At 40.3% G+C, this 501,122-nt stretch overlaps 6 protein-coding genes, 1 long non-coding RNA gene and 1 other non-coding gene across 11 annotated transcripts; 3 read left to right on the forward strand and 5 right to left on the reverse strand.

Moving 5' to 3' along the window:
- Positions 1-4,521: 4,521 nt before the first annotated feature.
- LOC122742471 (acyl-coenzyme A thioesterase 6-like) lies at positions 4,522-14,011 on the reverse strand. The gene is made up of 3 exons (XM_043986742.1): positions 13,514-14,011; positions 10,896-11,098; positions 4,522-6,052 (listed from the first exon to the last, which is right to left on the reverse strand). The coding sequence occupies exons 1-3, from the start codon at positions 13,968-13,970 to the stop codon at positions 5,447-5,449; spliced, it is 1,266 nt and encodes a 421-aa protein (XP_043842677.1). The 5' UTR covers positions 13,971-14,011; the 3' UTR covers positions 4,522-5,446.
- A 220-nt stretch (positions 14,012-14,231) lies between these two features.
- LOC122742472 lies at positions 14,232-31,431 on the forward strand. Its single transcript, XR_006354920.1, has 3 exons — positions 14,232-14,484; positions 16,678-16,774; positions 31,118-31,431. It is a non-coding gene; the product is annotated as an uncharacterized LOC122742472 (long non-coding RNA).
- LOC122742470 (acyl-coenzyme A thioesterase 1-like) lies at positions 20,251-44,612 on the reverse strand. Of its 2 annotated transcripts, XM_043986740.1 has the most exons (3): positions 43,818-44,612; positions 25,391-25,593; positions 20,251-20,975 (listed from the first exon to the last, which is right to left on the reverse strand). In XM_043986740.1, the coding sequence occupies exons 1-3, from the start codon at positions 44,461-44,463 to the stop codon at positions 20,370-20,372; spliced, it is 1,455 nt and encodes a 484-aa protein (XP_043842675.1). In that variant the 5' UTR covers positions 44,464-44,612; the 3' UTR covers positions 20,251-20,369. The 2 variants fall into 2 exon arrangements, with proteins under 2 accessions (XP_043842675.1, XP_043842676.1); XM_043986741.1 differs by lacking the exons at positions 25,391-25,593; positions 43,818-44,612 and adding an exon at positions 25,261-25,371.
- An 11,344-nt stretch (positions 44,613-55,956) lies between these two features.
- On the forward strand, positions 55,957-156,709 carry HEATR4 (HEAT repeat containing 4). Its single transcript, XM_043989525.1, has 16 exons — positions 55,957-56,858; positions 72,281-72,471; positions 73,316-73,456; positions 82,165-82,368; positions 90,273-90,416; positions 97,962-98,144; positions 99,777-99,937; positions 105,764-105,871; positions 108,043-108,161; positions 109,429-109,609; positions 114,040-114,109; positions 136,113-136,302; positions 138,476-138,554; positions 144,208-144,367; positions 146,540-146,601; positions 156,548-156,709. Exons 1-16 carry the CDS (start codon positions 55,957-55,959, stop codon positions 156,707-156,709), a joined length of 3,057 nt encoding a protein of 1,018 aa, XP_043845460.1.
- On the reverse strand, positions 144,860-149,379 carry RIOX1 (ribosomal oxygenase 1). The gene has a single exon (XM_043989526.1). It carries the CDS (start codon positions 149,342-149,344, stop codon positions 146,708-146,710), a length of 2,637 nt encoding a protein of 878 aa, XP_043845461.1. The 5' UTR covers positions 149,345-149,379; the 3' UTR covers positions 144,860-146,707.
- A 44,670-nt stretch (positions 156,710-201,379) lies between the features above and the next one.
- Positions 201,380-380,897, forward strand: NUMB (NUMB endocytic adaptor protein). Of its 2 annotated transcripts, XM_043982760.1 has the most exons (11): positions 201,380-201,461; positions 237,405-237,574; positions 288,893-289,033; positions 342,697-342,771; positions 351,404-351,436; positions 364,680-364,754; positions 369,284-369,424; positions 372,698-372,902; positions 374,312-374,608; positions 376,067-376,213; positions 378,629-380,897. In XM_043982760.1, the coding sequence occupies exons 3-11, from the start codon at positions 288,908-288,910 to the stop codon at positions 379,339-379,341; spliced, it is 1,812 nt and encodes a 603-aa protein (XP_043838695.1). In that variant the 5' UTR covers positions 201,380-201,461; positions 237,405-237,574; positions 288,893-288,907; the 3' UTR covers positions 379,342-380,897. The 2 variants fall into 2 exon arrangements, with proteins under 2 accessions (XP_043838695.1, XP_043838696.1); XM_043982761.1 differs by lacking the exon at positions 351,404-351,436.
- LOC122745126 lies at positions 298,718-298,846 on the reverse strand. The gene has a single exon (XR_006355413.1). It is a non-coding gene; the product is annotated as a U6atac minor spliceosomal RNA (small nuclear RNA).
- Positions 380,898-381,399: 502 nt separating the features above from the next.
- Positions 381,400-471,267, reverse strand: PAPLN (papilin, proteoglycan like sulfated glycoprotein). Of its 2 annotated transcripts, XM_043982757.1 has the most exons (27): positions 470,586-471,097; positions 454,883-454,951; positions 441,587-441,702; positions 437,344-437,404; positions 436,052-436,154; positions 435,354-435,484; positions 431,744-431,867; positions 429,137-429,217; positions 428,702-428,874; positions 427,304-427,427; positions 426,929-427,055; positions 421,945-422,152; positions 419,164-419,343; positions 416,938-417,094; positions 412,748-412,837; positions 412,213-412,483; positions 410,775-410,880; positions 410,195-410,324; positions 407,895-408,507; positions 403,074-403,208; positions 401,647-401,774; positions 401,166-401,289; positions 392,360-392,497; positions 391,194-391,321; positions 390,809-390,917; positions 386,121-386,296; positions 381,400-382,767 (listed from the first exon to the last, which is right to left on the reverse strand). In XM_043982757.1, the coding sequence occupies exons 2-27, from the start codon at positions 454,946-454,948 to the stop codon at positions 382,592-382,594; spliced, it is 3,975 nt and encodes a 1,324-aa protein (XP_043838692.1). In that variant the 5' UTR covers positions 454,949-454,951; positions 470,586-471,097; the 3' UTR covers positions 381,400-382,591. The 2 variants fall into 2 exon arrangements, with proteins under 2 accessions (XP_043838692.1, XP_043838694.1); XM_043982759.1 differs by lacking the exons at positions 401,166-401,289; positions 401,647-401,774; positions 403,074-403,208 and having other exon boundaries at positions 470,586-471,267.
- Between the last annotated feature and the right edge of the window lie 29,855 nt (positions 471,268-501,122).

Raw genomic sequence — 501,122 nt, forward strand, 5'->3', positions numbered from 1 at the left:
ACTGGGGCCAGTAAAAAAGTGAATTTCCCAACAGGGGAAAGAACTGAAATAGCTCTGAAGTCCAGGGATCTACCATCAAAGGGGAAAAGGAAAAAAATTAGTAATAGGGAAATATAAAAAGACTAAAATCACCAAAGATCTCAGGAGGAAGAAAACTCAGTTAAGAATCAAGAGAACAAGCAGATAAGTCAACAGGGAAGATAGCAAACCATAAGGAAGGTAGTTCTAAATAAATATTGCAAAGCAAAGGAAATTTAACCAACAACCCAGATGAAACCAAGAACCCTGTGGATTCCAAAGAAAGCATGGAACCCCCAGGATGTTTCTAAATAGTTCAAGAGAAAAATCAGAATCTTAAAACAAACCAAAAGAGACCAAATGGCAGAATCCACAGCCTGCACAGAATAAAATAATTAGTAGAATAGAAAAACTCAAATCTGCTCTCCCAAGAAGTGAAAGAGAAGTTAACTTATTGAAAAGACAAATATATAGGGGCAGCTAGGTGGCACAGTGGATAAAGCACCGGCCCTGGAGTCAGGAGGACCTGAGTTCAAATCTGGTCTAAGACACTTGACAGTAATGATAAAAGAATATTAGGATCTCTATATAAGCAAAACACACTATTTCTGAAGAAAGGGTGTATAGATAATACATAGTGGAGGGGGAAGATAGGTCGTACAGATAAAGTACCTGCCCTGGATTCAGGTGGACCTGAGTTCAAATCTAGCCTCAGACACTTGATGCTTGCTAGCTGTGACCCTGGGCAAGTCACTTAATCCTCATTGCCCTGCAAAACAAAACAAAACAAAAAAACAACAACAAAAAACATAGTGGAGCTAGAATTTGAACCCAGGTCCAAGTTCAAATTTGAATTTCAAAGTCAGCACTGCATAAATGGTAGAGCTTTTCTCATTGCTATTGTTTATTTCTAAATGGACCTAGAGATAAGACTCTCACTGGACTTCAAAATACAAGGCAGTGAAAACAGAAAGGCAAAATGATGTGGGAGTGAGACCTTAAAACAATCTCTTAATATTTCTAGACTTTTGTTTCTTTAACATTAAAATGAAAGTTCAACTCGACAAATTTATTTCCTTTTTAATAACTATTTATTATGCATCTATTATGTATAAAGTGATATATTAATGCAAAGACAAAAATGAAACCATCAAGCATCCTATATCCTACAGGGATACAACACAGAATCATAGATTTTAGTGCTGAAAGAGACCATATAACCCATCTAACCAGACCAGTACTGGTATGTTGGTAGTCTTACATGCAACTTGCAAATTTAAAAAAGCATTTGACTCTAGCCCACATATGAGTCAGCTGTAACCCTGTTCACATGAGATACATTTTCCTTTTCTGAGGCCTTGTCAAATTACAGTGGTAATCTGCTGATAAGTGAATCCAGTGTTTCAACAGTCTAGCACAACTTCTTATTCCTTTGCCTTATGTTAGAATCCAAGGTGCTAATCTTTCTGATCAGGAATTACTTATCTGGTAAGAATAAGAAGATTAAGTTATTTGTTGGCTGAGCTGCCAACTCCTGCCAGCTCCTGCCTTCTCTTTCATTTCTGACCATGTGAACTACTTGAAAATACTTCTTTTTCCGACTCCAAGTACTATCCAGTCTCTCAGATAGCTTAGCCCAGAGCTGTATTTAAGTACATTTGAAGGTGATAGTATCATATTTAAAGACTAGCTTTGTTTTCCTGTGCCTGTTTTGCTGATATGAATATCAAGAAGACATTGGATAGTTGTTTTTCATATATATATATATACATATACACATACATGTTTATTAAATATTTCCCAATTACATATATACATTTTAACATTAATTTTTTTTTTAAGTGAGGCGATTGGGGTTAAGTGACTTGCCCAGGGTCACACAGCTAGTAAGTGTTAAGTGTCTGAGGCCAGATTTGAGCTCAAGTCCTCCTGACTCCAGGGCTGGTATTCTATCCACTGCGCCACCTAGCTGCCCAACATTAATTTTTTAAAAATTTGAGTTCCAAATTTTCTCCCTCCCTCTTCTTGATCCTCCCGTATTCATTGAAAAGGCAAACAGTATATTGATTATACATGTGAAGTCAAGCAAAATATATTTCCTTCCATATTAGCCATGTTACAAGAAAACACACATAAACACATCCAAGAAAAATTTAAAAATATGATTCAATCTGCACTCATTTCATTAGTTCTCTCTGTGGATATGGATAGCATTTTTCATCATGAGTCCTTTGGAATTGTCTTGGATCATTGCTTTGATTAGAGTAGTTAAGTCTTTCACACTCAATTATCCTTACAGTATCTCTTTTCATGCCTCCCTCCTCAAATTACCTGGTATTTAATTGGTATATGTGTATATAACATGTTATACTGCTCCAGGGCAAGGACCATTTAATTTTGGTTTTTATACCCCCAGTGCCTAGCACAGTGTCTAGTACATAATACCAGGCCTTTACTTAATAGCATGCTATTTAAAGGCCCACACAACCATTCCATAGACATAAACCAAACATAATATTGAAAGTTCCCATGTGGATGAGACACAAGCAAACCTTTACTCCAAACATGGAATGAAAATCTAATGTATAACTGCTAGATTAAATGGAATTTCTTTAAAATAAAAATATTCTGCCCTTAAATACCAAAAGAAAAATAATTAACACTTCCAAATATACGGGAGAATATTAAGACTCGTTTTTAGAGAATTATTACTCAGTAATTATGTGAGGGGAGAAGTTGACAGAAGCTTGGGAGAAAACAGATCCTTGTGCTTTTAACTTCAGGAGAGTTCCAGGGATCTCTATATATGGTCCATGTCCAAAAATATATCTCTCCTTCTGCATTTGAATACATCATCCACCTCTTGGTCTTGAAGTAGGTAGCTTGCTTCATCATCAGCACACTCAAGTTATGTTTGGTCCTTACATCTTTTGTTGTTGTTGATGTTGTTGTTCTGTTTTTGATGAGGCAATTGGGGTTAAGTGACTTGCTCAGGGTCACACAGCTAGTAAGTGTTAAGTGTCTGAGGCTGGATTTGAACTCAGGTCCTCTTGACTCCAGGACCGGTGCTCTATCCACTGCGCCACCTAGCTGCCCCTGGTCCTTACATCTTTTGAAATTATTTTTCTTTGGAGCATCATTGTATATAAATTGTTTTCTTGACTCTACTCACTTTGCTCTCTAGCATTTTAAACAAGTCTTCTCTGGTTTTGCTGAGGGCATCCTTTTTGTCATTTCTTACAGAGTGGTAATATCATGTTTTATTGATATACCATAATTAGTTCAGCCATCATAGTAGATAACCCCTTTAGTTTCCAGTTCTTTGCTATAACAAAAAGAGTTGCTTTAAATATTTTAAAAGTTTTGCCAATCTGTGGATAAAGCACTGGGCCTGGATTCAGGAGGACTTGAATTCAAATCCGATCCCTGACACTTGATATTTACTAGCTGTGTGATCCTGGGCAAGTCACTTAACCCTCATTGCCCCACTAAAAAAAAAAAAGCCACAGCAATATACTAAGTAAAAATAAAGATATGTTTTATTCTGGAAGTACAGTTATAGTTGAGTGGGATGGAAAGTACACCCACTGACCCCTGTAATAGAGACTCGAGGAGAAAGGAGGCCGAAGCATTGATTTTATTTCTTTCGAAAGAAAGGTGCACCACACTCACTGGGACAACCAGGAAGTGTGACACACCGGGATTAGAAATCAAGCAGTTTTTATACTTTTTACAGACATCTAATTTGAGCAAAATGCGGTAATTGGGTTCAGCAATAAATTATTCTCCTGGAATGTTCAGCGATTACTTATTTTGCAACATTTTCAGTTTCCGCAACAACTTTATCATGTCTACGTAATGTCTCGGTGCAGACTCTTTGAAACAATTTTTAAGTTGATATGCCTATATTTAGAAAGGGGGATAGTAGCTTCTCATTATTGCCTCTCTCTAGAGAAAAAATAGATAGAGAGAAATAGGGGGCTCTAAAGGGCTTTAAGACTTTGAGATCAGATCACTAGGCCGAAGGGGGGGCACTTTCCATCTCAGTGGAGGGTCATATCCATATGTCCCTCTCATAGTGATGCATAACTGGAGCTCTTTGGTCTTAATATTGAGTGGGATGGGAAGTACATCCACTGACCCCTGTAATAGAGACTCGAGGAGAAAGGAGGCCGAAGCATTGATTTTATTTCTTTCGAAAGAAAGGTGCACCACACTCACTGGGACAACCAGGAGGTGTGACACACCGGGATTAGAAATCAAGCAGTTTTTATACTTTTTACAGACATCTAATTTGAGCAAAATGCGGTAATTGGGTTCAGCAATAAATCATTCTCCTGGAATGTTCAGCGATTACTTATTTTGCAACATTTTCAGTTTCCGCAACAACTTTATCATGTCTACGTAATGTCTCGGTGCAGACTCTTTGAAACAATTTTTAAGTTGATATGCCTATATTTAGAAAGGGGGATAGTAGCTTCCCATTATTGCCTCTCTCTAGAGAAAAAATAGATAGAGAGAAATAGGGGGCTCTAAAGGGCTTTAAGACTTTGAGATCAGATCACTAGGCCGAAGGGGGGGCACTTTCCATCTCAGTGGAGGGTCATATCCATATGTCCCTCTCAATATGTTGATGAAGAAAAGACTTCAGTCAAACATTCTTGGGTCCAGGGAGGAACCCCTTGGAGATGAGCTTACTTTCTTGTTATTAAATACTGTAGTACCTTGACATCCTTAAAGAGCAAGACAAATGACGCTTTCTTGTCATATAAAAAGCATGGTCATGAAATTATGGCTATGGTGGGAACAATATCCTACCCCCTACCCCTGTGCAAGTTAGGCTAGTTTTTCCTTAAATGGTATTGAAGCTATATTCCAGACTTGACTGGATCAGGGGACTAAAGGCTTAGGCTCTTAACATTACTTCCTGGTTGCCAGAATACAAATCAGCCATGAGTAGTTCCACAATGCGTGGCTGGTGGAAAAGAAGGGCAATTCAGATAAGGGTGATTCATTTAGCTGAGTCAACTAAAGGTGTCCTCAGTGACCATCCTTGTTGAATATCCTTCTCCTGCTATTCCTAAATAAAGCTCCTTCCGTTAACTGTTGATTGACTCACAAGTGTCTCATTTTGTTCCAATTTTTGTTGTTGTTCAGTTGTTTCAGTCATGTCTGATTCTTCATGACCCCATTTGGAGTCTTCTTGGCAAAGATACTAGAGTTGTTTTCCATTTCCTTCTACAGCTCATTTTACAGATGAAGAAACTGAGGCAAACAGGGTTAAGGAACTTGTCCAGGGCCACACAGCTAATAAGTGTCTGAGGCCAGATTTGAACTCAGGTCTTTTTGTTCCAGTATCAAACATAAATTACCAGGGGATTGCCTTGAATCACATCCAGCCCAGAACAATAGGTCCTAGACCAACAAGCTACATTTTGTTATGGAAGGTAGAATCTTCACTCTTGAGATATTTTTGGAAGAATATTTGAATTTGCTCCCAACTGTCCACCTGTGCCATGAAGTGAGCCTTTGACTCACCTCCACAAAAGACCCCTTGGCCCACCACTGCATGCACCGTCATTAAACATGGAGGAAAATAAGGGGGTTCGATGCAATGGCCAGTCTTTGGATAACAGATGATCTGAGGTTTTTCCTTACCATGAGACTGTAACCATTCAGAGGCTATATATGCATAGGATTCACTCTTCCAGTTATGATCATCTTGACCAACAATGAACAAGAAAGGACCCTGGGCCTTCTCTATTGGGATGAGGCTTTGGCTGTTGTGCTTCTCTAATGGGTTACTCCAAATATCCATGTAATCTATAAGGCCTGACTCTGTGACCTTGTATCTCTTTGGGTCATTTTTAACATCAAGAAGAGTCATTTCCCTATAGTGCAATGGGGTAATTGTGTTGGCCACACAAGCATTTATAAGCACTGTGGCTGTGACACCTTTCAGGAAGGAGGCCATGGAAAGACACAAGTCACCCCCTTTGGAGAATCCAAGTAGCCCAATGCCAGGACCTTTCACCTGATAGAAGATAGGAGAGAAATAAAGCCATTATTGTAGTCAAAAATAGAAGAAATAACAAGGTGATTTCTTGAAGTAAAAAGTCCTAGGTCTGAATCCTATGTCTGACATTTACTAGTTGTTTGATCCTAGACAAATTACTTAGCCTGAAACTCAGTTTCCTCATCTGTAATATGAATATTTAAAAAATGTTTGCATTACAGGGGCAGCTAGGTGGCGCAGTGGATAGAGCACCAGCCCTGGAGTCAGGAGAACCTGAGTTCAAATCCAACCTCAGACACTTAACACTTACTAGCTGTGTGACCCTAGGCAAGTCACTTAACCCCAAATTGCCTCACCAAAAAAAAAAAAAAAGTTTGCATTACTTACTTATTCACAGTGTTTTTTAACCAATGTAGTTATATTCCACCCTCTGCTATTGAATCTTTTATTCTCTTGGATTATTGTGATAATTTGCCTTGCTAACTTCAACCATAGAATAGTTCTGCCTTCCGTCTTCATGAATACTCATGTGCTACTGAAAGGAACTAAAGGAAGTCACAGACTTCTGGATATAGCAAAGTATGATCTTCTACAAGAAGATAGATGGATGGATGGATGGATGGATGGATGGATGGATGGATGGATGGATGGATGGGTGGATGGATGGATGGATAGATGGATAGATGGATAGATGGATACAGATAGGAAGAACATGGCCCTTGACCTTCAGTAGAATATAAGCTAATAGATGGAATAAGGTGAAAAGATAAGAGTTTCATACTTTAAAAAAATCTGTAATTTCACTTTTGTGGCTATTCCTTCCATCAACATATAATACAGGGGGCAGCTAGGTGGCGCAGTGGATAGAGCACCGGCCCTGGAATCAGGAGTACCTGAGTTCAGATCCGGCCTCAGACACTTAACACTTACTAGCTGTGTGACCCTGGGCAAGTCACTTAACCCCAATTGCCTCACTAAAAAAACAAAACAAAACAAAAAAACCAAAAAAACATATAATACATTAAGGGACTGTTTCATGAGTTGCTGTAGCCAAAAAAAGTAATTATCTTTTTCTTGTGAGCCTCTCCAAATTGATCAAACTAGGATTCTGACCTAGCTTTCTCATTATGGTATTGTGTTGGGTGAAGGATGAAATGACTGAGGAAACAAAGGTTTGAGCTTTTGAGTATATTGATTTATTAAGCAATGCATGCTAATTGCCTAACAAATTGGGACCAAGCCCCTCAGCTTATAGCCCTGAACCCTGAATACAAGGGGAGACAGACTTTTATGCATTAAAACAATTAATCAAATAAGACCAATTAATTAAAAGAAAACTATTAGGGGCAGCTAGGTGGCGCAGTGGATAGAGCACCAGCCCTGGAGTCAGGAGTACCTGAGTTCAAATCTGGCCTCAGACACTTAACACACACTTACTAGCTATGTGACCCTGGGCAAGTCACTTAACCCCAATTGCCTCACTAAAAAAAAAAAAAAAGAAAAGAAAAGAAAAGAAATGAAAAGAAAACTATTAACCAGGATACAAAATTAGGTAATCTGGTTTCTAATTGGAGGAAAGATTAAAGACTTTCCAAGTTGGGAAGGGAAGAAAGAACAGGTACAATTCCCTGAAATCAGAAAAAGAGGTGACCTGCTCCCCCCCCCAAGTGTCTCTATTTAATTAAAGAAAAATGGAAACAATAACCGATTGACCAGAACAGGGTCATTTTTCAGATAAGACATATGGGTTGCTTGAGATATATAATTGTGAGAAAACTCTTTACATCAATCTTCAGTTCTGATTGGGTTTCTGGTCAACATAACTTGGATCCTTAGTTAAGGATCTCTAAGCATAGTAGAGGTAGTCAATCCAGTTTCCCATCCATGCAGGGATAGGTTCAAACAAGGCAATAAAGTTTTCCCACAATTCCCATAATCGAATAGAGTTTTTTCACAAGACAGTAATTGGACTAGACACATAACTGATTAGAAAGGGAACTGAGCTAACTCCAGAATTAAGTCACAAGATGGAGTTGGTATGGTTTACTCCATTCCCACTACTACTTGTTCTGATTTCCTCGGTGTGAGAAAATGGGTAGTTATCTCCTCTCAATGACCATACTCCTCCTGACCTGTTTGTAGGACAAAGGTCTCAGATCCCCTTCTCCCCCTCAGGCTAACAAAATCACAGGGTTCAAGGAGCCCTCATCTCAATAAGGTCCGCTCTGGAGTGGTGTCCATATAAGGAAGTATAAGGTCCACTCCTGAGTTATGCCCATACAAGGAAGAGGGGTGGGAATACTGTGTTCCAATTAGCTAGTTTTTGCGAGTAGATTGTAACCCTTGAGTAATCGGACCAGTGATGAAAAAGGGGAGGGTCCATTCTTGTTAGGGACTAGGTTATAAAACAGGACCTTCGAGCCCCCTTTCTTTGCACCCACTAGCTGCACACTAGGGTGCCTCCTTCTCACAAGAAGGAAATAAAAGAGCCTTTGTCACATCGCTGCTGAGTTCCTGAGAATTATTGAGAAGAGGATGGTTTTTCCCTCACACTCAGTATGGAGATTTGGGGACCTCAAATATTCTGTCAAAAGAGTACTATCTCCTGGGGCCAGCTAGGTGGCCCAGTGGATAAAGCACCAGCCTTGGGTTCAGGAAGACCTGAGTTCGAATCTGGCCTCAGACACTTGACACTTACTAGCTGTGTGACCCTGGGCAAGTCACTTAATCCCCATTGCCCTGAAAAAAAAAAAAAAAAGAGTACTATCTCCTGCAGGTCTCAATCTCAACTCACCTGGAAAAGTTTCCAGGAGGGACTCAGCAATAGCTTGCTCTCAGAGGGCCAGGTTAAATAAGAAATGTACAAACTATGCTACGTTTCAGAGTATCTTCCGGAGCATTCTCCCTGCCAAAAAGTGAGAATTATCAGCTGATAATTTCTTGGCTTGTCTTAATGTTAATTTCATTCTTCAAAAGTAGAAGAAATGACATGGAGAAATGCTATTCTGGAGCTGATTCTCACCAACAGGAGAAAATTAGTTGCTAAAACAAAAGTGATGGGAACCCTGTGGGGCCATCACATCTTAGAAGAAATCATGACACAGTCTAACATGCACCCTAGATTGTGGGAAAGAAGATTTCAAAGAGTTCAGAGAAAGGATAGGGAGTGTGCCATGCCCTAAAATTCTACAGAACCCAGGATGGGGTTATGGAGTGATCAAGGATGAAATTTGGAACATGTGTAATGATAGACTGGGAAGCATGAGCAGCACGCTCAGCTAATACAATCTCCAGGTAGAAGAAGATGGAGGACCTGCTTCTAGAAAGGCACGATGATGTGTATAAGAGAAGGGCCTTGTTTCCCTCCCCAATTCGAAGCATGCAGAGGCATCTGTAACTGGCTGTGTCCTGCTAACTGCATGACTAAGAAGAACCTTTCTGATTGGCTGTGGAGTTGGAATTGGGTGCATTCAAAAGGCACTAAACAGGGGGCAGCTAGGTGTTACAGTGGATAAAACACCAGCCCTGGATTCAGGAGGGCCTGAGTTCAAATCTGGCCTCAGACACTTGATGCTTACCAGCTGTGTGACACTGAGCAAGTCACTTAACCCTCATTGTCCCGCAAAAAAAAAAGGCACTAAACAGTGAAAAGGAGTCCTTTGCTCTTCTTTTTCCTTGCCTAGTTTGGATTTAAGCAGAGGTGAAGCAATAATGGAAATAGCTACGATTCAGTGAGCTGCAAAAGGTCGGAATGGTTTTTTTTGTTTGTTTGTTTTGTTTGTTTGTTTTAAAGGACTGGGTTTTACAGTCACCTAGCCCACCTGTAAGAGTGAGGTCAAAGGAATGACCTGAGGGGCACAAAGGGAGCCGAAAGGAGGACACATTCAGTATCTCTGCTGCATTTGGAAGTGGTGAGAGGAGCAATATATAGAAACTGATTTAAATTTGATTAGTCTTGGGGAACAAGGTAGCATAGGGGAGAACGTGCCCCTTAAGTACTGGGGGGAAACATTTGTACTTCCATTCTTGCTATGGCTTTGAAGTAAATATCTGCTCACAAAAGCTAATTGATGTTATTTGGTTAAAAGCACCTAAGGGACAAATCACTGGCAGCTAATAGTGGGGGAAACTACCCTAAAGGGAGGCTTGAGCCAATAGCATTAAAGGAAGGCACCTCCAGACCCTCAGGGGTGCTCCTAAGGACCCTGAGGAAATATAGCTGTAATCACTCTAAAAGAATAAATACACATACATATACAATGATAAGTTTCTTTCATATAGAACCTACAGAAACAATATACAGTCCTGAGGAAAAAGAAGGCATTTTTGAAAGATTGATGTGGCTCATCATTGACCAAACTGGATTTTTTGAAAAAGAAGCGTCCAGAAGGTGAAAGCAAGGGTGGTAATAAAGGGTAAATATAGAAATGTGCCATAGTTGCGTAAGAATGGCATCATTCCAAAGTTTATAAATAGCCGAGAAAGGCTTCAGTTTGAGGACTAGGTTTGGTTTTTTTTTTTTTTGTTTCTGTTCTTGTTTGTTTTTAATTCTCTTGGAGTAAAGAGGATGATCAAAAAAAGGGAAAGGTATTTACTACTACAATCAAGAGTTCCAAAGGGAGATGGTTAAATGATGTCCCAAGGGACTGGAGAGATTGATGTGAATAATTACTTCAGAAACTTTCACTGTCTTACCATAAAATAGTTCTCCCAATGGAACTTCTGGATAATAAATTAAAAATTATAATAATAGTTTTAAATAAATAAATAATGGTAAATCTTTCTGTTCCCCTATATCCTACCTTCCTCCCTCCTCAAATCCCATTTGGCCCAGCCTCAGAGTATCCATTCATATCCATACCTCTGGATGCTGCAACATGTAGTTCAGGGCCTCTTCAAAATATTCCAGATGTAAATCATTCAACCATTGGGGGAGATCTTCAAATCTGAAATAAGCTAGAGCAAGCAGAGCAAAGCCATGTCCAGCTAGCAAGCTGGCTCTATATTCACAGAGACCACCTCCACTTCCATATAGGTCAATGATCCCCGGAAAAGGCCCTGCTCCTAGAAGAGGTAACAAATTGGAAGGATTCTTTAGTCCCAAGAGACAAACTTAAATTACAACACTAGGACCTGAAAGTAAAGACAACAGATTTAGACCATGTCTTTGATTTCTTTTTATTTTATTTTATTTTTTAGTGAGGTAATTGGGGTTAAGTGACTTGCCCACACAGGGGCACCTAGGTGTCGAAGTGGATAGAGCACCGGCCCTGGAGTCAGGAGGACCTGAGTTCAAATCTGGCCTCAGACACTTGACACTTACTAGCTGTGTGACCCTGGGCAAGTCACTTAACCCTCATTGCCCTGCCCTCCCCCCCCCCAAAAAAAAATTAACTCAAGTGTTTCTGGGAATTTATAAGTGTGAGCAATGTCTCTTCTGGCACAGACCAAAAAACTGTTCTCTTTTTTAACAAATGGTTTCATAAGTTGTCCAGGACCCCCCAAAAATACTCTGGTGGTCAACCTTCTGGTGATGAATTTCTCTTAATTTAGTGAGGCTGGGCATTCATTATTGGGGTCCATACTTAAAACTTGACAAACTTAGTTAGAGCTTCCAGGTCTTACAGCATAACAGCAAAGCCCTTGAGAACTTGGGGTCACACATTTGTATGTATTCTGTGCTGTCTGTGTGCAAATTAGAGTGTAAGCTCCTTCAGGGCAAGGGTGGGCATTTTGGTATCCCCAGCACCTAGTAAAGTGCCTCACACAAAGCTTGTTGATTGGTGAGGTAGAAATGTTGAAAAATTACTTAGGTGCTTGCTTGTACTTAGGTGCTTGCTGGATATAGTCATCTTTTATCAGCCATGACTGTAGCAATGATATGTTAAATTAGATATAGTGAAAAGTCAAAATAATAATGACAGCTAACATTTATATTAAACTTTGAAGTTTGCAAAGCACTTCACAAATAATATTTCATTTGATCCTCACAACAATCCTTGGAAATAGGCACTATTTTACATATGGGGAAACTGAGGAAAACAGATTAAGTGACTTGCCCACGGTCATACAGCTAGGAGGTCTCAAAATCAGGATTTGCACTCAGATCTTCCAGACTCAACACTCTAGCTGCATTAGTATTGCAACAGATTAAGAGAAGTATAAAACACAATGGGCCAAGAAAAAAAATATTTCAGCTGTTGTCCTCTGTTAGAACTAAATTGTGGGGGCAACTAGGTAGCACAGTGGATAAAGCACTGGCCCTGGATTCAGGAGGACGTGAGTTCAAATTTTACCTCAGATACTTGACACTAGCTGTGTGACTCTGGGTAAGTCACTTAACCCTCATTGCCCTGCACCCCCCCCCCCAAAAGAACTAAATTGTGGAGTGTTTCAAATGACAGGATGATGAAACTGGACTTTATTCTATAAACAATGGGTAAACCATTGAAGGTGTCTAGACCCAGGAACAGACATGGAAAAAAGATAGATTCCTGGCAATGGTGTACAGAAAGGACTATAAAGGTCCAGAGGGGGAAACTGAGATTTCCTTTGGTTTTCAAAAAATGAAAAATCACAGAAAAAAATTTGGAGAAAAAGTTTCCCTTCCATACCGTGCCCTTCAGTTCTCCTCCCTATTTCACATGCATTCACAAATCTACTTATGAACACTAAGGTGATCATTTTATGTGCAGACTAAATTTTAGATAGATAATTCATTTGTGTCCCTAAACAGACAGTGTCTTCTTAGGTCTCCCTAAAGGGACTAAACAGTTTCATATTTCATAATTTTCATTAAAAACAAACCTAGCCTTCCCCATCCATGAGTTTTAATTTTCCCCAAATCTTAAACCTCTCCTCAGTAGGAACAATACCAGAAACCAATTTACATCTGTTTTGAGCGGATTATATGTGTATAATCTAATCCCTGACAGGTATCCAAATTAGGAACTCTCTGGGCTCCAATCTCCTTGCCAGTTTGGTCCTTAAGGAAGCAAGTAGAGCACGGCTGACTCAAATGGTCATGAAAACATGGATTTAAAATTGGAAAGGTCCTCAAAGCCATTGAGTCCAACTCCCCTTATTTTACACATAAGGAACCTGAGGCCAAAGACGGCAAATGACTTGTCCAAAGTCACACAGGTTGTCAGTGGCATTGACAGGATTTGAACGGAGATACTGTCCCTTTAGAGCAAAAGCTCTCTCCCATTGTCCCCAGGCATCTAAAAAACGTAACTGCTTCTTCAGGCACCTAAAGAGAAATTAATAGAATCTGGTTAAGGTTCCTAAGGGAGGTGTAAAAGCATTAGGATGGAGCTACAAAATGGGATTTAGAAAATCCTGCTGGGGGGAATCAGGGAGCTTGGGGAATACTTTGGAAGAATTTGTAACATCTACTGCCCCTACATTCCAACCCAGTAAAAAGAAAATGGGTAAGGCTGGTATTGCAAAGACAAGCATGAGATTCCAGCAACGCACCCGGAGGCAGGAAGAGGGTGGCCCGCATGCTGCCCTCTCGCACCGGAATCCTCTTCACCCCCGGCCCCAGGAAGCTTCGCTCGTGGACTACTTGGGCCAGAAGCTTCGTGGGCTTGGGGTCGTGCCCCTCGTACACCTCCAGGTCCACGCGGAAAGGGGTCTGCACATCCCGCTTCACCAGTCTTTCAAGGGGTTTCTCGGACTGCAGGGTCCGGAATAACCCCATAGGCTCCACGCCGCTGTAGCTGCCCCCCAGAGAGGGCGCCCGCGCCAGGTCCAGCTGCCCGCCCGCGTCCGCCTGGTAGCGGGCAGACGACTGGAAGAGCACCCCTTTCTCATCGCAGAGGGAGGCGCGCAGGGTGACCGGCTGGGCCGGGGCCAGACCGTGCACCGCGATCTCCACCGGCTCATCCCACAGGCAGCGGGACCCGGGAGTCAAGTTCAAGATCACGGCCATTGAAACTGACCTTAGGGACCCAGGAGTACACAAAGAGGAAATGAAAGGGATAGTCCTCTCATTCCCATTGACTCCCCCGTGGGCGGAATCTCTTGAGCGGTCCAATAAGCTTCTGTAAAGGCGACAAAGCTCCCGCGGAGAGGTGGAGCGGGATTGGCCACCTGTAGAGTTCAAAGTCCTTCCCTCTTCGTTGTTGTTCAGTGGTTTTCAGGGAAAATACTTATAATGCAAAGGGGTTGGGAAAGGCTTCTTGGAAATGATGGGATTTTAGTTGGGACTTAAAAGAAACCAGAGATAGCAGGGGAAGTTGAAGAGGGAGAGCATGCCAAGCATTAGAGACAGCCAGGAGCTCCTCGAATAGCAAGGAGTCACTGGATCAGTCTGTGTGTTGAGAAGTAAGGTGTTAAGAAGACAGAAAAGAGACGAGGAGGCAAGTTCATAAAGGGCTTTGAATGCCAACAGAGCATTTTGTATTTGATCACGAAGGCAATAAGAGCCTCCGGAGTTGATTGAGGTAAGAGGGTGACATGATCTGATCTGCGCTTCAGGAAAATCACTTTGGTGACTGAATGGAGGATGGGCTGGAGTAGGGAGGACGACTCATTGCAGACAGGCCCATTAGCAGGTTACTGCAATAGTCCAGGCATGAGGTGAAGAGGGCCTGCACAACAGGGAAAGCAGTGGCAGAGGAGAGAAAGGACTGTATTTGAGATATATTTCCAAAATGAAATGGGGGCAGCTAGGTGGCGCAGTGGATAAAGCCCCGGCCCTGGATTCAAGAGGACCTGAGTTCAAATCGGACCTCAGACACTTGACACTAGCTGTCACTGGGCAAGTCACTTAACCCTCATTACCCCTCAAAACAAAACAAAACAAAAGAACGCAACAACCAAAAAAAAAAAGTGAAATCCACGGGCCTTGGCAACAGCTTGGCTATGTGAGGAGGGCGGAGGGGGAGGGGGAGAAGGTTGCAAATTTAAGAGACTAGGGGAAAAAAAAGAGAGAGACTAAAGGGATAGTGTTGCCCTCTATAGTAATAGGGAAGGAAGGAGCAGGGGAAAGTTTAGGGGGAAAGATAGAGTTCTGTTTGGGGTGTATCAAGTTTAAGATGTCTACTGGACAATTCAGTTTTAAACGTCTGAAAGGCAGTTGGAAATTAGAGAGACATTGGGGCAAGATAAGTAGATTTGAAAGGCATCAGCATAGAGACGGTCATTAAATCCATGGGAGCTGATGAGATCACCAAGTTGAAGCAGTATAGAGGGAGAAGAAGAGAGGTTGCAGGGCAGAAGCTGGGATCTGGGTAAGGATCTGGCAAAGGAAGTGGAGTAGGAGCAATCTGATAAGTAGGAGAACCAGGAGAGAGTTGTGTGCCAAGAGAAGAGCGTGATCAGTAGTGTCAGAGGCTTCAGAGAGGCCAAGGAGAATGAGGACTGAGAAAAGGTCACTGGATTTAGCAACTAGGCAGTCATTAGGAACTTTGAAGAGAGCAGTTTCTGTGAAAGGATAAGGCCAGAAGCTAAGGAGAGGAGAGAAAGGGGAGGCAGGTGGGGGCAGCTAGGTGTGCAGTGGATAAAGCACCGGCCCTGGATTCAGGAGGACCTGAGTTCAAATCCAACCTCAGACATGATACTTACTAGCTGTGTGACCCTGGGCAAGTCACTTAACCCTCATTACCCTGCCAAAAAAAAAGCGGAGGAAGGCACCTGTTGTAGACTGACTTTTTAAGGAGTTTAGTCACAAAGAGCAGAATAGCTAGAGGACAATAGCCAGAGGGGATGGAAGGATCAAGTGAGGGCTTTTTCAGAATAGGCAGGAGGGAATGAGCTAATAGATAGGGAGAGACTTAACATTAGGATAGAGAGAAAAAAAAAACACTGAAGGATAGACTGAGGATGACTCATTGCCTCTGGGAACAAATAATGGGTTTTTTTGGGGGGGAAGCTAGGTGGCTCAGTGGATAAAGCACCCTCATTGCCTTGCCCCCCCCCCAAATAATAATCTGTTTGGCATTTGGTCAGAGGACACAGCATGGAATGGGATTCCTCGAGCAAGTTAGTCTTAAATCCACCTCATCACTTGAGGGGTGAAGGAGGAAAGAGTGGCAGAAGAAGATGAGGAAGAGGGGAGAAGAGGGACCTCACAGTGAAATAGTCTTGGGTTTGTTTGTTTTGTTTGTTTTTGCTGGGCAATGAAGGTTAAGTGATTTGCCCAGGGTCACACAGCTAGTAAGTGTCATGTCTGATGTTGGATTTGAACTCAGGTCCTCCTGAATCCAGGGCCAGTGCTTTACCCACTGTGCCACCTAGCTGTCCCCAACTTAGTACTTTTAAAAAGGGGCAGCTAGGTGGCGAAGTGGGTAGAGTACTCCCAGTGAAGTTGGAAGGACCTGAGTATTCAAATCTCAGCTCAGACACTAGCTGTGTGACCCTGGGCAAGTCACTTAACCCCAGTTGCCTTAAACATTAGGGGCCATCTCCAGTTGCCCTGATGTATATTCTTGCTACTGGACCCAGATGGCTCTGGGAAAGAGAGTGAGGTGGGTGACCTTGCACATGCCTCCCTCACTTAAATCCAATTCAGGGCAAGTTATGACATGACCCTGATGTCATGGTCCTCTTCTGGAATGAAGGACAAACAACAACTTTTTTAAAAAGGCATAAGGCAAAGTAAAGAAATTTTTTGTTGTTTTGTTCATTTGCATTAGCTTCAAGGGCAGCTAGGTGGCGCAGTGGATACAGTATGGGTCCTGGAGTCCTTCCTGCACTCAAATCTGCCTTCAGATACTAGCTGTGTGACCCTGGGTGAGTCACTCTAATCCCGTTTGTCTTTGTTTCCTCATCTGTAAAATGAGCTGGAGCAGGAATGGCAAACTACTCCAGTATCTTTGCCAAGAAAACCCCAAATGGGGTCATGAAGAGTGGGACACGATTGAACAAATTTGCATATTTTCATTTTAAAGTCCGATTTTCCCTATCAGCGCAAAAATAGTAGGCACTTAATAAATGCTTGTTGATTTGACTTCCTATCTCTTTCTGGCTGGAAGTGGACAGATTCGCTCCTTAGGCAACCTGGTTTCTCCCCCTCTTCTTTGAAATCCTGGTATAGGACTTAGTGCCTACAGGAAATAGACATAACCTTTTGCAGCTCAGATCAACCAGCTTCTTCACTCCCTGGTAACTATCTTCAGTGGCATACAGTATCACACCTGACTTATTTTTATGTCAACAGTTCTGATTATTTGGTTACACTTTTCTTGGAGGTTCCTCCTTAAATTGTTTGTATTTGTTGCAATTAAGTTAAAAATGATCTAAACAAAAATTTAAAGACCTGAAATATTTAATCAGCTCTCATAAACATATGTGTGTGTGTGTGTGTGTGTATAAAAGATCAGGATCCTTTCTTCCCCAAAATACAGGTGTATGTGTGTGTATATATATAAATAAAAATCAGTATCTTTTCTTCCCCAAAATACAAGTGTATGTGTGTGTATATGTGTGTGTGTATGTGTGTATACACACACACACACATATATAAATCAGGATCCTTTCTTCTCCAAAATACAAGTGTAAGTGTGTGCGTGTGTGTGTGCGTGTGTGTGTGTGTGTGTGTGTGTGTGTGTGTGTGTGTGTATAAATCAGGATCCTTTCTTCCCCAAAATACAAATGTATGCATCCTTTCTTCAGGCAGCTCATTTCACTAATTGTTTGTCCATTAATTTAGCTTTTAAAATGCATGATGTAAAAAAAAAATGCAGAATGTCGATGGTTTTCATCTTTGTTTGTAAAGACTGCTAATAATGCCTTGCTTCTCTTTGTCCTCAGAACCGGGCACAGTACTTCATAAATGCTTTATCTATCTTTACCTTAACTTTATTTCACCAAATTTCATTTATTCCTTGTCCTTTCTCCTGTGGCTTCAAGAGATTTTCCTACCCTGGCTATAAAGTGAAAATACTGTATCTAAAATAAGATGCTCAGGGACTTTATAGAAAATAAAGTGAGTTATAACAGTATTTTGCAAATGCTTTCATCTCACTCTCTAACTCAGGGCTCTCTTGATTCCTTACTGTTTTTTCCAAACATACCCACGTGATTGCTCCTTCCAGAGGCTTGCGGCTTGAAGTGCTATAGCTCAGATCTTCTTTATTGAAGCCTCTTTTTTTTTGGCGAGGCAACGGGGATAAAGTGACTTGCCCAAGGTCACACAACTAGTAAGTGTCAAGTGTCTGAGTCAGGTCTTCTAATAAACATCATAGAAGATCTTTAAAAGGCCAAATGGGATGGAAATTGAGAAAACTGATTAATCTGTAGATCAACTCCTGTCCTTACCATCACTAACTAATGCTGCATTTTCTTTCTCTGATTTTTAGAAATTATTTTCCAAAACTTCTGGAGGGTAATGGAACTTAGTTAAGAAAGCAAAAGCAAAACTGAAGCTGTTTCTTAAAAAAGCCAATATGATGTCAGCAGATTGAGAGGAAGAAAGGGAGCTCAGATATACATTGTCATTTATACTACTGCCCACTGTTATCATTGGGATGTTTAAGGTCTCTAGATAGCAGGAAGGGGCTGGTCTTGTCTGAAAGAAATTCTGAGAGTCAGAGTTCCAAGCACAACCAATTTATTAGTTAGGCTACCAGTAACCAATGAATTGGGTCAATGGCCTCCCTCAAAGACCAAAAGACCTTCAGTGAGACCTGACAGGATCTTTAATAATAATTAGCAAAATGATAGAGCAAAATCTTGAGCACCACAGCTATGTCTTCTTCTTATTGGCTATGGATGATGTAGTCAGAATTGGGATTTCATCATTTGGACCTCCCTTTCTGAAAACCCTTTTGCCACAGCCAAGACTTGATTGAGTCATAAGATAAAGGTTCTCAAGAAATGGGAGTTGCTATAATACATTAAGGGCAGCTAGGTGGCACAGTAGATAGACTGCTTGGCCAGGAGTCAGGAAGACTACTCTTTGTGTGTGAGTTCAAATCTGGTCTCAGGCATTTACTCCCTGGGTAACCCCCTGGTCAAATTACTTAATCTTGTTGACCTCATTTCCTCATCTGTAAAATGAACTGGAGAAGGAAATAGCAAACCATCCCAGTACCTTTGCCAAGAAAATCCCAAATAGGGTCACAAGTGAACAACAGTGCAATAGTTTAAATTGAGATTTTATCTTTTAGATTAAGCAGGTTTCTTCAGAAAGTGGGTAACAAGTGGGGTTACAAAGGTAAAAGGCAAGTTTCTCTGGGATGTGGGTGGTGGGTAAAGTTTACAAGGGGAAGAAACCACAAAAGGGAATATTAAATCTAGTTTAAGTCTTAGCAAAAGAGAATTAAAATCCATTTTTAATCTTACAGTTCATTAGAGATCTTGGGATGTAGAGACAGGCTGTTATGTATTGGGTTCTTTTGTATGGGAGGCCATGTAAATGGGAGAGTGGGGTGGAGGCAAGGGCCAGATACTAAGACACTAAGGTGTCTTAGAAGATGATGGGGCATTCCTCTCCCACATTGAAATTCCATCTTCTTTGACTCACAAGTAAGGCAGGGCTGAGAAAACATCCATTTGCCCCCTGTCACATACATGTGAACACTTACAGTAGACCAACCTTGATGCATGCTGGTTTGGTACTTCAGGTTTCAGATTGAAACAGAATGAGATGCTCAGAGAATAATTGACAATCTATAGCAGGAAAAAGATAATAGAGCAGAGAAAGGTCATTTGGTGAGTATGTATCCTTAATTCAGATGAGCACAGCTTCCCTTCTTCTATGGTGGTCCATTTGGCTAGGCTAAGGAAGCAGCTGAACCTCCTCATGCCCTGCCTTTTTTTGTACTTTTTTGTATATCGTGGTCATCTAACACCAAATATACTTGGTTATCCTAGCTCCTGGGATCAGATGCCACACATGGACCACTTCCATAAACAGACAATAATAAGGCTTTGTTTCATGTCAAGTTTGGTGCCAGATCATATACCTAGTATCTTATTTGTTTATTTTCAAGATGATAATTTTCTTAAGGCACAGAGAGAATATTTTTAGGAAATTTATAGGCAACTTGTATGGGTCTGGGAGTTTCCTGCCAATTCTATGGGTTGTGGAGTTTATATCCCATGTAAGTTAACTATTCTCTCACCATTCTTTATGTTTCACAAAATTATTCTCTTATTCCCTAAGGAAGACTAATCTAGTAAATTGATTACTTAAAAAAAACAACCTTTGAGAACTTTAAAAATTATTATTACTTTTTATTATTATTTATTACTTTTGACTTTATCTTATTAGTGAGAAAAAATCTTATTCCATTTACTCAGAATAATTATTTTAAAAAGAATCTCTCTAGTTGGTATCATCTCAACTCCTTAGCCTATAACATTTTAAATTCTAAATGGTGAGTTACAATTTAGAGGGATTCGTTAACTTATCATTTCCTAAATGTTTGTGGAAGAAGGTTTGGAGTTGTTTCCAAGCATCAATTTGGGCCAGGGAGTGGGCCCTAACTTCTCCTCCCCATGTCACAAGTTTGCCTATGAAAGTGTGAAAGGAAATCAGGCACACAGGGAAATATGGGGGCTCAATATAGTGTCCTGTTGCGGGGTAACAGATAATCTCAGGTTTTTTCTTCCCATGGGCTTGTAACAATTTGGCAGCTGCATTGGCATAGAATTCACTTTTCCAGTTGTGGTCATCCAGACCAACAAGAAACAAGAAGCAACTTTCAGCTTTCTCAATTGGAATTAAGCTTTTTTGTCCAGGTTCCTCCAAAGGGCTGACGAGTATATCAATGATGTCTGCAACCCCATTTTCAGCTATCTTCATACGTTTTTGGTCAATAGGCAATGGGGGAATGGTTATACCCTTATAGTGTAGCGAAGCCGCTACATTTGCCACAGAGCCATTGATGATGACAGTGGCTGTGATGTCCTTCAGGTGGGAGGCCATGGAGATGCACAGATCACCCCCTTTAGAAAATCCAAGCAGTCCAACTCCTGGACCCTTTACCTGAGAAAGTCAGAGAGGGAATTAGAATAACATTATGACTAACTAACCTAACAATAGCTTTTACTTTTGCCCTAAGAGATATTTTTAGACCTTATTGAGTTTTGCACTAACCCATGCTCATATCAACATGACATGTAAAGCTCACGTTAGAAAGATTATGATAGGGGCAGGCCCTGGATTCAGAGGACCTGAGTTCAAATCCAGCCTCAGACACTTGACACTTACTAGCTGCGTGACTCTGGGCAAGTCACTTAACCCCAATTGCCTCACCAAAAAAAAAAAAAAAAGATTATGATATCCATTTTTCAGATGGGAAACCAAGGACCAAATACTTGCTCACAATTACAGAGTGACTTAAAATTCAAGAAAGTTAGGGGGGCAGCTAGGTGGCACAGTGGATAAAGTACTGGCCCTGGATTCAGGAGGACCTGAGTTCAAATTCGACTTCAGACACTTGACACTTAACTAGCTGTGTGACCCTGGGCAAGTCACTTAACCCTCATTGACCTGCAAAAAAAAGAAAAAAAGAAAGAAAGAAAGTTAGGTGGTACAACAGATAGAGAGCACTGGACCTCCAAGAGTCAGGAAGACCTGAAGTTCAAATCCTACCTCAGACACTTACCAGCCATGTGACCCTGAACAAGTCACTTAACTTCTGTTTGCCTCAGTTTTCTCCATTGTCAATTAGGGATAATGAGTACCTACCTCCAAGGGTTGTTGTGAGGATCAAATCAGATATTTACAAAGCACTCAGCATGGTGCCTGGCACATAGTAGGTGTTAATAAGTTAATAAATTCTTCCCTTTTTCCTTCCTTCCCTCTTTCTTTCTTCCCTCTTTCCTTCATTCCTTCTAACATTCCTTCATTCTCTCTAACAGTCAATCATACTCCTCCTGACCTGTTTGTAGGACAAAGGTTTCAGATCCTCTCCTCCCCCCTCTGGCTAACAAAATCACATGGTTCAAGGAGCCCTGATCTCAATAAGGTCTGCTCTGGAGTTGTGTCCATATAAGGAAGAATAAGGTCCACTCCCGAGTTATACTCATATAAGGAAGAGGGGTGGAAATACTGCATTCCGATTAGCTAGATTTTGCGTGTAACCCTCGAGTAATTGGACAAATGATGAAAAAGGGGAGGGTCCATTTGTGTTAGGGACTAGGGTATAAAACAGGGCCTGTGAGCCCCCTTTCTTTGCACCCACTAGCTGCACACTAGGGTGCCTCCTTCTCACAAGAAGGAAATAAAAGAGCCTTTGTCACATTGCTGCTGAGTTCCTGAGAATTATTGAGAAGAGGATTTTTTCCCCCTCACAGTTGGAGGTCCCACCAAGATTTAAGGAGCTGCAGGGGACCCTCTGTGTTCCAGCACTCTTCGACAGGAGGGGGGCCCTCCTGATTCCTGAGCCTGAGGAACTCAGCAGAGATGTCGCAAACACAGGGTGGAGCATGCCCACCAAGGGAGTAAGAATTCATCAGAACAGGGGAGGAAAGGGCTGTGGAGTACTCCTAGTACCCTGGGAAAAAAGACACCAGGTGTGCCAGGTGGTTTGGGTCTGTGGGCAGGTATGCCAAGCAGTGTGCCAGGTGGTTAGAGTCCCTAGGCACTGGGCATGCCAAGCAGTGTGCCAGGCTATGCCAAGCAATGTGCCAGGTGGGGGTGGTTCCCAAGAATTCAAAGGGTTCATTAAAGACTGTGTTGGAGGAACTAAGTAAGATGGGGAATGCTACCTCTAATGATACAGAAAAAGAAGTACATCTCCCAAAATTCCCAAAGACAGCCCTTTGGGAGACAAATTAGAGAGCTGGGATAAACTTGAGAGGTATAGAGGAAAATGCAAAAAGAGAATGATAAAATATTGTTGCCTAATATGGGCTGAGGTTCCCCTGGAGGGAGGTTCAGTCCTTTGGCCTAAATTTAGGTCTAATGAAAATTGGGTATGTCAAGCCTTAAGTGTGTATGTGAATAGTAAAGACCCCCAAATTCAAGAAGAAGAATATGCTAAATTATGGCTGTCTGACACTAGCCTGTTTCCCCTAGGGAATAAAGAAACTAAGGACATGGAGAATAGCTCAAAGTGGGATCCATTAGAGTACTTGCCCCCTCCCCCTGATGGTCCCCCATCCCCAGTCGTGAGAGCATCTGGAATACAAGAGGGAGAAGGGACCTTGAGTTCTATGGCAATGGAAAATCAGGAAAGGTGCCATGCGCCTGGCTTGGGGGTAGTCCCAGCTGATCAGAAATTCCCAAACGTAGCTCCAAGACGGGATAATAATAATGAGAATCACTGGAATCATATGCAGGACTTAAGGGAATTGATAATACAGGGAATAAAAGAGTCAGTCCCTAAGGGTCAGAAACTCAATAAAGCCTTTGAAATACAGCAAGGGAGGGATGAGTCCCCTTCTGTGTTTTTGGAGACTGAGAGATCAGATAAGACAATATAGAAGTATGGATCCTGAAAGTCAGCTAGCACAAGGAATGCTTAAATTAAACTTTGTAACCAAGTCCTGGCCAGATATTAATAAGAAATTACAAAAAGTTGAGGGGTGGAGTGAGAAGCCATTGGAGGAATTATTGAGGGTTGCACAAAAGGTGTGCTACCTTTTCTCCCATGCTGGGAGAGAGCAGCAGCTCAGGTGGACTGTACTCCTGCAAGGTTATACTGAGTCCCCAAACTTGTTTGGTCAGATTTTAGATGTAGACAGGGGAACAGCTTTAGGGGTTCTGGTACAAGTCTGGGGAGGACAAAAAAGACCAGTAGCCTTCCTGTCAAAATTATTAGATCCAGTAGCAAGAGGGTGGCCTAAATGCATCCAGGCAGTAGCTGTAACCACCCTATTAGTAAAAGAGAGCAGGAAACTGACTCTTGGAGGAGCCCTAGTGGTGGGCACTCCTCGTCAAGTTAGAACAATCCTCAACCAGAGAGCAGGGAGATGGCTTACAGATTCTAGAATTTTGAAATATGAGGAAATTTTATTAGCAAAGGATGACTTGGTACTCACTGTGGAAAACTGTCTGAACCCCGCATCTTTTCTATGGCATGGTGTTAGTGATAACAATGATCCATCGGAGCATGATTGTCTGAACCTTATAGATCATCAAATGAAAGTTCTGGGGGACTTACAAGAATCTCCACCTACTCAAGGGAAACACTTGTTCATAGATGGGTCCTCCAGGGTGGAGGAGGGAAGGAGACATAATAGTTATGCTATAATTGATGGGAACCATGCTATGGTCATAGAGAGTGGAAGGCTGCCAAATGACTGGTCAGCACAAACTTGTAAACTATATTCTTTGAACCAAGCATTAAAATGCTTGGCCAATGACTTAGGAAGTATATATACTGATTCAAAGTATGTCTTTGGAATAGTACATGTGTTTGGAAAACTCAGGGAGGTGGGGGCTCAATGCACAGATAGAGGGTGATGGGTACTTTTTGATGGGAGGGAAATGGTTAACAGAGCCATCGGGGCATTCTGCATCAGGGGAACCATTTGGGAACGCAGACCATGTGTGATATCATATTAAGAAGGTATGATCAGAGCAGCTAGGTGGCGCAGTGGATAAAGCACTGGTCTTGGATTCAGGAGTACCTGAGTTCAAATCCGACCTCAGACACTTGACACCAGCTTTGTGACCCTGGGCAAGTCACTTAACCCCCATTGCCCTGCAAAAAACCCCCAAAAGACAAAAAAAAAAAACAAAAAAGAAGCTATGGATCCATTGGGATCTATACTATTGCAAAGCAGATTAGTGAGGGCTGTATAATTTGCCAAAAAATAAATAAGAAAGTAAAAAGTCAACAAATTCCTGGGGGTCGGGACTGGGACTGAGACTGTGTTAAGATAATGGAATTTGGTAGAAGTTCAGGGGTCCGACTTGATTGACTTAGTAGTGTTTGAATTGGGTGTGAATGAGGAACTACTGAGTACCCACTTAAGGGTGATTAGATTTTAGCTACTAGCCAACACTGAGGTCAGTGTGCTCTCAGAGGCTATGGACTGCCACATCAAGTGTTCTTAGAGGCTGTGGACTATGTCATCAACAGGAGACTACTCTCAGCCAATCAACTTGAAGAACCTCTCATTTCTGGGAGGAGGGCAGGAAGTAGGAAGCAGATACTGGTGAACAGAATCTGCCTCTTTTGGTTCTAGAGGTCGGCACTTATCAGAAGTGATTTGAATTTGTCTCAGTTTTTTCTTTCCAAATAGGAGAGGTATTGGCCAAACAGTGTTAAAATACCCTTTGGAAGTAAGGAAAAATTTCATTGCAAAATATTACCTACCAATAAACACATAAGAGATGGTTTCATTCCTGGTTCAATTTCTGAAAATGAAGGGTCAGTCAGAGAAAGCCTCTACCTCCAGACTCAAAGAAACTAATAGAAGAGAGAAGTCATTAAATGAGAAGACAACCTGGGGGTGGTTTTTCAGGTACTGGACAGCCTCTTCAAAGTATTCCAGATGAAATTCCTTCATGTCTTTGGGGAGGTCCTCAAAGTCATAGTATGCCAGGGCCAGCACAGCAAAGCCATGTCCAGCCAACAGGCTGGCTCTGTATTCAAACAGGCCACCTCCAATTCCCAAGATGTCGATGACCCCAGGGAAGGGCCCTGATCCTGCAGGAAAATCAAAATCATAAAACATTCCCTTTAAAAGCTTCCCTCTCGGGGGCAGCTAGGTGGTGCAGTGGATAGAGCACTGGCCCTGGATTCAGGAGGACCTGAGTTCAAATCCAACCTCAGATACTTGACACTTACTAGCTGTGTGACCCTGGGCAAGTCACTTAACCCCAATTGCCTCACAAAAAAACCAAAAGCTTCCCTCTGAATTCTAAGGATGGTCAAGTTGTTTGTTCTTAAATGACATATTCTGAGACACTCTAAGACTCCTTGTTCACTACTGCATGTGCACTGGAGAGAATATACCTGGGTAACATTTGTACATTGTGATTTAAAAAACAACTCAATTAACTGGAAAATAACAGCTCATAATAATAATAACTAACGTTTAGATAGTGCTTACTATGTGCCGGGCAATATTCCAAGCACTTTACAATTATTTTCACATTTTAACAATCCTGTGAGCTAGGTGCTATTACTATCATCTTCATTTTACAGTTGAGGAAATTGAGGTAACAGAGGTTAAGTGACTTGCCTTAGGTCATATAACTAGTGTCTTGTTTTGACTGGAATTTTTTTTTTTTTTTGGTGAGGCAATTGGGGTTAAGTGACTCACCCAGGGTCACACAGCTAGTAATTGTTAAGTGTCTGAGGCTGGATCTGAACTCAGGTCCTCCTGAATCCAGGGCCTGTGCTTTATCTACTGCACCACCTAGCTGCCCCTTGACTAGAATTTAACAAAAGGATAAACTGAAGTAGAAACATTTATTTGTAGACGCATGCTACTTGTCAACAAATGGGTCAGTGGATTGCCTCCATTAATACTAAAGACCGCAAGCAAAAGAATAACTTTACTCATATAGGTTTTGGAGACTTATTCAACCTTCATTCTCGAAGAGGACTAATGATATCAGGAGGATGATAGCCTGACTTGCTTGTGAATTGGATTTAAGTGAGGCAGAGCTGTGCAAAGTTGTCAGCCTCACTCTCTCCTCCTCAGTCACTGAAGTCCAGTATCAAGACAAAAGTCAAGATGACCGGCGATGGCTCAAGATGAAGGGGCAAAGATTGAAGTTAGAAGGAAGGGCATTCCTCTGAAGTTAAAGCACCCCACCTGTAAGGCTGCATGTCCCAGGGGCACAGTCCTATTTGCCCAACCTCAGTTGCAGCTCTACCAGCCAGGGGTTTGGGGCAACATGAACAAAGGACAGAAGAAGGTAGATGATATGAAATTAAGGGAATCATGACTGGTTACAGAGCTGAGACATAGGGAACAACATGATTGGTTGGAGGCTTGGTTGGGGGGGTGGAAGCTACAGCTCCCCTTTTTCTCTCATGAGTCCAAGAGTACCCTTTGTTTGCTTTTGTTTGAGTGTAGGTGTGAGATAGTGGCTGTAACTATTGGAATGGCACCACCTGCTGGAAAGCTACTGTAGGAAAGCTCCGCCGTGAGAAGGCATCTGAAGGCAAGCCATGTGGTCTGTTCCTTGGCATCAGGAAGTGACATTTACTTGTGGGTACTGTCTATCAAAGCTACCAGTCAATCAACTTGAGGAGCCTCCCATTTCTGGGAGAAGGAGACAAAGTAGGAAGCAGATGTTGGTGGAGAGGTTCTTCTTTTTGTTCCTGACCTCGACATGGCGGGTAGGATGATGGGGTCTCTTAGAAAGAGTTAGATTTTTACCTTTTTCTCTTATCCTAATGCTCTTTAATAAATACTTAAACACTTAAATACTCTTGCTAAAGCTTATAATTTATTGGTGACCACTCATTAGATTTTAGATAGTATAGCTAGAATTTTAGCCCCTTACAGATGGCTGACCGTGAAGAGGAAGAGGAAGTTGGAACACAAATTTTTTAAAAATTGATGTTAAGGGGCAGCTAGGTGGTGCAGTGGATAGAGCACTGGCCCTGGATTCAGGAGGACCTGAGTTCAAATCCAGCCTCAGACACTTAACACTTACTAGCTGTGTGACCCTGGGCAAGTCACTTAACCTCAATTGCCCAGCAAAAAAAAAAAAAAGTTAAAAAAGTTAAAAAAAATAAAAATTGATGTTAAAATTTGTTTTTACATATATTTTGGAAAATAAAATTCTATTCAATAAAAAAAAAAAGGCAAAACTGGTATGAGCCAAACTACCAATTGATCAAAGAATAGAATCATCATGGAGCCCTATCAGAGGCTGATGGGGAAGGTGAGAAAGGGCAAATTTGTGTTCCAACTTCCTCTTCTTCTTCCTTGATCTTCTGATCTTCCAGTTTGGTAAGAAATTTTTTTTCCTATTTCCACATGTGCCTGTCTCTTTAAATTGTGTTTCTCTTTACGGCTAAGCACTTAGGTTAAGTACCTGATTTAACTCTTAAGTACTCTTAGCCTCCTATTCTCAAGTCTTGCTCCTTTTTATAAAATGGACCAGGGTCTGTGGGACCAAAAAAGCCTTCTAAATTTTACCCTTCCAAGCTTGTTCTCCTGGCTTTTCAACCAGGTCAAGATTGACCTCGTGTTTAAGTTCTATTCTTATGGGTTTGAACGTTCTATTCCTATTTTAATTTTTATTCTTAGTTTCCTTTGTGTTATAGTGAGAAAAATTTTTAATTACAAAAAGGGGATTGATGATACTACAGAAATACACTAAGAAATTTGCAAATTACAGAAAGGGGGTGGAAGATAGTATATTTTTTTAAACTTTATTTAAAAATTTTATTTATGGAATAAACAAGCATTTCTATAACATGGTATAAAAAAAGAGATGGTTGCCTATGAAACTAAATCTACTATATACAACTTGCTATTCCTTTCAAATCAACAAAATTATCATTAATTTTTTCTCCCCCCTGCACTAGAGATGTCTACCATTAAACACAAATATGTTGTGTGTGTGTGTATATATATACGTATGTATATACACACACACACACACACACATATACACACACCCAAAGTAACCAAAAGACATAAGACATCTCTCATGTGTGTGTGTGTTTGTGCATTTATAATAGTAAAAATAACTTATTTGCCCTTTCTCACCTTCCCCTCCAGCCTCTGATAGGACTCTACGATGATTCTATTCTTTGATCAATTGGTAGTTTGGCTCATACCAGTTTTGCCTCTTTTTTTCTTGAATAGAATTTTATTTTCCACAATATATGTAAAAACAAATTTTAACATCAATTTTTAAAAAATTTGTGTTCCAACTTCTCTTCCTTCTCCATTCCCACCCCCACCCACTAGAACTCAATTATTTCAAAGTAAGTTATACATGAGTAGTCATGGAAAACATTCCCACATTAGCTAGGTTGTGAGAGAAAATCGCAGCATGGGACTCTCATAAGCTACCAATTTAGCCAAGCATGACAAAAGCAAGGTTTATCAAACTGTGTTTTATGTAGCATAAAAAATATTCTAGCTTACTGGAAAACAAATGGTTAGAGAATGGATCTTTTGATTACTTAACACTGAACAATTTACAAATAATCCTGCACTTTGAGTCTCCCAAAGATTTAATTTATTGGGACCTGTGGAATAAAGCCAGTAAGTTTATACAGGAATTTACATAGGAGAAGGCAGCTTTTTCAAATTCTCATGCTAAGAGTTTCTCTTATTTTGCATGCCTGGAAGCAATGCCCCAACCACATCTAGAAGCATCAGGGGAGGGGAAACCAGGCCTGAGTTTGAAACCAAGCCTGATTCAAATTACCCTAGTTCCTCCCTTCCTCTCAGGACCCCACCTCCTCCGCCTCCTCTGGCAACACCTCCTACTCCTCCCATGGCCAAGCTCCTTGATCCTCCTGCCAGGGAAGTCAAGAGATCTTTCTCAGGTCCTGATCTTGCACATGCACACCCTTCTCTACCTGCATTTCCAGCAAACAGCATACCCCAGCTAAACTGTGATTCTGACTTGACCTGCTGTGGTTCTCCCAAACCAACCCTAGAAAACCCTTTAAATCCCAGATATGCTCGTTTTGTTCATAATTTTGTTAACCTACTTTTGTCTTTAATTAGTAACCTTATAAAGCATTTATATTATGAAAGGACCAACAGAGAAAATAGAGGGGTTAAAGAAGACAAACTTAAGCTGAATAAAAATGACAATCATCATCATATTTCAAGAAGACATATTTTGCAAAAATGTAGAAGTAAACAGCAAGGTATTAATATGAGTATTGGGGATTTTAGATATTGGAGTCAAAAGTGTTCTAAATTCTCTCAGAAAAATAATGTCAGTTCAGAGCTTAAATAGAATTTCTATGCTATTACATCTACATTTTGAAATTAACAGTATGAGTTTATTTTCATAGAGATTTTCATGCTTTTAAGATTGTGTTTTATACTTAGTTTAAAAAAAGGGGAGAATATTTGTAAAAGCTTTTTATAGTCATGTGATCAAGTTTATATTTTGTAATACTTTTATTAATATTAAGTTCATATTCATTTAGATTTCCCTAGTTTGAATTTCATTGTCTTTCATTCTTCTATGTGTATTTTGTTATATTCATTTATCTCTATTTTTGAAACAATGCAAGATGGTTTTGATTTCATAATATAATGTTAATTCTGGGAGTATTGTGCTCCCATATTCTGAGTTGTTTGTTTTTGTTATTTTTTTCTCTCAACTGATTAGATTATTTGATCAAACTTTATAAAGCATTTTCCTGGCAAATTGGTTGCCATGGCAAGTGTAAATTGATTCTAGAAGTATTATTTTTGATAAACATATTCAAAAAAAGAGGCAAAAGGGGGCAGCTAGGTGGTGCAGTGGATAAAGCACTGGCCCTGAATTCCGGAGTACCTGAGTTCAAATCCGGCCTCAGACACTTGACACTTACTAGCTGTGTGACCCTGGGCAAGTCACTTAACCCCCATTGCCCCGCAAAAAAAAAAAAAAAAAGAGGGGAACATTTGTAAAAGTTTTATTTTTTCAAAAAAAGTTTTCTTTAAGATTGTGTTGTGGGGCATCTAGGTGGTGCAGTGGATAGAGCACCGGCCCTGGAGTCAGGAGTACCTGAGTTCAAATCCGGCCTCAGACACTTAACACTTACTAGCTGTGTGACCCTGGGCAAGTCACTTAACCCCCATTGCCTCACTAAAAAAAAAACAAAAACAAAACAAAACAAAAAAACACAACACAATCTTTTTTTTTTTTTTAAAGTGAGGCAGTGGGGGTTAAGTGACTTGCCCAGGGTCACACAGCTAGTAAGTGTTAAGTGTCTGAGGCCAGATTTGAACTCAGGTACTCCTGACTCCAGGGCCAGTGCTCTATCCACTGTGCCACCTAGCTGCCCCCGTGTTGTGTTTTAACTTGTGTTTAAATATGTTCTGATTTTTCACAAAAGCAATTTGTATACTTAATAAAAAAAGGTATTATTTGAAATTATTGCATAATTGTATATTATATTTTGAGTCCAAGTACATTCACATTTTTTGTGATCATTATTATCCTCAATTTTTAAATCCATATGAGACTTGGATTAGGGGAACTTATCATTTAAGATATTAATTGCCTTCATTCTGAATTATCAGATGCTAGTTGGCCAGGATGCCATCTGATCACAAGAGGAATACATGCAAGAGCAGACATTGAACATGAAGTCAAGGTATGGCCGAGGGAATGGCTTTTGACAAATGTTGAGGTTGGTTTCTCTTGGTTGAATTTTTTCCCACAATATTGTACAGAAGGCTGGAAGTTTTCATCCTACTCATCTCATTCTACACCTAGCTTCTATGCCCTTTCCTATTTGCCTAATGCTATGGACGTCTCAATCCCATGCATCTGTGTGACTCAGTTTCCTCCAATATGTTCAGTGGCATGGACGTATATTCCATCCACCTATTTTTAAGCCTGGCATACTGCATGGGCAGTATATACTGCTCAAGTGTGGGAATGCTCATAGCCCATCATTTCTCTGTTCTTTTATGGTAACCCCCATAATTATCTCAGGTGTCATGATAAATACAGTATTGAATTTGGCCTTGACATCTGTTACCAATTATATTAGATTTTTAATTTCTCATAATGGCATGAGGATAATTAGGCAGATGATACAAAAAGTGATAAAACAAAGATAAAAATTATTTTTAAAATTAATATCGCAATTGTCTTCTCAATTTACCCTCCACAAGGGGGGACTGTAGTAATATTAAGTTTTAGAGAATGTTTCAATTTTTGTTTTATTATATGTTTCATGTATAACAACTAAGATTCTGAATTCCCTTAGACATGTTTTTGAGAACTCTCATTGTTTGATTTGATTATTGACAAAGCTATTTTAAAGTTGTGTTAAGTTCAATTTTGTAGGAAAGTTTCCTGTCTGATTACCAGCATCCACATGTCAACCCCTGAAAAGACTTCCATTTCACGACTACCCCCAGAGGACATCCCAAGAATCATCTGAGAAAAGACTTTCAAAGACTTTAAATGAACAGTTTTGTTTTGTTGATTTTTATTCCCATCTGTTGTTATGTACACCATTTGTAATATGTATTCTCTGCAGAGGCCCTCCCTCTACAGGCCAGTATCAAAGCGCTGGTTCATGAGGGACCGCCCCTCTGGACAAAATTTCCCCTTTCTCCCTTTCCTATATTGTTATTAACATATTGTTTGTTAGCATAGGGTATTCTGTTATTTTTGACTGTTTCATCAAGGAAACACTACAGTGTTCCTTGAAGAAACAAAGGAGGGACTGTAATGATTAGAATGATGCCACCTGCTGGAGAGCTACCGTAGGAAAGCTCCACCATGAGGAGAAGGCATCTGAGGGCAAGCCATGTGGTCAGTTCCTCGGCATCAGGAAGTGAGATTTGCTTGTGGGTACTGTCTATCAAAGCTACCAGCCAATCAACTTGAGGAACCTCCCATTTCTGGGAGGAGGAGACAAAGTAGGAAGCAGATGCTGGTGGAGGGGTTCTTCCTCTTTTTGTTCCTGACTTCACCATGGTGGGTAGGATGATGGGGTCTCTTAGAAAGAGTTAGATTTTTACCTTTTTCTCTTATCCTAATAAATACTTTAATAAATACTTAAACACTTAAATATTCTTGCAAAAGCTTATAATTTATTGGTGACCACTCATTAGATTTTAGATAGTATAGCTAGAATTTTAGCCCCTTACATGGTCCTGACTTTTGGACAGAACATCAGACATCCTGGAAGAATAGCTTGGTGGAGTAAAGATATCAGGCCCAAACTCCCTTGCTTTCTCACACACATTCCTCAATGTTGGCAGAATTCCCTGAGCAGGAAAGATAGGTTTTTTAATTTAACCCATTATGATCCAACTGAACTCTGAACCAAGTTAAGACAAAGAACCATAACTTAAGCAGTTACAGGACAAAAGCAGATCCAGGGCAAAATCAATTACTTGTAAATAGGATCAATAAGACAATGCTACAGGATCAATTCTTCTTCTTTTAATTATTTTAATTTTAATTTTTTTAAAAAGCTGAGACAATTTATTTTTTGTCCTTTTTTTTCTCTTTCTTTTTTTTTTCAGGGCAATGAGGATTAAGTGACTTGCCTAGGGTCACACAGCTAGTGAGTATCAAGTGTCTGGGGCCAGATTTGAACTCAGGTCCTCTTGAATCCACAGCCAGTGCTTTATCCACTGTGCCACCTAGCCGCCCCCTAATTTACTTTTTGTCCTGTGCAGTTTTCATTTTTGATTTCTTGAAATATAGCTCTGAAAAGATAGGTTTTTACTTGACAATGCCTTTAAACCCAGATCACTCTGGCTTTCACCAAATGGCCAATAATAACCCCAACCCAAAACTCTGTGGCTTCATTGTTTAGGTTTTGATGGCTTTGAAAAAATAGCAATTGTGCTCTGTTTAGACCAGAAACTGTGAGAGTCTTCCCCTCCTAGACTGATATCTTTGTAATGGTAAATTGGAATATCTTTTGTCTCAACTCCTACCTAGCCCTTAGTCATTAAACAGCTCTGGCCTCAGACAAACTGAAACCTGGGAAAGACTTTAATTTAGAAAGGCCAAGGTCACCCACTGCATCCTGGACCTTGCCAGTCATTTTGACCTTTGTCTGCCACTAGACTTCAATGACGCTGGAGGAGAGAATGAGGCAGATGACTTTGCACAGCTCTGCCTCACTGAGACCCAATTCAAAAGCAAGTCAAGGGGGCAGCTAGGTGGTGCAGTGGATAAAGCACTGGCCCTGGATTCAGGAGGACCTGAGTTCAAATATAACCTCAGACACTTGACACTTACTAGCTGTGTGACCCTGGGCAAGCCACTTAACCCTCATTGCCCTGCAAAAAAAAAAAGAAAAAAAGAAAAAAGAAAGTCAAGACATCACCCTCCTGATGTTGTTGATTCCCTTTGGGAATGAAATCTTCTCTCAGAAGATTGGTAACATGCATCAACAACAAGAACTGGAACAATTTTAATCTTCTTAGTCTGAGGTCACATTTGAACTCAAGTCTTCCTTACTCCACATCCAGTGCTCTATTCATCCCAACCCCCTAGCTGCCACCATCATGATTGCCCTTTCAGATGTCTGGATCTCCATGGCTATACTGCCCAAGTGTGGGAAATCCTTTTCTCTCATCTCCTCAGCTGAGACAAGGTTGGAATCTGCAAGAGGGGCTTTTTCTATGGAATTAAGGGAAAAACAAAACAAAGAAAATATAAAAGCATTGACCAAAATTGGTTTACAGAGTGAACATTCCTTAACTGATCTCCAGCCACACATGAATTGGCTTGGCTAATATGCAACTTACTAGGTACGTGTTCCCAGAGCCTATGGGAAAGGCACTCTCTACTGAGAGCTAAAAAAAATGTTGACCTTGGAGTTAGAAGAACTATTTTAAACCCAGGCTCTACCTTTTATAAGTGATGCTAAACAGAGCCTTAGAGGTCATTTATTCCAACCCCTTGTTTGACAGGTGAGGAAATTAAGTTACATAGAGAATAAGTCCCATATTCAGTCTTCCAGATGATTCATAGATCTAGATTTCCAACCCTAGTCTTTCTTTTTCTTTTCTTTCTTTCTTTCTTTCTTTCTTTCTTTCTTTCTTTCTTTCTTTCTTTCTTTCTTTCTTTCTTTCTTTCTTTCTTTCTTTCTTTCTTTCTTTCTTTCTTTCTTTCTTTCTTTCTTTCTTTCTTTTGCAGGGCAATGAGGGTTAAGTGACTTGCCCAGGGTTACACAACTAGTAAGTGTCAAGTGTCTGAGGTCGGATTTGAACTCGTCCTCCTGAATCCACAGCTGGTGCTTTATCCACTGCGCCACCTAGCTGCTCCCCAACCCTAGTCTTTCCCTTCAGTTCCCACCTCACCAACAGCCTTTTGGATATCTTGTTGGATGTTCTATAGGTATCTCGAACACAGTGTCTCCAAACAGAACTCATGATCTTTCATTATAATTAAAGACAGCAATTCATCCTGCCATTACCCAATTTATGAGTATGTCCTTTGTTTCCAGTTCCTCCCTACAACAAAAGAGAGTGACTATAAATATTTTTATTATGATTTCTACTTTTTCATTTTTGATATTGTCAATTTGGTTTTTCTGTTTTCTCTTTTCAAAAAAATCAAACTGGTTATTAGTTTCTGTTTTATTGGTTGGGGTTTTTTTTAGTACAGTTTCTAGTTTGATTTCTCAATTAAATATTTTTTCTCTTCATTTTGTTAATTCTTTGATTTTCAAGCTTTGTATTTTGTTATTTAGTTGGGTTTTTTAATTTGTTAGTTTTCTAGGGCTTTTTGTTTTTAGTTGCATGTCCAACTTATTCTTCTATCCTTTTTTTTAAACGAAAGTACTTGGATATACTCATTTCCCCTTTATGACTGTTTTTGGTCTTCCCAAATATTTAGGAATGTTTGATGACATTTTTTATTGTTTATATGATTTGCTGTTTGAGCCTTAAATTTTAGATTTAAATTATCTAATCTACAATTAATTTTTAATCCTTCCTTTAAAATTTTTTTAAAAATCTGAACTTAACCTCCAAAAAGAGCAGTTATACCTATAGATATACAGATACACATATATAAATGCGTGTATATAATATATATGTATGTAGGTATGTGTGTATATCTATGCATGTATGCATGTGTACATATGTATGCATTTATATGTATATATTTGTGTGTATATCAGAACATAAGAGGAATATATATAAAATCAGGAATTTCTATTTCATAAAAAAAGGATGTAATAAATTCCACACATCATTTTCAAACTATTTGGCTTATGTATGCTTCCTTCTGAAAATCTTTCTGTCCTTTTTTGGGCATTAAAAAAAGTTTCAATGACTGTGTGTGTGTTTGTGTGTATCACCATTCTTATCTCTCTTCCTTCTATCCCAAATTAGAAACTGAGAGAAAGGGGGAAAACATCTTTGTAACAAATCAACAAATACAAAAATTTAATCAATATGGTGTCCATGTCAAAAATGTTTTAGCTCTCCTCCTTGAATAAAATAGAAAGTTGGTAACGTGCATCAAGCTGGAAATATGGTTGGTCACTGCATTCATCAGAATTTTAAAGTTTTCTAGTGTTCTTTTTTTTCCTTTACTGTGGTGCTTTATCCCCTTCCTCCATATTTGCATATTCCTCAGATACCTCAATTGTGGAGAATAGCAAGTTTTACCAATACTAATTTCTCCTATACATACTAGTGCATTTCTTTTATTCTTTTCTCTTTCTCCTTTTAAAACCCTCAGAATGAAATCAATCCATCTTCAGGGCCTCAGTTTTCCTAATGTAATTCCCTCAATACACTGACTACATTAAGGTTCTGAAGGGAAACTTGACTCTTCTCGCCCATAAGGATGTTAGTACTACATTATATTAACTTCCATTTACAAAAAATAAATGTACTTTGGGACAGCCGGGTGGTTCGGTGGATAGAGCACCAGCCCTAGAGTCAGGAGTACCTGAGTTCAAATCTGATCTCAGACACCTGACACTTACTAGCTGTGTGACCTTGGGCAAGTCATTTGACCCCAATTGCCTCACCAAAAAAAAAAAAAAGTAACAATAAAATAAATGTACTTTTCTAGATTTCCCTTATTTTGTTTTTTTGTTTTTGCAGGGCAATGAGGGTTAAGTGACTTGTCCAGGGTCACACAGCTAGTAAGTGTCAAGTGTCAGAGCCTGGATTTGAACTCAGGTCCTCCTAAATCCAAGGCTGGTACTTTATCCACTGCACCACCTAGCTGCCCCATCCCTTATTTTATATTTCAAAGTTCCTACTCTGCTTTTGTGCTTTTCACTGGAAATGCTTGAAAATCCTCTATTCAATTAAAGATCCATTTTTCCCCTTGTTCCATTATATTTAGTTTGGCAGAGTTACTTTTGGTTGTAAGCTTATATATATATAATTTTTTTTTTGTGAGGCAATTGGGGTTAAGTGACCTGCCCAGGGTCACACAGCTAGTAAGTTTTAAGTGTCTGAGGCCAGATTTGAACTCAGGTACTCCTGACTCCAGGGCCGGTGCTCTATCCACTGCACCACCTAGCTGCCCCATAAGCTTATATATTTTACCTTTTGGTATATTGTATTTCAAGGTTATCACTCATTGATAGTAGAAGCTTATAGGTCTTGTGTGATCCTGACTGTGTTTCCTTGGTGCTTGAATTGTTTCTGAATATAAATGATGTATTGAATACTCAATACATCATTTATATACCATAATGGAATATAAATAGTCATTGGTTCAGGGACCAAAAACAAAAGATACAAACACAAATGGAGATGTAAAAATGAAATCCTAAATAATGAGTGGGTCAAAGAACATGTACTAGAAACAATTAATAACACTTTAAAGAAAATGAGGGGGCAGCTGGTGGCACAATGGATTAAGCACCGGCCCTGGATTCAGGAGGACCTGAGTTCAAATCTGACCTCAGACACTTGACACTTACTAGCTGTGTGACCCTGGGCAAGTCAATTAACTGTCACTCCCCCCCCCCCCCCAGCCAAAAAAAGAGAATGATGAAACAACATACCAAAATTCAAAATTTCTGGGATGAAGCTAAAGTAGTCCTCTAGGGGAAAAATCATAGCCATATATCGAAATTTTAAAAGAGATGATTTATGAATATGTATTTTTAAAAATTAGAAAGCTAATAAACAAACCAAAAATAAGCACAAAAGAGGAGACATTAAAGATTAGAGGGAAAATTAAAATGTTGGAAACAAAAAGCCCTATAGAAATGATAAAACTAAAAGTTGGATTTTTAACTCATTTTCCCAGCCTTATTTCTTGAATTATGACTTAATGCAAGAGCCAGGCTCTGCCCATTCCCACACCGTCGGATGGTTTGGTCAGGTTCTGTTTGTTTCTGAATTCAATTTCCTGAATTCCTTCTGCTGGCTTCCATTTGCACTCAAGAGTGTTGGCATGGGGGGCAGCTAGGTGGCTCAGTGGATGAAGCACTGGCCCTGGATTCAGGAGGACCTGAGTTCAAATCCGGCCTGAGACACCTGACACTTACTAGCTGTGTGACCCTGGGCAAGTCACTTAACCCTCATTGCCCCACAAAAAATAAAAATAAACAGATAGATAGATCAACAGATAGATAGATGGATGGATGGATAGATAGATGAATGAATGAATGAATAAATAGATAAATGAGACACTTCTTGACATGCTTCAGTGTCTAAGATCAGAATTCTATGGTCAGCTGTCTCTGATCAGAGAACAGAGTGATTTTCTGTGCTCCTTGAATATTCCTTGATCAGGATCCTGGGTGTGATAGAGGTCCTCTTTGATGGAAATGCTGGGTGGTCTTTTGTCCCTCCTGGGGGCTCCCAAGATCAGGAGACTTGGTTATTTTTGTATTCCCTGGGGCCTCCTTGACCAGGAGGCTGGTGATCTCTGTCTCCTTTGGGGTCTCTTTGATCAGGAGGAGGCTGGCTGTTCTCTTCACTCCCTGAGCCTCTCTTGATCAGGAAGCCTGGTGGTCTCTATTTCTCTTAGAGTTCTCCCTATCACAGAGTCAGATGATAGGATTTGGGCTTCCATGACTGGGGATATACAATGATCTTCCCCATCCATGCTTGCCCATCCTATGTGATTCTTGTCCATGGTCTTCCAAGAATTCGTCACAGAGGATCTCTCAAACACCCTGGAGGCCTTCCTCACTCTCTCTCAACATTCCACCACAGAGGCAGCTAGGTGATACAGTGGATAGAGCACTGGGCCTGAAGTCAGGAAAACCTAAGTTCAAATCCTGCCTCAGACACTTAGTAGCTATATGACCTTGGTAAGACACTTATCCTCTGTTTTTCTCAGTTTCCTTCACTGTAACATGGGGATTATAATAGTACCTACTTCACAGAGTGGTTGTGAGGATCAAATATTTGTAAAGTACTTGGTATAGTGTCCGGCACACAGCATGGCATTACATAAATGCCTGTTACTATCATCAACAGGGTACTTTTGGAGCACTCTGGTTGTCCATCCCTCAATCTTTCCCATCATATCTTCCTATCATGCAACTGCTTAGTGGTATCATTTACTCCTGTACTTCTTCAGAGTTCCTTGATGTTTATATATTGAGCCTCTCAATTGCCCCCTGTGCAATGCACATATTCAGGTCTTCAAAGGCAGTGACTGCATTTCATATCTCACTGTAATATAGGAACACTAGAAAGTATTAGTATTCTTTTTTTTTGTGGAGCAAAGAGGGTTAAGTGACTTGCCCAGGGTCACACAGCTAGTAGGTGTCAAGGTCGGATTTAAACTCAGGTCCTCCTGAATCCAGGGCCAGTGCTTTATCCACTGCACCACCTAGCTGCCCCCTAGAAAGTATTAATTTGTTTGGGTTTTTTTGTGAGGCAATTGGGGTTAAGTGACTTGCCCAGGGTCACAAGCTAGTAAATGTTAAGTGTCTGCGACCGGATTTGAACTCAGGTCCTCCTCAATCCAGGGCCAGTGCTTTACCCACTGTGCCACCTAGCTGCCCCTAGAAAGTATTAATATTGAAAAAAGGTGCCTTTGCTTTTGTGGGAAGCTTCAAATCGGTAAAAGAGCCCTGAAAATTCCTGAAAGAAAAATCCAGCCCATTCTCCTCCTCCTACTCAACTCTGGAATCAATGCTTATCTGTCTTGTCTGTCCCAGATATGGTGATTGATTGTTATCCTTCATTCTCGAAGAGAACCAAAATGACATCACTATGTTGTACAGTGTGTCTAGCTGTGGCTGATCAGAATAACATGAACTTGGAAGGCTCTACCACAGGTCAGGCACAAATAGTTCATATGAACATTTAGAGTGGAGGTGTCTCTAAATTTGCACAAATATAGCTCTATAGAGTATCCATCCAAATGCATGTTGACATCTGAACAACTGGCATTCTTCATCTATTTCATCTTTCCTTTGTGGAAAGACAAGTCAAAGTTCTTTGAGTCATTACATATCTCTTGCAGGAGTTTTTGCAATGTTCTGGGCTTATCTCTGTTAAACAAAAGTGGAATTAACTGCATACTGGACTCCTTTGGGTCTAGTGCTTCTGGAAAATATGGCAACCCAAGAAGACAAATTAAGTTGGTTTCAGGGTCACATCTGCAATCAACGCAACAACATTGGCCATGATGAGGCATCAGAGTAGTACTTTATAGAGGTAAATAGGCAATAACTAGAAAAATTCCCATGAGGGTTAAGTGATTTGCCCAGGGTCACACAAGTAGTAAGTGTCAAGTGTATCTGAGGCTGGATTTGAACTCAGGTCCTCCTGAATTCAGGGCTGGTGCTTTATCCACTGTACCACCCAGCTAGTCCCCCTTTATGCTCCTTTTAGAAGCACAATTTGGCCCAATCTCCTAAACCTTTTCCAGTGGCGGTACTATGCTATTAACCATCTGTGTTCATAACCATTGCCCCAAGGCACCACAACATTCTCAATAATCAAATAAAAAATAAACCAGGTTATTATGCTCTCCTTAGGAAAGTGACTGAATATCACATGACAAGGTAGAGCAGGGTAAGGATGACCAGATTATCAGAAGACCTGGGTGCAAGTGTTGGATCTCTGGATCTCAGTTTCTTCAACTGTAAAATAAGAGGACTGGATCAGATGATAACTAGAGAATCTTCTTCTTGGAGAATGGCAGTTCTCCAATCAGAACTGCTCAGATTTCTTTGGTATGAACCTTTCCATAGAGAAGAGAAGGCACTTCTAATCCATTTAATACGCACTTATTAAAATAATAAGTGTAAAGGCAGGGGGGGGGTAGGGGGGTTGCGGGGGAAGAGGAAGGAAAGGTAAAAGCATTTATATAGCACCTTCTATATGCCAGGCACATTGCTAAATACTTTAAAAGTAGCACTTATGGGGGGAGGGGCAGCTAGGTGGCACAATGGATAAAGCAAGCACTAGCCCTGGATTCAAGAGGACCTGAGTTCAAATCCAGCCTCAGATACACTTGACACTTACTAGCTGTGTGACCCTGGGCAAATCACTTAACCCTCATTGCCCCGAAAGAAAGAAAGAAAGAAAACTAGCATTTACAAACTTATTTTATAATAATTTAATTTATAATTATTTAAACTTCTTTACACTTATTTGAATCTCATAACAACCCTGCAGAGATAGGTGCTATTATTATCCTCCTTTTTCAGATGAGCAAACTGAGGCAGACAAAGGTTAAGTGACTTGCCATGGGTCACACAGCTAGTAGCTTCCTGAGGCTGGATTTCAACTCAATACTTCCTGACTCCAGGGCTAACACTCTTATCTACTGCATCACCAGCTGCCTTTACTATATATGAAGTACTGTATTAGATTCTAGGATTATAAATACAAGCCAAAAATAGTCCCTTTCCCTTAAAGAACTTGTATTCCACAGATTATATACGTTTACCTAGATAAGTATATGCATGATCACCTCTTGCCTAGACTATTATGATAGTCTTCCTGCCTCCAGGATCTCCCCTGAAAGCCACCAAAGTGAAACTCAGGTCTGACCATGTGTGTCACTTCCCTTCTCAAGAAGTTCCAGTGGCTCTCCATTTCTTCTACAATCAATATAACCCTCCACAACCTGGCTCTAGCCCATCTTTTAATTTTATTTTTATTTTGTTTGTTTGCTGGGTAATTAGGGTTAAGTGACATGCCCAGGGTCACACAGCTAGTAAGTGTCAAGTGTCTGAGGTCAGATTTGCATTCAGGTCCCCCTGACTCCAGTGCCAGTGCTCTATCCACTACACCACTTAGCTGTCTCCCATCTTTTTAGACTTAGTACACAAGATTCAGCATTACTCAGTGCACTCAAATTGACCTTCCTGCTGTTCCTTACCCAATACATCTATCTCCTCAGTTTCATGACTTTGAAGTCCCACATACCTGGAGTGTGTATTCCCTCCTCCCTTCTGCCCTCTAAGTATATAAATTCCTTCAAATTCCTTTCCTACATAAGGCTTTTCCTGATTCCTAGTAGCTAACTGGTGCTTCCCCTATTCACCCTAAAATTATATTTACCTTGTATTTGCTTTTTATTTTTTCCCCCTTGGTAGTATTTTATTTTATTTTCCAATTACAGAGATTGTTTTCGACATTCATTTTTGGTAAGATTTTGAGTTTCCAAATTTTTCTCCCTCCCTCCTTGTATTTGATTTTTATGGGCTGCTAGATGGCAGAGTGGAAGATTTGCTTGGCCTGGAGTCAGGAAGACTCATCTTCCTGAGTTCAAATCTGGTCTCAGACACTTAATAGCTTCGTGACCCAGGGCAAGTCACTTAACCCTGTTTTGCCTCAGTTTCCTCATCTGTAAAAATGAGCTGGAGAAGGAAATGGCAAACCACTCCAGTATCTTTGCCAAGAAAACGCAAAATGGTGTTAAAAACGACGTAACAAGAAAAAATTTGCTTTTTATATATTTTCTAATTACCTCTATGTGTATGTGTTGTTTCCCCATGTAAGCTCCTTGAGAGTGGAGTATATTTCATTTTTGTCTTTTTATCTTCTTCACCTTAGCACTTAATAACTCCTCTGAGTTTAAGGAAAAACCCTCTTTTCTACCTGCCATACAGTAAATCTATACTATATTTAGAAAGTGTCAGCACTGCTACTATATTGTTGTCTTGGCTTAGCCATTTGAATGAGATATACTTCAACTGTTGACTTCTTCCTTTGTTCCCACCAAAATAATTGTAGAATTCTATTTTTATAGATCTTATTTGTATCAGTAAACTTAAATATCTATATATTCTATGTTTTGTCACCATAATATTTATCCATCAATTTTTCTTCCTTTGTGTTAGTGATATAAAAATTCCCTCAATTTGTCTCACTTTCCTGATAAAGTCATTTGCTACCTCAATTTTTTCTCCCATCTCTTTGATTTAAACAAATTTTTTTTTTTTTTTGGTGAGGCAATTGGGGTTAAGTGACTTGCCCAGGGTCACACAGCTAGTAAGTGTCAAGTGTCTAAGGACGGATTTGAACTCAGGTCCTCCTTACTCCAGGGCTGGTGCTCTATCCACGTCACCTAGCTGCCCCCAGTCTCTTAGATTAAAAAAAAATACAATTACAACATCCACAGAGAGATAGTTTAACAGCTTCTTTGCCCATTTACTCCTGTAATTCTTTTTTTTATGCCTTTTTTGGGGGGCTGAACTTACTTTAATGTTTCAAGTATTGCGTTTCTCATCACTGGGAGACTCCCTCCAGTGAAACAAAGTACAATTCCTGTATAAAGATGATCTTTGAAAATTACAATGGCTAAAAAACTCATCACTGAAAGGTGAACTCGGTCAAGAGCTTTACCCAGGCTGGTATTTAGACAAGACAAACATGAAGTTAACAGCATCTGATGATGCCTTACCAGTTTGATAGGTTGGCCTAACTTCAATAAATAAATAGTTATGGGTAACAGACAATCACAAATGTTTGCTGAATCCATCTGAGGTCAAGGAACTTGGTTACAGGATAAATGGAAGGGTCTAGTGATGGATTCATGGACTTGTACCTGGGCCTTCAGATTCCCGGTCACAGATCAGAAATCAGGGGATTTAGAATTGGAAAGGACCTTAGACTGATTTCTAAGCCAACTCCTTAGTGCTTCCCCCCATATCCTGAGAAATGTCCATCTCTCCAACACCTCAGTGTTCTTTTAGAATGCCAACGAGACCTTTAGGACTTCGGAATGATAGAACATCCTGCTGAGGAGGATGAGGAGGAAAGAAAGGGCTGGAAGGTGATTTGATGAGAGCACTGGGGCTGGAGGGGCTGGAGGGGCTGGAGGGGCTGGAGGGTTGCTCACCCGGAGGCAGGAAGAGGGTGGCCCGCACGCTGCCCTCTCGCACCGGGATCCTCTTCACCCCCGGCCTCAGGAAGCCTCGCTCGTGGACCACTTGGGCCAGAAGTTCTGTGGGCTTGGGATCGTGCCCCTCGTACACCTCCAGGTCCACGCGGAAGGGGGTCTGCACGTCCCGCTTCACCAGCCGCCAATGGGGCTTCTCGGGCTGCATGGTCCAGAGGAATCCCATAGGCTCCACGCCGCGGTAGCTGCCCCCCAGAGCGGGCGCCCGCGCCAGGTCCAGCTGCCCGCCCGCGTCCGCCTGGTAGCGGGCAGACGACTGGAAGAGCACCCCTTTCTCGTCGCGGAAGGAGGCGCTCAGGGTGACCGGCTGGGCTGGGGCCAGACCGTGCACCGCGATCTCCACCGGCTCATCCCACAAGCAGCGGGACCCTGGAGTCAAGTTCAAGCTCACGGCCGAGGAGGAGGAGGAGGAGGCAGCCCGTTCGGAAGACAGCAGGAAGCTCGTACCGAAGGTTCGAGCCTCCGAGCCTCTAATTAACTTCGGGAGATCGCGGGGGACCCAACTGTCAAAAACGGGGGGCCAAGGGAATTTTGCCAAGTGTCCCCAACGTTTTCTAAGTAACCACGGGCTTCGTATTAAAGCCATGACGATTTCCAAGAAGTTACAATCTGATAAAAGGTTTCTGAGTGAAGGGGGCAGAGGCCTGGTCCCACCTCAAAATAAACTTGACCGACCCGGCTGCAATATCACCCGGCTACACTCCGTAATACCACCAGTCTGTAATAGCACCGAAGTCACCAGACCCTGGCACTGGGAGCGAGGGAGGGAAGGAGGGAGGTGTGAGTCTTACAGAAGAGGATACTTAAATACTATAGCGCTGCTTCCGTACACCCAATCAAATGGGGAAGAGAAGCCAAGGCTCCCCACACGCCGTTCACCCCCAGCCTTAGTTCAGTTTGGTTTGTCCCAGAGTCGAGATTTTTAATAAATCCCTTAAACAGGTTATATACTTACTCCCCCCCCCCAATAAATTGCCAATCCACAAATCAGCAGAAGGTAAAACTTGAACATTTTTTTCATTGTTACCTTAGGGTAGGTATTGTAGGAGAAAACCGTCTACACTGCATTTTAAAGCAATTTGCTTTGCAGAGACATCCAGACCAACAGCTGAACAGAGAACTCTCATTGAATGAAGCTTCAACTCGTACCTTAGAGGGATCTCGAGGCAAAAGATAAACAGCATGGCTTGGAAATGTTCTATATTATACTTTCAGTGAGGAAAACTTAAGGGATTCAGAGTTGGGGTTAAACAAAGCCTCTGACTCTTCCCTCCCTAAGATCTCGACTCCTCATCCTTCAGGAGAACAAGAAGGACGTTGCTTAAATTAGAATTGATAACAGTAGGAAATTAGATTCGCTTCCAATGGCAACTTTGCAGAAAAAAGGAAGAGCCTCAAACACTTAATAACTGTGTGATCCTGAAGGAGTCATTTAACCTGTATCTGCCTCAGTTTGCTCATCCATAAATAGGGATAATAATAATAATACCTACTTCACAGGACTGTTGTAAAGATAGAATCACATAATATTTGTAAAGTATGATAAAAACACATGTGCGTATATGCATGTATTATGGATATATAAGCTAATGTTATTAACAAATTAGAGACCATTCTTTTGATGTAGTCACTCATTCTGGTGTAGGGGGAAACTGAGCCAGAGAGAGGTTAAGTGCCTTGCTCAGGATCAGGCAGCTACTAAGTATCTGATGTAGGATATGAATTCAGGTCTTCCTGCTCTATCTTCTATACCACCTAGCTACCTCTTAAGGGTGGTATGGGAAGCATGGGTATCATTTTTTCTGATTGCTTCCCAGTGCCATCCAGGAGAAATAATCAGAACTGTCCGTGTGGCACCATCTTACACAAACCTCCTTTACATTGGGTCAGTCAGTGCTGTATTCCTTTACCAAATGACTTTGGGTTATTCGCAGTGTTCTTTAGGAAGTAATTGAAAAGGGGAACTGATCTGATTCTTTTATCCACATTACTTCCTATGTTTTGCAGCAATTACCTTTTTTTTTTCTTTTTTGCAGGGCAATGAGGGTTAAGTGACTTGCCCAAGGTCACACAGCTAGTTAAGTGTCAAGTGTCTGAGGCTGGATTTGAACTTGGGTCCTCCTGAATCCAAGGCCAGTGCTTTATCCACTTCACCACCTAGCTGCCCCCAGCAATTACCTTTTAAATGAGAGCTTTTGTGATTTAAAAAAAAAATGGCCACAGCCAGGCAGGCCACATACAGAACTTATATATCCTAATAAGGCTTATTAAAAGAAGATATTCTTTACATCTAGAAGAAATCTCAAAAGGGCTAGAGACAGGATATAACTACAGTGGTCTCTCTGAGTCTTATATTGAGCATCTATCCACATCTGGGCAGTAAGAAGGCCTCAGATCTCAGATTAGCTTGGGGGGGGGGCGGTGTGTGTGCAGCTCCCAGATGACTTGTGGAGGTTATAGCACCAAAGAATTGGGGTATTAGTACCCAATATATGTACCTGCTTTTCCTCTTTATACAGAGATATTTGGGGGCCTAAATTTAGCAATATAGTTCGGTATAATGTATTTGTGTGCCTGAAACAACATCAATTCATTCCAAAGATTAACATTTGCAGTTTTAAAAGTCCTAAATAAATATATAACTTTATAGACATTCTATAAAGAGGTATAGGAACTACAAACCAGACATCATCTAGTGTCTTACAACCACCTTGGGGGCAGCTAGGTGGTGCAGTGGATAGAGCACCAGCCCTGGATTCAGGAGGATCTGAGTTGAAATCCAGCCTCAGACATTTGACACTTACTAGCTGTGTGACCCTGGGCAAGACACTTAAATCCAGTTGCTGGCACTAACACATAGGTGAGGAAGCTAGGTGGCTCAGTGGATAGTCAGATGGACCTGGAATCAGAAAGACCTGAGGTCAAATCTAGCCTCCAACACTCACTAGCTGTGTCACTTAATCTCTGTTTGCCTAAGAGGCAGCTAGGTGGCTCAGTGGATAGAAAGGCTAGAGTCAGGAAGACCTGAGTTAAAATCTGACATTAGACCGTGTAGACCAAAAGCCATGAAGAGATTTCAATATTTAATAACTCCTTTATTTTTTGTTTTTCCGTTTATAATACCATAGCATCATATACTCTCTCTCTCTCTCTCTCTCTCTCTCTCTCTCTCTCTCTCTCTCTCTCTATATATATATATATATATATATATATATATATATATATACACGTATATATATATATGAAATGAATTTACATTACTTGTGAAAAATCAAATCTGGAAAATGCAAAAAATAAAGATAAAATAATTTTTAAAAAGTTATTAAAACATCATGACTTTTGGTCCACCCTATAGTTGTGTGACCCCGGGCAAGTTGCTTAATGGCTTTGTTAGCTTTAATCTACTGGAGGGAAAAAATGACCAAGCACTCTAGTATCTTTGCCAAGAAAACCACAGTATTGGCATGCTATGGTCCACAGAGTCACAAAGAGTAGGATGAAACTGAACAACAACAAACCCTTTCCAATACCAATTGTCTTATTCCTATTCCCACCTTTTAAGACCTGGCCCAAATGGTACCTCCTCTGTGAAATCCTTCCCCATCCCCCTAGCTGGAAGTGACTCTTTTTTATTCTTTTTGTTTCTGTTTTTGGTTTTTTTTTGCAGGCAATGGGGGTTAAGTGACTTGCCCAGGGTCACACAGCTAGTAAGTATCAAGTGTCTGAGGTCGGATTTGAACTCAGGTACTCCTGAATCCAGGGCCAGTGCTTTAACTACTGCGCCATCTAGCTGCCCCCTCTTTTTTATTCTTGACAAGATCAGTGGCTCATCTGCATTCCAGTTCATAGGACATACTTCTTAGCTTCCTGGGTCTGTCAACCTCTAGAAATGTCTGAGGCAAGCCTAAGGAGAGTGAGAGATGGCAGAAGCTTTTTCTCCCTTTCTGTCTGTGGTAGGTTTGAGACTTAACCCTTTCTTGGGCCACTGAGGGAAATGAAACTTATCCATACATGACAAAAGTGGAATCTATTCTATAGCAGAAGACCAGGAAATACAGTTCTCCTTTCCACATTGTTGGGGGTTAGGGGCATGGCATTCCACTGGAAAATCTGCGTGAAAATTTTTGTTTCTCCTTCATACCAGAGAAGAAATCTGAATTTTTTTCTTTTTATTTTATGTGGTGTTTATAGTACTTTATTGTAAAATTTGGGTTAAGTATTTGGTTATAAGCTCTCTGTCATCTGCTGGCCTTTGTGTGTCATCTGTGGCTTCCACAAAACTCCCCACCAAAATTCCCATGTAATTTTTTATTATGCCAACCTGACATATTTCCAAACCGAGATGGGGAAAGTCATAATGTGGAAGGGATAACTAAATCAAACTATGGCAAATAGGACACAACTGCTAAGAGAAGGGTAGTTGTTTGTTTTTAAGGGGAGATTTGCTGGAAAAGCAGATATATCCTCAGATTAAGCCCTTAGGTTCTGAGAAAGATGATAGAACACAAAAGAACTTGGTGGTTGCTTGGTAACAACTGTAAACAGCTTCAGGAACAGGGAAGCTAAAACAGCCTTAAAATACAAACTCCTATTCATTCTGCCAGGACAGTGTGAGAAAGAGTCATTCAAAAGGTAAATCTGAAATGCTGTGCTGCTCCTCATCCCCATAACAAAAGGAGGGTTCTTTTTAAAAAATTAATTTTTAATTTAAAAAATCTTTTTTTTTTTTTACCAAGAAGGAGGGTTCTTAACAGCAAATGATAGAAGTCAGTATTTCCAGGATATGACTTCTTTCTGGGTTGCAGACAAGAAATACCCAGAGCAAATAATAGAAATTAGTAAAAAAAAGAGAGAGGCAAAATTTGGAATCATATAGGTTTTCAAGCCTGCAGGGATCTTTTAAAAATCATTTGGTGTAGAGATATCCAACTCATGACCTCAAAACTCCCAAGTGAGGCACCTTATTAAAATATACTCTGGAAATGTTTAACAAATTGGGTAAAAATAAAACATAGATAATGTTAATCTGTGGTTTTCTTTTCTATTTTTTTGTTTTTTTTTGGTGGGGCAATGAGGGTTAAGTGACTTGCCCAAGGTCACACAGCTAGTAAGTGTCATATATGTCTGAGGCCAGATTTGAACTCAGGTACTCCTGAATCCAGGGCCAAGTGCTTTATCTACTGCGCCACCTAGCTGCCCCCAATCTGTGGTTTTCTAAGTCAATATGTGGCCCACAATTGGGACATCTAGGTGGCACAGTGGATAGAGCACTGGTTCTGAAGTTGGGAGGACCTGAGTTCAAATTTCACCTCACTTACTAGCTGTGTGATCCTGGGCAAGTCACTTAACTTCACTTGTTTAAACATCCAGGATCATCTCTAGTCATCCTGATACATACATACATACATATATCTATATAGATATATCTATATCTTATCTTGCCAATGAACCCAGATGGCTCTGGAGGAGAGAGTAAGGTTGGGGACCTTGAACAGCCCTCCCTCACTTAAATCCAATTCACAGCAAGTCATGACATCACCCCAATGTCATAGTCCTCTTCAAGAATGAAGGACAACCAACCAACCAGTATGTCCCACAGGGATCCATTTTCATTTGAGTTGGATGCCACTGATCTAGTCCAATACTTTCTTTTCACAAATGAGTTCAAAGAGTTTCAGAGAAGTGAAGTTCATATAGCTGGTGAGAAAACCAAACTGATTCTATTTTGTATCCTAGCTGACATTTTGTATAGCTGCTGGAATTGCCTTGTTTTCCTGAGTTAAATTTAGTTTTCCTGTAAGTCATGTAATTTCAGGGAAGCCATTTATTATTATACCACTAACTGTTTTGTAGGAATCAGGTAGATGCAACCAGAGTCCTGAAACTCTGGAAAATCCCTAATTCTAAAAATAGTAACTCTTCAGGGTCCTTGTGCTACCGAAGAGGCCCTAGACCTGATTTGTTTTACACTGCATGCCTTGCCAATAAATCACATTGCTTGGACTTTGTTTCCTCAGTTTACCTCAATTCAGTCTTGACAATTGGCAACCATGAAGTGATAGAGAAGGGACACTTCCCTCCCCACACACCTGTGGCTTCTCTGAGGAACTCCTTAGAAAGCTCTCCCTGACTTTCTCACTAAAGGATTTCTCCATATAGGACTACCCCTGAGGTCTGACTCCTCCAAGATCTTAATTCTTCTGAGCTAAGGTAAGCCTGTACACTGTTGGGGAAGGATATCCCCAGGAAGATTCCCCTAAGGGAACAATAGGATTCCAGTATTAGTATACCAAAGGGCCAAGTCAAGGTATTCCTCCAAATGCTGAGAAAGATTCCCTTTTGGGGAATAATGGGTGCTGGTAGTAGTATACCTAGGATTCCTCCCTGGAGAAATTTCTTATAACTTGGGACCAGCGGGAGCTTCTAGTGAAACTGGGAAAGACTAAGAAGCACAAGATTAGGATATGTAAAATTTGGTCTAAAACCGTGAGAGATTCTGCTGATAATTTATTTTGGCCTTGAAGAATTTAATTTTTGATCCTGTATTTTATACTGTAACAATTCTGTTAATCTTAAGCCTCTTCTCTGAAGTTTGGGTGGAGAAAAGATATGCTGAAATACAAAACTCCCCCTCTTTAATGTTGAATACCAAGGATATGATGCTCTAGTTAAAGAAAAACTGTTCTCAGTATTCTCATAAAATATTGCCTCAGTATCTCCTGCAAGGTTTGTGAGAAACTAGGGCAACCTGACCTGGTCCCATCTTTAACAGTTATGGTGGATTTTCTTTGATGCAGTCAATAATGAATTTTCATCTCTATGATGATGGTCAATTAGGTTGTTTCTGTTCTGTTCTTTGTTCTATGCTTATAAAAGTGTACTGTATCCTTAATTCAGGGTCTCTTGGTAAGAGGCAGCACCATTAGACCTATTCTTTATTATCAGGTTGCATGCCCCTTATAATAAGTTATATTTCACTCTGAGATCTCCCTCAACTTATCCTTTCTGGTAAATTTCTATAGAAATAGCCTTTATTTAGTGCCTTTGAAGTACTGTAAATTAAAGATGAGGAGAGACCACCAACCCCAACCTGAGCCATGTGGGACTATATGTCTCTCTTGTCATATTGTCTGTGTTTATGTATTGATATAGTAAACTAACTTTTTTCCATGGACTTATCAGTCAAAGGAAAAAAGAGTGTAAAGAGTGAAAACTTTTCTTCTGAAAGGATCTCTTCTCTGAATTCCTAACTCTGGTTAAGTTGGGGAGATAGAAAACACAGATAAAAGGGAAGAGAGTCTCTGTTCCCAGACTGTAGAAATCAATGGTATTGTAAACTAATTAGAAACTACATTTGTGACTGAAATATAAATTCTCTCCTGGAAATTTCCAAGTTGTAGTTTGAATGTTTATATAAATGCTGAAAAATCTTAGTGAATTTTGGGGCATCACTCAATAGGATTTGTTTTCAGGAAAATTTTCTTTTAAATTGTGAAAGTTACATGAAAACAGCATGCAGACCTTTTTCCTGGACAGATTTATTGTTTTAGTGCAAGGGAGGAAGGTTATTTCACCGAGTAAAGGGAAAAAAGAGAACAGAAGCTAGTTTGAAAGTAGTATCAGTGAAGAAAAAAAATGGGTTTGTAGCTTTGAATTTATCTGGTACTTAAGAACTGCCTGTTACTTATTAACTCTTGACCATGACAAAAAAGGAGCTTGTTTAAATCAGTGAGCAATTTGAAAAGTAAATAAAATTTAATTTGGGAGAATTTTTCCATTATCAATGTATTTTCTTCTGTGAATGATTTAGTTGTTATGTGAGGAATACAAAATCCTCATAGGTTTGAGATCTGTTCTCAATGCAACAGCACTTTTCCCACCAGCAGTCTCTGTGTGTGTGTGAATGACATAAGAGTCAGTTTTTAAGAGCTATTATTAATCTACCTATGTTGTTCAGGATAGAAAAGGATATAGTGGGAAGAGGACTAAATTTGGAATCAGAAGGCATGGGTTTGAATCCTAGCTCTGTTATTTATACCTGTGTGGGACTTAAAGCAGAGATGTCCAAGACTCAGCCCGAGACCTACCATGCTCTGTGCCCCATCCAAACTAAAATATAATTGGGAAATATTTAATAAAATGAATTAAATATAATAGAATATAGGCAATGTTAAAATGTGGTTTCCTAAGTCAATATGTAGCCTGAAAGTATCCTTATACATGATTTCCTTAGGCCCTATTTTCTTTTTTAGTTTGACACTACAACCTAAAGCATATGTCTAGTCTTTGCATAATTTCCTTCGATCTTGACAAAATAAAACTTAGACCTCCAGTTTTCCAGAGCTAAGGCTCTGGAAGCAAGCAAGCTGTGCCCTGAGCATGGCAGGACAACAATCCTTTGCAATCACCCTCTGGACTAGTCACATAATTCATCAGGTGTTCTCTGATCAAAGACGAGCCCAGGACAAACTGGGAAAGTCCTACAGTAAATCAAACTTGTCACATGCTTGCTGCTCCCTCATTGTTAGAGCTACAACTCACTGAGCAACCACTAATATAAGTATTGAGATCTCCCTACACTTCTTTGGGAGCCCCCCATTAGGGTGGGGCTCCAGCACATGTGTCTATAGCTCCACCTTACTTGTAAGCCTTTTTCCTCACTCTGAAATAAAACTCTCTAATTCCTGACACCTATCTCTGGCCTGCTCAGTTCAGATTTGGCCGTTCACAAGTTAGAGTTCAGTTCTGTTTGGTTGACAATCTCAACAATTAGGAAAAATTGGAGGAAAGACTAGTGTCAGGGGGACTGGTTTTACAGGCATGAGAAAGGGAGGGACTATGGGGATGACTATGGAAATGAGAAAAAAAAAAGAATAAACCACAAAATTATTACCAGCATCACTCTTCTTCTCTTAGCATTTTGTCCCTTATTGCTTTCTTTGGTTTATTTAAATTCCTAGGGAGCTATTCACTTCCTGCTCCAATGCCAATGACAAAGAGACATGTATAGAGCCCCTACCAAATTTTTGAAATTACATATTTGTTGATAGTACTTTTTAATAATAGATTTTATTGATATCTTTTCTCTTTATATTATTTCTATATGCCTTCCCTTCCCTGTTCCCAGCAAGCCATCCCTTATAACAAAAAAAATTTTAAAGAGGAAGAGAAAATAAAATTCATCAAAACCAAATACCACATCAAAATAATCCGATACTATATGCAATGTTCCACACCTGTGGATCCCCACCTCTACAAAGGAGTTTATCAATAAGAAGAAAATCTTACACAGCATGACTAATGCAGAAATACATTTAATGTGATTGTACATATATAACCTATATCAGATTGCTTGCTGTCTTGGGGAGGGGGGAGGGAGGGAGAAAAATTTGAAACTAGAAATCTTAGAAAAACAAATGTGTTGAAAACTATCTCTACATGTAACTGGAAAATAATAAAATACTATTATGGAAAAAAATAAGAAGAAAAATAGTTAGCATTTATGTAGCACCTAATATGTGCCAGACACTATGCTAAGCACTTATATAATATAATACGGTCTATAATGCAATATATTATAAAGTATTATAAATCTTATATAATATATGAAGGAATTGTGGAAATTGAGTGAACCACACTTCATCTTGTGATTCAAAATTTTTTTTTTTGCAGGGCAACTATTGTCAAGTGTCTTGAGGCAAGATTTGAACTCAGGTCCTCCTGAATCCAGGGCCAGTGCTTTATCCACTGCACCACCTAGCTGCCCTTGTGGTTCAGTTTTGAATCTAGCTCAGTTCCCTTTCTATTCAATTATGGATCTGGTCCAATTTCTGTCTTGTGAAAAAACTCTATTTAATTATGGGAATTGTGAGAAAACTTATTGTATTGTTTGAACCTAACCCTGAGTGGCTGGGAAACTAGACTACATCTGTTGCTTAGAGACCTTTAACTAAGGGCCTAGGTTATGCTGACTGGAAACCCAATCCAATCCAAAGATTGATGCAAAGAGTATTCTCAAAATTGTATATCTCAAGCAGCACACGTCTCATCTGAAAACTGGCCCTATACTGGTCACTCAGTCACTGTTTCCTTCTTTCTTTTGATTGAATAAAACACTTGGGGGGAATAGGACACCTCTTTTTTTACCTGTTTGCTCTTCCTCTCCCAACCTTCCTCCTAATCTTTCCTCCAATTAGACATCAGATTACCTAATGACAAAGTAAAACTTAGACCCTCTGTCTTCCAGAGCTAAGGCCCAAGAAGCAAGCTGTGCCCTGAGCTTGGCAGGACAACAATCCTTTGCAATCACCCTCTGGGCTAGTCACACAATTCACCAGGTGTTCTCTGATTAAAGACAAACACTGGACAAAATCAGAATGTCGTGTAGTAAATCAAACTTGTCACATGCTTACCGCTCCCTCATTGTTAGGGCTACAACTCACTGAGCAAGCACTAGTATAAGTATTGAGATCTCCTCACAGGGCCTCAGGGCCCCCCCCCCCCCCAACTAGGGGTGGGGCCCTGGCACATGTGTTTACATGCCTTTTTCCTCACTTAGATAATAAACTTTCTCTCTATTACTGACTTACCTGTCTCTGGCCTAGTTTGTGTGGCTCTGGCCATACATAGTTTAGAGACCAGTTCTGATCCAATTGACATAAATTATACATCCTATTTTGTAACCTGCTTATTGTTATCTTTTAATTTTAAAAAATCTGTTTTCCCCTGTATTCATGGTCCAATGCCAAAGTTGAGATGGTCTGGTCCCAATTTATGTCAATTAACATGCATTACTTAATCAATATGCTCAGAAGCTCAAACCTTTGGTTCCTCGGTCATTTCATCTTTCACCTGCCATGAATATTACATGATTTTATAATAATATAACTATTATAATAGCTAACATTTATATAGCAGTTAAAAGTTTTAAAAACACTTTACAAATGTTATCTAATTTGATTCTCAGAACAACCCTGAGAGGTAGGGACTCTTATTCCCATTTAAAGTTGAGGAAATGGAGGCAAACAGAGGTTAAGTGACTTTCCCAGGTGTGTGTGTGTATACACATACATATATATATATACATATATCACACATATATATACATATATCTATATATATATATATATATATGTGTGTGTGTGTGTGTGTGTGTGTGAATGTGTGTGTATATAGATAGATAGATTTTTAAAATAGATTTAAAAAAAAATCACTATGGAGGGCAGCTAGGTGGCACAGTGGATAAAGCACCGGCCCTGGGTTCAGAACGACCTGAGTTCAAATCCAGCCTCAGACACTTGACACTTACTAGCTGTGTGACCCTGGGCAAGTCACTTAACCCTCATTGCCACGCAAAAAAAAAAAAAAGAAACAAAAAACAAACCAACTAAAATCACTATGACTTCCTAATGACTATCCCCCTATACTCCATACCCCCAGCAGAATAATCTCTTGCAACAAGTTATAACTGAGTAAAACAAATCTAGGGCAGCTAGGTGGTTCATTGGATAGAACATTGGGCCTGGACTCAGGAAGACTTGAGTTCAAATTTGACCTCAGACAAAAGCTGTGTGACCCCGCGCAAGTCAATCTCTGTTTGGCTTAATCCACTGGAGAAGGATAGAGCAAACTATTCCAGTATCTTTGCCAAGAAAACCCCAGTACTGGCATACTATGGTCCATGGGGTCACAAAGAGTCAGACACAACTCAACAACAACAACAACAACAAAACAAATCTACACATCGACCAAATCTGACAACCCATGCCCAATTCTGTACCCATCGTGTTGAGAAGAGGGAGGTATACTCACTGTCTATTTGCTGATATCATGATGATTTGATACATTGGTCAGAATTTTGGAGTCTTTCTGTGTGTTTTCATTTATGTTATAGTAGAAATTGTTCCAATTGTGTGCTTTGTTCTGTATCAATTCATACAGATATTCCCAAGATGACCAAGTTTTTCATATCACCAATTTTCCTTAATTCCCTAAACAGGTTCCTCAGTGTCTCTGATTCAGCCCTGGCCCCTTACAACTGACCTGGTGCTTCAGTCAGAAGTATTTGCTCTGGAATATCATGCATACCTCTTCGAATATGAATCCTCCTGCCTCCCATTCACAGAACAAGCACACCTTTACTCGACTAGGATGGGGTATGGCACTTTGCTGTTTTAAGTCAGGGAACAAGCCACAGTGTGACTCATTCTCTGGTGTGCCACCTGTTTCCCCCAGCAGTTCCCAGCACTGTGCCCGCCTGAAGAAGCAATACCTCAAACAAGCATCTGCAGAACTATCCTTCTCCCAAGAAGTGTTGCAGCAATGGGGGCTACCCTGCATACCCTATTCCCAGTATAACTTTGACCATATCTACAGCACAGAAAACATCATCTCCTTGCCCAAGAGCACAGAGTTCCAAGCTCGGAAGGCCCCCAAATTCAAGCCGCTGTTATCTTCATCTATAATGGACCTGCCATCTTTACCGGCCCTCCAACCAGTAACTAAAAGTGTTAAGGCCCCAAAGAAACGCAAGCTGAGGAGGCCTAAGAAAGAAAGCTCCCCCAGTGACTCCCCAGCTCGATCTTCCTCCAGTCCTGCTTCTGAGATTATGGACTCGCAATCAACGATTCTGTCAAACACTCCTGAGTGGAAACTGGAACAAAGGGAAACATGGCTTAAGCCATCAGAGAAAGAGGCCAGAGGCTGGGAGAATATTGTGCTTAAAAAATTAAACAAGCGCACAGCCCGATGGATCCTAAACAAGAGACCCCCCCGGCCTGGGGTCCCTCCCAGCAGGTGGCAGAGTTTCTTGAGACACCAGTATGACTGGAGCCATATCCGGGATGAACTGTCCTCTGCCAGTGACCTGGAGCTGTTGGCTCAGCTGGAGGCTGAAGAGACAGCAGAAATTGAAGGCATAGAGGTTGTCGCTCCAGTCCAAGAGGAAAAGAAACCAGAGTTACTGCTCCCTGTTTACTTCAGGTATTCTGGCTCTGCCTCAGAGCTGATATTTGGTCATTTTTCATCTCTCTTCTGTAAGGGTGGAGTAGAAACCATGTCACCAGATCTGATAATTAGGTAAAGAATGGAGGTCCTAGAAGTAGAGCATCAGGTTCACTGGAGCAGAAGTTGCATTTGCAGCTTCTGAGTAATGGGGCACAAGGTGGGAAAGATAAAGCGGGACCAAATTGGAAGGCCCCCAATGACAGGTTTTGATTGAATCAAATTTGATTGAGTCAATCAGACCTGAGTATGCACAGGGCCTGTACAGCTACTTGAAATCAACCAAAGCCCCTTGTGTGGAAGACTAACACTTCATTTAGTTTTCCTGAGGGAATGGTTTTTAATTCTAAAGCTTTCTCTCTAAGGTTGATATAATGCTGCTATGATTTCCCCAAGGCTAATGGGTGTATGGCATTTACCACTGAAAGAAACCAGCTTCTCTTGGGGATTATACCCCTCAGTAAATTCTGAGGTCAACAAGCCTCACTTACTGGCAAGAGTCCCTGGAATTAGCACTGGGCTACAGGATCATAGATTTAGAGACAGATGACCTTACAAGTAATCAAATTCAGCATCCTCCTTTTACAGATGAGATTTGTTGTTGTTGTTGTTTAGTCATTTTTCAGTTGTGTCCAACTCTTTGTGACCCTTTTTTTCAGGTTTTCTTGGCAGAGATCCTGGAGCAGTTTGTCATTTCCTTCCCCAGCTCATTTTACAGATAAGGAAACTAAGGCAAATAGGGTTAAATGATTTTCCAAGGGTCACACAGCTAGTAAGTGTCTGAGACCAGATCTGAACTCAGGAAAATGAGTCTTCCTGACTCCAGGCCCAGAGTTCTATTCACTGTTCTGCCTAACTACCTTGACGTTAAATGACTTAATAAAAATAGCTAGCATTTAGGGGGCAGCTAGGTGGCACAGTGGATAGAGCACCAGCCCTGGATTCAGGAGGACCTGAGTTCAAATCCAGCCTCAGACACTTAACCCTTACTAGCTGTGTGACCCTGAGCAAGTCACTTAGCCCCAGTTGCCCAGCGCAAAAAAAAAAAATAGCTACCATTTATCTAGCCCTTTCAAGGTTTGCCAAGAGCTGTACACATCTCACCTCCTTTGATAATTTGATACTTGCCAAGTGTCATGCAGCTAGTAAGCTAATGAGGTGGGAATCAAACCCAGGTCTTACTAACTCCAAGTTCAATGTTCTTTTCATCACAACATGCTAGACTGGTACTAATTTAGTCAACCAGATGGATTGGTACTGATTCAGCCCAACATTTTCTCAAGGGAAGAGTTATAGTAGTTTACCACAGTGCCTGACACACACTGGGCATTTAGTGCTCATTGACTTGCCTTAATATGTTAAATAGTTAAACATCTATCTGCTGGTCAGGGCCGAATTCCTATAAAATGTCTCTTGTTGAGTTTTAAGGGGTTATCAACCCTCAGGCAAGCTAACCAGAGAAGACTATGATTGATAGATGAGACTTCCTATCCTAAGGGAAAAGGAGGAAGCATTCATAGCCCTGACAGAACTAGATCCTCCCTTTATCTGATTTCCACCCTCCCATGTTTGGACCCATATTTGCCCAACTTCAACCTCTATCCTGATTCTCTCTGTAATCACCAGGGTTCATCTCCACCTCTGCAGGCAGGAAAGGTTTCCTTGAACCAGCTAAATCAACAGAACAAAGGTTGCTCCTTCAGAGGAGCATGTGAGAAAATGCCATACCCCTAATGCTGCTGACTTCTTCATTGCCTGGGGAAATCTATTATGGTTGATATTCACATGCTTTCTTTTCCCTAGAGACAGTGCTGGTCTTGGAGTCAGGAAGAATCATCTCCCTGAGTTCAACTCTGACCTTAGACACTTGGAATGAGAACGAGCTATATTCAAATCCTGCCTTTGATAACATACTATGTGACCCTTAAGTCACTTAAGTCTGTTTGCCTTAGTTCCTCATTTGTAAAATGAGCTGGAGAAGGAAATGGCAACCCACTCCAGTATCTTTGCCAAGAAAACCCCGAACAGGGTCACAAAGAGTCGGACATGACTGAAAAACCACTGAACAACAAATTTTCCCCCTGCTTTTGAGGAGTTAAAATAACAGTTGGCAGCAAAATCTATTTGGTTCAGTTCAAGCCTTCTTCTGGAGAAAAATCCCAGCAAATTAGAGGATTTCTAATTTTCTCTATGGAGGCAGCTAAATGGCGCAATGGATAGACCACTGGCCCTGAAGTTGGGAGGATCTGAGTTCAAATTTTACCTCAGACACTTACTAGCTGTGTGACCTTGTGCAAGTCACTTACTCCCATCCGGGGCCATCTCTAGTGGTCCTGATGTGTATTTTGCTAGTGGACATGAGATGTCTCTGGAGGAGAGAGTGAGGCTGGTGACTTTGCACAACCCTTCCCCACTCAAATCCAATTCACTGCAAATCATGATATCACCCCGATGTCATGGTCATCTTTGAGAATGAAGGACAAACGATAACAACATTTTTTTCTATATATAGTCAACAACAACTTTTCTCTCAGTTGCCTTTGAGTAAATCAATCAACAAGCATTTATTTTTTTAAATAGTATTTTATTTTATTTTTCCAGTTACATGTAAGATAGCTTTCAACATTCATTTTTGTAAGATTTTGAGTTCCAAATATTTTTTCCTCCCTCTTCCACAAGATAGCAAGCAATCTGATATAGGTTATACAGTACAATCATGTTGAACATATTTCCCTATTAGTCACATTGTGAAAGAGGAATCAGAATAACAGGGGAAAACCACAACAAAGAAGAAACAAAAAAACAAACAAAGAAAAAAAGTGAAAATAGTATGCTTCAATCTGCATTCAAATTCCATAGTTCTTTCTCTAGATATGGAGAGCATTTTCCATCATGAGCCTTTTGGAATTGTCTTGGATTGTTGTATTGCTGAAATGAGCTAAGTCTATCACACAAGTTAATCAACACACAATTTAACAAGCATTTATTAAGCAAATAAAGTACATGTAGGAATAATGCATTGTATTGATCACAGTTTTACCTTAATACTGACTTTTAGAGACAAGGTATAAAATTTAAACTTTAAAGATACATACATACATATAAACATATACACACACATATAGATACACACATACATTAACATATAGATACACACATATGTTTTGAAACACGTATTATTACATCAGGGAGAGGAGGGAAGGGGGTTTCCACTGGTACTTGCCAGCAGATAACAGCTACAGACTATTCTGCAGTGGCTCTGAGTAGTTCCTACCTACCTGCAGCCACAGCAGCAGCAATAGCAGTGCTGGCCATCTCTCTCTCAGTCATTCATGCTCATGGAGAAGCTGAGGATTGCTCAGACACCAGGTTGAATGACAGGGAGACCGACAGCATTCCTCTTGGCTCATCACACTGTGCTGGCTTGGATCTCAATCTCTCCTAGCTGCACTGCAATCCCTTAACTCCTCACGGATCCCCTCTCAGACCATTTCTTCCAAGGCTGTGACTTCTTCCCTTTCACTCAGGATAGGAAGTCAACCCAGTCAATCTCAGTGTGCTAGTTCAGTTACTGTGAGGGTCAACTTCTGATGGGTGAAAATTTCCATCACGAGTAGCAGGTGTCCATCTTCATTGTGCATATTCTCTCTCTCTCTCTCTCTCTCTCTCTCTCTCTCTCTCTCTCTCTTTTGGTGAGGCAATTGGGGTTAAGTGACTTGCCCAGGGTCACACAGCTAGTAAGTGGTAAGTGTCTGAGGCCAGATTTGAACTCAGGTACTCCTGAATCCAGGGCCGGTGCTTTATCCACTGCACCATCTAGCTGCCCCTGTGCATATTCTCTTGATACCTGAAAGGGTGGGTGCTACATTCAAATGAAGCACCCTAAATTGAAGACAGTTACCTAGATGTGGTCTAATAAGGGCAGAGTATATAGCAGGACTATCACCTCCCATTTCTGATCACTAGTTTTCCATTAAGATCACATCCAAAAAAAAAAAAGATCACATCCTATGTTTTGGCTGCCATGGCTTACTTTTGATTCTTATTAAGCTTTCAATCCACTAAAACATCCCCTCTCTACCCAACTACACCCTGCTTTAAAAAAAAACACTTTTATAGCCATACCTCCTCCAATCTTATACTTGTGAAATTGATAACCAAGGTGGGAGATTTTACATCCATCTAACTTAAATTGTACTTTATGAGATTCAGCCTGGCATTCTTATATTTTGAAATCTTTTTGGATCCTGACTTTATCATGTATTGTGTTAGCGAGTCCTCCTAGCTTTGTGTCATCTCAAAATTTGGCAAGCTTGCCTTCTATGCCTTCTTCTAAGGCATCAATAAAATATTGAGTATCAGTATCAATGACAGATCCCTAATGCATTCTACTGGAGGGTGCTCTCCGAATTGACACTGAATCCTTAATGACCACTGTTTGAATGGTATATGATTCATTTTGTTGAAGCCTATTGGTAATCAGTTTACTCTCCTTTCTGAATGTTTGTAAACCAAATGTTAAACAGCTTATAATTTAAAAATTCTTCATTCTTCCCTTTTTTTGAAAATTGGAGGGGCAGCTAGGTGGTGCAGTGGATAAAGCACTGGCCCTGGAGTCAGGAGTACCTGAGTTCAAATCCAGCCTCAGACACTTAACACTTACTAGCTGTGTGACCCTGGGCAAGTCACTTAACCCCAATTGCCTTACCAAAAAAAAAAAAAAGGAAAAAAAAAAGAAAATTAGAGCAATATTTACCCTTTGGTCCTTTGAACATTTCTGTTCTCAATACTCTCAGTATCACTGATACTACTGCAGAAACTGCAATAAATAAACACTTAAGGAAGGAAGGAAGGAAGGAAGGAAGGAAGGAAGGAAGGAAGGAAGGAAGGAAGGAAGGAAGGAAGGAAGGAAGGAACATTTATTACCTGGCACTGTGTTAAGTACTGAGAATGCAAATACAAACAAACAAGACAGTCCCTCCCCTCAAAGAGCATTCTAATGGGGGAAGACAACACATAAAGGGGAAACGAAAGTGGTGATGGAGAGGTAGGAATGAAGATTATACACAGTTTTATAGCCGTTTGGGCATGGTTTCAAATTGTTCTCCAGAATGGTTGGATCAGTTCACAACTCTAACGATTTATTAGTGTACCTATTTTCCCTTATCTCCTCCAGTATTAGTCATTTCTTATAGGTATAGGGTTGTACCCCAGAGTTGTTTCAGTTTGATTTCTCTGGGGTACCACCCTTCATGTGATTACAGATGGCTTTGATTTCTTCTGAAAGCTGCCTGCTTATATCCTTTTACCATTTACCAATTGTGGAATGGCTCTTATATTTTAATATTTGACTTAGTTCCCTGTACATTTGAGAAATGAGGCCTTTTATCAGAGAAACTTGCTATAAATTTTTTTTATATTACTCTATTGTCCGTGGTACTGTTTAGCAAAATGTAATTTCCCTGCTAATCTATTTTATTTGGGTCTATTTTTGCTTTTGCTTTGTCTGTGATCATGATTGCTACTCCTGACTTTTTTTTTCAGTTCAGTTGAAGCATATAAGATTCTCCTCCAGTCCTTTATTTTAACTCTGTGTGTGTCTTTCTGTTTCAAGTGTGCCTCTTGTAAACAACATATTGTTGGATTCTGGTTTCTAATCCATTTTGCTATCTGCTTCCATTTTATGGGTGAGCTCATCACATTTACATTCATGATTATTGTGTATTTTTTCCATCCTATTTTCTTCTGTTTCTCTCTCTCTCTCTCTCTCTCTCTCTCTCTCTCTCTCTCTCTCTCTCCTCAAAAGTCTATTTTGCTGGGGGCAGCTAGGTGGCACAGTGGATAAAGCACTGGCCCTGGATTCAGGAGGACCTGAATTCAAATCTGGCCTCAGTCACTTAACACTTACTAGCTGTGTGACCCTGGGCAAGTCACTTAACCCCCATTGCCCCTCAAAAAGAAAAAAAAGTCTATTTTGCTTCTAACCACTGCCTCCCTTAATCTGCCCTCTCTTTGATCATTTCCCATCGCACTTTTTCTTATCCCCTTCCCCTCCTCCTTCCCTATTAAGTAAGAAACATTTGGAGAGCCTTTTCCATCATGAGTCCTTTGGAACATTCTTGTTCCGTTGGATTGGTGAGAAGAATCTAGTCTATCACAGTTGATCAACACATAATGTTGATGATATAATGTTCTTCTGGTTCTGCTCATCTCACTCATCATCAGTTCATGCAAGTCCTTCCAGGTTTCTCTGAACTCCACCTGCTCATCGTTTCTTATAGCACAATAGAATTCCATTACATTCATATACCACAACTTGTTCAGCCATTCCCCAATTGATGGACATAACTTCAATTTCCAATTCCTTGCCACCACAAAAAGAGCAGCTATAAATATTTTTGTGCATGTGGGTCCCTTTCCCCTTTCCATGATTTCTTTGGGAAAAAGGCCCAAAAGTGGTATTGCTGGGTCAAAGGGTATGCACAGTTTTATTGCCCTTTGGGCATAATTCCAAATTGCTCTCCAGAATGGTTGGATCAGTTCACAGCTCCACCAACAATGCATTAGTGTTCCAATTTTTCCGCAGCTTCTCCAACATTTATTATTTTCCTTTTTTGTAATTTTAGCCAATCTGATAGGTGTCAGGTGGTACCTCAGAGTTGTTTTAATTTGCATCTCTCTAATCATTAGAGATTTAGAGCATTTTTTCATGTGGGAATAGATAGCTTTGGTTTCTTCATCAGAAAACTGCCTGTTCATATCCTTTGACCATTTCTCAATTGGGGAATGACTTGGATTCTTATAAATTTGATTTAGTTCCCTATATATTTTAGAAATGAGTCCTTTATCAGAAGTACTGGCCATAAAAATTGTTTCCCAGTTTTCTGCCTCTCTTCTAATTTTGGATGCATTGCTTCTGTTTGTACAAAATTTTTTTAATTTAATATAATCAAAATCATCCATTTTGCATTTTATAATATACTCTATCTCTTGTTTGGTCATAAACTGTTTTCTTTTCCAAAAATCTGATAGGTATACTATTCCTTTCTCTCCTAATTTACCTATGGTATCCCCTCTTATGTCTAAATCATGTATCCATTTTGACCTTATTTTAGTATAAGGTGTAAGATGTTGGTCTATGCCTAATTTCTGCCATACTGTCTTCCAGTTTTCCCAGCAGTTTTTGTCAAATACTGAGTTTCTATCCCAGAAGCTGGAGTCTTTGGGTTTATCAAACACTACATTACTAGTGTCATTTTAAGTAAACTGCTTTTAACTGCTTTAATAATGATAAAAAATTTTAGGAGTTACATGTATCATCTTCCCATATAGGAATGTATACAGTTTACTTTTATTGAGTTCCTTATGATTACTCTTTCATGTTTACATTTTTAATGATTCTCTTTAGTCTTGTGTTTGAATGTGTAATTTTCCATTCAGCTCTTGTCTTTTTATCAGAAATTCTTGAAAGTCCTCAATTTCATTAAATATCCATTTCCCCTCTAAAGGATTACACTTAGTGTTGCTGGGTAGGTTATTGTTAGTTGTAATCCTATCTCCTTTGCCTTTTAGAATATCATATTTCAAGCCCTTCATTCCTTTAATATGGAAGGTGCTAAATTTTGTGTTATCCTGACTATGGCTCCACAGTATTTGAATCGTTTCTTTCTGGTTGTTTGCAATATTTTCTCTTTAATGTAGTAGCTCTGGAATTTGGCTATAATATTCCTAGGAGTTCCCAATTGAGAAATGGTCAAAGGATATGAACAGGCAGTTTTCTGATTAAGAAATCAAAGTTATCCATTGCCATATGAAAAAATGCTCTAAATCACTATTGATTAGAGAGATGCAAATTAAAACAACTCTGAGGTACCACCTGATACCTATCAGATTGGCTAATATGACAAAAAAGGTAAATAATAAATGTTGGAGAAGCTGTGGAAAATTAGAACACTAATGCATTGTTGGTGGAACTGTGAACTGATCCAACCATTCTGGAGAGCAATTTGGAATTATGCCCAAAGGGCTATAAAGCTGTGCATATGCTTTGGTCTTTTCTCCAAAGAGATCATAAAAAAGGGAAAAGGACCCACATGTATAAAAATATTTATAGCTGCTATTTTTGTGGTGGCAAGGAATTGGAAATTGAAGGGCTGCCCATAAATTGGGGGAATAGCTGAACAAGTTGTGGTATATGAATTCTATTGTGCTATAAGAAACAATGAGCAGGAGGAGTTCAGAGAAACCTGGAAGGACTTGCATGAACTGATGATAAGTGAGATGAGCAGAACCAGAAGAACATTGTACACAGTATCATCAACATTATGTGTTGATCAACTGTGATAGACTAGATTCTTCTCACCAATACAACAGTACAAGAAAGTTCCAAAGGACTCATGATGGAAAAGGCTCTCCAAATCCAGAAAAAAAAAAAAAGAACGTGGAATATGGATGCTGATTGAACCATACTATTTCTTTTGTTTTTGGTGCTGTTGTTTTTCTTTTTTGAGGTTTTTCCTTTTTGCTCTGATTCTTCTCTTATAACATGAATAATGCAGAAATATGTTTAATGTTATTATATGTACATATATATAGTGAGATTTAAAATTGGATATAAGGGCATTAAACTCCCCTTTAACCTTTCCTTTATATATCTCCCAGACAAGTAAGAGAAAGAAGCCTCTGAGTTTTAATTAGAGAGGGATTAATTAGCTTTTATTGTTTGGGAATTAATTAGCCAACAAACAGGTGATACTGATTAGGGAAATAGGAAAGTAGAAATACAAATGAACAGTCTTAGATCTAAGCTTATTCTATATTCTTTTATAAAAACTCACCGAATCCCAAAGCTACCTCTCAGGCAGAGAACCAGAGTCAAGCTCGCGCTGCCACTGAGGACTAGAGCCGATCATCCAAACATGCAGTCAAACCAGAGCCAGAGTGTGCGAGCTGAGAGAGAGAACTTCCGTTCGCTACTCAGCTTTTTAAGCTCGCGTCCTGGAAGTCTTGCGTGCTTGGCCACACTCTCCCCGGCAGCAGCAGGTGCACAGCTGTTTGTCACAGTCTCCTCCCCGAAAGGGCGGTCCCTCAAAAACTGGCTGTCCTTCAAAAACCGTTTCAGTAGTATGCATTCAACTCTTAAATTTTAGTTAAAAACTTTCATTTTTTACCACAATTTTATATATATATATATATATATATATATATATATATATATATATATATATATATATATATATATATAAAACCTATATCAGATTACTGCTGTCTAGGGGAGGGGGGGAGGGAGAGGAGGGAGGGAGAAAAATTTGAAATTAGAAATCTTATAAAAACAAATGTTGAAAACTATCTCTACATGTAACTGGAAAATAATAAAATACTTTTATTTTTAAAAAAATATTCCTAGGAGTTTTCACTTGGGATCTTTTTCAGGAAGTATTTGATGGCTTCCTTCAATTTCTATTTTATCCTCTGGATCTAATAAATCATGGTGGTCTTCCTCTATAATTTATTGAAATATTACACCTTTGCTCTTTCTTTGATCATGGCTTTCATATAGTCCAATAATTCTTTTAATTTGCATTTTTTTTGGTGGGGCTATGGGGGTTAAGTGACTTGCCCAGGGTCACACAGCTAGTAAGTGTCAAGTGTCTGAGGCCGGATTTGAACTCATGTACTCCTGAATCCAAGGCAGGTGCTTTATCCACTGCACCACCTAGCTGTCCCCCCCCCCCAATAATTCTTAAATAATCTCTCCTGGGTTTATTTTCCAGGTCAGTTGTTTTTCCAGTGAGATATTTCATATTTTCTTCTGGGTTTTTTTTCTCATTCCATTGACTTTGTTTTATTGTTTCTTGATGTCTCATGGAATCATTAGTTTCCATTTGCCTAATTCTAGTTTTTAAGGAATTATTGTTTTTAGTGAGATTTTATACCTTTCCCCTCCTTTTGGCCAATTCTGTTTTTTAAGGAGTTCTTTTCTTAGTAGTGACTTTTTGTACATCTTTTTCTATTTGGCTAATTCTGCTTTTTAAAGAGTTCTTCTCTTCAGTGGATTTTTCTGCCTCCTTTAGCATTTGGCCAATTCTGTTTTTTAAGGTATTATTTTCTTTAGCTCTTTTTTTTTCTGTGCCTCTTGTACTACCAATCTGTTACTTCTCTTTTCATAATTTTCTTGCATCACTCTCATTTCTTTTCTCAGTTTTTCCTCTACCATTCTTATTTCTTTCTTTAACTTTTCCAGGAATTCTTGATGAGTTTGGGTCCAATTGGCATTTTTCTTTGAAGCTTTATTTGTAACTGTTTTTCTGCTGTTGTCTTCTTCTGAGTTTGTGTTTTGGTCTTCCCAGCTACTAAATTTTGTTGTTGTTTGCTCATTTTCCCAGATTATTTCTTGACTTTGAACTTTATTTTAAAGTTGGGCTCTGTTCATCTGGGCCAGGGAGGCACTGTACCAAACCAGGATTTTTTTTTTGTATTGTTGTTTTAAGAGTTAGTTCTGGGAGTCTGCAAGTTTGTAGTGCTTCCAAGGTGTTGTGGTCCTGGAAGAAGAATGATCACTGTTCTCCTGATCTGCCCTCTGGTCTTTACTCAGGAAGGGAAGGGAAGAGGAGGAGGAAGAGGAGGAAGAAGTAAAGAAAGTCAGAAGGCTCACATTCTACTGGGGGAAATTACTGTTACATGTATAATCAGTTAATTATATACAATGAAAATACAAGAGATTTTGGGGAGATGAGAGAGGGCCTTCCAGCAGCTGGAAAAGGACCAGGGAAGACCTTTTATGGAAGGAACTGAGCTAAGAATTCTAAATAGAAAAGAAGGAGTAAAATATTCTAGGTATATAGGGACAGCTAATCCCAAAGTAAGGAAATGGGAAAAGGAATGACCAGTGTGAGGAAAAATAAACTAAAGTGGCTAGACTATGTTAGAAATGCAGCTAACAGCTTGAATAGTGTTGCCCAGTTCAAGTGTTAGTAGCTCAAAGAATCCAATCAGGCAGCAGAGTGTGGTTGAGGGCTTCTTTATTTCATCTTCACAAAGATGGGCACTCTTCTGAATGTGCCAGAGAGTGCACCAAAACTGAGGTCCCACACTGCTATTTATACCAACCAAGGGGTTCCTCCCGACCAATCACATTACAGTGTTTTACAATCCCCCTATTTACATACAGAATGACAGGAACAACCAATCATCAGCTTGTACTAAATAGACCTATCACAGTACTAGAAACCAGTCAGGTAGTACCATTTGACCGATCAGATTGTACAAAATACAATGCTAGGCCTTAACCTATTCTGGGCAAGAGTGTCCACTCTTCCTTAGAACAATGCTGTGTTAACATATATAACTTTTCAAGAAACAAAACTTAAGTCGGGGTTTGAACTCTGGGGTCACATGGGAATCACCTCAGGCACCTCAAGGTGAATTCCCAGCTTAGCTCAGTTCCTATAAAGTGTAAGCCCAGTTTCTCTACTCAGGCTCAAGTTGCTGAGACCCTGGCTTTTTGGGGCTTTGTATGCTGGGTAGCTCCCTACTGAAATGTCTGATCAACAAGGTCACGGAGTTTGAAACTATACCCAACTCTCTGTCCCCAGGACTCTGAGAAGAGTCTGAATATGATCTTTTCTCTCAACTGTAAAGTGAATAAAAACAAATAATGAATGATAAGCTTGAAAAGGTTTTTTGAAACCAGTTTTTAAAGGTCTTTACTTGCCAAATAGAGAAGTTTGTATTTCCTCCTAAAGGCATTGGGAAGTCACTGGAGCTTTTAGAGACTAGCATATTAGGAAAATCACTTTGACAGCTGTGTAAAGGATGGGTTGAAGAGGGAAGAAACTTGAGGTAGAGGGACCAATAAAGAGGTTATTGTACTAGCAATGTAGGAGAGATAATAAAGGCCTATACTAGGGTAGTAAGGAGGCAGCTAGATGTTGAAATAGATAGAACACAGGGGGCAGCTAGGTAGCGCAGTGGATAAAGCACTGGCCCTGAATTCAGGAGGACCTGAGTTCAAATTCGGTTTCAGACACATGACACTAGCTGTGTGACCCTTGGCAAGTCACTTAACCCTCATTGCCCTGCAAAAAAAAAAAAAAAAGAAATAGATAGAACACTAGGCCTAGAGTCAGGAAGATTCATCTTTGTGAGTTCAAATCTGGGTTCAGACACCTACTAATTGTGTGACCCTGGGCAAGCCACTTAACTCGCTTGTTTGCTTGTTTCCTCATCTGTAAAATGAGCTGGAAAAGGAAATGACAAACCAATCCACTATCTCTGCCAAGAAACCCTCAAAAGGGGTCACAAAGAGTTGGGCAGATCTGAAAATGACTAAACAACAATTGGGGTAGAGGTCTAGGGTGTAGATGTAGAAATGATAAGATTTGGCAACTGACTGCTAAGGAGGGTCAGGGAAACTGAGAAGTCGAGGATGACTCTCAAGTTGTGAAGCTGGGTGACTGAGGACAGTGGTGCCTTCAACAGAAATAGGGAAGTTAGGAAGAGAGGCAAGTTTGGGGAGGAGTAGGGAGATAATGAGTTCAGTTGATTCATTTTTTTTCAGAACCTTAAGATCTGGTCTGCTCTCAAACTTTTCATTTTTCCTTGGTATTCTTGAAGTCTAGCACAGTTTCTGGTACATACTAAATCCTCAATAGATAAATCCTTGTTGAATTGAATTGAATCAAAGGCAGAAAGGTGCTCTTTATTATTTGTTTCTCCTCATTGTGGGTTTTAGCACCTTTTAAACCATTTTTGTTCTATTCGTTCCAGGCCAAAGACATTTTTCCCTGGGAGAAATGAACCAAAACAAACCAAAAGAATAGAAAAGTTCCATTTTTCTCATTATCATACATTATGAGACCAGGAGTAGATCTGGTTCTACTTAATCATTCTAAGCCTTTGAATACCATCTCCTAACTATGCATTTCCTAGAACTGCTTGAGCTATGCCTAGCAGTCACCAAGAGACCAGTGGGGTCTAGTAGAGCAATATTTTCTATAGGGATGCCATGCCGCTCTGAGTGTGGTATTGACAGAATTGGTCAATTTAGTATAGATATCCACCAGTTTCCCTTGATTGGCCAACCCTAGTATTTCAAGGGAAGAGTTTTTACCCATATGTTGGAGCTAAAGTGACTGAAGCAATGAGCCCAGATCATGTGTTGTTTCTTAGCTGTTTTTTAGTCGTGTCTGACTCTTTGTGACCCAACTCAAGGTTTTCTTGGCAGAGATACTGGAATGGTTTGCCATTTCCTTATCCAGATCATTTTACAGATAAGGAAACTGAGGCAAACAGGATTAAGTGACTTGCCCAGGGTCACACAGCTAGGAAGTGTCTGAGACCAGATGTGAATGGGAAGATGAGTTTTCCTGACTTTTTCATGCCCAGCACTCTATCCACTACCCCTCTGGAGGTGGTAGTGGGGAATAAAAAAAGTATGGCTCTGAGTTCTAATCCTACTTCATTTGTAGTGAGGAATTTATACTAATTTCAGATGATACTAATCTGAAAGGTAACTAATAAAAGGATATAAAACTAAGGAGCAGGCTGTCCAGTGATGACATTTGAAGAGTATGTTGAGTAAAACAGAGTAGTAATATATTCCAGGCACTTCCTAGATACCAATTACCTATAGTGAGTAGAAGAGAAGGGCTGTCTCAACTCATACAGGGAGAACTAAGAAAGTAAGTAGGTAACAATGTAATCAATAAACATTTATCAAGCACCTACTGACAGGGACTGGACTAAGTGGTAAGGATGTAAAAAGGGGCAAAAGACACTCTCTGACCCCCACGAGTTTGCAGTCCAATGATCTTCAAAAAAACTTCATTTTGGGGGGATGAGGTGTTGGTAGAGTTGAAACTGAAAGTTGGGATTTTGGATTTCCTTGGATAATATAGAAAGAAAACTGGCTCTGGAAGGAGAGGATTGAGTTTTAAATCCTCTCCCTTAATCAGAGCTGTGCTGGAGTCAGCTCAAAGTAGAACTAAGCCATTCCCGCAAATACAACAAGGGCTCGATTTGCTGTTTTGTTGATTGCCTAGATTTAAAGGGATGAGGAGAAGGGGAAGGAAGCATTTATTAAGAATCTACTATGTAACATGAGGGGCAGCTAGGTGGTGCAGTGGATAGAGCGCTGGACCTGGAGTCAGGAAGACCTGAGTTCAAATTTGGCCTCAGACACTAGCTGTATGACCCTGGGCAAGTCACTTCACCCTGTTTACCTCAGTTTCCTCATCTGTAAAATGACATGAAAAAAGAAATCGCAAAGAAATGCCAAGAAAGCCCCAAAGAGAGTCACAAAGAGTCAGACGCAATTGAACAACAACAAATCTGCCAGGAGTTGTGCTAAGTGATGGAGATGATAATGCAGATCAAATTTGAAGTGTTTCAGGCAAGTCTAGTTTTTCTTTTTTTCCTTTTTGGAGAGCTGGTTGTTAAACACTTACCAGAACGCCACTGCTTTTATGCTTACTATATGTGTGACCTTGGGTAAATCACTTGTCCTCTCTGGCCTCAGCTTCCTCAACTGTAAAACTGAGGGTTTGAGGGGCAGCTAGGTGGCAAAGTGGATAAAGTACCAGCCCTGGATTCAGGAGGACCTGAGTTCAAATCTGGCCTCAGACACTTGACACTTACTAGCTGTGTGACTGTGGGCAAGTCACTTAACCCCAATTGCCTCACCAAAAAAACAAAAAACAAACAAACAAAAAAACCCACCAAACAAACAAAATTGAGGGTTTGGATCAGAGGACCTCTGATGTCCCTTCTAGCTCTATCTAGGTCTATGACTGTGTCATCCCTAACGATCCATGATAGAAATATTGGTAAACTAGCCCCTTGAACAAGTGGATCAGCCTTAACAGTGGTAAGAAGACCAAGTGCTAACAAGAAATTGCATGGGATTCGTTCAGTAGGGAAAATGAAACATATGGAGCAATACTAATCACAGCTGGAATTTATTTAGCGCTTTAATATTTGCAAAGCACTTTACAAACATGATCTCATTTTATCTTTCACACAAGTCCTGAGAGGTAGGTGCTATCATCATGCCGATTTTACAGATGAGGTAACTGAGGCAGACTGAAGTTAAGGGACTTGCCCAGGGTCCTAATAGCCAATAAGTGTCTAAGGCTAGATTTGAACTCAGGTCTTCTAGACTCTAGATCTACCACTCTATCCACTGAGCAGCCTAACAAAGCCCACAGTACAACCCACTCCCTCCTAAGTGTCCACAGCTCCCATTTCATGTTTGCAAGGGGGAATGATCCTCTGTTATCCTGGACAGGTAAGAATTGCTAGTAGTGGTCAGTGGTGGCCCTCCTTTCCCTATGCCACACAGGCAGGAAGCTTCTTGCTCTGTCCATCCTCTTATTCCTCTTTCATTCCTTCCTTCTTCCAAGAATCCCTGCTTACGTGCCACTTAAGAAGAGACCGGAGATGATGGTTGGCACCAATAAGACAGCTGAGGATATAATTGCTGAACGGAGTCTCTTCCGGGGCCGAACTACACAACACTGGCAACAGATAAATCCCAGAGCCGGGGGGTACGCTTACTCCACAGACAACGTCTTTGAACAGGAGATTTACTTTGGTAAGAGAGCCAAGCCCTTAGTGCTGAGGTGAGGCAGGCAATGGGTAGAGGGGTTTGGGGGCCATGATCCAAGTCAAGGGATCCTAGTTTGTCTCTGATATGACTAAGAAAATGATTCAGAGGCCTTGGATGACTCAGATTTTGAAGATTCTATCCCATGTTAATGGGACCAGAAGTGATTAGGTAGCGATTTGTTATTATTTCTTCTTGCCCATCCCACTTCCTTTCATGGGGAACCAATATATTTTGTCTTTGATATTCCTCTCCTTCCCCTTTCAGGGCCTTTCTTTTATCCTGAGATGCTTCCGGCCCTCACCTACCCAAAGTCTTCATACTCCCCCTTGATTGCCCTGGGATCCCACTATGGTACCTATCTAGGCCTGCTCTCTTTGGCCAAGCTAGGTACTTCTCTCTCCCCCTCTTGCCTCCCTGCCCCAAATCGAAATTTGCTCTCTAATAGCTGTCCTTGAAAAGTTGTATCTTTAAAACACCTGGCAATCATAAGCTAAAAAGACCATCCCTTGCTAAGGGCATATGGCTATCAATCCAGAACCATACTCATTGGTAAAAAATAGGTCCTGTCTTTATATGCTAATTCTCACTGGGAATTGGACTGCTATGTCCTCATGATTTTCATTGCCATTCGCAGTCCCAATTCTTCGTGCAGCTATACCATCCCCAACTCTAGACATCTTCATGGGGCTCCTCAAGTCTTTAAGGCAGGCAGAAACTAGGCAAGATCATACTGAGCCTAGAAAATCAGAGGAGTGGAGGGAGGGGTGGACTTGGGAGGAGAGAATGAAAGCAGGTCCTGCTACAACTTGCCATTTTTATGCCCACTCAGACTTAGTTCAGATCATCCATCAGGATGACATGGAGAAAGATCAGATCCTTTTGGAAAACCTCAACCAGTACAGTAAGCACTTGCCAATGGCTTTCCCAGAAGGCCCAGAAGAGTGGAGTTATGAGCCCCGTCCTGTAAGAGGTAAGGAGAAAGCTATTTAAGGGTGGTTCTGATAGAAGCAATATTTGTGGTGTTAAAGTCACTGGTTCACAGACCAGGGCACTCAGAGGTAGTTAACCTGATTCTTTCCCACCAATACTAAATCATCATATTCCATATGAAAAATTTTTAAATCTCAGTAGTTACCATGTACCTAGTTGGTAGAAACCTGACATAATATCTATAAACCAGATAGTTCAAAACCAGTCATGGGGCAGCTTTGTGGTGCAGCAGATAAAGCACCGGCCCTGGATCCAGGAGGACCTGAGTTCAAATCCAGCCTCAAGGGGTGGCTAGGTGGCACAGTGGATATAGCACCAGTCCTTGATTCAGGAGTACCTGAGTTCAAATCCGGCCTCAGACACTTGACACTTACTAGCTGTATGACCCTGGGCAAGCCACTTAACCCAAATTGCCTCAAAAAAAAAAAAAGAATAAATGCTCAATGCCCAAAGATTGGTGCTAAAGCTTCTAATTAAAAAAAAAAAAGCCAAGCATAGGGGGCAGCTAGGTGACACAATGGATAAAGCACTGGCTCTGGATTCAGGAGGACCTGAGTTCAAATCCTGCCTCAGACACTTGATACTTACCAGCTGTGTGACCCTGGGCAAGTCACTTAACCCTCATTGCCCCGTAAAAATCAATCAATCAATCAATCAATAATGATGCAGTTAGTATTTCTTTTTTTTTTTTCAGGGCAATGGGGGTTAAGTGACTTGCCCAAAGGAGTTGATGAATAAAAAGATTAAGAATCCTTGCCCTACAGTTAGAAGGAGCCTACATAAACAGAGGGCATAGGCATGAGTCGATTATGTTGCAATGCTTTTCCAAAAAAATGAAAGGGTGAGAAAGAGGGATGCACTGGAAGAAGGGGGATGGGGAGGTAGAATGGGAGAAAGAGGTGTATAAGAAAGACCTTTTATCATGGAGGGGGAAATGGAGGGCAGGCAATACTTGAACCTCACTCTCATTAGAGTTGGTTTAAAGAGGGAGAATATATATGTGTATGTATATATGTGTGTATATGTATGTGTGTATATACATACACACACTCAGTTATGTATAGAAATATAATTTACCTAATAGGGAAATAGGAGCAGAAGGCGATATAAAGAAAGGTGATTATAAAAGGGAGAGCAGATTAAGGGAGGCAGTGCTTAGAAGCAAAATGGACTTTTGAGGAGGGACAGAATAAAAAAGAGAAGAAGAAACAGAAGAAAATGGGATGGAGAGAAATACACAGTAATCATAACTGTGAATGTGAATGAGATGAGCTCACCCCTAAAATGGAAGCATATAGCAGAATGGATTAGAAACCAGAATCCAAGAGACACATTGAAACATAAAGACACACACAGAGTTAAAATAAAGGTCTGGAGCAGAACCTATTATGCTTCAGGTAAAGTATAAAAGGTAGGGGTAGCAATCATAATATTAGACAAAGCAAAAGCAAAAATATACCTAATTAAAACAGATCAGCAGGGAAACTACATCATGCTAAAAGGTTCATAGACAATGAAGCAGTATTGAAAATTTTTATATCAATTTTCTCTGATAAAAGCTTCATTTTTCAAATATATATGGAACTAAGTCAAATTTTTAAAAATATAAAAGCCATTCCCCAATTGGTAAATGGTAAAAGGATATGAACAGGCAGGGTTTGGGGGTTTTTTTGTTGTTTTTGGGGTTTTTTTTTCTGGTTTTTTCAGGGCAATAAGGGTTAAGTGACTTGCCCAGGGTCATCTAGCTAGTAAGTGTCAAGTATCTGAGGCTGGATTTGAACTCAGGTCCTCCTGAATCCAAGGCCAGTGCTTTATCCATTGTGCCACCTAGCTGCCCCAACAGGCAGTTTTCAGAAGAAATCAAAGCTAACTATAGTCACATGAAAAAAATGCTCTAAGTCATTATTGAGTAGAGAAATACAAATTAAAACAACTCTAAGATCTATCAGAAATGACCTATCAGACCTATCAGACAGGAAAGACCTATCAGAAATGACAAATGTTGTAGGAGATGGGGGAAAATAGGTACACTAATAATTGGAGATGTGAACTGGTCCAAGCATTCTGGAGAACAAATTGAAACCATGCCCAAAGGGCTATAAAATGGTGCATGCCCTTTAACCCAGCAATACCACTACTAGGTCTGTATCCCAAAGAAATTAAAGAAAATGAAAAAGGGCCTTTATGTAAAAAATATTTATAGCAATTTTTCTAGTGGTGGCAAAAATTAGAAATTGTGAGATTTAAAATTGGATATTAGATCATAAATCTCCCCTACTTAACCTTTCCCTTAATTTATCTCCCAAACTAGTAAATGGAAGCAGGTTTTGGTTTTCTAGATAGACCTTTTTATTTATAGTTATGATAGTCACAAGGTGATGTTGGTTAGAAGGATAGGAAAGTAGAAACACAATACAAATCGTCTTAAGTCTAAGCTTAGTCTATATTCCTTATAACAACTCACCAAACCGACAAGGCCACCAACCGACAAGGCCACCAACCGACAAGGCCACCTTTGGAGAGAGAGAGTCCGTGCCGCGCCGTCAGGAGTCCCGCCAAGCAGGCAAAAAGGCCTCTCTCCTTTTCTCCACCCCGGAAGTCAAAAAAAACCCGGCAGGCAGTCTGACATGCGCAGCAGGCGCACTGTACCTGGCAGGCAGTCTGACATGCGCAGCAGGCGGACTGTACCCGGCAGGCAGTCTGACATGCGCAGCAGGCGGACTGTTCATCTCCTCCCCAAAAGGGTGGTCCTTGAAAAACTGGCGTCTTTCAGTTATCCTAACCGACTGTTAAAAACTTTCATATTTTACCACAAAATTGAGGAGATACTCAACAATTGAGGAGTGACCAAACAAGTTGTGGCATATAATTGTGATAAAGTATTATTGTGCTATAAGAAATGAAAAGGAGATGGAAAGAGAAATGAGGGAGATGCAGGAAAGACATGAGAAAAATGTCAACAGCTTGAAAAGTCAAATTGGCCAAATGGAAAAGGAGGTACAAATGCTCTCTGATGAAAATAATTGCCTAAGAATTAGGACTGAACAAATGGAAGCCAGTGACTTTATGATAAACCAAGACACAATAAAGCAAATCCAAATGAATAAAAAAATAGAGAGCAATGTGAAATATCTTCTGGGAAAAACTGCTGACCTGGAAAACAGGTCCAGGAGAGATAATTTGAAAATTATTGGTCTACCTGAAAACCATGATCAAGGAAAGAGCTTAGACATCATCTTCCAAGATATTCTCAGGAAAAATTGCCCTGAAATTCTAGAAGAAGCAGCTAAAATAGAAATTGGAAGAATCCACCAATCACCTCCAGAAAGAGATCCCAAAAGGAAAACTCCTAGGAATATTATAGCCAAATTCCAGAGCTCTCAGGTCAAGGAGAAAATATTGCAAGCTGCCAAAAAGAAAGAATTCAAGTACTGTGGAGCCCCAGTCAGGATAGCACAAGATCTAGCAGCTCTACATTAAAGGACCAGAGAGCATGGAATATGATATTCCAAAGGGCAAAGGAAATGGGATTACAACCAAGAATCACCTACCCAGCAAAATTCAGCATAATCTTTCAGTAGAAAAATGGGACTTTAATGAAAAAGGAGACTTTCAGATATTTGTGATGAAAAGACCTGAACTGAATGGCAAATTTGACTTTCAAATACAAGACCCTAGAGAACCATAAAGAATTGGAGCTGGGGGACATACCTGGGGTCATACAGCAGGCAACTGTCTTGTGTCTGAGGCCAGGTTTTGGCTGGGATCCCCCTGGGTCCAGGGGTGGTGCTTTGTCCACTGTATCACTTAGCTAGGTGATGACATCTTTAGGGTTAAATTGAGGGGTGAGGGAATGCACTGGGGGAGGGGGAAGGGCAGAGGTGAAATCCTACATGAAAGAAACAGGAAAAGGCTTATGGAGTGGGGGAAGAGATGGGAGAGGAGCAGGGCAATAAATGAATTTTACACTCATCAGAAAAGGCTCAAAGACCTTAAACTCATCAGAGCTGCCTCAAGGCGGGACTAACAGACACACCCAACTGGGTGTAGTAATCTGTTTAATCTGGGCAGTAAATGAGCCTAACACTCATCAGAATTGGCTCAAAGACCTCAATCTCATTAGAATTGGCTCAAAGGAAGGAATAATGTACACACTCAATTGGGTGGAGTAATCTCTCTAACCCTGTAGGAAAATAGGAGGGGAAGGGGATAAAGAGAGAGGGGCAAAAGAAGGAAGGGCAGAGTGGGGGAGGGGACAGACAGAAGCAAATCCCTTTTGAAGAGTGCTAGGATGAAAGAAGATGGATAATAGAATAAATATCATGGGGAAGGGAATAGGATGGAAGGGAAACCGTTAACAATAGTAATCATGAAAAAGAGAAAAGGGGGAAAAATTGTACAAAAAATATTTATAGCAACTCTTGGTGGAGGCTAAGAATTGAGAATCAAGGGAATGTCCATCAATTGAGGAATGATGGAAAAAGCTGTGCTATATGATTGTAGTGGAATAGTCTTGTGCTACAGGAAATGATAAACAGGATGATTCCCCCCAAAACCTGGAAAGACTAATGAACATTGATGTATAGTGAAGTAAGCAGAGCTGGGAGGACACTGTGCATAGTGACAGCAGTATTGTTCAATGAGCAATTGTGAATGACTTAACTACTCTCAGCAATGCAATGATCCAAGACAATCCCAAGGAACTAATGAGGAAGCTTACTATGTACCCCTATAGAAAGAACTGATAAAAAGAACACTTGTGGATTGTACATATATAACCTGGTTGCAATCTTGTGGAGGAGGGAGGGAGAAAAATCTGGAACTCTAAATCTTATGAAAATGAATGTTGAAAAGTACCCTTACATGTAACTGGAAAATAAAATAAATGTTTGTTGCTTAAAAACAAACAAACAAACAAAGAAATGAAAAGGAGGATGGTTTCAGAAAAAAAAAAAACAAATATGGCAAGACCTATATGTGAACTGATACAGAATGCAGTGAGAAGAATCAGGGGATCATTGTGCACATCAATAGCAATGTTGTAATGATGATCAGTTGTGAAAGACTTGGCAACTATGATCAGTACAATGATCTAAGACAATTCCTTTTAAAATTTTTTTTAAATTTATGGAATAAAACAAGCATTGTCATAATAGTACAATAAATTGTACTAATTGTACATGAAACTGCAAATCTACTATATGCAACTTGCTATTCCTGTCAAATGCACAACAAAATTATCCTGTAAATTTCTTTTTTTCCCATTTTTTCCTTCTCTCCCTCCTGCCCCCACCCTAGAGATGGCTACCATTAGACACAAATATATGTGTAAAATTATTCCATACATACTTTTATTTATTAGTTCTTTCTCTGGATGCAGAGAGTCTTTCTTCATATATCCTTTATAGTTAATTTGGGTATTTATTTGTTTGTTTGTTCTTGAGGGGCAATTGGGGTTAAGTGACTTGCCCAGGGTCACGCAGCTAAAAGGTGTCAAGTGTCTGAGTCCGGATTTGAACTCAAGCCCTCCTAAATACAGGATGGGTGATTTATCCACTGCACCACCTAGCTGCCCCCAGCAATATTGTTTTAAGAATGACTTTGAGGGGGCAGCAAGGTGGTGCAGTGGATAAAGCACCTGCCCTGGATTCAGGAAGACCCGAGTTCAAATCCGGCCTCAGACACTTAACACTTACTAGCTATGTGACCCTGGGCAAGTCACTTAACCCTCACTGCCCCACCAAAAAACCAAACAAACAAAACCAATATTGCTATCATTGCATACAATGCTCTCTTGGTTCTGCTCATTTGGCTCTTCATTATTTCATGCAAGTCTTTCCACGTTTTTCAAAAATCATTATTGAGTTCATCATTTCTTATAGCACAGTAGTATTCCATCACAATCATATACCACAACTTGTTCAGCCATTTTCCAACTGTTGGGCATGCATGCCTGCAATTTCCAATTCTTTGCCACCACAAAGAGAGCGGCTATAAACATTTTAGAACATATAGGTTCTTTTCCTTTTTCCCTGATCATCTTTGGAAATAGACCAAGAAGTGATATTGCTGGATTAAAGTGGTATTGCTAGGTAGTTTAGTAACTCTTTGGGCATAATTCCAGATTGCTCTCCAAAATGCCTATATCATTTCACATTCCACCAACAATGAATTAGTGTCTTAATTTTTCTACATCCTCTCCAACATTTGTCACTTTCCCTTTCTATCATTTTAGCCAATCTGGTAGGAGTAAAATGATATCTCAAGGTTTTATTTTTCATTTATTTAATCAATAAATGATTTAGAGAATTTTATATGGCTTAAATTTTTTTTTATTTCTTCATTGGAAAACTACCTCTTCATATCTTTGACCATTTATCAATTGGGGGATGACTTGTATTCTTACAGATCTGAAAAAGTTCTTTACATATGTTAGATATGAGACCTTTATCTGATAAACTGTCTAGAAAAATTTCCCCCCAATTTTTGGCTTTTCTTCTGATCTTAGCTATTTTTTATTTGTACCAAAAGCTTTTAAATTTAATGTAATTGAAATTATCTGTAAAACACCTTTTGTTCACCTATCGGTAAGTCTGATAAGTAATATGTTCCATGCTCTTCTAATTTTCTTGTAAAATCTCTCTTTGTATCCGAGTCATGTATCCATTTTGATCTTAGGTGGGTAAATGGTGTGAGATATTGGTCCATGCCCAGTTTCTGCCATAATGCTTTCCAGTTTTCTTAGCAATTTTTACTAAAATAATAACAAAATTCATTTGGAAAAGCAAAAAGTCAAGAATATCAAAGGAAATAATGAAAAAAGTGTAAAGGAAGGAGGTTTAGCAGTACCATATTTAAAGCTGTATTATAAGGTAGTAATTATCAAAATTATCTAGTACTAGCTAAGAAATAGAAAGGTACATCAATGGACTAGAGTAGACATACAATTTGCAGTGGCAGATAAACATAAAAACATTGCATTTGACAAGTGCAAAGACTTCAGGTTTGGGGATAAGAATTCATTATTTGGTCAAAATTGATCCAAGACAAAAAGGACTCAAGGTGAAAAAAGGCTGTCTGTCTTCAGAGGGAGAACTTGTAAACTCTGAGTACAAATTGAAGTATAATTTTATTGCTTTCTTTTAAAAAAAATTTTTTTTGCCACATGGCTAATATGGAAATAGTTTTGTATGATTTCATTTGTATAATTGATAGCATTTTGTTTCTCTTCTTAGTGGGTGGGAGAGGTGGGAAGAGGGAGAGAATTTGGAACTCAAAATATAAAAAGGAAAGAATGTTAAAAATAAATTAATTTAAAACATAGAAAAATACAATACCCATTCCTATTAAAAATACTGTTTTAGGGGCAGCTAGATGGTGCAGTGGATAGAGCACTGGCCCTGGAGTCAGGAGTACCTGAGTTCAAATCCAGCCTCAGACACTTAATACTTACTTAACACTTACTGGCTGTGTGACCCTGGGCAAGTCACTTAACCCCAATTGCCTAACAAAAACAAAAAATACTGTTTTTGGTCCTTGGTTCTCACAGAGGACCATGACAGATGTCATGATTTGCAATGAATTGGGTTTAAGTTAGGAAGGACTGTGCAAAGTCACCAACCTCACTCTCTTCTGGAGCCATCTGGGTCCAGTGACAAGATATACAACAGGATGACTAGAGATGGTCCCAGATGTGTTTTTTTTGTTTTTGTTTTTTTTAAGTGAGGCAATTGGGGTTAAGTGACTTGCCCAGGGTCACACAGCTAGTAAGTGTTAAGTGTCTGAGGCCAGATTTGAACTCAGGTACTCCTGACTCCAGGGCTGGTGCTCTATCCACTGCGCCATCTAGCTGCCCCTGTCCCAGATGTTTGAGGCAATTGGGTTAAGTGACTTGGCCAGGGTCACACAGCTAGTAAGTGTCCAAGATGAAATTTGAACTCAGAGTCCTCCTAACTTCAGGGCCAGTGCTCTATCCATTGTACCATTGAAAACATTAGAAAGGAGGGAGAGAGACAGAGAGAGAAAATCTTTGCCTTAATGTGAGGCAGAAGGGAGGGAAGGGCCTGAGTAATGGTTCTCCCCAGAAAATCATAAACCTGGTAGTGCAACCTGTGATCACTTCCCAAGTTGGCTCAAAGTTAAATACAATAAATTAAAGGAAATAGAGAGATTTACAATCTGGACTAATTCACCTAGTGTTAGCAAGTCAGAAGCCCAAGACAAAGTGGTTTCCTCTATCTCTCCCTACTGATTGCCACACACAGGGTTATCCTACCACAGCATTCCTGTTACAGGCCTTCCTATTACATGCAGGCACTTGTAACACAAAGAGTAAGTCTGGTTACACGTGAAAAAAAGAACCTCGAAATTAAAAAAAAAAACTACTCTCCAGCTCTTACATCCTGCCCTCACAGTTTCAAAATTCCTCTAAATTTTACATCTCTAATCAGAATTCTTGGTTTCCCCCCCATCTCTCTTTAATCCCCACGAGTCTATTGTTCCTCTCTATTTAGGGTCCTGTGTAACAAGAGAATATAATTTGTCTTTAGGTTTTGCCAGGGAGAACTCTCAGCTGCCTCTCATCAGTAGCGGTGACTGTTGGGTGGTATGATAGTGTTTTAGGGGCAGGAGGACAAAGATGAGGGGCCAGTTGGGAAGAAATAATCACATTCTACCTTATTGGGACAGTCTGCAGGCCCAGAAAGGGAGCCTTCCGTTGGACTGCCTTGCCCACCCCCGCCAAGGACCTCGTGGAATTGAGCCAAGAGACTGTTCCTGCCAAGGTCAGGAGAGGAAGGAAGGATTTTGTACAAACAGTAGAGGAAAATGTGCCCTGGGAGATGCAGGTCCTTCGGAACATGCTGCAGGAGTGGAAGAGTGCATGGATTCTGAGTGAGTGTCCTTAGGATGAGAATTCTGTTTTTCATGCCATCTCCTCCCCAGTGCAGCCAGGGCTGCAGAAGTTCCCATGAGGCAAGATCCGAGGAGTGATACATTGCTTCTCTTCTCTATCTTAAATAAAAGTACAAAATTCAGGTTTCTCCTTAGATTTCCAGAGTGGGACTGTGTCTTGGATATCTCTCAGAACATGGCATAGTAATTAACCATGATAACTAACTTTGGGAGGGGGGGCAGGGAGTGGGGCACAGAGAAAGGGTAAGGAAGAACTTCAATTTCTAATTTCCCCACTGTAATGAATTATAGGGATAGAAACTCTTCAGAAGGCAGATTAGAAGTTCATCTCTAACCTAGGTTGAGAGAGTTACCCAGCATGTATACAGGGTATTCCAAAAGTCTTAAAACAGTTTTAATCTATTAAAGCTTTAAGCCATATTACAACTTTTGGAATGCCCTCTTTAGCATCTTCAAGTTTGCAGAATGCTTTGCATGCATTATTTCATATGGTCTCTGAACAACTCAAGTATCATAGGTAGTACAGGCATTATTATCACCATTTTACAGGTGAGGAAGATGAGGCTCAGATGAGAAAGCTAGGGACACTAAAGAGACTGAATTCCCTGTGGCTAAGTGGCTAACCACTAGGGTCTTCCTGACTCTAAGCCTAGCTAGTACTCTATCCACTAAGCAACAAATTGAAGATAATCAGTTTGCAATAAATGATCGCTAAATGAACAAGAAGAATCATCAACTGTCTTCTGAGGGAATGCCACCAGTGACTTATTTACTTAAAAACCATTCTGCCTAGGCAAAAGAAGTTTTGGATTTAAAAGGTGGTGCAGTGGATAGAGCACCAGGCCTGAAAGTCAGACTCATCTTCCTGAATTCAAATCTAGCCTCAGACACTTACTACCTGTGTGACCCTGGATAAGTCACTTTAAAACCTTGTTTGCCTCTATTTCCTCATCTGTAAAATGAATTGGAGAAGGAGATGGCAAACCACTCCAGTATCTTTGCCAGGAAAACCCCAAATGGGGCCATGAAGAGTCGGACACAACCAAACAACAACAAAGTAAATACAGGTGTGTTTTTTCCAAATCTTTCCAAAATGAATAATGTGTGAGTACTTTCACTCTAGCCTGCCTGGCCCCTGTTCTCCCATAGGTCCCCTGGCTCATTCCCTCCTTCATCCCCCTCATCATTTTCCTCCAAACCCCACTTCTTATCCTCTTGGCAACAGGCCTGAGCCTTCATCCAGCTTAGCAGGGGTTTTGACAAATTCCGGGAGAAGGTAAATGTTCTGTTTGGCTCTGGAGCTGACAAAGGTAAGGCCAGCAGCACCCAGATAAAAGGGAAGTGAATTCTCTACCATGACTAGGAACTGGTTCAAAGAGGATTTCCAGAAACTAAAGGACAGGGGCAGCTAGGTGGCACAGTGGATAGAGCACCAGCCCTGGATTCAGGACCACCTGAGTTCAAATCCGACAACTACAATTACTAGCTCTGTGACCCTGGGCAAGTCACTTAACCCCCATTGCCTTACCAAAAAAGAAAGAAAGAAAGAAAGAAAGAAAGAAAGAAAGAAAGAAAGAAAGAAAGAAAGAAAGAAAGAAAGAAAGAAAGAAAGAAAGAAAGAAAGAAAGAAAGAAAGAAAGAAAGAAAAGAAAGAAAGGAAGGAAGGAAGGAAGAAAGAAAGGAAGGAAGGAAGGAAAGAAAGGAAAAAACTAAAGGACAAAGTAGAGGTGAGCTTACCCAAGGGACACTAGGGGTGTCTTCTCAACTGGACTCCATACGTCAATGTCCTGCCATAAGAAAGATCTTGTGCAATTTTTCCACCCACTGCACCCTGCTATTATGCCTGCTTCAAGACTCTCCGCTCCTTTCTAGCTCCCTGATGTTCTTCTCCTTGTTTCTGGTAATAGCACTATCTCCAGAGCCAGAAGGACCTCAGTGATCTGGGGCAAGTCATTTATCCTCCCTAGGCCTCAAATTTCTCTTTTGTCAAAGGAGGGGGTTGGATGATGTGGCCTCCAGTTTTATATCTTTGATTCTGATGATAGAGAGATAGGCAGGCAGACAGATGACTTATTAAATGCTTACTGTGTGTCAGGTGGGACAGCTAGGTGGTATAGTAGATAGAGTGCTAGACCTAGAATCAGAAAGATTCATCTTCCTGAGTTCAAATCTGGTCTCAGACACTTAACACTTACTAGCTGTGTGACCCTGGGCAAGTCACTTAACCCCAATTGCCTCACTAAAAAAACCCCAAAAAACAAAAACCAAATCTGGTCTCAGGTACTTGGAATGAGAATGGCCCATATTCAAATCCTGCCTTTGATAACATACTGATTGTGTGACCCTGGGCAAGTCACTTAACCCCATTTGCCTCAGTTTCCTCATCTGTAGAATGAGCTGGAGAAGAGAATGGCAAACTACTTTTGTATCTCTGCCAAGAAAACCCCAAATGGAGCATCACGAAAAGTCAGACACAACTGAAACAACTGAACAACATATGTCAGGCACCATGCCAACTGCTGAGGATGCCATTAAAATTAAGCAGGACATGGGGCAGCTAGATGGCGCAGTGGATAGAGCACCAGCCCTGGAGTCAGGAGTACCTGAGTTCAAATCTGGCCTCAGACACTTAACACTTACTAGCTGTGTGACCCTGGGCAAGTCACTTAACCCCAATTGCCTCACTAAAAAAAAAAAAAATTAAGCAAGACAGTCCTTGACCCCAAGGAACTTGTTATAATAAGAAGATAATACATCAAGGGAAGATGGCAAATGTGAGACTGGAGAAAGGGTACCCACATAAGGGCAATGCTTCAGATGCAGAGGAGGAAGAATCCAGAGTGTCTAGGAGAGGGGTGTAGCATGAAGAGGGTCCTTCCTAAAATGATGGTCCTAGGAAGAGAGTCACCAATCAGAAACCAAGGGCCTGAAGAAAGGGAGGGTAGGCAGCTAGGTGGTGCAGTAGATAAAACACCGACCCTGGATTCAGGAGGACTTGAGTTCAAATCCGGCCTCAGACACTTGACACTTACTAGCTGTGTGACCCTGGGCAAGTCACTTAACCCTCATTGCCCTGCAAAAAAAAAAAAGAAAGAAAGAAAGAAAGAAAGAAAGAAAGAAAGAAAGAAAGAAAGAAAGAAAGAAAGAAAGAAAGAAAGAAAGAAAGAAAGAAAGGAAGGAAGGAAGGAAGGAAGGAAGGGAGGTGGTCTTCAGGGTAGCAATACTTACAGGTGAGGAGGAGTTCCTTCAGCTAAAGATGAATGAATGAATGAAATTAATATATGAGTTTGAGATTATCAATCTAGGGGGCAGCTAGGTGGTGCAGTGGATAAAGCACCAGCCCTAGATTCAGGAGGACCTGAGTTCAAATACAGCCTCAGACACTTGACACTTACTAGAGATTGATGTGGGCAGAAATTTGGGGTCAAATTGATAGTAAGTTGTCCCAAAAGAATTACAAGACTCAGTGACTCAGTTTCCCAAGTTTTATTGCAATGCTGTGAGTGATCACAGAGAGAGAACCAGAAAAGTGGAAAGGTATCTCTCGAATAGTGAAAGAAAAGACAGTTATATTTATAGTACAGATAAATTGATTCATCAATCTCATTATAATATTCTCCCCCTTTGGGAGGTACAGGGGAGGGCTTATCCTAATCTGGAGTTCCTGAGGTCCTAAACCAACCCCCAACCAACCCCCAAGGCGGGTACCTTTTTCTTTTTTTTTTTTTTTTTGGCTTTTTGGTGTGTTTTTTTTTGTGGGGCAATGAGGGTTAAGTGACTTGCCCAGGGTCACATAGCTAGTAAGTGTTAAGTGTCTGAGGTCGGATTTGAACTCAGGTCCTCCTGAATCCAGGGCCGGTACTTTATCCACTGCGCCATCTAGCTGCCCCCCGGGGGTACCTTTTTCAATGGAGGTGTGTTTTGGGGATTTACTCCTCATAAGGTGAATCTGGGGACAAATTTGGCCTTTTCTGCACATGTCTCTTTCTGTTTCCCATGGCTAGTTTCAAAACACCTTCATTTTTCATTTATTCCTAGTCTAAGTTTCTATAGGCTGTCATTTTATTAAGCTTTTCATGGCCTAGCTCCCTCTATTCCCATTATGGATACTGATTTCTGTGGGTAAGAGAACCTAGCATCCTGATTGTAAGTTATCCATTAACTGGGGTCTGAATCCCTCTTAGAGCTCATATCTGAATTAAAGCTTGGATCTTAGGTTTTTCTGTTAACCCCTTTTTTGCCCCCTACATCAGAAATTATCAATCTAGCTGAGGCATACCAAATACCTGGGATTTGAAGGCAAGACATTTATTTAGTTTAAATCTAGGTTCTGCAAATTACTAACTGTAGGCGAGTCACTTAATTTCCTCATCTACACAAGGTGTCCCAAAAGTCTTAGGGTAATTTTAAGCTTTAATAACCTCCCTTGGTTCTTTTTATTTATTTTTTTATTTTAAAATTTTAATTTATTTTTTCCTCCTTTTTTTTTGTTTTGTTTGCAGGGTAATGAGGGTTAAGTGACTTGCCCAGGGTCACACAGCTAGTAAGTGTCAAGTGTCTGAGGTCACATTTGAACTCAGGTCCCCCTGAATCCATGGCCAGTGCTTTATCCACTATGCCACCTAGTTGCCCACCTCCCTTGGTTCTTGATCAAGTTTCAGTACCTTAAAACTGCACTAAGATTTTTGGGATACCCTCTATCATGGGGAGGTCTTTTTTTAAGGGAGGGGGTTTCATAACTGTAATTTCATTCTATGTGGTACCTCTATAACTTATAGTTTTAGGGGAGCACCTAGGCAGCACAGTGGATAGAGTACTGGCCCTAGAGTCAGGAAGACCAGTTCAAATCTCAACTTAGACACTTAACTAGCTGTGTGACCCTGGGCAAGTCACTTAACCCCAATTGCCTTAAAACATCTGGGGCCATCTCCAGTCATCCTGTTGTATATCTTGCCAACAGACCCAGATGGCTCTAGAGGAGAGAGTGAGGTTGGTGACCTTGCACAGCCCTCCCTCACTTAAATCTAGTTCAGTGCAAGTCATGATATCACCCTGATGTTATGGTCCTCTTCAAGAATGAAGACAATAAAAAACAATAAAAGTTTTAAGGAGTTGACTGGAGCACTGAGAAGTTAAGTCACTTGCCCTTAGTCACACAGTCAGTATGTAATCAAAAGCAGGATTTGAATATACCTCATTCTCACTCCGAGGCCAACCCTCTAGCTATTATACCTGACTGCTTCTATTCTAATTGTTTTTCTTTTCTTTCTTTTTTCTTTTTTCTTTTCTCTCTTTTTCTTTTTTTTTTCCTGAGGCAATGATGTTAAGTGACTTGCCCAGGATCACACAGTAAGTAAGTAAGTAAGAGGCCAGATTTGAAGCCAGGTCCTCCTGATTCCCAGGGCTAGTGCTCTATCTACTTTGCCACCTAGCTACCCCTATACTAATGGTTTCTGAGAAAAACAATGACTCTGAAGCTGCAAAGAGGGCTAGAATAAGAACACACTAGAGGCTGAAAACTTTCTTGATGTTGGCAGAGTTCTGTCCACTTAGGAGACAGTAGGATATAGTGGAAAGCCCCCTGAACTAGGGAGTCAGGAAATGTGGCTTCAGGCCCTGCCTCTATCAGAAGATATTTGGAGGGTGCAGCTAGGTGGTGCAGTGGATAAAGCACTGGCCTTGGATTCAGGAGGACCTGAGTTCAAATCTGGACTCAGACACTTGACATTTACTAGCTGTATGACCCTGGGCAAGTCACTTAACCCTTATTGCCCTGCAAAAAAAAAAAAAAAGAAGAAGAAGAAGAAGAAGATGATAATTGGATGACTTGGGACAAATCAATTCACCTTTGGGTCTCTGGTTATTCATATGTACAATTGGTGGGAGGAGGGCAGGACTGAATAATTTATAAGGGCCCCTTGAGCCTAGATATTCTGGGATTCTATTATTTTTATAACGGGGAAAATCAAGAACCAAGGGAAGAGGGGCAGCTAGGTGGCGCAGTGGATAGAGCACCAGCCCTGGAGTCAGGAGTGCCTGAGTTCAAATCCAGCCTCAGACGCTTAACACTTACTAGCTGTGTGACCCTGGGCAAGTCACTTAACCCCAATTGCCTTACAAAAAAGAAAAAGAACCAAGGGAAGGTTAAGGCAGGGCACAGAGAGGCTAGCATAAGATGAACTGAGCCATTCAGTTCAAAGAAAACTTAAATAAAAACTTTTTTTTAAAAAAACAGCTAGGTGGTACAGTTGATAAAGCACTGACCCTGGAAGACCTGAGTTCAAATCTGGTCTCAGACACTTGACACAACTAGCTGTGTGGCCCTGGGCAAGTCACTTAACCCTCATTGCCCTGCCAAAAAAAAAAAAAATGGAGAGGAATTCAGGCAGTGGGTTGAGTAAGGGGCTCAGGTAACTAATGGGGGATGAGCTAAAATTGAGGAATGATTAGAGTAGTAAAACTAAAAGCAATTTATACCCTCAGGGTCAATGGAATCCCAAAGAGAAAGTAGGGCCCAAAGTGGCATGGAATTAAGAGTAATGGTTAAGGGCAGCTAGGTGGATAAAGCACTGGCCCTGGATTCAGGAGGTCCTGAGTTCAAATTCAACCTCAGACACTTGACACTTACTAGCTGTATAACCCTGGGCAAGTCACTTAACCCTCATTGTCCCCTCCCCCCCCCAAAAGGAGTAATGGTTTAAAAAAAAAGTGAGAATAACTTTCCAAAGTGTCTGGTCATAAGTGCCTGTCAATCAAACTATATATAGCAAAAAGAATTATGCACGCTAAAAGTGGCCAAGTATCGTATTGCAATGGACTTTGAGTGGAAGAGATCATAGGATTAAAAATTTAGAGAGGGACAGAAGTTTTGAAACCATCTAGTACAATCCCCTAACTTTACAAATGGAAAAAAAAAATAATAAGGCCTAGAAAACTGAAGGGACTTACCCCAAATCACTGAGTAAGTGGCAGAGCCAGTATTTGGGATCCAGGCCCTCTGACTCCAAATCCACAGCCCTCTCCACTGGACCACCTCCCCCCAAAAAATCCTTCATCTCCCAGTATTCCCAAGAAGCAACTAACTGTCTAAGGACTAACTAGGTCCAAAGCAGCTTATTTTGTTGAGATCAGAGAAGGTCAGGCATGTTCTAGGTGGTATAGCGAGAGATGTACCATAGGAGAGGAGAGAGAGAAATTCCATAAATTCCAGGAGAATAATTTGGAAGAGAAACAGCCCTTCCTATGTATTTTTTAGGTGGTGGTGGGGGTTGAGAATTCCCTGTATAAGGGATGAAAGAATTCAGGGATGTCACGAGGGGATCACACTTCCCCAGAGACACTCCCCCCTCCTCATCTCATCTCCCTCCCCAGGGACTCTTTCCCATAAAATGACTCCTCTATGGCGGAGAACTTACATGCTTTTAAATGGTTCTTCCTTAAGAGAAAAATGAGGGGATAGCTAGGTGGTGCAGTGGATAAAGCACCGGCCCTGGTTTCAGGAGGACCTGCGTTCAAATCCGGCCTCAGACACTTGACACTTGTTAGCTGTGTGACCCCGGGCAAATCACTTAACCCTCATTGCCCCGTTTAAAAAAAAAAAAAGTCTTTAGGGGCAGCTAGGTGGTACAGTGGGTAGAGCACCTGCCCTGGATTCAGGTGGGCCTGAGTTCAAATCCGGCCTCAGACACTTAACACTTACTAGCTATGTGACCCTTGGCAAGTCACTTAACCCCCAATTGCCTCACCAAAAAAAAAAAAAAATTTAAAAAAAAAAAGAGAAAAATGACTTCTTGGTAACCAGGGTGTGGTACAGTGCCCAATCTTAACTGAGTGACTTAATTCTCATTTCCTCTACACCCTTCTCCACTCCCCTGCAATTTCAGCTACTCAGTGGCAAGATGCTACAGTGGAGGGACTGCTCCGGAACATGAGCAATATACAGGATGAGATCAGGGTTGAAGCCATCATCACTTGTGCCACGGCGGCTGTGGAGAGACCCCGATTTGAAGAAGTTGTGGAGGATCAAGGTGGGACCTAGCATTGGATGCCTTAGATAGTATCAAAGCATTTGCCCTGAAGCCTATAAGGAAAGTCTACATTTTTCCTAAAGAGAAATAGCATGGGAGGGAACAACAAAAAAAGATGATAACTAATGGTCAAGCTCCTTACACCTCTTCCTTCTTAGCTCTTGATTCTAATTTTATTACTCCTTTTCCCCCTCTCTTCATTTAATTTGGGTTTTAATTCTCTATTTAACATTTTTTGTTTATTTATTTATTTATTTGGTATTTTTGGTATTTTTGTGGGGCAGCTAGGTGGTGCAGTGGATAGAGCACCTGTCCTGGAGTCAGGAAGACCTGAGTTCAAATCCACCTCAGACTCTTGAGACTTACTAGCTGTGTGACCCTGGGCAAGTCACTTAATCCTCACTGCCCCTCAAAAAAATAAAAAAAACAAAACCCAAACCAAAACAGAAAAAAGCATTTTTGTTCTGGGGCAGCTAGGTGGCACAGTATATAGAGCACTGGCTCTGAAGTCAGAAGGACCTGAGTTCAAATCAAGCCTCAGACATTACTAGCTGTGTGATTCTGGGCAAGTCACTTAACCCTGTTTGCCTCAGTTTTCTCATCTGTAAAATGAGTTAGAGAAGGAAATGGCAAACCACTCCAGTGTCTTTGCCAAGGAAATCCCAAATGGGGTCATGAAGAGTTAGACACAACTGAACAACAGCATCACATGGGTAATAAGTGACAGAGCTAGGATTTGAAATCAAGTTCTCTGAACTCTAGAACTCTTCCTAAAGTTCTACCCAGGAGCCTGGAACCATGAGAATTTGCCCAGTCAGTTGGAGATTCTAATCCTTGGCCCATAGATTTCTAGGTACTATCTATGTGCTACTTGCTTGGTGAGAACTGACAAGGTTTTCATAAACACAGGCAGACCATCAGCATTCATTGGATGATTTATAAAGCATCCTGGCACTGCAGTCCCATGAGCTGGGCGTAGTGGGGCATGCTCTTTATTGCATCATGTACACTGACCATGTGACTCATGAGAGAGAAAGCAGGTGCTAGCCTCAGAATTCAGGATATTCTGTGTGCTTTGGCATGAAACCTATGACTAAAAAAAAAAATTGGCCCTTGGCATTCAGGACTGGTGCCATCCATTCATTGAACAAATCCCTAAAAAGGTCCTCATTACATCAGGACCAGACCTTCTATGTGCAATGAAACTAAACTCCCCTCCTTCTTGTCCTTCCCAGAGGAAAGGTAGGGGAGGAGGGAGGCTTCATTTGACATTGGTTGTCTCTCCATACACCAAGGGATGTACAGATTTCTGGAGGGCAGTAGATACATTTATCATATAAAGCATTCATTAGGTTTCTACCAGCTTTTACTCCCCAGAAATAAAATTTTAGCTCAGAATAAGCTGCACATCACTTGTGAGCACATGGGCTTATCTAAACGATGTTATTCTTATATACTGAAGTGTACAATTCAACCTGGGGACAGTCTCCAAATATCTGAAGACAGCCATTATACTAGATCTACAAGTTAAATCTCTACAATTCATTCAAACAATCATCGAATGTTTGAAGGTTTCAAGTCCCATCTACGTATCAGCCTTCTCTGGGTATTCAAGTAGTTGCCAATGTCCTTCCTAAAATGTAGCACCCAGAACTGAATGCACTTTTCCAGGTATGGTCTCATTAGGACAGAATATAGTCAGACTGTAAATTCCCTAGTTTTGAATACTAGGTTTCTATTAATTCAGTCCAAGATTGTATTTGGTTTTCTAGCTCATATTGAGTTGTGGTCCACTAAAACTTCCAGGTAACTTTTCACATGAAATCTTTGTTGTAATTGTATCTCTCTCATCCCATGTCCATGCAGGTGTGTGTGTGTGTGTGTGTGTGTGTGTGTGTGCACACTACATAAATTGTTCATGGATTGTTTTTTCTTTCATTCAATTCTCCTGAGCCTGTCTCCAGAGTCTAAAGTATACTATAGGCACAATATATAAGATAATAGTCACCTGGGACTGAATTAGGTCTGAACATATCTTCCTGACATTATTCATATGAAGTCACATTGCAGTAATTCTCAGTTAGTTGTCCTCATATCCATCTTCTTCATATATTAGGTAGTCAAAGAGTTCCTTATTCATCCACATTGCTCTCTTTAGATAGGCCTGCCTTTCCTTTCTCATAAGCAAAACTAGCTTTTTGTTGCCAAAATTTTGTCCTCTAAAGTTTTCTCTTTCGAGCTGACTTCCCTCATAGAATCTTAGATCTTGGGGTCCTGCCTATTCTTTCTTTAAACATTTTGGGGGCAGCTAGGTGGCAGTGGATAGAGCACCAGCTCTGGAGTCAGGAGTACCTGAGTACAAATCTGGCCTCAGACACTTAACACTTACTAGCTGTGTGACCCTGGGCAAGTCACTTAACTCCAATTGCCTCACTAAATAAATAAATAATAAACATTTTGAAATCTACTTTCCCAAAGTCTAGAGAAACTGAGGCTGTGTTCACTGTTCCCTTCCTTATCTATCACAGACTCTAAGACAACATGTCCTTTTATTTTGAAGGTTTCCAGTTATTTTGATTCTAGTAACCAATTTATCCTTATTTACCAGAGCATTTCCCTTGTCACCACATCTACAACCTTTTGAAGGATGAAATTGTCATAAAGATAAGAATTTCTTCAGAGTCGCTTTTGGCAAAGAAAGATCTTCAGCAGATGTATGGATAATCTGTGCCTAATACCCATAATCTCCCTTTGGCATTCATCATCCATTTTCCTTTTGACATAATGGGGTTTATAACAAACTTTTACCACAATATTATCTGTTTAGCCTTTCTTTGATTTTCATCCAAATGCACTTCATCATGCTTCTTCCTCATCATGCCTGGATTTCCATACAGAAGCACATCCTTTCAAAATACACTACTTCACCAATCCTCTTATCTAGGACGCTCCTTTTGAGGCAGGGCATATACTTTCCATTGTTGTGTTCCAGTCATAAGTTTCAGTTATATTCATATGAAGTTGAATGTACTTCCTAATATTGAGTTATCTTGTTTACTTGTTCATCATTAATATTCTATGCACTTATGTATAGACATCTGAGACCAAAAGTATTTTTCCTGCTCCTTTTCCTGGATATTGTCTTCTAAAGATTATTGGGTAACACCCTTATTATTTTAATTTTTGTTATTCTTTGGCATCTGTTTCTCCTTAATACATGGCTTAGCAGTTGTTTGTGAGGAGCTTTCTCCTACATCCATTTGGGGTGGGGGTGGGGGTGGGGGTGCAATGAGGATTAAGTTACTTGACCAGGGTCACACAGCTAGTAAGTGTCAAGTGTCTGAGGCTGGATTTGAACTCAGGTCCTCCTGAACCCAGGACCAGTGCTTTATCTACTGCGCCACCTAGCTGCCCCCTCTACCTCCATTTTTAATTTAAATCCCTGTTGATCAGTTCTTGAAGTCTTCAGAAAAATATATTCTTCCAGGCTCTTGTTAGATGTACTCCATACCTGCACTCTATCCCTAGCTGGCAAACAAAATTACTGTCTCTTAAGTCCTGGTCCAAAAATCCAAATCCTCTTTTGTGAAATAACCTCTTTAGCTAGCTGTTTCTTTCCCATAAGCTCTTTTCTAAAGTTCCTGCCTTCAATAGGTAGCAGTGATAAAAACACCACCTGTGCCTTTAAGATTTAATTTCTGCCCAGTATTTCATAATCACTGGAAATCTGCCTTGTGAGAGTATGATTTATCTCCATAGTGGATCTTGGTGATCATATATATATATATATATATTTTTAGTGAGGCAATTGGGGTTAAGTGACCTGCCCAGGGTCACACAGCTAGTAAGTGTCAAGTGTCTGAGGCTGGATTTGAACTCAGGTCCTCCTGACTCCAGGGCCGGTGCTTTAACCACTGCGCCACCTAGCTGCCCCATTGGTGATCATATTTGACAGATCTTTAGTAGACTTGCTGTCAAACCATTTAAAAATCAACCTGTTGAAACTGAATTCATTACCTTTTTTTTTTTTAAGCTAATATAGATTTAATTAAAAGAGACAAACAGGGAAACAACATTATGTTAAAAGATCCCATAGACTATGAAGTAATAACAGTATTTGAATTCATTATCTTTCTCCAAAACCCTTAACTCTTCCCTGTTTACTCTTTACTGTTAAGGATACCACAATCCTTTAAGTCTCTCAGATTGCAACCTGTTATCCTTGACTCCTTACTCTCTCTCACCACACCTCCCTGCCATATCCAATCTGTTGATAAATCCTATTGATTCTAACTTCCCAACATCTCTCATTCATTTATACCCTATTCTCTCCTCTGACATTGCCATAACCCTGGTGTAGGTCCTTATCACCTCTCACCTGGATTATTGCAATAGTTCTGGTTGGTCTCCTGCCTCAAGTCTCTCCCCACTCCAGTTCATCCTCTACTTAGCTGTCAAATTGATCTTTCTTTCTTTCTTTCTTTCTTTCTTTCTTTTTTTTTGTGGGGCAATGGGGGTTAAGTGACTTGGCCAGGGTCACACAGCTAGTTAAGTGTCAAGTGTCTGAGGCTAGATTTGAACTCAGGTCCTCCTGAATCCAGGCCTGGTGCTTTATCCACTGCACCACCTAGCTGCCCCAAATTGATCTTTCTAAAGTATAGATTTGACCAAATCACCCCCACACACACACACACACACACACACTTCAGTAACCTCCAGTGGCTCTTTATTGCCTCCAGGATCAAATATAAAATTCTCTTTTTGGCTTTTAAAGTCCTTCATAACCTGGCTCCTTCCTACACCTTGCTGTCTTCTACAATCCAGTGACACTGTCCTTCACACGAGACACCCCATCCCCAGACTATGCATTTTCATTGGCTGTCCCCCATACCTGGAATTCTCTCCCTTCTCAGCTCTGCCTCCTGATCTCTTGGGCTTCCTTTAGGTCTTAGCCCAAATCTCACCTTTTGCAAGAAGCCTGTCCCCGTAGGGGGCAGCTAGGTGGCGCAATGGATGGAGCACCAGCCCTGGAGTCAGGAGTACCTGAGTTCAAATCTGGCCTCAGACACTTAACACTTACTAGCTGTGTGACCCTGGGCAAGTCACTTAACCCCAATTGCCTCACTAAAAAACAAAAACAAAAACAAAAAACAAAAAAACAAACAAAAAGAAGCCTGTCCCCGTGTCCCTTAGTACTGGCTCCTTCCCTCTAGACTATCTCTGATTTATCCTGTATCTGTTTTATTTGCACATGGTTGTTTGAAGGTTGTGTCTCCCGCTAGATTGTGAACTCCTTAAGGACAGAGACTAATTTTGCCCCAGTGCTTAACGCAGTACCTGGAACATAGCAACAGCTAAATAAATGCTTGTTGACTTGGCCTGTTGAGGAAGACAACATGCCTTCCAATGATGTTTATGTCAGGTCATGTGACATATGCCTGAATATGGCTGCCTCAGTAGGCAACTACCAACTAAGAAAGTAACTCCTTATCACAAATATTAAATGTTCTTTCCCTCCTGGATGTACCAATAAATCCTCAATATCACAGACAAGAGATTTCTTCCTAAGAGGATTTGGTCCTGCCTACCATAGGAAGACCTTCAATATCATTAAATAAGACAGCTAGGTGGCACAATGGTCAGGGCACTGGACCCAGAGTTAGGAAGATCTGAGTTCAAATTCAGCCTTAAACATTCACTTGCTATGTGACCTTAGGAAAGTCACTTAACCTCTCTCAACCTCAGTTTCCTCATCTATAAAATAACGACGACGATGACTACGATGACGACGATGCTATCTATTCCACCTGGGAATGTTGTAAGGATAATACTTATAAAGTACTTGGAAAACCTTAAAGCACTATAAATGCTTATTATCTAGCTCCAGTGGTTTTTCTTCCCATTCTTCTGCCCTCCAATCTCCTGACATAGGATAGAATTTCCCTCTGTGGTTTCATAGTCTTTTCTCTCCCTTTATTTTCCTCTTATAACATTACTTTAGGGGCACCTAGGTGGCACAGTGGATAAAGCACCAGCCCTGGATTCAAGAGGACCTGAGTTCAAATCTGCCTCAGACACTTGACACTTACTAGCTGTGCGACCCTAGGCAAGTCACTTAACCTTCATTGCCCCTACAAAAATAAATAAATAAACAAACAAACAAATAAACAGATAGATAGAAAGATTGATAAATGAATAAACAAATGAATAAATAAAACATTGCTTTAATTCAACAAATACTTATTTACTTCTTACTACCATACTAGACACTTTGCTAAGAACTGTAGATATAAAGACACAGAAGAACAGGCTCTGACCTCAAGAAGCTTACATTCTACTGGGGATGTGGGGATACAAAATAGACATAAGCAAATACAAAGCACATTAAAGAATTTCAAGAGGAAAAAAATGCTAATTTTCCCTGAGAACCCCCGATTCCTCTAGCCTTTCCTCTTCCTCCTCCTCCTTTAGTAGGGAGAACAACCTGCATTCATACATACATAGCTGTTAATTGTCCCTGGAAATAACATAAACATAGTACAACCTCTGCAGCCTCTAAAATATTTTCCTATCCTCCACAGCCTACTCAAAACTGAAATTCTCAGTTCCTCATGGCCCTTGCTATTAACCTTTATGGCAAACTGCATCCTACGGGTTCTGTTTCCATAGTTCCTTTTGAAAGGAGGATTTCCCATCTTTTTTCTCTGCCTTTTCTTGTTTCTGAATCCCCTTGGTCAGGTAGTTGATCATCAACAGAGTCTTAACAATCGCTCTACATTTAGCTATTATCTGCTAGAAGGCCTTTGACTTTAGGTCCTTTCTTACTTCGTCCTTTCTCTACTCTCATGACTATCCAGAGACATGCTTTTGTCCTGCCCTCTTCACTATTCATACTATTTAAACAGGTGCCCAATAAATATTTGTTGAATAAGTGGACATAAAACACCTTCACTGGACTTAAAGGGAAAGTTAAAGATGGAAGAGACTTGGAGGTTATCATGCTCAGAGCTTTCATTTTACAGATGAGAATCCAAAAGAGAAATGAAGGTGACTTGCCCAAGGTTCAGGGGTGTGCTGGACTGCTAAATTTTCAATGTGAGCATTCACACCTTGGAAATAGGCAAGCTACCAATCAAAGCTTGACTTATTGTTTTGTTGATGAAAGTGAATACTTTAATACTTAAAGTGAATACTTTGATACTTAAAGTGAAGGAGCAAATGTTAGTAATGAAGATTAAATTTAAAACTGTGTTTTAATCAGCACACAACTGCCAAGGTCATGCATCAGAACCAACATTGCATGCTCTACAGCAGTGGGGTCAAACTCAAATAGCAAAGGTTACTTATGGGCAGTATGTCGACTTAGAAAACCATAAGTTAACATTATCCGCTTTATTGTATTTTAGATTTTATTTTGTTAAACATTTTCCAAATTACTTTTTAATCTGCTTCACCCTGGGAGGAAACTTTTCATTTTATCTCTGATATGTGATGAAGAACGGTATGCAAAGGAAGCCTTCTGACCTCCCTCTCTTGTGATAACAGACAATGAAGAGACTGTCCAAGTTCAGCCTGTCGAGGAGATACCACAGGAACTACAGCCTGTGCTCAAGGAAGCTCTAACAGATAAGAATGCCAGTGTACGCATGGCAGCTGCTGTGTGTCACTACACCATTCAAGCGCATGACAGCCAAGCCCAGGAAATCATGCAGAATGCCCTGGCAATGGGTGAGGGGCTAACATCCCATCACTTTTCCTCTGAACCTGGGGATATTGAAGGGCTGCCTTCTATCAGCCTTTTCTAATCCTTTACTCTCCATCATCACCCTTTGGAAAATTTGCCTCAAGCTAGAGGTTTAAGTTTATAGAGAGCACTCCAGGAGTTATTGTTCCTTCCTCTCTATCATGCCTACAATTCTGATATGTTACTCTCAGATAGTGTCTGGGCTATTGTCTCATGGTCCAGATAGGCTTCTTGCAGGCTAGAGTGATTAAATAGGAGCCTCTTCATTTAAAAAAACATTTTTTTTTGTGGGGCCATGAGGGTTAAGTGATTTGCTCAGAGTCACACAGCTAGTAAGTGTCAAGTGTCTGAGGCTGGATTTGAACTCAGGACCTCCTGAATCCAGGGCTGGTGCTTTATCCACTATGCCATCTAGTTGCCCCCTACCTCTTCATTTTTTTTCAAATTTTTTTTTATTTTTGTGGGGCAACTTGCCCAAGGTCACACAGCTAGTGTCAAGTGTCTGAGGCTGGATTTGAACTCAGGTCCTCCTGAATCCAAGGCTAGTGCTTTATCCACTGAGCCACCTAGCTGCCCCCCTACCTCTTATTTTTTAAAAGAAAAGAAAAATCACAATTGAGCAGAGCATGACAAGATTATTATGTGGAAATAAAAGACAATTTCTTCATACCCTCAAAAATCAAGCCATGTTATCTGTGGAAAGATAGAGCTCAGGTAAGAGTCATAGAGGTCAAACACTGTTGGACCACTAAAGAATGGAGCTATTCTAGAACCTAGAGTAGAAGTTGAAGCCTGAAAATCAGGCCTCTTCAAGGAACTTTGAGAAAACAGCTGCCTTCATTCATAGGGCATTATCAGAAAGCTATTCCTCTCTCTTTTTTTTTTTTGCAGGGCAATGAGGGTTAGTGACTTGCCCAGGGTCACACAGGTAGTAAGTGTCAAGTGTCTAAGGCTAGATTTGAACTCAGAAACTCCTGAATCCAAAGCCAGTGCTTTATCCACTGCACCACCTAGCTGCCCCTATTCCTCTCTATTCTTGAGGACCATGATTTCAGAAAGGGTGGTGGACAGTCACTGAGGAGACAAAAGGGCCTCCACTGGGATTGTCCCAGGGATGCATTTTTCCATTTTTTTGCAGGGATCTATTCTACCATCACTATTTCCTATACTCCCTCCACCAATAACTTTTGTCCTTTAAGGAAAATTCCTATGGAATCAATCACTGAAGCATTTATTGATCATCTACCATATGAGGGACATTATATACCATTGCCATGTTTACTGGATCAAACATTTGGGATGGGGAAAGATACAGAGGCCTAGGGTGTGAACTCTCTTTAGAAGCCCTTAATAACAGTTGCTTATTCAAGCTATGACAATGCTTTTAAGGAGGACTTATCCCTTCTAATCCCCAGCTAAGTTACCTGGGTGGCCCATCTAAAATGAGACCACCCAAGGGCATGGTTTAGAGGTTCAGAGAGTTGAAGGACAGACTTTAAGCTGTCACCCTGCCAGAGGGATAGTCCTTGGACTGTCCTCCCTAGAAGCAATCTAGAAATCAGTTCTAACTGCTCCGTGATCTTTCTCCTACTCTTTATCCAATTCCATCTTGTCAGGTAATGATGCTGACAGTTGGGCAGCAGCCCAGTGCCTTGCTCTGGACGGGATTGCTTCTTTTGCTGTGGTGAAGAGAATCCTCTACCAACTATTTTGCAGAAAGGACAAGGAAACAGAGGAACGAACTTGTCTCCTACTGAGTCATCTCAGTGACAAGACAGTAAGTGTCCATTCTAGAGGCATATAGAGAGAGACCAAAACAAGAATTGAATCTGTTGCTACTCTTAGAGTCAAATTATGGGGGGGGGGCAGTGAGGTGGTACAGTGGATAGATCACTGGCCCTGAAGTTGGGAAGACCTGAGTTCAAATCTCACCTCAGACACTTAATAGCTGTGTGACCCTAGACAAGTCACCTAACCCTAGTTGCCTTAAACATCCAGGGACATCTCCAGTCATCCTGATATATATTTTGTCACTGGACCCAGATGGCTCTGGAGGAGGTTGGTGACCCTGCACATAGCCCTCCTTCACTTAAATCCATTTCATTGCAAGTCATGACATGACCCTGATGTCATGGTCCTCTTTGAGAATGAAAGGACAAACAACAAGTCATATTATGATGGGATTGTACATTTTCCTATCAAGTTGCCTTCATAGAGGTGGACTCCCCAGTCTATCTATACTAATTCTTCACCACTGAAAAGGGCCATTCATAGTCTTCAAAAACATAAAAATTTGTCACACGCTTAATTGTTAATGGCAGCTTTGTGAACTGGTAACTGCCTGGAATTACTGCTAGCGAATACCAGGAAGTCAAGCAAAAGACCTAAGCTACAGGTAACAACAGTAGGCAGGATTCTGAAGAGTTCACAGAATCTCAGGTATAGATGGAAACTCAAAGTTTCATTTAGTTCAGACCCATTCCCGAATGAGAATCCCTTCAACAATATTCCCAACAAGTAGTCATCTAGCCTTTACTTGAAGACCTCCAATGAGAAGGAACCCAGTTAACGGCAGAGAGAACCCATTGTACATTTGTAAAACTCTAATTGTTAAGGAAGTTTTCCCTTACATTGACTCTAAACTTGCCTCTTGGAAACATCTGCTTCTTTATCCTAGTTCTGCTTTCTGGGGCCAAGAAAAACAAAGATAATCTCCTCTTCCACTTAATGGTGCTTCCAATATTTGAAGTCATCAGTCAAGGGCCCCTGAATCTTCTCAAGACTAAACACCCAGGGGCAGCTAGATGGCGCAGTGGATAGAGCACCGGCCCTGGAGTCGGGAGTACCTGAGTTCAAATCCGGCCTCAGACACTTAACACTTACTAGCTGTGTGACCCTGGGAAAGTCACTTAACCCCAATTGCCTCACTAAAAAAAAAAAAAAAGACTAAACACCCTAGGTTATTTCAATCAATTCTCCTAAGGCAAGAATTTGAGACATTTAACCATGCTGGTTGTCTTTCTGTGGACAGTTTCCAGATCATCAATGTTTTTCTTAAAATGTGGTGACCTCAACTGAATATGATACTTGAAAGTTATTCTTTTTTATTATGCCTCTCCTAATGCTGCTTAATATTATATTAGCTTTTTTGACCACTATAACCCACTGTTGACTCATATTTAGTTCATAGACCACCAAAACCCATCTTTTTTTCAGATTAATGTCTATCTAGTTATATTTTTTGCTTTATATTCCATAGAGTTGATTTTTTTAATCTAAGTAAAAGACTTGGTTTTTATATTTACTATATTCATTCCTATTAACTATATTTGGCCCATTTCATGTCAAGATCTTAAAGTATCCTTCCCAACTTTATGCCATCAGCAAGTTTGATAAACATGCCATCTGTGCATTTATCCAAGGTATTGATCAACCCCCCCCACACACACACACAAATATCAAATAGCTATAGCCAAGGACAACTTTACCTTACCCTTTGAATTCTTGGTCTATCCTGGGCCTGGGAAGTTGATTTACAGAGATGGAAAGAGACTAGTAGAGCAACATCTGATTGACCTATTATATGAGAGGGAGATTGTCTTTCCCATAACTCCTTTTGGGTGTCTTGTTGAACTCTCATTTGCAATGGAGTAGAAGTTACATGATAATATAACAGGATGCTATCTACATTGTAACCGTCTTTTTTCACTCCCTATCTTCTTTGCTCTAACCTTGTCAAGCCAGGAAAATCAATTCCCCTTGTAGTCAAGTTTGAGATAAGTAGGGCATATTCCTTCTAAAATTTCTTTTCACAATCTTCATGTATTTGTAGTTGGGATTCTATCACTGCACCAAAAGATCTGAGAGGCATCCAGGAAGAAAACTGGGATATTGTTGGAGATAAATATCTCCCTACAGGAACATTTGGTCTAATTATCTTTTTACTTTTTCTCTTATATGTACAATTAGCTATTTGATCACAGAATGCTAAGTCTTGAAATATATTAATGTAGTAAGAAGTGAATGAACCCACAGATGGAATGGGAGCTCTGAGCTAAGTATAGATTGCAAGTTTCTTTTTTTTTTTGTGGGGCAATGGGGGTTAAGTGACTTTCCCAGGGTCACACAGCTAGTAAGTGTGTCTGAGGCCGGATTTGAACTCAGGTACTCCTGAATCCAGGGCCAGTGCTTTATCCACTGTGCCACTTAGCTGCCCCACAAGTTTCATATTTTAATATTTTGAGCAATATTCAATTTCATTTTCTAGATAAAATTGAGACCTAGCCATCAACGGGCCAATCAAAACTGTTTTAGCCTGTTGCTACCTCATCGGCTAGGCAATAGGGAAGCAACCTTGTTAGTAATAACTAACAGGTTATTAGCAGGGATACTGAAGCCTTTGGAAAAAGGAATAGCTCACGCATGCTTAGGATATAGTAACTAACAAAGTCTGGGCTTGTAGGTAGCACAGATATTGTACCTACTTAATTAAATTCCCTTCCTAAATAATGAACTAAGTGATAAGTCATGTTTGTATAGGCTTAAGGAAGGCAGTACTAAAGCCATATAACCCCTATAACCATAGCAAAAAAAAGTCAATTACAGATCCCTAGGACACTCTATTGATGATGTCCTTCTAAGCAGACATTGAACCATTAATGACTTCTTTGGAGGTCCAATCATTCAAACAACTCTGAAGCCACATAAATATGCTGTCAATTATTCCATTAATCTCTAGACAGCATAAAATGCCTGGGAACACACCTGCAAAAACAAACACAGGAACTATATAAATAAAATTATAAAAAAAAAACTTTTTATACAAATAAAATCAGATTTAAATCAGTGGAGAAATACTGATTGTTCATGGGTAGGCAGGGCCAATATGATAAAAATGGCGACTTTACCTAAACTAATTTATATATTAAATGCCATCCCAATTAAATTATCAAAAAAAATTATTGAATTAGGAAAAATAACAAGAAACAAGAACAAAAAGTCAAGAACATCAAAAGAACTAAAGAAAAATGTAAAGGAAGGAGGTTTAGCAGTACCAAACATTAATCTCCATCTTTTCCATCAAAATAATTAGCAGAGGTAGAAAGAATATTGAACTAGGATTTAGGAGACCTTGGATCCAATCCTGGTTTTTTTCCCTTGAACTGTATGACTGTGTTGTTAACACTGTCATTAAGTAACTCAGTAAAGGTTTAGGGAGAAGGTGAATGACACCAAAAACAATTGCCCCCATCCTTCTTGTGGTGCCCAGAAGCAACTTTGGACTGGAATATTTAGGAAAGAAAGGGTGGTTACTGTTCCAGGTGTATTTTTAAATTGGATCGTATCTAGTGTTTCTTACTACTCTGAGATGCTATAACTATTAATTTGAAGAAGCAAACAGATCTCAGAAGCAAAGGCTCTGAAATACACTTGAATTAAGGATGTTATTCAGCAGAGCACAAGAGTGAGCCTGATCATGAGGGGGAAAAATATTTTCAACGTCCTGCCAAGGCAGGAAGTGGTCTCATAGTATGGATGAAGACTGCAGGTGTTTTGGGGAAAAAATTACTGCAGCTGAAGTAAAAAGAAGCAGCTGCAGTTGCCATATGAATTTTGGTAAGCTGTTTCAAGGTAGGGGAACTGTGGCTGCAAGGTGGATTCTACCACACACATAGTCTTATCTCTAGGAGTATCAGTATAGTAGGGAAGGAAAAGTGTAGAGGAGCATGGGGGTAGGAGATAATTCAAGTGGGACAAGCAACAGTCTTCAGAGGACTTTTCTAAAAAGTTTCTACTAGGACTTGGCTAGTGATTGCATCTGGTGGAAGGCTGACTGGGTGCCTCAGCCCTTCTACCCAGGGATGCTGTAGCTGTTATACTCAAAGGCAGTAGAACCAAAGCTGGTGTATTTCCTAGAGAACAGCCTTGAGGTTCTGTGAGATGCAGAGTTGTGTGTGAGGACACAGTAAAGAGGAGCCAGGTGAGGTTTATGGCACATCCAGCAGGGCTTCTGGGTGTGGCCCTCCTGTGTCTACATGGGTTCTCTCACCGGGAATATACTAAGCAATGATATTGTTGGTATCACTAAAGTTCTGTATATTTAGAAGTGAACATTCGCACCTCAGAAAACGAAATTAAGGGTACAGCTAGGTGGTGCAATGGATAAAGCGCCAGCCCTGGATTCAAGAGGACCTGAGTTCACATCTGGCCTCAGACACTTTTGACACTTACTAGCTGTGTGACCCTGGGCAAGTCACTTAACCCCCAATGCCTTGCAAAAAAAAAAAAAACACACACAAAAAACAAAAACCTTCAATCACTACAAAACAGGGTTTGATTTTGTGTTTTGTTGATTGTCCAGATTGAAGGAAGTGTTAATAATACAGATTAACATATTGCTTGCCTTCTCAGTGGGTGGGGGAGGGGACTAGAGGAGGGAAAGAATCTGGAACTAAAAAATGTTTTCTAAAAAGAACACTAAAAATAAATAAATGGGGCAGCTAGGTGGCGCAGTGGATAAAGCACCGGCCCTGGATTCGGGAGTTCCTGAGTTCAAATCTGGCCTCAGACACTTGACACTTACTAGCTGTGTGACCTTGGGCAAGTCATTGCCCCACAAAAAACAAAAAAATAAATAAATAAATTTTATAATCTAGAAATAAAACAATGCAGATGTTGACATGATTATTTTAATTATTTTTAAATGTTTTTAAACAGTGTTTAAATTATTAAAATAAAATAATGCAGATTACTGAAAGTGTGTGTACATGTGTGCATGTGTGGGTGCACCTGGGAGCCATGTTGTTAAACATTTACCAGCACACCTTTGTATTGTTCTATAAACATTGCTTGAGCTCTATAGGAGTGCATTAGAAAGCTCAGGGAATGAAGTTGGGTTACTGTAGACTGAGGAGGAGGAGAAGGAGGAGGAGGAGGATGGTGATAATGATAAATAGGCACTTATATAGTTCTTTAAGGTTTGCAAACCTTTAAATCCACTATCCACCATAATAATACCTCTGTGTATATGTTCTGTGCCCATGCTACATGTTGCCCAGAAGTCAATTTATATGTGCCTAGAGAGAGAGATAGACTATGATGAAAAGATCAGTAGCTATTCAGTCCCTAAGAATACTTCCTCAAATTACTTCACCACCACATCACCTGGGCTTCTGGATTTTAGAGGTTGTAGACAAGGCATTTACATCTAAGCCATCATCAACTTAGACATACAAGAAATGGTAACTTAGAAAATATGGGTGACATAATAGGCATGAAACTACATAGGGCAAGTTATAGATTACTCAATATGAGAAGAGAAAATGGGGAAATGAGTACTGAATTAGGGTCCAAGAGCAGCCTGGGAGTTGTCTGTTAAAATTGGGTGAACTAGGCCCCTCTTTTGTCCTCTCCAGGTTTAATGGAATCCAAGTTGGCTGACTGTGATGGAGAAGCATCTATCCCACCTTTCTTCTGCTAGGAGATAGACATCCCATTTTTTTATGATCCCAATACTGAACTCCACATTACGGTGGGTCTTTCAAGGTTCCATCACCACTAGGGATCCAAAGAAACCACTAAATGATGTCTTCCATCTCCCCAGAGCCTGATACATACTTTACTTGCTGTGGAGCTGAACAGCTGCCAGTGGGAAGACCGGATCGTGGCCTGCCGAGCTCTTTCCCGGATCAGTGGAAGGAGTGTCAACCAGGTAAACCCTTTTCTTGCCCCACTAAATCCAAGTTGCAGCATAAATGAGCTGGGCAACACTTGTGGCTATTTGCTGCTGTCAAATTCCCCACTTCCACTCTGCCTTGCTTTCCAAACAGATCTCTCTATCCCTGTACCAGTGGTTCCTATCTCTAAGGTTACCAAAATCAAAACTAAAAGAGAGCAGCCATATCATGATGCATTAGTAAGAAGCAGAGCTAGCTTCAGTGAGAAGTCTCCTGCCAGCCTAATCAGGTGCCAGCCAAATGCTACCCGTAGCTACCCGTACCCTCACCCCCGAGATGTGCATCAGGTATGGGCCAGGTATAGAGACTCAAAGCACACTTACCCCTCAAATAAAAATCATCTCCAAATGCTTCCATGCACTTCTGTGACCCTGACTAACTGTCCTACTACCTGATTATGAGCTCCTTGATCAAAATCAATATTTATGTATTGCACGTCTAATCAATGTCCAGTGGTGGATGTTGGAAGGCCTTGGCATGGTCGTTCTGGTGTAAACAAGTATGGGAGATGTTTCCTAGTGTTGGGGAAGGGGGGAGGGAGGAGGGAAAGAAGGGTTGGTTTTTATGTTTCACACGTGAGCCTTGTTTTAGCAAAAATTACACATGCCTTTAGAGACAAGAGTGGATTCCACTTTTGCTATAACACATAGAAATCAGACAGGGTGTCATTCAGCTAATGTGAAATTTATTTTTCATGATTATAGATATTTGTAATGGGTTTTGTTTTTCTTGCCTTGTTAATGGGTTGGGGAGAGGGTAAAGAGGAGAGAATTCTAAATTGAAAACAAAGGGGTAGGGGCAGCTAGGTTGCACAGCAGATACAGCACCAGCCCTGGATTCAGGAAGACCTGAGTTCAAATCCAGCCTCAGATGCTTGACACTTACTAGCTGTATGACCTTGAGCAAGTCATTTAACCCTCACTGCCCTGCAAAAACAAAGCAAACAGAAAAATAAATTGAAAATAAAATAAAATAGAATTTTAAAACACCACAACAAAAAAGATACTAACCCCTCCCCTAGAGAAGCTTATAGCCTAGTTGATGAGATAAAACAATTATGTGCCAAGCTACATAGTCCTTACTATATGTATAATTGCAGAAGAAAGATTACTGAGGACTTGGACTGTACTGAATCTAGATAAATATACAGAGGGTATTCTAAATGGGGAAGTAACAAGACTGAACCCTAACTACCATTCCTATCTGCCCTAGGTAACAAACCTTCCTAGAACCATGAAGTTGCTCCATTCTTTCTTAGCCTTCCCGTTCTCCAAAATGTATTTCATCAACCTGCCTTTACCTATGGAATATCTTCTGTTTTCTAAATGGTTTTGCTACAAGTATGCCCAATCAGATTATCTTATTCTCACCTACTCTGAATACCACAAGACGGACCTGAAAGTATACCTGTCATTCTCATGGCCCTAAACACTTGACTGTTCTTTCAATCCGTTCTCAAACCCCACTGTCTGGACATGGGGGTACAAATACCATTGAATGACTAGGACCCAGATGTTCAGTGAGGAACCATGGAATTTTTTTCTTTTTCTTTTTTTATGTTTGTTTGTTTGTTTGTTTTTAGGCAATGGGGGTTAAGTGACTTGCCCAGGGTCACACAGCTAGTAAGTGTCAAGTGTCTGAGGCCGGATTTGAACTCAGATACTCCAGAATCCAGGGCTGGTGCTTTAACCACTGTGCCACCTAGCTGCCCTAGAACCATGGAATTTTAAGAGTGGTGAAGGACCATGGAGGCCTTCTTGTGCAACCCATACCTAAGCAAGAATACCTTCCCCACATCCTCAATAAGTAGTCTTCACCCCAAAAGGGGTTGAAAAATGACCAAACAACAACTGGAAAAGATAATTCAGGTGTCATTTTATTCATATTTTCACCGGTTGGTGATTAAATGAATATAATTGACTACCTACAAATATGGCACAACTTGAGGGGCAAGAGTTGAAAAACAGATGCTTCAAAGATAAGTACTTATTGTCATGTAATTAGAAAGAAGGGTGATATTTTACCAGAATAATCTCCTTTTTTCCTTTATATAGTACAAAATCTAATCACGTCACACCCTATTAGCATTGTGTCTTAGGTATACAAGCAAATTGCTTTGATCATGGGGGATATTTTGGCTTTGTAGGATCTGAAACATAAGTTGATCCAACTGATGTGGAATGATTGGAATTGGGGTGTACGCCAGGCAGCTGCCCAAACCCTTGGGCAGATGAAGCTGGGGAAAGAGGTGCATGACAAGATCAGGTAGGATATGTCTATAGGATGGTCAGAAAGAAGTTGTGGTTTAAACAAGGACAAACGTTTGCCAACTGGCTGTAGGAGGAGGGCATGGAATGTATGCAACACACCTTTTAAAACATAATATTTTGGGGGCAGCTAGATGGCGCAGTGGATAGAGCACTGGCCCTGGAGTCAGGAGGACCTGAGTTCAAATTCAGCCTCAGACACTTGACACTCACTAGCTGTGTGACCTTGGGCAAGTCACTTAACCCCAATTGCCTCACCAAAAAAACAAAGGAAAAAAACCCATAATATTTTCCCCCCAATTATATATATGTATATATATATATATATGTGTGTGTGTGTGTGTGTGTATATATATATATGTGTGTGTATATATATATATATATGTGTATATATATGTGTGTGTGTGTGTGTGTGTGTGTGTGTGTGTGTGTGTGTATGTATATATATCAATATATATCAGGACAACTGGAGATGGCCCCAATTGGCAATTGGAGTTAAGTGACTTGTCCAGAGTCACATAGTTTTAGGCAATCTGGACAAAGTTCAACCCCAACCCAAGCCTGAATAGGACACAATGGTGTCCTATTTGGGTGGGGTCTGAACAAGATTGAGGAAAAAGTTAATCCAATCTTATCATCAGCAATGTCCTTCAGAGACAACCTATTTCTTTTTCTTTTTCTTTTTTTTTTTAGTGAGGCAATTGGGGTTAAGTGACTTGCCCAGGGTCACACAGCTGGTAAGTGTCAATGTTCTGAGGTCGGATTTGAACTCAGATACTCCTGAATCCAAGGCAGGTGCTCTATCCACTGCACTACCTAGCTGCCCCCAGAGACAACCTATTTCTGATGAAATCCTGGCCCTAATTTAATAGTTGATCATTAGTATAAGGGAGAAATATTACTTTCTTTCAGTGGGAAATCAGGTTGGATATAAGGGGTGAGAATGGGAAGAGCCTTGAATGCTAACTTGAATGCAATGGAGGGTTCCATTGAGCATTCGCAGAACTTCTCTGTGTGATTCTACTAATTATGCCTAATAACTTAGGTTCTGGGTCTTTTGGGGATGACAAAAGCCCTGACTACTTCTATTTAGCCATCTATGACCCTGAGCTGAAGGGCACTTTGGGAAAGATGACTTGACTTATTGGCCACTAAAGTATAAATGTGGTCAGCCAGAATTAGCCAGGAATTTGGGCCAGTACTGCAAACATGAAGCCATTGGAAGTTTTTAGGCAGTGGAGTAACTGGATTCTTATGTCCAACAGAACCATGCTGGGTCAAGGAAACTCCAGGGAACGGGTAGATGCCCTTTCCCTGATTGGCTGGCTGAAGCTCATGACTGCCAAGTTGCTTCCTGACTTCCTTAACTGCTTCTCCGATGATTTTGTGGCTGTGAGGAGGGAAGCCTGCCTTGCAGCTGGTGCACTCAGAATAAAAGATAAGATGGTGAGTTGAGTTCAAGCAGACAATTCACTAAACTGTTAAAGGTTTATTTGCCATGGGCTTTTCTTCCACATTTTTTTGGGGGGAGGGGGAAGGAAACACTGTGTAAAAGTCCTATGGGGCCCAAGGGTAAAGATCAGAACACTGGACCAGAAGTGAGAATCCCTGAGGGTTCCCACTCTCTCTCTACCGCTGACTTTCTATAAGACCTTAAGCCAATCACAAAAACCTCACATTTAAAATAGGAATCATAATATATTCCCCAACCTATCTCACAGTTTTCTTCAGAGGTTCCAAAAGAGATAACAATTATGAAAGTGTTATGCAAACTATAAAGTGTTATACAAATATAAGACATCAAAACTACAAATAGAAAGTGTGGAAGGTAAATAGTTGAATATGTATCTGAGATGACATTTGGTTTTGGGCCAAACCTAAGTTTTACTCGGGTCATCTGATTCTATAACTATACCTTTACCTTGCCATTTGGAGAGATTGTCATTACCAGATCTATAATTGGGAATTTTTATGGCTGCACTCCCAAGTGGATGTGGTGGTGAATATTGACACCTTTCTTTCAAGGAATAAAGACCCACAGAGATCCCAGGATACTGCCAAGACAGCTTCTGGGGAGACAATTCCCCCCCCCTTCCTCCCCCCCCCCCCCGCTTTTTGCATCCCTAGTGCTTAGCACAGAGACCTGGGTTATAGTGCTAAATAAAAGCTTATTGAATAACTCAATATCTGTCTACCCCCAACTCCAGTCGTCCTGATATGTATCTTGCTACCAGACCCAGATGACTCTGGAGGAGAAAGTGAGGTTGGTGACTTTGTATAGCCCTCCCTCATTAAATCCAATTCAGTGCAAGTCATGACATTACCCTGATGTCACTGTCCTCTTTGAGAACAAAGAACAAAGAACAAAGAACAAACGCTCACCCTGGCAGTTTAACAATTGGTTGCTTGTGAGCTGAGTCACTTGGAGCTCACTCTAGCACATTCTTTGTACCCCTTCTTGCTGCTCCCCCATCCCCTTGTGAGGGCCAAAATTTGATATACTGAGCATTATTTGGGTGACTCGCCAAACCCTCATGCCCTCAGAGTCTCATTTCCCTTTAGAGGAGGTATGGGAGGGAGGGAGTATAGAGGGACAGATCACACTCTAAAACTTAATGCTAGTTCCAGTAGTGGCCAGCAGCCATGCTGTTCCCATTCTTTGGCCAGTTCATGGTGACCCTCAAATTCTACTGCTGTTGACACTGAAGGACTACCTCATTGGACTGGGACTAGGTCTCCATTGCCAGCCACAAGCCAGGGCAGAATTTTCATCTCACTGAATAGAACTTCTGGGACTCACCCACACTTAGTTCCTGCTGCTGCTGTCACCTACACTGCCCTATAATAGCCCTCCACCCTCACCAGGCTGCTCTCCCCTCTTCTTCTGAAGAGAACCCTAAATTCTTCCAAGAGATCCTTGAAATTTTCCATCTCTTGACAAAACCTCATCCACCTTCCTCTGGTTGCAACTTTGATGACAACCTAATACTGAAGAATGTAAAGGGAGAGATAAAGTGAAAAGTGATTTGATATATTTTCTAGGGGGTTTTGGGGGGAGTGTTTTTTTGGGGTGGAGGGAAGCCTGAATCACATATGTGGAAAAATTCCATCCATGTCCAGGGTGAGCAAAACTGTTCTGGGGTGAGAAGAATTCAACCCAAGTGAGCAAACAGAAACAAGTTTATTCTAGGAAGAAGACATTATGCTCCAGTGGGCATTAATCTAGAAGGCACTGAAGTCAAGAGAAGGACTTTATTTAGTCAAGGGTCATAGCCCCTTCAGAGACAGCATAGGAGAATAATTAAAAGGCTAGCCTTGGAGTTAGGAAGAACATGTGTTCACATCCTGCCTCTAACATGTACTAGATCTGTGACTAAAGATTTTTTTAACGTCTCAATGTTCTAGACAACCCTCTAAAACGATGTTTCAATGAAGGTATTGACCTACATTAATAATGAGGATCCCTACCATACTGGGTTGTTGTTGTTGTTTGTCCTTTGTTCTCAAAGAGGACCATGACATTAGAGTGATGTCATGACTTGCACTGAATTAGATTTAAATGAGGGAGGGCTGTACAAGGTCACCAGCCTTACTCTCTCCTCCAGAGCCATTTGGGTCCAGTGGCAAAATATACATCAAGATGACTGGAAATGGTGCCAGATGTTTTGGGATCTCTTTCAGGAGGTGATTGGTAGATTCTTTCAATTTCTATTTTACCTTCTGGTTCTAGAATATCACGGCAATTTTCCCTGACAATTTTTTGGAAAATAATGTCTTGACTCTTTTTGATCATGACTTTCAGGTAGTCCAATAATTTTCAAATTATCTCCCCTGGATTCATTTTCCAGGTCAGTTGTTTTTCCAAGGAGATATTTCACATTGCCTTCTATTTTTTTCATTCTTTTGATTTTGATTTATTGTGTCCATTTGCTCAATCCTAATTTTTAAGGAATTATTTTCAGGGCAGCTAGGTCGAGTAGTGGATAAAGCACTGGCCTTGGATTCAGGAGGACCTGCGTTTAAATGTGACATCAGTCACTTGACACTTACTAGCTGTGTGACCCTGGGCAAGTCACTTAACCCCCACTGTCCCACACACAAAAAAAGAAAGAAAGAAAGAAAAGGAATTATTTTCTACAGAGAGTTTTTGTACCTCCTTTTCCATTTGGCTAATTCAGCTTTGCAAGCTGTTGACTTTTTTCATTATTTTCTTGCATCACTTTCATTTCTCTTTCCATTTTTTCCTCTACCTCTCTTACTTTATTTTCAAAGTCCTTTTTGAGTGCTTCTATGGCCTGAGACCAATTCATATTTTCTTGGAAGCTTTGGATGTAGGAGTTTTGGCTTTGTTATCTTTTTCTGAGGGTGTATTTTGATTTTGTTGTCACCATAGAAACTTTCTAGGGTCAGCATTTTTTTTCTGTTTGCTCATTTTTCCAGCCTATTTCTTGGCTTTTAACTCTTTGTTTAAGTGGAGCACTACTTCCAGGGTGGAGGGCACACTGTCCCAAGCTTCAGGGGGTTTGAGCAGCTATTCTCTGAGATACTTCTAGGAATTTGTAAGTCCCTAGTTCCTCCAAGGTGATACAATTCAAGGAGAGGCACATTCACCACTCCCATGGCCTGTCCTCTGATCTGCAAGCAACCACAGGCTTGCTTCTCTGCCCTCCAACCTGGAATAGAATCCTGCCACACTGTGGCTACAAGCTCTAGCACACCTGTGCTCCTCCTTTGCCTAGGCTGCTACCCAAGACTGCAACCTGGATCAGAGCACAGGCAAAATAACAGATTCCTGCTTCAGTGCCAGCAAAGAAACCATTGTAATCTCTCCCTGTCCAACTGCTGGACCCCCTCACTGTCTGTGGGCTGAGTTCCAGAAGCAGTTGCTCCTGCAGCTGATTCAAAGGCTCCCGAGGCCTGGTTCTCTGGCGCAGCCTGCCTGGAGCTGGATCTGTGTTGTCACAGCCTGCGCAGGGCTATGCTCCCTCTCACCCTGGGTACAACAGACTATTCCTGCTGACCTTCTAAGCCATCTTTGGCTGGAAAATTATTTCACCCTGTCCTTTTGTGGGTTCTGCTGCTCCAAGAATTGTCTTATGGCATTATTTGAAGATATTTGGAGGGGTCTTGGGGAGAGCTCAGGGAAGTCACTGCCTTTCCTCTGCCATCTTGGCTCTGCCTGGCCCCAGATGTTTTAAGGCAATTGGAGTTAAGTGACTTGCCCAGGGTCACACAACTAGTAAGTGTCTGAAGTGAGATTTGAACTCAGGTCCTCTTGACCCCAAAGCCAGTGCTCTATCCATTGTGCTGCCTAGCTGCCCCACTGTACTGGGTAGGGACAGCTAGGTAGCACATCTTCCTGAGTTCAAATCTGACCTCAAATACTTACTAGCTGGGTGACCCTGGGCAGGTCAATTAACCCTGTTTGCCTCAGTTTCCTCATCTTTAAAATTAGCTGGAGAGGAGCAGCTAGGTGGTGTAGTGGATAGAGCACCGGCCTTGGAGTCAGGAGTACCTGAGTTCAAATCCGGCCTCAGACACTTAACACTTACTAGCTGTGTGACCCTGGGCAAGTCACTTAACCCCAATTGCCTCACTAAAAAAAAAAAAATTAGCTGGAGAAGGAAATGGCAAACCACTTCAGTATCTCTGCCAAGAAAACCCCAAAAGGGATCACAAAGAGTAGGACACAACTGAAAAATAACTGAACATACACACGCCATACTGGGAGTTCTCTATTCTGATAAAAATAACTCTTCTGGTTTTTACCTTGTTTTTAATGGTCTAGTCTAGAATGTCAGTGAGTTTCTTGGATCTAGGCTTTCTGTGTTCTAGCTCTGACAGTTCATTGTTTTTCCCTTTTTTCCTTATTCCAGGTCTATGACAGCCTGCTGAAGTTGGTACAAGGTGATCCGTACTGGAAAATCAAAGCTTTTGCCATCAGAGGTATTACAGAGGTAGTGCCCCCCTATTCCTGCCTTCCATGGGGTGGGGAAATAGGGGAGAACCTTCCAGAGGGCTCTTTGTTTCACCATGAGGCATCATGACTAGCCACCGAACCTGACCCTATTCCACAGAAGGTCACAGTCTGAACTAGTCCTGCACTCACTCCAGCAAATGAGGGCATTTCACCCTTCTCAGATGAATTGCCATTCTTGAGGATTCCCATAAAGTAGCTGGCTCCCATTAGTTGCCTAGCTTCTTTTTGGGAGGGCCTGCCAATTCATCTGTCATGGAAGTATGGTGAGAGCAGAGCATTTCTGAATCCCCAACTACTGGAAAATGCCTCCTTCACTTCCCAGGACTCATTATATTTCATTAAGTCCTAGTCAGTTGACTTTGACATAAAGGAGTCCCTTCCCACCCCACCCCCCAGGAGTGGACAGGAATACCTACATATCATAAATAGTGTTTTGCTCTTTGCATAGATCTGATCAAAGCAATAAAATGAGGCATAATAAGACATCTGCTACATGGCTGCTCACCTTCAGGTTATCTTGGATCTAAACCCAGGAGCTCAAGAAAAAGCATAGAATATTTCGCACAGTAGTATCCCATGTCCACCCCTCCTTTGAGAAAGTCAAGGAGTGTAAATAATAGAACATACCCCCTGATGCGTGTTTAATTCATACCATGATAAGATGAAGATTCAGGAACCTTGGACCCAGGTCGTAGCATGGACTTGGGACCCCATGAGGACTGAAGCTCTTGCAAGCAGTGGTTTTCCTACTGCATGTCATTACTGCTAGCTTATCAAGTGTGGATGCTAGGTGGTTCAGTGGGTGGAGCACTGGGCCTGGAGTTAGACAACCTCAGTTCAAATCCAGCCTCAGACACTTATTAGCTATGTGAACCTGGGCAAGTTACTTAACCTCTGTCTGCCTCAGTTTCCTCAATTGTAAAATAGGAATAATAACAGCACCAACGTCACAGAGCTGTTGTGAGGATCAAATGAGATAATATTTGTAGGTGCTAAATAAATAAATGCTTATTTTCTTCCCCTCCCCCATGGAGACAGGGAGTGGAATCAGAAGCAGGCTCTGGCAAAGAGAATCTTGCAACTGGGATTCTGACCCACAGCTCTGTCTTTGATCCCTTCAGTTCAAGTTTCTAGTAGCTGACAGGCATATTATCTCCTCTGTCACGTCCAACCAGTCCTAAAAACTTCTCACTTGCTGCTAGAACTTGGCACTCAAAACTTCATTGTCTCTGTTGCCCAACTCTTCTATCCTGTAATTTCATCAAGATTTGGGGGGTAGAGCGGGAGGAGGGAAGGAAATTAAATTGATTTGAGTTTTGGCTTCAATATCCCCCCACAATAAGTTAGTTGCAACTATGATGCCCCACACGACTGAGGGCCAGTTGATGGTTTTAACCATTTCATAGGTTAAGCTCCTTTTATATGCCCAGCAGTGTGTGGCCAACTAGAGAATAAGAACCTCTCCAGACTCTTGTGGGCTCTTCTTCTAATACTATGCACAGAGCCAAGTTCAGTGTGTCTTGCTGTCCTTGTTTGTGCTATCCTAGTATAGCCCTCAAGAACCCAGGGACCCTTCTATCCCATGATGCCTCTTCAAAGCAAGACTTTGGAGCCTACTTCCTCATCTCCACATAGTCTTTCTAAGGATGATCTATGCTGTAATTACCATACGTCCTATCCTATGGGGCAGGTCTGGACCTACCCCCTATCCCTACCTATGGTTCGAAGTATGGAAAGGCTACGGCTGGTAAGTTCCCAGTCCCTGTATTCTGATCCAACCAAAAAAATACTCTGCTCTCAAACGTGCACTAACTTCTTATGCTTTTATTCAAGCTATTGCTCATATGACAAGAATCCCTCCCTTCCCCCATTGAATTACTACACATCCCTTAAAAACCAACTTAACTCTTCTTAGAAGCCTGATCTCCTTGGCTGGTAATAAACTTTCCCTATTCATAACTCTAATATACTTCTCACATAATATTGTGATAGCTATCCCAATTGGTGTCTCATATCCCACCTCCACTAGACTGTAAGTTTTTTGAGGACAGTGATATTACCTTATCTTATAGCTTCTTTGGCACAGTGCTTGGAACGCAGTAGGTATACAAGAGATGTTTGCATTGTTATTATTATACATATCATTTTCATTTTTTTCATGGTTTTTTAAAATGGTTCTGAGACAAGTCACTATACTACTATTATCTTTTTTCTACTTAATATTCTATGGAAAGAGTTTCTAACTTGGGATCCAGAGATCACCCCCTTCCAAGGGGTCCATGGATAGATTTCAGAAGGTTTATCAACTTGGATGGGGAAAAAATTACATTTATTTTTCTTTTTACTGAACTAACATTTAGAATTCCTTCAATTATTTTTTAAAAATTTATTCTGAAAAGGTGACTATAGATTCACTAGATTGCCAAAGAGGTCCATAACACAAAGAAGATTAAGAACCTCTGTTTTATGGACTATTGCATAGGTGCATAAAATAACTACTTTTTATAGTTAAAAAAAAGTATTAGGATGTTAGCTCAGTGTTCTATAGGCTTATGGATTCCATTACTGACTGATACAGCTCAGTTAGCAGACATGACTGACACCAGGATGATGTCCACCTCACCCTATTCTCACATAATCTTTGTGTATTCTGTTGGGTCTCTATATTTTTTTGTTGTTTTTTTTTTGTTTTTATTTTTGCAGGGCAATAGGGTTAAGTGACTTGCCCAGGGTCACACAGCTAGTAAGTGTCAAGTGTCTGAGGCCGGATTTGAACTCAGGTCCTCCTGAATCCAGGGCCGGTGCTTTATCCACTGCGCCACCTAGCTGCCCAGGCTCTCTATATTTTAAATGCTTCTGTAGGAGAGAGAGAGAGAGAGAGAGAAAGAGAGAGAGAGAGAGAATCTCCAGTATAAGCACAATTTTGCCAGAAATTATTTTATTAATTTATCATTATTTTACCATTATTCTAAAACTAAGCATTTTTCTGTTTAAAGACAGAAATGCCCAAAATGTCCAAGTCCCATCATGCCTTCAGAAAACCCTCCCAAACATAAGATATTTTGAAATAACATTTTTAAGATTCTTGAATAAGGAAAATTTCACAAGATAATAAAACATCTACACTGGTCAGGGTAAGGTAAAAATTAATGTTTTGCTTCATCATCACAAAACAAGAGTCATTTAATATTGGAAAATCAAGATCTAGATCTCTCCCAAGAGAGTTCTTCTCTAAAGTAGATCATTATCCTAATCCCTTCAAGGAACCAAGAGAAACAAAGATCTTAACTAGATGCACAGAACATTCCAAGTCTGGTTACTACCCATAATCTATTTTCAGGGCCCTTAGCTTTCAATTTTGACTTTTCCAATGGAGGATGGTCCATGAATATCAATTCCTTGTATATGTTAGAAATCAGACCTTTATCAGAGAAACTTACTGAAAAGATTTTTCCCCCCAGTTAACTTTCCTTTCTAATTCTAACTGCATTGATATTTGTGCAGAAAATTTTCAATCCTCAAGCCTTACTTAGTCAAGAATTCTTCCTATGGCCATAATTGTGAAGAGCTATCTCTTCCTTGATCCTCTCATAACATTGTTATGTTATGACTTTTGAGGACCAGTCTAGCTAATCACAGAGAAGCATATCTTCAGTAGGTAGACTACCTAGCAATAAAATTATTTTGGCCTTGGCAATTCATCAAAGAATTATTTTAATTATATTAAGTATTATTGTATTGATATTTATTTCATTTATTACTATATTTATATTGTATGTTTTTGGTTTTATTTATTATAACTAATAATACTTTATAAATACTTATAATACTCTCTCATCATAATAATTCTCTCTCATCTCATCATTTCAATCCAGACTATTGCCTCCTGGGGCAGCTAGGTGGCACAGTGGATAGAACACCAGCCCTGGAGTCACCTGAGTTCAAATCCAGCCTCAGACACTTAACACTTACTAGCTGTATGACCCTGCCCAAGTCACTTAACCCCAATTGCCTCACTAAAAAAAAAAAAAAAAAAGACTATTGCCTCCTAATGGGTCTCTGAGCTAAGAAGTTTTCCCTACTCGCCTTCATCCTCCACACAACTGCCAAAGTGATTTTCCTAAAGCATGGGTCTATCCGTACACCTCTCTGATCAGTAAACTTCAATGGCTCCCTATTCATCTAGGATGAAATAAAAACTCCTCCATTTGGCATTTAAAGCCCTTTACAACTTGACCCTAACCTACCTTTCCAACCTTTCGACAGATCAGTCCCTTTCACACATTCTACAATTCATTCTCCAAACTCTACCTTTCCGACATGTTAACAGATTAGTCCCCTTCACATATACTACAACCCATTCTCCAAACTGACTTTATTGCTATTGCTCACACATGACACTGTATCTTTCCTCCATGCCTAGAGTGACCTCCTCTTCTTCACCTGCATCTTCTGGAATCCCTAGTTTCTCTCAGGACTCCGATCAAGTGCCAACTTCTCTTCATGAGTGAGAAGGAGCATACTCCCCAAACCACCAAAGCTTCCTAGGGAGACGGCACAAGATTCTCTTCTAGATAGGACACTGGCACCCTAGCATCATGTTTGAGGGGGCTGGAAGTGGGATAACTGAAGACCTGATGTTCTTCAGAACTCCTTAACCTATGCCACCAGAGAACAGAGCGTAGGGCCAGCTGTCTCTCAGGGTCTAGTTAATAGTGACAGCTAATATTTACATAGCACTTTAGATTCTGAAGGCACACAAGCTTCACAGTCACCCTGTAAGATAGCACTTGTATAATTAGTAGTATAGATATCATTAACAGATAATCTCTACTTCTGCCCTGGGTCCCTGGATACCAAAACAATCAATCAATAAGCATTTATTAGGGGCTTTCTAGTGTTAGGCATGGCTCAAATACAGAGCAAGAGCAAGCCAGCTCCTGCCCTTTAAGAAGTTTACATTCGGGGCAGCTAGGGGGCGCGGTGGTAGAGCACCAGCCCTGGAGTCAGGAGTACCTGAGTTTAAATCCAGCCTCAGACACTTAACACTTACTAGCTGTGTGACCCTGGGCAAGTCACTTAACCCCAATTGCCTCACTAAAAATAAAAAAAATAATTAAAAAATTTTAAAAAGTTTATATTCTCCTTGAGGTGGAGGTAGGGGACAACATTTATACAAAGAAGTAAATAAAAAGTACATATAGGGGTGGCTAGGTGGCGCAGTGGATAAAGCACCAGCCCTGGATTCAGGAGTTCCTGAGTTCAAATCCGGCCTCAGACACTTGACACTTACTAGCTCTGTGACCTTGGGCAAGTCACTTAAGCCCCATTGCCCTGCAAAAAAAAAAAAAAAAAGTACATATAGAAGTATAATGTAGTTTTTTTTAGGGTAGGGGAATGAGACATAAGGGAGTAATGTATTGTCCCACGTGTCCACCACTGGGGCAGGATAGGGAGTCCAGGGCACAGGGTTCTATCTTCCAGATGACATTAACTTTGTCCTTTCCTTGCTACTGACCTTTGGGGGCCAAATACCCATACACAGTTACAGAGAAGGATAACTTGACTTCCCCATGTCTGTTTTTCCATCTGTAAAATAAGCATCTAGGCTCTTACCTTGCAAAATGGTTGGAGTGAACAAATAAAACCAACTCTGACAGAAAGCCACACTGACCTGAAAGGTAACCTATAAATCCAATGTACCATAAGCAACATTTGTTGCTTATTAAGGTTAAGAAGAACCAGAAAAGGCTTCTTGAAGAAGATAGGACTTTAGTGGGGAATTAAAAGAAACCAGATTAAAAAAGAAAAACAATGGGGGGTGGGCAGCTAGGTGGTGCAGTGGATAAAGCACCGGCCCTGGATTCAGGAGGACCTGAGTTCACATCTGGCCTCAGACACTGACACTTACTAGCTGTGTGACCCTGAGCAAGTCACTTAACCTTAATTTCCCTGAAAAGAAAGAAAGAGAGAGAGAGAGAGAGAAAGAAAGAAAGAAAAGGAAAGAAACTGGACGGCAGAGATAAGGAAGGAGAGAGTTCCAGGCATGGAGGAGATAGCCAATGAAAATGCCAGGAATTGGGACACGGAACAGCAAGGTTTGTATCACAGAGGACTTGGAAGGGAGTAGGATATAAGCCATGTTATGAAAGGAATTATTTGATCTAATAGTTTACTTATAAAAACCTGATAGAACATTGGGGTGTCTACAGAGATAAAGGTGCAGTGGATAGATTCTGTGCCAGAAAGACCTGAGTTCAAATCTGACCTCAGACACTTACTAACTGTGTGACCCTGGGCAAGTCACTTAACCCTGTCTGTCTCAGTCTCCTCATCTATAAAATGAGCTGGAGAAAAAAAAAGGCAAACCACTCCAGTATCTTTGCCAAGAAAACCCCAAATTGTGGTCATGAAGAGTCAGACATAACTGAAATGACTCAACAAGAAGATGAAATCCAATATGAATAACTGTCTATAAAATCTTACACAGGGTTAAAAAATTCATCTTCACAAGTATAAAATGGGGAATGAAGAGGAACACAGACAGTGGTTCAGCCCCCAAAAGATACGTGGCATTTAGTGGACTTTGGGTTCAATAGTAGTTAGCAGTGTGATTCAGTGGTCAAAAACCCCCCAAAAGCGATTGCAATATTATGGTGCACTGAGTGGCATAGCTTCTAGTAATGAAGTGGCATCAGTTCCTCTTGGACTCTACCTAGTCAGGCCCTATCTGGAGTAATGTTCTGAGCACAATTTAAGAAAGACAGCAATGAGTTGGAGAACATCCAGGGGAAGACAATCAAGCTTTCAAAGGTTTTGGAATCTATCACATGAAGAGAAGCTGAATTCAGGGGTTGGCAAACCACCACCTGAGGGTCAAATATCGGCCACCCTCTTCTAGTAAAGCTTTATTGAAATTATTCTTAACTCACAACATCTGATCTAAATAAGCGAAGACTCATGGGAACAGGATAGCAGTGTTCAGGTCTTTTAAGGTCATTAAAGTCAAGAGGAATTGGACTTTTTTCTGTTTGGCTTCAGAAGTGAGCTATAGTTGGAAGTTGAGGCAAATTTTTTGTTGTTGGGTCGTTTCTGTTGTGTTTGACTCATCATGGCCCCCATTTGGGGTTTTCTTGGTAAAGATACTGGAATGATTTGCTTCTCCAGCTCATTTTGCAAATAAGAAAACTGAGGCAAACAGGGTTAAGTGACTTGCCCAGGGTTACACAGCTAGTAAGTGTCTGAGGCTAGATTTGAACTCATGAAAATAAGACTTTCTATTTCAAGTGCAGTGCTCTACCCACTGTACCACCTAGCTGGCAAATTTAGCCTTGATGTAAAGGCTAACAATTAGAACTGTCCAGAAGTGGTTTGGACAACTGCATTTGTATAAATTATATCAAATTGCTTGCCTTCTTAATTGAGAAGGGATAAAATTTGGAACTCAAAAAAAAAATTAAACGAATGATAAAAAATTGCTTTTACATATAATTGGGTAAAATAATTAAATCAAAAGTGGTACAGACTGGTTAATCAATAGGTAGGTTCCCCCTCACTAGAGGTCTTAAAGCAAAGGCTAGGTAATTACTTGTCAGGTGTGTTATACTGGGGTTTCCTTTTGTGTATGGGTTGGAGTCTATGGTCATTGACGTCTCTCTTGACTTCTGAATTCTGTGATTCTGTATCTTTCTGCCCAGCTGGGTGAGGCCAGTCCCCCTTCTTCTCCATGCCTCTAAATTGACTGCAGACGGAGAGCAGCACGTGTTGCCATTACCAGTACTACTCCCAGGGCAAAGGCTGTCTCTAAATCATGGAAATCCTGCCCAGATTAAACATCTCTGTCCCAAAGCCCTCTGAGCTGTCATTCAAAGTGCAGGTCCTCCACTGTGAAGTCCCCGAGCTCTGCCAGAGTGATCCAGGCCCTCTCTCCAGGGGGCACTTAAGCTGTCTAGAAAAAGAAAAAACAGGGGGCAGCTAGGTGGCGCAGTGGATAAAGCATCAACCCTGGATTCAGGAGGACCTGAGTTCAAATCCGGCCTCCGACACTTGACACTTACTAGCTGTGTGACCCTGGGCAAGTCACTTAACCCTCATTGCCCTGCCAAACCCCCTACCCCCTGCAAAAAAAGAAAAAACAACCTAAAAGGTAGAGGTAAGGAGGTAGTGCATTTCAGGCATGGAGGGCAGTCAATACAAGGTGGGAAGGAGAATATCCTGTGTCGGGGGGTGGGGGGGGGTGGAGAGAAACAAGCATCTGTTAAGTCTTGTGCCAGGCACCGTGCTCAGCACTTTACAAATGTTTTGTCACTTGATCCTCACAACAACCCCAGAAGGCTGGTGCTGCTATTACACCCATTTTACAGTTAAGGTAGATTGAGGTTAAGTGATCCTATATGACCAAAGTCACATAGCTAGCAAATGCCTGAGACAGCATTTGGACTTGGGTCTTCCTGACTCCAGACCCAGTGCTCTATGACCTGCACCACCTGGCCGCAATATGGCACAGTATGTAGGCCACTATGACTAAATCAAAGAATTCCAGGCAGGGGAGCTACCTGTGAAAAGAATAGCAAGGGGGGCAGCTAGGTGGCACAGTGGATAAAGCCCCGGCCCTAGATTCAGGAGGACCTGAGTTCAAATCTGATCTCATTCACTTGACACTTACTAGCTGTGTGACCCTGGGCAAGTCACTTAACCCTCATTGCCACACACATCCCCCCAAAAAAAGAATAGCAAGGTTAAAAAGAGGGCAGGTTGCAAATGTCAAATGGAGGAGTGTCCATTTTTATTCTTAAGGCAATAGGGAAGCTATTGCAATAGTCTAGGCCAGAGGGGATGAAAGGCTGGCTGTGGGAATGGAAAAGGAAGAGACATAAATGATGGACATCGTGGAGGATGAAAGATTTGGTAATTTATTGGGAGTTTGGAGCAAGTGAGAGTGAGGAGTTGAAAGTGACAATGAGGTTACATACATAGGTGACTGGAAAGATGGTGGTGCGTTGGAAAATAATAGGAAAGCAGGGGCAGCTAGGTGGTACAGTAGATAAAGCATTGGCCCTGGATTCAGGAGGACCTGAGTTCAAATTCGAGCTCAGATACTTGACATTCACTAGCTGTGTGACCCTGGGCAAGTCACTTAACCCTCATTGCCCCTCAAAAAACAAAACAAAAACAAAAAAAAGAAATAGGAAAGCAGGAGCAGCTAGGTAACACAGTGTTCAAATCCAGCCTCAGACACTTGACACTTAATAAGCTGTGTGACTCTGGGCAAGTTACTTAACCCTCATTTCCCTGGGGGGGAAAAAAAGTGAGAGAGAGAGAGAAAAGGAGGGAAAAAAGAAGGTGATAAGTAAGCTCAGAAGAAGGGTGGGTTTTGAGTAATAGATAATGAAGTCTGTTTTGAACATTTTGAGTTTGAGACGCGTACAGGGCATCCCGTTTGAAATGTCTCAGGGGCAGCTAGATGGTGCAGTGGATAGAGCACCGGCCCTGGATTCAGGAGTACCTGAGTTCAAATCTGGCCTCAGACACTTAACACTTACTAGCTGTGTGACCCTGGGCAAGTCACTTAACCCCAATTGCCCCTCAAAAAAACAAAAAACAAACAAACAAAAAAGAAATGTCTCAGAGACATCGAGGTGGGTCTGAAGCTCAGAAGAGAAACTAAGCCTGGATATAGAGATCTTTCCTCAGTTCTCAAATGCTACCCCTATGTCTCTGTCTCTCAGCACATGATTAGGTCTGCTCCTTTACTGAGAAAATGGAGACCATCTGGTGTGAGCTCTTCATATGCCTTAGTCCGCACCCCTCAAAACCCTGCCCTTTACCCTTTTGCTTGTCTCTGAGAAAGAGACGGTCCTTCTACTCAAAAAGGCTAAGGCCTCTTTTTATGTTTTTTGTTTGTTTGTTTTTTTGGTGAGGCAAATGGGGTTAAGTGACTTGCCCAGGGTCACACAGCTAGTAAGTGTTAAGTGTCAGAGGTCGGATTTGAACTCAGGTACTCCTTAATCTAGGGCCGGTGCTCTATCCACTGCGCCATCTAGCTGCCCCTTTTTATGCTGTTTTTTAAAAATATTTTTAAAATTTTTTCTTCAGTTACATGTATTAGACAATTTTTAACATTCATTTTTTTTTAATTGAGTTCTACAAAATCTTATAAAAATGAATGTTGAAAAGTGTCTATATATGTAATTAGAAAAAGTAAAATACTATTTTAAAAATTTGGATTCCAAATTTTCTCTTTTCCTCCCTCCCTCCCCTTTCCCTTCCCTGAGACAGTTATATTTCAGTGGACCCTAATCACATAAGCACAATATACTGGAGTGAGCTACACAAGCATTGTTTAGCTTTACTCAAAATTAACAAAAAGAAATATAATTATATATACTAAAACAATTACTTTGTGGGAAGCCATACTTGTAGCTCATCTCAAATCTCAACTATGCATAACCTAGTCTAGAAGCACACCCAGAACTGGGAGCTTAAAAAGGATACAGTTCATGTGCTTAATTCAATTCAATTCAACAAGTATTAAGCACCTATAAATGTGTCATGCACTATGCTAGACACTGGACACACAAAGAGAAAAACAAAGTGGCCCATGGCTTCAAATAGCTTGTTTATAAGCTGATATTAGAAGAAGCTTATAGACTAGTCATTTTTTTTTAAAAACTGGGCAAAGATGGTTAAGTGACTTGCCCAGGGTCACACAGCTAGTATGTGTCGAGTATCTGAGGTCAGATTTTAACTCAGGTTTTCCTGAATCCAGGGCCGGTGCTTTATCTACTTCACCACCCAGCTGCCCCAACTAGTAATTTTCTTAAATCTTAAGATGACCCCAGTGGAGATAGCAAATGTCCCCAATGTTAGTTAAAGGGTGTCTCACTATGGCTAGATTTTGGCTAGTCGTTTTTGGTCCTTCATTCTCAAAGAAGACTGTGACATCAGGGTGATGTCATGACTTGCACTGAATTGGATTTAAGTGAGGGAGGGCTGTGCAAAGTCAACAATTTCATTCTCTCCTCCATCTGGGTCCAATGGCAAGATACATATCAGGATAACTGGAGATGGCCCCAGATGTTTTTAAGGCAATTGGAGTTAAGTGACTAACCCAGGGTCACTCAGCTAGTAAGTGAACTGAGGTCCTCCTGACTTCAGGGCCAATGCTCTATCCACTGTACCACCTAGATGCCCTTTTGGCTGGGCTATATAAGACCCAGGCTACTTCTCTTGTTTTGTAGCCGAGAGTGTGTAGTTAAGGGCAGGTACTGGCATAAACAAAGATTCTTTGAATTCTGCCATTCTTCCCTCTCTCTGGAACCATACTACTCATGGATTTGTCATTTTCCCCCATGGAGTTTAGTTCCCCCAGTGGATACATGGTCAAAGAATATAAACAATCAGTTCTCAAAGGAGGAAATAAATCCAAGTTATACACAATCTTATAAAAATATTCCAAATGAAAATTGAGAGAATATCCACCAATTGGGAAATGGCTGAACAAATTGTGGCACACAATTGTTATGCAATACTATTGTGCTCTAAGAAATGATGAGCAGGATGCTTTCAGAAAAACCTGGAAAGACTTACATGAACTGATGCAAAGTGAAATGAACAGAGCCAGGAGAACATAGTACACAGTAGTAAAAGCAATATTGTATGATGATAAACTTGAATGACTTAGCAACTCTTAGCAATACAATGATCCAAGGCAATTCTGAAGGACTTGTGATAAAAAATGTTGACTACCTCCAGGGAAAGAACTGGTGGAATCTGAAAGCTGACTTAAGCATACTTATTTAACTATATCATTCTTGGAGTTTTTTGGTTGTTTCTCTTTGGCAACATGGCTAATGTTAAAATGTTTTGTATGATTGTAACATGGATAACCTATATCAAATCGCTTGCCTTCTCAAGGAGTGAGTAAGAGAGAGAAAGAGAATTTGGAATTCAATTTTTTAAACAATGTTTTTAAAATTTTGTTTACATGTAATTGAGAAAAAAAGAAAAAATATTACAAATCACTAATGATAAGAGAAATACAAATTACAATCCTGGTGTTCTGCCTCACACTTGTCAGATTGACAAAGATGGCAAAAAAGGAAAGTGGCAATATTTAGAGGGACTATGGTATGTTGTTGTTGTTTTGTCCTTCATTCTCAAAGAGGACCATGACATCAGGAAGTGATGTCATGGCTTGTAGTGAATTGGATTTAAGTGAGGGAGGGCTGTGCAGGGTCACCAACCTCACTCTTTCTTATCCAGAGCCATCTGGGTGTAGTGGCAAGATATACATCAGGATGACCGGAGATGGCCCTAGATGTTTAAGGCAGTTGGGGTTGTGACTTGCTCAGGGCTACACAACAAGTGTCTGAGGTGAGATTTGAACTCAGGTCCTCTTGATTCTAGGGCCAGTGCTCTATGCAACTGAACCATCTAGCTGCCCCTATCATATGACAAACATCATGAACTCCTGAAGTAAAGAGGTGGGAAGTGGTCTGCTACTTTGGAAAGCAATTTATAACCATATCCAAAAAGGCACTCAATTCTGCATGCCTTTTGACCCAGTGATACCAACTCTAGGCTTATACCCCAAAGAGATTTTCTTTTTTAAAAAGGAGCAAAAGGTCCTATGTTTACAAAAATGTTCCAGCAGCACTTTTTGTTATAGCAAAGACCTGGAAACAAAGTAGATGCTCAATTGTAGAATGGTTAAACAAATTATGATATGGAATGTAAACTCACAATGACCTAAGAAATGATGAAAGGTTCAAACTCAGAGAAACCTAGGAAGATATGTATGAACTCAGGTGGAATAGAATAAACAGAACTAGAAGAAATATTTATTTATCCAAAGACAACATATGACTTGATCCCATATATCTTTGCCCCTAATATTGCTCTTGAACTCTCTTTTAAAAATTTTTTGGACATTTTTATTTTAAGGTTTGAGTTCCAAATTCTGTTCTTCCTCTCTCCTCCTCCTTCTCCGCCCTGAGACAGTAAGCAGATATAGGTCATACATGTGCAATTATGTAAAATATTTCCATAATAGTCCTTTTGTATAAGAAGATTAAAATAAAAGGGAAAAAATAAAGAAAATTTTAAAATAACATACAATGTTCTCCTGGTTCTGTTCACTTCACTATGCATCAGTTCATGTAAGTCTTTCCAGGCTTTTCTGAAATTATCTTCCTTGTCATTTCTTATAGCACAATAATATTCCAATACAATCATATACCACAGCTTGCTTAGCCATTCTCTTGATTTCCAATTCTTAGGCATCACAAAAGAGCTGCTATAAATATTTTTGTACAAATAGGTCCTTTCCCCCTTTTTTTGGACATCTTTGGGATATAGACCTAGCAGTGGTATTGTTAGATTAAAGCCCCTTGGGCATAGTGCCAAATTGCCCTTTAGAATGGTTGGATCGGGGCAGCTAGGTGGCGCAGTGGATAGAGCACTGACCCTGGATTCAAGAGGACCTGAGTTCAAATCCGGCCTCAGACATTTGACACTTACTAACTGTGTGACCCTGGGCACGTCACTTAACCCCAATTGCCTCACCCCCCCAAAAAATAAATAAATAAACAAACAAATAAATAAATAGAATGGTTGGATCAGTTCACAGCTCCACCAACAGTGCATTAATGTCCCAGTTTTCCCACATCCCCTTAAACATCCAACATTTTCCTTCTGTGAGATTTAAATTTGGAAACTAGAGCATAACCTCCCCTTTAACCTTTCCCTTATTTATCTCCCAGACTAGTAAGTTAAAGAAGCCTCTAATCTTTAGTTAGAGCCTTTATTGTTTGGAAATTACAAGGTGATGTTGATTAGAGAGACAAGAAAGTAGAAATACAAACAAATAGTCTTAAATTCTAAGCTTAGTCTATATTCGTATAAAACTCACCAAAATCCGTATAGGGCTCACCAAAAAACCCAAGGCCACCTCTGAAGCTGAGAGCCGAGTCAAGCATGTGCTGTTATGGCAAACCAGGTCGAGTTGAACTTCAGTCAGCGTCTGTGTGTGCAGCGCAACCAGCGGACAAGGAGAGCCGACAAAAGACCTCACTTCCGTTCTCTCCTTGACTTTTAAGCTCGCACCCCGGGAGTGGAGTGCCTAACAGACGGAGGTGGAGTGCATAGCCCATGCACGGCTGTTCATCAGTCTCCTCCCCAAAGGGTGGTCCTTCAAAAACTGGCATACTTTTTACCACATTCCCCCCTTTGCTTCCTCAAGAAACGGAATGTTTCCTTGATGGAACAGTAAAAAATAACAGAATATAATAACTATTGCTAACTAATAATATGTTAACAACAATATAGAAAAGGAAGAGAGGAAAGTTTTGTCCAGAGGGGCGGGTTTTTTTGTCCTCATGAACCGATGCTTTGATATTGGTCTTGCAAAGGGAGGACCTCTGCAGAGGATACATGTTACAGATGGTGTATATTATAAGGAGATAGTAAAAACTAACAAAACAAAACAATTCATATAAAGTCTCTGAGTTCTCTTATCTTCTTGAAGTAGTAAGATGTCATCAGGAGGAAACTGGATTCTGGTCTCTGGTCTGGATTCTGGTCTGGAAAAACTAGATTCTGGACTCTGGTCTGGAAAGCTGGATTCTCTTCTTTAACTGTTTGAATTGCTGCATTTTTACTAAACCTTAGCATAGCATTGTCAACGATCAAATTAATAAATTCCATTACACTTCTTTGGAATATTAGCCACTCTGATGGGTGTGAGGTGGTACCTCAGAGTTGTTTTAATTTGCATTTTTCTGATCAATAGTGATTTAGAGCATTTTTTATATGATTATAGATAACTTTTATTTCTTTGTCTGAAAACTACCTGTTCATATCCTTTGTTTTGTTTCGTTTTAGGTTTTTTTTTTCTTTTTGGTGAGGCAATTGGGGTTAAGTGATTTGCCCAGGGTCACACAGCTAAGTAAGTGTCAAGTGTCTGAGGCCAGATTTGAACTCAGGTCCTCCTGACTGTTCATATCCTTTGACCATTTATCAATTGAGAAATGACTTGTATTTTTATAAATTTGACTCCATTCTCTATGTATTTGAGAAATAAGGTCTTTATCAAAGATACTTGTGAATTCCCCCCTGCCCAGTTTTTTGCTTTCCTTATCATTTTGGTTGCATTGGCTTTGTGCAAAAACTTTTAAATATTATATAATCAAAATAATCTTTTTGTTTTGTTTTTGTGTTTTTTTTTTCAGTAAGGCAATTGGGGTTAAGTGACTTGCCCAGGGTCACACAGCTAGTAAGTGTTAAGTGTCTGAGGCCAGATTTGAACTCAGGTACTCCTGAATCCAGGGCCAGTGCTTTATCCACTGCACCACCTAGCTGCCCCTTCAAAATAATCTTTTTGTGTAATGCTCTCCATATCTTCTTTCATCCTAAATTCTACCCTTATCCATAAATTTGACAGATAAACTATTCCATGCTATCTTAATTTGCTTATGGTATCACCCTTTATGTGTAATTGATGTACCCATTTTGCCCTTATCTTAGTAAATAGTATGAGATGTTGATCTATACCTACTTTCTGCCATACTGTTTTCCAGTTTTCCCAGCAGTTTTTGTCAAATAATGAGGTTTTTGTTCCAAAAGCTTGTATCTTTGGGTTTATCATATACTAGATTACTATGGTCATTTATTATAATGTAATTTGTACCTAATCTATTCCACTTATCCACCACTCTATTTCTTAGCCAGTACCAGATTGTTTTAATTATTACTGCTTTATAATACAGTTTGAGATCTGCTATGGCTAGATTACCTTCTATTGCATTTGTTTAAATTGATTCTCTTGATATCCTTGAGCTTTTGTTCTTCCAGATGAATTCTTTTATTACTTTTTCTAGCTCAATAAAACAATTTTTGATAGTTTGGTATGGCACTGAATAAATAGATTAATTTAGGTAGAATTGTAATTTTTATTATATTGGTTCAGCCTATTCATGAGGAATTGATATTTTTCCAATTATTTAGATCTGATTTTATGGTAAATGTCCATTTTCCCCCTCTGAAACATTATATTCAATGTTGCTGGGTAGATGATTCTTAGTTGTAATCCAAACTTCTTTGCCCTCTTATATATCATATTTTAACCCTCCAATTCTTTAATGTGGAAGCTACCAAATTCTGTTTAATCCTGTCTATAGCTCCACAATATTTAAATTGTTTCTTTTTGTCTGCTTGCAATACTTTCTCCTTGATCTAAGAGCTCTGAAATTTGGCTGTGATGTTCCTGGGAGTTTTCATTTTGGGATCTCTTTCAGGCAGTTATCAATGGATTCTTTCAATTTCTATTTTGCCCTCTAGTTCTAACATATCAGGGTAGTTTTCTTTGAATTTCTTGAAAGATATTGTCCAGATGTTTTTTGTTTTGGGTTTTTTTTTTTGTTATGGCTTTCAGGTAGTCCAATAATTAATATATAATCTCTCCTGGATCTATTTTCTAGGTCAGTTGTTTTTCCAATGAGGAATTTCACATTTTCTTCTATTTTTTTACTTTAAAAATTTTCTTTATCATATCTCGATGTCTCAGAGAGTCATTAGCTTCCACTTGTTCAATTCTAATTTTTAAGGAATTATTTTATTCAGTGACCTTTTGTACTAACTTTTCCATTTGGCCAATTCTATTTTTACAGCGTTATTTTCCTCAGTAAATTTTTGGATATCTTTTCTCACACTGTTTACTCTTTTTTCATTATTCTGTTTTATTACTCATATCTTTTCCTAACTTTTCTTCTACTTCTCTAATTTGCTTTTTATTTTTGTTTGTTTGTTTTTGTGAGGCAATTGGGGTTAAGTGACTTGCCCAGGGTCACACAGCTAGTAAGTGTACTAGCTGTACTGTAGTAAGAGTACTCAGGTACTCCTGACTCCAGGGCCGGTGCTCTATCCACTGTGCCACCTAGCTGCCCCCCAGAATTGGACTTTGATAAGAGCTTTTTTGTACTCTGGCTCTGGGTCTTACTACTTACTGGCTTTCACTGGGCTTCAGGGCTTAGCTGTTTGCTTTCTCTGAAGGTTAGGCTTCCCTTCTGGCTTGTAATAGGGCAGGGGGAGGGGGAAACCTCTCCATTGGCTTTCCCTGGGTGTGCAGTTTAGCCGCTGGCCTGCTCCAGGGGCGGGGCCTTGTCACTGGGTGGCTGACCCATCTTGTTGCGGCTCTGCTGTTGGGTTGCTATGGAAACAAGGCTTCTCTGCTAGCAGACCCCTAGAGGAGTAATTTTCTTGCTGATCTGCCCAAAGAGTGGGGCCCTCCTGCTGGAAACAGGGTCTCTGCTGGTAGGCTCAAGAGGAAGGGTCTTGTTGTTGGCCTACCCTGGGGTGGGACTTCACTACTAGCAATGGGGTCAAGACCTGGATGGTAGCTTGTGGGTGGGGTCAGGCCTTACTGCATAGTCTACTCAAGCTACTGGTGGAAGGTAAGGCCTCTCTGGTGAATTGCCCCAGGCTTATTGCTTTGCTGCAGGTCCCCTGCTGCTACTGCTCTAGGACCTCACTTCCCTCCCACCCCAGTGAGACATACCTTTCCTGTGGGGCTGGTAAGCTGCTTCCCCGCTCCCAGATCAATTCTGAAGCAGTGTTCTAGCCATTTGGAGGGGGATTTGGGAGGGCTTCAAAGGGTTCCTTCTTCACTCTGCCATCTTGACACCAAAGTCCTTTTGAACTCTCTTCTTAAACTCAGCATGTCCAAAATGGAAGGCATTATCTTCCCTATTAAACTCACTTCTCCAAATTTTTCCATTTCTTTTGTGGGCAACATCATCCTTTGTACTGACCAAGTTCACAACCTCAGAGTCACCCTCAATTCTTCCTAAGTGAGGCAGCTTTATAGAATGGCTCTGCAATTATAAAACTTAGAATCAAATCTTATCTCTGATGCTTACTATCTGAGTGACTTTGGGCACTTAACCTCCTTGGGCCTCAGTTTTCTCATATGTAAAATGCAGCAAGTGGATCAGATGGTGTCTGAGATTCCTTCCAATTTCAGATCTATGGTACCATAAACTCTCCATCTTTCATAGCTATTCATTTTCCAAGTCTTATCAATTCTATTTCCACATCTCTCATACCCATCTCCTTTGCTCCATTCACATTGCTACTCTTAAGGTTCTAGTTTTCACCATGTGTTACCTGGATTATTTTTAACAGTCAATCATTCAAAAAGCATTAACTGTTAATTAAATGCCAGGCACTGCTACATGCAAGGGATACAAAGAAAAGCAGAAACATAGTACCTGTCTTCATGGAACTTAGATTCTAATGGGGGAGATGACATGAAAAAAAAAACCACATACATATAAAATAAGATAATCTCTGAGGGAAGACACTAGTTGGAGTAGGGAGGGAGAGGAAGAAAGCCTGGGAAAGTCCTCTTGTAGCAGGGAAGGTTTGAGCTAAGCTTCCTAACTGATCTCCCTGCTTTGAGCTTCTCTAATATGCCATCCATGTGCTTCTAATATCTGTCAAAATAATCTTCATAAGGCATAGGTCTGATCATGAGAAAGTTAGGTAGTACAATGGATAGAGTACTGGGCCTGGAGTCACCAAGACTCAATGAGTTCAAATTCATCCTCAGACACTATGACCTTGGGAAAGTCACTTACCCTGTTTGCCTCAGTTTCCTTGCCTTGAAGGATAATTGTGAAGTTCAGTTGTGATATTTGTAAAGCACCTGGCACATAATAGGCACTTAAAAAATGTTTACTGCTTGCTTGATGACGATAATGTCACTGCTTTACTAACAAAAAACAAAACCAAAAAACTTTCTGTGGCTCTCAGCTGTGTCCAGGATAAAAATATAAACTCCTCAACCTAGAATTTAATCACAATCTCTCATCTATCTATCTACTTCTACATCACATGAAGGGGACCTTCATACCATTTATATTCCAGGATACAACCTGTAAGCTGTTTCTTGAACTTGACCCTCCATCTCCTACCTTAGTATGTTCTAATAGGCTGGCCTACCATGTCTAGAATACACTCTTCCCCACCTCTCAGAACTCCTCCTGCAAGTCTCAGTGCAGGCGCCCCCTCTTCTGTGAATCCTTCCACCATGAACATAACTGAAGCTTATATACCAACATGTGGATTAAGACATAAAAAAATTCTATGAACTTGACAAGATTCCCTGCCCCCAAACCAAGTCAACATATATTTTGATAATCAGCGACTTCATTGCAAAGGTGAGCACAAGCGATCATGCAGAAATATATGTTGGAAAATATGGTTCTAAGAAATGAAGGAAGGAAATAAGCATTTGTTAAGCATTCTACTATGTGACAGGCACTGTACTAAATAATCACTTAACAAATATCTCATTTCATCCTCACAAGAACCCTGAGAAACAGGTGCTATTTGTTGTTGTTTAGTAGTTTTCCGGTTGTGTCAGACTCTCCGTGACCCTATTTGGGATTTTCTTGGCAAAGATACTAGAATGGTTTGCCATTTCTTTCTCCAGCTCATTTTACAGATGAGGAAACTGAGGCAAACAGGATGGTGTGACTCATCCAAGGTCATACAGCTAGTTAGGGTCTGAGGCCAGATTGGAACTCAGGAAGATAAGTCTTCCTGACTCTAAGCCTGGCACTCTAGCCACTGGATCACCTAGTTGCCCATAGCCAGGGGATCAGACTTCAAACTAATTTCCAATTAATACAGTTATGTGAAATGTTCTAGAGGACCCTCACTTTTCTATAAACACTCCAGCAAAATTCTAAGAATGCCCTCTGCAGAAACAATAATAAAGAAAATCAAAGGCTGTTATAATAGCAATATATTCTTCCATCCAGTCCATGACTGCACGTGGGAGACTACCAGCAATCATTCTGGGTGGAGACAGAGCAGGGGACCAGGAAGCCAGCACAAAGAGCAGGAACCTAAAACCAGTGGGATCCTGGCTGGCCCTAGCCTGTCTGAGCAGGAAGGGACATATCTAGTCCCCATAGATCAGTGCACAAGGGAAAAAGGACCTAGGGCAGTGTCACACACCTGTGGTCTTTCAAGACACCTGGAGTCAGGGCCTAGGGCATGTCAAGGCCTATATCTAGCCAAAGAATTTAGAACTGCAGCATCCATACTGCAGAAGGGACAGGACCAAGCAGGAATTCCCTTTTCTGATCCAAGAGCACAAGAAGCAGCAATGTCTGTCCCTAGCACAGAATCCTAGTTCAAAAACTGAGACAAGAAACATAAGTAGAAGAAAATGCTGAATACAAGAAGTACTTGGAATTGAGAAGCCCAAGAGATTGAACCCAAAAAGAAATTACCTAAAAAAAGACAAGTCTCAGAGAGGTGGGGAAATGATGGCCACAAGCACTATAACGTTATCTAAAAGAAGTGAAGCAAGAGATAAAAAAGACAAATAAGATTATAAAGTGAAATAAGATACCTAGAGGAAATAAAAATTGGAAAAAGAATAGAGCACAGATTCATTTGTAAAAAGGAAAGAAGAAAAAATGAAAGCTTGGCCATGAAGAAGATGAGAAAATACACTTTCTTCTCGTCTTTGGAGAAGCAGAGGACTAAGTTTATAGGACATCATTTAGACAGCCAGATTTGGTTGGTGTGTTCATTGGTTTTGTTATGCTGCCTTCTTTCTCATTATGTTTTATTTCTTGTTACTGGGGATGACTTGCTGGGTAGGGAAGAGGGAAGGATCTATTTCAAGTGAAGGTGATATAAAAACAAATGACATCAATATTTTTTTTTAAAAATCCTTAGTTACCCAGCCAGAAAAAAGGAAAGGTAAGTGGAAATGGAATGTGGCAGTCCCGACAGAGGCAGGCCATGAGGCATCTATACCCTTCCACAGCCTAAGGACAGCCAGAAATATAGAGAAAGGGAGCTGCCCACTGTGAAAAAAGGGCTGCTCAGTTGCTTTATCAGCACTGCGATGCCTGTGGATGGCAAATTATCAAGGGAGATACCACAAAGAATGGTACATCTGTCCATACTAAGGACTCTACAGTTATTTGTCCTGGGGCATGAGTCACAAATTACTAAGCACAGCAAAAGATGGACCTTTAAAGTGCTGCTCCTAAACCCCAATAAATTCTCCCTACCCATATTAATCAATCAATCAATAAACATTTATCAGATGTTAGAAGTTGAGCCCAGGGGATACATAAGGCAAAAGACAATTCTAATTCCTGCTTATAAGGTGCTTACAGTCTAATGCGGGAGATAACATGCAAACGAAGTGAACTATATGCAGGATAAATAGGAAATAATTAAAAGAGGGAAAGCCTAGGAATTAAGAGAAGTTGGGGATGGTGATTGCTTTCTTCTTTGATACACATTATTAATTTCCTTAGAGGTTCAGCTCTAAGCATGTGAAATAGGCATGTGAATTCCCTCTTAGAATAATCCTATACCAACAGCAAGGGCTATTGGGAAGTATATTTTTAACTTGTTAGAAAGAAATGAGAAGGAATTACAATCTCCACTCTACTCCCCACTGAAACGAATTTGTTTGATAGCTCATCCCCTTGGGGCCTAAGGTATCAAAACTAGCAAATCTGATAAACTATACAAGCTCATCTGCTAATGGGTAACTGGAATTCAAGAAACAATGTTCAGGACAGCTTGATAGAGCACTAATCCTGGAGTCAGAAGGACCTGAGTTCAAATTCAACTTCAGACACTCACTAGCTGTGTGACCCTGTGCAAGTCACTTAACCTTAATTGCCTCCACACACAAAGAGAAAGAAAAAAAGAAACAACATTCAATCTCCCTTCCCTCTCCCTCACATCAAAATGAAGAATTCTAATAGTGGTAAATGCAAGTTCACAGAGAAAGCTATTTTTATCCTTCAAATCACAGCAGATAAGAACCCAGCTACCTATTTCATCTACTCATAAGGCTCCCTAATCCTAGTTCTGGGGATGAAGGTCTAGTCTAAGTGACAAAGAATAACTATTGTCTGTTCTTGACAGCTTTGGGAATGATTGGACAAGTAAGTCCCCAGTTAATAGACCTCTTGCTCTGGGCTATCCACTATGAGGAAGAGCCAGGCGTGCGACTGGAAGCCTGTAGGAGCATCATTGCCCTTCAACTTCAGGGAGACAAAATCCGAGACACCTTCCTAGATGTGCTCCTCCTGGAGAGCCATGAAGCTGTTCTTAGGTAAGCCCTCTAGCACAAAGACATAGAGCTGAATGGGGGAGGGGAAGAAAAGCTAAGTGCTTGACAAATATTATCTCATTTGATCACCACAACAACCCTGGGAAGTGGGTGCTATTATTATCCCCATTTTACAGAGGAGGAAACTGAGGCAAACAAGTAAAGTGAAATGCCGAGGGTCACAAAGCAAGTAAGCATTTGAGACCAGATTTGAACTTAGCTCTTCCTGACTCCAGGCCCAGTTCTCTATCCACTAATAATAGCTAATATTTATATAGTATCTACTATGTATCAGACACTGTTCTAAGTGCTTTACAATTATTTCATTTAATCTTCACAACAACCCTGGGAGGTAGATGCTATTATTATCCTATTTTACATATAAGGAAAATAGGCAAACAGAAGTTGTGACTTGCCCAGGGTCACACAGCTATTACATGTCTGAGGCTGGATCTGAACCCAGGTCTTTGTGACTCCAGGCCCACCACTATACCCACTATACCACCTAGCTACCACAAAACCCATCTACTCCCTCATTGAGGCCTAGGGAGGTTAAGAGACTTGCCTAAGATCCAAAGGTCAGTACCAGAGGTGGGATTTGAACCCTGAACATGTGACTTCAGGGTTAGTGCTCTTTCTACTACACCATACTGACTCCTATAACTCTCAGAGCCCACCCACTACATCATAAAATATATATTGTCCAACTTTCCTGAGGTCTTGTTCAAACGACATGCAGAGCCTCACTCTGTAGAATGTTCCTTTCCTTCCCAGGCTGTTAAATTAAAAGTCTAGGCATTGCAGTATTTCTGATGAAGGCCTCATTTCTAAAATATATTGGGAACTAAATCAAATTTATAAGAAACCAAGTCATTCCCCAATTGAGAAAAGGTCAAAGGTTATGAACAGGCAGTTTTCTGATGAAGAAATCAAAACTATCTATTCCCATATGAAAAAATGCTCTAAATCACTATTAGAGAAATACAAATTAAAACAGCTCTGAGATACCACCTGACACCTATCAGATTGGCTAATATGACAAAAAGGGAAAATAATAAATGTTGGAGAAGCTGTGGAAAAATTGGGACACTGATGCATTGTTGGTGGAGCTGTGAACTGATCCAACCATTCTGGAGAGCAATTTAGAATTACGCCCAAAGGGCTATAAGGCTGTACATGCCCTTTGACCCAGCAATACCACTATTAGGTCTTTTTCCCAAGGAGACCATAGAAAGAGGAAAAGGACCCACATGTACAAAAATATTTATAGCTGCTCTATTTGTGGTGGCAAAGAATTGGAAATTGAGGGGTTGTCCATTAATTGGGGAATGGCTAAACAAGTTGTGATATACGAATGTAATGGAATACTATTGTGCTGTAAGAACGATGTGCAAGCAGGTTTCAGAGAAACCTGGAAGGACTTACATGAACTGATACTGAGTGAAATGAGCAGAACCAGAACATTGTACACAGTGTCAACAACACTGTGTGTTGATCAACTGTGATAGACTTGATTCTTCTCAGCAATGCTGAGTCCAGGATAGTTTCAGGGGACTCATGATGGAAAATGCTCTCCAAATCCAGAAAAAAAACAAAAACAAAAAAAATCTGTGGAATCTGGATGCAGATTGAACCATATTATTTCTATTGTTTTTGTTGTTTTTCTTTTTTGAGGTTTTTCCTTTTTGCTCTGATTTTTCTTTCATGGCATGACTAATGCAGAAATATGTTTTATGTGATTGTGCATATATAACCTATATCAGATTACATGCTATCTTGGGGAGGGGAGAGGAGAGGGAGGGAGAAAAATTTGAAACTAGAAACTAGAAATCTTATGAAAACAAATGTTGGGAACTATCTCTACATGTAACTGGAAAATGATAAAATGCTTTTATGGAAAAAAAAAGTCTAGTCATTGGTCCACTCTTTGCCAGATCACTGAATCCACCAGACACCAATACCTGGAAGCTCTTCCCAAGGACACTGGTCACTCAGGTGACTTCACAGGCAGGCAGGCCGGCCCTCTTCCTCTGTTCAGTGTTGCCTCTCTTGGGCACCAGTGGTATCATGAACTAAGATGAGGGCATACCACATCACGTTCCTGCACAACTGTATTTTTCCCCCTGGAGATACAAAACTCTCTTTCCTACAAGGTCTCCTATTGTCTTCTCTTTAGCGAAGTGAACAACGCAATGAAGATTCTTAACTTACAAGATGAAGGAAACCAAGAAATGCTTCAAGAAATCAAAAATAAGGTAGATATGTGGAGGCTGTGCTCATGGTTGGAAATTGGGTTTCAAAGGTCCCTTGAATCCTCTTTGACAGAGGTGTATACACCCTTCTCTCCACTTATACACAGAGAGTACATACATGACACACATGACTTATGTGCACCCCTCTCCTAGTCTCTTAATTCTAGTGCCTTCTTTCTATGAATGACATCCACTTTATCCTGTGTATAGCTTGTCTGAACATGGCCGTTTCTCATTATTCCCCCTCCTCCATTAGACTGTGAGCTCCTTGAGGGCAGGGAGAGTCTTTTGCCTTTCTTTGTATCCCCAGCACTTAGCATGATGCCTGGCGCATAGTAGGCACTTAATGTTTACTTACTGATTTACACAGATATAAAATAAACATATATATACACATAAGCATATGTGTATATTTGTTTATATATATACACACATATATAATTAATATACAGAAACACATACTCATGGTCATACTTCTCCCCATTTACACATACAAGTAACAAATATCTTAGATTGCAAAAAATTTGTCCACAACTAGGTGAAATTTTATTCTGGATTTTCAGTGAGTAGCTGTCCAATAGTGGCATCCTTATTATTATTTTTTTAATTTGAAGGCAATTAGGGTAAAGTTACTTGCCCAGGGTTGCACAGCTAGCAAGTGTCTGAGGCTGGATTTGAACTCAGGTCCTCCCAACTCTAGGATCCACTCTATCCACTGCACCACCTAGCTGCCCTTCATCTTTATTTGGGGGGGGGGGTGGCAATGAGGGTTAAGTGACTTGCCCAGGGTCACACAGCTAGTGTCAAGTGTCTTGAGGCTGGATTTGAACTCAGGTCCTCCTGAATCCAGGGCCAGTGCTCTTTCCACTGCAACATCTAGCTGCACCTCCTTATTTTTTTTTTTTTAAAAGCTTAGTTGCTAAATCAGTTAAAAGACAGCTGAGTGATATAGTAGACAGAATGCTAGGCCTACAGTCAAGAAGGCCTGAGTTCCAATATAGCTTCACTTACTAGCTATATGACCCTGGGTATATCACTTAACCTCTGCCTCAGTTTCTCTCACCTGGTCACAAGAGCCTGCCCTTTTGTGGTAGCTGTGTGAGGAGAAAGAAGGGGACATATACTAGAGAACTCCAAAATTATTTTAAGAAAAATGTATATACATTTAGATATACATATTATATATGTGTATGTTATATATTATACATATTGCTTCAATATATTTTATAAATTATATACATGTGTTCGCATGTTTATATATGTATACATATACACATATATGTATATATAAAATTTCACATCACCTTTTCAAAGTCAAAGGACTTATAGCTATTCCCATTCTTTTGTTTTAAAATAAGGGAAATGAAACATAGATAGGTTGTGACATCCTAGGTCACATAATTATTAAATAGCAGATAGAGGATTCCAACCCAGGTCTTCAGTTCCCAAAGCTAGTGCTCTTTTCACACTAACCCCTTAATACCCTTTCCAAGTAAACACATAATAGAACCAACATTTGTGCAATTACCTACTGTGTGAAGAACACCACACAAGGGACTGGAAGAGCTACAAAGTTTAGGTAAGACACCACATCCTGTCCTTAAGCCTATGATCTAGTAGAAGCATAAGACCCCAACATGGATAGCCATAATGGACAATATCGTATGATAAACCTATTAAAGAGTTATAAAGTGCTAAGTGAAACCCAAAGTGAAAAGGCCATATTAAGTTGGGAAATTAGGGAAGACTTCTTAGAGAAGTGGGCATTTTAATTGGGCTTTAAAAGATGGTTAAGTATTCAAATAGCAAAGAGAAAGAAGTGCATTTCATGGGAGCAGCTAGGTGGCACAATGTATAAAGCACCAGCCCTGGAGTCAGGAGTATCTGAGTTCAAATCTGGCCTCAAACACTTGACACTTACTAGCTGTGTGACCTGGGCAAGTCACTTAACCCAAATTGCCTCACCAAAAAAACAAAACAAAAAAAGAAGTGCATTTCACATATAGGATACAACCTGATCATTGGCAGAGGGAGTGTTAGAATCCAGTGAATGTGTGTGTGTGTGTGTGTGTGTGTGTGTGTGTGTGTGTGTGTGTCTAGGAGATGGGGAAGTGGGGGGCAGGGGTTACACACAGGCAAAGAATTGTGCAGTTTGGCCAGAGGGTCAACCATATGAAGAGATGTTTGCTATAAGGATGGAAAGATAAAATCATAAATACCTGACTGGGAAGTTTAAATTTTACCTTGAAGGCCAGAGAGCCACTGGAACTTTCTGATCAGAGGGACATCATCAAATCTTTACATGAGAAAAATCATCCTAGCAGTAATATAAAAGCTAGATTGTAGGAGGGGGAACAGTGGAATCCTTTAAGGTTATGGTAGTTGTCTTGGCCAACCCCTGGGCATCCACAAGATCCTTTCAGGGGGGTCTGTGAGTCATACCATTTTCATAATACTATGTTGTTTTCATTTCTAATATGGTTAATAATCTATAGGTATAACCCACATAAACAAAACTCTTAGTGGGGCAAGGAGGGTCCTTAATAATTTTTAAGAATGTAAACAAGGGACAGCTAGGTGGCGCAGTGGATAAAGGACCGGCCCTGGAGTCAGGAGTACCTGAGTTCAAATGTGGCCTCAGACACTTGACACTTACTAGTTGTGTGACCCTGGGCAAGTCACTTAACCCCAATTGCCTCACTAAAAAAAAAAAAAAAAGAATGTAAACAAGTTCTGCAACAAAAAGTTTGAAAGGTGTTGGTTTAGGCAGATGATAATAAGGGTCTATAAGGGTGGTGGTAGTGGGAATAGAGAGGAGAGTAGATGGGAGAAATGCTCTAGAGGACAGAAATGAAAATAAAAAAATAAAAAATAACCATAAGGCTCTTTCCCTGTCACCCCTGAATTGAGTGGGAGGCAGAGGCTCCCGGGTGTTTTCAAGATTTAGCTTCACCCGTGAACCGCTGCCATGGCCAAGGAAGGGATTGCTGCTGGAGGTGTAATGGACATTAACCCCACTCTACAAGAAGTGCTAAAGACTACACTCATCCACAACAGCCTAGTTCGTGGAATTCGTGAAGCCTCCAAAGCCTTGGACAAATGCCAAGCCCATCTTTGTGTTCTTGCTTCCAACTGTGAGAAACCTATGTATGTAAAATTGGTTGAAGCCCTGTGTGCTGAACACCAAATTAACTTGATCAAGGACTATGGAAAGGAATCTCAGGCCAAAGATGTCATCGAAGAATATTTTAAATGCAAGAAATGAGTAAATAAAAGCCTTGGTCTGATTTGGAAAAAAAAATAACCTTAAGGTTAACAGGTGAGAGTATGTAAATTGATAGTGATGCCACAGAAATAAATGGTGAAGCCAAAGAAGTTAGGAGGAAAGATAATGAATGAGAACTGGTTTTTAACATACTGAGTTTATTAAAATTCGATGTGCAAAAGGACCATATAAGGAGAGATGCCCTTTAGATATGGGTGTGCAGACTCACGATGAAAAATGCTCTCTATCTCCAGAGAAAGAACTGATGGAGTCTGAATGCAGATCAAAGCATAGTATTTTTCACTTATGTGTTTCCTTTTGGGTCTGTCTTCTTTTACAATGACTAATATGGTAATGTGTTTTGCATAACTAAAATGTATCAACGATGTCGAATTGCTTACCATCTCAGGAAGGAGAGGTATGGGGAGGAAAAAATTTGGAACTCAAAAATTTTTTTAAAAGTTTAAAATTGTCTTCACATGTCATTAGGGAAAAATAATTTTTTTAAAAAAGATATGGGTCGGGCAGCTAGGTGTTGCAGTGGATAGAGCACCAGCCCTGGAGTCAGGAGGACCTGAGTTCAAATTTGGCCTCAGACACTTGATACTTACTAGCTGTGTGACCCTGGGCAAGTCACTTAACCCCAATTGCCTCACTAAAAAAAAAAAAATGATATGGGTCTGCAGCTCTGAAAACAATTCAGGTCTGAACATAAAGATGTTGGAGCTATATTTGTAGAGATGGTAGTTGAAGTTAAGGGAGGGAAGGAGATCACCAAGTAAAGAGAGAGAAGAGATGCAGAACAAAAGACAGACCCTTAGGGAACAGTCACATGAAGGTGTTTCCATGTAAAGGCTGAGCCTACAAGAGAGAGTGGAATGAGGATAATGCTAATGCTCAAGGGACAGCATGGTATAGCAAATAGAGGGCTAGCCTTGGGGTCAAGGAGACCTCAGTTCAAAAGCCTACCTCTTCAGAATATTATATATATGTATATGTATACACACACATATACATACCTATATGCATATATTTATTCATATATATACATACATATACAAAAAACTATAAAAGGCCTACCTCAAGAATTTTTTTAAAAAAGGCCTACCTCTGACACAGACTCATCATATAGTTATGTGCAAATCACTTGAACTCTCAATACCTTCTGCCAGTTCTTTAATTACAGATGAGCTGCAGATCTTCATTGATGTAAGGAGTTTCCAAACTGGGAGTTGCCCCATACCAGTGGAATCTCAGGTCCAGACCAAAACAAACAAAACCTATTTTTGTATGCTTTAACCCATTTAAGCCTCACTAAAGCCCTGTCAGAGAGAGACAGTATAAGGGTTCCTTCTCCCCATGTTACAGATGAGAAAACAGAAGCTCGGAGAAACAGAAGTGATTTGTCCAGGGGCAGCTAGGTGGCACAGTGGATAAAGCATTGGCTCTGGATTCAGGAGGACCTGAGTTCAAATCTGGCCTCAGACACTTGACACTTACTAGCGGTGTGACCTTGGGCAAGTCACTTAACCCTCACTGCCCTGCAAAAAAAAGAGATTTGTCCAAGATCGCATAGTAAAGGGAGTCAGGAAAGGAAGGAAAAAGCATTGAGAAGGATTTGTCAGGGTGAGATGTAGAAAGGAATTAGAGAAGTAGGAGGTTATTAAACAGAGAGAAAAGATTATTCCAGAGCTACCTTCTCTGATCAAACAACTCATTTTACTCTGATTAAACAGTAGGATAGCTAAATCTTCACATTTTCTTTCAGTGCACATTCTCAAACAGGGGATACACGTCCCCCTGGGGTTAGACCAAAGTTAGTTTGCTCCTGCAATCTCTAAAGCAATTACTGGAATTGTCCAGGCTGCCCAATGCACATAACTTTTTAAGAAAAACATGCACACTGATGCCTAACTCAAATTTAGGAACAAAAACCCTCATGCACAAGTCTCTGTATGAATTTCTAGGTTACTTTTCTGCTTTGTAGGGGACAAAATGCCTCTTGTACCAGGACAACAGAGCACCTCTGACTAATCCAAGTGCCACAAACACTAATGAATTTCTTTGCTGAGATAGTGGGATCAAGAGCTCCCAAAGTAACAACCTCTGAGGGTGGTGGGTATAAGTACTTCTTGTACTAGAAAAATCTCTTGACAAATAAATGGTACTTGGGGTCAATGTACTGTACTGTTCATTCTATACACAAAATTCCCATACCTCCTTTATCATCTTCCACCCTGATGTTTTTCCAAAATAGCCCCAACTCTAAAATTCACATATTTGTGGGCCTTCGAAGTCCAATCATGAACTTGGTTTCAGGTTTTCTCACAGCTGTCTAAACTCCCTTTACAATCCAGTATAGGTGTTCTAGCATTGTTACTTTCTGCCTAGATTTCTGAACTAAGTCAGAAAGATCTGATCATCAATAAAATATTGAAGATTGAGGGAATCGCTGAAACTATTCGGCAGGAAACAAAATATATCTATCTTAGCAGTGCCAGAAAAGATAGACCAACACAACTTGTAGACTTTTTCAAAGATGCTTTTAAAGGTAAGTTTCCCAGTGTAAATCATGTCTACCCAGTGTCATTATTCTTAAATTCCTGAATGAGCTGATACTTTGCTATTATTCTTTGGTAACAGACTATAATCTGTAGCATAAGAAATGTAAAGCCACCTTAATGTTTTTCATTTCCATTAGGCTATTCACTAGGTAGTCTATAGAACTATATAAGGCTCATGTAGCCTAACTTCTCCCCTCACATTTTAGTTCCATTATTTAGATGAGAAAACTAAAGTACAAGTGACTCCGATTAACAACAGAGCTGCAAATTGAACCTAGGTCCTCTAACTTCAAATGCAATACTTTCCACTAACTACATTGTAGAACTGAACTTATTGGTTACTTCCTTTCCTTGGTAGGTCCCCAGAGTGGTAGAAGACAGGGTCTAATATGTGTAGTACTTATAAAGGAGGGATATGTATTGCTATTAAAAAAAAAAAAGCATGTCCAGGTATATTGTGTAATTTATACTGAGATAATTTAAAAACGATTCCATCAAAAGTACACTAGAATTTTGGTGACTGTTTTCTTCATGAACTTCTATGTTTAACATCTTTACATTTTCCAAAACATAGTTGTGTATCAGGAATGTCAACAATATTACGAGTGTCTTTTTCGTGTGGCTTTAATATGACTTCATTTTAATACTGTACATACATTGGACTTTATGGTAATAAGGAATAAAAATGTAGACTTCATATTTTGTACAAAATGTCCTATGTACAGAAAAAAACATTCATAGAAACAGCAAACATAGGTGAGTGGCACAATTATTTTTCTTTACAGATATTGTATCTGTAACTTCATGCTTTACTGAAATGTTAAGTTCAACTGTACCTACGTATTTTTTAACATTTTGTAATTCAAGCCTTTTTTCTGACATTGTTTATGAAGAGAAACTTCATACACTTGCCATTTAATATGCTCTTTTATCTAATTTTAAAATTCTAAAAATGGTGTATTACATGGTGGTCTAAATAAAGAACATGAGTTTTTAATTTAAAAAAAATGCATTTGCCATATAGAAGACCTGAGGTTGATGAAGCTGGGACATCCTTTATGGCTTAAGTTCCAAACAAAATATTTATAGTATAATCATCTATCTTGTACTCAGTGCAGAGTACAAGAATGTCACAATATTCATAAAGTTGAAAGGAAAATGAGAAAACAAGCTCCAATATCCAACCTAACATCCTAACTAAGGGAAAGTTATACAACCTGATAAGTCTGGGCACTTATTTTTCCTAAATGCCAGTAAAAGTTGATGAAGTAAGTAGGTTGTTAACCTCCCCTCATCTTAATCATAATACGGTTTTGATCCACCTACAAGTGGACTGGCCTAGGGTAGTGATAGTAGAAGCCACTGTTCTATTTCTTTAATCTCAGTCCCAGCTAGAGCAAGGCACAGGTCTAGGGGAGAAAAACTCTATAAAACTTTAGTGGGTATTTTATTTCTTACACTCAGCGAGGGAGAGGGTAAAGTTATGTTAAGAATTTGAAATTGAAAATAAAATTTTTTAAAGGGAGGTAGATTATTTGGAACTGAAAATCATTTTTTAAAAATATTAACAAAAAGAGCAGACTGGTGGACACACTACAAAGACAATAGTGCTGCCAGGAGAGCAAAGTGCCCTCAAGAATGGAGAATTAGTTGTTAATGAATGAAAGTTCAGGTTACCAATCATCTGTAAAAGAAATGGGTAACTGCACCCCCCCAATACTCTTCTAGTTCAAATAAGAGGCATCCAGCCAGTCCCTATCCCACAGATACTTCCCTAGTTTCACCCCCATTCAATATAACCTAATTGGAAAAATGTATTGGCATTTTAATGAATTCTGAATCTTTCATACATAATCCTCACCCTCAAACAGAATCCTACTCCTAACTTTCTCAAATGGAACCTAAATAAACTCTAGGAAGGCAGGGACAAAGTCTTATTCAAACTTTGAATTGCAGACCCCCACCCCCACCCCCAAGCAGAGTTCTTCATAAGAGTGTTACTTGATAGTTATTGAATGAAAATTAAGTTTATTCAAATTCTAGATCAGAAAGACCCTGCTGAATCCAGCAAAATTGCACTAAATAGCAGGTGTATCAAATTCGTAAAAATGAGCAAGGCTTGCTTCTACAAATGGGATTTTTTTCTTTTATATACCTAGATCCTGATGTCCCTCTTGCTCTGTCACCATCTGATACCTGTGACTTGGAAAAAGCATTAGAGGTATGTATGAGCATAGTCAAAGAGGATTAACGAGGTAATAAGATATCCCAATAAGGGGGGTAAAGACAAAAACACACTATATTCCCTTCTCCTCAACAAGAAGTTCCTATGGGGTCAGAGGTTTCTTGGTGATCAGCAGTCCCTTTTCAAATAACATGGTCACCAAGGAAATCTGGTCCTTCCTACTATCGCAAGGCAGGTCTCCCACTTGCACAAAGCCTGGGTAAGAACTGAACAAGTACTCCATGCCATCAGTGTACTGGGAGTCAATCTCCAGGTATTTGGGCTCCCCCTGATGATAGACTCGGGAATTTTCCACCGTGTAGTACAATAGGACACTGTCATCCTCACTCACTAAGCGAGTCAAACCATGCCTAAGCAGGCGGACCTGGGTCTCGGTGGTAATTTTTGCCCCCACATCCCAAGCCTCCCCAGCCTCCCACCGGGCAGGCAGCCCATGCACACTCAGTGCCCGCTCCTTCTCTGACAGCACTGGAGGCAGACAGTCGTGGAGGAAGCCCTTGGCCCTCTGGTCCGCCACAGCATCCACGGGGGCATACTGTGCCAGGCGGGCAAGCAATCTCTGCACCTTCTCCAGGAAGGGACCTCGCCGAGGGTCCCCAGATTCTGAATGCTGAACCCCCATGTAATCTAGGTAGTCCCTAGGCAGACCCCTGCGGAATTCCACATCCTCCTCCATGGCAGCTTGCAAAGCTGCAGGGAGCAGGGGCTCCAGCAGGTCCCCCCAAGAATTGCGCTGGAAGGTAGATACAGTGAGGTGCAGGGAGTGCACCCCAGGCTCACACTCGGCCTGGTGGATAAAGCCCCGAGGGAAATAAAGCAGATCCCCAGGCTCCAGCACTTCCTGCAACACAGGCTTTCCCAAGCCCTGGGGTCCAAAGTTAGGGCTGGAGAACTGGGGTAGTTCTTCCGTCTGCTCCCTGGGCTTGTAGACGCGCCAGAGTTTCCTGCCCTCCAGCTGCAGGACGAAGGCTTCGATGTCATCGTAGTGAGGGGCGAAGCCCTGGGAGCCGGGTGGAGTGAGGTAGGCGTTGGCACCCACCATGCTGCCGAAATGCTCCTGGAGCACCGACAGCACCTGCCACACTACGGCAGAGAAGGCCTGCGGGCACAAGAGACGAAGGGAGCAGCCGTCCCGGTACAGGGCCCACGCGGTGGCCGGGAGCGCCCGCCCCGGCGGGTTCAGGGTCTCGCGCTGGCCGTTCCGGTAGCGAGCGGCGTCCAGATGCAGCCCAAACTGCACGTCCTCCCCACGCAGCACCGCGTCCAGTTCTGCCGTGGAGAACAGGCCCCGGTAGTAATCCGGGTTGCCCCGCCGCACCAGCACCGCGTCCTTCTCCCACATCCAGCTGAAGAAATGGTCGACTGGCAAAGGCGCGATCAACCACTCGAAGAGACGGGCGGCCCGACGTTTGCTGTGCGGAATCTGGCCCAGCTCCTGGAGAACCTGCTGTAGGGAGGGCGCCCCGGACCCCGCTCCGCAGCTGTTTTGCCCCTCCACAAGCTCTCCTTTTACCCCCCCTTCGGCCACCTTCCTCTTCTCTCCCACCTTATCCGCCTTGTCTCCCGGGACTTTCTTACACTTTTGGCTCCGGCTCGGTTTTTCGACTGCAACAGTAGGGATGGGAGTTGGGGCCCTTCCAGGTCCCGCAGCCTGTCTTTCACTTTTCTGCTTCTTTGCTGCCCCAGGAAACGGTCCCACTTCCCTGTCCTCCTCTGCCGTCGGGGGTAAGACACATTCGAGCTCTGCCGCCTGTCTCTTGGCTTTCTTCTTCCTTGGGCCCTCGCTCGGCTTTTCTATTACCTCAGGAGATTGTTCCACCACCCTCTCTTCCCCTCCCCGAGCCGTCGGGGGTAGGACCCTTTCGGGCTCTGCCGCCTGTCTCTTGGCTTTCTTCTTCCTTTGGCCCTCGCTCGGCTTTTCTGTTGTCCCAAGAGACTGTTCGACCACCCTCTCTTCTCCTCCCCGAGCCGTCGGAGGTAGGACCCTTTCGGGCTCTGCCTCCTGTCTCTTGGCTTTCTTCCTCCTTGGCCCCTCGCTCGGTTTCCCTATTGCCCCAGGAGACTGTTCCACCTTGCTCTCCTCTCCTCCCCGAGCCGTCGAGAGCAAAGCCCTTTTTTTCCTGGCTTTCTGATTGTTGGGGACCCCGCTCAGTTTCTCTATCACTGAAGGAGACAGCCCCGTCTCTCTCTCCTCTCCCATCGCCACCATCGGGGTCCGAGGAAGGGCCCTTTCGGGCTCTGCAGTCTGCCTCTTGGTTTTCTGATTCCTTGAGACCCCGCTCCGTTTCTCTACTGCCGCTGATGCAGGAGGCAGTACTTCCCTCTCCTCTCCCGCCCGAGCCGTCGGAAGCAGAACCCTTTCGGGCTCCGCGGTCTCATTCTGGGTTTTCTGCTTCTTGGGGCTCCCGCTCCATTTCTCTATGTCGGGTGCCAGCGGGCTGGACAGCGAAGCTGCCGCCTCGGGCTCCCCTTCCAGTTTCAAGCCATTTTCTTTTTTTGACAGCGGCTCGGGCACCTCTAGCCCTACCTGGGAGCATCCCTTAGTCGGGCTCACCTTTTTGTTCCCCTTCTGCTTTTGCTGCTTCTTCTTGTCGTCTTTGGACGGAGAAAGGTGTACTTTTCTCGGCTTCTGCAGTCGCCCGGGTTTCTCTTTCTGGGTGATGCCGGCGCGCTCCTGCAAGCGGTAGATAGCTAAAGCAGATACACGTGCGCCGTCCATGTTGAGGACTGTTTAAAAAAAGAAGTTGTAGCTGTCCGGGCTCCTCCTCTTCCGGCTAGGCTTTCAGCCGAGGGCCTGGGAAATCAGTTCCGGAAGCGCCGCAAGTGACGTAGCACACCGGGATGGGGCGGGGCCTTCCGCGGAACTCGGCCCTGCTCCGCTCCCAACCCTGCCTAGAAGGTCCCGGGTGTCCTGGGTCTGCGGAGGCGGGGTTTTCTGTTGCTAGGGCGGTTCTTTCCTTTAGTCCCTGACCCCGGGGGCGAAGGTTATAATCCTTTAAACCCGAGATTCTTCAAGTGTATTCTTAGTACACCCTGAGGTCAAAACTATTTTGACATTAATATTAAGACATTATTTGCCTATTAAAATGCTCCTCCCCTTTTTAACTATAAACCTGGGAGAGGCTGGATTTTTGCTTCACTTAGTGCAACTGATTAAGTGCAGAAGTAGAGATGAGACTCCAATTAAGTCACAAGTTAAAGAGATTTGCAGAAATTTGTAAAACAGTGCCACCCAATTTTCTTTTGTTGTTTTGAAAAAAGTTATTTTGCATTCAACATGTTTATGTTAGCATGTAGTTATTTTTAAATGAAATGTTTTTAAATGATCGATTTTAATTTCTAATGTAGTAAGCATCTATCGATGCAACCCCACATAAACAAAAATTCTTCAAAAAAAACAAAAACAAAAACAAAAACAAACAAGGGGCAGCTAGGTGGATAGTGGATAGAGCACTGGCCCTGAATTCAGGAGGACCTGAGTTCAAATCCGGCCTCGGACACTTGACACTTACTAGCTGTGTGACCCTGGGCAAGTCACTTAACCCCAATTGCCTCACAAAAAAATAAAAAAAACAAAAGCTCTTTGGAGCCCTCGATAATATTTAAGACTGTAAAGGGGTCCTGACACCAAAAAGTTTGAGAACCACTGATTTAAGCTAATGATGTGTAACTAGAGTACCAGCCCAAATCATCAATATTTATTGTCCAGGGGCTCCTATCATAAAATTGCAAACATGTGCAATTTTTAAAGTTCACTTGTCCTGGGCTCTGGAAGAAAAGACTATGACTTTCTTTTCTTCCTCTCCATCTCCTCTTCCCTTATCTTCCTCCTTCCTCTTTTGCCTCTCCCTCCTTTCTCCCCTGCTGGCTTCATTTCCCCCTTTTCCCATTTCTCCTTTCTCTTCTTCCCCTCCATCTCTTTTCCCCTCCCTTTCCTTCTTCTCCCTGATATGGGGGAGAAACCGATAGGAGAAAGCACGTGGGTCCTTAGGATTCCTCTGTAAAGAATTACACTCTTGAACAAGACCTAATTAGGAATAAAAGAAAAGGTTTATTGGGGTACAAGAGAGACCGGCCGGGAGGAAGGTTTTGCCTGAACGAAATGCTTTCCTCCCTGACTAGCTTGTGGAGTGCCATTTTACAGGGTTTAGATGGGGTGGGTAAGAGTCTCTTATTGGATGAGGGGCTGGTGGTCTTCCTGAGATGTGCTGGGGTAGGAGGAATCCCTCGTGAGCCATCTGGTGGTGGGTGTCAACTTTGTCCTGATAGGTCTAAGCAGTCTGCTGATGGGCAGTTCCAGTTGGTCTTCTCCTGGATTACCTCATCCAGGTGCTTCGGAGGACTGCAATGTAGGGTGGTGGTCCTAGAGCATGCTCAGTTCCATCTGGTGCTGTTTATCTCCATTGGGGGTGTGTGTGTGTCCTTGATTGAGTTCAAGGAGAGGCCTACTTGATTTCAAGGGAAAACCCCTGAGGTTTCAAGGAAAAAGTTCCTTGAACCCCCCCAGAGAACTATTGGGGTAACCGGGGCCCATAATCCTCCCATGACATTCCCCCCTTCTTATATCTAGGGAAAAAGGGTGGCGGTCTCATCTTCCATAACTGCTCCCTGCTGGTTATGGATGTAGAGATGTCCCTGAATCATTCAGGGTACAGCAGAAGTCATTATGGGCCTGGTCCAGGGCGTGAAGAGGCATGTAGGCCGGGGTAGTGGCTGCCATAAGGTTGAAAGCCTTGAGTCTGCTTGAGACAAATTTAACAAAAAGGTTAAAGAGACAAGGGCCAAAGATTAGAAGAACGATGACTAATATCACTATCGGAATGAAGGGAGTGAACCAAGAAAGGAACCAAGAACTCCAGGAACCTGTGTGAGGAGAGAAAAGCTGCTCATGTGTGTCCCTCATCCAGTGAGAGATATCATGGAGATGTTGTACTCGGGACTTTCCTTGAATTGTTAATATACACACAAAGAGATGTATTCTGAACCATACACACACCACCTTCAGCCGCTAGGAGATAGTCTAGGGCTATTCTGTTATCTAACACTACATTGGCTAGAGTATCAAGGGACTCTTGTAAATCCTCTAGCCCAGCTGCTGTTTCATTCGAGAGTCTTTCTATGGCCAGAGTAAGATTGGTTAATATGGCATCCTGTTCAATTTAACCTATGAAAGGGATGGTGAGAGCTGCTTCCTTCTTAACCCACCAGAGAAAATTATCCCAGGAACCCCGTTTAACTCTCGAGGGGTGATTAGCAGGAAGGGTTGAGGGGTTGTGGGAAAACCTTTACTCGGGGATCCAAAAATCCTATTGTGCATTGTCCATATTGTTTATAGGGGCTGAGACATGAGGTTGTCAAGACTTTCTGGGGGTGCTCTTTGGGAGTTAAGCCTGTAACAAAAATTGGCAGATTCTGGTGTCCACAGACAAAGACATACATACCCCTCAGGGGCACATAAGGACCCCTTGGTGTTCCTGAGCAATGTCTCAATCTCCTTGCCCCATTTCCCCCATTACATCCCCTTCTCCTTTTCACCCCTCCTTCCCTTCCCTCTCCTCTCTCCTTTCTCCTTCTTCCTCCCCTTCCTCTCCCTCCTCCTTTTCCCCAAACCCAGCAAAACATTCTGCTCTGATTCCCTAGCTTTGAGTACTACATACTTGCCCACAGAGGTGGGGGGTAGAGCATATCTTTAAACTCAGTTGTCAAAAGAAATGAAGGGGGGCGGCTAGGTGGTGAAGTGGATAGAGCACCAGCCCTAGAGTCAGGAGTACCTGAGTTCAAATCCGGCCACAGACACTTAACACTTACTAGCTGTGTGACCCTAGGCAAGTCACTTAACCCTAATTGCCTCACTAAAAAAAAAAAATGAAGGGAGGTGGGGAGAAGTAGAGTGAAGCCCTACAGCAGGGTTGTTGTGTGAGCTTTTCTCTTCCTGGGTTGGGTAGAGTATGGAAAATAATGCTCCACACTTTCGCTACCACCATGGAGGTTTGTTTGTTTTTTTCAATCTTAATAGTATTTTATCCTTTTTCCAGTTACATGTAAAAATAGTTTTCACCATTTGTTTTTATAAGATTTTGAGTTCCAGATTTTTCTTCCTCCCTCCCTTCCCTCCCCTCCTCCCCAAGACAGCAACCAATCTGATATAGGTTATATATGTACAATCATGTTAAACATATTTCCACATTAGTCATGTTGTGAAAGAACAGAACAAAAGGGAAAAACCTCAAGAAAGAAAAAACAAAAAACCATGAAAATAGTATGCTTCAATCTATCTGCATTCAGATTCCACAGTTCTTTTTCTGGATGTGTATAGCATTTTCCATGATGAGTCTCTTGGAATTGTCTTGGATCATTGTATTGTTGAGAAGAGCTAAGTCAATAATTTTATTTATTTATGCATTTATGTATTCATTCATTCATTTATTGCAGGACAATGAGGGTTAAGTGACTTATCCAGGGTCACACAGCTAGTAAGTGACAAGTGTCTGAGGCTGAATTTGAACTCAGACCCTCCTGAATCCAGGTCCAATGCTTTATCCACTGCACCACGTAGCTGCCCCCCAATCATATTATTTATAAAGTGCTTAGCACAGTGGCTGATAAATGGTTCGTGCTAAACAAATATTTCCAATCTTGTTGCTTCCCAATATACACAATGACAATTTAAATGGAAAGAACAATAACAAAAAAAAATTACAATAACCAACTTCGTCCCCAAGGAAGAGATGAAAAAATTCACCTCCCTCCTTTTTTGGCAGAGGTGGGGGAATATGGGTGTGGAACCCTGCTTATACTGTCAGGTTTGGTTGATCTGTTTAATTTTGCTGGACTTCTTTGTTTTTCCTCTTTCTTTTTTATTCTTTGTTATAAAGGGTGGCTTAGGGGACAGGCAGTGGATAAAGCACCGGCCCTGGATTCAGCAGAACCTGAGTTCAAATCCAGCCTCAGACACTTGACACTTACTAGCTGTGTGACCCTGGGCAAGTCACTTAACCCTCATTGCCCTGCAAAAAAAAAAAAAAGTGGCTTACTCAGTCAGGAAATGGGGAAAGATATTTTTGGAAATGAAAAACAATGTTAAACAAAAGTGTGGGATTTTTTTTGTTTTGTTTGTCTTTTTTTTTTCATTTAAATAGTGGGCAAATCATCCTTTTCCTCTGGGAGCTTTCAAAAAGAACTGTTTTCTATGTTCATGTGCAAGTTTCATAGGGAACAGGACCTGAGACATGCTTTTCTGGTTGGTGAATTTGAGAACACTCAGCTTGGCTGAAGGAAGACTTTGTTCTTTTCATATCCTCTACAGATATCTCCTCCCAGTCTTTCCTGTGACCTCATCTTTTCCATATATGTGTCTTAGAATTTCTCTTGTAATGGGGAGGTGCTTTTTGAAGCCCTGCAATCTCTAGTTTCATCTCTTTTCCTTCGATAGCTCTTAATTCTTTCCACAAAAGCAAAGAGCTCCATTGTCCATAATTGCCCAGTTCCCTTCACACTGTTCAGTCTGAACTTTTCATCAAAGTTTACCTCCTGGTCCCTTTACAAGATGACATTGAGCCAAAAGAGGTTCAGATTAAAGATTGTTATAAATTGAAATCTAATGAGATATATACAAGCAAAGCACTATTTAAGTTGGTTAGGAGAAGGATGAATTATTCTAGATTAAAGCTGCCATGGAAGAGATGGTAAACAAAATAGACATTCTGCACTGACCTACTTGATAGGATTTTACTAATGCCAGAAAAGCTTCCTGCACCACAATTCTTCTGCCTGACTTAAATCCAAATCACAAACAAGTAAAGACATCAACCTGTGTTCTCATTGGTCTCTTCAAAAACCAAGGACAAGGGCAGCTAGGTGGCGCAGTGGATAGAGCACTGGCCCTGAATTCAGGAGGAACTGAGTTTAAATCCAGCCTCAGACACTTAACACTTACTAGCTGTGTGACCCTGGGCAAGTCACTTAGCCCCAATTGCCTCACCAAAAAAACAAAAACAAAAAAACAAAAAAACCCCACAAAAACCAAGGACAAACAGTAACTCTACCTAATTTTGTTGTTCAATTGTGACTCCATTTGGAGTTTTCTTGGCAAAGATAATGGGTAAGTTTACCATCTTTCTCCAGCTCATTTTGCAAATGTGGAAACTGAGGCAAACAGTTAAGTGACTTGTCATGGGTCACATAGCTAGTAAGTGGAGGTGGCCAGGTTTGAACTCACAAACTTGAGTCTTCCTGACTCCAATCCCTAGCTTCAAATCCTACTTCTGGCACTTACTATAAGTGTCCTCTTGGCCATATCAATGAATTTTTCCGAGTTTGTTTTCTCATCTGAAAAATGAGATCTCTTAAACTCCCATCTCTAAATCCATAAACAACTGAATGCTAAAGTGTTGGTGACAACCTTCCCAAGGATATTTGTGTCTAATAAAGAAGGCAATATTCAACTCAAAAGAATGAATTTCTAATGGAGGAACATGGATGTAGAGCTTTGTGGGGGGGACAGAGGAATTTTCTTGATTTCCCTCAAATCTCATGTCTACTTACATCTAACTGCAGTTAGGCCTGACAAACCCCCTGGATACAAAACCTTTAGGCACAGTTTTCAATGTCTCTCTTCTCCCTAGTTGTTTCTTCCCCTCAGTTCTAAAAAGGCATAAAGTACAGTTCATCTTGCATCAAAGTGGTACAGTGGATAGAGCACCAGGCCTAGAGTCAGGAAATCTTCCTGAGTTCAAATCAGGCTTCATACTCTTACTAGCCATATGACCCTGGGCAAGTCACTGTATTGTTAAGGATTTCGGATTTGCTCCTACAAAATGACACTCCAACACTAGGTGAAAAAAATTAGATCTAATGAATATTATAGTACAGGAAAAGAGATATTAATTTTGCAGCAGCAATAAAGTAAGCAGCCTAACAATGTAACTATTAAAGCAAAAGCAATCACTATGTAAATATTTAGAGGGAAATACATCACCAAATAGGTAAAGCACCAACTCCTGGGTCCGTTGGCTGGGGGTCCTGGTACAGCCTCCCAGAGTCCCAATTGGGAATATCTGGGGCACAGCACCCTCCCCACAGGTGAGACTCCAGAGGGGCTGGGGCTTTATTCTAACTTATATAAGACTTGAAACAAAAGTGGCTTGAAGCCACCAATAGCAGCTTGTATGATGAACTAATTTTATGACTGACACCAAGTGAGTTCATGCAGGATCACTACCAGAGAAGTTGGAATAAACATTTAGTTTCTCAGGGCATACTCCTGACGGGGAGCCAACCCCCCCAGGACTACCCCTGGAATTGTTTATAGTCCCTAGGAATGGCTAGTTCCTAGGAACCTCAGGCAGTTAATCAGTGAGATATGCCTAGAAGGGACCTGGCCAGGATCCCAGCAGGGTATCCTCCTTCAGGTTCCCACTCTCAGTCAAAACGGGCAATTTCCCATGTTAAGTTATAGCTAGAGTTCACAGAAAACATATGGGAGTTCATAGAGGGGGCAAACACAGGTTTGTGAGCTAGGCCTATTCCTGGATGATCTTCTAATATTCATTTACCTTTCAGTCACTTAACCTATTTTGCCTCAGTTTCCTCATCTGTGAAATAAGCTAGAGAAGGGTGGGCAAAACACTCCATCTTTGCTAAGAAAACCCCAAATGGGGTAATGAAGAGTCGGACAAGAATGAAAAATGACTGAACAACAACAACTTATCCAAAAGGGTACCAGGAAGATGTCTAGTAGTTTTGCAGGATGGTCTGGTCTCCATATTTGGTTTCTTTACCTCATAAAAGCAGAATCTAGCCCCTGGTATTATCCTGTGGAGTGTTATCAGCTTCTCCAAGGAGTAGGCAAATAAGACTCTTTTGGACCTTGTTGTCTTAATTTTTCTCAGTGTTTGCATTCATGTCAATATTTCTTTTGTAGCCTGTGCGGTCACCTACACCAAATGCCTTCAGTAGGAGTCCCATCTTTGATCGGAAGATCCCTGGAAGATTAACACTCAATAAACGTCTAAAAACCATCAGGGAAAAAAAGATTGCTTTGGGACCATTTGGTAAGCCCCCAAACTTATCTAAAATGGAATAAAAACCAAGAAAAGAAAAAAAAAGACCTATCTATCATCCCCTATGTAGAGAAAAAAAAACATTCCTTCATCCAGAACAACTTCATCCCATCAAGAAGATGTATGACTATACATAGACTACCAATTCGTGGTTTTGGCATCAAAGTAGTCTGTCTCATCATTCTGTTTTATCTGTTTGATCAGTATGTCTATAAACTGGATGTGGAAGACGAACTGGATTAATTTCTTAATTTAGACCATTAAGATAGAGAAGGGTAGGTAAAGTAATTTAGTTGATTCAACTCATTCTCTCCCTACCAGAACTCTCTGGTTCATTAGAATTAAAAATAAGGGGGCAGGGGCAGCTAGGTGGTGCAGTGGATAGAGTACCAGCCCTGGAGTCAGGAGGACCTGAGTTCAAATCCGGCCTCAGACACTTAACACTTACTAGCTGTGTGACCCTGGGCAAGTCACTTAACCCCAATTACCTCACTAAAAAAAAAAAATTAAATAAGGGGGCAGCTAGGTGGTATAGCACCTGTCCTGGATTCAGGAGGACCTGAGTTCAAATCCAGCCTCAGACACTTGACACTTACTAGCTGGGTGACCCTGGGCAAATCACTTAACCCTCACTGCCCCACAAAATAAATAAGTAAATAAATGAAGCTTTGGCTTGTTTTGCACAATGCACAGGAGGTCTTTCAAGATGTGACCTAGGGGCAGCTAGGTGGTGCAGTGGATACAACACTGACCCTGGAGTCAGGAGGACCTGAGTTCAAATCCATCCTCAGACACTTGGCAACTTATTAGCTGTGTGACCCTGTGCAAGTCACTTAACCCCAATTGCCTCATGAAAACCAAAAAACCAAAAAAAGATGTGACCTAGGGGCAGCTAGGTAGTGCAGTGAGTGGATAAAGCACCCACTCTGGATTCAGGAGGACCTGAGTTCAAATCTGGCCTCAGACGCTTGACACTTACTAGCTGGGTGACCCTGGGCAAGTCACTTAACCCTCATTGCCCTGCCCAAAAAAAAAAAAATGACCTAGAGCTTTTTTCCCCAGAATCAGCTATGATGAGGTTGTTTTTTGTTTTGTTTTGTTTTGTATCACAAGTCTGGAACAGGGCAAATTTAGTAGTTTCTACTCACTAAACCAAAGGGAGTGGGAGGAGGGGAGGATTATATCCCTGAAATCCATCTCAAACTATAACCAGCTAAATCCTGTTCTCTCTTTTGTGGGTGGGAGGGAGTAACCACTTTTAAATCCCTGGAATATACCTCAAATGTTCCACAAAACAGCTTAGCAATGATTCTCTTGATACTGCAGCCTTAAAATCCTTGATGACCCCTGAGAGATTTAGGCTTCTGACAGAACCAGGGTTCTGTCATTCATTCAACAGTCATGTCAACATGAAGTGTTGTTCAGCATGTTCAAATGTTCAACAAACATTTAGTAAGCACCTTCTGTATGTATAAAGACCGAAACAAAAGGGCTCTTACCCTCGAGGACTCTTGGTAAAACTCCTAAGAGTTTAGCTGGGGTTGAGTGAGAACACAGAACAGTTGCTGTAGGACAGAAGGGAAGATATTTTCAAGAAGATCTCATTTCCTTCACTATTACCCTTTATCTGCATAATGTCCATGGACCTCTCTTCTTTAAAAAGCTCTGAGTCCTTTAGAGTTCAAAACTCTGCTAGTTTTAAATCCTCCTTCTCATCCTCCCTTCTAACTCTTAGCCTCCTCTCGTTCTCATCCCCTTTGTATTACTGGTGGTATAATTACAGAGTATGAGCATAAGGAAACAGTTTTCCCCCAAAACCAATGGCTGATAGTTTCGAAAGGGGTCCCTGGAAACTTCGAGACACAATTACGGGAAGAAAAAAAAAAACCAATACCCCCTGCACATTAGGAGAAAGAAATGAAGTTTCTAGCACAACTTTCAGGGAAAACTCTAAGGAATTTTAGTGAATTTGTGGTCCTCGTTGCTACATTCAATATGGGTGGTTATAGGTAAAATCACATTGAGGCAACTCATTTGAGTGTGCAGAGATTTTATGTGATAAAACTGCTTCCATTGCTCAATATCTGGCCTTTGGATCTAGCTACAAGGAATGCTATACAATGAACAATACTGCTTTCCTTGATTCCTATCCCTGTAATAACCACTCTGCCATGGAAACATTTGATTGTGAGTCATTGCATTGCAGGTAAGAATTTAATTGTGGTAGTCTAAAAAACCTCTAGTTTGGGTGTACCTCTTTAAGGTTCCTTCTGCTCTAGACATCCTCCCTCCTCCTCCTCCCTGGCATTGTCATCCTGCCCCTTTTCTAGTATTTTCTATACTTGGTTAATATCCATGTTAGAAACTCCTAATTCCCATCTTGTATTTAACTGTGCCTAGCTAGGTAATCTTTGGCCCTTCCCAGAGATAGAAAAACTGATAATCCCACACATTTGAGGAAGACCTTACCCCCCATCCCCCAGCAGACAACAACAGATGGGTTTAATGTTCACAAAGGGGAAAGGAAACAAACATCTATTAAGCACCTACTATGTGCTAGACATTGTGCTAAGGACTTTATAAATATCTCAGTTGTTCCTCACAACAACCCTAGGAGGTAGGTGCTATGATTGTCCCCAATTTACAGTTGAGAAAACTGCAGCAAACCAATGTTAAGTGACTTGCCCAAGGTCATAACAGCTAGTAAGAATTTGAAGCCAGATTTAAATTCTGGTCTTCCTGACTCCAGGTCCAGGGCTCTATCCACTGTTCCAACTAGCGACCTCTCCATTGGGACTGTAAGACCCATTTGAGCCGTACGATATTTCTAAGAGGTAGGTACTACAGGTATCATTTTATAGATGAAGAAACTGAACATCAGAGAAGTTAGGTGATTACACACCTGGTCACACAGCAAGTATTGCAGGTTTTGAATACAAATTTTTTTTGTCTGCAAATCTTGCACTCGTCCATTATACCACATATAAAACCTGTTAGTACTAAGCCCTCCTGCTATTTAGGATGCAATTTATGCATTCTCCTGAACTAGGAGGTGGAGGAAGAGGAGGAGGAGTTATAAAAGTTTTGTGTATGTATAATGTGGTCGTACCATGTCCAAAGGACAGGCTCTTAAAGGATCCTTGACAACCACCTTCCTCCTGTGGCCTGAAGATCATTATATCTCAGAACCTAGCAATCCCCAACTGAAAAACAAGACCCAAATGTATCTTCATCCCTGTGGTAACTGAGAGACTTGTTCCTTTGCCCTTGTTTTCTCCTATGTCATATCTATTTCAAGTTAGTTCTAGATTTTTCTTTGTGTGGGTTAAACTATGCCAATAATAAAGTATGTTACTTTTAGCATCGTTGCCTGATCTGTTTGTTTTGTGAATGCTCAAAGTCCCAAATCTGAGGACAATAGAAGAACTAGGTTAATGTCTTTAATCGACAATTGGTGAGTATGCAGCTACTTTGTATGTCCTCAATGCTATGCCAGGGCAGGGGGTGAGGGTGGGGGTGGTAAGATAGAAATGTGAAACAAGGCCTCCGACTTATCCCCAAGGAGCCTCCAGAGTAGTGGGGGGGGGGGGTAGGTAGGGAAGGGACAGAGAAGAATGAAATGAACGAAACAAAATAAGACATGGAGGGATGTGATTGTACAATCAAATGCTCATTTTGAGGCACTTTAAGAAGTCTGGAAAAGGAGATAAGTGAGGGCTAAAAATGTTTGTTAATCCATTTCTTCATGCTCTTCCTTGGTGATCTCATCATCTTGTTTCATTATCACCTCTATTCAGATGAATCCTAAATCTGTGTATTTGTATTAGGCCCTCAACTCATTGTTAGACATCTTTATTTGGATGCCCCATAGGCACCTCAAACTCAACATGTTCAAAATGGACCATATTATCTTCCCCCTTGGACATTTAATGATGATCACTACAAATAATCCTGTGGGCAAGAATCCTTTAGAAGAAATGGAGTAGCCTTCGTAGTCAATAAAAGGGTGAGAAAAAGATGTCACATTCATCATAGGGAATTGGAATGCTAAAGAAGGAAATAAAAAGATAATTGGAATAACAGGCAAGTTTGACCTTGGAGTACAAAATGAAGCAGAGAAGACACTAATAAGAATTTTGTTAGGATAATTCACGGGTCATAGCAAACACTTTTTCAACAACCCAAAATGCACTCTATACCTGTTTGTCAACAGATGGTCAATTAAAGAAATAAAATTCATTATACACTTTGCATCCAAAGATGGAGAAGCTCTATACAGTCAGTCAAAACAAGACCTGGAACTGTGGTTCAGATTGTGAGCTTCTTATAGCAAAATTCAGACTTAAATTGAAGAAAATAGGAAAAACCACTACACTATATAGGAATGGCCTGAATATGAAGGGGAAGTGATTAAATAGATTTAAGGGATTAGATCTAGTAGATAGAGTGCTTGAAGAACTGTGGACAGAAGTTTGCAATATTATCGAGGCAGCAACAAAAAAACATCCTAAAGAAAAGGAAGAGCAAGAAAGTTGTCTGATGAGGCTTTCGAAATAGCTGAGAAAAGAATGAGATTGAAAGGGAAAGTAGAAAGGGAAAGATACACACGAATGAAGAATTCCAGAGAATAGCAAGGAGAGATAAAGTTTGCTTAAATAAGCAGTGCAAAGAAATAGAAGAAAACAATAGAATGGGAAAGAGAGATCTCTTCAAAGAAATTAGAGATATCAGAAAACAGTACATGCAAAAATGGGCATGATAAAAGACAAAAATGGTAGAGACTTAACAGAAGCAAAAGAGATTAAGATGTGACAAGACTATACAAAAGAACTATATGAGAAAGATCTTAACATCATGGATAACCATGATGGTGTGATTACTGACCTAGGGCCAGACATCCTGGAGAATGAAGTTAAGTGGGTCTTAGAAAGCATTGTTAACTCTAAAGCTAGGGGAGGTTGTGGAATTCCAGGCGAGTTATTTAAAATCCTAAAAGATGATGCTATTAAAGTACTGAAAATCAATATGCCAACAAATTTGGAAAACTCAACAGTGGCCACTGGATGGGAAAAGATCAGTTTATGTCCCAATCCTAAAAAAGGGCAATGCCAAGGAATGTTGTCCTCATTTCATGTGCTAGCAAGGTTATGCTTAAGATTCTGCAAGGTATGGGGCAGCTAGGTGGCACAGTGGATAAAGCACCAGCCCTGGAGTCAGGAGTACCTGAGTTCAAATCCGGCCTCAGACACTTAACACTTACTAGCTCTGTGACCCTGGGCAAGTCACTTAACCCCAATTGCCTCACTAAAAAAAAAAAAAAAAAGATTCTGCAAGGTAGTCTTCAGGAATATGTGAATGGAGCAAAAGCAGGCTGATTTTTGAAGAGGCAGAACTAGAGACCAGATTGCCAGTGTTCACTGGAATACAGAAAACGCAAGGTAGTTCCAGAAAAACATCTATTTCTGCTTCATTGACTACTTTAAAGCCTTTGGCTGTGTGGATCACAACAACTTGTTGCAGGTCCTCAAAGAGATGGGAGTACCAGGTCATCTTACTTGTTTCCAAGTGTAAGAATATTTTGACTGACTGGCCTAATTTGGGGGGACTAATCTGACTGGGGGACTAATCTGGGACTTTTGACTAACTGGCTATATGACTGCTATTAATTTAATGTGGGCCGTTTATAAAGTTCCCCACACTGCTCCCAAATTGATAAATAACAGATTAAGAAGCCTCTTAACTAAATAATCAAAGCAGAGTTTATTTATGAGATACAATTTAAAATTATGAATACAGGGAAATAACATGTACAATCTGACTGTGTTCCTTGGCGTCTCTTTCCACCTGCTGGGCCTGGAACCTTTTTAATACAATAAGGGCCTTTGCCACCTCTTGTCTTAGGGTATGTTCCACTTTCGCTGTTCAGTTACTTTCTTCTAACATTCCTCTTAATCTTCTGGCCTCCTTCCAGCATCTCTAGTCTCTGTTCCTTCCTTGTAGCCCCTTTCTGTCCATTCCTCTCCAACCTCTTAACCTTCTGACCTCTCCCTTGCTCCTAGTCCTTTAGCCTTCCCCTGCATCTAACTTTCCTCTCCTTACTGCCACTGCTGAATCCCTGTGTTTCTCTCTCACTGACCTCTCCTTACGTTCTCCTAGTGCTCCAGTGTCCTTCTGTTCTCTTAATCTTCGCTTTCTCCAACCTGTACCCTGTGCTGACTGCTTCTGTGCTTTCTGCTGCCTCCTGTTCTGTCTGTCTGTCTATCTGTCTGCTCCGTCAGTCTGCCCTCTGCCACCTTTGCTGCCTCTCTCCTCCGTTCTTCTAATCTTGTCAGCCTCTCTTAATCTTGTCCGCTGGCCTCCTCCTCTATACCAACGGACCTTCTTCTAACTGGAAAGCCTTTTCTCACTTTCTCTAACGTCCTTGTAGCAGCCTCCCTGTCTGTCTTCTCCAATCTTTGCCGCCCCCCTAATCTTGTTAGCCTCTCCCTTTTTGTTCTTGTCTGCCAGCCCCTCCTGCTGTCTAACTCCTAGGTTGGTCTGTCTGTCTGTCTGTCTGTGTCTGTGTCTGTCTGTCTGTCTCTCTCTCTCTCTCTATATATATATATATCTTATTTCTCTTCACTCAAATCCCGGGGCTTTTTGCGCCCCCACACCCACCAAACTAATCCGCCAGCCAGGGCTGCAGCTGGGGCTGGGGGGGACACTCGAGCATCACATGCATACCACACCCAGGGCTCCAGGGGTCCGTGCCCCTGCTGCGCGCCTGGGACCTCGGCAGAGCCCAGCCTGGACGAGCCCAGGATCTCTGGGGTATATTCTCTCAAGGTGGAGGGAGCTGGGGCCCCCTCCCCCAGCTGTCTGACTTGGTGTCTTGTACAGCCTATGGGCTTTTTTGGCTCAGCTGAAGCAGAGGGGGAGGGGCACCAGCACCTCCCACACAGAAAAGACCCTGAGGGCCTAAGGCTTTTTAATCTCAGCCCAAAGGTAGGGTCCCCAAATCAAAATAAATTTCCACACAAGGAACCTGTATGTGGGCCAAGAAGAAACAGAACCAAACACAGAACAACTGGTTTAAGATTGGAAAAGGAGCTTGATAAGGCTGTATATTGCTACCTTATTTATTTAACTTATAAACAGAGTACATCATGTGAAATGCCGGGCTCGATGAATCGAACGCCAGAATTAAGGTTGCCAGAAGAAATATCAGCAATCTCAGATATGCAGATGATACCACTCTGAGGGCAGAAAGTGAAGAATTAGGAAACCTCTTGAGGGGAAAGGAGGAGAATGTAAAAGTTGACTTGAAGCTTAACATTTAAAAAGAAACCACTGGGCAGTGAGGTGGCACACTGGATAAAGCACCCGCCCTGGAGTCAGGAGGACCCGAGTTAAAATCTGGCCTCAGACACTTGACACTTACTAGCTGTGTGACCCTGGGCAAAGTCATTTAACCCTCATTGCCCCACATAAATAAATAGACAGAGAGACAGAGAGAGGGAGATAGAGAGATAGATGGATGAATAGATAGATAGATAGATAGATAGATAGATAGATAGATAGATAGAGAGAGAGAGAGAGAGAGAGAGAGAGAGAGAGAGAGAGAGAGAGAGAGATAGATAGATAGATAGATAGATAGATAGATAGATAGATAGATAGATAGATAGAAACCACTAAGATTTTGGCAATTGATCCCATCACTTCCTGGCAAATAGAGGGAGAAAAATTGGAAGCAGCGTTAGATTTTGTATTCTTGGGCTCAAAGATCACCGCAGACAGTGACTGCAGCCATGAAATTAAAAGATGCTTGTTTCTTGGAAAGAAAGCTATGACAAATCTGGACAGTATACTAAAAAGCAGAGATATCACCTTGTCAACAAAGGTCCTTATAGTGAAAGCCATGGTTTTTCCAATGGTAATATATGACTATGAGAATTGAAATACAAGGAAAGCCCAGTGCCGCAGAATCATTACTTTTGAGTTATGGTGCTGGAGAAGACTTTTGAGAATCTCCTGGACTGCAAGAAGGTCAAATCAGTCAATATTTAAAGAAATTAATTCAGGCTATTCATTGGAAGGTCAAATACTGAAGCTGAAACATAAATACTTTGGCCACATAATGAGAAGACTGGGCTCATCAGAAAAGATCCTGATGTTGGAAAAGACTGAAGGCAAAAGGAAAAGGGGACACCAGAAGATGAGATGGATAGATAGTATCATGGAAACAATGAAAATGAGTTTGGACAGACTTCAAGAGATAGTAGAGGATAGAAGGGCTTGGTGTGCTATGGTCCATAGGATCATGAAGAGTCAGAAATGAGTGAACAACAAATCTTTCCCCTTAAAAATTCCTTCCTCTGGGAGCAGCTAGGTAGCACAGTGGATAAAGCACTGGCCCTGGATTCAGGATGACCTGAGTTCAAATCCGGCCTCAGACACTTGATACTTACTAGCTGTGTGACCCTGGGCAAGTCACTTAACCCTCATTGCCCCACCAAAAGAAAAAAAATCCTCCCTCTTCCTAATTTCCCTATTTCTACTGGGAGCACCACAAACTTCTAGGCATCCAGGTTAAAAGAGAATAGCATCACCCTTTCTTCTTCAACTGCCTCATTGTTGTAGGGCTCCAACCTATCTTCCCAGATTGATTTCGCATTACTCCTCATCATAGTCTATATTCTAGCCAAAGAGGCCTTTTTTCTGTTCCTCCCTCCACACGACATTCTGTCTCCTGCCTTCTCTTTACACAAGTCATTCCCCTTATCTGGAATACTTTCCTCTAGCTTCTTTTCAAGACTCAACTCAAATGCTCTGATTGTTAATGTTTTCCCCCAACCCTACCCCCAAATTCCATTGTACTTACTTTGTATATTTGACAGGGGGTATGGGATAGATATTTCAGGGTGCTGTCGGAGCTATCAGCATCCACACCTGGCTCATTACCAGTCCATTCTCTAACCCCTTCTACAACATACAGAGAAACAGGTTGTCAATTAATCAATTGCAATTAATTAACCAGCCAGGGAGAATCATATATGCATTTGGCCATTAGGTGGCACTGTTCTTATAACACTAACCCAGTGGCTCCATCAGAGGATATTTACTATATACAGGCTGGCTTTGCCAAAGGCCCCAGTGACCTCCCTGCTCACCAATGGGCTCTCAGTTGTCCAGCATCTAGACCTGAGTTCAAATCCAGCCTAAGACACTTGCTAGCTGTGTGACCATAGACTTAACCTTTGTTTATCTCAGTTTCCTCATCTGTAAAATGGAGATAATAAGAGGACCTACCTCCCAGGGTTGTTGTGAGGATCAAATAAGATAAAAATTGTAAAGTGCTTAAAACAATGCCTGGTATACAGTAAATGCTATACAAATGTTATAGCTATTTTTTTTTCCTACTATACTCAAGTTCTCTAGGGCTCGTGGGGCAGGGCTGCAGGCTTCTGGTTCTATGTAGTTCTAGGGTTACATGTGGAAATATGGCACAAAATTACAAAAATAGGAAAAATCTTTCATCTTTGTTTTGAGCCCCTGCCCTGAATTTCTGGGAAACCTCCCTCTTTTGACTGACTAACCCATTCATAAGGCTTTTAAATTTTTTTTAGTGGTCTTAAGCTATAATAAAAGAATGGTAGCATAATGAAAGTAGCTGTAAAGGAAGCTTTCAAAGAGTAAAACAATCTTTAAAAACTGCTTGGCTTAAATCAGTCACTCTCATCACATCTCCTTCCAGCTAATACACCGGGGAAAAGAATAAGGGAAAGGATTGTGGGTTTGGAATTCACTGAAATCAGACCAACAAGTATTCAGAAAAAACCAAACCAAACCAAAACAACAGACAGAACATGTCAGAGTTGGGAAATGCCACCAGCTGGTCTCACTGGTGTGATCCAGGGTCACTCCAGGCTGGTCTCCACTGGAATATCTGGTCTTGCCCTGCTACAGATCCCCAAGAAACCTCCTTAGTTCTGCCCTAGTTGCCCATTGGTTCTGGCTGCCCAGCTCTGGCTGGAGTTGGTGCAACACTAGCCAGAAAAGAGGTGGGAAGTTGGGGGTGGGGGAAATGGGTGGGGAAGAATGAGAGCAGGCTTTGGCCTGTCCTGGCCAACTAAGAGCTCAGAAGTCTCTATGCTTATGGTCCTACGGAATGATTGGCCTGGAATCATGGACTGGAAGTCTCTTCCAGAGCTAAGAGAAGAGGAAACTCCAGGATGTTGAGAAGTAGATATCTATATACATTTCCTACCTTTCTTATAGCTTCCCTGATCTATTTCTCCCAGTTGACATCTGAAAGGCATCTCATATGTACTTTACATATATATATGCCAAGGATATTCTTTGTATTTTAATATACTTTTATTTATTTCATTAATGTTTTCTGATTACACATTAACTTTTTTAACATTCTTTTTTTTTTTTTTTTGCGGGGCAATGGGGGTTAAGTGACTTGCCCAGGGTCACACAGCTAGTAGGTGTCAAGTGTCTGAGGCTGGATTTGAACTCAGGTACTCCTGAATCCAGGGCCAGCGCTTTAACCTAACATTCTTTTTAAAAAAAATTTCAAGTTACAAATAATATCTTTCTCCCTCTTGCACCTTTCCTGTTCCTTGAGAAGGTAAGCAATATGATAAGGATTATACATGTGAAGGCGTACAAAACACATTTCCATATTAGCCATGGTGGGAAAGAAAACACACACACAAACCAATAAATAGAAATAAATAAATATATTTATTTATTTATTTTTTTTTGCGGGGCAATGGGGGTTAAGTGACTTGCCCAGGGTCACACAGCTAGTAAGTGTCAAGTGTCTGAGGCCAGATTTGAACTCAGGTACTCCTGAATCCTGGGCCGGTGCTTTATCCACTGCACCACCTAGCTGCCCCGAAAGAAATATTTTTAAAAATAATGTGTTTCCTTTGTTTTATATGATTGCACATATATAACCTATATCCAATTATTTATTGTCTTAGGGAGGAGGGAGGGGAGGGAAGGAGAAAAATTTGAAATTCAAAATCTTAGAAAAAAATAAATGTTACAAAGTATCTTTACCTATAATTGGAAAAAATAAGATAACATTTAAAATGGAAAAAAAAGTTTCTCCTAGTACAGCATAAGGGACTATTTAAATTTTTTTTTTTTGGTGGGGCAATGAGGGTTAAGTGACTTGCCCAGGGTCACACAGCTAGTAAGTGTCAAATGTCTGAGGTCAGATTCAAATTCAGGTCCTCCTGAATCCAGGGCAGGTGCTTTATCCACTGTGCCACCTAGCTGCCCCATAAGGGACTAATTTTTTCTTTTAAATTCTCTTCATCTCCAGTGCCTAGCACAGTGCCTTGCACATTAATAGAGATTTGTTGAATTGAATGACAACATTCAATAAGTAGAATAGCCCATGGAATACTTTATATTAGGATTCCATGTCTTATTAAAGTCAGATCCCTAATGGAGCTAGTGATAGGTAATACTCCCACTTCTCTTTGTGGGCATCTTTCTTTTCTCCTCTCCTTTTTGTTTTCTTCTTCTGAGCCTATATATACTGTACAGCTTTAATAGGTGAAAGCTGCATTAGGACTTCTGGGACACCAGTATCTCAGGATGACCATGGCCATTCCATAACTTTCCAGAGGACGAGATCCCAAGATCTCTCTTCACAGTGATCTAATTATCTAAAATCTAATTATCTCCTATGAACCCAGGACTTAAGAGTTAACTAATCCTTGATCCCTGTTCAAAAAGATCTTTCCTTTTGGCTTCACACCAATCTGGTTACTTTACTCTGGCACACTCTAGCTTGTCAATTACTTTTCTTTTCTTTTTTTTTAAATGTGGCACCCCAAACTGGACATAATCCTCTAGGTGTTGTCTGATCAGGGCCCCATACAGGTGGAATATCACTTCTTCTGCTCTGAACACCATGCTTCTATCAACTAATATAAGCTAAAGAGGTATGGACGAGTATGGTTGAAATCAAGTCTTATCTCTGATGCACATTAACTTCAATCTTAGGCAAGTCACGTAACCTCTCTAGGTAACTCTTTAAGACAATATAATTGCTTATCTGCATGGACAGAGGGAATTTCCATGTGAAAAATTCAATACACAGATGAAATTACCAGTCTGGACCAAAAATTTTTTAAAAGATTGCATCATCAGTTGTTGGCTGCCAGATCACAATACTGACTCATAATGAACTGTCAGTCCATTCAAGGTTCCCTAGTTCTTTTTTCCCCCACATGAATTGCTTTCTACCTGTCTGTCTCCAGAAGAGAGGGCTAAGACATGGGGAGGGGCTGAGTAACCAGAGGTCATGATGAGGGTAGAAAGCAGGTTCAGGAAATGTGCTGAAAAGGGAGAGGCAAAGATAAGGAAGTTATAGTTTGAAATATTGGAGGTGACACAACTCAGAACAATTAATGAAGTCCAAGGTACGGTCATACGGGAAAGGGATATGAAGAGAATGTGAAGGTCATTCAAGCTGGGAAAGTTGTGGAACTGTAGAGTGGAAAGGGGACCTTTTTCTGACAATCTATTCCAGGGCAAAATTCACACTTATTTTATACCCTGTCTTCTCTGGTATGTCTGATCCAGCTTCTGCCTGGTTCCGCAGAGTCTGTGTTTTTATTTTCAGGAGTGAATAGCAATTATAGGCCTCTCCAATAAATGTCAGAGAAAGGATAGGGGTTCTTCAGATGGTCAGTTTCTACAACACTGCCCATTGAGGCCAAGCATTAGTACCATTAGCCTGCTCCCCATATGCTTCACAGGGCCAACAAATGAAATGTTCTCCATAAAACTCAGTGAAATCATTCTAGCAAGTAATCAGGCCAAGCAATGACCTGGATCCCATCCATCACTTAAAGAAACTATCACCTTTCTTACTACTCTGCAGAGAACATTTTCATTCTCTATGCCTGAACTGACTTGGCAGCTCTTGTTGGATGTGTTTGGAAAAGACAAGCTTTTTTTTCAGATTTCCAGAACCGTTCAGTTCCTTGGGAAACTCTTACAAGAGCTCCCTCATCGGATTTATCCCCAGACTTTAGAATGTGTTTGTGTCATTTTCCTTTATCTCATGCAGGCAGCTAGGTAGTGCAGTGGATAGAACGCCAGGGAAGAATCAGGAAGATCTAGGTTCAAATGCAGCTTCAGATACTAGCTGTGTAATGCTGGACAAGTTACTTAACTTCTGTTTGCCTCAGTTTCCTCAAAATGGGGATAATCATAGTACCTACTCCTCAGGATTGTTGTGAGGATCAAATGAGATAATATTTGTCAAGTGCTTAATACACAGTGCCTGGCACATAGTAGGTGCTATATAAATGCTTTTCTCTTCCCCTTAACCTTTCTGAGACCAATAATGATTTTTGGTTAACCAAAGAGGCTGACATTAGTGTGTGGTGTTTTGGGGGGGAGGGACGGCAATGAGGGTTAAGTGACTTGCCCAGGGTCACACAGCTAGTAAGTGTCAAGTGTCTGAGGCCTGATTTGAACTCAGGTCCTCCTGGATCCAGGGCCAGTGCTCTATCCACTGGGCCACCTAGCTGCCTCCAGCTTACATTATATGGATAGAATAGTTGGGTAGTCAGGGCCCCTGTGGGACATTCAAAAAAACAATCATAGTCTCTCAAATATTGAATCTGGTAACATCATGGTGCCCTAAAAAATAAATAAAAAGCTTTATGGCACAGATGGGAGCATCTATTTGCTTGTTTGCCCATCAGTACTGTTCATGGATGCTATGGCTGTAAGTATGCCTAGAGAGTAGGCCTGATGTTCAGATCTATCTGTGAGAAGCATTCCCATTGGCCCCATCTCTTCCCCTCAGGGATGGGAAGGGTTCTAGCAACTGACCACCAGAAGAGCTTTCGGAGGAAGGGTCACTAGGAGTGTTCCCTCAGGGTGTGCCTGGATCCCCAGCCCAAATTCTAAGCAAACCTAAGATTGCAGCAAAGGACCATAGATTTAAAGTTGGAAGGGACTTTGGGGTCATGAAACTCAACTCTCATATTTTATAGATGAGGAAATTGAGCCTGAAAAAATTTAAGTGGCTTGCCTATCACCACACAGTTGGAGTCTGAGGCAGAATTGGATTCCAATCGATCTTCCCAACTTCAAGTTCAGTGTTCTGGTCACTGTAAAGTTCAAAAGAAAGAGAATGCAGAGGGAGGGCTCAGAAAACAGAAGTCAGTTTTATCTCTTCCCATCACCCTCAATTCACTATCAATACCAAACAGCTATTTGTTCATCTATAACTCTGATCAGAACTATAATCACCAGTTCTTGTGTGTGCAAACACCACAATATACCACCAGGGCAAGTAGCACCAAAGGCACCCTCAAATTTACCTTTTTTTTTTTTTTTTGGCAGGGAAATGAAGGTTAAGTGACTTGTCCAGGGTCACATAGCTAGAAGTGTCAAGTGTCTGAGACTGGATTTGATCTCAGGTCCTCCTGAATCCAGGGCTGGTGCTTTATCCACTGCACCACCTAGCTACCCCCCAAATTAACCTTTGAAGACAATTTCAATTGTAGGGATGGGGTTAGGGAGAACATTCAAATCTCAGGACAAAAATTTCCATTGGGAGAGAAATCCTAAAACATCATTCCATGGTAAAGGGGAAACAGAATCTGGGACAACAAAAACCTCTCCTGGGGAGGGTATTTCAGGGAGAGGCAACAAGGCAGGGTGAGACAAAATCTCTGCACTGCAAGAGTCCAATAGCTTATTGTTTTAACTAACTATTCTTGTTTACTAAATGCTAAACTCAGTTATTTCTACCTGCTGGAAGAGTCCCAAGTACTGTCAGCATCCCCTAAAATGCTCCACTCTAGCTATCACCTACTCTGGTCTCCATGAATCTCATGACTGAGTTTGAAAAGCACCATAGGCAAAAGGCTAAGTAAAGGGCACCAGGTCTATGATGATACAGGAAAGACTTAGAGGTACCTCTGGTTTTTCTGGTTTACTTCTACTCTGGTGAGCAAGAGAAAATTCACCTTGACTCTTTACCAACTCCAGACCATGCCTCACATCCCATCTAACAATCTATCAGGACACCAGGGCCTGCCCAGAGAGAACATCTTGTCATTTATTCTGCCACCCTGACTGTGTATCATCCCACCCTCTTCCCATCTCTTGTTCTTTCTCTGGGAACAATAATTGGTTTTTGTTGTTGTTGTTGTTGTTGTTGTTGTTGTTTTTGGTGAGGCAATTGGGGTTAAGTGACTTGCCCAGGGTCACACAGCTAATAAGTGTTAAGTGTCTGAGGCCAGATTTGAACTCAGGTCCTCCTGAATCCAAGGCTGGTGTTTTATCCACTGGGCCAACTAGCTGCCCCCGGGAACAATAATTGTTTAAACTCTATCAGTGATTCTAAAATGTGACAATCTACTTACTGCCTTTTGGTTCTACTCACAATCCCAGTAACACCCTCAACTAACCCTTCTCTGGCCGCTGTTCCCTATATTTTATCCCCAGATTAGATAAGCTTCTTGAAGTCAGGGACAAACTCACTTTTGTATTTGTATCCCCCAGGGCCTAACACAATGCCTGGCTGTAGTAACTGCAGATTAATAAATGTTTGGTGATTATTTGATTCCTACCCAATCCATTTCCTTTTTTTTTTTTTCCTGATCCTGAAATAGTACTCCTTCTTTAGAGCCTTTGGTTACATTCAGTCATAAACTGAATGTTTCTTGTGGGATTGACTGTGGTTTTTCTCTTAGCTACCTTAAAATAACATTTTTTATTTAATGGTATTATATTTATAAAGACAATTTTCAACATTCTTTTTTATGATTTTGAGTTTCAAATTTTCCTCCCTCCCTCCTTCCTCTCCCCTCTTCCCCCTCCCCAAGGTGGCAAGCAATTTGATAAATGGTTATACATGTATAATCATGCAAAATACATTTACATATTAGTCATGTTGTGAAAGAATAAACAGAACAAAAGGGAAAAAAACACAAAAAAGTGAAAATAGTATGTTTCAATCTGTATTCAGACTCCATTGGTTCTTCCTTTGGATGTGGAAAGCATTTTCCATCATGAGTCTTTTGAAATTGTCTTGGATCCTTGCATTGCTGAGAAGAGCTGTCAATCACAGTTGATCATCATACAATGTAAGTATTACTGTGTATGTAATGTTCTCCTGGTACTGCTCACTTCACTCAGCATCGGTTCATGTCTTTCCAGGTTTTTTCCAAAATCTACCTGTTAATCATTTGTTATGAGTATTCCATCACAATCATATACCACAACTTGTTCAGCTATTTCCCAATTGATGGGCATCCCCCTCAATTTCCAATTCTTTGCCACCACAAAATGTTAGGTACCTTTTAAAACCTAATATAAAGTGTCCTGGGTCACATAATATTCTTCTTGTGCCTTTCTGACTCTCAGCAGCAACTGTTTGGAGAGAATGAAATAAAGCAGGGAGGGAGAGTGAGGGAGCTGTGGAAGAGGCAAGGAAGATTAAAAGCTATAGTTGGTCTTCCTCCCATTAATTCATTAAATCTAATTTGTACTCCCAGAGCAGTCTCCAAAATAGTTGACTTTGGATGTATCTTCCAAGATCTCACCACTAGATGTCAGATTGGCCACAAGCTTAACTCCCAGGTGACTGCCCACTTTCAGAGCTGTTTTAGCAAATACAAAAATAGTAAATATTTATTAAGCCCTGTTGGGCAGAGTGCTGTGCTGAGAAGACACACAGATTAGACAAACTGTGGTTTTCTGGCCTAGTAAAGGAGTAAGACAACATGAGAGATAGCTAGAATATACAATATTAAAAGCCAATCAATCACTTAGCATTTAGTAAGCCACTTGCTAGCTATATGACCCTGGGCAAGTCACTTAACCCTTTTTGCCTCATTTCCTCATCTGTAAAGTGAACTGGAGAAGGAAATAGCAAACCACTCCAGTATCTTTGCCAAGAAAACCCCAAATGGGGGTAGGTAGAGCTAGGTAGTTAAGTGGATAGGACCCAAGGGCTCAGAGTCAGGAAGACCTGAATTCAAATTTGACCTTCAAATACTTACCAGCTGTGTGACCCTGGGGAAGTTATTTACTCTGTCCTTCTTGGTCTCTTCAAATGTAAAATGGGGTTAATAATAGCACTGAGGTCCCAGGGTTGTTGTGAGGACCAAAAAAGATATTTGTAAAACACTAAACACAGTGCCTGATACATTGGAGGTACTTAATATTTATTTCCCTCTTATACATTTTTATATTTGTATAATATTTAATTGTTTAAATATTATTTTATCCCAGTAAGTATAAGCTCCTTGAGTACAGAGATTGTTTTCATTTGTCGTCTTTGTATCCCCAGTGTCTTACACATAGTAGATACTTGGTAAATATCAGCCAAATTGACTTGAATTGAATTTGAGAAATTAAAGGGCCTTTGGAGATCTTTTAGCTCAACCCCTCAGTCTCCAGATAAGGAATCTGAGGCCCACAGAGAAAAAGTGACTTGTCCAAGGTCACACAACCAATTAGAGGTAGAGTTAAGATTAGAGCCCAGATCTTTTAATGTCTAGTTCAGATTCCCGAGTATGCCCTTAGTACACCACACCTGCCCATTGCTACAGCTCAAGCAGGGTAGGGACAAATTTCACAAGGCAGATTTGATAAGAATTTTCATGGATATCCATTGCTTCACCTTCTCTCCCTTCAAACTTCCACTTCCAAATCAACCCACAAATAGGAATGGAGAGCCCCACCTTGAAGCCAGGAAGATCTGGTTCAAATTCAGCCTTTGATACATACTGTTCCTGAGATTCTGGGCAAGTGGCTTGACTTCTCAATGCTCTAGGCAACTTTCTAACATTAAAAGTTGCAGAGGGGGCAGCTCGGTGGCACAGTGGATAAAGCACTGACCTTAGATTCAGGAGGACCTGAGTTCAAATCTGGCCTCAGACACTTGATACTTACTGGCTGTGTGACCCTGGGCAAGTCACTTGACCCTCATTGCCCTGCCCCCCCCAAAAAAAAACCCAACGACAAAACTTGCAGAGGAGGTATTAACATGCATTGGTAGAAGTTTTCTTACCCAAGAGTTCCCTATATCAATAAAATCACAGGTCTAGTACCTATCCCTATGTACTGGGCACTAGGCTAATAGTGCAGGGCTACCAGGAAAAAATACCAAGTGACCCGACATGACTAATATGGAAACACGTTTATGTGATTGCACATTATAGAACCTATATCAAATTGCTTACCATTTTAGGGAGGGGGGAAAAGGAGAGAGGGAGAGAGAAAATTTGGAATTCAAAAAAATTTTAAACTGAATGTTCAAAATTGTCTTTACATGTAATTGAAAAAATAAAATACTATCTTAAAAAAAGAAAGGAAAATACCTCGTGACCAGCAGATCCCAACCCTCAAGTGGAAGGAAATGATAAAGTTCGAATAGGCCTGTCCACAGGTACCAACTAGTTTTAGGTGCCCTAAGCAGTAGATTGTTTCAGGCCCTTAAGATAACTCCAGTTAGAAGACAAGCTCTCAGTATTTCCAGATGACTGTCTGACTGAGACAATAGCCAGGGGCTAAGTGCCAGTTGTGCAAAGTTGAACATGTGGTAAATGGGTAGTGCATCCCCATTTCATAACACAAGGACTTTAGTTTTGGTCTGGCTCTGAATTATTGCTTACCAGCTTTTCGGTTGGATAATTGGGAGTATGGGCATAGCCATACTGGGATATTCCCATAGTCTATCTAGTAATTGTTGCTTGTTTTTTGGTTTCATTTTTGGATTTTTGTCGAGGCAATTGGGGTTAAGTGACTTGCCCAGGGTCATACAGCTAGTAAGTGTTAAGTGTCTGAGGCTGGATTTGAACTCAGGTCCTCCTGACTCCAGGGCCAGTGCTCTATCCACTGGGCCACCTAGCTGCCCCTGCTTGTTTTTTTAAAACTTTATTTTATCCTACTTTTTTTTTCTATTAATAAACACCTTCCTCTACTGAATCAAAAAAAGAAAAACAAAACCTTTATAACAAATATTGTTGAGTCATTTCAGTCATGTCTGACTCTCCATGACCCCATTTGGGGGTTTCTTGGCAAAGATATTGGATTGGTTTGCCATTTCCTTCTCCAGCTCATTTTCCAGATGAAGAAACTGAGGCAAAGAAGGTGACGTGACTTGCCCAGGGTCACACAGCCAGTAAGTATCCGAAGCCAAATTTGAACTCGGGTCCTCCTGACTCCAGGGCCAGTTCTCTATCCATTTAGCTGTCTACAAATATCTGTAGTCATGCAAAACAAATTCCCACATTGGCCATGTCCAAAAAAATATATCTCATCTGAATCTTGAGTCTATCAGTAGATACCGCATTGTGTCATTGGTTGTCTGGAAACATGTTTGGTCATTGCATTGGATAAAAGTCCTTAAATCTTTCCAAGTTTGTCTTAACAATGTTGGTATGATTTTATAAATTATTCTCCTGGTACTGCTCACTTTACTCAACCTCAGTTCATGGTAGTCTTCCCAGATTTCTCTGAAACCAAGCCTTTCATCATTTCTTTCGGCATAATAGTATTCTATCATATTCACATATCACAATATGTTCAACCACTCCCCAATGGATGAATACCCTTTCTCCCACCTTAGTTTACAGTTCTTTGCCACCGCAAAAAGAGCTGCTACAAGTATTTGTGTACATATGGGTCCTTTTCTTCCTTCTTTGATTCCTTTGGGGGGTACAGACCTATTTTGCTATCAACAAAAGCAAATGACTTGCTAGCAAGTATTTTGCTATCAACAAAACCTTAAAGGTCATGTCATGTCATGTCATGGAGGGCAAAGGGTCATAACAGAATCCAGCTTCTTTCCTTCTTTCTTGCATTTACATATCCACAACCTTTATGAGTCAGTTCTATGTATATCTGTACTACCTCTTGTAAGGAATCCCATACACTGATTGCTATGACAATTAAAAAGGTTTGAGAGGGGCAGCTAGGTGGTGCAGTGGATAAAGCACTGGCCTTGGATTCAGGAGTACCCGAGTTCAAATCCAGCCTCAGACACTTGACACTTAACTAGCTGTGTGACCCTGGGCAAGTCACTTAACCCTCATTGCCCTGCAAAAATCAAAAAAAATTTTTAAAAAAGGTTTGAGAGATAGTTTCTGGATAATTGAATAATTTTGTTAATAAGGCTAGCACGTTATTAATAAAGGGGTAGTCATTTGGCTGTCTCTCTCTTAGACCAAAGACAATCATGGAGGTGGGCTCAGAGCTTATATGTTCTTTTGGAAGAGGAGTGGCAACCAAGTCTGATTAGTTAAAAAAGAATATTACAATGGGGGCTGAGAGTGACATCATGTCATCTTGGATAAAGAAACTATCTCTATACCCAGACTACCCCTAACCTTGGGCAGTCTATTCAAAGAATTTATGCCCCATTGAAACCTGAGCAGAACACAATGGCTACTCTGCCAGGGTGGGGTCTTGAAAAAGAAAATTAGTCCAATCTAATTATCAGCAATGTCCTTCAAGAAACTGAACTTTAAAAAATCAGAACTTCAGATGGGGAGAACTCTGGATCTCCCCAAATTATTGGTTATTAATAATTATTTCTGTCATTGCCTTCTCTTTGAAGAAATGCTTCTTTATACTTGTCCAAAATTTTCCTCAGATAAGTTTCAAAAGGGAACTCTCATATCTTAAGATTTGGGGATTTGATTAATAATTTTTTGTTTATTTCTTGATGTATTAATGTTTCAAAGATTTTTTTTTAATTACATCTCATAGAATATGCTAAACTGAGCATCTAAACAGAACTGTAACTAGGATCTTCCTTTCCCTACAAAATGAACACTTTGCCTACCACAACTGTGGGGAGGGAGGATCATCTTCTGCAAGCCTCATTTCTCCTTCCCACCCCCTACCCCCATTTTAAATGAATTTTCCCTGGATGCCAGAATTCTTAGGTCTAGTTCCACATCTCTAGGTCAATTCTAGAGTCATTTATGGGCTTAGGAACAGTTGGAGCCTCACTGGATGATTTGTTTTATCAGCCATATAAAAAAATTTGACATCTTGTGGACAAGAGGAAAAGGAATCTGACATAAAATTAGTATATTTCCTGACCTCAACACTTGCAGTTTAGTATACTAGGGAGATATAGCCCCCTCACTTGTGTACAGCGCCTTGAACCACTGATAGAGCCAAGATTTCAGCAATGTGTATGTCTTCGTATCTTGTTGGTCTCTATATTCAACTGTGCTTTTTCATAAAGTTTCCAAGGAGAGGACTAGGATAGAGAGTAAACCTTCCATTATGAAACTTCAGTAGTTTATGGTGTCACTTCACATCAACAAGCATTCATTAATTCTGCCAGTCACCATGCTAAGTGATGGGAATACAAAGAAAGACAAAAAAAATCTCTGCTCTTAAGGAGCTCACTACCATGTGCCAGTAAAATGGCAATCCTAATTGTTTTGAGGTTAGGAAGCAAGATGCTTTGATTGCAGTATACAAATATATAGTGTCGAGTATGCAGAGGGAGATAGATGGAGTAGTGGATAGAGTTCTTGCTGCCCTTGAAATCAAGAAGACCAAGTTCAGATCTTGCCTCTTACATTTACTAGTTGAACAAGTATTCATCTTCTTTTGGCCTCAGTGTCTTCATCTGTCAAACAGGGATAATAATAGCACCTATCTCATTAAGTTGTGATAAAGATCAAATGAGATAGCAGACATAAAATGTTTAGCAAACCTTAAAGCACTCCCTAAATAATAGCTATTATCAATAATTAATATTATGGGGGGCAGCTAGGTGGCACAGTGGATAAAGCACTGGCCCTGGATTCAGGACTCCCTGAGTTCAAATCCGGCCTCAGACACTTAACACTTAAGTAGCTGTATGACCCTGGGCAAGTCACTTAACCCTCATTGCCCTGCAAAAACCAAAAACAGAAAAACAAAACAAATAATTAATATTATGAATTCATTTAGATTGTGAGCTCCTTGAGGGTAGGGACTGTGTTTTGCCTCTTTTTCTATCCCCAGTGTTTAGCACAGTGCCTGGCACATAGTAGGCACTTAATAAATGATTGGTTTGAGAAAATTACTAGTCAGTTTGAAGTGGATAGTGACATGGTACCAGGGCCCATTTTAAATAGTAGCAAAGATAAGAGAGGGTTTGAGTATGACCCCATCAAGGTCTTATTTTAGAGGTTAATAATAGAAGGAGCAGGGGGTTTGGCAGCCAGGTGCTTCTTAGTGAGTCACCAGTTCAAATTGGCCTAACTCACAGATATGGGTAAATTAAAGAGAAAAGATTTATCCAGTCCTATCTTGTACATTCCTTCAGGCAAACCAAGGTAAGCCAGGATTAGTTCCTATAAAGCACTTGGTGAGGAAGTTTCTGATATTTCCAGGGATGTGGTTTCTGCCTGAACCCCTTGGGCATAATGCCAATGACCTTGTTTCCTTCTGAGCCTATCAGAAAACTGAAAAAGTCTCCCAGGATTGGCCTACCCAAAGATGGAAAAGTGCTGCCTTCAACTGATGTAACAGCTCACAGAAAAGCCCCCTAGCACGTTATCCAACCAGGACTCCTAATGCCCCCTTTTAGTCATATTTCCTTTCATCTCTACCCTCAAAGCTTTAGAAAAACAGCATCATTCTATTCCCTTGCATGGCTCCTTAGGTCAAATCTCTCACATTTGCCTTTAGCCCAAGATCCTCCCTCCCGTGAGTCAGTGGCTGCACCAGAAAGACATGGAATTGCTAATTCAAGATCTCAATATATACTTTCATGCTCCCTTAGCTTTCCTAAAATACTCAGTGGTGTTTTCATTAGGGAAGGAGTCTATCACCTCTGTAGGCCCTCTGTATCAGATCTTGATGCCAGCTCTGTTGTCATCACCAGCCTCGATCTTCATTTCTGGCTCCTTGGTGTCCTAGTAATTGCATTACTTTTTTTTTTTTTGGCTAGCCTTGGCATGGAGAGTGATGAAAAGTCCCTGCAGGCCAGGGTTTCTTAACCTGAATTCCAAGACTCCTTTCTTTCTTTCTTTCTTTCTTTCTTTCTTTCTTTCTCTTTCTTTTTTCCTACCTTTCCCCTCCCTTCCTCCCTCCCTCCCTCCCTTCCTTCCTCCCTTCCTCCTTTCCTTTTTCCCTCCCTCCCTTTCTCTCTCTTTTTCTTTCTTTCTGATCACTGTATCACAATATAATTAGTTTCCTTTATAATTCTATTATTTTTATTTTATGCATTTAAGAATGTTATTTATGGGGCAGCTAGGGGGGCTCAGTGGATAGAGCACCAGCCCTGGAGTCAGGAGTACCTGAGTTCAAATCTGGCCTCAGACACTTAACACTTACTAGCTGTGTGACCCTGGGCAAGTCACTTAACCCCAATTGCCTCACTAAAAAAAAAAAAAAAAAGAATGTTATTTATTCTAAGAAGGGGTTCATAGGTCTCACCAGACTGCCAAAGGGGTCCATGACTCAAACAAGGTTAAGAACCCCTGACCCAGGTCTCATGATGATTTCTTTATTATCCCTTTCTCTAGTTCTCTAATAATTAGGTGGTCCAGTGGATAGAAGCCTAAGTCTGGAGTCAGGAAGACCTGAGTTCAAATCCAGTCTCAGATGCTACTATCCTGGCAAGTCACTTAACTTCTGTCTGCCTCAGTTTCCTCAACTGAAAAATGAACATAATAATAACACCTACCTTGAAGGTTTGTTGTGAGATAATATTTGCCAAGTGCTTAGCAAAGTGACTTAGAAGATGCTTAATAAATGTTTCTTCCCTCCCTATTCTACTAAGTGGTGAAGTGGGAAAGAATTAGCCTTGGGATCAGGGAGGCCTCAGTTCACATCTGACCTCAGATACTTCCTAGCTCTGTCTGGCCCTGGGGCAAATCATTTAACCTGTGCCAGTCTCATTTTCCTATTTTGTAAAAATGGGGATATTAATATCTCCTACTTCACATACGAGGATTAAATTTTATACACACATGTATGTATATATACACATGTATATACATGCATACACATGTACATATGCATCTATATAGTGCTTTACAAACATTAGAGTTTGCAGATTCTAGCTAGTGTTATTATTATTTTCTCTCAGCCTCCTCTCTGGAAAAGAAAGAAAAAAGCCCCACAAAACAGAATTTGAGGGTTAGATAGGACTAGGGAGGGAAGGGTGATTTTCCGCTGCTCAGGATATTATTTGCGCTCTCAGGGAAGCAGGCCAGTGAACCTGGGTCAGATGAGAGGAGGAGAAGGTAGCAGGGTGAGCCTCTACTTCCTGTCACTTTGTTTTCATAATAGGAGGGTTGACTCAGAGGAGGACCCTTGGGATGGTGAAATGTCTGAAAGGGAAGTAGCTTGTGCCAGACAATGGCTGGGGGGTGGGGGTGAGGAGGGAATAAGGGTGGTGGAGGAACAGGGAGCTCAGTTTGGGCCAGAAGGCTCCTCTACATGCCCAGATGAGGACATATTTCAAAGAATAGAGTTTTCCTGAAGAACCAGGCACGGCTCCCAGGAACGGAACCAGAGAAAGCAACAACTACCTCTCAGCTTCTGGCTTCTAGCCCGATAGCTGCAAGAGAAATCAAAATTTCCAGAGTCTCTATGTTTCCCAAACCTACCTTCACGTTTATTTGGAGGAACCTTTTGTAATGGGATAGAAAGAGAATAGAATAATCTCCAGTACTGTTTCCCTGGAGGAACGGCAGACCCATCCATCCAGGGCATCCCTTCCGTCACACTGTACCTGGGTTTCCCAAAGGAAAATGATCTCCGTGGGGCTTCCTTGCTTATAATCTCTGCTCAGAAAGAATCTCGGTATGGCAGTAGACTGGATTCATCCCATGTTTTATGTGGGTCAAACTTCTGGGACCGGCGTCTGCCCTGAAATTCAACATCACTATTTATTAATAATAATTTACATCTTGAACTTGGATAGTATTTTAAACTAGGCCAGAGTATTGACGCATATATTTGTGCTGCCTAGAAGCAGAGTTGGTTACTCTGTATGTATCATGGACTACATTGGTGTCTACTTTAGAGAGGTAGTTGTACGCTTGGTTTATATGTGGTTGCTGAAGGGAATGTTACAGAAAATATTTTTTCTTTGAATAATAAATAAGCCTTTATGAAGCACCTACTGTGTTCCAGGCAATGCTCTAAGACCTGTGATTTCATTGGCATAGGGAACTTCTGGTGTAGAAATCCTCTCCACTCATAGAACTCAGCAATTCTCATTAGGATGATAGGGTCATAGGGGCAGCTAGGTGGCACAGTGGATAAAGCACTGGCCCTGGATTCAGGAGGACCTGAGTTCAAATCAGACCTCAGACACTTGACACTTCCTAGCTGTGTGACCCTGGGCAAGTCACTTAACCCCAATTTCCTCAACCCCCACCCCAAAAAAAGAAGTACTACTAAGATGATAGAATCATAAATCTAGAGGTAGAAGGGCCCTTAGAGATCATTTAATTCAACCCTTCATTCTACAGGAAACTGAAGCCTTAGAGAGATTGTGGATGCAACACTAGAGCCTGGAGTCAGTAAGACCTGAGTTCAAGTCTGGCCTCAGACACTAGCTGTGGAACCCTGAGCAAATCACTTAACCTCTGTTTGCCTCAGTTTCCTCATCTGTAAAATGGGGATAATAATAGCACCTAACTCTCAGAGTTGTGGTGAGGATCAAATGAGATATATGAAAAGTTCTTAGCACAGTGCCTGGCACATGGTAGGAGCTATGTAAATAAGTATTCCCTTTTCCATTCCCCTTTTCTTTGCCCAAGTTCAAAGACATCATAAGTGATTAGAGAAGCAGGCTTTGAACTCAGGTCCAGTGACTACAAATTCATAGTTTTTTAGAGAGTGACCGGTAACAGTCACAGAGCAACAGTGTGTCAGTGACAAGGTTTGAACCCCAGTCTTCCTGATAGCAAGGCTGGCCTGTGCTAGAAGGTATATAGGATTATAGATTTAGTCAATAAGTCAACAAGCATTTATTAAGCACTTACTATGTGCCAGGCACTATACTAAGCACTAGAAATACAAATACAAGCAAAAAAAAAAAAAGATAGACCCTGCCTTCAAGGAGCTTATATTCTAAAGTTGAAGACAATACCTAAAAGGAAGCTGAAAAGTGAGGGTTTGGGGTGGGGGTGGGGGGGTAGGGAAGATACCCAGCTCACTGGCTTGGTAGAAAAGTACTGAGTACAACCTAGTAAGAAAGGAACCTGGGAATTCTCCTTAAAGGGATGTTCTGGGAGGAGTCATGTAATCAGAGAGACTTTAGAATCATCCAGATAGAAAAAACAGCCTGCCCAAGGTAACTAGTTGAGATTTGAACTTAGTACTTCTGACTCTGAATCCAGCATTCTCTACCATGCTATTTTGCCTCTCAAAGGATATCTTAAGTTTTGATTTGGCTTGCTGTTTCATCCTTTGAAATCATTTAAGTAGGTCCTGCCACCCTTCACAATAATTTTTTAGGGAGGTGCTCTGATAGATATGAAAATGGCATGTGCTAATCACTTCATAATTATCACTAGTGATTGAAATAATTATCAGTCTAAAAGCACATTGACGGGCTAAATAAGTATATCCATAGGTTATAAAGGGCCTCACCCCTAAATCATGCTGTGTTGCCAAATTGATATTCTAAAAGTACAGTTCTGACCATGTCACTGCCGTGCTCAAGAAACTCCATTGCTCCCTTTTGCCCCTGATTAAAAAAACAAACAAACAAAAAACTCCTCTGTTTAGCTTTTAAAGCCTTTTACAGTATGGTTTAATTTTTTTTTTTTTTACTTATTACTTTTACCTATTTACCTATTACTTTTTTTCCTGGTGAGGCAATTGGTGTGAAGTGACTTGCCCATGATCACACAGCTAGAAAGTATCACATATCTGAGTTCATACTTGAATTCAGGTCCTCCTGACTCCAAACCCATACTCTATCTACCTAGCTGTCCCCTATTACTTTTCTTCTTGCTGTCTCCCTTCAAGCTAAACTAGCCTGTTTGCTGTTCCCTGTATACAACACTATCTCTCTCTCTTGCCCTTTTCAAAGACTGTTTTTCTGCCTGGGTTACACACCCTCCTCACTTAAATTTCTTAAAATCCTTAACTTCCTTCAAACTATCACCTCCTACAGGAGGCCTGTTTTTATTCTCTTAGCCTTGGGCACTGCCCATCCCCCAGGGAAATTACTTTGTATGGTACATAATTTGTATTAAATTTTTGTTGTTGCCCTCCTCTATCCCCCACTCCCCATCTCTACCCCCTAACCCCCAGTGTAAGGGGAGCTAGGTAGTGAAGTGGATAGAATTACTGGCTTGGAATCAGGAAGATTCATCTTTCCGAGTTCAAATCTGGCCTCAGACACTTACTAGCTGTGTGACCCTAGGCAAGTCACTTAACCCTATTTGTTTGTTTCTCCCTAACACTTTTGGGGGGGGGGCGGTTCTGGTCTGGCTTTATTAGAAGTAAGGAAAGCTTAAGAACTGGGTGAGGCTGCAATGGGAAAGGATAAAATGGAGCTAACTCTAGGGCAGGGGGGTTCTTCAGGGGAGGAGAGGAAGAGGGAAGAAAAATGGGATGGGAGGTAGCCTCCCTAACACTTTTAAAGTTATATGAAAAGGAATACCAAGCCTTGTCATGTAGAAGATGGAACACACACACACACACACACACACACACACACACACACACACAGAGGGATATGCAACCCAAAGGTTCTGTGTATAAGGGCAAAGAAAGATTTTTGTTCTACTACTAGCTCGAGTCCAGATTGTGGGTGTAGGGTACAGTGAACATTTGCTGCTTATATGGATCTTTACCTTAGTGTGGATTTTAACATATTAATAGCTGGATGTTCTTTCTCGACCTCCACTCAAGTGAAACTCTGCCTTTCTAAGTCGCTCATTTTAATGCTTCTGTCCTGACAGTCATCTCGATTTGTCTTCCTCTAGAGACGACTGTGCTTGGTTTAGGGTCAGAAATAACCTCATCTGTTTCCATTTCAATAACATCTCCCATCATCTGCTGATGTGCTGGCCAAAGACAATGAGGCTCTTTTGCAGGAAACTAACTGGACAGGAAATGAAGCCTAACTCTTCCTGAGGGAGAGGTGAAAAGGACGGGAGCTCAGGATGCTTGAGCAGGAGATGGTTCTGGTCAATAATAGAGGGAAGGCAGCTTCGTTATCTCAGAGCATGAGGGTACATTTAGTGCTTCCTTAAGCTGTCTGGGACAAGCGTCCTCTCTATCTTGGTCACTCCTCCCATTTCTGCACCCATTTGATCCCAGACTGAGAGGCAGAGGTACTTCCCTTGACACAAGAACTGCCTTGGCCATAGACAGCTATTGCAGCAACTTGGCTCTGAACAATTTCAATAGCCAAGGAGGAGGAGACAGAAGAGACGGCAGAGCATCAGGAAGAGGAAATTGATGTTGACATATAGGTCCCATTGCTTCATTCGCATTTCCCATCAACTTCTGTTTCAAGTTTTTCTGTTTATAAATACGGTGCCATGTAGGAATTTATACTGGATGAAAAGAACATAAGAAGATTGCCATCTCAGATGGCCAGGACATCTTTTTAAGTCCTTACACAGGGGGATTTGGTTTGAAAACTAGTATTTATATACATCTTTGTCACCCATGAATATTTATTGAGACATGACAGGAGGAGAAAATGTATAATAGATTTAGCTCTTGCCCTAGAAAAGCTTCAAGTCTGAAGCACAGTCATATTTACCATGCAAGGAACCTGGACACCTTGAAAAATCAGACTTTTTTGCACACCATCTAAAGGCATAGGACAAGAATAGAAGGTGGATCCTGTTGCCAAATACTGCTTGCAAGAATATGCTGCAGAGGGGCAGCTAGGTGGCACAGTGGATAAAGCACCCTGGATTCAGGAGGACCTGAGTTCAAATCTGGCCTCAGATGCATTACTAGCTTTGTGATACTGGGCAAGTCACTTAACCCTCATTGACCTGCAAAAAAAAAAATACTATTTCTTATATAGGGTGGCTTTCTGGAAGAGGGAGAGAGAGGGATACTTGGGGTAACTACGTAAGGAACAGAAGAAAGCAGTAAAAACTTATTTTTAAAAATTAATTTTTAAAAAGAGCTAATAGGGGCAGCTAGGTGGCGCAGTGGATAGAGCACCGGCCCTGGATTCAGGAGTACCTGAGTTCAAATCCGGCCTCAGACACTTAACACTTACTAGCTGTGTGACCCTGGGCAAGTCACTTAACCCCAATTGCCCTGCAAAAAAAAAAAAAAAAAGAGCTAATAGATGCACATGTGCCTTTAGCTTTCTATTGTGCTTTTGCCTTAGGGGGTTAAACATCATAGGAACCCAAGATCACTGAGTTGGAAGGGAACTTAAAGATGGAATCCAATATCTCCCTCCTTTTCCTCTTTTTATAAATGAGGAAGCTGGGGTTAGAGTCTATAGGCCTCCTGACTCCTAGTCATAATATTACAAAATCACAGAAGCATTACAAAAGCCACCAGGGCCAAATCATATCTGAGCAGGAATCTACTCTGTGATATCTTTGCTAAGCTGTGAGAATCAAATGAGATGATATCTGTAAAGTGCTTAGCACAGTGCCTGGCACATGGTAGGCATTTAATAAATACTCATTCCTTTCCCTTCTCTCCTCTACATGCTCCCTATCTTAAATGGTTTTGTATGAACCTGTGATTTCATTGATGAAGGGCACTCCCAATAAGGAGAGTCCCTATACCAATGCTATTCTGCACATTGAGAGGTTTAGTGACTAGCTTAGAGTCATTGGCTTAGTATTTATTCATCAGAGGTAAGACAAAAAGCCAAATCATCTTCACTCCGAGGACAGATCTCTATTCACTTTGACATGCGGTGTCTCCATCTTTTTTTTGTGTGTGTGAGGCAATTGGGGTTAAGTGACTTGCACAGGGTCGCACAGCTAGTAAGTATCAAGTATCTGAGGCCTGTTTTGAACTCAGGTCCTCCTGACTCCAGGGTTGGTGCTCTATTCACTGTGCCACCTAGCTGCCCCTCAATCTTTTTTTTTTTTTTAGAAAAAATAAATATTATTTTATTTTCAGGTGTACATTTTCTCCCTCTCACCTCCCACCTCACGACCCTCCAACCGAGAAAGGAAGAAAAGCAAAATCCCTGTTACAAACATGTGCAGTTAAGCAAAACAAATTCTCACATTGGTCCTGTCCAATTATGTATATCTACATAGATATGTATATATGTACATATATATGCATGTCTATATCTTTATACATCTATATAACCATGGCTGTGTTGGAGCTAGTCCTTATCAGCTCATGATTATTAAAGTTTCTGCCAGAGCATTTATGCCTTGGAAACTGGATAATGCTACAAATTAGGGTTTGATCGATTGTTTTGTTGATTGTCTAGACTTAAGAAAATGATGGAGAAAATGTTAATAATGCAGATTAAAACTCCCCCCCGCCCAGGCAACCAGGGTTAAATGACTTGCCCCAGGGTCATACAATTAGTAAGTGAGGATAGATTTGAATTCAGGTCCTTTTGACTCCAGGGCTAGTGCTCTATCTACTGCATCACTAGCTGCCCCCTCAGATTAAACCTTCAAAGTACAATGTGTTTTCAGAGAACCAGTTGTTAAAAATCAGTATGCCTTGGCCATTCCCAAATTGATGGATCCCCTTCAATTTCTAATCCTTTGCTACTACTAAAGCAACTGTTGTAAATATTGTTGTACATGTAGTTCCTTTTCCTCTTTTGGGGGGATAGAGACCTAGTAGCCATATCACTGAGTCAAAGAGTACACATAGTTTAATAACTTTAGTGTCTCTCAATCTTAATAATGTTCTGTCTCAAATATGGTGCCCAGAAACAAACTCAGTGGCTCAAATGAGGTTTGACTAGGGCAGATTGCATCTGAATTCTCACTTTTCTTGTTTTTTGTCTACCAGGTCACAATGTTGACTCATGTTGAACTTGTGGTCCTCTAAAACCCTCAGATCTTTTAAAACTCGAGCTGTTTCCTAGCTGTGCCTCCCCTGTTGTCTATTCATCCTTTGTTCTTTCCACTACATTGTTCTACCTTTGCTGAAGTTGTTTATACTTTGAGTTTTTCTACTTGTATCATAAATGATTCTGTAGAAGATTCCTTGCAAGTTTCTCAGACTCAGTAAGTAGGTGGCCAAGATAATGCATTTATCTTTCTTAGAGCTCTCCAAGAATGTGTTCATCCAATCTTGAAAACTCCCATTGAGGAGGAACCCATTGTCTCTCAAGGCAGCCCATTCCACTTTAGGATGGCTCTTATGGCTGGAATGTTTTTCGTGGTCTCATCTTAATTTGTCTCTTTGAAATTTCTGGAGGTCATAAAAAAGGGAAAAGGACTCACATGTATAAAAATATTTATAGCAGCTCTCTTTGTGGTGGCAAAGAATTAGAAATAGAGGAGATGTTCATCAAATGGGGAATGACTGAAGAAGTTGTGGTATATGAATGTAATGGAATACTACTATGCTATAAGAAATGATGAGCGGGCAGATTTCAGAAAATCTTGGAAAGACTTAAGTGGACTGATGCTGAGTGAGGTGAGCAGAGTCAGGCAAACACTGTACATAGTAATAGCAACATTGGGTCATGATCAGCTGTGATAGACTTGGTTCTTCTCAGCAATATAACTATCTAAGACAATTCCAAAGAATTCATGATGGAAATGCTCTCTACACTCAGAAAAAGAACAGTGGAATCTGAATGCAGATCGAACCATACTATTTTTACTTTTTTTTTCTTTCTTGAGGTTTTTACCTTTTATTCTGATTTTTCTTTTACAATACAACTAATGTAGAAATATATTTAACATGATTGTATGTATGTCAGATTGCTTGCCATCTTGGGGAGGGAGAAAGGAAGGGAGGGAGAAAAATTTGGAATGCAAAATCTTATAAAAACAATGTTGAGGTCGGGGGTGGAGCCAAGATGGTGGAGGAAAGGCAGTGACTTGCCTGAACTCTCCCCAAGACTCCTCCAAATACCTTCAAATAATGTCATAAGACAACACCTTGAGCAGCAGAACCCACAAAAGGACAGGGTGAAATCATTTTCCAGACAAAGACAACTTAGAAGGTCAGCAAGAAAGGTCTATTGTACCAGGGTGAGAATGGAATGCAGCCCAGGGCAGGCTGTGTCAACGCAGATCCAACTCCAGCACAGCCCCAACCCCAGTGAACCAGGAGCAGGCCTCAGGAGCTTCTGAATCAGCAGCAGAAGCAACTGATTCTGGAACTCAGTCCGCAGACAGTAAGGTGGTAAAACAAATGGCCAGAAGGAGATTACAGGGGTCTCTTTGCTAGCACTGAGGCAGGACTTTGTTGTTTTGCCCATTCTCAAATCCAGGTCACACAGTGGAGTAGGACTCTATTCATAGTTCCAGGGCAGAAAAGCAGGCCTATGATTGCTTGCAGACCAGAGCACAGGCCAGGAGAGTGGTGAACATACCTTTCCTTAAATTACACCACCTTGGGAGAACTAAGGACTTAGAAAATTCCTAACAGTATCTCTGAGAACAGCTGCTCAAATCCCCTGAAACTTGGGACAGTGCACCCTCCACCCGGGAAGCAGTGTCCCACTTCAACAAAGAGTTAAAAGTCAAGAAATAGGCTGGGAAAATGAGCAAATGGAAAAAAAAATGCTGACCAAAGACAGTTTCTATGGTGACAAGAAAGATGAAAATATACCTTCAGAAGAAGATAACAAAGTCAAAGCTCCTACATCCAAAGCTTCCAAGAAAAATACAAATTAGTCTCAGGCCATAGAAGTGCTCAAAAAGGACTTTGAAAATAAAGTAAGAGAGAGAGAGGAAAAAATGGAAAGAGAAATGAGAGTGATGCAAGAAAACCATTTAAAAAGTCAACAGTTTGGTAAAGGAGACACAAAAAAATACTGAAGAAAATAACACCTTAAAAACCAGACTGGGCCAAATGGTAAGAGGTACAAAAAGCCAGTGAGGAAAAGAATGCCTTGAAAAACTCTCTGAAGAAAATAACTCCTTAAAAATTAGGATTGAGCAAATGGAAGCTAATGACTTTATGAGAAATCAAAACACAATAAAGCAAAACCAAAAGAATGAAAAATTAGAAGGCAATGTGAAATATCTCATTGGAAAAACAACTGACTTGGAAAAAAGATCCAGGAGAGATAATTTGAAAATTACTGGACTACCTGAAAGCCATGATCAAAAAAAGAGTCTATGCATCATCTTCCAAGAAAATGTCAAGGAAAATTGCCCTGATATTCTAGAACCAGAAGGTAAAATAGAAATTGAAAGAATCCACCAATCACCTCCTGAAATCCCAAAATGAAAAGGTCCAGGAATATTATAGCCAAATTCCAGAGCTCTCAGATCAAGGAGAAAATATTTCAAGCATCCAGAAAGAAAACAATTCAAGTATTGTAGAGCCACAGTCAGGATAACACAAGATCTAGCCGCTTTTACATTAAAGGATTAGAGGGTTTGAAATGTGATATTCCAGAGGGCAAAGGAACTGGGTTTACAACCAAGAATCACCTACCCAGAAAAACTTGAGTATAATCCTTTGGGGGGGGGAATGGGAATTCAATGAAAGAGAGGACTTTCAGGCATTCTTTTTTTTTTTTTTTTTTGGTGGGGCAATGGGGGTTAAGTGACTTGCCCAGGGTCACACAGCTAGTAAGTGTCTGAGGCCGGATTTGAACTCAGGTACTCCTGAATCCAGGGCCGGTGCTTTATCCACTGTGCCACCTAGCCGCCCCCTCAGGCATTCTTGATGAAAATACCTGAGCTGAATAGAAAATTTGGCTTTCAAATATAAGACCCTAGAGAAGCATAAAAAGGTAAACAGGAAAAAGAAATCATAAAGGATATTAAAAGGTTAAACTGTTTACATTCCTAAATGGGAAGATGATACTTGTAACTCATAAGAACTTTCTCATTATTAGGGAAGCTGGATGGAGTATATTTAGACAGAGGGCACAGGTGTGAGTTGAATATGAAGGGATGATATCTTGTTTTTTTGTTGTTTTTTTTTTGCGGGGCAATGGGGGTTAAGTGACTTGCCCAAGGTCACACAGCCAGTACGTGTCAAGTGTCTGAGGCCGGATTTGAACTCAGGAACTCCTGAATCCAGGGCCGGTGCTTTATTCACTGCGCCACCTAGCCAGAAGGGATGATATCTTAAAAAAAAATAAAATTAAGGGATGAGATGAATGTACTGGAAGAAAGGGAAAGGGAGAAGTGGAATAGGGTAAAGTAGCTCACATAAAAGAAACAAGAAAAAGTTTATGAAATGGGGGAGGAGATGGGGAGGTGCTGGGGAATGAGTGAACCTTACTCTCAAAGCTACATTTTTTTTTGATGAAGCAATTGGGGTTAAGTGACTTGCCCAGGGTCACACAGCTAGTAAGTATCAAGTGTCTGAGGCCGGATTTGAACTCAGGTACTCCTGAATCCAGGGCCGGTGCTTTATCCACTGCACCATCTAGCTGCCCTGAGTGACCCTTACTCTCATCAGAATTGGCTCAAGGGGCAGCTAGATGGCGCAGTGGATAAAGCACCGGCCCTGGATTCAGGAGTACCTGAGTTCAAATCCGGCCTCAGACACTTGATACTTACTAGCTGTGTGACCCTGGGCAAGTCACTTAACCCTCATTGCCCCACAAAAACAAAAAACAAAACAACAAAAAAAGAATTGGCTCAAAGAGGGAATAACATACACACTCAATTGGGTATAGTAATCTGTTTTACCCTGAAGGAAAGTAGGAGGGAAAGGTGATAAGGGGGGGAGGGGTGATAGAAGGGAGGGAAGGTTGGGGGAGGGGGCAGTTAGAAGCAATACACTTTTGAGGAGGGACAGGGTGAAAGAAGATAGAAAATAGGGTAAATGTCATGGGGAGGGATAGGATAGAAAGAAATACAGTTAGCAGTAGTAATTGTGGAAAAAATTTGAAGCAAGTTTGTCTGACAGGCCCCATTTCTCAAACACATAGAGAACTGAGTCAAATTCGTTAGAATAGGGGCAGCTAGGTGGCACAGTGGATAGAGCACTGGCCCTGGATTCAGGAGGACCTGAGTTCAAGTCCGGCCTCATACACTTAACACTTACTAGCTGTGTGACCCTGGGCAAGTCACTTAACCCCAATTGCCTCACCAAAAAAAAAAAAAATAGATATACAAATTTGTTAAAATAAGAGTCATTCCCCAATTGATAGATGATCAAAAGATATGAAGTTTTCAGATGAAATAATCAAAGCTACCTGTAGCCATGTTTAAAAAAATGCTCTAGCACTATTGATTGGAGAGATGCAGGTCAAAACAATTCTGGAGTACTACCTCACACCTATTGCATTAGATAATAGGACAGCAGAGGAAAATGACAAATGTTATAGGGGATATGGGGAAAATGAGACATTAATGCACTCTTGGTGAAGTTGTAAACTGATTCAAACATTCTGTAGAGCAATTTGGAACTATGGCCAAAGGGCTATAAAACCATATATACTCTTTGACCTAGTAATACCACTACTAGGTCGGTATCCAAAAAGAGATAAAAACCAAAAAATTGAATTTGAAATTGAGGAGATGCCCATCATTTGGGAATGGCTAAACAAATTGCGGGATGAGATTATGATGGAACACTATTGTGCTATAACAAATGATGAGCAGGATGCTATCAGAAAAACCTGGAAAGACTTACATGAGCTGATGCAAAGTGAAATGTACTGTGTACAAAGTAACAGCAATATCATAAGATGATCAGCTGTGAATGACTCAGCTATTTTCAGCAATACAATGATCCAAGCCAACACTGAATGATTTATGAAAAATGCAATCCATCTTCAGAGAAAGAACTGATGGTTTCTGAATAGGGATTGAAGCATAATTTTTTTAGTTCTTTTTTCTTTTCTTTTTTTTTTTTTTGGTTTGTTTTCTTTCACAATCTAATGAGGAAATGTTTTGCATGACTACACAATAACTTATATTGAATTGCTTGCATTCTTAAGGGGTGGGGGGTGGGAGAGAGGTAGAGAATTTGGAACACAAAGTTTTAAAAATTGATGTTAAAAATTGTTTTTACATGTAACTTGGGAAAAATAAAATTCTAAATTAAAAAATGATGAAAACTATCTTTACATGTAACTGGAAAAAATAAAATAGTATTAAGATTGGGAAAAGAAAAGAAAAGAAAAGAAAAGAAACTTTTAGCCACTGTTCCTGATTTTGTCCTCTGGAGCCAAATAAAATAATTCCAATACTTCTTCCATGTGACAATCCTTTGGATACTTCAGGTCATTCTCTCTGCATCTGCTCCCTGCCACCCCCAAGTCTTCTCTTTTCCAAGCCAACCATCCCCAGTTCCTTCAACTTATTCTTATATGACACGGACTTCAGGCTCCCTCCCTTGTATGGAAATCAGACTCTGACCCATCCAACAAAGTCTCAAAGTCCTCCAACTTTTTGTTGAGACTTTCTTGGCACTGGAAACTGGATTCTTTTTCTCATTCTAGTACCTTTCCCCCTAGTTCTTACTAAGTAACTTAAGTAAACCTTAATTAAGTTTTCTGAAAGCTCATATCTGACACCTTGAATGGCACCATGACAGAGAGAGAAGAGAGGAACTCCTTTTATAAAAGTATGTTTTATTATTTTCCAGTTACATGTAAAAATAGTTTTCAACATTTGTTTTCATAGAATTTTTAATTCCAAATTTTTCTCCCACCCTCACTTCCCCCTCCCCAAGGCAGAAAGCAATCTGATATAGATTTGTGATGTTTAAAATCTATGTTGTGTGATCACCTTAAATTAGAAGCTTTAGCACCAGTCTTTGGGCATTAAACATTTATTAAAGCATACAGGTATTAATATGGAGTTCAGAAAGTTAAGAAAAGGCCTATCTAGCCTAGAGTTCTAGCCTGGTTGGGTTCTTCCTCAAGTCCTCTGCCACGAGCCTGCTTCAATCAGGAACTCTCCAGCAAGCTGATTGTGGAAGCTTTTTATAGGTCTGGAACAGAGGTGGTCCTTACACACTGCTTCAAGCTGATTGGTTGGCTTCATCCAAATCCATAGGTTTTGAAGGTGTTCTCAAGTTGAGTTCACAGTCTAGCTTCTGAGAATAATACCTTCTTAAGGGCTAGCCAGGTGTGATTATTTCATCACATTAAATATATTTCTGCATTAGTCATATTGTGAAAGAAGAATCAGAGCACAAGGGAAAAAACTCAAAAAAGAAGGGGGGAAAAAACAGCCAAAAAGTAGAAACAGTATGGTTCAATTTGCATTCAGAATCCACAGTTCTTTTTCTCTGGATATGGAGAACATTTTCTATCATGAAATTGTTTTGGATCATTACACTGCTGAGAGGAGCCAAGTTTATCACAGTTGATCATCACACAATGTTGCTGTTACTGTGTACAATGTTCTCCTGGTTCTTCTCCTTTCACTCAGCATCAGTTCATGCGAGTCCTTCCAGGTTTCTCTGAACTCCTCCTGCTCACTGTTTCTTACAGCACGATAGTATTCCATTACATTCATATACCACAACTTGTTTAGCCATTCCCCAATTGATGGGCATTCCCTCAATTTCCAATTCTTTGCCACCACAAAGAGAGTTGCTATAAATATTTTTGTACATGTGGGTCCTTTTCCATCTTCTATAATTTCCTTGGGATACAGACCTAGTAGTGGTATTACTGGGTTAAAGGGTATGAACAGTCCCATAGCCCTTTGGGCATAAGAGGAACTCCTTTTTATTGAATATATTCTGCATAGGAGTTCCTTTCTCCTTTCTATTTGCTGTTCATGCCCTCATTTGAGGGCTGACAGAAAATTTTATCCCCAAAGGCCTCTTTTCAATGTGCCAAGGTTTAGTTAGCCACAGAGATCAAATTAAAACTATGAATATCTTCAGTTCCTCTTTTTGTCTTCCTCTGATTAATTTTTATACATTTCAACCCTCTTTGGATCCTGGTTTGTTCTGTTCATTAATGGAGTACCCATAGATATAGCTATTACTCTTCATATGAGTTGGGGAAGTTGGGTAACAGACCAGGGCATAGTATGTCTCAGAAGTCAGAGGGAAAGTACACTGACCACAAAAGCCCCATATTTTTTCCCTTGTAAAGGTTCCCAAGGATAAGTTAGATATGTGTGTGTGTGTGTGTGTGTGTGTGTGTGTCTCAAGGTGGGGTGGGGGGTTGTACAGAGAGTAAAAGAGCATTGAGTCTTTCTGGAAGTAGTATAAATACAGAAAATAACTTTTTTTTTTTGTCAGAATTGGGGTCAGGTAGGTGGCACAGTGGATAGAGTATTGGTCCTGGAGTTAGGAAGACTCATCTTCCTGAGTTCAAATCTGGCCTCAAACACTTACTAGCTGGGTGACCCTGCATAAGTCACTTAACCCTGTTTTCCTCAGTTTCTTCATCTGTAAAATGAACTGGAGAAGGAAATAACAAACCATTTCAGTATCTTTGCCAAGAAAACCCCAAATGGGGTCACGAAGAGTTGAACAGGAATAAAATCACTAAACAACAACAAATATGGTCAGATTGATCCTACTAGAAATGATTTTTCCATATGGCTCAATGTAAGGGGAACTTGATTGGGGTCAGAGAGGCTGGGTTCAGATCTCTAATATGCTATTTAGTACCTATATGTGATCTCAAATAAGTCTTTCAGCCTTGGTAAGGCTTCAGTTTCCTCATCTGTGAAATGAAGTGGCTGGACTAGATGACTGCTACTTTTCATTTCTGAATCTCTGATCCTATAATTTCTAGGCATCATTCCTATTGTGTAGAATCTATTGGAGTATGTCTTTATCTCCTAGAAACTGTCAAGAGGAATGTGTAACTTTAAATGGTGCTAGATGTCCTGAATGACTTGGGTTACTCCTGAAAAGGAATTGTTGGTCTGTACACAACTTTACTAATAATAACAACTCAATTAAGTAGCATGTTTGGAACTGAGGGAAGTAGGCATCCCATTTTATAAGCACCAAGCCACATTGCAGAGAATGTGAGGTGCCAAGAATTGCACATACTTTATTTCAAAGGACATCAATGAACATTGTGTAATGAAGAGGCACTGTTTGCTTATTCTAAAACCACTCAGGACTGGTATTTGAGAAGTCAGATAGTCCAGAAAGCATCCCACCTTTACCTTTCTGTGATTGCTCTTTTCTGTGACCTTTGAGCAAAAGCCTTTGTTGTTATTATTGTTGTTTATCCTTCATTCCTGCAGAGCACCATGACATCAGTAGGTGATGTCATAACTTTCAGTGAATTGAATTTAAGTGAGGGAGGGCTGTTGCAAGGTCACCAGCCTCACTCTCTCTTCCAGAACCACTTGGATCCAGTGGCATGGTATACATCAGGGTGACTGGAGACAGTCCAGATGTTTAAGGCAATTGGAGTTAAGTGACTTCCCCAGGGTCACACAGCTAGTTTCTGGGGTGAAATTTTAACTCAGGTTTTCCCAACTTCAGGGCCAGTGCTCTATACACTGTGCCACCTAGCTGCCCCTAAAAGCCCTTAGTATTGTGTGAATAACAAATAACTTGGCAGCTCCTTCAGTTGGAAGCTCGACAGCTTGGAGCCAATGAAAACATTTCTATAGTTTCCTTTTTGTTCTGGGCAATGCTTACAACCATTTACCTTTATGAAATCAGATGAAATGATGAGTTCTTTTCTACAATTTCTTGGCTAGCTGGATGTAGCATACCCAGTTGATTTTGCCTTAGTGCCAAACCAACATCCTTTGAACACTGGAAGGATTTCCAGGCTTCAGAGTAGCAATTGTTCCATATGCTGAATTCCTGACAATCCTCCCCATACAGCCAATGGCGTGGCTTGTACTTAGCTGGTGGAACTTGATTGTGAAACCAGGGATTACTGAGATGGTGGTAAAGTCCACACCCAGAGAGAGCAGGACTTCAAAACTGCTTCAGGGTGCACTCTCTTCCCCCCCCCTTCTTCTTCTTCTTCTTCTTCTTCTTCTTCCTCCTCCTCCTCCTCCTTCTCTTCCTTCCCCCTCCTCCTCCTCTACTCCCCCCCTCACCCCTCCTTTTTCTTTTTCTTCTCTCTGTGTCTGTCTCTGCCCCTGTTTCTCTGCCTCTCTCTACACCTCTGTGTATCTCAACCCCCTCTTTCTCTCCTCTGCCCCTTCCTTTTTTCCTCTTCACCTCTCCTTGCCATCCCCTCTCTTTCCCCCTCTTCCTTCCTTACTACCTCATTCTCAGATACTTAAATCAGAAATCTATTTTTTATTGAAAGACTTGGCCAGTTTCCAGCTTTGGGCTGCTCTGGATTCCATCTGCTCTCTGGATAATTGTCTTTTCTTTGGTTTGTTTTGTGGTTCTCTAATCCTTTTGGAATTACATGCAGAGTCCAGGAAAGAACACATGGATCTCTTCCTAAATGAGAATACTCTTCTGGACTCAAGCAGAAACAAATTGAGGGGGTTAATTTGATTCTGTTTGCTTGGAAAATGACCCAGAAAGACTGTAAGAAAAAATAAGCAAAAAATTAAAATCAAGTTCAAAGCACTTTGATTTCTCCCCAGATGGACCAATGTCCATTTGCCATGGGTTCTTCATTTTTTTGCTTTGTTGGGATTTATAAAGACTACCTTCACCTTCATCACACCTGCCACCTTAACCTTACACAACTGGCCACTGGACAGATATCATCTACAATGCCTCCATAGTCACAGACTGACTGCAAAATAGCAGACTCCAAGACTCCAAGATTCTTGTTTTCCAAGAGGAGGACAGAGGTTGTGGTGGAAAAGCATATAAAAAATGAAAGAAAAGACATGCTGGATGGAGTAGTTATGCTATTGGATTACCTTGTGCATACAAAATGAAGACAGGGTATAAGCAAATTGCATTTCCCCTAGCCTGGCCAATACTACTAATTCATAGAGACACAATGTTCCTCTATTTCATATTTTTCTTTCTTACAATCTCAGATTTTCCCTCTTTCTACTGTTTTCCAGTCACCCCCCTCATATGTTCTTTCTCAATTTCTTTTCTGTTTTAGATTAGGGATAGTAAGACTGACATGTGAGCCAAGACACTAAGTGATGCATTTAAAAGAAATTATGAAATTGAATGAATATTTGACCTTTAGAGCAGCCAGCCAGCTCATTTTTATGTAAATTGTCTGTCTCTCCTTCTTAGAGACAATGAGCCTTCTCAGCAAGGATGGCATCTAACCCTAGGTTCTAAGTGGTGCCTACTCACTATTGCTGCTTGAAAATCATTATGATTAAAACTGTCATAATAATAGCAATGTCTTCTCATGATATTGTTGTTTCCTATCTCTTGGGACATTAATTGCCTTTTAACTTGCTCCAAAATTGATAGGTCCTGTACACTGGCAGACCCAGAGAGAAGAAAGGTGCTGGTGATACGTTGAAAGAATGCCACTTTGTTATGGATATAGATTGTACCTTAGAGATAATTGAGTTCAACTCCCTTATTTTACAGATGAGGAAACTGAGGCCTACAGGGGTGAAATGACTTATTTGCCTGGGGTCCCATAGGAAGCAGAGTTAGGATTCACACCCCATACCTCTGACTTACAATCCAGAATTCCTTCTGCAGCACCATCCCGGAGCATTGCTCACTATTATCTTATCACTTGGCTTCCATATTATTGTGGTCATTGTCTGCTCTTCCCTTCAGCTAGCTGATTCAGACTTCTCTGAGGTTATTTTAGCTTCTACACTTTCCATTTACAGTCTTCTTATGAGTCACTAAAATGAGCCAGAGGTTATTTCCGGGTTCTGTTGTCTTGGAAGGTGGAGATGAGAAAAGGAGAACATTTCAGGAAAGCAATCAGGAAAAACATCCTTTGACTATGAGGTATAATTAATGGTAGAATAATCTCCTGCAGCGTTTAAGATATTTAAAACTAGACTAGAAAAAAACTGCACAGTACTCAGATTGATAAAGGTCCCTGGACAATGCACCAGATAATTGGGATAGGTCTTTATATGCTTGTTTTTGAATTTCTTTGCTCTGCATTTACCCAAAGGAGCTTGAGAAGAATGAAGATGGATGAGGAGCTGAGAGGTGTAAAGGAGTAGCCTCTAAATGTTAAGAAATAGGATATCTATTATATAGAGACTATACTTGGCTCTTCAGAGAGGCCTTCCCCCACCCCTTCAACCTCCCAGTAGAGAAGGGACTTATCAGGGAAATAATTTCTCAACTTTATGATTTAAACCCCTCATGACTGTATGAATGTCCTTCCATACCCAACCCCTGTAGGAAGGGGAAAGAGACCTACCCACCTCTGATACATAATGGTATATGATTAAATTCATCTGAGGGATAAGATTATGACTAACTGGGACATCTGGAAAGCCTTTAGAATTGGTCTTTAAAGAATGAGTAGGAGTTCAACAGGCAAAGATGGGAAGGCAGTTCCCAGCCTTTATAATTTAGTAGCTAAATCCTAGGGAAGTTGTTTGAGGCACATAGGTTAAGTGACTTGTCCAAGGTGTTGGAGGTGGAATTTGAACCCAGTTTTAAAAAAATTATTATCTTTTTATATCACATTTGTTTCCCAATATGCCCCTCCCTCACCCAGAGAGCTATTCTTTATTACAAAGAATAAAAAAAGAAAGAGATAAAAGCATTTCTGCAAACCAACAGATTCAATAACCTAGACTGGGAGTATACAACAGTGTTCTGCATCCATAGCTCCCACTCATGCAAAGACACTGAACTTAATTTTTTTGTTTTGTTTTGTTTCTGCTGGGCAATGGGTTTTAAGTGACCTGCCCAGGGTCACACAGCTAATAAGTGTCAAGTGTCTGAGGCCAAATTTTAACTCAGGCCCTCCTGAATCCAGGGCTGATGCTTTATCCACTGCACCACCTAGCTGCCTCGCCACTGAACTTAATTTTGACTTACATCAAATAGGGAATTCTAATCACTTCTCTTCACTTGGGGGGGGGGGAATAACCCAAACAAACAACCAAAAACCCCCAAAAAAACCCCACCCTAAAACTGGTTGAACATTATATCAGGAACCACCTCGAAAAAGCTAATGATAATGAATATAATTCAAAGAGTATGGAAATTTTTTGTAGCAGCAGCTAGCTTTAAAAAACCTACTATTATCTATACACTAAGTGAATTTTTAAAAAACCACAATCATTCTTTCTTGTGTATGATAATGATGTGGGGGGAAAAAACCTGCCATTCATTCAATAGCACTAATATAGACAGTTTAGGGGAGAAAAAGTCTAGTTTTGTAAGTCTTTAACACACATCTAATAGAGCTATTTGAGAACTGCTGAACAGGAAGAAGCAAGTTTGTAGGGAATAGTCTAATTATCAGGATATGACAAGGGAAAAGCATGGCCCATTTAATCTAAACTAGTTAATGACTGCCTACTCACCTCAGAGAAGACAGCCAGCTCTAGGTTTTGATGTATTGGGGAAATGCTAACAGGCCACTTCTGTAGTAGAGGAGCGTTTAGACTTACAGTCAAGGAGTGTTGGTTTTTGTTCAATCAATATGTAGGTACTGAACATTCTGAAGACCTCCGGAGAAGCCCAGGTTAATTTCAGTGATTTGGAGACCTAGAGATAATTCGGCTTCTCTCTCCTTTCTCTCTCTCTCTCTCTCTCTCTCTCTCTCTCTCTCTCTCTCTCTCTCTCTCTGTGTCTCTCTCTTCCCCTTCTCCCTCTCCCTCCCTCCCCTTACTCCCAACTCTGAATTCCAGTGGAACTGGTCTCCTTGCTGTCCCTTGCACTGGACATTCTGTCTCCCCACCACCAGCATTTTCACTGACTGTCCCCCAGGCCTGGATCTCTCTCCCTTGTTCTCTCTCCTTCCCGGCTTCCTTCATGTTTCACCAAGAAACCTTTCCCAGTTCCCCATGGTCTTAGCGCCTTTCCTCTGAGATTACCTCCAATTTACCCAGGCGGTACAGGATATTTCACAGTGATTAAAGTTTAAAACTGCAAGATTTTTTGGATATCCCGTAACTTGATTTGCACATTGTCGTTTCCGTGTTGTCCCCACCCTCCCCTTGGGAACTGTGAGCTCCTAGAGAGCAGGGCGGTTTTTTGATTTTCTTTGTAACTGTGCTAAGGCACAGTGCCTGGCACGCAGTAGGCGATTGGTAAATGTTTGTTGACTGACTGACAGACGCACATTACATTTGCGCACAAGGCATTTCGGATCGGTTTCATAAACTTTCGGCGTTCTGCAAGTACCATGCCTACGTGGAAGTTGGATGAATGAGTTTCTATTAGAAAATGGAGAAAGGGATGAAGCTGAAGGGCAGTCGACTTAACCTTTCCAGGTCCCACCTGAAACTCAGAACCCCGTCTCATCTTTACCTCTCTGTTGTGCAACCAAACTGCATAAGCTCTAACCACCCTTGGCGGGCTCGTTCCCTGCCAGATGACTAAACAGGCAGTATCTGCAGCCTATTATCATTTTCGATGGCTCCATTCCCTTAGCCAATTACAACTGAAACTCGGGGGAGGGCGCTGCAGGTCCAGTCTGGGGCGAATACCGAGTCTCCCAAAAGGGGCGGGGCGTTTTCCGTGACGGGCAGGCCCTTACTACCAATCGAAGGTGAGAGCTGCCCCTACGATAACCAATGAGCGACCCCAGAGTATGGAAACGGGTGGGCCTGTTGTCATGGGGGAGGTGGTGGCGCTTGGTGGCGACTGGCGGCGGAGGAAGAGGCAGGCGGCGGCACTGGAGTTGGATTCGGGCGGCGGCAGGTGAGTGAGAGCCGCTGGGCCGGGCGGCCCGGAGCCCGCGGCGGGGTGCCCGGGCCGAGGGGGCGGAGGCTCGAGTTCGGCGCTCGCGCTGCCTCTGCCACTGCGGGCGGGGGAGGCTGGGGGCCGCCGGGGGCGCGCCCTCTCTTCCAGCCCCTCTGAGAGCAGAGGCTACGGCCCCTTGCCGGGCGCTGCCGGTGTTGCCGGCGCCGGCGAGTGCGGAGGGGAGCGGGGGCAGGGGCGGCGCGGGCCGTGTCCCCAGAGGTGGGGGGGAGGGATCCTCGGGGACGCCGAGGACAGACTGGGCACCCAAGAGCCGGCGGCTTCGGAGGGAGCGGGGCGGCCCAGGTTGAGGGGGGGAGGACCTTGGGGAGATGGGGCGCAGCCAAGTGTGGGGGAGGAGGGGGCGGGGAGGAAGGGGGGCTTCTCGGGGTGTGTGTGTGGGGGGGGGAGAGAGCAGTTGAGATGGAGGAAAGGGAACTAGGGCGGAAACGGGGAGCAGTTCACAGGTCAGGGGGAGGGGGAGCGGTTCAGGTATATGGGAGGAGTTTGGCTTTGGGAGAGGAGGGATCGTGGGAAGGGGGAGCATTTCAGGTTTGGAGGAGGGGTAGCATGGGGAGCATTTCGGGTTTGGGGGAGAGGGAAAAAGGGGAGCAGTTGAAGCTTAAGGGAGAAGGCTTGGGGAGCAGTTCAGGTTTTCAGGAGGGGGTGAAGGTAAGGGGAGTAGTTCAGGTTGGGGGATAGCATGGGGAGCAATTCACATTTGGGGGAGAGTGGGAAGAGGGGGAGCAGTTCAAATATGAGGGAGAGGTGGCATGGGGAGAGGGGAAGCAGTTCAGGTTTGGGGAGGGGGAATAATGGAGTGAGGATGAGCAGTTCAGCCTGGAGGGGTGGGGAAAAGGGGGACAGCTCAGTTTGGGGGAGGGGGAAATGGAAGGGAGATGCTATTTAGGTATAGGGGAGCACTTCTGCCTCCGGGCGAGGGAAGTTCTGGGGACAGGGGCACTTGGGAAAGAATGGAGAGTTCTTCAGAGGGAGAGCTCTTTAAGTCTAGGGAAGCAGCTTGGCTCCAGGGCAAGGGAAACTTGAGGAAAAGGGGGAGCAATTTGTTTTTGAGGCAGAGGAAACCTGAGGGAGAGGAGGAACCATTGGGAGGAGGAGAAACCCTGAGGAAACTGGGAGCCGTTTGGGTGTTAGGGAGAAGTATGAGAAGCAGTCTGAGTGTGTAGGAGAGGGGCCTTGGGCCGCAGCCGGATCTGGAGGAGGGGGAAGTGCTGGGCGGGAGGTGGGGGAGCAGACTTGGAGCTGGTCTCGGGCCAGGTCTTGGGATTGGGGAGGAAGACACAGGTGGAAATGGGAACAGCAGCCAGAGTGTGCGGGTGGGGGTGGGAGGAGGAGAATAATGGAAAACTGGGAGTACTTAGGGTCTGGAGAGATGGGGAGTGGCCTGGGTCTCTGGGAAACCGACTCTGACCAGCTTGGGATAAGGGGCGGGGTCGGAGAAGCCGCTTTGTGGTTCTGAAAATGGTGAATCCGGGGAAATCTAAGGGGTGTGTCTTAAGGTGTTTTAAAGAGAAAACTAAGGAGATAGGTCAGGTGGGAAGAGAGGCTTGTGAGTTTCCTCCGGATCCCCCGAGTTGATCGCGGTAGGGTCAAAGGGAGCTGCTAGGGCTAGTGAGCAAAGGAAGTTCCTGTGAGAGGGAGTGGCAGCCGCTGAGAAATTTGTCTGGGAGACACAGAGTGGAGGGATTGACCATGGGAGCATTGGCAATGCTCTAATATGGCCCAAAGAGGAAGAAACTTAGTAATAAAAACTACCTTCAACTACCTAAGTAACTTATGTGAACCACGGCCATATCTGCAAAGGGGTGTGGGAGGTAAGATTCAGTAATGCGTTTTGGGGATCCTAGAAGGGAAGATTCTCTTTCGGTTGGGGGAATGACAAGTAGGGATACAGGCAGACTGGGGAATTTGGAAGCGAGAAAAAACTGTTGGGGGCTAGGGGAGGAAGAAAGAAACAGCTGAAGGAAAGATGAGTCAGGGAGAAAGTTTTAGAAAGATGAAGAGTCACAGACAGGAAAACTAGAGAATAGTTATTCTGTTAGAGAATTGTACATTTAAGCCAAGTGAGTAGGGAACAGAGCAGAACGGAGCTACCATTGTTTTATGGAAGGAGTAATAAAGTAGGAACTTTAAGCAGGAGAGGTGGCACACTTATTAAGAGACTAGACTGCAAAAATTTGTAAATCCCATTTTAGCATGGGACACTGCTGTTAACCAGCTATTAAAACACATCCTGCAGCAAAGGCTCTGGCATTTTTGGTTGTTCAGCAGACAACATTTATTAAGTGCCTGTTATGTGTCATGTGCTCTGTCAAGAGGTGGGGAATTCAAGGAAAGGCAAAAGACAGCTCCTGCTCTCCAGGACCTCATAGTCTGATAAACCCAGATCAGAGCCTGAACAGGAACCCCTTCTGTATCATCCCTCATAATTAACAAGCATTTATTAGCACTTATTAGGTACAAGGCACTCTGATAGTTGTTGGGGATACAGAAACAAGCCCTTGCTTGCAAGGTTACATTCTGTTGGTGGAGCAACATGTATATAAAATGAATCGAAGTTAACTTTTGGGGGGAAGCACTAGATGCTTATGGGTTAGAACCTTTGTTTGAAGACCTCTATAGAGGGAGATCTTACTTCCCCAAGTCAGACCAATTCACATTGGAGAGTTCTAATTCTGTGAAAGTTTTTCCATACATCAAACCTAAGTCAGCCTCCTTGGAACTTCCATTCATTGTTCCTAGTTCTGCCTTCCTTAAATGTGGTGCCCAGAATCGAACACAGTATTTTAGATGTGGTCTGTCCAGGACAGAGTTCAGCCTCTTTAGTCCTGTTATTATGATTCTTCTCCTAATTAGGCCTAAGGTCACAGTAGGTTTTTTTGTTCATTTTGCTAGCCTTTTATAATTTCAGACTTAGAACTGGAAGGCACTTTGAGCATTTAGTCCAGCCTCCTCATTTCACAACTGATGAAACTCTGAGGTTCAGAGGGCTTAAGTGACTTACCTAAGGCCACACAGTAAATGATAAAGCCTGGCTGCAAATACATTGTTCTTTTCATTGCACCATGTACTCTTCCTACCTTTGAACTGGAGGTCCATTAAGATCTCCAGATCTTTTTCATATGAACCAGTTATTCCCATGCCTTCGTTTATCAACTCTGTGTAGATGACACACAGTTTTGTATATCAGTTTTCACTTCTTTTCTGTACTCCTTTGTAGTTCTGCATCACATTTATGTATAAGACAACTCCATTTGGATGTCACATCAGCATATCCATCTCAATAGGGCCAAAGCCTAATTTAATTTATTTAACTTCTCACAGGACTACTTCTTAAATTTTGATTTGAATTCTTTTATGTTAAGTCTGTTTAACTTTTTTTGGGGGGGTGAGGCAATTGGGGTTAAGTGACTTGCCCAGGGTCACACGGCTAGTAAGTGTTAAGTGTCTGAGGCCAGATTTGAACTCAGGTCCTCCTGACTCCAGGGCTGGTGCTCTAACCAATGCGCCACCTAGCTGCCCTGAACTTTATATATATCTATATATATAGATATATAGATATATATATAGAGAGAGAGAATGAGAATGAGAATGTCTTTGGTACAAGAACTTAAGTTTGGAACAGAAGAGATGAGTCCTTGTTTTTCACATGTGCCCTTCCTTTGGTTCTTTCTTACTCTTGTTCTGTCTGTGGTCTATGAGAAAATCTGAACTTGTTAACTTATTGATGGTAAACTCCTAATCTTTTTCCACAGGTTACTGAAATGAACTGGTTTGGGAACATTTTTCATAGAACAAAATAAGTAGGAACTAAATAGGATACATTCTAAAGGGATCATTGCTTTAGTGAGAATACCAAAAAAAAAAAAAAAGCATGTTTTTCGCCACTTAAAATTGCTTGAGGCTTGCCCAGTGTCCTTACATTATTACTTCTGAAAGAAATACTATGAAAGTAGTTTTAAAAGGACAGGTCATATTTTTCTTGTGTGAGAGAGCTTTCTTAGCATTTATATGGAGAAGGAATGGTGCTTTATATAATTACCTGCTTGCAAGATGAACCTGGGATAGTAGAATCTTTTTTTTTTTTGATGAGGCAATTGGGGTTAAGTGACTTGCCCAGGGTCACACAGCTAGTAAGTGTCAAGGGTCTGAGGCCAGATTTGAACTCAGGTACTCCTGAATGCAGGGCCAGTGCTCTATCCACTGCGCCACCTAGCTGCCCCGATAGTAGAATCTTAATGACAAATGATTTAGTAAGCAGATGACACGTATTTTAATAAGTTTCCTCTTAAGAATAATATCTGGGGGCAACTAGATGGCACAGTGGATAGAACACCAGCCCTGGAGTCAGGAGGTCCTGAGTTCAAATGTGGCCTCAGACACTTGACACTTACTAGCTGTGTGACCCTAGGCAAGTCACTTAATCCCAATTGCCTCACCAAAAAAAGAAAGAAAGAAAGAAAGAAAGAAAGAAAGAAAGAAAGAAAGAAAGAAAGAAAGAAAAAAAGAAAAAAAGAATAATATCTGGATGTGATGCACCTTGCACAGTAACTTGTTTGAGTGACTTAAAAGTGATCTATGCTCCATGATGTTTAGCTACTTTAAGGATATAAAATTTTTTTGATACCATGATACTGTTTCTTTTGCCACATGCTAGATGGTTTTCTTTTAGAAGATATTGATTCAGTTCTGTTTCAGTGGTGTTGGGTATAGAGATAGAGCAACCTGAAGAGGGAAAGAATATTTTTCTTTGTACAGTGCTCTGCATCTCATCAAAACCTTTAATTTGTGAGATTTGGTAGCATGCTCCTTAATGTTTTATGAAATTATGGAGAAGCTATTTGTGCAGCTAGCAGGAGGAGTTGCTGTTTTCTCCACCTCCTTAAAGATTATTTTCAGCATCCTGAGATCAGCATATATGTATATTTTCAGGAGCTTATATTTATTTGGGAGGCTACAAACTATGTAGTTAATTCACTTTTCATTGTATCAGCACGGCACATCTTTTTACACAAAGTAGATTTATTTGCTTTTGTTATAATAGATTTTTTAGTAGTATGTGGCTAGACCGTAAATATCCTGGGCATTTGATTCTCCATATTAAGTAATACTAGTATTACTACTTACTAGAGTGGTTGTTGGTATATAATTGGTGTAGGCACCATGTAGCAGCTACATTTGTAGCCATTAGTAGAGGGATGGAAACTCTTAACTGAGTGTGTAACAATGTGGAAGTTTGTTCTTCAGAACTTCTGTATCTGTATATAGTAATGATTGCTCACTTTCTTGCTTTTAGTAAAAGTTTTTTCATTTGACAGTATTCATCTCTAATTCAATCATACTTATCTCTGAGCAGCTGTGATTGTCTAATTTATTTCACAGTGAGCTTTGTTAATCTGTAATTGAATAAATGGTAATTTTAAAACCTTGGAAAAGCTATTCTTTCAGCTGCAAGACAGTCTCATATCAAAGATTATTTAGTTAAAAGCTTTAAAAAATGAAGTTTAATGAACTTTTTCATATTCTGTTTGATAGCTAATTCTATATTCAGTAATAATAGCTTCTGATTCATTTTCTGTCTCCTGCTTTCTATCCATAAAACAAATTCCTCATGGAGATATGCCTATGACAGAAACTCATGTACTTTGAATTGACAATTTCTACAGTTGGTTTTCAGTTTACTTTGAGAATCTCTGTAGCAGAAAAATATCTTTGAGCTTATGACCTTTATATATACATATAAGCATATATATTAGATATATGATAACATGTTTACTGGAGTTCACACAAAGCTTCATGCTGCTTTTGTTTTTGGAACAAATGTATTGGCTCAGTTTTTATGATGTACTTGGAAGGCATGCCTGACAGATTTTGTGTTCAAAAAGCTCTGAACTCATATATTAAAATGGGAAGGGAACCATAAAAATAATTCAGCCCCCCCCCCTTTGGGGTTAAATGAGGGTTAAATGACTTGCCCAAGGTCACACAGCTAGTAAGTGTCAAGTGTCTGAAGCCAGATTTGAACTCAGGTCCTCCTGAATCCAGGGCTGGTGCCTTATCCACTTTGCCACCTAGCTGTCCCAGTTCAATCCCTTTTGCAGATAAGTTCACTGAGGCTCAGAGATGTTCTTAGTTATGAAGAAGTAGTGAGGAAATAGAGTTTTCCTGTTAATTTTCCCCCTTTTTGTTTGTTTTCTTCCTATCTGTTGCTACAACCATCTTAATTCCGTTCTAAATACTGGGAATACATTTTTAAAAAAAATGCATAGATTGGATTTCTAGAGGCAGAATAATGGTATATGAAAATATATGTGAAAAATAGGGAGACAGTCCAGGATGTCAGAAAATAGTTATGTTAGGAAAATATCATTAAATGCCAAGAAAAAAATTTGTCAGTTATATTGAAACAGAATGGGAGGAGTGAAAGGGGTTAAGGTATGTAGAGACGGTAAAGAGAAGGTTTTGCATTTTTGCATTGGCAAAGAAAGGAATGAGCCTGCTGGGCAGATCTTTGTTCAGACAGGATGGGCTCCAGCTTCCGGAAGAAGCCTGGTTGTGTACATTACTTTTCTCAGCAGCTTCTAGGACTTTAGGCCTGGCATTAGCTGGTTAAGACTCCCCAGTTATCTTACCATCTGCATCTCCAAACTCTTCCTGTCCATTCAAGGGACTAAATCAGGTTTACTTTCAGGACTGGTCCCTTAGTGTTTTTAGGATCTTTTTTCCCCTTTACCCTCTCTTCTTAAATAAACAGTCAGCCATTGATAACAAGGTGGGTTGTGTGAGAGAGTGTAGAATGGTATGCATATGTATATGTTTGTTCACATCCATACACTTCAATAATAATAATGATGATAATAAATAGAATTTATCTAGCTCTTTAAGGTTTGCAAAACACTTTGCATATGATCTCTAATTTCTTTGAGCCAGATTTCAACCCTTCTGCAATTTAGAGGGTTTTTGAGAGTTGGGGTCAAAAAATTAATCACACTGCAACCAACCTGGGAACCTGGAAAAACAGAAGTCCATTACCAGGCCCATATTCTTAAGTCTTCTCAGCTTGGTGGAACCTGCCAGACATTCCACCAGCATAATCTTCAAGAATCCAGGGTCACCTTCACACCACACTCCAGGTATCAAAGTAAGACTCCAGTAGGGGGGATATATATTTATATAACCTGTTTCCTAATCTGTAATATGAAGAGGCTTGACTATATGAAATTAATGTGTTATAGAAGGAACACAGGTGAGCAGGTCACGTGTTGATATCCTTGCTTCTCACAGTTACCTGTGAGGTTGCCTGATACAGTACAAAGAGTATTGAATTTGGAGTCAGGGTCTGAGCTTGATTCGCATCTGCTTGTGACCTTGGTAAGTCACTAGCCATAACCTGGCTTCAGTTTCTCATCTGTAGAGTGAGGGAATTGGACCAGGTGTCTTCCAAAGGCTTTTCCAGTTCTAAATCTATGACCTACAAGGTTCCTTCCAGCTCTTGAGTCTTTGATTGTGTATATATGCACCTGTTAGCTCATGCTTGAAATTCCTTTAAGGGGGCCAAAGCCTTTCATTCCACAGCTAAAGATACAAAACTTAGTGTACTCATTCATGCCTGGTTGAGGAGCATATGGACGGAAACAGTCTTGTCATGATTCTCCAAATATGGTCCAGGGACCCTTGAATGTCCCCCAAATCCTTTTAGGGGGTCTGTGAGGTCAAAGCCATCTTCATATTCGCATGTTTTAATTGATAATATAATATATATTGATAGATATAATATGTAAACAAAAGGTCTTTTGGAGGTCCTTAGTAAATTTTTTTTTTTTAGTGAGGCAGTTGGGGCTAAGTGACTTGCCCAGGGTCACACAGCTAGTAAGTATTAAGTGTCTGAGGCTAGATTTGAACTCAGGTACTCCTGACTCCAGGGCCAGTGCTCTATCCACTGCGCCATCTAGCTGCCCCGGTCCTTAGTAATTTTTAAGAATGAAAGAGTCCTGAAACAGAAAGTTTGAAAACTCTTGCATTAAAGTGTAACATAAATACTTTCTAGTTTTGTTGGAGGTGGGGGTGGGGGTGGGGATAGGATCCTTTGCAAATAGAAAGGAGATCTCCTTCCTCAAACTTCCCAAGGCTTTCCTCCCCCTATGCTCTCAGGTGAGAATCTCGTCTCATATTTCACTCAAACATTTAGGCCACTTGCTGTGAACTCCCTTTTCTCCCCTCCTCCTCATCCCATATCACTCAGGTGATTTCTATCTCCTCCTTTCCCCCTGTTTCACAGGAAGAGGTGGCTCCTTCTCTTTGCCACATACTTGTGTGATCCTATTTGAGGGTGCACCTCGTTCATCCCAACTCTTTCACTTATCCAGTTTCTCTCTATTGCCACTGCTACCTGCTGCCTTCAGACATGCTCATTTCTCTACCATCCTCAAAAAACCCTCACTTGATACTGTTGTCATATCCCTCCTCCCTTTTGTGGCTACACTCCGTGAGAAGACATGGACAGTAGGCTTTCCACTTGGAATCACTCTCTACGGTTTGGCTTCCAAACTTACCATTGAAGTGAAACGGCTCCTTTGAAAGTTACCAATGATCTCTTAATGGCCTTTTCTCCGTCCTCATCCTCCTTGACCACTCTGCAGCCTTTGTCACTTTGAACACCCTTTTCTCCTTGATAGTCTTTTTCCTCTAGGTTTCTGTGATATTATTCTTTCCTGGTTCTCCTACCTATCTGACTGTTCCCCTCCTAGTCTCCTTTGTTGGATCTTCATCCAGGTTATCCCTGCTAAAAAGGGGTGTTCCCTAGGGTATTATCAGTGGCCCCTTTTCTCACTCTACTCTTTCATGCGGTGAGCTCCCATGGATTCAGTGATCATCTCTGTGCTGATGATTCTTAGATTTACCTATCCATCCATAACAGCTTCAGTCTTGATTCTCCAGCTGCCTTTTTGGACATTTCAAACTGGATGTCCAATAGACAACTTAAACTCAACAGGTCCAAAATTAAACTTCTTATCTTTCACTTCAAACACTCCCTCTTCTAAATTTCACCATTACTTTTTAGGGCACCACCATCCTTCCAGTCAACCATACTCACACAGCCTAGGTGGCATCTTGAGCTCCTCACTCACTTTCCATATCCAGTGTGTTGCCAAAGTCTGTGATAGTCACAGACTTTACCTTTGTAAAGTCTATTATATACAGCCTCCTTCTCTGACACTGCCAGCACCCTGGTGCAGGCCCATATCATGCCTTGCTCGGACCATTGCAGTAGCCTGATTGTTGGCCTCCCTGCTTCAAGTCTCTCCCTACTCTGATCCATCCTCCATTTGGCTATCAAACTGATATTCCTAAAGGTGAAGTCTGACCATGTTCTGTTCCCTCCCCTCCCCCCAACTTCAGGGACTCCACTCCCACTCACCTCCAGGAGCAAATATAAAATCCTCTGGCTTTCAAAGCCCTTTAGTACCATGACCTCCTCTTGCTTTTCCTGTCTTACACCTTATTTCCTCCCAAAGTACTTGTGATTCAGTGACACAAACTTCCTTGCTGTTCCTTGAACAAGACACTCAATCTTCTGACTGAACTTTCACTTGCTGCCTTCCATGCCTGATTTTTCTTCCTCATCTCTGTCTCCTGGCTTTCCTGATGTCCTTCAAGTTCCAACTAAAATCTCACTTTCTCCAAGAAGACTTTGATCAGTCTCCTTAATGCTAGTGCTTCCTCTGTTGATTATCTTCAATTTATCCTATACATTTATGTATAATTTTTTTTTACACAGTAATTTTCATATTTTCCCCCCATTAGACTGTGAGCTCATAGAGAACAGGGACAGTTTTTTGCTTTTTGCTTAGTGTGGTGTCTGGTGCATAGAAGATGCTTAATAAATGCTTATTGGACTGTGCAGCTCAAGGAATGTGGAGCTTAGTGGGCACATGGCTGGTTAGCTGTATGGCATGCATGATTTGTAAAAATTGAACAAATCATTTTAGCAGATAATCCGATTCTACATTTAGGGCCCAAAGGACCCCAGAAACCATCTAATCCAACCCTCTTTTTTGTTTTTGTTTTTGTTTTTTTGCAGGGCAGTGGGGGTTAAGTGACTTGCCCAGGGTCACACAGCTAGTAAGTGTCAAGTGTCTGAGGCTGGATTTGAAATCAGGCCCTCCTGAATCCAGGACCAGTGCTTTATCCACTGCGCCATCTAGCTGCCCCCCCAACCCTCTTTTTTTATAGATGAGGAAGCTTAGGTCAAAGAGGATCTAACAAATGACTTCCCCAGGTTACATATGGTAATAAGAGACAGAAGCAGGTTTGAATCCAGGTTCTCTGGCTTTCAATCCATTGTTTTTCCCACAGTACCACATAGCTCATCGCAGAAGCTGGTTTTAATGGGTTATGGTCCCAAGCATCACTCTTAGCAATTCAGTTCAAGATACACTTATGAAGTGCCTACTATGCACAAGGCACATTTCCAACTTCGATTTTTAAAAGAGGAGTGTTTGTAGAGGATTTGTTGATCTAAATATAATTGTATTCAATGAGTAAATTTGGCTTTTTCATGTCTAAGTCTTAATACACCACTTAGTAGCCCAGAGACATATATTTATATTTATCTTGTTGGAGAGATTAGTCATTTGACATATGGATTGACAAATGAATATTGTATTCTGATTGCTAGACGTGCAGTATACTGGTTTTTCTAGAGTAGTTTTTCCCCCCTTACTCTTTTTCTAGTTATAAACAATGTTGGGGAAATCTAGAAAAACCTAAGTTGACATCTAATCTTCCAGGGATGTGGTCATCAACATGCAATTGTTAAGTGCCTACTATGTGTCAGACTCTGGCAAAAATAGTTTCTGCCCTTTAGGAACTTACAATCTAATGGCCTCAAGTTACATAATAATTGTATGATCCTGGGCTAATCATTTAACCTCAGCCTCAGTTTCCTAATTTGTAAAAATTGTAATTTGTAAAGATGTTTAATAGCATCTATCTCACAGGGTTGTTGTGAGGACCAAATAAAAATAACATATATACATTAGTTTGCAAACCTTAAAGTGTCATATAGATACTAGTTATTTTAATTACTAGTTTGTGGCTGGTTAGTTTGGTGATTCAGAATCTAGTGCCAGTAAAGCCAAAGTTCAAAATCCGTTTAACTTTGCATGTGAGTATCGTTGAAGATTGTACTTTTCTCTATACTCAACTAGCTATTTTGTGGATATGTGTGGTCATAGGACAGAGTATCCAAGAGCATATAGATTAACCGAACTAATATTAACTTCTAGTAAAAAACCGATTTATTCTGATGACCTAACATCATCTTTTCTTTTTTCTTTTTTTAGCATAAAAGCATTTTATTATTTTTTCAGTTACGTGCAGAGATAATTCTCAACATTTCTTTCTATAAGATTTCTAGTTCCACATTTTTCTCCCTCCCTCTCCCTCCCCAAGACAGCAAGCAATCTGATATAGTTTATATATATATATATATACAATCACATCAAACATATTTTGCATTAGTCATGCTGTGAAAGAAGAATCAGAACAAAAGGAAAAAAAAAAGAAGAAAAACAAAAAAGTAGAATTGGTATAGTTCATTCTGCATCCAGATTTCCCAGTTCCTTTTTCTGGATGTGGAGAACATTTTCCATCATGAGTCCTTTGGAATTATCTTGGATCATTGTATTGCTGAGAAGAGTGAAGTCTATCACAGTTGATCATCATACAATAACATCATCTAGTAGAACTAAGTGCTTTTTTATGTAGAAATCAGGAAACGTGCTCTCTCCTGAGTATAGAGCAAATGGCTGAATGTGATAGTTATTTAAATTAAATTGATTTAAATCACTAGTTAGGAAGATTCACCCTACTTTAAAAAAAGAGTACATCCTTTGATTGAAAATATTCTTTGCGGGGCAGCTAGGTGGCGCAGTGGATAGAGCACCGGCCCTGGAGTCAGGAGGACCTGAGTTCAAATGTGGCCTCAGACACTTAACACTTACTAGCTGTGTGACCCTGGGCAAGTCACTTAATCCCAATTGCCTCACCAAAAAAAAGAAAAAAGAAAAGAAAATATTCTTTGCAACTTAAATAAAATATTTATTTCATTTTTATAAGGTGTATACCACATACTTTAAGTCAATAATTTATTTTTGTATTTTTCAGATTACCTATATTAGAAAATGAAATTACTTGTTTTAAAAAGTTTCTCAAAACGAATTGAAACAAATACTTGAGCCTGGTGACTTTCTTGGGAACTTTTTCATCGTCAGATTTGGCCACCAGGTGATTGATTCCCCCCCCCCCCACCCCCAGTATCTTATGCATAATGTCAGGCTCCTCAAGAGGCTTTTGATCTGCTTCAGTGGAGGGGGTACCTATAAAAATGAAATAATAGACTATTGAGGGAGGACTGAATTATATTGTGAGGATTATACATTGGCATGATCACAGATCTTGTGAAGTACACATGTGTATATATGAATATATGTATATATACATATATGTATACAGACATGTCATGTACATGTGAATATTCCCTCCATTGACACAGGTCTGGGCCCTGCCATGCCTTTTAGATCATGAGTGGGTATGACAGTCATTGTGTTGGCCACCTTCACGAAGAGTTTCTATGAGTTTAGCTATCTTCAGAAGACAGACACAGAGTCCTTAGACTGTCTCTATGTAAGGCCATTTCTAGGCTCTATGAGAACTCTGTCTTTTACTTTGTAGATGGTCACTCTATAGGTAGCTTGGTGGCACTGTGGATAGAGCACTGGGCCTGGAGTCAGGATCCAGCCTCAGACACTTGCTAGGTGTGTGACTTTGGGCAATTTGTTTAACCAAGGTTTGCCTCAGTTTCTTCATCTTCCATCAATGGAGATAATAATAGCACCTACTTCCCAGGATTATTGTGAGGATCAAATGAGATAATATTTGTAAAAAAAATCACTTAGCACAGTGCCTGGGACATAGTAGGTGCTTAATAAATGCTAGCTTTTGTTGTTGTTATGTACTTAGAGAGCTGCCTGAGGCTCAGAGAAGCTGAAGTGTAAGGGTCAGAAAAGGATTTGAACTCAGGTCTTATTGACTCCAAACCTTCATAACTGAGCTTCCTGTGACTGACTTGTTTACCAACCCATGATACTTTCATCAAAAGTAATCTATAGTTAACTTTATTTAACTAAAAGAGTAAGCTTATACGTTCTGAATCCTCCCCCAACACATAATTTCAACAAAATAAGCTTATGTAATTTTAGATTTTGCCTCTTTTAGTTTAAAAGGTAGAATATTAAACAAAAATCAATGCTAAATCAACATAAACTACTTTATTGTATTATGCAGCCAATTTGGTTTTTACTTTTTGTTGATAGACTAGAAAACAAAGACAAAACATTCATCTTTTTCAATTCTCAAATTGTTTCCTAAGTGGGAAAGGATTTGGGGGTATGTGAGTAGGGATTTTTCTACATCTGAGAAACAAGATATTTTCAAAAAATTGAATTATCACTTAAATAGTTACTGATTAATCCAGTTGTTAAATGAGCATGAGTTCTCTTGATTTTGTCTTCTCTTAAATCTTATTAATAATCCTCTATAGAATTAGAAGCTGTTAGAGGTGAAAGGGATCTTAAAGATCATAAGTGCTTTGCACATAAATGTTGAATTGAAGGTGCTTTAACCTCATCATTTTATATAGATAAGGAACTGGGACTCAGAGGAGTTCACACAGCTTACAAATGTCAGTCAGAATTTGAAATTAGGTCACTCCTTAATTTTGAAATTTGTTATAGTAGTATTATGGTGGTGGGGGAGGTTATAGTTATAGCAAAGTTCTCTTGATTATGTACTAAAATATATAGTATTGAGAATGTTAGTAAGAAAATGAAGATTACAAGAATGCATGTGCTGTTAATTTTCTTTAAAAGGTTGTGTGTGTGACTAATGCAGAAATATGTTTAATGCAATTGTACATGTATAACCTATATAAGATTGCTTTCTGTCTTGGGGAGGGGGGAGGGAGAAAAATTTGGAACTAGAAATCTTATAAAAACAAACAGTGAAAACTATCTTTACATGTAATTGGAAAACAATAAAATACTTTTATTATTAAAAAAGGTTATGTGTGTAATATACATTCACACACACATTTTTTAAATAGTCTCTCAATATATACAGATTTATTTGGTTATCATATCTTAAATAGATCATAGCTGAAATTTACTTTCTATGTTAAGTCTTCCTATACCTTCCTGGTACATGCTGATGTCTGTCTTCTCAATTTCTATACTTGTGATATTAGCTACACAGTTTATCCTCTGATTATATATATTATTCTTTGTTTCTTGAGTATTGGTCTTGCTTCTCCAAAAGTCAGTCAGCAAACATTAAACACCTACTATGTGCCAGCTAGAGTGCTAAGCACAGGTTCTAAGTACAGGGAGCATGAATAGTGTTTTGTTTCAACCATCACTATTCTGCTCCTATAGTTGGTACTCAGTAAATATTTGTTGATTGATTTTTATCTTAAAGCTATAGTGATAGTTTTTTCAGGAAGCATTTTAACAAGTGCTATTCTAGTGCATAAGTGGATATACAGTCTCAAGAATATGGGCCCTCTCAACAGTGCTGATAACCCATTGACACCTGTGGATCCTTTGGCCACTTGTATATGTGTTCCTGTAAAAGCTCCAAGGAGGAGCCACCCAATCATTAGATCCCTACCTCTAGGTGTTTTTTGTTTTTGTTTTTGGGGGTTTCTTTTTGGTGAGGCAATTGGGGTTAAGTGACTTGCCCAGGGTCACACAGCTAGTAAGTGTTAAGTGTCTGAGGTTGGATTTGAACTCAGGTCCTCCTGAATCCAAGGTCGGTGCTCTATCCACTGCCCCACCTCTAGGTGTTTTAAAGCATTGCTGCCAGTGCAGCACTTGGGCTATCCAGCAGTTATTCCTTGCTTTTGATAGATGATCAGCCATGTCCTTTTCCCATTATGTATTTCTTTCATACCACTTCTTACACCTAGGTCATCCTGGCAATGCAGTACAGCTTTTTTAATACCCTCTGCATATCTTTCCAAAACCCTTCAGGTGTGACTAGCCCTAACCCTAACCCTAACTTTTTACCTTAGTTTTACTTTGAAATGTGAAGAGAAATTTGCGGAGTTAATTCTGACATTTTGCAATGAGAAAATCACCTTGTCATTGTTCTTTTGCTTATTAAAATAGTATCGGACAAGTTCTGAATGTGTTTGACTAAGAATTTCACAGAATCACAGACTCCTGAGGGACCTCAGAAGCCATTTAGTACTACCTGTAGTTGAATAAAAAATCCACTGTAACATCTGACAAATGGTCATCTAGCCTTCTCTTAAAGACTTTTTTTGGGGGGCAGGGCAGTGAGGGTTAAGTGACTTGCCCAGGGTCACACAGCTAGTAAATGTCAAGTGTCTGAGGCTGGATTTGAACTCAGGTCCTCTTGAATCCAGGGCTGGTGCTTTATCCACTGTGCCACCTAGCTGCCCCCCTCTTAAAGATTTACTGGGGGAAACTCAGTAATTTGTTAGGAAGTTTTTCCCATAAATCCACCTCTCTGTAACTCTCATTGGTCAGTGTTCTGCCCTTTGGAACCTAGAAGAACAAATGCACTCATCTACCCGACAGCCCTTCAGATACATGAAGAGAGCTGTTATGTCTCCTTTCTCATATTCTTCAAGCTAAACATCTCCAGTTGTTTAAATGGTGTGATCCCAGAGTCCTTTACTGTCCTTTTTACCCTTTGCTAGACACGCTCTAGTTTATCCTAAAATGTGGTGCCCAGAACTTAGCATTTTACTCCAACTGGTAGTATGACCAGGGTGGAATATAGCTGGCTTATCCTTGTCCTGGTTGTTAGGCTTCCCCTGATGCAGCCTAAGATCTCACTAGTTTTGGAGGCTACTGAATCACCCTTTTGATTCATATGGAACTGGTAGTCCACTAAAACCCCTATGTCTTTTTCAAACTGTACTCCATTTTGTACTTGTAAAGTTGATTTTTAAAGAAATCTTAAACATTAGGCTACATTTAACCCAGCTACATTTCCTTTTATTAGTTTTGACTTTAATTCTAGCCTGTCAAGATCTTTTTGTATTCTGGCTGTGTCATCCAGTTTGTTAACCTTCCTACCTGGCTTTGTGTCCTTAGCAGATTTGATACGTATTCCATCTGTGCCTTATCCATCATTGATTAAACTGATTACTCAGCATCAAGGACTAATCCTCTGGGCATTTTCCTTGGAACCCTTTTCAAGTTGACATTGTTCCACTGATGACTATTTTGGGGCAGCCTAATTCCATATTGGACCTATAGGATCTCACCTATTGCATGAGTTCTTAACTTGAGGGGTCTATGAGCTTGATTTAAAAAAAAAGAATAAACATTTTTTTTTTTTGGTGAGGCAATTGGGGTTAAGTGACTTGCCCAGGGTCACACAGCTCATAAGTGTTAAGTGTCTGAGGCCAGATTTGAACTCAGGTCCTCCTGACTCCAGGGCCGGTGCTCTATCCACTGCGCCACCTAGCTGCCCCCAAGAATAAACATTTTTATTGAAAGTTTTGAGTTTCAAATTCTGTCCCTCCTTCCCACTTTCCCTTTCCCCTTCCGTGAAGCAATCAGATCTAGGTTATACATGTGCAATTATGTAAAACAATGCCATGTTAATAATTTTGTATAAGAAAACTTGAATAAAGGGAAAAAATGAAAGAAAGTGAAAAATAGCATGCTTCAGTCAGTGTTCAACATCAGTTCTTTCTATGGAGGTGGATAGTATGCTTTATCAGCAGTCCTGTGGGATTGTTTTGGATCATTTGAACTTGATTTTTAAAGTATTTTGGTAACTGTCAATTTAATTGGTTTTCTTTTCAATCCTATATGTTTTATGCATTTAAAAACATTTTGAGAAGGGGTCATAGACTTCACCAGACTGCCAAAGGGGGCGGGGGGGGGGGTCCATGACACAGAAGAGTTTCAGAAGCCCTGATGTAGACCATGTCTCTGTCTTATCCATCAGAAAGAGCGTGATAGATTTTGTGAAATGCTTTGCTAAACTCAAGTAAACTATGTCTATAACATTCCTTTGATCTCGCAGTCCATTAATCCTGTCAGAAAGGGAAATGTGGTTTGTCTAGCATGACCTGTTAGAGATTTTTTTTTAGAAGTTTTATTCATGCCTTTTGTATACAGTCATTTCAGCCCTTTTCACTAGCTTGAACTCTCCCTTGTGACAAAATAAGCAAAGTATTTGTTACGGTGACTGCATCTGACAATGTATGTGATACTCTCCCATAGAAGTCCCTCTGTCTCTCTGTTTTGAAAGAAGAGGTTTCGTTACCTGTTTCTAGGCCTTTTGATTTTTCAGGTACTCAGTTTGATTAGCATTTTCATTTACATTGTTGTAGTCATTAAATATATATATTTTTTTTGCTTATTTCACTCTGTTTATAAAATATTTCTCATGTTCCTTTGAATTTCTCATTTCTTAGTACACAGTAATAATCAGTCGATATATGTACATCATTATTTTCTTTTTCAACTCCTCTCCACTTGAAGGGCACTGTAAAGAGTACTGTTATGAATATTTTGACATATATTGGACTTTTGTTTCTGACTTTGACCTTCTTGGGGTATAGATCTAGTAATGGAATTATTGAGTCAAAAAGTGTACTAGGCCTGTGTTCTGGGGATACATATACAAACACATGCAAACAAGGGCCCTTAACTTTGGCTCATTCTAATAGTGTACACAAGGGTGCATATACACAGTGACATAGTTTGTAAATGTTTGGTACCTGGCAAGATGAGGCAAAAGATCACCTATCCCAGGGTACCAGGAAGAGAGTCCAACTTCTAGTAGGAGGGGAGAACAAGGACAGCCTGGCTATAGACGTCGTGGTTTGGAAATGGCTGGGAAGGACTCTGAACGTTTGGCTCCAATCTCCCTCACTTGCCTCCAACATTGACAGTTCCATCTCTTGTCATCTTTGCCATTTGCATGGAATGAAATAACACCTCAGAGTTGTTTTAATTTATGGGGGTTTTTTTACTATTGTTAATTTGGAGCATGTTTCATTGATAGTTTGTAATCTTCTCTTTCCCTTGTTTAGTTAAGAACAAGTCATAATTATGACAAATACCTTATTGCATTCTACTATTTTTTTTTCATTTTGTGATCTTTTATACTTAGATCATATATCCATTTTGAGTAAGATTTTTGTCTAAGCTTCATTTACACCAAACTACTTTCCAATTGGTATGACCTATTCTTGATAAAGTCATATTGGTTCTTTGTGATCACCATTTCCTTTTCCAGAATTCCTTAATTAAATCAACAAGGATTTTTTAAGAGCTGCTACTTCTGGTTAGTATTTCTGTAGTGCTTTAAGATTTACAAAACCCTTTACATCTCTTATCTTATTTGATCCTTACAATAACCCTAAGAGGTAGGTGTTAACAATAATAGGTTTGCAAAGCACTTTACATGTTTTATTTTTTGTTCCTCACAATAACCCTATTAGATGATATTCTTATCTAAATTTGATGAAGAAACTTAGGCCCAGACAGGTTAAGTGACTTGCCTAGGGTCACTTGACTAGTATTTGGGGCAACATTCAAACCCATTTCCTGAATCCCAGGCCCCTGACTGCACCACCTAGCTGCTTCATGATAGCTGTTAAACATGTAATTTTAGAATTTTGGCAGGAATCAGTCAAATTGACTAACCCTTAGTGTACACATTGCAGTTTCTTTCCCTTTTTGAAAACTGGGAAACTCAGTATAAACAGAGAATTTTGCCATTTAGCTGAATCCATGGTCTTATGATTCAAAAGAATGTGATCATTTCTTCAGTTGACTCAGTGACTCTGGTCAGGTTGTTGATTTCATAATTTAAAATGCTATAATGATATAGCACTTTTACTGAACAGAGTCAAACAGGTTTCTCTTGGGTGGATTAGAAAGACTCCTCTACATGGATTATAAAGGCATTATGTGTGGTTAGTCTTAACCTTAAAAACTGAAGCCTCAGTCATTTTTGAGGAATAGTCTTTTACCTCAGCTGACCTGCCAAATAGCTTGAATTTTAATTTGTTCTAACTCATTTTTTTGTTTCTCAAAGTATGTTAAATTCTTTTACTCTATACTAATTGACAAGAATAGTGGTAATGATAAGTTTCCAAATGCTCTTCAGTGATAGTATAGGTTTGTAGTGCATTGTATATACATTTTTTTCCAATAGATTTGTTTTGATAACTTCATATCCCCAGAACCTAGGATAGTACCTGGCACATAGTAGGTGCTTAATAAATGCTTGTCTACTTATTGCTAACTATCTTTTATTTAGGCTAATATTAAAAGTAGTTTGAGTTCCCTTGGCTTATAAAACTATAACCTGGATGGAACCGTCTTTTCACTTTACTTTCCCTTTGGTGTAGCCAGATTTGTTTTCTACTTTAGTTCCCCATGAACTTGTTGCTTCAAATCTTTTCTTATAAGATTCTCCCCACTGGGATTCCCTTTCCTTCTCCATGCATTTTTTTTTTTCATGACAGTATCAGAACTACTGCATTCCATGGTTTGGTAGAAAGAGAAAATGATGTTTTGTTTTGTCTCTAACGCCCTTATTGATTAGACGCAGGACTTAAAAAAATTGGGGGTGAGGTGGGGTATGCTGTGTATATCTTTTTTGGTTGAAGCAGTACATTGAGTCTGTGGTTTTAGGAAATAATTTTAGATTTTTTTCCTTGTTGTAACAGCCCAGCATCCAATGTCTTGTAAATATAATTTTGTTACCTATACTTAACACATTGATGTTCAGTAGTCACTTTTTTGCTTATGTGTCAAGGCTACTTTTGTACAGTAGTTACTGTAGACATTTCAGAGGTGGGATACTTAGTATAATTCATATCTCTCTACAGAAACATATATAACCTAATGGCTAATACAATATCTACTTCCTTTTCCCCCCATGCCACCTACTCTTTCCCACAATCCTTTGGTATTCCTTTTTCCTATTTATTAAATATTTTCTTTATACATGTTGAAAATAAATTCATAATTAAATTCTTAAGCTTTATAATGATGACACTGCCTTCTGCATGGAAAGAAATTCCAAATTTAAGGAGAAATTTTAAATCTAGAGTTAATGGAAAACTTCATTTTCAAAAGCTTTCTTTGTAATTCTAGGTAAATGTTTGAAAAATAATTTAGTATTTACCTTCTTACAAAATTAAAACTTGCATAATTTGTAATATATATATATATATATCATTTTTAAAGGAAACTTTTCTTTATATAGCAGAGTTCTCTCTCTTACTGAGCTTTTCTAAGGTGTTTTTTTTTTCTTTACCTGTATTCTTAATGGCATTATTCTCTTTGGCACTGCTCCCTCTGGACTTGCAGAACACTACCTCTTTAGAATACAAAGCAAGGGCTTTGCCAAGTTAAGAACTAATTTCTTGGGAAACTGGGCTGCTGGCTTGACTTCTGATTGTGTCTTTCCCTCTTTTGTTGCTCAGAAAAAGTTAAGCTTTGTTTTGTGGAAAAATCACTAAATCATCTATTTTTTTCTTGCTCAAATTAAGCATGATTGATTCTATATATTTGCATTGTTAATGAATTCAGTAGTTTTTTTTTTCTTGATCTCAGACTCCTTGGATGAATTAGACTCTGTTGGATGAATTAGCTATTAATGAATGTCATAATACTGATGACTTAGGAGACTGTAAGTGTGCTGGTTCACTTGGGTTTACATCGAATAGAATGCATAATTGACTTCTAGAATATCGTTTGTTCACAGTTTCTGTGATATGAGATCTACCACCTTTGTAAGTAATTTATAAAGAGTCCACTATATGCCAGACACTGTGCTTAGACCTGAGGAATACAAAGAAATACAATTTCTGCTTTCAAGGATCTCACAGTCTAACGGGTGGGTGACAACATGAAAACCACTGTGTAAAAACAAGCCATATACAGGAGAATAATTGAAAGAAGGAAGGCACTAGAGTTAGGAGATATTGTAACATTGTGTCTGTTTTCCGAGGTGAGTGAAGACAGACTGATCACTAGCAGGTTGGCCATCAGATGATGAATTCTTTAGTCATGAACACCTGTTAAACAGAGAAAAATATAAAATGACTCCATCTCAGGCAGTCTCTCTTGACTGCTTCAGTGATGGGGACAGAATGGTGGGGAGGGTGCTCAGAGTCACACAGTTTAGAATGTTTATAAACTAGATATGAGCTGCTTGTTTGGTGTCCCCAAATTTGACATGCTTTTGGAGGGACTGCATCAAATAAATATTGTTAGTTTCATTCTAAATGAAACCAAAAGATAAAAAAGAAGTAACAGCTAAATGGAAATATAGTTCACAGGGTCTTTTTGAAGAGGCAAATAAAGAAGTGGGTGAATTCGTTTTTATTGTGTGTCCAAAGTCAACAGGAAATAACTTTTCATGTAACCTTTAGTCTTATCATTTTAGTCATCTTATAATATTCTTGGTGATTATTTAAAAAAAAAAAAGAAAGAAAACCTAACTAAATAGTCTAAGCTTAGTCTATATTCCGTATAAAACTCACCAAAAGCCCAAGGCCACCTTTGGGGGAAGAGAGCCGAGTCAAGCACATGCTGCTAACCCAGCATAATTACAGGTTATTCACCAACAGCTGTTGGAGGAGGTAGAAAAATTCTATGAAGAACTTAAGACCTACATTAAATCAACTTTGAAACTTTGCTTGTGACTTCATCGTGAATATAGGCAGAAGGGAAGATAGTGAAAAAAAATATGTTGGGAAATATGGCTCAAGATCAAGAATGAAAGAGGTTTTGTATATTGCTTAGATGTTTCACATCTGCACATTATAAATGCTTCAGAAACAGAATTGGGAGGCATTGGACATGTCTAACAACAAATTACACCACAGAAAATGAAACTAATTGCATTAATAGGTAGTAAATTAATGTTTACTAATATGAATCTTATCTGAATCAGTTGTCTGTTCAGTTAGACTAAATTTATTAGAAGATAAAAATCAATATCAAATTAGAAAAAATGAGACTGTAATGGTGCACGGTCAAAACAGTTCCAACTGAATTTATTATTTTATTTAAAAACATTTGATGCCTTTTGTCTTTACCTCACAGTCATTTATCTCCCTTATGACAAAGAAAGAGGGAACTCCAATGGAGACTGGGTTTGGGGAGAAGCAAAGAGAAGACAAAGATTTCCTGGTTCCCTTTTCCTTTCCCTACCTTGGTTTAAAAAAAAAAAAACAAACAGCTAGGTGGTGCAGTGGATAGAGCACCACCCCTGGAGTCAGGAGTACCTGAGTTCAAATCCGGCCTCAGACACTTAACACTTACTAGCTGTGTGACCCTGAGCAAGTCACTTAACCCCAATTGCCTCACTAAAACAAACAAAACAAACAAACATTTTTATGATGTGAACCATATAACAAAATGCCAAGTGAAAGGAACGCTTCCATGTACATAGAACAGAAGAGGATTATACATGAAAATTATGTACAGTTTGCTTTTCTTTTTAAAAATATATTATAAAGTCAACATGTAATGTTCAAAGCTGTCCTGCTTATTGGTGATTGCTTCTGTCCTTTCTGTTCTGCACATTTAAGAAAATACTTTCGTCAACTTCTCTTTCTTTCTTCCTTCACTCACACCTTCCCTCTTTCCTTCTTTCCTTCTGGGAGCTCTAGTCCCAAGCTTACTTCTCTCCAACCCAAACCTAACCCCCGTTGAAAAAAAAAAATAAAAACCTTAGTAACAAATATTCAGAATCAAGCAAAACAAATTCCCACAAGGGCTATGTCTGAAAATACATGACTCATTCTGCAACTTGAGTCCATCTGTTTCTGTCACCCCCTTGGCTTTTCTCACCTGGGCTGCCTCTTCTGAACTTCCCTATTTCTGTCAAAGTACCGCTATACATCTAGTCTAAAATGTACTGTGGCATTATTTTTGACTCCTCACTGACTGTTTAGTTGTCAAATCTTGTTGTTTCTACTTCTACGACATCTCTTAGCTCTGACCTTGTCATGACCACTACCCAGGTTCCAACCCTTACTGCCTCTCTCCTAGACTGTTGTAATAGCCTCCTAATTGCTCTCCCTGCTTCAAGTCTTCACTTTCTAGTATATCCTTGAGTCAAAATGTTTTTCCTAAGATGTAGGTCTGACCATGTCATTCCCCTGTTCAGTTGTACTCCAGTGGTTCCCTTTAGGATGAAATATTCTCTTCTGTTTGGCATTCAAAGACTTTCACAATATGGCCCCAACCTGCCTTTTTAAAGCACATTACACATTAGAATGCTTTCTGTCCTGTATTGTTCAACCAAACGGGCCCACTTGCTGGTCCTCACTTGATACTACATCTCCTGGCTATTGAAATCTGTTTCCTTGAAGACCCAGCTTAAATACCTCCCAAATGAAGCCTTTCCTGATTTCCTTCTCCCCCCCAATTGTTAACACTCTTAGAAAAAATTATCTTGTATTTTGTATATATTGTGAATATACTTAAATAAGTCTCTCTCCACATGGTATTTCCCCTGATAGAATGCAAACTTCTTGAGGGTAGGGACTGTTTCATTTTTGTCTTGCATTCCTGCCATAGAACTTGAGTATCTAGCATGTAGTATATGCTTAATAAATGCTTGTTAATTGATTGGCTGTAAGAATTATTGGATTTTGTAACTTTAAAGGTTCTTTTCTCACATGATATCATCCATGAAATGTGTTAAAATCATTTAAGATTAAGCAATCTTAAATGTAGTAGCAGAGAAACTTTAACAATGCTGTATTTGGAGTCAGAGGACATGGGTTCAAATCCAGGCTTCATCACTTATTACTTATATGATCTTGGGCAATTTACTTAATTGCTTTGGGCCTCAGTTTCCTAAGCTGTAGTGAGGAGGTTAGACCAAATTACTTTAAAAGTATGTTCTATCTCTAAATCTATTACCCTTTGAACTTTGTTTTGACTCATTATTAATATTAAGCAAGGAATAATTTAGGTTAAGACACACTTAATGTCCTTAATTGCTTGTGGAAAAATGCATTAAGTTAAACAGCATTACAGAGGCAATTAGTTCCATAGCAACAAGGATATAAGTGTTACGAGGAGGTGGGGTTTTGTGATCTGACAGTGTGGTTTGGCTATACTGTGTTAATGATGTGATGTAAAGTGATGTTGGTCAGGGCAAGTTATGTAATTTATGTATCCCCGTAATTAATGGTGGCAAGGCAGCTAGTTTGCAGCGGGCAGAGCCCTGGACTTGAAGTCAGGAATACCTGAGTTTAAATCTGTAAGTATCTCAGATGTTGTGACTTTGGACAAGTCACTTCACCTTAGTGAAGTATGTGAACAATTTGAATTTTTGCACTGAAAAATACAACTGATGGGAGAACAGCTCTGTGGACAAAACAATTCTAAAGTCTGCACACAGCAAATATGTTTGAATTGGTTTCTTAAACAAAATTTGCAAAGGGGACTCCTAACAAGTCAACTGCTGCCTGTCATGTCTTTGCCATCAACAGTGGAGAAAATTTTAATTTGTAAAACTGGACAGTGAAAGCCTCATATTGACCTGAGGTCGAGTACTTGCATAATGGTATCTTTTCCCCAGAAAAGGATGCCTTGATTTGGGAGCTGGAAAAAGGAGCAAGTTCAGGCTATTTGTAAGTTAATTGTTTTCCTTGAGGCACTTTCCTAAGAGTCCTTAAATATAAATATTTAAAGCTAGCACCATTCCCCAGATTAAAAATTGAGCAGAATATGCGGTTGTTGGGACTTGTGCCCAACAAGTGGGACCTAATGTAGGGCCACCCAGAAGATAAGATTTATTCATGTGCCCATGATGTGATGACAGAAGAATCAAGATTCTTGAAATTCTTTTTTTTTTTTCCTGAGCTGCTTAGAGCCTGAAACCACTGGAATATTTGTGGTCTGTGGAGCAGGATTGTTAAAGAAATTGATTAGGTCAGTAGTAGCCATGCTGAGGTTCTTCCGGGTCTTTGGAGGATGAAAAAGGTGGAGACCATTTCTGTTCTTGCTTGCATTTGGCCTTTGTGGCTTCTGCCTAATGATTTGGTAGCTGTAGATGCTTTAAAAGAGATTTTCCAGGGGCAGCTAGGTGGTGCAGTGGATAGAGCACCAGCTCTGGAGTCGGGAGTACCTGAGTTCAAATGTGATCTCAGACACTTGACACTTACTAGCTGTGTGACCCTGGGCAAGTCACTTAATCCTAATAGCCTCACCAAAAAAAAAAAAAAAAAGATGAGAAAAGAGATTTTCCAGACCAAGTTGCAGAGTGGCTATAGAAAGAACTTGAGTTCTTCTGGTACTGTCTTTGGCAGTAACCAGCTATGTGGAAAATAATTTAGTCTCTCTGGGTTCTATCTCAGTTTTCTTATCTATAAAATGAAGGCATTGGACTAGGTAATCACTAACTGCCAGCTCCAAAGTTCTATGATTTTCGAGTTTCTTTAACGCTGGAGAGAAAGGAACTGATAGGAGTTAATAGTACTTTGACTAATTCTGCTCTGGCTTCTAACTCATAGATAACAAAGGGCTCCAAGTTAAATTCAATTAAAGCAAAACTCTTAGTTCCTGAGAAGTTTTTGGAAATACTTAACTTATCCATTGGCATGTGTTTAAGTGCTTTGGAATTTAGGCTAGCTCAAACTATTAATATTATCTTGATTTTCCTCTTCTTTGACACTCCCTACTGGTACATGGATTAGGAAAGAAACAAGCAGCATTATTTGAGTTAGTCTAGACATTTAAGGAACCTTAACTCCAGCCTGCCAATCTTAGCTTATTTGTTTTTGTTTGTTTGTTTTGGTTGAGGCAATTGGGGTTAAGTGACTTGCCCAGGGTCACACAGCTAGTAAGTGTTAAGTGTCTGAGGCTGAATTTGAACTCAGGTACTCCTGACTCCAGGGCCGGTGCTCTATCCACTGCGCCACCTAGCTGCCCCCCAATCTTAACTTATTTGAATGAATGAAGGAATGAAAGAAAAGTATCTATTAAGCATTTACTAGGTGCCTGCTTTATTTATGATGATGAATACTACTACTCAGTTTTGTCCTGTCTCACCTGCCTCTAAATTCAGACCAAGCCGACTGTCCTTTGTGCCTAGAATACACACACTACACACACTTTTCCATACCCACTGTTGTTGGGTTTGGGGGGGGGGGCAGCAATGAGGGTTAAGTGACTTGCCCAAGGTCACACAGCTAGTGTCAGGTGTCTGAAGCCAGATCATACCCACTGTTAATTCTTTTCTTCCTTCAAGGCCTTCTTCAGGTGCTACCTCTTCTTGAAGTTTCCCGTGATGTCTCTTTTCTCTCTGTCTCCCCCACCCCTCCTTCCCTGTTCAGATTTTCTTATAGTGCCCTCCAAAGGGTTCAGGAAATGTCAATTTTGATCTTTGGATCCTTAGTGTCTAGCTCAGTGTCTTGGAGATAGTGCATTCTGAATATAACTCATTAAATTAATGGTAAACCTACACTGAAATCAATGAGCTAAACTTCTATAAAACTGATTTTCATGTTCATCCAAAACTGTCTCCCTGCTTAAGATTGAGAAGGCCTCTTAGAAATCATCTATTCCAACCCCCTCATTTTTACAAGAGGAAAATGAAGCCAACAGAAGTTAAGTGAGCTGCCTAAGGTCACAAAATAACTTCTAGACCCAGAATGAAACTCAGGTTTTGAGACTCTTGTTTTCTCCTAACTTGCCCATCCTATTTCTCTCAAAGGTGCTATTGAAGTTGCCCTTGTTAGAAAACTTTCTAGTTGTCTTTGGCTCTCTTTTTTTCTCCCTTACCTTCTATATCTAATCAGTCAACAAGCCTTGTTGATCCTTCTTAAAACATTACAAGCCATCCCTTGCTTTTTATTCACAGCAGCTACTATCTGAGTTTGTGGCTGAACTATTGTTTCAGCAGATTCCTAATGAATACTTCTGTCAATAGCTGATTTTCTGCTTCAGTCTATCTTGCATACTACTCAGTTTCATCTTCCTAAAGCTACTTCAAAGGCTTAGGTTGAAGTCATATCTCTGCCACTTCCTGTGTGTCTTTGTGCCTCATTTTCCCCCTCTGTATCATAGTAGCGGCCCATTTTGTGGAGTATGATGTGAATATAGGTCTCTAGCTTATTCCCCTTCTGATGGGACTCCTCATTGGGAAGAGAGGTGCATGCCTCTGCTTTAGGACCTCATCTGGTATCTGATGGACTGATTTCAACCCATCCCAAGTCCTTAATAACCCTGTTTGGGAACTCTACTACACATATTAGCTAATGATATGAGTTTGCTTTCTTTTTGAAGTTGGGTGATTTTGGACTTCCATTTGGAATGCTGTATAGTAGAGGTTCCTAAACTTATGTGCTTCATAGCACTCTTAGTGTTTTAAGCAATTTTCTTATGGTGTCCCATGACCATCTTTTGGTCTACCAAAAGAAGTATTTAACAGTTCTATTTATTAAATAGTTCGGTCCCAACAACTTAATAGGCATTATGTCCTATCAACTGGGTGACTTAAAAAAAAATTTTTTTTTATTTGTGGGGCAGTGAGGGCTAAGTGACTTGCCCAGGGTCACACAGCTAGTAAGTGTTAAGTGTCTGAGGCCAGATTTGAACTCAGGTCCTCCTGAATCCAGGGCCTGTGCTTTATCCACTGCACTATCTAGCTGCCCCTCCTAGGTGACTTTTTGAAAAAATAATGTGAATTGAAAGAAAATTTGTTTTTTTTAAATTTCATTTTTAGACGCACAATTGTTTTCTTTCTTTCTTTTTTTTTTAAAGTGAGGCAATTGGGGTTAAGTGACTTGCCCAGGGTCACACAGCTAGTAAGTGTTAAGTGTCTGAGGCCAGATTTGAAATCAGGTCCTCCTGACTCCAGGGCCGGTGCTCTATCCACTGTGCCACCTAGCTGCCCCAAAGTGGGAAATGAATGACAGAATCTACTTCCTAGTAGCATTCAAGCAATTGTTCTGTAAGCACTCTCTTTTTTTTTTTTTTTGCAGGGCAATGGGGGTTAAGTGACTTTCCCAGGGTCACACAGCTAGTAAGTGTCAAGTGTCTCAGGCCGGATTTGAACCCGGGTACTCCTGAATCCAAGGCCGGTGCTTTATCCACTGCGCCACCTAGCTGCCCGCACAATTGTTTTCTAATGGAATAAGTGTGCCTGTTGAGCATTGAACAATTTCCCAAACCTTAGAGTCAGATTGGATATCACCACCCTCATTTCCTGTTCCATATTGATTTTCTCTTGGTACTTGCTGTTTCTCACAGAAACCACTAATCACTCAACTTTGCAAAGGTAAAACATCACAAATGAGAAAGTTTGAGAAGTTACTGGCACAATTTTAAGTGCAAGTAAACAAAAATGTTCACAAACACTTGAAAACATTGAAAGGAATGTAGTGTTATCCGAGGTTGAATTTGTAAACAACTTTGAGCTAAGTATTTCATGTTATCCTCCACGATCACTGTGTTTCCCTTGAAAATATAAAATATCCTGGCTTTAAATTCACTTCATACACCTGGGTGTGAATCTCCAAAACACCATAGTTTTGTAGGGATCCACTGGAGAAAAATAGGTGTGGGAAGCAGGGACATGGGGACTATGTTGGTTGTGCATTCATTTTATCAAAGGACCTACCAGAAGGATCCAGGGTGCAGTACTATTCTTACCCATGATTCATTGGAATGGTTACTGTTATATGTAAAATAAAGGATTGGATAGTATAATTTTTAAGATCCACTTAAAGCTTCTACATTCCATGATTCTAACATTTCCTCTGCTCAGAAATTTCCTTAACCTTTAATGGATCCCCATTGCCTGTAGAATATAATCTGCACTTCTTGGACTAGTGTTTGGGTCCTTCAGGTACTGGCATGTATAACGGTTGCCAGCTTAAAATTAATTTTTTCTATTTATACCTTAACTTTATTTCATCCTTTAGTCATTTAGCTACATAGCTAAATTGCATAGCTACATTGTATGTTTTGTGGAAGCTGCTGTTTTTTTCAGGAACATAGGTGAGAAAGAGAAGTACCTAGTTCCAATCTTTACTCTTCTCTGAGCAGCAAATGTTTGGTGATAATCTTTTTTCAAACTCTTTTACAAACACAATTTGATGTAAGAAAGAATTTGAAAAGTATTTTAATTCTCTGTGAGTACATTTTGAGTCTTATTTTAGCTCCTTAGCCTTTCCATTTATTATTGGATCATAGATTTTGAGCAGAAAGAGACCTAAAAGGTCATCCAATCTAATCCCCTCATTCTATAGATAAGGAAACCCAGAGGGTGAAAGGATAAAGGACATGCCCAAGGTCACATGGTTAGTATAGAGAGGGGATTTAAGTCTGGGTTCTCCCATTATCAATTGAGTGATACCACAGTTATACCACATTGCCTTATATGATCTTTTTTACTCTCCAAGTATGATACTACTACACATATTAGCTAATGATAGGAGTTTAGCTAATGATATGGGGATTCTTCATATTTATACACACACTTTATTATGAATTTAAGAAACACTAAGAAAACATTTCAATATACAAAAATCAAAAAGGGGGTATATAATCTATTATATACAGGATTTAAAATTTTTAATTTTGGGGATTTTTTTGTACAATTCAAATTTAACTTGGTAGTTTCAACACTGGCCTGCTTGTCTGTGTCCCTTTCTGAACTTCTGTTTATTTTTTTTTAGTGATTTGTCCATGTCCTTCCCCACCTTGTTTTGTATTGCTCTTACTACCTCCTCAACTTACTCCCCTCATAAAAACAAATAAAAGCCCTCTTTTGTAGCAAGTAAGTATAATCACATAATGCAAATTTACACATTGCATGTCTGACTATATATCTCGGATACATAGTCGCCTTTCTAGCAAGAACTGGGAAGCATGATTCATCATTAATCTTTGGGAGTTTAATGATTGAGCCATCGTGTTGATCAGAGTTCTTAAGTCTTTTAAAGTTATTTTCACTTAAAATGTTTTGGTTATTGTATAATAGTTTTCCTGAATTTTGCTTTCTTCAGCCTGAATTGTTCATGCAAATCTTACTAGGTTCTCTCCTTCATCATTCTGGCACAATAGTATTTCATTATGTTCATATATATCATAATGTCTTCAGCCATTCCCTAATTGATGACCATTCAATTGATTTTTCATTTATTTGCTGTGATAAAAAGTGGTGTTGCAAATATTTTTATACATGTAGGGCCTTTTCCTTTTCATCTGATCCCTTTAGGGATATAAGAGTGGTGTTGGTGCTGTTTGTCCTTCATTCTTGAAAAAGACCATGACATCAGTGGTTGATGTCATGACTTGCAGTGAATTGGATTTTAAGTGAGGGAGGGCTGTGCAAAGTGACCAGCTTTACTCTCTCCTCCAGAGCCACATGGGTCCAGTGGCAAGATATACATCAGGGTGACTGGAGATGGCCTCTGGATGTTTTAGGCAACTGGGATTAAGTGACCTGGCCAGGGCCCCACAGCTAGTAAGTATCTGAGGTGACATTTGAACTCCGGTCCTCCCAACTTCAGGGCCAGTGCTCTATAGACTGTGCCATCTAGCTGCCTAATATAGGATGACATAGCTGGGTCAAAGGTTATGCACAAGTTAGTGACTTCTACATGATAGTGAATGCTTTCCAGAATGTAATACTCCAAAGTCAGTGCATTAATTAGTATGCCTGCCCTTTCTCAACTCCTCCTCTAAGTGTTCTTTTTTTTTTTTTTTTTGGTGAGGCAATTGGGGTCAAATGACTTGCCCATGGTCACGTAGCTAGAAAGTGTCAAGTGTCTGAGGCCAGATTTGAACTCAGGTCTTCCTGACTTCAGGGCCACCTAGCTGCCCCTCCACTAAATGTTCTTTTCCTTTTTTTTCACCTTTGTCAATATGATGGATATGATATTGTGCCTTAGAATTGTTTTAATTAATTCTCTTATCAGTGATTTGGAGCATTTTTATAGGATTAATAGGTTTCCTTCTTCTGAGAATTGCTCATTTATACACATTCCCCATTTATCTATTGGTGAATGAATGGTTCTTATAAGAATCTATTTGTATCAATTTCCAATATATCTTCAATATCAGTTCTTTCTTAGAAATTTTCTGCAAATATTTTTCCTAGTTAACTGTTTCTCTTGTAATTACAACTACATTGATTTGCTGGTGGAAAAGCTTTTCAACTTCATGTAATGAAAATTTTTCAATTTACCTCCTTTCCCTTGTTTAGTCCAAAATTCTCCCACACTCTATAATTATGAAAGATATTCTCTTTTCCTGGTCCTCTACTTTGTTTATGACATGTCCTTTTATAACTAAGTCTTATGTCCAGTTGGAGTTTATTGTGGATATATTGTGTGAGATGTTGGTCTAAATTTATGTCAGACTTTTCCTGCTTTCCCAGTTTTTGTTGTTGAATAAGTGAAGTTAGAGTCCTTAAATTTATCAATCTCTGTATTACTACGTTCAGTTACTTCTGAATCATGTGTACTTAACCAGTTCTACTGATCATCACTTTTTCTATTTTTTTAACCAATATCAAAGAATTTTGATAATAACCATTCTATAATATTGTTGGGATCTGGTAATGCTAGGCTCTCTTTTGTCTCACTTTTTTTTTCATTACTTCCCTTGAGATTCTTGATTTTTGTTTGTTTCTCCAGATACAGTTTATAATTTTTTTTCTAGACTTGCAAAGTAACTCTTTAAGTAGTTTGAGTGGTATGACACTGAATCTATAAACTAATTTAGGTGAGTATTGTCATTTTATATTGTCATGTCTCTCCACTTATTTAGGTCTGACTTTATTTCCATAAAGAGTATTTTTAGTTTTATTTGTATAATTATTTTCCATGTATCTGGATTCCCAAATATTTCATATATTTTGTAGTTCTTTTAAGAGGAATTTCTTTTTCTATCTCTTCCTCTGTTGGGTTTTATTAGTAACATATACAAATGCCAGTGATTTTTGTGAGTTTATTTTTATATCCTGCTACTTTACTGAATATTGTTTGAATTAATTTAAAGTCGACTCTCTAGGCTTCTCTAAACCATTTCATCTGCCAGAACTGATCATTTTGTTTTCTCTTTACCTATGCTTATTCATTTTTTTGTTTTGCCTCACTGCTATAACTATAGCATTTCTAGAATAATAATGGCAATACTACACATTTTTTTTTAAAATGCAGGGCATTGAGGGTTAAGTGACTTGCCCAGGGTCACACAGCTAGTAAGTGTCAAGTGTCTGAGGCCGAATTTGAACTCAGGTCCTCCTGACTCCAGGGCCGGTGCTCTATCCACTGCGCCACCTAGCTGCTCCCATACTTTTCTTTCACTTCAGATCACATTAGAATGTAAGCTTCTTGAAGACAGGGACTGTATTTCTAATGCTTAGCACAGTACCTAGCACCTAATGAGTGCTTAATAAAGGCATATTGATTGATTTTATTGGAAATTCCTTTAGTGTTTCTCCATTACAGATATCCTAGATTGTGATTATCTTGAACTCTTTGTTCTTATTGAGTTGCTAAATTGTCTTTCAAACACCAATGAAATAATTTTCATTAATATAAATCAAGATTATGCAGAAAATGGTTTAGCTGACCTATTTAATTTTTACATTGCTTTTATAATAACTTTAGTCATGCCACTTTGTTTAAAAAGACAGCATGCAGATTTGCTTTCGTATTGTTTTCTTCAGGGCAACAAACCTGATTACTAAGATTTCTTTGGTATTTGGAGTAAATAGTAGAATTGATTATGTTGACTCTGTCAGAGGTTTTGAATAGACATCTTCCTATTCAAAACTTCAAGATTATAAACATTTTGAAGAACTTATTTATACTTGTATCTCCCCAGTGTCTAGTATAGTACCATGCATAAAATAGGTGACTTAAGTGCTTGTTGAATGAATGGTCTGTTGTTTTCCCTTCTGTATTCAGGAAGTCATCCAGGTTAGAATAGGTGGTATTTTCCTAAAAGTTAATTTCTTAGTCCATTGTTTTGAACTCAGAACACATTTTCCCACAGACAGAATGTCATATGTGGTATTTTACCGTCCTAACTAGCTCACAAAAACTCCAGTATAAATGAAATACTGTAAAATGATAAGGAAGGGAGAAAGGTTTTTTTCTGAGGTAACTAGGCAAGAGCTAAGAGGGAAAGGAAAAGGGAGCTTATTTTATTTTATTATTTTGGTTGGAAAGGGGCATTTAAAAGAGGATATATGCAAGAGACTCCTTGAGGTAGAATTATCTATGCCATAAAACACCAAGGAAGATGTCAGCAGGATCATCCCATGGGAAAGTAAGGAATTGGTTGGCAGATATTGCATTTAGCCAGTTTTCTATTATCAGTATGACTTCAAAAGATCTTTTGGGGAATATTATGGATGTTAATAAGCACATTGTGTCATGGTAGTTCTATCTGTCTGCTTTTGTTACAGTACTAATACTAATATGCTTGCCTGTTCGTTTTAAAAAATATTTTATTCCCTCCCCCCCACCCCATTACATGTAAAAACAAGTTTTTTAACATTAAAAAAAAATGTTGAGTCCCAAATTCTCTGTCCGTCTTTCCTCTCCTCCCCCCATGAGATGGTAACCAATCTGTTACAGGTTAATACATTTGCAGTCATGTAAAAGAAATTTCCATATCAGTCATTTTGTGGAAGAAAACTTGAACCAAAAAAAGAAAGAAAGAAAGTTAAAACTAGTATTCTTTGGTCCGTATTCAGATTCCACCAGTTCTTTCTTTGGAGGGCAGGTAGCATTTTTTATCATGAGTCTTTTGAGACTGTCTTGGATCATTGTAGAATAACAGAATAAGTAGGTCATTCACAGTTCTTCAACGTACAATATTGCTGTTATTGTATACCATGTTTTCCTGGTTCTGCTCACTTCACTCTGCATGAGTTCATGTCTTTGCAGGTTTTTCTGGAAACATACTGCTCATCATTTTTTTTTCTTTAGATTGTTTTTTTCTTTTTTTTCCCCAATCTTTTTTTCCCCCTCTTTTTTTGGGGGGTTGGGTGGGTAGGTAGGGCAATGAGGGTTAAGTTAACTTGCCCAGGGTCACACAGCTAGTAAGTGTCAAATGTCTGAGACTGGATTTGAACTCAGGTCCTCCTGAATCCAGGGCTAGTGCTTTATCCACTGTGCCACCTAGCTGCCCCTTCTAATCTTAATAGTATTTTATTTTTTTCTGATATAGGTTATATATGTACAAACACATTAAACATTTTTCTGCATTAGTCATGTTGTGAAAGTAGAATCAAAACAGAAGGGAAAAACCTCAAAAAAGAAAAAACAAAACAAAAAAAGTAGAAATAGTAAGGCACAATCTGCATTCATATTCCACAGTTCTTTTTTCTGGATGTGGAGAGCATTTTCCATCATGAGTCCTTTGGAATTGTCTTGGATCATTGTACAGTGTTCTCTTGGTTCTGCTCATTTCACCCAGCATCAGTCCACTTGCCAGGTTTTTCTGAAATCTGACTGCTCATCATTTCTTATAGCACAATAGTATTCCATTACATTCATATACCCCAACTTGTTCAGCCATTCCCCAACTGATGGACATCCTCATAATTTCTAATTCTTTGCCACCACAAAGAGTGCTGCTATAATTTTTTTTTGTACATGTGGGTCCTTTTCCCTTGTTTATGATCTCTTTGGGATATAGACTTAGTAGTGGTCAAAGGTAAGCATATCCCCATAGCCCTTAGGGTCTTCTTAAATTTTTTCCATTCAATAAGCATTTATTAAGCGCCTAGTATGGGCCAGGCCCTGAGGATACAAAGAAAAGGACAAAGAAAGATAATTTGTTGCTCAGTTGTTTTCAGTTGTGTCCGACTCTTCATGACCCCATTTAGGGTTTTCTTGGCAAAGATGCTGTGGAGTGGTTTGCCATTTCCTTCTCCAGCTCATTTTATAGATGAAGAAACTGAGGCAAACGGGATTAAGTGACTTGCCCAGGGTCACACAGCTAGTAAGTGTCTGAGGCCAGATTTGAACTCAGGAAGATCTTCTTAACTTCAGGGCCAACATGCAATCCACTATACCACCCCTAGTTAAGGAACTCACAGTCTAATAGGGGAGACTATGCAAATAATTTATAAAGGGCTTTGAAGGCTAAACAGGATTTTGTATTTAATTCTGGAAGTTGATAGGGAGCTACTTGAGTTTATTGATTTGGGCGTGGGGAGGGGTAACATGGTTGGAGCTGTGCTTCGGAAGATCTCTTTGATGGTTGACTGGAGGATGACGTGGAGTGGGGAATGCAGTATTCCAGGCAGATGAAGGCCTGCTCTGTTGGAACAGCAATACTTTAGCACATCTGTGATTTCATCAGCATATGCAATACATGTAGTGGGACCTGACTCTGTAATTTAGTAGAGAAATCCTCCAGAGTTGCCCGAGGAACATAGAAGTTAAATGATTTGCCCTGGGCCACTCTGGTTACTACATCACAGAATCTGAGAGTTATCAGGGACCTGAGCAGCTCCCTAGTGCAGCCCTCTCATGAAGGGATACACCCACCATAACATCTAACAAGTAGTAATTCAATGATGGCCTGCAGACCTCTAAAGAGGGGAAATATTTTGCTTACAGGGGCAGCCCATTCCACTTTTGAATAGCTCTAATGGTTGGAAGCTTTTCCTGTTTTCAAGCTTAACTTTAGTCTCTTGGCCACTCTCGTTCATTTCTTCTTGTTGTGATCTCCGAATATAATCCCTCTGCCACATGACAGCCCTTCAGATGCTTGAATACAGTTATCATGTCCCCCCTCTGGTTCTCCTTTCCAGGTTACACGTGCTCAGTTCCTTCTGCCATACTCGGATGACAAGGGCTCAAGGCTCCTCAACATTCTGGTTGCCCATCGTTTTAATACTCCTGTTCTTCTGGTGAAGGCTGATGGTTGTGAGTCAGGAAATCCAAGAGTCTGTGAACAAGTGAGGTCACACATTACCTAAAGGTCAGTGGAAGAAGTAGATGTGTGTGTAAGGAATTATGCAAGTGAAGTCCTGTGAAAGTCTTCGTTAAGCTTTTTTTTTTTTTTTAGTGAGGCAATTGGGGTTAAGTGACTTGCCCAGGGTCACACAGCTAGTAAGTGTTAAGTGTCTGAGGCCCGATTTGAACTCAGGTAGTCCTGAATCCAGGGCTGGTGCTCTATCCACTGCACCACCTAGCTGCCCCCTGTGAAAGTCTTAAGAGAAGTCATTGAAAATATGTAGTTTCCAGAATAACTAGTAGATAGAATCTGTGCTTCCTTGTACACAGGCCACAATGGTTTATTTTAGCTTTTGTGATTATGTCTTTCCTTTGTCTTGTTAAGAGTGCTGCCTCTAGTTTTGGTTGTGCAAGGTAGCTCCTTCCAGTCTCTCTCTCTTTTTTTTTTCTTTTAAGTATATTCCTTTTTATATTTATGTCACATCTATTATGAAAGTTTTGGAGTATATGGTGTAAAATGCAGGTCTAAATTAGAGGTTCTCAACCTGGGATCCAAAAACTTCTTAAATTTTTATAATTATTTCAATATAATTGTTTTCCTTTGTAATCTTATGGATGGTATTTGCATTTAAAAATATTACAAGGGGTCCATCCGTGGACAGTTTGTCAAAGGAGTAAGTGATGTACACAGAGAGTTAGTCTAAGTCTCATTTTTGTGAAACTAATTTCCAGTTTTCCTAGCACTTCTAGTCTTTTTTTTTTTTTAGTGGGGCAGTGAGGGTTAAGTGACTTGCCCAGGGTCACATAGCTAGTAAGTGTCAAGTGTCTGAGATCAAATTTGAATTCAGGTCCTCCTGAATACAGGGCTGGTGCTTTATCTACTGTGACACCTAGCTGCCCCCACTTTTAGTCATTTCAATCATTGTACTGCTCTGCAAAAATCTGGTTCTCATCTCTTCTCATTGATCAACTTTTCTATTTCTAAACCAGTATAAAATGGTGCTTCATAGTGTAGTGTGAAGTCTAATAATACCAACCTCTATTCCTATTTCTTTTTTCATTTTCCCATTGAGATTCTTGACTTTTTGTCCCTACAGATAAATTTTATTTTTAGTATTTTGCCTACTTCTCCAAAATAGCTCCTTGATAGTTTGGTTGGTCTGTAAATTAATTTAGGTAATATCATCATTTTAATTATAACTGTATGGCCAAACCATAAACAGTATTTCTCCAATTCTCTTTCTTTTTCTTTTTTTTTTTGGCCAGGCAGTGAGGGTTAAGTGACTTGCCCACAGCTAGTAAGTGTCAAGTGTCTGAGGTCAGATTTGAACTCAGGCCCTCCTGAATCCAGGGCTGGTGCTTTATCCACTGTGCCACCTAGCTGCCCCTATTTTTCTTTCTTTTTCTTTTTTTTTTTCAGCGACATTTATTTTATTTTCTAGTTACATGTAAGGGTACTTTTCAACATTCATTTTCATAAGATTTAGAGTTCCAGATTTTTCTCCCTCCTTCCCTCCCTTTCTTCTCCCCTCCACAAGATCACAATCAGGTTATATATGTACAATCCACAAGTGTTCTTTTTATCAGTTCTTTCTATGGGGGTGGATAGTAAGCTTCCTCATTAGTTCCTTGGGATTGTCTTGGATCATTGCACTGCTGAGAGTAGTTAAGTCATTCACAATTGCTCATTGAACAATACTGCTGTCACTATGCACAGTGTCCTCCCAGATCTGCTCACTTCACTATACATCAATGTTCATTAGTCTTTCCAGGTTTTTTGGGGATCATCCTGTTTGTCATTTCCTGTAGCACAAGACCATTCCACTACAATCATATAGCACAGCTTTTTCCATCATTCCTCAATTGATGGACATTCCCTTGTTTCTCAATTCTTAGCCTCCACCAAGAGTTGCTATAAATATTTTTTGTACAATTTTTCCCCCTTTTCTCTTTTTCATGATTATTATTGTTAACTGTTTCCCTTCTATCCTATTCCCTTCCCCATGATATTTATTCTATTATCCATCTTCTTTCATCCTATCACTCTTCAAAAGGGATTTGCTTCTGTCTGTCCCCTCCCCCACTCTTCCCTTCCTTCTTTTGCCCCTCTCTTTATCCCCTTCCCCTCCTATTTTCCTGCAGGGTTGGAGAAATTACTCCACTCAATTGAGTGTGTACATTATTCCTTCCTTGAGCCAATTCTGATGAGTGTTAGGCTCATTTACTGCCAAACAGTAAATAGGTTACTCCACCCAGTTGGGTGTGTCTGTTAGTCCCTCGGAGTGTAAAATTCATTTATTGCCCTGCTCCTCTCCCATCTCTTCCCCCACTCCATAAGCCTTTTCCTGTTTCTTTCATGTAGGATTTCACCTCTGCTCTTCCCCCTCCCCCAGTGAATTCCCTTCACCCCTCAATTTAACCCTAAAGATGTCATCACCTAGCTAAGTGACACAGTGGACAAAGCACCACCTCTGGACCCAGGGGGATCCCAGCCAAAACCTGGCCTCAGACACAGGACAGTTGCCCACTGTACGACCCCAGGTATGTCCCCCAGCTCCAATTCTTTATGGTTCTCTAGGGTCTTGTATTTGAAAGTCAAATTTGCCATTCAGTTCAGGTCTTTTCATCACAAATATCTGAAAGTCTCCTTTTTCATTAAAGTCCCATTTTTTTTCTGCTGAAAATGTTGAGTTTTGCTGGGTAGGTGATTCTTGGTTGTAATCCCATTTCCTTTGCCCTTTGGAATATCATATTCCATGTCCTCTGGTCCTTTAATGTAGAAGCTGCTAGATCTTGTGCTATCCTGACTGGGGCTCCACAGTACTTGAATTCTTTCTTTTTGGCAGCTTGCAATATTTTCTCCTTGACCTGAGAGCTCTGGAATTTGGCTATAATATTCCTAGGAGTTTTCTTTTTGGGATCTCTTTCTGGGGGTGATCGGTGGATTCTTTCAATTTCTATTTTAGCTGCTTCTTCTAGAATTTCAGGGCAATTTTCCCTGAGAATATCTTGGAAGATGGTGTCTAAGCTCTTTCCTTGATCATGGTTTTCAGGTAGACCAATAATTTTCAAATTATCTCTCTTGGACCTATTTTCCAGGTCAGCAGTTTTTCCCAGAAGATATTTCACATTGCCCTCTTTTTTTATTCATTTGGATTTGCTTTATTGTGTCTTGGTTTCTCATAAAGTCACTGGCTTCCATTTGTTCAGTCCTCATTCTTAGGCAGTTTTTTGCATCAGAGCGCTTTTGTACCTCCTTTTCTATCTGGCCAATTTGACTTTTCAAGCTGTTGACTTTTTTCTCATGTCTTTCCTGCATCACCCTCATTTCTCTTTCCATTTTTTCCTCTACCTCTCTAACTTTATCTTCAAAGTCCTTTTTGAACACCTCTATGGCCTGAGACCAATTCATATTTTTCTTGGAAGCTTTAGATATAGGGACCCTGATGTTGACATCTTCCTCTGAGGGTGCCCCTTGGTCTTCCTTGTTACTGAAGAAACTTTCTATGGTCCTCACCTTTCTCTGTCTGCTCATCTTGCCTTTCTTTTACTAGACTTTTATCTCTTTAAAGTGGGGCACTGTTTCCAGGCTGCAGTATCCCAAGCTTCAGACGTCCCAGGTGGTATGATTTAAGGAGAAGCATGTTCTTCACTTGCCTGGCCTGTTCCCTGGTCCTTAGATGACCCCAGACCAACTTGCTAATCAACCAGCTTTGTGTGTTGCTGTTGTTAGCTCCGAGGAGCCTGTGCCCCTCCCCCACTTGGGCCACTGCTGCTCGAGCCTACCTCCTGGTTCTCAGCAGGGGTGTAAAATCCAAGTTCTGCCTTAGCACCAGCATAGATCCCTGTAGTCTCCCCCCTGCCCAGGGCTCTGCCCACTCACCAGACTGTGAGCTTAGTCCCAGACAACACTTGTGGTTCAGCTGATTCAGAGGCTCTGGGGGTCTGCTTTTCTGGTGAGGCCTTCCTGGGACTGGATCTGTGTCAGGGTGACTGTGGGGTTGGGCTCTACTCCTGTATCAGCACAGCAGCTCCCTCCTTCCGACCTTCCAAGCCGTTCTAGGTTAGAAGATGATTTCAGCACATTCTTCTGTGAGTTTTGCTGCTCCAGGCATTTTCCTATGGCATTATTTGGATGTTTTTTTGGAGTAATTGTGTCTTGAGTTCGGGAGCTCACTGCCTTTCCTCCACCACCTTGGCTCCTGATGCTTCTGCCCCTATTTTTCTAAAGAGTGTTTTGTGGTTGTACATAAGTATGTTGTTGTAAGCTTATGTAGCTTAAAACTAATAATGTATGAATATTTTAATAGCTTCAAAATGTAATGAGACTTTTGGGACACCCTATATAAATGCTCTTTCTCTTGTTAACTGAATTATTTTATATTTTTTAGATATGTTGAATGGAATTTATTTCTCTTTTTTTTTACTGGCTTTTGTTAGTATACAGAGAGTGATGGTTTTGTGGATTTATTTTAAAATTTAAACCAAAAAATTCTGAATGTAACAAATGGCAAATAAAATGGGCATATATACATTTATATACATATATAAATACATATGTATATAAAAATAAAATAGGACAGAAAAAACGATTGCCCACCAAACTCCAGCTTTCTATTATGTACACAGCTTGCTTTTTTAAAAAAATAAATGACATGTGAATTCCATATGTAACTTGCAAAGTTATCCTGCTTGCCTTTGATTATTTTTGTTCTTCCTTCTGTTCTCTTTTGTGCATTAAAAATGCTTAATGACCCTTTTTTCTTCCTTCCTTTTTTTCTTTTGCTGCCCCTCATTGGATGGAAAAAGAGAAAGCTCTGTGTGCGTAGATGCACACACACATATATATGCTTTGTAAAACTAACCAAATTCTGTGGATTTCCTTTATAACTTGCTAATTTACAGAAATTATAAATTATTTTGATTAATTTTGTGAGTAGTGATTGTTTCATTCATTGTATTTATACAAAACAAATAGTAGGCACTTAATACAGACTTGTTGATTGCTTGATTCTCTAGGTAAAGTATCATTGGTTATTGGGAGAACAGTTTCATTAGAGTGATAGCAGTGGAAACTAAATTGCAAGAAATTGAGAAGTGAGCAGGTGATGGGAAAAAATAGAAGTAGAAAACTTCTTTTTGAAAGTTGGGTAATAAAAGGAGGGGGGAATATGGATCAATATTTCCAGAGGGTAGCAGGATGTGAGGTCTCATTCTAGGCTTTTGGAAATTCATAAATGAAAAAATGAAGTCTTCTGTGACTTTAGGGTTTTTATGATTTAGTTTGGATGGGGATGGAAGGATAAAAGGTAAAATGTTGTAAAAGCGAAGAAGACATTCAGGCAAAGGGCTCTTAATGAAATTTGTGATGGGAGAGATCACTTTGCCTTGAGGAAGATTCAGAAAGGATTCATGAAAGAGGTGGCATCTGAGCTGGGCCTGAAAGAATGACAAGTGCACAAAAGGCCATTATGTGCAGGGAGAAGTGCATTCCATTCCTGGGTGGTTGGGGGTGGGGGGATAACTTGTGGAAATGCATGGGATTGGGAGGACACAGTATGGTAGAAGGGAACATAAGATATTTGGGGTAGTGAGTTGAAAAGTTGGTGCCACTTTGTGGGAAGTCTTAAATGGTTAGAAAATAATACACTCAAACTATTCCTACTTTAATTCTTTACTAATCTTTGTACCAAAGGAAATGTTAGCCTTGGCATCACCACAGGATCATAGATTTAGAGCTAAAAGGGTCTTAAGTAGACTGAGTACAACTCCCCCATTTTATACATGAGGAAATTGAGGTTCAGAGAAGTTAAGTTACTTGCTAGTAAGGATCTAAGGCAATATTTGAAGACAGGTCTTCCTGACTTCAAGCCCAGCTCTCTATACATTGTGCCACCTACTTGCCTTGGTTTCATAAAAAAAAAAAATAGATAGATATAGATATACACACACACATATAGCTATCTCTCTCTATATATCTATATTTAAGAACTTGAATCATAGAAGATTAAGGGATTTTATATAGTCCAATGCCCTACCCACTATGTCATGCAGCCTTTCATCTAATATCCTCTATCAAAAACATTCAAAGAACAAGTAATTTCAGTATTATATAAATGGTCTGTAAAAACAGGGAATGAAGGTATCCTGCCAATCTCCTCCTATGAGACAAATGTAGTTCTATGTAACCTTCAAGGCTTTTCTCCTGCACTTTCCTCTCCTCCCTCCCTTTCCAGATTTGGCCCCACCATCCCGATCTAGCCTTATCCACAACTTGCATTGTGGTCTGGTTGATCTTTTCGTTGACCATTGACTATAACATACTAATTTCCATCTCCTTGATAATACTTAGGTTTGCTTCTTTCAAAATAACCTTTCTTGCTTCTGCCTTACCAAAATCTACCCTAACCTTAAAGGCATAGTTTAAGACTTAGTACTTAAAATCTTCCTGGACTACTCTAGCAGTTATTGATTTTCCTTTTTCCTCCCCAAATTCTTAATTTAATAGTACTTAATAGGTTTGCAGTCTTGACCATACAATTAAACAATCATATATTATAGTGACAACTATTTTGTGTTGTACAAACTGTATATCTATATCAGCTTTTTTCCTCCTATCATAATTAACACAATCTTGAGTATGATAAATACTGTTGAGTTGTCAAAAGCTAGAAGTCTGTTATACTTAATACTTGTTAGATTGCTGAGTGTACTTACTCAGCAGAAAATTTCTCTTTCAGTTTTGGTGTATCCCTCTTTGCATTGTTGTGGGTGCTTCAATTGTTGACCAAAGACCCTTCCTGCTTTCTCCTGTGCAAAATAATTCCAATGTTTTAGTAATAAAACATTGTGTTTTTGTATTTAGAGTATTTTCTTCATGATAGACTAGGTAAACTACATGTAGTGCAAGTAGTATTAAGTATATGTTGTAGATGAGGGAACTAAAGTTCAGTTTATAGCTATCTTTGTGATACCATTATATACCTTGGGCTGTTAGGTTGCTTTTTTTTTCATTCTCACTACATTATATACACATGTCGTCAGTATCTTTTATGCTTCTGTATGTTTTAATTGTTTTTCTATCATTTGTAATTTTAATTTTTCAGAGATTGTGATGCTCTGTGATTCATAGGTAGAAAGGATCAATAGAAAAACATTGGTGTTAAAGAGGAGGACTTTTTCAGTAGTCAGCAGTTGGTGATTATTGGAAATGCCATACAGTTTCCCAACTCTAATCTTCTCCTCAATATCAGGCCTAAGTGTTCCACTTGTCCAAGATATTTATTTTGATGAGTTAGCTTCATGTACAGCATGTCACAAGATGGGCAATGAATGTTTTTCTCCCACTTGGTTTTTATGATTTGGATACCTATACCAGTTTTTCTTGAGCATTGCTGTGGATATCACTGAGGGCCTGTCTGTCACCTGCTTCATTTAGAGAGCTTTCACATCCACGGGAAAACCTTTTTTGTCTGTGTGTCACTCTTTTGAACACTGTAGTTAAACTTGTGCCTCCCTCTTTTGATACCTTGATTCTTGTTTATACTTAGGAGATAATTGAAGTTATTTTCATTATCGTATCTCTCATAATCTTGTGTTATTTTGATAATAGTAATAGTTGACATTTGTATTGTCCTTTAAGGTTTGCAGACTGTTTTATATACATTATTTCATTTATTCTTCACAACAACATTAGGGTGGATGCTGTTTTACAGATTGGGAAACACTTAATATGTTTACATATATGTGTACCTATATGTTCCTCTCTCTTTATGGATAGATATGCAAGCATATATATGTATATGTGTGTATAGATATAGATATACTAAGGAAATACAAGGTAATTTAGGGGAAAAGCACTGGGAATTGGGCGGGGGAGGGTTTAGAACAAAATTATAGGAAGGAGGTTATGTTTCAGCTTTTGAGTTTTAAATTTTGAGGGAATTTAGGGATTCTAAGGTGCAGAAATGAGAAAGGAGTATATTCTAGATATAAGGTACAGCTTATTCCAAAGCATGGTGATGGGAGATGGGAGGTTGTGTGTAAAACAACATCAAGAAGATCCAGTTTGACTGGACCATAGAGGGTAATCATATATAATAAAGGGGAATATCATAAAGGGGAATCATATATAATAAGCTTGGAAAGGTAGGGTAGAGCCGGGTCATGAGGGTCTCAATACCAAATAGGGGTTTTTATTTGGTCCTCAAGGTAAAAGGAAACCACTGGAGTCTACAACATGATCATACCTGTGCTTTACCAATATTACTTTGGTAGTTGTGGCGACTAGGGGTTTATTCCTCTGCTCAAGCCTTCAGAGGCTCCCTACTCTCTCTAGAGGTACATGATCAGAATTGTGCTCTAGAAATATTACTTTGCAGGCAGTGTTAAACCAAGAAGCCTATTAGGAGCTCATTACAATAACCCAGGGAATAGGTGATGAGGTCTTGCAGGAGAAAGTGGAAGGGGGGAATGGATGGAAGAGATTTCAGGATATGATAACTTGGGCTAGCTGATTTGATGGGTGTGTATATGAGTGAGATTTCGAGCTTGGGTGACTTGGAAAAAAATGCCATGAATAGAAATAACAAAAATTAGGAGGATGGGCAGGTTTATGGGGAAACACTATAAATTTAGTTTTAGACATGTCATGTTCTGAAATGTGAGGCTATAGATATCACTCAGGGAGTCCACCCAATACGGTCTGTAATTGAAGCAGAGAGAGTAGTCATGGGATGTGTCAGGGAGACAATGGAGAGAGAAGAGGGTTAAGAATAGTCTCAAAGGATACCAGGATTTAGGTAATAGGAAGGAGACAGAAGGAACCAGCTGAGTGCTGTGTCAGCAAGACCAAGGGAGGAGAGAATGTTAAGAACAGGCATCAGTGTCAAATGTTATGGTAAAGTTGAAGCTGAAGACTGAGAAAGGCTGTTAGGGTTGATGATGGGGGTTCCTTGATGACCTTGGAAGAAGCACTTTCAGTAGACTGGTGGGACAGATAAGAAAATGACAAGAGATTGAAGAATGAGTGGGTGGTGTCTGCACTGTCTAGAAGTCTGGCAGAAGTCTGGAGAGGAAGATGTCAGTAGTCCACAATGGGGTATGGAAATGTGGGAAGGTTTATTTTTAGGATAGAGGAGCCCTGAGCATGTTTATAATCAGAAGGATGGAAAGGTTTGAAGCTATCACAGAAAGAAAGTTGGGCTAGTCAAGAGGGAATAATAATGATTATAAATAGCAGATATTTATATAATGGTACTTTAGATTTACAAAGTACCTTGCATACATTATCTCATTTGATTCTCCCAACAACCTTGTAAAGTTTCTGCTGTTAGTAACTCCATTGTATAACTGAAGACCCTTAGGCACAGAAAAGTTAGGTGATTTATACAGTCACACAGCTAAGTTGGGATTCTAACCCAGGTAGGTGTTACTGACTCCAGCTTCTGTTCACTCTGATGGGATATAGTTAAAATTGGCAAAGATAATGGCACTACCTCTGCCACTGAGCTAGCCACAGTCTAGAAGTAGAGGAAGTGTGTAACTCCCATAGGGAGCTCCCATTGGATTTAGCCTCCCTCTTGTCTTTAAAAGTAGGATATAAGATTGTCAGTAGGGCTGTTGGGGGGCAGCTAGGTGGTGCAGTGAATAGAGTACTGGCCCTGAAGTTGGGAGGACCTGAGTTCAAATGTCACTGCAGACACTTATTAGCTGTGTGACCCTGACAGGGTCATTTAAACCAGTTTTCCTCAGTTTCCTCATCTGTAAAATGAGCTGGAGAAGGAAATGGCAAACCACTCCCAGTATTTTTGCCAAGAAAACCCCAAATGGGGTCACTCACAGAGTCAGACAGAACTGAAAATGACTTAACAACAACAATTATTACTATTGCCTGGTTTTAATGTTTTCCTGAAAAAGTTCATGCATGTAGTTAAGTATGCTGGCCATTTTAATATTGTCCCCTCAACATATCCACCTGTTCAAATCTTTCAACTTCCTTCTGTGTGCTCAAGTACTCCCTTATCCCTGCATGCTCATGATCCAATCCTTCCTTGTTTCTTGGAAGAGCTTTCCCCTTTAATTATGTACTCTATCTCATCTTCATTCTCTCCTTATCTGTTCATTCTTTCCCCACTACAATGCCTACAAACATTCCCAAGTGTTTTTCCATCCTTTGCTTGATCCTATGGTCTCCTCCATCCTATACTGTTCCTGGATATTTCCCTGACAAATTCCCTGACAACTTTATAGAGTTGGCTAGCATCTCACACTCAGTTTTCTAAATTTTTTGGAATCTGGTTTCTACCTCTGTTTTTAATGAAACTGCTTTCTGAATGTTTACAAATGTTCCCTTTTCTTGTTAACAAGTCCAGGGAAGGTGTGGAGGTCAGTGAACTTTGAGGGAGTCTGGTGGGGGAAGAGTACTGAATTGGAAGTCAGAGAACCCTGGTTTGAATCCTGGGTGACATTCTTTCAGCCACTTGACCACTTCGGGCCTTATTTCCTCATCTTTTAAATGAAGGGGTTGGACCTCTAAGATTGTTTTCAGGTCTATACCTATCATCCTGTCATTTATTAACTTCTAAATCCAGTGACCTTTTCTTGGTTCTCATCCTTTTTGACCACATGGCTATATCCACTGTTGCTAGGCCATGGGTATTGACAATTCCCTTGGCTTCTGTAAGATTGTTCTCTCCTGGCTCTTGTCCTTCTCATTCTCCTTTCCTGGATCATAATCCACCTTCCCTATTTCCATAGGTTCAATTATAATCCCTATACAACTCTTACTCTATGTCTAATCCTAATGTTCATCTAAACTCCAGCCCTGCATATCCATCTGGATCTCTCATAGACATATCAAACTCAATATATTTAAAACTAACTTCCTAACCTCCTAACCTCAAATTCACCTGTCCTCTAAGTTTTCCTGTTAATTTGGAATGTAACAATATCTTCCTAGTCTCTCAAGCATGTGTAACCTTGTATTTATCTTTGATTCTTTTGTCTCTCCCTCCCCTTTCCTCAATGTTCAGTCAGTCCCCTTGTCTTGTTCTGCCTACACAGCAATTGTCTCATGTCCCCTTCTTTCTGCCTATCACTTCAACTGCCTTAATTCTGATCATCATCTCTCACCTAAACTATTGGAGCAAAATCTTAATTAGTTTTCTTATTCTATTCTCTGACGTTTTCCAATCATTCCTTCGTATAGCTCCAAAATTGTCTTTGTAATGCATAGTTCTAACCATGTCTCAACCCTGTTTATTGCTGTTATGATAAAGAATAGCCACATGCTTTATATAGAGAGAGAGATAGAGATTGGACTTATGTTTTCAGTAGTGTTGAGACCCCAATACTCTCCAATGCAGGTTGGCACCTTTTCTTCAACTCACAGTATTTAGAGTTTTGCCTGGAGTAGAGGCCAACGAATTGTGACCCATGCAGCCTCTTTTTATATGTTCACAAGCTGAGAATGGTTTTTATCTTTTTTAAATTGTTGAAAAAAATGAAAAGAATATATTGTGACACATGAAAATTATATGAAATGTAAATTTTAGTATCCATGAATTAAGTTTTATTGGAACACAGGCATGTTCATTGATATGTGCTTATCTGTGGTTGCTTTTGAGCCACAGTTAATGGTAGGATAGAGATCGTCTATGGTGCTTTCATGTTTTCCACTACTGTTCAAAGAATTACAAATCATGGTGGTATAGTTATAACTCAACAGCATTTTAATTGCCCTGCATGTCATCATATCTTGAGATTTTATTTATTTTTTATTTATTATTTATTACCAGCACAAGGAAGAGAAAAAGAAAGTTTTATGATTTGTTTTTTTGAGCTAAGGACCAAGATTAAATTTTCTTGAACGATAACCACCATTAACCACTACAATTAATAATTGAATGCCTTTGGAAGTTAGCTTTTGCTGCAGACTTGATAATGTTTCTTATATTAATTCAACCTAAAATTACAAGTCAAAACAGTGCTTGCATGTGAAACTTACACTGTGATGAAGTCAGTTGCATGACAACTAAGATTGTTTGAATCACGAGTAATATCAAGTTTCTTTATACATTTCCTGTGCTGTCAAAAGTTAAAACAAGAAGGGATATCTGTATTCCCGCATAAATTTGCAGAGGAGCCATTTTCTGAATTCAAACTACAGTTCCAAAGGTATTTTTCAAAACTGGATATGAATACAAAAGAAATTTCCATGCCTCTAAATCCAGTTAATGGTGCATTTAGTTGATGAGCTTCCACCTAACCTTCAGTTGGAAGTGATTATTCTGTAATGTCATGGTATGCTAAAAGGCAAACATCAAGAGAAGAATCTAATGGAATTCTGTAAGTGCCTTACAAATGATTCGTATGCTTAGTTAAAATTTTGTGCTCATGGGTTGGTAGCAGTATTTGGCAGAACTTATTTGTATAAAAACACATTTTCAAAGATGAAATACATATAATCTCATTACTGAGCACTGTCCTCAGTTCTCAACACAGTGCCTGGCACATAGTTGTAGAAGTTTAATAGATGTTTGTTGATGGATTAACAGATGAACATTTGCAATCAATTTTGATGATAAGGAAAACTAACTTTGAATCCTATTTAAGCTAAATGTTATCCCCAAAGAAAGAATTCCATTCTTCTCATTAGTAGACCTGTATAATACAACATTATGCTAAATTACTCAATTATATTTTGAATTTTATCAATAAAAATTAAATAAATAAAAATTGAAATTTGCTTTCTCTCTTGTTATATAAGTATCTACCGAATCTCCTCAACTTTGCCTCTTGGTCCACAAAACCAAAATATTCTCTATCTGACCCTTTATAGAAAAAGGTTCTCAACCTCTAACCTAGAGTACTGAGAAGTTAAATGCTTTCCCCAGAGTCCCTGAGTAATTATGTGTCCAAGGCAGAACTTGAACCCAGGTTTTCTGAGGTGTGTACCTCTGTATTCACTTCCCGTACTGGCTCTCATCAAGATGAGTATAAGTTATATTCAATATGCTCTCTTTAGGTCAGGAAAAAATATATTATTAGATCTATATAAAAATGGCTATACACTTCATGTTTATAGGGAATATATTTTGGTAAGGAAAGTCTATTCCCTGACAATGAGGGATAATGGGAGTTTTGTGTTTTGAGTATATTTTCTTGTCCTTTGATTCTTCTTGTGGCCAGGGGCTATTTCTCTCTTCAAAAAGTGTTAAATATGTGATTTAGATAGTGTTGCAAAAATAATAAAAACAGAGTTGTATCCTTGAATTTTGTGCATACTAAGATGAAAGCACATGAGATCAGGCTAGTTTGGAGTTAATCAGATCTCATTGAAACAAAACCTGAATAGAACTTTTGATAATGCTTTAAAAGCCAAATATTTCACTCCCTTTAAACATCGACCTCATTGGCATAAAAGCAGAAGTAGTTAGACTCTGCATTGTTTTCCTGTTGCCATTTGTGCTGCTGCTTCTATCGAATCTTCCTACAGAACTTTTGCCTCCTTTTTGTGATCTGTGTCACTCCCACAAACTAGTAATGATCACATGACTTATAGTTTTCCCTTCCTGATCAGCATTGCTAGGGGTTTTATGATTCTGTCACTGTGGCTACATTTCTTACTATAAAATGATTTTAGCTTTAGCTACTACTTTATAGGTCAGTAACAAGTTAAAGCCTTAGAAATTTCCATTGAGTTGATTTTTAACTTTTTAGGAAAACACAAATGATTACATCATCATCATGGTGACTAGGTGGTACTGTGGATAGAAGGGCCTGGTGTCAGGAAGACTTGACTTCAGATTTAGTCTCAGACACTAAACTGGATGACATTGGGCAAGTTATTTGACCTCTGCCTCAGTTATTTCATATGTCAAATGGGAATGATAACACTTATCTCCCAGGATTGTTGTGAGGATCAAATGAGATAGTAATTGTGAAGTACTTAGTACAGTACATAGTAAATGTTATATAAATATTAGCATTTTTTCTCTATCTTGCTGTGTGTATATATGTATATATATATATATATCTTTTTTTAAAAGAATCTGTCTTTTTCTTTCTTCCTTCCTTCCTTTTTTTCTTCCTTTCTTCCTTCCTTCCTTCCTTCCTTCCTTCCTTCCTTCCTTCCTTCCTTCCTTCCTTCCTTCCTTCCTTCCTTCCTTCCTTCCTTCCTTCCTTCCTTCCTTCCTTCCTTCCTTTTTATTTTTTTGGTGAGGGGCAATGAGGGTTAAGTGACTTGCCCAGGATCACATGGCTAGTAAGTGTCAAGTGTCTGAGGCTGGATTTGAACTTAGGTCCTTCTGAATCCAGGGCCAGTGCTTTATCCATTGCACCACCTAGCTGCCCCCTGTATATATTTCTAACATTTATAGGGCTTTAAAGTGAAATTGGAAGGCAATACATATTATATATATAGATATATTTTAAACAAGAGACTTTAAAGATATAAAAATGTAAATTGATTTTGAATATTTAAGCAACATTTTTTATATAAGTTTTGATACAAGCTACAGTAACATAATGTCTTATAGTCAGTATAAATTGGGAGAAACAGCAATATAGAAATGAGTTTTGCTAATAATCCTTCATTAAGGATAATTGTTAGGCAGCATTGCACAGTGAAGAGGGCATTGGACTTGGAAAGAACTATTTACACATTCTATCTCAGATACTTACTATAGTATTTATACTCTGAGCAAATCATTTTGCCTTTCTTTGCTTCAGTTTCCTCATTTGTAAAATGAGGTGGTTGGACTTGATGGATATGCTTCCTTTTAGTTTTAATTTAGTGATCTGTAAACTGCTAATTTAATTGATTTTTATTACCTTTCTATCTTTAGGGAGGTGTTTGAGCAATTAATGTTTTTGCAGGATGACAAATTTTGGCATTTATTTTCAAGTCCTATCATGTATTCATATAATTGCCACATATATTTCCTTAGACATTTTCAGTTCCAACCGGGGCCAGAGCTAGGGGATTATTTAAGAATCTGACGCCCGATCCTCTCAGTCTCTATTAATGTTTGCTTTTCATATCTAGTTTACTTTTTAAAAAAAAATATTAAGTGTGGCATAAGTTATAGAGTGCTGGGTTCAGAGTCAGGACGATTTAGATCTAGCCTCTGGCTCTGAGTCCCTACATGTACCTGGACCAGTTACCTAACTTGTATGTGCCTCAGGGAACTCCATAGGGTTTATCTGCTAAGTAGATTGGAGGAGTTTTCTACACTCATGAAACTAGAGATGCTTAACAAAGGATCCACTTGTTAGTATAGTTTCAGTTACAGAGCAGTCAGTGACAAAGTTATTTTTAATCCAGATCTAACAATTTCTTCCTTTCTTTAGCAATTCCTTAATGCTTTTGGTGACTGTCAGTAAGCATTTATTAAGTGCCTACTATGTACCAGGCACTGTGGTAGGGATTTTTTTAAAAAGGCAAAAGACAATTCTTGCCCTTCACAAACTCTTAACCTAACAAGCGTACAAATATGTTCAAATTGACTCATACACACTCAAGCAAACATATTCGCCCTTTCCCCATTCTAATGAGGAGTCATGTAGTGAGACTGGACTTAATCTCTCAACTTCCACTTGTACTGGCAAGTGCCCAGAATGAGGTTTATTACATTTCCTCAGGTTTTTAGGGGGTGCCCCTGATATATTTAGGGTATCTTTTCTTCAAACAGGGTATCTTTCTAATGTTACTCATTTAAGCCCCCATTGCTCAGGGTGTTCTCCCCAATATCAGTTATCAGTATCTCCCCCTATATCATTTATTGACTCAGTTATTAGCTTCCTAATATAATTTATCAGTTAATATCACTTAGCTTTTACACAAGGATAAATTTCCTGAGTTATAGTTAAGAATCACAGTAGAGAAAGCCTCTCTCCTCCCTTTCCAGCTGAAGAAACACACTCCCCTCTGTCACCTTGGTCCCTGGGGAGAGTAGACTTAAACTTTTTACCCCCTTTTCTAAGCATTCATTCATTCATTCATTCATTCATTTACTTATTTATTTTTTCATAAAAGTATTTTATTATTTTCTAGTTACACATAGAGATAGTTTTCAACATTTGTTTTTGTAAGATTTCTTAATTTCAAATTTTTCTCCCTCCCCCCTCCCCAAGACAGCAAACAATCTGATATAGGTTATATACGTACAATCACATTAAACATATTTCTGCATTAGTCATGCTGTGAAAGAAGAATCAGAGCAAAAAGGAAAAACCTCAAAAAAGAAAAACAATAGAAATAGTATGGTTCATTCTGCATCTAAATTCCATAGGTTTTTTTTTTGTTTTTTTTGTTTTTTGCAGGGCAATGGGGGTTAAGTGACTTGTCCAGGGTCACACAGCTAGTAAGTGTCAAGTGTCTGAGGCCAGATTTGAACTCAGGTACTCCTGAATCCAGGGCCAGTGCTTTATCCACTGCACCACCTAGCCGCCCCCCATAGTTCTTTTTTATTTTTTTTGGATTTGGACAGCATTTTCCATCATGAGTCCTTTGGAGATTAGACTTAAACTTAAAGGGACTTGAAGAGAGTAGGCTTGAATGTAAAGGGGTTGCTACAAAGCATTCACCCTTCCAGTTTAATTTCTGAATAGCCAACGGGCAGTTGCTTGCTCTAGGCTGTTATACTGATGTCATACTCCATGGCTCCTGCAGGTTGCTTTTTGGGGATGTGCTCCTTCCTGAACTTCAGCTGCTAACAAACTCTGGTGTAGATCTCTGCTCTTTTCACCTGTCAAAGCTCACATGGTTGTGGGACCTAGTTTGTTCTGTCTCCAATGATGCTTTACCTAAGAGAAGGAAAGAATAAATACAACAGGGATAGAAGCAAAACCAGAGCCATTTGTTTACTGTCCATAGTGTGTTGGCCTTGGGAGGGGAGATAAAAGTCTCAGACATCTTTTTCCACCTGGAAAATTATAGCATTTCATTCTCCTCACTCAAAATACAGGCAGGAGAACAGAAAGACTGATTTGGCTGGTTGGTGTGGGCCTTTTGTTACGTATACTTAATTCTGGTTCAGCAGCTGATGAAAAGACCTTTGCACCAAGTAGACAAGAAACATCCCTGTCTGAGCATACCATGAAGTGGAAGTGAGGAGCTGGCCCAGCTCCATTCTCCATACTCCCAGAAGTTGGCTTCCTACTCATCCATGGGTGTCTTCTGGGCCTGCTCCCAGGACTAAACCCTCATTTGCCAGTGTCCCCTTACACCTATCAAAGAGAGACAGAAAAGGATGAATCGCAAATGATTGAAAGGAAATACTTAGAATTTCCTTTTCTTTACAATTTTATATTTGGGGTTTAAGCAACTCTTTGTCTAATGGAAGCTGGAAGTATAGTAACTCATTACTTGTACAGGATTGTATAGTGTGGAAGGAGTGCTGGGCTTGGAATCAGGAGGCCCCAGTTCTAGTATTGGATATTTCAAACTAGATGCACTATAGATGCTTTAAACTTAATCTGACTAAAACAGAACTCAGTTTTTTCCTACCACACTCACTTATCTTCTTGACTTCCCCATTTTTATCAGGCATACCAGAATCCTGCTGGTTACAGAAACTTGGTGTCATCCTTGTTCTCCTTTATTCAAATCTTCCAACCTGGTGTCAGATTTTGTTTTTATTATCACATCTTTCACATGTGTTCTCTTCTCCCTGCCTACACAACTGCCTTAGTAGTTTATGCCTTTATCATCTCTCCCCTGGAATATTACAATAACCTTTGGTTTCCTTGCCTCAAGTCTCTCCTCACTTCCATTTGTCACACAGCTGTCGAGATGATTTTCCTAAAGTTTCAGGTCTGACTATATTACGTTCCTGCTCAGAAACTTCCAGTGGCTCTTGATTGCCTCTAGAATCAAGTAGAAACTGTTTGGCATATAAAGTTCTTCCCAATTTGGACCCAACCTCCTTCCTAGCTTTATTACGCATTATTCACCATCATGCTTCCTAAGGTCCAACCAGACTGACTTTCTTACTGCTTTGCATACACGAAGCTTTTTTGGTTTTGTTTCTTTGTATTGGTTGTCTGCCTAGAATATATGCCTTCATTTCTTTCTCTTTTCCTTCAGGGCTTAGTTTAAAGGCCACCGCTCTGTGTGAGACCTTTCCTGATGGTCCCTCCCCCAGGTAGGAAGTTAGCTATTTGGTTAGCATGGATCTGATTTGAAGAGAATTGCCTGTTAAACAACCCTAGGTATGTTTCCCTTTGAGGATTGATTGTCTGTATGAGTCTTTTAGGCAGCTAGGTGCTAGGCCTTGGATCAGAAAGACTCATTTTCCTGAGTTCAGATCTGGCCTCAGACACTTCCTAGCTGTGTAACCTTGGGCAGTCATTTAATCCTATTTTCCTCAGTTTCCTCATCTATAAAATGAGCTGGAGGAGGAAATGGCAAACCACTGCAGTATCTTTGCCAAGAAAATCCCAGATGGAGTCACGAAGAATCAAATACAACTGAAATGACTGAACAGTGAGTCTTTGTGGGGACAGAAGAGGGCCTCAGTAGAATGGACAGCTAGCAATCCCAGTTTGTTCTCTTTCTGAGGGTACTCTAAACCACAAGACGGTGCTTTAAGTTTGAGGGACTGCATGCATCCCTATGGATGGATTCAGTAAAATGGTCTTCCATCAAGGGGAGTCGTCTGTAGTTTCATTGAGTGGTTTTTTTTGTTTTGTTTTTTGTTTTTTTAAGTGAGGCAATTGGGGTTAAGTGACTTGCCCGGGGTCACATAGCTAGTAAGTGTTAAGTGTCTGAGGCTGGATTTGAACTCAGGTACTCCTGACTCCAGGGCCAGTGCTCTATCCACTGCGCCACCTAGCTGCCCCCTCATTGAGTGTTAATAAGTTTGGAGGACTTTAGGATGCCTCTGGAAAGTAGAAATCACTGGAGAGGAAGGAAATTTTGTTGATAATTTATGGATTGCCATGGGTTTGTTTGTTTGTTTGTTTTGTGGGGCATTGAGGGTTAAGTGACTTGTTCAAGGTTACACAGCTAGTAAGTGTCGAGTGTCTGAGGCCGGATTTTAATTCAGGTCCTCCTGAATCCAGGGCTGGTGCTTTATCATGGTGTGTTTTTCTGCATTTGTTTATGGGCTCTTTTAAATTCTTTGCATTTATGCATTTTTGGTGAGATGAAAAAAAGATTGTCCTTTATTCAATATCTAGGCATTGTTATCTTGAATGCTTGTATAAGTTCCTTTTATTCACATCTCTGGAGATGTAGAAATGAGTTATGACCTGAGGTTTTCCAGAGTAAACTCTGCATGGAGGCAATACAAGCCAAAGAAGAAGTGATATTTTGGAGGTCAGTCCCCAGGGTTACACCAATCTATGTGAACACAGACCTTGAGACCCAGGGCCATGGGTAGTTATGTCTACTGATGTATAAATGAGTTGTGTTGGGCAGTTGTGGTATCATAGAGTACAGTTAATTTGGAATTAGCAGCTCTGGGTTCTTATCCAGACTTGAACACTTATTAGCTTTATGACCATGGATAAATCCTTGAACCAACTGGTCTTTACCTCAGTTCCTATATCGCCAAAGGTACAGGATTGTTTGGGGAATCAAGTGAGATGTCATGTGTAAAGCATGTAACTGAAATGAAGAACTGCATCGTACCACTGCATAGGTGTTTGTTTAGTCAGTCCCTTAATTGATGGGTTCCCACATAGATTTTCAGTTCTCTGCTATACCAAAAATAGCTATAATTTTTTTTTAATATTGATTATTCATCCCCCAGTCACCCACCTTTTTCTTTCTCTTTGGGCTATAAGCCTGGCAGTAGTATTGTTAGGTCAAAGAGTATGGACAATTTAGTGACTTTTTTGGGTATTAATTACTTTCTGGAATGGCTGTACCAATGTGATAGTACTCCAACAGCCCCCTCATACAATTGTTATTTTCTCTTTTTGTCAACTGCCAAGCTGGTGGATATAAGGTAGAACTGTAGATTTGTTTTGATTTGGAATTTTTTAATATTGTTTTTGGTAGGTTGGGTTTCTTCCTTTGAGAATTGTCTGTTTATATCCTTTTAATCATTTATCTCTCGTGGGATGGCTCTTGAAGAAGCATAAACTTTGAAGAGGAAATCATCACAGTGTTATCAGCAAAGAAATATTTCTGGTTCCTAGAGAAAAAGACATAAACAGGATGCAAGTTAAAGCTTAACTTTAAAAAGAAAAATATGTTAATTGATACCTTTTGTCTTTGTCTTTTGCAATTTCAAACCCCTTCTAGATCAAACTATTCCTCATGATAAAGAAAAATGTCAAATACACCTGACACAAAAACCTTGTCTGTCAGTGTATATAAATTATATTCTGATAGTAGTCCCCATACCATTCTCTTCTGTGAGGAAAGAGGTATCTCTTGTCAGGGACCATTATGGGTTTTTTAGCTAATCAAGAGTTCAGCATCTTTTTATTGATATTTTTATTTACTTTGTTGTACTTATTATGTGTATTGTTTTCTTCTGTTTATTTCTCTCTGTATCAGTTCCAACAAGTCTTCTCATTTTTCACCATATTTCTCATTTATCATTTCTTATTGCATAAATAGTATTCGATAGATACCTTTGTGTCTAGCTTTTTTCTAACACAAAGAGTGCTACTATGAATATTTTAACATATTATAACTTTGTTGCTTGAACATTTTTTTTGTTTTTATCTTTTTTTTTTTGTGGGGCAATTGGGGTTAAGTGCCTTGCCCAGCGTCACACAGCTAGTAAGTGTCCAGTGTCTGAGGTCAGATTTGAACTCAGGTCCTCCTGAATTCAGGGCCAGTGCTCTATCCACCTCTATCCACTACACCACCTAGCTGCCCCAAATAGGTTACTACCTCTCCTTCGAGCTGGAATCGAACCAGTGACTTAAGGATCACCACAGAGTTCACCTCTACAGTCCTCTGCTCTACTAGCTGAGCTATCAAAGGGGGTATTATCTTTGACTTCTTTAGGGTATAGGCCCTCTAGTAGGATTGCTGGATATCAGAATTGTTTGGACGGTTTGCTTACTTTTCTTGGATCATTCCAAATTGAAATCCAGAACAGTTGGACCTCTTTATCAGAGGAGCAGTTGTGCCTGTGTTTTCACAGCCCTTTCAACCCTGAGTGTTCCTGTCTTTGTCAGTTTGTATGAAGTTTTGCAAAAACTCATGGTTTTATTGGAGATATGAAGTATATTTTCCTGTGGTCATTTATGGTTGGTAAAGCTTCATTTGAAAAAAATTTTATGTTCTTTGACTTATCCACTGGGAGGTGGTTCTTGGTGTTATTTTGTCTTTCAGATTTTTATCAGTGATTTTTCATGCAGGCACAGGTTTTTAGAGCATATGACAGCTATTATAGTTGTCCTGGAAATTCATAGTCTATCAGTACTTTAACTTTCAGGAGAAAGAGGAAGATTCCAGGAGGTAGCAGATTCCAGGTCTCAGGAACACATGGTACAAAGGTCATGTAGGCCCATTATGTTCACAGCAGAGACAAGGGGAATTGTCTAAATCACAGAGTGTGGAATAGACTCTAGGAAGATAGATTGGGGTAAGTTTGTGAATGGCTTTACAAGCTCAGTAGAAGTTGTATTTGATTCTAGAAGCAATGAAAAGCCACTGGAGTTGGTTGAGTAGAGGGGTGACATGGTCAAATCTTTTTGACAGCAGTGAGGTTAGTCCTAAGTAGGGAGAAACTTGAAGCAAGCCAGAGAGGCCTGAAGATGAGGTTTTGTCAAGGGCTTCTAGACCTGCTGTCTTATAAGGTTAGTAGAGACTTGCTCCTGGCTTGGCTGTACGGAGCTCAACTTTTTGGCCTTGGTAGTTCTTAAAGATTACCAACACCTGTGAAGTGCCAGATCTTTGAGGTGCTGAAGTAATTAATTTCAAAATTTTTGTATAGTTCAAGCAGGTTTATACATTATATATTACCTCAACCATGTAGCAAACTGAATGTTTCAGATACATTTTAAATAGGTAGTTTATAATTGTTAAGGTTTTTTTTTTTAAAATTCAGTAATCTTATATAACTTTCTCTGTATCATAGGGATAAAGAAAAATATATCTCAGGTGTTATATCAAACCAGTTTTACCTGTTTGACTGTAGTTGAAGAAACACAGAATTCTCTGTTTTGCCAGCTTTCCCTCCTTTTAGTCTTTTCTAGGCATGGAATGTATCCTAGTGTTTTTCTCCTAGGCCAACATTGCCTTAATAGATTACTTAAAACTGTACCTACCTTGCCTTATTACTTCTGACACGATTAAATTACTTATCGCTCCCTGTACCTGCCTCTTCTTTTATAAATTATTGAGCAACACAAACATTTCACTTAGACTTGAAATCTAAATTAAAAATTATACAAAGTAAGTTTTCCTTCCCTATATGAACAGGAAACTAATTGTTAACTGGTAGTAGAATGAACAGTTTAATTGATATGAGACAGAAAAGTTTCATACCCCTCAAACATGGTTTACTACAAAATTGTTGACTATTTTGTGGCAATCCCTGGGAAGTGTAATCCATTTCCACTGCTTATGCCTGAGTGAAGAGTGGAAGGGATTGCAGTCTGAATTGATGGATGGAAGTATATCCAGACTGATGAAAGTATGCATCATTTGAAGTGTTAAAATGAGGGAAAACTTTAGTAAGAACTCTGTGACCTGCTTTGAGAAGACCTTGTACAAAAAGAGAAAATCTGAGCCAGGCAGGTAAATTATTATTATTATTATTTTTTTTTTTTTTGCTGAGCAATGAGGGTTAAGTGACTTGCCCAGGGTCACACAGCTAGTTAGTGTCAAGTGTCTGAGGCTGGATTTGAACTCAGGTCCTCCTGAATTCAGGGCCGGTGCTTATCCACTGCACCACCTACCTGCCCCCAGGCAGGTAAATTAAAAGAGAATTTTTCATGTCCTGAAAGAATTCTTTACTTCAAGGGATCCACTGAAGGGTGGAGAGGAAGCTCTCCTACTGATTTAAAACATAGTGTGATTCGCAGAAAACTCTATTTACATGCACCTTTTTAGGAACATTGCTTTTGTAATAAAGTGAAGTTCACCAGTGCAGACAGAAGCCCTGGCAAATAATTTTATACATTAAAGTTAAAACTTAAAAAAACCCAACAAAGTAAAACAACCCCATGCTGTTTGTTGACTGCAGTCCTACATTTTTGTATACTGCCTTAGGTTCACAAATAGAAATTAAATTAAATATACTTTCACTATGAGCACTGCTTGTGGTTTTATGTTTTGAGTACATTTTTCCTTAACAGACTTTAAAAATGATTATTTTAATGACCAGTTTGGTTGTATGTAAATGAAGGAAATATTTTCTCAGTAGATAGATTTACCGTTAGGAACTGACTCTATGTATAGCATTGCTTTTGTTGGCTGTTTAAGAGACCGCTTAAAAAGCAGCAGCTGTAGCAGGACCGTGGTTAGTTGGCTGTGGTCTGGGATCACATCATAACAAGAAGCACTTTAAGTGGTGAGCAGAGGACTGCAGGGTTACAAGAGAGCCTTGCTACAGCTACTCTTTCTGTCTTTGAAGAAAGGAGTAGTCAGTGTCACACAAAAACATGGGTTTCAGGATTGTGCTCTGATTTGAACATGTGCTTGGGCTTTTACTTGGTGAGAATGAATAGTAAATACTGTTTTATCCTCCTCTTGAAAGTCTGTCTCATCAAACAAGTAGTCCTTTAGGACAATCATCCTCCTTACGGAGGCATCCGTCAGATGCCAAATAAACAGTTTCACACATTAAGCCCTCAAAAGGTGTTCTGTTTATTAAGGCTTGTGGAAGGTGTTCTTGGGAATTCAAGTTGCTCATATTTGTTTTATGAGGCAGCTAGATGGTATGGTGGATAGAAAGCTTTATATGGCGTCCAGAAAGCCCGTGGTGGAATCCTGCTGCAGACAAATTATTAGCTGGGTAACTGGGCAAATCACAGCGTCTCTCAGCCTCAGTTCCCTCATCTGTAAAATGAGGATAATAATAGTACCTACCTCACAGAGGTGTTGAGAGAATCAAATGAAATAACTAACTTAAAACTCTTTGCAAACTTTAAAGCATTATATAAATGCTGGCTATTATCATTATTATTGGCAACAATAGTATAATCTAATTGAGAAAGGAAAGGAATATGGTAAATGTATTTTTCTTGTGAAAATGAGTTATGTAGGAGCAGCTAGGTGGCACAGTAGATAAAGCATTGGCCCTGGATTCAGGAAGACCTGAGTTCAAATCCGGCCTCAGACACTTGACACTTACTAGCTGTGTGACCCTGGGCAAGTCACTTAACCCTCATTGCCAGGAAAGGAGGGGGGAACAACACCAAAAAACCCAAAACAAAATGAGTTATGTAAACAGGACTCCCCCTCCCCCCGTGTAACTTCCTTACACATAAAATGTCTAGTATTTTATGAGGTACAAAATTGAGTTTTGCTGAACTTTAGTTTTCCCTTCCCCTTGTTTGGGAGCAGAAAAAAATTAGACTTTCATATATTTCAAACACTTTGGTACAGATGTTTTATATACACACATATATCACACATTATAGTAGGCTGGTCTAATTATGGTAAATAGCATATTACCAAAAATGTCTTGGAACTGAGACCAAAAAGTTTGAAAACCACTAATGTAGTGAAAACAGGGACTAATAATTGGACATCCTATGTGCTACACTACAGTGGTCAAAAGAATTAGAGGTCTTTTAATGAAATGTTTGTAAAATTGAAATGAATTGATCCTAGAAAGGGTGTCAGTATGATAAAGATAGATGGTCTGTAGGGGATTTATGGGAGGACATGGACAAGAATCACAACATAAAAAGTTTTCTTTGTACACTTTTGAAAAGTGCCAAATACTCATTGATTTGATTATAGAGCCAATGAAAGTCTAACATATAAATGATATTCATTGTCAAGTGAGGGACAGTTAAGTTCACATTTCAGCTTGTTAGAAGAAGGTCAAGTCAAATACTTGTGTATTTTTTAAGTCCTTTCCGTTCTAGGCACTGTGTTAAGCTCTAGGAATTTAAATCTTTTGTCAATGATGCATATTCGATAGGTGTGATTTTGTTTTTCTCTTACTGTTAGTAATTTGTAGCCTTTAAGTGGTTCTTGATAATTTTCATTTTTTATTTTAATAATATTTGTTCCTTTGTTCCAATATGTTTTGGCCACTTGTTGGAGAATGTTACTTAGTCTTATATATTTGTGTCACTTTCTTGTATATCTTGCATATCTAACCTTGTTCAGAGAGGGATGCGAAGATTTTCCCCCTCAGTCATTTCTCTTCTTACTGTAGTTGCATTGATTTTGTATATACAGAATATAGCAACATTATCTATTTTGTAATCTCCTCTTTCCCTTTTTGAGTTATAAAAAGGTTTCTTTTGTCCTTAAAAAAAGGAAATCTTTTATATTTAGATAATTTATTTGGAGGCTATTATATTATACCGTGTAAGATGCTGGTCTAAATCGATTTTCTGCCCAATTGCCTTCCCATTTTCCTACCAGTTCTTGTCAAATAGCAATTCCTTCAGAATTTTGTGGTCTTGGGTTTATCAAACACTAAACTACTGTGTTTGTTTTTTGAGGCTTACTTGTCTAGTCTGTTCTGCTGATCTGATTTTCTGTTTTTCAGTTACCAAATAGTTTTGATGATTGTTACTTATAATGTAGTTTTAGATCTGGTAATGCTAGGCCACATTAATTTTTAATTTTAAGAAAATTGTTTCCCTTGAGATTCTGGACCTTTGTTCCTCCAAATGAATTTTACTGTTTAGTTTTATCAAGTAACCCTTTGTAGTGTGATTGGTAGTATAATGTTTAATATGTGAACGAATTTTAAAAGTATTATAATTTTTATTATATTGACACAACTATATCTGCAGTTATTCAAGAGTTCATTTATTATATACAGAATATTTTGGGGTTGGTTTTTTGTGTGTGTCTTGGTAGATTGTCACAAATAGCTCATGCATTTTGAAGTTATTTTGAATAGAATTTTCTGTCATTTCCTCCTGGCATTTATTAGTACTGTATAGAGATGTTGACTACTCTTTGATTTTGAGATGCAATGAACAGTGCATGGTGCCCAGAGGGTTGGATTTAGAAGCAAGAATACCTGTTTGAATCTATGCTCATATACTTACTAGTCATGTGACTCTGGGAAAGTCAATTAACCCATTTCTATTTGTTTTTGTTTTGTTTTGTTTTGTTTGCAGGGCAATGAGGGTTAAGTGACTTGCCCAGGGTCACACAGCTAGTAAGTGTCAAGTGTCTGAGGCCAAATTTGAACTCAGGTCCTCCTGAATCCAGGGCCGGCACTTTATCCACTGCGCCACCTAGCTGCCCCCAACCCATTTCTAAAATAGGAGTTATGATAGAAGCTACTTCACAAGCTTTTCAATACCAAATGAGATAAAATATGTAAATCACTTTGCAAACTTTTAAACCACTATATACATGTAGACTTATTATTTTGATGAGACAAGCATAGTGGGAACTTAAATTCCATGTGAAACTGAATTTGGTTATAGATTTATTTGTTCTTGTCAGCACAGTGTTTTTGTTTGCTGAGATTTCAGTTGTTTCAGTTGGTCTTACTTTTTGTGACCGCATTTGGGGTTTTTTTTGGCAGAGATACTGGAGTGGTTTGCCATTTCCTTCTCCAGTTCATTTTACAGAGGAGGAAACTGAGGCAGAGTTAAGCAACTTGCTTAGGGTCACATAGCTAGTAAGTGTCAGAGAATGGATTTGAACTCATGAAGATGAGTCTTCCTGACTGTAGGCCTGACACTTTATGTCGTATAGCTGCCATATTATCTAGGGTAGTTATGGATTGGAATATTAACCTGCATTCTTAAGCTCCTTAGTTTGTCTCAAGATTGATATGCCCAGAACATTCTCTTAAGTCACAAACTGCTAGAGGGTATGACATGATTTTGTCTTTGTATCTTTCTTGGCCACAGCAGAATGCATTGAATTATTAGTGAGTTTTTGCTAAATTAATGATTTAATAATAAATATACTTCATGTTCAAGTACTATAAGCTGTTCATGAATCTGACCTCGTGTCTAATTTAAAGAGGCAGTAAACTGATTTAGTCTAATCTATGTTTAATAATTGCAATATCTTTTTCTGACAAAGAGGCTGAATTTCTTATATGATGATCATAATCTAAAAGTCTCATTTTAGTTCTTAGTTGGATCTTTTTTTTGAGTTTACCCATTTAAAAAAATGCCACCAACAAATATAGCTGTGTTAAGGGCTTCACTTCATCCTTACCATTTTTCATCTAGGTATATTATTTTGTTTTTTTCATTTTTAAAAGAAACAGATATATCAGAAATGTTATATTCATTTTAAAAAAAAAGTTTGACGCCTTGCCTAGGGATATATAGATTTAGGCATATTTAAATACCCCCTTTATGAACAATCAGACCATTTTCTTCCTCACCTAGCACAGTCATCACTTTAAAACATTCTTAAAAAAAAAAAAAGTTTGCTACGAATTTTGTTATAGGATAAAAATAGAAAGGGGAAAAGCTCACAAATCCTAGGAAGAAGCTTAGAATTCTTTTTAACCTTAAAGAGATACTAACCTTAAGTACTTTTAATTTCAAAGACCTCTATTGGATTAGGATCTAGAGTTTACAAATGTTAGTGAAAATCAGCGCAATTTTGTCAGTTTTCTGTTATTTTTTAATTGGTTCTTATTATTGGCACCTGGTGTTTTTGGTATTGTAGCTAAATTAAAGACCAGTTCCAAACACTAGAACTGGCAGTTGTCCCAAGCTTCATCTCACAAAAATTTAAGGGTTTTTGTTGTTGTTTTTTGTTAGTTTGTCAGAATGAGTGCCTTTGACTCAAGGGCCTAATTTTATGATGGCATGACTAGAGCCTGCCAAAACCACTGTATCTGGAAATTTACATAACTTTAGAAATCACAAATGCAACTGTTAAGACACTTCATATGAGAGCCTTTTTCCCCCCTTTTTGTTACTTAAGGTTAATATTCTTGACTTATAATATTAAATAATTCTGTCCCCTGCACCACAATCCTCTTTATATCTTTATATAATATAACAGATACAGGCACTGCCTAGGTGTATTGAGCATTCATGAAATTCTATGATAAATCTTTGAAGACTACGGACAATCTACAAGACAATATATACATTGATTTTGAAGATCAAGTTAGATAATGCATATGTTTGCAGATGTCAATTATTATTATTGTTCTCATTTTTTCATCTTAATATTTGGAGCAGTTCAGCTATAAACAGTGTTGGGACAGGTCACAGTCCTTTTACTGTTCTTTAATGTTTACTGTTCAAGGGATTTTTGTGCAGGGAGATAAACTGCCTGCTTTGTGTAACTGAGTAGAAGTACTGAGGTAAAACCTTCTCTTCAATAGGCTCAATGAAAGCATCTTTGAGACAAGTCCAAAAGGAGACAGGATTACCAGGAAGGACATATACTTCATTCTTTTTCACATGGTTTTGATTTCTTCTTTCAAGCATTATCTATGTTTTGAGAACTTTTTATTCCAGAGAGATTGGAAATTGAAGATTCTGCATGTCATCTGTAAGACATTGTACTTAATTTTTTAATGGGGTGGTATTGGATCCAGGTAGTTTTGGCAGTGGTTTTGTATGTGACGATGTTCCAGGATAGATTATTTGTCTAAGGATATTTGAGGATTTGCCTTTCAGGCCTCAAAGTCACCCCCAAACTTGTTTATCTTGTATATGTTTATCTTTTTTTTTTTTTTTTTTGATGAGGCAATTGGGGTTAAGTGACTTGCCCAAGGTCACACAGCTAGTAAGTGTGTCAAGTGCCTGAGGCTGGATTTGAACTCAGGTCCTCCTGAATCCAGGGCCGGTGCTCTATCCACTGCACCACCTAGCTGCCCCTGTATATGTTTATCTTATACATGTTGTTTTCTCCATGAGACTGTGAGCTCCTTGAAAGCAAGGGTGACCTTTTACTTTCTTTTGTCCCCAAAACCTGGCACAGTGCCTGTCACCTGGTAGGTACTTACTTCAGGCTTGCTGATTGCTGAATCACAGTAAAGCATTGGAGGAAGTTCACGTGGTGTGTAGTCAGAAGGAATCTTGAGGAGAATCTCTGTTCCAAACCTATTATTTTACAGATGAAGAAACTGAGGCCCAAAGACCTCCAGGAAAAGTTTACATAAAAAGTAAATATCAGGGACTGGATTTTAAGTCAGATCTTCTGTCTCTAAATCAAGTACCCTTCTTTCCTAGTCATATCCCTGATAAATCAAACCTGACCTTTGAGGTCTTCTCCCACCATTCAATATCATTGGAGCATGGGAAAAGAGCTGTTATCCAAAGAAATAAAGGAAAAATTCTGGAGAACAGTAGCAGATCTACAGATTTCATTAGATAATTGGATTTCTTATTGATCTCATTAGATAGACTTCTTGTGTCCTTCTTTCTGCTAAATAAATAATGGAGGACCTTAAAGTGATAAAAAATGTTAGCTATCAATGGCAGCATAATCTAGGCAAGAGAGTGCTAGACTTGGAGTTGAGATCTGGGGTAAAATTCTGTTATTTATTATATGGTTTCATACAATAAGTCACTTAACTTTTTTTGAATCAGTTACTGCTGATGTAAAATGAGGAGAATAATATTTGTATTATTTTCAGTTATTCAATCGAGCATTTGTTCAGCGCTTATGTTTCAGGCACTATTCTGGGATCAAATGATATAATGTATTGTGGTAAACTTTATACAAATATCAGTTATTATTGTTGTTATAGTTCAAGGCCCATATTAAATAGTCATTACTATAGAAAACATTTGAACTTGGAATTCCTCGATTAAAAAGTAATGGTTCTTTAATTTTTCTCTGAGTTTCTCTGTGACATAAAATGGCACAATTTATACTCAATTAGTAATCCTAAAGTCATCTTTTTGGTGTGCTTACAAGACAGAGTAACTGCACAGTTCTAGTAGAACCTATTGATAAAACAGCCACTAGAACAGAAAACTGACCCACTTAATGCTGACAAGAGAAACATCTCTGGAATGGTAGCAGCATTCAATCAGCTTCTTTGTCTGTGGTGGGGGATAAAGAAGGATATTGGACTGTAGTGGAGGAAATACATTGTAGAATCATTGTTTGATTAAAAACTGCTTGTTAAGAGAAATAATATTTAAAAGGAATTTGAAAATGACTACCTATGATATAGTGTAACTTTGCTATGTGTATTTTTACCTATGTTTAGCCCTAGTTAACTTCAATTGAGGCAGGACATACTGAAATTTTTGCTGGAGCTATTTTAAATTAGAAGAAATATTACTTTCTAGGAAATTTTTATTTATTTTTCCCAAATTAAAATTTCACAGGAGCACTACTGTTTGTTTAGAAAAAAGTAGTTGGCACAAATCTCTGACCAAATTGACACATTCTGTGTGCATGTCTTAAAAAAAAGGTTGTTGGATTTTTTTTATCAATGTCTGGTATAAAGAACAAAAGACATTTTGCTACAGAACTCTCCTGTATTACAAAAAGAAACAAGTTAAACCAATGAACAGAGTAGTTGCATCTTAAAATGTACAATATTCTGCACATGTAGTTTCTTACCTCTCCTAAGAGGATGTGATATGTTTTATTATCTGTCTCCAGTATTCTTTGGTGCCATTATTATGAAATCTGTTTCCTTTTCAGGTTGTTTTCATTTATATTGTTGAAATTATTGTGTGTTGTTCTGGTTCTTTTCTCTGAATTAGTTCATTTAAGTTTTCTCATATTTCTCTGAAATAATGACATTCCATCACATTCATATAGCATAATTACTTTAACCATTCTCTAATTGATATACATTTATAGTTCAAATCTGGCCTCAGACCCTTGACACTTGCTAGCTGTGTGACCCCGGGCAAGTCACTTAACCCCAACTGCCTCACTCCCCACCCCCCAAAAAGTAAAGCTTCCTGCAACATACAAAATGGTTATTTAACTAAAAAACTTAAACTGTAAAGTTAGAGCCAATTTACCATTCCTTTTCCCTAAATATTTCATAAGAACATTTTGTTACTTTCCTGTTTACCTTTTTATGCTTCTCTAGGGTCTTGTATTTGAAAGTCAAATTTTCTATTCAGTTCAGGTCTTTTCATCACAAATGCCTGAAAGTCCTCTTTTTCATTGGAGTCCCATTTTTTCCTCTGAAAGATTGTACTCAGTTTTGCTGGGTAATAGTCATCTTTTGACTCTAGCCCAGTGTTCTCTCTTATTACATCCTTGCTATTTGTTTAACTTTGAGGAATTTCCACCTAAGTTCTGGGAGTTGGGGGAAGTGTTACTCTGATTGTGTTACCCTATTATGGTAACGCTACTGCTATATGGCAAAGGACATGGCTCTAGTTATAGAACTTTCATTTTTCTGTCTTTTGGTATAAATTGCAAGTCAAAAAAAATCACAGAATTAGAAAAGATTTGAGTCATAGTACTTATTACCTGTACTATGCATTTTGATGCTTATTTTTGTCCTATATAGTTGACTTACTTTTTACCTACATAATTTTAGTCTCACTAATAACTAAATGCATTGATTTCACATTAAGGCAAGTTTAATGTTATTTTATATATATCAGATTACCTGCTGTCTAGGGGAGGGAGGGAGAAAAATCTGAAATTGTAAAGCTTGTATAAACAAATGTGGAGAACTATCTTTACATGTAACTGGAAAAAAAATAAAATACTTTTATCAGAAAAAAAATCTCATGATCTTGAAAGTTAAATTTCAATTAAATTATTTTATCTTAAAAAAAATAAATACCTCTTTACTGCATTAAAGATAATGCTAAACTAGGAATTTTGGTGTTTGTGTATGAGAATGAGAAAGTTGGGGAAGATAGATCGGGAATTCTTTTTAAAACATACAAGTGGCATAAGATATTCAATGGAAATATCTTGTAGACCAAAAAAATGAGCTTAGAGAGAATGAGAGGTCAAGACTCAAGTGGTAGATCTGGGAATAATTTATATATAAATGGAAATGAAACTGAGCTATGATATGAGCTTCCTAAGTGAGAGAAAAAGGCACACTGACAAATGCTTGAGAGTCATTGATAATTAATGGATGAGAGGGGTGTCAAGATCATATGGTGTTGGCCATGTGGAGAAAGCCAGTTATCAACAATCTAGACTCATCTACAATAGTTTTCATTTGGTGGGTCTTAAAACACTTGCCCCTGAAAGGTATTTGAATTTTATTTTACTTTGGCCTTTGCAATAATTTTCTTTCTCAAAACTTTGCCCTTTTATATTTTGTGAGTACTCTTAAATTCTGATAACACATCAATGAAACATATAAAAAACATAAAAGAAAACAGAAGGAAATTTAGAAGAAGACCCAGATAAGAATGGCAGTATTGATACTTGATATGATATTGAGGCTGGATTTGAATTCAGGTCTTCTTAACTTCGGGCTCAGCTCTACCACCTAGCTCCCCTCTGGTACATTGTAGGCACTTAATAAATGGTCATTAAATTAAATTGCTGCAGCTTTTTAATTCTTGTAAGTTTGAAAACAGAGGTGAGAAAAAAAAATCCTAGTCTTGCATGGAATGCCTTTCAGTCATTGCTAGTAGGACTTTTACTTTTTTTCTTCTCTTCAGGGACCTGTGTTAGTTCTTCAAGCAATCAGGCAGTGAATATTAAGTACCTACTATGTGCTGAGCACTGGAAGATACTACGTGAGGTCCAACTGATTCGTGGCTCTGCTCTCCCAGTGCATGAACTTCTTGAGTGGTTGAATATGATTCTTTGATTAGAAGTCACTTGTGGCTCCATTGGCCAAGAAACTTTCCAAGTACAGTAAAGAGGGAGGGGGTACTTTTAACTCTCTGGGCTTCAATTTATTTCTTCATTTGTTAAGTGGGGATAATAATACCTGTATTACCCAATTCCCATGGTATTTGAGATCCTTATGTGAAAGATAGCTATGTTACTCCCTACCTCTCCAAAGAACTAAATTGTCCTCTTCCTTGCATCTTCTATATTTGTTCACATGTTTAACTGCGGGGATTTAAAGTTGTTTTCTGCTCTTAAGATTTCAATTTCAGGAACCATTTATCTGATACTTAGGGAGAATAAGGGGAACTTTTTCCAACCACTGAAGTGTATTCCTTAAAATTGTTAGAAAATTCTTTTGCCGTTCTGTTGAAAACATTTCTAAAATGTATTGCTTTTCCTTTTTTTCTTAAGCAGAGTATATGAAACATAATTTAACATTTTCTTGATGACTCAGTCATCGTTATAACCGTTCATTATTGTGTGGGGCTATAATATAGTAGTTTTCCTGTCTTCTCTCTTATTATTGCCTACTACTCCTACTGTCAGTAGGCCTGCCTCTTGTAGTCCTCTACCTTCTAATTTTTAAAAAATCTATTTTGATCTCCTGTGGTGGGGGAAATGAGCTCACAAAGGAGATCTTTATATAGACTGAGAGTCAGTAAATTCCAAATATGTGGGATCTTTCTGTGGTTCTCTTTGTGATGGCTACTTCAGTAGCTAAGGCCCTGCTTTCCCTCCTCTCCTACTTCTTTTCCATCTCCATCTCTTCTTCTTCCTCCCCATCTTTCTTCTTCTCTTTCTCTCCTCTTTCCTTCTCCTTCCTCTTTTCTTCCTCCTCTTTCCCTTTTCCTCCTCTTCCTCTTCCCTCTCCTCTTGGCTTTCTTTTTTTCCTTTCTTGTTGGTTGTTCCAGAGGGTGTAGGTTGTCAGAAATCTGTGGGGTGTGACAATGCTGTTTGTGCATGAATGACTCCCCCAACCCCATCCAGACCTGATCTTTCATACTCTGCTTGAAAGTCTTCCAGGTATGTCCACTTGGCTCTGCTGGTGTCTGTACCCTGCTGAAAACTAGATTTATCTTTACCCTCTAGACTTCATTTCATCTCCCTTCATGCCATTTCCCCTGCTCTTCAATTTTACAGACATTTATTAGGTACCTACCCTGAACTGAGAAGGGTTATACAATTTGGCTACAGTCAAACAACTAATAATTGCCAGAGGCCAGATTCAAACTCAGGGCTTTCTGACTCCAAGTCTTTCACTCTAGCCACTGTGCTACCTGTGCTGCTTTACACGGAATAGGGAGTTTGGGCCATTCACTCACTGTACCATTTTGAATGAAGGCTATTTGTGTGAGATAGTGGGCTGAGCCTGGAGTCAGGAAGGCCTGAATTCAAATTCAGCCTCAGACACTGCCTAGCTCTGTGAACCTGGGTCAAATCATCTAATCTTTGCCTCAGTTTCCCCAACTGCAGAATGGGGATTATAGGAGCATCTACATTGCACTTGTCAGGAATAATGAAATAATATTTGTAAAGTGCTTAGCACAGTGTCTGGCACTGTACTCATGCTCTTCCCCCTCTCCCCTTTTTAAATAAGAGATTGTTATCAGTTAATACTACCCATCAACTAGCAAGGAGTGATTGTGGGCGCAAATCAGTCTTTGTGCCTGGGATGGAAATAGGAGAAAACCCTGGCACAAGATTTTTGTGTCCTTGAAAGGTTCCTTAAAGGATTTCCTGTATATCTAATGGAGACCTCAAGATGGAATGGGGCAAAGTATGATGCAAACCTACAAGCACATGCCCTGATTGGCATAGTGGTGTGGCATCTTTTAAGATGGCTTCCCACTTCTCTTTTTTACTGGGAAAGTACATGTCCCATCTCCAATGTCTTCCAGAGACACTGTCTCCTTTGAAGGGTAGGGGTTTCAGGGTGAGTATTGGTGGGGAGTCAAAGTGTTATCTGTTAGTTCCACTTCTAGATACAAGCTTTGGGATCTTTGATCATTGTACTTTGTTGAGGGGGATGAGGGGCATAGGATTAGAATTCCCTAAAGGGTCCCAACCAACACTTGAAGTCTTCTAACTAGTACATATGAGATATCTTACCTATGGTATCCAAGTGTTCTAGAGCTAAGAAGTTATAATTGGGAAGTCTAGAGCTACTTTTTCTTCTGGCTTTGGGGGTTAAAACAAGAAGGCAGTCAAAATTTCCTAGACATACAGCACTGTTCTCATTTTTTTTGTTGTTGTTCATGGCACAGAATTCTTTTTTTCTTTTTTCTTTTTTTTTTTTTGCAGGGCAATGAGGGTTAAGTGACTTGCCCAGGGTCACACAGCTAGCAAATGTCAAGTGTCTGAGGCCAGATTTAAACTCAGGTCCTCCTGAGTCCAGGGCAGGTGCTTTATCCACTGCACCACTAAGCCGCCCCCACATTATAACTTGACTCTAATAGTCATGTCATTTTGGTCCTCTTCAAGAAGAAAGGACAACAACCAACTAGTGAGATCAAAGGCCCTTGTTAAGGGTGATTAATTACAGCTTTCTCTTTGGGATTCTCTCTATAAATTTGTGGCAGAGAAGAAGCATACAATATGCAGAGATCTCAGGTTGGGGGAGATGGTTTCAGTTATTTATTTAGCAATATGCAAGTGTGTGTGTGTGTGTGTGTACATTCTCTAGCAAGCAATATCAGTTCATTTGGCATTCCCGGAGAGGATGCCACATGCAGTTTAAAAAATTTCTAAAAAACATATCCTTATACACATCATAAGAAGGCTCATAGCAACCATTAACTAGATGCCACAAGATGAAATCTGGGCAGACATTTCAGTAAGCCTTATGAGAGAGGCATTGTGATAATATGTGGAGAAAATAATGGATTTGGAGTCGTATTACCAGTGTTTGAATTCCGCCTTTGGGGCTTATTACTTTGTGTGACTGTGGGCAAGTCACTTTATTCTTTGGGCCTCTGATCTCTCATCTGTCAAGAGACCCAGAGGGCCTCTAAACTCACTTCCAGCTATAAATCTCTTACCAAATGAAATGAGTCGCTATTTCATTATTACAGGTGGCTGATTGACATAATGGATAGTATGGCTAGAACTTAGCAAATTTTCTGCACATTACCTTGGAAGCCAAACAGGGACTTCCCTTATCTTCCTAGGGTAAAACACTCTCAATGCAGTTGGACATGTTGGAGGTGCTTGACATAGAGCATTAAATTTAAAGTCAATAGAGAGTTGATGCCAGTTTTTGATCCCCAAGTGGCATGTAATTCAACTTTTCTCTATGTTCTGAGGGTTGGGGGGAGTAAGCAGGGGTGATTTTGAACAGGGCTTCTAAAACTTTATCCACTCAGCCGCTTTTCACCTGAGACGTTTTGATTCAGCCCCGGATATATAGGTATATAAAACAGGCATACAAATCAAACATTTAGTTCTAAATTTTTCATGACCCCCACATTCAGTTATACGACCCCTATGGGGTTGCAAGGCGCAGTTTAAGAAGCTTTGATTTAGAATGGTGTCATCTAAGAAAGATTGAGGGTTGCCGATGTAGAGAAACCAAGTTGTCTTCTGTTCCCTTCCTTTTGAGTTACTGTGTTTTCTGTTGCTGAAACTTCGTGAAGTTATTTCAATTTTTGTGCTAAAAAGTATCTTTTATCAGAAAGATGTGAGCCATAGGATATAGATTTGAAAGAGATCTTCCAAATTATCTGGTCCAACTCCCTCTTTATACAGGTGAGGAAACTGAGGCCCCAGAAGGTAAATCACCTTTGCTGAGATGGCTGCTTCTCCTTTTTGTGCAGATTTTTCTCTGCCTATATGTTTCCATGTCCTATAGAAAACTGTACATTTCAACTGAACCACACCTACTGTGGTACTATCATATAAATGTCTTTTTTCACAGCTGTCATATAGTAATGCATCCACCAGTCCTTTCTTCAAAATACAAAGAGATTGTGGTGCACTCATCATTCGGTATTTTTTAAATAGACAATGAAAATGACACTACAATCTCACTCTTATCTCTGAAGATTTCATTTGGATATTATAGAAAAAAGAAACCCAATAGGTTGTGTTCTTTGCTAAACAATTGTATCAAAGCTTTTATTTATTGTAAGAAGCCTTCTAATGGAGCAAACTTTAATCTTCTTAGCAGGTGAATCTGAGTGAAATGCTTATTATGTGTTTTAGGTCTTGTTATAGAGTACAGTTTTCCATTTTCATCTTAAGTTTTAGCGGCAGAATTTTTGTAATTTAGCCTCTAGCTAAATTGATCTATGAGGAAGCAATTTGGGTCCAAGCTGTCCAATCTGAATGATTATTTTGTTCTCTTATCCAAGAATAGGAAATTCCTTTATATGCAGAGATTTTTTTTTCCTACAGAAAAATCTGTCTTTCCTGAGCTGATTATTCTCACTGACTTTTTAAAAAGTCATTCTAACCTCTTATTATATTTATAAAAAGGAATATTTTATAGTGAGGGTTTGAAATTACATCTAAACTTTAAACAAATTTTACAAAATTATATAAATGTTGCTGTATCATTTAATCTACTAGAGTTTGTATGTGTGGATGTACAAAAAAAGTGTGGTAAGGCAGGGCGACCTTGGCCATAAAGTACAAGGAATATGATTATTTGGAATAATTGATTGAGTAGGAAGCAAGAACCTTGGAGGACCTGCATGTGCCTTTCAGGCAGAATGTCTGCATTGGAATGTCTGTACCTGCTTTCTGCCTTTTGTTGAATCCCAGAGCCTGGGACTTATTAGGTGCTCAATAAACACTTTTTGACATGACTATTCCAAATTGAAGGTTTGCCATTAAAAATAAAGCTTAGGGGGGCAGCTAGATGGCACAGTGGTAAAGCACCGGCCCTGGATTCAGGAGGACCTGAGTTCAAATCTGGCCTCACACTTGACACTTACTAGCTGTGTGACCCTGGGCAAGTCACTTAACCCTCATTGCCCTGCAAAATAAATAAATGAATGAATGAATAAAGCTTAAAGATGGAAACTAGTGGGAAAAAGTGTGTGTGTGTAAAACATACATTATCAACTAAAGTCCTAGTCCTGTGCCTCATAATAATATGGAGGTGACTCTAGGCTGTGATGGTTATAGTCAAAACTGGAACTGACTAATAAATCATCATAAAGTGTTTTGCACCATTTAGGATCTTAGGGTTTTCAGGTTGGAAGTGAACATAGAGATCATTTGAGCCCTCACAGCAGTCTCTGAGGTAGCTGGTAGAGATATTATGCCCACATCTTTCTCTAGGTCACGTAGGTAGTAAGTAACAGAGTCACAATTCAGATTCATATCTTTTGCCTTGAAACTCATCATTCCTTTTATTACATCATGCTTTCTTCTTTCGAGATGTAAAAGCTGTGAGCTTAAGCCTTGATGCCAAATTTGAAGAGATACATCATCGCAGGATTAGCCCACAGGTGATGGATTATTTTGGCCACAGCTATTCTTGGAGTGTGTAGGCTCTCTATCTGTTATGAATGAATGAAAAGGTACTTTTCAGGCACTTCCTATATGCAAAGCACTATGCAAATTGCTGGGGATACAAATAGAAGATTTAAGAAGGTTGCTGTGCTCAAGGGGTTCATATTCTTTTTTGTTTGTTTGTTTGTTTTGCAAGGCAATGGGGGTTAAGTGACTTGCCCAGGGTCACACAGCTAGTAAGTGTAAAGTGTCTGAGGCCGGATTTGAACTCAGGTCCTCCTGACTCCAGGGCCGGTGCTTTATCCACTGCGCCACCTAGCCGCCCCCAAGGGGTTCATATTCTAATGGAGGAGACAACACATTTAGAATGTTTTAGTTGCAAGTCAGATGGAAAAGTCCAACTGTCCAACAGCAAAGCTGATTTTAATCCATCTTCTTTAATGCCACTTCTGCTGATATAAAATCTTGTCAATTAACCATTTGACAGTGCCAAATACTTTGGTGGCAAGAACTTTATTTTCCTGGGTCTTCAATAACTGAATGTAGGACCCAGGAAGCACTTACTAGGCTGCATCTCCCCAGGGATTTCCCCCTGCCAAGGTGATGCTTTGGGGGAGCTAGGTTAGAAACGTGTCCGAGGTCTGTAGCATGCTGCCACTCAGAGGGCTCTTGGTTACCTCCTAATTGGTAGCCAATTGGTTAGAAGTTGGTTTTGGAGGTGTTGCGGGAAAGTGGTTCCCTTCTCCGTGATGGCTATGGGGCCTGCATTAGAACCAGGACTGGTGGTGTTGGGATGGGGGACTGGAGGAGAGACAGGTGACCTTCTTCCCAAGGCTCTTAAGTTCAAAGTCTTGGGCTGTTTCCATTGAGGCCTGAGCTTAGGTGTTAGTTGTAGTTTGATTTGCTATATGGCTGATTCACTTTCATTTCTGGACATAGATCTCAATGTTGACATACTTTATATCACTTTTCCTATGAAATTCTGTGGCAATATGCTATAGCCTGCTCTTACCTTCTCCGCACCTCTTTTTTTTTTTTTTTTGCGGGGCAATGGGGGTTAAGTGACTTGCCCAGGGTCACACAGCTAGTAAGTGTCAAGTGTCTGAGGCCGGATTTGAACTCATGAACTCCTGAATCCAGGGCAGGTGCTTTATCCACTGTGTCACCTAGCTGTGCGCGTCCCCCCCCCTTTAGTTTTATTAATTCACCATATGAGAAAGATTTACTAATGGACAAGGTCCACCCAGATGCATGTTGTAATCTGGACGATACATTTTGTTCATCCACTCCCCCCCCCCCCCCCCCCCCGTGTGGATTGTTAGACCAAACTCTCTTGAGTGATTGTGAATTTCATTTAGGAGGCTCTGCTGTGTGCTGGGTCTTGATGCCATCAACACAATGACATTTGTAAACAAGATCTGGAGGCACTTACCATCTGTTTTCATGCTGCACTGGTCAAGCTCGGTTAGAACATCTGTGTACATGCTGCATTGGTCATGCTCTGTTGCAGTACCTAATATCTTTGGAAAGCATACATTTTTCTGTTTTATGCCTTGTTTAGTATGGATAATCAGAACAAAGTTGGTACATCTTTCAAGGACTCTTGTGTAATTTTGACATATGCATAGGAGGCACTTTACTGGAGGGAAGTCTTTAAGGTTGTGTTTTCCTTTATTGTAGAAAAAGGTATTTTTATAGGCAGCAAGACATAACTACCATGGGATCTTGTATTTCCTAAGCCTTTTGGTTAATTGATCACAAAGCTGTGTTTTGCTGTAGAATATCATTTGTGGCTACACACTTGTTCTTTTTGTCATACCTTTAGCAAAGGTCTCTTTTCATGATTATCCTCATGAAAATTTGTAGAGGTGGGAAAGTAGGCATATCATTGATTATTATTGATATTTTCCCTGTTTCCCTTTTGGATGATAATAAAGAAGGATGGAAGAAGTCAATTGAAGGAATGTATGACTACTATGTTCAAGGCAGTGAAAAATAATGTGAACCCTTAAAAGAGTTTATAGTCCATTGAAGAAATACAGCATGGGTCCAACTATAATTTAGGATAGAATGTGTTAAGAAACAAAGGAGAGATATATAGAGTGTCCAGGAACTTCAGAAAGATAAGAACCTTTAATAGAGAATTTTAATGAAAAGAGTAGTGGGCCTGGATTCTGGGGTTAGGATCCTTGAGGTGCTGCTTCCAACTTGTGTGACCTTGGACAGGTCACCTCTCCCTCTCTCTAACTGTCTGTGAAGTGATGTTGAACAAGGTAGCCTCTGAGGTCTCTTGTAGTTTTAAATATGTTGTTCTGTGATCCTTTGAAAGTCTGATTCCTCCTGTTCCAATACCCTGATTGGTATTGTCTCTTCTTTCCAATATTTTGAGAACAAAGTCTGTCAGTGACCTAAATTGTGTCATCTTCAACATAGGCCTTCTCTTTGTATCCTTGGTCTATTCTAACTGCTCTTCTCTCTTTTGTTTTCTTTAATGCTCTTTCTATTTATTCTCTAAGTACATTGTAGTAGTACATTGTAGTACATGTAATGTTAAAATTCAAATATGGTAGCTCTACTCCCCTTGCTGAAGCAAAGACTTTGTTACAAGAAATCTTGACACAAATGACTGTGTTTATTTGTTTGTTTTAATCTGATCTTTGTCATCTTTCCAATTTCATCCCAGGCATTTCCAAAACATGCTGTTGGCTTTCTGGACCACCACCTCCTCCTTTCCCAACTCTAATTCCTGTTTACATGTTCTCTTTGTTAGAATAAAAACTTTTTGAGGGCAGACTTTTTCTTGCTTACATTTGTAATCCTAGTGCTTGGCTTAGTTCCTGGCACATAGAAAGTGCTTAATAAATTCTCTTTTGTTCATTCTTTTCTTTCTTTCTTTCTTTCTTTTTTTTAGTGAGGCAGTTGGGGTTAAGTGACTTGCCCAGGGTCACACAGCTTGAGGCCGGATTTGAACTCAGGTACTCCTGACTCCAGGGCCAGTGCTCTATCCACTGCGTCACCTAGCTGCCCCCATTCTTTTTTTTTTTAAATTTTTAATGAATTCAAGCTTATTTTGCATAATTTTTAAAATTTAAGCTTTCTGCAAGCTTTTCTCTCTACTGCCTCTCACTTTTCTTTGAGATGACATTGCTCATAGTCATCCACCATCCTTTTCATTAAGATTTTACAGTTGAGTTTATGTTCTAAGCTTTGTTTCCCATGTCTTTCTACTTGGTAAAATGATGATGTTTCATTATGGATGTTTCTGAGCTTTTTTGGTTTCCTGATTTTGGTGCCTGACTTACATTGGTTAAACTTCCTTAGGAAATAGTGACAGTCTGTCAATATTCTCTTGTCCATTTCCCTAGAAGGTCAGTGGTCTTATTATACATAGATTATATTACTATATATTACTATATTCAGGAATGACCTCACATCAGTAACTAGTCATTTATTTTCAATTAAAATGAATTAATTTTATTTTTCATGATATTTTTTCTCTTTCTTTTCCCACCATAATTGCCAAGTCTTGTTGATTCTAATTCTATAGCATCTCTTGCATCTCTCCCTTTCTCTCTCTCTCTCTCTCTCTCTCAGGTATGAGGATTAAGTGACTTCCCCAGGGTCACACAGCTAGTAAGTGTCCAGTGTCTGAGGCCAGATTTGAACTCAGGTCCTTCAGAATCCAGGGCTGGTGCTTTATCCAGTATGCCACCTGACTCCCCTCCCCCCCACCTTCTTTCTTTTCACAGGCCACCTTAGTTAAGGGCCTTATCACCTCTCAACTGAACTGTAATGACCTCTTAACTGGTCTCATTGCCTCCAGTATCTCCCCTTGCAAGCATATCCTAAACACATGAATAATGAAATTGACCTTCCTTAAAAGTAGAGATCTGACTGTATCACTTCCCTACTCAAGAAGCTTTAGTGGTAGGGGGCAACTAGGTGGTGCAGTGGATAAAGCACCGGCCCTGGATTCAGGAGGACCTGAGTTCAAATCCAGCCTCAGACACTTGACACTTAGTAGCTGTGTGACCCTGGGCAAGTCACTTAACCCTCATTGCCCCACCAAAAAAAAAAAAAGAAGAAGAAGAAGCTTTAGTGGCTCCCTATTTGGCATTTAAAGTTCTTTACAACTTGTCTTCAGGGTATCATTCTAGAATCTAGAATTAGACTATTTCCTGTTTCCTCTACACAACATTTCACCTCCTCCCTCCTGTACTGTGCCTTTGTACAGGCTCTCTCCCTTGGGGAGAATGTTCTCTCCTCCTCTCCTCTTCTTGGAATCCCTAGCTCCCTCCAAGGCTCAGCTCAAGTGCTGCTTCCTCTATGAGGCGTTTCTTTATCCCCCAGGTGTTAGAAATGCTCTCTACTCAAGTGCTCAAGTATAGATTTTGCATTTTTAAATGTGTGTACATGTTGATTCCCTTAAAAGAGCATAAACTTCTCAAGAGCAGGAACTGTTTGGGTTTCTTTGTGTATCCTCTACATATAGGACAATGAACTCTTCTCCAGCTGTCTTGATTGTTGAAATCATTCAACTGGCTCACTATTTCTAGCCAGCACCAGAACACGAGTCATGCCTCACATCCCATCTAGCCATTTTGCCATCCTTCTGGCCCTGCTCAGTAATCACATGAAGAGTACCCCAAACTACAGCATGTCTCTACCACCACAGTCAAGAGAAAGGGCCAGTCAGTCACTGCCTTATGAATTAAGTTGCCATCCCTGGGAAGTCTCTACTGTGTTCTCTCCTACCACTCCCAAATATATGTTCTTTTCTCCACTAGAATGTAAGCTCTCTGAAGGCAGGGGTTTTCTTGCTTTTGTGTTTGTATCACTAGCACTTAGGGAAGGGACTGGCACAAATCAGTACATGCTCATTCATTTGTTCATAATACCTGGCACAGAGTAGATGTTTATCAGCTACTTGTGGAATTGGGTTAACTGAAGCACTCAAGCAAGACTTTGTGAGAAATTAACAAATACCTTTGGAAGTTAAGAATTAAGTTCATATTAGTGCCCAACAATAACATCTCAAAGTCAAAGTTGGTCTTGACAGGCCATCTGTCCCAATGTCTCTTAAAGCATCTTATTTATACTCACACAAAAACTTGCTTCTGAATTAGTTCCTTTTTTTGCCATTGCTTTTTTTTCTTACTTGCCTATTTCTGGTATTTTTTCCCAGTGACATTTTTCTTTTTACTTCCCATCTAAGCCACACTCGTTTTTTTCTGACTCCAGATTCTCACACCTTCACCTCCTCCCACTCTGGCAGATGCAGGGAAGAAGAAATTCAGTGTAAAAGAGTAGGCTGGCATTCTCAGCAGTTCTGCCCTTTAGTATCAAGATGTTCTCTGCTGAATCAAAGTGGGGCAATACCATCGTGTTGAGGTCTTTTGTCTTCTTGCTACCACATAGTTTATGTGCAAAAAACTGAGTAAAAAGGAAATTAGACTAAATATTCCTGAAAGGAAACATTCAGTTTTAATGATCTCCTTAGCACTCCTCCCGTTGTTATTATTCCAGATCTTCAGATTCCTCAGATGACCCTTGGGAAGGGAATGAGGGAAAGACTGAACTGAATTGTCTATACTGGAGGAAAAAAAAGTAATGCAGGGAAATGGTGAGGGGTTTCCATTGACTGATTCAGATTTATGGCCTTAAAGAAAAATCATTTTGTTCAGCCGACCAGCCCAAAGAAAATTACAGAATTTGAGAATTTGAAGGGACTTCAGTGGCTAGGTATTCCAACACACACAGAAGGAATTCCCAATAAGTAATCCCTTTTGCAGCACTATTCTAATGGGGGTAGATAATTTTTTCTCTGTAAAAGACACATGCAGTTGAATTGCAGTTCTAGTTACCTAATGGTTTACTTGAATGGCCGGTTGCCGATTTACTGGAAGAAGTTTGGTTGGAATATAAAATAACGAGTGAATGCTTGGAAAAGATGTCACTGGAGAATTTAACTTAACATGAATTGAAGATAGTACTCCTTCAGCCCCCAAGATGCCCGCTTGGTTTGGGTATGTTAAATAGGCCAAAGATTCAAAGGTGCTCCTATTTATGAAATAATCATTTCTCATTTCTTGTATCTAAAGGACTAAAATTAGAAAAGCTTCATATTTTTAAATAAACACTGTCAAGTAGGTGAATGAAAGGTAAAATGGTTAAATACTGAATAAGGAGTTGATAGTGATGAAGCCAGATAAGCCGCATGGTGAATAGTGCTTTAGGGTAGAGGCACTATTAATATGTGCTTGAATCATTTACTATTAGTCAATTTATGAATGAACCTATTCTAGGACCCCTAGGTAGCTAACTTGATTAGTCTTTCTCTGTTTTAATTATTATCTAATCTTGAAAGGATCATCATATGAAATTAGCAGTGAATTAGAATAGTTGTCACATAAGGAGAACATAGTATCTAAGTGCAGCTTTAGTATGTTTCAAACCAAAAGAACCTTAATGGAATCTATTGCTGATAAGTGGCTCAAGTCTACATGAAGGAGGACTGCTTTCTCTAAGGATTATTTAACATTGAAGAATGGATTCCCAAGGGAAGTTGTAGAGGTTTTTGAAAAATGGCCAATAATCATTTTTTTCTAGGATTATTTAAGTTTAAGGCAAGAATGAGGACCTCATGTCTTTTTTTTGTAGGTTCCTTTGTCAAGCCCCCATGATTCTTAGAGAAGTGGGACTTCTTTTTCCTGGTAAAACATATAGGAGTTCCCTTTTCTATAGGCAGTACTCCTAAACCTGACCATCTATCTAGTGAATGTGTGCAGTTGTTTACAAAGATGAATAGGGAGGATAACATATAGTACAGAAAATTCACTACAAAACACATTTCTATTATTAGTGGATTAGATGCATTTATCTTCACATAAAGACTAGATTGGCAGTTCCAGAGAATCAGGGACCCTTTATTATTTTTTTTTTTAACCCTTTGTACAAAGCAGGCATTCAGTAATATTTGTTGAATGAATGGGCAACATATTATATTCTAAGAGACAGTTGTAAACTAGTACAGGCACACTCCCGCACCTTTGTCCAGATAGATGCTTGCTTTCATGGAAAGGACCAGCAAAATGATTACTTGAGATGGTGGTGGTAAATTTACCCCAATTAGTATTTTACAGTGTTTATAGGTGGTTAGGATCATATATACTGCGCTGGAAGAGATTACAGTGCAACCCAGTCCAGCCTCCTCTTCATACAGATAAAGAATCTGAGGCTTAGGAATGCTAAGGTAACATGGGTTAAGTATCAAAAGGCAAGATCTGGACCCAGGTCCAGCAGACTTGTTGCTCTTTCTAGTGTCTGTCAGGCTGAACCAGTTTGCTCCCATCTTGCATCCAAGTGTCCTCTCTCCCAGTGCCATTTCTGCCCTCTCCCTTCCCCATTTTATTGATTGAAGGATGCTCTTATTAGTCAAATCTAGTTGTATCAGTACAAAGGCAGGACTAACTCCTTGAAGGTCAAGGAGGAGAATGCTAGGAGATTTCTGTCCTGAACAGCAGATGTTTATCTCTGAAATCCATATATTATTAGCAACCCTAAGGAGAATTATTCTTAAAATAATGAAATCTCCAATAGAAGGTTTGTGTAATGAGAAAAAACAGAAAATCCCAGGGATTTCTTCTTTTAGTTTTAATTTTTTTTTAAATTTTGTGGGGCAATGGGGGTTAAGTGACTTGCCCAAGGTCACACAGCTAGTAAGTGTCAAGTGTCTGAGGCTGGATTTGAACTCAGGTACTCCTGAATCCAGGGCCGGTGCTTTATCCACTGCGCCATCTAGCTGCCCCAGGGATTTCTTCTTAAAATGCTTAAAATTAGCTACCCAGCTAATTCTAGATATATACTGTCTTTCTGTGGCAAACTCTACAGACTGTGTCCTTTCAGTAGAGGAAAGAAGGGAGATATTCATTTATAAATTAACTTTATCAAACATTTGAGTTCTTGCTGTTAGCAAAATATGATAGCTTCTGCTCCTATTTTTTTTTTTTTAAAGAATTTTCATTGGGGCAGCTAGATGGCACAGTGGATAGAGTACCGGCCCTGGAGTCAGGAGTACCTGAGTTCAAATCCGGCCTCAGACACTTAACACTTACTAGCTGTGTGACCCTGGGCAAGTCACTTAACCCCAATTGCCTCACTTTAAAAAAAAAAAAAAGAATTTTCACAAACCTAGACAGGGGGAGGATTGGGCAATCCTTTTTCTATACTTAATGTGGGATGGAATTAGGGTCAAATTGATTGTGAGTCATCCCAAAAGAATTACAAGACTCAGTGACTCAATTTCCCAAGTTTTGTTGCAATACTATGGGTGACCACAGGGAGAGAACCGGAATAGTGGAAAGATATCTTTCAAATAAGTAAAGATAGAAAATTATATTTATAGTATGGATAAATTGATTATCAGTCTCATCATAATAATCTGTACCTTAGCGAGGTACAGGGGAGGTCCTATCTTTCTCATTAGAAGGGTCTATCCTAATTTGGAGTTCCTGGGGTCCTAAACCAACCCCCGAGGCAGGTACCTTTTTCTGTGGAGGTGTGTTTTGGGGGTTTACCTGTCATAAGGCGAATCTGGGAACAAATTTGGCCTTTTTTTGCCCATGTTTCTTTCTGATTCCCGTGGCTAGTTTCAAAATATCTTCATTTATCATTTATTTCTAGTTTGAATTTCTATAGCCTGTCATTTTATCATTGTTATTGTTACAGTCTTTTTGACCTAGCCCTTTATGTTCTTGTTATGATCTTGTTATGGGTACTGATTAATGTGGGTACATGAGAAGCTAGGCCCTGACTTACATTAATGAAGAAGTTATCCATTAACTGGGGTCTGAATCCCTTTTAGAGCTCATATCTGAATTTAGAGCTTGGGTCTTAGGTTTTTCTGTTAACCCCTTTTTGCCTCCTACATCATTCTGGGATCTCAGAAATTACTGTATCTCTCTGTTAATCATTCCCTCAGGCTCAGAGGACAGTAATGGTTCAAGGAGATAGAACAACAAGGCAAAATTCTTCTGGGCTGCAGATTTATTTGTATGCATGTCTTTTCCATGTATGAAATTAGAAATCCCTCAAGGGCAAGATACGACTTTTTCTTATTTTGAGCCTGTGCATAGCATAGTCACTCACTTACCTTCAGTTACTCAGTGGATCTGTGACCTCATCAAGTAGATCACAGGCATCAATCCCTGACATCCTTTCCAAATCATCCATGACCTCCCATATGTCTGCCATAGGGTATGCAAACAGCATGCCTTATTTTCTTTTGACATACCCAGGATACCTATGGAATACATGGTCTGTCCACATGCAGCAGTCATCTCTTACTTGGTCCCTGTGAGCAACCTATTTATTTTTTTGAACCCTACATTATTTTGATAACATTCTTTAAGTCCCTTGTAGTTCATTATGGGTTGTGTCCCGCTCTGTGACCACTCTGTTGCCTTTTGAGTATATTTTTAGTTCTTCAGAGACTAGTGTTCCATACCAGGACTTGTTGCAGATGGGCCAGAAGCTCCTTGAATGTAAGGACTGTTTCACTTTGCCATTTTATCCCCAGCACCTAACATAGTGTCTGGTACACAGCAGGCACTTAATAAATGTTGGCTGATTGATTTATATAGCAATACTTTCTACAAATATTGGTATGATTTATATGACCATACTACCTACAAATATTGGTATCAAAAAGCCTTGCTTATAATAGGCATGTAGTTAATATTTTTTAAATTGACTTGAATGAATGGGAATGGAAACGAAGGATTAGTGAAAGATATTTCAAAAGAATAGCCCAATAGCTAGAGTAAACAAAGTATAAGATGATTTAGCTTTTTAAATGAATATAAATCATAAGGAAGCAGATTTCAACTCACTGTTAAAGGTAGAATTTCCCAATAATTAGAGCTATCAAAAAAAGGAAAGGATTTCCTTATTTAGTAGTGAATTCCTTATCACAAACTGTATAAGCAAAAGCTTGGGTGAATATTTGTCAAGGATGCTGAATTTCCACATAACATTCATGTTGATATCTTCCGTTTCTTGCCACTAAGGTAGCAGTTGCTTCCAAGAGGAAGCCTCTTGCATCATAAAACTTACCATACTGTTTCTTCATTGGTTAAAATCCCTTGTTGGATTTAGGTGCTTGATAGTTCAAGGAGAGAACTTGCTGAACTTTAACAGAAAATTGTGTCACAGGACCCTAGCTTGTCAAATTTGTTGCCTTATTGTAGTTCTTAAATATTTGTTTATTTTACCATTCTGAACTTCCTTCCCTTTAGTTTGTGAATGTCAGCCAACACACCTTTAAAATAATAGGAAAGTGCCTTTCCCACTTGACATATTTAACTCTTAACCAAATAAAAAACTTAATTTAGCTTACTGTTTTTCATCTCTATTGAGTAAATGACCATATCTTTATCTTGGGAAACAGTTAGATTATGCTAGTGATTGCAAACCAGAAAATGTGTCAATAGTGACCTACTGCTATCATTAAAATAGTTGGGACAAGAAATATCTTGTCTTAGGTTCATTTCATCTTATAATAAGCTCTGTGGTACTGTGAGGACATTAGATAGAAAAGAACTATTATATTCTTCATATAAGCTTAATGTACCTTTATATTTAAAAAAAAACCACTTCAGTTCTTCCATTGTAGTAGGATCATTGGTTTCACTAAAAATATAAACAATTCTAAATTGCTTTTATATTCAGAGACTATTTTTCGTTTTTGTTTTTGTTTTTTGTGGGGCAATGAGGGTTAAGTGACTTGCCCAGGGTCACACAGCTAGTAAGTGTCAAGTGTCTGAGACTGGATTTGAACTCAGGTCCTCCTGAATCCAGGGCTGGTGCACCACCTAGCTGCCCCCTATTCAGAGACTATTAAAATGAGTTTTGTATTTTGTCCCATATCTATCAGCTTAAACACTTTTGGATATATAACAGTTGTCTGCCTTCCACCTTTTTGAGAGAACTTTTCAGTTATACTGCTGCTTTTGAGTTAGAAATCTTTAATAGAACTGAAATCCTTTTGAGTGACTCCCAGTCTTCTGTAATTCCCAAAGCAGCACTGGGGAGCCGATCAAGCCAAGATGTTAATCTTTTTTTTCCCCTCTCTTCCCCCCTCCCCTTTTCAAACACCAAAGAGTAAAGAATAAAAATAGATCTAGGCTTTGTATTTGTATATTACTTAGTGATACTTAAAGACAGTGAGATTCCAAAAGGAGTTTTTCTCTTCTCTCCTTATCATAGTATAAGCACTTCACCATCTTTTTTTTTAATTTATTTTTTTTATTTTTTAAGTGAGGCAATTGGAGTTAAGTGACTTGCCCAGGGTCACACAGCTAGTAAGTGTTAAGTGTCTGAGGCCGGATTTGAACTCAGGTACTCCTGACTCCAGGGCCGGTGCTCTATCCACTGCGCCATCTAGCTGCCCCCACTTCACCATCTTTTAATTCTTTACAATTCTTCAAATATATTTACCTTTCTGGGTTTCTCTTGTCGTCTGTGCTTTTCTTTTAGACTTTAATTTCAGCTTGAGTTTTTTCATCAAGAATGCTTGAAAATTCTCAATTCTATCAATAGTTCACTTTTCCTCTCACAGGATTATATTTAACCAAATTACACTTACAACCGTAAGCCTTTTCTTTTGCCTTTTGGAATATGGTATTACAAAATGTTTCCCCTAATATTTTGATTTTGTTCTAATATTTTTTATTGTTTTCCATAGTTATCTAGTTTGGATTGTTCTGTTTTTCAGGGAATCTATTACTTGGGTAAGGTTTTCTGCCCTTTTTGATCAGCTGTTTATTTTGTTTCCTGATTTTTTCTTATTTTCTTTTCAGTTTTTTTTTCTTCTAAGACTTCTTCAGGTTTAATTTTATTTTTTTCCTTTGTTTCATTTTTCTATATACCCTTAAAGCCCTTATAATTAAGCCATTTTTTTTTGTCTCAGAAATTCTGCTTTTGTTATCATCTTGTTTATTAGCCTTTTGATCATCTCTTAAACCATAATATTTCTTCATTGGGGTTACTTTTTTTCTTTTGTTTACTCATTTATTTAATAGCCTCAGTTCTTATATTGAAATTTTGTGCTGGGGCTTTGGTCCTGATCCCTCTGTATGGATGCCTCTGCTGTTCTGAATGTGGTAGCTATTATTAGACATTTTTCTTTGCCTTACTCCCTGACTTTTCCTTCAGTTTCTTTGTAGCCTAGTTCAAATGTTGGCCTCAGCCCAATTCTATTTCTTTCTTTTTTCAGAATTCCCAACTAAGAGTTGATTTCATTCCTTCCTGGACCTGAGTAGGGAGTTGGAGTATCATGCTGATCTCAGGCCTTCCGCAAGACCCCTTGGTGCAAATGCCAACACTCTGACTTGGCCTTATTGCTTGCCATGTGTCCCAGTTCTCTTGAGTAGGGTGCAGGCTGTCTCTGTCTTCTTGGAGTAACTATTGACTGTTCTCTGCTTCTGTTCTGACAAGCTAGAGCAGAGATCTTGCTTCAGGCCTGTTTACTAGAGCTCCCATTACCTCATTAGGTCCCCCTGACATATTCAGTCAGAAAATGTGGTCACCATAGTAGTCAATTTTAGAGAAAAATGACAGCAATTGGACTAAAATTAATTTGTTCTCACTATACCTTAGACACAGAATAATGGAAATTAAGCTCATTCAGTTTTTTTATTCATTAAGGATAATAGTCATGTTTATATAACACATTACAGTTTATAGATAACTTACAACAAATGTGAGGCAAATACTTTAATATTTCCTGCATTTTACAAGTGAAAAAAATAAGGCTTAGTGTGAGGTTGACTAACTTACCCACAAGTAGGCAACTAGGCAACTAAAAAGTATGAGCACGGATAAATGAGGCCAGGCCTTCTGATGCTGAGTCAATATTCTATCCACCTCATCGTATGTTTTATCTTTTGGTAGCATTCTGTTTTGGTGGGGTAGTATTGTCAAATCTAAATTTTTGAGAAAGATTTAACTTCTTAATAATTTTCATTATACTTTCTACTTTTTCAGGTTGTATAAGTTAAAATGAACAAATTACGGCAAAGCTTTAGGAGAAAGAAAGATGTCTATGTTCCTGAGGCCAGTCGCCCACATCAGTGGCAAACAGATGAAGAGGGTGTTCGTACTGGAAAATGTAGTTTTCCAGTTAAGGTAAGAACTGTGTTATCTGGGAGAGCCCATTTTGTTGTGAAAGCTATCTGGCAACTTGACTTTTATGTGAGAGGCAAATGAGATAAAAAATTGAGATAAAATCAGGTATTTATTTAATATAATAGCTGAGACGACAGTGAGATATTCAGGTTTTGTTTCTATCCTAAGTTCGATATTCATAGGTGAGCCCCAGGAGAGGAGTCTTCAGATTGCCTAAGGAGGGGCAAACTATGGAGAAGGTCAAACTCCTTTGCTAATTACTAATGGGATTAGGCCTTGTAAGAAACTCCTTGTTACTTCTAGCCTGGGTGAGATGGGGAGAAATCTGTCTTTTTCTTTTCTTTTCTTTCTCTTCTTTTCTTTTCTTTTCTTTTCTTTTCTTTTCTTTTCTTTTCTTTTCTTTTCTTTTCTTTTCTTTTCTTTTCTTTTCTTTTCTTTTCTTTTCTTTTCTTTTCTTTTCTTTTCTTTTCTTTTCTTTTCTTTTCTTTTCTTTTTCTTTTCTTTTCTTTCATGGGGCAGTGGGGGTTAAGTGACTTGCCCAGGGTCACACAGCTAGTAAGTGTCAAGTGCCCAAGGCCGGATTTGAACTCAGGTTCTCCTGAATCCAGGGCTGGTGCTTTATCTACTGCGCCACCTAGCTGCCCCCTAACTGTATATTTTTAAAACTTTTAAACATTCTACTTTTTAAATCAAAAGACCATTTTTTTTTTTAATCGGACCAGTATCACGGTAGGTGATTAGTTCTCAGAAAAAAAGGCTATGGCTTCCTTATTCCCAACTACTGCTCTGGACTTCAATTGGAATCCAGAAGAAACTTTCTACTAAAAAAATTCTTCACAAATTAAATTTAGGTCAACTAGATCGATGACAAATCCTCATTGCCCCGTTTAAAAATGTATATGTATACACACACACAGAGTTAGAATTCAGGTATTTACAGATAGAGAATAGCATTGTGAAGTCAAGTGGCTCCAAGGATCTGTTTAGAAATATATGACTCTTAGTTGTTTTATGTGAGGCAGAATATAATGCACTCTTTTCTCTCTAATTCTCACATGCACAGAAAACTGAACCAGAGGAGCTGGGCTTCACAAAGAGGAAATGAACATTATCAAGTGGAAATACCTTACTTGTCTAGAATGAGTTAGAAGCAGTCTTAGTTAATTGTCTTCTTGAATCCCTTACGTGTTGCTTTTATCAAAAACAATTCTGAACCTGAAATAATACTTTTTCATAGCTGTGAAATAAATTTATGCTGAATATACCTGGGTCAATGGTAGCTTGCTTTTTATCACTCCTAGATCATTCCAGTTTCTGTCTAGGCTTTACTGAAAGTATGCTTAGTGAGTGAAGTAGTTATTATAAATTAGAATTAGTTTGCTTGGGTAGCAGATCTGACTTAGAGTGTTAGGAGGATTGATCTGCAATTGTCCTTGGAAATTCAACTCAGCCTTCATTGAAGTCAAGGTCAAAGTGTAGCTTCATCAGGCAGAGGGTGTGGTGAGTCCTGAAGGTTTATGAAATAGGTGGCCATTTCAGGTTTAACATTTGAGTGGGTTTGAACCTTTAAAAACTTCCACTGTCCAGACCATTACCTTTTGTCCCTAAAGTTTCAGGACTAAGCTCTCTCTGTATAAGCATTTTCCTGGGTATATTTGTTCTGTATATAAACTGGTTTTAATTTTTGTTTTTAGGAGATTTAGAAAGTGCATAATAAAATTGTCAGCACCAAAAAATATCTGGCAGTTTTATTTTTTGTTACAATCTGAAACATTGTGGGTTAGTAATTATATATACCAACCAAATCACTGGGTAAATCACTTTTGGGCTACAGAAATATCCCTTCTGGTATTTGGCATAGATTACAAGAGGACTTGAAAACTAATTTAATTTCTGTTCTGCTTGTTGACATTCTAGTGATTAGGTGTGGAAAAGACAGTATAGAATAATATAGTAAATAGTTAAACAGGTCAAGATTATCAGGCATCTTTTCTTTTCTTTTTTCTTTCTTTTTTTTTGGGGGGGTGAGGCAATTGGGGTTAAGTGTCTGAGGCCAGATTTGAACTCAGGTGCTCCAGACTCCAGGGGCCAGTGCTCTATCCACTGCGCCAACTAGCTGCCCCTATCGGGCAATATTTTCATAGAGCTGTAACTTATATCTGCTTTCTATTCTACAGGTTAGCATTTATAGTGGCAACTTTTGTTTCCAAAGATAAAATAATTGTTATAATTGAAATAATATCTGCCCTTGGACTTATGTTGAATTATTATCAATTCAGTTATACTAAGATTCTCCCTGTATTTGGCTACTCATGTTAATTTGTTTTTTGGTTTTTTTGTTTTTGTTTTTTGTTTTTGTGGGGCAATGGGGGTTAAGTGACTTGCCCAGGGTCACACAGCTAGTAGTGTCTGAGGCTGGATTTTGAACTCAGGTACTCCTGAATCCAGGGCCAGTGCTTTAACCACTGCGCATTTAGCTGCCCCCCTACTCGTGTTAATTTGAAACTAACTTTTATTGCCTATTAAGATACTAGGAACATGCAAGGCCATTGAATTGTGATCAAGTAAAGGTGTTTAGGCATCGATTGTATGTAATGAAATAGGTTAAAATTAATACTATCGAATAGCATTGGGAGGGTCAGATTTATCTTCGGGTTTTTGTGAAAATTGGGCTAAGGGCTATGTAAAATATAGTCCAACATAAGTATTAGGTTATATTTACAAATTGGTCCAATTAATTTAATACAGTATTAAATGAAGTGGTAATTATTTTGCTTCTTTGGTACAGAACAACACAAAACATGCTACCTAATGTTTATAGTTGCCAGGAAGCATTCCAGTGCAATCAAATAGGGTTAAACCAGATGAAAAGTTGAAGATATAAGCAGCAAAAAGTACATCTTGTTCTGTCTTTTAGAACAAATCTTTCCCCTTTTGAGTGACCTGCCAGGTGGCATTTGGGGACCAGACCTTTCAAGGATTAAGGATGCTAGTGTGTGTGTGTGTGTGTGTGTGTGTGTGTGTGTGTGTGTGTGTGTGTGTGTGTGTGTGACAAAAACATCTCGTATGTAATAGATAACTGATAACCATATAGCCAAAACCATTCAAAACAGCTCAAAACTAGTTTCACCATTAAGCTAACCCACACTATTAACGATTTATTCAGTGGTCTAACATATGTGCTCAACAGATAGCAGTGGTCTATACATGCCTTGAGTGCATACTTAACGAAAACATGAGAAATGGAAACAGACATGATTTCGCAGGCTCTCTCATCCCTGTTGTTTTTATTGGTACCTTTGAAGTACTGTGGGAGGGGTTTGCGGGATGAACTTGCAGTCAGGAAACATGGGTTTGAATCCCCCCCTCATACATGTACTAGTGGTGACTATGGAGAAATCACTTAGCTTCTCACAGGCTGTTGGGAAAAAAAGTGCTATGCAAACCTTAAGATATTATATAAATGGGTTATTATTATTAGTCAAACAGCTAAGGGATACAGAATAGAAATTCTGCTTTGCTTGCTGTTTGGGAGAGCGTTTTGACTAGGAGAACAACTAAAGCCTGAAGTCACTATTGTCTGAAGACAAGGCCTTTTATATACACACTATACATATACACACATGTATATGTGATGTATATAAAGCGTACCATATATTATTTACATATTATATAAGACTATGACAGTGTGACTGTTAAAGTAACTTTTAGTAGTCTACAAACTTAAGCTGTTGAATATGGAACATTAAGCATATTAACATTGAAGAATATATTTGCCCAAAGTGTCTAGCAGCTCCATGAAAAAGTCCTATGTTTAAAGTCCAAAGAAAAGAAATATTTTCTATCTATGGCAAAGTTCTAAAATTTCTATTAATAGACAATATGCCACAACAAGCTTATTTTATCAGTAAGACTTCTGAGAGACTGCTCAGTGAAATCCTGAGTTATATATGAGATTAATACATTTTATCCAGATTATTCAGCCTGATCTGGTTGAACTCATCTTAAATGGACTATACAGTGCAGTATCTTGTACAATGCAATAATAGTGTATTTTAACTGTGTATGTTGCAAGTTGCAAACTAGTCCTTAGTTCTATCAACTCAAAAGGTAATATTTTCATCTATAATACAAAAGAAAATTGTATAATAACCATATAACATCTGTATTCATGGAATTATGTTAAGAGGACTCTTAATGATCATTGAATTGAAATTCATTCGGATGAAGAAACAGCTGGTGAAGTAATTTTCCCAAAGTGACATAGTAATTAGTAGCAGAACTGATGCTAGAAGTCAGGTTTTTTAAATTCTTGTTTCAGTGCTTTTTCTTTTGTACCTTATTGTCTCATCTTCTTCCCTTCAAACTAGTGTGTGGAGGTGGTAGTGTGCTTGGGGTCAGGGGCAGAAATTTCTGTATCTCCAGGGAACGACAAACTTTGCATTTTGTTAACTAGGGAGTATGAGAGTATGAATCTAAAGGTACAGGGAATACCTTTTTTTTCTCTTCGATCTGCCAGGTCCTTGAGGCATGAGCTGGGTGTATGTAAAGTGTATCAACAACTAGGTCGTAGTACATTAGTGCAAAGTACTTTGTATTTCTGTATTGTATATTGTAGATACTGAGATGTAGTACTGAGATGTAGATCTCAGTATTGTATACTGAGATCTACATCTCAGTAAATATGAGCTACCTTATACCTAGGAAAATGTTTCTACAGTCCAAAAGTTTTAAACCTAGCCACTGTTTTCTCAGGTGGTCTAATTTTTGTATTGGTAGATAGAGTATGATCTTGTTCTAATGCAAAGTTGGAAGCCTTAGTTGAGAATTTCAACTATGACATAAATACAGCATATTTTCTCTTTTTATTGTAGTAGGATACTCTTATAATTTTCTACTGAGCAGAATTTGGCCATGTCTCATATTTGTGTTATATGTAAATCAGTTATAAATGTTTAGAGCTAGAAAAAGGACTTTAGAGATCATCTAAGCCAACCCCCTCCTTTTGGAGATGCCCAAGGTTCCACAGTAGTGGGAGACCTGTTTGACTAGAACCCAGGCCTTCTGATTCCCAGTCCAGTGCATTGTCTGTTCTTTTGGTGTATCAGTGACTTGAACAGTGAGGGCACTTGTTCCACCGATGTAGATAGGAACCCCTTTAAACCTTCTTACTCTGTGCTTCATCTGTGAGGATAATTGCTGCTTATGTGCCAACATCTCTTTTTCTTGGGGGGGGGGCAGGGCAATGAGGGTTAAGTGACTTGCCCAGGGTCACACAGCTAGTAAATGTTAAGTGTCTAAGGCCAGATTTGAACTCAGGTCCTCCCGAATGCAGGGCCGATGCTTTATCCACTGCAGCACCATCTAGCTGCCCTGTGCCAACATCTCTTGCAGAGGATGAAGAGATAGATTCTGTGAAGAACTTGTTAAGGTCTAATAAATCACCCAGTGACTTTGTTGTGAAGGTGTATGTGCAGGGGTAGGCAGCAAAAGATAGGTTGGAAAATATGGTTTGGAATTAGGAAAGAGGATAGTGAAGTGAAAGGATTGTACAATTCTCAGAAACCTCATGCCTGCATATAGCATAGATGTTTTCTTCAAGAAAAGTCAGAAAACATTGGACATGGTAGATACCAAACAGTGTCACAAAAAATGAATTGGACAGTACCTTAACAGACAGGAACTGACTTACTTATTACTTACTGACTCATTAAGGAATCAGCTCTGTGTGTGTGCAGACCAAAGGTCAAATTCAACATCAGATTAGAAGACAGGACAGTAATGACAATTAGGCATTTAATGTACTCACAGTTGCACCAACTCAATTTATTCAAAAGTACTATTGATGCTGAAAAATGAGAAATGAAGAAAGGAAAATATGTTGATTCTACTTATCATAATTTGTCCAATTTATGCAGTTTAAAGAAGTTTATCCAATGTAAATCAATCATCATAACAAGGAAACCAAAGAGACTAAAAATGACTACCTTAGCCAGAAAATAATGCTTTCCAAGCTGAGAGATGTGGCACCCCAGGACAATTTAAAACAAACTTATTTGCAGAACATTTCCAAGAAAGACAATGGAAGTGTTATTACCTTAAAAGCGATGAATGGTGATAGGGAAAATAAATCTGCAAAAGAGCTTGACATGAGATCCAACTACATCAATCTCCTTTGCTAGAACATAATTCTTCCCTCTGCTAAATTTGGGTATCTACCAAGAATCAGTGGCAGTGAAGAGCTGTACAGTCTCTCAGGATACCAAGCTCCATCTTCAAAACTCAAGTCTTGCCCACCGTATCACTTCATTGCTCAAATCTTACCTCATGATATCATTGGCTCTTCCCCAAAGAACCCTCCCTATCATGCACTTACTCTCCAGTTAGTCCCTCCTAACGGTGACATCCTCACTTATCCTGACCCCATGATCTGTTCCCTCCACACTTTGGAACTGGGATTCTACCTGGCTTTTCCCTTCTACCTTACAGCAAGAAGGGATGTTTGAGTGGCCACCTTAGCCAGATTTCTGGCTTTCTACCCTTTCATTAGGGGCCTATAAGAAAGAAATTTTTTACTCTCTGGCCAGTTTTTAACCTACTCCACCCAAATTATTTTAGCAGTGTGAGCATGAGTCAAATTTCTCCTCTTTCCCAACACTAATCAGAAGAAATGTTGGGAGCTAAATAAAGAGAAGATTCAGAGCCCATCATACCCGTTGTTACCCCTCAAACAAATCCTGGCCTTTTTCTGGTTGGTTAGCTTTCAATCTGTATATTCCTACCCATTCTTTTTATTCATTCATTCATTCATTTATTTATTTTTAGTGAGGCAATTGGGGTTAAGTGACTTGCCCAGGGTCACACAGCTAGTAAGTGTTAAGTGTCTGAGGCCAAAGTTGAACTCAGGTACTCCTGACTCCAGGACCAGTGCTCTATCCACTGCGCCACTAGCTGCCCCATTCCTACCCATTCTTGTCACCTCTCTGGACACCTGCTTTTAAACCATCTTTGCAAAGACAACATTACCCTGACCCTTCCATCAAATTTTCCAACATCAGGCATTTCTTCCTTTCCTCCTGGTTTCTCTTACACATCCTCCACTTTCAGCTCAGAGTACAGAGTTCAAGCCAGTGCAAGTGGAAGCAGCAAACACAAGAGAGGGAGTTTGAGGGGTTCTCCCCCCACATCCCTTTGTATGGACTTGAATGTATCAGAAGCATCATCAAAACTATATTCAGTGCAGGTAAGCTACAGAGAAGTCAGGCCTTTTCTTTTTTACCTTTTTTTAATGGCAATGAAGTCACTTTAGAATGAGTTTAAATAATTTGACTCTTGATGCTAACCTGACAACAGGACACCTAATTCAAATAAGCTATAATGAGATTCTCATCTTTTCTTCTCTTTCAGTAAAAGATTTTTAGACACAAAACAATTTCATCTTACAATTTAGAGCTGAAAGGAACGTCAGAAGTCTTCTAGTCTAGTCCCCTCATTTTACACATGAGGAAACAGAGGCTCAGGGAGTTATGACTTGTCCAAGATCATATGGGTGTGTCAGAGCAAGGATTTAAACCAGGTCTTATGATACTCTTTTCATTGTACCATGCTGGCTGGGAGGAGCCTGTGTCCAGTGGACTCAAGGATTAAGACTTTGATTTGGGTACAAATGATGACTTAGGTGTGGCTGATGTGTGAACTTTCAACTAGGGGCCAGAGAAAGGTTCCTAATAATATTCAGCTTAAAAAATATGATATGGGGACAGCTAGGTGGCACAGTGGATAGAGCACCGGCCCTTGGGCCAGAAGTACCTGAGTTCAAATCCGGCCTCAGACACTTAACACTTACTAGCTGTGTGACCCTGGGCAAGTCACTTAACCCCAATTGCCTCACCAAAAAAAAAATTATATATATATATATATGGATGTAGAAGTGGTATTTATTTATTTAAGTAATGACCATAGTCTTTGTCTGGACAGCAGGGAAGATTTTTTGTTGTTGTTGTTGGGTGGGAATAGGGACTGGACCCCAGTGATAAGGAAGTTCCAGATGAAGAAACCCCTACCAATACAGGCTTAATGATCCCTGGAGACATACTATCACCATCTGCCCTGGAACCAGGAACTCTAAGCAGTCCACCTGAGAAACTTTATGCCCTTGCCACTCCACTGTGGTGATACAGCTGACATCCTGGAGGGAAAATTATCAGGATGGATTACCTCACCATTGTCCACAGCCACTGAATTCCAGAAACCTTAAAAGCAATCAAATAATTCATCCCAACCCTCTGATTGTGAGATACAGGAATAGGACTTAGGCTTCATTAGGCCCCCAGTTTTTCACCTCAGAAGATCCAGTTCAACAATATTGTGCTTTTTGAAGAACATTTGGGATCAGAGTTCTGTATCACATTGTGGATACGTGGCCTGTTGATCAGCACCAGTCCAAATCGTTTTATTTTGGGCACAATGACCATTTGTTTTCAGTACTAGATAAAAATGTATTTATTGGTGCAGATTTGCACCAGTGTCACATTGCATATGGAGAGAGAGGCACAGCTACCCATATTTTTTACAGTTGTCAGTCACTAATGTGCTTAAAGGGTCTTATCTCCACTGCAGAAGTTTCTGTTGTATAGATATATGTCTGGTATGGTGTGATGTTCTTGGTGACAGTTGTTACAAATATTTGTCTCCTGAAGAAACACCACCAGTATAAAGGTGTTTGGTGTGAAGGTGGATATTGAAAAAGATGGCATACAATTACTAATTTGGAAACCATTTAAAGAATATGACACTCCTGGAAATGAGGTTGTAGTTAACTGTGAAAGCATGCAAGAGACAGGTGTGCATCTCCCAAATTAAATTATGTCATACATAAGTGTGAGTCCCAGCAGGAAGGGACTATGCGGAACATATGTGGAACAGCTTGTAAAGATAGTTAAAACTGTCACATTTTTAAAGTACATATTTATTGCATGCACTTCAAAATCTTAGAGAGGACCCCTTTATGCTTTAGCACCTATTCCCTGAGAAAATGGAATTTGAGATAATTTCCCAGGTAGGGAAACAAACTGCTGATGTATGTAGAAACCAAAGCCTCAAACATCTGCTTCTTTGAGTCTCCAATATTTTTATTTTTATTTTTTTTGCAGGTGAATCAGAGTAACCTACTCTGGATGGCATAATTTTCAGGGAGAAAGGTTATTTTCCACATTTTCTTGAATATGGTCCCAGGTTCAGGATTACAGTGGGATTTAAAGTGCAGAAATTTAAAATATTAGGGACCTGATCAGATGGTGCCCAGTGAATGGGCTGGGCTGATGGACTAGTATGAGATAAACAAGTAATGTGTTAAACCTAGAGCACTGGGCCTGACTTCAGGAAGTCAGAAAGATCTGAGTTCATATCTGATCTCAGACCTGGGCAAGTCACTTCATGTCAGTTTGCCTCAGTTTCCTCAACTGCAAAATGCTGATAATTATAGCACCTACCTCCTAGTGTTACCATTTTTTAACATTCATTTGAAAAATGTTCTGTTCTAAATTCTCTCTCTCTCCCTCTAGCTTTCCCCTCATGCATTGAGAAGGCAAGCAATATGATATCCATTATACATGTGAGTTCATGCAAAACATTTTCATGTTAGCTGTGTTCTCCCCCCCCATGCCACCCCCTACCCAAAAAATAGGAAAAATAAAGTTTAGATGCCACAGAGTAGGTGGCAATGCCTTAACTGTATATGTGTTGTAAAGGCCACTAGGACCTCTTCCATCCTTATCAAGGGGAGTGCTAACCTTCTCTCCTTTCATACAACATGAAAAATAAAGTAAAAAAAAAAACCCCAAACTATCCCCATCTCTACTCACTTACCTCTCTGGAGGTAGATAGCATTTTTCATCTTGAGTCCTTTGGAATTGTCTTGAATCATTATATTGATCAATATGCTTTACAACCTTAAAGCACTATATAAATGCTAGCTGTAATTACAAATGTAATAGTTAAAACTGCCACATTTTAAAAGTTCGTATTTATTGCATGCACTTCAAAATCTTAGAGAGGACCCCTTTATGCTTTAGCACCTATATCTTGGAGAACAGTCTTGTACTCTGTAGTTCTCTGAAATCATAGTCATGGCCTAGGAGGATGGTCTAAGAGACTCAGAGGGTGGTATGGATCAGATAGCCATAACCCAGAATTATTTTAACATAGATCCAGGGGGTGGCTATGTCACCATGTTTCAGCCATATATCCACTCCTTCCAATAGCATTTATTTATTTATTTGTCTATTTACTTACCTATCTATTTATTTATCTATCTATTTATGCATATATGTCTGCTTGGCCAAGTAAATGTTCAGATTTTTTTTTTTTAACTATAGGGTTAAGTAGTGCTACTATTATTTCAATGGCGCAGCAGAAGTAGAGGATGGCATATCTCTTATAGACAACTTTGAGGTCTCTCCACTCCAGGAAGCTGCACATCTTGGGCTTTCTGGCCAGGACAACCTGCATAAGCTCTTCAAACCATCTTTTTCACTCTTCTTGTCTGACATAGCCAGGTACCATTTCTGCAGCCTCAGCTTCCCCTACCAACTGAACAGCAGCATGGACCACATCATCTTGCAGCCTCTGGCACAGTGTGTCCCTCTTTGGCCACTGTCCGGCCAGCTCTGCTTCCTCAGTGCTACTATTACTTGATGATTATTTACAAGCATGAGAAATTATTTGCCATAGCTCCTGTTCAGTGGTTGATGTTTACTTTTTACTGTGAAGAGATTTCTATATGGCATTCCTGCCAAGATATAGAATTAGATACAGGGCCTTAATTTGTGGATTCCCTAGCCATGGTTGATAGTTGAGCTATCAGCCCTTTGAGTTTCATGGTTGTCTTTTCCATGGTTGCCCCATCTGTTATTGAAAAAAGGAAAAGATCCATCTTTCTGACCAGTTACTTTTAGAAGTCTTTGTCATAATGCTGGAGAGGATGTGGAAAAATTAGGAAACTAATGCATTGTTGGAATTGTGAACTAGTCCAGCCATTCTGGAGAGTAATTTGGAACTATGCACAATGAATGGACTATAAAACCAGTTGACCCAACAATACCACTATTAGGTCTGTATCCCAAAGAGATCAAAGAAAAGGGAAAAGGACCTATTTACAAAAATATTTCTAGCAGCTCTTTTTGTGGTAGTAAAGAACTGGAAACAAAGGAGATGCCCGTCAGTTGGGGAATGGCTGAACCAGTTGTGGTATATGATTGTGATGGAATACTCATGTGCTATAAGAAATGATGAGGGAGTTGGTTTCAGAAAAACCTGGGAAGACTTATGAACTTAATCAAAGTGAAGTGAACAGAACCAGGAAAACATGTGCACATTAACAATAATATTATAAGGATGATCAACTGTGAAAGATTTAGCTATTCTGATTAAGACATTGATCAAAGACAATTCCAAAGGACCCATGATGAAAAAATGCTGTCCATCTCCAGAGAGAGAACTGATGAACTTTGAATACAGATTGAAGCATACTTTTAAAACTCTCTTTATTGGGGGGCAGCTAGGTGGTGCAGTGGATAAAGCACTGGCCCTGGATTCAGGAGGACCTGAGTTTAAATCTGGCCTCAGACACTTGACACTTACTAGCTGTGTGACCCTGGACAAGTCACTTAAGCCTCATTGCCCTGAAAAAAAAAAACTTCCTTTATTTTTCTTGTTTTTATTCTTGTCTGCTTTCTTTTGCAACATGGCTAATAGGAAAATCTGTTTTATATGACTTCACATGTATAATCCATATAAATTGCTTGCTTTCTCATGGAGAGGAGAGAGGCAAGAGGCAGGAAGATAATTTGGAACTCAGAATTGTAAAAGAGAAAAAAAATTTTACATGTAATTTAGAAGTATTTTGTTTTAACAAAATAAGAGAATATTTAACAAAAGAAATAAAAATATATTGGGGGAGGGGAAGAAGCCTTTATCCTGAGACTATTCAAATTACACTCTCTTAAGAGCCAGAGTTTTAAAGTTGAGGATTATTTGGGAACACAAATGGCAAAAAGAGGTGCCAAGAGGTCTGTTGCCTCAGGCTTTCTATGGAGGTGACCCACCAGGGATCCTCCAGCCTTGGAATGTTCTTTTGGAGTAGATGATAGAATGGGGTCTCACAAATGTCACACATCAGTATGGACTGTATTCCACCAGAGGGACATAGCATCATCAGGATTCACAAATCTGGGATACTCTAGATCATCACTGCTAGCATTTATTTAGTGCTTTACGGTTTGCAAAGTACTTTACAAATATCATTTAATTTGATCTTTAAAACAACCTGGGAGGTAAGGGCTTTTATTATCCTTATTTTATAAATGAGAAAATGGGGGACATAGTTCAGATGCTTTGCCCAGGGCCATAGAGTCTATTTCCTGATTCCATTTCTAGTACTCTTAACTGCTAGGCCACCTACTTGCCTTGAGTGATTATATTTATTTACTTACACTGACATCAGAAACAGTATGTTTCTGGTTTTCCCAAGTGTTTAAGATGCTAAGCCAAGAGTTATGATACACAGATTTCCACAGCAAAGGGTATGTAAAACTCAGTCCTAAACACATTTACAAAACATTCTGGGAGGCAGATTGTGAATTTGTTTTTTAATTGGTTGTGGTTGTAGGGGAGGTGGGGGAATAATAATTTATTAAATACCTGCTAGGTGCCAGGCACTGTGCTAGCTCCTTTACAACTATTATCTCATTTGATCCTCACAACCCTGAGAGTTAGATGCTCTTCTTAATCCCCTATTTACAGTTAAAGAAACTGAGGCTGATAAGGGTGAAGTGACTTGATTAGGGTCCCACAGCTAGTAAGTGTCTGAGATAGGATTTGAACTTGAGTCTTCTACTAGATTCTAGGCCCAGTGATCAATCCATTACCTAGTTGTAGGATAAACTTGGCCAGTAGACCCACCACTTCAACATCACTATTGTGAAAAAAAAACCTTCCAAATTTTCCAAGTATGTATTCTAACCTTTGTACAAGGTCTTTTATTGGGACTTCATAGAAGATAACATGGTTTTTGTTTGTTAAAAATTTGCCAAGGATCAATAATTTATGCAGGGGACCTAGAATACAGTCATGGCTTGTTTCCCTGCTGCCTGCACTTCACTAGAACTTTACACACTTATCATTTACAGGAACTGTCTTTGTGATTTTTCTCTAGCCTAGAGAAAAAATAATAGTTCCCTGCCCCTTACCTCCCATCCCCAACCTAGTATATTACCTAGGTCAACAGATCAGTAAACTACTACTGGGGAAATACATTAAAGGTGGTCTGCCCTGAGCCAAAATCATGTGGTTCTAAGACTTTAGAGAGATTCTTAAGTTCAAGGGGTTTTTAAGTACACTGTTGGGGACAGCAGAGAAAGCAATGTGGACTCCTTATAGAGAACTGATGTTTGACTGAGGAGTGTAATCCTGTGCAGGTCATGCCTTTGATAGACACTGTATGTGGGCTCCAAAAAATGGATACCACCTGATTTGGTTTTTGTTTTTTTGCGGGGCAATGAAGGTTAATTGACTTGCCCAGGGTCATACAGCTAGTAAGTGTCAAGTGTCTGAGGCCAAATTTGACTCAGGTCCTCCTGAATCCAGGGCTGGTGCCTTATCCACTGTGCTACCTAGCTGCCCCTCCACCTGATGTTTTTAAAACTTATTTCTACCAGACCCTTTGATGAGTAGTGACAGTATCCAATTTTATTTTTATATATGCATAAATATTATATATATATATGCATACATACATACATACACATGTGTATACATACCCACAATCTCCTGGTAGGGCCATCTAGTTCAGAGTAAAGCTGTTTTGAGGAAGAAAAGCCAATTAGGAAAGATCAATAAGATATTCTCTTGGATTCTTGAGAACTTTGGTGTCATTTATGGTACTATGTGATTGTGAGTCACAGTGGTTATCTTGCCTTCTCTACAAGGTTTATTCCTTAGTTGTTCTATCTGGTTACAGTGAATTAGGTAAAGTTGAATATTCCATTAATAGCTAACCCAGAGTTAACCAGAGGGATAACAAAATTTGCAGAGGTCTCTGTTTTGAGGGTGATGCATTTAGCACCCCGTCTTTTTATGAGCTTGTGCTTTCTTTTTAAAAGTTATCTGTGAGGGGCAGCTAGGTGGCACAGTGGATAAAACACCGGCCCTGGATTCAGGAGTACCTGAGTTCAAATCCGGCCTTAGACACTTGATACTTACTAGCTGTGTGACCCTGGGCAAGTTACTTAACCCCCATTGCCCCACAAACAAACAAACAAACAAACAAGCAAAAAAAAAAAGTTATATATGGAGGGGGAGCCAAGATGGTAGAGTAGCAGGAACAAGTATGTTGAGTTTCCCCCTCCAAACTCTTCCAAACATCTGGAATACACACCAAACTGAATCTTTTTTTTTTTTGGTGAGAAAATTGGGGTTAAGTGACTTGCTCAGGGTCACAGAGCTGGCAAGTGTTAAGTGTCTGAGGCCGGATTCAAACTCAGGTCTTTCTGAATCCAGGGCTGGTGCTCTATCCACTGTGCCACCTAGCTGCCCCCAAACTGAATCTTGATGATGAGAAAACTAAAAAGAATATCATAATGAGTCATTTTTCTAACCCAGATTCCCCAGATAGGGTAATACAAAGTAGTCTAAGGATACTGGGTCTGGGATCTGCCCTGGAAGAGACTGTGTAGAGCCCTCTAGTTCAAGGAGAGGCCTGTGCACTGGGGCAAAAGAGGATTCTAGATTTATCCTCATTCAGATTGCATGAACAGGGACCATGGCACCTGGTTCATCCAGGGTGGACTGAAGAAGGAACTTGTGGTCAGAGGTAGCATTCTGTAGTAAGGAGTGGTCAAAGGTCCTGGGCTATATACAGAGAGAGGAGCAAGTTCAGAAGTAAATAGCAACAGTGTGGTTTAGATCCCAGAAGAAGAGTGGGGTCTCAGTTCTCGTCTACTCTCATCTGTAGCCAACAGAGAAATAACCAGTGTATGAATCCCAGATGAAAGAGGAGTTTGCAGTTCTCTTTCTGAACCAGCAGTTTCCCACCTTGTTGATAGTGGCTGAATTCAGGATCAGTCTTCTGATTCTTAGATATAAATTCAAGTCAAAAACTTGTAGAACTCAGACAGTGATCAGACGTTGCCCTGGATCAGATTTTGGGAGCATTGAGAGCTTTCAGGTACCCCCAACCTGAGCTTTCCCTGAGAGTCTGGAATAACACAAAATAAAATACCTCCAAGAAAACACCAGCAGGACCAGCCAAGACATTCCCTTCAGATTTGCACAGGGCCTGACCCCTAACATCAAAACCCAAACCTGGAAGTAAACTGGGAAAATGATCAAGCAGGAAAAGAACCCAACCATAAAAAACTATTATGATGATGACAGGGATGCTGATGACACAAACTCAGCAGAAGAGAATGACTCCAAACTATATACAGGCAAAACCTTATACAGCTTGAGCACAAATTCAACTAGAATTCCTGGAAGAGATAAAATAAGAGTTTTTTGTTTTGTTTTAAGTTTATAATGTTTTTAAAGTGAAGTGACAGTGATAGAGGAAATGAGAGCTTTGGAAGAACTGGAAAGGAAATTAATAGATCAGGACAAGAGATACAAAAGTTTGCCCAAGCAACAAATTCCCTGAAAATTCTAATGGACAAAATAGAAGCCAGTGACTCCATGAGACAGTGGAAAATAAGAAAACAAAGTCAAAGGGCTACAAAAATAGAAGAAAATGTAACGTATCTCATAGCAAAAATAAGTGACCTTCAAAACAGATCTGGGAGAAGTTTAAGAATCATTCAATTGCTTGAAAACCATGACCAGAAAAAGAGCCTAGACACTATTTCAAGAAGTCATAACTTCTTCTGTCCAGACCTCTTACAACTAGAGAGAGAAGTAGAAATAGAATCCATTGGTTACCTCCTGAACGAAACACCAAAATTAAAGCTTCCTGTAACATCACAGCCATACTCCATAACTTACAGGTGAAAGAAAAAAAATATTACAAGCAACCAGAAAGAAAAATTACAAGTACCAATAAACTATAGTCAAGATTTAGTAGCTTCCACTATAAAAGAACAGAGAACTTGGAATATGATATTCCAGAAGCCAAAGTATGTAGGTTTCTAGTGAAAAATAATGTAACCCAGCAAAACTGAGAATAATGATACAAGGAGGGAAAAGTGAACCTTTAATGAAATAGTGGCTTTCCAGGAATTCCTGATTAAAAGAACAGAGCTGCATAGAAAGTTCAAATATAGGAGTGAAGAGAAATATAAAAAGATAAAGGACTAAATAAGGATAAACTGCTTACATTTTAATAGAGAAGGAATCTAATTATATCGAGGACCTGAGAGTGGTTTGATTATATCTTTTTTGTTTTGTTTGCAGGACAATGAGGGTTAAGTGACTTGCCCAGGGTCACACAGCTAGTAAGTGTCAAGTATCTGAGGTTGGATTTGAACTCAGGTCCTCCTGAATCCAGAGCTGGTGCTTTACCTACTGTGCCACCTAGCTGCCCCCAGTAACATTATATCTTAATGGTCTTAAGAGAAGAATAGAAATTGAAGGGAAGGGGAACACATTAGTGGAAAAAAAGAAAGAGAAAATTATCTCAGATAATCAGGGTGCACAAATAGAAGTCTATAGAAACAAGGAGGAATGGTGAGGTGCAGCTGATGCTTGAATCTCTCATCTGAACTGGCCAAAGGAGTGAAGAATACATAAATACACATACATACACATTGAGGTACAGAACTTTTTTTGTAAGAGCGAAAGGTGAGGTGGAATAATGAAAGGAGAGCTGATTAAGGGAGTGATTACTTCTGAGCAAAATAAACTCTAAGGATATATAAAAATATCTATGGTTCTTTTTGAGGTAGCAAAGAATGGTAATCTGAAGTTGTGCCAATCAATTAGGGGAATGGATGAATATGATGGAATATTGTTGTACTGCAGTGCTTTTATAGAAACCTGGGAAGATGTGTATGAACTGATGCAGAGTGAAATGAACAGAACCAGGAGAACAATTTATGCAATGGAAATAATATTGTTTTAATTCACTTTTGTTTTATTTTCAGCTTTGAATTCTGTCCCTCCCACCTCCCCTCCCTTCATTGAGACAGTGAGAAAAAGAAAACCGATCATAAGCATGTATAAAATGACAAGAGTATTTAAAAACAAGCAACTTTAAAGATATAAGAACTCTAATCAGTGCAGTGACCATGGACTAATGATGAATCATGCTACTCACCTTCTGATAGAGAAGTAAGTCTCAAAGTACAGAACAGGGGATACATATTCTTTTGGATCTGACTTTACACATTAGTAATAGGGATAATGTTTGCCTTTTGTTCTTTATGGTAGAGGTAGGTGGAAGGAAAGGAAGATGGAACTTTGCTGATTGAAAATTAAAAAAAAAAAAAACAACTTTGTATCTGTACAGTGGTAGAGAGCATTGTCAGCTATGGCAAACACTATAGACCATTAGAAGCAAAAGGTAGTGTTACTTTTCTTTGTCCAGAGAGTTTCAACAGATTCAGATCCTCCCAACTTCAGGGCCAGTGCTGTATCTCTAGGGCAGGTAGGTGGCACAATGGATTGAACACTGACCCTGGAGTCAAGAAGACCTGAGTTCAAATCTCACTTCAAATACTTAATAGCCATGTGACCCTGGGCAAAGTCACTTAACCCCAATCTCCTCAAACATCCAGGGCCATCTTCAGTCATCCTGATGTATATCTTGCCATTGGACTCAGATGACTCTGGAGGAGAGAGTGAGGTTGGTGACTTTGGTGACTTTGACTTAGTCTTTAGTTCTGGCAATAGGCTAGGGAATGAGAAAGGAGTATCAACAAAATGTGGAAGAAACAGGCCACAGTCATAGGCCCAAAGGAACCTCAAATTGTCACCAGTCTTATTGAAGGAGGGGCTCACACATGCCATTTGGCCAGTGTCATCTCTCCATAGACAGATTTTCATGGTGAGGCCTGTCAAAGCTCTGGAGGTAGGCAACAACACTATCATAGCAGGTAGGGATTAAGTTTGATGGATAATTGAGAATGAGACTTTCCATTTTGATAGGTAGTATAGCTCCTGTCAGGCAACTAGGTGGCTCAGTTGGGTAGAGCTCTGGGTCTCAAGTCAGGAAGACCTGAGTTCAGATCCAGCCCTAGACATTCACTTAGTTATATGACTCTGGGCAGATCACTTAACCTCTGTTTGTTTTAATCCATTGGAAAAGAAAATGTCAAACTATTCTGGTGTCTTTGCCAAGAAAACCCCACATGGGGTCATGAAGAATCAGACATCACTGAACAACAACAACGTAAGCTCTTTACTAATCCTCAGTCCTGACCACCCCTTCTCTTCTCAGACTTTCTCTCAATGATCTCATTTGCTGCTGGGAATTAATTTTTCATCTCCGTAGATGGTTCTCAGATATGTACATCCAGTCCTCTTCTCTCTTCTGAATTCTATTCTTTCGTTACCAACTCGTCCTGGATTTCCCATGGGTATATCAAACTTAGAAGGCCAAAATTGCAACTTAAAAATACTACTTCATTTTTATTTTTATTCCTCATGCCTTGAACATAATTGCCAATCAATAAATCATGGATTAAATAGAAGTTGTAGATAAAGCTGGAAATAGGAAAACAAATAGACCAAAAGCTGAATAGTTTTTTTTCTACTTCCTATTTTTATTTTTTTAAATAAAAGTATTCATTATTTTCCAGTTACAGGTAGAAATAGTTTCAACATTTGCTATATATAAGATTTCCAATTTCAAAATTTTCTCTTCTCACTCCCCCCCCCTCTCCTAGACAAGCAGGCAATCTGATATAGGGTATATATACATAATAACATTAAACATTTCTTCATTAGTTCATGTTATACGAGAAGGATCAGAGCACAAAGGAAAACCTCAAATCAGAAAACCAGCGGCATCAAAACCAAAAGAAATAGTATGTCCAATCAGCATCCCTATTCCACAGTTCCTTTTTCTTTCTCTCCTCTCTCTTTTTTTTTCTGGATTTGGAGAGCCTTTTTCCATCATGAGTCCTTTGGAACATTCTTGTTCGTTGGATTGGTGAGAAGAATCTAGTCTATCACAGTTGGTCAACACATAATGTTGATGATATAATGTTCTTCTGGTTCTGCTCATCTCACTCATCATCAGTTCATGCAAGTCCTTCCAGGTTTCTCTGAACTCCACCTGCTCATCGTTTCTTATAGCACAATAGAAATTCCATTACATTCATATCCACAACTTGGTTAGCCATTCCCCAATTGATGAACATACCCTCAATTTCCAATTCCTTGCCACCACAAAAAGAGCAGCTATAAATATTTTTTGTACATGTGGGTCCTTTTCCCTTTTTTTTTTTTTTCGATCTCTTTGGGAAAAAGACCCAAGAGTGGTATTGCTTGGTCAAATGGGTATGCCACAGCTTTATAGCCCTTTGGGCATAATTCCAAATTGCTCTACAGAATGGTTGGATCAGTTCACAGCTCACCAACAATGCATTAGTGTTCCCATTTTTTCCACAGCTTCTCCAACAATTTATTATTTTCCTTTTTTGTCATATTAGCCAATCTGATAGGTGTCAGGTTGGTACCTTAGAGTTGTTTTAATTTGCATCTCTCTAATCAATAGTGATTTAGAGCAGTTTTTCATATGGCAATAGATAGCTTTGATTTCATTCATCAGAAAACTGCCTGTCATATCCTTTGACCATTTCTCAATTGGGGAATGACGGATTCATATAAATTTGATTTAGTTCCCTTATATTTTAGAAATGAGGCCTTTATCAGAGATACTGGCCATTAGAAATTGTTTCCCAGCTTTCTGCATCCCTTCTAATTTTGGATGTATTGCTTCTTTTTTGTACAAAACCTTTTTAATTTAACATAATCAAAGTCATCCATTTTGCATTTCATAATATTCTCTATCTCTTGTTTGGTCATAAGCTGCTCTCCTTTCCAAAGATCTGAAAGGTAGACTATTCCTTTTTCTCCTAATTTACCTGTGGTATCCCCTCTTATGTCTAAATCATGTACCCATTTTGACCTTATTTTAGTATAAGGTGTCAGATGTTGGTCTATGTCTAATTTCTGCCATACTATCTTCCAGTTTCCCCAGCAATTTTTGTCAAGTACTGAATTCCTATCCCAGAAGCTGGGGTCTTTGGGTTTATCAAACAGTACATTACTAATGTCATTTACTACTGTGTCTCCTGTGCCTCCCCTATTCCATTGGTCCTCCACTCTATTTCTTAGCCAGTACCAGATAGTTTTGATGACTGCCACTTTATAGTATAGCTCCAGATTTGGTACAGCTAACCCACCTTCCTGTGCATTTTTTTCATTATTTCCCTTGATATTCTTGACTTTTTGTTTTTCCAGATGAATTTTGTTATTATTTTTTCTAGCTCTATAAAATAATTTTTAGGTAGTCTGATTGGTATGGCACTGAATAAGTACATTAATTTAGGTAGAATTGTCATTTTTATTATATTAGCTCGGCCTATCCATGAGCAATTTATATCTTTCCAATTTTTAAAATCTGATTTGATTTAAAAAAAGAAAGAAGAAAACCAAATTACCAGTATAAAAAATGAAAAGGGTGATCTTACCACTAATGAAGTGGAAATTAAAGCAATAATTAGGAACTATTTTGCCCAACTGTATGCCAATAAATTTAACAATCTAAATGAAATGGATAAATATTTACAAAAATACAAAACTGCCCAGGTTAACTGAAGAGGAAATAAAATCCATAAATAAGCCCATATTAGAAAAAGAAATTGAACAAGCCATTAATGAACTCCCTAAGAAAAAATCCCCAGGGCCAGATGGGCTTACAGATGAATTCTACCAAACATTTAAAGAGCAATTAATTCCAATATTATACAAATTATTTGGAAAAATAGGTGAAGAAGGAGTTCTACCAAATTCGTTTTATGACACAAAAATGGTAGTGATACCAAAACCAGGCAGAGCCAAAACAGAGAAAGAAAATTATAGTCCAATTTCCCTAATGAATATTGATGCTAAAATCTTAAACAAGATATTAGCAAGGAGATTACAGCAAGTGATCACCAGGATAATACACTGTAACCAGGTGGGATTTATACCAGGAATGCAGGGCTGGTTCAACATTAGGAAAACTATCAACATAATCAACCACATCAATAAAAAAAACTAACCAAAATCATATGATTATCTCAATAGATGCAGAGAAAGCTTTTGACAAAATACAGCACCCATTCCTAATAAAAACACTAGAGAGCTTAGGAATAGGTGGAGCTTTCCTTCAAATAATAAGCAGTATCTACCTAAAACCATCAGCAAGCATTATATGCAATGGAGATAAATTAGAGGCCTTCCCAATAAGATCAAGGGTGAAACAGGGTTGTCCATTATCACTTATTATTTAATATTGTACTAGAAATGTTAGCTTTAGCAATCAGAGAAGAAAAAGGAATTAAAGGAATTAGAATAGGCAAGGAAGAAACACTCTTTACAGATGATATGATGGTATACGTAGAGAATCCTAGAGAATCAACTCAAAAATTACTTGAAACAATTAACAGCTTTAGCAGAGTATAAAATAAATCCACATAAATCGTCAGCATTTCTATACATGACCAACAAAGTCCAGCAGCAAGAGATAGAAAGAGAAATTCCATTTAAAGTAATGGTAGATAATATAAAATACTTGGCAGTCTACTTGCCAAGAAAAACCCAGGAACTCTATGAACACAATTACCAAACACTTTTCACACAAATCAAATCAGAGCTGAATAGTTTTGGCAGCATTTTTGTAACATTTTCTTTATTGATGACAATGGAGCCACTACATTTAAACTCTAAAGCTTCTTTCCTGATGTCATATTGGAGGAAGAAGAAAAGTCAGGAAGGGCAACGATGTAAGGTGCATAGAGGAAAAAAAACACCACCATAGATTAGGCAATATAATTTCAAAAACATTGAAGGTTGGAATTTCAAGATACTGAAAGTAGGAAAGATAACAAAATATAAGGAAAAATTGTTGTTGGCATCCTCGCCCAAATGTTGTTCAAAGGATATGAGGGCTGCCATTGCTGTATAGACCCTGGGCTTCCATGTTTGCCTTCTTCTGCCTTAAACCCCTAGAGCCTCCTTGCAGGCCAGGTCCCATATTGTCATCTGGCTCCTTGGAGGAGTGTCCTATCATACACTATCCTGGAGATGTCACCAAAAAGAATAAAAAAGAATATTGCCAGCTAGGTTGTAAACCATATTTGAGAAGTACTTGTACCCAGGGCTATCCTGTGCCTACTTCTAAATAGTCATCTTTCCCCCTCCCCCCAAAGTTTTAACTGAGGCTGAAACTCACAGGATCATAAACCTAGAACTGTGGAAAGACCTCAAGAGACCATCTAGTCCAGCCCTCTCATTTTATAGATGAGCCCAGGGAAATGAAGTGATTTGTCCAAGGTCACCCAGGTAATAAAAGTCTGAGTTGGGATTTGAATCCAGGTCCCCTTACTCCGGAGCCAGGGCTCTTTCCATGATATCCATACATGAGAAGCAGCATGTATAGTTCCTTGAGTGTGGGACTTAAGCATCTGCAAGGCCTAGGGAACAGTAATCTTGGTGGCAGAGGTCATGATGGGTTCCTTCTTGGAAAGAGTTCTTTCTCTTGTTTATAGTTCCAGGTCAGGCCTCTAAGCGGAGACTGTGGCATTGAGGTTACTGCTATTCCTAGGCTCTGGGGCTTCCCAGCTTCTTGGTGGCCAATGGTCAAAAGACAGTGTTGGCTGTAATGTTTAGAATTATAGAGTCAATGATTCAAGCTGGCCCAGTCAGGTTCAAGGCTGTTTTTGTCTTTCTGGATTCTAACCCCAACTATACCATCAGCCATCCTGTTTATTCTTTGTTATTGTTTGGTTCCACAGGCATTCATGTTTGCGTAAAGTAAAACACATTGAACATAGTAAAATCTTATTTAACTAGAACCCAAGTAATTGGAGTCCCCAATCACAATTATTTTTGGCATTCCATTTTCAGAGCTAGAAGACAATTCACACAAAAGTCAAAATGATATCAGGATTTTATCCATAAGAGCAACAGACCTTGGCATCTCTTTTTGATCCTGTTTTTATACCAGGGATGTTTTATTTTTCAAGCATTCTAGCTAATCAAGATTTTGCTGTATATTATTTTGAGTATTAGTGGCTCAAAGACTTTATAAGATATTTTATGAAGAAGCTTGCAGCTTTAGTCAGGGTTATTCTTTTTCCCCCTCATGGCCAGTTAAAAAAAAATCTTTTAACCATCATGGTCAAGGGATGGCAACTACAGGTTAATTGAATCTTCTGATTAAGAAAAAATGTTGCAAATCACATTAATGGTTAATTTTCAGAAAAAAAAAACACACTAAAGTACATTTAATATCAAAACCATGCTGAATACAATCAATGAAGACATGACAGTATCTAACAGTGCCTCAGGGCCATCATTACTAGAAAATTATTTATCATTGCCCTTGAATTGTAGATACTGGAAATGCCCCTTAATAGAAATTCCTAGTAAATGACAGAGTTTCTTGTATAGGCACCCTCCAATGGGCCAGCATTTCTCTTATACAAGTAGCTGGTCAAAACCATATTGGGGATGAATGTGTCCTAAACCTTGCTCGATGAAAATCATTCCCCATGTAACAATGTTCTTTCTCACTGGTCAGCCAATAGACATTGCAATTGATAGGAGATGGATGGTGTGGGTGGTAGAGAGAATTTCTTAGAGCGTTGCTCTATCTGTGTTTCGGAGAAAATGCGGAGCTCTTTTAACTTGAATGCTGTTGGCTGCATGGCTACAAAGGGATTTTCTTTCTCTTATGTGGCCATTGTGGGAAGATGTGTTCCTTTTGTCCTTGGTCTGCCTGCCTGTGCATTTTCCTATAGATATTATTATAAATGATGGTTAGATTCCAAGGCTAGTGGCCCCATTTGTGGATTAAATTAGACCTTGTAGCTTAGTCTTAGAACCTAGCCATGATTTATTAAATGACTTGTTCCAGGCAATAAAATTGTAAATGAACTGATGTTACTTTACATAGCTTTTGGAATTAGAGAACCTGGATTTCAACATGGTTCTGCTACTGTCAGTCTGCTACCTGTCTGACCCTGGGTAAGTAACCTAACCTTTCTAGACCTTAATTTTTTCATCAGTAAATTAAGGGAGTTATACCAGACAATCTCTAAGGCCCCTCCAGCTTTAGATCCTTTGATGTCCTAGTCTTTAGTTTGTACCCAGTTACTTCTAGCCCAGTATTCTTTTAGGGCCAATTCTGACCAACTACTGTGAAAATTTTTGCTATTGAACTCCAAGGTTTTGAAGAAGGCTTTAGTTGAGAGAGTATGAATCTAACCATGATACTGCTTTCAAAGCACATGTAGAAAACCATATAGTTCAAATCTGGCACCAGTACAGTATTGAAAAATGAGTCAGAGTTTAACAATACAATATTTAACCTTCACACAATCTGCTTTCCAGCCAAACTAGACTACTCTTCATTTTCCATTCTTGTTCTGCCCTCATCTGTCTCCATGACTTTTTTCAGGTTGTCGCCTTCTTTTCTATCCCCTTTTTCAACTGTCTGATGAAACACCTCTTTTCCTTCATCACTAACTTGCTACTTCCTCTATGAAACCTTCCATGATGTATGATCCCCATAAGCTCAAAAGGGGGTTTTCAGGGGCAGCTAGGTGGCGCATTGGTTAGAGCACTGGCCCTGGAGTCAGGAGTACCTGAGTTCAAATCTGGCCTCAGACACTTAACACTTACTAGCTCTGTGACCCTGGGCAAGTCACTTAACCCCAATTGCCTCACTAAAAAAAAAAAAATTTTTAATTTTTTAAAAAGGAGGTTTTCAGATTTCTTTTAGATCTTTGCCTGTATCTGTCCTTTGATTGCATCTCACCCTGGCATCCTGTTGCATGCATGACTTTCACCCTATTTATATTGTAAACTTCTTGAACCCTAGGACCTTGTTACAGGTGGCCCTGTTTCTCTGGTACTTCACATTGATTGCCTAGAGTGCTTCCTACCAAGTGGGCATTTAATAACTGCTAATATATTTGTTGAATAAATAGATGAATTAATGGCTTAAGGTTCATGAAAAGGAGAAATGGGAGTATGTGCCTTTATGTCCAAACCCTAAATTGGGGGGAGATATTGCTTAAGGTAGAGCTGCTAGTTCTTTCCCCTGCCCCTTGCAAAAGTTTAGAAAATAATCAGGCACAGAATTTGTAGAATATTTAATTGTTTTTTTGGTTTTTGCTCAAGACCTGTAATTTCATTGCTGTAATTGAGTTCTGGTAAGGAGATGTCTTCTCCCATGCAAATTTAGAACTGTTCTGCAATTTACTATTTTAGAGGGTTGACTAGGGATGGTGAGAACTTGTCAGCGGTGTCAAACTCTAATAGAAACAGGGCCACCAACCCATAAAAACAATCCCTGTGGGCCTCATAAAACCACGTTAACATTATCTGTGTTTTTATTTATTTTGTTAAATATTTCCCATTGACATTTTAATCTGGTTCTGGCTGTACTCTATAGTGTTTCGGGCCACATTGTTTGACACTGCTGGATTAAGTGAGTTGTGTAGGGTCATGCATCCCATTATGTGTCAGGGCCAAGTCTTCTTGGCTTCCAAGAACAACTTTCTATTAATCTATTATTGTCTCACTTGTAATTAAAAGTTAAAGAAACAAAATATTCTTTGGTTTCCAGGGTAGCTAGAAAATCAGTAGGTTTCTTAGAGGAGAACTAACCCTCAGGAAAATAGAGGAAGAAGAGGTTAAAATCAATTTCAAAATAATTTATATTCAAACATGTCAAACTTGAAGTAAATTATGGTAAAATATTTTCAGTTAAGTTGATATTCTTCTGAGAGTCATTTGACATTTTTTTTAATGGGATTTCTTTGAGTTTGTTATGAAAGTTGTTTTTAACAGAGTATCCTCTTCTGCTGAATTGACTTATTTCTGACAAATGTATTAATTGACAAACAAAATCTGTAGAGTACTTGGTAGCCAGTTTAAAATGTATAAAAATGTTTTTGTTAATATTTCCTGTTTCTTGCATCACCATAGTATTTTGTTTGTTTTTTCGTTTGTTTGTTTTTGTTGTTGTTGTTGTTTTGGTGAAGCATTTGGGGTTAAGTGATTTGCCTAGGGTCACACAGCTAGTAAGTGTTCAGTGTCTGAGGCCAGATTTGAACTCAGGTTCTCCTGACTCCAGGGCCGGTGCTCTATCCACTGCCCCACCTAGCTGCCCCCATCGCCATAGTATTTTATAATATCCTTTCTTTCCCTTTTACAGAGAGCCATCACAAAAGACAAATAGTGGTATTTTATTTTTTTTAGGGAGGAAAAAAAATGTCAGCATAATTGATCAAATCAATATATTTTTTTTTTAATTTTAAGTCATGGGGCAGCTAGGTGGTGCAGTGGATAGAGCACCAGCCCTGAATTCAGGAGTACCTGAGTTCAAATCCGGCCTCAGACACTTGACACTTACTAGCTGTGTGACCCTGGGCAAGTCACTTAACCCCCATTGCCTGCAAAAAAAAAAAAAAATTAAGTCATATGCAATGTGTAACACCTATGGACTTCTCATTTCCACAAAGTGGATAGGTTGGGGGTGTCTTCTCAGATTTCCTAATATCCACTTGATCATTATAATTTTGTTACATCTACTTTTGATTTGTTAATTTGTCATTCTTTCCATTTACATTGCTGTAGTCACTGTGTGTATTGTTTCCTTGGCTGTGTTTACTTCACACAGCCTCTATAAATACAGATCTATCTTTCCATGCTTTTCTGTATTCATCACATGCGTCATTTCTTATAGCACAGTAATATCCTGTTACATTCATGTACCACAATTTGTTTAGCCTTTCCCCAATCAATGGGTATCTAATATGTTTCCAACTCTTACGTTGTTGTTCAGTCATTCAATTATGTCCAACTCTTCGTGACCCCTATGGGGTTTTCTCGGCAAAGATACTGGAATGGTTTGGCATTTCCTTCTCCAATGGATTAAAACAAACAGAAGTTAAATGACTTGCTCAGGGTCAAACAGCTAGTGAGTGTCTTAGGCTGCATTTGAACTCAGGGCTTCCTAACTTGAGTCCCAGTGGTCTATCCACTGAGCCACCAAATATAAGTGATGGCCAGGATCAGTCAGCTAGTGTGAGTGTCTGAGGTCAGATTTGAACCTACAAGTTATTGACTCCAGGCTCAGCACTCTCTTTAGCCATCTAGCTGCTGCTAATTCTTAGCTATCACAAAATATACTGCTACAAATATTTGGTAGTATTTGGAAACTTTTTTCTTATCATTGGCTTCCTTGGAATATAAGCTCAATAATGGAATATGTGGTTCAGAGGGTGTAGACATTATAGTCATTTTGTTTCCATAATTCCAAATTGCTTTCCAAAATGGTTGTGCCATTTCACAGCTCCAACAATAATGTATTAGCGTGCCTATCTATGTACAAACTCTCCAACATTAACTCTTGCCATTTTTTTGGTCATTTTTGCCCCATTTGCAGGGTGTAAGGTGAAACCTCAGGGTTATTTTCAGTTTACATTTTTCTTATTCTTAGTGATAATGGGATGTTTTTTCAGGTGGTTGTGAATACTTTGAAGTTCTTTTTGAGAACTTTTTTCATATCTTTTGACCATTTTAAAGTGGTTTTATCTAATAAGAAAGCAGTTTCTGAAAATAGGTTTCTTACCCATGCAAAGGCTATGAAACAAATATTTTTTTTCACAGTTGATGAGCAAGTATCCATATTTTAAATTTGTCATACCTTTCCTTAGAAACCCAATGCTTCAAGCCTCAAATCGTTGTCATCATTAATATTACAAGAGATAGTAAAGCTCATTTATACAAAAACAATTGGGGGAGGCGGTGTAGCTAGGGATAAAGAACCGGCCCTGGATTCAGGAGGACTTGAGTTCAAATCCGGCCTCAGATACTTGACATTTACTAGCTGTGTGACCCTGGGCAAGTCACTTAACCCTCATTGCCCCACCAAAAAAATCGGAAACGAAACAAACAATTGGAACCTTTTCTATCTGAGTGGAAATGATAAGCAAACTTAATATAGTAAAAAGAATTATCATCAAAGATACATTGTATTTGCAAAAAGATATTCATTATCCTTGCTTTACAGACAGTTTCTAGAATTCCTGCCACATTGATTTTCACTTATGGATCAGATTTCCATAGCCCCCAGCCACACTTAGAAATGTCTCCTGGCCCCCTCTGACTTTGTGATAATTTGAGGCTAAAAACAATAGCAGCTAGATGGCACAGAGAATGGACCGCTGGGCCTAGAGTTAGGAACAGTTGAGTTCAAATCTGGCCTCCCACACTAGCTGTGTGACCCTGGGCAAGTCATTTAACTCTGTTTGCCTCAGTTTCCTCATCTGTAAAATGAGCTGGAGAAGGAAATGGCAAACCACTCCCATATCTCTGAATAGAAAACCCCAAAGAGGGTCACAGAGAGTCAGATATGATTGAAACAACAGAGCAACAAGAATAAAAACAGTATATTGACAGTCAGATACATTGCATTTACCATGAAATACAGCTCCTACTGGAGATATAAGAAGTTCTTCTCACTGAATTTTCCTAAAGCATTTGGGTGATATTTTTTTTAAGATCCTGGGTATATGCAATTTTCATTTAGTTCATATTATAAACTAACCCTAACACTAGCTTTGTGACCTGTGGCAAGTTCGTTTTTTCATCTGTAAAATGAAGGGATTTTACTCAGCAGCTTCCATTCTAGCTCAAAACTCATGATCCTCTGAACTGTATTCTGGGGGGGGGGGTAGTAAAGAACTGGCCTCCAAGCCAGGAAGTTATGGTTTTCAGTCCCTTCTGTGGCACATACTGGCTTTGTAACCCCAGGGAAGTCACTTACCATCTCAGTGTCCCAGGCAGTTTTCTAAGACTGAGCTGCAGACAAGATGCTGGTCTAAATTGAAGAGGGAGTTTTCTCAAGAGGAAGCTCCCTACCTACGCTGATGAAATCATAGGTCCCAGCCCCAACAAAAAGTATTGTTTAGAGAGCTGTGAAGAAATTCAACTCTTAAAGTCAATAGAGTTGATCAAGGAGGGCAGAGCCTTCAGGCTAGAATTGAAGAGAAACATTTTGAACATAATATTAAACAACATATATTAAAGTTATACCCAACAACAATCTTGCTGTTTTGTTTGGAGCTCTAGAAAACATAAATTAGGTTAAGTCTTCCTGAATAAGTAACTTTAAATTTAATTCACTCTTAAGACTTTTATATTGTTTTCAACCTCATGAAAATGATATCAGTTGGTCAGGGCTTTGTGCTCTCTCAAATAAGTTTGGCTGTGGAGAGAAATTGACTTTCAAAATAAAACTCTACTCTCTCATGACATAGTACATCACCTCATTTTGTCCAGACCTGTGATTTCTTCTGTGCCAGGTGGAATTTCCAGTGGAAAGAGCACTAGAAATGCTCTCAAGTCAGAGGAGCTGAGTTATGCTTCCAGAAGACTAGAGTTTTCAGGTTCAGTGGTTGCCTGTGCTTCTGTATGATCCCTTAGGGCAAGTCACTTAACCTTTCTCTAGGACTCACTTTCCTCATCTGTAAAGTAAGTTTGCCTTGATAATCTATAAGGTCTCTTACAGCTCTAAGATATTAGGATACATTGCATTAATACATTTGAAACTCAACATTTATTTTCCTTTCCAATGTAGTATAATATAAAGTTCACTAAACTTGGAATCAGGAAACCTGGATTCGAATCCTGTCTCTGACATCATCATTGTGATCATGGATCAACTTAACCTCTTAGTTTAATTTCTCCATATGTTAAATGGTGTTAGTAACGTATCAGCTAACTTAGCTCCCAGGACTGACATGGAATGGGAAAAGTGTTGGATTCAGAGTCTGGTGACTTCATTTCAGGCACTGATTCTAGTGCTCAGCAATTGAACAACCAGGGACAGTTAAATTCAACAAGCATCAATTAAGTATATTTTGTTTGTACAAGGCCCTGTCCCTTCACCTCTCTGAGCTTCTCTTTTCTTATCTGTATACTAGAAAGAGTAATACATTGGCTGCCTCTTGGGGTTGTTAGAAGAAAAACATGTTCTCATAAATCTTATTAAAGTGTTTTATAAAGGATGTGGTGGTGGTGGTTGTATTTATTTGTAAGTTGCCTACTTGAGTTTGGACCTTTTTTTAAATAAAAATCCCCAGTGCCAAGTGCCTGCTCAGATCTGTCAAATCTTTTTTTTTTTTAATTTATTGAAAGGTTAAAGGGAAGGATAATTTTTTTCTAAGAGGAAACTTTCACATACTAATTTCTCTGAACTATGTTTTTATGAATAAAAATACCATAACCAAATATTCTGGAAAAGAATGACAGATATTATTAATAGATAACAGATGTTAGTGACATAGTTTAGCCATTAAAGAATAAACCAGCTATAATTCTTTATTGAGGTAGCAACTAGAAGAGGAAAGAAGATTTTTAAATGTGTTTTGCTCCCAATATTAGTGTACAAAACTTGTTTTATTTGCTTTTGTTTGTTTGTTTGTTTTTGCAGGGCAGTGAGTGTTAAGTGACTCGCCCAAGGTCACATAGCTAATAAGTGTCAAGTGTCTGAGGCTGGATTTGGATTCAGGTCCTCCTGAATCCAGGGCCAGTGCTTTATCTACTGCGCTACCTAGCTGCCCCAAAAACATGTTTTTTTAATCTTATTAAGACACAAGAAAATAAAGTTGAATTGTTTTTATAAAATATACCAGAAATTCAGCGTTCATATAAGTTGCTTTTGCTCTTTTCTTTCTGCCTATCTTACTTCCTATTTTTTTCTTTTAGTGGCACAAAAGAATATCTCCCAACCAATTTAATCCATTAATATGATACAGAAAAAATATAAGGATTTAATTATATTTTGAAGCCTGTCTAATGAGTCTCCAAAGACACCAGTAATCTCTTAATTGCCCTCTCTGATGATCTTTTCTCAGTCCTAATTCTTCTCTACCTATCTGCCATATTTGATGCAGATGACACTTGTTTCTTCCTGCTCTCTGGGTTTTCATGGCACTATGTCTGATTCTTCTGGTCATCTGGCTACTCCATTGCTGTCTTTTTTGTCTCTTCATCCACTTTATTGATAACTGGGGGTGGGGTTTTTCCAAGAGTCTGTCCTTGGACCTTTTCTCTTCTCCTTCTCTGCTTTCTCTTTTAGTATCATCACTAGCTTTTAGAGATTTAATGATCATCTCCATGCACATGGTTCTTAGTCTAGTATCTCCCTTGGATATTAATTCTGCATCCCCAGTTGCATATGCGATATTCCAAGCTGTGTATCCCAAAGACTTCTTAAACTTAACATGTCTAAAACTTGAACTCGTTCTTTTTCCTCTTAAACCCTCCCCTCTTCCAAACCTTCCTCTCATTTGAAAGCACCGTCATCACCCTTTCAGTGCTTCAGTTTCTTAATCGCTGCCTTAGTTTGGCCTCCTCACTCACCCCCACATATCCATTCAGTCGCTAAATCTTACTATATTTACCTTTACAGTATCTCTCAATTCCACTTTTTCTCTCTCTTCAAGTAGATGCCACCTTAATTCAGGCCCTCATCACCTCTCACCCAGATCCTTGTAACAGCCTCCTAACTGATTGGCCTGCCTCAGGTGCTGCATCATTCTACTCGGTCTTACAAACTGCTGCCAAGTCGTTTTCCTGAAGCACAGATCTGACTATGACTTTCCTTCTCTACCAACTCCCTTGGTTTCCTTTTGCCTCTTAGATAAAATCATTGGACTTTATTCCCCCCCCCCTTCTGCAGCATGTGATCCAGCCAAATTCATTTTCTCTTTGTTCTTTATTCTCCATGCCTTTTCCCTGGCCATCCCTCATGCCTGGAATGGATTCCTGCTTTACTGCCACCTCAGAGTCTCTCTCTTCAGTCAAAAATCAACAGGAAGCCTTTCCTGATTCCCCCAAATGCAATTGTCCCCCCTTTCAGACTACCATGTATTTAACACGTGTGTGTGTGTGTGTGTGTGTGTGTGTGTGTGTGTATGTGTGAGAGAGAGAAAGAGACAGAGACACAGACAGAGCCTGGAGTGAGGAAGACCTAAGTTCATTGTATCTAACATTTACTATCAGTGTGACCCTGGACAAGTTAATTAACCTCTCTGACTGTCTTCAGCTTCTTCAATTGTAAAATGAGATAATAGTACCTACAATCCAGGGTTGTTGGGAGGATCAAATGAAATAGTGTTTAAGAACTTAGCGCTGTGCAGGGGCAGCTAGGTGGCATAGTGGATAAAGCACTGGCCCTGGATTCAGGAGGACCTGAGTTCAAATCCAGCCTCAGACACTTGACAACTTACTAGCTGTGTGACCCTGGGCAAGTCACTTAACCCTCATTTCCCCGCCCCCCCCCAAAAAAAAGAACTACTGTGCCTGCCACATAATAGGTGCTTAATGCATACTTGTTTCCTTCCTATATATTTATGTTGTATACTTTTATATATACTTGTCTCCTGCATTAGAATCAGAGATTATTTCCAGTAGGGATTGTTTTCATTCTTTGTACTCAAATCTACAGCACCTAGCACAGTGCCTGGCACATAGTCACACTAAATAAATTGATTAATACAACTAATAGCTGGTATCTTAAGAACTTTCAGGGTGGGGTGAAGTCATACTGTGCACTTTGTTTCCTTTTCTTGTTAACACAGCATAGTTTCAATTGAGCCTTTTAACTAAGTAGAAAGAATCCTGAGTCGTGAACCAGGAGTTCTGAGTTTATAGTCCTTAATGCCACCAGTTTTCACTATTAGCTTGCACAAGTCATTTAACCTTAGTTGTGCCACAGTGTTGTCATTGAGAAAGGGGGGGGGATGTTGTAGTGACATCTAAGGCTTTTTGGAGCTCTAAAGTTCTGATTCTTAGCCTCTTCACATCCTGCCTTCCTCTGCCCTGAAGATCTGTGTCATCAACACCTGTCTTTGCTGTTGTTCCAGTTAGCCTGGATAACCAGCCCTTCAGTAAGAAAAGCTTTGAGTTGGTATAGTTGATGAGTAGACTGCCCAGTTTCTAATCTTGCCTGGAAATTGATCAGCCTCTCTCAATTTTGACAGGAGAGAAAGTACTCAAGTAATCACTTTGCAGCCTGAGGACTCCTGGTCCTTTGAGTGGAGTAGGAATCCAGGAGCTGTAGGGATTGGTAGTGGTAAGAGGAGATGGTTCTTGTAGTGTAATTTTTTTGGTCTTTGATTCTCATCCCAGGACACACCTTATCCTGAACCTCTAGCAAAATACAAGGTGGTAAAGTTGTAGTTTAGTATCATATAACTTGAACACTCTATTAAAGTATATTACAATGGAATTTTGAACTATAGAGATTTTCTATCACTCAGTTTAGATCTAAAATGTATTATTTTTTATTCTTTAGAACATGAACATTTTTACTGTTCTAGGCAAATACAATTTTAAATAAAACAGTATTATTCAAAGCCATAGCTCTTATATACTTAAGTCACCTTATCCTTTTGACCCTGGTTTATGTTCTTTGGAACCAATGCTTCAAGAGTTTCATTACCTAATGGTCAGCAATTTCCTAAAGCTATTTTAATCTTTTTGTTTTTTCATTAGATCAGTGAGGAAGTTATGAATAACAAACTAAAACTGAAGTGTAGCGACATCAGACTTCTGGACAAAGCAGTGTTTTATGTGATGATTTAGAGAATTGCTTCCTGTTACCATAGACTTCCCATAACCACATTCCCTGAATTCTAGTTGTTCTTTGTCTATTACCTCAAAATTTCATTTATTCCTGGCCTGTGTATGATGTTAACAATTTGCTGTTGTGTTGTTGAAATGTTTATAGTTTATAAGTGTATGTTGGGCATGTGCATTTCGTGTCAGGTTAATCTGTCTTCAAATAAAAGTTCTAAGAGCAGGGAAGGAGAATATCCAAACTAAGACTGGTCTTTTCTTAGTAGCCTAATCATTGTAATTGTTCCCAGCATAGTGCTACAGCCCAGAAAAGAATTTCTCTGATGGCCAGTTCAGAGGCTACCAAATTTAGCTCTTTGGTCCCGGCAGCAGGAGGAAGATGATGAAGGGAACGTCTTAGTTTGGTAAGCGCCAGAATAAGACGCACACTTTGTGCTGTCACTGTGGTTCTAAGGTGTACCATCTTCAGAAGACAACCTGCAGCAAATGCAGGTATCCTGCCAAACGCAAGAGAAATTATAATCGGAGTGCAAAGGCCAAGCGACACACCACTAGTACTGGTCAAATGAGGCACCTAAAAATTCTCTACCGCAGATTCAGGAATGGATTCCATGAAGGAACAACACCTAACCCCAAGAGAGCAGCTGTTGCAGCATATAGTTCATCTTAAGGATTCAACTGTTTGTTAAAATAAATGTCCTGAATCAAAAAAAAAAAGAAAAAGGGTGATCTACAATGTCAGAGGCTGAAGAGGTCAAGCAGGATGAAGTTTGAGAAAAGGCCATTAGATTTGGAAATTAAGAGTTCATTTTTAACTTTGGAGAGAGAACATTGTTTTCTTCCCTTTTTTAAACATTTTAAACATTTTTATTTAAAACTTTGAGTTCTGGGGGCGGCTAGGTGGTGCAGTGGATAAAGCACCTGCCCTGGATTCAGGAGTTCCTGAGTTCAAATCCAGCCTCAGACACTTGACACTTACTGGCTGTGTGACCTTGGGCAAGTCACTTAACCCCCATTGCCCCGCAAAACAAAAAACAAAACTTTGAGTTCCAAATTCTATCCTTTCTTCTCCTCTCCCTGAGATGGTAAGCAATCAGATATAGGTTACACATGTGCAATTATGTAAAACATTACCATATTAGTCATTTTGTATAAGAAAACTCAAAAGGAAAAGTGAAACAGTGAAAAATAGCATGCTTCAGTCAGTGTTCAGTAAATATCAGTTCTTTCTTTGGAGGTGGATAGTATGGTTCATCAAGAGTCCTTTGATATTGGCTTGGATCACTGTATTGCTGAGAGTAGTTGTCCTTCACAGTTCTTCATCAAACAGTATAGCTGTCACTGTGCACATTTTCCAAGTTCTGCTAACTTTACTTTCCATCAGTTGATGTTAGTCTTTACAGGCCTTTCTGAAATCATCTTACTTGTCATTTCTTATGGCACAATAATATTCCATCACAATCATATACCACAACTTGTTTAGCCATTCCCCAATTTATGGGCATTCTTTTGATTTCCAATTCTTAGCTACCACAAAAGGAACTGCTATAAATATTTTTTGTAGAAATAGGTCTTTTTCTTTTGGGGGGTAGGGAGGGGGGAGAGAGACAGAGACAGAGAGAGAGAACATTTCAATGGAATTGTGAGGTTAGGAGCCAGAATACAGAGTTAAGAAGAAAGGTTGAGGACAGGAAGTGGAGGTATCTATTGTTGATGCCCATCTCCAGGAGTTTAGCTATAAGAAAGAAGAGTATACATATATAGGAGGGGAACAGACAAATCTAATGAGGGCTTTTTGAGGGTGGTGGAAACATGGATATGTCTTTAGGCAGCAGGAAAGCGGCCAGTAGACTAGGAGACATTGAAAATTAGTGAGAGCCAAGACTCCAAAGACTTGAAATTCAAACAAAGTTCTCTGAAACTCAGAGAAGATCAGAAAATTAAGGAGGAAATGGATCTAAGTGCTGAGTCCCACAATCCCTAGAGTGCAGTGCAGAGGAGGGGGAAGGCTGAAGAGAGTGGAAAGAAGGGAAACAGCAAATCAGAACATAAAAGCTATTTGAGCTCATCAAGAGAAGCTGCACAGATTAACTGAAGGAATTCTTTGTCCTCCCCATGACCTGCGATCCCTCCAGTCCTTAATACTTTGCCAGGCCATCACTCCTATTCAGCCTGCTTTTTTTCTTCCCTTCACAATTTCAGTCCCTTGGTGAATACTGTCCTCTGCCCATAAATCCCTTGTTCTACTGCATCTCACCCCTTGCCAAGCCCCAACCCTGGATTTCTGCCATCTTCTCTGCTCCTACACGCTCACATGGTGTTGAATGGAACTAGAGGAAGTCATGCAGCCACAGACTGGATCCACTACACATTTGTTATCTCATCTCAACTGGGCCCTCATTGCAGCAAGGTGGTACTTTCACTCCTCCCCAATTGTTTCTTTATCTCTGCTGTCCACAATAGCTATCCCAAACCATCCCTTCTCTCCTCAAGCCTCTCACATCATTTCCTCCACCCCCTTCTCTCAGTTGAATTCCCCTTTTGTGTTTATTAAGTAAATCAAGGCCTTTTGCTGAGAGTTTCCTCCTCTCTCCTCATCTCACCACCCCTCTTAAACCTTACAAATCTTTGATATAATTACCCTCCCAGCACCCCCAGGCCTTCACTATTTCCTCCTTTTGTCTGTGTTGAAGAGTTTACCCTTCTCTTCACCAAGGCTAATGCCTCTGCAAATGCCCTTGATCCCATCTGTCCCCTTCTCCCTTCTTAATCTTTAATACTTCCCCACCTACTTAACCCCTCTCTGCTGCCTATAAGTATGTCCTAGTCTCCCCTATCCTCAAAAACTACTCACTCTGCTAGCTATTATTCTATATATCTCTCCTAATTTTCTCAGCCAAACTCCTTGAAAAATTGTCCTTTTACAGTGCTTCCCCTTACCTTTTCTCTTTCATGCCCTATGCAATTAGTCTTCTTACCTCATCATTCACCTGAAGCTCCTTTCCAAAATTACCAGTGATTTCTCGATTTCCAAGTCTAATGACTTATTCTCAGTTCTTATCCTTCTTGACCTCTCTGCCTCAGTTTACCCCATCAGCCATTCTTTCTTCCCAGATAGCTTCTGTTCTCTGGGTTTTTGTGACTGCTTTCTCTTGCTTCTCCTCCACTTGTCTCTTCAGTTACCTATATCAGAGGTGTCAAAATACACAGCCTTCAGTGTGGTCGAACCAGATTTAAATGTAATTGGATAAATATTTAATTAAATAAATTAAAATATGATGAAACATGCATAATACTACATTGTAAAATTAAGTTAATATGCAGCCCACAGGGATCCTTCTGTATGGATTAGAGGCCCCTGTTTCTATTTGAGTTTGACATCATTGACTTATATCATGCCCACTCATGTATCTATATATCCAGCCCCATGTCACCAGCTGCCTACTAGACATTTCATACTGGATATCCTGTAGGCATCTCCAGTTCAATACATCCAAAACAGAACACATCATTTTTCTCTCCAAACCCAGCTTTCTTCTGAATCTCCTTGTTAATGTTGAGGGCACTTCTATTCTTGGATTCACCCAGGATCACAACCTCAGAATCATCTTCAGTTCCTCCCTCTCATTCATTTTACATATACAGTGAGTTGCCAACTCTTGTCTCCCACCTTGGTTTAGGCCCTCATTACCTTTCACCTGGACTATTGTAATAATCTTGTAATTAATTGTTCTCCTTGCTTCTAACCTCTCCCCACTTCAATCCATCCTCAATCCAGCCAACAAAATGATTTTCCTAAAACATGGGTCTTATCATTTGACCTCTTCCTCGAGCCTCCAATGGTAACTTATTACCTCTAACATCAAATATAAAATGCTCTGTTTGGCATTTATAGCCCTTTACAACCTAGCCTATTCCTGCATTTCCAATGTATGTACCCCACAGTCCAGCCATACTAGCCTATACATGACACTCCATCTCCCATCCCCTTGCCTTTCTATCATCTGTCCTCCATGCCTAGAATACACTCTCTTCTCACCTCTGCCTCTTGGACTTCCCTTCAGCTCAAGTGCCCCTTATACATGAAGCCTTTCCTAAGCCCTGTGGAGGGGGGGGGGATGCCCACCCATTATCCATCCACACAGATTGTCTACTCCCCAAAGCTACCTTGTATTCATTTTGTATGTATTTCGTATTTTTATATATTTTCTCAACAACATGATCTAGAAAAGAGTGATAACTAAGGAGTTTCTTCCCTGACTTTAGCTGTGATCCTGGAATATTTGTTTTTATTTTGAAATTCTTTAGTGTTTGGAGGGAAAAGCAAAGCTTGCATCGAGGCACAGACTTGGGGGTAGTCTAGTCTGTGTAATATAAAGCTTTTTAGGAAATGGTTCTGCCATCATGCTGATTGATTCACTGAAAGATGTACATGTTGTCTGCCCAGTTAGAAAGTGTGCTCTTTGAGGACAGGGGCTTTTCAATACTTTTTGTCTTTTTATCTTTGGCTCTTAGCCCAGCACCTGTCATAGTAGATTTTAGTAAAGGCATATTGATTGATCTCCATTTTACAGATGAGTGACCTTACACGGCTCTCCCTCACTTAAAACCCAATTAAGTGCAAGTCGTGACATCACCCTGATGTCATGGTTCTCTTTGAGAATGAAGGACAAACAACAACAACAGATAAGGAAAAAGTGGTTCAGAGAAATGAAAAAATGTCAGCTCTGCCCTTTGATCCAAGGTCTTTTCCAGGTCTAGGGCTCTTTCTGATTCTAAACTGCCTCCTCATTCATCCTGAAGATTTAACCAGAACAATCCATTTCATAAATATTTTAATTCATTGAAGTTTTAGTTGAGCTCTTCTACTGTTAGGATATTTTTAATAGGTCAGGTTCCACTAAGACTCAGCTGATATGACTTCTAGAAGAATAATTTTGAAATTCTCATGCACACACACATATGCAAACATGTTTCATACTTAAAGACCTAGAATTATTTTAAAGTACAATTTTCATTAAAGGAAAAGGATGAACATTATGAATCATAGATAACATAAAGCATATTAACTTAAGCCTTTAGCAGTATAGCTAGCAGCAAGATGAGCTGGAAAAGCAGTGGTAACTAAGGAGTTTTTTTCCCCCGGCTCCAGCTGTGATTTTGGAGTCTTTGTTTAAATTTTGAGTTCCTTTTGTGTTTGAGGGAAAAGCAAAGCTTGTATCCAGGCACGAACTTGGGGTAGTCTAGGCTGTGTAGCTTAGAAGCCTTTCAACAAATGGTTCTGCCACCACACTGATTTATTTGTTCACATTTTCAGTCCTGAGCTATTTAAGGACCACAGATTGTGCAGTGGTGGATCTCTGAGCTCAGATTTTAAAGAGACATTTGCAAAAGATGGCAAGAGGAATATATAGCCAAAGATGAATACAGAAAAGTAGCTGGATCCGGCTACAATATACAGAAAACCAAAGCCCAGAATAAGCTGAAACTGGAGGGGGGAAAATGGTTAGAGCAATAAAAAGGGATTTCTTTAGCTGTTTGGAACTAGAATAAGAACTAGAATAAGAAAGGAAAGAAATGGACCCCCTGCTTTTGATCAGATATATTATAAAGTTCACAGGGGAGAGAAGAAAGCACTCAGTATCTAATTGGCTTACATCTTCTCCGTCAAGCAGAATGCTAAAGGAAAGACTTGAATTAGAGGACATGATTTATATTTTAACCCTGCTATTTGTTTGCCTGGATGAACTTGGGAGCAGCTAACTTCTTTGGTCTTCACCTTGATCATCTGTCAAATGAAAGGGTTGTGCTAGATGGTCACTAAAGTTCCTTCCAACTCTTGAGCTATCATGATATGACCTTCAGAATGGAAATGTTAGAAAACCTATGTTAGAATGAGTTAAAACCTGTCAAAGGAAGAGGTTATGAGAGCACATGCCTACTTTAAAGGAATTCATATCCAACTCCAGGTAAATTGCATCTGAAGTTACTGAAAAAAGTTAAGGATGTGATTCCACCACCACCATCAACAATCTTTAGGAAATAAACCATAAACTCAATATCTATCTCTGTCAAAATTCATGAATGAATTATATTATTAAACATATAGCTTGTGAACTCGTAAAAGAGCAAACTATTTGAAGTTAGAAGGGTGGGGTTAAGCAAGACAATTTTATTTCTTCCTGGTATCTTCAATGCCTAGCATCATGTCCTGTTCACCATTGTTACTTTAAAACACTAAGATTACTAGGACAATTTTAGGACACATTCAAAGAAGTGTAAAATCCAAATGAAAAGAAGCAAAAGTTTCCCCGTGCTCTGCATTGCTCAGAATTTAGCATATTGTGTTCTGTGTTCAGTTTTGGATACTACAAATGATTTATTTTTATTTTAAATGATAAGTTTTATTTAAACAACAAGATGCTTTACTTGAAGGGAAACTATCTAGGATCAATTTTTTAATAGTAATTTATCCCTATTGAAAGACAGATATTGCCTCACATGTAACAGCTGCTGTTCAAAAAGGTATAAATTAGTTCTAGATATTTACAATGATAAATTTGAAATTATCTAATCAAAACAAGGTATGCAGGGATTTTTGATGTTGTTGTTGTTATTGTTAATAGTGAGAGCCAAAATCATTTACTGGAATATAAAGTTAAAAGTTGAATGAAATGTGGGGGGCAGCTACTAGGTGTGCGCAGTAGAAAGAGCACCGGCCCTGGATTCAGGAGGTACCTGAGTTCAAATCTGGCCTCAGACACTTAACACTAGCTGTGTGACCCTGGGCAAGTCACATTAACTCCAATTGCCTCACAAAACAAAACAAAAAAAGTTAAATGAATGGTGCCACTAATTGAGAAAAGGGCTATTTTAAAAGAAATGTTTTTTTTTCACCTCCCCATCTCCATTTGATGTTGATCAAAACATACCATTATCTATTTATTCTTTTTTTTTATTATTATACACTATGCCTGTGCACGTACACCAGTTATTTATGTGCCATAAAGGAATAATGGGGAAAGGAAATCAAAGAAGAGAGAAAGCTATACTTCAGTAGTCAGAATGCAAATGAATGAAATCCCAGTTTTCTAATTGCGAATGTTTTATTTTCCTTGGGAGCAGAGTTCTGGAGTAGAGTTGCAGGTTTCCCTTTTTATTAGTGCCTCCTGTCTGCAACTAAGTAATACATCACTTTGGTATCTTCATCCTTCATTTCCATCTGTGCAGGTGGATCTGTTTCATTGATGGCCATCCATCATGCTGTAATCTGATCTGCCTTGTCGACAGACCTGTGGTTCACAATAGGCTTTCATTAGTTTGCTAAGTGGTGAGTGCCTCTCGATACCTAAACAACTTCACAGAATCATCTTGCCCTGCCACCTTCAACTTAATGTGGTTGTTGTTTTCAGTCTCGGCTCTTCCTTAGGCTTCCTGTCACCCATGGTGAGCCCCAGGGTCTTCTCAGCTTCTGCTTCACAAAAGAGGTACCAGGATGATGTGCACCATGGGAAAGGGTGGGGAGAAGCAGCAGCGGCAGCAGTAGCGGTGACAGTGGAAGAGGGAGCCTGGCTACTACATTTTAAAAGGGACATTGAGAAATTAAAATATGTCCAGAAATGGGTTACAGCTAACAGCTTGGACAACAGGGTCAGGATCCAAAAAGATCTTGATGGGACAGAATGTTCGGGCTGAATCTAGTAAAGATTAAATGTATTAGGGATAAATGTAAAATTTTTATACTTGGGTTAAAAAAAAACCAACCACACAAATTAAAGATGAGGTAGAAAGCATTCTGTTTGAAAAATTCCACCTCTGGATGATGAGACATGTATTTCCAGACATGGCCAATGTGGGAGTTTGCTTTGTTTAACCATAGGTATTTGTTTACAGTGTTTTTTTCCTCTTCTCCCCCTCTCCCTAGTGGTCCGGAGAGTAGAGCTAGCAATAAGGTTGTCAAAAAGAAAAGAAAGACCTCATGAGAGTACTTTTTTAAAGATTGAAGAAAGATGAACAGAAAGTCGGAAGGACCTTAGAAGCTGGACTGCCTCTAAGTTACATGATGAATTAATTATGTATTTAGAACAAAAAGTAAGTTGAAATAGGAGAGACCTCACAGTTTCGTGTACAGTCCTTCTTCTCTTCTACGTTTTATATAGAAATGCTCATTTTATTGGTGTTCATTGAGTTTAGAATAAAACTAAATTTTTTTTAAAAAATCTCATATCTGATACTTAGCCAAGTGATCATTGACAAATCACTTAATTTGATTCAATTCCCTTCCGTGTAGTAAATGTTTTAAAGCACCTATTGTGTGCAGGACAACTATACTATGCATAGAGGATACAGAGACAAAAATGAAATAAAATAGTCCCTGCCTACAAGGAAGTGGAATTCTGCTAAGGATATCCATATAAAATAATTTGAGGAGAAAGATGACTAATAATGAGCAATCAGAAAAGGTACTAGACGAGATGGTACCTGAGCTGAATCTTGAAGAGCGCTAGGGATTCTCTAATCTCACCCAGTCTCAGTTTCCTTGTCTTAAAATGTGATGAAATTTTTGGTGCCCATCCCCAGAGGGTTATTATGAGATCGTGCAAACCACAGAGATTTATTATATAAATACAATAAAATGTCACCTATTATATGAGGATAGCTATATCAGACAGAAAGTGGTTAATGACAATTGAGTCTTCCAAAAAGAGAATGGCCTGTCCTGGGAATTGGTGAACTTTTTGTTCTTCAAAAGGTCCTAACAGAGGCAGTGTGACTATCTGCCAGGGATGTGGAAGACATTTTAATTTAGTTTACTTCAACATGTCTTTATTGGACACTTGCCTTGAGAAAAAACCCTTTAGAGGGTGAAAAGATGAGTTAAGCACAATAGTCACAAAGACATTGGTCTACTGGTATATAGTAAGGAGGAATAAAATAGGAATACAAATATGATATAAGGCAGGATAATAACTGTCATATGAGAGGTATAAAGTACTGTTAGTGTAGAAAGGGGGGATTGAACACATGCAATTGGTTGGAGGATATGGGTAAATTTGCATGCAAGATGGTAGCACTTAAAGTAGGCCTTGAAGATGAAATAAGTCCCATTTAAATGTCACTTTATAGCTTACAAAGTACTTTCCTCAGAAAACCCTGTGTAGTGAGTATCAATCAATCAATCAAGAGATAATTACGTGACTACTATATGCCAGGGACTTTACAAGATGCTGAGGACAGAAATACAATGAATGAAACAATCCTGACTCCCAAAGATCTTATATCCTAACAGGGGAGACTAGTAATATCTTCATTTTGTAGATGGCAGAAATATGGGGTGTTGACTGATAAAATGGACTTAACCAAATGCACATACCTAATAAGTGGTAGAGCCAAAGCTCAAGGCTGGCTTTCTGATTCCACATTCAGCATCTTTTTCTAACATACCACATAACTTTTTTTTTTTTTTTTTTTGGTGAGAAGTTGGGTTAAGTTACTTGCCCAGGGTCACACAGCTAGTAAGTGTCAAGTGTCTGAGGTCAAATTTGAACTCAGGTCCTCCTGAATCCAGGCTAGTGCTCTATCCACTGCGCCACCTAGCTGCCCCAACCACATAACAATTTTGACAGGTGCAGTTTCACAGGGAGAGGGCATTACAAGAGAGAAGGCAGACACAGGATAATGCAGAATATTTTTAAGCATCAGTGAGGAATCCAGTTTAACTGACATGCAGAGTATCAGAGTTATCATATGGAGGAGTAATAAACAGGAAAGGATAAGTTGAGATAGTATTTTGGAGGGCTTTGAATTCCCAACTGAGAATTTTGATTTAGTTGGCAGTGGGTAGCCCATGAAGATTTTTAGTAAGGGAGTAACTCGATTTTGAGATTATGGAGGAAATTGAAGTAGAAGTGATTTCAAAGGTCAATTCACATTCTAGAATTTCTGTGGTGTCCCGTAAGAACTAATAGAATTTCCCAGAAGTCTGAATGACTGAAGTTTTTTTTCCCCTACCTGTTCTTTGAATTTTCTACCTCACTTCATTCTTTCTAATTTTTTTTATGTACTTCAATTTCATTTCCTTTTCAATAATGGCTTTCCCAACTTTTTTTTTCTGTCTTTTCCTTCCTCCAACATGGAAAGTACTCCTAGGTGACTCATTTTTATGTAGCTTCTTTTATCTTGGTGTGGAAGCCAGAGTTTAAAAACCTGGACAAGTAACCAACCACTGGAAAACTTTGACTGCTATAACCTCCCTCCCTTTTTTTTTTTAAACCCTCAGAAAAACTTAAGGTCATATAGACTCCCTGTGTTAATTGAATCCCTTCCCCCAATCACAACCCTAAATACATCTACAGCAATGAACTGGTTTTTTTTCCTAATCATCCAGTTTTTATGAGGAGTAATGCTTTTTCCTGCCCAAAGCATTACTGTTTAGATAAAACATTGAAGCAGTCTTCTGTGGGTGGATTTGTGAGAGAGGGTTAAATATCCTTGTCCTTATTACACAGGCTATAGGATAGATTCAATTGCTCTGAAGTTGCCAGGTCTGACAAAAGATAAAAATTATATGTAAAACTGCCCAATCACCTTACAAAGACAATATCTGAGTAAGAAGAACCAACCTGGCGAATAATACAGGACACCAGATGGAGAAGATCTTTCTCTGACCCCATAATTCTATCTGTCAGGGGCGGGGTCTTCATGGGCTCACTACTACCTTTAGAATGAAAATATACACTTTTTCAGACCAGTATCTGGTTCCATTGTTATCTTTACAATCTTGTTCTTGTTATTTTCCCTTCACAGACTAAACTGAACTCTTAGCTCTTCCCAAATACCACACATGTCCCTCATGAGGGGAATGCATTCCTTACATTGCTACTTCTCAGAATCTTAATCCTATTTCTTGTGCCACTTCTCCATGATGCTCCACTTGTTAATGTTTTGTCCCTCCTTAAAGTAGCTCCTGTTGAAGGAGTTATCTGAACAGACTTTCATTTCCCACAATGCTTGGGGCCAAAAAGCCTTTCTTATTGGAGACCATTCATTCTCTGGACTACACTTCCTAGAAGACCTTGCATGAGCCCACTGCCTAGTAATATCACGGTGAGAAGTGTTTGCTCTGTGTTTTTTTTTTAACTTAAAAGGAGTTTGGAGGAAAGACTGGCATGGCATTGTTGGCAAGGGATGGCATCAGCCAGGTACAGTGGTGGAACAGTGAATTCTTGCCCCTAACCTCCTGGAATAGCCCTGAGGTGTACTGGTTAGTGACATGTTCTTGGATCCAGCTCCAGAGAAGGATAAACCATGAGGTCCCTGAGCTAGAGGAGTATGGTATGGAGAAGCACACCTGGACACCTACTTCCAACACCCTCTCCCCCCACCCCTGCCACACACACCCTCCTCTCTCTCTCCTCTCTCTCTCTCTCCTCTCTCTCTCTCTCTCTCTCTCTCTCTCTCTCTCTCTCTCTCACACACACACTCACACACACACACCACACACACACACACACACACACACACACTCACACACACACACACACACACTTCTTGATACAGCTGGTGAAGATCCAATGAGGAGGGGATTTAAATTCCAAATATCTCTTTGGAGGAGAACTTCAGCCACAAGGTGGTGCTCTAAGTCTGAGGCGGACTGAAGACATTTGGGAAGGGGTTCATAAAAAGACGGGGAAGGAAAATTGCATTGACAATAGGTTCAGGTTTAAGTTGTGTTTGCACTTTTTTTATGGGATGAAATCAAGGCTGGCTTTTATTAGAAATTTTTTCAAGGATTGCCTGTTTATAGTATTAATGATTAATCAAGGGCATCCTCGGTGAGTGTATTAACAAACAGCCAATGTGATTTTCAAGAGGGGAACACATCTTTACCATCACTTAATTCATTCAAAGTTGTAGAGAATATAAGATCCCATTATTCTTGTTGGTTGATTTTTTTTTAATGGATTAAATAGAGCAAAGCTCAGTATTCCAGGCTCTTTTGCAACAAGATGTTGCATTCATACATCAAAATTATTCAAGATTCCCTCATGGATGTAAGGGAAGTAACCCTCCTCGATGACCCTTTGATCCTAAACAAAAGGCATAGCATAAAGTGGGCGTGGGATTGGGCTTGTTCCCCAAAGATTTTGACCACTGTGATGAAGGTAGTGACCCAAAGCTTCCTGTGAAAGCAGAGCCTATATTTTTAATATCAACAGCTTCCTGGCATTGTTATTTGGCAGTGAGCTCTGTAATACAACAGTATCTAAAGAATTAAAATGGAGGGCACATGGTGGGTGTGACAAATTAATCCTATCAAAGAATTGTAAGACAAGAAGAGTAGATGGGCTGCTCGTGTAGTAAAGATGATGATATTTGACAGGTAGACAAAGTATTTCCATTGTTTCCCTTCAATGTCAGGAGAAAGTGAGGAAGGACTTCCAGTATGTTGGCAAGGACCACTTGTGGAAAACTCTTGGAAGGACATATAGAAGAGGCAGGCATGGATGGGTTATAATGTGCAATGTTGAAGGGCTCTTCCAAACTGATGAAATCATGGATTTGTTGGAGTATTTGAATGTTGCTGGCTTGATCCCATGCATAGGAGAGGATGTTAGGCTGAAGTCCTTCTTTATTTTTTATGTAATGATTCAGGCATGAGCCAGATTCAAAGGTTCCTCCCCTCCCCCTTTGGCACAAGCCCAAAAAATGACTCATGGAAAAGGCCCCTCCTTTCCTCCTCCCTTTCTCCCCTCCCCCAAATTGGGCCTAATCTGTAAACCTAGAACTTGGAGTGTGGGATCATGGAGTATTTTTTCAGTGATGTTTCTCATAGCCAATGACTGGTGTAATCTGGCCCACCTCACAATTGAAGATGCTACTGATGTAGCCATTTCTGCCTTTTTGAAGTCAGGCCAATGGAAAGATCAGAACCCGCTGTATGAGGTCGCAGTCATTTATTATACTTGTGGTGGAACTGCCTGTTGACCCTCTGTCCCCACTGCTCACACCCACCCCCCAATTAGGAAGAGTCTCTTCTCAAGTGGGAGAAATAAATATATTAAGTGAAGTGTATTGTAATCCCTTTCTCTTCATCTGTTAATTTTTTTTTTTTAAGTAGATAACTGTATGTAGGAATGAGTGGACAAATCAATGAATAAGGTTTAATTCCCATTCGTGCTTATCAAGGTATCTGTTTACACTTACAGTTTATCAGTGTGGAGTAGAACATATGCTTCTTGGGATCAAGGACTGTTTTGTTTTTATTTTTTTACCATTAGTTTCCCATCCTAATATATAATAAGCATTTGTTAAATTGAATTTAGCTACTTTATCTCTGTTTTTCATCAGAAAATCGATAGTTACCATTTGTGCTTTCTGTCTCCAGCAGGGATGTGAAGAGAGCAAAGACATATGTTGGAACATTTTGTATTCGTGAAACTTCTACCGAAAATAATAAAATTCTTATATACATATTTTTTTAATGTGAATCTCTGTTTTCCTTCTTTTTGCTCCCTTTTGTGTTATATTCAGCTTGGACAAGAATTACTTGCTTACTTTCATTTACCATTTATGAAGAACAATGCCATAGTGTTTGAGTCCATGGCACTGCTAATAAATACTTAATTACATATGTTATTCATATGCCACTCTTAGGCTTTTAAGAACTCTCAAAAAACCTTTTTTTTTAAAAGTTAATTGATAGGTAGAATGTGTCAGTACAGATTGTACCTCCCTGTTGGCTTGTGTGTGTGTTTGTGTGTTTAAGTGCCTGTACCTTCTTTTTAGCAGAAGGGCACAGCTGTGTAATCGTTTTAATTAGTAACTACATGGCCGATTGACATCTAACTAAGTCAGTGAATTAGCCTTTTCTGGAGTTGAGGAAGGGAACTTTCAGTGTATTTCATGTACCCTTAATGCCCTATTCATTAAGGGAACGGAGGCTATATAGGAAACAGCTGCTGAGAAGCAATGGTAGGAAGCAATGAGCTTGGTGTGGAGATTTAAAATTTTTTAAACTCCTACAGAAAATCCAAGCATGTGACATCTTCAGAAGAAATAAGGAAAAGCTTTAGAAATAGATCAGTCCAATCAGCAGTGGAACATGTGGCAGCCTTGTTTAACCTGAATAGCTTCTCTTCTTTTTCTAGCAAGAGGCAAGTTGCCAAGCACAAGGACTAAATAAATAGGCTTAATCTAATTGGGTCTGTAGAGGAGAAAACACTTGGCCTGTTCTGTTATGAAAGAGACACGCACAAAGTCAGCATTCCTTGAGCTGTTAAAGCATCATTATATATAACAGAAAATCTGTTTTCCTGGAAATGCAATAATGGACACAGGATTGGTTCAAGTGGTCTAGCAATTTAGACTTGTGACTTTCAGGTCTTACCCTACACAAGTAGCATTCGAACAAAGGTTAGTTCCTCCCCATATCTCACAAGAACTTTTATTATTTCCAGTTGTTATTATTTTCCTCTCCCTCTACTCCATTCTACCCTTTTCCTTTTTTCAGATATTTTACAACAATAGGGTGTGATGGGGGGAGTGGGATGGCATCTATCACAGAATTTCAGAATGCATAGGGACCTCAGCTGCTCTCCAGTCTTACTCATACCTGAAAAATCATCCCAAGACAGCATGGTCTTCTAGCATCTGAGGGAAGAGAAGAAAGGGAATCCACTGAAGGGAAATACAGCTCCTTCCCAAGCAGCCCCTTCTACTTGGTGTAACTGTCAGAGGAAGCTGTTCTTGACATCAAGTCTAAGGTTGCCTCTTTGCAACTTAAATCCATTCTGTCAATCTGAGGATAAACTTGGGCTGTGATGCCCCTCAAGTCTTTTTTCTTTCTCCAAGCTAAGCATCCTAGCTCTTCACACATATGACAGGGTCCTATATGGCATGGAATTGGAACTTCTATGTAGAAGTCTGAAGACTAGATATTATTAGCCGCAGGTCTGTCATATTAGATGTATGCCTTTGTATTAACTTCCCTAAGACCATCTATGTTGTTGCTGTTCAGTCATTTCAGTTGTTTCTGACTCTTAGTGACTCCATTTGGGGTTTTCTTGGCAAAGATACTAGAATAGTTTGCCATTTCCTTCTCCATCTCCTTTTACAGATGAGGAAACTGAGAGCTTTTGTACCTCCTTTTCCATTTGGCCAATTTGACTTTTCAAGCTGTTGACTTTTTTCTCATGTCTTTCCTGCATCACCCTCATTTCTCTTTCCATTTTTTCCTCTACCTCTCTAACTTTATCTTCAAAGTCCTTTTTGAATGCCTCTATGACCTGAGACCAATTCATATTTTTCTTGGAAGCTTTAGATATAGGGGCCCTGATGTTGACATCTTCCTCTGAATAGTATTTCCTCTTGGTCGTCTTTGTTACTGAAGAAACTTTCTATGGTCCTAACCTTTCTCTTTCTGCTCATCTTGCCTTTCTTTTACTTGACTTTTAGCTCCTTAAAGTGGGGCACTGTTTCCAGGCTGCAGTATCCCAAGCTTCAGAAGTCCCAGGTGGTATGATTGAAGGAGGATCAGGTTCTTCACTCGCCTGGCCCTGGCCCTGGCCTGTTTCCTGGTCTGTAGATGACCCCAGACCAACTTGCTAATCAACCAGCTTTGTGTGTTGTGTTTGTTAGCTCCAACAAGCCTGTGCCCCTCCCCCACCTGGGCCACTGCTACTCAAGCCTACCTCCTGGTTCTCAGCAGGGGTGAAAAAAATCCAAGTTCTGCCTCAGCACCAGCATAGATCCCTGTAGTCTCCCCCCTACCCAGGGCTCAGCCCTCTCACCAGACCATGAGCTTAGTTCCAGATGTCGCTGGTGCTTCAGCTGATTCAGAGGCTCTGGGGGTCTCCTTCTCTGGTGAGGCCTTCCTGGGACTGGATCTGTGTCAGGGTGACTGTGGGGTTGGGCTCTACTCCTGTATCAGCACAGCAGCTCCCTCCTTCTGACCTTCCAAACTGTTCTTGGTTAGAAGATGATTTCAGCACATCTTCTGTGAGTTTTGCTGCTCCGGGCATTTTCCTATGGTGTTATTTGAATGTTTTTTGGAGCAATGGTCTCATGAATTTGAGAGCTCACTGCCTTTCCTCTGCCATCTTGGCTCTGCCCACTGGAAAAGGAGGTACAAAAGCTCTGAAAATAATTGCCTAAGAATGAGGATTGAACAAATGGAAGCCAGTGACTTTATGAGGAAACTGAGGCAAACAGAGTTAAGTGACTTGCCCAGGGTCACACAGCTAAGTGTCTGAGGCAGGATTTGAACTCAGGTCTTCCTGACTCTAGGCCCACTGCTCTATCTACTGTGACACCTAATTGTCCCTGGGTTATCTATATATGTCTGTAAAATGAGGGAGTTGAACTGGATGGTATTTTCAGGGACCTTTTCAGCATTCTATAATCCTGTCATATTATTCAGTAGTCAATCTCAGCCCCTTGTACCTGCTTTCATTATTTAAGTGAAATTTCTTGGTCCAAAGTCATCTCTTAATTGTCAAATCCAATGAGGAGTGATTTTTTTCCCCATTCTTCATCTTCTGCATTCTTTGTGCAACAGTTAACGCTATTAACTCCACCTACCTCCTGAAAATTCTTTCTTTTCTTAAGTGTCACAATACTACTTACATTTCTTTTCCTACTTGTTTGCCCTTTGTTTCTCGATCTAGTTTTGTGGTTTATCATTTTCCTCCTGTTCACTAAAAGTCCTCATCCCTTTGTGACTTTTTCTTTACTCTCTCCTTAGATAATCTCTTCCATTCCCCTGGCTTCAAATGTCACACCAATGGAAATGACTCCCACATCAGTATATCTAATCCCACTCTCTTTCCTGATCTTCCATCTTGGACATCTCATTGTCTGTTGGGCTTTTCCACCTGGAGAAGTCCTGCCAGCCTCTCAAAAACGTGTCCCACCTAAACTGGCTCCTACAGACAGCTTCCCTATTGCTATTGATGGCACCATTACCTTCCCAGTCACCTAGATGGAAATTTAAGCCTCAGTGATGACCTCCTCATCCTCATGGATTTAAAAAGCATTGTGTGTCATGTACTAGGCTAAACATTGTGAACACAAAGGAAAAAGAAAGCATTCTCTACCTTCAAGGACCCAGCAGGGAGGCAGACCACATGTACAGCTGCAAAGCAGATTTAAGTACAAGGTAAACTTAGATGGGAAAGCATTGGCAGCCAGGGGTGGGGCTAGAGGCGAAGGCTGCAAGAGGTGGTGTTGGAGCAGAGTTCTTGAAGGAACTCTTAGAGTTCCTTCAACTCTTAGGAATTCTTAGAGCCAAAGTTGAGAAGGGAGAACATTTCAGGCATGGGCGATGGCTAGTAAAAAGGCATAGAGACTGGAGATAGTCCATCAACATGGCTGAACTGTAGGGTGTGAGGAGGGGAGTAACCCATAAGAGGGGTCACACAGGAAGGAGCCAGATTGTGAAGAGCTTCCAATGCCAAACAAAGGAGCTTACATTTGATCCTGGAAGTTACGGAGCCACTAGAGTTTGTTGGAGAGGGGGGTAGGGATAACTCGACCAGACCTGGGCTTTAGAAAAGTCATTTTTCTAATTGTATGGAGATTGGATCAGTATAGGAAGAAACTTGAAGTGGGGAGACCAATTAAACTACTGTGGATAGCCCAGGCCTGGATTTAGTTGGTGGCTGTCTGCAGAAAAAAAAGGGGCTATATGAGGGAAGTGTTTGGGAAGTAGAAAGAAGATTTCAAATCATATCTTGGATATGTGGAGGCAGTAAGAGTGAGAAATTGAGGATTACACCAAGATTGTGAACCCAGATATTGGGATGAATAATGGTACTGTCTATGGCGAAGGTGTCTTAACACCCAATTTGTGGACTGCATGGGGCATGCACCACACTTTCTGAGTGCAGACAAACCAGATTAAAATGTAACTGGGGTTACTAGCTGTGTGACCCTGGGCAAGTCATTTAACCCCAATTGCCTCACCCCCCCAAAAAATGTAATTGGGAGATATCTAATAAAATAAATAAAAACACAGTAAAACATAGATAATATTACATTTTGAAACTAAGTCAATATGTGGCCCTCAGATATCCTTATAAGAAGTTTTTTTGGCCCCGTTTCAGAGTTTGACGTCACTGTTCTATAGTAATAGGGGAGCTTAGAAGAAGGGTGGGTTTGGGAAAAAGATGATGAGTTCTGTTTTGAACACATTGAATTTGAGATGTTTATGAGACCTCTGCTTTGAAATGCCTGATGTGTATGTGTGTGTATTTGTTCATTTAATTTACATTGTTATTGTAATTGTATATATTATTTTCCCAGTTACTTTGCTTTGCATCGGTTATAAGGGATGATTTTCTGGGTGGGGGAGAGAAATATATTTGGGAATGAAGGTGATGTTAAAACAAGAGATAGCAATAAACATTTAAAATGCTATTTTAAAAAATAGACTAAGAAGTTATAAAATTACACCAAAAATAATATATAGCTGTTTTTAAAAATCACATATTTAAAGGGAAAATGTTCTGATACAACTTTGAGGTATTTCCATAATAACATTACCAAATAAAATAATAATACTGCACATGTAATAGAATATTCTATAGAAAAAGAGAAAATTTTGGTAAATCTCACACATTGTTTTTACTCTTCTGGGTCATGGGGAGGGAATTTCAACCAGGCATCAGTCAAAACAATATTCATTGAGAAGTTTAGAACGTGTTTTTTAAAAGTTCAGTGTTCACAGGAACCTTCTCTCATAGGTGTCACCTAATGGGTTGAATATATGACCCTAGATCTTTTATTTCCAATAAATATATTGAAAATAACACTGTACTGGTAATCTAGAATTTGGATTCTATTGACAGTTTTGCCATAACCTCAGACAAATCTCTTCATTTATGTGCACCTCAGTTTCCTTGTAAAATGAAAATGCTAGCCTAAGTAATCTCTACATGTCCCTTTAGCTCTGAAAACATCGTTATACTTGTCATTGAGGGTACAAAGTCCATGCTTTAGCCATAAAGAGGAGGGAGGAATCACTTTTCGCCATCACAATCAGGAAAGACTTCATGAAAATTGACTATTGAAAGATAGGTGAACATGGGTGAGGAGAGAGGATATATTAATTCCCTAGACTTAATAGTTCATCTCCCATCTCCCACATACTATCTGTTGTTTGTGCCTGACCCTAGCTGCTCCCTGTGCCTAGCAATGCATGTCATCCTCACCTCCACCTCTTGTAAGTCACTAGTTTCCTTTGACTCAGGAGTCAAATCTTTTAGAAACTTTTTCCTTACCCAACTGTTACAAGTTGCCTTGTGTTTACTTTTCTGGGACAATGTGTTAGCTCCTTGGAGGCAATGACTGTTTTGATTTTGTCCATATATGGTGCCTAACATAATTCCTTGCAGCTGGTAGGTGTTTGATAAATGTTTGATGAATTGCATTTAATTTAATCCATAGGTGGTGGAGAGCCATTGAAGGTTTTGAAGCAGATTGAGGGATATGATCCAAATGGTGCTTTGGAAAGATTGATCTAATGTCAGCATATGAGATAGATTAAAGGGGGAGGAGTCTGAAGTCAAGAAGGGTTATTGCAATAGCCTTGGCATTCTGTGACAAGAAATTGAACTAGCTTAGCCTTAGCTTCAGGAAGAAAGGAAGGGTCATCAGCATTTGACAAGAGTGTAAATACTGGAAGAGAGGAAGAAGTACAAAAATCATTTAAGAAATTTTGAATCTAAGTGACTAGAAATACTTAACCAAAGTCTCTGTTTCCATAATCGTTCATTTTCCCATTAACACTCTCCTTCTCTTTACAGTACCTGGGCCACGTAGAAGTCGACGAATCAAGAGGAATGCACATTTGTGAAGATGCTGTAAAGAGACTGAAAGCTGTATGTATATTTATTTGTCAGCGTATTGGTCTATATGCTGTTTGTTTGTCTGAAAATTGTTAACACATATACCTAAAGCCATCCAATGTCAGACTTATTGAGCACTTATTTCCTTTAAGAGAAAATGTGGTTTTGCTATTACAGACCATCTGTGGTAGTCACTGATTTGCACTGCAACCTCTTGATTTGACAGACATTCCAGTGGAAAAATTATTTTCTTCAATCCATGCTGCACTTTTTGGAACCAAAGTAATTCAGGTGGGGCAGCTAGGTGGATAGAACACTGGCCCTGGAGTCAAGAGGACATAAGTTCAAATCCAGCCTCTGTCACTTACTAGTGTGACCCAAGGCAAGTCATTTAACCCCAATTGCCTCCCAAAAGACCCTCCCAAAATCCCAAACTCTCCAAAAAAGGTAATTCAGGAAACAGTTTTTGAGTACCTACTGTTTTATAAGCATGTTAAAGAAGAGATACGTTATTGTCTGAGGACATCATGGCATAGCAGATAGCAGAGATAGAGAGAGAGAGCCTTGCAGTCAGTAAGGTCAGGGGTTTGAGTCCCACTTCTGACTGTGTGACTTTTGGCTGTGTGACCCTAGGCAACATATTTTACCTCCCAGTGTCCCTGGCAGCTCAAAAACGGTAAGTTGGCAAAATCCTTGCTGATACCACTTTGGTAATGGGAGTTTTCTCCCTGGGAGTCTAATATACCAAGGAAATCACAAACGTGCCTGAGAGGTCACCTCATCTTCTGGGAAAAGATCTCCATTTGGGGTCAGAGCATCTGGGTTTAACTCCCCATCTCTGCTGCTTTATGCTTGTATAATGTTAAACAATCCCCTTCCCTTCTCTAGGCTCAGTTTCCTCATCTGTAAAAGGAAAGAATTAGACCACATTTCCTCTGAGAGCCTTCCACTTCGAGATCAGCGACCCTGTTAGTCCTTTCCAGCTTTAAACCCTTTGACCCTGTCGCTCTCCAATGAGAGGGTATATTGTGCAAAAGAAAGCGAAATCCCACCCTTTGTATGTGCACACACACCTATGTGTATGTACACAGATACGTGCTTTTCCTAGGTCTTCTCCAATATAACCCTAAACTCCACTATCTTTTATACACAAAATGGAAGACCCTTTTCCTGGATGGACTGTTCATTGTGCCTGGATTTCATGTCAGGCGTGTATGAGTCTTCCTGTGCTGTTCTGGGTTTGTTTGTTGTTTTTCAAGAGAGAGGAAAAAAGTATTGAGCAACACAAGTTTGAATCGTCTGATGCCTGTCTCCCTCTGGGCGAATGAAATACTCCCTTTCTCCAACATGCTCTTTAACTATTACTGCACAAGCTGGTAGCAATTCTTCTGCATGCCAAATTTAGCCTTAGCCCAAACAGCAGTAAAGACTATTGCTTTGGGTCTGGCAAGGAAATGCTGCCATAAGGATGGCTTCTAATGACTGACTGCTCTTTCTAATATTGCTTCATAATTCAAACTTTTCTTCTCAAGTGCATTCTGGATAATGTCTTGTCTGGATCTTCAAGTATCATTTGGTATAAAATATTGAGGAAGCAACCAGCACAGAGAGGTCAAGGGAAAGGAACCCAGACTGTTGTAATCAGTGGTACAATGTACAGAGGTAGACGTATGGAAAGGAGCCCAGATTGCTGGAGGAAAGGAACACCCTTAACATAATAGATTGTGGGGACTAAAGAACTCTCATGGCATCTCTGCATTGGCTTTTCTGTTTAACTTCTTTCCAGCCTCCCAAAAGGGAATACTTAATCCTTGAATCCTTTTGCTTGATAGAAGCCCTTCTATGTCTGTTTACATAGCAGAGTACTTTAAAATTAACCAATAGACTGACTATATCACAGGGTCATTTTTAGGGACCCATTTTAAAAGTGTGCTAGCAAAATGCTTTGCTATTTGACAAAGTTATACCCCAATACACTTAATTAGTGACATCTAGTGTCTCCTTCATGACAAAGACAAGACTCATTGTTACTTTTGTCTGCTACCAATTTGATAAGGACTAATGATGTGGCTCCTGCTGTGCAAGGTCTGTATTAAGTGAGAAAGCAGATTGGCTCATGACCTCTTAAGAGGTGAACTTAACAAAAAAAACACATTTTATTCATCTTTTAGTTTTTCCAAAGCTGAAAATATCAAGTCCTACTGCTAAGGAGAAAAAAACAAAATAAGAAACCTCTCTCTTTCTCCTGAAGTCACAGGACACAGAATGATCTGTTCTGGGACAGGAGAGTGCAGAGGACCATGAGGGGAGACGGCCAGGAAAACCCCTCCCCCAAATATTGAAAAACAACAACAAAACTGTGATAAATACAAGACAATGCAAGACAAGTAAAAAGGAAGAACAGTGAAAAAAAATAAAATTAACCACTATGAAAAATTTTTTAAGTGTTTATGTTTTTTCCACATTCCATCAATTTTCCACTCATGATAATAGGTCTTATTTCTACTGTGTTTTTTTAGCACATGTAACTGCGTGGTCTATATATGTCCCATTTCCATTTGAATGAACTCATCAATTAAATGTGACCTAAGAATTTCATTCTCTACTCCTGCTTCAACTAGTTTAGAGTAGGAATAAGAACTCACTGTTTTTGATCATTAGTTCTACTGAAAAATTATGGGGAAAATTTTAAATAATAAATAAATGTATTTAAATACATTGAATAGTACAAAAATTACCTGGACATCAAGGCTGTTTCCAAAATTTCATTGCCATTAAAAAAAAAAAAGGTGTATATATAGATTTGGGAAGTCCAGATGGTGCTTGTACTGATTAAAAACTAGAAGTTGATATTCCTAAATCGTGGAATTTCAGTCTAGTGTTTTTATTTAAATTGGAAAAGGGAAAAAGCAATAAAAGCTGCTTTCTAATACACCTTGAGTTCAGTAGCCCTACCTTCTTGTTGTACTAAAACTTACATATCATGCAAGGGGGAACAGGAGGGTGTCACATTTTTCTTCTATTGTCAATACCTCTAAAAATTCAAATGATAATGTTATGGGCCCAGAGCACCCCAGAAGTTCTCTGGGGTACATCAAGGAATCTTCTCCTTGAGAAACTAAACCAGAGGACAGATACACCTAGAGAGATAAGCGGAACCAGTTCGGACTGAGCTAGCTTCAGGACCTCCACCCTTCATCCTGGTCTCCCTTACCCCTGAGGAGATAAGTTTGGGTGTGGCTGCTCCCTTTGTGTCCAGAAGAGAGGGATGGCTTGAGAGATCCGTAGCCACCCCTCACCCAATTCCTCCAGTCACTACCAGTGGGGGATGGTCCTCCCTCACTAAAGGAACTTTCCATAGTCAGATGGTCACCCTCCCCCCCATCAGTCCTCTATAAAAGTACCTGCCAGTCTCCTGCTCGAGGAGATTGGTATCTCAGAGCCAAGCTCTATGCCTTTCTCCCCAAGAGAAGTCCAAGAATTTCTCTTGGTTTCCCTTCCCTTCCCTTCCCTTCCCTTCCCTTCCCTTCCCTTCCCTCCCTTGCCCCTAAATAAATTACCATCTTATTCTAACTGCTTTTGTGTGCAAGAGGGTGTAATTCTTTAAAGAGGGATTCCTAAGAACCCCTACCCCTAACCCAAACTCCCTACCCCATTCTCCCCATGTCAATTTCATGAAGGATGATTTTGAAATTTGTTTAGAGAATACTTGGCAATAATGCTTGAGTAGTTTAATGCACCATCTCAGAGAAACTCAAAGCAAGCTCGCTACTTTTCTAGTCAGAGCTTTACCATGTATATGCAACTCTTGGTAAGAACAAAATTTAGTTTTTGTTAGTGGAAGTGATTATCCTTTGATATTCCTTTGAAGTAGTGTATTTTTTTAATTGTATTTTTTGCTGTAAACTAATGAAAGACTGATGATCTTTCAATATCTTGATTTTTGAAACCTCTTTGTTGGCTGGGGTTTTTTTGGGTGGGAAGGATGGGTAGTAATATTTAAATTTCTTGGTAATTTGTTCTTGACACAAAAAAGCTTAATTATTTGAGGCCATAAGACTAATTTGTAACATGACATTCTAATGAATGTTTATATTCATCAGATATAGTAAAGAAATGATCGGTTTTACCTATTCCAGGGAATATTACAAATCTTCTCAATGCATAATTGATTGAAATATATTCCTTCATTTTTCTGTTAAGAGATGGGTGTCTGTGATGGTAATAACTTCACCAGACATATTTAATCCTTTCAACTTCAGAAAAGCTTGGCTATTTTGGCCTCTTTTTCTGGAAAAATGGGAACACCTTTGTAGGAAGCACACCTGGAATTCACTTCTCTCCTCTTTTCCCCCTCTTTCCCTTCCCTCCCCTTTTTTCCCTCCTCCCTCCCATCTTCCTTTTTTCTCTGTCCCACTTCACTTTTCTTCTTTTCTCCTTTTCTCTCTTTCTTTCAAATGCAAGGTATATGGGGGAGGGAGGATGATCCCTTAGCCCCAATTTAACTACCCTTATACTAGATTAAACCAATCAAATCAAAGGAGCTTCCTATATTCTCTCACCAACATTTTAGGGCCAAGTGTCTATATCTCTGGGATGCTCTGTAATCTCATAAAGTTGATGGGGGGGCTCATCAGATTGATCAGGGATCAATCCCCCTCATAAATAGAATTGATTTATTGGGTAAATATGAGAATTTGCCTAAGTTTAAGTAAAAACATCCCCTACCTCTGACCCCTTTTCTCAAGTTTCCTTTCCCCTAAAGTATCATGTCAAAAGGCCAGCAGAATTTCAGAAATTGAGTCTTCGAAATTCCATTGTACCCAATTCATACTAGTCCATATATGTTTATGATTTTTTTTTCTTCTTTGGAAGCTTTGCTGTCTGCAATTTGTGGTGCCCCTCTACCAAAACATTCATTCAGCAAAAATTATGTGAATTGGCATCTGGCTGGGTTTTTTTTTTCCCCCTGGCTGCTGATTGGGCATAAAATTATCTTATCTTAACTGAGTAATATTATTCCATACTACTTATGAATTTAATAAACAAGACAATTTACATTTTCTAAGAAAATTCAGATCTCCAAACCAGTCTGCTGTAGAAGTTTGGAGATACACAAACTGCTTACCAAGAGCTTGTGTTGACAAATGCTATGTCTTTCCTCATAAATGATAAAGCTTCCATTTAGACTTTGCTATAAATACAGGCAATGTTGGAAAATAAGCCTATAGAATGAGGTTTATGTTAAAGTAATAACACAAGTGTTTGAAACTTATTTATTAGATTTTAAAATTGTAAAGAAATATGTAGTGGTGATGCACCAAAAATCTGATAGAAAAAATTAATTTCACAAAGTCCAATGATCTTGGAATTACGTGATTCTTGAACTAAAAAGGAATTTTAGCATTGTGATGCTGATTGAATTCTGAAAGAAATTTTAAAAGCAAGAAGAAATCTCCTTTTCTCATTCTTGCCCCACCCCTGGTCTCAGCTAATCCCTTCTACTTTTAAAGTTATTTTAATATAATTTAGGAAATATCTATACACAGACATAAATTATACAACTGCTATTAATTTGCAACATCTTTAATACATAACTAATCTCCACTGTATTCAAGATGCAAATAAGATGGTTAGCAACAATTCTAAGTTAGCCCTAACAATGCTAACTTCCCTCAGTATAAGTCTACTTATCATTCCATTTATAATGTGTGCTACACACACAGACACACACACATATTTATATTGCCATTTTGCCTAACATGTTTTTGTGGAACCATTAGGTCTCTCTGCTTAGAACTGGTGATATTCTCAAGTTGGAAGTAACTAGAAGTAGAATGGGATCTTCTTTGAGAATCAAAAAATTCAATTAATAATCCATTTATTATAACTGACTTTAAAATACCCATCCAAATAGGTATATCACCAACTTTGGAAAAGTCTTTTTTCTTATATATCACATTTGTATTATGCCATCTTTTCAACTTATATATACTAATCAAGATTTCCTTGGTAAATAGTTGGCAGTGGATTGATGACAGAAATGTCTGTTGTCCATCCAGTGTTCTCATGATGTTTCTCAGAATTCATTTAATTGGAATGAAAGGTTGAAGTTTTCTAAGCTATCTCTTAAAAGAGAAACCAGAGCTTTATGTATCTCTTGACTCTGATTTAAAACATGGTTTTTGTTTTGGTGGGTTTTTTTAAGTCTTCTTTCCATTGTTTATGTGTTGCTCCCTCTCAGTTTTGGTTTCTGATTAGCTTCATTGTACTACTAGTTTCTAATATGTTTGGTTTTTTTAAAAATTTCACTATTTGATATATTTGTTTTAATATATGTTCTTGTTTTAGCAGGTAAAAGAATCATAATTTAATTGTTATTAAATGAGCATTAGAAGTATTCACTAAACTATTAACTTGTAATATTTTAAAATTTCATTTTGCATGTCAGCTCTTCCATTAACATTTGGGATCTTTATTAAAGAAAGAAAAATATATTCTTCATGTCTAACAAGCGCTTTGCTGAAAACCAAATTAATTAACTGACAATTTCCCTCCACTCTTTCCCTTCCACAAGAATGAGGTAGCCACTGATGAATCTCCTAGCTTTTGCTGCAACTTTGAAGGCTGGTGGTTACTTACAATTTAACAAAATCATTGTCACTGAATTTAGCAGCAGAGATGGGCCCTTTCCCATTTGCTACATGAATTTCATTTTGATTACTTCAATTTAACAAACATTAAGCATCTGCTGTGTGAAAGGCTCTGGAGAGACAAAGAAAAAAAGTAAATAACCTCTCTCTTCAAGGAATTTACATTCATTCCATGTGTTTTTAGGTTTTTTTCTAAGAAACCTTTCCAATGTTTTATTACACTGTATGGATTTACATACCTTAAAATTTCCTGTATTCTAAGTGTCTGTTTCTAGAACAGGAGTTCTTAGCCTTTTTTTGTGTCATAGACCTTTGGGGCAGTCTCAGATCCCTTTTCAGAATAATATTTTTAAATGTATAAAATAGAATATATAGAATTACAAAGGAAACAATTACATTGAAATATAGTTATCAGAATATTTTTTAAAAAACAAGTTCACAGACTCCATGTTAAGAACCCCTGTTTTATAAGTAGATACAGTACTCAACATAAATAAATGTAAAAACTTTGAGGTATGTAATGTAACAAAACCCAGGAAGCTGAAAACTGAAGCTCTAGTCCCAAACTCTTCAGGTCTTTGATTTGACAGATTGGTGGTATTACACTAAGTGGACTTAAATCTTGACTTAAACTTAATTACACGTTTTTTTTCTTTATCAAAGATTAATTTTTAATGGATTACAGCATATCTATTTTGTTTCATAAGTACTTAGTAAATCATAATTTCAACCTTTATAACAGTTGTCAGTTTTCATAATTATAATTATTTACAAATTAGAATTTGTAGAAATTACAAAAATTCTTTAAAATTTGTACTTGGATTGTAGATACCAAGCTCTCTTTTGTCCAAGCCTTTCCAGAAAATACACATAGCTTCATTAAGGACAAGGGGAGAATTCCTTTGTTCCCTAAATCTAGATTAAAGTTCACTGACTTGGTTGGTTCCCAGATTAATCTGTTGTCTTGACATCACTTGTACCAAATGCAGTGGCTTGATGCTGTCTGCAGGTGATTGAGGCAGAGCTTATCTGTGCTTTTCTCATATACACTCGTATTTGCTGTCTATATTTAAAAGAAGCAGATCTTGGGGCAGCTAGGTGGCACAGTGGATAAAGCACCGGCCCTGGATTCAGGAGGACCTGAGTTCAAATCTGGCCTCAGACACTTAACACTACTAGCTGTGTGACCCTGGGCAAGTCACTTAACCCGAATTGCCCCACAAAAAATCAAAACCAAGCCAAAAACAAACAAACAAATAAAAGAAGCAGATCTTGATTGACAAGCAAATGGAATTCCATGGACTACCAAGTATAAAGACCTTTGGAACTGGGCTATTGCCACTTTGTTAATGTGGCACACAAACTTTTTCTTATCTAGTATGGAAAGCACCATCAGCTTACAATTTGGAAAAAACAATAATATGAAGTAAGGACTTAGCCTTCATATACATTAATTTTTTTTTAAATCCTTAAGGGTTTTTTTTTTTGGTTGGGGGGGGTATAATTGTGGTTCTTCCTCCCTAGAGATGGTCTTGCCAGTTGATATCTTCCATAGCAGTGCTTAGCCAATTGTAAAGGGAAGGTTTGGGGGACCATCCTTCTCATATAAAACCCTATAGTTGTTCAGAAGTTTAAAATGTAAATTTCATCAGAGCAACGAGCCCTAATACATCTCTGCTGCCAAATTTAGATGATTTCTATATTAAGAGAAATAAATGGGATTATAGAAGAAAATGCCAACTAACCTCTCTGCATGGGTGCGGATCTGAAGTTATATTTTCTTGTCATCTTTTTCACCAACTCTGGGGCTGTATGATGCTTTTTTCTTTGTTTCATGGGCCTTTCCTCTTTCCCTGTCACTCCCTGTATGGATAACTCTAAAACTCTTCCTCCCTCCCCTCCCCTCTTTGTCCTTCCCCAACTTTTATATGTACTTGTGGGTTTGAAACCCCTGGGACATTTGTAGCCTCGTACAATAATAGCGCTCGAGCTTGTCCCTCCTGTTCCTCCAGGAAAGGAAGTTCTTCAAAGGCTTCTTTGGAAAAGTAAGTTTAATTGCCCTCTTTGTGCTTGGTTTTGTATAAGGAGTTACACCCCTGGTTTAGCACTGTGTCTCTGTATATGTTCATATATATCAGTTTTTACCAAATGGTAACTTTGGGTGTTGGGCATTTTATTACCTATTAATCCAAGGATTGACTTGGACAGTGTGTGTGGACTAAAAAGTAGGCCTCAATGACTATGTTTATTATCTGAATGCCTGTTGATGTCTGGGGTAATCAAACATTCCCAATAGAGCCTAGTAAATGATTTTAAATTATGATCATTCACCTCAAGACTAATCGTTAAAGCTATCTTGATGGGAGTCTTGAACTAGAACTAGAACGATCCCCAGCTCTAAATTATTCCAGCTCTAAATTTATGATCCTCTGTTCCCTGCCCAGATTATAATTTATAAGCTCACAAAGTTAGGATTTCTGTGCAATGTTGAATATTGGAAAAGAAGCAGAGAAGAAACCTCACATTCAAGTGAAAATGAGCTCTTTCCCAGATTTTGTCATCCTAAATGCAAAACTACTTCCTTTAACCACATTCAGCCAAAATTAAAATAAAGCATAGAATTCTGGGGGTTCAGAAGCATTCTCTCCAGGAAACCTGCTGAGCTTTGTCACCCAAGAAAAAGAAGTGTTGAATTGTGGCTCATCATGATGCCTGTCATTGATATGATGTCCTTAATGAGGACCTCGCCAAAGCTGTAACTGTAATGCTCATTCTTCCTCGTGAGGACTGAGAATACGTAATCAAGTCAACAGATTTATTGGTAAAGAATATTCCATAGCATATTTCTGCCCCTTTATTTACAAGACTTTCATTATTTACTTTTGGCCAGAGAAAGGCTGAGTAGATCATAACACATTACAGAAAAAAAGTGGTCACTTGATATTAATATAAATTTCTGGAATCATTTTAATATGTTCACATGAACTACTCCAGCTATATAGTAATGCTTTTGGGGAAAAAAACATTAAGTTGAGATCCCTTTTCCCAATTAAGAAGACATCTTAATCATCACTTTATTTTAAAATGTTTTTGGCCTGGGGCAGCTAGGGTGGCGCAGTGGATAGAGCACCAGCCTGGATTCAGGAGGACCTGAGTTCAAATCCGGCCTCAGACACTTAACAATTACTAGCTGTGTGACCCTAGGCAAGTCACTTAACCCCAGTTGCCTCACCAAAAAAAAAAAATTTTTTTGACTTAGTTGAGATCACTTTAACACTGGCTTAATCTAAATTGATTTTAAGAAATTTGACTTGGGTGGTTAAAATTCAGTTTTTGCTGGCATTTTGAAATGAAAGGTCAAATATTTTGCCTTTGTATGTCATAGGAAATTTTTAGCAAGTAACTTGGGTATCAGCCATATTAACTATTCCTTAGTTCATGAGAAGCATGAATGAGGCAGCTGGGTGGATAGTGGGTAGAGTGTGAAGCCTGGTGTCATCTTCCTGGATTCAAATCTGGCCTCAAACACCTAGTAACTGGTAACCCTGTTTGCCTCAGTTTCCTCATCTGTAAAATGAGCTGACAAAGGAAATAGGCAAATCATTCAGTATCTTTGCCAAGAAAGCCCCAAATGGGGTCATGAAGAGTTGGGCACAACTGAAAAACAACCATAACAACAATAAGGTTCATAACATCTGTGTTTGGAAGGGAACTGATAGGTTTGACAGCTTTTTATAATTCTTTAATTTCTTTTTTTTCAGCAAATGTTTTATGCAGTGCCAAGATGATAGACGGTAGGATATAAAGTAAAAACAAAAACCCCAAACTCAGCCCTCAAGGCCCTCACATTCTACTGGGAGATAAATACATAGCCACTAGTAAATACAAAATGGTTAGAGAAAGCTTTTCAAGCTGTTCAAGAGTCTTTGCAAAATACAGTTCCTAAAAGCAGGATCACATTGCCACAGTACACATACAATTTCCCACTTCTGATTTGTTAGACTTGGCTTAAAATAAATTTGGATGGCATAGTTAAGAATAGGAATTACATTTACATTGACATTTCAGTCACTTAACCAACAAACATTTATTAAATCCTTACTGTATGTCAAGTACCATGCCCAGCATTGGGAATACAAAGAAAAACATACATTGTCATGGAGGAGAAAATATGTAACATATAATTAGGCACATAGAAATATATGCAGATAAAGCAGAAGGCAATCTGAAAGGAGAAGACATTAGCAGCAGGGGCGGGGGGCTGAAAAGGTCTCCTATAGAAGGTGGACTTTGAATTGGATCCTGAAGATTAGAAATTCCAAGAGGCCAAAGTCAGAGCATTCCAGGCATGGAGATGGCATGTCCTGTGTGAAGAACTGCAAGGACCCCATTGGTGCTGGATCATAGAGTATATTGAAGACTGTGTAAGAAGACTAGAAAGATAGGAAGAGCTTTAAATGCCAGCGGGGTTTTATATTTGATCCTAGAGGAGCAAATAAAACCAAGTATGTGAGTGTTTCTTTATATTCCACAAATCACTTTACAAATATAAGCTTTCATTATTATTATTCTCTTTATTTATAACTGGAAACATAATTTGACCCACAGTATAAGCAGGTAGGTGGTACATTAGAGTACTGGGCTTGAAATCAGGAAGGCTGGTCTTCCTGAGTGCAAATCTGGCCTCAAATACTTGCTAGCTGTGTGACCTTGGGCAAGTCACTTAATCCCCGTTTGCTTCAGTTCCTCATCTGTAAAGTGAGCATCAAAGTATTTTATTGCAGGTTTTTATTGCATTGTACTACCTAGTCTTATTTTTATCGGCAGATGAAACTATATTTGTATTCTGTAAAGCTAATTTGTAAAGGTTTTCTATAAAGCAAGAATCAGAAAGTACATTCAACCACACAGATTCCCAGGAGCTCACTTTCTAAACTTTTTGACATTCAAGTTAAATGTCACTTTCTAAAAAAAAATTCATCTCTAATAATAAAAGTGTCTCTCCCAGCAGTTAAATTAATCATGCTAACATTTACTAGAGCTCTTTACAATTTGGGAGAAATGTTGAAACATTGCTCTTGGAGATATTTTCAGCAGAATTTTTCTAAAGGAAATTCTCATAATAATTTTTGAGGAAAAAAATAGCTAATTTTTCAAGGAGGATTTTTTTTTTCCTGCTCTAGTAAATAGGTGGATCTTCATTTTATGATGAAGCAATATTTTAAAAGGAAGGTTCTCATCATAAGCTTTTTAACCCTTACCCAATCTTTATCATAGCTAAGAAGTAGACTACTGGGAAAAAAAACCAATTTCTTAAGATTCTTGCATCACTTGTATATTGATAAGAGCTGACAGTGAATAGAGCTTTGTAATATATGCCAAGGATGGCTCAATTGCATTAATTATAGTAATTACAGCTCTTAATAGTTCTTATATCTGAAGTATTAATGAGAAGGGCAAGAGATACTTAAAAAGACATCGCATAACACCTTTTGATAAATAAGAATGCTAATAGAAGATTTGGTCCCTTTGTCCTTATCCTGACTTAATGTTGCTAGGAGTTCCAGCCCGGCCTCTTTGGCCCTAACTAGTCCTACTTTCTCAAGTTCCTAAGGATAGCACTGATATAATATTCAGCATTGTGATGTAAATGAAGCTAGGTTTTACCTTAGAGTTGGTCTGTACTTAAGTATTCTTCTGGGATAAGATGATGTTTCTAAACCTATTTCAGGAGTTGAGAATATTCCAAATCTAAGGCTCAGAAGAATTATTTGCATGAATTTTCTCCCTGTCTTTGTATGCCTAGCACTTAGCACAGTGTATGGCATACAGTAGGCACTTAATAAATGTTTAGTGACTAACTGATTCCAATCCTTCTATGATCCAACTTAATAAATTTTTGCTAAGTAAATCATTTAGCTGTACTGCCCAGCATCAGCAGTGCCATGCTTGATCTTGGCCTTCTGAAAATTGTCATATGCAGGTATTCTGACAGCCCAAGAGAGATACATGTACATATGTACAAACACACATTATTGCAAATAGGCACATAGTGCATTAAACTTGAAGTGGTTTTGTTTGTTTTTTGGTGAGGCAATTGGGGTTAAGTGACTTGCCCAGGGTCACACAGCTAGTGTCAAGTGTCTGAGGCCGGATTTGAACTCAGGTCCTCCTGATTCCAGGGCCGGTGCTCTATCCACTGTGCCACCTAGCTGCCCCTTGAAGTATATTTTAATAAATTTTGTTTATTTGAACACCTCAGCTAAAGTCCTACTCTGATAACCTATTTGTCTCGACATACAGACTAGCCCAGTCACCCTGGGCAGGTCACCCAACCTTTTCCTCAGTTTCCATATCTGTAAAATAGAGATAATAATGGCATCTATCTCCCAGAGTTGTTATGAGGATCAAATGAGATCATAATTATAAGCACTTAACAGTGCCTGGCACAAAGGTAACATATAAATGTTGGCTATTAACTATTATTACTGTGCCACAGAGGTGACACTTGGGTTTTCCAAGGCTGCATCAGTACAGCACAAGCTAAAAAAGGCTTTGAAAAAACCTGGTGAAAGACAAATGCTTGTTGTCTGAGGAATGGTCAAGTGAGTTTGGAGAAGTTCATCACCAGAGTTGGCATCAAAAATGAACTTTGCAGCCACAGCAACTCTCAAAGGCCACCTGCTTATGTTATAAAACAGTTTGTTCTCTAACGTTTTTACTTTCTCCATACCAATGAAACCATAGATCCTTGTAGTATTGGAATAGCCAAATCATAGCATTCTCTGAGTATCATTTCTATCTTGTGGCAAAGGACAGATAAGGAAATTCTCCGTTCCAGGTCACCCAGTTTTTTAAAACCCACCTACCTGTATAACATCTGCATTGAAAATATTTATTTCCACACACCCCGCCCACCAAAAAAAAAAGAAAAAAGAAAAATATTTATGCCTAACTTCCTGAACAATTCAGAGCAAAGTCAACAGTAAGAAGCTAAGTCCTCTTTCCACTATTTCATTTTAGTTTGTGAATAAAATCTGAAATCCATATTATAAACCAAAGGAAACTCCCTACCCTATAACTTCAGTTTGCCATTCCTAGGGAATCTTAGGATTCTTCTTCTGAAGTCTGAGATCAGTGTGCACGCTGCTATGACTTATATAAAGCTTTATTGTGTATTCTTAACATGTCTAAAGTATAGCAAGTGGAGGAATGTTGAGTGTGTCACCATGATCATTTTGTTTGAAGTAACCAAGCCGGAGTGTAAAAGTTGGCCAAAATAACTGGCTTAAGTTTTTTATGTTCTATTTTGTTAGCTCTGGTTAATGCCATGCCAAACATTGTTCTATTCAAATCACTATCTTTGTAGGGTTTTGTGGCTATGGCTTACTAGTATCAGATTCTAGGGAATAGAACAATTAGAAATAGTACATTATGTTATTTTGGTATTATGGAATGGAAGGTGTTTTGTTTTTTTTCTTGAAAGTACGTATGAGAGGGGCAGCTAGGTGGCGCAGTGGATAAAGCACCAGCCCTGGATTCAAGAGGACCTGAGTTCAAATGTGGCCTCAGACACTTGACACTTCCTAGCTGTGTGATCCTGGGCAAGTCACTTAACCCTTGTTGTTGTCTGTAGTTTTTCTTTTAAAAGACCTTCATCTTCAAATTTAGGGTATAAATTGTTTCATGAGGTACCTGGCTTAAATCAGTTTTCCCCAATTTTACTTTAGATCACTTAATGACATCATTTTCCATGGTGAGAGAACCATAGTTCACTGGGGCTTAAAGTGTGTCATAGTAATTCATTATGACATTTTCATCTTTAAAATTAAAATACTTTCTTTAGCAGAAAGTCTTGGCCTCTTCAAAGAATATGCTAATTTCTGATCCTTCAGTTTAGAGAAATGCTGCATAATTTGTCTTTGGTATGACACATACATTTCTTATTTGGTGCATATATAACTCAAGTTTACCTGTTTCTAGTTACTAGCAGTTTCTGCAGGAAGCATTTAGAATTAACAAGGTTCTCTTGTGTATTTCTAAGGCAACTCAGAAAGCATAAGCTAAAAATTTTCCTCATTTGCAGGCTTAAGAATTATTCCTTTCTAGTCAAACACCTGTCTGTGAGGTGCTCAATATGAATCCAACCTTTTGTTAAAATGTGGTTGGTGAACCATGAAATCCTCCAGGGAACATTGTGCTAGGGAAGGGCAGAAATCCAAACATTTCATTTAAAAACCCAGTGAATGATGTGCAAGAATGTGTACTTGGAAAAATAAGAAATAAGAAATTTTCCAATTCCTCTTGGTACTGCTACTTTTCGTATATGTCAAAACATATATTCCAAAGAATAAAACAAAAAATAAGAATCCAGAAAGAACATATCTAATAAAGTATCAAAAAGATTAACGTCATACAGGAAAGGGTGTGGGAATTAAAATAGCAGCAAGAAGGAAAAGGGAGGGTATACCAGACACTCCCTCATTTAGGGAAAAAGAACTGAGTCCATTCCCCAGTAGATGAGTGGTCAAAGGATGTGAACAAACAGTTTTCAAAAAAAGAACTACAAACTATAAATGACCCCATGAAAACATGCTCTAAGTTACTGATGATAAGAAAAAATTCAAAATAAAAACAGCTCTTAAGATTTCACTCCATGCAAATGATAAAAGATGAGAATAGTCAGCTTTGGAGAGGCTGTGAGAAGACAGGTAGACTAATTAATGCTTTATGGGTGGAGCTTTGAGATAGTGTAGCTGTTCTGGATTTCAGTCTGGAATTATGCAATAAAAGTGACTAAACTGTCCATACCCTTTGACCCAGCAGTCCCATTATCGGACAAGTACTACAAGAAAGTTAAAGTCAGAAACAAAGGTCCAATATCAACCAAAAATATCATCATACTCTGTGGTAGAAAACAACTGAAAACAAAGAGGGGATCCATCAAGAGGGAGAAGGCTAAAAAAACTGTGCTATAATAAGAAAATAACAATGTAGTTGTATTGTGCAAGTGAGAAATGATGAATATTAGGAATACAGAGAAACATGGGAAAGTTCACATGAACTGGTGCAGAGGGATATGGAGATTCAAAAGCTGCCTCTAAACAACACAACAAAAAAGTAAATGAGAAGCTTCCTAAAAGGAAATTAGACTCGAGTCATGGGAAAAACCCAGTAAAGATCCTGCAGAGCAGATCATGAAACATCTCATCCCTCACTTCAAGGACAGACTCTTGTATAGGTTGTCAGCTCTGGGTTCTAAATCAGATGTTCTTGTTTTGTTCAGTCTGAAGGGAACATGGGAAAGGACTGTGATGTAAAGATTAAGCACCAGTGAAACACATTTTGAGAAAAAGAACTAACAGGTGGCCAGAGACAGTAATCCAGAGCTTGCCATAAAGAGTTAATAAGGGGGGCAGCTAGGTGGCACAGTGCATAAAGCACTAGCCCTGAATTCAGGAGGACCTGAATTCAAATCCGGCCTCAGACACTTGACACTAACTGTGTGACCCTGGGCAAGTCACTTAACCCTCACTGCCCTTTAAAAAAAAAAAAGAAGAAGAAGAAGAAGGAAAAAAAAGTTAATTAGGATAGATCTTAAACCCAGTGAATAATAGTCCACCCTTCACTCCAGGCATGATGCCTTCAGACCTCTCTGACAGAAGAAGGTAAAAATATAGTGAAAGAAGTCCTGCATCTCATAGCTCTGGGGAAAATTCACCCTGTCAGAAATGTTACCTTTTGAAATGGCACTAATAGACTATTATAGTCTCAAACTCTTCTAGAATTGTAAGATTCTTCTCACATCACAAAGCTTTGGTGAGGAGGCAAGATAAGACTGAAGATTTCATTTCATATCCTCTAGTAGGGATGTGAATTCCATTGGTCTCCTTCATCCAGAGCTGTTCCCTCTTCAGTGCTTCTAAAAATCTTTCACAGATCCTAAGATTGAAGGACAAGATGATAACTCTGGGGGGCAGCTAGGTGGCACAGTGGATAAAGCACTGGCCTTGGATTCAGGAGGCCCTGAGTTCAAATCCAGCCTCAGACACTTGACACTTAACTAGCTGTGTGACCCTGGGCAAGTCATTAATCCTCATTGCCCTGCAAAAAACAAAACAAAACAAAAAAGATGATAACTCTGTATGTCACATTCTTGCCATTTCATCATGAATTCACCCTTCATGACAGAATAAGGTGCTTTCTGGGTAAGGGATACTTCATTGTGGGGTCCAGTCAATATCAAGTTAGTATCCATCTTTTCCTTTATCAGAAAATTCTATTTCCAGATAAGTTGTCATCCCTCTCTATTTGTGTTATGGCAGGGGGAGAACCCCTGAGTTCTTTTCCTCAGGGTGTGCTCATGTCTTAGTTTAAGACTGGGGACAATTGCAAAGCTTTCTCTTCCACTTTGCCTCATAAGCTGTAGTCACTTCTCTGCTCTAATGACCAGCTGCTCTGCTACAGCTGTGGTTTCCCAGCATTTCTTAACTGTTCCACAGTGTGACATTGTGCCCCTGTGTTTGTAAGGCAATTTTTTTTATGTCTGCCCTGTTAGTTTGTGGTTGCCCCCATTTTAGGGCAGTGATCAGGATGTCCTGCTGTTTTTGTGCATACTGTTCAAACCACCACTGTGACTTCTTCACTGGGTTTGAATGAACGCCAGTACCTAACTGGTCGTCTGCAGAATCACAGAATGTTAATGTCATTTAAGCCCTTTCTCTCCATTTCATGTAACAGGTAGCTTTAGGTAAACTGATAAAAAAAATAATTCAGTGATCCCATTCAAATAAGATTTTGTTAACTATGATTCAAATAAGAGCATCACACTATAAGAATAATTATATTATATAATAATAATAATAATAATATAGTCATCCAAACTGCTTGAAGACCTCCAATGAGTAGGAACTCACCACCAGATGAGAAAGCTCCATTACCCTTTTGGACAGTTTTGGTTGTTAGGAAGGTCCATTTTGCTTCTAGGGGGCCTAAATCTGCTTCTCTTTGACTTCTCTCCATACATCTAGTTCTTCCCTCTGGGGCTTAAAAGCACAATTTTCATTCTTCCAAGAAGCCTTTTAAAAATTATGTCTTCTAGGGGGCAGCTAGGTGGCGCAGTGGATAGAGCACCGGCCCTGGAGTCAGGACCTGAGTTCAAATCCAGCCTCAGACACTTGACACTTACTAGCTGTGTGACCCTGGGCAAGTCACTTAACCCTCATTGTGCCACACAAAAAATAAATAAATAAATTGTGTGTGTGTGTGTGTGTGTGTGTGTGTGTGTGTGTGTGTGTGTGTGTGTGTGTGTGTGTGTGTGTATGTCTTCTCTAAGACTTTTCGTCTCTTGACTGAATATCTCCAGTCTTCCATGAATCTTTCTAAGGCATGTTCTTCATTTACTACTTACTCCAGGCTATGACTACCCTGCTGAAATGGAGCAGCCAGAACTAGAGAATATACTCTAGATATTTGATCTATCAGTGCCAAATAAAGCAAGGGCCATCATGCCCCTTGTTCAAGAGGCTCTGTCTCTCTATTAAGAGCCAAAGACGTCATTAGCTTTTTTGACTTCTGTGTCGTACTGTGGACTCACCACATTCCACTAAAATCCTTGAGCCTCCTTTAACACAAACTGTAGTCATCATGCCTACCCCATCCTATTCTTTATTCCCATTCAATTTCACCTTATTAGATTTGGTCCATCATTCTAACCTGTGGAGTTTTGGGTGTCTTTTAAAATCCCAACACTTGTCATTCCGTGTGTTTGCTTTCCCTACCCAAAGACTTAGGTCCAGATCTTGCCTCTGCTGTGTATTAGCTGTGTAATCATGGGTGAGTCAGTTCACCTTTCTTGAACAGTTTTCCTCATCTGTAATAGGGTGATAATCATATTCATGCAGCCTACCTCACAAGATTGTTGTGAGAAAAGTGCTTTGTAAAACTTGAAAGTACTATATAAATGGGAGCACCTGAAACATGTCCCAGGTGTGTGGTTACCAGCTTATATTATTATTTAAAAGGGAAAAAAAAACTAGAAGTGAGCCAATTGACCTATAATTCCTCTAGGATTTTTTTTAACTTTTTGAATGGATAATGACTAAAAAAATGTAACATAATTTTGTACTAGAAGCAATCTACTATAAAAGAGATATATGAAAAGGATAGCTTACTGATCTTTTATTTTATTTTATTTTTGCAGGGCAATGAGGGTTAAGTGACTTGCTCAGGGTCACACAGCTACTAAGTGTCAAGTGTCTGAGGCCAGATTTGAACTCAGGTCCTCCTGAATCCAGGGCTGGTGCTTTATCCACTGCTCCACCTAGCTGCTCCCTTTTTAAAATTTTTTTTGTTGGTTGGTTGTTGTTTTTTACTGATCTTTTATTATCACTATGGTTAATCCAAAAGTCTTTTATTCCAATTCTGTTGGGTTTGGGGAGGGGGAGGATGATCCTACAAGTCTGGGATTAATTTGCTGCATATATATATAATTCTCTGAACCTGACCTTCTTGCAACTATTTTGTCTTCTTTTTTCATATCCATGTTGAAACTAGCTTTTATTCCTATTCATAAAATTACCAATGAATTTCTCATATATTCAGGACAGGTTTTATTTGTGAATTCTACATATTCTTTTCTCCAAAATTCTAGTTAAGCAACTTACTGATTTGGTAATTTACAATAAATCCAACACTTGGTTTTACTTATTCCAGTGTTAGATTATATAAACTGTAGGTTCATTGCATTTTGTAAGCAAACAGTACTGTTGGCTAAGGTAGAAAATAATTTTAAAAGCCAAACATTATAACATTTAACAAGAAAAAAAAAGAGTGCACATTTGAAATTCACAAAAAATTGAATTCCATTTCCTGTCATTGCCCCACAGGTTGACATGATGGCTTGACAAAAATGAAGTTTGGTGATTTAAGCTCTCAATCAATCAAAGTGGCAAGACCTTTCCATTCCATATAATGTTTTACAGAATGATTTCCTCTGCATTGTAAATCTGTGTTCTTTCTTAATTTTATTGACTCTAGTCAGTGTTAACTCCACCTCCAACTTTGATGTCATTGTTAAATTAGAAAGTGTCGAAACAGTGGTGTTAAATAATTCTTAATATCTCACATCTACATTTCTGCTGGCACATTTCTATCTTACAATACCTAGGGTGTCAGGTGTTCTAAAAAAATATGCTTATACCATAAAGTATTCTCAAAGTCTCCAATCTAAATACAAACTGTTTTATTTGTCCTTGGACACTTTTCCCTTGGACCCTCTGGTCAGCTGACTAACTTGGCTTTCTCTGTATTGGTCACTTTTTAAGAGCCTTGCATAAGCAAGACTATGAAATGAGATACTATCCTTTTGTGACATACCATAAAGTATATGGGGCATCTAGGTAGTACCATGGATAGAGCGCTGGCCTGGAATGAAGAAGACTCCTCTTCCTGAGTTCAAATCTGGCCTCAAACACTAGCCACATGACCCTGGGCAAGTCACTTAATCTTGTTTGCCGAGTGTTTCCTCATCTATAAAATGAGCTAGAGAAGGAAATGGCAAACCACTCTAGTATCTTTCCCAAGAAAATCCAAATGGGCTCATGGACAGTCAGATATGACTGAAAAACAACTGAAAATAAATTACAAAGCTGATGTTTCCCTAAGTGATGGGCTTGAGATGGCTAGAAGGCAGACACTTGACACTTACTAGCTGTGTGACCCTGGCAAGTCACTTAACCTCAATTGCCTCACTAAAAAAAAATAAAAAGAGAGATGGCTAGAAGGTTGTGGCTTTTATCCATTGCTTACAAGTTACAGTGCTTAGGAATCACTAAATGGTAAGCTAGGTCAGAGCTCGAAGATAAAATCCAGCAGATTTAAATATCATCAGAAATCCTGGGTTCAGTGGCAGGACAAATATCTAGGTGAGGTAGAAGTTACTAGGTGGACCATAATGACTGAATGAGAGTTTAAGAACAGGACTGAACAAGAAAAATTCCATGAAATTATTATGATATTGTGGCAGACAAAGCCCTTTATTGACAAAGAATGTAACTATGAAAAAGGTGTCTATCAGAAAGCACCTAAGTATGCTCCCCATAAAATAAGTCCCATTTCTAAAATAACCCAGTAATGACCCAAAGGGGTTCATTTAGGGCCATATTCCCCACATATGCAGGGAAGCCTCACAGTGTTATCTGAGGCGAGGCAGGTTTTATGCCACTTTACTCTCTTTTAGAGGCTCCAAATCTAGTTTCTTGTCCTTGTGACAGGATCCTAATATGAAGTTGATGGTCCCCATTTCCAGTCACCTTTTCATATTATTTTGTTTGTACTCCTTAAAGCAAGTAAGGAAAAAAAAACCATTAGAATAACCTGGCAAACTCTCATTACCTTTCTTTCAAAGAAATCATATACCAGCCTCTTCTTGAATGTGGCTCTGTACCCTCAACCTAATTTTTTCCCACAGCAAAAAAATAAATTTCATATTGTATTAAAGTTATATTTCCTAAATTTTTTTCAACTGATCTTCTTGAACCTCTAGTTGTCACTACCTTTTCAATGCTCAATTAAAAATGGAGCAAAAAAAAAAAAATGGACAAACATTTCCATGTTAATTTTGAAAAAAGTAATTATTAGATCTGCTGGTAAAATGAAAATGTTGGCCTGGTTATCCCTTCTAGCACTAAATATGATGCTATGATTTAAAAAAAAAAAGACAAACACAATAATTAACAGTTGTTGGGTCTTATAGTGCTATTTTGAATGATGCTATGATAATGCCACACACACTGGGGGCGATGGGGGTTGTGGGACTGATTAGTGCCCAAATTTAGTCCTGATCTGTTATTGCTTATTCTATTTAAATACATTTTAGAAGCTACTTGTGGTGTAACTCCTTATGTATTTAATGTGTATCTTACTCTTGTTTTTTTCTTGGTTGATGTTTGGAAATGGGTGAAGAATCTAACCTTGAGTTCTTTGCCCTTGACTGAATGTGATAACCTGGTTTTGATTCCACCTGTCCCTTTCCCCCTTTACTTAATTTCATCTTATTGTTTTGCATTGTGTTTCTAAATTACTGGCTTTGGCTTGGTTTTCCCTGAATGTTTTTGCAGTCTGGTTTGAGTATCTGGCTTTGGGCATCCCTCCTGAACTTCGACTCCATCTGCACTTAGTGTTGTGGTTCTTGAAAAGCACAGCTGGGTTTGTTTTTTCTTCAGGAAGGTGACACTGTTTGTTAATATTTTATATGGTATGTGTCTCTCTCTTGTCTTCTCTTGAAAGACTGGAAAGAAGGCCGTGAAAGCAGTCCTATGGGTTTCAGCAGATGGACTCCGAGTTGTGGATGAAAAAACTAAGGTTAGATTTGTCTGGACTTAATTGTAATCGTTTTTGTGCTGTGTGTTCTCCCGAATGATCAGGTCTAATTCCATTAAGCCATTGTAGTCACTGTACATCCTTCCACTTTGTCCAAAGTACAACCCTCTGAGGGACTTTTAGCATGCATGAAGCTAATTTAGTTACTCATTACCCCCTTAAAAAGGAAATTTTCTCAGCAATATACTTCTGGCTTGTTTCACATGACAGAGCATGTTTGCTCTGCTCAACATTAGCATTTAATGTTAAAATCTGGGTCTTTTTTGTTCCTATATATAACAGAGCTGCCATCTACGAGGTTTTGCTTGAATTATGACTAACCATGTCTGAACCTGCTTGTCTTTCCTTCCTGAACAGTATGTTTTGAAAAGTGATGTTTAAATTGATTGACCTGCTTTCGCCAGACGCCCCTATAAAGACAAATCTTATGAACCTGGAGGTTGGTTCATTTAATAAACATTTATTTAGGTTCCATTAAGTATGTAAGTACTCTGAGAAGTATACACTATATAGGAGAAAGTAATTCCACAGTATTGCGCTTCACCTTGACATTATAGGGCCGTGGATATGGAAGACAGAGAAGGACAGAATATCTCTGCCTTAAGGACAGAATTGTTACAAAGATAGAAGTAATCTTGAATAAAAATCTCCCAAGAATGGCAGAAGGCCAGGAATTTCTTAGCTTAAACATGACCTCTGCAATTAATTAAACCTAGAAATTACCCTTGCTCTGGAAGAAAGGAGAAAAGCTTATCAGATAAAGAACACTTTTTACCACATGGCTGTAACCGTCTAATTTGATTATTTCAAACTTTTACAACGAAAATGGTAGTAATTTAGTTGCTTTCTAGGAGTTTCACTCTCTCCCCCATACTAAAACTAAAATAAAGAGTAGCCTTAGAGTTATGTGGTCGCTAGCACTAGCAGTCATTTTGTTTATTTTTTAGGTAAGAATGTTGGCATTTTTTCTTTATACCATCCTGGAGGTGCACTGCCTCTCTTGGAAGGGTGGAATACCTTGCTTTACAATTGGGGGGTGTGATGCTGCTCCCTGGTGGCCCAGTACAACATTACCAGTAATTTTGTTCAGACAATAAATCCAGTCATGTTTGGCACTGGTGTCAGTGCCTATACCAAAGGAAATAACTTTTCACAAGGTATCATGAGACCATCTCACTGGACTAATGAATGGACATGGTTCTAGCCCTCACATGTTTCTTTTTAAGGTATTTCTCCTCAAAGTACATTTTTTAGGAAGCCATTTCATAATGTATTCATTAAAGAATTCATTGAATATTTTAGCCTGTGGAAAATTTATCAAAACAACCATAAAAATTAAAAACTCAAGTTCCTAAGGAAGAAAAAAAGGGAAAATCAAGATCTCAAGTCCAGTGCCAGTCAGGAAGACAGATTTCAGGAAGCCCGAGGAAACCATGGGATCATGTGGTGCCATGGAAAGGACACTGAATTAGCAGCTTAGCCCTGAGCCTGAATCCCATTTTCTGCCTCTTCATGCCTATGTGACCTTGGGCAAGGCACTGAACCTTTACAAGGAGCCTGGACTTTGAAGGTCCCATCTACCTCTAAATTTGTAATCCTAGACTGGCTACCAAACCTGAGAATCAATCCAGGGCAAGAAGAAGAATCCGACAAATGGACAGAATGATTGCCTAAAGTCAAACTTAAGAAAACTAAGGTAACTGACCAATCAACAATTGAAATGCAGCATAAGTGGATAGAGAGCTGATCTTGAAGCCAGAAAAAAGTGAGTTTAAGTCCTGCTTCAGCATGTGACCTTGAGTATGTTGCTTGACCTCTCAGTTCTCTAGGTAAATCTTTAAGAGGATAAATGAAGAAGGTGCCAACCTGTATTACTAGAGGAAATTTCCATACCAGGAATTCTCTATACCACAGGTCTAGTACCTGGCCTCTACTATATGCTAGGTACTGGGATAGGTTACAGAAACAAAAACGAAATGGATCTTGCCCTTAAATTGCTTGCAATCTGTTGGGGGAGAGAATATGTTCACAAATAAATATACATAAAATAAATACAAGGTTGTAAATTGGGGATCACTAGCAGAAATTGGAGGGATTAGGGAGGGCTTCATGTAGAAAGGTAGCTTTTGGGGCAGCTAGATGGCGCAATGGTTAAAGCACCGGCCCTGAATTCAGGAGTACCTGAGTTCAAATCCGGCCTCAGACACTTGACACTTACTAGCAGTGTGACCCTGGGCAAATCACTTAACCCCCATTGCCTGCAAAAAAAAAAAAAAAAAGAAAGAAAGAAAGGTAGCTTTTTTAGCAGTTTGAAGGAAAAAGTGGATTCTAAGAAGTGTTGTAGTGAATGCATTCCAAGCATGGGGGACCAGCTGGTGCAGAGGCACAGGGATGGAGATGAACTGTCATGTTTGAGAGACAGCAACACTTGGCCAAAGTTATGTCTGTAGACAGCAGTGGAGGACGTAGTCAATAGGGAGAAACTGAAAAGGGGGACGGGTGGAAGTAGGGATGATTATGGGCTTAGAGAAAATGAGAGGAAATGGCATCAAAGGAACATGTAGAAAGATTGCCCTTTGCAAAGAGAATCATCACTTTTAAAATCAGACTGGAATAAAAGAGGTGAGAATGGAAGATGAAGAGACATCTCAAAATGTAGACAAAGAAAGAAAGGGAGGTCATTGTAAATGATGTCTTATTTTGTCAGTAAAGGATAAGGAGGCGTGGCCTTCACCTGAGAGGATGGGGCAAGGGGAGAGTGAGGTTTGGACAGCTGTGGGTAGAGGGATAGAGAGTCACTCAGGAGTAAAAGGATTGTCTTCTTTTTTTTTTTTTTTTTGTCTTTTTATTTATTTATTGTGGGGCAATGAGGGTTAAGTGACTTGCCCAGGGTCACACAGCTAGTAAGTGTTGTGTCTGAGGCTAGATTTGAACTCAGGTCCTTCTGAATCCAAGATCAGTGCTTTATCCACCCTGCCACCTAGCTGCCCCCAAGGATTGTCTTCTTAATAATGGGGTTCTGTTTTTGAAATCTTTATGGAAAAGTAGTTTGTTTTTTTAAAATTCCTTGGCAGGGAAGGAAAAGTTCTGGAATATTACCTCCTCCTCTCTCCCCCAAAATCCAAAACTGTAGCCATATGATAATAATGAATAAAAGTCCCATGTAGAAAAAGGGAGTGCCAGAATGAAAGGAAGATTGCCCTTAAAGACTGTAGTGCTTATCAGACTTCCCTTTACTTAAATCAGTTTCCTTAGGCTATTTACCGAAGGTTTTACAAAACTACTTACTAACTGCTGTTTCTGAGGAATGTGAAGCAAACTGAAGACTGGAAAAGGGAAAGTATAATATTCATCTTGAAAAGGAAAAAAGGACCTATCAGTTCAAAATGAAGTTAATAGCTTAACATCAATTTAGAGGAATATAATAAACCAATGGAAATCATCACAAACAAAAACTGGAGAAAGAGAAATTCAGTTTATAGACACAACACTGTTTCAAATAACTGGGCAATAACCTACCAAGACCTACATAAAGATAACTGTAAAACAACTTCAAAGAAATAAAGGAAAAATGAATCACTAGATTTTTAAAAATTGGAGATCTTTTACAAATAAGATCAATAAGGCATCCATTTTGCATGGTGTATATTAGTTGAATTTCTTGATCCTTCTTTTTTTCCCCTGACCTTCCTTCTTGAAGTAGTGAGCTGACCTAAATGACTTCTTGAAATCTCTTGTAGCTCTATAATTCTCTTTATTTTTAATATATGTGTATGATAATATATAAGATTTCCAAAATGCTGTTTTAAACTTATATTAATAACAATAACTATAATGGCTTTAATAACTTAAAACTTCATTAAGACTTATGGGATATACTGTACTTACACACACATATATATATGAATGCAAATGTATATAAAATAAAATCTAGATTGGGGCACCCAACCTTTGTTGGGTCATGGACCACTTTGTCAGTGAAGTATATGGGATGGACATCTCAAAATAATTATTTTAAATGCATAAAACAAAAATACATAAGATTGCAAAAGAAGTCAATTATATTGAAATGAAGATGCAATTTTCCCCCACATTCAAATTCATGGAACCTCTGAAATCTATTCATGGACCCAGATAGATAATAATAAAGATATAGATAAATAAATTACATTTTGTTTTTATGTCATTGTTATTTTAAAGTAATTAGTTTTATTTCTATAGATATTAAATAGAAGCTATATAGAGACACACATGCACAAATTGGATGTTAACCTTTTGCTCTTAAAAATTTCATAATTTCTCCCTGTGATGCTCTTATCCTACCTTTCCTATACCCCCAAAAATGGATGTCTCCTTTCCTTTGGCTGGGTAGGTAGATAGGTAGGTTGATAGTCAGCTGAACACATTCTGCTTTATTCTAAGTTAGAGTAAGACCCAGATGTTTTAGAACTTTGAATTTGAGTACTTTAAAATTAATAAAGTTTTTCTTTTCTTGTGCTTCAATTTTCTAGGACCTCATAGTTGACCAGACAATAGAGAAAGTTTCTTTCTGTGCCCCAGATAGGAACTTTGACAGGGCTTTTTCTTATATTTGTCGGGATGGCACTACACGACGCTGGATTTGCCATTGCTTCATGGCTGTTAAGGATACGGTGAGTTTGTGGTGGCCTGTTTTTTCATAGTGGCATCGAGAAACAGGGCTTTCTCCAAATTTGGTTAGCCATGAATTTTCCTTCCAAAAACACAGGTAATAAACTAGATGCTACAGCACCTCCTAGTGATAAAAATGCCTGAGCATAACTTCCTTCTTCCCATTTGGTCACCTTCGAATGACCCAGCAGCACATTGAGTAAAGAGAATGGTAAAACATTCCAGATTAGTCTATGGTCACTGGAGGGGCCGCCTCCAGTCATCCTTATCTGTATCTTGCTACTGGACCCAGATGGTTCTGGAGGAGAGAGTGAAGCCTCACTCACTTAAATCCAGTTCATTCCAAGTCATGACACTACCCCATGTCATGGTCCTGTTCGAAAACGAAGGACAAACAATGAACAATGGAGATTAGCTAGTGTGCTCATGGTTGTGTATGTCTCTTTTTTGTTTGTGTCTTCTTTTTTAATATGCTTTATTTTTTTTAAAAGAATGAAATATTATTTTCAAATTCTCTCCCTTCCCCCTGCCTACCCACTGAGAAGGCAAGAGAAATAACCCCATTACAGATGTGTATAGACAGACAACACAAATTTGTACATCAGCCATGCCCCCACCCCTTCCCCCCCCCCAAGAAAAAAAAGCAAGAAAGGAAAGAAATAGAAGAAAATATGCTTCGATCTATACTCTGTGAGTCTATCAGTTCTCTTTTTGCAGGTGGATAACATGTTTTCTCCTGAGTCTTTTTGGAATTGTGGTTGGTCATTGTGTTGATTCAAGACTTTAAAAGTTGATTAGTTTTACACTACTGCTGTTACTGTATAAATTGTTTTTGGTTTTGCACACTTCACTTTGCATCAGTTCATACAAGTTTTTCTCTAACCAACTCCTTCATTTTTTACAGTAATGTGTGTATCTTTCAGTTTAGTAGCTCATTATTAGAATTTCAGTTTTCTTAAACTTGAATGAATTGGTAAGCCTACCTAGGAGGTACTTTGATGAAAGTAACAGCTGTTATAAACAGTGTATATCCAAGGGATAAAAGGATTGAAGTGGTGTTTACTTTGAAGTAATTCGTGAACCTTTTCAAAGTGCTATTCTGAGGGGCGGTTAGGTGGCGCAGTGGATAGAGCACCGGCCCTGGATTCAGGAGTACCTGAGTTCAAATCCAGCCTCAGACACTTAACACTTACTAGCTGTGTGACCCTGGGCAAGTCACTTAACCCCAATTGCCTCACTTAAAAAAAAAAAAAAAGTGCTATTCTGATGCTTCCTCATGGCATAGAGATGAAGGGACCCTAGGCTCCCAGAGACTAGAGTAGTGGAAGCATATCAGCTGGGAACACTTTAAGTACAAGCCTACCTGTGTGTAGAAAGGCTCAGCATCAGAAAGCTGGCTACAAGATAAACCATTTTGGCCAAAGCAGCTCATGGAGTATCTATTAAAAAACAATGGTTTGGGGGACAGCTAGGTGCACAGTGGATAAAGCACCAGCCCTGGATTCAGGAGGACCTGAGTTCAAATCCAGCCTCAGACACTTGACACTTGCTAGTTGTGTGACCCTAGGCAAGTCACTTAACCCTCATTGCCCGGCAAAACAAAACAAAATAAACAAATGCAAACCAATGGTTTGCATCAGTGTATCAGTTTGCATTTGTAATCAAATCACAGATCTCTTGATGTACTTATTAGAAATGCTAAGGGCATCCAGGGAAATTCTGGTATAATCTGCCTAAGATTCTTATTTCTGTTTTTATGACCAAAAATGTATTTATAAATGCAGATTTGTGAATGGCTAAAACTGTTATTAAAGGAAGGCAGTTCCTCTTACAAAATTATCATTTTTTAGGAACTTCTTCCTGGTTTGAGTTCTGTCATTCAGCAAACATTAAAGTTCAGATTTTTAAGAATCCAAACAGTAAAACAATCTGACAACTTGTAAAGTCCAGCTGGGAGGGAAAATGCTACTGCTCTCCTGGAACTGACTTTGTTCAAAAGCCACTGGGCCACCCCCAAGGATACTGTGGAGAGGAGTGAGTGGAGGGACAACATGCTCTTTCCTCATCTTCGACTCCAGAAAATGCTCAACAAGCATTTGTTTTTCATTCTGTTTAGACTTTCAAAATCTTAAAAAACTTCAGGGCTAGAATTATCCCACTTTAATTTTAGAACAGTTTTACCTCAAAGTCTTTCAAAGTTTCTTTGATTTCCCTAGGAGGTTTTTTCTGCTTTTAAAACTTTGGACCTCCCTCATACAGTCTTTTGTGTAAATAATAATCCAGCTGTATTCATGTAAGATGCAATTCCCAGAATCCCTCAATGTTGTGACCTTTTATTCTTCATTATTTGCTGGGTGACTGACTTGACTGTCAATATCCTAGGCAACTCTGAGTCTATATAAGCTACAAATGAGTTGTTTATCTGCATTGGTTGATAGAGTTTCCAAATTGGGAGCTCCCTACACTGATGAAATACCAGGTTCTGTCAAAAACAAATTCCTTGTTATACCTCCTTAGCAGAAGTATCATTTTGTTGAAGGGTTAGATGAAAACGTAATCAGATTCAGTCAGTATCATTTTTTTAGCTAGAAATATTAAAATTCCTCTGGCAGGTTTTAATGTGGGAAAACAAGATAGATTGGGCAGTACAGGAGATTGCTAAATTCGCTGGCTCATTTCGACTCAGTGAAGAGACTTCATTATAACATACAATCAAGTTTTATGTGTGCTAAAGTAGGGAGAAGAGCATTGAGCTTTAAAAACTTGATAATGATATAGGCCCACATTAGTGGGAACTTTCCTCTCTAGGAGTTTCCTTTACCAGCAAAAAAAAATTTTTTTTTAATTTAAGTTAATTAATTACCCTCTATTTGCTGTATTTTTCCACAGGCCCCAGAAAAGCATAGGAGAAGCAGCTTTTATATCTAAATAAAATTCCTGTGGGCATGTGTGTTTGAATCCATTTTCAAAGAATGAATATATATATATATATAAAATGAAACATTAAGGTACCAAATTAATTTTCCACACTAACAACTGTGAAGTAAATTCTTACCTTCTCCCCACCCCCAAAAAAATCATTTTTTAGGCTGGATCTGATGTCTTCTGAGATGATGGGAGACCTAAGGATAGACTCCCTCACATAAAGAAGTTTGTTTGTGGCTCTTTAAAAAGATTAACTGGAGCCTCCAAGCCACTCCCTTTTGGGAAGTTTTGACTTGCTTTTTAACTCTATTATGAAAATGAAACACCACCTCACTCTTCCCATTTTACAGGGAGAAAGACTGAGCCATGCAGTGGGTTGTGCTTTTGCAGCCTGCCTGGAACGGAAGCAGAAACGGGAAAAGGAGTGTGGTGTGACGGCCACTTTTGATGCCAGCCGGACCACATTTACCAGAGAAGGCTCCTTCCGAGTCACCACAGCTACTGAGCAAGCAGAAAGAGAGGAGGTCATGCGGCAGATCCAGGACACAAAGAAAGGTACGGTCCCATTGTTTAGCAGCAGTGCCAAGGGAGCTGAAGTCACTGCATAACTCACAGGTGCATGAACTCAAGAGATCCTAGACAAGATGTTGAAGAGAAATCGGTAGTTCTGTGTTTGACAGACAGACTGATATTAGTACTGTTTGGAGAAGATCTTTCTCCATGTCCTTTGGCTTCTTAACTAGCCATCTAAATTTGTTACCTGGGTAGTAATGGCATTAACTAAAAAAGATACAGCTGCCATCCCTTGTATTTGAAGATGATATTTATGTTGACACTGATTATTTGCTCCAGCCAGAAGAGACAATGTAATATACTGGCTAGATTAGGAAGATATGGGTCCAAGTCCTGTTCTAACACAGACCTTAAGTGCTCTGGACATCTCTTTAAAACTATAAGTAACATTCAAATTACCCTGGCTCAGTAGACAGGGCACTGAGCTTTGTCACTGAGCCTGCAGTCATGAGACCCCAAATTCAATCCCAGTTCTGCCACTTACTGTGTGACTTTAGGCAAGCCTCTCTGGGCCCCATTTCCTCTTGTATAAAGTGAGGGGATTGGATGACCTCAACAGGACATTAGAGCTCCAGGTCTGTGAGCCACTGATCAAGATCAATAGAGGGAATTTCTATCCTGAGAGCTCCCTCCTCCAGAGAAATCACAAAAATATCTGTAGCATGCCTTACTTAACTCAGGAAACTGAATGATGAAGCAGCACCGAGCTAGCAACGCCCTGCCCCACCCCCCACCCCTTTACTGTGGATTCCAAAGGTGTGGTTTGATCATTTGCATATCAAACATAGAATAACATCACACAGTTAGTCACACATTGGAACTGAAAGTATTCCAACGATGATGCAGATGACGCTTGTGATGGCTGTTCATGGAGGAACAACTTAACACAGAGGCTTAATCTCCTTTAGTCTTCACTTCAGGTGCAGATCCTTATCAGAAGTGAGGCTCCAACTAGTTCTCTCAGTTACACTGGTCACAGATGCAGTTCTGTGGCACCAGAATCAGTGAAATCTAATGAAAACTGAACTCACTTGGAACTCTCTGACTCTTACCCATTGGCTTTAAAATACCTTCACTGCCAGAGCAGACTTTTTTGGAAACCTTCATGTCTGGCTCACAGGCGAGTTAGAGTTGCTTATAAATCATTAAGATGGAACCACAAAATCTCAGGTCCATTCCAACTTTAAAATCCTGTGATCTTGAAATCCATTTTTAGCCTTGTGACATAAAGGTAAAATTTCGTTTTTGTGAGTAAGAAAGATAAACCACACCTCTCCTCCACTTTAATAACATTTAGAGAATAAAGCTATCTTTGAAAGATTTTTAATTCCTTAGTTATATGGGCTCGTATTATTTTGAAGAAGACACAATCTCCCTTTTGCTTTCCCAAGCTGAAACAGATGCAAAGACTACAGCAGCTTCGTCAGCAACACCCAGTAGCACTGCCCCATCCCCATCTTCTCCTACCTCCCCAACTGCTGACACCACTGCCTCCCTTGAGATGAATAATCCCCACGCCATCCCTCGACGTCATGCACCGATTGAGCAGCTTGCCAGACAAGGTTCATTCCGAGGCTTTCCTGCCCTTAGTCAGAAGATGTCACCTTTTAAACGTCAGCTGTCCCTGCGCATCAATGAGTTGCCTTCCACTATGCAAAGGAAGACTGACTTCCCCATCAAAAATACAGGTAAGGTAGAATCCACCCAGCTTGGCAGCACCACTAATAATAGTCTTTTGGTTTGCCAAATGTTTTGATTCTCTGCATTAACAGGGGCCCCTGCCAACCCTATCAAATATGTTGCCAATGTTGTCCATTCTAATTTTCCAGTGAAAGAAACTGAGGCCAGAGAAGGGGATTATTTTGATCATTTTATCTCCCTTCCTGTGGCAGATCCGGTAAGGGCCTTTCAGCCTCTTGCTCAAGAAAAGAATCTCTCATGTCTTTTTTTACGTTCCTCTTTGCCAGTCAACAAGAGGAGATTAAAAAGGCTTTGGAAATAAGTGCAATAGACATAGGAAGTCAGATAACCTTTTTTTGTCCTTTTGATATTCCTCCAGAGGAATGGAGGAAGGACTTAGGTTTCAATCTAAAAGCTGCTCATCAGTCAAAAGGGGGTATATAAGCTCACATGTACTGCTTAGATACCTGAACACCCATCCGTACTTCTCCATCTCTTAACTTCCTCTCAATTCCTGTACTATGATGATCTTCATTGGGTGTTGAATTGTCAGTTCTAGTTAGTCTTTGGTAGGTAGCCTTCAAGAACTGAGGTACTCACTTCTCTCTGTGACTTGTTGATGTAGGGAAGCTTTCATATTCAAGATAGACCTGTTATACAACACAATATAAAATTATAGAGCCACTGTTCTCACTGAAACCAGCCCATCTCCTGGGAGCTCCTAGATATTCAAGATGTCTCATTTATGATCTCCAGTGGTGAGAGAAGGGGTAGAGATGGTTAGCCTCACTTTACAGATGAAGAGACTTTCAAAGTTCAGGGTAGTTCATTGATACACAGGGGTAGATTATAGAGCTCAGATTTAAAAAGTCTCTGAGGGGCAGCTAGATGGCACGGTGGCAAAGCACCGGCCCTGGATTCAGGAGTACCTGAGTTCAAATCCAGCCTCAGACACTTAACACTTACTAGCTATGTGACCCTGGGCAAGTCACTTAACCCCCATTTCCCTGCAAAAAAAAAAAAAAAGTCTCTGGGTTCCTACTCTCATGCTCAGGTTACCAAACCTTGCTGTCTGTGAGCCCACATACCCCTGACAATATATACTTATGGTAGCCTGATTAAGTTGTTCCTGAACTGAGCTCAGATCACAGACTACTGTTAGCTGGGGAAACTATCAGAATATAAGTAACTTCTAAATTCATCTGCCATTGGCCCAAGAAAGACACCTCTCTCACATGGGAAACTAGAGAAAATGGGCAGAGCATTTGGAGAGTTTATTAGCAGCAAATGAAATGTTGAGCTCAGGTACAACACTGAAATTTTACCATCTCCTGTTGGGATAGATGTGGTCAAAGGTGTTAACACTATTTTTTGAGGACTTAATGTCAGATGCCTCCTTTGTGTCGAGGACAGTGTATTTCAGTGTTGCTCACTTTTCCAACCTTAAATAATTGTCTGATTTCCAGTGCCAGAGGTAGAAGGGGAAGCAGAGAGCATCAGCTCCTTGTGCTCACAGATCACAAATGCCTTCAGCACACCTGAGGACCCTTTCTCATCTGCCCCAATGACCAAACCAGTGACAGTGGTGGCACCGCAGTCCCCTGCCTTTCAAGGTTGGTATTGCCTTAGTTGGCAGTTGAAACGTGGCATTCTTTCACTCTTCTAACTGCATGTTGGCAACCTGAGCTTTCTAAGGACCACTTAATTTGGTCAGTTTGCATTTCCTGTTTGAAAAGTGCCTTGTGCTTCATGGCTTGCTGCCTCACTCCCTTTCTACAGCCCGAGTTCCTGTTTTGCATGTATGTCCTGTCTGTCATCAAATCCTCTAAATATATTCCTAAATATAGGCCTCAAATTTCATCTGCCTTTTGACAATTGAGGGTTACTTCCTTCCACGCACAGAGGCTTTATATCTCATTGACATCCAGTGGATTTCTAATAAGTAATAAAATCAGGATTGTTTCTGGTCATATACTTTCTCTGAGTTACCTGGACACTAACCCACTGGGAGAAACATTTGAACACACTGTCTGCTCACTTTCACAAAGGTATATGGAAGATGCCTCTAATTTCCCACTTTGATTTATTTTGTCTTTTGTGACCAGTCTGTTTTAGCAAAAAGAAAAAAAGAACAGACTAATTTAGAGTTTAACTATGACTCCTAGCAATACCAACTTAACATTTGGCTTTGGACAGAGAAAAGAAATGAGCCTTTACAGATTATATCATCAACTTTTAAAGCCTAGACTTATAACTTGAGCTGCCATGATTATTGCTTTTCTGTGTCCTTTGAGAAATAGCCCAGAAAGAATTAACTTAGAAATCTAATTTGTGCCTCAGACCATGCTCCACATTTGTTGAAACAATTCATAATATAACAGTACCCCCTTTCGTACAGGTATTGTCACTTAAAATACAGACAAGTTCCCTTTAAAGTTACATTTGCTTTAATTTATACAAATTGTGTATGATAAGCAGAGCAGCCCATTCCTAAGGATGTGGCTGTGATCACATGGTACACATGGAAAAAGGCAAATGACAGCTCCCCAATTTTTTCACACTTAATATAAGAGATGTGGGAGCTTAAAAGTAGAGAATGTTGGAATCATTACCTGAAAGGAAAGGAGTGAAAAAGACAAGGAAGGAGTAAGAACCTGTATATATGAAAACTCCCAAAGAGAAAGAAAGAATTGTTACTGGAAAAAAAACACATAGTATTAAATTGGAATGGACTTAATCTCATGGAAAATGATGGCTCATGAGTAAATGAAAGGGCCTAGCAAGTTTTTACATGGGTATGTTTGTGTGTTACACACACAGAGATTACATGACATAAAACCTGAGCAGAAGGGGGGGAAAAGGAACTACTTGGTATTTCTAGAAAGCCATGCCAGAGAGAAAACAATTTCTGTATTTTTTAAAGCTATATAATTAGAACAGGAACACTGTGATGGTTCCAAGGCTGATTTTTGTGAAGCTTGCTAGAGGACTAGTATTCATCTGATCATCTATTAGTGCAGCTTTTGCCAAAATTACTAACAAAAAATAAGCTTTTCAGTCTTGTGTCCATTTGTTATGCAAATATTGCATGTTGGCCTAATTGAACCAGCCCTCAGTCATCTGCACATTTTGCATGAATTAACTCCATTGATGTTGTCTGCTCCCATTTTAGCTAATGGCACTGACCCTGCCTTCCATGTGTTTGCTGCTAAGCCAGCCCAAACTGCTATAGCACCCACAGCAATACCTGTTCGTGAAACCAACCCTTGGGCCCATGCCCCTCCTGCTGCTAACAAGGAAGTTGCAGCTACACATTCTGGTAAGGCAGACACAGGTGTTGGTGAGGATTCTGGGATCAGTCGCATGATCCTGAACCAAGACCAGCCATGTACCTAGATGGGAAAGGGGAAAGGATCCTTTAAAAAAAAAAAAAAGGCAGTTTCAGTTCTTGGAAATAATCTGATCTGAAGATGATGTGATACGAGAGAAGAAAGCAAGACATTTGATATTTTGATGGGACTGATGGTCTGACAGGCCATGACTCCTGACCTAGGAGCCTGAAAGTAAGTTTGTCACCAGGATAAGACCAAAAAAAAAACCCAAAACAAAACCCTAATAAGTTGTGGAAACATGTTCACAGGCACCAGGACATTGAACCATTTTTTAAAATTCATCAAGAAATCTAGAGCAGATTATATTAATCTTTTAAGGACTCTACCTTGGTTCTTTAGATTATTTTCAAACTTGTTTTTCTAATGAGGATGAACTGTGGTCACTGGGGATTTCTGTCAGGCTCCGAACAGCTGATTTGGTCCTTTGAGACTTCTCAAAGCAATTCCAGCAGCCCCTGAGCCAACAACATATTTTGATGCGTTCTCTTCCATCCATAAAATCTTCAACCAGTGACACAACAAGTCCAGCTATAAGAGGATTTTTTCTACAATTTTAACAAAATAACCATGGTTATCATAAGGAAGGAAAAATAAAACACAACCAATTAATATTTCCCATTGTTTGTTTTGTTACAGGCACAGAGTGGGGTCCCTCATCTGGAACAGCCTCACCAGGAATCTTTCAAGCTGGTCATCGACGCACGCCTTCTGAAGCTGACCGATGGTTGGAAGAGGTTTCCAAAACGGTTCGGGCTCAGCAGCCCCAGGCTCCGACTGCCCCCCTGCAAACAATTCTCCAGCCACCTCCACCCCCAACTCTGTCCCAGTCAGCACCATCTTTCCAAGGAAATGCTTTCACCACCTCTCCGCCTGTGCCAGTGGGTGTGGTTCCACCAATGCAACCAACATATGTCTCTGCCCAGCCCTACCCAATAGCCAATGGGATGCCCTATCCATCCTCAAACGTGCCTGTGGTTGGCATCACCCCCTCACAAATGGTGGCCAATGTGTTTGGCACTGCAGGCCATCCCCAGGCAAATCACCCCCATCAATCACCCAGCCTTGTCAAACAGCAGACATTCCCTCAGTATGAGATGAGTAGTACTATCACTAGCCCATTCTTTAAGCCCTCTGCCCAGCACCTCAACGGTTCTGCTGCTTTCAATGGGGTAGACAGTAGCAAGTTGGCTTCAGGGGACAAGCAGCTGGAGGCTTCTGCTTCTACTGACCCAGTGGATCCTTTTGAAGCTCAGTGGGCTGCATTAGAAGGCAAGTCCAAACGCACTAACCCCTCACCAACTAATCCTTTCTCCAGTGACTTACAGAAGACTTTTGAGATCGAACTGTAGGCAGTCCTTGCGGCTTATGCATATGGTCTGTCTTTTAGGTGAGGGAAGTGGGTTAAAGAAGCAAAGGGGGACTTTCTTTTTCTGATCAGCACACTTTTTGGTAATTCCAAAGGCCCTATGGAACAAGGCCGGGCACACAGTGCAGAAAGGAATGATTTTTAAGAAAATTACTTTTAAAAATCCCTACAGATGACCTGCCTTGCAGTTAGAGTAAAGGAGTCATGGAAACGTGCCCCTCCCATGCCTCTCTTCCTCTACACCCAACCCGTCCTGGAGAAACAGAGAGGCTGAAGTGAAGGAGCAAAAGGCTGTACCAGAAACCCATTTGCAGGATGGAAAATGTGATAGAAAGTAAATCTACCTTTGTTTTTCAGTACATCTGCCTGCCTGCCTCCCATTTGACCACCTCACGGGCAAAGGAAAGTAGTCTGCTCTCAGCCTGAGGAGAGCAGCCGCAACAGCAGCAGGATGTACTGCCTGCCAGGATTAAGGAGTGGGGGGAGGAAGCATCACTAGCCCAGCAAAGCTGTCTTTTATGGGGGATAAGGTGAGCTTCCACCTTAAGTAACAATGAATATTATATAAATATATATATATAAATATATTACAAGAAAAGCCAAAATTTTTATTTTTATGCATTTAGAATATTTTAAATAGTCCAATATTAAAAAGTCATAAGAGTTGTAAGTAATCTTGCCAAAGGGAAAAGGTTAGCTGTAAGAAATTGTATATAAGATTGATTTATCATTGATTCCAATCAAAAGTAACCAGAGAAGGGAGGTTAGAGGGTGCGACAGAGGGGATTCCTAACTTGTTCTATAGCATACAGTGTAAGTAGCACATTGCAACAACAATCATGAGTCGTGACCAGTAAGGTTCCTAGATGGTAGTAATAAATAAAGACAATGAAAGAGCAGTATTGTCCTGGCTTTCAAACTACTGCAAAATTCCATTGGATCTAAATTATCTACATACACACACATGTGTGTATATATAGATATACATACATGTGTATATACACACATATATATGTATAAATATATATAATATACAAATAGCATCTGTATTTTCTTTTATGTATCAATGCTCTTTCCTTGTGTTGCTTCTTTTCTTGCTTTTGAAACTCCTGTGACGGAGAATCATCTACATGAGGGGGTGACTGACGCCAAGTTTTACCAGGTGGGTCTGTGACCCAGGTCTCTGGTATTGGTTTTCTTCTTCAAGTTTGGGGAGGGAAGAGATCTGCTGCCTTTAGCTTTTTGTGCTTCTTTTGTTTGGTTTTCCCTCATCTGTTTTGATTAATGAAAAGTCCATTGCCAGCGATACCTGTTGGACCTCTGGTAACAACATGAAATCCCATCTCATTTAATTTTACTTTTAAACGTTGGCCTTACAATCAAATGTACGTTTTACACACACACACACACACACACACACACACACACACACACACACACACACACAAAATTTGTACTGATGACAATTTATAATCTGATTTAACAGAAATAAATGTTGGTGGTAAGAAGTTGTTGCCAGTAGCACTGTTCTTTCCCCATTTCTTTTCTAGCAACTTCCACCCATTCGTGTTCTGTTGTCTTTTATGGCTAATTATGTCCTGGGTGTTAACAGCCTATAAACCCTCCTGCTGCTGTAGGCAGAAAATCTTTTTTTACTGGGTACTGTTTAGAGTTCATATAGCCACCGCTTGTTTTGATTCATCACCTAGTCTAAACCTGTCTCTAACTCTTTCACACATAAATAGGGACAGGACCAGAGCTGCTTGTTAACTCTGCTCTGGCAGGCCCTGGTTAGAGTTCATAATAACTCTTGTCCTTGGTGTTGGGCCTGAGGACAGGAATTAGATGTTGAAACAACTTTTAGAGATTTGGTACAGACCTAGAAAAGTCGAACTTGGCCTCATCACTCATCTTGCCACAGGAAGACGGCTCTGCCTGTAATTTCAGTGGCAGTGGAGACATGAAGAATGCAATAACTTAGTAACTTTCCTTATGCTGTATTACTAGTGTTGCTTTAATAGACAACCAAATAAGCATAAGAAAATGGACTTTATTTTCCAATTTCTGTAGTATCTGTGACAAGTAAAAAGAAACCTTGATAATATAGTCCCTGATAGTATTTTTAAAGTAAGAAAATCTTCCCCACAGACCATATATCCTCTCTGGAATGACAGAAGGAAGGTAGCCTGAGAAATAGTCAATCATGATGCAATTGAGTCCATCTCCAACCAGTGCCCAGCTGTGATCATGTCAGAAGACACTGTCCCAGATGAGAACTGTCTTTTTCAAAGCCACACCACATCTAGGGCTTGGGTTTCCATTTGAAGACAAGATTACAGGTGTTCTGTCAATCCTATTGGGAATTAGCCATATGGATAAGCTGTAATGCTTGTGTTCATCCTTCTGTTCACACTCACCCTTACACACCTGGTGCTCTTACTATTGCGTCGTTCAGCGTTCAGAACACAGTTACTCCAGAGATTTCTGCTTTATTTAGTTCTGGTCTTCTCAGCATCAATAGAGTATGGGACAGCTTTGGGTTTATTGAAGCACTTTAACCTGGATCTGTGAGAGAAGGCCATCCACAGAAAAGGCAGTTGCAGAGTGAATCAATCCCCGCTCAGGATCAAGGCAACAAGGACCATGTTCTAGATGGGAGAAACAGATTCTAATCCTCTCTCTTCAGAGAATGTTTTAAGGTGAGTTTGTACAACACCAGAAGCTGTGAGAGCATTAGGGCTGTGGAAACATCTTTGATCAGCACCTGACTTGGCCCCAAAGAAAGGTTGGACTGTGGTTCAGATACAGCTGGATCATTTGATCCTTATAAAAGACATGGATTCACTCTGATGGACTGCACCTCAGTGCCCATTCAGTCAACATTAGTAATGTGAGTCGTTTAGAGCAGCCGAAATTTTCTTCCAGAAAAATAATAAAAGCACCATGCACTAGTCCCGTCCCCTAGAACTTGCTATGGGAAGTAGCAGGCTTCTGTGTTCGTCTAGGCAGTCTCGTTACAAAATGATTTTTGTGTCTGAAGAGCACACAATGAAGGTGCAGGTGATTAGGGCGGGAGCTTATCCCAGCTGCTGCTACTGCAGTGGCTTCACAATGGATAGAGGTTTTTGAAAAAGACAATCTGTTACAGAGCAGGCAGTTGTATTTACCTTCCATCCTGCCCCCGATTGGCATGTCTTGCCACAGCGTTTGGGAGCTAGGGCAGGGGACAGCTTTCATCCCTGTTGCCAAACAGGACGGGCATGGGGCTGGTAGCGGGAACAGCTGGCACAACAGAAGCGAGAGTAGTATTCATTGCCACAAAGCTGGGCCTGCAGGATCAAATCACAATTGGCGAGCTCCGGCTGGTCGATGCACTCCCTGCCAGGGTCCCCAGGCTGCTCCACAGTTTCTAGGACAAAATAACCTAGGTTATGGTGTACCTATAACCTGCCATTTTAATTTCTTGAAAGCCCACTGGCCTAATGTTGATTCACTCCTTAACTTTGCAAATTCCAGAAATGGTCATTATGTGACTCCACTCTAAGTCCCAACCATATCCTCTCATAGCAGGAGTAGGACTAGATACACAGACAGACACACAGGGGGACCCTCGCTCCTGAGGTGCATCCAGGAAAGTGAGGTGATTTACAGCTCACAGAGCCCACGACATGGAGAAGGGGAGAGATCTCTGAGTTCTCTCCCTCACGCTTTCAGTGCTGCCTGTCTGAGTCGCCCGGTTCGATGTATTCCACCACTGGAAACCCCCCCCCCCCCCCACCACCACCTGCACCAAGGACTATCCCCCAAGCAGATGCCCAGCTTTTGGATAAAATCGGTATATTAGTGCGTTCATATACACAAGTGGATTGCGATTCATATCAAAGTGGGATGGCTATCTACTCTCAACTCATACATTAGTGTATGTATGCTATGTACATAAATGTATAGAGATTCATATACAAAGAAGGAAGGAAGGCAAGAAAGAATTGGATTGATCAGGAGACTTGAGCTTTATCTTACCCTACTTCCCTTCATATACAACGCCATGCTCTGGCCAAACAGGATCCCTCTCCCTCTCCCCCTTTCTCCCCTTTCCCCTGTCTTCTAACTAGGCATGGGCCCTAAGCAAAGTACACTGCCTTCCTGGGCCTCAGTTTCTTTGTCTGCAAAATAAGAGAATTGGAAGAAAGGATCTCTAAGGTCCCTTAACAATTCTTTGTTAACCTGAAAAATGTTCTTCTCCCTTTTATTTAACGATTCCTCCTTATAAAAACTATATCACTTACATTAGAGCATGACCAAAAAGAAAAAGGCCAAACAATTTTCAGAAGTAATTCTGAGAAGCCTTTGTAGGACTACTAATTGGCCCTATCTAGCTAGCCCTGCTTGAGGGGCTAGATTAATTCTGGGAAATCTTGGGAGTGGGGCTTACTCTCAGGTCCAGCCAGTGACCTGCCTGTGCTTTAAAAAAATAATAATAATAATTCCCCCCAATTATATGTAAAAACAATTTTTAATATTCATTGTTTTTTAAGTTTTGAGTTCCAAATTCTATCCCTCTGTCCCTCTCCTCCTCCCTCCTTCCTCGAGACAGGAATCTGATATAAGTTGTACATGTGCAGTTATGTAAAACATTTCCATATATTCATTTTGTGCAAGAAAACTGAGGAAGGAAAGAAAGGAAAATAGTATGTTTCAGCCTGTATTCCAACATCAGTTCTTTCCCTGGAGGCATATAGCATTTTTCATCATGAGTCCTTTAGGATTGTCTTGGATCACTAGCTAATATTCTTCTGGTTCTGCTCACTTGACTTTGTATCAGGTCATGTAAGTGTTTCAAGGTTTTTCTGAAATTATCCTATCATTTCTTATAGTACAAAAATGTATTCCATTACAATCATGTACCACAACTTGTTCAACCATTCCCCAGTTGATGGGCATACCCTCAATTTCCAATTTTTAGCTACCACAAAAAGAGCCGCTATAAATATTTTTGTACAAATAGGTTACCCTTTTTTTTTCCTCTTTGGGATACAGACCTAAGCAGTGGTATTGCTGGATCAAAGGGTACTCACAGTCTCATAGCCCTTCGGGCATAGTTCCAAATAGCTCTCTAGAATAGATCAGTTCACAAGACAACCAACAGTGCATTGGTATCCCAGTTTTCCCACATCTCCTCCAACATTTATCATTTTCTTATTTTGTCATGTTAGCCAATCTGATGGGTGTGAAGTGGTATCTTAGAGTTGTTTTAATTTGCATTTATCTAATCAATAGTGATTGAGCATTTTTATATAATTATAGATAGCTTTGATTTCTTTGTCTGAAAACTGCTGTTCCTATCCTTTGACCATTTATCAATTGGGGAATGATACATCCTTACAAATATGACTCACTTCTCTATATATTTGAGAAATGAGGCCTTCATCAGAGATACTTGTTCGTAAAATTTTTTCCCAGTTTTTCCTTTCTAATTTTGGTTGCATTGGTTTTGTTTATGCAAAAACTTTTTAATTTAATATGATCAAAACTATCCATTTTACATTTTATAATGCTGTTTATATCTTGTTTGGCCCTAAATTCTTCCCTTATCTGACAGGTAAACTATTCCATGTTGTCCTAATTTGCATACGATATCGCTCTTTATGTGTAAATCATATATCCATTTTGACCTTATCTTGGTACAAAAAGTGAGATTTGGGTCCATACCTACGTGCTGCCAAACTTTTCCAGTTTTCCCAGCAATTTTTGTCCCAAAGGCTTGGATCTTTAGATTTATCAAACAGTAAATTACTATGGTTATTTACTACTATGTGTTGTGTACCTAATCTGTTCCACTGATCTACCATTCTGTTTCTTAGCCAATATCATATTGTTTTGATAATCACTTCCCTCACATTTTTTCATTGATTCCCTGATATTCTTGACCTTTTTTCTTTCAGATGAATTGTTACTATGTTTTTTCTAGTTCTATAAAATAATTTTGGTAATTTGATGTGGCAATGAAAAAGTAAATTAATTTAGATAGAAATGTCATTTTTATTATATTTGCTTGGCCTACCCATGAGCAATTAATATTTTCCCAAATTTTTTAGATCTGCCTTTTATTTTGTGAAAAGGTTTTGTAATTGTGGTTATATAGTTCCTGATTTCTCTTGGCAAATTTCTATTATCTACAGTTATTTTAACCAATTTGGGCTTTTTAAAGTGTGGCCTGAAACACATAACAGAGCTCCCTCTCCTCCTTGTCTCTGACTTTGAACATAGAATTGGAGTGGAGCCTCATATATACACAGAGCTAAGTTAAAATGCTAGAATCACAAAATGCAACTTCACCAGGATAAGGGAAATCCTGCAAATGCTAAAATTTCAACCTACCATACAGTTCAAACCTCATAATCTGACCTCTATGAGGATGAAATCCTTAGTCCAACAATGGTGGTTATAGTTTTAGCCCTGGTTCTTCTACTGACAAGCTAGGTGACAAACAAGTCACAACTACTTTGGACCTCAACTACCTCCTTGATGAGACGATGGTAATAAAAATGGCTACCCTATCTACCTGGCAAGGTTGTTGTGAGGATCAAAGGGGTTTCAAAGAGTACTTTGAAAAGCACAATATAATTGTTTTCATTATTTCTAAGCCCAGACCCTACCTATTTCCAGAAAGTTAGTTCCCTGTAATGTAATTTTCATTACGGAGAAAATATGCAATTCTCTGAAAACAGTAAAATAGAGCAGGGATTCATCCCATCCTCTTACCTAAAGGCCTAGGACGGATCACCTTCACCTCTGTACTGCGGCTTACAGCCTGAGTCTCACTGTAGGCACTGCAGGTATAGGAGCCTTCATCACGGGCTCGTGTGTTGTTAATCACCAAGGTTCCATCCTGGGACAGGTGGATTCGGTAGCCATCACCTCGCACAGGCACCCCATTCCTGGCAAGGAAAGGAATCTTGGAATTATGCAATTGAATGGGTCTCCACCCATTCCATGGATAAGCAAGGCTGGAAAGAAGTTAGGGCAAGTGCTGAAAATCTGCTATAAGCACAAATATTTCCCAGAAGAAAACAGAGGCCATTCTTCCAGAGTGGGAGTAAGATGCCTTCTGCCAGAGTGGAATTTATTTTTAAAAAAAAGAAAGAAGGGGGCAGCTAGGTAGCAAAGTGAATAGAGAACCGGCCCTAGATTCAGGAGGACCCGAGTTCAAATCTGAACTCAGACACATGACACTTAGTAGCTGTGTGACCCTGGGCAAGTCACTTAACCCTCATTGCCCTGCCCCCAAAAAAGGGGGGGGGCAGCTAGGTGGTGCAGTGGATAAAGCACCGGCCCTGGATTCAGGAGTACTTGAGTTCAAATCCGGCCTCAGATACTTGACACTTACTAGTTGTGTGACCCTGGGCAAGTCGCTTAACCCTCATTGCCCTGCAAAAAGAAGAGAGAGAGAGAGAGAACTATTCCTTCCTTTTAAGGAGGATCTCATCCAAAGGTCAAGGCAAGAACCACATAGCAACATCACAACTATCTCAGAGCAACAAATAAATCACTCAAGCTCAAAGCCATAGTTTTATCCCTAAGTCTTCTCTGTCATCTCAATATCCAAAATTTGATCCTGATGTATTGCTTCAGCTTCACCCCCATCTGTCTTTCTAGGTCCATTGCCTTCGCCTCAATTTGGGGGATCATCTCTGCCTGGACTATTGTAATAACCTTCTAACTGGTCTCCTGGTCTCTAGTCCCATCGCCTCTCCAACTTGCAATTCACATGCTGCCAAAAACAAGTTTTCTCGTGTGCATCTCTGATCATGTCACTTCCCTGTTCCAGTGGACTGCCATTCAACTCCAAATAAAGTCTAAATCCCTTATCCTATCTCTTAAGACTTTCCCCAGTCTAACTTCTATCTTTTCCAGATTTATTTCACCACTTCCCCCTTCACACACTTCTGTGCTCCAGCCAAACAGGATGACTTTCTGTCTCATGCTTTTGCATGCCTAGAATGGACTCTTTCTTTCTCTGTCTTTTATTACTGAAATCAGTCTCTTCAAGTCCCTAATTCCTTCTCTTCCACCCCTCCCCCTGATGAAAGCAATCTCTTTTTCTTCAAAGTTCTTACTTTGCCTGGGCTTTCTCTTTGCTCTTAGTCACAGTCAACCAGAAGTTATTTCTGTCCATCTTATCCTCTTCCACAGAGTCCTGCTTTCAGTACTTTATTGTGGCATGGAAGTAACCTGAGGTCCAGATTTCTGAAAATGAGCCTAGCAGGTTCAGTAGGGCTGGCCATTTGGTAATAAGAGATAGCTGGGTGGCAAGGTGAATAGCACTCTGGGCCTGAAGTCAGGAAAACCTGAGTTAAAATCTGGTTCATACACTTGCTATATGACTTTGGGCATGTTACTTAACCTCTGTTTGCCTCAGTTTCCTCAATTGTAAAATGAGGATGATAACCACCTACTTTTCAGAGCTGTGAGGCTAAAATGAGATATCTATAAAGCACTTAGTACATAGTAGGCATTATAAATGCTAGCTGTTACTAATAATAAGAACAAATTGCTTAGTCGAAGTTAACTCATGAAACAGAAAAATTAAAAAGGCCAAATAGTCCAGGGCTACAACAGAATGCCCTCCCTGCCAAAAAGGAGTCAGAGTGTCAGAAAGAGGGGGAGAAGGTGTTAAGAATCTCAGTTTCCAGATCATTCATAAACTTTAACTTGCTTGTTGATACACTAACAGTGAGATCTTTATGTAGTGACTAATCAAAAATGAATGTTGCAAAATTACAAAGATTAAACATAACTGAAAAGGAGAAACCTAAGAAGATACTCCCACGCCACTCCTTTGCAGAGGTGAGACTGGGTCCATGAGAGTGATACACTGCACACATTGTTAGCCTTTTCCTATGTATTGATCATCTTTCATTTTTTTCTCTTTTCATTTTTTCTTTAAAATAGGTATATATATTTTTTATACAGGAAGACAGTCCTCTCTGAGAAGGGGAATAAGATATGTTGGGAAATTTTTGGTGATGTGAAAAAGCAAAAGACTTCACTGAAAACTTTTTTCAAGGGAAACAGCTGGAAAAATCTTTGTAGTATATTTCTGATAAAGGGTTGATATCCAAGATATAAGGAATGAACACAAATATATGTATGTGTCTGTATATAAAAGTTGTCAAAGGAGATGAACAAGAAAATTTAAAATTAAGAAATGAAAGCTATGAATAATCATATAAAAATACTACAAATCACTAACGACAAGAGAAACACAAATCAAAATAACACCAATCAGATTGGCAAAGATGGCAGAAGAGGAAAATGCAATTGATGGAGGGGCAGTGACAGGTCAAACAGTGGACCAAGTCTGGACTTAGGAAGATCTGCATTAAAAATCAGCCTCAGACACTTAATAGCTGTTCTGACCCTGGTCAAGTCATTTAACAGACAGTTCTGCCTCATTTTCTTCATCTATAAAATGGGGCTAACAATAGCATCTACCTCCCAGGAGTATGAGGCTAAAATGAGATATCATAAAGTGGTTTGCAAACCATAAAGTGCTATATATATGCTAGCTGCTTTCATTTATTACTGTTGCTGCTACTACTACTACTTCTTAATACTACTACTTACTACTACACTGTTGGTGAGTTGCAAAATGGTCTAAACATTCTGGAAAGTACTTTGGAACTACCCCCAAAAAGTCACTAAATGGTACTTACAAGTAGGCTAGCCACTTGGTGATGAATTCTTTGGCCAGGGCAACCCATCAAACAAACAAACAAACAAAACTAAATGGCTATCAGTACCATCAGCTTTATCGTTACCTTATACTTCTGTGATGACTTTAGCCAGTGATGCCACTACTAAATATATACTCAGAAAAGATCACAGATAAGGGGAAAAGACCCATATGTTCAAAAAAATTTATATCAGAGGGCAGCAAGGTGGTGCAGTGGATAGAGCACCGGCCCTGGAGTTGGGAGTACCTGAGTTCAAATCTGGACTTAGACACTTAACACTTACTAGCTGTGTGACCCCGGGCAAGTCACTTAACCCCAATTGCCTCACCAAAAAAGAAAAACATTTATATCAGCCCTTTATGCTGTAACAAAGAACTGGAAACCAAATGAGTGCCCAATATTTGGGGATGGCTGAATAAATTGTGACATGAATAATTTAAGAAATGATGACAGGGGCAGCTAGGTGGTGCAGTGGATAGAGCACCGGCCCTGGAGTCAGGAGTACCTGAGTTCAAATCCGGCCTCAGACACTTAACACTTACTAGCTGTGTGACCCTGGGCAAGTCACTTGACCCCAAATGCCTCACTAAAAAAAAAAAAAGAAAAGAAAAGAAATGATGACAGTGGTGGATTCAAAGAAACCTGGGAAGACTTATATGAACTGATGCAGCATCATGTAAGCAGAACCAGACTAACAATTTAGTTGATGCCACAATAATGTAAAGGAAAACTTTAGACTTAAGAACTCTAATCAGTGAAGTGAAGTGTCTACTTGCTTCAGAACACACGTGATGAAGATGCTCCCTGCCTCTTGGCAAAGAGGTGAAGACCTAGAGGTATAGAATGGTATTGGCTTGGCAAGACCAGCAGTGCAATGACAATGTCTTTTGCTTCACTGAGTCTACAGGTGGCGGCACAGCATATTCTATTGGAAACAGAACCAGATTTAAAGTACATACCTGGATTTTAATCCTTGCTGTAACATAGGGGCAGCTAGGTGGCATTGGATAGAACATAGACAAACTCATAGACTCATCTTCCCGAGTTCAAAGGTAGCCTCAGATACTTAATAGCTGGGTGATCCTGAGTAAGTCACTTAATTCTGTTTGCCTTAGTTTCCTCATCTGTAAAATGAACTGGAGAAGAAAATGGCAAACCACTCCACTATCTTTGCCAAGAAAACCTTAAATGGGGTCATGAAGAGACAGACATGACTAAACTGACCGAACAACAAATGATACTGTGACCCTGGACAAGTCACAACCTCTAAAAGCCTCAGCTGCTTCATCTGAACAATGGCAATAATAAAAGTATTTCCATTATCTGCCTTACAAGGCTTCTGTGAGGACAGCACTTTGAAAACCTTGAAGGGCTATATTAGTGAATTATCACAATTATCTGGGGAAGGAAATGGCAAACTGCTCTAGTATCTTTGCTAAGAAAACTCCAAAAAAGGTCACAAAGAGTTGGACATGACCGAACAACAATAATGACATTTATTACCTTCACTGGGGAGGCTATGAGACGGCATCTGGTTAGGTGTGATTCAGATACAAGGAAAGGTAGAGGAAATTCTTCTTCGGCCCATCGTGGAGAGATGAAGGGGAGCAAAAGAAGCCCCTACCCATGCTACAAGCCAGTCTAGGCTTTTGACAAATCTCAAGGGTGAAAGAAGATAATGAGTAGGAACTGAGGCCTTAAAGGAAAGTGTACCTGGACCATCTCACATTCACATTGTCTCCTATCACCACACAATGGAGCTGGGTGTCTTCTCCCTCAGGCACTGTAACAGTAGGTAATAGTCCTATAATCTTCAGCTCTCCTGGAGACAAATAGTAGGTTTTATCACACATGATGTAGAGTGTTCACTCCAACCCACACTCCTCAAGGTCCACCGGCCCATTCCATCTGACACCCCAAAACTACATGAAAACATGATCCACAGAGTTGCCACCATCTTCCTCCTAGACTGGTAAGGTAGACTTTTTCTCCAGAGTAAGTTAGTGGCCCTCGCCTGCTCCTACCCACAAAGTCCCCCTCAGTATCCATTATTTTGCCTTCTGCTATGGGCTGCATCCTAATCCCACTCTGCCTCTACCCATGATTCTGAGCTGGACCCAGCGCTGGTCTCTTTCTCGTCCATTGAAAGCAATGCAGGTGTAGATTCCACCGTCTTCCATGGTAGCACGACTGATGACCAGGGAGCCATCTGGCTGCTGTTGGTGTCTGCAGATCAAGCACAGTCATTTTCTTAGGCTCCATGGGGCAGATGGTACAGGATGAGGGCACAGCAAAGCTACTTAATGCAAGTGGGCCAGGTTCTAGTCATACTGAGAAGAAACCTCTTAACATACCTCTCCTCTTGGTCAAAGACCCACCAATGGCTACCCACAATATGGCAGAGTGTACCCTCTAGTTGGCTCTCTCTTAATATACCTGAAATTTTCTAGCTTTTTCTTCAAGAATGAAAGCTTCATGTGACACTTTTTACATTTTATGATAATTGTTTGGTCTATAAATTTCTAGCTTTTTTGCTTTATTCAAATTAGTGACTTTTTCGGTCAGAAATGTTTAGTCTCACTTCATCCATATTATGTACTTTTCAATCTCCAGGGTCTGATAATTTGGCACCAGAAGATCCTGGAGGTATCAAAAGCCAGTTTGATGATACTGCCAGGAGGAAACAGTTTTCTCAATGGCTATCTTTAACTAGTAATGGGGAATTAGGTGGTCCAGTCGACAGAGCATAGGCTTGGAGTCAGGAAGACCTGAGTTCACATCCAACATCAAACAGTAACTATATGACCCTAGCCAAGTCACTTAAATTCTGTCTCAGTTTCCACTTGTGTAAAACAGGGATAATAATAGCCCCTACCTACCAAGGTGGTTGTGAGGATCAGATGAGAGAATAATTGTAAAGTGCTCGACACACAGTGCCCCACCACACAGTAGGTGCTATATAAATGGTAGTTGAGGAAGAGGAGGAGTTGTTGCCATCAGAGTAGGAAAAGGAGCAGGAAGGCTTTCCTCATCTGTGTCCAATCCTCTGTCCATTCTATGTCCAATCCTAACATTCTTGGGAGAGCCAGTGGGGTGGGTGACGGTTGGTGGAGTTCCCTTGCAGAGCATTAGAAACTATAGTGATGGCAGAAACCTTTCTGGGATGGCCAGGCCCACTGGGAAACAGGCAAATGTGCTGCTTTCGACTTCCATCACCCTCCACTAGGGGCAAAGTTGGAAATGGAAGGAAGAGGTTAGACTCACCTGGGTGAGGAAGGAGGCTGTCCATCTTTCTGCCACTCGATGACTGGGGGAGGGTAGCCAAGTGTTCGACAGGGCAGTTGGACACGCTGGCCCACGCTGGCATCCACCACTCCTGGCTGGTTCCTGTCAAAGCTCAACCTGTAAAACACAACCATCTCATGTAAAAATGCTCTTGTATCTGCTCCCTCTTCTCCACTGCTTCAAGTACCACCCTAGTCCATGCTTTCAATACCTCTGGTCCTAAGGTACAGTCTCTCCCTTTTCCAATCTATCTTTCCCCTCTCCTCCATTATTTTCTCATTTCAAAAAGTTTTATGAAACCAGAATACAAGAGTTATTTTTCTTCCACTTAAAAAAAAAACCACCTACAATCTTGGCAAACATTTTCACAAACAAATCATGATCAATCTCAAGTCTAGCCTATGGAAGCTTACATGGAGAATTAAACTAAATTTCTCTTCAGGATATAGCAAGTTAGTAATTTAAGGGGGTAAGGTGACACAATGTTTTCCTTGGGATCGGGAAGACCTGAATTTGAATCCTGCCTCAGATATGTCCTATTTCTTTGATCTCGGGCAGCAAATCACTTAACCTCTCAGCCTTGGTTTTCTCATCTATAAAACGAAGTTAATAATAGTAGCTTCTCCCCAGGGGTTGTTGTGAGAATCAGATGACATATTTGCATACCTACGTAAATATTTTTCCAAATTATGTAAACATGACCCCCAAAAAAACTCCAAACACAAACTATGTAAACATGAAGATGGTGGAGAAAGAGGAATAGCCTAACTTCCCACACACCATGATGACGATCTCAAGAAGGTGCCATTCTAAATACTGATTAGGAAAGTCAAGAAGTCACAGTGAGTAATCTTTCCAGCACAAGGCAGCTTAGGGAGACGGACAGGTCTGTAGACTGGGAGGGAATCTGGCCATGGATTGATTCATGGTGGTAGTGGTGATGAAAAGGAGAGGGAACATTCCAGTGTCCAGAAACTGAAAGAGCTGAGACAGAGCACAAGAAAGATCCCAGGGGATCCTTTAGCAAGCACTGGATGCAGGGATGGGTGCCATCTGACAGCTTTGTCACTCATCACACAGTAAAGAATCACAGATCCAGGACAGAGAAGAGTGGTGGTAAACATTGGTCCTCATTTTGACTAAGATGCACATGGTGGCTATGTGGTTCTTAACCCAGGAGCTGAATGCAGGCCTCCCAGCAGGCCAAGAGTGGCCAAGTCTAAGGCAGCTAGGTGGTGCAGTGGATAGAGCACCGGCTCTGGAGTCAGGAGGACCTGAGTTCAAATCTGGCCTCAGACCGTTGACGCTTACTAGCTGTGTGACCCTAGGCAAGTCACTTAACCCCAATTGCCTCACCGAAAAAAAAGAGTGGCCAAGTCTAGCAGTAGTTTGCTAAAACTCCCAACCAGAAACAAGCCATTAAACCCAAACCTGGGTCAGGAACTTGTAGAACTCAAACCAGGAGGACAGAGAACAGATCTTTCCCCTGGATCACACCACTTTGTGAGCACTAAGCACTTACAGGCCCCCCACCTGAATCTGTGAAAGTAGAAGAAGGACAAAAGCTCAGGCTGGACATCTCCCCCTCTCCCTAAAGTATACAGAGCCCAGCACTAACATAAAATGTGAAGTCAAGGAATAGACTGGAAGGAGTAAACAACAACAACAAAAAACCTAATCAAAAGAGCTATTATGGTGACAGGGATACTCAAAACACAAACACAGAGGAAGAGAATGACTCAGAAAAATCTACAAGCAAATCTTTAAAAACAAATATAGCTAAAAAAAATACAGCTTAGACACAAGTGCAACATGAATTTCAGAAGAATTCAAGCAAGATTTCAAGAAAAAAAATGTGAAATACATTACAGGAAAAGCAACTGACCTGGAAAATAGATTGAGAGATAATTTAAGAATCAATGAACTACCTAAGAAATAAGAACTAAGAAATCCATGAATAAGAGAGAGAGAGAAAGCCTAGACATCATATTTCCATAAATCATAAAAGAAAGCTGTCCAGATATCTTGGAACCAGAGGTCAAAGTAAAAATTGAAAGAATCCACTGGTCACCTCCTGAAAGTAACCCACAATTCCAGAGCTCCCAGATCAAGGAAAAAAATAATACAAGCAGCCAGAAAGAATTCAAGTACTGAGGAACTACAATCAGGATCACAGAAAATTTAGCAGCCACAACTAAAAAATAGCAGAGATCTTAGAATATGATATTCAGAAGGCAAAGGATCTAGGCTTACAACTAAGAATAATATACCTTGCAAAACTGAATATAATCCTACAAGAGGAAAAACATACCTTAGCAAAATAGAATACTTCAAAGCATTTCTGAGGAATAGCTAAATAGAAAATGACATATAGACATAAATTGAAAGAAGCATAAAAAGATAAACATAAGTGAGAAATCATAAAGAACTAATCAAGGTAAAACTGTTTACATTCTTTTAGTGGGAGATGATACATGTAGCGATTTTTCATCAGAGGTCATAGAAAGAGTTGAATTAGACAGAAGGTCTGGGTGTGATTCTGTTGTCTTTGGAGGATGTCAAACCAAGAATAAAATGGGATGGGGACAGAGGGATGCACTGGGAGAGAAGGGGAGGGAGGGAAATGTGTTTCACATGAATCAACTTTATATAACAATAAGGGAGCAAGAATGAGGGGAAGTGGATGACACTTGAACCTCAGTCTCATCTACCTGCAATATAGAAGGGAAGAATACACCCACATCTGGGTACATAAACACATCTTACACAACAGGCAAAAAGAAATGAAAGGGATAAGGCAAAAGAGGGAAATAAGAGGGAAGGTCGATTATGGGAAGCATTAGTCAGAAGCAAAACAAACTCAAGGTGATGGGAAAAGGGGGAAGAATAAATATAAGAGAATAGGATGGAGGGAGATACATAGCAATCAAAACTGTTCATGTGAATGGGATAAACATCCATAAAATAGAGGATAAAAGAATGGATTAGAAACCATAATCAAACAATATGTTGTTTATAAGAAACACGCTTGAAACGAAAAAGATACACATAGAATTAAAATAAGGGACTAGAGCAGAATCTTTCATGCTTCAGCTGATTTTTTTTTAAGGCAGATAGCAGTCATAATCTCAGACAAAGCAAAAGGACAAAGAGACCTAATTAAGAGATAGAGAAACTACATTTTGCTAAAAGATATAATAGACAATGAATATCAATATCAATAATAAACATGTATGCACCAAATAGTATACCTTCTAAATTCTTAAAGGAAAAGTTAAATGAGTTACAGGAACAAATAGACAGTAAAACTATAACATAGAGGAATCTCAATTCAACCCTCTCAGACCTAGATAAATTGAACCAAAAAATAAACAAGAAAGATGTTAGGGATCTCAAAAGAATTTTAGAAAAGTTAAATATGATAAACTTCAAGAGAACATGGAATGGGGACATAAAGGCATTTTTCTATTTCTCAACTCTGCATGACACCTTCACAAAAACATACCACATATTAACACATAAAACCTTAAAAATAAATGCAGAAAAGCAGAATTATTAAATGCATCTGTTTTCAACCAGAATACAAATATAAATTACATTCAATAAAGGACCTTTGAAGCAAAGATTAAAAATTGGAAACTACATATTTTAATACTAAAGAATGGGTGGGTCAAAGAACAAATTATGAAAACAATAATTTCATGAATAATAATGACAACTATGAAACAACATTCCAAAATTTGTGGGATAAAACCAAAGCAGTTCTTAGGGGAAAATTCATATCTCTAGGCTCTTTCACCAATAAAAAACAGTAAGAACAGATAATAAATTTGGTTTGCAACTGAAAAAAAACCCTAGAAAACCAATAAATTCAAAACCTCCAATTAGGGGCAGCTAGGTGGCGCAGTGGATAGAGCACCGGCCCTGGAATCAGGAGTACCTGAGTTCAAATCCAGCCTCAGACACTTAATACTTACTAGCTGTGTGACCCTGGGCAAGTCACTTAACCCCAATTGCCTCACTAAAAACAAAACAAAACAAACAAAAAACACCTCCAATTAAATACCAAAACAAAAATCCTGAAAATCAAAGGAAAGATTAACAAAACTGAAATTTTAAGGAAAACATTGAATTAATAAATAAAAGTAGGATTAGTTTTAGAGGGCAAAAACAAAATAGACAAGCCATTTGATTAGGAAAAAAAGAAGAAAACCAAATTACCAACATAAAATAGGAAAAAAACAAACTCACAACCAATGAAAAAATAAAAGCCATTATTAGGAACTGATTTGCCCAACTATCTGCTACTAAAACTGATAATCAAAATGAAATGAACATTTATAAAAATGTAAATTGCCCACATCAATAGAATTGTAAATAGAATACTTTATCTTAGAATAGCTTTAAAAAAAATAACCTTAAAAGAGCTCTCAAGGAAAAAAGATCAAATTACAAGTGAATTCTACAAAATATTTAAAGAACAATCTTTCTAATACTATATAAACTATTTGTAAAAAAAAAAATCAGGTAAAGAAGGATCCTACGAAATTCATTCTCTCACACTAATATGGTTTTGATATCTAAACTATGGATCTCAAAACAGAGAAAGAAAGCTATAGACCAAGTTCCCCAATGAATTTTGATGCAAAAAAAATGTAAATAAAATGATAGGATATTGTAGCAATATATCACAAAGATTTTATGTTCTGACCAGATGGGATTTATACCAGGAATACAGGGCTGGTTCAATATTAGAAAAACTATAAGCATAATTAACCATTTTAATAACTACACCAAGAAACATATGATTATTTTAATAGATACACAAAAATATTTTTGACAAAATACAATACCCATTCCTGTTTTTTAAAAAATACCATAAAGCATAGGAATAAACATCTTTCCCTAAAATGGTACGTAATACAACTTTTCCAATAATCTCAGAAATGAAGCAAGGATGCTCCTTATCACCATTCAATAGTGTACTAGAACTGCTAACTATACCAGTAAGACAAGAAAAAAGAAACTGAAGGAAAAAGCATAGACAAAGAGGAAACAAAAATATCACTTTCTGAAGATGATATGATGGTATACTTAGAGAACCCTAGTCAACTAAAAATCTAGCTGAGACAATTAACAACTTCAGCAAAGTTACAGGATACAAAACAAACCCATACAAATTACCAGCATTTCTGTATATAACCAACAAAACTCAGAAGACAGAGATATGAAGAGAAATTACAATTAAAATAACTATAGATAGTATAAAAAACTTGGAACCTATGGGCCCTCCTATGACATCCAGGAACTATATGAACACAATTTCAAAGCACATCTCACAAATAAAGGCATATCTTAATAACTGGAGAAATATTAGTTGCTCATTTCAATATAATGAAAATGACAATACTATTTATTCAGTGCCATACCAATCAAACTACCAAAGAATTACTTTATAGAGCTAGAAAAAAAAATAACAAAATTCATCTGGATGAACAAAAGATCAAAAAAATCACAGGTAATCGATGAAAAAATTGGGAGGGACACCTAGCAGTACCAGATCTCAATCTAAACGGCTATAATTGTCAAAACATTTTGAAATTGGGTAAGAAAAAGAGTGATTAGGCACACAATTGAAAAAACAAATGAGCACAGGGACTTCCGGGGTGGAGCCAAGATGGCAGAGGAAAGGCAGTGAGCTCCTGAACTCATGACACGATCACTCCAAAAAACATCCAAATAATGCCATAGGAAAATGCCCAGAGCAGCAAAACTCACAGAAGAATGTGCTGAAATCATCTTCTAACCAAGAATGGCTTGGAAGGTCAGAAGGAGGGAGCTGCTGTGCTAATACAGGAGTCGAGCCCAACCCCACAGTCACCCTGACACAGATCCAGTCCCAGGAAGACCTCACCAGAGAAGGAGCCCCCCAGAGCCTCTGAATCAGCTGAAGCACCAGTGTTGTCTGGAACTAAGCTCACACTCTGGTGAGTGGGCTGAGCCCTGGGCAGGGGGGAGACTACAGGGGTCTATGCTGGTGCTAAGGCAGAACTTGAATTTTTCACCCCTGCTGAGAACCAGGAGGTAGGCTTGAGTAGCAGTGGCCCAGGTGGGGGAGGGGCACAGGCTCCTCGGAGCTAACAACCACAACACACAAAGCTGGTTGATTAGCAAGTTGGTCTGGGGTCATCTAGGACCAGGAAACAGGCCAAGTGAGTGAAGAACTTGATCCTCCTTCAATCATACCACCTGGGACTTCTAAAGCTTAGGATACTGCAGCCTGGAAACAGTGCCCCACTTTAAGGAGCTAAAAGTCAAGTAAAAGAAAGGCAAGATGAGCCAACAGAGAAAGGGGAGGACCATAGAAAGTTTCTTCAGTAACAAGGAAGACCAAGGTGCACCCTCAGAGGAAGATGTCAACATCAGGGCCCCTATATCTAAAGCTTCCAAGAAAAATATGAATTGGTCTCAGGCCATACAGGTGCTCAAAAAGGACTTTGAAGATAAAGTTAGAGAGGTAGAGGAAAAAATGGAAAGAGAAATGAGGGGGATGCAAGAAAGACATGAGAAAAATGTCAACAGCTTGAAAAGTCAAATTGGCCAAATGGAGGTACAAAAGCTCTCTGAAAATAATTGCCTAAGAATTAGGACTGAGCAAATGGAAGCCAGTGACTTTATGATAAACCAAGACACAATAAAGCAAATCCAAATGAATAAAAAAATAGAGGGCAATGTGAAATATCTTCTGGGAAAAACTGCTGACCTGGAAAATAGGTCCAGGAGAGATAATTTGAAAATTATTGGTCTACCTGAAAACCATGATCAAGGAAAGAGTTTAGACATCATCTTCCAAGTTATTCTCAGGGAAAATTGCCCTGAAATTCTAGAAGAAGCAGCTAAAATAGAAATTGAAAGAATCCACTGATCACCTCCAGAAAGAGATCCCAAAAGGAAAACTCTAGGAATATTATAGCCAAATTCCAGAGCTCTCAGGTCAAGGAGAAAATATTGCAAGCTGCCCAAAAGAAAGAATTCAAGGACTGTGGAGCCGCAGTCAGGATAGCACAAGATCTAGTAGCTTCTACATTAAAGGACTGGAGGGCATGGAATATGATATTCCAAAGGGCAAAGGAAATGGGATTACAACCAAGAATCACCTACCCAGCAAAACTCAGTGGAATCTTTCAGCAGAAAAAATGGGACTTTAATGAAAAAGAAGACTTTCAGGTATTTGTGATGAAAAGACCTGAACTGAATGGCGAATTCGACTTTCAAATACAAGACCCTAGAGAACCATAAAAAAATTAGAGCTGGGGGACATACCTGGGGTCATACAGTGGACAACTGTCTTGTGTCTGAGGCCAGGTTTTGGCTGGGATCCCCCTGGGTCCAGGGGTGGTGCTTTGTCCACTGTGTCACCTAGCTAGGTGATGACATCTTTAGGGTTAAATTGAGGGGTGAAGGGAATTCACTGGGAGAGGGGGAAGGGCAGAGGTGAAACCCTACATGAAAGAAACAGGAAAAGGCTTATGGAGTGGGGGAAGAGATGGGAGAGGAGTAGGGCAGTAAATTAATTTTACACTCATCAGAAAAGGCTCAAAGACCTTAAACTCATGAGAGCTGCCTCAAGGAGGGACTAACAGACATACCCAACTGGGTGTAGTAATCTGGGCAGTAAATGAGCCTAACACTCATCAGAATTGGCTCAAGGAAGGAATAATGTACACACTCAATTGGGTGGAGTAATCTCTCTAACCCTGCAGGAAAGTAGGAGGGGAAGGGGATAAAGAGAGAGGGGCAAAAGAAGGAAGGGCAGAGTGGGGGAGGGGACAGACAGAAGCAAATTCCTTTTGAAGAGTGATAGGATGAAAGAAGATGGATAATAGAATAAATATCATGGGGAAGGGAATAGGATGGAAGGGAAACTGTTAACAATAGTAATCATGAAAAAGAAAAGGGGGAAAAATTGTACAAAAAATATTTAAAGCAACTCTTGGTGGAGGCTAAGAATTGGGAATCAAGGGAATGTCCATCAATTGAGGAATGATGGAAAAAGCTGTGCTATATAATTGTAGTGGAATGGTCTTGTGCTACAGGAAATAACAAACAGGATGATCCCCAAAAAACCTGGAAAGACTAATGAACATCGATGTATAGTGAAGTGAGCAGAGCTGGGAGGACATTGTGCATAGTGACAGCAGTATTGTTCAATGAGTAATTGTGAATGACTTAACTACTCTCAGCAATGCAATGATCCAAGACAATCCCAAGGAACTAATGAGGAAGCTTACTATGCACCCCTATAGAAAGAACTGATAAAAAGAACACTTGTGGATTGTACATATATAACCTGGTTGCAATCTTGTGGAGGGGGGAGGAAAGTGAGGGAGGGAAGGAGAAAAATTTGGAACTTTAAATCTTATGAAAATGAATGTTGAAAACTACCCTTATATGTAACTGGAAAATAAAATATATAGTTGTTGCATACAGCAAAAAAAGAACAACAAATGAACACAGTAACCTAGTGTTTGATAAGCCTATGAATTCCAACTATAGGAACAAAACAACAAAAATTGGGGCTACTGAACAAATATCACTAAGAAAATTGGAAGAAACTAGGTACAGACCAACATCACATACTATATACACCAAGATGAGCTCAAAAGGAGTTCACATTTTATACAGAAAAGTTAACATCATAAGTGAAGTATGAAACACGAAAGAGATGGTATATGGTATGACACTGAAATAATGAGAGCCAGGGGTGGGACTAAAGCAGTATTACCTGGGCCCTGGCTGATGGTGCCTGTGGGAGCTGGGCCTCTGACCCTGCCACAAATCCAGGTGTCTATGGTCCTGGATCCGAGGAAGATTCCTCTCAGCCTCTGCAGGCGCTGTCCTATCATCCCCTATCATGAAGCAGAGAAAAATGCTAAGGCAGACTTAGAAAGAAGGGCAAGGGCAGAGAACTTCACAACTAATCCCCCAGGGAAACCCAAGGAGTCTAGGAATGGGGTCCTGCCATAGGTTCACAAATACCAAGGCACAGTACCTCTGGAAATAAAAATGTTAAGGCCTTTCCAGAGGATGCCCCCTGGGTTCCTACAGGGGACATGACTGCTGACAGAAAAGGCATTGAATGGAGGGCACACAATCAAAACAATCCTCCTACCCCCTAAGTTTAAACCTTCTCATCCCAGGGAAAGGGTGGGCAGAACAGAACAAATCCATTAAAAATCCCACTGGAGGGGGTGTGACCAAGTGACCTGTGATCCAGAGTTGAATGTGGCGACTGCTGTCCTGGCCCCCAGTAGAAGTACTGCAGGTGTAGGTGCCAGCATCATGCTCACTCACTGAACTGATGACCAAGGAGCCATCTGGCTGCAGATGGTGCCTGTGGGAGGCCACATATCAAGGGATAGAGCCCTGCTTGAACCCCACCACACCCAATCCAGAGTCATCCCCCCCCCCCCGACCCCCAACCCAAGTGTGGTAGAGGAAAAAACCTTGTTCCTGGAATCAAAAGACTCTGGGCTCAAGTCCTGTTTTTAGTTAGTTTGTTTGTTTTTTGGCAGGGCAATGAGGGTTAAGTGACTTGCCCAAGGTCACACAACTAGTAAGTATTAAGTGTATGAGGTCAGATTTGAACTTAGGTCCTCCTGAATCCAGAGCTGGTGCCACTGTGCCACCTAGATTCCCCCAAGTCCTGTTTTTATTAATGACAGTTATCCCTTCCACATTGTGACTTTCCCCATCATGGTTTCTATATATCACAGGTTTGCATAAGAAATTAAGTGGGAATTTTAGGGGAATTTCTTTCTTTCTTTCTTTCTTTTTAGCAGGGTAATGAGAGTAAAGTGACATGCCCAGGGTCACACAGGGGAATTTCTGGAAGCCACAAACAACATGTGAAAATTGGTAGATGACAGAAAAAGTTTTAAAATTCAGAAATGCATAAAACATATGTATAGTATTATATATCAACATATTTTATCTATTGATAACATAATAATTCAGAGTTCTTCTCTGGTATGAAGAGAGGGCCAAAAAAAGTTTATGCAGATTTTTCAGATTGCCGGGGCACGGTGTCCCAGCCCCTGCAGTGTGGAAAGGATAACTAGACTTAGCTATCTGACCTTGGGCAAAACTCCTAACCTCTCTTGAGACTCAGTTTACTCAAGAGGAAAAATAATACTTTCTCTGCCTTTCTCACAGGGTTGTTGTGAGGATTAGGTGAAATAATGGATTTAACATGCTTTATAACCAACAAACTATGTAAATAATAACACATAAAGCATCATATAAATAATGTTTGTGTTATAATTAAATATTTACAAATAATTTTCTCAATAACATCCTTGAAGTGATAAGCCCCATCTGGTGAGACCTGTGGGTAGACCTGCCCCAGGCTTTCCCTCTGTCTTCCCAAACCCCCAAATCCTACATTTGGAGGGGAACATCTTGAGTTGTAGAGAGTCAATTGGATTGTGGGAGAGAAGAGTTTCTTTTTTTGTTTGTTTCTTGGTTTTTTAGGTTTTTTGCAGGGCAATGAGGGTTAAGTGACTTGCCCGGGGTCACACAGCTAATAAGTGTCCAGTGTCTGAGGACACATTTGAACTCAGGTCCTCCCAAATCCAGGACCAGTGCTTTATCCACTGTGCCACCTAGCTGCCCCCATAAAGAGTTTCTTTACCTATCTGATGATCTGATTGGCTTTCCATTTTTCTGCCATTTCACATCAGGGCTGGCATCTGCCATACAGAAGAATCGAACTATCTGCCCCAGGGTGACCTGAACCCCGGAATATTCTGTCTTGTCCAAGACAATCCTGGAAAATGGCAGGATGACACATGATGATTATCAGCCCATAAACTCTTTGAGGAAAGGGAAGGTTTCTTACTCATCTCTGTATCTCTCAGTACCTGTTAGCACAGAGGGCTAAATACTGAACCAATCTTGGTTGAGTGATCAAATATAACCATTTTGTTATTTTTTTTAACCCTTGGCTGATTAAGGATTTTTCCTCTTTTCATAGTTGTTATTTTCCTAATTTTTTTATGATATGAACCTTTTCCTTTAGGTTATCACATGTATTTACAACTTATTTTTATATATACTATAAATGCTGGTTTAAACCTATTTCCTACCAAACTGCTTTCCACTTTTTCCACAGTTTTGTTGAATAAAGAGTTCCTTCCTTAGTACTTTGAGTTCCTGGTTTTATCAAAGGCTAAAGTACTGTAATGATTGGAATGATGCCACCTACTGGAGACTTGCTGTGGGAAAGCTCCACCATGAGGAAAATGCCTCAGAGGCATTGTGGCTTTTCCTTGGCGTCAGGAAATGACATTTGCTCATGGGTGCTGTCTATCAAGACTACCAGCCAATCAACTTGAGGAGCCTCCTATTTTCTGGGAGGAGACAGGAAGGAGGAAAGGGAGCCTGCGCGGAGAGCTCTTGCGCTTTTGGGTTCCTGACTTGGTGGTGGTGGCGGCAGAGGACTTAACAGGAAATTTGAGGAAAGATAGGAATGCCAGGCTGTTGAAATTCTGTTCTCAATCTTTTTCTTTCTATTTTCCAATAAACCCTTAAAAACCTAAACTCATTTTATCAGTGATTTTAGTCAGTTTCCCCCAAAACTGGGGGAACAGATTAGAATCCACATTTAGAATCTTAAATTATACAGTACTATACATATTTCCTCCTAAATCTTGCATACCTAATCTGATTTGATCAATTTAAAAATTTTTCTACCAAAATGCATTCCACTTTTTCCATGGTTTTGATGAAGAATGAATAATGTACTTCTTTAGTACTTCGTGTTCCTGGGTTTAACAAAGATTATTGTACTAAAATGATTAATATGGTAATGTTTTACATTATTGTACATGTATAACCCATATCTGATTACTTACTGCCTCAGGGAAAGGGAAGGAGAGGAAAGGAAGGAGGAATAAAAATTGGAATTCAAAACTATAAATAAAAATGTTTATTTTTTTTTAAATAAAGTTAATCATAAAAGAGAGGACATTTTTCTAATGCTAAAAAAAAAAAATCAAAGACCATAGTACTATACATATTTCCTCCTAAGTCTTGCATATCTAATCTAATTTGATCAACTTAAAATTTTTTTTACCCAAAATCAAAAATTTTCATAACTTCTGCTTTATCATATAATTTCAAATATGCTATTTCCCACCTCTCATCTTTCCAACTTTTTTCATTATTTCCTTTGATATCCTTGACCTTTTGTTAACACCTCCATATGAATTTTGTCATCATCTTTTCTAATTCTATAAAGTATCTCCTTCATAGTTTGCTTGGCTTTAAGCCTATGGGCTATTTGTACAATATCATCATTTTCACATTACTAGCATACAGAAATCTTGAGTAATAAATATCTCTCCAATTATGTAGGTCTTAATGTCTGTGAAAATTATTTTGTACAGTTTATATAAATTTTCTATGTACCTATATTTTATTGTTATTTTAAGTGGTACTTATTTTTTAACCTCTTCTTGTGGTCCTTGCTGGGAACAAATAGAAATTCTGAATATTTTGTTGTTTTCTTCATGCTAGCTATTTTGTTGAAGCTACTGTGATTAATTTTTCTGATTCTCTAGAGTTTTCTAAGTAAATTAGCATATTGCTTAAAAATTAAGATTTTTATGCCCTCACACATAATTTTTGTAAAAGTTACTTGGGGGGGCAGCTAGGTGGCGCAGTGGATAGAGCACCGGCCCTGGAGTCAGGAGTACCTGAGTTCAAATCCGGCCTCAGACACTTAACACTTACTAGCTGTGTGACCCTGGGCAGTCACTTAACCCCAATTGCCTCACTAAAAAAAAAAAAAAATTACTTGGGAACCTGATAAATACACATAGTCCCTAAGATTCTCATTCATTGGTTTATATTAAATCTAGTTTTTCAATATTCTCTTCAGGATTTATTTATCTTTCTGGTAGATTTGCCAAACTCTGACAGAGCAACATTCAACTCATGTACAATTAATTCCTTATTGTCTAGGTCTTTTTGCATCTTAGTATTCCCTTATAAACTTGGTTGCAATGCCATTCAGTGCATTTTACTTTACAATGATATTGTTCCATTATCTATAGTGCCTTTAATTATTCTGTGCTTTTTCTGCTTGCCTCTTTTTTGGGGGGTGAGGCAATTGGGGTTAAGTGACTTGCCCAGGGTCACACAGCTAGTAAGTGTCAAATGTCTGAGGCTGGATTTGAACTCAGGTTCTCCTGACTCCAGGGCTGGTGCTTTATCCACTGCACCACTTAGCTGCCCCCTTTGCCTCAATAGAATTTGTATTTGCTTCTGCCTGATCTAAAATTACGCTTATAATCTCTGCATTTTCGGTTTAGATGAAGCATAATATATTTTATTCTAAATCTGTTCAATTTATACCTAGTTCACTTTAAAATTCATTTTGAAACTATATGGATTCCCTGTGCTTTACAAAGTATATTTCTTGTAGGCAGCACATTGTTGAGTTCTTTTTTTTTTTTTTCCTAATCTCTAGAATTCTAAATGGTTTAATGGTAGAACCTCAGAAACCATGACAGGCAGCTGAGATATTTGGGGTCAGATAGGCTTTCTTGGATCCTATCAAATCCCACCATAAGGCACCTGTTCTGTCTGACTCCTCAAAAACCTGGCCCTGCCCAGCCTGGCATCCTCTTAGAGGGATGAAGTCCAAGAAGAATATCAAATTGTTCTGGATAGGGAGAATGATGGAGATGGGGAAATCTTCAAAAGTCCTCTTTTAAATTCTACTGAGAAGGATAAGAATTTAAGTTCATATCAATTAACACCTGTAATGATTGGAATGACGCCACCTACTGGAGATTTACTATAGGAAGCTCCACCATGAGGAGAATGCCTCTGAGGGCAAGGCCATGTGGCTTTTCCTTGGTGTCAGGAAGTGACGTTTGCTCATGGGTACTGTCTATCAAGGCTACCAGCCAATCAACTTAAGGAGCCTCCCATTTCTGGGAGGAACACATGAAGAAGTAGGCGCTGGGGCAGGAGTTCGTGTTTTTTGGGGTTCCTGATTTCACCGTGGTGGAGGAGAGAGACTTCAGAGGACTTCACAAGAAAATTGAGGAAAGATAGGATTGCCAGGCTGTAGGAATTCTGTTCTCAATCTTTCTCTTTCTATCTTTCAATAAACCCTTAAAAACCTAAACTCATTTTATCAGTGATTTTAGTCAGTTTCCCCCAAAACTGGGGGAACAGATTAGAACCCACATTTAGAATTTTAAATTACACACACCTTAAAGAGAATAGGATTTATCCATTTCAACAAACATTCATTATAGAGCCTATTTTGTGCAAAGCTCTTTGCTAGGTTCCCTGACCTACTATTTTTGTATAGGTTATATCTTCAAAGATTTAGCAGAGATAAAGGAGTAGATCAAAAGTAGTGTGGAGACAGGGTTTAAAGACCTAAAAAAATCCTCTAAATCATTAATAATTAGAGAAATAAAAATTAAAACAACTCCAAGATACCACTTCACACCACAAAATTGGGAAAAATTGACAAAAAAGAAAAATGAAAAACACTGCTGAGGCTGTGGGAAAACAGGTACATTAATGCATTATTGGTGGAGCTGTGAACTGGTCCAATTATTCTGTTTTTCTTTTTTTTTTTTAGTGAGGTAATTGGGGTTAAGTGACTTGCCCAGGGTCACACAGCTAGTAAGTGTTAAGTGTCTGAGGCCGGATTTGAACTCAGGTATTCCTGACTCCAGGGCCGGTGCTCTATCCACTGCGCCATCTAGCTGCCCTGGTCCAATTATTCTGGAAAGGAGTTTGGGACTATTCCCAAAAAACTGCTAAACTGTGACCCAGTGATAAGCACTACAAAAGTCTATATCCTAAAGATATCAAAGAAAGAAGAAAAAGATCCACATGTACAAAAGTATTTATAGCAGTTCTTTGAAAGTACTGGAAGTTATGGGAGTGCTCATCAATTGGAGAATATCTTAAAAAGATAGTATTTAAATGTGATAGAATGCCACTTTTGCTAAAAGAAATGAAGGAGATAGTTTTAAAGAAACCTAGGAAGATTTGTATGAACTGATGCAGAGTGAGGTAAGCAGAAAGAGTAGAACAATTTACACAATGGAAACAATATTGCAAAGACAAACACAACCACCAACTATGATTCCAGAGAACTCATGATGAAACCTGACAGTCCTGACAGACTCAGGAGTGTAGATTTAGACATATTTTTTGGACACAGCCAGTGAAGGAATTTGTTTTGTTTGACTATATATGTCTCTGACAGGGCATTTATTTTTCCATCTTTCTCAATGGAAGGAGAAAGGGAGAAAAGGCAGATCTTCATTTGAAAAAAAAAAATTTTTAATTTAATTTTTAAAAAAGAAAAGGAGCCGGGAGGGGAGTTGGTACATGGGCAGATACAAGTCCTCCTGACTACAAATTTTCCCAAAGCTGTTGCTCCCCTAGCCACCCCTCCCTAGTAGTCCAACTTTACCTGTGAGAAGGAGCCTGTAAGTGTGGAGCTGGTTGCCTAATGTCTTCTCTTGGTACAAATACACTTGGCCTGCCCTCCCGATCCTGGTGTCCTGTATGTTGATTCTTCGAGGATTCCTGCTCAAAGGTCCTGGGCAATTGAGTCTCATCTTGTCTCAGGTACTGCCCCCCTTGCTCTAGCCTTGAAGTGCCAGCTGAAAGGGAAGGCCTACCCTGGGATATCTCTGTGTGGTCCAGACCCCAACTTAGCCCAGCCCTACTCTGGTCATCACTTCTGGATGACTGGCCATGCTGGGAGGCATCATGGCGGTCCCCAGTGCCACCTCCCAGGTTATAGCCAGAAGGCCCTTGCCTGTGCTGGGTGGGCTCCCTCTGTGAGGGAGATGCCCATCCCTGCTCTGCTCCATGAGTCAGGGGTCCTCTGGCACTGTCCTCAGCTCCCTCCTGGCAGCTTCTCATGCACTCCTCCTCAGAGACGAAGTTATTCCTGTTGCCATGGCAGCCACCATACCAGAAACGGTTGCACTTGCCCACAGTGGGAATGAAGTACCAGCGAGGAGTCCAGTCCCCACAAGAGCCATGTGCACTGGGCAGCAGGCACCTGACTGGGTAGGCTGTGGAGGAAGAGCAGGGAGAGAATTGTTATTATGGTCATCCGTCCCCTGTAGGAATTTCCCCCTCAACTTCAATCCTCAGCTAAGGAATCACTACTCCTGTTTCTCTCTATCTGTATACTATTCTAGGCACACGGGCTCAAGAAAACTGAGGGGCCACCCTTCCCCCAAGATGGCACCAAAGGCAAAGAAGGAAGTGGTTGTTCCCCCCAAGTTCAAGGTCCTAAGGCCAAGAAGGGAGTATTGAAGGGTGTCCATAGCCACAGAAAGAAGACGATCCGAACATCGCCCACATTCCAGCAAGACTTCGACAGGAGCCCAAATACCCTCGGAAAAGTGCCCCGAGGAGAAACAAGCTTGATCACTATGCCATCATTAAGTTTCCCTTGACCATTGAATCTGCTATGAAGAAGAGAGAGGATAACACCACCCTTGTCTTCATTGTGGATATCAAGGCCAACAAGCATCAGATCAAGCAAGCCGTAAAGAAGTTTTATGACATCGATGTGGCCAAGGTCAATGCACTGATCCGGCCTGATGGAGAGAAGAAGGCCTATGTCTGACTGGCTCCGGACTATGATGCTTTGGATGTTGCCAACAAAACTGGAATCATCTGAACTGTGTCCTGCATCCTACTCCAATAAAATTTTAAAATGTCCAGTATAAAAAAAAAGAAAGGAAATTGAGGGCCAAGAGAAGCAGTGACATGGGCAGCATCAGGGCTGGGAAGACTAGGGGAAACCCAGACCATAGTGAGGAATCAGGGGTGGTGCTGGGAATGAAGCCATCCCCTGGTTTAGAAGGAAGGAGACCCCTCTAAGCCAGATGTCTGCAAACAGCAAGAAATGTCTGGAATAGGATTTCAAGAATCCCTGCTGACACATATCAGGAGAAGAACAAGTTCATATCAACTAACACTTTAAAGGAAGCAGGATTTATCCAAATCAACAAGCTTTTATTAAAGAGGCTGTTGTGAGCAAGGCACTGTGCTAGCTCCTGACCTGCTATTTTTGCATAAGATGCATCCTTGAGGATTTAGCTGGGGAAGAAGGAAGAAGGTATTAGAAGAAGGTTAAGATTAACATTGGAAAAGGAACTGAAAGATACCAAAAAAAAAAAAAAACCTGCTCTAAGTGACTTATGATTAGAGAAATGCAAATTAAAACAACTGAGGCTTTTCCTCATACCCATTAGATTGGCATGGTTGAAAAAATGCAAATGATGGAAAATGGAAGGTTAAAGCTTATGAGGCAGCTGGTGACACAGTAAATAGATCACTGGACCTGGAGTCAGGAAGACCCGAGTTCAAATCTATCCACTTACTAACTGTGTGACCCTGGGAAAGTCACTTAACTTCTATTTACCTCAGTTTCCTCAACTATAAAATGGGGAGTAGTCATAGCACCTACCTCCCAGAGTTGTTGTGAGGATCAAAGGAGATTTTTGTAAAAAGCACTTAGGGAACAGCTAGTGGGTGGAACATTGGCTGTGGAGTCAGGAGGACCTGAGTTCAAATCTAGCCTCCGACACTTGTCTTTGTGACCCCAAACAAGTCACTTAACCCCACTTACTTTCTCCCCCCTCCCAAAAAAAAGCACTTAATACAGTGCTTGGCACATAGTAGGTGTTATATAAATTCTTATTCTCTTTCCTTTCCACCCTAAAGTGAGTGACAGGGATCACTTACGGTAGTTAGGCCTGCCTTTGCAGCCTTCTCCCTGGGGGCCTGCACTGGAAGCCACGTTGTCATAGCAGCAGCCATACTGGGATCCTCGGCACTCCATGGATGGGTCTGACTGAGGCTCAGCTTGCCCAGCCTGTGTAGAGGGAAGAGGTGATTTCAAAAGAGACGGAGGGAAGGAACACATGCCACCCTCCCCAAACCCACAGCTCTTCACAATGGCCCAGACAGGTTTGGGAACTCATTTTTGGGAGAAGGGTGGGATGGAAGAGAGGGGACTTGAGCCCCTTCTAATGTTTCTGTTCCCAGGCTCTTGCCCTGCACACCACCGTCACCCTGGCAAGGTTCAGAACAGCGGTAGGAGACTTCTCTCCCCACCCCACTCCCCATTCCCAGGAACACCCAAACTCCAGGCCCAGCCCAAGTCTTGGCAGCCACAATGAGTGGCGGGAGAGGCAGGAATGGAGGGAGTCCCAAAGGATGCTCAGGGGAACATGCAGAAAGGGAATTCTGAATCCCTGCCACCTGAGCCAGTTCTAAATGAACAGTGTATCCCTCCCTGGGGTCAAGGGATCCAGCTACTTGCCACAGAGGAGACTGCTTGGGGCCCGTGTCTGCTCCCAGATGACAGTGGGCAGCCTGCGAGGTTTGGGCCCAGGGCTGATGAGGCCCCATCAGGGCAGCATCCATACCTGTCGAGAGCTCTCACTCAGTCTTGCCTTCTCCCTGCCAGACCTTTCCCTCTGCTTCTCCCTCCCCTTGCTTCTACTTTCCTCCTCTCTACTGAGCTAGAGGGTCTGAGCAACTCAGGCCAGACCAAGGAGCTCGGGTCCTGGGGGTGAGGGATCTCGAGACCAAGACACCTTATGAGTGACTTTCTTAGGGCCACACCATTAGTATTAGAAGTGGAATTTGAACCTGGGGCTTCCTGAACTTTATCCACTTTACTACATTATGAGCTCTTGATGGTAGAAGCTTAAGAAGCCATTTGTAGAAAGAAGGATCCACTTACTAACATGACACCCCTTTCAAGGAATCCCCCTTTAAAGAATAAAAGCAGTCATGCCCTTTCCCTCTCTATCACACTGCACACACTGTTTGTTTGTTTATTTATTTATTTATTTAGGTGAGGCAATTGGGGTTAAGTGACTTGCCCAGGGTCACACAGCTAGTAAGTGTTGTCTGAGGCCAGATTTAAACTCAGGTCCTCCTGAATCCAAGGCCTGTGCTCTATCCCCTGTGCCACCTAGCTGCCCCCACGCTATTTCTTTTTACATGAGCCTTGTGAATGTGTACCCAATATTTACCAGGAAGCTAGATGGCCCAGGTCAGAGAACGCTAGACTTGGAGTGAGAAAGACCTGAGTTCAACTCCAAACTCTGACATTTTCTAGCTATGCGACTCTAGACAAGTAACTTCACCACTGCCTGCCTCAGTTTCCTCATCTGTAAAATGGGAATAATAATCCCACTCACCTCCCAGGGTCATTGGGATAATATTTATAAAGCGATTTGTTTTTTTTGTTGTTTGTTTTTTAAGTGAGGCAATTGGGGTTAAGTGACTTGCCCAGGGTCACACAGCTAGTAAGTGTTAGGTGTCTGAGGCCAGATTTGAACTCAGGTCCTCCTGAATCCAGGGCTGGTGCTCTATCTACTGTGCCACCTAGCTGCCCCATAAAGCACTTTGCAAAACTAAAAACACTATATGAATGTGAACTATTAATCACTATTATGTACCAGGTCTCACAATTACCTCCCAAACTCAGAGTGTTTATGGTCAGGACATGATATAAAATCCCTCAAGAGTAAGCTTGGTGGAACTAGGTAGCACTTACAAGCAACTAGGTTCTTGGAAAGTACAGTGGGTAGAGTTTGGTAGATTTGGCATCAAAGGGTTTGGGTTCAAATCCAGGTTCTCCTACTCAGTCATTACTACCCCCACATTACCCTCCACCCCAGCTAATGAGAATTCCCTGAGGATCCTCTCTAGCTGGCAGGGAGGGGATAGTCATCTCCATCACTCACCTGCTCTGCTGACATGAGATCCTGGGACAGCCATGCCCTGAGGGGCCAGGTGCTACTGTATGACCATCTGGGCAGCAGCCATGGGGACTGTGGCTGCAGCCGTGAGGCTGTGGCCGCACCCCATGGTCCTCCTGGTGTCGGTGCTGCTGGGGTCTGGAGCTACTCCAGCCGGACCGCCAGTGCTGAGGCAGTAAGTTAGAGCCCCTGTCTCCTTCAGGGGGATGCTCGAGTGTGGGCTGGTTCCTGTGTGCCCACCAGTCCTCCCTGGCACCTAAAGAGCAAAGGAAATAGAGCCGAATGCCAAGGGCTCATCACCTCCTCCCACCCTGCCGGATGCCGGACACTTTTGGACAGCTTCTCCCAGCCCCAAGGTAGATATGTGCATGGCCCAAATCTCCTTATGTGGACTGCTAGAACCCAGAGCTAGCACAGTCTTGTCATCTCACCTACCCCACCCTTCCCCCAAACTTTAGGGAAGCAAGGGGCAGGAGAAAAGGAAATACTGGAGGGAAAGGGGATGCATTTACTCCCAAACCTTGGATAGGGGTTTCTGGACGGTCTAAATAGGCCAACGGGTCCTGGCGACTGGTGTCATAGCCTTGGACATCCTGCATGCTAGGGACCTCTGCAGAATGATAGAAAAGGATAGGGGAGCAACATGGGAGGGTAAAGTATCCATCTCAGAAAATCACCAGAGTGGCTCCTTCCCAGTTACAGGGGTGGCCAGACCTCTCCCCCCCCCCCCAAGGCTTTGCCTCTCTTCACTACCACCTGCCTCAGGCAACGCTAAAACAACAACTCAGACGTGAAAGGAAAGGGGCAGCTAGGTGGCGCAGTGGATAGAGCTACAACCCTGGATTCAGGAGGACCTGAGTTCAAAGCCCCGGCCTCAGACACTTGACACTTACTAGCTGTGTGACCCTGGGCAGGTCACTTAACCTCCATTTCCCCGCCAAAACAAAACAAACCAAAAAAAGAAGAAAAAGAAGAACTGAAAGGAAAACGAGGAAACAGTTTTAGTCTCTGTTTCCACATGATTTGCAACAATGATGTCAAATTCAAATCGAAAGTGGGGGGGAGGGTGTATGTGGCCACTAAACCCTACATACAGATGCCTGTAGGCAATGACAGAAAACCACATGTTGATATTACCTATGTTCTCTGGTATATTTATTTAAATTGTGTTGAATATTCCCCAATTATATTTTAATCTGGGCTGCCTGCCTATGTCTGGCACTCTGAACTATAACATGCTTTTTGGTTCAGAGCGAAATTTTTCCATGTATGGCTTTAAACTGGAAGTATCAAAGGAGTAGGAAGTATGTTTTCATTTCAGTTTAATTTTTTATATTTATTATCTTCTTATTTATAGTAAAATTTTGTTGTTATATTTAGTTTTATAGTTTATATAATTTATTTCTTATTATATCCATTTATTTTATGTTTATTGATATTTTAAGTGACAGGACATGGAAATTCTGAAAGGCAGTAGTTTTTAGGTACTGATTCTTTCCACAAAACAGAGGAATAAATGACCTTCCTCGAGCCCCAACCTTCTCTCTTTTACCCATTCCACTTGAGGATACTTGGACCAGAGTAAGAATCTCCTTGGGGGAGGAGGGGAGGGTGGCAGCTAGGTGTCACAGTGGATAAAGCACCAGCCCTGGATTCAGGAGGACCTGAGTTCAAATCCGGCCTCAGACACTTGACACTTACTAGCTGTGTAACCCTGGGCAAGTCACTTAAGCCTCATTGCCCTGCCAAAAAAAAAAAAAAAGAAACTCCTTGGGGTAGATTGAGACAGGGCAGGGAAGGGAGATGCCCCCACAAGTGATACTGATCCACGCTGCTTTTGACATCTCAAAGGCCTTCTTCACCCTGCCTGCCAGGTCAGGGCCTCATCACCTCATACCTAAGCTGTTATTATAGCCCCAGAACTGATTTGTTCCCCTGCCGCCTTTCTCTCCCCCGGCCCCTACAGTTCATTCTGTATACCACTAGACTCCTTTTTCTCAAACCGTCCCCCTCTCACTATTCCCCAGCCCTGCAAGGCCACCTCCACTACAGTCAGGCTGTTTTCTCCTCACCCCACAAGCAAAGAGCATTCCTGAATCTGTGCCTTCTCTCATGTTAGGACTTTTCCTCTCCTTATTCAAGAAAGGAGAGAGGACAAACTGGGAGACAAAAATCCTATCTATCCTTCAAGGACCAATTCTATTCTCATCTTTTCCAGAAAACCTTCCTTCACCACGCCGGTGTTTGAATGTCTGCAGCATTGAGAAACTGTAGCACCAAATGTAAGTCTGCATTACATAACAAGGAGAGGTCCATCCAACCATATCCCCTAAAATGCCTGAGCCCACTCAGGCCATGATTGCTAGTTAGAAAAAGCTCCCAAGACTTCATTTTCCTGGGGAACTGCGTGTCTGAGGGGGAAAAACATGGCAGTAAAAGAGACAGATTCTATTTGTGGAGTAAGAGCATTGTGGGAAAAGAGGTACATATAAGTTCACACACACACACACACACACACACACACACACCTCTCTCATAGGGATGGGCCAAGCAGTTGCTCATAAAGCCTTCCTGCTAATGGCCAAAAATAAACTGAGGAAGGAGAAGGACAAATGACCTCTTCTTCTGACTGGGCTGACCGATGAATGGAACTAGAAAGACTTCACAGCTGAATCTTATATGCTTGACTGGCTTCACAAGGGACCATTTATCTTTCCCACAGCCTGAATCTTCCCACAGTTAGTTTGAAGAACAGAGTTGAATCCCACATGTATGTATGTGTGTGTGTGTGTGTGTGTGTGTGTGTGTGTGTTTTCTCAATTCCTTTGCTAATTATTTTAACTCTAATGAAATATTTTATTTTTAAGAGTATTTTTGTTTTGTTTTTGTAGGGCAATGAGGGTTAAGTGACTTACCTAGGGTCACACAGCTAGTAAGTGTTAAGTGTCTGAGGCTGGATTTGAACTCAGGTCCTCTTGACTCCAGGGCCAGTGCTCTAACCACTGTGCCACCTAGCTGCCCTTTATGATCCATTTTCAATGTGCTAGGAGAGCTTAAAAAATACTTTTGTGGGGCAAAACCCCACCCCCTCTAATTCTACTGATGAGGAAAATTACTTGCCCAGGGTTACATGGCAGGGGATGGTATGGGTAAGGGGAGTGGGGGGGGGGAGGGTCCAAACACAGGCCTTCCTGACTCCAAGTCCAGTGCTCTATCTACTAAATAATCTCATTTGATTTTAGAGAACACTAGTTGATCTGGACCGAAAGCATCAACTGGCTAAAGTACCCTTATTCCAAGAATTCCCCCTTGAACCTGGTAATCTGAGTACTACAAAGCAGTGCTATTATACTCAAATAGAAATGGGGACAGGGAAATTGGGGGCACTAATCTGTACAAAAGGATCCCCATAGGCAGCATATTGGTTTAGTTGTTTTGTTTTGTTTTTTGCAGGACAATGAGGGTTAAGTGACTTGCCCAGGGTCACACAGCTAGTAAGTGTCAAATGCTTGAGGCCGGAGTTGAACTCAGGTCCTCCTGAATCCAGGGTCAATACTTTATCCACTGCACCACCTAGCTGCCCCCCTTGGCTTAGTTTTAAATTGTGATATTGGGGCTGCCCCCCTTGGCTTAGTTTTAAATTGTGATATTGGGGCAGCTAGGTGGCGCAGTGGATAAAGTATTGACCCTGGATTCAGGAGGACCTGAGTTCAACTCTGGCCTCAAGCATTTGACACTTACTAGCTGTGTGACCCTGGGCAAGTCACTTAACCCCCATTGCCTCACCAAAAAAAAAAAAAAAAAATTAAATTGTGATATTATTGATTTTTTTCCCCTACATTTTTATTTATTTTGCTAAACATTTCCTAATTACATTGGGGGGTGGGGGTGGGGGGGAGACAGGGCAATGAGGGTTAAGTGACTTGCCCAGGGTCACACAGCTAGTAAATGTCAAGTGCCTCAGGCTGGATTTGAACTCAGGTCCTCCTGAATCCAGGGTCGGTGCTTTATCCACTGCTCCACCTAGCTGCCCCCCTAATTACATTTTAATCTGGTTGCTGCCACACTTAGAAGTTTTGTGAGCTGCATGTTTGACACCTCTCCTCCAGAGAATAGTGAAAAGCAGGCTATGATTATATACCCACTTCTATTAGTTGAGGTTTTTTTTTTTTAACTTTTGTTAGACTTAGCTCCATAACTAGATTGTAAGCTCCTTGAGGATAGGAACCATTAGGCTGTACTTCTTCCATAGCACTTAGCCTCCTGCTGGGCACAGAATCAGTTGTTGACTTGTTAACTGATTGAAAAATAAAAGTGGAAAAAATAAAAAATAAAGGAGAAAACAAGACTTTTTTTTTACCTGCTCCCTCTCCTCCCAATGTCCTTTCAGTCTAGTCTTTCCATGCCCTCTGCTGGTGTTGGTAGAAGAGGAAACCCCTGAGGCAGCTAGGTGGCACAGTGGATAAAGCACCGGCCCTGGATTCAGGAGGACCTGAGTTCAAACCCAGCCTCAGACACTTGACACTTACTAGCTGTGTGACTCTGGGCAAGTCACTTAACCCCAATTGCCTAACTTAAAACAAACAAACAAAAAAAAAAAAACAAACAGAAGAGGAAACCCCCTGTCCCTAGAGGCAGCTAAGAGAGGTGTCCAGCCCTTCACTGATGCTCCTCTGTGCTCCCACTTTCCGCCCCCTCCCTATTCCTCACCCTGAGGCAGGTAGCAGGATTGTGTGTTACAAGCTTCCACTTCATCTGGCATCTGGGGCTGGTGAGTCTGGCAGAGGTCGGAGCTATAGATGTTGGATTCGCTGTCGGCACAAATGACCTGCCGTTTCCGGATGCCTGAATCACAGCTCTTAGAGCACTGAGAACCACCAGGGGAGAGAGAGAAAAATGTGTAAGTACACATATACAATTATATGCCCACACAGAATGAAAGATGTATACATAGACCCACAAACACACATAAAAGAAGAGAGATGTTTGTGCATACACCCAGAAAGACACTTACTGGAGCAGAGATGTGTTTACCCATATCTAGAGAAACACAGAGAACCAGAGATAAATACATATATTGTCATGCACAAAGATACACCAGAAATGAGATAAATACATATGTACATATAACAAAAACATATCACAGGGGCAGCTAGGTGTTTTTCTTTTTGTTTTTGTTTTTTGCTGAGCAATGAGGGTTAAGTGACTTGCCCAGGGTCACACAGCTCTATCCACTGTGCCACCTAGCTGTCACTAGACTTTGTGATAGAGAGGAAATCTGGGCATAGTCTGATATACACCGTAGATTTTTTGAAGAGGTTGATAGGAAAAATCGGTAGGATCTCAGAGAGTAAAATGCTTCAGAGGAAGTCAATCCACTAGGGATGGGAGATACTGATATTGGAAATGAGGAAGATCCAAAGGAAAATAATTCCAGTTATGGGGGGAAAGTGCATTTTGTTGCAAAAAACTAACATAGGTACACATGAATTCACCAACTAAATTAGATTTTTTTTTTTTGGTGGAGCAATGAGGGTTAAGTGATTTGCCCAGGGTCACACAGCTAGTGTCAAGTCTCTAAGGTCGGATTTGAACTCAGGTTCTCCTGAATCCAGGACTGGAGTTTTATCCACTGTGCCACCTAGCTGCCCCCCCCCATTTAGATTTTAAAAAGAAATGTGCAAAAAAAATGACAGCAAGGTCAGATAACTGAAGATGGCTATAAAAATATAGCATGGGGGCAGCTAGGTGGCACAGTGGATAGAGCACCGGCCTTGGAGTCAGGAGTACCTGGATTCAAATCTAGCCTCAGACACTTAACACTTACTAGCTGTGTGACCCTGGACAAGTCACTTAACCCCAATTGCCTCACTAAAAAAAAAAAATTTAAAAAGGAAAAAAAAAATATAGCATGGTCCTCTAAAAATAGTGTCAGGAATGTGAAAGCTTAGAATGAGCTGAGAATGATTAGGGAAGCTAAGGGCAACAAAAAACCTATACTGAGAGAAGAAAGAGGAGGAGGAAGAAGAGATGATGACAGAGTTTATAAACTGTGAGTTTGACTTTGATTCCTAGGAAAATTCTAGGAAGGATCATTAAAGAGATGGTTGGCAAAAAAATCTAGAAAGGAGTGACCACAAAGAAACAGCATGGCTTTATCAAGAATAGGTCATGGGGGGGCAGTTAGGTGGCACAGTGGATAGAGCACAGACCCTGGAGTCAGGAGGACCTGAGTTCAAATCTGGCCTCAGACACTTAACACTTACTAGCTGTGTGACCCTGGGCAAGTCACTTAACCCCTATTGCCTCCCTAAAAAAAAAATAAATAATAATAGGTCATGGCAGACTAACCCCATTTCCTTTTTTGGAAAGGATTACTAAACTAGTAAATGAGAGGAATGTCAGAGATACAGTTTATCTAGAGGGCATGGGTATGAGGTCAAGATTTCCATTTAGGTGCCCTATACACAGAGAAATGTGCACATTATCACAGATGTGCATGCATACACACATGTAGGAAACAAACCCAGAACCAAAGGTGGATGGGTACATACACAGACAGACACATTGGAAATCAAAGGGATGCCCATCAATTGGGGAATGGCTAAGCAAACTGTAGTATATGATGGTGATGGAATATTATTGTGCTCTAAGAAATGACAAACAGGGGGGCAGCTAGGTGGCACAGTGGATAAAGCACCGCCCCTGGATTCAGGAGGTCCTGAGTTCAAATCTGACCTCATACACTTGACACTTACTAGCTGTGTGATCCTGAGCAAATCACTTAACCCTCATTGCCCAGCCCCCAAAAAACAAAAACAAAACAAAAAGTAAATAAATAAATAAAGACATTGGTCAAACACCAGGCACTTTAGAGAACAAGATATCAGCACCCAGATGCCAGAGTTGAGAATATGGGCAAGTTCAGATACTCACCAGCCCCCAGTCACCGATGTGCCAGCCAAGCTCCTGAAGAGGGCAGTTCTCGCCTATACATGCCTCAGTCAGGGCAGGTTTGTCCGCTGAGGAGCAGGCAAAATCTTGGAGGGGAGCACCTTCATCACCCCAACAAGTGACAGTCCGACTCCGAACCCCTGGGCCACAGCTGGCAGAGCACTGCAGGGGAAACCCAATCATTATCATTGCCTCTCATTCCCTCAAAGAGTGCCCTAACTGGGAGTTACCTGGGTCCAAAATAATAATAACAACAATAACATCAACAACAATAATAATTTTATTTTAAAAATTAAAAATAGGGGGCATCTAGGTGGCACAGTGGATAAAGCACCAGCCCTGGATTCAGGAGGACCTGAGTTCAAATCCAGCCTCAGACACTTAACACTTACTAGCTGTGTGACCCTGGGCAAGTCACTTAACCCTCACTGCCCTGCTCAAAAACAAAACAAAAAATAAAAAATCATAATTTTATAAATCATAATAGCTAACATATATATAGCACCTACTATGTGCCAAGCACTGTGTTAAGCACTTAATAATTATTGCCTCATTTTATCCTTACAACAATTCTTGAGATGTATTATTAGCCCCATTTTACAGATAAGGAAACTATTATTATCTAATAATAACTATTTGCTGTTGTTTAATTGTATCAGTTGTGTCTGACTCTTTGTGACCCCATTTAGGATTTTCTCAGACCACTGTGCTCAACACCCAATTTAATAAATATGCAAAGTAGAGGGGCTGGAGTAGCATTATACATACATACATACCAGCCTGAAAATTAACAGACCTGAGTTCTAACCCCAACTACCTGTGTCATCTTCCAAAATTCACTGTTTATTTCTGGGTCTCAGTTGCTGCTGTGTCATTTCAGTCATGTCCAACTCTTTGTGACCCTATTTGGAGTTTTCTTGGCAGAGATACTAGAGTGGTTTGCCATTTCCTTCTCCAGCTCAATTTACAGATGAGGAAACTGAGGCAAACAAAGTTAAGTGACTTGCTCAGGGGGCATGCCTAGTAAGTGTCTGAGGCTAGATTTGAATTCAGAAAGATGATTCTTCCTCACTCCAGATTTCCTGAGTTCAAATCTGGCCTCAGAAACTTACTAGTTGCGTGACCCTGGGAAAGTCACTTAACCCTGTTTGCCTCAGTTCCTCATCTGTAAAGTGAACTGCTGGAGAAAGAAATGGCAAACCACCCCAGTCACAAAGAGTTGGACACAACTGAAACAACACAATAACTGAGACCCAGAGACAAACAAGATGGTACAGTTGTTGGGATACTAGTCAATTGGGATTAGAACTCAGGTCTGGGGGGCAGCTAGTAGGCACAGTGGATAAAGCACCAGCCCTGGATTCAGGAAGACTTGAGTTCAAATCCAGCCTCAGACACTTGACACTTACTAGCTGTGTGACCCTGGGCAAGTCACTTAACCCTCATTGCCTTGCCCTGCCCGAAAGAAAGAAAGAAAGAAAGAAAGAAAGAAAGAAAGAAAGAAAGAAAGAAAGAAAGAAAGAAAGAAAGAAAGAATAAGTTGGAGAAGAAAATGTCAAACCACCCTAGTCTCTTTTAGGGGGCAGCTAGGTGGCACAGTGGATAGAGCACCAGCCCTGGATTCAGGAGGACCCGAGTTCAAATCCAGCCTCAGACACTTGACACGTACTAGCCCTGTGACCCTGGGCAAGTCACTTAACCCTTATTGCCCTGCCAAAAAAAAAAGAACTCAGGTCTGTTATTTTTCAGGCTGATACATAGATATGTTTATACACATACATACACACACACACACACACACACACACACACACACACACACACACACACACATATATATATATATACATATACACACACACACACACACACACAATTTTCAGGAATATGTGTGTGTGTGTGTGTGTGTGTGTGTGTGTGTGTTTCCTGCCCCCTCCATTTTGCATATTTATTAAATTGGGTGCTGAGCACAGTGGTCTGACAGCCTTGAAAACCCTATATAACCCTAATTCTACCCAAGACTTTTGCAGAGCTGGAGGTGGCTCTCTCCCTACCCAGAGGTTTGTAGCAGTCCTTGCCTCCTCACTTGAAGACAACCAGGCAGGAAAGCCAGAAAGAACTCTCTTTTAGTGACTTTTGCATGTACACCTGTTCCACCTCAGCAGCCAATCAACAGTTTGTTTTTTTTTACCATGTGATGAGCTGAGAAGAAACAGTTACAGAATACCTACACGTGCTGAAGGCAGCACATGCTCATAAGAGAGAACATTCTCAAAAGGACTGGGCTCTCATCAGCCAGTCTCCCATTACAGCTGTTTAGAAGATTATCAGGGGCAGCTAGGTGGCACAGTGGATAAAGCATGGGCTCTGGATTCAGGAGGACCCGAGTTCAAATCCAGCCTCAGACACTTGATACTTACTAGCTGTGTGACACTGGGCAAGTCACTTAACCCCAATTGCCTCACCAAAAAAAAAAAAAAAAAAAGATTATCCTCAGGGAACCTTGCCAGCTTTATGGCAATTGTCCAGCCTGCCCTAGCAAAGAAGGCCTTTTGTGGTTGGAAGCAACAAGTGGTCAATTCCTAGCTATACCCTCATCCCCAACCACACATGGTCAGTTCTTCACTATGCAAAAATGTAGTCATGAGAGCACGTATGCACGCGCGCGTGTGCGCGCGCACACACACACACACCCTCCTTTTCCACACTGCAGACCCTGCATTTCAGGGCTCATCTCTGACTCCCCATCTCCCGTCGCACTCACCTCTCCCCAGGGCCCTGAGCTCCATGCTGCACACCTGTGCAGGTTACAGGATCGTGTGTTGGGGGGCCTCCCTGGCAAGGCTGCACACGAAGCTTCATCCGTTGCCTCCTCTGTGCCTGCCCCATCAGAAACAACACAGTAGACATGGCGAGACTGGGAACCTCCTCCACATGGAGCGGAACAGGCGCTCCACGGCCCAGCCTTCCAGCTGCAAGGGGAGAAAGAAGCTAGACCACATCCGGGCTGATGCTGGAGAAGCTCTTTCCCTCCATCACCCATCCTCCTGATGTGCCTGCCCATCTCCCTCAACAGGAGGCTACCACCTGTATACTGAGGCTGCTCATTCATGTATCTTCAGTGAAAGTCAGTTCTACATGGCATGATGGGGAAGGCACTGGGTGAAAAAGGAAAGAGGCCCTGGATTCCAGTTTGGGCCCTGTCACTGATTTACTTAAGTGTGATTTCCCACAAGTCGCCCAACCTCTCAGGAGAACAGTAATAACTAAATAATAAATTAAAATGTAATAACAAAACAGTAATGTAATAATAACCACAGCTCCCTATTTTATAGTAAGTATGGGGATCAAATGAAGCTGTGAGTATATATTATTCTTTTTAGTTTGTTTCTTTTTGGTTTTTTGCAGGGCAATGGGAGTTAAGTGACTTGCCCAGGGTCACACAGCTAGTAAGTATTAAGTGTCAGAGGCCGGATTTGAACTCAGGTCCTCCTGAATCCAGGGCCAGTGCTTTATCCACTGTGCCACCTAGCTGCCCCCTATATTATTCTTTAAAAAATTATTTTCCCAAAGCACAAGCCTGATCATCTCATCCCCTGGGTACAATAAACTCCAATGGCTCCCTCCAGGATCAATTATAAAATACTGCTTGGCTTTTTTAAGTCTTTCCTATTTTTCCAGTGCTCTTAACATATTACAGTTATCCCTTCCACATCATGACTTGACCCATAGAGGTTTCCATATATCACGTGTCGGCATAAGAAATTAAATAGGAATTTGGGGGGAGTTTTGTGGAAGCTGCAAATGACACAGGAAGTTTATAAACTTAGAAATGCATAAAGTATACATGTAGTATATGTAATATCAACATGTTTTCTCTTTTAACACTATAATAATTCAGACTTCTTATCTAGTACAAAGGGAGGGTCAAAAAATTTTACATGGATTTTCCAATACACGGGGGTGCCAAGCCCCTAGGACCCTCGATGTGGAAGGAATAACTGTATTCTCTTCCCTCAATTCTAGTGCCTACTCTCTCTCTGAATTATTTCCTATTTATTCTATAGCTTGTTTGTATATATTTGTTCTCTTGTCATCTCCCCCATTAGACTGTGAACTCCTACTGCCCTTTGCCTCTTTTTGTATCCTGGTACACAGTAGTTTCTTTTTGGGGGGGGAAGGGGGGGGGTGAGGCAGTTGGGGTTAAGTGACTTGCCCAGGGTCACACAGCTAGTAAGTGTCGAGTGTCTGAGACTGGATTTGAACTCAGGTCCTCCTGAATCCAGGGCCAGTGCTTTATCCACTGCGCCACCTAGCTGCCCCCATGGTAGTTTCTTAATAAATATTTATTGACTGCTTCCACATGCTCTATGATCCAGCACTGGCTGGTCTTCTTGCTGATCCCTGAACAAAATGGTCCATCTCTGCACTCCATGCATTTGCATTGGCTATCTCCAACGTCTGGAATGCTCTCTCTCCTCCCTTCTGCCTCCTAGTTTCACTGGTTTCTTTCAAAACTCAACTTAGGGGGCAGCTAGGCGGCACAGTAGATAAAGCACCAGCTCTGGATTCAGGAGGACCTGAGTTCGAATCCAGTCTCAGACACTTGACACTTACTAGCTGTGTGACCCTGGGCAAGTCACTTAACCCTCATTGCCCCACCAAAAAAAAAAACCCCAACACAAAAAATAACTGAGCTCAGATCCCTCCTTTCTCAGGAAGCCTTTCTGCCCCTTAGTGCCCACCCTGTAGTGAATTTCTTTCCTGGTTACTTTCCATTTACTACAGTATATCTCTTGTATTACAGTTTGGGACATGTTGAAGCCCAAATTAGAATTTGAATTCCTTGAGGGCTAAGGGCCCTGTTTTTGCCTTTCATTGAATACCAGTGCATAACAAAATGCCTGGCACACAATAAGTGCTTAATCAATGCTTGTTGGCTGATTGAATGACAATAGTAGTAGCAGCTAACTTTTTTATACAGCACTTAAAGTTTTGCCAAGCACTTTTATATGCTTTTATGTACTTACAACAACCCTGTTAATACTAACCACTGGATTTTTTTTTTAGAGGTAGTTGGGATTAAGTGACTTGCCCAGGGTCACACAGCTAGTAAGTGTCTGAGTCCAGATTTGAACTCAGGAAGGTGAATCTTCCTGACTCCAGGCCTGGCCCTCTATTCACTGTAACACCTAGCTGCCCCCAATACTAACCAATAATATTGGCATCATTATCCCTTTTTTTTTTTTTTGCAGGGCAATGGGGGTTAAGTGACTTGCCCAGGGTCACACAGCTAGTAAGTGTCAAGTGTCTGAGGCTGGATTTGAACTCAGGTACTCCTGAATCCAGGGCTGGTGCTTTATCCACTGCGCCACCTAGCCGCCCCCTTCATTATCCCATTTTACAGATGAGGAAATTGAGGTGCAAAGAGGTTACAGGACTTGTGCGGGGTCACACAGCTAATTAGTGACAGAAGCAGATTCAAATCCAGCTCCTTCAAACTCCAAGCTCAGTACTCTTTTCATCACGTATCCAGTTTCTAGACCAGGCTTGATCATCACTTTTTTCCTCTAGGTCTTAGTTTCCTCTTTTGTAAAATGAGGGGCTTAGGACACAATCTGAATCCATAAGGTATTGTTACTTATCTCAATGTCTCACCTTCTCTCCCATAGGTTCTTCTTCTTCTTTTTTTTTTTTTTTATTTTTTTAGTGAGGCAATTGGGGTTAAGTGACTTGCCCAGGGTCACACAGCTAGTAAGTGTTAAGTGTCTGAGGCCGGATTTGAACCCAGGTACTCCTGACTCCAGGGCCGGTGCTCTATCCACTGCGCCACCTAGCTGCCCCTCTCCCATAGGTTCTTATCCTTGCTTCCACCCCTCCCACACACCCCCCACACACCCCCCCACACACACCCCCAAAGCTCCAGGGACTGGATTTTTAAAGATGGCATCTCCCCAGAAGACAATACTCAGTCTACAAAGAAGCTCAAAGGACCTGCACAGCTGGAAACAGCAAAGGTCCTCCAGATACCTCTGGACCAAGACCCCATGGTGGCCATGCAAAGCTGCAGTGCCCACCACCTTTCCCGCCAAAGGGGCAGAGAGCCAGAGAAGCCCCAACACCGGCCCAAGGCCCCTGCCCAGCTGAGGGAAACCCTCAGTGAGCCCATCACCACAGGCTTTAACACTTCCACAGTCTATGGTTAGTCTGACAGAGAGAGGGTACTCCCAGATGCCCACCCTTGCCCTCGGTTACCTTTTCCCACACATGCCTCGCGCTCGGTCATGGCTCCACACTCCCGGCGGGTGGAGGTATGAGATCCTTTGTACACAGAACAAAGGGGTTTGCAAGGACCAATAAGAGCATTTCTCCTTCTGAGACCATGGAAGAAAGGGCTAGGCAACCAGGCACCTGTCTTCCCCAGGACGCTCCCCAGGTTAGTCTCTGAGCCAGTGGCTCCGAGGAGCTTCACAAGAGGTTGGGAGGCCTCAGAGGCACAAACTCTTCCTTCCATTCATCCATCCATACCCCCAGCACAGGATACCCCAACTGTGGCTAAAGGGAGGCCAACCATAGTCTTCTAGAGCTCAAAGGGCACCCTCTAAGATGCAACCCACCACACTCCCAAAATAAGCTTCCAGGGTCCTTCCACACCCAAGGCCCAGACTGACCCTTTTCTAAGGCATGAAAGTATTAATGTCTCTTCTGCTACGCTTAGGTCTGACCCAGTAGGTGAGGGAATGGAGAAGAAGGGTAAAGACCACAACTAGGTCCTACCCTGATTCCAAGTCCCTTGTCTAGAGGGGGATTCTGAACGGAACAAACCTCAGACGCACTTCCTGAATAGTCTGGGCCTTGAGTGTCTAAGGCCCCTGGAAGTTTATTTTGGGAGTTTGGTGGTTTGGATTTCAGATGGTTTCCTTTGTGTTCTAGAAGGCCTCGGGTGGCGTCCCTCTGAATAGGATCCCCTCTTTACTGAGGAAGAGCTAGAAGTTATAGGCCTGCTCTGCATCCTCTCCCCGTGTCAGGAGAAACAGGGTGACAAGAGATAGTTCTATCAGGAGGCAGAAAAGTGAAGATGCTCCTGCCATCTTGCCTTTGCCTCGCCAGAGTCCCTTCTATTTACTCTCTCTATATCTTATCATTGATATGTTGTCTTCTCTATTGGAATGGAAGCTCCTTGAAGGGAGGGACTAGTTTGGGGTTTGGTTTTGTCTGTTTTTTTATTTTTTAAATAGTTTTTTTTTTCCAATTTCATGTAAAGATAGTTTTCAACATTCATTTTTGTAAGATTTTGAGTTCCCAATTTTCCTCCCTTTCAGAAACCAGGAAGCAATCTGATACAGGTTATACATAACAACCATGTTAAACATATTGGTAGGGACGGTTTTTGCCTTTCTTTGTATCTCAGTACTTAGCACAAAGGAAGCACTTGATAATTGCTTGCTGACCAACTGTTGGATTTCAGGATGCCAGGAAAAGGATCCCTTTCGCTGACACTGCTCCTTAGTCTTTATCATGGCACAGCACCTCAATATTTATCAGATGCTCAACTCTTATTCCCAGATGAGTAATTCCTATCTTGTCCCTCTCCCAAGTCCTGAACCCCATGACACTATCTCTCCTGGAGAAGGAACTAACCCTGATACTGTATGGCCCACACCCTCTGTCTTAGGGCTCTAAGGTGCTAATGGGCAAAGGTAAGAAGGCAGGAAGGGTCATATTGGGTTAGGAGGGGCCGGGCTCACCGCTTGGTCTGTGGGCAGGCCTGAAGGTTGCAGGTGCGATTGTCAGATGGCTGGGGCTTATGCCGACACATGTGATCAGGGTAAACCTCATTGTCGGTGGTGCAGAATACCAGGCGTGTCTGATAACCTGTCAGAAAGGGAGACACAGGTGAGCCTGCGTCCCCAGAGGTGTGGCTGGGGCTCATCCAACAACCTCACTGTGGGGGAAGGGGGGGTGCCCTAAGTATTAATGGAGCTAGACACCTTCTGGTTCTTGGGGCCCTCACCCTTCCTCAGGGCCTTTCCCTCATCTCTACCTCCCTATAATTGGAACCTCCTCTCTCCTCTTGATCACTCCTGTCTCAGCTCCGGGGTGACCCCTCCCCCTCCTCTCACCTCCTCCACACTCTGCACTGCAGTCACTCCAGGAGCCGTGATTCCAGCTGAAGCCCGTGTCCAGGGGTCGGTGGGGGAGGTAGTACTCATACTGCACCCCCAGGTTGGGCTCTTGGCTGATAAGCTGAAATGGAGGAAAGAATGACCTATATTCGAACCAGTGAAAAGGACCCAAGTCCCATCTCCCTATTTCCTAATGTGCGTGCTCTCTCTCTCTCTCGGGCTCTCTCTCTCTCTCTCAGTCTCTCTCTCGGTTTCTCTCCCCTCCCTCTCTGTTTTGTATTAGAAATAATCATAATAGGTCACATTTATAAAGACTCGCCAAGTTTACAAGGTACTTCTCATTCCCTCGTTTGAGCCTCACAGCAAAACGAGGCTCAAGATTTGTGATCCTCATTCTCCAGAGGAGACCCCAAAACCAAAAGATTTGCCCATAACACCACAGCCAGCAAGTTTCAGAGGCAGGGCCCAAACCCAGGTACTCCAGAATACTGCCCTCCCCTGCCTCCATCCATGCTACTATTGAGTCCAGAAGAGAAATGGGGTGGTGCGGTCTACCTGAGTGTCGGGATCTCTGGGTTCAAATCCTGCCCTAGGCCTATTCTTAGGATCCATTCTGGCCCCACCTTCCCTATTCATTTTGCTCTGCTCTCTCCCTTCCTCCTCCTCTCTCTACCTTGACTTAGAGGCTAAGGATCAATCCTTGCACTATGGTTTCCTAGATCAAGGAAATTTTTTTGTGTGTCATTGACTCTTTGGAAGTCTGGTGAAGTTAGAATAACTTCTCAGAATAACTTTTTCACTGCATAAAATAAAATTCATAGGATTACAAAGGAAATTATATTCAATTCTACATATATAATACATATCGTATTATATTGAACATATAGAATATATATTAAATTTATTATGCATCATATTATCTATGTTCACTATACTATATACTGAATATGTATTATATATTATATTCAATTATGTTGAAATACAATTATTAAAACCAAGGTATGGCTGGAGGGCAGCTAGGTTGCACAATGGATAGAGCAATGGCCCTGGATTCAGAAGGACCTGAGTTCAAATCTGGCCTCAGACACTTGACACTTACTAGCTGTGTGACCCTGGGCAAGTCACTTAATCCCAACTGACTCACCAAAAAAACCCAAAAAATACCAAATTCCTTGGGTTAAGAACCTCCGCCTCAGGTGGACATGACTGCTACTCACAGGAAAAATAGCGAGGGATGAATAAATGCTCCCATGTGAACTGCCCATTGTCACAGCAAAGCATTATGAAGGCTTCCACATTCTCATTAGCCTCTGAACAAACCCAGCATCATCCCTCCTTCCATGGCTTAGAGGTGGAGGATGGAGAGAACCAACCATCTCCATAGGCTGCACTCACCTCGATGACCAGGGGCTCAGAGGTGGGTCCCCGGGCATGCAGGTGCTCAGGGGCCAGGTCCCCCTCAGAGCCCCGTTCATACTGAAGGATAGTGCTGGCCACCGGCAGGGCCTGGCCAAACTCAATTGTCCAGCGGCCATTCAGGTAGTACTCCCCCCGCACATTCTTCACTGCTGTGGGATGAAAAGGAAAACAAAAAAGAGGAAGAGAGTTGCTGGAAAGGTGGAAAGGTCCTGTCCAAGCTTGGGGAGAGAAGAGCCGAGGTCTTGCAGCTCTGTCTATGCCTCTTCCCCTCCCCAGTGGCCCAGTCCCATGACCCATGGGTACAGTGTCCCGAGTTTGGGGATCTGGGACCTGCACTTGATCCTGTAGCTGGATTTTCCCTAGGATTAGCCTCGGGGAAGTATGAAGACAAGACCACCTATAGGACCATACCCAGGAAATTCCTGCTGGCTGTGGCTTCTGCAATATGGATGCTGGTGGCTCCTGCAGGAATGACCAAGATCTGGTTGTAACCTAAAGAAGACAGAAATATCAGGAGGCTGGGGAGGTCAGGAGAAGTGACGCCCAGTTCCTAGATTATATTTCTTGTTCCCCACTCCTCTAACCCCCACCCTAAACATACACATTCACGACCCTGCCCTCCTACCCTTCCATTCTCTTTATACTTTGCCCCCCCTCCCCTTCCCTGCCATGTTTGATCGGGTGACACCGGCCTCTTTGTTCTTCCTGGAACAAGATGCTCCATCTCCTGACTTCTTCCCGGCATCTTCACTGGCCGTCTCCCATGCCTAGAATGTTCTTCCTCCTCATCTCCACCTCCTGACTTCCCCAGCTTTCTTCAAGTCCCAGTTAAAATCCCACCTTCTGGAGGAAGCCCTTCCTGATCCCTCTTAATTCTAGTGCCTTCCCTCTCTTAATTATTTCCCATTTATTCCTCATATAGCTTGTTTGTACGTAGCTGTTTGCATGTTGTCTCCCCCATTAGATTGTGAGCTCCTTGAGGGCAGGAACTGTCTTTTGCCTTTCTTTGAATTCCCAGCCCTTGGCACAGTGCCTGGTACATTGCAGATGCTTAATCAATGTTCACACACACGTTTAATTGCTCATTGGACACCTGACCAAGGACCCCCTAGAAAGACACACCCCAAACTCAGTGCCTGACACTCAAGGAATTTTCTGAGTCATCTGTTCTGCCCCTACTGCATCCAGTTCTAGATGTCACATTTTCAGGACACAGACAAGCAGGAACCCATGCACCCATTCATTTACCCACCCATCCAAACAGCCATTCAAACATCCAACCAAACAGCCAGCCAGCCATCCATCCATGCAAAAATTCAACAATCACTTCATTAAAATAGATTTTTAGTAGAAGGTACTGTGCGGGGCAGCTAGGTGGCGCAGTGGATAAAGCACCGGCCCTGGATTCAGGAGTTCCTGAGTTCAAATCCGGCCTCAAACACTTGACACTTACTGGCTGTGTGACCCTGGGCAAGTCACTTAACCCCATTGCCCCATAAAAAAAAAAAAAAAAAAAAAAAAAGAAGGTACTGTGCTAGGCACTGGAGATTAAAAAAAAAAAAAAGACAAAATCTCCTGACAGAGAAAAGATGGATTTAGGGTGTAGACTGATACATCAATTTGGAGGGCATGGCCAATGCAGAAATTTGTTTATTGACTCAGCTTACTTGTTACGTGGGCTTTGTTTTTATTTTTATTGGGGTGGGGAGAGATAGGGGAAGTGTGAGGAGAGGTAGGAGGAAAAGAAAATAAATTTTTAAATGAAAAAAATTTTTAATTAAATTAAAAGCAAAAAAAACAACAACAACCACATAGAGAAGGAAATTCAGGAGAGGACACTAACAAGAAAGGCAGGGTTGGCACCACTATGTTATAGTTGATGTATACTCTTTTTATAACAGATTTTTACTTGTTTATTTATTTTTGTGGGGCAGTCAGGGTTAAGTGACTTGCCCAGTATCACACAGCTAGTAAGTGTCTAGTGAAGCCAGATTTGAACTCAGGTCCTCCTGAATTCAGGGCCGGTGCTTTATCCACTGGGCCACCTAGCTGCCACAATGCATACTCTTTAAAAAACTCTGTGGTAGATTAATGGTTTTAAATTCAATCCTTTTTGTCGTTTGTACATGAAAGCCTTCATACTTACCAATGACTATTAAGTGCATGGCAGCTAAGTGGTTCAGTGGATAGAGTGCTGGGCCAGGAGTCAGGAAGACCTGAGCTCAAATGTGGTCTCAGACACTTATATGACCCTGGGAAGTCACATAACTTCTCTTTGCCTTAATCCACTGGGGAAGGAAATGGCAAACCACCACAGTATTTTGCCAAGAAAACCTCAGGGACAGTATTGGCATCATGAAGAGTCAGATACAATTGAATGACTGAACAACAATTAAGTGCATAATTTAAAAAAAGATGGGGGGGGAGGGGAAAGATAGGTGGCACAGCAGATAAAGCACCAGCCCTGGATTCAGGAGGACCTGAGTTCAAATCCAGCATCAGACACTTGACACTTACTAGCTGTGTGACCCTGGACAAGTCACTTAACCCTCACTGCCCTGCCCCCTCCTTTTTTTAATGGAATCACAGTAAGGGGTCAGTTGGGGCTCAGGAGCCAATCTTGGGGAAAACCCCAGTTCTTTCTAAGCACATAGAATACAGCCTTCCCAGAGGCAGCTGAAGAGAAAGTCCAGGCAGCTGGGTCTGTTGTGTTGTGACCCCCAATCCTAATGCAGCTGCCCCCTCCACCCAGGAGAGCAGCAGTGACCCAGGGTATTGGGGCTACCCTTGGAGGGAACAGTGACGTGAACCTAAAGAGAAAAGAGTACTTTAAAAGACATTAAGCCCAGGGCCTCCATCAGGCATGCAGTAGACACTTGGGGGCCCATAAGTAGACAGCAGGTTTTAGGAAAAGGGTAAGAAGTTCACATGCATGTACACACACACACACACACACACAGATGGTCAGAGAGACAAAGCATACTTAAGCTCCCTCTTCCCAATTCCAGCACCTCCTACCTTTGGTGAGGTCATTGGCATTAAAAGTTCCTTTGACTGGGTAGCAGGTCTGGCCATCCCCCCCACACTGCAGGCACTTGTCTTCTTTCTTAGATGAGTACAGCATGTGGTCACAGCCAACAGCCTGCCTAGGCCCAGGTGCAGGAGAGGAAGGAGAGAGAGAAGTGGCCTGCCTCATTAATGATCAGATTGAACAAAGACTAGGAAGTCAGGAAAAAAGAGACGCTCACCTATACCCAATGATGGAGTCATGGAGCCCTTTCTGATATTCCAAGAGACAAGAATCTAACTCCTTTAGGGTTTTGTCAGTCAAGGGCCAGAGGGGGAAGGTTATTCTGCTCGCCTCCATTCCAAGAATACAGCACCAAGTAGGCAGGCTATGCCTTGGATTGACCTCTTGCTTAAGGCAATCAAGAAATTGCCTAGTTGTTCATGAAATCACCTGCAACAGGACCCTGAATCTCCCTGGGAGTGCTGCCTCATGGCCTGACATCATGAGAATCCTCCCAGTCTGATCTGGAAGATCTTTTGTGGCCAATAATAACATTTATTGAGCGCCTACTATGTGATAGGCACAGTACTAGACACTGGAGAACTCAAAGACAAAAATTAAACAGTCCCAGTCCTCAAGGAACCTAGAATCTATTGGGGGAAAATAACATGTTCTTCTTTTCTTTTTTTTTTTTTTTTGAAAATAACATGTACACAGAAAATTAAATATAAGATATATAAATAAAAGGTAATTTCTTAGAGAAGGATGATAGCAACCGAGAGAGGGGGCATCAGGCCAGGCTTCTAGGAAGAGATGGCCCTGACCCAAACCTTGAAAGAAGCCAGGGATTCCTTCAGATAGAGACAAAGGAGGAACTCAGTCCAGGCATGGGCAAAGGCACAAAGATGGGAGAATGAAAACCATGTAGACCAATGTGGTAAAAAGTGAAAGCTTTTAACAGTCGGTTAGGACATCAGTTTTTGAAGGACTACCCTTTTGGGGAGGAGACCGTGATGAGCCACCCGTGCATCTGCTAAGCACTCCACTTCCAGGGTGCTAGCTTAAAAGGCAAGGAGAGAACAGAAATGAGGTCTTTCGCTCTTGCTTGCTGGCTCGCTCGGTGTGTACACACACACACACACACACACACAGGTTCTCCATAACAGCACATGCTTGACACGGTTCTCAACCTCAGAGGTGGCCTTGGGTTTTTAGTGAGTTCTACATGGAATATAGACTAAGCTTAGATCTAAGACTATTTGTATTTCTACTTTCCTATCTCTCTAATCAACATCACCTTGTAATTCCCAAACAATAAAAGCCCTAACTAAAGATCAGAGGCTTCTTTCACTTACTGGTCTGGGAGATAAATAAGGGAAAGATTTAAAGGGGAGTATAATGCTCTTGTATCCAATTTTAAATCTCACACCAATTTGGCTGGAAGATAGAACGTGTGAAGAGAGCAATGAGCAATAAGTCTGGAAAGGTAGGTTGACATTTATTAACTTGGGTTTTTTTTTCTTTTGAAAATTTTGTTGGAGGGGGAGATGAGAGGGAAATAAAATTAATTTTTCTTAATTAAAAAAAAATTAAATTAAAGGGGGAAAAAAGGACAGCCAGAATCACATGGCGAAGGGCTTTAAAAAATCAATGTGGAGGGGGGGGGGAGCAGCTAGGTGACGCAGTAGATAGAGCACCGGCCCTGGAGTCAGGAGTACCTGAGTTTAAATCCGGCCTCAGACACTTAACACTTACTAGCTGTGTGACCCTGGGCAAGTCACTTAACCCCAATTGCCTCACTAAAAAAAAACAAAAACAAAAACAAAAACCAATCAGGTGTGAGATTAAAATTGGATATTAGATCATAAATCTCCCCTACTTAACCTGTCCCTTAATTTATCTCCCAGACTAGTAAATGGAAGAAGCTTCTGGTTTTCTAGTTAGAGCTTTTATTGTATGGTAGTCACAAGGTGATGTTGATTAGAAGGATAGGAAAGTAGAAATACAATACAAATCGTCTTAAGTCTAGGCTTAGTCTATATTCCGTATAAAACTCACCAAAACCCAAGGCCACCTTTGGGGAGAGAGACCGAGTCAAGCACGTGCTGTTAACCGAGAGCCGGGCCGAGTCAAACTCCAGTCCGCGTCTGTCTGTGCAGCGCAGCCAGGAGACCAGCGGAGCAGGAAAAAGGCCCCACTTCCGTTCTCTCCTTGCCTTTTAAGCTCGCACCCCGGAAGTCGAGTGCTCAGCAGGCAATCTGGCGTGTGTCACAGGCGGACTGGTGTGCATAGCTCATGCTGTTGGTCTCCTCCCCAAAAGGGTGGTCCTAAAAAAAAACTGGCGTCTCTCCATTATCTAATCGACTGTTAAAACTTTTTGCCACATTCCCCCCTTTTGTTCCTCAAGACAGGGCAGCTAGGTGGCACAGTGGATAAAGCACTGGCCCTGGATTCAGGAGGATCTGAGTTCAAATCCGACCTCAGACACTTGACACTAGCCATGTGACCCTCATTGCCCCGCAAAAAACCAACAACAACAACAACAACAATCAAAGGAGTTCATATTTTATCCTAGAAACAAGAGGCCAATGGGGCTCCTTGAGCAGAGGAATGACATGGAGGGGCCTGTGCTTTAGGAATATCAATGTAGAAACTCAGCCACGTGGAGGATGGATTAGAGAGGGGAGTGACTTTGGGGCAGGGAGACCAATTAGGCTATTGAAATAGTCCAGGCAAGAAGTGAGAGGGTCTGAATCAGAGCCGTGGCTGTGGGGAAGTGGATGGATGCAGTGGAGATTGTGGAGGCAGAACTGATAAGATTTGGGAATTTACTGAATATAAAAGGAGAAGGATATGGAAGAGTTGAGGGTAATTCTGAAGTTCCAAACCTGGGTAACTAGAAGAAAAGTGGTGGTCTCCATCGAACTGGGGAAGTCAGAAACAGGGAAAGGTTTGGGGGAAAAGATAAAGAGCTCAATTTTGGACATGTCGACTTTGTGATTCCCACGAGACATTAAGTTGGAGATGTTCAATAGATAGTTGATGCTGCGGGAATGTAGTTGAGAGGAAAGAGACTGGGGCTGGATATATGGACACATCTGGGAGTTATCTGAGAGAAATGATAGCTGAATCTATGGGAGCTAATGAGATCAGAGAGGGGGAGGGAGAGGAGAAGGGAGAAGGGGGAAAAGGGGAGGGAAATAGAGGAGAAGGGGGAAAGGAGAGAGAAAAGAAGAGAGGGCGAAGGAAAAGGGTGAAAGACAGAAGGGGGAAGGGAGAGGGGGGAAAGAAGAGAAAAAGAGAGAATGAAGGGGATTTAGGACAGAGCCTTGGAGTATATACATCCATGTACAGGAAGTGGGACACGGATGTTGATCCATCAAAGGAAACTAAGGAAGAAGAGTCAGATAAGAAGGAGAGCCAAGAGAAAGCATTGTCATAAAAATTTAGGGAGGACAGTGTCTAGAAGAGGAGATGGAGATCAGCAGTGTCAAAAGCTACAGACAAGTTAGAGGACTCCAAAAAAGCCACAGGGTTTAACAATTGAGTGGAAATTGGTCATCTTGCAGAGACAAATCTTAGCCCTGGGTAAGGACCGTGGGCAGGTCAATGGCTCACCTGACAAGTGCCCTGCACACAGACATCGAGTTTGCCTGGCTCACATGGGGTCCCATCCACCACTGCCTCTTTATGTCTGTAGTAGAAGTTCTCCCCCTTGGGAATGCAGTTCAACTCGCACTTGTTGGCAGCTGGGGAGAGAACAAGGATGAAAATGAAATCCCAAAGGACAAGGTTTCTTTTCCTGCTCAAAAACCAAATGGCCTGTCCTTGTAGTCACCCTAAAAGCAGATGCTAAATATGGCAATGCTTGACTACTCCATTAACTAGACCATCCAAATTGGGGTTTAAGTGACTTGCCCAGGGTCACACAGCTAGTAAGTGTTAAGTGTCTGAGGCCGGATTTGAACTCAGGTACTCCTGACTCCAGGGCCAGTGCTCTATCCACTGCGCCACCTAGCTGCCCCCCATCAGCCCTATTTTTAAAGTCCTTCAGAAACAGCAAAAAATCCTCCTCCCTTTATAAGAGGGATTATATTGGTATGGAAGTTTTTCCTTCCTCTATGAATCTCTGGTATTCAGAGACATCCTATGGCCCAAGGCCCAGAGCCCTTGCTCCCATGGGTTATGGAAGAAGTCCTGGGTTTCAAAAGGTGACTAATGAACTTCCTGAGGAACAAACCTGTGAAGTATAGTAATCCCAAGACATCCCTAAAAAGCCCATATTAATAAACAGAGCCATCCATCCTAGCTCTTACCTCCATAATATGGAAACCACTTGTATCTTTTGCCTTGGAATTCCTTCCCATCAAATTCCGCACATTGCTCTGCTCTGAAGTCCCGGGTGCCCTGAGGACAGCTCTGAAGGGGAGAGAAGAGGGCAGGACATTATACATTATAGGATGCTGTACTGTCCCCAGGAGGTGAGGGGCAGAAGGGAGAATACAGTCAAATTCAAACGAACAAGCATGTATTAAAATGTTGGCCATGTGTTAAGCAGTGGATACCAAATACAGTTATCCCTTACATATCTCAACTTTCCCCATTGGGGTCTCGATGTATCTTGGGTCAGCATAAGAAATTAAATGGGAATTTGGGGGGAGTTTTGCAGAAGCTGCAGATGACACGGGAAAAGGTTAAAACTCAGAAATGCATAAAATATATGTATAATATTGTATAATACCAACCCAAGTTTTACATTAAGGTACTATAAACACCCCGTAAAAGAAAAAGAAAAAATTCAGACCTCTCCTCTGGTATAAAGGGAGGGCCAAAAAATTTTAACTGAATTTTCCAGATCGTGGGGCCATCATACCCCCAAGCCCCCAAGATGTGGAAAGAATAACTGTCATCCCTTCCAAAACACAGGAGCTTCTCAGCTATTTCTCATACAGCAGGCTAGGAAGCTAAAGAATGCAATAGAGAAAATTCCACAACAGAGTCAGAACTCCCAAATTCCATCTTCAGGCCTATTTGCCATGGGGATTTTTCTGTTTGTTTTGTAAATTGTTCTAAACTTAACAAACACCAAATAAAATGTAGCCACAAGCATTTAAAGCAATGCAATTCCAGGTGGAATCCTCCTCCAGAATCTTCCCTCAAAGAATTCCTTTTGCCTCTATCTCGTAAAATATTTGTAAAATCTTGTCAAAGACTTGGAAGTTCCCCACTGGGGCCATGGAGGTTGGCAGTAAAACCAAAACCTTCATCAACAAGCTATTTGTCTCAGTGACTCAGAAACAGTGCCTGAGAGCAGGGGCCCAACAAACCAACAGATGTGCCTGAGGGATATGGCAATGAACTTGTTCTTTGCTCTCCCTTTTGCCCCAGCTCCCAGCAAAGACTGGAACAGCTTCTAGTTGCCCCTGGTGGAGGTCTGGCCCTGGTCTTTGTGGGGCCTCCAATGGGGAGGTAGGACCTCGAGATTAAGCAGAGAACATCAAAATGCTTCCCTGATGATGAAGAGAGGTCAGACTCTTTCCCCAGATCCTATGGGAGATAAAGCTGCTCAATAAAGGGGAGAAGGAACATGGGTCCCAAGATATCTTACCTCAGTGTTGCATGAGCGATAATTGCGGGTGGGTCCAATACAGGTGGAGCCGCCATCTCTCCTGAGAGACAAGCCCACACAAGGAAGTGGTTATCTATCTATCTATCCATCCATCTTCCCACCCAACCCAGTTCCTAAGGAACCATCTGGTTATTTCCTCAGACACACCACTCTACGAGACTATCTGACCTTCTCTCATCTTTGGGTAGCCGTAATCTGCTTGGCCGGCAATATTTTAATTGTCTCCCCCCCCCACACCGCTGCCCCCCAATATTCCTCTACATTGTAAGGGAGGGATTACAGGGAGATGAATGGGAGGCAAGCATGAGGTAGTAGGAGTTTACTGGCTCTTGAGTCAAAAGACTTGGGTTCAAATCTCACACCTGATACTTGATACCTGTGTGACCTTGGACAAATCACTAAAACTTCCTGGACCTCAGTTTCTTCATCTGTAAAATGGGATGGTTGGTCTAGGTTCTCTGAAGCTATGATCCCAAGAGTCATTGAGAAGTAACAATAAATTTTAAACCATAAAATAAATACACACACACACACACACATATATATATACACATAAAGATACTATATATACCTGTGTATATTCTATATGTATGTAATATTTTATATTTACTTATAGATCAAGGTCTAACTTAGATTTTTAAACCATGGGTCACAACTCCGTATGAGGTCATGCATCTGAATATGGGGAGGTCGTGAAAAATTTGGCAACAGTAAAAGGTTATACATGCCCATCTTCTATCCAGGGTCGTATAAAAACTTCTCAGGTGAAAAGGGGTCACTAGTGGAAAAAGTTTAAGAAGCCCTGGTCCAGATGATAAAAAGTTGATTTTAGAACACATAGCACTTGAATTCAAGTCTGTCTTCTGACATGTAATGGTTATGTGACCCTAGGCAAATCATTCAACTTCTGAGGGCTCTTTTCTAAAATTATATATTGCAGAGACGGTGCTACCTGCGTTGGTAGACAGAGTTCCCTCACCTGGGAGTTCCCTAGACCAATGAAATCACAGGTCCAGTCTCCTTTTCCCTGACTCATTACCTTTTTTTTTTTTTTGCAGGGCAATGAGGGTTAAGTGACTTGCCCAGGGTCACACAACTAATAAGTGTCAAGTGTCTGAAGTCGGATTTGAACTCAGGTCTTCCTGAATCCAGGGCCGGTGCTTTATCCACTGCGCCACCTAGCTGCCCTTGACTCATTACTTTTAAAAAATATGCCTAGCCAAAGCATGGAAGTATGTTTTGTATGACTGCACATGTATAAACTACATCAAACTGCTTACCTTCTCAATGATGGGGGAAGGAGGGAAGGAAAGAATTTGGAACTCAAAATTTTAAAAAACAAATGTTAAAAATTGTTCTTGGGGGCAGCTAGATGGCGCAGTGGATAAAGCACCAGCACTGGATTCAGGAGGACCTGAGTTCAAATCGGGCCTCAGACACTTGACACTTACTAGCTGTGTGACCCTGGGCAAGTCACTTAACCCCCACTGCCCCACAAAAAAAAAATTGTTCTTACATGTAATTGGGGGGGAGGGGGGAAGAAAATATTAAACTAAAACAAGTAAATTTTTTTTAATGCCTAGCCAAATGTTTTCCCCCAATCTGGAAGACAGATTCTGAAATTCTCTTTTTTTTTCCCCATGGGAACCAAAAATAACTTCTCTCTCCTGAAGTCTATCAGAAAGTTGGCATTTATGGGGTGTCTATTATGAGCACAGCCCTGTACCCAGAGATATGGGGACACGTGAAAACAAACTTCCATGGAAGACTTAGTTTCTGCTCATTAGGATCAAAGAAACTTTTAAAAAAACTGTCTGGGCCTGTGACTTCATTATCAGGGAACTCCTGGTGAGGAAACTCCTTCTACTAATACAGATCAGTATTCTATAGTCTTAACAAGTTGTCTGAGAAGCAAGCGACTTCCCTGGCCAGGGAATCGGGGGCAAGGAAGCCAGGCCTTCCTGAATCAAAGGCAAGTCAAAAGTGAAATTTAACAAAAGGGCACACTGAGGCAATTCTCCACATAAGATAATAATTTATTAATAGGACACAACTTATTAATAAGGGGATCTCTGGGTAGCCTTCATTTGTGCCAAAAGACCCAGGGTGAGGACTAATAGGTCTTTTTTTTGGGGGGGGGGCAATGGGGGTTAAGTGACTTGCCCAGGGTCACACAGCTACTAAGTGTTAAGTGTCTGAGGCCAGATTTGAACTCAGGTACTCCTGAATCCAGGGCCGGTGTTTTAACCACTGCGCCACCTAGCTGCCCCCCAATAGGTCTTTTTAAACCTAGGTGTGTCTTCCTTCTGACTGGCCTGACAGTTCATCACCTGGACCTCCCCTGGCAAAGGCAAGGCAATCTCGACTGGTGAACATTTTGATGCGGAAGGGGGTTAATAATTCCTAGCTCCTCCCTAGTATTTCATTAACTCCCTACCCCCCAACTCCCAACCTCATGCAGCTAGGGAAAGTGGGTTGGCCTTCAGATGTGGCTGGCTGGTTAGCCCCTCTCTGACACTTCAGGAATACCAGTTGCTTTATGAGACCCAGCTGCCTCTAGCAATCTTGGCTAGAGAAACCACCTCAATCAGGATTTCCCCAGCTTGCAGACCAGATTCCCTCCAACTTTGATTAAGGAAAAGCAAGGACAAGGGACATTTCCCCTGTGGAGGGCCTAGCTCAAGCTGGCTTCTGTGTACCCAGTAAACAGAATTGAGGGTCCCACTTTGGGGGGGGGGCCAGCACAAGCTGGTTAACAGCAGATGCCCTGAGCCCTGGGATTGATTACATTACTAAATCAGGCCCTTCAGAAACCCCTGTCCTTGAGAAGTGGGGTCTGACAAAATAAGAAAAAATATGTATTACAGCAATTATTAATTTTCCTCAGGCGTGAATATAAAAAAACTGTAACCATACAAAGTAAGTATATACAAATATAAGTATAATTTTTTGAAAGGCAGTGAATGGAGCACTGGACCAAAGTTATAAAGACCTGTGTTCAAAACTACTGTGTTCAGATAATTACTAGCTTATGTGACCCTGGTCAAGTCACTTAACCTCTGCCTGCCCCAGTTTCCTCATCTTTAAAGAATTAGATGGGCAGCTAGGTGGCACAGTGCATAGTGTGCTAGGTCTAGAATTAGGAAGCCCCATCTTCCCGAGTTCAAATCTGACCTCAGACACATATTAGCTGTGTGACCCTGGGCAAGTCACTGAACCCTGTTTGCCTCAGTTTCCTCATCTGTAAAATGAGCTGGAGAAGGAAATGGCAAACCACTCCAGTATCTTTGCCAAGAAAACCCCAAATGGGGTCAAGAAGAGTCAGCCATGACTGAGTGACAACAAAGAACTATACAAAGTGTTATTTCTTTTATATCCCTGTTAGCACTGTATTGCATAAGTACCCGCTGACCTGAACTGAGGAGCATCTGTATTTGACAAGGGAAGCTAGGGGCAGAGAAACCTAGAGACAAAGTATCTCTGAAAATAGAAGATGTCAGAGTAAAAATGAGACTTGATTTATAAAAAAAATCAATTTGTGGATAGAGTACTGGCCCTGGATTCAGGAGGACCTGAGTTCAAATCCAGCCTCAGACACTTGACATGTACTAGCTGTGTGACCCTGGGCAAGTCACTTAACCCCAATTGCCTCACCCAAAAAAAAAATCAATTTGCACAATCTCCTGGAGCATAAAGTGAGATCTGCTTATCTTATGTTGCCTTAGAACCAAGAGAACACTGTGCACAGAGATGATGAACACTGATGAAGAACTGTGGATTTACCTATTCTCAGCAATACAATGATCCAAGACAATCCCCAAGGACTAGTTATGAAATATACTATCCACCTCCAAAGAAAGAACTGATATTGACTGAACACAGACTGAAACATGCTATTTTTCACTTTCTTTCATTTTTTTATTCAAGTTTTTTTTTTACAAAATGACTAATACAGTAATGTTTTATATAATTGCATATGCAAAACCCCTATCTGATTGCTTACCACCTCAGGGAGGGAGGAGGGAAGGGAGAGAAGAGGGATAAAAATTAGAACTCGAAACTATAAATAAAAATGTTTATTACTTTCAAAAAAAATTGCTTACCTGGTTCTGCTAAAAAAAAAATGTAACAGTTGAACCAGGGAACCAATCATTAATCTGTCTCAGATGTCACAGTTTACTCATGAGGCTGCTTTTGAAAATTTAATCAGAAATGTTGGTACCTCTGAGAGTAGCAATGTCGCTCCTGGAAACTGACGCCCCCACCACAGGTCCTGCTGCATGGGCTCCACTCTCCCCAGCGGCCCCAGCCCTCGCTTTGCCTTCTCACCTTCCTTGCCTGATGGGAAAGAAACACCCAGGAGGGCGGGTTGGTTGGCTAAAGTGAGCCTCTGCACTCACAAGACCCAAGATGGAGAAGCTCCCAGCCACTGGTCTATAAGGGGGCTCAGACTAAAGCGGAAGGTTCCTGAATAATAATAACAGCTCTTGGAGTGAAGCAAGCAGAATTACGGCAGCCATTTATTTTATACAATAATAATAACATAGAAAGAAAAACAACATTGAGAGACTTGAGACCTCTGATCAATTCAGTGACCAACCAATTAGAGGAATGATGAAGACAAGAAAGGGGATGACCTCAAGATGCAGAGTAAGACACATTTTCAGACACAACCAGTGCAGGAATTCATGTTGCTTGACTATATTTCCTTGTTACAAGGGTTTTGTTTTTCTTTTCCTTTCTTCCATTGGTGAGGAGGCCAAAAGAGGGATTGGGATAACGTAGGGGGGAAAAGAGAGAGTCACTGAAGCATATTTTTAAAACATGTAAAGAAAATTAGAAAAACCAGAAAGAAGCCCAGACAAGCAGAACCGCTTTGAAAGCTACAAGTTGAACTTGGATACTTAAAAAGAAAAGCAAGCTGTAACATATATAATAGATTAATACACATAATCCCCTTATTCTGTTCTACTATGTATTTGGAAATTCCATTTTATTTGATGTTTGTTAGGCTCAAAATTAAAATAAATTATTTAAATATGATGTCTTTTTTTTTTTAGCACTTTAATGTTTACAAGGGACAGCCAGGGGCTACAGTGGATAGAGCGTTGGGCTAGGAATAAGGAAGATTCATCTTCCCAAGTTCAAATTCAGCCTCAGACACTTACTAGCTGTGTGACCCTAGGCAAGTCACTTAACTCTGTTTGCCTCAGTTTTCTCAGGTATAAAATGAGCTGGAGAAGGAAATGGCGAACCACTCCAATATCTTTGCCAAGAAAACCCCAAATGGGATCACAAAGAGTCGGATACAACTGAAAAACGACTAAACAACAATGTTTATAAAAACACTTTATGTATCATTGATATGTAAAGACAATGATCTCATGGTTCCTATTATTATCATCACCATCTTAGACATAGGAAACTGAGGCAAAAAAAGAGGTTAAGTAATTTGTCCAGGATCACTTAACTAATATCTGAAGCAGGATTTGTACCCAGGTCTTCCTGCCTCCAAGTCAAGTGACCACCTCTTGACACTCTGTTATCACCAAAACATCATCCTAACTGTATGTAGGACATGAGGAAACTTAGACACAGCTAAATAGCACAGTGAATAGAATACCGGTCCTGGAGTCAGGAAGACCTGAGTTCAAATCCTATTCAATATGATTCAAGGGCTAAAGACCAACCTGCAAAGCACCTAAAATTGCCATTCAGAGCCAAAGCAATGTCTCCAAAAGGCCCAAGCAAAATGCAAGACAAAATCATAACCATGAAATCTTAAAAATTAGAAGGGACCACAGAAGTCATCTGACCAAGAGCAGAAGACAAATATTTAAGGACATGCCCATTGTTAGGTTTGTTTTGCTTCACTATGCTTAGTTGTTACAAGGGAAAACTTGTTTTTTTCTTTTTTGGAGGGAGGTGAGGGATAGCAACACCAACCAAAAAAAAAAAAAAAGGAAAGAAAGAAAAAATATCAACGAAGCATTTTTTTAAATGCACAAAAAAAAATAGGAGGTTCGGAGGCAAACACAGATAAGCCTGGATGGCACCTTTAGAATGAATGTGTGTATGTGTATATACACATATATATTATATGCATATAATATGTGTATATACACATACATATTATATGCTGTGAGAAAATAATGGGATTTGGGGACTCAGACGCGCATGCGTGGGCACACACAGAAACTCTAACTAAAGGAAGTTAACTAACTTAACATCACCTTCAAGTCATGTCAATCAATGAACTTGAATGCTACCAGCCAATTAGCTTGGAGCAGTGTGTAGGGACCGCCTCTCTTCTGGACCACAAGTAGCTACTGCTTTCACAGGGACAGGAAATTTCTCTTTTTGGCCTGAGACTCATAGGGGAAGGCGCCTTTTTCTCTTTTCTTCCCTAGATCCTAGCTTGGCTTTCCTAACTTTCAGGACAATGTGCTCTATCTTTACTAACACCTAACATGCTTTAATAAATGCTTAATGCCCCCAAACTGGTGCTAAAGCTTCTAATTTATAAGTAAAAATATATCAAAAACCCCAGCTAATGTTCCCTACACTTGGGACAGAAATAGGCAACCACATATAATTTTAAACGTCACAATGCATATAATATATAAAATATATTATACAAATATGTCACGTGTTATGTATACAATATAAATGGTATATTTGCATATGTGTACTACCTGTATATGCATATAATTTCTACAATATGTGCTAGAAACTTGGCTAACAGCTCAAATAATGTTGTGCAGCTCTAGTGTTAACAGCCCTAGTGCTGCAGCTTGAAGGTTAGCAGCTTAAGTGTTGGCAGCTCTAGTGTTGCTAGCAGGTCGCCACTCAAAGAATTCAAGCAGGCAGCAGTGTGTGGGTGAAGGCTTCTTTATTCATCTTCCTGAAGATGGGCACTCTTCTGAACGTGCCAGAGAGTGCACTGAAGTGGGTCCTTCAAGGGGTCCCCTCCAACCAATCACATTAAGGCATTTTACTATTCCTCATTTACATACTTTCCCCCTATCAACATACAGCATAACAACAACCAATCAGATTGTACCAAGTGGACCAATCACAGTGCTAGAAACTAGTCAGGTGGTACCAGTCAATCAATCAGATTTTACAAACTACAATACCAGGCCTTAACCTATTCTGGGCAAGAGTGTTGGCTCCTCCTCAGAACAATGCTGTGTTAAGTATATAACTCCTTAAGAAAGAAAACCTGACTTGGGGTTTGACCAATCAGATTGCAGCCTTAGGCCCCAACCCTATGCTGGAGTAAGAATGTCCCCATTCCCCACTAAACAGTGCTTGTGTAAACACAACTTTTCAAAACAAAACTCAAGTCATTGCTTGAGCTCCAAGTCATGTGGGGATCACCTCAGGTGCCTCAAGGTGAACTCCCAGCCCAGTCCAACTCCCACAAAACCCAGGCCCCTCTTCAGGCCTAAGGCCCAGGAGCTTCCTGTGCCCAGTGGCCCCCTGCTGGGAGGTTTGGGCAACAAAGGCATAAAGCCTGAAACCAGACTCACTCTCTGCCTTTAGGGCTCTGAGAAGAGTCCCAATATAGTCTTTTCTCTCATATGTATGCATGGTACTGTGTATATATAATACATACTTTTATATTAAATATATAATATATAGAACACATTATATATACATATACCCACATACACCAACTCTATCCATCCCTCATGAAGATGTGGGGCATTGAATAGTCTATCTCCACCAGGAGGAAGGGGTCCCATACAACTGCTTCTTTGAGCCAAGGGTTACATAATTTTTTTAAAAAGCAGACACTGACTGAGGAATGCTAAACAAATTGTGATACATGAATATGATGGAATATTACTGATTCAAAAGAACCAGTGAAATTGAAGAATTCAGAGAAGCATGAAAAAATTTATATGAACTGGTACAAAGTAAAACAAGCCAAATCAGGAAAACTAAAGAGAGAAGAGAAAGAAGGGCTGTCTGTATTCAGTTCCTAGCACAGCCCTGGAGAAAAGGTAAGGAAATATACTTCCTTTCCTTCTTTGCAGGGAAGAGGGTGGGGAGAACTATAATTCTAGAATAAGACATACTATCACACTTCAGACAATGTGGGTTAATTTTGCTGAACTAATTTTTTTTTCTTCTTTCTTCTTTCTTCTTTTCTATTCTGTTATAAACAATGAATGGCTTGTTAGATCCAGGGGGTGGAGGTTGTAGAAATGCCAGCAGTGTTTAAAAAAAAAAAAAGCTATTAGAAATATTTTCAGGAAATGTGATCTGGAATGGTAAAATATTAACTAAACCCAAATTCACATTGTTCAAGATCTTGTTTTACCACATTCAGAAAGTGGAACTGACTTGCCTAGGGACACATAACAAATCTGAGGTGGGATTAGAATTCAGTGGCATTAGGGGCCATTTGCCTTAAACTAACAAAGCTCTGCCCTTTCAATACTCAGAATATCTTAGTTGTCCAGGCACATTCCTGTGCCTAGGGCAAGGTGAAAAAATAACTTCTGGTGAGTTGTTCAACTACCTTGATACTTCAACTTGCCTATGGAATTCCCAATGCAGGTGGGTGCAGATAGCAGCCTCCATTCCTGTGCGAGCCACATCCACAGCCTCCCATAAATACTCTATAGGGGGGTGGCTCAACGAACATGTTAAGGGCCTTCCTCTCAATCTCTCGGCACTGAGTCACACCCCTCCCTGCTCAATGAGCTCCAGTGACTCAAACTTCTCGTTCATAACCACATTTTCAGTCTTCTTATATCCACCCACTCATCCCCAGGTACTCATCAAGTCTAGTGATGGGCCTCCTTGCATTATTGCAATAAGATACCTCATCTCCTGGCTCTGGGTAGTCTCCCATGCCTGAAGGTCTCCTCCTCATTGCTACCTTCCCTGAAGTCCCAGGTAAAATCTACCTTCTAAAGGAAACCTTTCCCAGTCCCTCTTAAGTCTAGTGCCTTCCCTCCATTGATTATCTCCAATTTATCCAGTAGATATTTTGTACATATTTTGTATGCATATTGCCTCTCCCATTAGACCGTGAGCTCCTTGAGATCCCAGACTGTAGGGGGAGAAGCAGGAGGACCCAAGTTCAAATCCAGCCTCAGACACTTGACACTTACTATTAGCTGTGTGACCCTGGGCAAGTCACTTAACCCTCATTGCCCTGCAAAAAAAAAAAAAAAAGATCGAAGACTGTCTTTGGCTTTTCTTTGTATCCTCAGGGCTTACAGTAGGCACTTAATAAATGTTCATTAACTGTCTTCTTATACTTTCCTCTTTTCCATGCACTCTTATTATCTGGCTACATTGACCTGTTTGGTATTCCTTAGATGGGATCAGCTCAGTTTCCTGGGGCTCCTTCAAGACTCAGCTCAAGTCCCTCCTTCTGCAGGGGTCCTTTCCTGGCCCCCTTCCCAACCCAACTGCTGGTGCCTCCCCCTCTAAGATTACCTGCCATCTACTCTGTGTATATCTTGTATGTATGTAATTATTTTTATTTTGTCTTGCCCACCAAATGCAGCTGGTGGCAATGTCGATAGAGTGCTGGGCTTGGAGTTAGGAAGACCTGAGTTCAAATCCCATCTTAAACACTTTTTGGTTGTGCAACTCTGGCAAAGCACTTCACTTCTGCCTCAGTTTCCTCAACTGTAAAATGGGTTATTGTGAGGATCAAATGCGTTCATATTTGTAAAGTGCTTAGCACAGTGCCTAGCACACAGTAAATGCTACATAAAGGCTTATTCCCTTTCCTTCCCTTCCCCATTAGATTGTGAGCTCCTTGAAGGCACAGGCTGTTTTTGCCCTTCTTTGTACCCTCATAGTAAGTACTTAATAAATGCTTATTGGGGGGCGGCTAGGTGGCGCAGTAGATAGAGCACCGGCCCTGGAGTCAAGAGTACCTGAGTTCAAATCTGACCTCAAACACTTAACACTTACTAGCTGTGTGACCCTGGGCAAGTCACTTAACCCCCATTGCCTCACTAAAAAAAAAAAAATTAAATTAAATTAAAATAAATGCTTATTGGCTGACTATACAAATAGAGAATAGAGTTGTTGTCGTTATTGTTCAATTGTGTCTGATTCTTTGTGACCCAATTTGGGGTTTTCTTGACAGAGATACTGGAGTGGTTTGCCATCTCCTATTCTGGCTCATTTTACAGATGAGGAAACTGAGGCAAACAGGGTGAAGTGACTTGCCCAGAGTCACACAGCGGGTAAATGTCCACGGCCAGATTTGAACTCAGGAAGCTGAGTCTTCCTGACTCCAGGCCTGGTACTCTATCCACTGCATCACTTAGCTGACCAAGAGCACAGAGACTGTCCATCAATTAACCAAATTCCCCCAACACCAAAGTTAAGAGTCTGGTATAGGGTAAAGAGCCTTGGACTTAAAGATAGACTTCCTAGATTTAAGACCTTCTTTTGCCATGGTGTGACCTTGGACAAGTTGAAGTTCTGCTCTAAACCTGGGAATAATGATATTTGAACTACTTATATCCCACAATTTCTGAGGCTCAACTGAGATGATAACTTTAATACCATAAAATGTTTCTTATAAAATTTTTCGAACTTGGCAAACACAAACATCTCCATATACAAAGAATAGAAAATAAGGACTGCAAATGAAACCACAAATCTCTATTATGTGCAGCTTGCATTTCTTTTCAAAAGTTTATAATAAATTAAATTATAAAATTCAAAATGTAATCAAAATGTAATTAAATTATAAAATTCAAAATGTAAATGTAGTTGGATTCTGCTTCTCTGTTTCCTTCTAAGCGGTCACACAGCCAGTAATTGTCAATTGTCTGAGGCTGCATTTGAACTCAGGTCCTCCTGAATGCAGGGCTGTTGCTTTATCCGCTGCGCCACCTAGCTGCCCCTTCTGTAATTTTTTAATTGCTTTAATAACCCTCTTTCTTTCCTCTTTTTTTTTGGGGCATCTCTATCTCTAGTTCCCCTTTCCCTTCCAAGCTCTACAATTAAAAAACATTATTTAAAAAAACCTATACAAACTTATTTTGAAATGCTTGAGTTCTAGTGGGTGGGGAATGGGAATGGAGGAGGAAGAAGTTGGAACACAATTTTTTAAAAAAATTGATGCTAAAATTTGTTTTTACATATATTTTGGAAAATAAAATTCTATTTAATAAAAAAAATGTGAAAAAAAAAACCTATACAAGGGGCAAATCCAAAAATATAAGTCCAAATCTGTACTTTGAGTCCCTCCCACATCTCTAGCCATGAAGTATTGCATAAATGTGAGTTGTGATGATTTTTATTTATGGATGTGATCTAGGTAAATCAGTATTTATCCATATCTTCTTCTAATTTACCAAAAATATGAGATCCTTGATCATAAATTAGCCATTAAATAAGTCATTTCTGTACATTCTCCTCCTGGGCTCACCTACTGAACTCTGACTCACACTAACATTTCTCCAGGGCCTACACTACAACCAAACCCCTACTCTGGAATCTATTGCCATTGTCATTTCTGCCTACCCGGTTCTAACACTAACACACACACACACCCCTCTGCCTCCACCCTCATTTCCAGGTTTAAAATCTGAAGTCAAGGGGGCAGCTAGGTGGCGCAGTGGATAAAGCACCAGCCTGGGATTCAGGAGTACCTGAGTTCAAATCTGGCCTCAGACACTTGACACTTACTAGCTGTGTGACCCTGAGCAAGTCACTTAACCCCCATTGCCCCGCAAAAAAAAAAAAAAAAGTTAAAAAATCTGAAGTCAAAGGGGATAGAGGAAAGATTGAGTCCTTTAGGGCTTAGGTAGTCAATCAGCCTAGAGTTTGAGTGTCCAAGCACTGTCAGACTCAGGCTCCATGTTGATAATGAGCAACAGGCCAAGGGATAGGGTCCAATCATGTGGCAGGATGAATTCTAGACCTAAAAGGAATGTCCTAAGTTTGTTACCTCCAGAGATCCCTTCCTTACCTTTGCTTCAGTTTTCTGAGGAGTCAGAAAGACATGAGTTTGAATCCCACATGAGTGATCTCATCTGGGCGTTAAGCAGCTTCATCCTTAAAATAAGGGGGCTTGATTCAATGATCTCTAAGGTGCTTTCCAATTCTAAATCAATGAGTCTATGACCCCATGACCTATTCATGTTGGGAAGCCCAATGAGGAATTTTTCAAAGAGGGCTTAACAAAGTAAACGGAACCTGAACAGTTTACACATTGACCATAATGATGTAAAAGGAAAAAGCAAAGAAAACCTCAGAACTCTGATCAACGTAATGACCAATCGTGACACCAGAGGAGTTGACGTAACATTACCTCCTGCCTCTGGGGAGAGGGGTGGTATATAACATGTGCAAAATCCTAACCCTAAGTCATTCATTTTCAGCCATGGTCAAGGGCTGATTTGTATTACTTGACTGTACTTCTTTTTTAGAAGAAGTCTATAGTTTGGGAGGAGGGAAAGGGGAGAGAGAAGAAGATTCTAGGAAATAGGAACAATGTAAGAAAAATGTCTTCTATTTTTTTTTTTTTAACAGAGGGGTTGAGGTACTGAGGGAAGAACAAGGAGGTTCAATGTAACCTGAATCTCATACTATACCTCCTGGGAAAGAAAGCAATTGGTAAGGAAGGTCTGATTCATTTGATCCCGACTCCTACCCTCCCCCTACTTCCCCACCCTCCTGTCTGTTGGGCTCTGGCAGGGGTTCCCGTCTCAGGCTAGAATCAGAAGCTGAGGGAGGGAGTCACTTTAGCTTCCCCAGACAGGTTCTGAACCTGGACCTCACACCCGATCCCACCCCAAGCCCCACCTCTGAGTCCAAGCTGCCTCCTTCTCTCCCTGACATAGAAAGAAGCAGTTCATTGCTGACATAGCCTGAACTGACGTCCCTGGAGTTGCTGCTAGCTAATAATAATAGCAAGTATTTGTTGCTGTAGTTAATGGTGGTGGTTGGTTGATGGCTGGTACTGTTACTATTGTTGTTTCAGTCATGTCTGAAGCTTTGTGACCCTATTTGGGGTTTTCCTGGCAGAGATCCTGGAATGGTTTGCCATTTCCTTCTCCAGCTCATTTTACAGATAAGGAAACAAAGGCAAAAGGGGTTAAGTGACTTGCCCAGGGTCACACAGTTAGTGTCTGAGGCCAGGTCTCAGGTAGATGAGTCTTCCTGACTCCAGGCCTAGCACTCTCTCTACTGTGCCACGTAGCTACCCTTGAGCAATCCTGTGAGCAACTAGATATTATTATCCCCATTTTATAGGTGGGGAAACTGAGGCTTAGAGAGGTCACTTGTGACTTGCCCAGGATCACAGAGCAGGTAAATGCCTGAGGCAGGATTCAACCTCAGGTCTTCTGAGTTCTAATTCATCCTTAGAAATGTATGGTTTGGGGAAAAAGACCTCTCACCTGAGGGAGAGGTATTGGGGTAATGAAAGATGGAGGGAGGAGGAAAGTCTGCTACAATATGACTTCCTTACTATAGTGAGGCCTCTTGATTGAACTGTGGGACTTTCACAGGCAATCCCAGATAGGGATAATCTCAATGAATAGATGACCACCCACACATACCCAATCTTCCCAAAAAAGTTCCCACTGCTTAGAGAACTGAGACTGTAAGTGACTTGTGGTTACACAGCCAGTTTGTGGTCCAGAATCTTCCAGGTCTGCATCTTCCAGGCTTCCAGACCAGCTCTCTATCCATTAGGCCATCCTGTGTGTAGTAGCTATAATAATAAATTATGGAGCTGAGCTGTATTGTCAGGAGATGTAGAGAACATCCCACCTATCACCACTACTGGAATCTATCGGGCTGCATTGCCATGGATCATCTGATCCTTACTGAAGCATCCTTTGCTTACAAGAAAAATTTAATTTCTCTTCTGCATTTAACAGATACAAAAAAGAATTAGTATTTCCATATACAAAGTAGAATGCAAAAAGATGATTGTATATGAAATCATGAATCTCTACTATTTACAATTTGCTTTTAAAAAGTATATGATAGGGGCGGCTAGGTGGCACAGTGGATAAAGCACCGGCCCTGGAGTCAGGAATACCTGAGTTCAAATCCGGCCTCAGACACTTAACACTCACTAGCTGTGTGACCCTGGGCAAGTCACTTAACCCCAGTTGCCTCACTAAAAAAAAAAAAAAAGTATATGATAGAGGGGCAGCTAGGTGGCTCAGTGGATAGAGCACCGGCCCTGGAGTCAAGAGGACCTGAGTTCGAATCCAGCCTCAGACACTTAACACTTACTAGCTGTGTGACCCTGGGCAAGTCACTTAACCCCCACTGCCTCACTAAAAAAAAAAAAAGTATATGATGGGGGCAGCTAGGTGGCACAGTGGATAGAGCCCCGGCCCTGGATTCAGGAGGACCTGAGTTCAAATCTGACCTCAGACACTTGACACTTACTAGCTGTGTGACCCTAGGCAAGTCACTTAACCCTCACTGTCCCGCAAAAAAAAAAAAAAAGTTTATGATAAATTCAACACCCTACTTTCAAAACTGTCCTGCTTATCTGTGCTTTCTTCTGAATTCCCTTCTATTCTCTTTTATGCCTTATCTTCTAATTGTTGGGATTTGGGGTTTTTCTTGCAACACTATCACTGATCTACCTGTCCCCCCAAACCAATAAAAAAAGAAAAGAAAACCCTTATGACAAATAAGTGTAGTCAAGAAAAATAAAGCCATATGCTGTCCATGTCCAAAAATATATATAGCATTCTGTCCCTCTCTGCGAAGAGAAAGGTAGCTTGTTTCATTATTGGTCCTCTGGACAAGGAGCTGGTCATTGATCATATTTCTAAAGTCTTTAAGAATTGTTGTTCTTGGGGCAGTTAGGTGGCGCAGTGGATAGAGCACTGGCCCTGAATTCAGAAGGACCCGAGTTAAAATCCGGACTTAGACCCTTGACACTTACTAGCTGTGTGACCCTGAGCAAGTCACTTAACCCCAATGTGCCTCACCAAAAAAAATTTTTAAAAAGAATTGTTGCTCTTTATAATGTTGCAGGTGAGGAGTAAGTTATTATCCTGGTTCTCTTTTTTCCACTCTGTATCAGTTCATACAAATCTCATACAATCTCATCAGTTCATACAATGTCTCCGACATTGTTTCTAACATTTCTTATGATGCAATAACATTGCATCCATATACCATTACCCCCAAATGATGAGCACTCTCCCATAGGTTCTAGTTCTTTGCTATAACAAAAAAGCCAATATAAATATTTTTGTACATAAATGCCCTTTCCCTCTTTCTTTGATTTCTTTAGGGTATAAGCTTCAATACTGGTATCTCTGGGTCAAAGGGCACTCATAGTTTAGTGACTTTTTGTGACTAGTTCCAAACTGCTTTACTGAGTGGCTGAACAATTTACATCTCCAACAGTCACAACATTATCCCAACGTCATGCTCCTCTTTGAGAATGAAGGACAGGGGGCAGCTAGGTGGTGCAGTGGATAAAGTACCAGTCCTGGATTCAGGAGGACCTAAGTTCAAATCTGGCCTCAGACACTTGAATCTCACTAGCTGTGTGACTCTGGGCAAGTCACTTAACCCTCACTGCCCCACCAAAAAAAAAAAAAAAGACAATGAAGGACAACAAAATATTGTCTTGTAGCCCCTCCAAAAATTGTCATTTTCCTTTTTTGTCCATTTGGTGGGTATGAGACTCGATCTCCTGTTTTTTTCAATGAACATTTCTCTAATTATTAATGATTTAGAACTTTTTTTTTCCCTACATGGCCAATGATATCTTGGATTTCTTCCTCTTCCGTTTTTTTAGAAGCAGATTTTGACTAGGCCTGAACAGAGCAATCAGAGCATCTTCCCAGTAGCCCATAGAGTAAGCCTACATTATTTAGACTTTCAAAAGTGAGAGAGGGGAAAGAGGAACAGCAGGAGCCATAAGACCATGAACCTAACATTGGAAGGGCCCTCAGAATCTAATACAGCCCCCTTATTTTATAGATAAGGAAACTGAGGCCTAGGGAGGCTAAATGACTTGTCCAAGGTCATACAGCTAATAAATATCAGAGGCAGTATTCAAATCCAGTTCCCCTGTCCTTTCCGCTGTACCATGCTGCCTCCCACCTACATGGAGTCAGGAAAGATCTTGGGCTCACTGGTTCTTTCTTTCTTTTTTTTTGGTTTTTTGGCAGGGCAATGAGGGTTAAGTGACTTGCCCAGGGTCACACAGCTAGTTAAGTGTCAAATGTCTGAGGCCGGATTTGAACTCAGGTACTCCTGAATCCAGGGCTGGTGCTTTATCCACTATGCCACCTTGCTGCCCCTTGGTTCTTTCTTAATGACACTGAATCCCTGGCTATACTTTCTTTCTTTCTTTTATTAGGGCAATTAGGGTTAAGTGACTTGCCCAGGGTCACACAGCTAGTAAGTGTTAAGTACCTGAGGCTGGATTTGAACTCAGGTCCTCCTGAATCCAGGGCCGGTACTCTATCCACTGTGCCATCTAGCTGCCCCTGGCTATGCTTTCTAATGCTGGTGGTACTTTCCCTCATTCTACCCAATCTTCATTCATCCTAACATCTCACTTAGTAAATGGTGATGATGATGATGATGATAATGAGAATGCCTGATTGTTAACTAACATCACTTAAAATAGCTCCAAATTTTCTTTCTTCATATCTTCTAGGAAATTAGTTAATACTAGACACTAACAAGCCAGAGTAATTTTCTTCCATGCAAATGAGCTGACAGTAGAATATTGGGCCTAGAGTCAGGAAGACTTGAGTTCAAATCTGGCATTAGACACTAGTCAAGTGACCTTGGGTAGTCATTTAACCTCTGTTTGATTCAGTTTCCTCAAGAGTAAAATGAAGTTAATAAAAGCACCTACCTTCCAGGGGTGTTGTGAGGCTATAACGAGATAATATTTGTAAAGTGCTTAGCACAGTGCCTGGCACGTAATAGGCATGATGTAAAAACTAGTTGTTATTGTTATTATTATTATCATCTCTAAAGAAGGTCCCAGAATGTAGGTGGACACAGGCAATGAGAGCTGCTACCCCAAGGGCAGAACAGGAAGAACAGTCATGTGGTTGGTGTGACAGATCCAACCACCTAATTCCTCTCTTAGGCATGTTGTCCTAGGATCATATAAGTATCAAAAGTGAGATTTGAACCCCCATGCTTTGACACCAGACCTAATATTCTTTCCATCGTACCACGGTAATACAGGGCTCAACTTGCCTCTGGGCATCTGGGTGATGTGCAAAGTACCTAAAAGGGGTCAGTCCCAGGCAAGAGTAGTTATGATCACTGCCCAGAGGCTCATGTGACTAGATCACTGGAACATAGTGGAAGGGACATTAATCCAACTCCTTCGTTTTATAGATGTTTTTACTGAGGCACACAGAGATAAAGTGACTTGCTCAAGGTCACACAACTATTAAGTGTTTGAGGCTGGATTGGAACACAGATCTTCTGATTCCTATTCTAGTGTCATATCGACTCTGACAGGCCTCCCTATTGGTTCCCAACCCTGCTCCCCCTCACTCACCGAAGATGCAGGTGATGGCGGCAGCAACAGCAGCAGCAACAACAGCAGAAGGGGATGCTTCTTCATCTCCTACATGGGAAGAAACATTCAGTAAGACCAGGGGTACAAAGCAGAGAGGGGAAGGACAAGGAGAAAACCAGCCTCTGTAAGAGTAAAAGTTCCCAATCAATGCCTCAGGCATCTTAGGCCCTTCCCCTCTCAGAGATGTCTCTGGTGTGTATCACAATATCCTCCCTCCTCTTTGTCAAAGTTTGTAGTAATATGGTGAAAAGGAATAACATGGGTGGAGCCAAAGCCAATCCCATTGGCTGGCAGGTAGAGGAAAGTTACCCAGAGGTGGACACAGAGGAGTTTTTATCCTACCCTACAGGCAACGGGGAGACATTGAAGCTTCTTGAGCTAGGCAGGCACTGACATCACCAGATAACATACATCAGAAATATCCATTTGGCAGCCGTGGAGGGGCAGCACTTGGAAGAGAGAGCCTGGATGCTGTGAGACCAGCCAGGAGCTAATGCAAAAGTCCAGGCAAATGGTGATAAGGGCTTAGACTAGAGTGCTTGTGGTGAGAATAAAGAGAAAGAAGCAGAGGTCAATGACATTGAGGAGATAGAAGAAACAGGATGTGACAACTAACCATATATCCAGGATACATGAGAGGGAAGAGCAGGGAATGACTCCTAGGCTGGGCATTCTCTAGCTCCATGACCTTGGGTCAATTATCGTACCACTTTGGGTCTCCATATTCTACCTTACCTGCAAAATTATGGGATTGGACTAGATAATTTTTGAAGCTCCCTTTTATTGGGCATTTAGCATTCTATTGGGGGTCTACTGGAAACCAGACTCAAACTAGACTTCCCCTGGAAACTGGACTCAAAACCCAAAGCCATCTAAGAGACTCTTATGAGACAGGAATCGGGATTGGTCTATTTGTGTCCGCTGGCCATCATAGACCTCTGACACCCATGTGTGAGTTGCTCATAATAAACGTTTCTCTATTATTTGCAATACTGGCCATCCCAGCATCATTCTTCAGTATCTCTTTTATCTCTGCTTACGGGGGGAACTTATTCTCCAGAGCCTTTCCTGGGACCCAACAACTCAGCACAGTGCCTGGGAGACCTCAGGTACTTAATAAATGCTTCTCCTCTTTTCTTCCCTTTCCCCTATTCTTACTAGGGCAGCGATGTAATATGTAAAGGAGGGTATATTTTATATTCCTGAACTGAAAATATAGGGAAAGATAAAAAGGGACTTAAAAACCTTTATGGAATAAATAACATTTTCCCTTGATATAGCCACCCAATTTTGAACCACTTTAAAAAAATCAATCTATGGGACAGCTAGGTGGCACAGTGGATAGAGCACCGGCCCTGGAGTCAGGAGGAACTGAGTTCAGATCCGGCCTCAGACACTTAACACATACTAGCTGTGTGACCCTAGGAAAGTCACTTAACCCCAATTGCCTCACCAAAAAAAAAAAAAATCAATCTAATTAATAACTAAAAAACATTATAAATAAATTAAATGTTAGCATTATTGCTCTTCAGGGTTTGTATGTATTATCTCATTTGATTTAATCCTAAAGACAACCCTGTGAGGGAAGTGCTATTCTTATCCCACTTTACAGATAAGCAAGCTGAAACCAAGAGGTTAAACTATTTACCCAGGGTCATACAACTAATAAGTATCTAAGGCAAGATTCTAACTCCAGGCTCTCCCAGACTTCAATTCTGATATTTTACCCTAGAACCATATAGAGAATTACACAATTACAGGGTTGGTAGGGAACTTAGAAATGGTAAAGTCCAATTCCTTCATTTTTATAAGGAAAGTGAAGCCCAGAGGGGAGAATGATAGGGCCAAGGTCATTTTGTTTGTCTTTGTAGTTCCTGTGCCTTCAAAAAATGCCTGGCCCATAGCCATTTCATAAATGCTTGTTCACCAATTGGTTATTAATGCCTGAAGTTCTTTCCTGGCCTACTACCTACTTGATGATAAAAGTACAGGGTGTCTCAAGTCTTAGTGTTGTCTTCAGCACTTTAATAGGGATACCCTAACTCCAAGTCCCTTTCCCTGCTAAATCAGTCAAGTCACCTTCTCATTCTGAGAACTACAGCAGAAGATGGTGAGTCTAACCCTAACTGGGTTTTCCCCACTAACAAATACAGAATTCTTTTCACTGTTTTAGGCCCCTGACTTCTAGGACCCACATTGTTGTATGTTGTTGTTCAGTTGTGTCTGATGCTTCAAGACCCCATTTGGAGTTTTCTTGGCAAAGATACTGGAATGAGGGGGCAGCTAGGTGGCGCAGTGGATAAAGCACCAGCCGTGGATTCAGGCGTACCTGAGTTCAAATCTGGCCTCAAACACTTGACACTTACTAGCTGTGTGATCCTGGGCAAGTCACTTAACCCCCACTGCCTCACTAAAAAAAAAAAAAACAAACAAACAAAAACAACAACAACAACAACAACAACACACACACACACACACACACACACACACACACACACCATAAAGCATCAGGACCAAAGAGAGTTTGGGGTTTATCAGAGAGTAACAAAGTGTTAAGGGTTAAAATTCTAGCTAAACTGTCTAAAATATCTAATGAGTGGTCGCCAATAAATTATAAGCTTTAGCAAGAGTTAGACTTTTAAGCATTTATTAAGGAGAATAAGAATTTGGTAAAGAGAGAGAAAAAGGCCTAGATTTCTATCTATTAAAGGGAGAGCACATTTCTAGCTCCCTTCTCCACCAGAGTCCAGAGGGAAAGAGCGCGAGAGTGAGCGCCAGTCTCTTCCTTCCTCCTCCCACTAGCTCGCGTCACTTCCTGACTCCTGGTCTTGCCCTCAAAGACCTTCCCTTCATGGGCAGAACTCTTCTACAGTAAGTATCCAGCAGGTGGCGTCATTCCAATCGTTACAAAAGCAAGCCTTAAAATTATTGACAGTGATATGAAAGATTGCTCCAAATCAGTAACAAGAAAGATGTAAAGCAAAATAACTCCTGCCCTGAAAATTTACAATAACAAAAGAAGAAACATTCAATATCAGAGGGGCTACATAAAGATGGGGCTGGGGCGGCTAGGTGGCGCAGGGAATAAAGCACCAGCCCTGGAGTCAGGAGTACCTGAGTTCAAATCCGACCTCAGACACTTAACACTTACTAGCTGTGTAACCCCGGGGAAGTCACTTAACCCCAACTGCCTCACTAAAAAAAAAAAAAAAAAAACTAAAAAAAAAATAAAGATGGGGCTGTGAATTGGTCTAATCACTCTGGAAGGCAATTTGGAACTATGCCAAGAAGGGGGTGAAAGTATCTATTCTCTTTGACACAGAGATACCACTCCGGCATAAACCCCAAGGGAGTCAAAGACAGAAATATTCCAAATACACCAAAATATTCGTAGCATTTTTATTGTCACAAAGAACTGGAAATAAAGCAGATGCACACTGATTAGGGAATGATTTTTAAAAACTGTAGTACATTAATGTAATGGAATGTGACTGTGCCATAAGAAGTTATTAATATGGAGAATTTGGAGAAGCATGAGAAGCCTTAAATGAATGGATACAAAAAGGTATAAGCAGAACCAAGAAAACAATATGCATATTTTGTCAGACTTAGTTGATATGTTGAATAGTTTTGCTGAACTGTTGGTTTTTTCCCTTGCTATTATTTTCTTTCTTTTTTAAAAAAAATCATTGTCAGAAGGTATGGCAATGAGTTGGGTAGGATTAGAGGGGAGGATACATTTGGAAATGGAGAAAATATAAAAATAAAACATAGCCTACATATTTTTTTAATTTAAAACAAAAATTTTAGGAGCTGTATAGAAGGGTCTACTCCCAAAGTATAGGGAAAGACTGATATCCCAGTCCCTCATGGGCCAGAAAGTTCTTGGCTCCCATCCAATTTTTAACTTTACAGAAGGATAATCAATCTGACTACTCTGAAGGTGTAAGGGGGGAGCTCTTTCCACATGAGGGGCTTTGTTCATTCTTTATATCAGGCCAAGTATTTGGAAATTCTAACATAAAGAACAAGTTCTTCCCCAGGACTCACCTCTCTGATTTCTTCCTCATTATACTTCCCGACAACATGGAGGCCTACTTCTAAATCTATTACTTTTTTGTAGATAGCAGTCTGAGACTGTCCCCTTTAATTGTGATATATTTTGGGCCTACCTCCCTTTCATAATTTGCTGACATATTCTTAGTATGAACTTTTTTTTTTTTGTGAGGCAATTGGGGTTAAGTGACTTGCCCAGGGTCACACAGCTTAGTAAGTGTCTGTCAAGTGTCTGAAGCTGGATTTGAACTCAGGTACTCCTGAATCCAGGGCCAGTGATCTATCTGCTGCGCCACCTAGCTGCCCCTGCTGACATATTCTTTATGCCACTTTTTTTTTTTTTTTGCAGGGCAATGAGGGTTAAGTGATTTGCCCAGGGTCACACAGCTACTAAGTGTCAAGTGCCTGAGGCTGGATTTGAACTCAGGTCCTCCTGAATCTAGGGTTGATGCTTTCTCCACTGTGCCACCTAGCTGCCCTTTATGCCACTTCGTACACAAGTCACAGCTGATACTGTGCAGGAAATTCCTTATGCCCACCATGCATCTATTAGCCTTTTAGTCACCTTCAATTTTGATTTTTTTTGAGTCAGTCAGTAAGTCAGTCAACAAATACTATCCACCCTCCAAAGAAAGAACTGATACTGATGGAACACAGACTGAAGCATGCTATTTTTCACTTTCATTTTTTTCTTTTATTCAAGTTTTCTTGTATAAAATTATTAATACGGTAATGTTTTACATAATCTTTCATGTATAACCCACATCTGATGGCTTACTACCTCAGGAAGGGGGGAGGGGAGGGAAGTAAGGAAGGATAAAAATTGGAACTCAGTGGATAAAGCACTGGCCCTGGATTCAGGAGGACCTGAGTTCAAATCCAGCCTCAGACACTTGAAACTTACTGGCTGTGTGACCCTGGGCAAGTCACTTAACCCTCACTGCCCTGCCCCCCCAAAAAAATTGGAACTCAAAACTATAAATAAAAATGTTTATTACAAAAGAAAAAACCTAGGTAGCACAGTAGATAGAGCACTGGGCCTAGAGTAAGGAAGACATGAGTTCAAATTTGACTTAGGACATGTCCTGGCTGTGTGACTCTGGCCAAGTCACTTAACCTCTGTTTTCCTCAGTTTCCTCATCTGTAAAATGGGAATAATCATAGCACCTACCTCCCAAAGTTGTTGTGAGGATCAAATAAGATAATAATTGTAAAGCGTTTAGTATGATGCCTCATACAAGAAATGTTAGCTATTATTAAATAGAGCCAAGGCAGAGGGGAGGAGGGGCCCTGTGTCTAGAAGTGGTGTTCCAGGGTAAGGAGAAGTAGTGGGCCCTGGACTGTGTACTGATCAAACTGCAAATTAAAAAACAAGCAGGAGCTGTGTGGTAGCTACAGTGTCTCAGTTCTAGCCCCCAGCCCAGTATGAAACCGGCAGAGTAATAACCAGGACAGAAATCCCAGACCAAAGGAAAGCTTACATCTCTTTCACTCTGAACTAGAAGTTCAGTGTTTTCCAGATAGCTGAGAGTGGTCGAGTCCAGCAGAAATTTACTGAAATTCTGACCAGGGTCAAGCTTACAGGCTTGCTCAGACGGAAACCCAGTGCAAAAGCTCAAACCCAGGCCAGGGTCGGGGAGGGTAGCAATCAAATTTTGCCATGGATCAGAACACTTTAGGAGCACTGAAAGCTTTCAGGTCCCCAGCCTGACCTGCCCTGAGATCTTGGAATACTCAATGACCTGAAAAAAAAAAAAAAAACAGCAGCAGGACCAGCCCAGACCTTTCTTCCAGAAATAAGCAAAGCACCAGCCCTGGATTCAGGAAGACCTGAGTTCAAATCCAGCCTCAGACACTTGACACTTACTAGCTGTGTGACTCTGGGCAAGTCACTTAACCCTCATTGCCCCACAAAAAAAAAACAAACAGAAATGAGCAGAGCCTGGTCCCAATATCCAGCATGAAGTCAAGAAGTGGGACAAAAGAAAGAGCAACCAAAAAAAAAGAATCCTGACATAAAGAACTATTATATAAAAAACAAGGATGTTTAAGACACAAATCCAGAAGAAAAGAATGATTCTAAAATATCTCTAAGCAAAGCCTTAAGGAAAAATACGCCTTGGGCAAAAATTCATCTAGAATTCCTAGGGGAAAAAAAAGCAAGAATTTTTTAAAGAGTTAAAAAATTTTTTTCATAAATGAAATGAGGACACTAGAGGAAAAAATAAGAAAAGATAGATATGAGAGTCATGGAAGAAAGAACTGTAAAGAGAATTTACAGCTTGGTACATTAAGTACAAAACCTTGCCTATGCAACAAAACTTTTGAAAATTAGAATGGACCCTGAGACAAGAAATATTAAAATGAATTCAAAAGATTGAAAAAATAGAAGAAAATATAAGGTTTTTCGGAGCAAAACCAAATGGCCTTAAAAACAGATACAGGGGGCAACTAGGTGGTACAGTGCATAAAGCACCGGCCCTGGAGTCAGGAGGACCTGAGTTCAAATCCAGGCTCAGACACTTGACACTTACTAGCTGTGTGACCCTGGGCAAGTCACTTAATCCCAACTGCCTCACCAAAACAAAACAAAAGAAACAAACAAAAAATGATACAGGAGAAAAAAGTTAAGAATCACTGGATGACCTGAAAGGCATGACTAAAAAAAGAACCTAGATATATTTTGAAAATTTTTTAAAAGAAAACTGTCCAAATCATTTCAAACCAGAGGGCAAAGTGGAAAAGGAAAAGATCCATTGGTGACCTCCTGAAAGAAACCCCAAAATGAAAACTCCCAGGAACATCTTAGCCAAAATCCAGAGCTTCGAGGTCAAAGAAAAAATGCTTCAAAGCAGCCAGAAAGAAGGAAGAACCTCAATCAGGATCACTCATGATTTAGCAGCCACCACTTGAAAGGAACAGAGAGCTTGGAATACAATAGTCCAGAGAGCAAAGGATATAGGCTTAAAACCAAGAATAACTTACCTAGTAAAAGTGAATATAATGGGGCAGCTAGGTGGTGCAGTGGATAGAGCAGCAGCCCTGGATTCGGGAGGACCCGAGTTCAAATCTGGCCTCAGACACTTAACACTTACTAGCTATGTGACCCTGGGCAAGTCACTTAACCCCAGTTGCCTCACCAAAAAAAAAAAAAAGTGAATATAATACTATCGGGAGAAAATGGGCCTTTAATAAAACAGAAAACTTCCAAGCATTCTTGATGAAAAGATTAACACACAGATCAAAGGAGAAGGGAAATATCTGTGTAGCAGTCCTATAAAATTGTCTTTATCTTCAGGGAGATCCTGAATGATATGTGAAGTATGGTTTTATGTTTTAAGTAGCTATTAGAGCTCCCTTATAAATTTTTCATGAATCAAATATTTCTTTTCTGGTGAAGGAATTAAGTAGTAATTGTGGAAATTTATTTTGATTTGGGGACCCTACCTTTGGGCTGAGATTAGAAAGCCTTAGGCCCTCATGGTCTCTTCTGTGTGGGAGGTGCTAGTGCCCCTCCCCCTCTACTTCAGCTGAGCCAAAAAGCCCCGTGGGCTGTACAAGACACCAGGTCAGACAGCTGGGGGAGAGAGCTCCAGCTCCCTCTACCCTGAGAGGATATATCTGAGAGATCCCAGGCTCATCCAGGCCAGGCTCAGGCACGCAGCAGGGGGCACGGGTCCCTGGAGCCCTAGGTATGGTATGCACGAGACACTCGAGCATCCCTGTCCCCCCAGCTGCAGCCCTGGCTGGCAGATTAGCTTGGGATGTGTGGGGCACAAAAAGCCCCGAGATTTGAGTGGAGAAAAGAAAGATATATATAGGCCTGGGAGTTAGATGGCAAAGAAGGAGGCCGAAGGACAAGATTAGGAGACCGGCAGAGAAGATTGAAGGGGGCTGACAAGATTAAGAGAGCAGAAAGGCTGGAGCACTAAGGGGGGGAGGGGGGCGGCAGAAGGAGATAAAACTAAGATCAAGAAGGGATGGAGGCCGATATAGAGAAGAAGGGCTGACAAGATGACTGGAACTGAGAAGGACACTGGAGCACTAGGAGAACGGAAGGAGAGGTCGGTGAGAGAGAAACACAGGGGTTCAGCGGTGGCAGTAAGGAGAGGAAAGTCCGACAGCTAGGGGGATCCACAAAGTGAAATGGGCTCAGAGTTAGAATAAAGGACCTGAGTAGTGAAAGTGGAACATACCCTAAGGCAAAAGGCAGCAACCATCCTTACTGTATTAAAAAAGTTCCAGGCCCAGCAGGTGGAAAGAGACACCCAGAACGCAGTCAGGTTGTACATTTTATTTCCCTGTATTCTTAATTTTAAATAGTATCTCATAAATAAACTCTGCTTCGATTATTTAGTTAAGAGGCTTCTTAATATTTTGCTTATCAATTTGGGAGTAGTGTGGTGGAACTTTATAAACGGCCCACATTAAATTAATAACAGTCAGATAGCCAGTCAGTCAAAAGTCCCCAGATTAAGTACCCCAGTCAAATTAGCCCCCTAATCAGGCCCAACTAGGCAAAATATTTCTACATAATCTAATATCTTTTATTTACTTTGTATGTGTTGAACCTTTCCTAGAAACAATCTTGTTAATCTCTTTTTCTGAGGGATCCTAGAAATTAGCTCTAAGTTTTGCTAAAGAACGTTCCCTGAATCTCTGGGTTGGGGATATAACCAGCCATAAAGTATGAGAAGATTCTGAACCCTTTTCTCTTGTGTCAGGATCGCTTGGGACTGAACCTCGTCTTTGTTAGTCCAGCACTGGATAGGATAACCTTGTGAGAGGAACTACCTTAAGGATTGTGGGTCTACCTTGTATTTGGGAGATGATTACACATTCCAGGTCCACCAGTTATGGTAGGTATGACTCCTCACAAAATAATATTTTCAGATCTCCAAGAACTGTGTCACATGAAATCTTTAGCACAAAATATTGGAGAAGCACCAGAAGTACAATGCTTGAGCCTCTCCAAGTCACCAGAGAAGGCAATTCGTACAAGTGTTCTAAAAGCATCCCAGTTGATTCCCCAAGTTGACTAATCAAGACCTTCCAATTCACTTGATGCAATCACAAGGTATAATGGGCCAGTGATAGCGACAATTTAGGTATAAGGGCACATCCATTTCAAGCTCTAAGTGACTCATTTGTACCTTTGAAAAAAAGCAAATGAAAAGTAAGGAAATTAGACTTAAAATTGACAGAACTTGCTCTCGTGTTCATTTTTCTACCCACTCACTTATATGGTTAATCAGGAAGGACTGAGAGTTTATAAAAAATGGAAGAGCAAATCAATCAATCGAGTTGCAGAGTCAGTTGCAAAGAGAGCTAGCTCTAAATCACTACTGATCAGAGAAATGCAAATTAAAACAACTCTGAGGTATCACCTCATACCTATCAGAGTGCAAATATAACAAAAAAGAAAAAAATGTCAAATGTCTGAGGGACTGCAGGAAAGCAGGGAAGCTAATCCACTATTGGTGGAGTTGTGAACTGATCCAACCATTCCGGAAAGCAATTTGGAACTATGCCCAAAGGGCTATAAAGCTGTGCATACCCTTCGATCCAACAATACCAGTGATAGATTTATATCCCAAGGATATAAAAAAAAAAGAGGGAACAGGCTTATTTGTACAAAAATATTTCTAGCTGTTCTTTTTTGGTGGCTAAGAATTGGAAATCAGGAGGATGCCCATCAGTTGGGAAATGGCTAAACAAGCTGTGGTATATGATTGTGATGAAATATTATCATGCTATAAGAAATGACAAGCAGGGGGCAGCTAGGTGGCACAGTGGATGAAGCACCGGCCCTGGATTCAGGAGGTCCTGAGTTCAAATCCAACCTCAGACAATTGACACTAGCTGTGTGACCTTGGGCAAGTCACTTAACCCTCATTGCCCCACCAAAAAAAAGGGGGGGGGGAAATGACAAGCAGGATGATTTCAGAAAAACCTGGAAAGACTTACACAAACTAATGTTTAGTGAAGTGTGCAGAACCAGGAGAACATTGTGCACAGTAATAGAAATATTGTTTGATGAAGAACTGGGAATGACTTAGCTATTCCCAGCAATACAAAGATCCAAGACAATCCCAAAGGACTAATGATGAAGCATACTATCCACCCTCAGAGAAAGAACTGATATTGATGGAACACAGACTGAAGCATGTTATTTTTCACTTCCTTTTTTTCCCCTTTTGAGTCTTCTTATACAAAATGACTAACACAGGAATGTTTTATACACTTGCACATGTATAACCTGTATCTAACTGCTTACCACCTGAGGGAATGGGGAAGAAAGGGAAGGAGAGATAGAATTTGGAACTCAGAACTTTAAATAAAAATGTTTATTAAAAAAAAAAAAGAGAGAGCTAGCTGCGCTGTGGAGGAACCCAACTTTTGAGTTTACTATTCAGCTTTTTCTTTGCATGTCTTGGAGAATGCAGTAAGGGGTGTGGGTATGGGGGGGGCGTGTCTGTTTTTCCTCTCTCTATTGGCAACGACAATGCTATCTTACAGTGGAAGTACATGTTCATAAGACACATGGACAACACCCAGCCCGAGAGTGGAGTCCAGCTATAGAGCTGAATTGGTGGGCAGCTAGGTGGCACAGTGGATAGAGCACCGGCCCTGGATTCAGGAGGACCTGAGTTCAAGTCCAGCCTCAGACACTTGACACTTACTAGCTGTGTGACCCTGGGCAAGTCACTTGGCCCCAATTGCCTTACAAAAAAAAAAAAAAAGAAGAAGAAGAGTTGAATTGGTAAAAAGAATCAAGAATCTAACACCCAAAGCTAAGCTCCTGTTTGAGAAATGGCAAGTCCCAGAACCAAGACTTCTACTGGTCCTGGGGTACAAGTGCTTAGCAATACCCAAAGCAGGATGTCAGTTAAACCCAAAGCTGGAGGCAGAGTTTTCTATCATCAAGCAGTAAAGTAGCCCCCATCTGGGATGTTGATTAATCCCCTCCTATGTTTATGTAATTTGTGTTTATAAATGTTTATAAATTTATTTTGGGTTTTTTTGGTTTGTTTTTTTTTTTTTTAGTGAGGCAATTGGGGTTAAGTGACTTGCCCAGGGTCACACAGCTAGTAAGTGTTAAGTGTCTGAGGCCACATTTGAACTCAGGTACTCCTGACTCCAGGGCCTGTGCTCTATCAACTGTGCCACCTAGCTGCCCCATACATTTATAAATGTTTATAAATGTGGTGTCTCCTCTCCCCAATATAATGTAAGCTCCTTGATGTCAGAGACTGTCTCAATCTCATCTTCTTATCCCCAGAATCTAGGCCAGTATCTGGCACCTAGCAAATGCTTAAGAAATGCTGTCGAATGAATGGAGATGCTAGACAACTCCAAATAGAGAAATCTGACAATCCACACAGGAGTTAAGAGAATGATCAAGAATGCCTGACTTCAGGGGGCAGCTAGGTGGCACAGTGGATAAAGCACTGGCCCTGGATTCAGGAGTACCTGAGTTCAAATCCGACCTCTGACACTCAACACTTACTAGCTGTGTGACCCTGGGCAAGTCACTTAACCCCCATTGCCCCGTAAAAACAAACAAACAAACAAACAAACAAAAAGAATGCCTGACTTCAGACTTGAAAGCAGGCATATTCTAAGCAAGGGCTGATAATGCCTGGTCCAGTGTTGTGCCTCAGGGGGTGTCCACCCCAAGACAACTAACAACTAACAGCAACTGCCTCTAGAGAGGCCTTGTGAGGCTTGAGGCAGAGGGCCCAGAGAACTTGCTTCTTGGAAAACAAGCCCTCAAAGTCCTGTCCTCAGGATCAGTCGTCATCCAATACCCCCAGGCTGCTCACTTTGGCACCTACCCCTAGAGGACCTCAAGTTCTCTCTCAGTCATTCCTTAATCCATGCCATCCTTCAAGTTTCCGTGTGACCAGGAAGGATGGGAAGGGGAGGCATCATGGAGCATATCTGCCCGTGTACAGCTACAGAGACATAAAGTAAAATTAATCCCACAATACCCCCACAGAACCCTATTCCCTCGGAGCTCTGTTTTTCTGCTTGGTGACAAGCTAACTTCATCAATTCATAAACGAAGCCTTGCAATAACCTGCTATTGGGTCTGCCCACCTCGAGCCTCTCCCCATTCCAATCCATCCTCCACGCAAGCCTCCAAAGTGATTTTCCTTAAGAGCAGGTCTCCTAAGGGGCAGCTAGGTGGTGCAATGGATAAAGCACTGGCCTTGGATTCAGGAGTACCTGAGTTCAAATCTGGCCTCAGACACTTTACACTTACTAGCTGTGTGACCCTGGGCAAGTCACTTAACCCCCATGGCCCTGCAAAAAAAAAAAAAAATTAAATTAAAGAGCAGGTCTCCTTCCTACTCAATAAACTCCACTGGGTCCCAATCACCTCTAGCATCCAATACAAAATCCTGTTTGACATTCCAGGTCCACCAGAACCCTTCAGGCTCCCACATGCCTTTCCAGTCTTCTTAGACTCGACTCCTGGCACAAACCTCATTGCTCAGCCATGAACAAGACATTCCATCTCTTGGCTCTGAGCACTTTCTCTGCCTGTTCCTCATGCCTGAAACGTTCCCCCTCCTCATCTCTGCCCACTGGTTTTCCTGGCTTTCTTTAAGTCCCAACTAAAATCTACGGCAATAACCTCTTTTGTTTTTCTTTTTTTGTGTGAGGCAATTGGGGTTAAGTGACTTGCCCAGGATCACATAGCCAGCAAGTGTCAAGAAGTGTCAAGTGTCTGAGGCCGGATTTGAACTCAGATCCTCCTGACTCCAGGGCCAGTGCTCCATCCACTGTGCCACCTAGCTACCCCAAATGATCTCAAATTCAAATAGAAATGGGGTGCTGGGCCACCACCAATCATCTTGACCTATGTCTTGCTCCTGGACTCAGATGGCTCTGGAGGAGAGAGTGAGGCTGATGGCAGCTAGGTGGCACAGTGGATAGAGCACCAGCCCTGGAGTCAGGAATACCCGAGTTCAAATCCGGCCTCAGACACCTAACCACTTACTAGCTGTGTGACCCTGGGCAAGTCACTTAACCCCAATTGCATCACTTGAAAGAAAGAAAGAAAGAAAGAAAGAAAGAAAGAAAGAAAGAAAGAAAGAAAGAAAGAAAGAAAGAAAGAAAGAAAGAAAGAAAGAAAGAAAGAAAAAGAGAGTGAGGCTGATGATTTTGCACAGCCCTGCCTCATTTAAATCTAATTCACTGGAAAATCAAGATACCATCCTCCCAGATATCATGGTCTTCTTCAAAAAAGAAGGAAGAACAAGAAGATATGGGGTCCACTAAACTATATATTTAGAGCTCTGAGGGCTACACATTAACTTTTAGAATCACACATGCTTGAATATTTCTTTTTTTAAAATTAATGTCACCACATTAAAATCAAATACTGACTTTTTTTGTGGGTCAATGAGGGTTAAGTGACTGGCCCAGGGTCACACAGCTAGTGTCAAGTGTCTGAGGCCAGATTTGAACTCAGGTCCTCCCAACTCCAGGGCCAGTGCTTTATCCACTGCGCTACCCAGTTGCCTCCATACTAAAGACATTTTAATCTACTTCAGCTGCATTACAGAGTGTAGTGAATCAAATGCTGCCCTCAAGCCTCTGTTTTGACACCTCTGGTCTAAAGGAAGCTTTTCCCAACACCTCTTAATTCTAGTGCCTTCCTTCTAAAAAGTATTTCCTATTTATCCCATATCTATCTTATTTGTACATATTTGTTTACTTTTTATTTCCCCCCATTCGATTTTGAGCTCTTTGGGGGCGGGGACTGTCTTTTGTTTCTTTTTGTATCCACAGAGCTTAGCCCAGTGCCTGGAACATCAGATGTGTTTAATAAGTGTTTATTGATTGAATGGCCTTCCCCCATGTCTGAAATGGTCTCCCTCCTCACGGCTTTCAGATCCCCAAAATCCCATCTTCGACAGGAAGCCTTTCCTTATCCTCTTTAATTCTAGTGCCTTTCCTCTATTGATTACTTCCAATTTATCCTGTATGTAGCTCGTTTGTACATAGTTTTGTTTGTTTGTTTAGTTGGGGGGGGGGGGTTGCATAGTGTCTTCCCTCATTAGACTAGAAACTCCTAGAAAGTTTGGACTATTTTACCTTTTTTTTTTTGGCATCCCCAGTACTTAGCACAGTGCCTAGCACATAGTAGGTGTTTAATAAATGTTAGAATCTTAAGCCAAAGTTGTCTAGTGCATAGAGTGCTGGACCTGGAGTCAGGAAAACTTGAGTTCAAAACCAGCCTCAGACACTCACTAGCAATGTGACCTTGGGAAAGTGTACGGTTGCCTCAGTTTCCTTCATTGTAAAATGGGGATAGTAGTGACACCTACCTCCCAGGTTTGTTATGCAGTTCAAATAAGATATCTGTAAAGCATCTGACACATAATATGCGCTATATAAATGCTAGATATCATTATTGATTTTGTTGTTATTGGAATAATAATTGCAGGTATTGATGGGTAAGTGGATAAACCATATCTATGCGGTAGTCTGGTGCTGCCCCTAGGAGAATCTAGCAAAGCCAATGAGGAGGGCGTGGTGGAGTCTAGACTCCAGCCCCGGCCAGGTCGCCAGAGAAGACTTTACGTTTCTAACTTTTTGTCCCTTGTTCAAATGGCCTGTGTCTTTCCCAAGTAGGCAACAAGGAGAGTTCTCTCAAAGAAGATGGGTCTGAATGTGTCTGAGAACTCAATTCACCTGAGGGCTTCTCCCCCACCGCAGTTACAGAAACGCTTACACAATTGCAACAGGGAACTGGGTGGGACAGAATCTGCTTATGAAGCAAAACTCCTCCCCTCCCACCCTCCACTCCCCTAGCCCCCCCCCCCAATCTAATCCAGCTGGATCTGGAGTTGCGGTCTCCTCCTCCCATCACCTCACCCACAGCTCCGGAATGTTTGGTTTTCCACTGAGATTAAACCCCAGGCTCATTAACCATGGGGGCAGGTTATAGGTGCAAAAGCTCACTCTAGGGAGAAAAGTTCCATCCTGCCCGGAGCTGATTTGAGTTTGTACCCAGAAAACAGCCTCTTCTCTACCCCCTTTCACAGGGACCTTATGACGATAAAATGAAAGATCGTATGTAAAACTTTGCCAACTTTAGAGCCACAGTATGAGGGTCAGATAGTAGTATTAGTTTGGACCTGTGATGTAATTCCGGCAAGGAATTGCTGCCCCCCAGGGCAGAAGCCAATGCTCCGGGGCAGCTAGGTGGCTCCGTGGATAAAACACCGGCCCTGGATTCGGAAGGACCTGAGTTCAAGTCCGTACTTGATATATACTAGCTGTGTGACCCAGGGCAAGTCACTTAACCCTCATTGCCCGCCAACACTAAACAAAAAAAAAAAAGAGAGAAAGAAACTAATATGCCTCTAAGGGAGATCCACCCGGAACACCGAGAAGTTAAGGCACACGTGCCCAGAGTCACCTAGACAGTAAATTATCTGGGGCTGAACTTGAACGCAGGTTTTTCCAACCTCTCTCCCCCAGTTCCAAGCTGCCTCTTCTAAAGAGGGGGAAAGAAAAGCTATTATTCCCCCATAGAAAGCAGGGAGGAAAGTTAGATGTGCGGCGCGACTGAAGGCTAAAGTGAAGTAGTAAAGTTCAGTCTTACCTCCGCGGCGCGCGTTCCCGTGCGTACGCCAATCCGGATGCCTGGTTCAAGGATGTACAGACTCAGGGATGAGAGTTGTGAGTGAGAGAGAAAGAGTGAGTGTGAGACGGCGTATGTAGGTGTGACTCTGTGTGTGGTGGGGGGGCGGGAGGGGAGGGGTATGGTTTCTCGTGTGAGTCGGCCTCTGGAGTAGGTGTGGCTGCGTGTGCGAGCGCAGGTGGGTGCTGGGCGCCCAGGTGGCTGCCGCTGGGCGCCTCCTCCGGAGCACGTCTCCTCTCCCGGCTCCCAGGCGCTCGCTGAGTCTCCCTCGTCCTCAGTCCCGCTTCGCCTTGGCGCCCAGGAAAGGACGAGTGCCTTAGGTTTCCTGAACCCCCTTTGGCCCCTGCCGCCGCCGAGCTTCTCCTGAGGCTTTGCCGCTAAATCGGCCCCCCGGCGGAGCCTCTCTGCGGGCTCCAGTCCCGTGCTTCGCCGGGCTCTTGGCGCTGCGCTCCCAGGCCAGCTGCGAGATGTGCTGACTGGGGCGGAGTCCTCGGCTGGCGAGCTTTATTGCAACCCAGAGCACGAGGGAAAGAAAAGAGAAGGGGGAGAAAGAGGGAAGGGGGCGAGGACCCCCCCCGCCCAGGACCTCGCCCCGTCCTTTGTCTCTCTCCCTTTTTAGGCCATTCCCCCCCGGAACAAAAACCCGTTGTGTTGCGTCGAGCGCTTTTCTTGCGCAGGTACTGCCTTCTCTGCTTTATTTCGGGACGCTAAGAGACTGCGCATCCTCCAATCAGAAGATGGGAGGGAGCTGCTGGAAACTTGTAACGCGGCCCCCCCCACTTCTCCCCCAGCAAGCCTTCTGCAACTTTGGCCACTGACAACCCCTTCTCTCCCAGGAAACCTTTCTTTTTTTTTCTTTTTCTTTTTTTTGGTGGGGCAATAAGGGGCACCCAGGAAACTTTTTTGCGCCCCCGGGTCCTGTAATATATAATTTTTACGCGACCCGGGGCGCGTATATAAAATATACACAACCTTTTACTGTTGCCAACGTTTTCCTGACCTCCACGTTCAGTTACGGGAACCCATATGGGGTCTCGACCCACAGTTTGAGAAGCTTTGTCCTAAGAGGGAGGGAGAGAACGCCAAGAAAGCTGGGGAAGGAAGGGTGGCAGGGACGAGACCGTAGGATCATAGATTTAGAGGAAAGGGGACCTCAGAAGACGTGGAATCCAACCCTCTTATTTTAGGGAAGAGAAAACTGATCAATCAATCAGAAATCATTTATTAAGCACTTACATTCTATGACAAGCACAGTGCTTGGAGTCAGGAAGATCCTAGTTCAAATGCAGACACTTAGTTGTGTGACCCCACCTTGGGCATGTCACAACCCCTATTTGCCTCAGTTTCCTCATCTGTAAAATGGGGGCAACAACAGCAATGTATACCAGGCCCTTGCTAAACACTGGGGGTACAAGAATATAAAAGGCTCAGGGGTTCTATTCTCAGCCCAAATTCTGTGGAATATCTCCCTTGGCCCCTAAGGGTGGGGGTTAACTTTCCACCGAGTCTTTTCCTTTCTTGGCCTCATAATTTCTTCCAACATTGGGTCCTGCTGTTACCCAGACAAATAATAAAATAGGTCTCCTAGAGATCATGTAGTCTGCCCCCCTCCTTTTACAGAGGAAGATCTTTCAAGTAAGTTAAATGGTTTACCCCAGCTTTCATAGCCAGTTACTTATCCTATGCTGCCTGACCCTTTCCTCCAACCAGTCATGATTCCTCCTTATATCATCCAAGGCATAATAAACTCCTGGGGATTGGGAGACAAAGCAAGTCTTCTGTGAATTGGTTTAGGGATTTAGAAGCTTAGGTTATAGAAGACAGATCACAGATCTAGAACTGGAAGGGTCCACTTATTTTATAGATGAGGAAACTGAGGCCTGGGGAGATTGATTAAGCTTAAAGTCACACTGGAAGGCCATTTGTAAGGCCAAAGGCAAATTTGAACCCTGGGCCTCTGACTACAGAGTCAGTGCTTTTTCTAGTGTCTCATGAGATCACTTACCAGCCCCATTCCTCCATTTGATGGGTTGGGGGTGGGGGACAGAAATGTGGATCCTGGAGGTAGACGCATGCTGTGCACATACACACTGTACACTCATATTTACTTATTCTTAAAACTTTCTCATCCATCAGCACATCCCCTAGATACATGCTCATGCTGGCCCTTCTTAATTCCTTTTCTTTTTCTTTTTGTAAAATCAGCCCATTTTCTCCCATTTCTCTGTTATGGAAAAATAACAACAGCTTAATGTCAATCAAAGGGAATTTTAGGAACTAAACATTTCCCTCCTCCCAAGCCCCTGAATTCTCTAGGCAAAGCTAACAAAACTTGGAGGAAAAAGAGAGCCAAAATGCCCCAGTCTCTCTCAGAACGTTTTACCGATACTGGAAATGTTTTCTCCTTTAATGGAGCTCTATCCCTCACCCACTTCCCCAAGGTAGGACTCATTCCAATCATCCTGTCACCCTGGCCTTAAGTGGCTTCCCTTTCTTCCTGGGGTGGAAGGAGAGAACAGAGCCCTAATGCAGTGGGTAATGTGTCCTACTTCTTAAATTCAATCTTCTTTTGCACTCATTTTTCCTTCTCTTACTTGTCTGGTTTCTAATTTGCACTCTCAAGCAAAAAAAAAAAATGTCCCTACTGAAGGACTTTAAAAGCAGAAGTAAATCCTGACTTGCTCAGGACTTTCTCTCTGCGCCGGGCCAGAGAATACTTGGCATGCCAATATAGTCTTCTTGACTAGGGCAAAGGTTCTCCCTCTGCACTGCCTAGGCAATGCTCTGAAATCTGCATTTAATTTCAGATCTCAAGTTCAGGGAAAAGTAGTCTAAGAATCTGACTAGAACTCAGTTTGGAAGGGGAAAGCAGGCGTGAGCCAGGGTTAGCAGTGAGAATCCACAAGCCAACCCCACGCCCCAGAAAAGATCACAGAGGGTTTAGATGCTAAGGTAGGCTGAGGACTCACATTCCTCAACAACATTTCTTTCACAATTGTTTTTGTGAATTCAAATCAATCCCTTGAAGGTACTGTGCTAAAGCAGAAAATGAGTTTAGTAACCTTCACCAAGGTTTTGATCTCTGAGAAATCAGGAGCAAGCCCTGGGGCAAAGGATCCTTAACCAAGGATCCATGAAATTGGTTGTTTTTTAAATTAGTTTGATAACTATATTTCAGCATACTTGGTTTCCTTTACAATTCTATATATCTTATTTCATGCATTTAAAAACTTAAAAAAAAATTGGTCTGGGGGCAGCTAGGTGGCTCACTGGATAGAGCACCGTCCCTGGATTCAGGACTACCTGAGTTCAAATCCGGCCTCAGACACTTAACACTTACTAGCTGTGTGACCCTGGGCAAGTCACTTAACCTCAATTGTATCATCCAAAAAAAAACATTGGTCTGGCATTTGTTTTACTTTTTTCCCCCCAAGTAGTGAGCATTGAAAAAAAATTCTGTCCATTTCACTATCAACCACCCTCCCCCTCCTTGAGCAATTAAAAATCTATTCAGATATATATGTACACACACACACACACACATATATATGGATAGGTACACATATGTGTGTATGTACACACATATACACACACAGAGTCTGGCAAACAAGTTCCCACATTAGCCATGTCCAAGAATGCATGACTCTTTTCTGCATCGTAAGTTCATCAGCTTTATCTCAGAAAGTAAGTGACATGTTTCATCTTTGTTGTTTTGGCCTTGTGGTTTATCATGGATCAGAGTTCTAAAGTCTTTCATAGCTGAGTTTTTCTATAATGTTATTGTATAAAGCATTCTCCTACTAGGTGGCTTAGTGGGTAGAGCACTGGGCTTGGAATCAGTAAGTTTCATCTTCGTGAGTTCAAATCTGACCTCAGACATTTAGTAGCTGTGTGATCCCTAAGCAAGTCTCTTTTTTTGTTTGTTTGTTTGGTTTGGTTTTGGTTTTTTTTGGTGAGGCAGTTGGGGTTAAGTGACTTGCCCAGGGTCACACAGCTACTAAGTGTTAAGTGTCTAAGTCCAGATTTGAACTCAGGTCCTCCTGACTCCAGGGCCAGTGCTCTATCCACTGCAACACCTAGCTGCCCCTCTAAGCAAGTCTCTTAACCGTGTTGTCCTCAGTTTCCTCACCTGTGAAAATGAGCTGGAGAAGAAAGTGACAAACCATTCCAGTATCTTAGCCAAGAAAACTCCAAATGGGGTCACAACTGAAACAACTGAACAAAAAGTTCTGTTCACTTTGCTCTAGTTCAGTTCAAAAAAGTCTTCCTAGTTTCCTGAGAAATTGTCCATTTCATCATTTTTATGGCACAATAATATTCCATTGCATTCATTTACCATAATTTGTTTAGCCACTCCCCAATAGGACACCCCCTTAGTTTCCAATCTGTGAAAGGATCCATAGGCTTCACCAGACACCAAAGGTGTCCCTGAAACAAACAAACAAACAAAAGATTAAGAACACTTGCCTTGAGGCACAAATAGAGCAAAATAACTCCCCTCACTTTTGCCTGACACTGCAGCCTTCTAAAGGAAAAGGAAAGAAACAACTGTAATCCTCACTAATGCTATCTGGCTCAGTGAATCCTTACACCCTCCCTTCCCCCAAGTCCATGGAAAGGAAACTGTATTAGTTGGAGGAGACTTCATGAAGAAACCAACTCAGAAAGGGAGAGTTGTAGAAAATCAAAGTGCTGCCCAGGATGGGGAAGAGAATGGGTAGAGCAGAGGGGGAAGAGGACAATGGACAAGATACAGCTGACTGGATGCATAAGATATAGCTGGGAAGAAGAAAAGGAGGGAGGAAGACTGGCAGACTTTTGTATAATCTTATTTATTTATTTTTATTCTGAAATTAAACAACAAATAAAATGAGCATTTCCATAAATTTAGCAAAACAGAAAAAGAGAGCTGAATGGGAAACTGTATATGTTTTACATGAAGTTTGTTTCTCTTTTTAAATACATCCTGCAGGGGCAGCTTAGGTGGTCCAGTGGATAAAGCACCAGCCCTGGATTTAGGAGGACCTGAGTTCAAATCTGACCTCAAACACTTGACACTTACTAGCTGTGTGACCCTGGGCAAGTCACAACCCTCATTGCCCCACAAAATAAATAGGTAAATGGGTAAATAAATAAATAAATGAATAAATAAATAAATACATTCTGCACGTGATCCCTTTGTCCTAATAAACATGAAACTTTCAGAGCTGTTCTTGTCTGTCATTCTGACTTTACTCTTGTTCTCTTCTATGCATTAAAAAACCAAAACAAAACACATACATACACACCTGACTCTCTTTTCTTTCATTTTTCATTTTTTCAGCAACCCCGTCCCTGTCATCTCTTCTTCCCCTGACTCCCCTCTATACATTGCAAAGAAAAGAAAAAGGAAACCCTTGTAACAAACATGTACAATCAAGTCAAACAAAGCCCTGCTTTAGTCATTTCTAGAAATGTAGGTCTAATTTGGCTCTTACAAGTCTATCACCTCTTGGTCAGGAGGTGAGTAATATTTCATTATTCGTTTTCCCTTCAGAGATTTCAAAAGAACATGATATAATTATCCCTTCCCCATCCAGACATCCCCCATGGAGATTTGATATATCGTAGGTTGGCATAAAAAATTAAATGGGGTGGGGCAGCTAGGTGGTGCAGTGGATAGAGCACCAACCCTGGATTCAGGAGGACCTGAGTTCAAATTTGACCTCAAACACTTCACCCTGGGTAAGTCACTTAACCCCAATTGTCTCACCAGAAAAAAAAAAATTAAGTGGGAATTTTGAGGGAGTTATGTGAAAGCCATAGATGACATGCAAAAGCCAGCAGATGACACAGCAAGTTTAGAAACTCAGAAATGCATAAAATATATGTATAGTACTGTATAATATCAACACATTGTATCTTTTAATACTGTAAACACATAAAAGAAAAAGAAAAAATTCAGACCTTTCCTGGTATGAAGGGAGAGCCAAAAAATTTTACTCAGATTTTCCAGATCTTGGTGGGGAGGTTGGGGAGTAAGTCCTTAACCCCCATTATATAGAAGAGATAACTGTGTAAGACTGCAAAGCCATCCTTGACTTACAGATGTCCAATCAGGACTTTGCGGACACTACAGCCCTACTGGGAGACAAAGGGTGGGGCAGCCTGGCAGTACCTCTCTCTGTCTGGCTTCCAGCCAGGGGCCCACTGCAGGCGTTGGTTTAGCTACTCTTTCTTCCCTTTCCTCAGCCTCAAAGGCAAACTTGGTGTCCTGCAGATGAACGATGCTCTGTCTCTCTTACCTCCTCCAGTTCCCCGCGGAGGCGCCAGTATTTCTGAGTCAAGTCTTCGTCCTCCCGCCAGAGCTACTGTGCCCCCACCCCCACCCCAGGTAACCCTTTCTAGGTGCTTGGTGCTCTGGATTTCAAGCTGCCCTGCCTCCAACAGAATGATTTCCACGGTCTTCACCGGAGGTACGAGGTTCTCCTTGGATATAGCGGGTGTTGAGGGGAGTAGACTTATCCTGAGACAGAGCCTCATGTCTGCCATTGATTCGATCCCTGGAAGTCACACGCTCTTTATGTTTTCTTTTTTTTTTTTTTTGTGGGGCAATGGGGATTAAGTGGGTCACACAGCTAGTAAGGGTCAAGTGTCAGCTCATATTTGAACTCAGGTCCTCCTGAATCCAGGGCTGGTGCTTTATCCACTGCGCCACCTAGCTGCCCCCGCTCTTTATGTTTTCTAACATTGCGTCCTCCTCCCGGACACTCGAAAACACCGAACTGAGCTCCTTTGCTGGAACAAGCTAATTACAATACAATATAATGATGCAATCAAGCATGTCAGAGACTACTAATGCCCCTCACTCCCATGTATAGAGCCCTTAAAGGTTTTTAGGATAATTCAACAGTATTCTGAGGTAGGCAGTGAAGTATTCTTGTCCTTTTTAAAAAAAATTTTTTTAAGTGAGGCAATTGGGGTTTAAGTGACTTGCCCAGGGTCACACAGCTAGTAAGTGTTAAGTGTCTGAGGCCGGATTTGAACTCAGGTACTCCTGACTCCAGGGCCGGTGCTCTATCCACTGCGCCACCTAGCTGCCCCTTGTCCTTTTTTAATAGCTGGGGAAACTGAGGCTCAGCGATTGTGGTATATCCAGGGTAATCAGCAGAGCGAAGTAGATAGAGCACTGGACCCGGTTAGGAAGAGCCGGGTTCCATTTCTGTCTTAGACACTACCTGTGTGTCCCTAGGCAGACTCGTTTGTCTCTCTGAGCCTTTCTTTCCTTCTCTGTAAAATTGGGGTGATAACAATAGTTACAGGATTGTTGTGAGGATCAAATGTGATAATGATCAAAGTGTGAAGTAGTAGTAGTAAGGATGAGAACCTAGACCTGAGCCCAGATTTATGGATCTTTTGGATAGGTGTTCTTTCACCTATGTTACACTGCCACCTCCCTGAAATTTTAAGGAGCCCCAATTCAGGGAATTAGTGAGTTAGTGGAAATAGCAAAGTGTCTTGAGGAGGCAATATTGCCAGACAAGTCAAACCACCACCATGGTGACCACCATTTCCCCTCCAACCCTGATGGAAGCAGCTCAGGATCCTGAGTCCAAGAGCCTTTGGAAGCAGTGTTCCCATCCCTCCGCCACCCACCACCACCATCAGATCTGCTTCTGGTCCAGCCCCTTTGGAAGAGGGTCCTGACTTTCTCATTACCACCAGAGACCACCTGCTCCCAACAATCAGGTAGGCAGAGGTATCCAGAGAGCTGTCATACCTCCTACACTGCTTGCAACCGAGGTCTTGAAGTCATCCTCTGCAGAAGCAGTTCCTATAGAGGGAGCCAGCCACCCCCACTGACTGACAACCAATTGCCACACACCGGGTAGGCGATCCATAACAGCTGATGCAGCAAAGCACCCTGAGGGAAAGGTGGAAGGCAGCAGGTACTGGGTCAGTACCACCACCTTGGCCATCATCTCCCTTAGACTCCCTCAGAAAGAGACAGCCCAGGACCCAGAAGCAAAACTTCCAGCCCAGAAGCACCCTTAGCCATCATCCTGGGAAGCAGCCCCTGTAGAGATGCAGCCTGGCAACTGCTTCTGTCAGAGCCACAGCCACTGCTACTGAAGACCTAGAAAAGAAAGTTCTTGCCCCTACAGTCCTTACACTGCTGAATAATTCAACATCAGAAACTGATGTTTTTGTTTTGGGGGGTTTTTAGTGAGGCAATTGGGGTTAAGTGACTTGCCCAGGGTCATACAGCTAGTAAGTGTTAAGTGTCTGAGGCTGGATTTGAACTCAGGTCCTCCTGAATCCAGGGCCTGTGCTCTATCCATTGCACCACCTAGCTGCCCCCCTGAAACTGATGTTTTTATTAATGATATTTTAATTAATTAATCTTGTTGTTTAGTATTTTAATTAATTTTATTAATGGCTATAACATTAAAGAAGGGGCGTTAACATCTGCTTTGCTATTGCATCTTAAGGACCATGGGACTTTCCTATTTGACTTGCAGCTGAAATCTCTGTATGTGTTGTCTCACCAATTAGAATGTGAGCTCTTTGAGAGCAGGCACTGTCTAGTTTTTCTATTTATATCCCCAGGGCTTAGAACAATGCTCTGCACATTATACAGTATACACTTAATATATGCACAGTATACAGTATACACTTAATAAAAGCTTTATTCCTTCATTATTTATTCATTCATTCATATAGACTGGCCTGAGTAACTTCTGAAGTTCCTTCCAATAAAAATCTATCCTTCGCTATCTCAGACACAGGTTGGGCTCAATAACTATTGAGGTCTCTTTCAACTCTGAAATTCTTTGATTTGATAATGTCATAACAGAGTTTTGGGGTCATATAATCCTGTTAACATTGGAAAGGTCCTTAGAAAAGAATCCTGGAGAAGTTGAATGATTGACTCAGTGTCACAGTTAGCATGGAGAGAGATGTCTACTTTCTAGTCCCCATTCTTGTCTCTACTTTGTGGTGTGACCTTGTAAAAGTCACTTTCCTCTTTGGGCCTCAATTTCATCATGTTTTAAATGAAGGGGTTGAAGTAGAAAACCTTTAAGGTCTCTTCAAACTTTAGTAGTTGAGCATAGTTCTAGAATTGGGACTAGATCCCAATTTTCTGAATTCCCAAAACAGAAAATAGTTACCCTCTGGGGAGTGAATCAAATAAGCTCCTGTGGAAGTTGGCTGATTGAATGAAAGGACCATGATACACAAATTCTCTTTGCACTCAATTGAATTAATACTAATTCAGGACAAATCACTTCTTGGGTGGGATTCTCCCTGGAGTGAGTACTGGCTATCTGCCAACAAATGAGATCTCTCTCTCTCTCTCTCTCTCTCTCTCTTTTTTTGGTGGGGCAATGAGGGTTAAGTGACTTGCCCAGGGCCACACTGCTAGTAAGTGTCAAGTGTCTGAGGCTGGATTTGAACTCAGGTCCTCCTGAATTCAGGGCCGGTGCTTTATCCACTGCACCACCTAGCTATCCTGCCCCCAAAAGGATTGAGATTATTCACTCACATATAATTCTAGCCTGTTGAGGTAAAAGCTGAGTTACTCTAGTCTAAGGTCTAGGGTACATTATACTTATCTGTTGTTGTTCAGTAATGTCCAACTCTTCAAGACCCCATGAACCATAGCATGCCAATACTACCTCTTCTTTGAGGCACATTATAGGTATGGTTCAACATCCATTCAAAAACAGCTTGTGAACCCCCACCAGTGTGTTTCCTTTACCAGCCAAACCAGAGTAAACATTAGTTCAAAGCAAAAAATAATAATAATAATTACACAGCAAAGTAAGATAAATGACAAAAATTATTTTCCATATTTACACTGTTAGTCTCCCACAAGTTACAACATCACCCCCTCCCCCCCCCACACATATGCAGGAGTATGCTGTAGCCAGTTCAAATCTACTTAAGAGAGCATATTGTGCAATTTTCATTGTAAGTATTTGTATTTTAGAAATCAGCAAATGCTACAAATCAGGACCTGACTTATGGTTTTGCTGTTTGTCTAGACTTAAGAAACTGATGAAGAAAATGTTAATAATGCAGGTTAAACTTAAAAGTGTGAAATATATACTGATTTTTTTTTCTTTCTGGAGAGCCAGTTAAACATTTACCAGCATACCCCAATATGTAACACATGCTAGCAAGGAACATGCATAGCATATTACATGTGTAGGGAATACATGTGGCCGAGGCAACTCACAGTCAGTGATGTCCTCTGGTTATATCATTGAGCAAAGTACTTTCTTTACTGGATCTTGGCAGCTCTGTCTTATATGCTGTGCTATTCTCTGTTGGACACATTTATTGCTACTGCTGCTGCTTTTTGTTGGTCTGTCTCTGCCAGCTCTTTACTTTGATAGCCCAAGAGGCCAAATTTAGCTCTTTGGGGATATACCCCCACTACATACATACCAATTACACCCAGGAAACTCGCTGGCTAAAGAAGTCCTTGGATATTTTATGTATGTCATTTGAATGGATTCTTATTTCCTGTCTTTCAGACTCTCTCCATATTGCTCAATGGAGTTATGGTTAGAAAATTCCTTTTAATTCCTATCAAACGCTTGGTCTGGACAAATCACACCCCACCTCTCAGGGGCTCTGCTTAGCAACACTACAAAGAAACTGGATGAAATCTGCAGTGAAGAGATTTCTCAACCCTATCCCCCTTAAATATGCCCCTTAGATTCCATGCAAATGAAAGGTGCTGGGCTGGAGAAAACTAGAAAAGGCAGGTGATTTTTGCCCTATTTACTACCCATGGTCAAAATCAATGGGTTCACTGGCATGGATCCTTAAAGCACTGAAGTATAAGCGCATCATCAAGTGTCTATTTTTTCCTTTTTTTCTTTCTTTCTTTTTCTTTTTTTTTTTTTGGTGCAGGGCAATGAGGGTTAAGTGACTTGCCCAGGGTCACACAGCTAGTAAGTGTCAAGTGTCTGAAGCTGGATTTGAACTCAGGTCTTCCTGAATCCAAGGCTGGTGCTTTATCCACTGCACCACCTAGCAGCCCCCCTAAGTATCTATTTTTAAGGCTGTTGTATGAACCCATATATAGAAGTATGTCCTCGTCAGACTTCCAATGATGTGCCCTTCCTCCTTCTGCTCCAACACATATTCCCAACACATTCATTGCCATGGTCTGCCTCTTGAATATTCATATGCATATTTATTATTCACCTCCTGAGCAGAGAGTCTTCTTTTTATATTCCAATGCCCCACTCATCCCCAAATCCTTTCTCTCAGCCCTGATTTTTTTTTTTAGTAGGGACACCAAGGAAATTTAGATGATTGAATGGCCGACAGAAGGAACATATCCCTAGAACTTTTGCTTACTTTTGCTCATATCAGCTTCCCCTTTCCCCATGTTATCTTGAAAAGGAAGTGAGAGAGAAAGTGACATAGAGATGCAGAGAGAGAGAGACAGAGACAGAGACAGAGACAGAGAGAATCAGGAAAACCAAAGGGAGGGAGATGATGGAATGATAATGCAGACCGCCTCCTACTCCTCTCCCCAGCCTGGAGCAAAATCCTAGGGCAAGGCAACATGGCAAAGGGTAAGGATTGTTCTTTTTTTTTCCAAGAGAGATTAATTAAAAAGACAGGAGTAGGGAAGGGAGAAAAGGTGGGCGTCTTAAGAACTCAGTGAAACATCTGTTCTGGCAAAGAGCCTGGGCCCCATGTGATAGTCTGAGGAATGGCACGGGGCCCAGACATATCTCCATCTTTGGAAATGAGAGGGCCTCTTGAAGGGGAGAGTGAGGCGTCATGAACAAGGCTTGGCCATTCCATGGAGTTTCCTCCTTCCCAGTTAGGAAGCTGGAGCCCTGCCCAGGTGAAAAGTTACCTTCCAGTCACCTAGAGATTATTGGATCAAGTCCAATACCAAGGTGTCCTTATTGTTAATGGAAACAGAGACCAGATCCTGGCTCTCTTTCTTACCATTTAAAGCAGCAAAGCTTTGGGGGCCTTTGACAGGGAAGGAGACCTCAAGTCTTAGCTAGACTCCAGCTCAGTATGTGGTGACTTGGAACAGGTAACTTTTCTCTGCTTGTTGATCCTCTGTGGAGTGGGGATAAATCATCTTGCCTTTCACTCATCTCAAAGGAATGCTTAGGAAGCTTTTCCTTACTTAAAGAACGCTGAGGCAGCTAGATGCACAGTGGATAGAGCATTGGCCGTGGAGTCAAAAGAACCTGAGTTCAAATCTCACCTCAGACACTTAGTAGCTGTGTGAACCTGGGCAAGTCACTTAACCCCAATTGCCTTAAACATCCAGGGCCATCTCCAGTCATCCTTGCCATTGGACCCAGATGGCTCTGGAGGAGAGAGTGAGGCTGGTGACCTTGAACAGCCCTTCCTCACTTAAATCTAATTCATGGCAAGTAATGACATCACCTTCCAATGTCATGGTCCTTTCAAAAACAAAGGACACATAATCTCACTGAAGAAAACAATGCCTTAAAAAATTCATTTGGCCAAATGGAAAAAAAGGTGCATAATCCCACTGAAGAAAAACAAAGGACAGGGACAGCTAGGTGGCGCAGTTGATAGAGCACTGGCCCTGGAGTCAGGAGTACCTGAGTTCAAATCTGGCCTCAGACACTTAACACTTACTAGCTGTGTGACCCTGGGCAAGTCACTTAACCCCAATTGCCTCACTAAAAAAACAAAAACAAAAACAAACAAAGGACAAACAATAACAAGAAGAAAGAACCTTAGTGGTTTCCAAGTATTATTAAGTAATTAATAGCAAAACAGTTATCTAATGAATTGCAGATATGTTATCACTTACAAACGTGTTTTATGATGATGACTATGAATTTGTAGCAGGGGTGATTTCCTTGGAACATGAGTGCCATTGCCATGGTTGTATACATAGGCCTATGGATGAATGATGGTCTCCATGTATCCCTTGGGGTTGTATAAAAAGGAGTTTTGCCCATTGAGTGTCAGGGGAAACTGACTTTTTTTTTTTTTTTTTTTTTGCGGGGCAATGAGGGTTAAGTAACTTGCCCAGGGTCACACAGCTAGGAAGTGTCGGGTGTCAGGAGTACTCAGGTACTCCTGAATTCAAGATCAGTGCTTTATCCACTGCGCCACCTAGCTGCCCCAGGAAAACTGACTTTTATGAAGTAACATTCTTACTCAGAAGAGAGACAGAGACAGAGACAGAGACGGAGACAGAGAGAGACAAAGAGACAAAGACAGACAGAGACAGAGATGGATAGGTAGTGAAGTGAAGAGTGGTAAATATGTGCCTAGGATCACTATATCTTGAGCACCAACCACAATCAGCCAGCAGGTTTCAGGGTCAAATAGACTATAATTGCCAGTTCTCCCTTGGACTTCCAGCAAAGGAGGAGGAATTTTCTCTACTTCCCCTCGCCCCCAGCAACAATGGAAGGTAAAACAAGCCTACAAGCATTATATATACTTGCCCAGGTGCACCTAAGTCTATGGATTTATTGTTTTATATTTTAAATATTTGATAATGTGCATTTATGAATCTTTTGTGTTAAAACACAATGCTTTAAAAAAAACCAAAAAGGTCTTAGGTCGTTTATTGGGGGCAGCTAGGTGGCACAGTGGATAAGGCACTGGCCCTGGATTCAGGAGGACCTGAGTTCAAATACGGCCTCAGACACTTGACACTTACTAGATGTGTGACCCTGGACAAGTCACTTAACCCTCATTGCCCCACAAAACAAACCAAAACAAAACAAAAATCCCACGATGCTTAAAAGCATTTCTTTTGTGGTGAAAGATTTTAAATAACTGCCCAATAGAAAGTACTTTGTACTTTGAATACCTCTTCTAGAAAGAACCCTGTTAATCCTTTTTAGGAGAGACCCTAGAAAGAAATATGAAATGATGCAAAGGGAAATGAGCAGAACCAGGAGAACAATGTGCATCACGATAGCAATATTGTAAAATAACGGCCCATAAAAGACTTAGTAATCAATAAAATGATGCACCACAATTTCAAAGGACTCAATAATGAAAAACACGATCCACCTCAGATAGAGAATTGATGGACTCAGAGTATAGATTGAAGCATTTTTTTCTCTTTATTTTTCTTGTTTCCCCCACCCCCCAGAACATGGTTAACACAGAAATATATTTTGCATGACTTCATATATATGATGTGTACTATTTTTTTTTTGCCATCTCAATGAGTGGGGATAGAGGGAGGGAGAGAATTTAGAACCAAAAATAACAGTAAAATATTTAAAGAAAAAAAAAAGGAAAGACCCTAGACATGAGCCATGGCCAAATTTTGTTTAAGGCATTTTCCATGGAAATCTGGGACAGGGGTTTCATGAATTAGAGAGTATGGAAAAACTTGACCCTCTCTTTTAGGAGTTAAGTTCCTCACCAATTGACTCTGGACTCCTTGTTAAGCCCAAAACCAGGAACCCATTTGTGGGAGAAAACCCTTGTAAACACAATGAAAGTCAGTGTGTACAACATGTATGTGTATGGGAGGATTGGAAGAGAAGCACAAGAGTTCAGATCCCTTCATAAGAAGATCTGAGGGGCAGCTAGGTGGTACAGTGGATAGAGCACGGGCCCTGGATTCAGGAAGACCTGAGTTCAAATCCGGCCTCAGACACTTGAGAATTACTAGCTGTGTGACCCTGGGCAAGTTACTTAACCCCAATTGCCTAAAAAAGAAGAAGAAGAAGACCTGAGAAGCAGGTGGGTAACACAGTGGACAGAGCACTAGGTCTGGAGTCAGGAGGACCTGAGTTCAAATCTGACTTCACATACTTACTAGCTGTGTGACCCTGGGCAAATCACTTAACCCTCATTGCCCTGAAAAAAAAAAAGATAAAATGAGTTAACATTTGTAAAATGCTATATAAATACTAGCTATTATTTATTTTTAATTAATGAAAAGAAGATCGGATTTAATTAGATCTAGGTTTGAATGTTGATTCTGCCACTTAATTCCTACAACTTCATGCTACCCCTTAGCTTCCTCATCTAAAAAATGTTTGGGTTTGGACTAGGTGACCCCTAACATGATGAAGAAATAAGAATCATATCAGAAATATTCTAAATCCTAAAAGGTTAAGAAAAGATAGTGGCCCACAATGGCTAACAGAAAAAGAATTTGATTTTCACTAAGGTATCACATTCCCACCCTCCCATAGCCAAAGGGCTTATTATCTCACAGTTGCCACTAGCCAATCACACCAATGGGAGGGGCACTAGCTGATCTGACATGCCAGTCAAGAATCCTTTCTTGTCTGATCCAAATGAATTCTTCAGATGGAATGCATTATCAGTTACAGTCTTAACATGTGAAGGGCAAGCAAGGCCTGTGATCCAATGCCAGAACTGGAGGCCGTGACCAAGAGCAATCAGCAATTACTTGTCGAAATGAATTGGAACCCCCGAGCAGTGACATTTAGAGATCATGCTTTATATAAAGTTACGTAAACCAAGAAAATGATGCAGAAAATAACCGTAATGGCACAAATGATAATGCCTCTTTTAAAAGAGTCGAATGCTGATGAAATATAATGAACAGTCTTAGTCCTGGAGAACTGATAAGGAACTACAGCTTCCTCCTTTCAGAAGAGAGGTGGTGACTAAGGATGTGGAATGCAATACGCACTGTCAGATGGGTTGTTTAAATGTGCATTTAGGAGGAGGCATCATAGCGCATAGACAGGTCCAAATGGTTCTAGAATCAGTTCATATTCAGACTCAGACACTAGGAGCAGCTAGATGGTGCAGTGGATAAAGCACCGGCCCTGGATTCAGGAGAACCTGAGTTCAAATCCAGTCTCAGACACTTGACACTAGCACTGTGACCCTGGGCAAGTCACTTAACCCTCATTGCCCCACAAAACCAAAAACAAACAACAACAACAACAAAAACAGACTCAGACACTGGCTGTGTGATTTGGGGCAACACATTTAGCCTTTGCCTCAGTTTCCTCATCCATAAAATAAGGATAATAAAAACACCTCCCTCCCACTATTGTTGTTAGGACGAAATGAAATTAATAAAGCACTTTCTAAGCCTTCAAGCAATATAAATACTAGCTATCATCATCATCATTATTTATCATAAGGGTAATTAGTTAACCAGGGCCACAGGGATTTTGGACCAGAGCTGCAGGAATATATTTAGATAAATATGATCTGAAATCCCCCTAGCCATAGCTAGGTTCTTACTCTTCCACGCTCCTGTCTTTAAGAGGGGTATTGGGTTAGAATTATATCTACCTACTGATAATTTGATATTTGCTGTCTAGGAGTATAATGCTTTTTTTAGGGGTTCAGGATATAGGGGAAGGTAACAACTTACTCTGGGTCAGCCAAGTTTTCTCCCATCAAATGCTTATTAAAGAGAAACCAATCACAAACAGCTAGCAAACATAAATATCAAAGTAAGTACTATCTTAAAACAGAAATTAGGAATTTAGATAGATTACCTTAGATTATAGAATACACAACTCAGGAACAAGGAGAACTCCCAGCTCAAGGAGAGAACAATCCAATTCAGTAAGTCTATTTTTTTTTCTTTTTTCTTTTTGTGGGACAATGAGGGTTAAGTGACTTGCCCAAGGTCACACAGCTAGTAAGTGTCAAGTGTCTGAGGCTGGATTTGAACTCAGGTCTTCATGAATCCAAGGCCAGTGCTTTATCCACTGAGCCACCTAGCTGCCTCCAGTAAGTTTATTCTTAGCAATCTCTAGAGATGCAAGTGTCTGTCTGTCAAACCATAATATACATACTTCTATTTATCAGTTCTTTTTCTGGAGGTGGATAGCATCTTCCTCCATAAATCTTTTGTAGTTGATCTGAGTATTTATAATACTCAGAATAACTTAATCGTTCACAGATGCTTCAAACAATATTGCTGTTACTGCATACAGTGTTTTCTTGGTTCTACTCATTTCACTTTTCATTATTTCATGCAAATCTTTCCATATTTTTCTAAAATCAGCCTGCTCATCATTTCTTACAACATAGTAGTATTCCATTACAATCATACACCACAACTTGTTCAGCCATTGATGGACATCCCTCAATTTCCAGTTCTTTGCCACCAGAGAGAGAGCTGTTCTAAATATTTTAGAACACATATGTTATTTTCCTTTTCCCCTGATCACCTTGGGAAACATATCTAATTGTGGTATTTCTGGGTATGAAAAGTATTGGTTTTTTAAACACAGTTTATAACACAGTTTTATAACCCTTTGAGCATAATTCCAGATTGCCCTCCAAAATGGTTGAATCGGCTCACAGTTCTACCAACAATGTATTAATGTTCCAGTTTTTCCTTATCCCCTTCAACATTTATTTTCCCCTTCAATCATTTCAGTCAATGTGATAGGAGTAAGATATCTCAAAGTTGTTTTAATTTTCAATTCTTTAATCAATAATGATTTAGAGCATTTTTATATAACTATATATAGCTTTAATTTCTTCACTGAAAAACTGCCTGTTTATATCTTTTGAGCATTTATCAATTGGGGAATGACTAATATTCTTATAAATTTGACAAAGTAATCTATATATTTGAGATATAGGACCTTTTTCTGAGAAACTGCCTATAACATTTTAAATACTGCTTTCCTTCTAATCTTGGCTACATTGGGGTTTTTTTCTTGTTTTTTTTTTTTCTTTCAGGGCAATTGGGGTTTAAGTGACTTGCCCAGGGTCACACAGCTAGTAAGTGTTAAGTGTCTGAGGCTGGCTTTGAACTCAGGTCCTCCTGAATCCAGGGCTGGTGCTCTATCTACTGCGCCACCTAGCTGCCCCTACATTGGTTTTATTTTTAATTTAATATAGTAAAAATTATCCATTTTACAGTCTCACAGTGCTCTTTGTCTCTTGCTTATCCATAAATTCTTTTCCTATCCATAAGCCTGAAAGGTAGTATGTTCCAATAATAACACTTTTTTAGCTTTGAAAACAATGTGTAGTGTTTGTTATATAGGTTTTCTTGAAATTGAAGTTTATTGTTTTATATATATTTCTCCCAATAAGATATTAAAACAATTTTTAACATTTTTTAAAGTTTTGAGTTCTAAATTCTTTCCCTCCCTCTTTTCCTTCACTCTCCCCTCCCTGAGATAGCCAGCAATCAGGTATAGATAGATTATACATGTGCAAACATGTAAAACAATATAATAACACTTTTAAAAAGAAAAAGTTCTACTCAAAGTCTGCATTTATTGACTTAGTCAAAAACAAGGCATGAAGACAAATTTCTAAAATAGCCTCCTTTCCTTTTTGACCCTCATTCAACTCACTGAGTATTTCCTTAATATCTACGATATATCTAACCCTGTGCTAGTTGAGTTGAGAAATTCAAAAGAAGTATAAGACAGGGGGCAGCTAGGTGGTGCTGTAGATAAAGCGCCAGCCCTGGATTCAGGAGGACCTGAGTTCAAATCCAGCCTCAAACATTTGACACTTACTAGCTGTGTGACCCTGGGCAAGTCACTTAACCCTTATTGCCTCACCAAAAAAAAAAAAAAAAGAAGTATACGACAAGCTTATATGCTAGAGTATGTTACAATAAGTAAGGAAGTTTTCAGATAGCAACTGGAGTGCCAACTTTCAGGAATATGCTGAAAGACTCATAGATTTAGAACTAGGCAGGACCTTAGAGGTCACTGAGTCTAACCCCTTTATTATATAGATGAGAAAACTGAGATCCAGAAAGGTTAACTTACTTGAGCAAGGTCACAAAGTCAGTAGGTAGCAGAGCCAGTATTTGAACCCAGGAACTGTCCTTTGAATGGTGAGCTGGACTATATGAGTATATGAGTGAAATGAGTAATGTAACTATATGTATGTATATGTGTGTGTGCGTGTGTGTGTGTGTGTGTGTGTGTGTGTATGAGACTATATAAGGACCCTTCTGACTCTAACATTCTATGATCGTGCCTTAATGCTCTAGTGACCCACCATTCTGTTGATGTGGAACGACTTCACCCAGAAGCTATAACAGCGCTTCTGTGCCTTAGCAGACGGTCTTTGTGAATGACTGTCTTAATTTTCCCCCACACCTGATGGATTGTTATGTGGTGATTCTCCTCCTAGCTAGGCTGGTTCTCTCATCACAGACACGGTCCATCATAGGGCCCAAACTTGAAGACTTTTATTTATTTATTTTTTTGGTGAGGCAATTTTGGTTAAATGACTTGCCCAGGGTCACAACAGCTAGTAAGTGTTAAGTGTCTGAAGCCGGATTTGAACTCAGGTCCTCCTGGACTTGAAGACTTTTTAGTTTAAAAGGAAGGCTTTACCAGAGCTTATATACTTCTGGCATGGTTCTGAAAAAAAAAAACAACTCAATGGTAGAGGAATGTAATGGAACATTATCTCACTATAAGAAATTATGAATGTGAAGAATTAGGAGAAGCTGGGGTAATCTAGTCTGAACTGATACAGAGGCAATTAAACAAAACTAAGAAAACAATTCATGCTATGACTGCAATCATGAAAAAAATGTAATTAATTCTGTAAAGTAACTTTGGTAGTTTGGCATGGTACTGAATAAGCAATAGTATTGTTATTTTTATTATATTGGCACAGCCCAATCATGAGCAAATACCTTACTCATTATTTAAGAATGTCTTTGGGTCAGCTAGGTGGCGCAGTGGATAGAGGACTGGCCCTGGAGTCAGGAGTACCTGAGTTCAAATCTGGCCTCAGACACTTAACACTTACTAGCTGTGTGACCCTGGGCAAATCACTTAACCCCAATTGCCTCACTTAAAAAAAAAAAAGAAGAATGTCTTTGTTTCTTTTGTTTAACGTGAGTGTGCTTACATGAAATTGATGCTGAGTGAGATGAGCAGCACCAGGAAAACATTGTACACAGTGTCGACAACATGGTGTGTTGATCAACTGTGATAGACTTGACTCTTCTCAGCAATACAATGGTCCAAGATAGTTCCAAAGGACTCATGATGGAAAATGCTCTCCAAATCCAGAAAAAAAGAACTATGGAATCCAGATGCAGATTAAACCATACTATTTCCATTTTTTTTTTAAGGTTTTTCCTTTTTGCTCTGATTCTTCTTACACAGTATGACAAACATGAATGTACATGTATAACCTATATCAGATTGTTTGCTGGTCTTAGGGAAGGCAGAAGGGAGAGAGGGAAAGAGAAATTTTGGAACTGAAAATCATATAAAAATGAATGTTAATAATTGTAATGCATAACCTATATCATATTCTTTGCAGGCTTTGGGAGAGCAAAGGGGAGGGAGGGAGAAAAATTTGGAACTCAGAATCTTACAAAAATGAATGTTGAAAACTATCTTTACATGTAATTGAAAAAATAAAATACTATTAAGTAAAAAAAGAATGAGAGCATTTTGCAGTTGTATTCATATAATTCTGTGTGTTTTGAAAGATGGACACTCAAATATTATATATAATGTCTATACACATATATATATGGAGAGAGCCACTATTTTGAATGAAATTTCTCCTTCTATTGCTTCCTGCTGAGATTTGTTGATAATCTACAAAAAAAAAAAAGAAAAGAAAATTGTGGTTTTATTTTAGATTCTACTATTTTGCTGAAGTTATTGTTCTATTTTTATTTGAATCTTTAGGGTTTTCTAAGTAAATCATCATATCATTTTACAAAAGCCATCATTTTATGTTTTCTTTGCTTAGTCTTATTCCTTAAATGTCTTTGTCTTGTCTTATTGCTACATGTAGCCAACATTCCTAGAAGTATATGAAATAATAGGGATGACAATGAACATCTTTATTTTAACCATGATTTTATCAGAAAAGCATCTTTCTCTTCATTCCAGATAATACTGGATAATACAGATATTTTTGACCATATTTTAAATGTATATTTTTCCTGTTTTTTAAAAAAAATTGTTTCCAATACAGTGGATATATTAATCACCACCGGCAACCTGTATGAATCATCCAGCTAACTGACTGTACTTACTACTTACTCATCCATGTATGCAGACCACCTCGTAGTCCAGGGCTTCTTAAACTTTTTCCACTCTTGACCCCTTTTCACCCGAGAAATTTTTAGGCAACCCCTAGTATATAGGCATATAAAATAGGCATACATACCCTTTTGCTGTTGCCAAATTTTTCACAACCCCCACATTTGTTTATGTGATGCCACGTGGAATCATGACCCACAGTTTATGAAGCTTTGTCCCAGTCAACAGTAGGCTAGGAAATGTTCTGAGAAGGAAGAAAATCTTGCTCAGAAGAGGTTAAACAAACTTAACTGTTCTAAAGAGGAGAAAAAGAATGAAACATATGTACACATGTGTATCTTTGTATGTATATGTCATATACACACTTGCATTTATATGTTAAGGGGAACCAACTAGCCAATAAGTGCCATTCCTTATTAGCCTGCATGGATGCTCAGTCTGATGCAATCCTCCATGTGGACTTTGGATAATGAGCAGGGTCATTAAAAGGGGCTTTTTGGTTGACAACTGAACCAGAGCTAATCATTCAAGAGTCTCTCTGGGAAAAGGTGCCACTTGATTTTCTCTTTCTTGGCTGCAATTTTGGGCCAATACTGTGTCTGGGTAGGGCCATCCCCACCCCCTCCCCTCAGTTGATGTAGGCCAGCATGTGGCCCATGAATACATGGATTCTCTGTTCTTTGACTCTTTGTGTATGCTTTTTCCTTTTAGGTGAAGCAGTATCGGTGATGGCTGAGACCTTTTGTGCTCTAAAAGATCAGAGAAGCAGGAATGTTCCTTCTTCAATGACAAGATTCCATGTCAGAATTTGCTATGGCCCGATGAGCTCAGTGAGATTTCCAGTTTAGCTTTGCGGCTTGCAGAGAATGACTCATCCAGAAAGTGAATTTGGTGCTGTGAATTTTTATAGCTTTGTTTGTGTCTACTAACCCCAGAGACCAAGGTAGAATAGAGGAGAGTGTATCTCCAGATGTCGGGATGTGAATGTTTTTTTCTTTCCTTCCTTCCTTCCATTCCTTCCATTCTTCCTTCCCTCCTTCCCTCCTTCCTTCCTTCCTTCCTTCCTTCCTTCCTTCCTTCCTTCCTTCCTTCCTTCCTTCCTTCCTTCCTTCCTTCCTTCCTTCCTTCCTTCCTTCCTTCCTTCCTTCCTTCCTTCCTTCCTTCTTTCTTCTCTCCCTCTCACCACAGGACTAGTCTATTCACTTCTCTGAGGATGATGTCTTTTATACGGCTTCTTGTATGTGGCTTCAGACCAATATAGTGTGTACGAATAATTAATATAATGAAAACAGAGTAGATTAGGGATGTAAAGTAAAGGAGTGATTAGAGAATACTATGGTTCTTCAACCAAGGAAGACTTCCTAAAGGCAGTGGATTTTTAGCTGGAAAAAGTTATGAATTGACGTTGAAGATGGCAAAGGGCATTAGTAAAACTGCAGGGTTAAGTTCTCTGTGGGACTCTCCTGAAATAATCTCCAGGAAAAGTCTATAACTTATTTAATAGGGGAAAACCCAATTAATCAGCCCCATTTCTTCATTTACATTGACACCAGAGGAAGGGCTTCAGTCTGCTGAGCAGATCATCCATGGAGCATGTACTGAAAGATCTACATCAGAATCAAACAGAATGAGAAGGTATGTAAGGGTTGAGAGGAAGGGGTGCCCAAAACAGTGAGAGCATAGATCCATAGTCCAATTTTATGTACATTGTGCACTTAAATTGATTTATATAGGCATGTAGCATTTCCCCAAGTAAGCTATCAGTTCTTGAGGTCGAAGAATGCATTTTCTCTTTCTTTTTTATTACCCTACATCACTTTGTGAGCAGCTAAACGGCACAGTGGATAGAGTGCCTGGCCTAGAGTCAGGAAGACCCATCTTCCTAGCCTTAGACACTTACTAGCTTTGTGACACTGGGCAAGTCATTTAACTCTTATTGCCTCAGTTTCCTCATCAGTACTGGAGAAGGACATGGCGAGCCACTCCAGTATCTTGGCCAAGAAAACCCCAAATGGGGTCACAAAAAGTCAGACACAAACTGAAAAACGATTGAACGACAACTTTGCTTTGTATTTACAAAGAGTGACCAACAAATGTCTATAGAGTATTGTGAGAAACCCCATTTAAAAATTTCTGGGACTCAGGGTTGGAGAAGTATCAAAGGTCTTTATTCACATTATCCCAAAAATGGGCAGTTCCCCAATGAAATGGAGGCAAAATGTGGGTCCCTGAGCCCTTTTATCCTTTAACAGGGCTGGCCCCTCCCTTCCCCCACCCCCCCCTTATAATCCATGCACCAAGACACTGGCTCCAAAAACTAGCCAATCAGAACACAGTATAGCCAATGGGGGGAGGCGACACAGAGACAGCCCTCTAAATTCCTCCCCCATGTGACCAGCCTTGGGTCTCCCTCATCATGTGATTCAGTTCTCTGGGGTAGGGGAGGGGAGCCAGCCCTTTCTTAGATTGGGAGGAGTCTTGCCCACTTTAGTATTTTCAACTTTTACTGGGTGGGGGGTGGGGCACATTTTTCCACAGGTATAGACCAGATGATCTGTTTATATTTTTAGAATGAGGGGAAATGCAACAAAGAGGAGAGAGAGCTGGCCTCTGAATCAGGACAACCTGGGTTCAAATCCTGCCTCTGACACATACTAATTATGTGACCTCCAAGATTAGCCCACTGGGATCTGAAGACTGCTGTCACTCCTGATGGAAGGGGGGTGTACATGCGAGTGAGACTACAGGAGCTAGTCTGCAAGCCCCACATGTAAGAGCAGAGGGGCTTGCCTGCCTTCTTCTACAGAGTTCCTCCTTTCTGTGGATACTCTGGTTGACCTCATTCCTAAGTGATTTTTTTTTGTGTGGGCTTTAATAAATTATTGTTGTTCAGTCGTTCTGACACTTTGTGACCCCATTCAGGGTTTTCTTGACAAAGATACTGGAATGGTTTGCCACTGCCTTCTCCAGCTCATTTTACTGATGAGGAAACTGAGGCAAAGAGGGTGAATTGACTTGCCCAAGGTCACACAGCTAGTGAGTGTCTGAGACCAGATTTGATCTCTCTCCTCTTTTTGCTCTCCCCATTTTTGTGATACTGAACCCCAGACTACCAAAGAGCACAAACCTCCCTTCTCCAACTCCTGCCATGGCTCTACCTAGCTGCCCCCTAACCTTCAATCTTAATGTTTCCCAATTGAGTGAAATTAATTTTGGTAACTGTGTGTGTATTTTTCCGTTCCTTTGATCAATTTAGATGAGTGAGGTTCAAGTGTCATTTTACCCCTCACCCTACCTCCTTGTTTGTAGTCTTCTAATTGCACATTCCAATTATAAGATAATTTCCCTCAAGCTTCCTCTCCCTCCCCCCACCCCCACCTCAATCTATTCCTTTCCCCCTCCTTTTCTTCTTTTAAGATAATTAAAACATCACAAGAATACTTGCAGGCCCTCTCTCTTATTAGACTTCCTCTACAACCCTTGATATGAGGCAACATATTTCCTCATATTAGGATGTAAACAGTTTATCCTTTAGTCCCTTAGGATTGTGTGCTTGTGTTTACCTTTTTATTTGGGTCTTTTCATTAGGTATTCTTGGAAGTACTATATTTCATTAAAGGTGCATTCCACCCCCACCCCCTGCAGAATTATACTCCATTTTGTTGGGTAAGCTACTCTTGGTAGTAAGCTTATAATCCTTTGCCTTCTGAAATGTCATATTCCAAGTTCTTCATTCCTTTATAGTAGTGGCTGCTAAATCCCGTGTAATCCTGACCGTGGGTACTTGAATTCTTTCTTTCTGGATGCTTGCAATATTTTTCTTTTGACCTGGGAATTCTGGATTTGGGCCATAATGCTCTTGGGAGTGTTTATTTTGGAGTTTCTTTCAGAATGTGACCAGTGGGTTTATTCTATTTCTACTTTATCCTCTTCTTCTGGAATATCTGAGATTTCTTTTGTGATTTCTTCAAATATGATGTCCAGGCTCCCTTTTCTCAGTTAGTCATTGTTGGCTTGCCATGGTAAGATTCCCAGCAGTTTGCTGCTGGACTGAGCCAGTATCAACTAGCTGGAAAGCTCTTCTTGTTGAATATAGAATTGCAGGCTCCCTCTTGGTCTGGGGCTCCCTTCCCTAATTATTCTGCTAGAAATGAGACCACGCAGTGGATAGAACACCGGCCCTGGAGTCAGGAGTACCTGAGTTCAAATCCAGCCTAAGACACTTAACACTTACTAGCTGTGTGACCCTGGGCAAGTCTCTTAACCCCAATTGCCTCACTAAAAAAAAAAAAAGAAATGAGACCACACTATTCCTGGGGTCAGAGCAACATAACTACTTGCTTCTGAACTTGCTCCTTGCTCGGTACATAGCCTAGGATTCATGCCCATTCTTCACTCTGGAATGCCAGCCATAGGCACACTTCCTCTCCTCAAGTATCCCTGCTTTTGTGCCCAAGAACTGGGTACTGAATGACTAAATATGTCTCCACCATTTAAAATATAAGGTCCCTGAAGCCAGAAATGGTTTGTTTTCTTTGTATTCCCAGGGCTTAGCACAGTACCTAGGATATAGTAAACTACTTGTTTGTTGACTGAATGCCCCTCAATGTATCAGGCCCTAAGACCATAAGTTACAGAGGAGCTGCTAATCCACATTGATGGAGGCAATCACAACAGGACCTTCTTAAATGGAGGAAATCATGGGTCCTGACTATATATACATGTATGTGTGTGTGTGTGTGTGTGTGTGTGTGTGTGTGTATCCCATATACATACTTATATTAGATATCTGCAAAAAAGTCTGGCTTGGATGAATTTAGGAAATCCATTTTTAATCCTTTTCCTTCTTGACTTTGCCCTACTGTATTATATATTTCTTACTGAGCACTTTTATCTGATGATATTATTAGAACACTAAGATATATCACTGTCTGGGCCCCTGTCCAACAGAAGCCTTCCCTAGGTCACCCAAGTTCATAACTTTAGGTCATCTTTGACTCTTCTCCTCCTCTTCCCCAGCCTATCCCTTCTCTCCCTGCCCCCCAATCCATTCAGTTGCCAATTCTTGTCAATTCTATCTCCACATCTCTCATTCCCTTTTCTTCAGTCACATGGGTAACAAACTAATTCAGGGTCTCATCACCTTTCATCTTTACTATTTTAAACAACTCTTAATGCCTTTCTCCCCTTGGCAATTCATCCTAGACCTTCCACTTACAGAACTGACAGAACAATTTTCTAAGGGAAGAAATCTGAATATGTCACTAGACTACTAAAAATCCTCTCGGGGCAGCTAGGTGGCACAGTGGATAAAGCACTGACCCTGGATTCAGTAGTACCTAAGTTCAAATCTGGCCTCAGACCCTTGACACTTAGTAGCTGTGTGACCCTGGGCAAGTCACTTAACCCCAATTGCCTCACTAAAAAAAAAAAAAAATCCTCTCCAGAAGATCCTTACTGCCTCTCCAATAAAACACAAACTCTTCCAAAAGGCATTTAAGGCTCCACATAATTTGGCTCCACTTTAGTAATTTCATGCCATCTATGCTTTAGCCATACCAGTAACTAGGTGACTCAGTGGATAGAGTGCTGGGCCTGGAATCAAGAAGAGTCATCTTCCTTAGTTCAAATCTGGCCTCTGCCACCCAGTAGCTGTGATCCTAGACAAGTCACTTAAAGCCTGTTTCCCTCAGTTACCTCATCTGTAAAATGAGCTGGAGAAGGAAATGGCAAACTACTCCAGGATCTTTGCAAAGAAAAACCCCAAATGGTGTCACAAAGGGTCAGACATGACTGAAATGACTGAACAAAACATTCTAACCAGACTGAGCAAGTAGCTTTCCTCCTAAATTTGATCTTCCATTTCTTATTGATAGGTATTTACACAAGACATCTCCCATGCCTGGAATGTACTTCTTCCTCATCTCTCTCTCTCTCAGAAAACCTCTTCTTTTAAGGCTCAACACAAGGGAAACTTCTGTTAAGTCCTTCTTGATCCCTGTTGGGTGCCTCACCTCCCCCCCACCCCATCCCACTCCAGCTGTTAAGTGTTCTGTCTCTCTTCAATTTTAATGGGTTTTCTCAATAAAATGTAAACTTCTTGAGGACAAGGCCTTTGCCTTCTGCAGCATCATTTCCAGTGCCTAGCACATGGTAGATACTTGGGAAGTGTTTGAATTAAATTGAAAAGAACTCTCAGCAAGATGACCTCCATAAGACTTTAATGAGTCATGTCATCTGCCAGTGGAAGGTCTTCAATAGACCCTTGGCAAAAAGAAGCCAACAGCTTATCTATTCTCTGGCTTCCTTCTTCTAAAGACTTTTGTGTTCTCCCTAGCAAAATATGATTCAAAGTGGTCGTCATTCACAATTGCAGAAACAGAGGTTTTGTAACTGGAAGAGAGGATGAAAATTCTGTGTGTTGTCTGATCTATAAAATCTGTATTGAATGCTGTTGGTCTACAGTATGGTCTACAGTATTTCTCCCACCTAAAAATATTCCTTTAGAATAAGAAAAATCTGTGTTGCAATAAACCGCTATGCAGCATTATCTCGTGATAATTTGTTTGGACAGTATCTTTAAATTATTGTAAAAATTTTTTTTTACAGAAAATTCCACCCCCCCCCCAAAACAAGTTTGAAGAAAGAGCTCTTTAAGGAAATGAAGCTTTTAATAAATGCCTATAAAACTGTACCATTTGGAAATATAACTTGTTATAATTGATAGATGCCATCTTAATAAAAGCATATAATGAAAATGGGTTTCTGACCAGTTTCACATTCAATTCTGTATTGTTTCATTATTTTTATACTATGGTACTTAAGGTAAGAAGACCAGGAGTTAGGATTCATGCGATCTTTAGTTTATTAATCTGACAAATACAGGAAAATTTGCAATCTATCAAAATTGTATCTCATCAAGAATTTGAAAGGTGTTACAAAAAGATGTTTTCACATTCTTTCTGGATTATGTACAAATCAGTGTCTGTAGAAACAAAACCAAAACAGTGAACACTTGAGAGTAAAGGAATCCCAATGAAGTCCATATTCCAGCATGTCCAATCGCATTGTAAACCAAGCCACTACTGCAGTGTGGACAACTCCTTAGCCACCACTGCATGACTCAAAGTTTTGAAGCTGCTGCCAATGATTCCAATAAATACTTGTTCTTTTAAAAAGGAAAGTGCCCAAAGAAGGAAACTTTTCCCACTGCATAGTCTGACCTGACATTCTAGTCAGGCACGTTCCGGGAGGGATCTGACCACCTCCTCATATTAATGACAGAGCAAGCATCCAGGAAGTGGTACCTCTAAGATATTCTGAAACTGCTTTGTAGACAGAAACATTGAATCATTTCAGCAGGAGGCAGCTTTCAAGTACAGCAGGTTAAAAGTGGTAGTTTTCTGATCAGGACTATATTGGTGGTCAAGGTGATAGCTAACCTGCATCCTCTCCTTATGCATGTGCTTCCTCTGATCAGGTAAGACCACCAGATGATGGTATCCAGATAAGCTGCTCAGAAACCATTCTTGTATGATAGGGCTGTGAAGAGTTGAAAGTTGGCGAGTGTTTTTCAAAGTCCTCTGGCCTGGGATTTTAAAGATGTTATGAAGATATGCTCTATGCTCAAATCGAAGACATCAAAGTCTCTGCCACGAGATCCAGAGGAAAAGAGAAAAGTGAGATCATCTATCCAGTTCTGAAAGCTCCTCTCCAACACAGTGTTTAGGACATCTGCGGGGGGGAGGGATATTGGGAGGATTGGGTACCATCCATCATATACTATGACAAGGGCAAATTTGGAGGAAGAGAAGGAAAGAAGCCTTAGCTCACTTAGAAGACTCATTCTGGAAATGAGCACAACCCAGTTCATGAGCCTGCTCCTCATGCAGAGATGGGACAGGTAGAGAAGCTGAGACAGCATATGCTACATAAGGCTCTGACAGCATTATTGCAATTTTCAGTGGTAATTGTGTTCGTGTGGCAAGAGCCCTTAAGGACAACCATGAAAAAGTGGTTACAGATGACAGGATACAGTCATTATGCCTAAAGTTTCCAATGTTTTAAAGAGTTTAAAGTTATCCAGATGTTAGAAAACAGGAAAGTATTAACATCGTTCTTTCTAGCTGAACTTCTTGAGAAATTTATTAAAGTCCAAGGAATCGTAGCCTCCTCCTTCCAGGAAAAACATGCTGCTGATTGAGCATAGTCTGGTGAGCAAAACGAGGAACTTGGAGCCAGGGATCACCCAATGTAGCTCTAGTTCTGCTTCTGACATCACTTGACCTCCTTTAATTGCTTAACTTTTTATATTTCCCCTTTTGCAAGTGGGGTACAGATCAGTGTGTATGAAAAATGCTTGGAGATCCTGAAGGCAACAAGCATCAGAGAAGAGCAAAATATAATACAATATTGTCTGCAGCCAATAACACAGGAAGGAGAGCCTACATTCAGAAGTTAAGCAGTATATTCAGGTGTTGTTTTAATGTGTGGATAATAAGAAATTTCTGACATTTTCCACGTTTTCTTCTGAACTCTGCAAAGGTCATGATTTCCACTTTCCTAAATGTAAAATGCAGTCAGTAAGAAGCTGTGGTGCCTACAATTTGTTTTGACAGGTGGTTTTGCATAACTTTCAGTACGAAAGTACTATAAGACAGGGGTGGGGTTTGTTAAAAGATGGCTGTGGTAAAAATTAAATGTATAAAGAAAAAAAGAAAAGAAAAGAAAAATAGCCTTGAAATATAATGGCATACTAGACCAGAAAAAAAAAAATCTGTGACTTCTAGTCCAGAGCATCAAACAATATCAATCTTCCAAATACGTCCTGTGAACTATTTTCTACATACTCTTTCATTTTGTAAATATGTTTTATATCAAAACTAGATACACATCTACCATTTTCTCACCTTTTGCCTAACTCCTTTCTTTCAAAGGGAATTTTAATTTAAAGACAAACCTGAAACTCATCCAACTTCTGAATTTGTGGCCCCTTTGTTGGTTAGTTCAAAGGGTGGTGATCTTCCCACTGTGGAGGAACCACACTGTTAGCTATTCCCAGATCCACACTTAAGGGATGAACACTAGGGTTGCTCATCCCTGAATGACTTTCTGGTGTCTATCTGGAAATTTCTCTGCTCCATGCTGTGACCTAATTAATTTTTCATTATGGAAGACTCATAATTGATATTCAGGAATCTCCAAACTTGTCCTTAAAGAGTCTGGGGGTGGGAGGCGGGGAGGGAGAGTGGGGGAAAGGGAAGAGAAGTACATGCTGTTAATATTCTTGGTTCCATTTAACGGAAGATATAAAATGGTCTCTTTGTTATGCAGCTTGCTTCAGACATGGCTCAGATTTGCATGTAGCATCAAAATCCTTTCAAGGGGAAAAAATAAAGCACAGGATGGCCAACACACACACACACACACACACACACACAAAATCAAATTTCTCTTGGGTGAACCTGGGTTTGAAAAAAAAATCTATAATCCACAGAGTATTTGGAAGCCT

Source organism: Dromiciops gliroides, chromosome 2, assembly GCF_019393635.1.
Source record: "Dromiciops gliroides isolate mDroGli1 chromosome 2, mDroGli1.pri, whole genome shotgun sequence".
Lineage (NCBI taxonomy): Eukaryota > Metazoa > Chordata > Mammalia > Microbiotheria > Microbiotheriidae > Dromiciops > Dromiciops gliroides.

Excerpts from the sequence above, each read along its gene's own strand:
- LOC122742471 (XM_043986742.1), bottom strand. The coding sequence starts at position 13,970 with ATGGCCGTGATCTTGAACTTGACTCCCGGGTCCCGCTGCCTGTGGGAT. Across the intron at positions 11,099-13,513 it reads CACCCTCTTCCTGCCTCCGG|GAGCAGGGCCTTTTCCGGGG; the intron begins GTGCGTTGCTGG and ends TACCTCTTCTAG. Across the intron at positions 6,053-10,895 it reads ACATGTTGCAGCATCCAGAG|GTGAAAGGTCCTGGCATTGG; the intron begins GTATGGATATGA and ends ATCTTCTATCAG.
- LOC122742470 (XM_043986740.1), bottom strand. The coding sequence starts at position 44,463 with ATGGCTTTAATACGAAGCCCGTGGTTACTTAGAAAACGTTGGGGACAC. Across the intron at positions 25,594-43,817 it reads CACCCTCTTCCTGCCTCCGG|GATCAGGGCCCTTCCCTGGG; the intron begins GTGAGCAACCCT and ends ATTTTCCTGCAG. Across the intron at positions 20,976-25,390 it reads ACCTGAAAAACCACCCCCAG|GTAAAGGGTCCAGGAGTTGG; the intron begins GTTGTCTTCTCA and ends TGACTTTCTCAG.
- HEATR4 (XM_043989525.1), top strand. The coding sequence starts at position 55,957 with ATGCATACCTCTTCGAATATGAATCCTCCTGCCTCCCATTCACAGAAC. Across the intron at positions 108,162-109,428 it reads GAGGTGCATGACAAGATCAG|AACCATGCTGGGTCAAGGAA; the intron begins GTAGGATATGTC and ends TATGTCCAACAG. Across the intron at positions 114,110-136,112 it reads CAAAGCTTTTGCCATCAGAG|CTTTGGGAATGATTGGACAA; the intron begins GTATTACAGAGG and ends TGTTCTTGACAG.
- RIOX1 (XM_043989526.1), bottom strand. The coding sequence starts at position 149,344 with ATGGACGGCGCACGTGTATCTGCTTTAGCTATCTACCGCTTGCAGGAG.
- NUMB (XM_043982760.1), top strand. The coding sequence starts at position 288,908 with ATGAACAAATTACGGCAAAGCTTTAGGAGAAAGAAAGATGTCTATGTT. Across the intron at positions 364,755-369,283 it reads TTGTGGATGAAAAAACTAAG|GACCTCATAGTTGACCAGAC; the intron begins GTTAGATTTGTC and ends TCAATTTTCTAG. Across the intron at positions 369,425-372,697 it reads TCATGGCTGTTAAGGATACG|GGAGAAAGACTGAGCCATGC; the intron begins GTGAGTTTGTGG and ends CCCATTTTACAG.
- PAPLN (XM_043982757.1), bottom strand. The coding sequence starts at position 454,948 with ATGAAGAAGCATCCCCTTCTGCTGTTGTTGCTGCTGCTGTTGCTGCCG. Across the intron at positions 431,868-435,353 it reads GTGTGCAGGGCACTTGTCAG|GCTGTTGGCTGTGACCACAT; the intron begins GTGAGCCATTGA and ends GGGCCTAGGCAG. Across the intron at positions 417,095-419,163 it reads ACATCGGTGACTGGGGGCTG|TGCTCTAAGAGCTGTGATTC; the intron begins GTGAGTATCTGA and ends GGTGGTTCTCAG.